The sequence below is a fragment of the Paroedura picta genome, chromosome 3, assembly GCF_049243985.1.
Source record: "Paroedura picta isolate Pp20150507F chromosome 3, Ppicta_v3.0, whole genome shotgun sequence".
NCBI classification, from domain to species: Eukaryota; Metazoa; Chordata; class Lepidosauria; order Squamata; family Gekkonidae; genus Paroedura; species Paroedura picta.
In genome coordinates this window covers 121,351,256-121,799,929 of record NC_135371.1, presented here as the reverse complement: position 1 = coordinate 121,799,929, position 448,674 = coordinate 121,351,256, and the positions used below count along the sequence as shown (strand labels likewise).

Sequence of the window (448,674 nt, the reverse complement as noted above, 5' to 3'; positions counted from 1 at the left end):
GAAAGTCTATTATGTAACAATGAAAAAATAAATGGTATTTTTGTTCAAAATTCACTTCCTTATACCTTTAGATTCAAACGTTTTCCTCATTCCAGTTCTGAAACATATATATATGTGCTCCAGACTCTGGGCCAATCAGGAAGCACACAAAGCTGTTCACTTCCAGTTGGCCCGGCCCTACTACTGTCTACCCCAACAGTCCCAGCCAGGAGCGCTCTGGCAAACTCACCACCATTGCACTCTTTGCCACTGCATGGAGAGCCCACTGGAGGACAGGTGAGTGGAGGGGGGAGGGCTGTCTCCACTCCCCCCTGGGCCGGAAAGCCCTCTCGTGGCCTCACAGAGGCTGCAGGTGGGCTTTGCAGGCCACCAGAGACTATTTCTATCTATCTCTGTCTTTTTCTCTCTCTTTGTTCCCTTCTCTTTGTTTACTTCCCTCTCTCTCTTAATTTCTGTCTCATCCTCTTTCTGTCTCCCCCCTCTATTACTCTCTATATTTGTCTTTCTTTCTTTTCTTTCTTTCTTTCTTTCTTTCTTTCTTTCTTTCTTTCTCATTTTAAGTTTGTCTCCTGCTTGCATGATAAATGCTCCATCTCTCTGTAAAGTTTGAAACTAATCTGTTTCTCCTACCATGCAGGAGGTGTCATGCCATGCTGCTGCCTGGTTTTTGGTCCAGGGCTAGTTGCCCTTATTTTTCCCATGACTGCATGGGAGGCTTTGGCCTGCCCACCACGGATTTTTGTTTCTGCATGAGGCAGCCAGTGGATAGGAAGTGGGAATTTCCCACTGCTATTTTTCCTCTCTCTCTCTCTCTCTCTCTTTTTTTTTTTTTGGCTTGTCAGTCATTGTCACATGGCACAGACTCTCTCATGGTGCCGACTTCCAGTGCCATTCCAGAGAGCCAGTTTGGTGTAGTGGTTAGGAGTGTGGACTTCTAATCTGGCATGCCAGGTTCAATTCTGCACTCCCCCACATGCAACCAGCTGGGTGACCTTGGGCTCGCCACGGCACTGATAAAACTGTTCTGACCAAGCAGTGATATCAGGGCTCTCTCAGCCTCACCCACCCCACAGGGTGTCTGTTGTGGGGAGAGGAATGGGAAGGCGGCTATAAGCCACTTTGATCCTCCTTCGGGTAGGGAAAAGCGGCATATAAGAACCAACTCTTCTTCTTCTTCTTCTTCTTCTGCTGCTGCTGCTGCTGCTGTTTCTTCTTCATCTGCTGCTTCTGCTGCTGCTGCTGCTGTTTCTTCTTCATCTGCTGCTTCTGCTTCTTCTGCTTCTTCTTCTGCTGCTTCTGCTTCTTCTGCTGCTTCTTCTTCACATTTGAGCCCCTCCCCATGCAGGAAATCAATCTTTTTTATGTAGCATGGCAAAGCCTCCCCAACAACACCACCCTCTTGAAAACCAAAAATGCCCAACACCAGCCTGCAGCACTGCTCGTGTAATAATGCCACTACACTCTCTTTAAAATAGCAAAAATGCTCAATGCTGGCTGCAGCACTGCTCTGGGTCGGGAAGGTTCTGCTGTGCTGAAGAATGGCCTGGAACATTTTTTTTAATGCTCCAGGCCACACTGCAGCATGGCAGAGCCTCCACCACCTGGAGCAGTGCTGTGGGCTGGTGTCAGCCATTCTTGCTATTTCTAAAATACTGTTGCTGCGCTATGCAATAACAGCTTCTTAAATATTTTGAAAAGTGCCCTGCCCTACAGAGGCATGGGGCATTTCCCCCATTTTTTCTATAATGACTCCTCAAAATGCTGGTGGCTGTGTTTGGCAAGCAGGAGCCAGTGGAAGTAATGCAGGGTGGTGGTGTGGTGGTTGCAAGGGCTGAGAAAGCCCACGAGGATGGCCTGAATTTTCCCAATTACATGGCCCTGGCCTCACATATCCCCCATTCTAGCCTGCAGCAAATAGTGGGATTTTGGCCTGATCCCAAATGAGCGTTCCCAGGCAAATCCCTCATGCCATAGCAGTCCAAGTATGTTCAAATAAGCGGACAAGTTTGTTCAAGAATAGGTAGACCTTCAGATTCCTGAGCCTCGGGGTTCATTGGTCAAAATCTGTTGTTTTAATTGCAATCAGAAACAAACAAAGCTAACACAGAGCTTTTAACAGAAAGCATGGGCTAGGGCATGGAGGGTAGCTGTCCAGGATATCCATCCATCATCTGCCCATTGCCAGGCCCAGGTGCAGCTGCAGCCTACTAGTCTGGGTTGCTCATGAATTCCTGTCTCTCCATACCAGGGTGGAACAAGCACCATCAACAACCACAGCAGCTGCATGCATACCAACCATAGGATTCATGGGTGAGATGCATTTAAAAGGGCCTGCACTCACTTCCTTGGTGCTTTTGCTAGGCAGCTTTGCAGCTCTCCACTTGCTGATAGGAAAAGGAGCAAAGGACTCAATGCATTTGTGGAATACTTAGCCAGGAGACTAATTGCAGCTTCATAGATAGCAAAGACATCATTACATAGACATAGACAAGACATATGGCTAGAGAGTGCTTCCCTCCAGAATGCCTGTCATAAACCTACTTAGAAAAACCTGGTGCAGAGGAGACTATGAGTGATGCTCAAATATACATTCATGTTCCACCCAGCATCAAGATTCCTCCCTTTTCTGAAACTGTAATATATGCATCCCTCTGAAACAGTGTTGGGTAGTGGTTAGACTGTTGCACTTGGGGCAGGGAAACCAAGGTTTCTATTGCCTCTCTATTATTGGGCAGACTGTCCTTTTGTACACTCCTTTTAATTTTATGAATCTCATCTTCTCCCAGGCGCACATAGTCATGTAAAACCATCACAGCATCTTTCTTAATCCCAGTTATTAAATATTGCATCAGGATTACTTCAGGGATGGAACTGAGAGAAACAACAGCAAAACATTTGTTATGCTGCTGCCCTGGGAGCAAAGGGATTGATATAGTCTTGGTGTCATAATGTTCTAGAACAATGAAATGGATCTGTAGCTGAAGGGCAGGGAAGATTTTTCTTTCCTCAAAGGTGATGCTTCTGGCTGCTGTTTCTTAAGAAGGGGTAAAGAAGATCTATTTGCTTATATTGTACTCAGAGCCTGCAAATGCCTCAGCGCAGCCCTGATCAAAATAGCCTGACTGTCATATTCTGAACCAGCTGAAGTTTTCAAAAGGGCATCAAAAGCAGTCCGTGTGTGCTACTGATCACATTTTCATACAGCTTTCTTTCTAAGTCAGAAAAAAGCTCTCTTGTGGATCTCCTTTTACTCATTTTATTCTCCCAACAACCTGTGAGGAAGGCTAGGCTGGCCCAGGATCACTAAGCAAGCCTTATGGCAGAAGGGGGATTTCACCATGGGTTTTTCAGATCCTAGGCTAACACGCTAACCACTAAACCAATCAAGTTTTCCAGTTTGGGTAAGGCTGAAATCCAGTTAACTGTGGTGAGGACACTTCCTTCAAACAAGGGACATGGCAGCTGTAATGGGTAAGAGGCACCTTGTACTGTGGGTATCATGTAATGTTCCCACAGGGAGAAAAGTGTCTGTCTCTTTAACAGAGCCTGTGGAATTGATCAGTTGAAACTTTTCATAGCAGGGAGGGAAATAACATCCAATTCAGCCTCTGTTTAAGGCACAGGCTGATACTGATATGGATATCCTTGTGAAGATCAAGAAGGATTCCAATCTATGTCCCTATTCTATAAGGGAAAGTACAACTCTGCCCAGCATAGGCCAAAAATCGCCTTCTCAGCAGCCAACCCTCACTTTTTTGTCTTCTCAATTTCCATTCATTTGTCCTTAGAAAAGTGATATTTTTCATAGTAGAGAGCTAAGTGTTACCTGACAACATCTGCAAACCAAGTGGTTATTACATTGGGGGGGGGGGGTGTTTCAAAATACTGCCTAGTAGGCACTCCTTGCCAAACCATGTCCCCAAGTGCTCCCTTTGCCTAATACGGAACCAGCAGGACACATGCTGCTTAAGTTGACAGACAAGATACTCAGAATAGATTCAAATGAGTAGCCGTGTTGGTCTGAAGTAGCACAATAAAATCAGAGTCCAGTAGCACCTTTAAGATCAACAAAGATTTATTCAAGGTGTGAACTTTCGAGTGCAAGCCGAAGAGTGCTTGCACTCGAAAGCTCACGCTTTGAACAAATCTTTGTTGGTCTTAAAGGTGCTACTGGACTCTGATTTTATTAAGATACTCAGAAGTAAGTGCCAGTGACCAAATGAGCCTAACAGGATTGCCAAGTATCCCTTCTCTTACATCCCTGATATGCAGCAATGTGGAGAAGAGTCCCCCCCCCCCATCTTCCAGATGAATCTGAGCAAGCCAAATGGAGGTGGATAAAAGGAACTAATTAAGGGATTGCAAGGAGGGGATCGTTCTTTCATGAGATTTTAATAGGAGGGGGAATGAAATATGCAGAGGCCCCATTCCCTCCAGATGCGCAACACAGATGAGTGTAATGAAAGTTTCATGATTAGCTCATGTCAAATGTACAAAGAGAACAGAGGAACACACCATCTCCTTAATCCCATTTGCAAAAAGGTTCAGAAAAGTACAGCTAGAACAGGACTCTGGGAAAGTCAGCCTGGAGAGACCAGCCCTTTAACTGGGCAGAGAGAAACAAATTACTATGGCTACGTTTGGTTAATCACTATTGGCCGCTCCATAATGTCCTGACCTTGAGAGTGCCAGGGGAAGAAGAGCATCAAGTGTGTTGCACTCCTGATCCTGAAGGAGGAACCTGACAGAATAAATCAGCTACAATCATTGCAATGGTAAGAAGACAGACTTCACCAGGTCTTACTGTTGCAAAAAGAAACTGGCACGCTTCTGGGCCCTTAACAGATATTAGCTGGTGAAGCTTTATATTGGGGAGGACACAGCTGAAACCTCTGGGTGACTCCATCCAGTAGTTAATGGAGATGTTAAAAAGTGTGGTGAAGGAAATCAAGCCTTGCAGGACCCCAGTCCCCAGCATCACTTTCTGATAACAGCCCTACAAATAGGGCAGAAACCACCGCAAATAATGTGTGCTGTCCAGTCCTAACCTTGAAAACCAGTCCAGAAGAATACCATCATCAGAAGTATCTAAAGTAGAATTCCTATGTAAATATACATGGAATTGGGCTGTTGATTTGGGATAAGAGCATGTAGACAAAACAGGGTCAAAATGGGGCTTCGGGGTCAAACTTCATATTACACTAGAGTTTGTCACAGCATATTGGGGCTCTAAAAATCCACAGGAAGTCCCAATATGGATTAAAGCTGTGGTGTGTGAGTGGGCGGCGGGGAGGGTTAACTCTTTCACCACATAGTTTAACCAGTCCTCACCAGAAAAGGGTAGGTACTCCTATTATTCCTGTCTTCTCTGCCTTTGGGACTTTTGAATAGATGTAATGGCAAATGGACCCACTCCCTATTACATATACTCAACACTGTCTTTTCAGACCAATATCCAAGTTGGGAGATCTAACAGCAGAAATCCAATATTGTGTGCAGTTTAGGCCTTGTATTTTCTGCTGTTATGTCAAATCATTAATAACCCTGCACCACGTATATGACTGATGTTGATTTATATTTCCAACTGACAGTGGCAAGTGAGGCAAGCAGTTTGCCTGGGACTGATTTGTGTCTCACCTCAGCTGACACGTGCTTATTTATTTTGATTATGTAAGGAATGTATCTGTTGCCCCTCAGCCACAGGCTCCCAGGGTGGCAAGCCACAAGATGAAACATTGTATTAAAAAAGCACACAATTTAGAAATAAAATATGGAGAAGCATCCAGCAGTTAAAATGAATAAAACAGAGTAACCAGTATTTCTCAAAGGAGGAGGGGTGCTGAGGAGAGGTAGAGGGAAAGGAAGAAACAAAAACAAACAAACACAATAACAGCCAAATAATCCAACAGCAGCCAAATATTGTGAAAAACTCTACCTCACCTCCCCCTTTTGCAAGAAGGCATCAGAATTACCATGCAGTGAATATAAACTGTTTTGCGAACTAAGGGCATGAGTGCCAAGTAAAAACATTTGTTGAGTAGTCAATAAAAGACAGAGTCCAAAAATAGAATTAATGGGAAACCGTTTTCCAGAAAACCTGCAGAAGGACAATAATCTTGCATGTTATTTCTCATAACAGCATCTTGAACGGTTCTAGAAATAAATGGTTCTTCATGAATACATATAGGAATGTATCACTGATTCAGCAAAAACAACGTGCTCAGTCTCAAACTAGGAGATAGCCTGGGAGCTGCAGTGGATAAACAGCTTGTATTGTCATTGTAGCCAGCCCTGGATTGTTTGAAGGGGAGATTTCTATTCAAATAACCTTTATTCAGCTTGCTGCCTTCTCAGGTCATTGTCTAACTTGTCCCTCTTCTGCTTGTAACAATAGCCTGACATGGTGGAATTTAGCACAAATACCTATTCTGGAGTGACAGACAGCACTTTAAACTCTCTCAGGAGTTATGAGGATATATCAAGGAATCTCTAAAGGACTTTACACATCCCAGAGTATCTTACAAATGATAATAAATATCAAAGATGTATGAGGAATCTTTAAATTTAAGTGGTAAGGAGGCAGGGTCCCTTTGAAAGGGACTGAAGATGACATTGAGGATACAGTGTCCTTCTGTAAGCATTTCAGCTATTCAAAGTTGCCCCATTGCTTTCAGTCACTAAGAAGCCAAAATAGCCTATTAATGAAGATTAACATCTTGATTATCTGCCCCAGAGAATTATTGTCCTCAAACAGGTTGTCACATGGCTTGTATGATACGATCAAGGTGAGGCAAGCTTGATGATACTATGGAGGTAGAATACGAAGGAAAAAGGGTACATGGAGACTATGGCTAATGCAGCTGCATTGATGCTTATTAACCACCATGCTCAGCAATGCCACAGTGCCACTACATCTGCTGCACATCTCTCATTGATGACTGTTCTTCGCCTGTGCTGAAAACACTATACTAAAAGTAGGAAACATTTGACTGATGCTTCAACTGACCAGACTGAGGTACTAATTGCTATCATCATCATCATCGCATAATTATACAGAAAAGGTGTTTATATGGATCCTTTCTTGTTTGATGCTCTTTAGCAACCTTTTGACCATGGAGGAAGCCCTGAAAATGTTGCAGACTTCAGAGAACCCCAGAAGGGATGACATGCCCCTTCAGAGAAGTGGGCACAGAAGTAAGATGTGGGAACCAGCCAATCAATTGGCCGATCATTAACCATTTTTCCATTGTGGAGAAAAAGACTAGACCTGTAGAACAATAGGGGAAGTGGGCTCCAGTGAGGTCCAGTAATGTCAGCTAAGTCCTCAACCTTTTTGTCACCAGGGACCGGTCAACGCTTGACAAATTTACTGAGGCCCAGGGGGGAGGGGTAGTCTTTTGCCACCTGAGCCCCTGCTCCACTTGCTTTCCCGCCAGCGGCCATGACTTCCCGCCGCCCACTGGGGGGCGCTGCCAGCAGCAGCTGCACAGTGCCACACCGAGGGAGAGCCCCAACCATGGCAGCTGCTGGAGAGCACCAAAGGTGAGCCGGTGGCAGAGTGGCAGGGCAGCCCCCGAGGAGGAGGATGAGGAGGAGTCGCGGCCCAGTACCGACTGATCCACAGACCGGTCCCGGTCCCCGGACCGGGGGTTGGGGACCACTGAGCTAAGGTACAGAATGGTATTTTCTCAACACAGGTCTCTGTCAGAATCCCAGTTCCCTCACTTAGCAAACTGCTCTTATAGGACTTCTCTCCCAGCTGTTGCTGACCAATCAGAATGTTTGGAGCAGCCTGTCACTCAAGTTGTCTAGCAGGGTGAAGGTTTAACTCTTCACCTGCTGGTTCTGATACTTCAGCACTTTAAAGCTTGTGTTTAAAGTGCTGTCTGTCACTCCAGAATAGGTATTTGTGCTAAATTCCACCATGTCAGGCTATTGTTACAAGCAGAGGAGGGACAATTTTTTTAAAGTGGCAATTAAGGCTGCCTGTTGGACAGGGGAAAAAATGTCCTTTTCTTGTATTTGAAGAAGTGAGCTGTGACTTTCAGAAGCTCATACTGAAACAAACAGTGGCCCACTCTGCTAGGAACCGGGTGTGATACTTGATGCCTCCCTCTCAATGGAGGCTCAGATCACGATGGTAGCGTGGCTGGCATTTTACCATCTTCGCTAAGCCAAACTACTAGCGCCCTACTTGACCCCGGAACACCTAGCCAGTGATCCATGCGACAGTCACCTCTAGACTGGACTTCTGTAACTCGTTCTACGCTGGCCTGCCTTCATCCTTGATCCGGAAACTGCAATTGGTCCAGAACGCGGCTACCAGGGTCCTCACAGCAACACCTCAGAAGTCCCACATCCAGCCCATCCTTCAGCAGCTGCGCTGGCTCCCGGTTGAATTCCGGATCAGGTTTTGGTTTTCACCTTTAAGGCCTTACGCTGTCTGGCCCAGTATACCTGAGGGACCGCTTCTCTGCCTACACTCCTCAAAGAGCCTTGTGCTCTACCACCTCCAACCTCCTGGTGGTCCCGGGCCTTAAGGAAGCTCATTTGACCTCAACCAGGGCCAGAGCTTTCTCCATTCTGGCCCCCACCTGGTGGAAATAGGGTCCTGATGGAACCTGAACAATTCTGCAGGGCCTGCCAAAGGGAGTTCCTCCACCAGGCATTTGGTTGAGGTCGACCTAAACCATCGCTTGCACTCTAGCCCCCCCCCCCTTACTACAACTGCTACAAATCTATACAACATACTGGGTCTCAATAAGAGTTGAGCTGAGGCTCCTTGTAGTTCCACCATTCCTTAATGTTGTTGTTATTATGTTAATGTTATTGTTATTATTCACCTTGTTCTAGAAATTATGTTACCTGTATCGTTTTTCTTGTTCCATGTAAGCCGTCCTGAGCCTTCGGGGAGGGTGGCATATAAATACAATACAAATAAATAAATATTGTTAGACTTTAAGGGAAGGAGGCATGGTATAGTCTGATCTCATCACCACCAAAGAAGACCCTGCAGTGGAAGGCAATGGCAAACCACCTCTACTTCTCACTTGGCTGGAAATCTCCTTGCTAGGGTCTCTGTATGCTGGCTGTCACCTGATGGCACTTTACACACAGCCTTTAAAGTGCCATTTGGCTGCTGTTTTATTCTGTCCCTTTAATAGAAATATAATGAGAAGTGACCAGCTGAAGCTTCTCATGGCATAAAATTAAAAAGCATCCCCCTGATAATTGTTTGCAATTCAGACAGATATTAAAAGGGCCACTAGAGGGACAAGTTTAAAAGTTGGAAGACCTAGTAGTTCGCCTTTTCTCTTCTTTGCAACTGACAGTTCAATTTCCCCTCTCCTTTCTTCTTTTCTTACTCATTTAAATTCTGTTATTATCTGGCACAAGTTAACCACCTCCTTCCAGCTACTCCTTGAGTGAAGTCTGAACAACACTTTCTTTTTTGCCATGTCCATTTCTTATCCCTCTAAAGCAGGACAAAAGAAGAGTCTTGTGGTACTGTAGAGACTAGTAATTTTATTGTAGCATGAGCTTTTGCAGCCAAATGCTCACCTGGTTAGACTCATGAAGTAGATTCTCAGTGAGCAAGATTTTTATACACACAGAAAGGAAAAAAATACCAATAATCTGTTAAAAGTTCTATTTTGTAACCCTTCTCAACAAAAGTTCGCACTCATTGCTGTGCTTATTTGTTTTCTTAGGAATATGGCAAAGAATTTTGTTTTATAATTTAGCCATTCATATTTTTTCCTTTCTTCTTTCTGTGTACGAACCCCCTGCTGATGGAATTCACTTTACGCATCTGACCAAACCGCTTTTCTGCAAGGGACTAAAATAGATGCCTGCCTGCTTTGCTTCTCTTTTCTGTACTACCCTTTTCATACTATCCACACATCCACACAAAATAATCAGTAATATGTTTTCCAGACCACCAGGCGCAAACAATGTATCTTCATACACAGAGTGGGCTGGCATCAGTGGGATCAATACAGCAATTATTTTGGTAAGTTACAGTTTTGATTGTACACAAACTTTCATAAAGAACAATCTCTATAGTTTTGAGTTCATCTTATTACTGTGGCACACTGCAAAGTTTTCATGGTTTCAGATGTGATCTGCATATGCCACTTCTGTTTGGCAGGATATCACCTTTTGTCATCATTTTATCTCCATGTCGAAAAGAGCACACCTATTAATTTCCAGTATATCAAGCTACAGGAACAAGCCCAGATAATTAGTTGGACCATATTTGGTAGTTCTTAGTTGGACCATATTGTTGGACATTACTTCACTTGTGGAGTGTACATATCTGTTGTGGAATGTACACTATTGTACATATCTCCACTGGGGGCACCTTGGTTTGGAGAGGTTGGGCTAAAACCAGTCTTTGGACTTAGTAACAGCATAGATTGCCTTGCAGGGTTGAATCCCCCTAATCTGGGATATATGACCTGGGGTGGTTCAAAGCTTGTTTCAGGATGCAGAGCTCTTTAATTATCATCAGTATTTGTGACAGGACTAGTGATTAAAGAATTGAGAATCAGGATCTGGGAGAACTGAATTAAAATCTCAACGCTGGCATGGAAACCTGGCGGATAACCTTGAACCAGTCAAACACTGTCAGCCTATTCTTCCTCACAGAACTGTTAGGATAAAATAGAGAAGAGAATTATGCAAGACGTTTTGGGTCATCCTTGGAAAGAAAGGTGGAATATAACTGACCAAATAAGTAATGTGTGAACCTGGTCTCAACTAGCATGCCACATTACCAGAAATGAATGGAAAATCAATTAATTCCTCAAAATTGATAGCAACCTTTATGACTTCTTAACAAGCCTATGTGTATACATATTACAGTGTCTACAGACATTTGGTTGAGGCCAACCAAAACTAAACAACACCTACTGGGTCCCAAACCTCCCTCCCTTGAACCCATGCGACAGATCTGACCAACCATGAGCCTGTTACATTGTTCACTGTTAAAATGTTATTCTCTTATTATTACTGTTACCTTTTATTTATTATAATCAGTCAGTTTAATGTATTGTTCTGTTACATACTATGTGAACTGGCCTGAGCCTTAGAGGAGGGTGGTATAAAAATGCAACGAATTAATTAATTAATTAAATACTGTCAGCACCAAAACCACATATACTGACTAACACTTAAGTTCAGAAGCCTTCACCTATTCTAAGGTACATTTTCTTTAAATGCCTCGTGAAAGCAGAATAGTTTTAAAGGTAAATTTATGCAGGGCGTATGAAAGATGAATGCAAAGGAAAATGTAATAATGAACATCTTACATTAAAAGGTTGGTATATGTTTTGTAAAAATTAAGGAAGTTAACAGTATGCAGTCATCCCTGATGATCACTATGGAAACTGTGTTGGCCAACTTTCATAAACTATTCCAGAATCAGCTGCAACAAAAATTAATATCATGTATCACCTTCAGGATGAACATTTTAAAAAATTCTGATGATGATGAATTGTCGTAGTCAGATATTTGATGGGTAGATGGTATTATCCAATTTGAGATCTAGCCAAGCTCTTGGGAGTTGCAAATGTATTTTTGCAGTGCTGCTGTTTCAAGCAACGCTGTCTTTGGAGCTGAGCTGGTGTTATTTGCTTCATGCCCAGAATATCCAGGTGTTTCTTGAGACTTCTAGGTCCTTCTCTAAGGGTTCCAGTGACAACTGGCATGATCGCAACCTTCTTCACCCAGAGGTGCTCTAACTCAATGTGTAGGTCCTGATATTTCTTGACATTTCTTCCTGTTCTTGTTTTTCTGTTGTGCTGTCTCCTGGAATTGGAATGTCAATAATCCAAATCCTATTTCTTAGTTTTTTTACAGTTGTGTTATCAGGTGTTTATCTATTTGTACCTGAAAGTCCCAAAGAATCTTTATTACATCAGTCTCCATGATCTTGTCTGGTTATGCTCCCATGAATTTCTGGCTCATGGTAAGCCATACTACTTGCAAAGATTCCAGTGCAACATAGCTGCAACTATGATGTCTTTCAAAGTGAGTCTGCAGTCAGTAAACAACAGTTTCATCCTTTGTTTTACAAATTTGACATTTGCTGTTATCACTGGTCTTCTGAATCTTGGCTTTCATGCTATTCATGCCTGCTCTTGTGCAGCAAGGATTAGTACTTTTCTTTCTTCAAATGTCCATTTTGGAGACACTTTCAGGTATTTTCATTATTGATTTTATTCTCTGTGTTTTTAAAATATTGCCCATGCAAGTGCTTTTCCTTCTAGTTGTCAAAATGAGGTTTGATTTCTGTAATATGAAGTAAGTCTGACTTGTAAAGGTAAAGGTATCCCCTGTGCAAGTACTGGGTCATGTCTGACCCTTGGGGTGACGCCCTCTAGCGTTTTCATGGCAGACTCAATACGGGGTGGTTTGCCAGTGCCTTCCCCAGTCATTACCGTTTACCCCCCAGCAAGCTGGGTACTCATTTTACTGACCTCGGAAGGATGGAAGGCTGAGTCAAGCTTGAGCCGGCTGCTGGTATTGAACTCCCAGCCTCATGGGCAAAGCTTTCAGACTGCATGTCTGCTGCCTTATCACTCTGCGCCACAAGAGGCTCCAAAGTCTGACTTGTACACTTTCACAAAGCTTCTCTGTGCTTTTCTTGGTGTAGTCATTCAGTGCTCATTTTTATTCTGCAACTGTTTGCTTAACTTTCAAAAGACTTCTTCCTAATTTGCTGGTGGGGCTTGTGTACTTTAAAGAAGCAGAGGGCTATGCTATAGGCAGCGTCCCTGCTTGCAGGGTCTCCCATGGTAGACAGGCCTTTGCTGAGGAGTCGGACCAAATACATTTCAAACCCCCATTCAATATAGTGGGGAAATCAAATTCTATACCAGCTCAGTCACCTGGGTTAACAAGGACAGCATAAGAGATTGGTGCTCATGCATATCTGCCAATAAAAAGGAGGGGGAGGGGAGCTACAGGACACAGGCTCTTCTGTTGGGCAACCAGGGCAGAGGCTTGATGTGCTACTGGAAGAAGGATCTTCTTTAAAGCAACCAGAGCAGAAACTGGATCAGCTACTGGATAACAAGCAGCATCAAAAAATGCACTTGAGATGAGAACAAAAACAGAATCATGCAATGTTATTTTAAATCAGGGCCTCAAAAAGGTGAGTCATCATTATTATATTCTATCAGAAGCTTTCATGGATCAGGCTTTTTCAACAGGGGTTTCTTGATGGCCCTAGAAGGGTTTCTCCAATTGGGTGGGAGTTTTATTCTTAAAATTTATTGAGTGATATGACCATATATGGTTATGTTAAATATCCACCCCTCCCACAAAGGCCTGGAGGGGGTGAAAAGGGGAGAGGCCCCAGTTATAAAAATCCTTGCTGGCTGAGTCCAGAGAGGTAAGTACTCTCATTTTCACTTAGCTGGATTAGGGGGTGACAGGGGGCAACGGAGTGGTGGATGCTGCCCCAGCCCTCTTCCTGGCCCGGTTGATTAGGCCACTGGGTCATTTCTAGCGTGGGGGAGGGGGGGGTTGACAGGGTGTGATGTCATATTTGGTGAGAGTGTCTGGGTGATGTCACTACTGTGACCACCTCCCTGCCATGCCCCAAAGTTACATGTCACTGGCAGAGAGGTGTGGCTGGCTGACATCATTTTGGGGGTTTCTTGAAGCCTCAAGAATGTTTCAGGGGTTTCTCAATGGTATAATTGAGCTAGGCCGGGGCGGATCGGCACTGCTTATATTATTAGATCTCTCAGCAGCGTTCGACACAGTAGACCATGTGCTTCTAGCGCGCCGCCTCGCCGATGCCGGGATCAGAGGGACGGCCCTTCAGTGACGGCCCTTTCTCCGGAATAGCGGACAGACGGTAGCATTAGGAGAGAGCTCATCAAGCCGTCACGAACTGGCTTGTGGAGTCCCCCAGAGGGCAATTCTCTCTCCAACCTTATTTAACATCTTTATGCGCCCTCTTGCCTAGCTGGTGCGGAGGTTTGGGCTGGGTTGCCACCAATATGTGGATGACACCCAGCTCTTCCTCCTGATGGATGGCCATCCTGAATCTCCCCCTGAAACATCAGCCAGCTGCCTGGAAGCAGTGACGGAATGGCTTAAGCAAAGTCATCTGAAGCTCAACCCTTCAAAGTCCTGTGGCTGGGCAGGAGAGGTCCAAGCGAGGAAGCACGCCTTACCAATCTGGATGGAGTGCAGCTAACAGTGGCCCGCTCCGCCAGGAACCTGGGAGTGATACTTGATGCCTCCCTCTCAATGGAGGCTCAGATCATGATGGTAGTATGGCTGGCATTTTACCACCTTCACCAAGCCAAACTACTAGTGCCCTACTTGGCCCCGGAACACCTAGCCACAGTGATCCATGCAACGGTCACCTCTAGGCTGGACTTCTGTAACTTGCTCTATGCTGGCCTGCCCTTATCCTTGATCAGGATTAGTCCAAAATGCAGCTGCCAGGGTCCTCACATCAACATCTCGGAGGTCCCACATCCAGCCCATCCTCCAGCAGCTGTGCTGGCTCCCGATTGAATTCCGGATCAGGCTTAAGGTTTTGGTTATCATCTTCAAGGCCATACATGGACTTGAAGGATTGCCTCTCCACCTACACCCCTCAAAGAGCCTTGCACTCTACCTCCTCCAACCTCCTGGTGGTCCCTAGCCCCAAGGAAGCCCGCTTGACCTCGACCCCCACCTGGTGGAATGAGCTCCCAGAGGAGATCAGGGCCCTGACAGAACTAAAGCAGTTTCACAGGGCCTGCAAAAGGGAGCTCCTCCACCAGGCATTTGGTTGAGGTCGACCTGTCCATCGCTTCCAATTGGCCTCCAAGCCCTCTCCTCCTACCATGACTGTAAAGAAATCCACCCAATCCTTGGGTCTCAGTACAAGTTGAGCTAAGGCTCTTTCAGTTTCACCTTCCTTTAATGTTATTGTTGTTATTTTTATTATGTAAATGTTGTTATCACCTTACTGTTACTTGAATGATGTTACCTGTACTATTTTGTTATTTCCTGTAAAACGCCCTGAGCCTTTGGGGAGGGTGGTATAGAAATACAACAAAAAAACAAACAAAAGTTTGAGAAAGGATGCAATAGATGGACTACCACAAGATTCGCTTGTTTCCGGGGGGGGGGGAGGTAAAAACCTTAGATATGGCTAACCAGAGTACAAGAAAGCAGTATGCAGCAAGTGGCCCAGCAAGATTTATAGTGCAATCCTATAAGCAATTTCCTGAGAGTAAACCCCGCTTAATAAACTCCAGTAGGTTTCCAAGGTGGTTTAAAATTGCACTCACAGAGCTTTCCTACTAACTGGCATACATAACAGTAACATTAATTCCACCATCATATGCAAGTTTTTGATTTGATTCCACAGAATTCTTCATTGTACTCACAGAAAAGACAGTGCCATGGATTTAGTACATACGTGTGTCCTGATAGTGATGAACCAGACCTACGAATCCCTTGGAATTATAGCTTGGTGTACTGGTTAGGAGCATGGACTTCTAATTGGTGGGCTGGGTTTGATTCCCTGCTCCTCCACATGCAGCCAGATGGGTGACTTTGGGCTCGCTACTGCACTCATAAAGCTGTTCTGACCAAGCAGTAATATCAGGGCTCCCTCAGCCCCACCTACCGCACAGGGGAGAGGAAATGTGGGGAGAGGAAAGGGAAGGCCAATGTAAGCCGCTTTGAGGCTCCTCCTGGTAGAGAAAAGTGGCATATAAGAACCAGTTCTTCCTCTCCTCCCCAAAGAGATCAGTTCCCCTAGGGTAAAGGGCTGCTTTGGTGGACTCCACAGCCTTATAGACCACTGATTTCCCTCCCCACCCCAAATCCTGCCTTCCCAGCTCCATCCCCAAAGTCTGCAGGTATTGCCCAACCTAGTGCTAACAAACCTACTCAGCTACCGCAAGGTTTTCTCATTCCTGCCGAAGGGTCACCATTACAAACTTGGACAGCCCTAAAGTGAAACAAACTTGGTTGGCCGTAAAGGTGCCCTTGGCCTCAAAATGTGTTCGGCCACTTCAGCCCCACAGGGCTACTTGCTTGAAGTCAGACAGCTCCTCCCGCTCAGCCCCCGCGCGGACTCAGGCCGCTCGTACGCGCCATCCCGGCCACGACCCTGCCTTCCTCTCGGGGCACGTGGCTTCTCTCGTAGGCAGACACCGGCGGCTCCGCTCTGTTTTTTCCTCGCGCTTAAGCTGTATGGGCCTCTGCGGACGCCGTAGTCACGTGATTTGAACTGGCACTCTTGCCAGGGTCAGCTATGGCTCCGGACCCCTGGTGAGTAAGTGGGGCTGGGGCAGTCCCGCTGAGGATTCCCGTCTCGGGCTGAGAGCGAGGAATGTGTGTTTCGGTCTGGCCGCGGCCTGAGCAAGCACAGTGCAGCCCTAAGTCTAGAGCGGCACACGCCTCCCTCTCCGCTCTCTTTCCTGTGTGTCGTGCTGGGGGAGGGATCGCTTTCCTGCCCTGCAACGCCCCCTCCCCCCCCCCCCCCCCCCCGTTATCGCGCCCTGTTCCCCGAGGCGAAGTCAGCATAGTATCGTGCGGGTTCCTTCCCGTGTTGCAAAGGAAGGCAGTTCTCTACTTCGTAAGGGATACAAACTGCACCTGCCAATGTTCTCTTTTTGATGCAGTGAATAGATGCACAAGATCCCTAATATTACTTGGCACTAGCTACACAGGGCAAGACAAAGAGTCTCCTCGCAAAGAGGACAAATTTCTTTTTTTGTTCCTGCTAGAAGGTTTAACGAAGTTATTATGTTGTGTGCTTTTCTGCAGCAGGGATCCAGGTATCCATACAGCCTCATTTTCCCCCACTTGCAGTCTTGTGGCTGAAATGCATTTAAAATACTCTGCTGTTCATAGTAATGTAGTAGGGGATTGGTGCCAGTTCCTGCAACTGTTCCCCCAATCATTCCTTATCTAGTTGAGTTGCGCTTCGTTTCTGACAAAAAAAATTATTCTGCTAGTGGTGCCAGGGAAGAAGAAGGGCTGGTGTTTTGTATTCCACTTTTTACTACCTGAAGCAGTCTCAAAGCAGCATACAATTACCTTCCCTTCCTCTCCCCACAACAGACACTCTGGCAGGTGGGACTAAGAGAGATCTGAGAGAACTGACTGGCCGAAGGTCACCCAATTGGCTGTATATGGAGAAAGAGTGGGAGATCAAACCCAGTTCTCCAGATTAGAGACTGCCACTTGCACACCAAGTTAGTGTAATGGTTAAGAGTAACAGACTCTAATCTGGAGAACTGGGTCTGATTCCCCACTCCACATGAAGTGTGCTGGTGATTTTGGGCCCAGTACAGTTCTATCAGAACTCTCTCACCCCCATTTATCTTACAAAGTTCCTCTTGGGAGAGGAAGGAAAGGTGATTGTAAGCTGCTTTGAGACTCTTTGGAGCTGAGAAAAGAGGGGTATAAAAGGCAGCTCTTTTTCTAAATTTCTTATAACTTAATCAGTCATTTCTCATTATGCTGTTCAGGCTGTATCCATAGACTAGCTAAAAGAAGCTTACAAAACTGTTTTATTTATATGAAACATTGGGCCTTGAATATTTAACTGAGCTAGCTACATGTTTATACTTGTCTTTGCTTCCCAGTGAGGACTCAAAGTGTCTTGCAACATTATCACATGTCTTTTATCCACACTATGCTGTGAGTTTCTGCCTGGCTCCAGGGTCTTCCATGTGGGGCTTGAATATGTACCAGATCCTAATCCAACACTAATCACTATACCATGCTGGCTCAAGTGATCCTTGTTTGGGGATATGATGTGAAATGTGGGGCAACTGGTATGTCATTTATAAGGAACTGATACTGTAAGCTAGTGGTCCCCAACCCCTGGTCCGGGGACCGGTACCAGTCTGTAGATCAGTCGGTACCGGGCCGCAGCTCCTCCTCCTCCCTGGCTGCTGCCTCGGGGGTGCCCTGCCAGTCTGCTGCCGGCTCACATTTGGTGCTCTCCAGTGGCCACCATGGCTCAGTGGGTGGTGGGAAGTCAGGGGTGCCGGTGAGAAAGCATGCGGAACAGGGGCTCAGGCGTTGGTGACGTCCCTCGGCAAAAGATTACCCCCCCGGGCCTCAGTAAAATTGTCAAGCGTTGACCGGTCCCCGGTGATAAAAAGGTTGGGGACCACTGTGGTAAGCTGCTGATGACCAATGTTATCCAGCAGTTGTAGATAGCCAAGCATGTACACAGTGCAGATAATATTCAGTAGTAAATAAACCTATTGTAATTACTCTTGTGGTACATATTGAGTATTTTGCAACACGCTGATTTTTTTTGCTTCATCTTATGTGGGTGAAATGTCTATTAGTGTCCAGTGTTGCAGATAGGCATTGATTTTATTAGACTTTTGGAAAGAAATGCAATTGCTTAGTATTGTGCATGTGAGCTTTTTGCAGTTCACAATGTGAGAACTTTTGTCACAATTGAACAATGTGAAAATGGGACTTGGTTTGGATTAACCTTTAGAAAAATGATTTGTGAATCAAGGTTCTTTTGTAGGAAATCTGCAGTGGGGGGGCTATACCTGTCTCCGTGCTTGCAAATGTGTGTCTCCTGAGGCAACAATCATCACCAACAAAGGAAGAATGCATGCACTCAAAAGCTCACGCCTTGAATAAATCTTTGCTGGTCTTAAAGGTGCTATTGGACTTAAATTTTGTTGTACTGACAGTGTGGCCCAACTATGGCTATATGCTCCTTCCTGCTTTTTACTATCATAGGTCTTCTTTAACTTATGCGTTATTGTGGGATATTGGCAGCAGGAGACTGGCCAGATGATAAGATAGCTACTGCAATGGTGGGTAGGCTTACATTAAATTCTCCTTTCCCATATTCTCTATGTCTCTTGTTGGCTACGTAAGTAGCCTGCCTTTTAGTCTGGTGTGCTTAACTGAGTGTGTGCATGTCAGAGCTTGGACACAAGGTCAGTTAAGGATGGCGATGACATGAGCATCTCTCGCTGTCTCTAGTGACTAGTGGGCCACGCTAGTTCTGAAACCCAGCAGATTCCTGATTATGTCCTCTGCTGTTGCGGGGTTGCACTGTTTCTGCATTAAGAACAAAGGACGTATGTGCATAGCAGAATGTGAATTCTTAGCCATAGTCTGAGCAGTCTCACTTTGACAGTCCTACTCAATCAATGGAGATTTAATTTCAAAATACACAAGGAACAGGTGTTGTTTACAGTTCCCAAATCAGACATGAAACCAAGTGGCTGTGAGGATCTTCAATTACTCAGAAAAGCAAACTCTTGACAGATAGTCAGAGATTTCTTTATTAAGTTAGAAAGTACTCGCATCAAGGCATTGTCGAAACTGGGGCTAAAGATACAGGTTTTCACATATATCCGAAACCCTTCCCCTCTCCCCCCCTAGCCCAGCGAAAATGGGGGAACATCAAACAGTCTTAACACTCTGATGAGAAATTCAACTCCAAGGGAGAGGGGAAAGGAATAGAACAAATGGGTGACTTGGGGTGAGGTGAGAAATAGGGGGGGGGGAAACGGAAATGCAGGAAGGAACATCAGGGTCATAAAACACAGGTGTCTGTGGATCCCTCAGAGTCTGCGGGAGTTTTGAAAGGGGTTCAGGAGAGCTCTGCAACTCTATGGTATAGGAGGATCTGGGCTGGCTTCTCAGCTCCTACTCTTCTTTTTGGGCTATATGAGGCAGGGCTGTCATAGCAATAATAAAAGTGGTGGGAGGAGCGAAAGGAGGGCTAAGGGTGCGGGTAGTGGTGTCATTTCCGGTGGGGTGATATGACTTCCAGGGATCCTCGAAGTCTGAAAAATTATTTCTGGGGCTCCTCCATGATCAAAAGGTAGAAAAAGGCTGCTGTATATCTTTGCCAAAGTTCATATTGTGGGGACAGATAAAGGCAAGATATTATTCTATTTTAAAATGGCAGCATAAAATGTATGTATATGTGCGTGTGTGTGTGTATTTATAATTTTTATAAAAGTTCTAAAAATTGGGACAAATAAAGGTAGCAAGCATTTCACAACAGTTGCCTCATTTGAATGTTGACCAAATGATATAAAATTACCAGTCAGGCATTAAGAGAACATTGTCACAAGATGTTTTTCAAATGGTGTATTATTCCAAAGGATATTGAAAAAGTAGAAAAAGTATAAAGGAAAATGTTGGAAATGTCAAGATATAGATGGAACCTTTTATAAAATGTGGTGGGCTTGTACTAAGGCAAAAGATTATTGAAAGGAAATTAATGGGAAAATGCAGAATATATAAAAATTTAAATTTTTTAAAGTATGAAAGTATGATAAATAAATAAATAAATTCCCTATGGAAGCTGAGAATATGTTGTTAAGAATACTGCCAAATAAATTACTAAAAGTTTAGTAATTTAGTAATGTCTGTCCAAGTTTAGGATAGTGAGAAAATAAACTTGTTGTTATGCAGTAATGGTAAAATTAACAACTTATTTGAAGAATAGATCAAAGTTCAAGGAGAAATGGAGTGTTTATTATTTGAGCTGAAAACAAACCTATAATGAGCAACTGTTTAAAATTATATGAACTGTATTGTACTACATATAACTGTATTATATTGCAGAAATAGAATGAGAATAGGTTCTGATTATAAAGGTATATGAAAAATAGATTTTGAACAAAAATATCCTTATTTTCAGTATTGAGATAAACAATATATTCTTTTTAAACTGAGTATATTGGAAGTTGTGGCAAATGGTAAAGGGCCTTACCATCTGCGGGGTCTAACCTATTGGTTATTCCCGGTCCCAAGGAAGCTCGCCTGGCCTCGACCAGGGCCAGGGCCTTTTCGGTCCTGGCCCCAACCTGGTGGAATGAGCTCCCGGAAGAGCTGCGGGCCCTGCGGGAATTGTCATCATTCTGCAGGGCCTGCAAGACGGAGCTCTTCTACCAGGCTTTCAGTTGAGGCCGGGCAGCGAGAAGATCTAGCCCCCCTCACAAATGTGACGGTTGCGTCTGTCATCTGCCCCCTCCCTTTCCCTTCTTAGTGGGTGTGGAATTGGGTTAGTTATATTGAATTTTGCCACCATTCTTGTCTTAACTTTTGTATTAATTGTATCATGTTTTTATTCTGCTTTTATTGTTTTAGGGGATTGGTTTTTATGTCACCCACCTCGAGCCTCTGGGGGGAGGCGGGATATAAATTAAATAATAATAATAATAATAATAGAAATATGTAGAAAAAATAAACAAGTAAAATGAAATATGTAGTAATGATGGAATTATATCGCTGTAAAATATATTGGCTATGAAATTAGAAATCTAAATTTAAAATTTAAAATGCCTGAAGTGAGAAACATTGTATTTCATAGAGAATGTTTTGAGAGTTATATTAAAGTGGATGTTGGGGAGCAAATTGTTCCTGTTTTGTATTTGACTATTTATAATGATTTTGATATATATGACTTGCTATGTAGCCCTTCCTTCTTTCTTTGTGTTCCTGATATACTACTATCTTGTTTTTAAAATAAAAATATGTATAAAAAAGTAACACATTTGATGAGTTCATTGTATTGGGTTTAAAATATAGTGTGCTTTATAATGTGTGTAGTTGATACCTGTCTCTGTGTTTTAAAACTTTTTTATTTGTAAAAGTGAAAGCATATGATGTAAATAAAGTTCCTGTTGTTGCTTCAGCCTAATGTGCATTCAAGTTCATGTAGTTTCTGTACTGATAGATAAGGGTGAGATGGTCTGCTATATGGCTATTTGGCAAAGTTTTTTGTGGCACAGTTGGAAGGTGAGATAAAAGAGATGCAGTGCTGATAAAGGAGTCTCTTGTAGTCAAATAATTTAACTTAAATTTGACAAGCAAAGTTCTGCATGTGCTTGCAAAGTCCAAATCACAGGGCTGGAAAACCTGCTAGGTTATTCATTGTGATGTGCAAGCCCAAGTTCTTTAGATCCAATTTGGGGCCCTGGTGGGAGTTTGACAAACCCACCTGAGCTTCCTACAAAACCTGTCCTTCCAAAATTATTCATTCCCCTCTACCAATTACAGCTTATCTCCAGATTCCAGGCAACAGAAATCAGTTTCCCTGGAGAAAATGGCCACTTTGAATGTGGTCATCCCCCCCCCCCCCCATGCCAGCACCATTCCTCATCCTGGAGTTGACAACTCTGCTCTCCGCTGATTCTCATCTGTTCTCAACATTCCTTTCCTTTTGAAGCATTTTCAGTTGCCGTCTTGGTGGTGATCAAGGATATTTTTCCTTTGGGTTAATTTACAAAGTAAAGTTTTTTTCTTTATGCCTGGGGTGTCTCCTGAATACTTAAGAGATGTGGTCCCCCCCCCAAATCTGTATAGATTAGATGGTTTTCTGGTGCTCTAAATATGTTGTGGACTGATTTGGAATGCTATATGCTATAACCCAAACTATAAGTTCCACTGCTACTGTAGAAGAACTGCCACTAATTGTTATCTATAGTTCAGAATTGTGCAAATCTTATTCAGAACTGTTAAAATCAAATTATCTCTCATTAATGGATGGTTTTGCCAAAAGGTCATTCTGTTTACTGGCTGGGCTTGTGATTTGTTTTCCGGCAGCAAGGGACAGTGATATGAGAAACAATCCCCCCCCCCCATTTGGCATTATGAGTGTGTCAGAATAGTGTTCATAATGTAAGGGACCTTATGTAAACATCTACAGCTTCTCTAGCTCAGCAGAGTAAATTAAGCACTGCTTTGCTTTCTAGAAGTGAAATCAAAACTAATAGAAGGTATGGTTTTGTTTTCACTTGTAGTCTGAAATGGAACACAATTTTAAAGTTAGGTTTTGATTTGATTTGCACCATGGATAGATTGGTCCTTTAATTTAAAAAGTTCCTGGTGGGCAGCTATGCTACTGCTGGCCTGGTCTAACTCAAGCTGCCCTGTAGAGCTAGTTGGCTTGGACCTGTCTATGGCACATTGTTGGTAGGGCAAGGGTCCCCAGCATAGTGCCCATGGGCACCACAGTGCCTGCTGATGCCTTTCTTGAAGCCTGCCAAGAATTTTTACGAAGTAGGCAGGGCTTTGTCCCGGCAGGACTTCTTACTGGTTGTGACTGCCAATACAGCACATCAGCCTTCATTGTGTGACTGAATGTAAGCTGTATGTTTGAAAGAAAATGTATGAAATGTTTGCATATTGCATATTAAACATGTTCATTTTGAAAGCCTTGCTATTAAAGCATCTGCCTGAAATGTTGAAGTATTGTGCACGACCTGACTCCCTGGCATTTTATGGTTGGCTTTGCTTCATGTGGCAGCCATTTTCTGTTTGTGCCACCACACTGTGTCAGAATTCCAAAGGTGCTCACAGGTTTCAGAAGGTTGGGGATTCCTATCCTAGGTGATTTCAGCAGGTCGCTCTGCCATTGACTTGCGCAGCCAATCAGCTGAATGTATAGATTGATTTTTGGCTTTGATTATTGTGTGTTTCACACCTCTTCTCCCATTTTTAAATTAACAGTGCTGTGCATGTCTCACACTCTGTCACATTTCATAGGGATAATCAATGAAAAATATTGCTTATGACTGAACCAACTTTGCCTGATATTGAATCAGTATCCATTCATTATTCAAACAACCCCTATCCCCGCAGTAAAAGTTATTAGTATTTTCAGAAAATGACAACTTTCTGTCCAAAAAATAAAGCCATGAAAAAATTTCTACCCCAGATGAAAGCCTTATTTTGTGTATGAATAACCAGGCTTTTTAACTTTCATAAAATATAGCTATAATAATAGAGAATCAAGCTTGGCTGTCTACAGGGGATTGTGGGAGAGGGGACAGTTTGGAAATCTTTCTCCCCTTCCAGGATTCATTAAACTGTCAAGAACAAGCGGAAAGTTTCCCTCCTTTTTTCTTCTTTAACTGATACTTAACTATGGTACTTTTAACATTCCTTCCTTGAGCTCAATTAGTTTTTATCAGGCCTTTAAAAAGGGTCCTCTTTTCTTGCATTCCTGAGCACAGGGACAGAGTAGGTGATCACACTTTCTGCTGATGTTCTGAAGGGGAACTTGAAAATTGTGAAGGGGTGGTGTGTGCTTCTGTACACAGCACGCACATATCAAATGGAGCCACAGCCAGTTGTTTCATGCTTATGTTTCTGCATTTTTTATAGTGCTACTTCCCCTTCCCTCTGCTTGTTGCTTAGCAAATTATATTATTATCCTAGAAATGTTGTAATAGGTAGAAGTGCTTCCGGGCTGCATGTCTTGTAATGTCGACACTATAGTAATTGAAGTCTTGGTTTCTGTAAGGGTTGCATGCGCTGATGACTTCTTGAGCTGTGCTCAGAAGCTGGAAAGAGGCTGTCTTTGGCTTCTTCATGTGGCTGTAGACCACTGACAAAAATGGAAATTGAATAATGTTTTTGTGATCAGCAGAGATGATAGATGAAAAACGTGTATTAATATCTTATACATAGACAAGAAGTATGTGCATTATACATAAATATATATGTTTTATGTTATAGGTTGTCGATGTATGATTCCACTTACCTGATTGCCCAAGAAATTGCTGAAAAAATTCAAGAACACAACAGATGTCAGAGAAATGGGGAAAGTACTATTAAGGTACTGAAGCATATCTTCTCCCTGTCCTTATAGTCTGTCATCTTTAAGATTAGGCAAGAGCATTCCCCTTGGCATGTATCATTTGGGTGATAGATTCAATCAACTAGTCCATAGAAGAGGCGTTCTAGAATGACAACTATGGAACTCCTATATCTTACAGATTGTCAAACTTGGGTATTTTTATGTAGTTAGTTATACGTCCTTAGACCAGAAATCAAACACATCCTTATCCAAGGTTCCTCTATATATTTATGAAACAGCCTGGGGGGTAGAATGTGTCCGGCTGTCCAAGTTGGAATAGGGCCAATAAGGGTGCAGTCAGCAATGCTGCCCCAAACAGAGAGAGCTGCCCCAAACTGCACACCAGCCCTGCTTCCCTCCTAAGAATGAGCCCTCATTACCTTCTGTGCCTCCTGCTGCGAGGCACACCAAGACACGCAGAGAGAGAGAGAGAGAGAGATGCACCTCCTGGTGTCCTCTGGGTCCTAGCATGCATTGCATTCCTGCTTGCAATGGGCTTTCTTGCTAGTAAAGGATAAAAACAAAATGCTGGTGATGCTCAAGAATTTGAAACAGTTTATGGATGTATTAAAATTAAGCTAAAAGATACCATTATGAAAAAATTAACAGGGAGAAAATAAATGTTTAAGAGAATAAAAATTCAGAACTTGAGTATTTTTGAACTGATCCAGGAATTTGGGGTTTTTAAGAGTTTAGCGTTATACAGGATAAAGTGGATTTCAACCTTTCATGTGATTTTATTAATTTCTGCTGTTAAAAATAACAAAAGCTGAAAAATCTTTTTCGCTTTCTGTAGAAGGAGAGGAGTAAGATTTGATTAATATTTTGGAAGCCAGGGTGCCCTGCATCGTGGTTTGAGAGCAGTTGTTCTGGGTAAAGAGTTCAACTACTTTTTGACACACATTGTTCTCTTTGTAAAGAGACAACATGCTAGATTGACTCACGTGGTATTATTCTCTTTCTATGATCTGTTTATATGCTTATACAGTGGGTGGAATTGAAAAGGAAATGATTATGCTTGAAACATTCTAGCCTTTTACCAAGTTGTTTTTATTTTAATTTATTTTTTAAAATTAGCTATCTGGACTCCAGGAACCAGATTTGTGTGTTTTTACAGATCTACCAGTTAGGTATGTGGGATTTTTTTGGCCCTGCTTGGAAATTGAATAGTGGGCTGTGTCCTAGCTTATACATGGAAAGAGCCGGCTCTTGATGGAACCTCTGTCCAGGAATGTGGATATAATACTTTCTTCCTGCAATAGTATTTTTAATTTTGTTTGCTGCAACAGCAAGCAACAACTGCACCAGCACACAAATCTCTGCTGGGGCAGGAAAAAACTTCAAAATTCTGTGGTGTTATACCATCATATGGGCAACTTGAGCTTTGCTTAACATTTTTATAATTCTGATTCAAAGAATCTCCCCCATGAACCTCCCCCATGAACAAGGAGAACTGAGAAGGCAAGGTGAGATGCCCTCTTAACTTAGTACTGCTTCACATTTTCCCTGCAGTTAACTTTGGGATGGGTACCCTAGCAAAAACACAGAATGAAGGCTGTGATAGATGTCCTTCAACACGTGTCCATGCATGTCTTGAGAGATCCTACTGTGCTTGCTGAAGCATGTGTACAAGCGTGTAAGAATGCATGTTTACCATTTATGTACATGCTTCAGGAGACATTGGCAAACATTCATACAGCAGACATGCTGGCAGCGTAAAATGTAAGGCTGCCTTTTGATCCAGGCACCTGGAATTGGCACTATTGGCTACAAAGCCCCTTTTTTGTTGGTTGTTTCCCAGTTCTTTTGCTGAGGGACATTTCCAGAATAGGTTAATGATTTCTCAAGGGTCTCCTTGCCTTTCTCATTCTCTCTACTTCGAGTGCCTGATGGTATAAAAAGGAATCTGGAGGTACTGCAAGGTGCTTGTGTCGTATCAGAGGCACCTCATACTTGCCCACATGTTTCCTGTACTGTACAAGTAGTGGTTTGTGTTATGAAACATGTTGCTCAGCTGATGAATGATACTATGAAGGAAATTTTCCGTATTTTCATGTGATAGTACACTTGAAGACATTTGCTCAGTGTGCAAGTGGGAAGCAAGTATTTGAGTCCAGTGTAAACAGACTTCTCACAATGGCAGTATTTATTGCCATAACAACTGATGTTATGGGCTGATGTTAAAACTGCAGATCAGTCATGTTGTCTGTGGCTAGGAAGAGTTTTAATGGAGAGAAATGTTCTTCCCCCATAGGGGCCAAGTAGGGAAAATGTGAACAATATCTTGTTTTTGTAGGATTTACACTGCTTTTGTGCACTCATGATGAGAAAAGTGGCTGATTCTCTTTCCACTAGAACTTGGGACTGTGGAGCTGAGTGTGATCTGTTTTAGCTCGTTATTGTTTTGAATCAAATGTCTACATAATTGAGATGTCTACATAATTGAGATGTTGAGCTACGGAATACTGATTGGGCACTGGAACAATTGGTTCAGAAAGAGTTGTAGTCTGGGAAAGGTTTTATGGGTAGATACTGTTGCTTCATTATCTTAGATTATAGTGACATGAGATTTTGAGGATCTCATGGTCAGTGAACTCCAACATATTAACCGGGATGATTGTCAGTTTTATGCACAATTTGCTGGTCTTTGGCTTCCAGAGGATCACAGCAAGGGAGCTGCTTTGTTGTTTATGAAACCTTGACCCCAAATCAGGAGGTCTGGAAATTATTTTGCTCCAGGTTCACCACAAGCTTATTGTGTGGAGTGGGCAAGATGTACGCCCCTCGTAGTTGTGTTCCAATTCCAAGACAAACAGCTGTTCATGCCAGGAGGCATGGCCTGGCTATCTGAGGCCTGCAAAGGTCCTGTGATATCATCACAAGAGCTAATGGGTTCTCTTTAATTAGACTTGATTAAGTTTGTTGCTAGATTCAGAATGGGAAATGTTATCTGAGTGGCCTTTTCTAAACTCCTGGGCTTCAGATTTTTCCTTTTCCAATATATTTTGCTTTTGAACTGTTTAAGAAATGCTATTGCCACATAGAAAGGCAGGAGCTGGATCAGCAGGCAATTGCCAATTTATGGACAAAATGTGTTCTGCGAGTAACTTAGCATGTGAACTTATGTGCACTGTTATATATAGCTTATATATATATGTATACTGCCAAGTTTTTGTTTTCTGCTATGAAAATACAAGCTGAATTAACATATCATATGTAAATGCTAGGTTTAAAAAATTGATTTGTGGTTATGGATCAGGATGCATATTTATTTTATTTATTTATTATCTGATTTTAACTCATCACTCCCATGCAGGACAGCTCGTGGTGGGCAACTGTCATAAAAACCACACAATAAAATCCCCTTAAACCAGCCTTTTAAAATCTCTTAATTGTGGAGGAGCTCCTGAAATAATTTTTCAGCCTTCGAGGAGCCCCAGAAGTGATGTCAGCTGGCCATACCTCCCTGCCACATGTCACCAGAAGTGACATTATCACCTGCAATAAGAAGCTGTCTTGAGGAGGACTGAAGGGGCAAGAGAAAGGAAGTGGTTTTTTGGGGGGGGAAGACATGCAGATTCTGCCCCTTCCCAGGCAGAGAAACCACAAGAGGACTTACGTTCAGGAGGCGGACCAATGAAAGCAGCCAGTTCACTAGCTTGTGGCTGAGTCCATTAAGGCAGGAAGGGGAGAACTGCAAACTCCCTCTGGAACTCCTGCAGTCAGTGCCAGCAGCAATTGGGATTTTTGTGGGTTATTAATAATTGATATTTGCAATTGGGATTTTTGTGGGGTTTTTTTAAATAATTGATTTGTGTTTGTATAGCTTGTAGGCTTGCTACTGCTGCTGTTGTCTACATGTTTTTTGGGGGGGGATGGTCTGATCATTGCAGTTCTGATAAACGATGCTTGCTTTTCCCTTCTGCATTGTCTCCCTTAGCTCAGTGTTGCCATCAAGTCACTACTGCAGAATCTCAAAGAAAAGACTGATCACCTGAAGGACCTGCTCTTGCGCTCAGTATCAACATGTCAGATGTATCCCTTTAAACTGCTGACGTCCTGCTGTTGCAGGACTGACTGCAATTTTCTGTGTTTGGAAGGCAACCTGACCTTTTTTAGTTCCTTTAAGATTCCAAACAAGTATCAAAATGTGTGTAGTTTTCATTTAATGTTCTTTGTTTGGGCTACTGCAGCACCTTTAACTGAATGGGCTGGTACAACTGCTAGGTTCAAATGGGGGCTAGTACAACTCCAGCTAGGTCCCATTTCCTACATCCAGTGGGTATCAGCTTAGAAGTTGTGCCCAAGTGACTCTGTTACGCAGGTATGTTTAGAGCAGGTGTCAGTTAAGAACTGAAGGGTTGTTACAACTTTTGCCCTTGTGCTGCTCACTCTATAAAGTGTGTTAGGTTAGCTATATAGATTTATAAAAGAAGGCAGGAATCGTGAGTATTTTTGCTTGCGTTTCCCAAGTTGGTGCTGACTGGTGAATGTACAGGGAATTCTTGCTGATTGTAGCACTCCTAACTGACTTGACTGCTTATTCTAGTACTGGAAAAATGTGGGTTATAGACATTTTCACATTTTACTTCTGAGAATCGACCTTAACCCAGTTGTTGTAGAACACAACATGAAGGAGATAGACGGCAGAATTTACTGGATGATCTTCTCACACGACATGGACGACTTCAAGCATCTTTCAGGAATGAAAGCACAGAGCCAGATGTGATAAGGTTTGGCATTGCTACTTTTAAATAAGCAGTATGGGAGAGAGTAGTTGTATCATCAGAATGTCTCTGAAGCGCTTCTGTGCCTATACAGTTCATGTTTTCATGTATAGTGTCTTCTGTGTGATCGGTTTCACTGTGCACAATGACTGTCATCTTCATGTTCCTGTAAGCATTCAGTGCTGAACATAGCGTCGCAGAGGCAGGCAATGGCAAACCACCCTGGAACATCCCTTGCCTGGCTGCCAGACAATCCTAGGATTTCCTGACCACACTACACATGCCATATGATAAATAATAATAAAATGATAGTAGTTATTTTAGGCTTTTTATTATGATTGTCTGTAATGTAACCTTTAGTACAATAAGGTAATATAATAAATTACAAAGCTAGTTTCTCCTAGAATTCTTGCCAAGAGTTGTTTTTTATACCCCACTTTCACTACCTGAAGGAGTTTCAAAGTGGCTTACCGTTGACTCCCCTTTCCTTCGTTTCCCCACAATAGACATCCTGTGAGGTAGGTGGAGCTGAGAGAGCTCTGAGAGAACTTTGACTGCCTAAGGTCACCCAGATAGCTACATGTGGAGGTGTGTGGAAATCAAACCCAGCTGTGCAGATTAGAGTCTTCCCTTTTAACAGGTCACCCTGCTTGGCTTCTGAGATATGACGAGATCCAGCTTGCCTTGGCTCTACAGGTCAGGGTAAAATAATTACTATCTGAATGCTTCAGAACCAGTATGGTATAAGACTAAAACTAGCAAGACCCAAATCCTCACTCATCCTTGAAGTTTCCTGGATAATATTTGACTTGTTACACTTCGTCAACTTGCAGGGTAATTTGCTTGCAGGGTAATTTGGAAGAGGAAGAATATAGCAAAGCTAGGTAAGTGACGGGCACTGAAAGCATATAAAGCAGAATTTCAAATCAGGGCACCCAAGAAAGGAGTGGGGGGAGATGTATGGAACTGATGCTATTCTTCTGTATTGTTAGAGCATTAGAGAAAAGGGATTGAAGAGGTATCAGTCCAGAGACTGTATGCCTTTTGGAATTCTGCAGTAGTACTTTCCTTCCATGGAGTTTCAAAGCTGTCTAAATCCAGAAGGAATGGAAAACTGTGCCCTTGGAGAGCTGGTCATTGAAGTCCCAGGGAAAATTCCTTCTTTCTGCTGCCTGGAGGGCTGCATCTCTCTGATTTTACCCCAGAGGCTCCTCAGTCCCATTTTTTCTGCCTCCATGAGATGGTTGCTGACAGCTCTTCCTATATATGCAGCCACCACTGAGCTCCGCAGCTTCTGCTTCAGCCAGCTATGTGTCAGTATATGGCAGTCAAGTATTGATCATACAGCCAATGCTATAAACGTATGTCAATGCAATGGATTCCAGGGGCATGTCCAGGCATGTAAGGGCATGTAAGGGCTTGTCTCTAGTTGTCAGCCTGAGTCTCCATAGGAATGCATTGGGATGATGCAATAAGGTGTTGCACCTGTGGCTAATTACCTGAGTGAGTCAGCACTGTTGTGATTGGCTGTTAAACTGTATATATGACATATGCACTGTGTTATTCTGTCTGCCTTCTTCATTGAGAACTAAGCAGGACATTCTGAAACTCCGCTGAATGTATTGCTGGATGCTGGATGTAAATAAATCACTGTAAATAATTTGCAACAACTTGGCTGTGTTGGTGAGTGATCTCTTCTCTGCTGGTGGTTGGACCTCTGTCCAAGTAAACAGCGCAAACTCACAACAGGGTTATGGGCCCAGCACGCTGCGCTAGCGGCCGGAGGCACCACCACTGAGGCTGGAAGAGGAAGAGAACTCAGTTGCCTGGAGTTGGATGAAGGTCTGTGGCTACCGAGAGTGACTTGGAGGACGTGCAGAACGCAGGGAAGTCCAGTGAGTCTGAGGATAGCACAGCGGACCAGGCAAGCAGCAGCGGCTCTCAGGAAAAGGCCGAGGAGGTGAGCAAAGAGGGAATCCAGGCGTCTTGGCTAGACGACAGCATGGCATACGCGGTGAATGCGCAGCTGGTGGATAAGCTCACCTCAACAAACTATAGTGTGTGGGCACTCCGGATGGAGCACTATCTCACACGAGAGGCTCTGTGGGAGTGTGTGTCAGCTCCTCCAGCAGCCCCCACACCAGAAGACGTCAACAAGGACCGGAAAGCCCTGGCGAATATCGTTCTGAGTGTTGCAGATGACCAGCTGATCTTCGTGACTGGCTGTACGACGGCGAAGGCAGCGTGGGACAGCTTGCAGTCGGTATACGTGAGGAGAACGGCAGGGTCCAAGATAGCAACAACAAGGAGGATGTACCGTCTCCGGTTATCTAAGGGAGAGTCGGTGAGAAATCACATCAACACATTGACAGCCTGTTTTCAGCAGCTAGAGAAACAAGGCAAGACGCTCCCAGATGAGGATAAAGTTTACATTCTTCTCTCTTCGTTAAGTGATGACTACAACGTGCTTATCACTTCCTTGGAAAGTCTCGATGCAGACAAGCTGACTCTTGTTTATGTGACGGGTCGTTTGCTCGAGGAACAGGCACGGCAGGACGAGATAAGAACGGTTTCCCCTGGCACCGGAGGTGTTAAAAGCGAGCAGCAGAGAATCAACGGCTGCGACAGCGTTCCAGAGTTTAGCTCTGGGAGAAAACAACGGCAGAGCCAGGAACAATGTGTTTACAAGGTCCGACGTTGTTATGGTTGTGGCTCTAAGGAACATTTAAAAGCGAATTGCCCGAACAATAGCAAAAAGGCTAAGGGTAAGGATTGTTTGAAGAGGCAGGGAGCATCTTTGGTGGTAACTGGGGGTGGTGGTGTTGCTGGGATTTGGTTACTTGATTCAGGAGCCAGCCAGCATTTCTGTGCAGACAAAAAGCTCTTGAAGTCTGTACAGCCTTCCACTCTCAAACATGTAAACTTAGCGGACGGCAGCAGTTCTATAGTCAGCTGCCAGGGTAGTGTAGAATTTTCTGCCCTGGGGTGTGTGTTTGATCACGTTATGCATGTACCCTCGCTTGAAAATAACCTTCTTAGTGTATCCTCATTGGCTAAGCAGGGTTTCACTGTTCAGTTCTTTGGGGACAGGTGTACCATAAGCAAGGGTGATAAAACTCTGGTACAAGGAGAGATGCATAATGATGTTTACAGGATTGTAAATGAGTCTGCTAAAGCACAAGCGGTCCTGAACAAAAATCCCCATGAGAATTGTATCCACCTTCTTCATAGGCGCCTAGGCCACGCCAGTTTCAATGTCATAAACAAAACACTGGCTATGTTAGGCAGGGATGATGTACAAAAATGTGATGCGTTTTTAGACTGTGACATCTGTAAACAAACCAAATCTAAAGCTTTCCCCGTAGCCAAAAAGAGCTCTAGAATGACAGTAAGAGCCTTGGAACTAGTGCACTGTGACGTTATCGGCCCTTATCAGCCTAGTTTATCAAAAAACCGTTTCGCGGTCATTTACACTGATGACTATAGCAGATTCAGCTGGGTGTATATATTGAAACATAAATCCGAGGTGTTTCAGACCACCAAATATTGGCTTAAAAGGGTTGAAAAGCAACTGGGTTTGGAAATGGCTGCATTCCAAACAGACATGGGAGGCGAATTTATGTCACTAGAGTTCACAAAGTGGCTTAAGGTCAAAGGTATAGAGCATAGGGTGGCAAATGTGGCAACCCCACAAGAAAACGGGCTGGCTGAGAGACGTGGGGCAGTCCTACAAACCATGATGTTATCAATGATAAAGGACTCAGGGTTAAACATGGGGTATTGGGCTGAAGCATTAAAAAATGCATGCTATGTGGTAAACCGTCTATGGATGAGCAGTATACAAAATATACCGTACAGGGTTTTATACTCCAAAAACCCAGACCTAGACCATCTGCGGGTATTTGGCACCAAAGCCTGGGTAAATGTACCACTAACAAAACGTAGAAAAGGGAAGGACAGAGCTCAGAAGCTAACCTTTCTGGGTTACCAAAACAGTATGAAAAGCTATCGGTTTCTAAACCAAAATAATTCCTTGAGCTTCAGTCGCTCAGCTGGTTTTTGTGAAAGTGAGGGCTGGCCAAGGATTCATGCAAATGATTTCCCTGGTAAGGTATCTCTCCCACTAACAGATGGCTCTGAAGGCCAAACTGAAATCAAGCAAGAGGTTACTCCCTCGTCTCCTGCTGACAGGCAAGATTCTGCTCAAGCAGAAGGAGGTGAAAGAGTGCTTCCTAGGGTGTCAGAGCGTACCACAAAAGGAAAACCACCTCAGAGGTACGGTTATATCAATAACGTCTATGCTGAACCAGAGAATTATGAAGCAGTCATGTCTCTGGACAAGTCTGAGAGAGAGGCCTGGGTTCAGGCAATGGAGACTGAGTACAAATCTTTAATTGAAAATGAAGTGTTTACTTCTATGTGTTTGCCAGCAGGGGAAAAGGTGATATCTTGTAGATGGATTTACAAGCTCAAACGGTTAGCAGACGGCACAATCCTAAGAAAAGCCCGTCTGGTCGCTCGTGGTTTTAGTCAATGTAAACACTTAGACTATGACCAGACATTTGCCAGCACATTACGTGCAGAAACGCTAAGAGTGGCATTGCTAAAGGCAAGCCAAAATCGAATGAGAATACACCATGCAGATTTTGTTACTGCTTACTTGAATGCAAGGGTAACAGAAAACTTATTTATGACCCAGATCCCTGGTTTTGAAGGGGAAGACAAACACAAGGTCTTAAAAATAAACAAGGCGTTGTATGGACTTCATCAATCAGCATTTTTATGGAGAAAATGTCTTGATGAGGCACTACTCAGTGTTGGTTTCAAACAATGGATAGGTGACGTATGCATGTTGTTTGGGTCTAATTGCTATTTGCTGTGTTTCGTGGATGATTTAGCATTTCTGTACAACACAGAGCAACAAGTTGATTGGTTTGTGAAAACAACAGAACAACTATTTAAGGTCAAGCATCTGGGCGATGTGGAGCATTACCTAGGTGTTGACATATCCCAGGATGGCCAGGGTGGCTATGAAATGTTCCAAGGGAAGAAAATACTAAAGTTACTGGAGAGGTTTAACATGTTGGAAGCAAAGGCTGTAAATTCTCCAATAACCACTAGCTATCTAAAAGACCCAGAGGGTGCAATGTTGGAAGATGTGACAACCTTCCAATCGCTTGTGAGATCTTTGCTATATATTGCTACTTGGTGTAGGCCAGATATATACTATAACACTCATTTGTTGTGTCAGCGATGTTCATGTCCAACAATGAGAGACTGGGTGGCAGCAAAACGCATACTTAGATATCTTAAAGGTACGGTACACCTTAAGCTATCTCTAAGTGTGGATAATGATCCAAGGGTGTGGGCATTTAGTGATGCAAGTTGGGGTGACCTCAATGGGAAATCCACATCAGGGATTGCAATTTATGTGTCTGGTGCTCTAATAATTTGGAAAGCATTGAAACAATCACATGTGGCCACAAGTACATGTGAGGCTGAGTTTTCTGCTTTAAGTGAATTGTGCTTACAGGTTGAATGGTTAAATCAAGTCTTAACAGATTTTGACATTAATGCACCATTGCCAATAAAGGTGTATTGTGACAGTACGGCAGCAACCCAGCTGGCTGTTGACAAAGGGATAAAATCCCGCAGTAAACATATAACCATTCGTTACCAGAATGTAAGAGAAGCTGTAAAGAAGAACTTAGTAACATTGGAACATTGTAAATCAGAAAACAATGTAGCAGATATCTTTACAAAGGCGCTAAGTGTGGATAGATTTATCCAACTGTGCAAAGCCTTGCGCATGGTGGCTGAAGGGGAAAGTGACACATCCAGGAATGATCAATACATGCCTGAGGAGGTGTGTCAGTATATGGCAGTCAAGTATTGATCATACAGCCAATGCTATAAACGTATGTCAATGCAATGGATTCCAGGGGCATGTCCAGGCATGTAAGGGCTTGTCTCTAGTTGTCAGCCTGAGTCTCCATAGGAATGCATTGGGATGATGCAATAAGGTGTTGCACCTGTGGCTAATTACCTGAGTGAGTCAGCACTGTTGTGATTGGCTGTTAAACTGTATATATGACATATGCACTGTGTTATTCTGTCTGCCTTCTTCATTGAGAACTAAGCAGGACATTCTGAAACTCCGCTGAATGTATTGCTGGATGCTGGATGTAAATAAATCACTGTAAATAATTTGCAACAACTTGGCTGTGTTGGTGAGTGATCTCTTCTCTGCTGGTGGTTGGACCTCTGTCCAAGTAAACAGCGCAAACTCACAACACTATGCTGCCTGGAACCAGCAGCCCTGGCTCATCATTCTTCAGCCCGGGTGGGCCTACACAGCTTTAGGCATGCTGCAGTGGCCAGGGATGATGCGCTGCAACTATCTGAGCAGTAGGGGGCAGAGGCACTTTCTGCTCTAGCAACTCTGCAAGCGTGCCCATGTCTCATTTGATCAGTTGTGTCTCAAGGCAGTTGCCAGGGCAATAACTCTTCTAGCTGTGCTACTGTTTTGAATGGTGACCTCCTCGCTTCTAAGTGGAATCCCTTCCTGCCAGGAATCCCTTCCTGCCGAGGTAGGAGGTACAAGAGCAAGGGGAAGAAGAGCAGGGCTTTTTATCCATCACTATCCAAAGGAGTCCCAAAGCAGTTTACAAACACTTTTCCCTTCCTCTCCCCCCAACAGGCACCCTGCGAGGGAGGTGAGACTGCTGGAGCTCTGAGAGAACCAAAAGAGGAGGGAGCAGGGGGGGCAGGGGAGTGGGGGATCCAATCCAGTTTAGAGGCTGTTGCTCTTTAACCATGACACCACACTGGCTCTCAGCCATTTTGCAGGGCTGTTTTTGAATTGCAGTCTAGTCCTGTTGGATAATAATTATTAATGTTATTATTATTATTATTATTTATATCCCACCCTTTCAGTGCTCAGGGCAGATTACAACCTTAAAAATATATGCAAAGTTAAAACATTCTAAGTTTGCCGGTCATGCTCTCGGCCAAGTCCCAGCTGAGGGAGATATGGAGTAGGTTTGGGAATAGACTGTTAGAAGTGAGCAGATGTAGCAGTGGCCAGGCAAACTGGTACATATCTTTACGTGACAGTTGCATATTGTAGCCACACATTTTTGCCTAATATTGTGACCTACATATTAAAATTTTTGTTGCTTGCCCTCAGTGAAATTAATGTAAAGGAGCAGAAGTTTTTATATTGTCTGTTTGGATTTTGCGAAGCAATCCCATTCTTTAGTCGCCTACATAGAAGATAGATATAGTTAAAACACGTAGATATAATCTAGATATTTTACAGAAAGCAAATAGGTTGCCAGGAGCAGAACTGCAGAAGAGCATCTAATCCATTAATTGTTTTATGGCCTCGTAATCCCCTGGGGAGCCTTGCAAATCCTTCTAACACTCCTGCGTGCTGGATTTTGCATTCAGCCAGTCTAACAGAGCGTGGAAAATCAGTCAGGCAACGGCTTCCATGTGGACGGATTATCTTAGCTGAGATGCTGTTTAGTGCATGCACTAGCAAGAGCATAAACTGAGTCAATGAAATGCTTCCTTGGGAAGCTGCTCCTCTGGAAGACTGGGAGATTTTGCCACCAGAGGGAGCATACATGGTCTGGCATATACCTCTGTGGCTGAACCTACAGATAAAAGGCCATACCCAAAATGAGATTCTTTAAATTGGAAGTTCTTAAAAAGTCCCCTCCTCTATTTGATCTCCAGAGCCAAAAGTAAGCGGAACACTAGACCAGACACTAGGCAGGGTTGGTAGCATAAGGGCTAGAGGGTGCTGGGAGCTGGCAAGCTGGCATTCTCTGTCAAAAAGATGGTAGTGATGGCTTACATTCACCAGTTAAGACATGTTAATGCTGCAATTCTTTTATTCAAAAAAATGCACACACAGCATAAAGCTATTTCAGCTTTATTTTTTTTTGGGGGGGAGGGGTAACTGCATCATATTTCTTTACCTTCTCCCTGTTTTTAAAGGATACTGCTGTTTCTGAACTTTGCCATTATTGCATATTCTGTAATATAAAGTAAACTTTCATTCCTTTCTTGTGGTATGTGTCATTGTTTATTTGAATAGTAGCAGATCTTGGATGGATATCAGTTGAAGGTGCCAGGGACAAATGAGTGGCAAAGAGGAGGAGAAGAGAGGATGAATGCTTTGCTCCTTGTAACCGTTTCCTATTTCAGCTAACATTTGGACTCTGGAGATCTGTGGATCAGCATCAAATGAGGGAATCCTTATGACCTTGGCTTATAATAATAAATTAAACCTTGTTCACCTAAATCCAATTATGGTTCTGCATATTTCCATAATTTCCTCTTTGGAGTGCTAAAAGCTTATGGACCTAAGATTTGTGTTTGCTTATGTGTAAATGTTGGTTTATTTTGAATATGTGAACACGCAGTTCCTATCAGTATGGGGGTGCCATTTTATTTACCTAATCTGATGCATATCCTTCAGTCTCACAAGTCTCTTAAAACTCTCCCCCACTGTCATCTCCTTCGTTAACCTTCTTGCATCAGTGATCACATGTCTTATTGTCCTAACTGTGCAAAGGAATTGTGAAGGCATTCTCGAAATTAATCTCTGTTTATGTTTGCTAAATTGACGTCCTTTGATATGTGCTTTCATGTCAGTTCTCTTGGTGTGATACCGTGGTCTTAGTATCCGTAATTCTTATTTTAAGTGACAACTTGAGCCAGGATGCAGGTCAGGGCATTGTTTTATATGGCACCAAAGTAGTTTACTTTCCAGTATTGTAAGCCTTAATTAGGAGACAGATCTCAATATCCAAAAACCGATGCTGTTAGCATGCCTTCTTGAACATGGTTATTTCTCTGGACCCAAAACGTTTTTCTTCAGTTTGTTCGCAGTTAACTATGCAGTTTTCAAGGGTCTTCCATTGCAATTATTCAGCCGTGCAGGAATCCCGAATGCAGGATCTTGCACCCCGAATGTTAAAAGCACACAACTCCCCTTATACCCCTGATGTCAAAGAAAGAGGCAACTCCTTTGGAGGTGATCTGTTAAATTGCTTAACATGTACATTACAATAGCAATGTGGGACTTTTTATTATTACATGTTTGTGTTCAAAGGATTTATTCTATTCCGAACATTTGCTGGAGGAAGGTGGCAACATTGATAATGTCATTTGCTTGTCAAGTAAAATGGTACCGAATGCTGATTAGTCAAACTGCCAGTGCAAAACAGTTTCATAGCTTGTTTAGACCTAGGCAGTTGATAAGTTTGATTCTCTGAAGCAGTTGTACTGCAAGGACTGGAAAGATGCAGGCTGCTATATCGTTAAAGGGACAGTTTCCACCTTGGTGACAGGGGGTAAAGAGGCTTTTTGTGAGTTCTCTCTGTTGCTTGCATTAAATGATGCAGATTTTAGCACTAGAGTCCAGCTGACCTCAGAACTCAGGTTCATATGAGTGGAGAGCATCCTTCAGGCATCTGGGATTCAAACCTTTTAAGGCTTCAGAGGTCACAGTTGGCATTCCCTTGCACGCTGAAACAAACTGGAAGCTAGTGTAGTTGACAGAGCACAAATCTGATAGGTTCCTCATGGCAGATTGTGTTAGCCACCCAGATTGACATTTTGTAAGAGGAACACAAAAAACGGTGGAAGAACTTGCCTTTTGCGGCCAGCTATATAAACATAGTGAAAGACAAGAGTGCGATTGAATGGCTTGACTTTCATTAAGTTGTTATCCTTTACTGTATTGAGCTTCCTGAAGCAGCAGCCAGAATAGGAGTCACTATGGGCAAACGAGGAAGAACAGAGACGTTCCCTCCACCTTGGAGAAAGGTTTGCTGCTCCTGGGAGTTTGAATCATTTTAATAACTTAATAATTTAAATGTTTTCAATGATGTAATATGTTTAAATCTGTTGTTTAAGCCATCCAGTTTTAAGCCATCCAGAAGTATAATTATAGAAGTATAATAAATAATTTATTATAGGAGTATACATTTCAGTGCATACATTTCAAACTGGCTACCTTGTTTTCTGCAATTCCCCTGTTGCATCCTAATCTGGTGGCAGCCCCTGAAACAGCGCCTCCAAAGTTAACCAGAGATAACAGAGTGTGTCTGATGATGACTGCCCTGTGATTCACTGTCATGGACAGCCCTGGGTTGTCAGTGAAAGAGGAATCCCTGGAGGGGGAGGAAGACAGCCTGCTCCTAAGCTCCTCTCCCTTGGCAGACTCTTTCAGTAAGGAGGAGTTTCTAGGGCCTCCCCCAAAAGATCCTGAGCCAGCACTGACACTGCCTTCAGTCCTGAAGGCTCCAGAGTGGATCCACCATGGCAAGATCTCCCATAGTCTCCTGAAGCCCCCTAGGAGCAAGAGGAGGAAAAGGGCTAGCGTGGCTTCTCTTCTGCCATGTAAAAGTGGATACACACTTCTCTTCGATGCTTTAGGATGCTTAGGGCTGATCCTGCGTTGAGCAAGGGGTTGGACTAGATGGCCTGTATTGGCCCCTTCCAAATCTATGATTCTATGATTCTATGAAATGCGAAGTGAGACTGATAAATTGCCACAGGAGCTGGGCCCCAGTATTCCTCATGAGTAGAGGAGCTAAGCTTGTGAGGAAAAGCTTAACATGGGCATGTAGAGAAACTCGTGTAAAGTTGCAGCAAATGTGGGATCAAGTTGCCTGCAACCCCGCAGACAATCCTATTAGTTGTCTGATCGGCTTACCTCGTGGGATCTCTGCTAACTGACCTTGTACTGCTTTTGGACTGTGACTCCGGATTGTGTTACTGGCACGAGAACCTTTGTTGGGAGACCTCTTGTGGATCAGATCTTGCTCTCAACCTGGTGTGCAGGGCATTTATGGAACTGTGTTCTACTGACACCTCAAGGCTAGCAATCAGCTGAACATCGATGTGGAACCCTCGCTTGCTGCTGGCAGTGTTGGTTTTAATGGACTTAGACCATAGGATTGTACTGCCCTCTCTCTTGTTTTCTTCACGTTTCTGTGTATACATACATTTTTATGTGCAATGTATGTAGTATAAGTATGCAAGCACTAAACTATTTAAAATCTGTATCCCTGGCTGTTGAGAGGTGACATTCACAGCTTTTGATATCATGGGTGTGCTATGTTGTTATCCACATTGTAGCAGCGGCCACAGCCTCGTCTCGAAAATGGGGAAAGCTGCCTTTGCCCCGTGTGTGTACAACTGGTTTAATTTGGCAGATTTAAGTAGAGGTGCTCAAAACACTTCAGATATCATTACTGTTTTTGGTACCCATTAGGGTAGAAATGTGATTAATCACAGGCCAGTATTATGTGACCTGGCTTTTGTTTAAAAATAGCTGCTGCTGTTGATGGTTTGAAAGCTTGAAAGGCCTGTGTGGTCAGTTGATGGTAAGATGTGGTTGACTAATCTGAGTTGGGAAGTTTAAGAAGAGTTTCCAGTGAAACAATGCATTTGGAAAGATAAGCCGCTATTTGTGAAGAATGGCACAACCCTTAATTATAACCTCCCAACATCTTTTATATTTGGGCACATTGCTTAAGCCTTTTAACTAGTTGAATCTGCTCCCATAATCAAAAGCTGTCTGCGCACTCCACTGTGCTGTGACGATTTCAAAGATTTAAGTGATTAACTTGGCAAAGGCGGTGGGTGGCTAATTGGATAAGCTTTAATCTTCACACCCACCAAAGTAAAACAGAGGAAGATTGGAGGAAAGAGGGAAGCTGGAGGCTATGTTGGGTAAGAAGGCAGCTACCAAACATGTCAGAAAGATTATTGGCAACAGTAGGTCATTTGTTACAACTGTAATTAGAAGCTATAATTAGTTAGTTGCAAGAACTTGGGCCATTACACATTTTGGGAAGTGACAAAGGTCCTGTTTCCTTTAAGATTATGTTTGCTCCCTTTGAAAGTTTGAAGAGCTGCAAGTGCAGATTCTCGGGAAGAGGATTTTTCTTGAAAAGCCCTTCTAGTAGTTTCTGTTTTCATCTTGAAAATTCGGTATGTTGATCCTGAGAAACTTCCCTTAGGAAAGTTTTACAAGTGCTTTTTAAAATAGTTAAGAGGAGGTTTTTTTGTGTGTTTGTTTGGGTTTTTTTGCATTTCACTAGATTAAGCCATTTGGACATGTTATAAATACCTTTTTCACATCCCACGTGAAATGGTGTTTCTTTTGGCACATTATTTTAGATATCTGCAATCTGAGTTTTATTACTCTGTTAATTAGATGTCTCACCCTATTGATTGCATTGATTCACAATATGCAGTGCACTCTGAGTCTCAGTCTGACTATAAGTAGCATGAAGTATAACAACCTCAGTGATATGCACTAATCTTTTTTGAGCATTCTAAAATGGTAAGGATTGTGTCTCAGAAGAGACTGAACAATGAAATGACCTTCAAGTTCTGTCTATCCTTGCAAGTCTATCACTTGGCTTTAAAATACCTCTTTGGAGTGGTCTACCTTTTAGATATCTGGTGATTGCCAGTACAGCGTTTAAAGGAATGTAAGCATTCATTTTATTTACAAAGGAGCCCCAAATAGTTCAGATTTCAGAAGAGCCCAATTCATTGTGACACGTACTATCACAGACAAGGGCCTGCTTCATCAGATGCATGATGTGCATAACTGAGATTGTTTCAGGTGGCTAGCCATCTTAGTCTATAATAGCAGTAGAGTAAAATTCAAGTTCTGTAGCACCTGAAAGACCAACAGAATTTCCCAGTGTATAAGCTTTTGCAAGTCACAGCCTACACCGTTGGATTAGAAGGTTCAGGTGTTCAGTAGAATAGCAAGAAGGCCATCCCTTAATCACCTCAATTACTGGGAGGAGTGTGTGTCAGAAAGTAATAGGATGCAGGTAACTAATCCTGTGGTAAGCGGTTATGTGTAGCACCAGTGCATATGGCTCACTTTTTCCCCTGGAGCTGTAATGCTTTTGATAGTGACAGAATGCCAGCTGTTCTCTATACCTACCTCCTCCTCTCTGCCATTATTCCATATGTGCTGCTAGCAGGATTAGCACTGCAGGAACTGCAGTTGTCACACAAAACTAATGATGGTTACACTAAACCTCACCTTAATGTGCTTCTTCTGTGTCATTTTCCTTGTAGCTTATAGGTTTGGTCTATCACTGGTAGGGAACCTGGTGCCTAAGTGGGCTCTCTGGGCATATCTATCACCCTGAGCATATATATTCACTTGTGCTCTCTGAGTACTACAAAGCCTTCATTCAGACTTGCAGATTTTATTTTCTCTCTCTTTCTCTGTGTCCTACGCCCCAAAAGATGAGAAAAAAGTGGTGTCATTTAAGTTTTGTCTTGTGAATGCGCTATGAAATTGTCTCTGGCCTTGTATTTCCTTGGTATTGTCAAATTGTGCCACAGGTTTTGCAAGACAAATGTTGTCACTGCGAGTTAAAAAAATTTGGATGGCCCTTCAGAATCTCCCGTATTTTACTGACGTCAGAATTTGCATGGAAGTTCTTGGAGTATGCTTTGTGTTTGCCTGGTATCACACACTGTTGTGAAAAACAAGTGCCAGCTAAACTGTTATCACTTTAAATTACTTCTTAAAATTTCTTCCCCTTTGAAATGTTCTTAGGTCCAGCCTAATGACAGGAGGAGTCAAACGAGGTGCAACAAACCCGTGGCTTGTGGAAGAGCCTGAGGAAACGAGGGGCCTTGGCTTTGCTGATATCCAGCAGCAGCAACGGAGAATCATAGAAGGTGAAACCTTTTCTTTTTGGTCCACTCAGTTCTCTTCCAGCAGCTGCACAAAACTCCTGTCTGATACCATGTTCCTTTGAAAGTGATCTGGATAAGAATGTCTTCCATCAGAGATGCTTCTTTTATTAAACTCGGAGGTATAAACTCCCTGTATTCAAGGTAGTTTGTCCCTGACTATTGAAAATGCCTGAGCACTTAATTAATGGTGTTTTTTTCCCCCTGACTCTGAAGAAGCTTCTCTGTTCAAGTTGCATGGTTGGTATTTACAGATATGTTTGCAGGCAGTGAAAGAACAGCTTGTCAGACTGGAATTCCTTAATAGGCTGAAGTAATTAGGCACTGAGCCCTGCCTGAGTACCAGTGGCATTTTCACTCCTGACTCTTCCACGTCCCCTTAAAAGCATCTGTCTTCTGCATTTTTGGTTCACTTGTAGAACCTTTTGCAGGAACTATTTAGGTTAACGTATGCTAGCTTTCTGTCAAGGGGATGATTTTTTTCTTAATCCAGCCTTGTGCAATTAGGATAAAAATTCTTATTAGCCCAATAAAACTTGTAGACCCCTCTTACCCTGAAACAACCATAGCCTTTGCTTATCCAAGCACATGGTCCTGATAGCTACATACGTATGAGCCAGCGTGGAATAGTGGTTAAGAATGGCATCTTCTAATCTGGAGAGACGCATGCTGCCAGCTGGGTGACTTTGGGCTAGTCACAGTCCTATTAGAGCTGTTCTTGCAAATCAGTTTTCAATGGTCCTCCAGCAGGGCAGTCTCACACATGGGATGAAGCTCCTCTACTAGATTGCACAGTCATGCATCTCCTGTAGGGGAAGGACTTCTTCTGGCATCCTCAGATTTTTTGGCCCTGTCCTTGAAGTAGAACTCCTCTGAGAATGGTGACCCAACAAATAAAAAATTTTATGACGGAAAAGGAAGAAGAGCAAGGTGTGAGGTCCCTTTAATATAGGTGGAGTTGCTTTGCAACCTGTTTGTCAGTGCCCAGGGGTGCTTGTCTTTGGTCTTTAGCTTGGTCAAGTTCAAATGAACAAGGGTTGCGGTATTGTTTAGGCCTCCAGGTAGCCTCTGGAAGAGAAGGAGTCAACGTCATCCAGGATCTGAGGGCGCAGTAGTGGGTTTACCCCTCAATGACAGATGATGACAACGGAGGTGGTGTGGCCTCCATGCCCCAGTGGCCTGGCAGTTTTCATGCCTATAGAGAGCCAGCAGGGACTAGAGAGACAATTGCTTTTAGGTCATGGGGACACTCAGTCAGTCTCTGCCATTTGGCCCAGGGTCCTTGCCAAGGTACTTTCTTCATAGGACCTAAGTGAGGGATTCAGCAGGTGGAAAGCTGCTTTCACCCTACACAGAAAATTCTGTATCCGTGGTGGGAACATTATTATGGTAACAGGCAATACCCTGGCCTGGTTGGCTCTAGCTGGTCTGATATTGTCAGATCTTGAATGCTAAGCAGGACCTCATGGACAACTGTGTTCTTTTTCCCCCAAAGGCCGTCGATGCCTTTTCTAGGCAAACTGCCCTAAGCCTTTGGGGAGGGTGGTATATAAACATAATAAATATATAATAAACAAACTGTTTATTGGTCTGGGGTCTTGATGCAGACAGCTTTCCCAGCAGGAGGCACCGTCCCATCCAAGAAGTGGAGCATCCCAGAGGTAGAACCTTTCAAATTGGATTGCACCCTTCAGATGCAGAGTCTTGGCTTGAAGGCCCGCTCTGGGAGAACTGTAGGAGCAGGGGCCCTGGACTTCAGGGGGTTATACCTCTTCCCTCAGAGAATGTTATAGATGGTGGCATGGTTAGGGGCCCCCAAGCAACAGTGAGTCTTTGGTTTCATGTCCCGTTAAGTCTCTAAGTCAGAGAGATATGGAAGTTTTGCTGGCCAGGCTTGGCCAGCCAAGTCAGTGACCCTACTCTGTTCCTATTCAGAGTTGCTAGAGCTCAGAACCTGGAAGCTGAGCAGATGCAGCTTCTGGGACCAGGTCATAGGCTGGTGGCCTCCAGGACAGGGTGCACTAACAGGAATTATGACTTGATATGGCAGGTTCTTTTGGCAGCAAGGTGTGCCACTATAGGACAGTAAACCAATGAAGGCCTATGGGCAGGAGACCTGTTTGTTTCCTACAGGGGAAAACCCTTGTTGAGGCCCAACATGCTTATTTGGGGCCAGGGATCTGCGGCCAGTTGGAGATGGTGGAGTGTAAGGCTCTTTAAGGGATATACTCAGGGAGGCAGTCTCTCAGATACACTGGGCCCAGACCGCGTATGGCCTTGAAGTTAATTACCAAAACCTTAAGCTTAATCTGGAATTCAACTGGGAGCCAGACAAGTTGTAGGAGTGCCGGCCGGATGTGGGATTTCCATGATGTCTGAGTGAGAATCCTGGCTGCAGCATTCTGCACCAATTGTAGTTTTCAGATCAAGGGTAAGGATAGCCCTGTGTAGAACGACTTGCAGAAGTCCAGTCTAGAGGATCTGGATCACTGTGGCTAGGTATTCTGGGGCCAGATAGGGCGCTAGTAGTTTGGCTTGTCAGAGGTGGTAAAATGCCAGCCATGCTACCTTTGTGACCTGGGCTTCCATTGTAAGGGAAGTGTCCAGGATCACGCCCAGGTTCCTGGTGGAGTGAGTCGCTGAGAGCTGCACACCGTTCAGAATGGGCAGATGTGCTTCCTCGCTTGGACCCTTCTTACCCGGCCACAGGACCTCCGTCTTTGCAGGCTTGAGCTTCAGATGACTCTGCTTGATCCATTTTGTCATTGCTTCCAGGCATCTGGTTAAGGATTCTGGGGGAGAGTCAGGGCCCCTGGTCATCCATCAGGAGGAAGAGCTGGGTGTCATCCACATATTGGTGACAACCCAGCCCAAACCTCCACACCAGCTGAGCCAGAGGGCACATAAAGAAGTTAAATTAGATAGGAGAGAAGACAGCTCCTTGTGGGGCTCCTCATGTAATCTGATGATGGTTAGATATTCCTTCTCCTATCGCTACCCTCTGTCTGTGACCCCAGACGAAGGAAATCAGCCATTTAAGGGCTGTTCCCCATATCCCGGTGTCAGCTTGGTGGTGAGTTAGGAGCTCATGATCGACTGTGTCAAACACTGCTGACAGGTATGAGCAGCGCTGACTCGCCTTGGTCGGAGGTCATCCATCAGGGCGACTAGCTCTGTCTCTACCCCATGGCCAGGCTGGGAGCCTGACTGAAATGGGTCAAGGCCTGAAGTCCTTACCACTGTTTGCAACAAACCTGCTACAGGCAGAGTGTACAAAGAAACTAAATATACTGCACGCATTTTCCCCCTTTTCTTACTTGAAATGATGCTTAAAGCTACAGTTCTCATCAGCCAGCTATTGCTATGTATGTTTTATGCTATTTCAGAGTCTGTTTAGAAAACTTGCAGAGATGTGGTACGTATCAAAGCCATAATCTCCTATTTGTGTTCTAGAAAGCTACACTCATGATAGAAAGTCTTCTGCCCAGAGCTCTGTCAACCATTCCTTTTTTTGCCTTCTTTGCTTTAGCAGCAGTTGGCACATGCCACTTTCTTTCCTGTGCTTCTGAACAATTTTCACTCATTCGCAAATGCAGTTCAAAGTCGGGATTGCAATATCACCAGGAGAACCCCCCCCCCCACATTTGTGGACAAGAATGGTCATGTACAAAAGACTTTATGCAGCAGAAGTCAGTGACTGAGGCGTGAAAATGCCATGTGCTGCTGATTGCAGACTAATGTTGTGGCTGCATTTACTTGTATCTCCCTTTGCTAGCAGTTGGATGATCTCTTCCATGAATACTCAGCTTGAAAAACTCTTTGGATTCCTTGATGCTTGTGTGTAAAACCTTCCTTAGAAAATCAGAATCTTAATCAGGGATGCCCGAATGTACCAGACAACCCAGCACCTTTAGGATTTGGGAATCAGCTGTACTTTGTTCCTGAAGGGTTTGGGACTTAACTAAAGTTTCTCAAAAATAAACTACTCAGCATTTACCCTGGCTGCTTAAGAATGTACAGTTTATCACTTTGAACTTTGCCTTAATGCTTCTGCTCAGCGTATGCAGTTTATTCTTTCTGCCCTGTCACTGTGCAGGATACTATGTGGATGGGATTTTTAATTGATATTTTGTGTTTCTGTACAGAGCAGGATGCTGGTCTTGATGCTCTCTCTTCCATCCTATCTCGGCAAAAGCAGATGGGGCAAGAAATTGGGAATGAACTGGAAGAACAGAATGGTAAGGATAGTAGAAGGAATTAATCTTATGTTACGCGTTGACTTTGTTGCAAGGAAAGGAAGCATGCGACAGCTACTTACGACATAACACATTAGAACTGTCTCCTTTATTAAAAGTGTTAGTGCTTTTCTGACTGTGATGTGTTTACCACATACTTGAATCTTCTTGAGAAGGGTAGCTTGCCGCCGGTTATAACGGGTTTTTATATTGTTTTACTTTTTATGTGTGGTTTTTATGACTGTGACCTGCCACGAGACAATTTCCAATAGCAGTGGGAAACAAACCCAAATAATATAAATAATAAACTATAAATGCAAGAAACTAAATAATAAAGTGCAGGGTTTGTCAGAGCAAGTCTCTCTAAATCAAGAAAGCTACAAGTACACCTTTCCCGTTTTAACTGAACCCAGATAGTTTGCTAGAAGAATTCATTGTTGTCTGACCCATGGAGCCAACAAAGAGGGAAATGGCAACACTTCAAGTAATCAAGCGACAGTGGAGAATCCTTGAGGAGGGGTAGAAAGAGAATTGGCCTCCACACCCTACTGGGGTGGAATCCAACAATAATTTCTGCTAACAGACGGGATTTCTGGCAGCAGGGCTTTTTTACCTTCCCCCTCTCTGTGAGCTAAAAATCCCTCCCCTCCCATTTCTGTTAGCAAAAATTTGCCTCTGGGTCCAACTTAGTATCTAATACTGTATGGCACAGTAAAGTGGCCCTTATGTCAGCATCTCAGAACTTCTCCATATAGCTAATAGACATCCTTGTCTCTGCTTATTGAAAAAGCCACCTGTGTTGTTCTTATGGAGATGATCAAGAGGGAGAGAGAAAGAGAAGGCCAGCTTCACCACCGAGTTCTGGAATAAAAGGTAGCAGGTGTGCCTCTGTGGCAATGTGCCTTTCACTTTTACAATGTGAGGTCCAGTTGGCAGGCTACTTGGCAGCAACAATACTTTCAAGCTTCCACAATAGCTATGTGGTACTTTCCATTCAAGGAGGCAATTTATGTGTGAAGGTATGCATGTGCTGCAGCTAGTTACAATTCCTCTACAAACCAATAGATGGCAGCAGAAGACAGAAAAAAGCACCTTTCCTTACATTTCCCAGGGATTTGTACTGGGCACAAGACAGGCTTTAGATTGCAGAAACTAGAAAGAGAAGTGAAACAAAGCAGAAGCATTCACATGACATGTTCAATAATGCAGAAATGATATAGTATGATGATCATGCTTACATCCACAGACAGTGCATGCTATGCATGGTATCATCCACAATCCCTAACCTTTTACTAAAGCACCTTTCTGAACCATTTTGTTACAATACTACCATCTGCACAAAACAGATTATGTGGAAGACTAGGAGAGTGGAAGTCTTCCCGAACTCATCAGTTAAGCCATTCCACAAACTGGGGGCCATAGCAAAGAATGTGCATGAACAGGGAGTTGATTGGCCCACAGCAGAAAGACAGCAGTTCGGGACCTCTAGCACATCATCCAGGATATTTGGATAAAGGAATATAGAGCTGGACGCCATTAGTATATCATCATCCAGCTACAAAGTTACGCATGAGTTGTCCTACGTATGAATTATTTGTCTTACATAGAGATTAAAAAGTGCAATTTGTGGAATCCACAGAAGGTAGTTTCCACACTGATTGCAGGCAGCTAGTTTCTGATACCGCCATTTGGGTCTGTTCTGTAAGGAGTGATTTGAATCCATCCCATGCACATCCCATTACCTTCTTCTGCCTTCACTTGCCTCAGTAAGATGGCATGATCCATGCTATTTCAGAGTTCATTTAGAAAAACTGCAGAGATGTGGTACGTATAAAAGCCATAATCTCCTATATGTGTTCCAATTGTATCAAATTTGTATTAAATTGTATCAAAACGTGTGGAAACAAAGTGTGGGGGAGGGGAAGAGTACCTAAACATACCTCCCAGTCGTTTCCCCCCCCCCCTTTCATGGTTTAACACCTGTAAATATTTCTTCCAGGAAATATTTATAGGGAAAAAATTGAGTTCTGCTACCTAAACCACATGTATCTAACTAAACTTAATCAACACTCAGTAATTACAAGTCTGTCTGTGGTATTCCTCAGGGTGGCAGCAGAGGACAGCTGTCTTTCTGGCTGAGTATCAGAAAGCCTCTCCTTTCCCCAGCAACATCCGCTGACTTCTCTTCCCCCTCCCACTTTGCCTAGAGTAGGGCTTTTCTTTTTTTTACCCTTTCCATTTTTCTTCACCTGCCCTTTCCCATTTTCTGACTGACTTCTTAATGCCTTCCCCTTTAGGGTTGTATCTAAAGTTGTACGTTTGGATATACTCAAGCCCAAATTAAACCTGAAATCAACTGTTTTGGATCAGCTTGGGGAAATGACCCCAAATGCTCCTGAAATTCTGGACATGATAAAAACTTACCTCTCAGAATCATTCGAGGATTTTGGAGAGGTACAAGGGGGGGGGAGGGAAGGAAGGAAGGTGACATACCAAACAGGATTTCTAAATGGGCTCTTAACAGCTGATGCTAACTAATTGCTGATAGTGAGTGATTGGGAGCCCAGGTTGGCTGCTGTTACATATAGGAGGGATATAATCTCCTATGGCTGCTAGAGAGTGTGCAATGGTCCCATTAATTCCTCTGTGTACCTTACCGTCATTATTAGGTGACACTTCTGTGTGTATATAAGTGTTTGTTTGTTTGTTTATTTATTTATTGTCAAGTTGCTTCCAATTTATGATAACCCCCAAAACATCCTATTGTTAACTCACTTGCAAACTGAGGGCTATGGCTTCCTTGAATTGATTCCTTGATGGAATCAATTCATCTCATATTGGATCTCCCTTGTTTTCTACTTCCTTTAACTTCTCCTGGCGTTATCTCCTCTCTTAGCAATATTTTTTTCTAGAGAGTCTTGTCTTCTCATAATGTGACCAAAATATGAATGGTCTCCAATTGGTCATTTTAGCTTCTAGAGAGAGGCTTGATCTGATCTGGAACCCACTTGCCTTTCTGTTGGTCCAGGGTATTTACAATACTTTCCTTCAACCCCACATTTCAATTCAATCTACTTTCTTCTGGTCAGCTTTTTTCATTGTCCAGTGTTCATACCTGGGACATAGTCATGAAGTATACTGTGGTATAAATGATCTTAATCTTAGTTGCCAGCAGCATATCCTTATACTTAAGGGTCTTTTTCTAGCTCCTTCTGGGCTGCCCTTCCAATCTCAGTCTCCTTATATCTTGGTTGCAGTCTCCCTTTTGGTTGAGTATGAAGCCAAGGATTACCAAGTTGTGAACAATTTTCAGTTTTTTTGTTGTCAATCTTAAATTTGTGTAATTCCACAGTAGTCATTACTTTGTCTTCTTGATGTTCAGCTGTAATCCTGCTTTAGCACTTTGTGTATTAACCTTCAACAACAGTTGTGGGTCTTCTAGTTCCTTAAAAATATGAAAGAGCAGGAGGTGCTGACTAACAGTCATTTGCTGAGGCTGCCTGCCTGCCAGCCAGCCAGCCTCCTTCCTCCCTCCCCTGGTCCCTCCAGGAGTGGGTGGGAAAAATGGCTTTATGGTTTTGGGACCCAAGTATACTACCCCAATCCTGGAATGGTAGCAACGGTCCAGAAACTTTGGGATGACAAAAAGCAGACTTTTCCCAAACTTGGTATCCAAAATTAATGCCAACCTTTTGCATTGCTTTTGCAGTGTGCGCCCCTTGTTGCAACATGCCTTCTGGCTAGGCATCATTGAGTATAGTTCTCATTATTGTTGTTGTTGTCATTTATTGTATTTTTAGTCTGCCCTTTCCTCTGTCATTTTGATATTTTTCCTTTCTAGTTTAAACCATCAGCTGATGATCAGAAGGCCAGCATTTTGTTTTACTCGCAACAAATAATTTCTGTTTAACTAGCAGCAGATGCTTTAGTTCAGTCTGAGCCCACTGAAATCACTTGCCTTAGACTGGAGTGACTCCGCATTTTGGATTGCACTGTAATTTGATTTTTTGGTGTTAATATTGTTTGTCGGTGTCTGAAAAACTGAAATTTTTTTACACTGAATCACACTGATGAATAGATTTAGTGAAACATGTTGTATCACTCAATTGTTAAAATGGTCCTGTGGGAGCAATCTGTAGCTTTTCCAGCTTTTTTTGTTTCTTACGGTATGGTAGGCCAGAGCTAGAACTTTGAAGTGCTGCCAGCTGTGTGACCTGTACGAAGATCTGGTCCATCTGGTCTGTTGCGGGAGAGGGTTGCATTAATATCTAACTGCAGAGAAGACAGAATATTTTCTATTTGCCAACAAGAAAGCCTGAAATGTACCTCTTGCCTAAGTCATTTCTTCATTTCAAAGTTGCTATTGCCTACTAGTAATTGGACAGATTTTATTTAATCTTTGTACCCTGAGGCAGCTTTTCCTTAGTTTCTAATGCATGTATTTGGTCTTGCTGATAACTCCACAAAAATTACTATTCCTGTTGACTAGCAAAGTGAATTTTGTAAACCATGTTTTTAAAAAGCTAATTAGACCTTATAATATGGTTTATATAATCCTGGTTTAAAACCCCATATGTTTGGAGATTATAAAACTCTAAAAAAGAGAAAGCAAGCCAAAGGGAAGGAAAATTATGTGGACCTCCTACCCCCATTTTTTAAACAAGAGGTAAATAAAGAAGAGTTGGTTTTTATATGCCGCTTTTCCTTACCCGAAGGAGGCTCAAAGCGGCTTACAGTCGCCTTCCCATTCCTCTCCCCACAACAGACACCCTGTGAGGTGGGTGAGGCTGAGAGAGCGCTGATATCACTGCCCGGTCAGAACAGTTTAATCTGTGCCGTGGCGAGCCCAAGGTCACCCAGCTGGTTGCATATGGGGGAGCGCAGAATCAAACCTGGCATGCCAGATTAGAAGTCCGCACTCCTAACCACTACACCAAACTGGCTCTCTAAAGATGAACCACACTTGCAGCGTGGAGGTTACATAACCTCTTGGCTCCTTTTCTTTATAGCAGTGGTCCCCAACCTTTTTGTCACTGGGGACCGGTCAACGCTTGACAATTTTACTGAGGCCCAGGGGGGGGGGTAGTCTTTTTCCGAGGGACGTCGCCACCGCCGCCTGAGCCCCTGCTCCACTTGCTTTCCCACCAGCACCCCTGACTTCCCACCGCCCGCTGGGGGGCGCTGCCAGTAGCAGCTGCGCAGTACCATGTCAAGGGGGAGCCCTAGCCATAGCGGCCACCAGAGAACACCAAAGGTGAGCCGGCAGAAGAGTGGCAGGGCAGCCCCTGAGACAGCAGCCAGGGAGGAGGATGAGGAGGTGTCATGGCCTGGTACCAACTGATCCACTAACCGGTACCGGTCCCTGGACTGGGGGTTGGGGACCACTGCTTTATAGGATTCTGATCAGGCACAATCAAGCTATAGAACCTTTTGCAGAATTTCTGCTCCTGGAAGGACTGTGCACTCCAACTGATTATCATTCACTCAGTTTAAAGGTGTTAGGATGCTAATGGATATTTTAAAAGGCAAAACTCATGCAACTGGGGGATGTGCTGCAAATCCAGAGTTCATAGTCACTACCTGGTTGCCTGGAGGCTTGTTTCTAGTTGACAGTGGTGGTTGGGTCTTCCTATTACTAGTTAATTTTGGTCAACTGAGTTTGTGGAGCAGGCTAAGAGAAGATGATGGTTCTTTTGTCGGTAGTATTTGCCATCTGCTTGTGGAAGTGAACATCAAAACAAACAGATCAGTCATATAAGGGGAATCCATTTTGTTGCTTTCCTTCAAAGCAAATTCTAATTATCCAGCATTGTTCAAGAAGGTGTATGAGTCAAATCCTGTTCCAGATAATACTTGGTAGTAGAGATGACAGCCCTGACTTGGATAGCCCAAGCTAGCCCAATTTTGTCAGATCTCAGAAGCTATGAAAAGTGGGCTCTGGCTAGTACCGTATATACTCGCATATAAGCTGACCCGAATATAAGCCGAGGCACCTAATTACACCAAAAATGCTGGAAAACTTATTGACTCACATATAAGCCAAGGGTGGTGTTTGGATAGTGGCTTTTACTCCTTTCCTCCCCCCTGTTTTGGGTAGGATTTTTTCCCTTTTCTTCCCACCCTTCTCCTCCTCCTCTCTCCTCTCTCCCTCTGACCCCTCTTGCCTTCATTCTTTCCTCTAGGGGTGTTTCCTCCTTCTGCTCTCCAGTCTTGTCTGGAAGCTGTTTTTTTTTTTAAATACTCGCATATAAGCTGAGGGGGACCTTTTCAGCTTAAAAAAAGGGCTGAAAAACTTGGCTTATATGCGAGTATATACGGTATTTGTTTGGGGACCTCCTAGGAATACCAGGGTCATGATGCAGAGGCAGGCAATAGCAAACCAGTTCTGACCATCTCTTGCATTGTAACTTGACAGCAGAGAGAGAGAGAGAGAGAGAGAGAGAGAGAGAGAGAGAGATATGAATGGAGCAGGGATAGCAGCATCTGATATTTACGTAAGGACCTAGTTTTGCACTGGTAGCTATTGTAATTAAGACTTCTGCTTTGAATCCTTTATGGTAGCAAGGGAAATGCTACCTTAAATGCTGCCTCATTCAACTCTGTATTGCTGGCTTTTATGAAACCATGACCACGAAAGAAAAAGGTTAACAGTGCTTTCTCCCATTATACTTGTGGTGTTTAACAATGGCCATTTTCAAACTGCCTTTGTAGTCCATTTTAGTAACCAGCTGCTAGCAGAACTTGTTTACCTGTTCACGCATGGTTGAGTTGCTTTTGAGGGAAACTGCTTTCTTCTGTTTTCATTGCACTTCTGAATCATTGTGGTTTGCTGTTTAAAATGTCCATAGTGCTTCCTACAATGCCACTTCGCTCCTTGCCCTTTTTGGCACGTAATCTCCCTTTTTAAAAAACACTCTAAATTGAGCTATAGCATTTCAGTGCCTTGATTCTATTGACTCCTCAGTGATGCTGCTATAACACTGAAATGCTATGTTGGTTTAGTGCTATTGCGCTCAGTTTGTTGTTGTTGTTGTTAGGTGCAAAGTCATATCCGACCCATCGCGACCCCTATTGCGCTCAGTTTAGACTGTTCAAAAAAAGACCTCCAAGGAAGATCACATGGTGAGAAAAGGGTGGGGGGGAAATGACACAGTTTGAAATAACCATCATGATTCATAAATGTCTCATTAATGGGAGGACATTTTCTGTGTCAAATACCTGTATCACTTTACTCAAAATTGGGCTGACAATGAATAACATCCAGTTTAGAACACTAATCTGAAAATCCTCACTATAAATGAACTCTTAAGGAAATGTCTGTTCATATCAGTGCTAATGAATCATTGCAAGTGGCAAGAAAGCGGTGCCTTTTTAAACAGAAATCTGCCATTCTTTAATTAGTTTGTTAATTGGCTTTCTTAAACAGCTGGCTTTTTTTCCTTCAAGGAACTATGGAAATGCTGGCCTCTTTTGTGCCTGTATGTGACTTGCAAGTCAAAGGCTAAGAGTTTGCTATGTGTTGAGTTATGGAGTTGTATCCTTGTGAACGCCTTGAAATGGCTTTTGACCATTTGGAAGGCTCTGAATGCTTTCCCAAGAGGATATGCAACACAGCCAACAAGAGAAGCCTGCATCCTTGAGTGAGCTGGTGCCCTGAGGTGTTACTGGAACTATTTGGGTATTTGGAATTCAGCAACCACAAAAGCCTTGAGTCATTAGGCTGCTGGTATTAATTACTTACAGTAATTCAGGATGATAAAGACATTTAAGAAATAAAACCTCAAGTTAGGCACTCTTAACTTGTGCTTTGTAATAGGAAATACTTTGGACAATGCGCCTTTCAGTGTCTGAGACATTATTGGTTGCTGGTATTAATTGTATACTGAAAGAGGACTATTGCTGTTGCCCCAGTGCTTCCTAAATGCTGTTTCTGATTTGCACGGTTGGTTACTTCATTTGCAAATCTTTATCATTTTAGCATTAGCTGGGTCTTATCAATTTCATTGAATGGATTATTGCCTCACTCCCCAAATGAAAGAATTCTGACAAGAGTGGCTAAAGTCTGAATCGGTTTAGCTATGGATGGATGGATGGATGACCATTTGGTGTAAACATAAATTGCCATGTTCTGCTGCATCCATGCCAACAGAGTTCCCTTGAAACACAAGTTTTGCCCTTTCTTGCCCAGCATCTTCAGTCTTTCTGCAGAAGGGCATAAATAAATCCCTGAGGTTATATCCTGGCAAGTCAACAAAAGTAGGTCCTGGAGGTGGTAGCCTGGTGATAGGTTGAGATTTTGGGTGAAGATGCTATCCTCAGGAACAATTTTGTTTGCCAAGTTAGTGCCCCAAGAGCAGCAGATGAACAGTTTGTAGGAAGGTTTGTTGATGCTTGCCAGTTGTTTCTTGAAGAAACAGGTTGAGTTGCTTCCTTTGGGGATGATCTCTTTATGGGTAAGTATGCCAGCAAGCTATTTAAAGGTGTGCTTGTGATACTTGCCCGGTGTCTTATTTTTAAACATTAACTTTTACAAACATAGGGAATTGAACTTTGAGCTTGAGATGAGCTTGAAGTTTCATGTTTTCTGCTTCAGTGATACCATTAGGTAATCTTTAGGATTAAGGAATACACCCAGCCATCTGAAAGTTTAGATCTGGTGCTTTGTAACACTAGAGGCAAGGACTAGTTTTGATCCGGGACTCCTATGGCTTAGTCGAGCCATGAATGCTTTTCCATGTTTCTGAACTGTGGCCGTCTGCCTGTTTTATCTCACGGAGGAAGAAGAGGGAAAAATTAGAATTAGGTTGGACCCAATCAAGTCTTTCTGCTGTTGAAAAAGGGAGAGGAGAGGATCTCTTTGACTACCTAAAGGCTACCCAAATAACTCTTGGAGTCATGCGACCTGTGTTGGGTGAAAGGCATGTGTGATAGGTTGGTGTAAAGAGGAGAATTGGGTGACTGAGTGAAAAAGTCGACTGAGTCCAGCCTTTTGCATTTGGGTTTCTGGGGAACTAAACAGTTCTTATAGTAAATTTTAAAGAATTCTAACAATAAGGTCCAAATATAATGATTGCTGTAAATGGGGGTTCAAAACGAATTGCTGGTTTAAATTCATCAGCATTATATGGCCTCTTCCTTCCAAAAACATGTTCAATAAGAGAAAAAATAATTATTCCTCAGCTGTATCCTGTAAAATGCTTTATATAGCAATGATGGTTAATGACATTAGCAAGAGATTTGTTTTTGGAAATACAGGAAGGTTTTTGCATGCTTTCTGTTAATAGTAATTACCGAGGGAAAGGAAATTTAGTCACTGTAACTAGGAAAAAAATGCATTTGCTTGCAACCAGTTCAGTCAAGCTGCTGCCCTGATGTTTTGTGGAATAAGTTTGTCCCTTGTCATAAGTTAGCACTAATTGTTTAATTGTTGATTTTTAAATGGAGCTTTTCATTTAGATTTTAATTGATGGTAAAAGCATTTAATGTGGATTGTGGTGTAGTGAGTAATCTTGTCCATTAAGTCAAGTGCCTTCTAGTAGTGAATTTATTTTCTGAGGTAGGGAAGTTTAATATTGAAGTTCTTACTAATTACTAATATAATCTGCATTGTAATAGTCTAAGGATATTTTTTTGAAAAACAATACTTATAATAAATCCATTGGTCTGTCAAACACAAGCCTCTGCATTACAGTGAGTGTTTATAGACACCGCTTCATCATAGTCACTGATTAGGACTGAAGAGATGCAGATGATCCTGTTTTCAAAACAAGATATAAGTTGATCCCAAGTAGAGGTGATGTTCTCGACAGGTCTGTTGAGAATGATGGAATCCTGTCAGGTTGTGATTCTGTGGTCCGACTTCCATGTTCTCCCACTGTAAAGATCCCTTCTATTTTTCCAGGATCTCATAGCCCACACACAATTCAAGCTAATTCAGGTACATTGATCCTTGATACAGGAAGTACAGTGGTGTATGTACTCTTAATAGTTTCTGGAGGGAACTCTGATTCAGCAACCAAAGAGGATGATGGTGACTTTAGTTGCCAGCTTCTCTGACTGGGGGCTTGCTCACAGGGAAGAATGGCTCGGGACATTTGGTCTAAGGAAGAGTTGTCTCGAAGCCCTACATTTCTATTTTTTTTAAATAAGGCTTTAAACATTTTTTATAAACAAAGAAAAATACCATAATAAAAAAAGCCAACAACTCAAAACTATCTGATAACCTCATATAATATAGGGATAATACCATCATGTTATGGTGGTGTTCCAACCAATAAAGAAAACACAAAAAACATATATAGACCAAAAACAAGAAAAAAGGAAATGGACAGGAAAATAAAGGGAGTGGGGAGAGCTTCCATCCAAGTTGGCTATAATTATACATAATTTCATTATGTCAATTTTTGAAAGATAATTTTGTCTAATATAATGATTTAATACCGTAGTCAAATTTTCAGATAAGGGTCTCTATCCAATTCAAGAATGTTTTTAATGAGCTATATCCTGAAGGTTCCATTAAATAAATTATAAAGCTATTCCAAATGATCTTAATCTTTTTTCTCCCCTGAATTAATCTATTTGTTAATTTCTTTATTGCTTCTATATTCCTTAATTTTGCATTCCACTTATCCAATGAAAGCCCTTTAGTATTCTTCCAGCTGCGACTAAAATAAAGTTAATAAGTGGGTTTTTTGTTTATGTTGGGAATTTCCAAATCCTTTGTCAGCTATCAAGGGGAGTGCCAAATCCAAGTTGTTGATGCAGAGGGCAGAGACCCATGTGAAATCGATCAAGGCTGTTCATATAGTAGAACAATACCTTAGTTGTCTGGGTCAGTGGGAGGAACTTAAACCAAGCAGAATGGCTGCTGAATAAGGCAGTTTTTTCAATAGATATGTCACAGATTTGGCAAAGTGATAGAGGACTTGTTAATGCTGGATCAAAACTTCCCAGCACCCTGGTTGGTCTCATGAGCAAAGTCTCAACAGGCCATAGGAGTAGATGTCATAAGCTGCAACTGGCCACCTCTGCTGCTATATGTCTTTCCTTCCACTCAGCTAACCCATCAAGTAATGATTGATCTCAAGATGGAAGTACTGGCCAAGGAGGTCTTGCTGTAAGACCTTCTAAGGATGCCTTTGAAAGAACCTTGGTATCTTCCAGTCAGGAAGGACCATTTCCACATGGAGGGCTAAAATGGCGAGTGGCTTCCTGCTTGCAAATGCAGGATGGTAAACCTCGCGTTTGCAGCCCTCCTTGTGGGGAGACTCCTCCCACGTTTTCCCTTTGCTCTGTTGGGGCTCTCTTGGTTCCTGACAAGGTTGCAAAAGAAAACAAGCTGAACTTCTCCCCTCCTCCCCCTCCTTAGCTTGTCAATCACAGCAAGCCACAGATATATATATTTAATTCCGGCTTATTTTAGGTTAGACTTCTGGGCTGATACTGAAGGGAACTGAACCCCATGATGGTTTATTATGAAACCCAAATTAGGATCTTGCTGAAATTCTCTATATCCAACCATTAGAAGTAAGCAGAAAAGCAGTCCAACCAAGAATTCCCAGTGATTTATATATTCAAGATCCTTTAATTATTCTTATTGGAAATAAAAATAGTTGGTTGAACGAACAGCCGTTTCATGCAAACTTAATTTGTTGGTCACAATCTACCCTCCCCATATCATCCTTCATCTTTTCCTTTAATTAGTAGAGGTTATTTGGAATAAAATACTTTGAGGAGAAGAGTGGCAAATATTTTATTTAAAAAACCTTTTATATTGTCCTCGGTTTTTAAAATAAATATTCATAAAATATTTATCTTCTGTTTTATAGGTTCACTTTGGAACAGGGGGTCCCATATTGACCAGAGCTGTTGATTTGTGAAATCTGTTCTGTCATTTTAAGATGTACAAGACTCCCTTTTTCCCATTTCTTAAAAAAAACCCATGGACAACTGTGTGTTGGGTATGTTTGAGAAACATTTGAAAAGTCAGACGTTCTATAGAATGCACTGTTACCAGCTTGTTTTGATGGTCGTTGGCATAAGTAGTAGCTTTGAAAATAGTTGTTAGATTTTTTACCTACTAGTAAATGATAGGAGAATGTATGTATACAACTTCTTCTGGCTCTAGAGAGCACATTATATGTGGTTGTTCTGAGCAGCTTACTTGAAAGCTAATGCTTTTTCTTTTTGATTCCCCAGAATGTGCTGCCCATTGGTGCTGAGAGCTCCCATGGGTTCTAGGAGCTGACATTGTCTAAGAGTTGTAGGGAAGGGTGGTGTATAAATGTATTATTATTAATAATAATAATAGTCACTGGGGATGTAGTTTTGGAAAATTACTCATATTCTTGACCCTTGGTACCTGTTTGTGACGTTTCTATCTCATAGTATTAGCAAGTAGACCTCCAGCTTCTTGGACCAGTATATTTCTAATCCAGAAATCTTAGGTACTTCTGTGATTTCTCCTTCCCTTATTTTGTTACATTTTTCTGGGGTGGGGACTCTCTGATGTGGTCTGTTTTGTCAAACTTAATTTAGGCATTCTGGAAGTATCAGTTCTCTGACATGGGCAATGTAATAAATGCAGATGGAAGACTGAATGGCTGAAAATGGCCCCTAAGTAAATTCTTTCTCTAGTACTCTCCATATGTGCAGGAAAGGGAGTCTCTTTGTGCATAGCAAGGAGCAGCAAGGAAATGAGGCCAACACATTGCAAAGCACTGCATTTTTCAGTTACTCCCAAAGGATGCTCCATGAGATGATTATTAATGTCTTTGTTCTCTGTTTTACTTTTAGCACTGGAGGACTTTAAATCACTTTGCAAGAAGAGCCTGTCTGTTCTCCAGTTACATAAACAATTGGTGTTATTGGGGCTAAAAATAATTTGAGGGGTAGGGGGTAGGTGGTGTGGTGAATGAGACATCACAAGTATATTTTCAAGCGCTTAAGGATGAGGTAGGCCTATTTCTGCAACAAGAATTGAGAAGGGTTTTTTTTGGTGTGAATAGGTCATACCTTCAAACAGATGTTTCAGTTCTGTTTATCCATCCACACCATGTGTATGGGGCTCATTTATTAGAAAATGAAGAATGAATGACAGACCTCATACTGTCCCCTTTCCCCAGGTTACATATTTAAATTGTAGCCACTGGAGTAAGAGATGTAAACGTCCTGGAAATGTTAGCAGAATGGAAATACTTCTTTCCCAAGGGGAAAGGCTACATGTGAAAGATGGAAATATTTACTTTAAGTGCCGTTGTTTATTACAGAATATTTGTAAGCAGCAGAGAAGAATGAACTAATTTTATGCTGGACCTCAAAGAGCATTTCTAAAGCATCTCATATTAACAAGATTAAAAATGGAGAAAGTGCTGTGGTGAGTTCCTTTGTAAATATAGTGTTAGTGCTCCCTTGACAACTACACTGAAAGAATCCTGCAGCACTGTGATCACAGGGATCCTACCAGTACTCAGAACCTGGAGCCACAGACAGCCTGTCCTCCTTACCCCAACAAGGAGAGGATACAGAGCCCTCTCTCTTTTTGGAATTATCATAATGAAATACAGTGCCATTTCTACCAAACTGTAGCAGTGTACAATTAGGGTTGCACAAGGCAGACAAGTAAACAGGTCTGATACTCTAACCATTATACGAGATCTCTTCCACAGAAAAGTGCCTTCCAGAAAAGGTTAGTCAAAGTTATACAGGCTTGCGTTCTAACTGAAGTAGCAGTGTCCATACTATGAATTTCTATAACAAATGTTTATAGTTCAGTTCTGGATAGGCAGATGTAAATCAGCTTGAAGAACTGTTCTTCTGAAAACTTCAAGCAAGCAACCCTTGAGCATTACAGGAATAGAAGTGAATCTTTTCGCAGTCTTACCACAGAAGTGATTATGAGCAATTCATGCATTAGCATCTGCATATGTGGCCATTGTCTATGAGGGCAAAACTTTCCCTTTTGGGAATTATTAGCATCTTTAAAACTTTGGGACACTTAAGTTTTCTGAGATAAGAGCAAAATTTTGGGTTCCAAAGTATTACAATTTATGTTGTTTGGAGAAATTAATAATTTTGGAAAATATTCTGGATACAGGGTAAATATGTCTAAAACTAAGGTCATGCTATTTGGTTTGTCTGATTTGAATGTAGAGGTAATTAAAAAACATTAAGGTGTGAGATTAATCCAGAGAAGGTTAAATACCTAGGAGTTCAAATTGGAAACTGCTCAGAGACACTTGTTGGCAGATAATTATGGTAACCTTTGGTCACAAATTCAACAGGATCTTAAGAGGTGGAACAGCTTGAATCTTTTGTGGTCAGCAAGAATGGCCACAATGAAAATAACAATATTACCGAAATTTAATTTCTTCTTTCAAGTCTTACCAATAGGCGTTAATGACTCTATGGTGAACAAATGGCAGTCTGAGATAAACAAATTTATTTGGAATTACAAAAGGCCAAGAATTGCCTTTGAAGTGCTACAAGATGATAAGAGAGGTGGACAAGGTGTCTCAAACTTAAAACTATACTTACATGCGGCCATACTAACAGCTGTGGCAGATTGGATAGTGGATCCAATTGCAAGAGAGTGGGCATTGGAAAAGGTGGACAGCAAGCACAGCTTCGATGAAATGCTCTGGCCCTCATCTTTAAACCGCTCCTGTGGAGCGGATTAAATAAAAGGCTAAGGGCTGTTTGGGAGGAGTTATGGCGGGCCCTGTCTGGGGTAAAAACTTGGAGGGCCCAATCAGGAGCCGCAAAGCGGCTCCTGATTAGGCCCTCCGAGTGTCCATCCAGGGCCAAGCTGCCGCGCGGCTCCCCATTGGCAGGTTGGCCCAGAATCCCCAGCCCTGTACGGGGACTCACCGCTCAGACTGAACTGGCAGCCCACCAGGAGAGTCCTCTGCACCGGATCCTCCTCCTGCTTCAGAAAGGCGCAGGGACTCTGCGTTGAAGACACGGCGTCCCTGCTCCTTTGCAGCCCTCCGAACACTGCCCATGGGGGGGAGGGCCCCGTCCGTTGAGCCCTTCTCTCGGCCCATGGAGCAGCCTCGCCGCGTTGCAGACGCGGCAAGCCTGCTCCTGGGCCCCAACCAAGCACACGTGATGCTCCGGGGTGCCGGGGGTTGCTTGCCGCCTTCTCCCAGCTCCAGGAGCGGACTCGCCGCATCGCTGGCCGACATGGCGAGGCCGCTCCTGGGGCCGGGAGAAGGCTCCGCGCTGCTCTGGGGTGGGGGTGAGGGTAGGTTGCTGCCTTCTCCCGCCCCCAGGAGCGGCTTTGCCACGTCGTGGACACGGCGAGGCCGCTCCTGGGGCTGCAAGAAGGCTCCGCACTGCTCCGGGGTGAGAGGGTTGGTGGCTTCCTTCTCCTGGCCCCAGTGCCGGCCTCCTGGGGCTGAGAGAAGCCCATGGCATGCCCCAAGGTGGGGTGCAGCCTCCCTGCCTTCTACCGGCCCCAGGAGACCAGCCTGGATGCAAAACCTAGGGTTTACTATCGCCATGGAAAAATGGGAACGAGTATGGTCCAAAATTCCTAAACAAACTATTAGATTTTAAGGGAAAATTGGTACAAGATATTTTATAGGTGGTACATCACCCCAAAGGTTATTGCAAGAGTCTCAGCAGGGTTTGATAATAAATGCTAGAAATATAATAAATTAACTGGCTCTTTTTATCATATGTGGTGGAATTGTGAAAAAGCAAAAACTTACTGGGCCAAAATACATATGGTGTTACAGGAAATACTGAAAATGCGGTTCCCACCTAATCCTGAATCTAAACTTTCATCCAAGTTCTTCCAGAATCTTCTTCTTTCATGCAACTACGGCCGTGTTGGTGTGGGCAAAGCACTGGAAAGAGACGGAGACTTCAACTACTTCTCTATGGCTAGACAAATTAGCAGACCTAGCAAAATGGCAAGACTTACTAACATGGTTAATAAGAAACCACTTGAAGAATATGACGAACAATGGTGTTATTACTTGGACTTTCTTAAGAAAGATAGGAAGTATTAATTTTTAGGTTAGGACCAAGAATAATTGATAATGTGATGGGGATTGAATATACTGTTTCTTAAGATAGTACTATATTATTTTTCTATTATGTAATAATATTTGCTTTCCTAGCTGGTTTTTCAGTTCTTCTGTTCAACTTTTTTGTAGACGCTTTATATATAACAAAAATAAAAATTTAAAAACAAAACAAAGTACTACAATTTGAATGTTTCAAAATGCTTTCTTCCATTTTAGATTTGAAAGGAACTTTAACATTGGGTAGAGGTAGAAATCAGTTTAAATGCAGAGGTATACATCTAGCAAAAATGGGTTCAGTTGCTGGCTGCTCTCTTTTACCAAATTAATTTCTTTGTTTGGATCCCTTTTTGCGATTGTTAGGGTGTCTCCCTCTTTAAAAAGAAGTTCCCTGTCCAACGGGACCAGATATGTATTTGAGACAACTCCTTTGATGAAGGCACGATGCCTGTCTTGACTCCATCCCAAAAGTTTTTTTTAAATTATGAAATTGCCCAAATTATTGATTCACCTAAGTATATGTAATTATCTATGAAAGAATGAATCATTTTGTAAGAAGTAGTTATTTTCACCCTGCAGCTGCTTCCAATTAATGTCTGTCACTTCTGGAATAGCTGAAATACTGTTTGGGAGAAGTTAAATTACTATAACCCTACTATTTTGGTCCTTCTGTACAATTCTTTCCTACTTAAAATGACTTCCACAAGTCATAGTTCAGGGACATGAGAGCTATTGAGGTACGTTTCTGAGCTGCGATTGTGAGAGTCATTGCATTTGTCAACGCAAATGGTGCTTGTTGTCCCTTATGAATGATTAGGACTGGTAGATCAAAACAAAATTCTAGTAGTCAAGTGCTTTGCCTAATTTTGGATAACATGAAAGCTGCATCTGATTGGAACATCTTCAGATTGGGATTGAGAAGGAGGACAGTGGTTGATGAATGAAGGTATTTATTTATTATTTATCATATGGCTTGTGTGTAGTGTAACCTGGTGATCTGAGGATTGCCTTGCATCCAGGCAAGGGACATTCAGAGTTGATTTGCTATTTCCTGCTTCTGCATCAAGAACCTTAGTGTTCTTTGGAGGAGCTCCATTCCTTGGAGATCTCCTATCCAAATACTAGCCAGTGTTGGCCCTGTTTTTTTACCAAGATGTGACAGGATCGGGCTTGCCTGGGTTATACAGGTCAGGGTGATGAATGAAGGTGTTGTTATGGGACTGACAGATAACCTACCTTTAACTTGCTTGGTTATCCAGACATCACTTACTGTCTCTAGTCAATCTTTAGATGCTGCTAGGAAAAACAGATAACTGATTAAAGGCTTTCAGGGAAGCTATAAATGATATTTGAACCTGACCATGTGAGTGAGAAGAAAGTAAAAAAATGAGACTATACCTCAATATCATAGAGACCAAGTTCATGACAAATACTGGAAGTAGCACCAAAGTCACGATTGACAATGAGAACGTTGTATTGATGATTTCATCAATTGATGATTTCATCTTTCTTGGCTCTATGATCACTCAAAGTGGTGGATGCAGCCGTGAAATCAGATGGCAAATAGCACTGGGCCGGAACACAATGTTAGGCATGAACAAAATATGGAAGAGTTAGGATATCAGCCTTAATACAAAGTGCCGGCTAGTCAATGCTGTTATATTCTTCATAACAACCTATGGATGCAAAAGCTGGACCCTGAAGAAGGAAGCCAGGAGGAGAATAGACAGTGTTGGAGACAAATGCAGCGAATACCATGGACAGCCAAAGTTACCAACAAGATAGTTTTAGAGAGGAGCACACCAACTATGTCATTAGAAGGGAAAATATTACGGCTAAAGCTCACTTACTTTGGACCCATCATGTGATCAGATTTGTTAGGAAAATTGTTAATGCTTGGCATGGTCAACAGCAAAAGGAAACATGGTCGCCAAAGGATCTGCTGGCTCAACACGATCAAAGCAGATACAGGGATGACCATGAACCAAATGAACGAAGCAGTCATTGACAGAGACGAATGGAGAATACTTTCCTAGATAATCACCGAGGGTCAGACACAATTGAATGGATATCATCGTCGTCGTCGTCTCTCCATGGATTCCTGATACAAAAGGCTGCTGATTCTTCTTTAATGTAACTTATACTTGAAAGCAGGGAAATGTTAAGGCCTCCAGCTGCTTTAGCTTGGTTATTGGTATAGGTCCTGGTTGACCCAGTAGAAAATTGGCTTGAATATGGGGTAGGGGGATGGGCCAGGAAGTGCGCTTGCCCACCCTGGCAAGGATGCAACTTGTGAGTGACCATTAATGCCTCACTAACCTTAGAGGCACAGGTCAAGAAGGTAGCTAGCCAGGCATTTTTCCATCTTTGTCAAGCTCGGCTACTAGCGCCCTACCTGTCGCCTGAACACCTGACCAAGGTGATCCATGCGACATCTACCTCCAGAATAGATTTCTGTAACTCACTCTACGTGGGCCTACCCTTGTCCTTGATCTGGAGACACCAGGTGGTGCAAAGTGTAGCTGCCAGGGTTCTCACAGGAACACTGTGGAGGGCCCATATCCAGACAGTGCTGAGGGAGGTGCACTGTGGAGGTGGATCTGGTTCAAGGTTTTGGTTTTGACCTTTAAGGCCCTATGCAGTTTGGGACCTACATACCTGAGGGACCGCCTATCGCCCTATGCCCCCCACAGAACCCTACATTCTGTGGGTGACAATTTACTGGTGATCCCTGGCCCCTGAGAAGTCTGTCTGGCCTTGACCGGGGCCAGGGCCTTTTTGGTCCTGGCCCTGACCTGGTGGAATGAGCTCCTGGGTGAGCTGTGGGCCCTGCAGGAGCTCTTGGCGTTCTGCAGGGCCTGCAAAATGGTGCTTTTCCGCCAGGTCTATGATGGAGGCTGGGGGCAGTGAGGAAGATCAGTGGGGCCCCCCTGGTGTTAAGCAGCAATCTGTGTTATCTGACCCTCCTTCCTTCCCCTCTATAGTTAGGGATGGGTGGGGGTGGTATTTTGCCATGTCTGTTTCAGTGTGATATTGTGTCCATTTTAATGGGGGTTTTAATGGGATTTTTATTGAATGTTTGTAACCCACCACAAGCCAGCCTTGGGATCATTATCATTATCATTATCATTATCATTATCATTATCATTATCATTATCATTATCATTATCATTAAGAATAAGAATAAGAATAAGAATAAGAATAAGAATAAGAATAAGAATAAGAATAAGAATAAGAATAAGAATAAGAATAAGAATAAGAATAAGAATAAGAATAAGAATAAGAATAAGAATAAGAATAAGAATAAGAATAAGAATAAGAATAAGAATAAGAATAAGAATAAGAATAAGAATGTTTGTTTTCAGGAACTGCAAATGGACTCATTGGTTGACTTCAGATATGATAAAAATTCTGGTTTGTTCATTATGAGAATGAGCCCCTCCACAATCTGCACAGTGAACCAAATTTCCAGTTGCCAATCAGAAGCACTGCTGGGCAGAAGTCTCACCTGGCCCTGCCTACATTCTAAGAACTTTTGAGCGCTAGGAAAGGTATCAGTGGGCATCACAGTGCCTGTGGACATGTCTGGGCATCCTTGCTCTAGAGTAGGGGCGGTCAAGCTGTGGGTCTCCAGATGTCCATGTACTGGCAGGGGCTCATGGGAATTTGGAGACCCACAATTTGGCCACCCTTGCTCTAGAGGATCTGTATTGCTGCTTTAATAAAACTTACTTTTCTGACGATTTCCAAATTAGTTGAAGACTTTAGTTGGTAGGTTGAAAGAGGACAAACATTTTCTTATTCTTGTTTTGTAAGGACTAGAAACATTCTAGGTGGAATGCCTGTATAATAAGAGTACTAGATTCTACCTAAATGTACACATCAATGGGTAAGCCAAACCCAATAAATACAAAATCCTATTCTCTGTGACTTTTCAAAGGGCATACTGAAGTTAGCTGTTTTCATTATTTGTCTCACAAAATATAGAGGGTCATCCTTGCTTGTCAGAATTCAAACGCATTGGGAGCATCTGAGAAGACAGCTTGGGAGGGGGGCATGAGCTCTAAGAAGCCTATTTGGATGAACAGAGAACTTCAAGAGGAACTAAGAAAGAAAAGGAAAATGTTCAGGAAATGGAGGGAAGGACAGAGCTCTAAAGAAGAGTACCTACAGGTTACTAGGCACTGTAGATCAATCATCAGAAAGGCCAAAGCTGAGAGTGAGCTAAGATTGGCCAGGGAAGCCCATTGTAACAAGAAAAGATTTTTCAGTTACGTGAGGAGCAAACGTAAAGTAAAGGAGGCAATAGGCCCGCTGTTGGGTGCGGATGGACAAACGAAAGATGCAGAGAAAGCAGAAAGGCTTAGTGCCTATTTTACATCTGTTTTTTCCCACAGGTCAAAGTGTTTAGGCACATCTAGAGATGGCTGTAGCCAAAGGATAGTGTCTGGGTGGCAGGTTAACATGGATAGAGAGGTGGTCGAGAGGCATTTAGCTGCACTGGATGAGTTCAAATCCCCTGGTCCAGATGAAATGCACCTGAGAGTACTCAAAGAACTTTCCAGAGAACTTGCACAGCCCTTGTCCATCATCTTCGGGACCTCTTTAAGGACTGGAGATGTCCCGGAGGACTGGAAAAGAGCAAACGTTATTCCGATCTTCAAAAAAGGGAGGAAGGATGACCCGGGAAACTACAGACCAGTGAGTCTGACCTCTGTTGTGGGGAAGATAATGGAGCAGATATTAAAGGGAGCGATCTGCAAACATCTGGAGGACAATTTGGTGATCCAAGGAAGTCAGCATGGATTTGTCTCCAACAGGTCCTGCCAGACCAACCTAGTTTCCTTTTTTGACCAAGTAACAGGTTTGCTGGATCGGGGAAATTTGGTTGATGTCATTTACTTGGATTTTAGTAAAGCTTTTGACAAGGTTCCCCATGATGTTCTGATGGATAAGTTGAAGGACTGCAGTCTGGATTTTCAGATCGTTAGGTGGATAGGGAATTGGTTAGAGAACCGCACTCAAAGAGTTGTTGTCAATGGTGTTTCATCAGACTGGAGAGAGGTGAGTAGCGGGGTACCTCAGGGTTCGGTGCTCGGCCCGGTACTTTTTAACATATTTATTAATGATCTAGATGAGGGGGTGGAGGGACTACTCATCAAGTTTGCAGATGACACCAAATTGGGAGGACTGGCAAATACTCCGGAAGATAGAGACAGAGTTCAACGAGATCTGAACACAATGGAAAAATGGGCAAATGAGAACAAGATGCAATTTAATAAAGATAAGTGTAAAGTTCTGCATCTGGGTCAGAAAAATGAAAAGCATGCCTACTGGATGGGGGATACGCTTCTAGGTAGCACTGTGTGTGAACGAGACCTTGGGGTACTTGTGGATTGTAATCTAAACATGAGCAGGCAGTGTGATGCAGCGGTAAAAAAGGCAAATGCCATTTTGGGCTGTATCAACAGAGGCATCACATCAAAATCACAAGATGTCATAGTCCCATTGTATACGGCAATGGTCAGACCACACCTGGAGTACTGTGTGCAGTTCTGGAGGCCTCACTTCAAGAAGGACGTCGATAAAATTGAAAGGGTACAGAGGAGAGCGACGAAGATGATCTGGGGCCAAGGGACCAAGCCCTATGAAAATAGGTTGAGGGACTTGGGAATGTTCAGCCTGGAGAAAAGGAGGTTGAGAGGGGACATGATAGCCCTCTTTAAGTATTTGAAAGGTTGTCACTTGGAGGAGGGCAGGATGCTGTTTCTGCTGGCTGCAGAGGAAAGGACACGCAGTAATGGGTTTAAACTTCAAGTACAACGATATAGGCTAGATATCAGGAAAAAGTTTTTCACAGTCAGAGTAGTTCAGCAGTGGAATAGGCTGCCTAAGGAGGTGGTGAGCTATCCCCTCACTGGCAGTCTTCAAGCAAAGGTTGGATGCACACTTTTCTTGGATGCTTTAGGATGCTTAGGGCTAATCCTGCGTTGAGCAGGGGGTTGGACTAGATGGCCTGTATGGCCCCTTCCAACTCTATGATTCTATGATTCTATGATTCTATGTCGGAGAAAGAGGGCGGATCATAGAATCCAGAGATCCCAGAACACTTCTGGTTTAACGTACATTTGGCACTTTTTCTTATTTGATAACTATAATTTGAGAGTTTTACAAATGCTACTGAATTCTGTTTGTGTATTGCATAATGTGATCGCAGCTGTGTAAATGTCTAACACACACACACATGCCCTGTATGGGGAAAAAAGTAGGAACTAATTGACTTAATCTGAAATGTGGATAAATGTAGCTTTCAGGACTCCCATTTTTTTCTTACATACAGAGGCTGGGATGAATAATCAGCAATTTTCTATCTACATAACACAGGTAACACTGCCAAGATTGGGCTCTAAAGCATTTCCTTTAACATGTCTCTTCTCCCCACCCCGTCCCTGGGACTGCCTAACATTTGTTTATGGAAGTCTAAAGTCTGCAGTGAAAATGTCGAGTAGCACTTTCCCCTTTATCCCAGGGAGAGTGCCTTGGAAGATGCACCAGGCTCAACATGACCTCGGGACTAACTTGCTTAATCACAAGTTTGCAAAAGAGAGAGCGCTTGTTGCGCCACCTGTATCGCAGTGTTCCCTTTTGGTATGTTAATCGGTAATTAATCTTGATTTTTGTGGGGCTTAGGAGTTTTACTCTTGGCACATATGCAGAACCAATTATATCGTAAATCACCCGCATTTCAGCAGATGTCATTCGGATTGTTCCCCACTGCATGGAGCACCACTAGTAAAACATTTGGGGTCAGGAACTTGGATTCCTGAACCACTGTATTCAAGGAAACCCGTTTATTGTTCTGTCTCGATAGAAAATGTTCACTTCTCTTAGACTTATATCATGTTGGCAGCCAATCAAGGAAAGTAATAATAGCATTTATGCAGTTGGGAGGGTAGGGTGGGTGGGTGCATTAATCTGTCTTAATGAATTAAGACCACTGCCCTCTTTTCACCCCCTCCCCACCCAATATGAATGTCGTGAATTTCTAAGCATATAGTATTTTACATTCGTTTTCAAGTAAGAGTTATGCTTTGGACCCTCAAATGGCGTGTTTGACCTGTGCCTTTTGCATTGTAAAATTGCTAAATGCATTCTTTGTACTTGCATCTGTAAAAGGATTTAATGAGTCTTGCCATAGATCACATAAAACAATATTCATCTCAAATTATGTTGAGTTTCCTACTAGAAATTTTGGTACCTTTTCTGATGGTGGTTTGTGCTGTGAAATGTGGATGATGATTAGAAATAAGATCATTTAAAAAGAGTCTTTTATCCTAACCACTAAATTAGGTCTGTCTGAATTAGAATACAAAACAATCATAGTGTATCTTGTTCAGAAAACAAGTATTGGTGGCTATCTTATTGTCATCCCTTCAGTTGTTTCTAGAATGCTTTGGGCAGACTTTAACTGTCTCTCCAGGTTGGTCAGAAAACATGCCAATTAGACTGAATATGCAGAAATACTTGAAAGAGCATCTTGCATGTGGGGAAATTCCTTTTACCCTTACCAGAGTCAAGGGTGTGGACTCTTCAAGGGTCTTTAATCTTGCCGCCTGCTCTGTCTGTCTATTACTAACCACACTGACACATCTATTCCAGTGATGGTTAGAACATGAATGTAAAACCCACTGATGTAGTGACTTGATTCTTGAGGGGTAAAATGACTTCACACACACATCCCAAAAGTGCCCAGCTGTTCTCTTCCTTGTAGTAAACTTTGGAAGTTGTGGCTAAAGCTGAGTGCAACATTTGTTCTATATAATTCCAAATTCTTCAGTAATGAGCAATGCAAATTATGTTTGTTGTATCTGCAAAATTAAAATATTTTGTCAAGGACAGTGGAAGGACATGAGAGGTTCAGGGTCAACTGTGGTCGACAATGTCTTTTTTAAAAATGCCACCAAATCACAACTTACTTACAGCAGTCTCAAAGGGCTTTCAGGGCTAGGTATGTTCAGAGGTGTTTTGCCATTGGCTGCCTTTGTATAGCAAACCTAGACTTCCTTGGTGATTCTCCATCAAAGAGATGACACGATTAGACTAGCTTCGGCCATCCAGGCCATGACAAGGGTGTATGAATGCTGAAACTCAATGCACTATTCCTGGAATTTATGTTCAAAGCTAATTTGTCTCAACACTCTTCCATATACTATCTTATATTCTGTTAATTTTAGATAGATTTCTCCTCTTTGTGTACACTTGGTGCTGGTAATATTTGTAGACCTCTGTATAGTGGATACCATAGAAACTTTTGGAAACATACATATTACCATAGGATTAAGGTCATATCCTTCTGATACATGATAAGAATTCATTTAAAGAGGACTTATTATTAAAGGTTAAAGAGTATCTTACGTTACTGATGAAGATACTGAAAATGAAAAAATACCTAGGAGTTTGTTTTGATGTTTTGGAAGTTTGAGGAATTGTTTATAGTGGAATAAACTGTTATTTGCCATCGCCAGCTTGAAAATCATTTCATTTGCTTGTATTACAGCTGACGGGTCTTCACCTGTTAGATCAGGCTTTTCAGCATACCAGTATGCTCTGCAAAAGGTACAGCCAATAGGAAAATAGTCTATTGTTCATCACCCCCCCCCCCATTTTCTCCCAATTGAAAGCCATGTCCTTCAACCTGAAAACTCTATATCGCCATCTTTTAGGGCCATTTCGCACGGCTTCAAAATAGCACAATGGTTGCTAATTGGAAACGCTACTAATTTGCCATAACCCACGACGTCGTAGACAATCTGCAACAATCCTGAAACCGACCCGCAAAAAGCGCTTCGTTGTAGCGCTTTCAGGGGAATCCAGAAAAGTGGATTCACCCTCCGGATAGCGATACACTCCTGCAACCAATCTGCAACAGTAGCGCTAAAGACCTGTGCGTTACCATTGTTGCTGGTTCTTCAAAGTCCCTCCCCCTGGCTCTCTCCTCCAAACTTCCGGCGAAGCGATCGCCATTTTTTTTTCTCCGAGCGAGCGGGGATAAACGCACCAGCGAGCCTCTTTCTGTTTAGAGGCTTCCCTGGCTTCAGTCCTTCACCTTTAGTCACTAAGCACAAACCACATAAAAGCCCGTTTGCTGAAATAAAGTCCCTTTATTTTTTACACATAAATTCAGCCGAAAATCGGGCCCGTGAGAGGGGGGGGGGATTTTTTTTTTATCACTCGAGGCAGCGTGCAAACTATCATACAATCAAACGACAGCTCACATTAGGCAGCTGGATGGGTCTCTCCGTAGCAACGAATCTACCTAGATTCGTTGCTATGGGTCTGTTTTTTTTTTTTAAAAACCTTTCTTAAAGGGAAAGGGGCTGTTTGGGAGCATGCTAACGGCTGCCCATTGGCTGCTTGACGGCCAGGGGCGGGACGAGCTTGGCAATAGCGCTTCCTTTCTAGCGATTTCTGCCGAGACCGGAAGCCTGTGGGAAACGCTAAAAAACGCAACTGATTCCACTACAAAGGCAGGTATGCATAACGACGAATTCCACTATTTTAAATGGCGATTTTTCATTCCGCAAACAATTTGCAACAAAGATCCCCGTGCGAAAAGGCCCTTAATGTTCATGTTTAATTGTTATATTTTAAGGGGTTTTAGGGGACTGGACTGATTTTTTATTTTATTGTAGACTGCTGTGAGTCTGAATGCAGTGAATGCAGTGGTATATAAATACTAAAATCAATAAAATAAATAAAAATATAGTGATTCCATCCTGGTCCAGAAATACTGCCTTTGTATAAAATGGTGTTATGGTGAAACATCTGAGAGATGCTGCTTTTGGGATGGGTGGGTGGGTACCTCTTCTTGTGGATGCTATTATAAACAGTGGATTTATTCCTCGGTTGTTACAGTAATAACTTTGCTCAATTCTGCTCCTCATTTCAGCCCCCTGAACCCCATTAGTTTGAGTATCCAATAGAATCCTGTACCAACTTTTTAGGGATCTCAGGTGCTGGTGAGGGTAAGTCCACTTCCACTAGTGTACCTTTTGTCTGAAAAATTCAACAGGGCTTCAGTGTAGTGTTCCTGTTTCCAGTTGCATTTGGTATAGGCAGTCAAACTTACTGACCGTCAGCTCCCCTGGTGTTCCAAGCAGTATCATAAGACAGGAGCAGGAAGGAATGGGTTGTCCATTTGCTGTGCTGGGAACAGTGGAGGCTTTGATCATACTACCAGGTTCTTTCCACATGGCCAAATAATAATTGCTGTCTCATAACAGTCCCATTAACATTGGTTTGCCATCAGTGTCCTGGCCCCAGCAAAAGCTCATTGGAAACTATTAATCAGTTCTGACACAGAAGGTAAAATCCCTCTTGTTTTATTGAAATTGCACTCATTAAATTTTCACTTAACAGCTGCTATGAATAGTCTGCTGAGTGCTGGGAACAGCTCTGTGAGAACCAAAGAAATAAGTGATCAGACTTCAGTAAAATGAAGCCGTGTGGCTGTTAATCATATCTATTTACTGTCAGGAGGCTCAAGATATCACTTGGCCCACCTGTTAGAGTAATGTTTTCCCTGAATGCTGGCAAACCGCTATTTGCAAGACAGGTGGATGTTATCCATTTTTGTGATTATGGGAGACATGTAGAAATGAGCAGTCCGTTTGCTTTGCAATAAATGTTCCTCTTTGGAAATTCATAATGGCTTGCAGAAAAATGAATTTCTAATCTAAAATGAGAAGGAGTACCATGTTAAAATATGAGAAATGGGAAGGGAAACAGAGCTTTCTTGCTTCTGTAATAGGTGTTGTCATTTGTGTATTCTCTCCATTTCCAGAAGAGAAGTTTTGAATCCAAGGATTGTAGGCACAGTTGCATTTTTCACAAATGATCTAACCTAAGCCGCTTAAATCGCTGGTAGGCTTTTCTTTGTCATGGAGCATATTGACAACCGGAAGAACTGTTTTTGCTCTCCCATTCTGAATCAAAGGCTGTGGCTGAAAGAAATCTGGGACAATTTAGTCGACTCCAGATGTGCGTTGGTCAGCTATTCTTAAATGTGCCTAAGCCCTGCTCTGAGCACCTTGTGCAGAGCTGGATAGAGGAGTATAATGAAAACAGCTGGGTGACAGAGCTCAAAAGATAACTTTGCCTAGAGAAAGAGCCCATTCTTACAAGTATGACTTGGGGGTCCATAGTGTTTTAACTGTGCTGAGGCTTTACTGATCTGGTAACCTTCCCAATCTATATAAACTTCATATTCTGTAATATATTTGGGGGATGTTTTGTGCCTAGGTTTTCATCTGGTTCATTAAATTTCACCAACAGATGGAAGTTTTCCTGGGGTTGAATCTCATATTTCATTCATTCATTCATTCATTCATTCATTCATTCATTCATTCATTCATTCATTCATTCATTCATTCATTCATTCATTCATTCATTCATTCATTTATTTATTTATTTATTTATTTATTTATTTATTTATTTATTTATTTATTTATTTATTTATGTTTCTATACCGCCCATTTCTTTGCAGCTCTGGGCGGTTTACACAGAACATTATAACTTACATGAAACATTATGCAGACTATAACATCAAAACAACTTAAAAAAAATCAAAACAAAACCACCATTATAATATAATAACAATTAACAGTAACTTTGGGAGAGTCGTGGGCAGGCGTCTGGGGGGACCAGCAGGTGTTCTGAGTCAGTCGGCCACAAGCAAATGCCTGGTGGAAGAGTTCCCTCTTGCAGGCCCTGCGGAACTGTGGAGGTTCGGGCAGGGCTCTGATCTCCTCAGGGAGCTCATTCCACCAGGTGGGGGCCAGGACCGAGAAGGCTCTGGCGCTTGTTGAGGTCCGATGCGCTTCTCTAGGGCCAGGGATCCGTAGCCAGTTGGAGGTGGCGGAGCGTAAGACTCTTTTGGGGGGTATAGACAGAAAGGCGGTCTCTCAGATACACTGGGCCCAAACCGCATATGGCCTTAAAGGTGATTAGTTCTCTTTGAAAATGGTTCAGTGCCTGCCAATTGCATGTCAATTCTCTCCTAAGAATTCTACTTGAATGTTGGAATACTGGTTTCTTATTTGATGCTTAACTCAGAAATTTTTTTAATGAAATGTAAATGAGGCCTTATGTCATATATCTAAAGAAGCAATAACTGATCAGCCGTTACGGCATTTTTAAACATTATTTGTGGAATAGCAATGATGCCAGAAATACGATATGAGTGATGGGCAAACGGTCCAAAGAAGATAATTGCCCCAAATGATTATGGGGGGGGGGGACGAACCTTCTTGTTCTTGCTGTTCTAGAGCTGGTGGCTTGCATCTTTAAATAAAGGGGGCACAACCTGGACCAGGTATTGTTCCTACTGTGTGGGAAGGGGAGGTGGTTTGCACACCTTTAAGAGTGAGTGAATTGTTCTTTCCAAAAGACCTGTAGTTCTCAACAAGTAAATGTAGCTCTCCTAATCCAAGCAGTTGTAATGTGTCTTTGCTTTTCATACTTCTAGTGTACTTTATATGTGATGGAGGGAAGGTGAGGCAGGGTAAATATGAAGAATACTTGTACTGTATATTATGGACATTGAGACCAACTGGGAATATAGAGTAAATCCTAACGCTTACTGGTTACAGCCCATCTGTCTTAATGTTAAAAACAGATGGAAATGGGAAGGAATGTGTGTGTTTAGCATGAGGTCTTTTGCCGTTCTCAAAATAAAACTGCTGATTTCTATCATCAGCTAGTAAATAGTCCTGGCATTACACCAAAATCAGAGTAAAACAGAAGCTTCAGCAGCTTCAAAACATATTGTCCACTTCACCGCAATAACAACAATGAAGAACAAAATTCCTGGTATGGTTTCAGAAATCAAAGACAAAATGTTTGGTCTGTGTTCTCCATTTCTTGCTGAGCCTGAACATGCCACCTTCCTCCTTCTCTTCTCTTCCGAAGACATCTCTGCTGTTTGAATTCAAAAGTGTTTTGGGCAATGTGACAGTAAATCTCATAGACCGTTTATGCACTGGAGGTTTCATGCCAGGCTGCAGGCTGGAGTTTTAGTCGTGGCAGGTTGCCCCATCTCTTCCTGAATTTGGCCTGGTGCACCTCATCCACCCCCAGTTTGTGCTCCAGCACAGAAACTGGGGTAGTGAAGTTCTCAGTGCATAAATGGTCATAGTTTGAGTATAGATTGTGTGTGTGTAGGGGAGGAATGTGATTGAGCTGTCTTTGGAAGGCTGAAATCTGTTCACCATGTCCTGCCTCGCAACTCAGAGTGTATTTATATTCTAAAAACTGATCAACAGTATTTAACCAGCGTATTTTATGTCATGGGATGATCTTGCTTTTTAGTTGAGATAGCAGCCTGATGAGATTACCCATTAATCTCCATATTTCTTTTCACCAGTCCGTCTTCAGAGGACTGCGTTCTAGGCAGAATATTCAGAATTTATCCATTATTCAGACATTGGATGAAAATTTCTTCTCCAAAAGGAGGAGCCTAGCAAGATGTGTTATTTGCCATACAATACAAGCCATAGAACAGTATATTAATAAGCAGAAACGAAGTGCAAGTAGCTCTGTTCTCCCCAAAGGCAATAAAAAGTTAACACCAAGAACAAATTGATATTTTTAAAAAAAAGCATTCTAAAAATATTTTTAGAAGTTATATTAGCAGAGACACTTGGATAACTTGCTGTTATTGCAAATAGTTAGGGAGGCTTTTTCCTATATTTTTTCTGAAATGTTCTCCTAAGCCAGTCTGCCGTGGGTGCTGCTGGTTTCCTCATTCCACTGAAACGGAGATTCTGGAGGAGACGCCATTCTCAGCATCCTGGCACAAGCTGCTGAGGGGCACTTGAATGCCCAGTTGTCATGGGAGGCAAGAATGCACCTACGTTGGGCATTTCAAGGCTCTATGCCAATGTAACAGTTTTTTCAGACAGATACTTTTAACCATTCCTTCTGATGTCTAAATAGTCAGAAAAACCTGTTATGTTACCACTAGGAAAGATGCCCCGACTGTCAAGCCGTTCTGGGTTAGACCCCACATAGTCCTGCATGTTAGTAATATGGTTGAACCACATATGTGGTGTTTGTAGACATGACTGTAGCCCATGCTGTAAAAATAATTTGGAAATGGCTTGTTGGAAAACGAGAATCACATATGTAGTATGAGAGGAGGGAAAATGTTTCATTCATTAGTGGGGAAGTTTCTGGTCCTTATGTATTTTTTTAAAATCTTGTTTAATTTTACCCCATCTTTCTCCCCAATGGGGACCCAAAGCGACTTACATTGTTTTCTTCTCGCCCTCTTTATCCTCACAACGACACTGTGAGGTAGGTTAGGCTGAGGAAAAGTAGCTGGCCCGTGGTCATTACCCAGTGAGCTTCTATGATATGTGGAGACCCAGGCTCAAGTCCAGCACTCTTAACTGCTACTCTGACTATCTGTTACAAAACGTTGTGACTTAACAATAAGAAAGGGAACAAGCTACCATGAGATCGGATGTAGTTTTAGTGATGTCAGGAGCATATCTTCCAGGAGCAAGATTTATTTACCCATGCCATTTACAGAGAGTGTCCCAGGAAAAGCTAGATTTTTCTGTGGGTTTTAGCCAAGCTGGCCTTGTTTAAGTATGTTTGCTGTTTTCCGTGACCAGTCATCCTCCTTCTCAAGATTTATAACTCAGCTGTTTCAATTTGTGATGGACTGATGCATTGGAATGCAGATCATCAGTCCAGATGCCCGATGTTTTGTTTTGTTTTTCCTTGAAAAGAAAATGAAGGATTAGATGCGTATTAGTGACTTCTTCTTGAAGACTAAAATACTATTTAAAATTTTCCCGCTAATTTTGAATTAACAGTTAACTTTTAAGGGAAGGCATCCTAGTTCTAAGTGCTAAACTGGGCAGTATCAACAGAGACATCAACTTGGCAAGATGTCATAGTCCTGCTATATACTGCATTGGTCAGTCCATACTTGGAGTACTTTGTGCAGTTCTGGAGGCCACACTTCAAAAAGGACGAAATGGAGAGGGTGCAGAGGAGAGCGATAAGAAAGATCCAGGGCCTGGGGAATAAGCCCTATGAAGAAGGGCTGAGGGACCTGGGAATGTTCAGCCTGGAGAAGAGGAGGTTGAGAGGGGAAGAATTGCTCTCTTTAAGTATTTGAAAAGTTGTCACTTGGAGGAGGGCAGGGAACAGTTTTTATTGGCTGCAGTAATAGCTTTAAACTATGTGTAAAATGGTATCAGCTAGATATCAGGATTTCTTTTTCACAGTCAGAGTAGTTCAGTATTGGAATTGGCTGCATAAGGAGGTCCTGAGCTCCCCCTCACTGGCAGTCTTTAAGTTGCTTTAGGCTGTTCCTGTATTGAGCAGGGGGTTGGACTAGATGGCCTGTATGGCCCTTTCCAACTCTATGATTCTATAAAGTTGAGTTCTGTGGTTAATGCCTACTTTAGTATAAAAACAGTACAGCCCCATTACTTAAATGAATATGGTTGATAACAGGACATTTGTAGTGATTGAGCTGACTTCTGAGGCAGCTGATGTACTTCCCAGTGCGAAAATAGAAGTTTTGAACATCTGAGGGGGAAAAATGCTCTGTAGTATGCATGTTGGTACCAGGAGAGAGTATAGACACATCACAGCCAATTTGCTTTTTAAAATTGTGTGAACTAAAGAATACACAATGTGTTCCTGCAGCCCCTGTACCTTATGCTCCCAAAGGTAAGGGGGTTCGCAAGAAGAGCATCCCGTTAGGTATAAGTGTTTCTCTGGAAGGGTAAATCTTCTTGAATTCAGTCTATCCAGATTTAAGGAAGCTCATCCTTATTGATGAGCTGCTGCTGCCACTGCACTCCCATGTGACTAGGTCTTTGTACAACAGAACTCCAGCCTCTGAGTGATCAGTGTGTAGCTACCATCGCTCAGTGCCAAGGCAGGTCAAACAGAGGAGTTCACATCTGTTTCTTGCTTGACCAGCAAGTGCTTTCTAATGGTCCTTTCATTGGTGATATATTACAAGGCAGACCAGCAGCTCATAAATGATGGGGAATTTATTTGGCTGACTCTCTGATCACCCACTGAAGCTTAGGTATTGGCTTTGAGGCCAGCTCCTTTCACATTTCCTGAAGAGCTGCCCAGCAGGCAGACAATATGATTTCATGATTGATTGACTGACCTACAGGCTGGAAGACAACTCTGTTTATCAAGGTCTAGAGTTCTACAATGAGAAATCTAAATAATGCGTTCTGAATAAAGTTGAAACATACATTTACATAAATCGAATTAATAATCCAAATCTGATGTATGTACAATATAAGGTTCTTTCAGTAGGGGAAGTCATCCAAGTTGGTTAGGTCACGTTCCTGCATATGCAAGTTTTTGCATCGCTTCCTGTTAGAGTGCCTTCCAGTCATGTCCATATGCTTTCCTTCATTTGTTTTGTTAGATGCACCTCAACTCTCTTTGGGGGGTGGGAGTAGATGACTTTGCCCCACTGAAGAGAAGAAACTTTTGGGTGGGTTCCAATGTTTCATTTTCCTTCAGTGGGTTAAGTTAACTAAGCTTGTTAGCTGTACCCAAGATCCATCTCTTGGGTGGGTTGACTGGTGGCATCTAATCTACTAGCACCTGTTGCAGCACCCTTCTGTCAAAGGCTGTTCCTGTTGATGCTGCTTGGTCTATTTCAGAGTTTCCCAATCAGGGTACTGCAAAGGCCCCTCAATGGGACCATGGCATAGGGGGCTTTTAAATGGCAGTTGGGTAGAGTCTTCCCACTCTGCGCCTGCTGTTACCAGCTCTGAGCGAAGAGGAATGAAAAAGGGTTTAAAATTTTTAAACAAAAATTCTATACATATTTGGGCAAGTTGATCCACCATCCTCCCAAAATAACCAATGAGGGGGAGGAGGTGGGAAATTAAGTGGCCCCAGCCACTTAAACCTTTGCCAGTCAAGACTCCTCTCGCTTCTGGGGGTGCATGGCAGGGAGGCATGGCCAGCTGACATTACTTCCCGGTGCCTCAAAGCCTGAAAAATATTTCAGCTGTACTTCCATGGTCAAAAGTCTGAAAGGGGCTGGTTTGTTCTGTAATGCTTGACTAATGTAGAAAACAACACCCATGTTGCGGCTTTGCAAATCTCCCCAACTGACGCTCAATACCCATCCAGCAGACGTTATTGCCTCTATGAAGGCCATCTTCCACAACAAGTATTTGAGTTCTGCTGATTTCAATGATTTGAAGTGTAGTTTGGCGAGTGTGCTGAGGACCGAGGAGAGGTTCCTACTTCGGGGGGGGGGTAAGTTCACTGCGTGGCCTGGTGTTTTTCCTGTGGCAGTCTTCCATCCTCTGGGGGGCCACAGTGGTCCTCATGGCTGCCTCACTGTTCATCTGTGCAGCGGATGAGTTCAGACTTGAAGCTTTGGGGAGCTCATCTTGCCAAATTGGGCTTTGTGTCTCCACTGTGTCCACTGCTGCTACCTCACGCTTTCTGAAGCTTTGGGCAGTGGGGCTCTCTCTCCTTTACCTCCTTCTTCCCCACGGTAGTATTAGTCTTCTGGGGCTATGCTGCCATAGTGATTCCTCAATCACCATGAGAGAGCCAGTTTGGTGTAGTGATTAGGAGTGTGGACTTCTAATCTGGCACGCCAGGTTTGATTATGCACTCCCCCACATGCAGCCAGCTGGGTGACCTTGGGCTCACCACAGCACTGATAAAGCTTTTCTGACCAATCAGTGATATCAGGGTTCTCTCAGCCTCACCTCCCTCACAGGGTGTCTGTTGTGCGAAGAGGAAAGGGAAGGCGACTGTAAGCCGCTTTGAGACTCCTTTGGGTAGATAAAAGCGGCATATAAGAATATAAGAAATAACTCTTCTTTTTCAAATGGGGCACTCAAGTTCCATGGCCTTGTTGGTTTTCTCCTCTTTTTTGTGTTTACATCCCTTAGATTGCACAGGCTACTGCTACGTTTTGTTCCAATCCTATCATTTAGTCTGTTAAAAAAAGACTTTCCAATTAGACTTAGATAGTTTTAGATAAGTTCTGGCTTGGAGTCTAGCCACCAGCCTGCTAACTGAGTTGTAGGGTTATCCAAACTGGAAGGCCAATCTATGGTCACTCCAGCAGGAAGCCATGCAAATATTTGCATAGCCCTACCTGAGCGAGCAGAGGTGTGACCTAACTAGCCTGGATGACTTCACCCCACTGAAGAGAAGAAACCTTCAGGTAGGTTCCAATGTTTAATTTTCTGTGTGTATATGCGAAGTCTCATTGTGCAACTGGAATTAAGACACAGGGCAAAAATATACAGGAACTTAATTACTAGAAAACAACCACAGATCCATTCTGATTTCTGATGCAGTTTCATGACAACCTATGTATGTTAGTTTCCTTCTGATAGCATTATGTTCAGGATTTTTTAAGGAAGGTGTGTTACCAAATGCATCTTCATTTTTGAATCTTGCATTTACCACCTGTTGCTGGGGTTCTGCCATTTTGCACTTTACATCTATGGCCAACATTCAAATTATGTTGACTTTGTTTTTCAGCAAAGTGGATTTCATGTACCAAGTGTGGGGGAGAGATGCTTGTGGCATTGTGGTCAAAAGTTAAGACATCCGTATCCCTTTTGAGATTTAATGGGATTTGAGCAGCTAAATTGCTTTGGCTCTTTTGAATAAGCTACTTTAAATGGCAGTTGTTGCAGCTGCTGTATATGTGGCTTTGTGTTTTCTTTTGCATCCAAAGTGAGAGCAGAATGGAGAGGAGAGCGGACAAGACAGCTTGGGAAGAAAATGGTCCAAAGATTTATGAGGTGTCCATGATGACAACTGATTATACTGCTTAGGTGGTTTTAGGATACTCTTCCTGAACTGTCATATGGATAGATATTCCTATTACTGCAGCATCCCTGCTCTTTGCAGTGCAAATCTGGAACAGCAGGGACTAGAGCATGATAGTGCCCAATTTGGCAGGTGAGTTCAATTGTCTGGACTCAGGAGAAAGTGAAGTTGATGCATCATGACAGACAGACATACTGCTATGGCTTTAATGCCTATTTGTGTGCTGAGTCTTACCCAGGTGCCTTGAGTAGGTCCTCCTCCTGTGTTTATGCTACTCTAGCCTGCTTACTGCATCTGTTCTTGAGTCTGCACCTCCTGGATAGATTTTAGTGCTAAACACCAACATAGAAGACCAGGGTGTGATTTGAAAGCTGTAGTGATTCACTTTTGAGGCCCAACTGGAGCTAAGCAAGTCAGTCTTACTCCCTCTTATCTACCCCATGATGTGCTGCCTGTAAGCCGGTGTCATCCATGCACTAGGCAGGGGGAATGCCTCTTCCACATGAGATGTTCCCTGTAAGGGTTCTAGAATATTTTAAATAGATTATCATTTAGATAACATCCATGTAAAACTGCTGGGAGAAGCCATCTGAAAATCTGGGCTGAGTTGCTACCAATATGTGGATGATGCTTGGCTTTATCGTGTGCTAAAAGCAAGCTGTGGTAACTGAACAGGTGCCTGAAGACAGTTTTGGGAGGCATAAGGGCTAATCAGTTGAAACTTATTCCCAACAAAAGTGGAGGGAGGGGGGATCTGACTCAGGAGATGGCTTATCTCCTGTTCTGGATGGGATTGTACTCCTCCTAAAAGAATAGGTTAGCAACGGGGGTGGGTGGGGATTATGTTCTTCTGGACTCGGGCACCTGTTGGATAGCAGGTAGTCAAAGGCACCTCTTAGTGGCTTTCACTGTTGAGCCAGCTGCTGCTCTTTCTGGGCAGAAAGCCACTGTGGTACATGCCCTGATAAACAGCTGTGTTAGATTACTGCAATGTGCTATCTGGGGGAATGCCCTGCAGACGGCCTGGAAGCTGCAACTGGTACAGAACACTGATTGGAATAGGTTGTAGGAACCGTATCACTCTAGTCTTGTTCCATCTACACTGGCTTCCAGTTGGCTCTAGCCTCAGTTTAAATTGGGACCAGCATACCATAAGAACTACCTGTTCACATCTTTGGAGGTCCTGCTTTGATTGCCCCCACCATCTGGGCTAAATGAGTGGCAACCTGAGAAAGGGCTTTCTCAGCTGTGGTGCTAAAACTTTGAAACTCCATCCCCTAGGAGATTCATCAGTCTCTCTCCTTTGGTGTCATCTGCCAGCAGAGTTTTTTGTTTTGTTTGTCATATTCCTTGATAAGCATTATTTGCTTTCCTTTGTGGTTCTAATATTGTTCATTTGCATTTTATTGAATTACGATGATTTTATCATTTAAAAATTGTATTTAATAGTTCAAATATTTAAACTTTTTAATGAGTGCTGCCTTGGGGACCCTGATTAGGTTGGATGGTGGCATAAAAATGCAGTAAAAGAATAATTAATAAAAGAAAATAAATATAAATATCCAAGAAGCATAAGCTTTTCAAGTACTAAGGGAAAGCAATTTTTCCCAGTAAAATTTTATTAGAAATTCAAAAGAAAAAGAACGGGCCTTGAAAGGGTTCCCGCCCCTGGCCCCTGGCCAGGCAGCTTAAGGTGACTTTGGGCAGCAGCTCGTAGTCAGATCAAGTGGGGTGGGCGGGGGCTGGCCAGCTCGTTAGCAGGCCCAGGATGGAGCTCCTTAGCAGGCAGTCAGCTGGCCGGGAGGCCCTTGTTAGCAGGCCCAGCCTAGCAGGCCTGGAGGCCTTTATTAGCAGACCGGGAAGCCCTTGTTAGCAGGCCCTGCTTAGCAGGCCAAGAGGCCCCCATTAGCAGGCCCTCCACCATGACCCTTTGCCCAGGGCCCCCTTCCCCTTATCTGCTGCTGGCTTCAGGCACTGAGGCGCATCTCAGAACAAAGAGGCTAGAGTCCGGGTATGGAGGGCGGGAGCTGCAGGGGCTGCACCCTGATTGGCCCTATTCCAACTTCTACAGTCACACATGTTCCACCCCCCAGGCTGTTTCACAAATATATAGAGGAACCATGGATAAGGATGTTTATTATTAGTTGTTTTAGGGTATGGTTATAAATCAGATTAATATCCATTGCACTATGTTAATACATGAAAACTTTAAAATCACTTTTCCACACCTATTCTTTCAATTTTTCTACCTTTACTCAAATCACCAGTGGTTTTTATGATAACTTTCAACTTGTGAAGGTATATTATTTGCATTTCAAGTATAACAGTAAGTATAAATATTTACATTGATGCAGATGGTTGAAAGTGGAAATATTTACTTTAGGTTAAGGATATTCTTGCTGCGAGCTAGAATATGGGTAATACTGGTCTACTCAATTGAACTCCATCTCATGCTCAAAAATCTGCTGATATCCTAGTATGTTGCAAATCAGCTTTGATCAAGTCGTGTTCAGCTTAATTGGAGAAATCTTAGCTCTTGCCTTGATTGAATCTTTCATTCCTAATTGTGCTGCTACCATACATCTTCATGTTTTCCTGAGCAACCACATAAGAAAAAAGTTATCGCGACATTTTCCCTCTGAGTATGGTAAAATTTGTTGTTTCCTAATTCTTATAAAAGCCTTTTGGGTTGCAGATGTTTTCATGATCCCTTGCTTTGCTAACTGCAGGGCTGCATCACATATAATTTTAATCAAAAGCAAAGCAAGCAAAAATGGATGAGGGGGAGAAATGAGTGACCTTGCTTTTATATTCAAATGCTTCCAATTAAAGGGGCTGTTATCTTATCCCTGATAATTGGCAGAGGATATTCAAAATACTACCTTGTGTAAATATAGCTATTGCCTGCCTTATATCACCAAGAGTTCTCAACACATCTGGAACGAGAGCAGTTCCAGTAACATTAAAGCATCCTATTTTGGTTGGCACAGAGCTGATGTGGTAGATGCCAGTCGGTAATAGATTTTGGAAACAAGCTGCTCTAAAACTCTCCTGAACTATTCTCCTGGGAAATTATTCAATTAAATACAACTAAAATTAATGCTTGTGTATTTTGTTTGAATGAAACAAAATAAGCAGCTGGAAAAGAAAATCCCTGGTGCATGTTAGGAAGAAGGGCTGCAGTTAATATTCATGGATTCTGAGCTCAATGTTGTGCCCCCCCCCCTTTTTAGTAGAAGTACTACTACCAAATGATGAATATGGCTATTAATGGAGGTGATTGGCTATTCTCATCCATTCTTCATGAATTTTTACAATAATGACTTCAGTTCATTTCTTTATTTCTCATATTTCTATACCGCCGTCCCATGAGGCTATAGGGTAGTACATTTTTGACTCTTCCTTCTACTGTGATGCAGCTTTTTCCATACCCAGTCATCTGTAGAATGAGAAAAGAAATTTGGGCCCTGGCAAAGAAAAGGCCAAAATGAAACTAGCTCTCATTGTTTTTAATTCTGAGTCCATCATCAGCCTGTTTTGAGGATCATATTGCCGAAGGCTAAGATAGGTTTGAGGGGAAAGTATAAGCTATCATGTGAAGCTGGGGAAAATCCAGGATTTAGGGGAGGAACTGAAAATTACATTGTAGCATTGACTGAAGCAGTAGTAAAGATATTCAGGAATTTTCAGGTATTTGTACAGTAGGACATTTTTCTGTGAAGTGAAGACAGTATAGGTAGTCATAAAAATACTGAAATTCTATTTCCACACTATCTTCAATACAGTAAATTCCCCAAGTAAACCATAATATTTTGTTCCAGCCTGTCCTCTCTGTAACAGTGATGTGAGTTTCTGGAAAATATGGCCTGGAAATTCTTCCAGCAAATGTTATGGATTCTATGTGGAAAATTTCAGTGCCTTAAATGCATAAACTGATCTGATATATTTGTTTTGGTTTCTGTATAATAAACATTTTTAAAGTACCCAAATATGAGCTGATTTTGATTGGGGGGGGGGGGAGAAGGCTCCTTAAATGAAATGTTCATAAAAATTCAAACCTTTATGTAGACGTTACTTGGTTAGAAGGGATCTAATTATCCCTCCCTCTCCCACTATTTTATCTTTCCATGAAAGCCTTCTCCCAGTCTCTTCCTGCTTCCTTCTCTCCTTCCAACATTACCTACCAACCTTTTATCTGTCCCCATCTTCAGTTTCCATTTATTCAATGACTAGAAATTAAGCCTGCTGTAGGTAAAATACAGCGGGCACTAGTGTATAGGGAGGAATAAAGGGACCAAGGAAGGTAGAAGAGGGAAGGAGGGATGGGAGTGAGAAAGGAGTAGAAGGGGTGGGTGAAGGGATGTATAGAAGGGAGAAAGAGAGGAAGGGGGAAAAAGAGGAAGTGAGAAGGAGAGAGAGGCTAGAAGTAGATAGAGAAACAGGAAGGAAGGAAGGGAGGCAGGCAGGTAGGTGGTCTGGGAGGGGAGGGGGGAAAGGAGGGGGTGTTGTGAAGGGGGAGTGGCAAGGGGGGCGGAAAGGGGGGAAGAGTGCGGGGTAGAGAGGGGTGGTTGCATGGTTTTGCGGGGCCGGGGAAGGGTGGGTGGATTGTGTTGGCGAGTGTTGGGGGAAAGGGGCAGTGGAGCGGCGGCATTTGGGGGACGAAGGCGCGGCGGAGCAGCGGCCGCGTCTGGGCAGGCAGTCCAGGGTGGGCCAAGTGGCACTCGGAAGGGCCAATCAGGAGCCGCTTCGCTTTGTGGTTCCTGATTGGCCCCTCTGAGTTTTTATCACGGACAGGCCCCACCTCTTTCTCCCCCCACTTAGCCCTTTGGGCTTTATTTATACCGCTCCACGGAGCGGTTTACAGATTTGATCAGATATAGTGTAAAGCAGTGGTCCTCGACCTTCCTAATGCCGCAACCCTTTAATACAGTTCCTCATGTTGTGGTGACCGCCAACCATAAAATTATGTAAGTGTTGTTTCACAGAAATTAAACCAAAACTGACCAATGGCGTGAAGATCCATTGTTCATGATTGTATATAAATTGTTTTTTTCCCCAGGAGTTTCTCAATTCAGTTCTGCCTCTTGTCCCACCATGCCAATCTCACTCTTTTCCAGTACTCCAGACAGACAAACACTCTATCTTGATCTATCGCGCAAGGCTGTTGTGTAGCACCTGCAGGAGGAGCTGTAACAGTGGCAATGACGCCTTGGCCAAGCTGTTTGCCATGCTGTAACCCCTGTGAAAGTGTTGTTTGACTCCCAAAAGGGGTCCTGACCCCCAGGCTGAAACCGCTGGTGTAACACTTACCTTAAGTAGTTGTTATTTTTCGGCCCCTCCACATGATGTTGCCAATATCGAGCATCTGGGCAGTGTCTGGCCGGCTACTTCCTCCATTTTAAAGCGCTAGTTGGTGAATCCCCAAAAGTGGATTCACCAACAATTGTTGTGCTACATAATGGAGAGCAGCCAGAAGCCCACCAGCCAAAGAAAGGCTCCTCTCCATGTTTGAGACTTCTAAGAACTGGTTTCTATTATCCTAACTCTGTCTCTCTCTCTTTTTTATTCTAAATGGTGCACAATACTTGTCCTGTACTTACTATACATACATTTTCTGTAATCTTTTTATTCCTGGCATGATGCACAATGTTTGCTTTCTTCTAGTTAGTGGAGTATTGTGTTATGTTGATGTGTGCAGCCTGGCATGTGTGATTCATATGCTTGGCATCTTGCTCTAGGGTGGTCCCTTGGATGGGATTGGGTTGCTTCCCAGCTTAGTTTGTCTCATTTTAATGTTGGTACAATATAAAATGTTCTGGCCCTCCGCTTTTAATGTGTTTTGTTTTTAAAACCTAGCTCATATATAAAGAGATGCCATATTCCATGACTCACTCAGTGGTGTATATTATACAGATATACATTCCACGACTGATTGATCTACTTCAGGAAAAGCATGGTGTGCTTGTAGAATAAACTTAAACCAGATCTCTGCTGGTGTAATCAGATGTGACAGCTGCCATGGCTAAGGAGCATGCGTTAAGTGTACTAGTCATGACAGTTACGCTGTTTGCTGCTGCCACTGCTGCCACTAGTAGTCATTCAGTTTAGTCCGACTCTTGGTGATCCTGTGGCACAACTTTCACCACAATTTCTGATCTTACACTGCTTCTTTTAGTTGGTGAGTGTCCATTTTGATCATATCTAACCACCGCGTTCTTTGTCGGCCTGGTTTCCTTTTCCCACTAACCGATCCTAGCATAATTGCTTTCTCCAATAAGTTGGATCGCATGATATGGCCAAAGTAAGCGAGCCAGAGTTTTGTGATTTTGCCTACCAGTGATAGATCAGGCTTTATGCACTGTTGTATTTCCTTGTTTGTGACTTTTGCTGTGCATGGAATCTGCAGAAGCCTTCTCTAACACCAGAGTTCAAAAAAATCGGTTCTTCTCTTGACTGATTTTTTTCATCATCTAATTTTCACAACCATAAGTGGCTATTGGAAATATGATAAATCTAACTAATCTACCTTCCTTGGTCAGGCTTATGTCCATGCTTTTCCATGTTTGGTTCAAGCTCATCATTGCTGAGCAACCCAGAGCAATCTGACATTTTATTTCCATAATGCAGTCACCAGTCTCATCAATTTGCTATCCAAGAAAAGTGAATTCTTGAATGCATTTGATCTTTTCACCATCAATTATTATTCTGACATGTCTGTTTTTTTGCAGCGGTCATTATTTTTGCCTTTTTCATGTTTAAAAAAAGGCCAAATTTCTTGCTTCCACATTTAATTTTCTTGCTTCCTCCCTTTTGCCTGCAGCTTTTGCTGCTTTCCTAAGTTCAGCTATTCTTATAGTTTCATCTGAGAGCCATTTTGATCTTTTTCTGGCTTCTTGGGCAGTATTTGTTTAACTGCTGTTTAAACAACAGTTGATTGAATTTCCTGCCATAGTTCTTCAGGCATCTCTGTTGGGTCCAATAGTTGAAATTGATTTTTCACCTCCATTGCATATGTAAGCAGAATTTTATTTACATCAAACTTCCTTTACCCTGATGTCTTCCTAATGTTGTTTTGAATTTTAGCAATAACAGTTCATGATCTGAACCACAATCAGCACCTGCATATGTTTTGACAGCAATGATTGAATTGGACTATCTTCGACTTCAACTACATAAGATATAGTCAATTTGGTTCTTTATGCCAATAAAGGTAATCTGACTCTGACTCTGGTTCCTGTGTAGTCCATTTGGTGAAGTCTCAGTCTATAGGCAACGTTTATGCTATTTGAACCAAGTGTTCATTATGTGAAACCAATTTTTATGTCTGAATTGTGATCATCTTCATAATTCCTTTCTCCAAGTCCGAAGTTGCCAGTAATGTCTATTTCTGCTTATGTGCCAACTTTTGCATTAATGTCACTCATTATGTAAATCAGGGATAGTCAACCTGTGGTCCTCCAGATGTTCATGGACTACAATTCCCATGAGCCCCTGCCAGCATACGCTGGTAGGGGCTCATGGGAATTGTAGTCCATGAACATCTGGAAGACCACAGGTTGACTACCCCTGATGTAAATGACATCCTTCTTGGGTACCGTACTTGCCGGCGTATAAGACGACTGGGCGTATAAGACGACCCCCCAACATTTCCACTCAAAATATAGAGTTTGTTACATTACATTACAGTACCTGTCATTGTCACCGTTGTACGGCCACAGCGCCTCTGGCCCGCCCCTGCATCTTCCTGTGACCGGCACTAGTGCGCAAGTGCACGTGCGAGCTCTGCGTAGACAAGGGGCAGGCCGGAGCGCTGCTGCTTCTCACTGAGCAGAACGGGCTGGTCACGTTGAAAAGGATGGCACCCCTGTCTCGCTGTTGATGCTCGTCGCAGCCATGTTGATAACCCATCGCAGCCGCGCTGGATACCGTGCGATACTGGATGTAATGTTGAATGAGGTGGGCGGGCATCGGGAGGCCTCTATGGGCAGCTATGTCTATCCCAACTGAAGTGCACCCAGCGTATAGGACGACCCCCCCACTTGGAGGCATGTTTTTCAGGGAGGGAAAGTAGTCTTATGTGCCAGCAAATACTGTACTTGTTTTAAAGTATCTTGAATGGCAGTATAGAAGTCTTCAATTTATGCCTCTGTTGCATCAGTTGGAGTGTATACTTGAACAGCTGTGATATTTATTGGCTTGGCACAAATTCAGATTGTCATGATTCATTCATTGATCATCAAAAAGTATTCCACTGCTTGAGAAAATATTTTGCTTGCAATGAAAGCCATGACATTCCTTTTTATGGAGTTGTGTCCTGATGGTGAAATCCTCCTATTGAAAGAAACCATCATCTGTCCAGTGTAATTCATTGGTGCCAAGGAGGTCAATGTTCAATCTGACCATTTCTCTTTTGACAATTTGCAGTTTTCCTTGAGTCAATCCTCTAACATTCCAAGTTGCTATTTGGTGCATCTCCGTAAAGCGCAGACCCTTGCTTTCACCATTGGCAGCATCAGCACTTGGGGTTCCTGCTGGATTAGGCCCAGGCACATCATAAAATCTGGGGCTACATGCTGCAGGTCCTTGCTCTTCCTCAGTCACTTGTTGGGTACCTTCTGGCCTGAGGGGCTCACCATTGGGCACCATATTGAAATCATTTTTACTGTAGGATTTTCTTGGCAAAATTTTTACAAGGTAGGTTGCCAGGTCTAGCCCATTTGCTAGTGCAGGCTAATTGCATAAAATGGGCCAGCTTACAGGCTAAGTGCAGTTGCTATACAGCAACAAACACATACACAGGCCTGTGGCTGCTGTTTTGTCATTGAGTTTGAAAACCTTGCTTGTTACCAAGCTTTTCGTACTGCCAATCCACATTGCGTAGCAGAGAGGCGATTCACAGGACAGAAAGAAGACTCAAAACAATATGGTTTGGCAAGATAATAACCACAACTTCATTGTCATACAGATTGAGAAAAGGCACCAACAAGAGCAGATTCAGCCATCCTGCAGCCAGCAGACTACAAGGAAGCCCCTGCACTAGCAGCCAAACCTTCCCAAGGCCCTTCACACCATGTGTGCTCCGGTTTGCAATGCATGTTGGGCACTTGGGAGGTGATGGTCATTACTGAGGCAACTGCAGGCATCCTCCTCTACCAGGGCTCCTTCCTGCCACTGCCCAGGAGGAAAACAGGCCAGGCCCCAGCACATGTCCTCATTTAAATTGACCGCATTTAAGATGGCCATGCTCTTGGTTGTGCCCCACCCGAGGCCAACAGATTCAATCCCTGGGATTGTCGGTGCAGAGAGAGCCCTGAAGGAGATGTTATTGTGGATCAGGATTGCCATTCCCCCTCCCCACCCCGCAGTCCATGACTGATGGTGGACGGAGAACCCGGCAGGGGCTAGCTCTTTAAGTGCAACTGTTTTGCCATCTTTGTACCAGGTTTCCATCACGCACACCAGGTCTACCCCCTGCTCTGTAAAATATACTTGCAGAGTGGGAGGCTTCATTGTTGATGAACCTGGCATTGCAAAGCAACAGTGTCAGAGGTGGGTTGTTCACTTTTACCTCCACCCTAGTGGCCTGCGATGGGGTGGATGTTAGAAGGGGTTCGAGTGTGGTCGTATCTCAAGCAGTATCTCAAGTAAGCAATAAAACAGCAAATCCTTGATAAAAATCTAATATTATTTGTCACCTTGTGGGGGTTGATCATAATTTGAAGGGGTTCTTGTTCGCTTTTGTTTCCAGTAGAGAGGCCTCAGCCATAAACCTGGTGGAACAGTTCAGTTTTGCAGGCCCCTTGGAATTGTTTTAAGATCCTGGAGGGCCCTGATCTCTCCAGGCAGAGCATTCTACCAGGCCAGGGCTGAAAAAGTCCTGGCCCTGTTCGAGGCCTCTTTATATCTTTGGGACTGGTTACCCTGAGCAGATTTAGACTGCCCGATCTTGATGTTCTTTGGGTGGGTATACGGAGGAGGCGGTCCAAAAGCTACCGGGGTCCCAGACCATTTAGGGCCTTGAACTTAAGAGTCAAAAGCGTGAATCTGATTCTGTCTCCATTCTGGAGCCTGTGCAGCTAAGAGAGCACAGGTGTAATATATGTTCTCCAGAGGGCTCTTGTCAGAAGCCGAGCAGCTGCATTTTGGTCCAACTGGCATTTCCGGAGCAATCTCAAGGCTAACATAACCCAATATACCCAGCTATAGGCAGGGTTTTCTGTTCTTCTCTCAGCATGAAAGCCAATCCCATATTGTAGAGCCAATTAGACTAACAAAATTATACAGATATATCCATTGTGATAATGTAAAGAAGCTGAAAATCAGAGAGTTACTCTGTAAGATGTAAATAATTGGGGTTTATAATGTTGTAACCCGCCATGAGCCGCAAGGGAGTGGCAGGTAATAAATCGAATAATAATAATAATAATAATAATAATAATAATAATAATAATAATAATAATAATAATAATAATAATAATAATATAGCTAAAGTGTCTGGGCCATGAGGAAGTGTAGGTGTTGCCCCTGCAGGTATTCAAGGTCCTTTCTACAGGCATAAGGGCTAGAAACTTGCTTTAAAAAAAACTGACAGTACCAAGATTTTTTAAATTTAGTTATATATCAGACTGGATTGTACATTAGCTGGGTTGCAGGATGTCTACACTGTTTTCAGAATCTAAAATATAAAAAGTAATATCACAACTTCTGTTTATATTGAAACTGAGAATCTCCTAAAATCAGACAAATTCTTCATATACTATATTCAGCTTATGGCTCATACCTTTTTCTGACACAGTTCAAGAGTAGTGAGGCTCAGGGTATTTGCTAAATCCAAATGAGTCTTTACATATTTTTAAATAAATCAGAAAAATCAATTAGAATGAAGACATGGGGGGGGGGTGTTCCTGCTTTCCATCTGAGTGCTGGAGGCATTCCACCATTCTTGGTGCTCTGTGTGTGGTTCAGAAGTATAACTACCCTCCAACCTCTGGGGAAGGGGCACACCTGAGTAACACACAGGCAGAAAGTATGATTCAGGACGGGGTGTAGCAAAATGTAAACCAAATAAATCCTCTTTCTCCTCCTGTGGGGTGAGAGAGAAGGAACACTTTACTTCCTGCAAAGCAAAAATGTTGTTTTCTTAAACTTAAAACAGTTTTCTGTACTCCTTGCTCATTGCTTGTCTGCCCCTCATTTCACAGAGTTCTCTCCCCCTCTCCCTCCCCCTCCAAATTCTTTCCTGGTGAATTCATTTGTAAAGAAGAGTGATGGAAGGGAAGGCTTGTTTATTTTTTTTTAATTCATAACATTTTGTAATGTCTCATGCTTCTGATTGGTGCCTCACACAGACTCAAGATCCAGATTTGGCCTACCTGGAAAATTAAGTGGCACCTTGCCATGCACTAGAGCATTCCAGTGCAAAATAAAAGCTGCCCACCAGCATCTTTGCTTAGAGCAGTATGTAGCAGCTGCCCAGGTATACTTTCCCCCTTAGCTGTAGGACACTCAAGTGGCAAGATCTATACTATTCCTATAAGGATATTGGTCTCCAAGCAGAAATCTTGAAGCTAAAGAAAGCTTTTGAAATTAGACCATCCTAGCCTTTTCACTAGTATCCACCAGCATTCACCAATTTTGGAGGGGCAGGGAAATTGTGTAGAGTAGACAATGGTGATAATTAATTTCCCCCTAAAGCAATGACAAATCACCTCTGCTCTTCTCTTGCCTTTGGAAACCCTATGAGTGTGGCCATGAATCAGCTGCGACTTGATGGCACTCTCCAACATTGCAAGTACCCAGTGCATTGGTGAATTTTGTTTACTCTGTCAGGTGCAGTCAGAACAGGATGCATAATGCACATATTTACAGGAGAAGATTCTGAGAACTTGAAGTTTGTTTATTTATTATTAACTACATTTCTTACCTACTGCTCCCAGCAAGCTGGCTCCTGGTGAGTTACAAAAAACAAAAAACAAAACCACACAATAAAACAGTAAAACAATCCCCAGTTTAAAACCCTAACCTTCCCAACTATCCCCTCCAGCTTGACAGTCTCCCACGTATTAGGTGCCTCAGGGGCATGTTGATAAGGGAATGGTCTGCTGTCCCGGCTAAGCTGAGAAGGAGCTTTGATCTTAACTGCCCTTGATCTTAGCTGCCCTCGCCTCAACCAAATGCATGGTGGATGAGCTCCATCTTGCAGGTCCTGTGGAACTGTGAGGCTCTGTCAGGGCCCTCAGCTCTCCTGGGAGCTCATTCTACCTGGTCAGGGCCAGGACCGAAAAGGCCCTGGGCCTGTTCGAGGTCAGGCATGTTTCTTCTGGAAACAAAGAAGAAGAAGGAAGAAGAAGAACAAGAACAAGAAGAACAAGAAGAACAAGAACAACAACAAGAAGAACAAGAACAAGAACAACAACAACAACAAGAACAACAACAACAACAACAACTGGAATCATAGAAACCCAACTGATGACCTTTGAAGTTCTGTATTAATGTTAAAATTATATAACTTTTATTGTGCAGAATTTAAAAACCTTTCAGAATGAAAAACATATATACAGCATATAGGCTGTTTCTTGTGGGCCAGGGGCCATCAACAGATTTGTACCCGCAGAGCGGTGATAGGCGGTCCCTCAAATATGTGGAGCCCAGACCATGGATGGCCTTAAAGAGTCAGCACCAGAACCTTGAACTTGATCCAGAACTCAACTGGCAACCAATGCAGCTACCGCAGCAAAAGCTGAATATAGGGCTTCCTTGGTGTTCCAGTGAGAACCCTGGCACTGCATTCTGTACCAGCTGCAATTTCTGGGTCAAGGACAAGGGAAGACCGCATAGAGCAAGTCACAGAAGTTAATCCTGGAGGTGACTGTTAAATGGATCACTGTGGTCAGGTGCTCTGGGGACAGGTAGGGGATAGATGGAAAAATGCCAGAAGGGCTGCTGTCATGACCTCTGCCTCCATTGATAAAGAGGCATCCAGAATTACCAACAGATTCTTAGCAGAAGGTGAGATGGTAATCTGTACCCTAGCCAGGCTGAGTAATGCAGCCCAAAAAAACCCATTAAGGAACTAAATTTCTGAAAGCTCTGAAGCCTCACACATGCCATACTTTGTTCAGATAAATGCTTAACGCTTGCTCTTGGATGGCACTCACTAACGAAGGGCTCACAGATTAAACATTCTTCCCTACAAAGTACAGTTTTTCAGATGGACGTCTGTCAAAATAGCAAAAGTTGTGTCCCTTGTAAACATAGAAAGATGACATCTCTTGAATCATGACACAGAATCACACTTGAACAGATTTAGAGTCCAGTGGTATCTTTAAAACCAACTACGTTTTATTGTCTTGAATGAAGCTTTGTTGGTCTTAAAGGTGCCACTGGACACTAATTTTTTTCTGCTGCTTCAGACCAACATGACTACCCACTTGAATCTATCTTCATGGATGACAGAAATCTTCAAGGATGACAGAATCCACTTGGTCGTTCTGGTTCTAGTTCTGGCTAGCAGCAGGTTACTGTGCTAGATGCTCCCAAGGAAGACTTACCCAGTGCTGGAATATGAAGGAAAATGTTTAATTTCCATAGCTCTATCTTCCATACCTCATTGCCAGATTTACACTTGATGTTGGGGGGAAAAAAAACTGGTGCCAATTTTCTTTATGTTCATGTTACTAGCTATCTAAAGGCTAATCATGCATATGGTGCTGATTGGCACTTGCCTTTCCATGGATATCTATTTATTTATTTTTCAATTTATATAACGCTGCTCTCCCAATAAGCTCATGGCGGTTTACAACAATAAAACATTAAAGTACAATAAAACCCCATAATATCCTCCCTTACAACAACAAAGGTGGCAGGCGATAAATAAGCCATCGAATTACTCCTATCCCTTCCCTTCTCATCCAGCTTTCTTCCATTGGGACTGAGGTGCCATATCTGGCAGAACCATGCGGGGGGTGGTGGTGGTAATCCTGAGAATATCGAGACTCCTCCCTGGCCTCAACCATATGCCTGGAGCAAGAGATCCATCTTTCAGGCCCTGTGAAAAGCTGACAACTCCGGCAAGGCCCTTAGCTTTTCTGGGAGCTCATTCCACCAGGTTGGGGCCAGGACTGAAAAGGCCCTAGCCCTGGTCGAGGCCAGGTGTATATCCTGAGGGACTGGGACCAGTAGATTCATACCCGCAGAGCAAAGGGCCCTGTGGGGGGCAGTACCATGTTTACCTGTGTTTGTGTACAGAGGCTTTAGCATGAGAAGTAGACATATCTGGTAGCATTCTGATTGAAGCTCTTGCCATATGTGCAGCAATATACCATAGCTGCAGGACTAAAAACAAACATGAAAAGCAAATGGCTTGAGCGAGCATGGTGGAAGTCTCATGACGAAAAAGCAAGAACATCTCATTGCACACTTATGAGGGCGTATGAGATGGCAATGAAAGTGGCAAAACACGATTTTTTCGCCACAGAAATTGCGTCCACAAGTTCTCGCCTGGCCCAATTGTTTAGGGTAGTATGGTCACTTACCGCCCTGGAGGAAGGGCACAGAAATATTGGATCTTGGCTGTGAGGCATTAGCGAGCTATTTTGCGGATAAGGACTTGTTGCTCCGCTGTGATCTTCCCACCATGGTTGATATAGTAAATGAACTGGAGGCATGTTGGCCACCTCTGGAGGTGCTGGTTGATAGCTTCAGACAGCTCTCTTTATCCAAAGTGGACAGGGTGCTGAGATCAGCTACCAGTTGCTCCCTTGCTCCCTGCCCATCCTGGCTCCTCAAAGGAGGTGGCCAGCAGATAGGAGGTCAGCTCAGGGACATTGTCAATCTCTCCCTTACTACTGGGGATTTCCCTGAGCTGCTAAAGGAGGCAATGGTTTGCTCTCTCTTTAAGAAACCATCTCTGGACCCATGAGACCCAACCAGCTACCATTTGTCGCATTTGGCATTCCTGGGTAAGGTAGTTGAAAGAGCCGCAACGGACCTGCTCCTGGTGTTCTTGGAGAAAACTTCAGCACTCGACCCATACTAGTCGAGCTTCCGTCCTGGCCACGGGATGGAGATGGTATTGGTCACCTTGATGGATGACCTCCATTGCCAGCTGGATCAAGGCCAGTTGGCCTTGCTTGTTCTGTTAGATCTATTGGCCGCTTTTGATATGGTCGACCATGAACTGCTAGTCCACCACCTTGCCAGAACAGGGATACGGGGCACAGCCCTTGGCTGGATATGCTCCTTTCTCCATGACCAGACCCAGCAGGTTGCAATGGGGGGTGAGTTGTTGAGCCCTTATCAACTCCCTTATGGGGTCCCTCAGGGCACAGTTCTCTCCCACACGCTCTTCTTTATGCGCCCTCTGGCACACCTGGGCTGGGCTGTCATTAATATGCCAATGACTCCCAGCTCTGTCACCTCATGGATGGCTGTCCAAACTCCTCTCCGGAACCATTCACCAAATGTTTGGAAGCCATTGCTGGATGGTTAGAGCAGAATTGCCTGTAACTCAACTTCTTCAAGATGGAGGTCCTGTGGCTGGGTGGTAGGGGGGTGGGCCAGGAAGTGCACCTACACACACTGGCCAGGACACAACTTACGACCACACCCCTGGCCAGGAACCATTGATGCCTCACTAACTTTAAAGTCACAGGTCAAGAAGGTAGGTCAGGCATTTTTCCACCCTCGCCAGGCACGGCTACTAGCACCCTATCTATCCTCTGAACACCTGGCCATTGTGATCCATGCAACAGTCACCTCCAGAATATAGTTCTATAACTTTATGCAGGCCTTCCCTTGATCTTGATGTGAAAATTGCAGCTGGTGCAGAATGCAGCTGCTAAGGTCCTCATGGGTACATCTTGTTATTGTTGTTAGGTGCGAAGTTGTGTCCGACCCATCGCGACCCCATGGACAATGATCCTCCAGGCTTTCCTGTCCTCTACTATTCCCCGGAGTCTATTTAAATTTGCACTGACTGCTTCAGTGACTCCATCCAGCCACCTCATTCTCTGTCGTCCCCTTCTTCATTTGCCCTCAATTGCTCCCAGCATTAGGCTCTTCTCCAGGGAGTCCTTTCTTCTCATAAGGTGGCCAAAGTATTTGAGTTTCATCTTCAGGATCTGGCCTTCTAAGGAGCAGTCAGGGCTGATCTCCTCTAGGACTGACCGGTTTGTTTGCCTTGCAGTCCAAGGGACTCACAAGAGTCTTCTCCAGCACCAGAGTTCAAAAGCCTCAATTCTTTGACGCTCGGCCTTCCTTATGGTCCAACATTCACAGCAATGCATTGCAAATTCGAAAGACCATAGCCTTGACTAGATGCACTTTTGTTGGCAGGGTGATGCCTCTGCTTTTTAGGATGCTGTCTAGATTTGCCATAGCTTTCCTCCCTAGGAGCAAGCATCTTTTAATTTCTTTGCTGCAGGCCCCATCTGCAGTGACCTTGGAGCCCAGGAAAATAAAATCTGTCACTACCTCCAGTACATCTTGGAGGGCCCATATCCAGCCTGTGCTCAGGCAGATGCATTAGTTGCCAGTTGCTGCCCGGATCCGGTCCAAGGTTCTGTTTTTGACCTTTAAGGTCCCTCGCAGTCTAGTCCCCACATATCTGAGGGACCGCCTTTCGCCCTATCCCCCCCACATGGCTTTGCACTCTGTGGGTACCAATCTATAGGTCATTCCTGGTCCCAGGGAGGTACACCTGGCCTCATCCAGTCCTGGCCCCCACCTGGTGGAATGAGCTCCCGGAAAAGCTGCGGGCCCTGCAGGAGCTGTTGGCATTCTGCAGGGCCTGCAAAATGGAACTCTTCCACGAGGTTTTTAGGAGTCTGTTTTATTATATGTATATATGTATGTCCGCATTTGTTTTAATGGGGTTTTATATGGACAGATTGTGACTGCCACGAGCCGGTTCGGGAGTGGCGAGTAAGAAGTTTAAATAATAAATAAATAAATGCCCTTAGACATACTTCCTTCATGCAAGAAGTGCTCTGGTTAGAGTTCACTTAGAATACTGTTTTCAGTTTTAGGCACCACAATTGAAGAAGAATGTGGAGCAAACCGGAGCATGTCCACAGGAGGGCATTGAAAATCATGAGGGATTTAGAGACCAAGACAATTGTGGAAAGGTTGAGAGAGCTTGATCTGTTTAGCTAGCCTGGAGAGAAGAATACTAACAGTTGATATGATAGCCATCTTCACATACGTGAAGAGTGGTTTTCTGTTGATCTAGAGTAAGGTGACCAGAGTTGAAGGGAGGTAAGGTGGGATGTGCCCCCCTCCCTCCCTCTGATTAGGTGGCGGCGGCGGCCCCCCTCCCTCCCTCTGACTGGGCGGTGGCTGCGGCGGCGACCCCGCCTCCCTCCCTCTGACTGGGTGGCGGCAGCAGCGGCCCCCCTCCCTCCGAATGGGCGGCGGCACCCTCCCTCCGACTGAGCAGCAGCAGTGGTGGTGGCCCCCCTCCCTCCCTCTGACTCAGGTTTGCTGGGTGATGACCATTCCCAAGCCGCTGTCCCCAAGGGCCGGGGGGGGGGGAAGCCAGCACCCAGCGAGGGCTGAGGGGAGGCTGAGGACAGGGTGGCAGTCTCGGGCCCGGATGGGGCCCTGCTGCTTCTGGCCCTCCCACCCTCCCCCGCGGGCTGCTCCATAGGTGGCCCTGTGCTCCACTCGGCAGCCTGGCAGGCAGGCAAACAGGCAGACAGGCAGCGCGGCCCGAAGGACAGACTGATCTGCAGAGCCAGATCTCCAGGTGAGAGAGGAACCACACGCCGCCTGACGGCAGCCACCCCACCCCTCACCCCCCATGCCATCGAGGCTCCATCCCGCGCCCCCACTGCTGCTTACCTCGGCCAGGAAGGGCTCCATCATGGTGCTGCCTGCTCCTCTCCACCTCTCACTCATCTGTGGCCATCGGGGGGTTGCTCCTCCTCCTCCTCCTTCCCTCCCAGTATGTCCCGTCGTCCCCCAGCCGCAGCCAGCATGTGCTCTGACCTTCTGCCAAGAGAAGAAGGCAGAGTCAGGGAGCAGTACCTCCAAGTGCAGGATATCTCTTCGGGGCTGCACTTGGCTTTGAGATCACATAGGTGATGGCAAGCTGGCCGGGGCTGGAAAGAGCCACGCGGAGCCGGCGCCGCGGGACTTCAGAAGAATACAATGAGACACCGGACATTTCCCCTGGAAGAGTTAGTGTCCCACTGTATTCGGGATGCCTGGTCACTATACTCTAGAGTAGCGATCCCCAACCTGTGGGCCGCAGACCACATGTGGTCCGTCACTAACTGGAGGTGGGCCGCAAAGGATGCCTTCCCCCCCTCCCCGGCCCTTTACTTCATCCACGATCCGGTAGGCGCACATGGGACTATCTCGCTGCAGAGAAACAAGCTCAGGGTTCCCATTGATTTGTCATTGTCATGAGTTAAAATTTCCATGAAAATAAAATGTTCCTTATGTTCATTGTTGTGGCATGTCTGTATCTTATGAGAATCAGTGTGTTTATTCAGTTCTGCATTGCAGACATAGGCAAACCTGGACTGTCCACTTCTATATTTGATCTATTTTGGAAGCAGCTTTCTGATATACCAAAAATATGTGTTAACATAATGTACAGACTGAAGCACAACAAAAATATAATTTTAATGTGGCTGTGTGACTTGTGCAAGTCATTCATTTGTGAATTTTCATCAGTGCTTAAGAAAACTTAATACTGAAAAGCTTTCCTTTTTGTTTTGGATGGAAATGACTTCAGCCTTTACCACCTTTCCAGTTGACTTTGCCTCCTGCCACTGAACATTTCCATAGAGATACATAATAGATTTCATTGAGACAGTGAGCGCTGGCAGGAAACAAGATACTTGTTACCAGCAGACATCCTGAAACTTTACTTTGCTTCTGGCAGTTTGCTAATTTGTACTTTTAAAATTTTACTCTTAAAAAAAAATTTCACTCTGAATTCACTGCAAGTTCTGCCATGAAAACTGGCCATTGTAGAAGGAGATGCTTTAGACTAAGTTGCCCCGGTAATCCACGTATTTCTGATTAGTTGGCGGCAGCTCTTGAGAACCTGTCTTTCCCTAACTCTACTACTTGAAATATCTTATACAGCCATAAAACATCTAGTTAAAGAGATCTAATAAAACTAACTTTTGACTGCTATGAAGGTCAAATAATCATTTCTGAAGAGATATGTTCACCCCTTTCAGTTTAGTACTGTCTGTTGACACAGGCTTTTGTCAGTGGTTGTGTTTTGGGGACATTGTGTACATCTGTCAGTGAGCAAAAAGGGGGAAGCTGTCTGCAATTTCAGAGTAATTAAAAAGTTTAAAATGTTCAAACCAGGTGGCAGACCTCTATTCTACTTATTATTACTTTATTATTATTATAATTTCCAGCAGCCTTTCAAGGCCCCTTGTAGTCATAACAATAAAATATCACAGAATATTTTAAACAAAAATCAGAATAGCATACTTATTATGCCAGAGTGAAATTACCATGTAAACTCACTGAGCGATCTTTCTTAAAGGCCAGTAGTTTGAAATCCACACAGGCCTCCAGGAGAAGGAGATTCTGTACCTGGGATTACAGTGCTGAAAAGGACCAGTCCTTAGTCAAAACAAAGCTGAAATCATTCAAGGGAGGGACCTGAAGTAAGGCTCTGTTCTAGGGAAAATCCCTGAGGCCTTGGCTGTTTTAAGGCTTTAAATACCAGCACTTTGAATTTTACTTGAAAATTGATTGGCAACTGCTGAAAATAGTTTTAATATAGAGTATTAATAGTATTAAGTGCAACTACAATATTCCTGCTACTGTAGTTTCTGCTGAAGAGTAGAATGTTGGAAGAAGTTAAACTGAATCCATATTTCTTATCAGGAAGACTGGTAAACATGGGCACATTTCAAATTTATTCTTATTTGAAACCTCTTATCCATATGGTCCAGTATCCTGTTTCTTACAGTGACCACTTGAGTAAATCTGGGAAGCCCAGAAGTAGAGAATGAGGGCCTTTATCTGTTTCCCCCCCCCCCATTTTTTAAGGTGGAATAATCAGACCTATACAAGGTATTCAAAATGAAGCCATACCTGAGAACTGTACCAGGACTTTATGATAATATCTGCTTTCAGCCTCTTTCCTAATATTGCCTAGCACAGACTTTGCATCTTTCACTTTTGCTTCATGCTAAGTCACCATTTTTATTATGCCGTGGCTCAGTGTCATGCAAGGAATGTTCCTTTAGATCCAGATGCGTGGCACTTGCGTGGTATTTTCATAAAATCACTCTTTGGGCATCAAAGTGGAAGATGCCAAAAAGGACAACTGTGAAAGGACAACTCCACAAATGACCCAAATGTTAACTGCCCTGGTGAGCAGTGCCTGCATGGCCCAGTGCATTGATTGCACTAGCTGGCTGCATCACTTTTGTGACCAGTGTTTCTCAGTGGTGTGTGTGTGGCTGCCATCCCAGTTAAGGTCTAATGTACCTTAAGGACTTGCCACAATTCTAAATCACAGAGCAGTTGGTATGCTGAAAAGATGGTATGAATATGGACATAATGCTTGTTAGCAAGGGATGCAAGGGAGACTGTGTATTAATAATGTGTCATGTGGGTCTTTCCTTAGAAATCATTGATGATCTTGCCAACTTAGTAGAGAGCACTGACGACAAGCTGCGCAACCAAACCAGACGTGTGAAGATGGTCGACAAAAAATCAACTTCCTGTGGTGAGATAATGTTTGACTTAAAAGTTCTCCTCTTTGCTTTAAAATGGCTGTCATTTTTGTACAAACACCTGATCTAAAGCAGTCCTTCAAACAATTTTTTTACACCTCCTTTCCATATCTTCTGATGATAGTTCAGCGTGCATCAATTTGATAGTTATTAATAGGCAGTTGTGTTTAAGTAATTAAAGCATTTGGGAGAGAAGAAAGAATGAAAATAAGAAGGAAGAAGATTAAAAATAGTGCCCTCCTCCAGGGAATAGGATTTCTCTTGAGCGGGAATTTCAAACTTGTTTAACGTCAGAGGAATGACACAAAGCAAGATGGTTCTCTTAGACTCCCTATTTTGCAATCTTGTTTTATGTTTTCGTGCTGTCAAATCATACAATGTCAATTAAGCAGTAGAAGTATACAAGGGAAAAAAATCTTTTTTACTTTGACCAGCAACAGGTTAGGCTACTTGGAAATTAAATTGTGCCATGTAAGCAAAAAGATGCATGCAACTGTGCTGTGACTGGCAGAATGCTATTGAAAGTTTCTCTACTATCATTTCATGTTTCACAGCAACCTTCATAAGCGTACGTGCTAAATTTCACCAGGTTTTAATTTTTTTTTAAATCCTTGTTCACGTAGCAATCATTTATCACCGGGTTTTGTATTCACAACATCATATTGACAACATACCATCTTGAACCTCTGTTTCTGTTCTAGGGGACAAATATAGCCAAAAAGGATGGCTTTCAAATATTAAAGAGGGCATGGGGGAAAGGAAATGACAACAGAAAGTGTGTGTGTGTGTGTGTCATGATTTTATGTTTTTGACACCATTATTCATGTCAAAAGGGAAGCAAAAATTTTTGGTATATTTCTGTCTTTTTAAGCTTTGGATCTGGAAGCAAGTCTTTTCACTAACTAACTTGCCATAGGATAGGCTAATTTCATTATTAATCTGACTTTCCTTATTTGGCTGGAACACAAAGTTAACCTTCATTCAGTATCTCCAGGCAAGATTTGAAGGTAGCATATTCTTCTCCATGTGGGCAGTTCTTCCACTACCAGGTTAGATCCATGGCACAGCCTTAGCACATTACTTCTCTGTAAAAATTTCCATTTTTTCTTATTCCACATGGTGGCACTACAGCTCAGGAGGCTTTTCTTTCGACCATGGTTAATGGGAGAAATGGACCTGCTTCCTCTTAGAATTCTGCCAAACTCATAGCTTCAAGATGTGCTTTGCTCTGTTACCATGTCACCTGAAAGTTTGTGTTTAAGGTATTCTTCAAGCTTTGCTGAGTTGTTTCTGCATTTACTGGAGATTTATTTAATCCAGATGGTATTCCAAAATAACCCCCCCCCCCCGCCGCTGCATGCAGGCTCTTGCCTTATATATCATGCCTGTGGGTTCCCCATCTTCTGTGGCTATTTTTGCCAGAAATTTACTTGGCTTTAAGAATCACAAGCCCTCAGGTTTGATCAACTGCTTCAGACTTTTTATATATTTTGATTTGATGAGCAAATCTACATTCACTTTATTTTTAATGCAGTGGAAAGCTTGGTCTACTATGACATGAAGTCAACCTTTCCTGTGGTCTTTTAACCAGAAGACTCTGCCAGTGTTCCTTCCAAAAACTGCATGGACAATTGCATTGGCTCCAAACCAAAAAATGATTCCCCTGAAAAATCTCCCCCACCTCCCGCATACAATTTTATGAGCTTTCCCAATTTTCCATTTAATTCTTTTCTGACTCCTAGCATGTAGTTGCCTGGGTGTTCTGACGTATTTTCTATAGGGATGCTCCTATCATTCTGGTTCAGTGCAGGTCCACCTTGCTTGTTTAAGTGATTAGGACAATCGTTTTTGTGGCACAAGTAAATGATATGCCACCTGTTCAGAGAAGGCTGCACCGGTATAGTAAGGGGACTAATAGATTATCCCCTCATGCCTGTCATACTGTTTGTCATGCTGTTTTTGAGATCTCCAACTGCTGTGCTAACATTCATAGCTGAGGTAACGTAGCTCTGTATTGGGATATTATGATCCCTATAGCAGGGGTAGCCAACCTGTGGTCCTCCAGATGTTCATGGACTACAATTCATGGACTACATCTGGAGGACCACAGGTTGACTACCCCTGCCCTATAGGATCTTAAAAAGCAGTGAAAACTTGCATGACCCTGGCATTTCTTTTGTTCCTGCATACCCTGTCAAGGTCATTGCAAAGACTAATTATACTCACCTCCAGTTCCCATTATTTGTTGCATTCTCTCCTCCTCCAATTTGCCTCTAAGGGCAAAGTTATTTGACTGGCCAAGGTCACCCAAACAGAGGAAGACAGAGCTATCATTGAGCCCATTATCTCTGGAATTTTACCCCCCCATGCTTTTATTTCAGAACTATTTTCTCAGTTGATACAGGCTCATGGTAAGAGCTTCCAAAAAGAAATAACCTCCTTAAGGAACTCTCTTCCCCCCTCCCCCACTAGGACTCAGTACTGTAAAACTTTTGTCTCAATTTGCTGAAAGTCAGCGTGCGATAAACCCAGAAATTGGCTCTGTTGTAAGGGAGTCTGGGATTTGTCAGTTGCTATAGATCAGGGGTAGTCAAACTGCAGCCCTCCAGATGTCCATGGACTACATGAACCCCTGTGAATGCTGGCAGGGGCTCATGGGAATTGTAGTCCATGAACATCTGGAGGGCCGCAGTTTGACTACCCCTGCTATAGATCATACCCTGTCTCTCTTTCTTTATGATCTAAGGATGCTTTGGCTCATTGAGCTGGAAGGATGGGGGGGGGGGGGGAGAGAGAGAGAGAGAGACTGCTTTTCCCGGCTTAAGAAAGAGCCTAGGAGGACTGGATGAGTGAAAAGGCCAGCAACACCTAGTTAATTACATTTGCATATGCAGCTGTTCAAATAGAGCCTCATCAGTGCCTGCTCTCACCTCAGGGGGGATTTGGAGCAGCTCTTGCCAGCCTCTGCAGTCTGGCTCTGCCATTGGAGGGCACGTTTGGTCCCAAAACACCCACTCCAACCATCTATCATTTCAAAGGCCAAGTAATTAGTTATATTTGAATACAAAGAGGGGGGAAACCTGGCATTGTGTGAAATATCCAGGGGCAACCGCTTATAGTTTGGTTTCCACGGATACGTGTCACAGAGTTAATTCACTGCTCGATATTTCTGGAAACGATGCTGAAATGCGATAATCAGAATTTTGATGGCTGCCTTTACTTCCTAGCATGCTCTGTGTGCTGGCAGGGATTTTATTGTGGTTTGGGGTGATTATTCAGACTATTTATTTAAACAAATTGTTTCATTTTGCTGAAGTTTTATTGAAACTGTAAGTTAAGTTAGGCTGAATTTGTGGGATCTGGAAGTCCCGTATTGCCTTCTGTCCCTTGTATTGTATTATGAAACATTCATGTATTTCACAATACAGTAAAGGGGGCAGAAGGCAAAAGCCCTCCCATGTGGCATGCCAGCTCGAAGCCTGTATGAAAGAGTGCAGAGCATTTCATTCCTACAGGTGAGGATCAGGCTCATTCCTTAGGACTTCTTGGCCATATGTCTAAGGATTGGAGGCATCCTGTTCTATATAGGGATCAGGCCCTTCCTACAAATCTATTCACTGAAGTAATTATAATTTCAGATTTTCAGTAACAGAATATGCAGGATTTCTGAACCTTATAACAATGTTTGAATTTGGCTACTAACAAGAACGAAATGCTTTTTTTGTGATTCACCTTGCTATGTCTAAGGGTGCATCTAAGAAGGTTCAGTGAAGTCCTCTTTGGATGTCTCTCTATGGTCCATTCTTGGTCTTGTTTCCTCTCTGTTACCTGTTTTGGTTCCTGTCTTGGTAAGTCATTCAGCGGTGACCTGCACTAGTGCAATGTAAATTCCTTAGTGTCAGCATGGATGTGGTCATCAGTATTTCTCTTCAAGAAAGTCAAGAAATGGCTGAAGAGAACATTGATCTTCTCCTGGAAAACGAGAGCTGGGATTTTATTGCTGCCCCTCTTTAAGAGAGTTTTTTAAAAAATCTTCTGATCATTCCCAAAAGTTGATTTTAAAAACCTTTAGCTCATGTTTTAAAATGCTTTAATTCTTCTGCTTTCTGTCTCCCCCCACTCATTATTTTTCTTTCATGTCAAACAAATTTGGGAGGCCTGAACAATCTCTGTTCAGCCCCAAAATAGTGCTGAGATAGCTGGGGAAGGACCAGCATGCAGTCTTCTCCTCTACATTACAGATATCCCAATGAAGGCTCTTCTTTTTCCATGTTTATATCTGAGGAAAGCAACCCCCCCCCCCTCTGAGTTCTTGTGGGCTTCTTAGGTGCTAAAGGACTCAAATCGAGCTAGTCTCTTGCAATCCAACATGGTAACCCTCTTAATTTACTTTCTGCATGAGTGTTACTGAGGCTTGGATGGCACAATTCCTGCCCATCCCCCTTGAAAGCCCCCACTACCTGTGGAAAAATCCATATTGTGATACTAGTGTATTGTGGATTTCACTGTTTTGTTTCTCAACTTGTTCTTGTAACGCTCATTAAGTCCAGATAAGAAAAAACAAAGACTTGAAAGAAGGAAAACAAAGCTTCTGTCTAACAGCTTCTATCTAACAAAGTGAATTAATATTACCAACTCTGAATTTCAGATGTGACCATTTTAATCTCTGTCCTGTAGACATCCATGAGACAGTAATATTTGGAAATGCCAGAGCATCCTCATCAGTATTTCATTATGAGCTCAATTCCATCATTGTTTTCAGAAATAAAATAGAAATGAGTTGGTGAAGATCCCTATTTCAGTTTTCATGGTGCTTGTCTGATAACTATTACTTGGTATTTATCTTCTTGCTGACACCTTTAAAATATGCCTAGGCACGGCTAACTTTTCCATTTTATGGACTTTATAGGGGTGAGATCTGCTTCATGTCTCTGCTGCTCAAGGATTCTTACCATAAAGCAGAAGAGTCCATTTTAGGATGAGTTTATTTGCCTAATAAACTGGCTCTTGTACTGTCTAGGAAATGCTGACATTTTTGAAAGAGGAACTCCTAGTAACAGGCAAACAAAGGTCTAGCAGTTAGGTCTGGTGAAACAACAAAATGAAGGTCAGCTAATATTGCCCTCGGTCTCTTTCCCGGTGGCCATGACAGCAGGGGAGGTTTATTTGAAGATCCCAGACTTAGAGTCATTGCTTGCATTGTCACCCGTCTGAGCATTCGAGTCTGTGCCAACAGTTTAGGATATTAATGTATTCCACAGATCAGTGCAAAAGGAATTCCTCTGCACGTCTGTCTTTTTTCCCTTGCTTTCTCTCTCTCTCTCTAATTTTTTCCCCTCTCTCTTTTTCCATGTACTTTGTTTGCAATGGCTTTGTCTGGGGGATGTTGCTGGGCATTTCTAATGAGAAAGCAAAGAATTGCAGAGAGGAAGGGGGAGGGGGTATGTGTGTTAGAACTTTTTAAACATAAGGTGAAAGTTTTTTACAAGCTAGTCAGGTGCATAGAAATTCGTATTCTGGTTGGGGGTTGTGAATGCAAATATACAGTAGAAAGCTCCCATTCTGACATGTAAAACTCATTGATTTGCTTTCTGGAGCAAGAAAGTACTTTAATTTTTCTTAAACACTGCTTCTCCACAGGATGCCATGCCTCGGTGCTTCTTTAGTATTCATCCTTGCTTCATTACCACAGCCACCTCTTAGCCCACCCTGAGCAGCTGCTAAAAGGGGCAAAATTGCAGCAATTCATACTGCTAGTGACTTACTGCTAGGGAATAATTGCTTTCTGTTTTCAAGGGACATTATCATAGCAAAGCTTGGAAAACAGAAAATGTTTGCTGGTTACGGGAGCGGGGTATACATTGGAAGGTATTATCAAGATTTTCACAGGACTTATAGGAAGGCAGTTCAATTGAAGTAAAAACTCAGAGGGGGGGGTTAATGAAGAGGCAATTTATCTAATAAAGAAATGGGTCAGGGAAAGGAATTTTGTCAGGTTTCTTAAATGTATCTATGTATTCTGCATCCTGAGCAATGCTTGTGCTTAGATATTTTTTTAATATATTCTTTGATTCCTCATGGAGATGTTAATGAGACGAAATGGGCTAAAGAGCTCTCCAGACACTGCTTGGAGAGGGAGGAATGAAATGCAGACCCTCTGGAGGGCTCCTAACGTACAAGAAGACCCTTTGTTTCCTGTTTTACAAACCAGAGACATGTCTAAAATCGGCGACAAAAATGAGAGCAGGCTGAAGAGGCACTGCTGAAGGCTAGGCTTTCTGTATTTTAAAAGGGAGGGGGAAATAGTTTGTTGCTAGCTGTGAATGCCACGGCATGCTTGATGGGCAGCGCTCTGAGGATGTTTGAAGTCTAGAATGAAGGTACGCTGGAGATGCGAGCGGGATGCGGTTAGTCTGGCTTTCACTTAGACTTAATTAAGAACTTTGCAGGCTTTGTCTTTTGGGGAACCCGTTACGTGAATAGGGGCCCCAGCCCCAAAATTGTATATACATGCTTGCTGCCTTTGTGTTGGGTTGCCAAACTGAAGACAGTAGCAAGTGCAGGCTCCATGTTGCAGAAGGTCATCCCCTTGTTTAGAGAGTTGAGCCCACATCCCCAAGAGAAAGCGAGTGTCGTTGGAAGGGAGTCTTTCTTAAGAACTGAGAAATAACCAACCTTTCTGTTCTTGTGTATATATGTGTAAACAAAAAGCCAGTGGGAGGTAGAAGAGGTTTTGTAACACTTTCAACAGGCTGATTATTGGGCCTTAATGAAGGGTCATAGGGTAAACCACAAAGGGCAAACAGTTTTCCTCAATGAGAGAGTACTTTGTGTCCATTTCTGTGCTAGGAACTGCATGAAAATTCATACCCAGACTACTGGCATTGTTCTTTATAGGGAACAGATAAATCTTGCGAGTTATATGTCATTTACAGTACATAGTTATATTAAAATTGCTTGTCATTTTGGTTTTTCAGATGAGGAACCATGGCTGAGAGAGAGTTGCCCAAATGAATTAGAATTTGAATATCACACAGAGGGGCAGAATTCATTAATCTGAAAGAGAAGCTTAGCTCCCAGATGTATTGAGCCTGTAACTTAACGGCTGACCTTTCAATTTACCTGAGTTTGTGGCAACAGAAGTGGAGGTGAAAAAGTTGTCTTGGCTAAACGGGATTATCATTCTGAGTTCTGGAAAAAGCACCTAATTATGTCAGCTAATGGGAGGAGACTTGTAGATGCAGACATGTTCAAGCAACGTAGTGTTGAGGCCTATACTTAAAAAAAGTTTATCTGAAAGATCTTGGAAATCTCTTGTAATTTTATATACATGGGCCTAACTGAAAATGATTCAAGGCCAGCTTGTACATTCTGGGACAAGGCTGATTTTCATCAGTCAGGGCGACCAAGGCTGATTTTCTAGACCCATTTCGCTCTGGCTTTAGACCAGGATTTTGGGCTAAGGCTTCTTTGGCTGTGATAGATAATCATGTTTTTTTTTATTAAACTGTTGTTGCTTTTGGGCCTCTTGACAAAATTCAACACCATTAATCATATTTCAAAGCTATGTTTGGAATTTGGTGGCATTTAGAATTCACTTTCTCCTGTTCTGATAAGTATCCGAGAGTAGTGATAGTTAACAACTTTCCTTCATCTTGGCATGCTATCACCTATTCCGAATCCTACAAAATCGGCAAGCTTCTGAGTACTGATACCCTCTGAAACTTACTTCTGAAATGTTGCTGAGGTTTTGAAGAATTGGGGCTCAGAAACCACCATGGGGCATATGTAGCTTGTTTCACACTCTTTGGAAAGGGAGTTTGTCTTCTGATGTGCTAGTGAGGAGGTAGAAGCGAGGCAGGGGTCTGCAATTTTTTTAAATTAACATGCATGAAGTGTCTGTGGGTACAATAAACACAAACCACGAAGTTTGTCCAAAACAACAGTTCTTTTATTCAATTCAACACTAACTCCAAACACCGAACTGGGAACATTAACACACACAAACTTGTATACAGTTTGGAATGCCCGCCAAGGAACCTGATTGGTCCTAAGTGGGCGCAGTTCATTGGTCCATTCTGATAGTCAATATGCAAGTTCTGATTGGATGTAATTGTTCAGTTCTCAAGCACTCATTTGCATAAGGATTATGGCATAGAATGCCCACATACATAACAATGAGAGCCCTGGATTACCTAAAATATGGGAATGGCTGATTTCTGTCTTGTAGTCCAACTGGCTACTTTTCGCATTCTAGAGAACTCATAGTGTTAGTTTTTTGGTTCTCAATGAGCACTTCTATGTAAAAGTCCATGTTAACATCCTCAAGGGAGGCCTTGCACCATTTAGCTGGACATATTATGTTTTTTTATCTTTATAAAAAGAGATTTTTGTGGAGACATTTCTATAGAAGAATTTAATTCTGCTTGCAGAGATGTTAAATGTTAGGAAGAAATTGTAACCCACCATGAGATAGCATTGCTGATGGCGGGTAATAAATAATCAAGTAGTAGTAGTAGTAGTAGTAGTAGTAGTAGTAGTAGTAGTAGTAGTCATAATAATAATAAATAATAGCAGCAAATCATAGGAAAGTTCCAGTTGCCTTTAACTCTCTTTGCTGGCAAGCTTAGGAAGGAGAACATCTTTAAACCGCCTGTGGCGCCGCGGGCGCCACGGACTAAATAAATGGCTAAGGGGTTCTAAGGTGGGATGTGTCCGTGATGAGGAAGGGTCCGGATTGGACCCTTCCTCCGGACGGACAAGCAGAGGGACCAATTGGCAGGCGTGTAACGCCTGCCGATTGGTCCCTCTGATTCCCAGACCCAGCAACTGCGAGCCGCGCTCTGCGCGGCTCACAGTTGCTCCCTTTGCCGCTGGCTTGGCGCGTCGGAGGCGCAAAGCGCCTCCGATGCGTCAGGCCAGCTGCAAGGGAGCCCCCGGCAGCCGCGCAGAGCGAGCTCCCGGCAGTCGGAGCTCTCAAAGACCCGCCTGCAACTCGACAGGGCCGCCGCGGACACGCCGAGGAGCCCAGGACACCCCGCCGCTGCCACCCGCCTTCGAAGACGCCTCATCACTAAGGTGCCCTTCCTTTCCGCGCGCTGCCCTGTCCCTCCGTCTCCCCCACATTCTAGGGCCCATTGTATTTCGTTTACAATGGGCTCTTTTCCTAGTCTTGAATATACCCAGTGAGAACATTTTTAAAAACCAATTGTTATTTGCAGTTTTGGTAGAAGAATACTGCATTAGTCGAAGGTGGTGGTTTGGGTTCCATTAGACAAAGTCTCTAATTGAACTTGCCATCTAATCTCCCTGCTCCCCACCCCCAAAGCTGTGATCTCAATGCCTTTGGGAATTATTGCCTACATGACCAGCACTCTGTGGTGGTGGCCACTGCCTTCTCTCAATTCCAGAAGTGCCTGTAGGCTCAGCAAGGTTGACACTCCCTGGTTTAGGCTTTTTGAGTCATAGTACTGTGACCCTTGAAGTTTTCTTTTCACTTCGGAAAAGCCCATAATTTTTGGATTCATAACAGAACTTGTCCAGAAAAATGCAAGAGTGGGAAGGTATTTCTGCTTCTGATGCAGTTACTTGCACAAAGCAGTGAAGAAGTTGCTTATGGTTGGTTGATTTAGGCTTCCTTTCAGTACACTTATCTGAAAACTGCTCACTGCTATCTTCTTTCTCATGGATAAACGTCTAAAAGACATTGAACTCTTTTTCCTGTAAACAGTATCTGGTGAATAACATTGAAGTGACAGACTCTGTTTTCGCATTCCTCTGGTGCCATACAGTGCCTCAGCGAGCCTCCGATTTGTGTGACCTTGTTGGGAAGCTCATGAGTTACTCACCAATAGATAAATCCAACACACCTTAACTCTCTAGGGAAGAAAGTTGTCTAGAGACTGGAAAAGGATAATCTGTTTTCACATGTGCTTTGGTACAAACTTTAATTGATTGAAGCTGCTGAGGCAGTACTTTTCCTGGATTTTTTGGAAATGAACAGAAGAGAGAGGGAGGAGTTATTTCAGTAATGTAGTAGATTCTGGTGAGTGTTGGACTGAGGCTGCAGAACAATTTTTGAGTCCAGAGGCACCTTTAAGACCAACAAAGTTTTATTCAAGTTGCAGTAGGAGGGAAGTATAATGGGAAATAAGTGGGGAAAATCCAGCAGAGAAGTTGGGGCTATCTGGATCATGTCTGCAAAATACCGTTTCCTGCATATTATTTTGTTTTATTTTGTTTTAATTGATATGGGTGTAATTCTTGCACAGATCTGATAATAACATTTTAAAATCTTGGCTCTCACTTTTTGTGCATTTAGTGACCTTCATTGTGGCAAACAAGAATTGCAAAAACAAAACAAACAAAAAACAGACTTGTAGAAAAAGTGGATGGGGATTAAAAACAGAATTCTGCAAATATCCTAGTAAAACTAACTGAACTGATTCATATCACTCAAAATGACAGAAGAAAAAACATTGACCAGTCCTCTCAAAACTCCAGTGTGGCAGACCTTTTGAGCCTCTCTTAGCAGTTAGTGCTACAAAAGGGCACCCCTTGAAAAAAGATTTTTTACTAGCAACCTGTCCTATGATAGCAGTGCAACCTAAAATCACACCCCATTTGTAGGCTTCAACTAATGAAGGTCAGGAAGGGCGTGTGAGAAAAGCAGGGCATCCCAAAGCAGCCCCTAATGTGTGTGCCCTGATAAACTGCTACTATTTGTAAGAATCTCCTGGTCATGGACTTTGTTTTATTTGCAGATACAGATGACTTGTGTAAAAAACAGGATTTCCCTCTTTCTGATGCTGGGAAATCGGATTTTACTGTGGTGTTTCATCTATTTTGATGTAGACAAAATTGAAGGAAAAAACCCATCATTGCAATTTCCTGAAGGCAATGCAGTTTTATTGCAAAATTGAACTGATGTTCCTTTTTGCCTACCATTTCATTGGAAGAGAGGTACTGGAAGCTACTGTAAAGGTTCTTGATTACAGATTATCCAAAGGCAACTGATGAATGTTAACCACCAGGAGCTGGGGATTTGAAGTATGCCTTTCCCAGGGTCTGATCAACTCCCAGGGCAGCTGAGTGTGACTTCTTCCCCAATAATCTACTTAACTAAGTAGTTTTGCCCTTCTTTTGCCTTGCAATGAGGCCGAGACTCCTAGGTTGTTTGCATGATAAGTAACTCCAGAATCTATAAGCCTTTGAAGGGGAAGCTGAGAGTTAATTGTAACAGCTTGAACTCATGGTTTCCCACATTCATTGGTAAGAACTGTGAAGAAGAGAGCTTGAAAAGTATCCTTCATTTAACTGCAGTGATAGATCTCACTGTGAGACTCAAACTATCTTCCAAGTTCTAAGACCAATGAATTTGCAGGAACAGTATGGTAGAGTTTCAGCTTGAATTTTAAGTAGAAATAATTAACTAAGAGATGTTTTTATATTCAACATTTCTCTGATGTCAGCATCACAGTCAGAGAAATGATAAGCCTTTACTAGTATTCCATCAATATGACCGTTATCTGCATTGTGTCAAATGAAACACCACACAGTAGCAATAGGTCGTCTTGTACCAAACTTCAGCACTTTCTGTGTTTGTACTTTTCATCTAAATCTAGCCATACAGGCAGACCAGCAAGTCTGATCTCACCTACTGAACATTTAAAGAACCCTGAGATGCAAACTGTACAGAACAGAAACTTTTGTTCAGAGGGCTTTGCAGTCTGTCAGAGGCATATTAGCTTTGTTGGGGGAAATGGTAGAAGGAGGGCAATGGTACATGAGCTAGTACTAATGAAATGAGGAAGAGGATGGTGAGGGTAGAAAAAGGGGAGATGTAGTTATAAAATAAATTAAGGGAACATCATATACATTCTGATATCATCCAAACAGAGTAGTCTCATGGATAAAGTATGATCTGCCAAGACCTTGGTTCCTAGTGGCAATTCACTTGGGCACACTGTATGTTTTTCAGTTGCTTTGCTGGTATGAAACACTATCTGTAATATTCACCTGCCAGTTCAACCAGAGTGGCTCATATATTATTTGTTCTTTGGAGGCTGAATCGGTAGCAAGAATTATGGAGTGTGTGTAAGTCAGAGTTCCAGCACACAGACTTATGTCAGGCAGTGAGAGAGAACATGGAGTGATCGTGTCATAAGGGGGGAAATAGGAGGACAGTGTAGACCACTGTGTCAAAGGCAATAAACAGGTCTAAAGAATAAAGTTAGTAACTAGTAGGAACAATGTGATAGGAATAGGTAGTGTTTAACTGGAGGGAGATGGCTAAATCCAGAGTGTGAACTGTGATGCAAACTTTTTTGCAAAGCAGCCAGGTAGATTATTTCCAGGGGAACAGTCCTTAATTATGGCCATTCCATGCACCTCTCATATGGCCTGTGATGGCAACAAGAGAAACTTGAGCTGCAAGGATTCACTTCAAGAGGAAGGGAGGCTTTCAGTGGAGGAGTTGCTGGGTCTAGTGGAATCAGTGTACATGTTTCCACCTGATGTATTTCCCAAGATGGTCAGGGTGCTGAAGATACCTGATTAGCTATGGAAGGAAGATGGTAGCCTCAAAAAGGTCTTTCCCTATCTATGTCACAGACTTCTCTCAATATCTTTCCTAGAACCCTAAATAAAATTGTTGAAGCAGTATGGGTCTGCCTCCACATAGGGTAGGGCTTCCCTCAGACTTGTCTTACAGACTCACAGTTCCAAGACTATGTGCAATTCCACACTCAGCTCCAACTAGCGTGATTCCCACTGAATGGGCTAGCACTAAAAAAAAAGCGTCCCACCTTTGTTTTGCACGCAGCCTTCCCCCCCCCCCCCGCTAGTCTTCAGCTTCCAGTTTGGCCTGTGGGTAGAGCAAAGTGCCTGTTTTGTGTAACGATTCATCCCGCCTTCCTCTGTCTATCAAGCTGGTGAACCAATCAAATGTTGTGACGTTCTGGAGCCTCCAACTTAACCCTTTCCTTTATTTAAAAATAAATAAATATACACGTATAAACACATAAGCAAGGCTTCAAATGTGCACAGGGCTCTTCAAGCCCTATGTATGCTAGTGATCACACCTGTGCTAGTGCATTTACACACTTTTTAAATGTAAAAAAAAATTAAATCACAGTTCAAGCACAGGACATTTGGAGGGGAATGCTTTCAGCCACTATGAAATGGGTAGTGGTTTTTCAGCAAGATCACTAGGGCAAGCTGTGTAAATGCCTCTGTGTTGCCTCCGTATTTTTTAAATTAGGCAGTCCCGTCTCCCGGAAGTAGGGAAGGACCAAAGTTGTGGTGAGTTGAAGGACAACTAGCGCTGTTTTCACAACGCACATGTGCTTGCTGGGTGTGCTGCTGTTTGCTTGCAGCAGGCACACGTTTTTTTTTGGGGGGGGGAATCCACTTTTCTAGATTTCCCAGCTCCCGCTACAAACGGAACGATGTAGCGGGAGCTTGGTGAGGAGTTGGCAGATTGTGCACGACATTGTGCATAATTTTTTTTAAAAGCGTTCACGAAAGATAAGACTATCGCTATATTAAACTTGTGCAGAATGGACCTATGAGTAAGTTGGATACCTCTGTTTGATGTGTCTTCAGTGGTGCAAACTTTCTGAGCGGTTCTCCCTCCAGAATTGGCTAGTTTCCCTAGGCAATCTTGCATTAAGCACATAGAGATAGCCCCTGAGGAAGAACATTAAAGCGACAACCAGTGTTCTGTGAGCTTTTATTTTGGCTCTCTCTTAAATTCAGATACCTATTCTGGACCGGTGATCTAGAGATCATGCAGGTTAGCCTGCCAATGGTGGACAGGATAGAAAAGGGTGATGTTAGCAGCTGTTTTTGTGGTTGTATCATCCCATCTTTCCATCCAGTTGGAAGCGATAGTCATGACTTCTCATGTGGCAGCACACAGGAACTTCTGGCTCTGATATACAGTCTGAACAAGAATGAGTCCAGATTGTCCTACCATACAGCCACGTCTATGGGGACATTTTTAGAACTTCTCTGTAACCTTGTGGAGGTCCATCTTCAAGAGACGGGTACTGGATATAATCACCAGAGGTTATGCCTTGGCATTTGAAATTGTTTCCCACAAGATCGCTCATGGTTCCCAACAATGTTCTGCACAATAGCACCACTTTTGAGGTTTCATGAAGCCTGAAGAATATTTCAGGGGTTTCTCAATGTTAAAAAAGTTGATAAAATTTGGATTAGGTCTGAATTACTAGATTACAGCCCAAGATGTTCATATATAAACACAGTTGTCAGAAATTGGTTAAGACCAGCTCTAACTGAGTAGTAGTAGCAATGTATTTGAGAGTCAGAGACACCACATACACTTTCACTCACTGCCCTTTCTCACACACTAGTAGAATATGAAATTAAATTTTAGTTTTATTCATTAATTATAATAGAAATAAAGGTGAACAACTCAAGCTGCTCTTTAATGTGCCATTTTGCTTGAAGGCACCTTTTCTCTCATCTTGTGGCTGTGAGCTGTATTTCTCCAAGGGACACCAGAACTGCCATTTCAGCAGAATTGCAGCATCTGGCTTAAATTAATCCTAGCCCATAAGAGACTCTTCCAGTGACCCTTAGTGATGAATTGATTATGTTGGTTGAAACTGTACAGCCAGTTTCATGTTGATTTGAATTATAAGCTATCTTTCAGCTTATTCAACATGGTAGTTTTCTAAAACCCAAATAAATGGGCATTATGTGCTGACATTTTGGAGTTAGGGATCAGGTGATTTATTTATTTTATTTATATTTATATACCACCCTCCCCTCAGGCTCAGGTCTTCTCTGGGAGGTGGGGTCAGGGGTAAGAGAATGGGCTTGGACTTAGGCTTTTCCTGTCTGGAAAGGAAACTTGTCTAGTTCAATCGATTTCAGACTGAAGTTCCTCATTTTGGGAACATTATTCAGATAACATTTCAACCATCCTAACATACTCTAAACGTGGATAGCCAGGATAAATTATTTTGATATGCACATGCTTCAAGGAGGTATCAGGGTGACAGAAATGGCTGTGGTACGCTCTGTTGTGCTAGATTCTGGTGGGTAGCCATGTTGATGGTCTGAAAGGTGCCACCGGACTCAGACTATTGTGCTGTTGTGCAGTGCTTAGCTGTGTGCTGTGCATTTGAGAACAATTGTTGCAATCTTTGCCTCCTTTCTCCCAGCATCTGGATAGTAGTGTCATGAGAGAAATGGCTGGAGTAGAGTTAATGTCTTCAATGCAGCTGAAAGTCTGCACATAATCAGGCAGATACAACTGCTGATGGACTCTGAACTTCAGGTAGAACACCATAATGCTGTGTACCCTGCTGGCCATGCTGGAAAGAACACCTGGCTAGAACTGGCTTGGATTATTTCAGATGTCATATGAAAGCCAACTGAAGGGAAATTATTTCAAGACAAGTTGTTCAGGTCTGAAATACAAATGTGAAGAAGTTCTGTCAGTAGACTTGTAACAAAGGAAAAAAACCTGTTACGAGCTGTTAGGCAGCTGAAATAAAATTTACAAGCTGAAATGATTAATGTGAACATTTATATTTTGTGTATGCTAACATACACGAGGTACTCCTGGAGTCCTGGAGTCCTCCTGATTGCATTGTTACATAATTTCTGTGATTCCTAAACAGTGGGTTGATGACTAAATTATAGGAGGTTTGTGCCAGATTTCTAGCAATTGGTACTGAAAATAGTGCAGCAGAAGCTACTTAAAGAATTTCATTCTAGCAGGTTGGCCCTGCATTGATGGAACACAGGAAATATTTTTGTTTTAATTGATCTGATGTTTATCCATGTGCCAGTGTGAGTGAGATTGTGTTAGTGCAATGAGGTGCACGTGGGGGAGCTTGGTGTAGTGGTTGGAGTGCCAACTGGCAAGTTGGGTTTAATTCTCCACTTCCCCACATGCAGCCAGCTGTGTGATTTTGGGCTGACCACAGCACTGATAAAGCTGCTCTGACCAAGCAGTAATATCAGGGCTCTCTCAGCCTCTCCTACCTCATAGGGTGTCTGTTGTGGGGAGAGGAAAAGGAAGGCAAATGTAAGTTGTTTTGAGACTCCTTTGGGTAGAGAAAATCAGCTTATAAGAACCAACTCCTCCTCCTCCTCCTCCTCCTCCTCCTCCTCCTCCTCCTCCTCCTCCTCCTCCTCCTCCTCCTCCTCCTCCTCCTCCTCCTCCTCCTCCTCTTCTTCTTCTTCTTCTTCTTCTTCTTCTTCTTCTTCTTCTTCTTCTTCTTCTTCTTCTTCTTCTTCTTCTTCTTCTTCTTCTTCTTCTTCTTCTTCTTCTTCTTCTTCTTCTTCTTCTTCTTCTTCTTCTTCTTCTTCTTCTTCTACTACTACTACTACTACTACTACTACTACTACTACTACATAAAGGGAGAGAGAATGTTGGCTTTTTTCTGGATTAGTTTTATGGTACAGAAATGAAACTGCAACGACCCCTAATGCAATTAAAACTCAATAATGATAAGGTGTGAGTTCATATTGGCTATATTCTGTTCCATGGCTCTTGGAGCCAAGTTGGCATGATTTGTGCATTCTTTGAGAGGTGATGACATGAGAAGTGAAAGAATGTTGCCTGAAAAGTAAAATCAGCTTGGATACCTTAGCAAAACCTCACTTGTGTGCTCTGGAAAAAATTGCATCCTGGATTGTATAGCACTTAAGGAAAGATAAATTAATATTTGGCAACCAGGGATGCAAGCTGCACTGTCCCTCTTCCATCATCCTTCTGTAATGTGATGGACTCCCACTGTGATCTGGGATATCTGTCTCCTCTGTTTTATCCCATCCTTCCTCCAGATACCTCAGGGCAGTGTATGTGGGTCTCCCTTTCCATAGTATGGTTGAAAAGAGCCTTATGAGGTTGCTTTTGCTGAGAATGAGTGACTGGGCCAAGGGCCCCCAGATAACTTAATTGCAAAACAGGTAATTGAACCTGGATCGCCCAGATCCTAGTCTCCCTTTCTAATCCATTTACCACAATGACACCTGCAGAGACTGGATTGTTTGGAGGGTGGCTGGTTCACCAGTAGCTTCAAGAATTGGAGGAAAAGTTAGATCTTCCCAGATGTTTGATTCATGGACTATTCCACAGGGGACTCATGTATAAAAATATATCACGTGAGTGGGAAATTCATTGATCTTGCAGAGGCACTTGCATTTCCCCTTGTACTCGCCTTCCTCCCCCTGGCAGTCCCCATATCTTCTTCCCTTTCTCTGCTTCCTTTTCTCCTTACTCAACAACTTCAGATATAGTTTAAGGATTTGTGTGGCCCATAGCACCAGAGCCAGTTTAAGGATTTGTGAGGCCCTAACAGAGTACATGAGCAAAATGTACTCTGTACTATCCAGAACATTACACAACTAAAAAAAAGCAGTGCAAAATTGGAAATCATGGCAACAGTTGAGCCATGGGATCTCCAGGAGTTGGACTCAACTGAATGGCTGACATCAGCAGTAGCAACAGATTGCAGCAGAAGCATCCAGACTGGGGCTGAAAGGCCCCCAACAGTGGAAAGAGGTGTCACTCTGAGTGCTGCACCCTGATTGGCCCTGCCCCTACAGCTCCTGCCCTCCCTCACCAAGCCCTCACCTCTTGCCTTACAGACATGCCTGGCTGTTAGAGCCAGGCATGTCTGTGACTCCGCCGCTCCATGTCCAGAGCCCCAGGTGAAAGGCTGCAGGGGGGAGGGGTCGTTTCCCAAAGGCCTGGAAAGCCTCATAGAGGCCCCAGGTGTGCTTTCCAGGCCTCTGGGAAGTCATCTGGCTGGGGGGCAGGTGGGGGAGAGGGAGTGCTTCCCAAAGGCAGCAGAAGAAAGCAAGGAAACAAGAAGCTGAGGAATGCCTGCAGGCGTGATAATATTTGATGATGGTGGGCGGGAGTTAATTTGTTATATATATTTAAAATTTGTTAAGCATTTATCAGGTGACATGACCATATTTGGTCATGTCAACCCACCCATCCCCAACCCACCTATACCAATGATGGGCCTGGAGGGGGTGGGAAGTGTCCCCAGGTGGCCATGTATGCAGTGATGCTTCCTAACCTTATTCTGCACGATTGTGCCACTTCTAGCATTTCTTGAATCTTGAAGAATGTTTCAGGGATTTCCTCAACAGTTAAAAAGCTGAGAAAGGCTAAATTAGACCCTTGGGCCATAAAGGTCAGTACAGTCTATCCAGACTGGCAACAGAAGTATTTCATATCACCTGCCAACTGATCACTTCAACTGAAGATGCCAGCAATTGAACTTTGGACCTTCTGCATGCTGAGCCGATGCCATAACACAGAACTACAGCTCCCTAAGCCTTTGCATGAGATTGCAAACACACAGAGCCTTACCTTCCATTTTCTAGCTTCTCATTAACAAAAGGAACCCAACATGTATTTCTAACTGCAGTTGTTCATTTTTGGTTGCTTGAAAGATGAATTATGATGGCTGTGGGACTAACAGGGCTATGATGGAAACAAAAAATGCGTGCCAGGGGACTAGGCAGCCCATGCGAAAATGTTTATTGCTCTATTTTTAATGCAGTGTATTTAGGCTGAAGATGTGTCTTGGCAAAAGAGTACAGAGTAGTTCCAGACTTGTGGGGTATTTTTAGTAATGTAATGATACACTGAGCATTCAAGTGAAATCACTTTCAATGTCACATTGAAAGACAGACAGCTTGGTATAGTGGTTAAGAGCGCTGACTTCCAATCTGGCAGGCCAGGTTTGATTCCCTGCTCCTCCTCCTCCACATGCAGCCAGCTGGGTAACCTTGAGCTCGATAGAGCCCTGATTAGATTATTTATTACGGTCATTGACCAGCATCAAAGTATCTACAGAACACATACATTGTTACAGTGTTTTAACAGGACACTCGGCATCAGGGAGTAAACAAAGGCACAAAACATTAATACAGCATCAGGTCACTCAGCATCAACAGTGCACACTCTGCTGGCAGTGTAGCAAAACTTCGCCACCATGTAAGAAACAGAATTACCTTTATCAGCAAGCAAGATGTTATTTAGATGATCATCTGTAAGTCCAGGGAACCTAGATAGCAAGGACAAGATTAAACGGCTTCTGGCAACCTTATAAAAGTCACAGTAAAATATAGTGTAGACAATCGATTCAATTGCACCTGAATTGCAAGGGCATAGTCGGTCCTCTATAGGCACACGCTGCAGTCTTCCACTTAGCAGTGCTGATGGAAATGCATTGAACCGAGCCCTCGAAAAATCCCCTCGAACTTTCGTGAAGGTGATATGTGTTAGATATGGTGCAGTAGAAAATCCCTCCCAGGATTTTAGTAACTTATATGGGCTTGGGAGTAGGGCCTGGTGGAACGAGATCCCTGAGAAGATCAGAGCCCTGCCCGAACTTCTACAGTTCCGCAGGGCCTGCAAGAGGTAGCTCTTCCACCAGGCATTTGCTTGAGGCTGACTGACGTAGAACAGCTGCTGAACCCCCAGACTGAAAGAACCAACCCATGAAAGAATCAACCCCCAATGTTACTGTTATTTATAATGTGGTTTTGCAGTGTTCTGATGCCTTATTTGAAAGTTGATGTTACAGACTGTTGTTACTATATATCATTCCATGTAATTTGTATTATATAATGTTCAATGTAAACTGCCCAGAGCTGCAAAGAAATGGGCAGTATAGAAATCTAAATAAAATAAATAAATAAATTAAATAAATAAATAAAATAAATAAATATGGGTAACCTTTTGTCGACAAGTTTAGGGGCATGAATGTCTGAATTCTTTATACGTTTAATTAATGCATCAATATAGATATTAAATAAAAAAAAGGAACCAGAACACAGCCCTGTCTTACACCTTTCTGTGTAGGGATCAAATTGGTTAAATGACCCTCTGGGCTGGATCTGACACGAAGATTTGTATTTTTGTGAAGTTTATAAAGTAATAACAAAAGCCGTTTATCAATTGTTGAGTTGGATAATTTTGACCATAGAAAATCTCTAGATATTGAATCAAATGCAGATTTAAAGTCAACAAAGGCCACAAAAAGTGATCTCTTACCAGAATGCACGTACTTGTCAATTAAGTGCTGTAAGACTAAACAATGATCCATAACTGATCTGCCATGTCTAAAGCCGGCCTGTTCTTCTTCTAAGAAACCTTCTTGGTCAAGCCAATCACACAATCTTAAGCTAAGGTGTTTAGAGTATAATTTACTGATTATGTTAAGGAGACCTATGGATCTATAATTGGCCGATTCTTCTCTACTGCCTTTCTTAAAGATGGGAACTATGACCGCAAGACCTTAGTCTTGGGGAATCTGAGCTGTCTGGTCAATGTATGTGAATAAGAGGGCTAAAATTGGGGCCCACCAATCTACATTTGATTTCAGTAAGTCTGGAGGGATGAAGTCACTGCCTGGGGCTTTCCTACTCTTTAATTGTAGAATTAATTGTTTAATTTCTTGAGATGCTACTGATGGCCATTGTGGTAAACAATCAGTTGGAAAATCTAATTGAGAATGTAATTGATGTTCACTATACAGGCTAGAGAAATAAAGTTCCCAAGTCTCTTGCCATATGACCTATTGCAAAGTCAGAGCAGGTAGACTGAGCAGTAATATCAGGGCTCCCTCAGCCTCACCTACCTCACAGGGTGTCTGTTGTGGGGAGAGGAGAGGGAAGGCGAATGTAAGCCACTTTGAGACTCATTCCAGTAGAGAAAAGGAGCATATAAAAACCAACTCCTCCTCCTCTTCTCTTCTTCTTCTCTTCCTCTTCCTGCTGCTGCTGCTGCTGAATGCAGAAGTGTTCCAGAGACTACAAGGCCCCTACAGACCTAGAGACACACTCTCCCTTGTCCACCCTTCTGCTTGATGTAGCTGATTTCACTGTGTGTCATTTTCCTGTGAGTTTTTTTCTTGTGATGAGGTGATACAAGGACACGTATTTATTTTTTTTTCCCTCTGTAGGAATGTCTTATATGACTCTTTGCATGTTGAATATTGGTAAGCATCAAACTTAACGTATGGTGGTGATGGGGGGCTGAGTTTTGGAGCCCAGGCCAAGAGAAGAACCAAGGAAGAGGTTTCACCAGCTGCCAGTCAGCCATGTGATTCTTTTGCTGGGCTGGTGTCTGAGGCCCAGCGGGCGTTTCTGTCAGGCAAGCCCCAGGGTTGGCGGCAGCGTGGGATGAGCTCATGACAAGGATGCCACTTTGGGTCTGCCTTACATCTATTTAAACTGCCACAGCTGGGTGCCTTGACTGGGTTGTTTTGTGACTCTCCCAGCCTTGCTTTTGTTTTGTTGTTGTTCTGTGTTTTGTAATTTGTCACAGTTTTGGCTGTTCGAGTTTTGGATAGATCCATTTTAAGAGGTCTTGGAGGTGGAGACATTAAGCAGAGTGCCTAACTTGGGAGCTCTTATATGGCTCTCACACAGCAACCGGCATTGTGAGGCCCCCACTGGATTGCCACTCCGTGGTTACCTCCCCCTCAGCAGGCAGGTGTTTGCGGTTTTCATCAGGCAATTGGCAGGTTGTCTGATGTTGGGTCCAGCCCCATGCTGCACCAATGTTCCTTGGTTTGTTCTCAATAAAACTGTGGCCATTCCTTCCATAAAATGTCTTGTGTTTTCTTACATACACACTCTCCGACATAGGCTATGGACCCACAATACTCTGCTTAGGCTTCTTCTCATAGCTATGTATGTGAATTTTTGTTTAAGTTGTTAAAAGTTGCAGGGGGTTATTGTATGGTAATTCATGCACACATGTTGTTCTACACAAGGATTAGATCAGAATATTTACAAAGGTAAAAATTAGATTCAAAAGATCTCTGTTTTAGAAAGAGAGACAAAAGTACACAAGGAATGTCTTTTATTGGCTCAGAGCACAGATATATTCCAAAATGTCATCAAAGTTCTCTGGCTGGCAAGGCTTGCTCAAATGCGGACTCTGTGGTAACTACTTTCTGGAAAAAGTGTGAAAAGTCTTTGAAATTCCACTTGGAAATAACCAAGTAAATTATCTGGCATTGATTTCTCTTTTAGAAAAATAGCAATAGAGGTTTTTTTTAAAGAAAATAAAAAACCAGAAATTGAGGCCTAACAGTGATAGATGAAGGGAAACACTTATCTCATTTCCTCTCATGCAGTCAGATTGAGCATGTGGTTTAGAACTGTAAACCCGAGGGATTATTTCATCATAGAGACAATAAACATTTTGGACCGAAACATTCTACATACTTTCCCCCTCACAATTTAACATACAGGAATTCTTTTAGGTTGTTCTGGTCTTGTTGGTCTCTCTCTCTCCCCCCCCCCCCCCCCTTCAACATGCTTTACCAACCATTTTCAGTTGATATGAAGAATGGGTTCTCTTGCACTTGTGGAAATTTCTGGATTTGCCACTGTATCTGCACACATGCTGAAAACTCTTGTTACCCAGCAAGAATGTACATTTAGGAGTACGTTCACAGAGTAAACTGAATAGCTTTTGTTAACAGAGACAAATTTTCTCATTTACATTAAATGTGTGAAAAATTGTTGGTTCAGGTGTTAAACAATGCGCTTTGCCTGTATTAGCACTGGGGCATTATAGATAGACTTGATGAGCCCTGCAAATCCCTGTCACATAGTTGGAGGCGCTTATTTTGCATATTTGTTGTCATGTCATCAACACTTAAGGAAAAAGGAAACAAAACTTACATTTGCTCTGTGGCAGATTTTGAGATTTCCAGCACAAGAGTAGAATCTTGCAAATTTTGGGAGTGGCTCAGCTGATAATTGAGACCCCAGAGGATATTTAGAGTGGCTCAGAAATGTAAATAGTGCCAAATGTAGATACTGATTATAAAGCTGTACACAACACACCCTCCCATACCTTGATTAAGGCTGGTAGATTTTTAAGAAGTTTTGATTTTCCTGATTTAGTGCTTGTTAATGGATCTACATTGCAAACTCCATCTTTTCATTACAGAAAATATTTTCAGATGACACAGAAAATATAATTGATTTGATGTATTTGGATAAAGAAATATGCCACTTTGCCAAAGTAGCTGTTCAAAGGGACTTACAAAATAAAATAACGCAGCAAAAACAAAAATTGTTTTGAAAGCTTCATTTTTTTTTCTCTCTGGTGGGGCAAGTGTAGCATCAGGAGCATATGTATATATATGAACACCCTTAAATGCATGGAAATCAGGTTGAGTTGTTTCTTAATGCTGTAAGAATGATACTTAATCACTCCCCACGCAAAAGTGGGTCACCCACTTTCAAAACCTCAATAATAATAACATGCAATTTAACCCTTCATGCGAAATGGAGGGGGTTCCAGAGTGGCCTCCAGTCACACATAATGAAGTGAAATCACTGATTAATCATGTAAAAGGAGGGAAAGCTTCAGGATTAGATCAGTGGTCTACCTATCAGTGATCATGGTGTGGGCATGGGCATTGTTTGACAGTATCAGGTTGGTGAAACAGAGGGGTCTTCTCTGCACCCCCTTGTGTGGGCTCAGCAGCTATCTGAAATGCCAGTTCCCTCTTGCAGGAGAATGAGGAAGCAGAGCTGCTTCAGTAAAGTGACCAGATTTCTGGGGCCACAGGGTGGGAAGCACCGCAGCTGCGGTGGCATTCGGGCCCCCCTCCCCCCTAACTCCTTGACTGGCCTCAGAAGGGCGGCCGGATGATGGCGGCAGCAGCAGCAGGTGGGCTCTCCCTCCCTCCTCCCCCCCCTCCTCAGAAGGGCGTCGCGGGAGGCCGGGTGATGGCGGCAGTGGCATCAATGGTGGCGGCGGTGTCAGTGGCGTCCGCAGGCGAGCTCTCCCTCTCCCTCTCCCTCCCCCTCCCCGACTTACTGCGCCACCGAGATGCCAGCGGAGAGCTGCCTGCAGAAGGGCGAGAGCAAACTGGACCCTGATGCCCTGCCCACTGCCCTGTCATCCCATGGAGACCAGGCAGGCGGAGACCAGGAAGGGAGGCGAAGAGCCCTCTGGAGGGCAGTGGCAGTGGAAGGCAAGGCCTCCTGTGGCAGGCCGAACTCAGGAGGTGCCCAGACTCCTGGGCAGGGCTTGCGATGCGGGAGACCACAAGGCGTTGACGCTGCCCTGTAGGGCCCCGAGGCCGCCATTAGCCAGTAGGAATGGTGGCACCACGCAAGCCCTGGAGCCTGGGGGTCTGTGTGGGGGCCTCTGAGCCTGGTCTGTCTGCTGGGCTGCCTGCACGGGGGGGGGGGGGGGGGATAATAATAAAATTATTTTTAAAAAATGGACGCCATGGGACATCTTAAAAACGCTGTGGGACATGTGGAAAATGCCCCCAAAGGCGGGACTGTCCCGCCAAAGGTGTGACATTGGTCACCTTATGCTTCAGGCTATAGGTGAAGGCTGCCATTTTGAGCTCACAAGCAATTTTAAAAGCTCCACGGGAGGAAGGAATGGTGAGGGTTTTAAATTTGTATGGCCACCTGTGGTCTATCCTGCCTAATCTCTACAAGGCACAGTATACCTCAGAGGTGAAAGGTAGTAGTTCTGGCATTCAAAAGCCTGTGTGTCCCCACAGAATTTTTTTTGTTAAAGTATCCATTACTACGAACTGCAATTCCCATGAGGCCAGAATGGTGATATTGCAACACAACGGATGAAGTTGAAGAGTTACCACCATAACTGTTTCAAATTAATTAGTTTATTATATTTGTTGACTGCCACTCCTGGGCCATGCTGGCTCATGGTAGTTTACAGTAAAATGATAAAATCACATAAAACAGAAGAAAAAGATACAGTCCTATGCATTGGCAATATAACTACAGTATTTGCTGGCGTATAAGACTACTTTCCCCCCCTGAAAAACATGCCTCCAAGTGGGGGGGGGGGGTTGTCTTATACGCCAGGTGCACTTCAGTTGGGATAGACATAGCTGCCCATAGTGGCCCATAGTACTGTAATGTAATGTAACAAACTCTATATTTTGAGTGGAAATGTTGGGGGTCGTCTTATATGCCCAGTCGTCTTATACGCCGGCAAATACAGTTGTCAGATCCTCCCCTTCTTTCCTTGCACACTGAACCACAGCTATTCATACCCCCCCAGCCACCATCTTGGGTAGTAACCTTTGCCCAGATTTCTGGCAAATAGGGCCTATATAGGGAGGGAACCGATCTTAGCTCAGCCTCAACCAAATGCCTTGCAAAAGAGCTCCATTCTTACAGGCCCTGCAGTACTGAGATAATTTCTTCAGGCCCTTAGCTTTTCTGGGAGCTCATTCCACCAGGTTGGGGCCAGGACCGAAAAGGCCTGGGACCTGGTTGAAGCCAGCTGTGCCTTCTGGGTGCTTGTTCCACCAACAGATTCAAACCCACAGAATGAAGAGCTCTGTAGGGAGTATAAGAAGACAAGTGGTCCCTCAGATAAGCAGGGCCCAGGCTGTGGATGGCCCTAAAGATCCAAAACCTTAAACCTGATCTGGAAGCATAATCGCTGCAAAAAACCAATAACACATTATCTGAGGGCATGCATAAACAGGAACGTTTTTAAAATGTTTTTTAAAAAGACGATCTAAAAGGGTTGGCGAACTGACTGTGCTGAAAACTGGTATAGAATCATAGAATCATAGAGTTGGAAGGGGCCATACAGGCCATCTAGTCCAACCCCCTGCTCAAAGCAGGATCAGCCCTAAGCATGGTACATGCATGATAGCCCCTGGAGATGAGGGAAATAATTCCCATAATTGTTCAGTTCTTCTGTGTTGAATGACTGATTGAAACAGGCTTAGAGGACTGACTCATCTTAAGGCTACATTATTTTTACATTTGTCATGCATGTTTTTGCATGTTTTATTTTCAGACCTCATTTGGGTTGCTGCCTCTTTTTTATGCTGCTCTCTTTCAAGATGTAGCTTCATTCTTTTCTATTTATCTTTGCTAGTGAGTTTTCCTTGTGGATTTCAGTATTAGCCCTCCTTCCTGTTCATCCTTCTGTTCCATTTTAGCAATTCTGTCTTGAGTGTTTTTAGAATGAAATGAGACATCACAAATTTCCATTGTGTTTTGCATCTGTTTTTTGTCCCCCAAGTGTACTAGCTTGGTTGTTTAATTACTTCACATTCATTTACAGATGCCGGCAATAAATCTACAGAGGATTTGCCCCCTGGAGCATACAAAAAAAAAATGGTTGTTAAAGATATATTTCTGATTTTTTTCTGTCATATGAGACACTGTCTTTTAAAATATGCCAGAGAAATGTGCTTCCTAATATCATGACTGAGACCTTGATGTCATTGACAAAACTTACATACAGTTAGGAGTTCACGTGGTTGTCCATTAAAGAAAAAATCCAGTTCATAGTAAATGTCTAAACTTGAAACTTCCCAAACCCATGAGCTTGCCCTTTCAGGGGAATAGAGAAAGAGAGAGTATGTATGTATGTATGTATGTATGTATGTATGTATGTATGTATGTATGTATGTATGTATGTATGTATTTATTTCTAGAATTAAAGCCCATTGTAGCTGATACAACGGGTGCTAGCAAGGGGGAGTGGGGAAAATAGCAAAGAGAGAGGGAGGGATAAAGGAAGAGAGTGATTAAGATAGAGCTTGGCATTGGGAAGTGTAAGGGGAGGGGTTGACCAGTCTATAAGGGCATGAGGTTGAATATGTGTGTTGTGTGGGGGGTTGTTGGGGTTTGGTGACTTGCCCTAATCCACATGGGGTAATCACAGTACAGAATGTCCACTCTGCTCCTTCTGTCTCCATTTTTTTACTGTTGATATAATGTTATGTGCCCACATGCTTCTTTTACTCTTGCCCCTTAGAAGAATCATAGAATCATAGAATCATAGAGTTGGAAGGGGCCCTACAGGCCATCAAGTCCAACCCCCTGCTCAACGCAGGATCAGCCCATAGCATCCTAAAGCATCCAAGAAAAGTGTGTATCCAACTTTTGCTTGAAGACTGCCAGTGAGGGGGAGCTCACCACCTCCTTAGGCAGCCTATTCCACTGCTGAACTACTCTGACTGTGAAAAAGAAGCAGAGCTGGATTTTGGTACCCTGCTGTTTACTACCAAAAGGAGTCTCAAAGCGGTTTACAAACAGCTTCCCCCTTCATCTCCACAAAATAGACAGCCTGCGAGGTATGCGGAGCCATGAGAGGTCTGAGAGAACTGGGAATGGGTCGCAGTGACCCAGCAGGCCTCAGGTGTCTCAGAGCAGTTTAAAATCACCTTCCCTACCTCCCCCCATAATAGGCCCCCTGTGAGGGAGGCAAGTGTAGGGGCTGGCCCAATTAGGGTGCAGTCAGGCCTATATTCCAGGCTGGACACCCCGGACACACTCCTCTCACAGGGCCATTTCACAAATATATAGAGGAACCATGGATAAGGATTAGATTTCTAGAATGCTGCTTCTAGCATACTAGCTCACAGTGGTTCACAAAGAAGTTAAGCATTATACTCCCCATAAAATATGCACAATAATAAAAATTTAAAACCAGCCCTAATAAAACACAAGATGGCAGTTCCAGTATGACCCAAAAAATCCCTCCCTGTGCTCCGAACATCGATCCCAGTGCGGAGGATATAATTTTAGGTCGGCAACGGAGTTCAAAAATGGCTCCCAATACAGTCTAACACTGCCCCCAGGAGCGGGGGCGGGCGGACCTGATTACCTACCCTGAAGCTTTTCTCCTGATCTCAACCAAATGCCTGGGGGAAGAGAGAGCTCCAACAAGGCCCATAGCTTGTCCAGGAGCCCATTCCACCAGGTAGGGGCCAGGACCAAAAAGGCCCTGGCCCTGGCCCTGGTCAAGGCCAGGCATGCCTCCCAGGGCCCCGGAACCCTCAGCAGACTCATATCAGAGCAGAGTGCCTTGCTGGGGGCATAAGGAGGTAGGCAGTCCCATAGGTAAGTAGCGCTATTGTCCCACATAGCTCAAATATTGGTTTTTATAAAGATTGAACTGCTGCATAGATTCATATTTATACATAACTTATTAATGATTCTGAAATGGTGGAAATAGCCACTGAAGAAAAGGTGCTTATCTTGAAAACGGGTATTCTTAATCTGGGCCCCGTTTCAGCCCCCTTTTATTCATTTTTTGAACATATAAGTATTTCAATATTTCTTGGAAAAGATTTTCAGTTTAATTGTAATTCATACTTTTGAGACAAGAATTCACACTGAGAACTATCAAGAATATATATATATTTAGCCTGTACTTCACATTCTGTTCATTTCCTGCGTAGATTAATTAGGCAAAAGTCACACCCTTATCCTTAGATTTTGGGAAATGTTTATACAGTCCTTCTTCTTTGGACAAAATTGACATGCGGGACATAACAGAATGCGAGAAAGTCCACTGTTTCCACCAACCCCTCTGTGTTCCTCCCCACCCATGGCACGTAGCTCCCTGCTCCAGACTTTGCAGCTTTGTCGCCCTGTCTTTGTGGAATGACACTTGAATGAAACATGAAGTTGGTGAGATGGCAGAACCTCCCAGTGTTGGGTTTCCATTCACCCAGTATCTTGTTCAAACTGGGCTGCTGGCATTGCAACGAAGTTGCATGTGTGCAAAGTTATCATGCAACTGGGCATACATGCCAGTAAGCTAATTGTGCATACATAGCCACTTTACACATGCAGCAGCCCAGCTGAAATGAGATACTGGCCATGTGCTCAGTTACACAGGTGCATTCTTTTACCTCCAGCATCTTGCTGAAATCACATATTGGTCCCAAAGTGACGCAGTTGAGGGGATCATATTTTTGAATACTCATCTACATAAATTATTGCCTGCAAACAGAAACTAGGATTGCAGCGGAAGATTTGGCCTTGAAGGACCAATGAACCACCGCAGGTCCTTTCTGGCTCTCTTCTGACTATACCCTCCCTTAAATCAATTAGACCAACCACTACTTTCTTGCATTAGGTTTAGGTTGCAGCTCCAGCCCTTTGTTACAATCTAGGATGCGAGGAACCACGGAGTGGCCATAATTTTGCTGTGATTTGATGGCATTCTCCGCTACCACAGGAGGATTTTGAAGGCATTGCCAAATCTTGTCATTCAAAGGAATTTTGATTAATTTTAATCTATTTTCTGCTGCTGTCAGTTTTTGAAGGAAATGTATACTGGGTAGATTGCATGTGGCAATTTTTCTTATTTTGTTTTAATTATTGAATACAGTGCTCAGCAGTTTTTTAAATATATTTTTTAAATTTTCATGATAGAAATATAGAAATGAGACAGTATGTTGTTAATACAAAGAACAATAAAATATAGTCTTCATATATTACACTTAAACCCCCTCCATTAAGTGTCTCCTTTTAGTTAAGCTTTGAGTTTGGGCTGGAAGGCACTGAGGAGATATATTTAATAATACAGATTCAGCTTACATAGGAAATCTAAGACCCCACATTAACTACACAATGGTATAAACTTTTGCCCAAAACTTATAAGCTTTTTCACATTTCCACCACATTTAGGAAAAGAAGCCTACTTTATTACCACATTTCCAACATTTGTTAACATAGTTTTTAGCAATTTTAGCAGTCACTTTTGGTGTCGCATACCACCTATAAAACATTTTATACTTGACACAGTCTAAGAGCCTTTCTGACAGATATTCAACACCATATTTTCAGGTTCAAATTAAATGTTTAACATTGAACATTTCTTGTAGAACAGTATGAACTTTGGCCCTATAACAATACCCTAATAAAGAAGGAAAAAAGGGGGAAAACCCACTTTGTCATGACATTTCCAGCACTTACAATTATATTGCCTTAAAAGTGTACAGAAGAAGAATAAAGAAAAGATTTCAAACATTGCTTCTCCTTTCCCTTCCCCAGTCTTCTTAAGGGGGTCTCATATCGAGGCTTGCTGCATCTTGTTGTGCCCGTAGACTTATATTCTGTCCAGTTAGACTTTGTCGTAGAAAGTGCAGTTGTACTCTTTTTCACAGAATATTCACTGATGAATCTTGAGGCAGTTGCACCTCCTGGACAATTTTTTTCCTGAGGAGCTCCTTTAAATCGATTACTTTCAAAACAGATCCATGTCTCTTTTGGTTGATTCTTGTGTACTGTTGCTTTGAAATGGCTGTATGCCTTTTTAAGAAGGGTGTCCTTATTTGGGCTGCGAGGCTCCGACATCCCCTTTTTCATCTCCGAAATTTCAGATTTCTCTTCTGCTGATGATTTCCCACTTTTAGTGCTGTCATCAACCACTGTTATTGATCCATCATTCCTGTTAGAAACTTCTTCCTTGCCATCTTGGATCTCCTTGAAAATATTCTTAAGCAAACCTTCTGTAAATGCTTTGAAATCTTGGGTTTGTTTCTCTATTAGATGGGCCATTCTTTTTAACATAGACATGTTTTAGGCTTATAAGTCAGCAACCAATCTCAGACAATTTTGCAAATAGCCAGTAGGGGTCCTATACAGTCCTAGGCAAAAGCGAAAGTCTGTTTAGTCCTCCGACGTTCTTCAGTGTAGGATGAAAAAAACAAAAAAAGAAACAACAGAAGACCAAAAACAGCACAGAAATTAAAAACAAGGCAATTCAGAACTAAAGCACTTTCAGCAAGTTGAATTTAGTATAGCCAAAAAAGGTATCCTTTAAGAGCTGGTCGCACATCAAGATTTCCTGGCACTAGTAGATGACGTTTTGAAGTCAGTGAAGCCAATAGTCTCATCCTGGAGCAGAGTTTTCGTGGGATCTTCCCAATCACGGCTCTTATCTCCGGAAACCAAAACAATTGCAGTAAAAGCTATTGCTAGTTAATCTAAGTCCTCTTCTTCTACTTAAGAAAATTAGCCTGCCCCGAATCGAGGTGGCTACTCAGGCAGAGCGAGAGGGAGAGAAAGAGAGAGGCGAAAAGTGGCTCGGACAGAGAGATTACTTGCTGTTATTTATTGAAGCGTTGATTAATGGCTTTCGTTGAGGCTGCCAGATGCTGTCCTCCACTCAGTCCACCGCGTTCACTTGCAGTAGATAAATCGTAGAGGATGGTTAAAGCAGTTTCTTTTAAGAGAAAGAGAAAGAAAAATAGTCCAAGATAGAATATGGCGGTCGTCCTCTTGACCTTAAATGCTGACAGCCTGTAATCCGGGGAGATAAACTCCCTAAAGGATTGGAGACGGCCCCAAGAGTTCACTAGGACTTCCTGGGTAGAAAAAGTGAGGTGGGGGTTGCGTACCCCTCCTCTTTTCTGCCAATTGCTTCCACAATTGGCCCCTGTCAGGTTCCAGTGATTGCTCTGCAATCCTCTCAGGACGACATCTTTAGCCACACCAGTGCTCAGCAGTTTTGAAAGCTGCTGTGACAGATGGTGAGAAAGGTAGGGTTATAAATATTTTAAAGAAAGGTTCTTTTCTCCCTCACATACTAATATTTTATTTGCAGGGAACATTTTATGTGCAGGAAGCATGCAAAAGCCGCACCACACCTGCAATCTGAAGTAGTCCAATCTACTTTGCCAGCTCATTGTGCTGCATGTATAGGCTGAACATGAGGCATTTTGTTTCCAGCAGACCCTGGCAGTTCAGCTAGTGCTGCTTTCTGTCTCATACCTACCAGCACTCTGTTGCCCACCCATCCTTCCTGTCTTCCCTGCTTCCTCAACTCCTATACTGGCCCCCTGCTGCCTCCCAGGCCATACTATCCTTTCTTCTAACCACTTTCTCCAGAATCTTGCCTTGAGATATTATATATTTTCTCTCTCCCTGCCCTCCACCCCCAGGGCTGAAGAATACCTGCTCCAAAACAGAGGGTATTTGCTCAGTTCTCAGAACTGGGTCCCCCCCCCCCAATAGCTTAACAGGGTGTGATATTTATTTACCTTTATAGTCCACCTTTCTCAGTGAAGCTCAAGACAGATTACATGGATTTGTAACTGGACTATTTTGTTCAGAGAAAAATGGACCACTGGTCTTGCAACAGGTTCTATACAGAAAACATTGCACTAATTATGGGTAATGTACAATATTCTTTTTCAGCATAGAAAGGACAGGTAGGTGGTCATTTAAGTTACTATGCACTGCACTTGGAAATATTTAAGAGTAAATTTGTCTGATAAATGTTCATCATCAGCCAGCCAAATTGAAATTATCTCCACAGAACACCACCTCCTCTCTTTCATTCTTTGCAGTCCCATGTTATTCCTTCAGTTCTAAGTAAGGGGATGGGTACAGACAGAATTATTTAATATGATTTCACTCAGCTCTCTCAGATAGTCTGTTCCTCCGCCCCCTCAGTGGTTCAAGTCTAGGGGGGGGGGGAGGAACAGGCTATCAGAGAGAGCTGAGTGAGAATATAGGAGATGGATTTGTGAGGGTACAGTGAATATTCTAGTCTGAATGGTTTGAGAAGACTTCTTGTCCAGGTTCTTGTGACATGCTCTGTTGGCAAGATGCAAGGCTTGTATTTCAGGGAAGCTGAGTCTACTTTCTCCCTGAAGCTTTTGACAGACATAAGGCAGTTTTTATATTCATCCTGCAAAGGACTGCAAGACCTTTTGCAGAGTGCGCTCTGCCTTCTTCTGGTTTGTTTCTAATAATTGAGTGGCATATTTGGATGCAGAGCTTGTGAAGAAGGGCATTTTTGCTGTGGTGGGTTTGAAATCAGCATTTCAGTGTTTTTGTTTCTCTGGACAGGAGAGGAGGGGGTTGGGCAGTGGCTTTCTAGGCTGACATCAGCTCACCTTTATACAAATGCAAATGAGCCCAGCTAAAGGCCCTTAGTAACCTGCCCCCTCCTCCAAGCAGGGACCAGAGAGAGAGAGAGCTCTCTATAGGAATTGGGAACCCCTTGGAGTGGACAAAGTGGAGTAGATTCTGCAGGCCAATGTAGGCCCATTTCACCACAGAGCAACTTAGTGAGGGTAATTGGCTTTCCCCCCATGTTGTGGTTTCCTGTTCCTCCAGTTTCAAACAACCCCTTCAGTTACTTTCCATTTTGCCTATGTTGTGTGCAAGGGGAAGAGAAAAATTAATAGTTACACAGGTACTTGGACTATTTGAGAACTGGGTTACGTACTTGCATTCATTTTTAAATTGCTGCTAAATTGCTTTTTGCATATGCGAAATCAGCTATCACTGCTTGCTTGCCTTACCTTTACAGCATCCTTGTTACAGGTGAAGCATTGTTTCCATTTCATGGATGGGGAAATACAATTTCTGAGGGAGTGTTGCTTGGCAAGTTCCTTAACTGAAAACAGTTGAATGCACATAGGCCCCCGTCTTATGTTACTGCAGGAGCATGGGAAGGAGCCGTGCTCCAGCAGCTCCCATACCACTAGCGCAACATAAGACGGGAGCCAAACACACAATCCATTTGGTCCTCACAGTGGCATAGAGAGTTTGAAGGAAGCCATAGTCTTCATACCTCCCCATTTATATTTAACTTGAGTCAGAGAAGAAATCAAAGGTGTCTTTGATAACGTTCATTTGTCTCCCCTCCCTCCCCCCCCAAAACAACTCAGCTTGTTGAAATATGTCTGCAGAAGGGCAAAACTTGAGTGGCCACTACTGAGAAATGGAGACCACTGTGAGAAATGAAGTCATTCTTCTGTAACAGATACTCCTGCAAACGCACTGCAGAAGATAATGAGATTTTGTTTTGGTCTCTTTCAGGGATGATGGTGGTGATCGTGTTGCTGCTGATTGCAATTGTCGTTGTTGCTGTGTGGCCTACCAAGTAGCCAGTGGAGATATCACTTGGCAGCAGCTTATTAACAGCGCTCCAAGGCAAGGCCTGCACCATCTCATTGTGGGCACTGCATCTGCCCCATTGTGGGTACCCTGATAGATGCATATGGCAGGTGCAACTCGGTCCTTTTGGACTTTGTATTTTCACAAAAGTGACTGGAAGGAAATTGTTCACCTTATGAGGATCAGAACATAAATGCAATTAATTCCAAAGAAGCAGTCATTATTGAAGTGCTGTCTGTCTAGCAAGCCCTACTCTTGGAGCACAGAAAGAACCCTGTTGCTGTTCTCTAGAGATCCTGGTTCAATTTTTTTTTCTTGTAGAACACATTTCCTGGGAGCTAAGAATTAAATATCTTCATGCTAGATGTCACATCATGCCAGTAGATTTGGGAATTAGTGAGGGCAAATAGCCGCTCTCTGAATGAAGGAAAGGAGAATTTGCAGGGTTCTTTCAAATGCCCAGAAATCAGCTTTGGCTAGAAAGTATGAGTAATTATTGCTTCAGATCAACATAGACAATAGCAGATGATACTGCTTGGGAAGCAAGGTAACATTTATGTCAGAATAACTTGTATTATGTTATATGCTGTGGTTTTTCCCCAATGCACTAATTGCAGTTGAAGGGACATGATTACTGTAAGAACCTAAATCTCCAAAATCTGTCTTTTCTATGTGTTCTAAAAATAGATGGAAAACATTAGGCATGTGAAAAAAAACCCAACATCTAATGTTCATTCTTCTCCAGAAATACGTGTGCCAACTTGATTGACAGTACAATGAGATGACTAACAAAAGTCTGTTCCATTTGTATACTATTCTTCACAGGCATATCTCGATTTTCCTTCTCTGCCATTACATAGGGAAATGTAAAACCTGAGAAACTTTAAAATAACTTTACAACTTTGAGTTACTTTGGCTCCCGTAATTCGTTTTTTTTTTTTAAATGTCCAGGTGGTGTTCAGCTATTCAGTTCAAACCCTTTTGAACTGATAATTTCATTTGCCAGCCCATGTGGCTTAGTCAGTACTAGTGAAACTCTGTGTTTGAGGATGGGTGGCCTAATGCTGTGGAGCTGTATCAATCCAAGGCACTCAGTGTTTGATCCACTGGAAGCAAGCAAAGCATGGAACCAAGGATCATCTTGCCCAGCCTTCTAAACTGTTTCTCATCATCTAGCCTTCACTGGCAAAGCCTGCATAGAGTTACGGATCTAAAAAAACATTTGCCCTGGTGTTAAAGCGGAGTACTTTGTTTTGGCGATTCAGAGGGCCACCTAGTTGCCTCGTCTCATAACCAGTCAGTGACTATACAAACATATTGGGTGAACTCTGATATGGCGGAATTGGGGTGGGAGGCAATCTGCTGCAACTGAGCAACAGCCATCAAATATGATTGGTAGCTTCCTTTCTCCTGGGAAGTTCTTCTGAAGGTTATCTCCTCCCTCTACAGATTTGTACCCTCTTGTTGGAGGGCAGGCTGAAACTCTTTGGACCTGTGGATCATTGGCTTTTTCCCTTCAGGAGCAGTTGAGAAATAAGGTCTTTGTACTAGTGGTTAATAAAAATGTGTTCAGCCTTGGAGGCCTTATGGTTCCTGGTTGCTGGTTATTCAGAAAGCAGCTTGGGCAATCACTGGGTGTTAATGGGATTCTGAATTTTCACCAGCAAAGCCATTTATGCACTGGAGGTTTTATGCCGGGCTGAGGCTGGAGTTTTAGTCGTGGCGGGTTGCCCCACTTCTTCCTGCACCCACATGGGGGAGCATTTGGCCTGGTGCACCTCATCCACCCCCGATTTCTGCTCCTGCACAGAAGCTGAGGCAGTGAATTTCCCAGTGCATAAACGGTCCAAAACAGGAATCTGAAAATATACAGTAGCTCCTAATTAAAACTTAGTATTAAATAGAGATTTTTGAAGCCTCCCCTCTCGGTTGTGTTTCCATGACACGCTGAAAAGAATTAGTGAACCTTGCAGCTGAAGTGTTTTGCAATTGGATAGCTAGATTCATCCTTTACAAAATAACCTTAATATAGCACAGTTCAAATCTTACTTTCATGATCTCAGTAATCCTTACAGTCCTGTACGTTTGGTCAGTAGTTCTAATATAAAATGCAAGTCTCAGCCTGAAAGTATAGTGACTTGCCTGAAGCTGCCAAGGCACAATTTGAACTGGGGCATTCCTTATTCTTGGCTTGCACTCTTGGATGTGATGCTACACAAGTTGCACAACATGACATGTGTTGATGAGGTGTAAGCGATATGGACACCCAAGGAATGTCATGGAGGGGATTTTATCTTCCTAAATTGGGGCAGGGGGAGGCAAGAGGTTGGAGGAAAGGCAATTTTGTTGGTCCAAACTTTTGTATAAGGCCAACTTTTGTTGGCCCAAACTTTTGTATAACCCCAAAAACTGCAGCTGTGAGTTTAACTCGCATAGGTTCTGTGCTCAGTTGCCAGAACCATGTGCATGAGCGGTAATGCCAATGCAGAGATGGGATGTATTGACCCTGTACACAGACATGTCATATTGCTGACTGGGGACAAATTGGGAACAGTTGGATACCAGTGAGTCTGTGCACCTAAATGCTGCAGCTAGGGTTCCCAATTTCCAGGTGGTAGCTGGAGATTTGGAATTACAAATGCTCTCCAGGCGAACGAGATCAGTTCACCTGGAGAAAACGGCCACTTTGGAAGGTGAACTTTATGGCATTATACCCCACTGAGGTCCCTCCCCTCCTCTAACCCCACTCTCTTCAGGCTGTAACCCCAGAGCAGGCAACCCTAGCTACAAAACTAAATATTGGAAGTAGAACATCAGTACAAATTAAATGCAGTTTAGGTTGATGTTATACTTAATAGATTTCCCATCTCATCTACATATTATTTTTATTTTGTTTTCGAACCACAGAATCACAAAACAGCCTCAGCTTTCATTGAATGAGCATATATTCTTCAAGTTTGAAATAACTCCTCCCCTACCCGCCCAATCTAGGCCTAGTCTGCACACAATAGATAATGCACTTTCAATGCACTTTAGAAGTAGATTATCCTGTTCTGCACAGGAAAATCCAGCTGCCAGAGCACATTGAAAGTGCATTATCCTATGTGTGCAGACTAGGCCCTAGATGCTAGAAAAAAGGTTGGCATGAGATGAATAGATGTTTATAAGAGTTTATTCAACAGATGGCTGGATTTAGTCCTATCAAGCAGATTCTGCACAGTTACATGCTCCTGGTTCAGTTATCAGCCCACCTAACAAATAAAAGGAATTGGAGGGAAGGGGAATAAGAAAATCCACAACTTTTTTCCACATCATTAAATATATTCATATGTATAACCATAATATATTAGTATGCATTGTAAAGAAACATTGCCCCAAAACTATATGCTATGGTCATAACTAAACAACATTTACAATTCATGATATTAACAGGAATAATCAAAATCTCGGTATCTCCAACAGGTTTATATAACAGGAAAAAGCAAAAGTCATTAGGGGAATGAACATAACATGAACCAGCCAAAACAAATGAAAAAGGTGGAGGATTTCCTCTTCAGTGCTGCTCATGAGTTGCAATTGTTTGGACATTCCAGGTGTTTTCCAGAATTTTTTTGTAGCCCTGTTACCTCATTACAAGTTTCATGTTAGTGTTGTTTTTGAAGAGCACTTCAGCTTTTGGCATTAATTATACTTCTGATCTTGACTGTTCATTACTATGACCATTTACGCACTGGAGGTTTCATGCCAGGCTGCAGGCTGGAGTTTAAGTCATGGCAGGTTGCCCCACTTCTTCCTGCACTCACGTGGGGGAGCATTTGGCCCGGCGCACCTCATCCGCCCCTGATTTGTGTTCCTGCACGGGAGCTGGGGCAGTGAAGTTCCTAGTGCATAAACGGTCTAAGTGACACACAATGGCAAGAAACAGATGTGACATTGATAAATATGGACTTTGGTCACATTGTTTTCTATAGATTCCAAGGGTGTTAAATCATCCTGCTTTCCAACCCAGGATCTGTGCTAGACTCATGTTATCTAGTTCTAGATCCATAGTAGGGGTATGAGACCAACATGAAAGGCTTTATTGACCTTTCTTCTATGCCAAGTTGATGCACTATTCTCCAGGTCTTCAAATAATTAAAAAGCGCAACCTCAATGTATGACATGATCATTCACCCAATCCTAAATATACTTCCTAGAACACTACATAAGGCTTTTCTAAGAAACAACCCAAGGTAGGCAAGGGACATCTTCAAACATTTCTCTTATTGAGAAAGAAAGAAGAATTGTCAGAAATAGGACAGCCTTGGAATGACGCAGTTTTATTTAGCATAATTCTGATTTGCTGATAAAAGCTGAAATTGTCGTTTACGTCTACCCATTGTAATGTACTTAAGAAGGTATATTTTTTAGACATGGGAAGTGCAAAATAAGCCCTTAAGCTTGCTAAGATGGACGATACACAAATAAAAGGTATGTTTCTTTTTATGAGTCTAGAGGAAGAAAGTTTGTTTTAAAATAATCTATATAATATTTCTGGTTAATATACACATTGACTCTCCAATGTTCTTCATTTTTGTGTAATTAATTTTCCATTTCTTCCCTGGTGTTCTGCCCCCATTCACAGGAATTTAGGATATTAATCCATTAGGGAAAGATTGTCCATTTCCCAGCTATCATAAAGGGAATTGGGAACCATGAAAATATCTATTCTGTAAATATTGTTTTGAGTGGTTAGATAGTGATTAGTGATACTAACTCCAAATCTAAACATAGAAAATGCCTCCTGAATGTTCATACAGATCTGCAGCTGTTTGTGGTACTCACAGGTAGGAAGCTGAAGCTGAGAACAAAGTCACTGTCAGGAGAAAGCAATATTTGGATTTGGGTTGAGAACAAGCTTTTTGTTGCTAAAGTATTCTGCTCACTAGGAAACTCAAGCAGAGGTTTACATCAAGGAGAACTGAATGGCTAAAATTTGCATGTTTCATTTTTTAAATTAAATTTTCAGTGTTCAAGGGTTGGAAAGCCTTTTGTTCAGCAAATTACACAAAAGCCTGATGTTTTTCGGCATTTGACATCAAAGGCTTGGGGACCAGTGATCATTCAGTCATTAATCCAACAAAAGCTGCTGGAGAATTATTTTCAAAACTCCCCAAATGGTGCAGTCGCTGAGCCTAGACTATAATGCTAATTTTCTGCCTCCCAGCATTTCCCCTCTGATCTAGTCCATGTACATTGTGCCTCCTCATCCTTCGTTCCTTCTTTGCAACACCTCTTCTGACTGGGCTATAAGTACTCATAGATCTCCATTCCAATTTGTATCTGATGAAGGGAGCTTTGACTCTTGAAAGCTTATACCCCTCCCTCCAAAAAAAAATCTTGTTGATCTCTTGTTGAGCTCCTGGACTTGTATCTAACAGTTGAAGGAAGCTTCCAGGCCCTAGGAGCAAGCCAGCTGTGAAGCCTTTGATCTTGTGTTAGGAACTGGGCAACGGCTTAAGCAGAGATTCGTTGGCACTCCTTAGAGGCCCTTCCTGCAGCACATTTGACTGGTGATAGCTTGTGCCTTCGGGGCTTACTCAAGGCCCACAAAACTTTAGCAATTAGCCTTTAGTGGCTTTTGTGTTGCTCTACTTGCACTATCATTAGCTGAGAGTTCGACAGATGAAATTTTGAATGGACACTTGACAGCCCCCAAGAGAGTACAAATAGTGAAAATTGAACTGATGGTTTTAGCTCAACGTTAGAACCAAGTGCTTCAATTTACAACAATGTTCCATAGAGGAGTAGCTGTCTCATCAGTTACTTATGTCAGTGATCAGTCTAAATTCAGAATCAGTGTGGATGTTCCACTTCCATAGAAACATTTGATGCATATATATTAACCCCAAATAAGTTTTCTTGTCTGCAGAAGGTTTTTACAATTCTTAAAGTTTCCCTATTACACTGTGGAAATTGCTCCATTGACTTTGATGATGAGGACTGTAATGTCTTGGCAAAACCTTGAGCATAACTGGTTCTTCAAATCCCCACCCCCCCTTGTTGGTTGTTTCTTTTCTGCTCAAGAGAGTAGAATTACTGTTGTGTCGAATGGTTTCCAGGTCCACCCACCTATGGGTATCAATGGGCTGTGCTGCACCTGAAAAGCAGCATGTTTGTTCTTTTTGACAAATCCAAGATGCTCTGCCTCCATGTTGGTTCCTCTTGGTTTGGCTGCATGGGGCAACTGTTAGTGTGAGCAGTGCATGAACAAGTAATAAACTCGATTAGATTCCCCCATTAAGGTGCTTAACAGTTACAGGGTTAGTTTCTTGCCTAATTTTCTCTGGGCAATGCCACTGAGGTGGAGATGTTAGATAGACTGACCTTCTCACAATGCTTGAAGTCTATGTAGCTTTTGGAGAACTTTTTTTTCGCCTCTTTCTCTTTCATCACAAGGTAGCCAGTGTAATCTCAGGGACTAACTTCAAATGTCCTTGGTTTTATTCATAACTTTCAGTTTTCTGCAAAAATGTAGGCAATGTAGGCAAATCCATTCTGGTCTGCTCTGTATTTACATTGTTTAAACTGATCCTATTGAGTACCTTTTAAAGTTTTTGTTTGTTTTGTTTTTGCAAACATTGAAAGTAGTAGCAATGAAGCTCCTTTCATACATTATTCCTCTACCTGTTGTTGGAATAACAAGGTTGCAGGACTTTAAAGGGAAAAAACATTAATATAGAGTAATGATTTTCAAATTCTCTTCCATAGTATCTGTTGGTTCCTTGATAATAAGACTAGTAATGACTGATAGTCTTCCCATTGACCGTTTATGCAGTGGGAACTTCACTGCCCCAGCTCCCATGCAGGAACACGAATCGGGGGTGGATGAGGCACATGGGGCCAAATGCTCCCCTGTGTGGGTGCAGAAAGAGGTGGGGCAACCTGCCATGACTAAAATTCCAGCCTGCAGCCCAGCATGAAACCTCCAGTACATAAACAGCCATATAGTACAATGAATGTGGATTATGTTCTAGTGCAGGGGTAGTCAACCTGTGGTCCTCTAGATGTTCATAGACTACAATTCCCATGACCCCCTTCCAGCAAACACTGGCAGGGGCTCATGGGAATTGTAGTCCATGGACATCTGGGGGACCACAGGTTGACTACCCCTGTTCTAGTGGATCCAGCATCCTTGGCTGATATTCCATATGAAGTGTTTATGCCCTGTGCTGTGCTCCAGAAGCCTTATTCTCAGAGGGATTCCTTAGCAGACAAATCCATATATTCTACACATAAGATGTTTGAAAACCATTCATATGGAGAGAGACAACCTCTCAAAGTAAAGAATGTTGCCTGGACAACACATACAACAACATCAGTGAAAGAAAAACACTATGGCAAAGCTGGCAAAACCATAGCTGGTTTTGCCAGCTATGCCACAGTGTCTTTTCCTTCACTGATGTCGTTGTAACCATTTCCTGTGGCTGCCTATAACGATTTGCTTGGGCTGTACATACAGCAGAATAAGATGTGAAAATCCTTTGTAAGATTGCAAGTGGGATATGGAATTTATTGGCACTGAGCCGGGTGACAAGACTCCCTACAAGCACAAAAAAGTACTGTGCTAGAGGGAGGGACAGTAGCCTGATCTGGTCCCCGTTGGACTGTTTTAATTACAAGGATCACTTCATGCAGGCTAATATTCAATTATCTGACCCCCCCTGTCATTATATATAGTCCGAAACAGTATATACAAGATATTTGCTCCCTCACTCTGTTTCATTCAGTAAGTAGCACGTTGTGCAGTTGATACAGGAGGCCTCCAGAATAAAACAACTGTGATGCAACTCAGTACTTGAGTGAAGGTCATATTAGCCCTTTTGCTCCTTAACACTAGGCAAACCAGTCTCAGATAAACTCTCATACTGACTGTGTTGATAAATGCATCTCAGCCAGGATAGTGCTGTGTAGTGGTTAAAAGTGGCAGACTGTATTCTAGAGAACCAGGTTTGATCCCCCCCCCCCACTCCTCCACATGCAGCCAGCTGAGTGTCTCTGGGTAAGTCACAGTTCCCTTAGAGCTGTTTTCATAGGGCAATTCTGTCAGAGCTTTCTCAGCCCCACCTACCTCATAAGGGAGAGGAAAGGAAAGGGGTTGGTAAACCGCTTTGGGACTTCGCCAGGTAGTGAAAAACAGCGTATAAAAAACAGCTGTCTTTTTTTCTTTCATCAACTAAGCAGGTAAAAGCAAACGACAGAATTGAAACTCTCTGCAGTACACAGCCTGACTCCTCACCCAGCCACCTCCAATTCTCCAACATTTGGCCGTTTTATACCTCTTTGTACTGCAGTTTGTTTTATGGTAGTTTATCTCGTTATAGAAATATTGTCAATTGCTATAAGTCCAGGGAAAATGACTAGGAAATGGTGTTAAAAATATGTTTCCAAATTTCCTAGTAGGAAATATCTCCGGGAAGTTTGAGTTTTAAAAGGCAGGCATACCTGAGCTCAGGCATGAACTGCCTGCCCAGACAGTCTTCCTAGTTTGCTAGTTTATGGGGGAGAGCTGCATGAGTAGGAACAAAAATCTCTGTCACCAGTCATGAGCCTCAAATGGAAGCGAGAGCCCACCCTTCAGCTTCAAGAAGATCAGATATTTACAAGAGCTGCCTCAAGGAGGGGTAGTGGTGTGACTCCTTCATGGAAGTAACCTGTCAATCCCCACATTTAGTAGTGTGAAATCCAAAGCCACAACAGGCTTTTAAGTAGAACATTTATGTGATTGGATATAAATCTCAGTTCTGTGTAAGAACTGGTAGTTTTTTGTTATACTCCCCCCCCCCCCCCCGCAGCTGGAAAGATACGCATTGTGGTCAGATCAGTTACTCCAGATAGAAGCAACATGTAAGCCTGCAGTCTTCCTGACATCTTCCCAGTGCAGGAGGAAGCACTATGTGGCTGTTGCACTGAAGTAATAATAGCCATTGCTATCGTCACACAAAAATGTAGAAGGTGCAGCAAATCATATCTCTGCCATGATGATTTCCTTGCTCTGTTTACACTTTATTCCCCTAGGGTATGGATGATGGAGTTCTTGCATGATGTCTTGGGTGAAAAGCTTGTATGGGATCTCACCAATGTCACGTTTGCTTTTGATCAAGTGGAGATTACTGCAGAACATCCAGTCTAGTTGGTGTTTGAAGAGCAGCTATATTAACATTGCAGGGTTTTCCCCCCCATTTATTGGTGAATGCATTTAAAAAAAATATCCGGTGGTCTTGGGGGAGAGGTCATATTCACAAATCTAGGGTTGCTCATGGGTCTCCTGCTAGATGAGTTAGGAACCCAAAGGCTGAGCTGCTAGATGGGCAGCTGTGTTTCCAGATGCTGGAAGGAAGTGAATCTACCGCACAGATGCCATCTCCATCACCTCCTCCTTTTTCAAAGCTCTCTGTTTACTCAGCTGTCTTTTCTTAGCAGATTGCTGTACTTGAATGAGGCAACAAGACTTCAGCCGTGGGCTGCATTTCCAGGAAAGGGCATTCCCCATTTGCCTTCCAGCAACTGCCCTGCGTTTAGGTCAAGTGGAATGTGGTTGTTTATGGCTAAACAGTCTTTCAGAGGAGACATTTTCAAAACTTGATCCAGTCCATAAGATTCGTGAGATGGGTGATGGAAGAGCAACTCAGGCTGCCTTGATCAGCCAATCTCCAGTTTCAAGTTGACTTCCCTATCCTCCGTGCATCCTAGCAATAACAATCCGATTTAATCTTCTGAAAAATGTATTTCCAACATAATTGCTGTTTATAAATTTTTTGTTTCATAAACAATTTGAATTGTTCTTCATCTGAACTTTGGAACTAGTCAATGTTAGCACAATTAAGGCAGTTGGTCACTCCTTTGATTGGGGTGGGAAGGGGGAGAGAGAAGGAAAATCAAAGGGGGCGATGCAAACTACTAACTGACCTACCACTTGCTCCTATGGTGAGTAAGGTCTCACATAGCTCTCCTTCTCTAAACTTGCTTTCTCTCTCCAGTATTTGGGGGGAGGGGAGATTCTGTACTATGAGGTACAAATCTGGCACGTCTCACAAGCATTATTAATCTCCCTTCTCCCTTCCACCCAAGTCACTCATACACTGCAAAGTGAGTTTCTTGCCAATGTCCCTAATCCCATCCCACCTGCTCCAAGTCCTACCCAAGCAGCGTGTGCAGGCTCCCTTCACATCTCTTCCTCGCCCTCTAGGCTTTCTTGCATTTCCCTTTCTTTTCCCGTTGTTGGAACTTCCTCAGCCGCCTAGCCCACGTGTCCCTCCACTGTATCACAAGGCTGCTTTTGTCTGCCACAATGCCATTCTGGTCAGGAGAGTCCTCATCGTGTCCCAGCAGCAAGTATTTCTTCATGGGTTTGATTTTGGGGCACTTGCAGGCTATGTCCTTGGAGCGTATCCAGAGGATCTGGTCGCCACGCCGTATCCGGTTTGTCCCTTGTTTGTACACAGAGATGATATTGACTGTGAACTTCCACCATTCTCCTGCTTTGTCTGCTTTCAAGATGTGGATCTGGACAGCTGGGAATAGAAAGCCAAGATAAGAACAGTCATTTTAATGCTTTTTCTCCTCCAGGTGGCATAATACAAGTTGCACTCTTCCTAGTTACCTAAAGGCAGTGTAGGAGAGAGAGAGTGTGTAAAATACCCAGCCCTTTTGGGATGTTTTTAGGTTCCAACTTGTTAGGTCATGGCAAAAATCCACAGACTTGTGACAAAAGTTACCTGTTTGTCCTATACAATCTTTTCTTTATGATAATAAACATGTCTTCTTCTGAAAAACTGATCTTGAGACCCTGCTGTGCTGCATACTCTGAACAACTTGTCCTGCTTCCACATGTTTGTTCTCCTGGAACTTTTCCCTCCCTAGAACTGTTACTGGGATTTGTTAGTTTAGGTCTCTATGTGGCCTTCGACGGCACCCTTCCTGGAATCCCAGCTTTCCTGGTTTGTATGGGTCTGCACTGCAACATCTTAAAAAAAGGACCCAGAAAACTACTAGCTGATTAGTTTAGCATCTGTTCCGAACAGAAAATTGTGTTGAAGATAGAATTGCTTTATACTTAGTCTGATCACTCTGTTTTGTCTGCTCTGATAAACAGCGGCTATACATAGTTTTATACACAGGCCTTTGACATCACCTACTACCTGATTCTTTAAAGGGTTGAACCTGGGACTATCTGAATGCAAAAGCCTTACCCACTGAATTATGGCCCCTTCCTAAAGGAAGAAGCTAAAATAGTCTCTTTAGCCATAAAAGTGAACCTTAGCTAGGCTGAGTTTTCCTGAAAAGAAGCAGATGGTGAGAATAATTTCTCAATATCAAATGAGCAAGGAGAAGTTCCTGTGTGGAGAAAACAATATAACAATGGAAAGATTTTCAATAATTTTGAAAGCACACATGTTCTAAATGTGATGATGGGGAACAGGGCAAAGGCAGGTAGGTTTCAGGTTGCAAATCCTTTTGTTTGAATGTCTGCAGGTTAGTTGTATTGTTTACAAGCAGAAGGACCTCATCTAGCCCTCCCCAACTATTTTCTCTTTGCCTTCCCTGGCAGCCCCCATAGACTCTTCCCTCTTCTTGCTCCTTCCCACCCACCAGCCCATGTACCCAGGGAAACTCTAGCGGAGTCATGTGATGACAGATGGGCCAGGAACCTGTAAAGACTTGTGCAGGGTACCTCACTTTCCCCTGTATCCCATCTTCACACCATTTCCCCTTTCCCTCTGTTTGAGAGGCCCATATCTTTGCTTTACCCACTGCCTTTTCTCCTTCCCAGCCACCAACCAACCCACCTTTTCCTCTCCTCTCACATTTTAAACTGTATTTATTATTTACCTTTCTCCACAATGGGGATCCAAAGCTGCTTGCATCATTCTCCTATCCTCCATTTTACCCTCACAACAAACTTGGGATATATGTTAAGATGAACATGTTTGACTGGCTCAAGGTCACCCAGTAAGAACCGTGGGGATTTGAACCTACTTTAAATAATCTTTAAATAATCTAGATCTAGTCCAACAGGGAATTCACCAGGAGGATGTTTTGTGATTCCTGTATGAAGGCCTGCTTTGACCCACCCAGTTGATTCTGTGATTATCCTCCTCATAACAAATAGTTGCTATGATTAATCAGAAGTTTCAGGAAGGACCATGTGTTTTACTGTAAGGTATAAAGCTGAAGAAGGAAGGGAGTGGTTAGGTTGATTTACCACTTGAGTGACTATTTCAATAGTTCTGATTTTGCCCACCTTTTCAGGGGTATTATATTATTTTCTAATTCTTTCCAGGTTACTTGCTGACATATCTACTCTATGAAAAATTACAGCTTGCCAAGACAAAGGGCCTCTTGGTCACCAAATGTTGGAATCTATTAACTGAAGGAGGGGTTTGAATTTTCAGGGCCAAAATTTATGTAACTTTATTGAAGATGGGGATGTGAGTGAAGAAAACATACCTACTATATTGCAATCCATAAATATTATTTTAAATGAAAAAATGTACAACTACGAGTTATGTTAGGGTCACCAGATGCTGACTTAAAAAGCTGAGTTCTGACCATATATTTCCTCAATGAGAATGAGAGTAAAGTGAAGATGAGCCAATTTAATAGTTTAGGAAATAAGCAAACTTTTGAATTGTTCCAATCCAATATGGAGTCACCTGACAGGAGGGGAGAAAATCAGAAGACACCTGGTTTCTGAAATACATAGTCCTTAGTGGTGGGATGCCCGAGTCTCCCCTTATTTTTATTAGTGAATTGAAAGACTAGTCCTAGTAAAAAATTACACTGAATGTACACGTACATTGCATGCACATCTTAGTAAGAAAGAGCCAGTGTGTATTCCCTTTATAAATGAGACTGGAAACCAGTGCCTGGATAAAATCTGTGGTTTAAATCACACATTCTGCTCACTATATTTGTGTTGAACTCATCATGAGAATTACTTAATGCACATATAAACAAAATCCAGTGTGAAGTGTACAAAGATTTTAGGTGTATTCACTGTAACTTGAGAACAGAGCTACTGAAATATTTGGAGGACACTTGGTGGGCATCAGCAGAGCTATGTTCAATGACAGCTTTACAATTCCTTCTATCTCCAGTTACAATTGCTTCCCTGGATTTATCTCTGTAAAGATGTGATATCTCTAATATGGCTGTCTCCAGTCTCCATGTATAATTTCGTGCTCCTCTCATAATCAGAAAGTAGGATGAAATCAAGAAATAATAAGTAAATGGTTTAAATACCACCAATTAAATGAAATATACAAAAAGGATTCAAAATAGGGTTCTTTGAAATAAAATCTGAATATAGGGTGGTTATAAGTGAGGAAAAAAGGAGCACACTCTCTAAAATGTACAAATTGTTGAATTGGTATACTGAAGAAAAAGTGGAAGGGGTAATGATCAAATGGGCAAACACACAATTAGTTTAGATATTTGGGGGGAAATAATAGAGAGTTAAATAAAATAAAATAAAAGAGAGTTAAATTACACAGTCGTACCTCCCTGACAGAAAATCACTATGAAATGATATGCAGCAAAAATCTCTAGCAAAAACTCAAATAAATGTTGGAAGTGTAAGCAGGAGAAAAGATTTTTTTTCCACTTGTGGTAGCTGTGTAAAAAAAGTGAAAAAAAATATTGGGACATAATTTATAGCAAAATGAAGAAGATATTAAGTTTTTTAAAAAAGCAGAGCTTTTTTTTGTTATGTTAAATGAGTAAATCCCGAAAAACTACTTGGAACTATTTATGTACTTCATAACAGTGGCAAGGATTATCTACACCAAGAATTGGAGAAAACCTGAAACACCTCTTAAGGAAGATTGGCTACTAAGGATATTAGAACTCTGAAATGGCCAGACAGAAGGCGGTTATATGAACAGACACAAACCATCTTGGAAACCTTTTTGGACTTCTATGAAAACTCAATGCAAGGATCTTGGATGGGTAGATTCTGCAGAATTATGAAACATCACAGTTATTGTAGGGGGTTCTTAACAGCAAGGACATAATGGGGTTGGGTGTATTCTGGTGAAAGGTTTGTTTGGAAGTCAATTTTAACTAGACTTAGACTTAATTAGTAATTTGTAAGTAAAGATATATATAAGTATATATATAAGTAAGTAAGTAAATATATATATAAAATAAGATGAAATCTGCACATCTGGGTAGTACGAGACAAGATGCAAATACGTTGAAGGTTTCTGTAGTGTTCTCCAGCAGTTGGTAGAAAAAGCTGAAACTGCTTCCAAGGGACACCACCAACAAGTACAACAGATGCAAGTGTATTGTTGATCAATAACACATCCTTCGCTATAGTCTAAGGCTGTTCTTCATCTCCTTTTAATTGTGGTGTGCCCATTCCCTCACACACATACATCCCGTTGAATGTTTTACTATTTGCTCCATTTTTTTCTTATGAAGTGTGTGCTCCCCTTGCCTTCTTGCCTCTCTAAAGTTAAAGAGAAAACACTATTTAAATTGGATACTTTTTTGTATGGAGTTAGGAAACCTGGCTTTTAGGGACGAAAGCAACTATCATTTGTGGCTCAAACATAACAATAAATTTTCGTTTGCTGCAGAAAACTTTAACTAGATCAGTGCTCATAAGAGGAGGTGGAGGAGGAGGAGGAGAAAAAGAAGAAGAAGAAGAAGAAGAAGAAGAAGAAGAAGAAGAAGAAGAAGAAGAAGAAGAAGAAGAAGGGAAGACTCTTTTATATAATGTAAACTACAAATTTACATAACGTAAACTTATAATTAGAGAATGCTTAGGAACACAGCCTTTATTGACCTCCACTTGATCCATTCCATCCACAGCTAATGGCTGGTTTCAAATTTAGGTGGAGTTGCATTTCTGAAGAGGAAAATAGTAGGCTCAGCACTGGGCATTTGGTGATTGGTGAATCTGGTTCTCCAACTTTTGAGCTTAAAGCTCTTTTTTTCTGTAGCTATAAAAATAACTAGGCCAGAATCCTCAATGTAATCTTCTTCAGCAGTCTGTTGACTTACAAGCCACCAGCAGAAGTGATTGACGTGGGAACTCAGCAGAAAAATCCCAGTCAGTGAAGGTTCTACTTCCTTCTCAGGAAATATCAGCAACACCATATGAATTTGCTAGTGTTAAGCATTGTTTCAAGAACTTTAGAGCCATGCAATAGTCTTATAAATGCTCTAAAATGTTAAATGTTAAACTAAACTGCCATTCAAGTTTTAAATTTCTTTCAGATTTTATAATTGAATTTTAACAAAGTTATATTGTTGTTATTGGATTATATGATGTGAACCAGCCTGCTGGATAGGGTGGGATATAAATAAAATAAAAAGAGATCAATTTGCAAGTCTTTGGGCTTCAATTATGCTGTCGCCAGTAATAAGGATGGGCAATAAGCACAAAAATGTGGTTTGGTTCATAGTTGAATTATAATAATCATAAATCTACCCCCAAATCCAGCTTCCCTTTAGTACAGGATCAAGAGGGAGAACTGCTTTAATCAGAATCACTCCAATTCTGATAGGAACAGAGACCATCACTCCCTCAGCCACCTAATGGCTGGAGCAAATACAAGCCAGGAAAAAGGAATAAACCACAAAATGGTTTCTTCTCTATTATCTTCCCTGAGAACAATCTCAGTCTTAATTTTTTTCCAGAATAGAGATTCTGCCCCTCAGGAGTGGAATAAAAGTATCAGTGACAGGAACTTAGAAATGCTGGTGCAGACATGTCCCGGTATGATAACCAACCCACATCTGTGCTCATATGTGCTTTTGTAAAGGCCATTAGAGAGAAAAGGAACTCTCTAACATACTTAGATGTGAGCTACAGAAAACTAGTCCCATAGAAATTTCTTCAGAACTCCCTAAGGACAGGCAGAAGGAAAGAGAGAAATTTAAAACACCCAGAAACAAGCTTTAGAAATAGAGGATCTTAAGAAAAACAAGGAATTCTATGATGAACTTTTAAAAGTAAAAATTCAAGTAGAGTCAATCAGAATAGAAAATGCCAGTTAAAAAACTCACTTGCAAAAGGTACTGGAATTCCAGAGCAATGCAGAAAATAGATTAAAAAGTCTAGAAGGATTTAGTGAAAACAGCAGAGCCAGTAATCTAGTGATACAACCCCCCAACTTGACCTCTCTTCCTGAAAGCAAGGGAAATATTTGGGGCATTTCTGCACCCTTTAAATGTAGTGAAATGCTTACCTTAGGTAGTCGTTATAATCTGGCCCCTCCATATGATGTCGCCAACATGCAATGTCTGGGCAGTAACTAGCTGGCTACATCCATTTTAAAGCACTAGTTGGTGAATCCCCAAAAGTGGATTTTGCTTGCCCCAAAAGTGGATTCATCAACCTATGTAGCGCTAAGTAATGGAGAACAACCAGCAAGCAACCAGCGGAGGGAAGTTACAGAAGCTAAAACATGAGAAAGGCTCCTTACTTGTCCTGCCCTTGGTCCTGCCCCCCTCTCCCGGGGATGGAAACATCTTTTAAAAAATGTCTGACATCCTGGAGCAACGAACAGGCAGACAAGCATGCAGGCAATGCCAGAAATACTCCCCCCCCGCCCCAATGTTGTAGCACAAAGCATGTCTCTCTAAATCGGGAACAAGATTAATTTTTTTAAATTATCAAGACCATTGATTCAATAAAGGGTAGCATTCAAAAAGCGCTATGCATGTATGATTAGATGCATAAGCATAGCAACAGCGAAGTATGCATGAAAAAAATTAGTGGACATTGCAGGAACTTTAAAGCATGAAGGGGATTAGCTGCCTGGCTTGATTGACAGGTGGAAGAGAGTTGCATATAAACTGTGTTGCTCTTTTCTGTCACTTCAAGCAGGTGATATGGAGGGTGAGAAGTGCAAAAAGGCAGCAGAGAAGACCAAGACATCAAAAAGGTCAGGAGGGGCTGGGAGGCGCGATTATATTTAGTGTTACTCCATTCAGCTGGCGTTATGCTATTTTTACAGATGTGCAGAAATGCCTTTGGTATTTCAGTTCCCCTATCTCAGTCAGGAACAAAACCTAGCCTCTGAGCCTCTACAGAGTTCCAAAATCCAGGTTCATGACATTTCTTTTAGTAGTGAATAATTTGTTACAAGAACAATATTCTATTTCAATTCACTCTTAGTTTCCCTTCTCAACTCAGGGCCATTCCGCACCAGGATCCTTGTTGCAAATTGTTTGCGGAACGAAAAATCGCCATTTTAAATAGTGGAATTCGTCGTTATGCATACCTGCCTTTGTAGTGAAATCCAGTTGCGTTTCTATAATTTCCTACAGGGTTCCGGTCTCGGCAAAAATCGCTAGAAAGGAAGTGCTATTGCTGAGCTGTGTCCCGCCCCTGGCCGTCAAGCAGCCAATGGGCGGCCGTTATCATGCTCCTAAACAGCCCCTTACCTTTAAGGATGGTTTAAAAAAAAAAACACCCATTGGAACGAATATGCATTGATTCATTGCAACAGAGAGACCCATCCAGCTAGCAGGTGATGTTTGAGCTGCCGTTTCATTGTTGCCACGCTCCCCCCCGAGTGAACCCCCCCTCACGGGGGGGTGATCGCTTTGCCGGAAGATCAGAGGAGAGAGCCAAGGGGAGGGACTTTGCAGAAACCGCAACAATGGTAACGCACAGAACTTTCCTGCTAGTGTTGCAGATTGGTTGCAGGAGTGTAGCGCTTTCCGGAGGGTGAATCCGCTTTTTGGGATTTCCCTGAAAGCGCTACAACGAAGTGTTGTTTGCGGATCGGTTTCAGCTTTGTTGCAGATTGTCAACGACGTTGTACATAACGGCAAAACTGTAGCGATTTCAATTAGTAAATGTTGTGCTATTTTGGACGAATGCGGAATGGCCCTCAGAGTCCACGCTATTATAATCCAGAACTATTCCACCTCCCCACATAGCTTTTAGAGTTCTTACAGCTGCTTGCTTAAGAGCTTATGAGTCTGTTACTTCCCTTTTCCTGCCCACACAAACCAATCGTGCCCCAGAAAAAGTTTTGAAAACACAATAGGCCAGTATGGTCAGACTCAGGAGCACAGGTTTCTCTGCTGAATTTCAGCACATTGTGTGAGGGACAATTTGTCTGCTGCTAGAATTAATACGACATCCTCTAAAACAAGGCTGTATTTTTTTGCTCCTGCCTTACTATTCTTCTGTCTGGGGAAGCAACAAAGACAACCCCACAATTGCTGCCACATCCTTGCATTGCTTGCCAGACTAATAAGAGATCAAATCAGCATTTGGCTAGCAGAGAGATCTGACAAGCCAGCTGGTTAACAGGGTTGGTAACCTCTCACAGCAGGAAAGAAGGGGAAATTCCGCCAGAGGCAGCATCTCTAGCCTATTCATGGCAGAGCTTGTGCTGTGCACCACAAAGCCCCCCTCCCCGTCAACTGATCACAAGCAAAGTGGATTAGCCTGAGCCCTGGCACCAGGAAAAACATGGTGGGCAAAATCGTTCGGATTGGTAACCGAGGGCAAACGAATGAAGTAAGCAGCAGGTGCCCCATAAGCAGCAATGCAAGCCTGCTGCGTTCTAGCAATGTACCCCCTGAGGGGGAGAACAAAGTGAAATGAGTCACAGCTTTCACATTAAGCATGTTACTGCCTGGGCCCCAGATGACACCAGTTTCCGACATAGTGTGGCGTGTGTCCAGCTCCTGACTAAAAATAACTTAAGCATGCACAGCTTGGTGCTTGTTAGCCAAAGAAGGGCAGGGGTCCCCCATCATGCCATCAGGCCATTGTTCTTACTGTACAGTTAAAATAACCAGCAGCCCTAATGTTTGTAAACGTTTTCTCTTACACCCTTATTAATGAAAAGAAGGCTAAGTCAGCTAGGAGCCATCCTCCTAGGAGATGGGGAGTTTGTTTGTTTATGGCCTCCCTAATTTCCTCAGGCTCACTGACTTTGAGGAAATGGGTCATTGATTAGGCAAGGAACAAGCCAAGATAGCATAAAGCCCATTTTACCCAAGGATCCTTATGATGCTAGAGGCAAATCCCCACAAAGCAGGTCCAAGACAGACAAAGCAATTGCAAAGTTTAGTTATCATGATCTCTACTCTGGTTCTCTCTATAAACTTGTTGAGTAAGGTTACTTACTACCTAACCTTTGAAAACAAAATGGAAGCTGAAGCCTAGGTTATATTTTCAATGTGCTACTATAACCAACCACCAGGGGGCAATATGGTACTTTAGGCACCTGTGAAACTGGAATGATTTACCATCTGAGGAGAGAAAAATTGGATTTTGAATCTCTTGTAACTCATTAAGCAAATAAATCCTTTAAAAGATCTTAAATATACCCATTTTAACATGCAGGTGAAAATTTTACCCACTGTGAAATTTTCTAAACAGCTGTCAAAATGCTTTATAAATTTAGGGAAATAATTTGGGAGGGAATGCTAATTCTGTAATTGTTATTGTTTCCCCACAATGTTTAACTGTATGAACTCAAAATATTCTAGGAAGTTGTTATCAAGCTAAACCAAAACCCTGGGAACAGTTGCTGGGAATTCCTACCCTTCTCATCCTCTCCAGATGTTTACAGGCCCAGAACAAATATATGTGATAGGGTTTCTAGTGGATTCTCCCTCCAAGTAAGAAGAAGAAGAAGAAGAAGAAGAAGAAGAAGAGTTGGTTCTTATATGCTGCTTTTCTCTACCTGAAGGAGGCTCAAAGTGGCTTACAGTCGCCTTCCCTTTCCTCTCCCCACAACAGACACCCTGTGAGGTGGGTGAGGCTGATATTACTGCTCGGTCAGAACAGTTTTATCACTGCCGTGGCGAGCCCAAGGTCACCCAGCTGGTTGCATGTGGGGGAGCGCAGAATTGAACCCGGCTCGCCAGATTGGAAGTCCGTACTCCTAACCACTATACCAAACTGGCTCTCAGCCTAGGTCACATCCTTCTCCAGAGCAAGTGTGTCATTATTATTAAAATCTCATTCTGGATGTGGGCTAAAGGGCTTATTGGGCTCATCTGTTTTGTTCTAGTTTAATATTGAAGATTTATGAGGTTTAATCTTGGCTTTTGGCAAAAGCTGTGGCCTATCCAGTCACTTTCCTTTTTACGGGGTTTAATTCATTTTCCCCAACCAGTGCACCCTGGCAGGGCACATTTCTTCAGAACTTCCTTTTGTCACATAACATACCCACCCATGACATATGGCTGCAGTTACAACTGGGATCTTGTAACTATCTACTGCCATCCCCAGGAAACTCCCTCAGCGTTCCTTATTAATATGTTCAGGAGAACAGCTGTTAGAGAAAGGCACCTTTTCTATCCCTCTTTATGGTTAGCTTGCAAGGGATTGGGCTTTTATAAGAAATATACTTTTTAAAAAGGCCTTTTAAAACATTTATTTTACCATATGCTTCAGGCAGCCTTTCAACAAAAAGGATGAGTATGAAAGAAGGATTTTTCCACTGAAGGCTGTAGCAGGCAGACTTATCTCACCTTTTGGAATAAGAACCCCCAGATTCAACCCCCCCCCCACCAAATCCTGCCTTTCAATGACTATGGGAAGGGACTAGTAATCCAGGACTCAAAGGCAAATCCTATTTAGCTGGCTTTTTCCCACACTCAAAAACAGTCCAGAACAATTTTGTTAGTAAGCATCATGGGTCAGAACTTGAATCAAAGATGCTTATTGATCACGTGTCCATGAGTGGTGGTGGGGAGACCACAATCTTTGATGGGAGCATGAAAGTGAAATGAAAACAAAACTGCCTGTTTGCCTGACACAATGTTGTGTCATTTATATCTGGAGAGGAATGTGAGAGAGGAAGAAGTAGAGTTAAGTAACACACATGACCATAAGAATAAAGAGATTAACAGCTCAGGAAATTGAAACCTTCTCTTGATTTCTCAATCCAGGTGTGGTGCCATGCAAGCACACTATAGGGCAGGTGGCCTCCCCCCCTGGATGCATAATGACATATTACTTGACCAGAAAGCAGTCTTCCTGGGAGTGCCACATTCCTCTACACTTAACCCAATCATGTTACTGCTGTTTTACCTTTTTCTTACAGTTCTAGATTTGCCTGCATTTTCCTCAGATTTAGCCCAGGTACTGGATATGCCCAGCATGATAAATGAATGCCAGCCTGTTATAAGCATATGTCCCCCTCACTGGAAGTCTTCAAGCAAAGGTTGGATACACACTTTTCTTGGATGCTTTAGGATGCTTAGGGCTGATCCTGCATTGAGCAGGCGGTTAGACTAGATGGCCTGTATGGCCCCTTCCAACTCTATGATTCTATGATTCTCTGTTCTATTTTGCTTCACCTGTCCTCTGGTTTGACTTAGGGGATGGGCATGAATACAAGTGATCCAAAAACACTAAGCAAAAAGAATTACTTAGGTTGTGAGCTTATCCTGTTTTTTTTGTGAGTTTTTTTGCTGTCAAGTCACAGCTGATTTATGGTGACCCTGTGAGGTTTTCAAAGCAAGAGATGCTGAGAGATTATTTGTCATTGCCTGCCTCTGCCTCATGACCCTGGTCTTCCTTGGTGGTCTCCCATCTAAGTTCTCACCAAGGCCAACCCTGCTTAGCAGCCAAGATCTGATGAGATGATGAGGCTAGGCTACAGTATTCAGGTCAGAGTGTCCTATGCAATACCCATTATATATTAGGTGTTTTTGCAAACTTCAGATGACAATGAAGATGCAGTTGGATGAGTTGCATCAATGTTCCCTTTTTAATACAATATTTTAATGAGTATAAAGATGCCATCATGTTATCAATAATGTATATGGAAAGAAGGCAAAAACACAAATGGAAATTTGCATCAAAGTATTAATTGGTGTTATTTTTACCAGATGAAGTAATTTAGTACCCCCAAATCTAGGGAGAAAGAAAGGGGAGGGATGTAAAAATCCTTAGTGCACATTCTGCAGACAGGTTGCATATAATGGCTTATCTCACAAACACAGTCTAATTTCTTAGCAGGGGTGAGTATAATTGTCCAGTCTAGCTATGTCAAGGAACACATTCAGAGCCCTGTGTTTAACCTTGGAGTTCTGTAGCCTCTGCTCTCTTACTATGACTTTAGTTAGTATAGCTGAGCTATAGAGAATCTCCCTAGGGAAACGGCACGTTCTCTTTGCATGTCCAGCTCTGTACATGGGTGGCTATCACATGACTGCACTTCAGTGATATTTCAGTGGCAAACCTATCCCCAGATACTATTGCAAGAAGAGAGCCTACTGGCCAGTTTAATTTACCATACGAGAAAGGAAGAAAGGTTCTGTTTTTCTCAGTTTAATTTACCAGCAGTCTGTATGGTATCAGTTTGCCCTTGTGCACAGCTAGCAACAGTTCAACTTTAGTCTTTTCCTCAGGTAATGGGTCCAAAGGTGGTTTGAAGAGACTAAATAGTAAATAGATTTTTAGTAAATAGATTCTTCCAAATCTTATATTTATGTTACAAATCTGAAAGCCTGGCCAATAATCCACTCAGTGTCAGCACTTGCATACACCTACTTGCACTAGGAGCACCATGCACTGACAAAAAGTGACCCTATGAATACTGTAACACTATGACCCGTTATGCACGGCAGTAGCCATGTTGGGCTGCTGCCTGGCAGCATGCCCCAGCACTTCCTGTGTACTCATGGGGGAGGGAATCCCTGGAGTATGGGCTGCCCTTGCACAGTGCAAAACGCTGGGGCTGGAAAGCTCAACATGCTGCCTGGAGGCAGCAGCTGTGAGGAGGGGAGTGGGGGGAATGGGGCCCCCACTGCACAATGGTGGGGAGCAGCATGCTGCTCTCCCACTGAGTTGGGGGTGGGAGGACTCCCTGGTCGGCTCCACAGCGCCGACAGGGGTGTGCAGTGTCCCTACAAAGATACCATAGATTGAGGAAAGGGCCGGGCCAAAAGTCTTGGCTCTTCGACTTATGCATGGGGCTGGCCCAACCCAACCCCCACTGGCACCCATGGCATCCCAGGGAATGTGGATGATTCCGCATTCCCTTGTTGCAGGTAGTGCTGCACTGAGCCAGGGCTGGGATGGTGGCAGCAGGGTGCATAATCAGGGCTGCCCTGTTGCCACCATCCAAGATTTCCAGCCCTGTGCATAATGGGTCTATGAGAATCTCTTGTTTGCAGTAACACTATACAAGAACTGGGGTGTCATAGGCATAAGATGTAAGAATATTAGTTCAAATATTCACTCAGTGATAGCCTTGAGCTGGTCATTCTCAGGCTAAATAACTTGGGTGGGATAAAAGTAGGGTGACTCAATTTAACTCCATGGCGAAAGACAGGATTTTAAAAAATAAATAAGCCACCTTTATTTTCATAACCCAGTAACCTTCAGATGTCCTCACCAATGGCTCCCTGTAAATGCTATCTCTTTCTAAGGCTACAAAATCTATCATTAATATATCTGTCAATAGGACCCTGTCTGTGGATACTTAAATTTGGAGATTGAAACCATGAGCAGACAGATCTTTCTAAAGTCTGAGGAAAGTCACATTGTGAGGTTAAAATATAAATTACAAATGCCTTATGTATTACCAGCCTTCAAGCCCTGGTATCTGTCAGTAAAATGTAGGGGCAGGGCCCTTTCCAGGCCTGTTTTCACCTTTGAGGGAGGATTCGCCAGGGCCAGCAGCAAGCACTAGGGCTCAGCCAGCACTGGCTTCTTACTGTTGTTCAAGCTAGGAGGTTGAGCAACAGATAATACTAAATGTTAAAATGCAAATATTTATTACTATTCATGTGCACATTTACAATGTAAAAACATGAATATTAATTATACACTCTTGCACAGATCCAATATTTATTGAGAATGGATAAAGTAACCTAATGCAAAGGACCAAAAACATTTCTGTTCCTCTTGGGATCTTATTTAGTGGTCTCATATTGCACTGGTACAATGTTGCGCTAGGGACTGTGAGGTGGTAAAAGGAATCTGAAATGCCCTCCGTGCAACACTGGCCCTTTTAGGCCCTGGCTCTCACTTGGTGAAATGAGCTCCCTGGAGAGATCTGGGCCCTGACAGTAGAGTTTCACAGGGCCTGCAAGATGGAGCAATTCTACCACACCTATGGTGGAGGCCAGTGGAATGAATTGCTGGATTGTCTGATCAGGACCTTCCTCATCCTTACCTCTGCCCTTCCCCCACCAGGGGCTAACAGTTTTCAAACTAGTTATATATTTAATTTAGTGGTACTTCTAACAATAAATTATGTAGCTTGGTTTTTATGCTGATTGTTTTACCAAGTATATGTTGTATGCTGGCCTGTGGCAAGGGGGCGGTATAAAAGCCTCAAAACAAAAAAACGAATAAATAGTATAGACAGCTGAATATGGGGATCAGGTAAAATGTTGGTTGACTGGTGATATGCAGATTGTCCACTAAAACCACTGAGGAAAATCCTGATAGCCTGATGGGCTGGGGGGTGCCTTTCCCTGACCCCAAGTTAGATGTTCCCCATTTGTGTATCCCTTGCAGGCACTACTGTAGTGAGCTGACGGCCCTAGCAGCTGCTGCAAGCAACCTGGCTTCTGCTGCCTTGAGCAAAACAACTTTCCCAGCTTCGCTCACTGCAGTGGCCTTCTCTTCCCCCAAAGGGGCCAAGAGAACTGGGTTACTTACCACAGCAGTAAAAGGCCTCTTGCTCCTTTCCCTCTTCCATTGAGGAGCAAAGCTGGGGGTGGGATAGGGGACTGAGACATTTCCAAGGCCATTTTTGTTTCCTCACCGACCTGTGGATGGTGGACAGGAAGGAGAAAAAGAAGCAGGGAAAGGGCACGGGGACTGTCACGTGGAGGGGAAAGGATACAGGGAAAATTAGATCTCCCCCCCCCCCTCGTAAGTCTTCGAGGATCTCCCACTTGTCTAATAGTTAACATGGCCCCATCTGTAGGTACTTAGATTCACAGATTGGGGCCATGAAGATAGAAGGCAGCTTTTTAGCAAACATGAGCTTGGGGGGAAAGTTTAAAAAGGTGGAGGCGGGTTTCAATGCTCCTGCAAATGGATGAACACTGTTTGCACATGCACAGACAATGTGTCTCATTTGTCTCACTGCAAGTGAGGGGGATGAAAGTGGGTCTCAATACCTCTTGCTCCCCACAGCTGAGTGGGCAGAGCAGCAGGGGGTAGGTGGAGAGTGAGCAAATGGTAGGGAAGATGGGGGAGGGGGATGAACTGGGAAACCAGAGTGGAGGCTCCCTGCCTAAGAGAGAAATGGGAGACTGGGCCAAAGGTGAGTGAGATGGGGAGGAGAGATGGGACTTCCCCTCCCATGATTGAATCCCTATTTCTTTTTATTTCTGAGCATGGAACAATTTACAGGCTCTTCAAGTCTACCAGCTCCTTTCTATGTAGCTTGCCTACTGGAATTAAGCAAGATCATTAACTAATTCATCTTAGAAGCTAACCAAAAATAAGATTAATTTTGGTGTGAGCCAAAATAAAGGTTGTTGAAATTATATCCCTGCTGGCATTTTTCAGCTTTAAATATTTGAACAGAATTTAATTTCCTTTTGAATCTTTGTTTTTTAAAGGTTATTAATAAAGTACAAAACAGAATTCTTTGGCTTTTTTGTAAAGACCTTCTCTCCTTGTGAGCCAGCAAATTAAAAAGATGATAAAAACTCATAGAGGCTGGTTGTCCAGATGATAGCACCCCACTTTAGCTCACTAGGGAAGTAACCATGCTCAATCTAATTAGGGCCTTTTAGGATATTCAGAGCTGCTGTCATCCTGTAAAGTTGAGGGAAATAGTCGTCTAATTGGCTTCCTACTGGGGAGTCCATAAAAAAGTCTTTATTATCCTTCTGTGTAACCTATTCTGCACTTTCTTCCCAGCTGGACTGTTTTGAACACTGCGCTGCCCTCATCTAAAGGCATGGTTGCAAGAAACTATGATACTAGCCAACAGATCTTACCAGTTATCTGAAGAGTTCTTCTCAGAAACCGATGTACAAATCCTGTACAATTTAATGTTCTTGATTTAAAATCAGTTGACATACTATTGTTTCACATGCCTACCTCCCTACAATTCTAAATCTTAGCCTACTTGATTAAGGTGACCAGATTTTAACATTGGTAAAGTGGGACACCATTGGGGGGGGGGGTTCCCCCCGCCGGCATGCCGCACTCCTATTTATTGATTGATTGATTGTTAGATTTCTATATCGTCCTCCCATATGGCTCAGGGCGGTTCACATACACTATTGCAGGGGTAGTACATAGAACAGTCTGAACATATAACACAGTCACAAAATAACACATCAGCAACTATCCAACAGTGGACCTAAATCAACAGAACTCCCAGTGGCTTGAACCTCTAGTAGAAGTCCGTGTTGAGCACAACATATGTGCCTTGGCAGTTCCGTGTTCCCTAGCGAGGGAGGCCTGACTCTGGTCACAAGAAGGGCACTCAAAACAAAGAGATCTTTTTAAACTACCCAACTGGGTCTGCTCTCTAGCATAAAAAGCTGGGCAGCTTTCCCTGGACAGCCACCATCACCCGGGAGCTCCAAATCCAAGGCAGTCCTGCAAAAAAAACAGAAGAGGCCCCTCGGAGAGCCACTTCCAGTGGGCCAGACACCAGGAATTTTGCTAAGGGGATAAATTTTTTCCAGGCTCTCCGTGGACCGAGACATATTGTTATTATGTACGGCATTTATGATCTGGGGTGGAGAGGACTGTGGTGGGCTTGGGTGGTCGAAGCCAAACCAGAATGCCGGCCCAGAGGAGGGTCCTGGCAGGCATCACGGCAGGGGCATGCTTCGCACCCAGCAGGGCTGGACTGGCCGCTGTTGTACAGAGAGGCCAGCGCTGAGCTGACTCGGCTGACAGCTGCTCCCTTGGCACTGCAGATGGTCTCTGGATCAGGCACAGGGGCGCACTTCGCTCGCTGCATGCCCAAGGAGCACCGGGCAGCGCCTACTCTCAACAAGCACGCGCTCAGCAGGACAGCGCAGCAAAGCCCCCAGCCAGCGAGGGACGGCACTGCACAGCCCTGCAAGGAGCCTGGAAATGCCAGTTGCCGCCTGCTGCGGCGCAGGTTCCGCTCCCCGGGGGCTGCCAGCCGAGGGCCAAGCCGGGCAGTGCCGCCGTGCGCAACATCCTCCCCGGGAAAGAAGTGCCGCACGCAGAATGAGGAGGGGGCAGTGGGCCAGGTGCAGCCAAGGGTGCCCATCATCCCACCGCCCCCCCTGGATGGCCAGTCAGCGTGGGAAGCATCCCCTGCACATGGTGGCTCTTCCCTGGCCGCTCCTGCTGGCCCCCGCCCAACTCCACCTGCGGCCATGGGAACCCCCGCCTGCCTAATTGGGCCCAGCAGTGGCAGCAGGGAGAAAGTGGCCAGTGGCAGCGCGGAGTGTTCAGCGGCCACTTTCCCATGAGGGCTGCAACCCGCCATCTGGCCCGGCCTGGAGGCAAGCAGACAGGCAGGCTTTGGTGCCTTGCCGCTACTGCCCGAGCAGCGCGAGAAAGAGGAACTTCAGACGGAAAGTTTGCGCCATGTGCACCAAGCAGCCTTGCAGCCCAGGACCCAGCCCTCGGCAAGGAGGAGCCTGAGCCCTCACCCCCTCTGCAGAGGAGGCCGAGGAAACTCCCGTCCCTCAGATATGCAACGGCCTCCGCCTCCCAGACCACGAGAGGCACCCCCGGCCCTGGCTGCTGGTGGGCTTGGAAAGCTTCCCTCCACGAGGGCTTCATGGAGCGTCATGCTGATGGGGGGAGCAATTGCCGGAGTGAGGGGAGGGGGTGGCTCTGGCCGTCAAAGGTAAAATAAACATCTCCAAAAACTCCCTTGCTTGCCTCCCCAGAGGGCTTTTGCCAGCCACATTTTACCACAAGCGGCTTGTCATGCATTCAAAATCGGGACTTTATAAAAATGCTGTGGGACACGGGACAAATGATTAATAATCGGGTCTGTCCTGCCAAAAGCGTCACGTCTGGTCACCTTATACTTGATGTTTGTATAATTTTTGGGATGCAATAGGTCAATGCAAAATCCTTTGTGGTAGATGCACCTTAATCTTAGTTTCCATGTCTGCTGCTTTCACAGTGCTCTTAATATCTTGAGAGGACCACTAATTGCCTCCTGAAGTTGTGATCCTGATCATATGTGCATGAAACTAAGGGCCAGCTCACATGACCATTTCAGACTATGATTGCTGCAAAAGAACACCAGCCTGTGCTGACCATCTGCTCCAGCCCATGCGGAGTTGGTCATGTGCATGCATCACCTGCCACAAACTGAGTTCTGTCCAGATTCAGCATTTGGTATGCCATCACTAATCTGTATTTAAGATGGTATGCCATGCCTATCATGGTCACCACCCCTGGCCTAAATAGGAGGTTACAAGCTCAGCAGATGACTTCCAAACACTACTTTTTAAACCTCTCACCTACTGTACAAAAAAGACAACAGCAGGTTTAAGAGACAGTTTCCAGCATTACTTCAGCTTTAGTAAGGACAGGAAGATGCAGTACACAGGTAGCATAATCACATCATGCAGCAGAAAGAGAGCAAAGAGTAATGCAAGGCAGCTGTAACCTGTATAAGAAATGAGCTCCAAGGTGTGTGTGTGTGTGGGGGGGGGGGTGTTGGAAGACTGCTAGCAGATCCTTACTCATATTTGCTCACAGGTATACAAATCTTCTGTATAGTCCTGGTTATTAATATTGTTGTAGAATAAAGAGGGGGGGGGGATTCTCATTTAAGTTGGCAAACACATTTGTCTCTGCAAAACGTCCAGAAAGCAAGCTTTTTATATTTTACCCTCACAATGGGGGGCAGCAAGGAAACTAACCACGGTACTTTTGCACTAGATGTCTCTCTCTCACACATAGACACATACATATATGCATAGTCTCATGCTGGCCTGCCATTTGTAAATGGGTGATAAATTATTCAGGGTTTATCTCTGCGAATGCCAAGTTGGGATTTTGTTTTGCTGGAGTGGGCAGGCAGCCATGGCATGGTGGAGTGGGAGGAGATTTGTGTTCAAGAAGGGGCCGTTTTTGTTGTTTCCATTCTTCTGTACAATCTTGTTCCCATGAATTCTCAATAAGCTGTCCAAATACAAAACAAAATCAGCACACTCACTGAACAGAAGTTTCACCTGCTGCCAGGAATTCTCTTGCATGAAGATGTTGCACAGGGGGTGTTACCTGGAAATTAGTTCAGGGTTTACAAACACTTTCAGGAGTTGTTTGTTTTCTAAATGAACAGAATATGTTGCTGTTGGATATTCTGAGCCAGAAAAGGAACTGTAGGATACGCCCCCCGCCCCCCCAATCCATGCAGCAATGAGTTTATATGGGTCTGTTGATGACTGTGACCTCTAGCAGATGAACAATGGCATATGCCACCTGATTATGCACATCTATTGTTTTAACATCGAAGTCAAACACAAAGCAGATAGGAAAGAAGTAATGTCTGCACCACTGTCTGAAAGCAGAAAAGGTCTGAGGAGTCTGTAAACTAGAATGATCACATCTATTCCACAAAGCAAAGAAGAGGAGGTGGTGGAATGTAGTATGATATGTCATTCATATAGGGAGTTTATAGATATTTGACAATGCAAGTTTTGAATGCATCTAATTTATAGATTTTCCACCCAAGATTCCTGTAAATATCACAGTCTCATAGTTCATTAGTGAGATCTGCTTTCACCTTTATACTGTAATCTGTTTTTTGCCTTTTTTTTGGCAAATCTCTGGAAATGTAATCTTTTTTCTTAAAATCAGTAGAAATAGAATAGGAATGTCATGTTTGCTTATATAGGATTGATTTATATGTGTTGTTGTTGTTGTTGTTATTATTATTATTAATTATATTTATATCCCACCACTCCTAGAAAGGCTCATGGCAGCTAACAACAAACATAAACCCCCCCAATAAAACCCCATAAAACAATTTAAAACAGTCAAAACCCACCCAATCACCTTAAAAACCTTCCAAAACATGGTGGTAAGCAACCCAGTTCTAACAATGTTATGATAGTGTTCTCTGCATATACTTAATGTTTTGCTCAATCAGACCTGAAATTAGCAGATTATTTGGAAATAATTTTTACATTAATCTACTGGCTGTTTATATATTTTTAAAATTAGCACATTGGCTGTTAATTGACTTGGGAATGTAAGGCTTTATTTTGAACCTGGGACAAGTAAATAAGGCTCAATGTCTACCTTCAAGTACTGAGCCCTGCAGGTATGAGATATTTCAAGGGAGCGTTCAGTCACAAAGCAGTACCGTGATTTATTGAGTAATGTGTTGCTTTAATTCATCCAGAGAGGTTTTAATCACCATGCTTAAAGTAGTGCTGCCAACAGGTGTGTTCAAAAGCTCAACACAGGGCTAAGAAAACTTCTCACACTGCATCAACAGGATGGGTTAAGATACTGATTCCAATTTTTACCAAAGTTTTTGCTGGATAATAATTCTTTCCCCAGATTCATACCAGCTCTTTGAATCAAAATTCACTAGCCAAATTCAAAAGAAAGAGCATTGTGTATGCACTGTCACAAAACAGTTATCAAATTAATGCAACAAAACAAACCTGAACTCAATTTCCATGATGAATACAATAGCTAAGCAAAGCACAAACATCATGATGGCTGTAATGAAAGCCTATCAAGGATGAAAATCTTCATCAGAGTTTGAAGGCATGTAGACCAAGGAAGGATTATGGTACAGTCTCAGATATGTAAAAAAGGCAGTGGTCCCTAACCTTTTTCAGGCCGGGGACCGGGGGGGGGGGGGGAGAGAGGGAGGCCTGGGGTCCATGAGGGGGAGAGGGAGGTGTGGGCACCGGCATGCCGGCGTGCACAAACATGCAGCCACAGCAGCCGCATGCCTGCATCTGCCACACGCCTGCATCCGCCGTGCACCTGTGTCCACGCCTCCCCCCTGCAATAAGTGAGTGCCACCGGGGGGGGGGGAGGCGCGTCCACTGGCACGCCAGCACTTCCCTCTCCCCACCACGGCCCGGTACTGAGGGCTCCGCGGCCCAATACTGGTCCATAGCCTGGGGGTTGGGGAACACTGCTTATAGGATTTTCAGTACCAATAAGGAAATGGATGACCATAGAATCTGTGGAAATACGGGAAAAATTCCTTAAGAATTTTTTTAATGACAAGAAGGCAAATCAGAAAGTGATGTGCATAGCATTTCTCCTTTATGTGACTTTTCACATTTTAATTGAGGGATTGCATCATGGAGATATGCAACCAGTGGTTGCCTTCTTTTAAATACTTAAGTTCTGGAAACTGTTGTATTTTTGGCAGTAAGAAGATATCAGTCATCACAATAATCCAATGAGTACTCATGACAGTAGCACAACCTCATTCCAATAACTATGATGCAACATCAGGAGAAGAAGTGCATTTTCCCTGCTGTACAATTTTTTTGACATGTGAAATGTCAGGAAAAAATTTTTCCTATCAGGAAAACAATTTTCACAATCAGAATAGTTATCAGGAAAAAATTTTTTTCACAGTCAGAGTAGTTCAGCAGTGGAATAGGTTGCCTAAGGAGGTGGTGAGCTCCCCCTCACTGGCAGTCTTCAAGCAAAGGTTGGATACACACTTTTCTTGGATGCTTTAGGATGCTTTGGGCTGATCCTGCGTTGAGCAGGGGGTTGGACTAGATGGCCTGTATGGCCCCTTCCAACTCTATGATTCTATGATTCTAAATACCCCAGACAAAAGCAGAAGTGGCATCACTCAAGAAATCAAGGCACATTCAAAACTGATCATGTGGAAAAGAGAAATTCTAACTAGAAGTTCACCAATAGGACCTTTGAAAGACTGTGAGACTGTTTTCTGTAGAGGCACCATCTGGTAAAGATGATTCAGTGACAAAACATCCTACTACGGGTGTGTGTAGAACTAGTATCTCCTAGCAAAATGAGCATTTTTCAATTACCTATCAGAATCCAGTTCTCTGTATTTGAAGTGGAACAGAGTACTTAGATGGACTAGTGCATCTGGTCTTGGTTTTGCCATAAATTGAAAGATCATGTTATGAAGAAACCTGCAAAATAATACCATTCAAACCTATCTAGCAGTCTTTCCAAAGTAGTAAAGGTAAAGGTAAAGGTATCCCCTGTGCAAGCACCGAGTCATGTCTGACCCTTGGGGTGACGCCCTCTAGCATTTTCTTGGCAGACTCAATACGGGGTGGTTTGCCAGTGCCTTCCCCAGTCATTACCGTTTACCCCCCAGCAAGCTGGGTACTTATTTTGCCAACCTCGGAAGGATGGAAGGCTGAGTCAACCTTGAGCCGGCTGCTGGGATTGAACTCCCAGCCTCATGGGCAAAGCTGTCAGACGGCTGCCTTACCACTCTGCGCCACAAGAGGCTCTATTCCAAAGTAGTAGGGAGTTCAATTTTCTAAAGCTGGAGTTTGCACATGGAATATTTTCCTGTTTTGCTTGTCCTTTACAATATGAAGACAAATTCTCTATTAACAGTTTATTTTCCTGGGCTCCAAGATCACTGCAGATGGGGACTGCAGCAAAGAAATTAAAAGACGCTTGCTCCTGAGGAGGAAAGCTATGGCAAATCTAGACAGCATCCTAAAAAGCAGAGGCATCACCCTGCCAACAAAAGTGCGTTTAGTCAAGGCTATGGTATTCCCAGTTGCAATGTATGGCTGCGAAAGTTGGACCATAAGGAAGGCCGAGCATCAAAGAATTGAGGCTTTTGAACTCTGGTGCTGGAGAAGACTCTTGCGAGTCCCTTGGACTGCATGGCGAACAAACCGGTTAGTCCTAGAGGAGATCATCCCTGACTGCTCCTTAGAAGGCCAGATCCTGAAGATGAAACTCATATACTTTGGCCACCTCATGAGAAGGAAGGACTCCCTGGAGAAGAGCCTAATGCTGGGAGGGATCAAGGGCAATAGAAGAAGGGGACGACAGAGAATGAGGTGGCTGGATGGAGTCACTGAAGCAGTAGGTGAAAACTTAAATGGACTTTGGGGAATGGTAGAGGACAGGAAAGCCTGGAGGATCATTGTCTATCGGGTCACGATGGGTTGGACACGACTTCGCACCTAACAACAACATAACAACAACAGTTATGAAACTGTTAACATTAAAGTGAAAGCACCAGAGCTCCAATTAGCCATCTTGGTGTTCAAGAACCAGAGTCTGAAGTAACTTCAGAATAAAGAGTTACAGTTTCAGTGGAAAAACTACAAACCTCTGTTAGGAAGTGTGCTATACAAGCTATGGAGCTAAGTGTGCAAGTGCCAAAATATTTTAGCTCTAACTCATGAAGCAAGGACAAAGGAAAATATTGCCAAAACTATGGAGCTGTCCTCCAAAGCAGTGGTCCCCAACCTGCGGGCCGTGGCCCGGTGCCGGGCCACGAAGGCCATGGCGCCGGGCTGCAGTTCCCTCTCCCTGCCCCCTCCCTCTTCCCACTTGCGCCATGCGCCATGCGCGGCCGAAATCGTGCATGCGCGAAAGTGCCGCGCATGCGCGATTTTGGCCGTGCATGCGCGGTTTTGGCCGCGCATGTGTGGTGTGCGGGCGCGGCCCACTGCCCTGCCAGTCCTCAGCCTCAGAAAGGTTGGGAACCACTGCTCCAAAGGAAGGTTGCCTGAAGAGTGAGTTATAACTTGAAGCAGACTCAGAAGTAGAACCAGTGCACCTACCTTTGAGAAAACTACCAGCTACACTATACAACTCTGTGCAAGAGCAACTACGCAAGTTACAGACCAGAGACATCATACCACCAGTGGATGGCAGTACTCCTTGGGAGGGCACCATGCTAATGGTAAAGAAGCCACCAGACAAACTATGAATTTGCAATGACCCAAGGCCACTGAACTGAGCCCTGAAGAAATGTCATTCTCCACTTCCCAATGCTGATGACATATTGCCAGAACTCTCCAATGTCAGAATTCTTTCTTTCTTTCTTTCTTTCTTTCTTTCTTTCTTTCTTTCTTTCTTTCTTTCTTTCTTTCTTTCTTTCTTTCTTTCTTTCTTTCTTTCTTTCTTTCTTTCTTTCTTTCTTTCTTTCTTTCTTTCTTTCTTTCTTTTTCTTATTTTAACTCTCTGTGATGTTAAAATTTTATTTATTTATTTTATTGGTTAAATTTCTATGCCACATTCCTAGACCAGCCAGCCCACGGCAGCTGGCAGCAATGCCTTCTGGCATAATAGGCTCGACACCATTTGGCTGTTTCAGATGACTATGAATGACAATGTAAACCGGCTTCACCTCTGAACTGTTTCAGAGAAGACTAATGGTGGCACTGGAAGGGCTGCCTGGAGTAAAAGTACCAGCAGTAGGTATTTTCATAGTAAGATGATAAAGAAGCTGAGAAGTAGCCTGACCAGAAGCCGTATTCTGGCTTTTCTTTAGAGATGTAGAGACCAAAATACTATACTGAATGCTGAGAAAATAAGACTAAAACAGTGAGAGGTAACATGTATAGAAGGATTAACATCAGGAGAACTAAAAACTTACCCTTACCAAGGCTATCCAAAACACATCAACCCCAGAAGATTTGACAGGAGTACACAACATTATTGGAATTACAATTTTTAAGCCAAGTTCTGCTCCTATTTGGCTATAGTCACAGAATCCATGAGATGATTTACTAGGCAGGATATAGCATTTGAATGGGGGGAGGGGACCCAGCAGCAGGCTTTTGATTTTTGGTAAAACAATTGATCATACACTATTACCTTCCAACAGTTGTCTCTCCAGTGTGAGGCATCTGAAAATGGCCTCTTTGTAGTCCTGTTCTAGGACCCTTCAATTAAATGTGCAAGCAGAGCCCTGTCAAAGACTGAGACAGGAAATGCACAAATCAGCAATGAGCTGTTAGCAGTGATATTTGAAATAGAATAGTTTGATTAATATGTCCATGGCCTGGCAGTCACTCTATTTTCAAACCATAGAAGTCTTGAGACAATAGTCACAGAAACTTTACTGGATGCTCTAAAATGATCACAGGCATCATGAGAAAGGCGGGATTAGAAGAGACACAAATTGGGATCAAGATTGCAGGGAGAAATATCAACAACCTCAGATATGCAGATGATACCGCTCTAATGGCAGAAAGTGAAGAGGAACTAAAGAGCCTGTTGATGCGGGTGAAGGAGGAGAGTGCAAAAGTTGGCTTGAAACTCATCATCAAGACAACGAAGATCATGGCATCCGGCCCTCTCAATTCCTGGCAAATAGATGGGGAAGAAATGGAGGTAGTGACAGATTTTATTTTCCTGGGCTCCAAGATCACTGCACATGGGGACTGCAGCAAAGAAATTAAAAGACGCTTGCTCCTGGGGAGGAAAGCTATGGCAAATCTAGACAGCATTCTATAAAGCAGAGACATCACCTTGCCTACAAAAGTGTGCCTAGTCAAGGCTATGGTATTCCCAGTTGCAATGTATGGCTGCGAAAGTTGGACCATAAGGAAGGCCGAGCATCAAAGAATTGAGGCTTTTGAACTCTAGTGCTGGAGAAGACTCTTGCGAGTCCCTTGGACTGCAAGGCGAACAAACCGGTCAGTCCCAGAGGAGATCAGCCCTGACTGCTCCTTAGAAGGCCAGATCCTGAAGATGAAACTCAAATACTTTGGCCACCTCATGAGAAGGAAGGACTCCCTGGAGAAGAGCCTAATGCTGGGAGCGATCGAGGGCAAAAGAAGAAGGGAGCGACAGAGAATGAAGTGGCTGGATGGAGTCACTGAAGCAGTAGGTGCAAACTTAAATGGACTCCGGGGAATGGTAGAGGACAGTAAGGCCTGGAGGATCATTGTCCATGGGGTCGCGATGGGTCGGACACGACTTCGCACCTAACAACAACAACAACTTCATCTCCATCTTATCCACAAAGTAACAATATGATATAACTGGCAGTAAAAATTGCCCCAACGTTGTTATTGAAGGCCATTATAGTAGACACTGATCCCTGGCTACCATTCTTGGCTCACAAAACTACTCCCTCGCAAGGTTGCCTGACCAGTTCAGCACAAGCAGTAATGGGGTGAAGGACAAAAACTCTTCTGCCTATCAGAGGAGATTTCTTTCAGCCAGCAGGTAGACGACATCACAGAGAAGACATTATCTATAATCAGAGAAGGCAAGATTTCTTTAAAATAATACATCTGTGAAAGTGTTAACACCTCTGATTCCTGGCACACCAGTGAGAATCCATCCAAAAAGAAAGAACCACAAGCAATGGATGAAAGGAATGGTCAAATTAGGTGTGGCACCCTCACCACACAAAATCATTACACAATAGTTACACAGTGATTTATAGGAACAGAAGATGACTGTGATCTAACTCAGGGAGCAACAGGAAGTGAAAGAGATACCTCCAGACTCTAAATCTGTTGAAAGGGAAGTCTTTAGGATGAAAAAGATCGAACCGGGATCAGAAGCTGATAGTAAGCACTCACAATATGGGCATCCATGGAGAAGACCAGCATAATTTAAGGATTATGTAACTGAGTTAGGGCATAACAAGAGACCCTGATTTAGTTCATTTAGAGGATTTATTGATTGTGGTTCTGTTTTTTCTTAAAGAAACAAATAAAAAGGAAGCATCAAGATAAAAGGAACCCTGTTAACATGAGCTGTGTTTCTAGCAGAAAAGTTCTAAGAAAACAGTGGTCTGCCTCTCCCTGCCTATACTTGGCAGTTCAATAAAGCCTTTGTTACAAGCACAACACCTTGTAGATGTCCTTTCACTATCATACCACATGGAATCTACATTCATGCAAAAATAACGCCAAAATACCTACTCTTCTCTAGTCAGTCCCTTGATGCACACGGAATTCTCTTTGACTCCCACACCAATAAGGAGATCACTAACATTCTCTGGTATTCCCCCAAAAACGCACACCCATTCAAATAGCTATCCCCATGCTCTACTCAGGGAAGACTGATTCTTGATAAATCACCAAAAGATATCCAGTATGTTTAATCACTGAGCTGGTATGTGAAGCTGAATTTCTCAGAACAAAGCTCACTTGGCATTATGACTCTCCTTGCCTACACTAGCTGTGCCCATCTGCAGCCCCTATGACAGGTGTCTTCTCCCAGTCCCGACTACACAAGCATATCCTTTGGGGAGGGGGGATGTCAACACTTGAATATCACGTATAAACAAACCATTTCTGATTGTATTTCAGAAAACGAATGGGGCATAACTCATCCCATACACGTGCACTATACGGCATCCTTTTGGGAAAGGAGGGGGTAGCTCACCATAGTCTTTCTTGCAATACTTCTTCATGTTGATCTTCAGCTTCCCTTTGGATGCCTTGCAATACAAATCACAGTCTTCAGGGGGAGGCGAGGAGGAGGAAGAAAAAGAAGAAAACATTAACAAAACAAATTAGTCTTAAAATGAATGAAAGCTTGAAGGAATAGGGAAGGGTGGGATGGGGGTTGAGGGAGGGAGAACAGTAAAAGCTGCAACTTGCTATGAATAAGCAGCATGCCTGTGATATCCATCTGCCAGGACCTGATTGGGTCATCTAATGGGGGCATTCAGTGAAAACCCTTCCTTTCTAAAGAAACTTTTTTCACAAAAGAAGCCATCCTCCTTCTTTTCCCTCCTCTCTCCTCCCCCTCCTCTCTCCCCGCCTGGTGAATTCTTTAAGCTGTCTTCTGCAGGCTGCGGGCTGCCTCCATGGGAGACCCTGGGGCCTCCCTTATTGTGCCACCCAGATCTTTAGAGTGTCACAGCCCCCCATCCCAGTCCTTAAACTGCAAACTGGAGCCTGATTAAAAGCCCACAGAGGCTTCTTTGTCACCCCTAACCCAGACCTGTGTCAGGCTTTGGCATTCATTGCAGAGGGATTCTGGCTGGGGTCACTCCTCAACAAAAAGGGTCAGAGAGGAAATTAGCAGCCCATGAAGCATTAGCAAAGCCTTTGGCGTCCACTCTACTGGAGTGTGCAAATAAAATGCCTCAGTGGGACTGCTTCATTTCTAATGGGCCCTACTGCTGTGATATGATGGTTTTACTCCTTCTGAACATCATCCTGTGTTCTAGTATTACTAACGTGATGCCGGCTTTGGCACCGTTTCACACTTTGGCTGTGCTAGAGCTATGCGATGTCACTTGGAAAACTCTGCATGAAGTTGGGCTCTCTTCATCAGGGGCTATCCTTTGCTGTCATTTTTACTCTCTCCCTGATATTTGGCAGGACTGGGATGAGTGAGCCTGCACAGGCATGTGCCTTTGAAACTGTCATCCCCAGGATACGGCAGAAGGGAATGAGTCTATAACAATGTCTCACTGGTTAAAGCAGCACAGCTGAACTAGATGTAACATTTTACCATGTGGAAAGCATTCTATGTAATGAGTGCAACCTTGTTTTTCTACCATTATTAATCACCAACAGTTAAGAATAAGAACATAATTTAAGAACAACATTTCTCTAAAAAGCCCAGAGCAGCTTACATGGGGTGTCAAGTAGTTTTCTAGTGAGGCATGATCATATCTATGCCTACTCTGTCTACCTTCTCAAAAGTTAATATGTTCCAATATGAGAGGCACTGTGACCTGGTGCACAAAATATGGGGCTCTAAAATAGAACTCTAAGACAGATTATGCATGGCGGCAGCTAAGCTGGGCTGCTGCCAATTCCTAGTGAAATCCCCCAAGGCACAGGGTTCGCCCCGGAGCAGGAAGGGTCCACTGTGGCTCACAGCGGCAGCAGGAGGGGTGGATGGCATGGGGATCCCACCACACGATGGTGAGATAGTGGCATGCTGCTATCCCACCATTGTGGGGGCTGTACATACGCCCTGTTTGGTTCTGGGGCACCGTAAAGCTGAATGGGGCATGTCATGGCCCTGCAGGGACACCATAGTTGGGAGGACGAGCCAGGCCTTCCCTTGTGCATGGGCCTGCCCTGGCCGGGCCTCTGATGGCCACCACAGCAAGACAGGGAACATGGAAGAATCTGTGTTCCCTTTGCCACAAGCCATCATGCGTAAGTGGGGCATGCCAGCACTGGCCTGACTTTCTCGGCTCGTGCATAATTGTTTAACGTGATGCAAGCTAAAAACTCAAGTTAGATTGGCAGTAAAGAAGAATGAAGAGAGATCAAGCCTTTTCTCCAATTATACCTTCACTTTACAACCCCCATTTTTCATACTTTTCTGGTCCTATTCCTTATTTACCCAATTATTATAGAGCTCATATTGTGTATCAGACATTCACACGGTATGCCTTCAAGATCAGATGTTAGTACCCTATGGATGCCCAGAGTGATTCCCCTGATGGAGAAAATGTGACCACCAAAGGCAAAGAATGCATATTATTTTCACTTTCTTTTAGTGCATCAAAAGAAGAGGGAAACTAAGATGCACATTCTTTATTGCCCCCCTCCCAAATACTCTAAATAAACAGTGAATACAAATATATTTTGCAGAAATAATTTTTCTTGGGGTTGGATGAAAGAGTTTTAAGAGCTATCCCCCTTTAAGCTGTCCTCTTTTCCTGCTTTTCCTGAGAGCCAGTTTGGTGTAGTGGTTAGGAATGCGGACTTCTAATCTGGCATGCCGGGTTCGATTCTGCGCTCCCCTGCATGCAACCAGGTGGGTGACCTTGGGCTCGCCACGGCACTGATAAAACTGTTCTGACCGGGCAGTGATATCAGCGCTCTCTCAGCCTCACCCCCCCCACAGGGTGTCTGTTGTGGGGAGAGGAAAGGGAAGGCGACTGTAAGCCACTTTGAGCCTCCTTCGGGTAGGGAAAAGCAGCATATAAGAACCAACTCTTCTTCTTCTTCCTTCTTCTTCTTCTTTTATTTCTTGCCTTTATCCACACTGACATGCAACTTGAAAACTTAATTAATGCCCTTTGTCCGTAACTCTGTTCACACAACAGACACTACATCTCCAGAGTTAGACGAGTTCTGCTGTTTCAAAGTGCCAATGTCCCAACGCCAGCACCAACCCATCCAGTACATAAAATTAAAATGTACAGCAGCCAACATATATACACCATTTGTAGTGCAAAGCTCTAAACCAGGCATTCCCAACCAAGGGTCCACGGGCTTTCCCCCTCCTGCCTTAATGGACTCAGCTACAAGCTAGGGAACCAGCTGCCTCCACTGATCTGCTCCCATGACTGAGTTCTCTTGTGGTTTCTGCATATGGGAGGGGTTGAGCCTGTACACCTATTCCTGCCTTAAATTGCCTCCTGTCGCTCTCCACTCAGTCCTCCTCGAGCCTACCTGTTAAAATGGGTAGATTCAAATAAGTAAGCCGTGTTGGTCTGAAGTAGCACAATAAAATTAGAGTCCAGGAGGGGTTTCCTACAACTTGATGTTGCTTTTGAAGTGCTACAACCATTCATTTCCAGTTTGAACGACATCTGTATGTTTATAATGCACTTAGGTTTAGATGTGACATCTATGTGATATGAAGCAGCTGTGAGCGCAGTCCCCACACCATATAGTTTCTACTTACTTTATCATCCTGCTGTTCCCTTTGTTACAGGAGAAGGGGCTGCCACGGCGTTTAATTAAGACCTTCTAAAGATGGATGTTGGAGGGTTTTACCCTTCTAAATGATGTCAACCCTTCAAAATCCTTCAGGAAATTAAGTGTATTCTTTTTGGATGTGCTTCAAAAATAAATACAAGCAATGCTATGGAATCTAAGAGATGTGCCTTCTTTTATAAGCTGCATTCATTGCTGTCCTTAATGTGTTTCTTGATTTAATAAGTGAGAAATGATACTTTATATAGGATCTGAAGAAATATTGTCTTGCTATTAAGAAAGAAATTGTGTGGATAGATTTGAAGAAACCAATATATCACAGAACTGACTTTCTAGGGTTGCCTGAGTCTAGTAGACAGGGATGTTGAAAAGTATATGTGTGTGAAGGGGATTCTACAAGCCCTTGTGTATCAAGTTCTCTGAATTCCTAGCTTTCATTTTTTAAAATATCTCTACTGCTTCCCATTGCAAAGATATACTTTTCCCTTTATAACTCCACAATGGAAAGGACTAAATAATTAAAAAAAAAGAACTTGGAGAGTTAAGAGAACCTGGTACATATATTTGTTATAATATTGTATTGATATGATTTTCTAATGTAAATTAAAATTTGGTCTCTTTTTTATTCTATAATCATAAAATCATAGAGTTGGAAGGGGCCATACAGGACATATAGTCCAACCCCCTGCTCAATGCAGTTTCAGACTAACATCCATTCCACACAGCATTAATGTTGCTGAAGTCTCACCATTGTGTAACGCTTTTTTTAACATTATGTACAACATCGTACACAATCTGCAACACTCCTGCAACAATCCCACAAAAATTGCTTCATTGTAGCGCTTTCCCCCTAAAAAACGTGCTAGACTCTTGAGAACAACCTGCAACACATCCAAAAAAGACATGTGCAGTAGCAAGAATGTCCCTTCCTAACCTCTCGCACCCGAGCTTCTGGCATCACGATCACCATTTTCCCCCCTTAAACTGGCAAAAGCAACAAATAAGCGATGCTTCTTTGGCTGAAATCCCTCCACAAGCAATTGTCTGTAAAGTTTCCGAGCACAATACAGCCCCCTGTTTGACACTGCCCTAATTTCGGCCAGAAATGGAACTGGGGGGGGGGGTTAACTGTAAGAGCGTGTAAACGATTAAGCGCCAGCTCCCATGCCAGCAAAAAAGGTCTTTCTGACACATCGAATGAACAGATATGCATTGCTACATGGTTTTTTCCGGATTTTTAAAAAACAGTTTTTAAAGGGAAGCACAAACACAACTGACGGCCAGGGGTGGGAGGAAGCGCGGAAAAATACTGCCTCCTTTGTTGTGATTTCAGCGAGACTTGTGCGTTACGAGAACAGCGCTAGTGGGAGAGCCTTTTTCCCCAAGAAAAACGGCTATGTGCATTACCGAGACCTGCCGCTATTGATTGCAGCGCTTTTCAATAGCACTCAGATTTAGCTACATTGCCGGTTGTGCGGAATGGCCCATAAGCATCCAAGATAAGTCCAGCCACTGCTTGAAGACTGTCATTGAGGGGGAGCTCACCACTTCCTTAGGCAGTCAATTCCACTGCTGAACTACTTCCACTGTTGACTATTATATTTTTCCTCATATCTATCCGATATCATTCTCCATGTAGTTTAAACCCATTACTGCAGGTCCTGTCCTATGCTGCCAACAGGAATCTTTCCCTGCCCTCCTCTGACAGCCTTTCAAATACTTAAAGACGGCAATAATGTCCCTTGTCAAGCTCCTCTTCTCCAGGCTGAACATTCCCCTCAGCCTTTCCTCATAGGGCTTGATCGTTATAAATGTAGAATAGTGAATGTCATTATGGATTAAACAGCATAAACAAACAATAGTGTAGCTTAAGTATGTGACTACACTTTTGCATTTTTGGTTTGTAATAGATCTTGTTTTGACTTAAGCATATATAAAGCTGAGATCAGTAGTTAGAACTATTCCCCCTCATAATTAGAAGTGATTTAATTATACTTAAAACACTATTAAAGAAATACGCTTTTAATATTATTTTATTATCTGATACTTGGCCTTTTGTAAATGCAGCTTGGCTACTGCAGGTATTAAGCCTCATGTAATAAGACAAGTCTTTAAAAAATATATACCAGTAAAATAAATCCCCAGGATCCCAATGCTTCTCATTCAGAACAGCTACATAAACAGCACCCAGCCTATATGGCTCCAAGTTTTGTGCTAGATAATGGTAAAGAGGTCAACTGAGATAGAGTCTTACTGATTTAATTGCTAAAGATTATTGTGACATGAATTTTCTATACAACCCACTTCATCTGATACAGAATGTATATCCCAGAGGTGTTGAACTCATTTCTTCTGGAGACTGGATCTGATATTAATGTCACTTGGTCAGGCCAGGCCAGGTACGCCATAAAATGTAATGTCAGGTACCAGAAGGCTTATATCAGTATTGAAGCTTATAAACTAATGAATGATGTGAAGAAAATGAAGAATGAGAACTTTTTGTGCCTCACTACTACAGTTTTTTCATAGTGAAAGTAAATGACAATCAGTTCAGGACAGGTTTTGCTTCTTTTTTTTTCATTTTTTTGTACTGTACCTATGGCAGTTTTATAGTGTTAATCATAACTTAAGTCAAATCCATCATTTAATAGTCCTGACCATTTTCCTTTACTTCTATTTTAACTTAACAGCTATTATTCTATCAATGGTATCAGGGAGCCAAGTCATTTGTTTTGTAAAGATTTTTGGTTTGGGTCATGGGGGAGGTGCAGATAGAATCTTTCTTCATGGCTCACGGTCGTTCTCAGAAGCTGTGTTAATCGGTATTTTAATTGTATATGTTTCAACATTCTAGAACATACAGAATACATTAGGTTAGGTTCACTCTAGAACAGGGGTGGTCAAACTGTGGCTTTCCAGATGTCCAGGGATTGGGGCTCAGTAACTGTAGTCCATGAACATCTGAAGAGCCACAATTTGGGCACCACTGCTCTAGAATAACAAATATAATTAAAATTAATTATTATTTACATGTGAATTCTTTTCCCTATCATAAGTTTCACAGTCTGGTCTGTTATGCAGATAAAGGAGTGTAAAGTCTCACCCTAAAAGCATCTCAGTGACTAAAAGCATCTCAGTGCAAGCCCAGCAAGTATAATTTCAGCAACTCTAATTCTCGCAGGAGACTTAATATGCTTTAGCTCTCTTGTGGAAAAACTTCAGCCACTTCAGATTTGGAAGGAGATTTTGGAGGAGGAGATGGAGGTGGAAGAAAGGCAGCCACCTACCAACAGCTAAAATGATGTGATCATTGCAACAGTGCATGTATCACAAAGGTCCAATAACCTCTCTTAGTTGCTCTACCCACCAGAATGTTTCTGCTTGTCTCTAGTGAATCACCTTGTTGTAGGCAAATCTGAAGCTGACATCCTCAGCCTAGTGTGCTTTCACACACACTAAACAGCGCACTTTCAATCTACTTCCTAGGAACTTTGCAACAGGGTTTTTACTGTGTGAAATGGCAAAATCCGCTTTCAAATGGTTGCTGAAGTGGATTGAAATTGCAATATTTAGCATCTGTGAAAGCACCCATATCTACTTTTATACTTCCAAAGCTGTGTCACTGACAATGTGCACAGCAGCTAACTCTTCAGTCTTCAAATTCTAATCTACTAAATGTTTGGTCACTGTTTCTATATAAACAAGACAGAATTGTTAGATTTTTAAAAGACATTGAGTAAAAGTTGGATTCTCCAACAAATAAGGGAAAGCCGGAATTTGTATTTCATCAGGTTTCCATAGCCCCACTCTCACTGTAGTGAAAGCATTCCTTGACATTCTTAATTAATGATCCATCATACAGATCTACGCGCTAACCACGAACACCGCGGAGTATGGGAGTTTGCAATAGGGAACAACACATCATATAATGGACATATCACTCAGAGAGATCGTAAGAGCAGAAATTCAGACCAAAGCACCCTGTATAAGCTATCATAAGTCCATAGGTGTAGCGGTTAGATTTCTGGACTATAGCCAGGGAGATCAGGATTCAGATTCCACACTTGGACATGAAGTTCACTGGGTAAACCTGAGCCAGACATTCTCTCAGCCTACCTTACAGGGTTGCTAAGAGGATCAATAAGGAATAGGTAACTAGTTAAAGAGATCTGATCTCCTTGGAAGAAGCATGGATTAAACTTTTTAACCACTAAATAATATTTTGCATGTGAATGCTTTCAATGTTCAGAATGTTTCATACATTATCATAGTTTTTTTGGTTTTGTTTTTTTAGAATATCAGTGCTGTAGATAAGTTACTTGTCAGTGGGGATGGGCACAAAGTGAGAAAATGTGGTTCTTGTCACCAGGAGGTTCATTCATGAACTGAACTGGTTCATGGCCCCTCAAACCCTGCTAAATGAGGCCACAGTCCCTTTAAACAGGGTTTGCAGAAAGAAAACAAACCTGCTAAGTGACAGGGAACAACCTGCTCCCTGACATTCAGCTGATTCAGGCTGTCTTGTGTAGTCCCTTTAAACTTTACAGCTTTCTTGGGGAAGAGAAAGGGTTTATAGGGACTTGGAGTATCTATAAAACCTGGGTTTCTGCTCTATCTACAAACCGCTTTAGAAGTTTGTGGAAGTTTATAATGGTAGACCTTTCACAAATTTCATTTTGCAAATCACAAACAGGAAAATAATTGTGATATATTTTGCTTTGTGCTTCAGTTCATGCCTATCCCTACATTTAAGTTCTAAACAGAAATCAAAATCCTCTTTTTGTTCCATGCAATAATTTCTGCCTACTTGCATTTTTTGTAACACATTTTTACCTTCCTAAATAAAGCTGTCATTCTGATTTTATTATATTTGGCCCTCTGTCCTTCTTTTTGTTGGCAGGACAGAACAAAGTAGTTAGCAGTTCTTCAGGATATCAGCATAGAGGAGTTAGTAAATTGCCAATACTTTTGGCTGATCCCCATTATTGAGGTCTCAGCATGCATCATGGAAAACTGAGGCTCTGGCTGATTTGGAACACACGAAGCTGCCTTTTATTGAATCAGACTGCTGGGCACCTGGTTCAGTACTGTCTACTCCAAAGGACAACAACTTTTTATGGTCTCAGGCCAAAAAAGATATTTGCAAGCCCTGTTACCTGAAGCATTTTTAATTACAAATGCCAGTCACAGAATATATATGTGCTGCACTGCTGAAACACATATAAATTGAATGAACAAATAATATCCACACAGAGCCTCTAATATCCACAAATAGATGTTGATCTGGTAATAGCATAATAGAAGCCACCTTCTGCTTGAAAATTTGGGGCATTATCATTTCTAACTTCTAGAGAAAGTACAATAGGAGTCCATGCACTCGTTCTAGAGTTATTAGGATCTGCCAAAATTTGGAGATCAGGAATCTCTGCCAAATATGTCTTCCATCCTTGGCTTATTTTGCAGTATGATTTTAAGTATTCCTTAAATGTTAATGACTTAAAAGTGGCAGGAGTATCCTTATAATTGTATAATGAAATAGCATATTTATGAAAGATGGAAACTTCTGCCAATAGGCTTGTAGACAGACCACTTTTATTTATTTATATTTATTTATTGGACTTTTATCCCGCCACTCTCAGATGAGCTGGGAGGCTGTTCTTCCTGATAGTGAGGGAGATCAATCCAATGGAAGCTGAAATAAATTTCCCCTCAAAATCTTCCCTGAAAGTTCTTCTCTTTGGCAAATGCTGAACATTCTTCAGATATTCTCCTTATGTGTTTATATTTTGCATTTAAAGGTTTTTGCCCTATTACACAGTATCTGACAGGTGGCATGCAGTAGCAGTCAATATTTAACAACTAGGGGCAAAGCCCATTGTATCCAGGAATACAACAGGCACTAGAGCGAGGGGGTGGAAAAAGTAAGTGGACAGGTGTCCAGTCTGGAAGGACATGTGGCTGCAGGGGTGTTGTGTGGGTTGTGGTGGCGTGGCTGGGAATGAGGGTGGGTGAGTGGAGAGATGTGTGGCAAGGATGTATACTCTTCAGGCTTAGTAGAATATGAAAGCGGACTGACCTGTGGGAAGTGTGGCCTGGCTGCTGTGTGTTTTGATTAGAGGAGGATCTCACGGTAGATGACATTTTTTGTCACAATGCAGTCAGACTGTGGGAGGAACATTCCCTGCCCTGGTCCTGGGGCAACATGTACCTTGAGGTCTGGGAAAAGTCTGACTCATGACATGGCAACATATAGTTGGGTTGAATGGAGGTGTGTGGCTGCAGGGTGAGGTAGGGGAAGGATGACATGGGATGGGTGGAGGGAAGGGTGATGTGGAAGAGGTGAATGGGAAAGATGAGATGGTGGTGGTGCAGGGGGGTGGGTGAGGGTAACAGCAGCATGGAAGCAGGCTAACTGGGAGTCAGGGTATGGATGAGTGGACAGGCAGGTGGACAAGAGATAGAGTGCAGAGGAATGGGGGGAGTGAACAGCCAGTCTGAATCTCACAGTGTGACTCTGAGGCATTGTACAATTTTGAAGTCCCATGTCCAAACCTCAAGAAATATTTCCAACCTAGGGGTAGCCAACTTGCAGGTGGGGCCTGGAGAGCTCCTGGAAATACAGCTCATCTCCAGACTATAAAGATCAGCTCCCCAGGCAATTAGGGCTGTTTTGGAGGTTGGACAGGGTTGTTGTGCAGAAGAAACATTTAAGGTCTCCCATGCAGATTGTTGTGGAGTTGAAATACTTGAGCCTACCGCACAGGGTTGTTGAAGCTTTCCAATCAAACTACACCTACAAATTAAGTCATCAATCAATTACAACTCCTTCGAGTGAGAGCTAATTAGCACATTTCCAATTAAATAATAAATAAATATGGAAACAAAAATTGAACTAAGCATTACTGTTTGAATTCCACACATTAACCAATCCCCCCCAAACAAATCTCCCCTACAATTAATAGGAAACTGCATATTTATTCAACTTAATTCAATAAATTTGGGTAAACTAATCTTTCCTAACATTTCAACCCCACAAACCAATTACAGAATAATCAATCACCTCTGACTACACATGCACTCCACCCTAACCCCCTCCCCTCTCTCTCACACACACACTCACAAATGGCTTCTGAGATTTCAATTAAGAAGTTCAGAAGCTGGCCCACCAAAACATACTCCACCACCAAACAAGTTCAATTTAAGTAGAGCAAATTAATCAATCCCAACAATCACCCTATTCCATCAAGCAGAAAGCCAGGGTACAAATCTGTACCCTAGAAAAGAATAGAACACTATCCAATGCAAAACCCTAAACAAAGTCTGGCCAAAAAGAACCAAATAAGATCTAATAAGGATGGCCTGACAAAACTAAGCTAAACAGAGGCCATAGTTAATGTTAACGTTGCAACCGTTAGTTATGAGTTGTTATGAAAGCACTGTTATTAGTGTTATGAATCTTTATGTTCTCCTATGTTCTATGTAAACCGTCCTGGGCCGCAAGGGAGGGCGGTATATAGAAATAATTAAATAAATAAGATAAAATAAAATCAACTGCCAGGGTCTTTCAGCCTCTCCTTATGGTATAGCATAATCCAAGTAATACAGGTTAATCCATTAGGGATGATTCCAGCCTCTATGCATGTAGACGAACTTGATGAGACTTGGGTTCCACCCTATCTTACAATTCTGTGTTTCGATAATCTGGGCTCGGACTGAGTTTATTAGTTTTAATAACTTCAAGATCAACTTCAGAGCAGCAAACGGTTCCATGGGTGACTGTAAAAATATTTTTGCCGAGCCAATGTCTGCTTTCTGTGCCAAATAACTGCAATTTCCTCCAAATGTTCTGCTGCTTTTAGCCCTTCATTGACTGATCCTGTTTTTATGTTTGCTGCCTTAAATGTAATGCTGCACAGAGAGGGTGGGATTTTGGTTCCTATGCAATGGCTCTGTCTTTGAACCATAAATTAGCACAATGCTTTGGGAAATCTTTCAGAAAGCAGGCGGTTTCATAAGGACTAGATGTTGCATAGGATGCTGGACTAGATTAATCATGGGCCTGATTCAGCACAGCTATTTTACTAAAACTGACTATTTTACTAAAACTATTTTACTATTTTACTAAAGATGAATGCCTCCGAGGAACCCAGGTAAAGATTCATAGGAAATCTGTATCTGAGACATCACATCTGACAATCCTATACAACGGTCTCCATGTTTAAAGCAACACTAACAGACTGGGTTGCGCATCAAACATGCTCTAAATATTTATTTGTCCCTTTGCTTCTGGAATCATGTTATATTTTCTCACACATCTTTATTTACAGAAAAAGCTAAAGTCTTTTAATGGAAAGACTCCTTTCTAACAAGAGCCATTATAGTACCTGCTTCATTTACACATAGAACCTGGCTCACAAATCACTTTTAATTTAGATTCTCACATCCAGCTTTTCTAACATTTCCAGCCAAGTACCCAGCCTTTCTCTCATCAAAGCATGATTTCTGTACTCCCTCATTTCATAGCAAATAGTCACCTAAGGTGGCTAGGGAAATGGAGTCACAGCAAGGTACTTTATATCACTAAAAATAGAAATCATATGGGACAATACAGCAAAGATCCCTTCAGATCCTATGAAGAAGGTGGGGAAAGCCCTCCAAGGAGTGGGATCTGGCAAGTGGCAGGTATGAGAGAATGGGGAGAGAAAATGGAGCCTGGTGTGGATGGGTAGTTTCCGAAATCAATACTTTCTCATTCACAGGCAGGCTAATTCACTTTGACTCCAGTGTTTCTGGAAACAGAGGACCAAAGTATATTCTGGAAGCATCAGGGGAGGCGACGTTTAGGAAGGCTAAAGGGATGAGGACAACATCTAATGGATGCTACAAAAAAACCCACAGCAGTTTGAGAACCAGAGGAGAGCAAACCATTCATGTGGAAGCAGCCTTAGGATGGCACCACCAATCTGCTCTACATGTGATAAGAGGAGGACAGTTGCTCCAGCTCTGTGTAAATTTGAAATCAGATATCCCCACTGATGATCATTCCATCAAGTTGCATCACAGGGAAGGGAGAGATAAGTGACCCCCCCCCCAACCTTTTGTTTGGGAATTGCTATTTAAATTGTCCCCTGTTTAGTCATTATGTAACCATTACATAAGTTATGTAAGAGCTGGAACTTTAATTTGAATGCTTCCCTCTTCCCCTACCGATATCACAATGATTAGAATACAAACCCTTATGGCAGGAAGCCACTAGTCCACGTCTGTGAAATAGGTTTAAGACTTTAAAAAGTACACAATAAATAATGTGTCTTTTATGCTGTCTAAATGTCACTGGATTTACTTAGATCTCCCAACAAGGAAAGAAAGAAAAAGAAAGAAAGAAAGAAAGAAAGAAAGAAAGAAAGAAAGAAAGCTCACTTTAGCAACTAACCTGCTTTGAAGTCACATTGATAATAGCTTTGTACGATTCTCAGGTGAATAGGTCATTACTTTGACTTGGTTTGGCAACTACTAAGGAAATTACATTCCAGTAGCAGTCACATGATCACCTACTGCATATGCAAGCCTGCCATGACCTTTGCAGCTGGGCCACATTTGTCTAGAAGCACCGTTTATATAAACCAGCTGCAGGCAGAGATGGAGTCATTATAGAAATCACATCTGCATGTACAGCACACATGTGGAAGTGTTATGTCATACAAATGGAGCCTCTGTGGAGTGCGACCCGGCCTACACATAGTTGGTTCAACTCATTTTGTTGCTTCAAGTTGCAAGATTTCAGCATGGCAGGGGAAGGTGAGAGGTTGTATCGTGCAATTTCTTAGATCTTGTGGAGTGGCATAAGGCTAGAAAGATTTCAAAATTCTTATTCCAAATGGTTATGTTGTTCTCTCTGTTACACATCCCCCTCTGTCCCTTCCTCTCTCCCATTGGTACCTGTGTGGAACAGGAACTTCCTGGGAACTTTAGTGACATGTGGGATTGTCCCATATGAACTAGGCATCAATTCTGATACTGTAACAGGAATAAAATAATAATTGGGGCTTTGGAGAGGACATAAACTGATTTTCAGAAAAGGAAATCTTGCTTGGACAGGGATCCTTCTCTTCCTTATTCCTTTGGCATGTCCATTCAGTGACAGTACGGCAGCCAGACTGAAAAGTGATTGATAATGGATATGTGAGCGGTCAAGAAAGGGGGTGCTGTTAAATGTGAACCAGCCCAAAGAAATTCCACTGTGCAACAGTGTTCATCATGTCTTGAAAATGACAATCAGCTAATGTGTATGGATTTTTTAACATTTAATCCCTAAAGTCAGATTAAAGCTTTACAGCTGACAATGACCTATTGCAGGGAGAAGTGCAGTTCAGTTCCTAGGGTGAGTTAGGGAGGCAAATACCCAGCCATATCCACACATTGCGAGAATACGCATTTTTTCCATGGAGAGGGAAAGTGTGGAGGAAGAGAAAGAACTTGTGCTTTCTGACATGTCACTTCTAGAGGGTATCTAGAGTGGTTCTTCATATAGCGATGCCTCTGTCTGATACCCACTTTAGCAGCTGCATAATGCTCCCTGCTATAGCAAGTTCAGTGTCTTAGAACAAAGGTGCTGCTAAGGCCAGGGTCCTGCTGCTCAGACATATTACTGGAATGTAATGTTAAAGTAGAGAAAGATGTGCCTGATGCAAAGGAGGAGCTGAAGGGAACAAGTAAAGCCCTGCGAACCCCCTGCAGCAATAACTGCTATTAACCTCACCCTTGGAACAAGGCTGAACAAATGAGTCCCCAGCAATATCCTTTCTTCTTGCTGAGCAAGATTGATTGGAAAACAAATTGGTGCAAATAAAGCATGAAATTAGATTAAAGCTTCTCACTCAGGGCTGCCAGGATGGAAATCAACACTTGGGCAAGCTTCTGTGGCAGCTGAGGCACCATTAATAAACCCATCCATGGCCCTTCCTTGTCCCTGCAATCTCATATCCCAAGAGAATGCACCCTTGGCCAGCACATTATTATCATTCATGTTTCTTTCCTGCTTACAGATTGTCAAAGGATGGTTCATGAGACTGTACTCATGAACAGCAGACTGCTAGGCATACTGCACAGTTCCTGGTTACAGCTGCCCTGAAGGATACAGACTTGTAGAGAACTCCAATCTGCCTGATTAAATACATGAATAGGAAACCATCTGTCCTCAACAACTGCAACATAACCCATTATAAATTACCAGCTTAATAGGATTTCTTTCTCTGCCTGAACACACACAGAAGATTATCTATTATGCTTACTGTTCATGGCCTATCTGTGTGTGGGGGGACTAGAAGCAAAATAAAAATGTCTAGTGACAGATTTGTTGAATTTTTCAGAAACTAAAAGCTGTACAGTTAGAAAAGATCCATAAATCATGAAATCGTTAACACAGTCTGGATTCCCAGCACCATGGCAAAACCATCACTGACTGAGGTCCAAATCACGCTAAGAGAGCCCAGAATAAATGTGCAGCTTTCCCATGTGAGGTGTTCCCCTGACCACCTTACTTGTGCAAGAAGTTAACCTGTGAAAAGGAACAATGAAGCTCCTGTCTTCCCCAAGGATGGACACAAAAGTAACACATGGTCTGAGAGGGAAACTAGGTGAACTGGTTGGACACTTTCACACATGCTAAAAAAATGCAGTTTCAATCCACTTCAGTAACTGTTTGCAAGTGGATCTTACCATTTCACACAGTATAGCTCAGTTGCAAAGTGCATTGGGAGCGGATTAAAATGTATTATTTAGTGCATGTGAAAGCACTGAGTCAGGGACTGTTCAAAGAGCATCTGAGGGACTGCCTCTCCCAATACGTTCCCCAGAGAACACTCCATTCATCTGGTGCAAATTTGTTGGTAGTCCCTGGCCCCAAACAGATCTGCCTGGCCTGAACAGAGCCAGTGCCTTTTCAGCCTTGGCTCCAGCAAGGTGGAATGAGTTGCCGGCTGAGACTAGAGCCCTGATGGAGCTATTAATGTTCCACTGGGCTTGTAAGACAGCACTCTTCCACCAGGCTTATGGTTGAAGCCAGGACAACCTAATATGAGCCTCGCTCTGCCCCTTGCAGATCTCCACCAGTTTCCCTAACAGTGATAGTGAAACCATAATAACAAATGGGCAGTGAAAAGAAAAATGGCTGGAACATCAGTTAAAGTCATTGCTAGTCAAATAACTGGTTTAATTTTAACAATTTTAATTTTAATATTAAATTAGTTAGAGATCCGGATGACCAGTTCCCTTCTTGGGAGCCTATCAGGGGTGGGGGCACTAGTGGAGGGGCCCTACGTAGGCTGGGGATACCACCAATAATGGGCCAAGGGAGGAGATGGTGGGAGGAGATGGGACAGAAAGACAGGGAATTATAATAGTCCTTTAAGGTCCCGGCCATGGAGTTTCACAGCTGGGTGCCTGGACACACTCACTGCTCTTCTACCCTCCATTCCATCCCCAGACATGAGAGGGTGGAGGCTAGGGAGAACCCAACACTGATCTTGTGTAAGGCCAGGTCAATCATAGAATCATAGAGTTGGAAGGGGCCCTACAGGCCATCTAGTCCAACCCCCTGCTCAATGCAGGATCAGCCCTAAGCATCCTAAAGCATCCAAGAAAAGTGTGTATCCAACCTTTGCTTGAAGACTGCCAGTGAGGGGGAGCTCACCACCTCCTTAGGCAGCCTATTCCACTGCTGAACTACTCTGACTGTGAACATTTTTTTCCTGATATCTAGCCTATATCGTTGTACTTGTAGTTTAAACCCATTACTGTGTGTCCTCTCCTCTGCAGCCAGCAGAAACAGCATCCTGCCCTCCTCCAAGTGACAACCTTTCAAATACTTAAAGAGGGCTATCATGTCCCCTCTCAACCTCCTTTTCTCCAGGCTGAACATTCCCAAGTCCCTCAACCTATTTTCATAGGGCTTGGTCCCTTGGCCCCAGATCATCCTCGTCGCTCTCCTCTGTACCCTTTCAATTTTATCGACGTCCTTCTTGAAGTGAGGCCTCCAGAACAGCACACAGTACAATCAACAACAAGTTCTCCACCCCGTGAGAGTATTTTGCAGGGCAGGGAGCAAACCTGCTGTGAATGACTAAAACCTGCGCACAAAAGAGCAAAACAGTCATCCTGAAAGATCTTGCTCTGCTTGGGTTTTCAGTCCTTCATCAGTTCCAGCTCCATGGTAGGGAAGGGGGGTGGCATTCCTTATCTGGGAGGCTTTTTCTTTCAGGGCTCTCCCAGCACCAGTGGTCTCAGGAGTGGAGTGTGTTGGCATAGTGGAGAACTTTGCTCTCTTGATCCCTATCCATCTTGGCTGCTTAAAAAAAATGGCCATTAGATAGGAAGCCCTCTGTGAGAGACTGTCAGCCTCTCTGACTACTGGGGAGTTCCCAGAGGCTCTGAAGGAAGCAGTGCCCTGAGAGCCAGCTTGACGTAGTGGTTAGGAGTGTGCACTTCTAATCTGGCAAGCTGGGTTTGAATCTGCGCTCCCCCACATGCAACCAGCGGGGTGACCTTGGGCTGATAAAACTGTTCTAAGACCATTTATGCACTGGGCACTTTACTGCCCCAGTTCTCATGCAGGAGCACAAATAGGGGGCAGATGAGGTGCACTGGGCCAAATGCTCCCCTGTGTGAGTGCAGGAAGAGGTGGGGCCACCTGCCATGACTAAAACTCCTGCCTGTAACCCAGCATGAAACCTCCAGTGCATAAACGGTCTAAGCAGTGATATCAGAGCTCTCTCAGCCTCACTCACCCCACAGGTTGTCTGTTGTGCAGCCAGCTGGGTGACCTTGGGCTCACCACAGCAATGATAAAGCTGTTCTGACTGAGCAGTAATCTCAGGGCTCCCTCAGGCTCACCTACATCACAGGGTGTCTGTTGTGGGGAGAGGAAAGGGAAGGCGACTGTAAGCTGCTCTGAGCCTCCTTCAGGTAGAGAAAAGCAGCATATAAGAACCAACTCTTCTTCTTCTTCTTTACTGAAGAAACCATCACTGAATCCCCGCAGATTCACATCCCTTGTTTCTGGGTAAAGTTGTGGACAGGGCTGCTGCAGACCAACTCCTGGCATTCTTGGAGGAAACTTTGGTGCTTGATCCATACCAGTCAGGCTTCCATACTGGCTATGGGGTGGAGACGGTGCTGGTTGACTTGACAGATGATCTCTGACGCCAACTGGATAGGGGTGGTTCGACTATCTTCATGATGTTAGACCTGTCAGCTGCATTTGATGTGGTTGACCATGAGTTGTTAGCCTGCCATCTTGCCAGGACCGAGATTTTGGGGGACAGCCTTACAGTAGCTGTGCTTCTTTCTCAGGAACTGGGCACAAAGAATGGCAGTGGTGGAGGATTTGTCGCACCCCTTCCTATGGAGTACCTCGGGGGGGGGGGGTCCTCTCTCCCACACTACTTAGCATCTTCATGCACCCTCTGGCTGCATTTTAGAGTAAGAATGGTCAGAATCTCATGAACAAAGAGACTCAGGAAGGTTTCTGTAGCCTGCTTATGAGCTGTAGCCCCCTGCAATTACAGACTGCAGCACAACAAAGGTGCTCCATGATGTGTCTCTTTCGGAGGTGTGAAACAGTTTTTACCAACATGTGTTCCTTTATCCATTCCCATTTCACAGCCATTCTGACTTGGAAAAGTTCCTTTTCCAGTGAATGTATGATTTAACTAAATGCAAAGTTTGCCTGCTCAGTATTTCCAAGAGAAAAATGTCTTACCTGTCAGCTACCCGTAAAGTATTTTACCTCCAGTTCTGGGTATTCTTATGTCCTTTCTCAAGTAACAAAAGATCAATGCATATTAAGGTAATTTAAGCTATCTGAACCAAGTATACCCCATTCTAACACTGTTAATATAACTAATCCAAACTAGAATATTAACATTTGCATATAATGAGGAGATTTTATTATTCTGTCATTCTGGAAGCTCCCTCATGCTATTTCTATTCAACAAGAAAATTAGAATTTCTACTGCAGGAAAATATTTTGAGGGAAAATGCAATGCAGTTATCAAGGGCATCCACACCTGTTTCCTTGCCTCCCAGCTCCTATGAGATGCCCTATTGTTGTAACATAGTCACGTCCCACCCATTAAACCAAAGCAGAATGAAAAGGCTCACACTCTGGCGTTGGAGAGGCAAAGAACTTGGGGGGGGGGGTTTGACAGCAAGTTACAGCCCCTGGTGGGTGCCTTCTAACCCTTGGCACGACCTTTGGTTTCTTTAATTGTAAAAGGGCTCCATTGTGAAATATTCTTGTTTGGGGCACTCTCCCATTAAAGAAAGAGGCAGGGGGACAGGGAGCTGTTGGTCATTTGTGTTTCTATACTGAAGTTATCTCACTTAAAAACCACTACGACTATCTAAAAGTCTCCCATTACTGTTGTTTAACCTGGGCCAGCTCACTGGGAGGGCGGCATAGAAATAAAATAAATAAATGTCAGGCTGAAACAGGGATAATCACAATGTATCCTGTATCTCAGATGGAGGGAAAATGCAATTATGTGCTTGCAGACTTCAGCAAGCTAAGGAGCACAGCAGTAAATACAGGAATCTGATGTTTTATTTTCATCAAAGCTGCATGATATAGGTTATATGGAAGGGTCCCATATGAAGACTCCCATTCAGGCCAGAAAAGAGGATAAATCTTCTTGTGAGAGAAGAAAATCCCAACTCAGTTGGAAAATGAAGATAGCTCTAAGGAGTGTAGTGATCCTTGATCTGATGTCCTGAAAAGTCAGTTTAAAAAGCACAAGAATGCTGTTACGTTTAGTGAAGGAGATGGGTACTGAACAGTGTATACCTGCCTTCTGGAAACCAAAAGAGCCAAATGCATCCAAGAACGTGTACTTGAAACACTGAAACAAAAGCCATTCATTTTAAAGTTCATAAATCACTGTGAAAAACTTAAGAAACTCTCAATTGTTTGAAACATATGAATTATAGTCTGTACCTTTATTGATTTACTTCAGAAATTTTATCCTGGTTACACCTGAACTTTCCCCATACATTGTATAAAATATTTTATTTATCTTACTTATTTATTATACATCTATACTGCCCTTCCTTTAAAAAAACATCAAGTACCATTTCAGTGGTTTAAATTAAAGGGGAATCTCAACCCTTCCCTCAGGTCGCTGGGCTGAGACAGTAGTAAAATTTCATATTGTGACAGGATAGGACATCCAGTAATGAAGAAAATAGACACAAAGGGCTGCTCAGTCAGAATGGGAGAGAAAAATAGAAGGCAAATGTAGCCTTTGAGAAAAGGAAATGGGTAAGTCTGCCATTAAAGTTTGCAATCTATCAGAAATAAAGCTCAGATTTTGGAATGAGATCCAGCTTGGTGTAGTGGTTAGGAGTACGGACTTCTAATCTGGTGAGCTGGGTTTGATTCTGTACTCCTCCACATGCAGCCAGCTGGGTGACCTTGGGCTCACCACAGCAATGATAAAGCTGTTCTGACTGAGCAGTAATCTCAGGGCTCCCTCAGGCTCACCTACATCACAGGGTGTCTGTTGTGGGGAGAGGAAAGGGAAGATGAATCTAAGCTGCTTTGAGACTCCTTCTGGTAGAGAAAAGCAGCATATAAGAACCAACTTCTTCTTATTCTAGTAGCCTATAAAGCCTTTTTGTAAAAGCCTACGCTGTGACTGAATGACTATGACTTCCAAGTAAACATGCATTAGACTGGACTTCTCCACTAATAATTTGGCTAGTTTTAGGTAATCTGAAATGAACTCAAACCATCTGCCCATGTGTATGATGTGGGGGATGATTTTGTATTTTTTGTGATATCACATTATTGGTGGCAATGTTAATCAAGGCAGCCATGATATTTTTCCTGATTAACTGGCAAATTATCAGGATTCTCTCCATCTCCACCCTATTCCCTCAGATTAAGTATATATGGAATCATAAAACTAGGAAATAGAAAGACCAGATGTAATTCATCTCCAGGGGCAGGGAAAGAATGTTCCCTACAGCCTAGCCTCCTGGATGTTGTCCTGTCCAGCTCTGATCAGTCCAGGCATTTGCGTAATTGCATTGTATAACAGCTGCTACAAATGAAACCTATTGCTAGCTTGAGACAGAACGGGTTATATTTGACACCATTCTGCTTCTAAATTTTTTGGGGAAATGTTAGAAATGTAATAAGCTCTAAGAAAACCATGATCATACAGTACGGCAAATAATTTGTCCATTAGTATTTCTGGTGACTGCCCAAGTATGCAGGCAGATATTTTAGATGGCAGCAATTCCATGCATCAGGAAATAATTAATGGTCAGAAAGTAATGCAACTAATAGTAGTCATTGGGAGGGAAACAGCAAGGTGAAATTCAGGTACATTAGGAAAGAGGCAGATCATATCAGATTCATAACATGGCTTGTGTACAATATTCATCACATGGATTAAACTGTTTTTATCACTGAATTGGTTTATCTGAAATAATCCATTCCACAGATATCAACCATTATATTTAGTGATATATTCCAGTGCTCTGCTGAAAGTAGGGTCATCCACCCACCCATCCATAGAAATACCTACACAATCCTAGGCACAATATGCCACAGACTGAAAGAATAGATGAACAGCAGAACAATGATTACAGAACAATCTGAGATGACTTACACAACACCAACCCACTACAAGCTAGAAAGGAAGGCAAAAATGACCTAAATGTAAATCCTCTATCCCATAAACTCAGTCTATTTGAACTAGAACAATATTCATTCTCGGCCATGTAAAGCAGTGGTCCCCAACCTTTTTATCACCGGGGACCACTCAACGCCTTTTACTGAGGCCCGGTGGGGGGTGGGTAGTTTACTCCTCTACTCTCAACTACTGCCCTAGCGCTCTCTGATCGTTATGGTAATGTTTAAACATCCCTTCAAAATAAGATACAGACACGCCACAACAATGAAGTGTGTTGTAAAGGGCTGGGGGGGATGAAGTAAAGGGCCGGGGGGGGGGAGAAGCCGTCCTTCGGGGCCCACCTCCAATTAGTCGAAGATCCATATGTGGTCCGCGGCCCACAGGTTGGGGATCGCTAATGTAAAGGACTTAAAATTGTCTGTCTGTCTGTCTTCCTCCAAAGTGGCACATAGTGCAGTGTACAATCAGTTCAGTTCAGTTCAAACTTTATTACAGTCATTCAGACCATGTTATATGAAGTTAATATATAAAAGATCAAAAGAAAATGGTCATTTAATATTATACAATTTAAAACAGATCATAAAATAGAACTTAAAATCATGCTACTTTAGAACATCAGATTTTTATGGCGGCGGCACAAAACTTAGCCAGCTGAGTTGTCACCTGGGGGGACTCATCACTTAGCAGCCTCTTTGCTCGATCAGTATACAATCACAAAACTCATAACACTACTGCTAACACAAAAATCTAAAAATAATGCTAAATCTATGCTAAGAACCCGGCAATGTTATAATTAAATACAGCTGAAAAGAAGCAGGAACTGTAACAGTCAAGAACAACTCTCTGAGCACTAAATAGTGTCAAAAAGCTTTCTGAAAAAGCCATATCATAACATGTCACCAGAAAAACAACAACTGAGAGGCCACACATGCCTGCATAGATGAAGTATTCCTAAGAGGAAGTGCCACCATAGAAAAGGCGTAGTCTAACCCTCTGTAATTCTCACATCCCTTGGAGACACTGAAGTGCACTTTCCCTTCAGATCTGAGGATCCTGGAAGGGTATAAAAGTACATGTAGCTTTTATTTCTAAGGATGCTCACGGACCATATTTTTGTGCTTCAGTTTGTAGTTTGTGACTGAACCATGAACTGAACCACAAACCAATATGCCAGTTCATGAACTGAACCAGTTTATATCAGTTTGTGAGCCATTTAAAGTTTAACCCCCTGCTTTCTGCTCCCCACAAAAAGTGACAGGGAGCAGAAAGCAGGGGTTTAAATTACTCAGAGCCATTTAAACCAAATATCTGAGTGAAGGGAAGCTCAATTATATTATACTCAGACGCAAGGAGCATTAAACATAAACAGCAATATTAAAATGACTGAATCTAAAAATATTCATGAAAACATTTAACCCTTTCAAGACAGGTTTCAAATATGACAGAAACGACTCTCTACATTATCTAGTGTGATATCAAAGGAATGTTTTGTGGTGTGGGTGTATAAAATGTCATTAAGTCACACCCAGCTAACTTGACTGTGTACATTCTGAAGTACATAGGCCCCTGACTGTGTAAGACTTTGAATCAGCAATTTGAACATAAATGGGAAACCAGCAGAGCTCTTTGCCAGAACTGGAGAAATATGCTTTTCGTAACCCAGCAATAGATAAACCATATCACTTATTCCTAGGTAGCATTAGCTGAAGCAATATTAATTGTCTAAAGGGAGTGAACACAGCAAGTTCATTGCCCTGCAGCTGTCCAGCAACGAAACAGTACTGAAAGCCATAAAATCTTTTCAAGTGAAATGTAATCTCATCTAGCACTGGTAACATTTATGTTAAAAAGTTGTATTAATTTATTGTTTATGTCCCTAGCTAAAAATTCTATTAGCTCATATCCTTTTTATATTATACTAGAATTAAAGCCCATTGTAGCTGTTAATACAATGGGTACTAGCATGGGGGGGGGCTGGTGTAAAATATAGGAAAGAAAGAGAGGTACAAAGAAAGAGAGTGATTAAGAAAGATAGACATAAAGAAGTGAGAAAAAGAAAAAGAATGAGAGAGATAAGAAAAGAGAGAAAAGAGAGTGATAAATATAGATAGATGGAAAGAAAGAGATATATAGAAAGAAAGAGAGGGAGAGAAAGACAGAAAAAGAGAGAAAATGAAAGAGATCGAAAGGAAGAGAGGGAAAGAAATAAAATAACAGAGATAGAAAGAGAGATAAAGAAAGGGAGAGAGAGAGAGATGTAGCAAGAGATAGAAGAGAGAGAGAGAGGAGAGAGAGAGGAAGTGGAAAAGGCCTAGCAGGCCATTTCCCAGGCTCGCCAGGCCTTTTCAGCATGGACTGTTCCAGTGTAAATGACACATGCAGGAAAAGGGGCAAAGAAACACATTTTACCTCCCTGCTACTTTTCTTGCACTATATGGACCTAGAGTTGCCAGCGCTGGGTTGGAGAAACCTGTAGGGTGAAGCCTAAGGAGGGCAGGGTTTGGGGAGGGCAGGGAAATCAATGGAGTATCATACCACAGAGTCTTTCCTAAGTGGCCATTTTCTCCAGGTGACCTGATTTGGGTCACCTGGAGATGAGTTGTAATCCTAGAAGCTCTCCAGGCACTACCCTATATAGTACCCCGTTCACTACCACTATATCAGCATAATCATGGAAATTTTATGAATTTTGTATAAAATGCTAGTTTTTTGTTTCCTTCTGTTGCCTTCCATATAGGGAAGGGGATCTGCGGTTTCCCTGTTGAGTACCCAGCTTGCTGGGGGGTAAACGGTAATGACTGGGGAAGGCACTGGCAAACCATCCCATATTGAGTCTGCCATGAAAACGCTAGAGGGCGTCACCCCAAGGGTCAGATATGACTCGGTGCTTGCACAGGGAACTCTCTACATCAGTGGTCCCCAACCTTTATTAGGCTGGGGACCGGCAGGGCATCGGGCCGCGCCCGCGGGGACTGCGCCCATGCGGGCCCGACCCGCGAGCGCGGCCTGACCCGCGAGCCGCGCCCGCGGATCGGGCCGCACCCGCGAGCCGCACCCGCGGATCGGGCCGCACCCGCGAGCCGCACCCGCGGATCGGGCCGCACCCGCGAGCCGCGCCCGCGGATCGGGCCGCGCGGGCACGGCCTGCACGGGCGCGGCCCGGCCCTGATTCCCTCTCCCCGCCCTCCCGCAGTAAGTAGCTTCCCGGGCCGCAAGCTTGCGGCCTGGGAAATTTTTTACTGCGGGGGGGGCGGGGAGAGGGAGCCGCGGCCCGGCGCCATGGCCTTTGCGGCCCCGCGCCGGGCCGCGGCCCGCAGGTTGGGGACCACTGCTCTACATAAAGGTAAAGGTAAAGGTATCCTTGGGATGACGGCCTCCAGCGTTTTCATGGCAGACTCAATACGGGGTGGTTTGCCAGTGACTTCCCCAGTCATTACCGTTTACCCTCCAGCAAGCTGGGTACTCATTTTACCAACCTCGGAAGGATGGAAGGCTGAGTCAACCTTGAGCCGGCTGCTGGGATTGAACTCCCAACCTCATGGACAGACAGCTTCAGACAGCATTTCTGCCGCTTACCACTCTGCGCCACAAGAGGCTCGGAAATGATAGTCTAGTGCTGACTTAAAAAACAAAAAACACCTGGAGGCAGGAGGAGGAAATGGTAGTTGAGGGGACAACATGCTGCTATGCGGGCCAGGAAATCCAAATTTTCCCAGCCACACAGCAGCCATCCAGGTTTTACTGCACTCTTTCCCCAAAACCTTAGAGCTAAGCAGGTTTGAGGTCGACCTGAACCACCACATTCCCATTAGCCCCTGAGCCTTCCTTCTCCTACAACATTCACAGCAGATCCACCTAACCCACTGGGCCTTCAGTACAAGTTAATTCAATGTTCTCCCCAGTGTTCTACCATTTTATAATGTTGCTTATTGTTTTCACCATATTGTTGTTTATTGTTATCCCTTTGTTATTATTATAAACTGAGTTACCTGTATCGTTCCTGTTTCATGTGAACCACCCTGAGCCTTGGGGAGGGTGGTATATAAATACAATAATGAATAAATACAAAACCCCTGGGAAATCCATGGCCAAGACATAAATGCATCACAAAACTGTGGGGAGGCAAGGAAACAAATGTTCCCCAAATGCATAGAACTTGGACAGATAATGTATGTGGAAGACTCCTAAATGGCCAATTGGCAGAGGGAGCAATGCATTTCTGCTTGTAAATCACACCAAGAAGCTTTGCTGACCTCTTCCCCCATCATGAAATATTAGTGCCAGAAGCTGGGGTGCAAAGCAGGGATTTACACTGAAGTCCTAATCCCTACTGTTTCCTAGCATGGGCCAGTGGTGTCTTCCCATGACATGCTGCTGGCTGCCATACTTACCATATTTATAATCCTTTTTAAAATTATTATTATTGTATTAAGTTTTAGAATACAATACAAAAAAGATAGAAGACAGATATAGAATACATAGTCCACCGTAGGGGTGTACTTTTTGATTCCCTAACCCTGTTTATTATTCTTATTTATCAAAAAGTCTGTATAATAATGCCATTGTTCTTGAAATTCTTGTGGTGTTCTCCCATTAACCTAGCTGGTTAATCTGGCCGTTTTGGAGAGTTCTAGCCAAAATGGCTATATCTGTAATCCTGATGGGTATCTTGCTAGCTATTACTATTCAGTTGCTCATTGCAGGTAATATAATTTAACAGGATGATGAAAAATTTGTAAGGTAAAAGAATACACAGATAACTGGGGTGTGAAATCAATTGTTGAAACTCAATCAAACAGAATCTATCCTGTTAAAAAGGTATTTTACACTGACACCCTTTACTACATAACTGAAGCAAAAGATTTCTAAATGGGAGCCCAGTTATAGGACTGACCTCTCATTCCTAGCCTGATTGGGGAACTAAACTCATCTGACTGGGTAAGAGCTGAAGATTTATGGAATCAACTGGTCCTCTAGGTTACACTTGAGTACCTACATAGTCTCGAAAAGCTGTGTATGTTGCAATATATTTATGAAACACCATGAAAGTACTTTATTCTTTTGCAACTCTTAACCTGTAATGCTGCTTATATTAATCTAAAATGTAGAATACATTTATCAAGGATGTGATTGTGCTCCCTACCCAAGATGAAAAACTCTGGATGATTTTCAGCTTAATTTACTTCTACTTTACACTGGCAATAATTTTGGCTGTAAATCTTTACTGTCACAGCAGAGAGATTTTATGAAGAAAGTTGAAGAGGTTAAAAACAAAAGAAATCACATACCTGCAGGTTCTTCTGTGCTGCTGGTCATAGTAGTGGGAGGAGCAACAGGAATTTCTGTGGGGAAGAAGAAAAAGTAGACAGAAAAAGAAAATAAACAGTGGCAAAGAAACCGTTATTTTCTCCCATTATGGAAAGCTTACTGGGCACAGGACAAAGAAGGCAATTGAACGTTGAGGCTGCCATCTGAATGGTATTGCAAACAGCAATGACTCCACTGATTCTGATGTATTAGGGTAACATAAAAACAAGAGTCACACATTTCTGGAACAATATCTGGCTCCACTAGAAATTACGATCAGAATTCAGCACAGTTTAGCACAGTTAATAAGTGCCTGACCCCAGCTCCAGTCTATAGTCTTCCTTTTAAAAGGTAGTTTATTGAAGTCCTATTTAGACATTCTAAAAACTGAGCACAATCGTTCTGCGTGATCATCATGACTGTACACATTGGCTTTGCTTCCAACAGCCATGTGTTGATCATTTCATATGACAGAACCTATATGCATGCAAGTTATCTGAAAATCTATATCCAGCATTTATTCTGAGTTTGCACAAATCAGCCTTCATGTGTATAGAGAAGGCTTTCTCAACCAGGGTTTCATGAAACCCTGCAGTTTCTTCATGGCTCTGGAAGGGTTTCCTGATGTGTGTGTGTGTGTGCGTTAACCATTTACTGGGTGATATGACCATATATGGGGAAGGGGTCTGGGTGGGCATGCACTAGCTATGCTTCCCAACCACATCCTGCATGATTATGGCACTTCTGGCATTTCTTAGAGCCTGAAGAATGAATGATTCAGGGGTTTCTCAATGGTAAAAAAGTTGAGAAAGGCTGGTATAGAATTTTCTAGGCTCCATGCACATAGATACATTTAAAAATTAATGCATGGAAATTGGAGAGCAGATAGGTCTTGCCTCTTCAGTTCTGATCCCCATTCCATAAATTCATTGTACCCAGTTTTTAAACATATGAATAAGGTCATTTACTGTTTACACAATCAAGTACTGAAAGTACTAAAAAATGAATTTTGTTTAAATCTGTATGCAGAACATAAAATGATAATAAAACTAAGTAACTCCACTGCTTCTGTCCTCCAATTTGTGTGAGCAAAACAATGATGAAAACATATTATGCTTTAATCAATGCTCATGTGTGATCCTGAAGGTGTAAAATAATAGCTCCGGTGGTGACTTGTAGTTATTTGTGTGTTATTCTTGCCTTTCACTCATCCTGTGTGGAACTCAAAATGGCAAGCATAGAGCTCTCATCTAGGCACTGAGGAGACTGTGATTGCTAATTCTGGGGGGGGGGGGATTCCTGGAGATTTTGTGGGTGGAGCCTGGGGAGAGAGGAGTTCACGGAGAGAGGGGAAAGACCTCAGGGGTATACAATGCCATACAGACAGTGTCCCCAGACTAGACAATTTCTCTAGGGTAATTGATCTCTGTTATCTGGAAATCAGTTGTAATTCCAGGGGACAGGATCATCAGGCTACTGGAGGATGGCAACCCAACATGAGACCAACATAGCTTGAACAAGGTTGCCACATTGTGTGCCTTCAGATCACAAATACTTTCACTTTCAAATTTACTAATATTTATTCAAAATTATTTGAAATGCATACCGAGAACAGGATTTGGGCATCCCATAAAGACTTGATTCTTTCAACCATAACCTTTGATTTCTGCATTAGCACCAATTCAATGATGGGCAGGATGTGGCTGTTCTTTATTTCCAGACATAACCCTTTTGTTTCCCAGAATTACTTGGGAGTTTGCTTTTTTAAAGGCAGAGGGAGACAGGGCCTGCTTCAACAATTTTAAGACCTCAATAGCATAAAATAATCAGAAACAGCCATGAAAACAGGCAGCAATAGGGAGAGGAAAAGTGAATAGGAAATTGTTTGTGTCTTATGATCCTAAAGCAACCAACAGCCATTCAACAAATCTAGGGTTTTTAAAAAAATATAATTTTTTATACCTCAAGGCTGGCCTTTGGAACCAAACACCATTGGCAGTAACAGCCAATATCTATCTATATACCTACAAAATCAGTTCCTAGGGTTGCAGTGAGACCAAAACAGAATGCAGGATGGGTATTTGCTGATGCATGGGTGGACAAGAGAGGTGGATCTTGATGCTATCTTACCACTCCATTGAGCAAAGCAAGAAGCTATTCTCAAACTTAAGGAGATTTCCTGTCATTTAAATGGCTCTTCTGTTGTTAGAATCATAAAATCATCAAGTTGGAAGGGACCTCCAAGGTCATCTAGTCCAACACCCTGCAGAATGCAGGAAATTCACAACTACCCGCTCATCCACAGTGACCTTGATTCCATGCCCAGATGATGCCCCCCCTACAAACCAGAATCCTTGGCCAGTCTTGCCTGGAAGAAATTTGCTTCCTGATCCCAAAGTGGTGATTGGCATTTTCCTGCCCACCAACTCACAATCTGCCTAAGTTCACAGAATCATAGAAGAGCTTCATAAACTGGAAGAAGGCTTCACACTTTGTTCATTAGAGGTAGGATCCTCCTCACTAAGAAGCTTGGTTCTCAGTGACTGACTTCAGATCTGCTAATGCTATCAAGTAGCTCCAAAGACCACACATGCATCAGGTTGGAAGATCAGGTTGTACTTTAATTGTATTGATATAGTCTAATCAGAGAGGCCAATAAGATGCACAAATTTCATCCATATAGTCATATACATAAATTCATGCAGAAATGCAACACAGAATTAACATGCAGGGTCACTGCACAAATTATAATTTGAATGGTTACATGTGACAGACCCACAGTATAGACCCACTTGCCTGTTTCCCACCTTGCCATTGGGCCCAGCTGTGCACTTTGCAAATGAGTTAGAGAGTAAAAAGTGCTTATGTTCAAAAAGAAACACACTTACTGTGGGTAATAACATGGGATTGTAACATGTACCCATTTAAACAGTACTGTGTGAAACAGCCAACAGTCTATCTAGAAAGAACACTAAATGAGTTTACCCAGTCAGTTGTTAGTAAACAGGCGAAACTCAGTATTAGTTCTGTTATGGTATAGATTTCAGAAAGAGCATCCACCTACTTATGCAGGGGGCAATGGGAGATCTGCTTTGCTGGTAACCTTTGGCACATCGATTGCAAGTGATGCCCGTCACGCCATCTTTGCAGGGACATTGCCCTGTGGTTTGATTACAGGTTTTCCCAGCTGCACCCACGGGATGGCAATCACATGCTGTGGGGGGAACACACAAGAGGATCAGAGGTGGGAGGCAGGGAGGAGGAAGTATTTTTTCCGAAAAGGATATGCGATATTAACTGGCAACAATATCTGAAGGAAGCCGAGAGTGTTCCACCAGAGATTCAGGGATGATTTAAGAACAGCCAGGGCAAGGACAAGAGGGTCTTCACCCTTGAGGGCAACTGACAGATCCTAATATCAATGCATTAGAAACACAACGACCTGTCCCAGAAAACCTGAACGGAAAGTGATGGCTTATCAAGGTAGTATGTTTATCATTACAATCACCATCATAGCACCCTTCCCAAGCAATATAAACTTGTGGCCAAATATAAAGTTTAAAATGTTCAAGCCAGATCTTTACCATCTAACCCCTGATTCATGATGATACTAAGGACAATCTATGTATAGGCTATTTTCTATCTTATGACAAATTTTTACTTCCAACCCAGCTACAGGAGTCTGATGTAGTTCCTGAGATGACTTCATTTCCGTTTCTAATGGACCAGGGCCCTGCATGAGCTGGATTGTTTCCCGTTTACTTATATTTCAATTAGTTTTTAAATTTAGAAATTCTGGATAAATATGAATACCAAATATTTGGTATATATCTGGATTAATATGATTTCTTTAATAACTTACTAGTGGGTCTCCAGTAACTTAGTTCATATTAGCCAAGGATCTGTTGATGTTTTTTATATGGACATAGTGCTCTTTTTTGGGTAAACTGTTATTTGTATAACTAAGGAATTGGTCTATTATCTTTTTGGTAGTCTACTACTAGCCTTTTGTTGTTGTTGTTGTTGCTATCAGGTCACAGCTGACTTATGGCAACCCCATAGTGTTTTCAAGGCAAGAGATTTTCAGAGGTTGTTTGCCATTGCTGGTATTCCTTGGAGGTTTCTCTTCCAAATACTAACCAGGACTGACCCTGCTTAGCAGCCAAGACCTGACAAGATCAGGCTACTATGGGTTATCCAGGTGAGGCCATTTCTAACCCCATAGCTGTTTTAAGAGACATATTTATAAGCTGCTTAATGTTTTGTGCTCTTTTTTTGCTCTGAGTGAGTTTTGAATCCTGGGTTTTCTTTATTTTTAATTTTTTATGCTGTTGTTTTTTCATATTTCACTTGGTAAACTACAGGTCGCCTGGAAAGGCAGCATACAGATCTTCTAAACAAAGCAAACAAAGAAATAAAAAACTCACAAAACCAAGCAGGGTTTTTTTTTTTAATTCTTTTTCTCTATTGGTATACTTTTTCACCTTGGTTTGTTATTTCTCCCCTTTCTCATTAATTTACAATGTAAATATTCAAAACAGATGTCAAGTATCCCAAACATATGAGTTAAAAGCTCAAATTACAATTATGAATGACACAAATCTAATTGATTTTCTATGTCAAGCAATGAGATTTTACACTGTCAGTAAGAGATTTAAAATGCAGTTATATGCAGTCTGCATAGGATTGATCTCATAAATCTTGTACTAAAAATCCCTGTATCAGTCAATGAACAGTGTTAGAACTTGTTGGGGATATGCCTGCCAGAAGACCAACCATTCAAGCCACTGCATTTATTTCTAATTATTTTCAAACAGTAATCTCCATTTGTACCTTTATTGAAAGATACAGCAAATCTTCAAAATTATCCCTTGTCAGGATAGAATGCTAGAGAATAAAAGGTAAAGGCAAAGGTATCCCCTTTGCAAACACTGGGTCATGTCTGACCCTTGGGGTGACGCCCTCCAGCGTTTTCTTGGCAGACTCAATACGGGGTGGTTTGCCAGTGCCTTCCCCAGTCATTACTGTTTACCCCCCAGCAAGCTGGGTACTCATTTTACCGACCTCGGAAGGATGGAAGGCTGAGTCAACCTTGAGCCGGCTGTTGGGATACGAACTGTTAAAATAGGACACTTAATATAGTGGATTTTATACTTTGAGAAATAGCATTTTTTTAGCATATGGGGATGTTTCTCTGCAGAGTGCAATGGCTAGTAATGCACAAACTAGACAAAATGATGGAAGATCCATGCCCTAGCCTTTGTTATAGGTAAATAGCAGCTGCAGTGTGGCTTGAATAGAGGCAGCAGCAAAGTGTGAAAGGAGTTAACTCTTCCCCTCATGCTATTTTCCCAACCTCAAACAGCAGCTTGGGAGTTGCTATTTGCCCCCTAAAGGGACATGTGCAGGCTTGGCTCTGTATAAAACAAAAGAATATACTGCTTCATTTTAAAAAGACAGCACATCTAAATTTATATTGCATTTTAAAAATCCTTTTGACCTGCCAACTCCTGGTATTTATGTTTTTAGGGGAGGGTTCAGTGGTACAGCAAGCACAAGATCCCAGGTTCAGTCTCTCAAATCCTCCGTTGAAAGTATCAAGTAGCAGGTTCTGTAAAAGAGTTCTGCCTGAAACGCTGGAGAGCTACTGTTGGTCTGAGCACTGACTTTGATAGACCAATGGCCTGATTCAGTATAAGGCAACTTCATGTGTTTATGTGCATTGCAAGGTAACCCGGCTGCAAAGTATACTAGAGGAAAATTTTCTAAGTTCCAGATACATTGCATTAATTTAGTTATGGCACGGTTTTAAGACTTTAGCAACAGCCACTCAAGTGCAACTTAGTAACAAAAAAGGATCATTTCATTAATTCATTAATTCATTAATTAATTCATTCATTCATTCAATTTCTGGCTCTCAGGAACCAGCTTGTGGCAGGTTACATTAAAAGTTTAACAATACAATAAAACCCCATAAAATCCCATTAAAACCCAATAACATTACAATAATTCCAGATGGTGAAAACCTTATTCTTAACATAATACTTTCAGAGGCAGCACGGGGGGCCAGATGTTCAGTGCCGAGATGTAGACGCTCCAGCAGGAGAGAGGACCCATAATATTGGCTCTAGCATTGGCCCCGACCGTAAACCTAATGGAAAAGCTCTGTTTTGCAGGCCCTCTGGAAAGCAGAAAGCTCTCTGAGGGCCCACAGCTCCTCCAGGAGCTCATTCAAAACAGTTTTCTGATCTACAAAACACAACTTCTTAAAAAATAAGATGATCTCAAAACTGACACCGAACTACAGGTCTATAGGCATAGGTTTGGCAAATATATCATTTGTAAAATAGATAAATAAATCCTGTATCCTTTTTACCCTCCACCATGACAATGGTGGCTGATTTGGGCTGTGTTTACATTTTCTTCAGTGAAATAATCTATTTCCTGAAGCAAATACCAAAGCTATGACAAATGAGAGCATCTGTGCAAGTGCAGAGCCCCTACACTCTAGGAGCTGTATGTACACATGCTGAGATATGATCACAAAGCAGAGAGCCCCTGAATGTGTCTCGGCCATTTTTGAACTTGGCTGTGTCACAGGGGAAGTCTAGCGGACATGTCAGAACAATGTTCTGGGAATAATACCGGAGGTCAGATATAGTTCCAAGAAATCTTTGTCCTGTTTATGTCCAGATGTCTTTCTGGCTTTCCTAAAGGATCAAGAAAGGCCCCATCCCTGTTTTTCCCTGAAGCCCTTTCTGTTTTATATTTGACAGGCAAGCAAAATATGATGGACCTGCAAATATCCAAGAAAGGATGTCCCAGAATCTTTGATGTGGAGTGCTGGGAAAAGCAGCTTTAAGTAAAACAGACTTCCAAAACAATAATACTAGGCCTTGGAAGCAGATTTACAGAGCTATGTGTTCTCGCCTCCCCTTGTAGGAGCAGAAAGTTAGAAGCCTGAGTGAAAAGGAGTGGGGGAAGGGACCATCTGCCAGAACTGAAGTTCCAGAACATCACCATCTGAAGCTTAAAAGGTCTAGAGGGAAAGAGGCTGGTGATCCTTGTTTGGACACAGAACTGTACCGGATGTAATCTACGTGGAAGTGTGTGACACCATTGGCTTCTCTAGAGCTTTAGGACATCTGCAGCATGAGTGGATTTTTGGCATTGGTGTGTGACTTCACTGTGGTATCATCAATGAATGTAGACAGACTTTTAGTTTACTGGATTAATATTCTCAGCATGAAGGAGCTGGGAAAGGCTGCAGCAGTTCACAGAATACAGAGAGAATGATAAAACTGTTTAATGTTTACAATGTTACCTTATGCTTTTCAGAGCAGAAAATTCTGTCCGTCTTTCACCACACTGAAAACTTATGTTAGCAAGTGAGTAACATTTCAAAGATGAAAGTTCTAAAGGTACTGAAAAAATAGAGGATTGGGAAACTAGAAACTAAACTTTTTATTTAACTTGAACAAAAATGAAATACTAAATGAATTTCTGCAGGCAAATTATAGTTTTAGAACTTCAATCAAAATATTAAGAGGAAAGAAAGTCAAATAGCATCTCTTTATTGCTCCCTTTTGGCAAGAAATCTAGGTGTGTATTAAGGATCTAACCCCAAGACTGATATATCTGCAAAGGAATTAAGAATGTGAAATGACCAGAATGAGGGAAAAAATAGGACATTTCTATTACCAAATACACAAAGATTTAGATTGCTTGAGGAGAAAGAAAACAAAGCTTTAACTCCAACAAAGATTACAACTAGGAAAATGTAGTTTGTGGTTTGTGGTTCTGAAGAACTTTGTAGGCCTCACCTAAAAAGCATGCCAAACAGCTGAAGTTACTGAAGAATCCTAGTGACTTCATGACTTGGAAGCAAAACTTTCTAATACTATTGAAATAAATCTTAAATGTATACATTATTGATTTTACAATAATGCTACAATTTTTAATCCAGTTTAAAAGCAATGCTTCCAAGTCATGAAGTCATTATGACACTTACTCATAGTTCACAAATGCATTTGATTATATGCATTTATCTATCTTCTGATAACATATTTCAGGAATGCTGTTTGTTTCCATAGCAATGTGAAATAATATTGCAAGCTCTTTGTTGTTCTTTTAAATTAGAAGTATTAAATATTATACTGGACTTTATTTTTAGAATACCAGTGGCCATTTGGGTTTTGAAAATAAACAGTGAACATGGTCATAATGAATATGAACTGCAAATATCAAACTTATGTGCAAATGTTCCTGTCTTGCAGAGGTATACAAAGGTAAACAGACTATTTGAGAGCCACTCAGCTCTCTACAGAACAAATTGCTGGTACACCTAGCATAAAACTGTTTGAAGCCTTGCTCTAATCACTTTTCACAAAGGTAGGGTCAAATCTCTGCACATGTGAGAATGGCAGCAGCTACAAATTCCAGGGATAACAAGCTAAGCAATGATCCTTTGCACAAGCTTTAAAACTTGGCTAAGAATCTCTGGAGCAGAAATTAAGGAGGAAGACTGGCATTCTTAATTAAAAATTTAGCCTACATTAAGCCTACTTGCTGCCTTTCCATATGTTAAATTCCACTGCTCCTCACTAAGGTTTACTTTGGCAACTGAAGTATGAGTACATTCATGGTTCATATCATTCATCATTTTTTCATCAAAAGCATGGAAATCCTTTCCCTAGAGTGTAGAACAGTTTTACAGCAGTACTATAAAACCTGAGAGGGGTTCTGTTTCAATAGAATTACATTAGTACCAGTAGCCTGGCAAATATCAGAGCTGAAATTAATCAAAGAGGCTTACCAAACTGCCTTTACAACTAAGCATATGTGTCAGAATGGTTTTACAAAGAAAGGTGATTTGGATCCTCCCTATCAACTTCATTCTTTCAGAAGGGTATGAGAAAGACTGTTTCGGCACTAGTGGTATTATTCAGTTTTGCATTTTTAAAGGGTTGACATTCTTTGCCAGGAAATGGCCACCCACTGGCAGGACAGGGCCCACAGTAAACTGGAGAGGTCTCTGCGTGGCCTGCCCAAATTTGAGGGGCTAGGAAGAACCTGCAAATGCCTGTCCCTGCCCCAAAAGGGCCTGCTGCCACCTGTGCAGGCCTTGATGACACCTGGGTGGGGCCAGGGGGCCAGGTAGGAACCACAACCCTCCACCACCCCAGACTGACGGGGCCCACTGAGGCCTGCACACACCTCACCATGGCCCACTCCAATTGGTGGGGGGGGGGGAGGAAAAACCACTCAAAGACCCCATAGAGCCCAGAGTGGCCATGGGGTGCTCCTCTGCATGCCCTAACAAGTGGGGGGGGGCAGATGAGAGATTTCCTTCCTTCCTTTTTCCCTTCCTTTCCCCCCTCTCTTTCTCCATTATTCTTTGCCTCCCTTCCCTTCCTTCCTTCCTTCCTTCCTTCCTTCCTTCCTTCCTTCCTTCCTTCCTTCCTTTCTCTCCCTCCCTCCTTCTTTCTTTCTTTCTTTCTTTCTTTCTTTCTTTCTTTCTTTCTTTCTTTCTTTCTTTCTTTCTTTCTTTCTTTCTTTCTTTCTTTCTTTCTTTCTTTCTTTCTTTCTTTCTTTCTTTCTTCCTTTCTTTCTTCCTTCCTTCCTTCCTTCCTTCCTTCCTTCCACCTGTTTTCTTCAGAGGAACTGGTGCCTGGAGATTGGTTGTTATTCCTGAAGAGTTCCAGGTCCCATCTGGAAGTTGGTGACCAAGCTACCTTTACATGGAGGAATCAGACCTGGCCTTAGAGATTAGAGTTTACTACTCTTTAACTACTTCACCCTGCTGGATCTCAAGATAAAGCAGGGGGAGGAGAGCCAGCACCAAGGGAGGACACAGTGCAAGCCTGCATCCTACTGCCTGGTACATTCCTGGGTACAATGGGCTTTGCCCTTAGTTGGGATATAATGATTAGGTAGGCAGGTTGGGCTTCATAGCTCAGAACAGACACATGAAAGCAAAACAATTTGCAAATGCTTGGCTACACCTGAACTCTGCAGAACTCATCAGAGTACTTTAACACAATGGAACAAGTGGGGCAGGAGGGAGAGGATGGGAATAAGAAGCCTATAGCAGCTCATTATCACATAACTGCCTCCTCAAATGGCTTTCTTTTCCCATCTATTCTTTTCCCATCTTTTCCCATCCCATTCTATTCCTCTTTAAGACAACTTCTTAAACCTGTGGCATCTTACTTCTTTGTTGACCATCCACAAGCATATGACAGCTTGGCTGCTTTTGAACTTCCAAGCTATGCCCTGGTAGGACCTGGCATGATCCCACTCCTGCTACTTCATGTGATATCCCTCCTCAATCTGTCATGTCTTTGTGTATGTGTGTGTGGCTTGTTTCCAAATTGCAGTTCAGATGCATTGTGATTGCTGGCCTAGCAAAGAGTTTCCATTTGCTTCAGAATTGAGTTCAGTCTACAGCAAAGAATTGGGAGAAGATATTCTTCTCAACCACAGAAAACTTCCTTTATAAAAAGCAAGGCCAAAATTTTCATAAGGAAGCATAATTATATATAGCTAAAAGTCATCATTTGTTCCTTTCTTGCACTGTTTTAGATTCTTTAGTAAAAAGTATAATTTTTAGCATTTCATTTAAAAAACTTTAAACTGAACTAGTTTTACAGTTTATCACATAGTTCATTTGGTTGTTTTAAAGGTAAAGGTATCCCCTGTGCAAGCACTGGGTCATGTCTGACCCTTGGGGTGACGCCCTCTAGCGTTTTCATGGCAGACTCAATACGGGGTGGTTTGCCAGTGCCTTCCCCAGTCATTACCGTTTACCCCCCAGCAAGCTGGGTACTCATTTTACCGACCTCGGAAGGATGGAAGGCTGAGTCAACCTTGAGCCGGCTGCTGGGATCTAACTCCCAACCTCATGGGCAGATAGCTTCAGACAGCATGTTGCTGCCTTACCACTCTGCGCCACAAGAGGCTCTTATTGGTTGTTTTACTCTTCTATTATTTAAAATAAAACTGCTTAAATTAGGTATTGGACTTAATTTTGTGCACCATGAACTTGGTTAAATGGAACGGAAAGAAAATTTGAAGTAGTTCTGTTAGTTACTTACAGAGGTAGACAGATCTTCAATTTAGATTCTTTTATAATTACAAAGGTATTCATTTAATAAGGATATTTCTCAACCACCCTTCTACATAAAGTATTCAAGGTAGTTTATAATAAAATTTCTGTTAAAAACCACTAAATAACTTAAAACCTTTTGAAACAATCACAGAGTCAAATAATAAAACTGAAAGCAACCTCCTTAACCCAGTTCTAAGACCTTTGGAAAAAGTGACATTTACAAGTTTAGCTCAGAAGACCCATAAGTATTATACCAATCTCCATTCCCGGGGGAGGGAATTCCACAGTCTGGGGGTAGAGGCAGGGGAAAAAAGCTTGCATGGGCTGCAGCCAGCCTAATTTCTGTTAAGGGAAGTTCCTGAAGGAGAACAGTATTCAGAATACAACTGAATTGTTGATGAGTTGGACCCCATCAATCATTTTCATATGTGCAAGTGGGGGCAATATTTACTGATTCTCCCCCCTACATGGAAGATCTCCAGCTTCCCCGCATCTTGTTCCTGAAGGTTCCTCATCTCCCTGAATCAGTATTTCAGGTGGGCATTTGGAGATGCAGAGAGGGAAGGAGGAGAATTCACATGCCACTGATAGAAATCCAAGGCCATGTTTCTTATCAGCTAGGGCTTAAAAAAATAATATAACACCACAGTAATATTAACATACTTTAAGAAGACATTGAAAGTTGACAGTCCGCTGTATATATACTTCCAAAAGCAAAGAACCAAAATCTCTTCATCATGTATATGAAATATTTTATACAACTCCAAGACCAAGCACACTTCTCAAAAGCAAGTTTACTTTGACAGTGTATCTCCAAGGAACACTTTTCTCTGTTTCCTTAACACGAAAGCTATTGTTCATTCAGAAATACTAGCTCAGATATGATGGAGTGACACATGGAAAGCACAAGGATGAGGAAAAGCAGTTTAGCATGATGACATGTCTGTTAGAGTAAATGGATGAAATTGTATTGTTACATACAAGCACTCCATACAGATTCTCAACAGAATGGCAGGAGTTTTTGAAAGCCATACCAGCCAACATAGACTCACAGGAATAAGGAAGTTTGCTGCATGCTTGCCTGACAGGCAGTTACTTTGCTTTTATTATCAAAAGACACCAATGGATTTACCTTAAGGCTTTAAATGCAAATGAATCAGAACAAAATTGTTGAAAGAATCAAGTCTTATGGGGAAATGTTCTCTGGTCTATAGGATGGAGGATGAGTTGCTGGCAAAGCTGATGAGAATGTAGTAAGTGGGTTAATAAATTGCGTCCAAAGCTCTTGGGGTTTCTGGAAAGCCTGGCCTAATGGCAGAGTCTCTGCTGAGGTGGAAATGTAAAATGTTATCAGTGGAGAAATGGCTGAGATTGTTAGATGGTAGCCCTTCACAAATCTTGTTCATTACAATTTTTTGTAGCTTAAAAATCAAAACATAAACATAAAAGACCATGGGCACAAGATTGACAAAAGCCCTTAACAAACAAGTGCCTCCAAAGAATCCCCCTTTGTGTAAAAGGCTGCATTAGAGTTAGTTTGCATTAAACAATAGAAGTCATTCAAAAGGAACTACTTATATTTTATATTGTGTTGTTACCTACCAGTAACCTAAGATTTCATTTTCTTTATATCTCTTAGTTCTTGTAGATGTGCTTGTTAAGAACCATAGGGCGATAAAGAGAAAACAATCAAACAAACAAACCATCAACCAATGTGTTGAAACATTCCAAAAGTAAGATCTTCTTATTCTGATTCATTCAGAATGAGGCTCCTTTGGTATTTTTCACAAAACATTCTCAAACATTTCAGTGGACGTAAAGGAGATAAATGTTCATTTATCGAAAAGTTAAATCCCATGGAGCAGAAAGACTTTGAGTGAAACAGGCTGGATTAACATAGAGGGTTTTCCTGATTCCTGAATTCTGATGTTTTGATGTGCCGCAGCTATTAACTCCTGGGCAGTAACACAGTGCAGTATGGTTTGTCTTACCAAACACTGGCCCTCGGCATAGAAATTAATCCCACCCAGAGATCCATCAGTACAATCTATATGCAAAATAGGGTTTTGGTCATGTCCACCTGGAAGAAAAATAGTTAGTTGACACTATAATACTAATAAAAATAGCTTTGTATTCACGTTATTTTCTGATACATTTGATATAAGGGGGGGGGGGCTTGGTTGCTGTTGTCAGTGTGAAAATTTCTCTCTTTGACTTTCAGTTTTCTACATGCAGGGTTAATTTTGACCTAGAGAAATATTCATTCACCAGAAGTCTGAAGTAATATTGACCAGACAAAAGTTCACCACTTCACCTGATTTTTATGAGAAACAGAATCACAGAAAGGTAAGAAAGGGCAGCAGGAAACACAATGAACACTGAAGTACACACAAAGTGCAACTCAATATACCTTGGATATTAATATTAACTTTTGTCTTCACATTACAGCAGCAGGGCCTAGTCCTTGATATTTGTCATGTCTGCTGACCTGCCTCCATTATGTGAAAGATGATAATGTTTATAGCGGGATGGAATATGACAATACTAGCACCTGATATTGTCACTATTTTGACTACTGCTGGCTGTATTATAATGTTTTTTCAATGGTAAGAATAAGGCAACTAAGGCAAAATCAGACTATACCATGCTGTCTTCCCTCTCTGGTTAACTATTTTGAGAAAATAGGGCATATGTGGGTTTCTTCCTCAAGATTTGGAAGAAGTTCCTGACAGAGCGGTTTCTCAGTGGAACAGGCTTCCTCGGGAGGTGGTGGGTTCTCCATCTTTGGAAATTTTTAAACAGAGGCTGGATAGTCATCTGACGGAGAGGCTGACTCTGTGAAGGTTCAGGGGGGTGGCAGGTTACGGTAGATGAGTGATTGGGATGTGAGTTTCCTGCATAGTTCAGGGAGTTGGACTAGATGACCCATGAGGTCCCTTCCAACTCTGTTATTCTATGATTCTATGATATGATTCCTTTGGTGCCTTCTTAGGAATGGAATATCTTTTTTCCTTTGGCTTTCTTATGACACCCAGCTCTACTTCCTAATGGACGGACTCCACCCAGCCGGACTCCACCCCGGATACATTTGCCAGCTGTTTGGAAGCGCTGGCTGGATGGCTCAGGCAGAGTCGCCTGAAACTCAGCTCCTCCAAGACGGAGGTCCTGTGGCTGGGCAGAACAGGATCAGGAAGCGCACCTGCCATGCCTGAACAGGGTGCAATTAACACCTGCACCAGTTGCCAGGAATTTGGGAGTGACATTTGATGCCTCCCTCTCTATGGAGGCTCAGGTCACCAATGTAGCTCGGACGGCATTTTTCCATCTCCGCCAAGCCCGGCTACTAGCGCCCTACCTGTCCTCGGAACACCTGGCCACAGTGATCCATGCAACGATCACTTCCAGATTAGACTTCTGTAACTCGCTCTACGCGGGCCTTCCCTTGTCTTTGACTCGGAAGTTACAGCTGGTCCAAAATGCGGCTGCCAGGGTCCTCACTAGAACACCTTTAAGGGCCCACATTCATCCGGTGCTTCGTCATCTGCACTGGTTATCTGCACCAGTCTGTTTCCGAATCAGATTCAAGGTATTGGTATTGACCTTTAAGGCTATACGCGGCCTGGGTCCCGTCTACATGCGGGACCGCTTGGTTGCTTATGCCCCCCGCAGGGCACTCCGCTCTGCGGGTATGAATTTACTGGTTGTCCCGGGCCCACGGGATGTTCGCCTGGCCTCGACCCGGGCCAGGGCCTTTTCAGTCCTGGCCCCAACCTGGTGGAATGAGCTCCCAGAAGAGCTAAGGGCCCTGCGGGATCTACCAGCTTTCCGCAGGGCCTGTAAGACGGAGCTCTTCCGCCAGGCATATGGTTGAGGCCAGGGCAGCTCTCCCACTAATCCATCAGAGGATCCCCTCCAATACTGAGATCTCTAACATCGAGATCATTGTTAGATCTATTGTATTGGTGCCACCCTCTTCTGAATATTATTCTCTCCACCAGGCTGAACTAAGATCAGAATTGTGACCACCGCTGCTATATGTTATATGTAACTTTTGTTGATTTTAATTGGGGGTTTTATGGGGATTTATTGTGTTTTAACTATTTTTGTTGTAAACCGCCCTGAGACCTATTTGGAGAAAGGCGGTCTAAAAAAAATAAAATAAATAATAATAATAATAATAATAATCTTATCCATTTGGTGCCTCTTAATAATGGTTAAACAGCCTTGGGGAATGAACGGTCTGGCCTCTCCAGGGCCAATCAGGGTGCAGCCAGCTGCACCCTGACTGGCCGTGCCCCTATAGCTCCCACTCTCCCTGTCCGAGTTGGAATAGGGCCAATCACGGTGCAGCCAGCTGCATCCTGATTGGCCCTGCCCTTACAGCTCCTGCCCTCCCTCACCAAGCCCTCACCCTTTGCCTCACAGCCGTGCCTGGCTGTTAGAGCCAGGCATGTCTATGACTCCGCCGCTCCACATCCAGGGCCTCAGGGGAGGCCGCAGGGGGGAGGGGAGAGAGGGGCCACTTCCCAAAGGTCTGGAAAGCACACCCGGGGCCTCACAGGGGCCCCGGGTGTGCTTTTCAGGCCCCCGGTAAGCCATCCGGCTGCGGGGGTTGCGGTGGGGAAGAGGGAGTGCTTTCCAAAGGCCTGGAAAGCACACCCGGAGCCGCACAGAAGCCCCAGGTGTGCTTTCCAGGTCCATGGGAAGCCATCTGGTTGCGAGGGAGTGGGGGAGAGGGGGTGCTTCCTGGGGGCCTGGCAAGCACACCCAGGGCCTTGCAGAGTCGCTAGGTGTGCTTGCCATGCCCCTGCGAAGCGCTCCCTCCCCCCCCCCCCCACCCCTCGCCCTCAGCACTTCCTGGCGGCCTGGAAAGCAGCCAGGACACTGACGGGGAGGACCCTTTCAAAGCCTGTTCTTATGAGCGGGCTTTGAAGCTAATTTCTAAATAAGATAGCATTAAGAAGACCCCTCTTTCCTTAAAACAAATTTATAGTCCAGTGGCAACTTTAAGAGCAACAAAGTTTTATTTAAGGTACTTGCTTCAAAACTAAGAACGGGCCTTGAAAGGGTCCCCTCCCCTGGCCCCTTGTCAGGCAGCTTAAGGTGGCTTAGGGCCACAGCTCGCAGCCAGATCGTGGGGCGGGCGGGGGCTGGCCAGCTTGTTAGCAGGCAGTCAGCAGGCCAGGAGGCCCTAGTTAGCAGGCCCAGCCTTGCAGGCCAAGAGGCCCTCATTAGCAGGACCAGCTTAGTAGGCTGGGAGGCCCTCATTAGCAGGCCCTCCACCATGACCGTTTGCCCAGGGCCCTCTCCCCTTATCTGCTGCTGGCTCCAGGCACTGAGGTGCATCTAAGAGCAAAGAGGCTAGAGTCTAGGGACGGAGAGCAGGAGCTGCAGGGGCAGGGACAATCAGAGTGCAGCCAGTTTTGCTGGATGCACCCTGAATGGCCCTATTCCAACTTGGATAGCCGGACACATTCCACCCCCCAGGCTGTTTCACAAATATATAGAGCAGTGGTCCCCAACCTGCGGTCTGCGGCCCGGTGCCGGGCCGCAAAGGCCAGGGCGCCGGGCCGCAGTTCCCTCTCCCCGTCCCCCCTCCCCGCAGTAAAAAACATCCCAGGCCGCAAGCTTGCGGCCCGGGAAGCTTCTTACTGTGGGAGGGGGGGAGAGGGAATCAGGGCTGTGCCGCGCATCGCGCATGCTCGGCTGGTCCACGCACATGCGCGCTGCGCGGCCGAAATCTCGCATGCGTGGCACTTTCGTGCATGCACGCATTCCACCTTCCAAAGTAGCCATTTTCTTCAAGTGAATTGATATCTATTGCCTGGAGATCATTTGTAATAGTGGGAGATCTCCAGCCATTACTTGGAGTGGCCTTTCGCAACTTTTCTACCATTGAGAACCCCCTGAAACATTCTTCAGGCTCCGAGAAACCCCAGAAGTGGCATGACCATGCAAAATATGGTTGGGAAGCATAGCAGTGAACACCCAAGGCCCCTCTCCTTCCCACCCCCTCCAGGCTCATCATTGGCCACTTTGGGAGTGTGGGTGGTCATATCACCCAATAAATGTTTAACAAATTTTTAAAAATATGTAACAAAAATGAATGAGTCCCACCCATTCAGAAAACCTTTCCAGGACCATCAAGAAACCCCAAGGTTTCACGAAACTCTGGTTGAGAAAGCCTGACTTGTAGGCTAGCATCCCTCCACTCCCCCCATGGGACCATGTTCAGTTTTCCATTTTTTTTGTGGCAGCCTTTGTGTCTTGGTTTAAGATTCAGTCTACTGATAGTGTATTATTCCTCAGGATAGCCGAAAGGAGCTTGAAAGTGATTAAAACTGTTGTGTCAAAAATGCTTCTCTCCTACCACTAGCTTGAATTTCTTTGGTCTTTCTGAATTGCCTGCTCTTGTGGACTGCAAATCTGCCAAGTAATGATGTCAAGGCATTTTTCCCTCCCTCCACATTCAGAGTGGTGTGGCTGTTTCACCCTCAGCCCCCACCCTTTGCTCTCAGCAGCTGAAATCTGAGTTGATTCAAAAGGATCAGACTGTTCTTCTGAGTGGACCACATTAGCCAGGCATGTTTCCTTTCGACCAAATGAATGAGGTGGGCATACAAAACATCTGCCTCCCACAAACATAGTGAACTACAGGACAGAGTTTTAAGAGCATGAACAAGGTTGCTTGTATGGCTGCGATTATTCCATGAGTCTCATAACTTGGCTTCTGCCGCTGTATTCCCGAGTATCTCGGCTTTCAGTCCTAGCCCTAACGGTTCCAAATATAACATAAAAGAAGGGAAAGCAACATCTGCTAAAAGCTTTGAGACTAGACTGGGGGGGGGGGTGTCTTAGAATCACTTCCAGTGAGCCAGGTTCTCAGTCTTTGCCTTTTCACAGTCTCCCAACCTGTGTGTACAAAACAGATCCCCAAATACTTTACCTCACCTGTCCCCTGACTGCCAGTATCCCACTTCGTTCCTTCCTCTACTACTGCACCATTTAGCAGTTAGAATACAGAGCTGCTTAACTTTATTATGGGTGGGATTGTCTTATGCAAGATATTACTGCACCTGGTGATGCTGAAAGGAGCTCAAGCACAACATACATGACTTATTAGCATAAAATGTTCAATTGTTTGTGTACAATATTCCTTCTGTTCATGGGAAAAATAATTTTCATGCTTCCTGGTAAACAAATTAATAAAAATATACTTCTGGAACATACCGCTACATGGATATGAAATATGGATGAAAGATAAAATACAGGGAAATGATGCTTTTGAATATATAGGGGAAGTCGAACAGAAAAGAAAGCTAACAGAGAAATACTGGATAAGATTTGAGGTGGGTGAAGAAAATTAGAAATTGGGAAAAGATGCAAGCAAATAAAATGGGGCAGTGGACGAATATGTGACAAGATTCCAAGAAAAGGGCAACAAGGCTCAGACAACCACTACTGATGCAGTTTTAAAACAAGAGAGCATGATGGAGATATTTGCTAACATGAAACAACTTGCAGAAATTTGGCCATATTCTTCCTCTAGTTACAAAACATATGGGAAGAAAAGAAGCTCAAGAAAGATGGTGCAGTTGCAAATAAGCAATTACAATTAGGGATTGTGAAATACCAAGTTAAGAAGAATAAAAAGTTATTTTTTGTATCCCGCATTTTACTCTCTGAAGGAATTTGAAAGCAGCCCACTCTTCCTTCTACACCAAAGATACCCTGTGAGGTAGGTAAGGCTGAGAGAGTTTTGAGAGAACTGTGACTGGCCCAAGGTCTCCCAGCTGGATTCATGCAGAGGATTGGGGAATGTAACTTGGTTCTCAAGGTTAGAGGCAGCCACTCTTAAGCACCACACCAAGCTGGGTTTTAAGAGAAAACCTTTTAAATTGGGGCCCCTTTCATTCCTTGTTAGGCCCCCTTTATATTTTCATAGGCTCCAACATTCAGGAAGCCCTGCTGATTTAGGATAAATGATAATGTCATTTTAGAACTGGAACCTTCACTGCTGGTATAAGGATGCACACATTTTAAAGTCACTCAACATTCTTTTTCAGGCAATTTGAACAGAGATAGCACATTCTCAGTGCCGTGCAGAATAGAACATTAATATTCTACTTCAAGCAGGGTAAGTTATTATAATGCTTCTCTGAGTGATCACATTTTCACACAAAAATCACAGGATATCCATTCATTTATTGTCCCACCACATACGGTAACTACTGCATGTGTCTGGAATAGCCAGGAGATCTTATGACTGAAAACAAAGAACTGCCCATACGCAAAGATGTGGCTGATGTCGACCTATCCAGACCGAAGTTCTGACACCGGACATTAAAATCTGCACAAATCCTGCAATCACAAAATTTCAATCAGGGAATGAATATGGATAAAATTAGTTCCATCTGATATCCATCTGATAAACATCATTGAGAGAAACACAGGATTTGACTTGCCATGTAAAGTATGGATGGCGGTTAGTAAAATATAAAAAAGACTCTGGCAGTTGTGCAGACCTGTTGTTTAAATGGGGCAAAATACCAGGTCCCAAAAATGATTGTGGTATAGTCTGCCAAACTATTTTTCATCTGTCACAGAAATGTGAACATTGTGCTTTACAAGGAGATGTGATAGAGTCCTTTATACTCTCCCCAGCTTTGATTAAATGGATAGAAAACTTAAATATTAATATTTAGGGGGATTGCCCAATCTGTCTACCTAACCACTGTACCTCCTTGGCTACATATTTTATATTATCACTACGGGCCAAGCCCATTGCATTCAGGAATAGAATAGCTGCTAGATTGGGGTGGAAGAACTCTGTGAATGGCCTCTCCCTCCCCCCAGGACCTGCAGGCTGAAGGCCCCTGCAAAGGGAATGCTCTCATGCAGCAGGGATCTGCAGCCTCTGAACCTTGAAAGGAAGTGGGAGGAGGAGGGTTGGTCAGGGGTGGGGGATGGAAGGCGATTGGCTGGCTGCTGGACAGACAGGTAAGCCGATTGGAGGAGTGGGTGCTAAGTGCTGAGTGGCACTTAAGCCATGAGACACGCTCCTCCTCCAAGGCCTTACTAGAAATATATTATGTGGAACAGATATGCTTCCTGTGTGTAACTCTGCCTTATAATAAATATAAATTATAAATTATAATAAATACCAATGCATGACTTGAAAGACATTTAAATCATTCTGCACAAACGATGAGCCATAAAATGTGTGGCTTTTTAGAAGGCAAGCCATAAGGCAGAGCTTGTCAATCAGTCTTCCTTGGTTCTCTGATTTATAGCTGATTCCAGGGGAGAGCTTGCTGCTGTTCCTTTGACTACAGAGTCCATTTGTATATGAGTTATATATAGTTTACCCTGTGTGTATGTATCTGTATGTGTGCACAGCAAATCTGCGTCTGCGTGTATTTGTAAAAGAAATGCCCTTTGTCCTCCCAGATACCAGCCCTATTCAATGAAGCCCACCGCTTGATGGTATGCACACCTGTGAGAAAGGGAGGGAAGGCAAGCTTTTGTTTGTGATGTCAGAGGCCCTTTTGCTGATCTGAATACCTTCAACAATCCATTCACACCTTTGTCTTTCTTCCCTTATGTCTGAGTTCGCTTTTCCATGTCTTTGTTTTTACTTGTCTAGTCACATGTGTTCTGAATAGCCGCTCAAAGCCATTCAACGTTTCTGTATGTGTGCCTATGCTTATGTGTTTGAAGTGGGGGGAGTGGAGAGGAAAGAAGGTTGATAAGCTGTGACAAGTTGAACAAAACAAACTTCTGATCTTTTTTTCTTTTATTTCTTTAAAGAACGCATTATGATTTCCTCGAGACAGCACATAGTCAAGACAGGTTTTGGCTTTCAGAACTAAGAGGGCCAGACTCTTTCCCCCAAATGGCGCAATACAAGTTTAATTCCCCCAGCTTCATATGGGTACATTATGTGCCTTCAAAAAGGAGCTTCAGAATGGGAGAAATTGCTACAGGGGCCTGGAAAGCTTCCTAGAAGCTCAGAAATCATTCCTTTGCGCTGCTTAAGCTCTCGCACAAGTGAGCATGCTGTAGAAGAAAACTGGAGAAAACTAGGGACAGTATGTTTCCCTGAGGAACAGATTTCCAATATTCTCACAGCAACAGCTTTTACCTCACATCTATGCTCCCAACTTTATCCTCCATTATTCACCCATCTACTATGAATCTGCTTCAGAACAGAGATGGGGGGAAAGGGGGGAGGGGGGAGAGATCACGGATGGAAGAATGGAAGAAAAGGGATTTTTTCCTGTTGTTCCAAGAACTTAAGAATGGGATCCCATTCAAGAGATATGGACAGCTCCCATGAGGGGGAAAAACATACTATGGCCAAAGGTTCCAACATTGAATCACTCTGTGCCCAGAATAATTTCATCCCCAAAGCCTTTGAAATGTTACTCCTAAGCAGCATAGCACTTCACGCCTTTAAAGGGTGCTACACCACTCTTTCCTTTCCTCTTAAAGGAACAACATTTTGAAGGACATTAAATGTATATGCTGGGATAAACTCTAAGACATAAACAAGATCTATGGTCAGAAAATGAAACAGATGGGAGTCACTCAAAATTATGGTTCTAAAAATGACTTCTTCCTTATGAAATTCTTCTTCTCCATGGGAAACCTTTAGCATAGCTTTACACACTAATCCTGGGTAGTGCATCTCCAAGGTGCATAGTTATTACTTGTGAGTTTTTTCTGCATGGGTTGCAAGATTAACAATGAAACTCTATGCAGAGTTAATCCAGCCTACGTCCATTGAAATTAATGTGGTTGATGCAAAGCAATTCTGCACATTATTGCAGTGTAAATCATACAGATTCTGCCACATGTCTTGACAAATGTTCATACTATATGGTCTTTAACTTTTACAAGTATTTTTACATGTTTTTTTACAATTTTTACATGTATTCAAATCTGTTGAACGTAACATTTAAACCACACTTGACTTGATTTCCTCCTATATCAAATCATTGTTCAAGTATTTGTTACTGTTGGAACACAAAGTTAACATGAAGTATCTTTTAAATTTGTTTTTACTAAGGAAAAAATCAAAATAAGCATGATAAATCAAATCATATTCTATTTAGGATATAGATTTCCCCCCAGATTTTTAAAGTAATTGTTATAATGCTAATTTTTCCAGAAAGGTAAGAAAAAGGGGAGAAAGAACAGGTTACAGGTTTAACAGCAAAGGCCTGTGTTACAATTTGTACCTTTGGGAATGAATATATTAGCCATTACAAGTTAAGTAAAATCACAAATTAAAGCTGCAAGCATATGCACATTTAAATGGATATAATCCCCATTAAAATCAGGGGGACCTCAATAATTGTGCATATACGATCTGGCTATAAGAAGAAAAACAATGCCAATCACAAGAGACAGAGGACAAATCAAATGGGTATATTGTTGATTTCCTGGTAGTTGTTCCCTGGGCACACATACCTTTGCATGCCTTCCTGTGAGTGATTGGTTTGATCATGTCTCGATAGTAGCCTTCCTTGCAGTAGTGACAGTGACGCCCTGCTGTGTTGTGCCGGCAATTAAGGCAAACACCTCCACTCTTGCGACCAGATAATTTGTAGAGTTCCATGTTAAAACGACACCTCCTGGCATGCAGGTTGCAGTTGCAAGCTGAAAAGAAAGATGAAAGAAGAAACAACACTATTAGTGACTGTTGCCTTTTACAGAATATGTACTTTTACTTTTGGTCATGATTGGAACATACAGTACAGTCCTGAACTTATCCCAAACTGGAACTCATATGCTCCCTGCACAAAAGCAGAATGCTGCTCAATATTGCCCATACTAGAATAAAGTAGATATTATAGAAACATGTGTAACACAGAATATGAATTTTTTTTGGAAATACAGCCCACACAAGATAAATTTCAATCAAACTCAGTGGAAACTTCAGTTTGGTTGGATTTGGGTCCCTTCAAAAACACAAACTTTTAAACAATACCCTATATCATGTAACTGTTTTTCTTTCCCATCAGAAAGTACTGGTGATAACTATCATCCAACTCACCTGAATTTTGATTTGAACCATGCTCACTTAAATGAAAGCAAACAGCACTGCAATATTAGCATTCAAGAAATATGGACTACAATAAATAAATAAATACATGTTCATTAGGACATCCTTGCTGTGATGTAGACCACTGAAAACTTAAAAGAAAATTTGAAATATAAATATAAAAATAGATATTGACAGGGTGAGTGAGTTTGCAGAATGTGAAAAAAATGTTAAAAGGTGCTTTGTATTTATTTAAGGCATTTCCATGCCATTGGTTAACTAAGTTTGTAAGGCAGCTCACATAATATCAATTGAAATAAAATTAAATACATTCACTGGAAAATTAAAACAAAGAAAAAACTAAATGACACCAAGAGGCTAAAACAGGCTTTAAAAAGTGCAGCAGATAACCAGAGAGGTGGGAGAAAATATATTTATTTATTGCCAAAAGTGTGGGAGAACAGAAACCTGGCATCAAAAATTCAGAAGATTCCACTTGGGGGGAATCACAGAAGAGACTCCATAACAGAAAGGCTAGCTGCCGAAGAATGTACCTGTTCATTCCATTTTTTAACATCCCATCTGCTTTCCCTGATCCCCTATAAACCAACAGAATGATGAAACTGACTATAGCAGATCATTGTCAATCTTATGGTATATATAATTGCTTAGAAGAGGGTTTTCTTAAGGGATGGAAAGCCTTTTAAAAGTGTGTTGGAATATACTCTGCTCAAACAAAGTGGATTTTATAAAATAAGTAGAAGTTTCTCACATTGCAAGACACTACTGGGGAGAGGGGTTTTCTTGCATCATTTTTTCTTTTATAAATGGCTAAATTAATGTGGATGAAAAATATATAATGGGCACATCCTTCATCATGCTAAGAAAAGGAGGGAAGCATGTGTTAAAAATTGGGCCAATAAAAATATTGATATTTCTCCAGCACTGAGCTGTAGAGATGATTTGTAGGCCCCATAGTAAATGTGAGTCACTCCTCTCCCCAGCAGAGTGCAATGCACCCCTAATGCCTCACTATGCGATCCCCCACTCTATCTCCATATCAGCCCTGATGCTGCATCTTCTCTCTCATCAACTCAGTTAAACTTGCCTAAAAAGGGTGTAAGCATAGTATGCATTTACAGCTTACTAAACTGAATTAGTGCATGAAAACACATTCAACATCAAAACACTGGCAGCAAGGGAAACTGAAGTTGTGTAGTACTGTAGAGGTATAAGCATGATCCGACTAAACTCAGCCATGGTTAAGTCTCCCTCAATGGACCATTTTTTCAGTTAACTGTTAGTAACCTATGTTGGTCTCAAGAGACTGACTTCAGCTAGATTTGGGGATACAGTGTTTGGGAATAAGGAAACAAACACTTAATACAATAATGTGTGTCCCTTTAAAATGGAGCCCCTTTGGATAATTCCGTGGTGGCAAGCCGCTGTTGCCCTAGCTCACCTCACATAATTTTATTGAGTGTTTTCTTGCATAATTCCCACCTAGGGAATAAATCAAAGAAACAGAAATCTGAAATATTTTGTTTAAAAAAGCACAAAGATGTTTGTGGTTGTTTTCAAGTTCAAAATGATTCTGTGTGGCTGGAAGAAACTGCTCAAGTGATATACACAGGCCTCCATTTTTACTTTCTTCAACAGAGTATCTGCATTTCTGTGATGCAGGTCCCAGTTAACAACTGGTCACTTTTGAGACAGAAGAACGGCTAAAGCAGAGCCGTGGACTTAAGCATGGAGTGATCCGTCCCTTCTTTTCCTTCCTCCCTGACCTTAGCAATACCTCAGTATAAAAGTACCTTTTAGACAAACAGCCTTTCCCAGGGGACTTTCTCTGGTGATTATTTGGACTATTATTAGCTCCAACAAAACTCCAGATCCAGCTCAAACAAGTTTCCCTCTTCACTGATTGGCTTGTAACTTCCCCCCTTTCATTTTTGCTTTCCTTTCATCCTTGACTCCCCACCCCCTTTCCCTTGCTCTCCTTCCCTACTAGGACTACCAACCCTTAGGACATTGTACTACTCCAACTGCTTATTATAATGCATTTGGAATAGATTTTTCTGCCTACAGATGCACAGACAATTATATAGAATGGCCGAAAACTTGAGCGGGATGTATCCGCCCCCCCCATCCTGGCCTAAGGTTTGGAATGTAACAAAGCAACAGTGAAGGATTCTACTTCAGCATCATCAAAGTAATCACTGGAAATTGCTGTTGTGTGCCAGGTCTCTGGGGCTTTGTTGTGTCTGAGGCTGTGCTACCATTGTCCTATCACACATTACAACACCTTTTAACTACTTTAGATCCAGGGAGACACACATGTAGCTATTTATTCCTTGCCCTCCCCATACACCTGCTTGCAGAAACCAGTCTCTGCAAACCACACTACTTATTGGAACTGCGGTGCATGCAGGCTCTAATTTCATTAGTAGGGGGACGGATTAGAAACTTTTGTCTTCCACTCAGTCCCTGAATGCCCAGCCTTTGAATATCCTGCCACTGGACTGTGTTGGCCTCCAGCCAGCACTCATTGGCAATTATGTTTGTTAGCCTGCTGTGTTGCCCAATGGGAGAACTGGCCTTGCTAAGAAATACTCTAACCATTTCCCTCTTACAGTAACATTCAAGAAAGAAAGACTGCTAGCCAGTTTAATAAGGAAAACAACTAAGAATGAAGGCTGACTAAGGCCCAGGAGAAGCCCAGTTACATCCCATTGCTCCTGTGGAATGCATGCCATGCTCCTGGAAGGGAAGAAGAGGAGTGAGAGTGACCCTGGACCTTAACATCTGGTTTTGATGGGTCTGGCAAACATTCTGTTTGAAAGCAAACTGAGCAGTCGCTGCTGAGCAACTACACGTGCAGACAAGTTTCTGTAGGATATGTATCATTTTGTTCAAGGGCAGAATGCCCACAGAATCCTGAAACTAGGGCTGCCAATTTCCAGGTGGGGCCCGGAGATCTCATGAGGTTACAACTGATCTCTAGGTTTCAGAGTTGGTAAATGCAACCAGCTGGGTGACCTTGGGCTCGCCACAGCACTGATAAAGCTGTTCTGACACAGCAGTAATATCAGGGCTCTCTCAGCCTCACCTACCTCACAGGGCGACTGTTGTGGGGAGAGGAAATGGAAGGTGAATGTAATCTGTTTTGAGACTCCTTTGGGTAGAGAAAAGCGGCATATAAGAACCAACTCTTCTTCAAATGTACCTGAAACAAAATTCCAGATAATTGAAGCAGGTAGCTTTGGAGAATGCAAACATGCACTTGATGGGGGTAAACTGAAACTTAATCCAGACAAGATAGGTGTTCCATTCGTGATATGTAAGTATTGCACTCTTCCCTAAAACTCAGACTCACAGCTTGGATACACTGTTGAATTCCAACCTTTATTTGTTATGTTTACTGTGGAACTCAACAGTGATTCCCAGGAGGTCTCCAATACAGAAAGTTACTATTACCCAGGCTTGTTGAGCTTCAGCAATGTTGCTATCCAAGAGGTCTTCAAGTCATACTCTGATCTTGTAAGTGTAGGTGGTAGTGATGACTATTACGATTTGCCCTACATGATACCATTACAATTAATTCTCAGAATGGTGGCCAGAAAGATAATAGGACATTAATGGGACATGCTTGTTGTTGTTATGTGCGAAGTCGTGTCCGACCCATCGCGACCCCATGGACAATGATCCTCCAGGCCTTCCTGTCCTCTACCATTCCCCGGAGTCCATTTAAGTTTGCACCTACTGCTTCAGTGACTCCATCCATCCACCTCATTCTCTGTCGTCCCCTTCTTCTTTTGCCCTCGATCTCTCCCAGCATTAGGCTCTTCTCCAGGGAGTCCTTCCTTCTCATGAGGTGGCCAAAATATTTGAGTTTCATCTTCAGGATCTGGCCTTCTAAAGAGCAGTCAGGGCTGATCTCCTCTAGGACTGACTGGTTTGTTCGCCTTGCAGTCGAAGGGACTCGCAAGAGTCTTCTCCAGCACCAGAGTTCAAAAGCCTCAATTCTTTGACGCTCGGCCTTCCTTATGGTCCAACTTTCGCAGCCATACATTGCAACTGGGAAGACCATAGCCTTGACTAAACGCACTTTTGTTGGCAGGGTGATGTCTCTGCTTTTTAGGATGCTGTCTAGATTTGCCATAGCTTTCCTCCCCAGGAGCAAGCGTCTTTTAATTTCTTTGCTGCAGTCCCCATCTGCAGTGATCTTGGAGCCCAGGAAAATAAAATCTGTCACTATCTCCATTTCTTCCCCTTCTATTTGCCAGGAATTGAGAGGGCCGGATGCCATGATCTTTGTTTTCTTGATGTTGAGTTTCAAGCCAACTTTGGCACTCTCCTCCTTCACCCGCATCAACAGGCTCTTTAGTTCCTCTTCACTTTCTGCCATTAGAGTGGTATCATCTGCATATCTGAGGTTGTTGATATTTCTCCCTGCAATCTTGATCCCAATTTGTGACTCCTCTAATCCCGCATTTCTCATGATGTGCTCTGCATACAAGTTAAATAGGCAAGGCGACAGTATACAGCCTTGCCGAACTCCTTTCTCAATTTTGAACCAGTCAGTGATTCCATGTTCAGTTCTCACTGTTGCTTCTTGACCTGCATATAAATTTCTCAAGAGACAAATAAGATGCTCTGGTATTCCCATCTCTTTAAGAACTTGCCACAATTTGTTGTGCTCCACACAATCAAAGGCTTTAGCATAGTCAATGAAGCAGAAGTAGACGTTCTTCTGGTACTCCCTAGCTTTCTCCATGATCCAGCGTATGTTGGCAATTTGATCTCTAGTTCCTCTGCCTCTTCGAAATCCTGCCTGTACTTCTGGAAGTTCTCGGTCCACATATTGCTGGAGCCTAGCTTGTAGGATTTTGAGCATAACTTTGCTAGCATGAGAAATTAGTGCAATGGTGCGGTAGTTTGAACATTCTTTGGCATTGCCCTTCTTTGGGATTGGAATGTAAACTGACCTTTTCCAATCCTGTGGCCATTGTTGAGTTTTCCAAATTTGCTGGCATATTGAGTGTAGCACTTTTACTGCATCGTCCTTTAAGATTTTGAATAGTTCAACTGGAATGCTGTCACTACCACTAGCTTTATTGTTGCTCAGACTTCCTAAGGCCCATTTGACTTCACATTCCAGGATGTCTGGCTCCAGGTCAGTAACTACCCCATTGTGGTCATCAGGGATGTTAAGCTCGCTCTTGTATAGTTCTTCTGTATAATTTTGCCACCTTTGTTTGATCTCTTCTGCTTCTGTGAGGTCCCTACCATTTTGGTCCCTTATCATACCCATCTTTGCATGAAACGTTCTCTTCATATCTCCAATTTTCTTGAAAAGATCTCTGGTCCTCCCCATTCTATTGTTTTCTTCTATTTGTTTGCACTGTTCATTTAAGAAGGCATTCTTATCTCTTCTAGCTTTTCTCTGGAATTCTGCATTCAATTGGGTGTATCTTTCTCTTTCTCCCTTGCCTTTCACTTCCCTTCTCTCCTTAGCTATTTGTAAAGCTTCCTCAGACAGCCATTTTGATTTCTTGCATTTCTTTTTCTTTGGGATGGTTTTAGTTGCTACCTCTTGTACAATGTTGCGAACCTCCGTCCATAGTTCTTCAGGCACTCTGTCTATCAGATCTAATTCCTTAAATCTATTTGTCACCTCCACTGTGTATTCGTCAGGGATATGATTTAGTTCATACCTGAGTGGCCTAGTGCTTTTCCCTACTTTCTTCAATTTAAGCCTAAATTTTGCAACAAGAAGCTCATGATCTGAACCACAATCAGCTCCTGGTCTTGTTTTTATTGACTGGATAGAACTTTTCCATCTTTGGCTGCAGAGCACATAGTCAATCTGATTTCTGTGTTGACCGTCTGGTGATGTCCATGTGTAGAGTCGTCTCTTGGGTTGCTGGAAAAGAGTGTTTGCTATGACCATTGTATTCTCTTGACAAAATTCTACCAGCCTGTGCCCTGCTTCATTTTGTACTCCAAGGCCAAACTTGCCTGTTATCCCGGTTATCTTTTGGCTTCCTACTTTAGCATTCCAATCCCCCATGATGATAAGCACATCATTTTTGGGCGTTGCTTCTAGAAGGTGTTGTAGGGCTTCATAGAACTGATCAACTTCATCCTCTTCAGCAGCAGTGGTTGGGGCGTAGACCTGGATCACTGTGATGTTGAATGCTAACATGCTAACATGCTAACTATGCTAACTATGCCAATTAGATTACTTTGTTTTTGGCTGGCAGTCTATGTCCAATTTAATACTAGTTTAATTTAAATTTAAAATGCAAGATTTAATCTTTAAATCCTAAATGGCACATGGCCATAAAATCAAAAGACCTTATGTTCCCACACAAACCTACTCACACTACATGGTCTTCCCTGGAGATTTTTCTTTACCTATTCCCTGTGTGGACTATGGATGCAGTAGAGGGCTTCCTCTGAAACTCCTTCACAAGGGGTAAGTTGGCATGGCTTTCAATTGGTATCTTGGCTGCCTTGTGAATTGAATAAAATCAAAAAGTTGTGTGGGTATAGAGAGAAATTATACACACATACATACATACATACATACATACATACATACATACATACATACATACATACATACAAATTCAAATAGAAATTCAAAAGGGAGGAGGAGAGTCAGTGCAAGAAGATTGATATGAAATCGTCAGGGATGTTTTCCAGTCAAAAGTTCTTGCCACCAAAGAGGACTGCTTTTTGTCAATCACATTGTTAGCTCATTGACTGAGGGGAAGGGAGTGATTTGATTCTGTACTAGCCATGCAGAGAATCAGTCACGAGAGGGGTACATTTCTTGGAAATCAGTTTCTCCAATCCATACCTGATTCTTTGCATGGGGAGATGGAGCTCAGAGTAAGTTCTCTTTGAGTCCAATCCCTACCCTTTGCCACTGGTTGCTTCAGCTCTCTCTTCCTCTTCATCCCTGAAGCAACACTAAGAGGGAAAAGAGATGGATCCCAAGACAATGTGTCAAAAAGGGAGTTCAGACTTCCCTAGTCCTGGTTTGATTCCCACTCCTTCTCTACATGCACCCAGCTAGGTGACCATGTACCAGTCACAGTTCTCTTAGTAATGTTCTCACAGAGCAGTTCTCTAAGAGGTCTCTCAGCATCACCTACCTCACTGGGTGTTTGTTGTAGGGACAGGAAGGGAAGATGGTTATAAATTACTTTGAGACTTCTTCGGGTTGTAAAAAGGACTGGCATTATGTCCCACTCAAGGCCCTTCTCTCCCTAAACCTGCTCTCTCAAGACTCCACCCCCCAGAAGAAGAAGAAGAAGAGGAGGTGGAGGCTCAAAGTGGCTTACAGAGAGCCTTCCCTCTCCTTTCCCCACAACAGACACCCTGTGAGGTGGGTGAGGCTGAGAGAGCCCTGGTATCACTGCCCGGTCAGAACAGTTTTATCGGTGCCGTGGTGAGCCCAAGGTCACCCAGCTGGCTGCATGTGGGGGAGCGCAGAATTGAACCTGGGAAGCCAGATTAGAAGTCTGCATTCCTAACCACTACACCAAACTGGATAAACAGATCAACAGATATTTCCCATCTCGGTGGTGGCAACTCTACATTCACTCCAGTGTTTCACAGATTTAAAAAATAACATGCGTGTAACTTCTTTATTCGCATATGCCTGTGCACACCATTGTCTGTACATTGCTGATAGCTTATTTCTGTGAGCTGTAGTATGCCTTACATAATAGTAGCCTAACCAGGGTTAATGAAATGCTAAGAAAAGATATAATCTCTGACTCTCGACACAGATGCCAGGCCCAATTGAAACTGAATACATGAAACCTTTTTGCAGGGAGGTGGATGAGGAACCAACAGCAACCAGGTCTGTTGGAAATGCCTAAAGGCTTGTTAAATGTTTATTTAGAGCTCAATTGGAATCCACTTGGGAACAATTTGTCTACTGAAAAGCTCTTTGTCTGTGCAGTCACACAGTTTTATCTGAGGCAGATCTTTGTTGCAGTTTTCACTCAGCATAGAGAAAGCAGAGCTTTCTGCTCAGAACCTTTCCCATCTCCCAGTATAGAGTTATTTATATTCTATAAAATGTCTTGTCCTTACTAATCACAATTATCTTATAAAATTAAATCTCATTTCTAGGACTGCCAGATGAATCTCTTCTAAAATCTTTTTATTTCATATTGAGCAACATATTATTTTGTAGGCTTGTCAAAGCACAAAGTGAGTCACTCATCACCTTAGAACTATTTTTGGATGATGCGTATCTACCTACTCTTTAAAAAATATAGACTGCATTTTAAGGGCTTTTCCCCCTTCATTTTTAGGATCTATTTGAACAGCAACATAAGCATGGATAAAACACTGTCACATATGAAATACGTGGATTCCATATTACATGAGAATGATATATCATACTAATTCATATTAAAATTTCAGAGGCTCATTTTCATGTCTGACCTTTGACCAACTCATCAGTCAAATACTGATTGCATTTTGTTTTATAACAGCATATAAAGTGGATCTGTAACACCAACAAGGAGCAATACAAAAGGATAGTTTTCAAGAACAGTGTTCTTTACCACTTCCAGACCTGGAACCACACCTCTAGTCCAAATGCAGCTTGGAACATGCTAACCTCAGTCATGTGATTCACAGCCACATGACAGGAAGGAAGAAATCTTAGCTATGATCTCATCAGTGTAAGGCCAAGATAGTCAGCAACTGACCAACACAGACAGGAAAAGCCAGCAGGCTGAGCACTATAGTGAGAAGCAAACAATAGTTAGGGTCATGGAGGCAACCTCTATACAGCCAAATGACCTTGCATTGCTTCTTTCTTTTCTGAGTGGGAAGTATTAATGCATATTAACTATCATGCACACATATGTAAATGCATGAGTGTGAACATTAAGGGTGTGTTTCACTGGTGGGAAACCAAGCGGAGCAGGGGCTCAGGCGGCGACGTCCCTCTGCAAAAGACTACCCCCCCAGGCTCTTTATACAAAGAGAGTGAGAGAATCCCAGCTCATGGGTTGACTCCCCCCTCCCCTGAAGTTTCACTGAACATTATGTCCGAGCATATGGAAGATCCTCCTCCTCACAGCCAATGCAAAGATCCACTAAGGTGTCAAGGAGCATTTCACTAGATCTGGCCCCCAACAGGCCCTGTGTTGGATGAAATGCAGCTTCTCTCAGTACGAAACCATAATCCTTACTCTTCTCTACCAAGAGAACACAAGGTTTAGAAACACTCCTAACATTTTAAACCCAAGTTTCACTGAAAAGGTTGTCAAGAACTAAAGTAATTCAACACCCTGCAGAAAAGAGAGGCTGTTCAAGCTGGATGCTGTTGCTGCCGCCACCAGTGAACAGTTATAACAGTGGTGGTAGAAAGTACTATCAAGTCACTGCCACTTTATGGTGACCCTGTATGGTTTTCAAGGCAAGAGACACACAAAGGTGATTTGTCACGGCTTGCCTTTTCAGTTACAACATTAACAGCAAGTAAACTAGTTGATGTTTTATTTGACACCTTTTTGCAATTTTATGTTGTACCATGATTGGTACAGATGAAAGGAAAATAAAGGACTGATATTTCCCCTTCCCCAGAAAGCATGGGCCACATCATTAAATAATTTGAAGATGTGCCTTTGCATAAAACTACATAAGGACTTTCCTGGCAAATAGATGGGGAAGAAATGGAGGTAGTGAGAGATTTTATTTTCCTGGGCTCCAAGATCACTGCCGATGGGGACTGCAGCAAAGAAATAAAAAGACGCTTGCTCCTGGGAAGGAAAGCTATGGCAAATCTAGACAGCATCCTAAAAAGCAGAGACATCACCCTGCCAAAGAAAGTGCATCTAGTCAAGGCTACTGTCTTCCCAGTTGCAATGTATGGCTGTGAAAGTTGGACCATAAGGAAGGCCAAGAATTGAGGATGGAGAAGATTCTTGCGAGTCCCTTGGACTGCAAGGCGAACAAACCGGTCAGTCCTAGAGGAGATCAGCCCTGCCTGCTCCTTAGAAGGCCAGATCCTGAAGATGAAACTCAAATACTTTGGCCACCTCATGAGAAGGAAGGACTCCCTGGAGAAGAGCCTAATGCTGGGAGCAATTGAGGGCAAAAGAAGAAGGGGACGACAGAGAATGAGGAGGCTGGATGGAGTCACTGAAGCAGTAGGTGCAAACTTAAATGGACTCTGGGGAATGGTAGAGGACAGGAAGGCCTGGAGGATCATTGTCCATGGGGTCGCAATGGGTCGGACATGACTTCACACCTAAAAACAACGACAACGTAAGGACTTATGCTATATATTGCATACATATTTAGATGGGTTGCTGTGTTGGTCTGAAGCTGCAGAAAAAAGTTTGAGTCCTGTGGCACTCTTCTGGGTATAAACAAATATAAAGTGTGTGTGCATATACTGAAATACACAGGGCCTTTCCACACTAGGACCAATGTTGCCAATTGGTTTCACAAAGCGGAAATACTATTTTAAATAGTGGAATCTCGGCGTTCCACATACCTGCATTTGTAGGGGAATCCAGTAGAGTTTCATTCGTTCCCCACAGGTTTCCGGTCTCACAAAAATCGCTAGAAAGGAAGCGATTTTTTCTGTGCTTGTTCCCGCCCCTGGCCGTCAATCAAACGAACAGCCAATGGGCGGTTGTTATCATGCTCCGGAGAAGCCCCTTTCCCTTTAAGCACAGGTTTTAAAACACACACACACACGAATATGCCTTGATTCTTCCTAACGTAGAGACCCATCTAGCTGGTGTGTGAGCTGGCAAGTCATCGTTACCATGCTCCCCCAAGTGAAAAAAAAATCCCCCTCCCACGGGTGTGATTTTCGGCCGAAAATAAAGGGAACTTGCAAACAAGGGGCTGTGTTGTGCTTGGGGACTTAGGGGGGCTTTAAAGCACTTATGTGGAGGGACTGTAGTCCGAGAAGCCTCGCTGGGTGAATGAAGCCTCGCTGGTTCGTTGCTTTGCCAGCTCGCTCCGAGAGGGAAAAAATGGCGATCGCTTTACCGGAAGTTCGGAGGAGAGAGCCAGGGGGAGGGACTTTGTTGCAGCCGCTACATTGAGAATGCACAGGTCTTTTTCGCAAGTGTTGCAGGTTGTTGGCAGGAGTGTAGCGATTTTCTGAGGGTGAATCCACTTTTGTGGATCCACCGGAAATCGCTACAACGAAGCGATTTTAGTGATGCAGAACTGTTGCAGATTGTGTGCGACGTCATGCGGAATGGCAAATTAGTAGCATTTACCATTTGTAAGCCTTCTGCTACTTTGAACTCGTGCGGAATGGCCCACAGATTTGTTATTTTGCCTTAACAAACTAGCTTACTTTTATACCCACAATCAGGATAGCTGGAGTGGTCAAGGGTGGGTTGTTTCTAAGCTCTCATCAATGCTTCCAGGAAAGGAACGATCCTAATCCATACTTGTGGCTGTAAGCACCTTCTTAGGAAGCATAGTTATTACACACCAATTAGCATGGAATACACTCATGAGATCTCACATATGTAGCATGAATTTCAGATCCCCTGAAATGCAGAAATCACCTTGAAGCAGAGAGGTTAAGTATCCTAGTGACTGACCATACGGCTGCTTCCAAGAAGAGGAAATGAAAGTGGTTGACTTCATCTGACTTATATTATTTTAGCATTGTTAGATAAGCCCTGCCATCTGTGTGGGAAAATGCCCCTCCTGTCAGCTCAAAGACAGCAACTAGGACACCACGACTGACTTATTTCCACGCAGCCCTCTTAGTAAAACCCCATAATTTCCCCCTGCTTGGTCTCCTGCGTTGTGCCAGAGAAAGAGAACACAGAGTGGGCTCCTTGGGAGCGCTTGCTGGGTCCCCCTTCCTGTGCCAATGAATTACAAACGTCAGCTCAGCTGCGTGATGTGCCAGACATGCTAACAGAGGGTTGACAGATTGCAGCTCTTGGGAAGCACTGGTTTTTCCTCACAGGCAGAGCTGACTCCAGAAACAGTTGGCAGGTTAAGCTGCTTGTTTCTGCCCAACAGAGCAAAACCAAGTGTTTTGCTGCCATAGTACAGCTTGGCCAAAGAGACTTCATCTCTGGTTTCCAAGGCGGAGCTTGGGAGTGGGGGGTAGGAGATGATTTGTTTGCTTGGGATAAGGATCATTCAGGGGCTGATTCACCTGCTGTGAGAGTGTGTGCATGGGGCAAGAGGCTCAGGAGCCAGGGAGAATACTGAACAATAGGAACCTTTATATGGGTTTCATGCTTCCCCACAGACATCCACTGTGCTTGATTATCAGAGAAGAAGGGCCAGCCCTTTACTATGCTAGGATAAGTCCTCTAAGCTTAACTTTTGTGGCTTTCTACAGACCATTCTCAAAAGCCCCCCCCCCCCACATACACACACACCTCATGCTTGGTGTCACTTTATATTTCAACCATATATGGAGCTCTCTCAATAGCAAGGTTAAAAAAACAACCCAACCACCTTTCTGTATTCTGGTTGCTATGATTCCCTGTCAGATAAAATTTTAAAACTAGCTTCTGGAATCTTCTTAGTGAGTAGAAAAAACAAGCTCTTTATTTATAAAATTTACCATTCAGGTTTGAAAACTTCCAAAGTGAAACTCATACCACTGCTTCATGGACATTTCTTAAAATATGTGTTCATCTGAATATGAACTGTAATTAGTGCAATTCATCCAAAACTAGACCTGGTAGTTTTTCTGGAATCATTAGATGCCACTCATTGTAATGCTGTGAGGCTGACTGGTTGTTGTTCTCTGATGCCAGTAGATTCTAGCTAAGCAGGGCTAGAATATTTAAGCTGTACTGATCAAACCATCAATGATTAGAAGGAAAAATGATCAACCTAAACTACAAATCCAATAAAACAAATAAAAGGTAAGGAGTTTTCTGAATCTGCACTTGCTGTCAATCAATACATCAAACTGACAGGCCACATATTTTCCCCTGTGAATTTACTTACAAGGGCAGAGTCTGCTCTTACTTTGTTTATTCCATTGTCAATCGAATTCAGATTGATTTGAACTTGAGTTTTCCTCTCCCCCCCCCCCTGGCTCCCCATTGAAACAGGAAAGTGTTCTGCACGTGGTTAGAGTAGTTCAGAAGGGGGGGAGCCAAGCCTCTTTCTTTCTTTTCTTGAGGGGGTGGGGGGGAGAGGATCGAAGAAGGGAGAGGAGGGAGAAAAAATCCCAGACTGACAGAAGTTGAGAGAAATTAGGGGCATCTCCTTTAAGGCAAGCATGTCACATGATCAACTTTGGCCAATCACATGATCAACTTTGGCCAACCATGAAGCAAAGCCCAGATTCAAAACAGCCTGCTTTCTCAATCCGAATCTTAAAATATTGAGCATTAAAAGCACTCTAAAATATTGCACAATTAAGGTATGGTCACTCCGGATCAATCCTTCTTGTTGCAGAAGGAACATTTAAATTGCCCAAAATCAAAACGGAAATTGCATTCTGTGTAGACGGCAGGGACTGAATCAACCTGGGATTGGAATAAAAGCTCTGTGCAGTTTACACCTAGGTTAGGAGGTGAAATTGCAAGAGTATGTTGGCCCAGTACATGTAGCCTAATTCAAGACAGTAATGGAGAATTTGTCTATGCTTTAACAATTGCTTGTATCTCCTTATGCAGGCCCATCTCCCACCTTGGATATTATAGGTTTAATCCACTTTAAATAATCCACCTCCATCAGCCTATAGTAGACTGATTTATAGATTTCTACACCTTGAAGTTATGAAGATTATCTAGTCCATGTATGGAGGCATGATTTTGTGTGAAAAAGATGTTGCAGGTGTCCGCATTGATTTTTCTTTTAAAAATCTGAAACTAAAAGTCATTTATTACCTTTTATTAAGACCAATCAAAACAATCTTTCAAAGCACTACAAAAAAGATTAAAAATCAATCTCTAATTAATAGGCTAGGTAAATAGAAATAGTTTGCCCTGATACCTAAAATGTAGTGGAATAGGTACCAGGTGAGCCTCAAGAAGGATAGGCAAGATACAACTACTGAAGAAATCCTAATTCTGGTTACCACCTACATTTCCGATAAAGGTTAAGAGAGAATGTCCCAAATGGTAAGCTGGACAATAAAGGTAAAAGGTAAAGGTAAAGGTATCCCCTGTGCAAGCACCGAGTCATATCTGACCCTTGGAGTGACGCCCTCTAGCGTTTTCATGGCAGACTCAATACGGAGTGGTTTGCCAGTGCCTTCCCCAGTCATTACCGTTTATCCCCCAGCAAGCTGGGTACTAATTTTACCAACCTCGGAAGGATGGAAGGCTGAGTCAACCTTGAGCCGGCTGCTGAGATTGAACTCCCAGCCTCATGGGCAGAGCTTTCAGACTGTATGTCTGCTGCCTTACTACTCTGCACCACAAGAGGTTCATTGGACAATAAAGGACAGGGTAATAAATGATTCTGTGGTCTCTTCAAGGGTGAGATTGTCTTGTCCCAAATAACTCCTGGAGCTCATGCAGATCCACAAAGTCCACATCTCACATATTTGAAGACTCACATTTTTTATGAAGTATGTAAAAGTTCAAACAATGATTGTCACATGGTTAACATGTAATTTTCACTGGAATTGTCCCTTGTTTCACTTGACGTTTATTCCTTACATGATCAGATCTCCTTTAAAAATGTATCAGATATGAAGCTGTATTGGCATAATTCCCATGTGAAGTGCTCATCATAGACTAGTTCTAAAAATTAATGAATCGCACAATCAAATGCATCTCATCCACTTTGTATTGTGGATTGCCAGCTCATATCTTCTCTATTTGGAGAAGTGGGCCATCACTGTCACCGTGTTCCTTGCACCGCCACCTCGTAATGGCCACCGTGGCCTCTTCACCTGCCTGCATGACCTCCTTATCTGCGGCACCTTTTGCTGGCGCAGGCTCCCTTGCACTGCTGGCAGCTTCTTCAGTGGTAGTCTCTTGCCAGCTCTGCCACTGCCACATTTTCTGGGGCTGCTCTTTCCTGCTGCCACTGCTGCCTTCTTGCCACGGCTGGTGGCTCCTGTGAAGGCAGCCCATGTAGGGACTGGCCCAATCAGGGTGTGGCCGGATTTGAGCTCAGACACTGTCCGGGGGCCGGACATGCTCCACTCCCCAGGCAGTTTTACAAATATATATAGGAGAACAATGGATATATATATATATATATATATATATATATATATATATATATATACACTTTTAAATATATATAATCCTTTTTCATTGTATATAGAAGACAGGATCACTGAAGAGGGGTCATGTTGTTATAAGTTGTTATAAGTTTGTATAGGACCCAGAAAATTCATATTGAGAGTCAAAGGCAACAAGGTTAAAGAAACACCTACGTGGGCTTTGGCTTCCCCGCACAAGTAAAAAAAAATCAAGAAAGAGAACTGGAAGTGTTCCAGTTTGAACAAACAAAATATATGAAGTTATTTCACAAACATTAATACATTTCTGAAAGAAGAGAGTAACAAGTGTCTATCCTATTCAGCTAGGTTCAGATTCCTTACTTGGTCATGAAGTTCACTGAGTAACCTTGAGACATTCTGTCTTCTACCCTCTCCTGCCTATATAACCTAACTCATAGGGTTGTTGCGAGGAATGTACTTCACTCTGAGCTGCTTGGAGGATAACAGTGTGATAATTTTATAATTATCTATGAGTTCCCCCTTTGCACAGTTGGTTTGTTTCCTGTGCTGAACATTCATGAAATCCTTTACAAATAGGAATAGGATACGCCCAACCTGTTTTCACATGTAATAGAAAAATGGTCTTGATGACACCTTTGAAAACACACACACACACACACACACACACACACACAGAAGAGTGGTTTAAGGATTTGCGGGGCCTGTAGCATGAGAACAAGTTTAAAGATTCATGGGGCAGAGTACAATTGTGGTGGGAGCAGCCAGACTGGGGGCAGAGGAGCCCCCCATAGTGGAAAGGGTTTTCACTCTGAGTATCCTTAAAGAGGGAAAGGGGAGAAGGAGAGAGGCTATGACCCTGATCCATGTGGGGAAAGGCACCACATGGGGCCCCTGGGAGTGTGGGGCCCATAGCATGTGCTACATGGATAAACCAGCCCTGCACACACACGAACAAACAATTTGGGAAGTCAATACAGCACAGGAAGCAAAACAAATGCTCTGAATATGGAATATAACTGCTAGGACAAGAAATAGTGGCTATTTGCATTGTTGTCTCTGTATTTGCATGGATACAAACAGAGCTGAAAGTGTAGCAGATTATAAGGTAACTGTGGGACTCCAAGTTCACCGTATCCTCAGTCCAGTACTAAACTTATGATGTGTTACTAGCATATAGAATGAAAACTATAGCCAGAGATCAATCAGCAAATTATCCACAAGATACAGGACAAGGTCCTCCCTTAAAATAGCACCACAGAAAGTCAAGATGGATGGATACTGGGAGAAAGTTAATGTTACCAGCCTCCATTGTGGAATACAGGTTGTACATTCAGCAAGCACCCCCCTTCTCTTCTCTTCCCTTCTCTTTCTTTCCTTTTGTTTGATTTCTTTAAAAAAGAAAAGAAAAGAAAAGGTATCAGCCTTGGATCCAGCTTGTCAAGCTGAGGCTTTGCTTTCAAAACACTAAACAGGTGTGAAGAGCTTCTTTGGATTTTGTTTGCTCAGATATTCTAGTGCCCCTTGAGGACTGTTGACAGAGTGCTCCTTTGTGAACAGGGGGTTGGCTGACCCTTCAGCAAACACAGCCTGTTTATGCCCATGGGCTTTATCAGGAAAGATCTGAGAGAGAAGGGGACTCAATGGGTTGTTTGACTGACACCTTGGTCAGACATATCACCTTGCCTAAGGCAAAAAAAGCATTGTAAGGAGGTGTCAGGGCAAGTCCTGGGTCAGGGCAAACACCTTGCAGCTGTTTGGATGTTTCACTCTAGCCACCTGAGCCAGCAATGTCTTCAGCAAAAGTGACTGCCACCTGGCCTATGCTGAACCAGTATAGTACTGGGGGTTTGATTTGACAATCTTGTAATACCTGACAATCTTCATGGGTGTAACTCAGTTACAGGCTATAGGTAACTTACATTTTAGTGCATTTTAATAAACCAACAGACAATAATGAGCAGTTGCCATGATTTGCCTTTGGGCAGAAGTGGCATTCCCAGAGTCCTCACCAGAAACAATACAAAAAAAAATGCTTCCTGTTAGCTAGTGCTCATGCTGAATTTTTTCGGTGATAACCTGGTCAGGTACTGTTAAGAAAATTTCAAGGTCCAATCTCTCAGTCAAAAGTTTTGATATGGAAGGGTTTTGAAGTTGTTCAAAGTACTTTTATTAGGAGAAATTTGGGACTACCTAAAAACATGTGAGTTGCCTTTTTTAGAATTGAGGTTGATCTTCCATCTATAGCGAGGGTTGTCAACCCCCGGGCTGCCGGCAGCCGTGCCTGCCTCTCCCCCTCCCCGCAGCAAGAAGCTCACCAGGCCATGAGTGATGCGGCTGCCGAAGCGGCCGTCGAAGCACACACTTCGCTCGCAGCCCGGCTAGCTTCTCGCTGCGAGAGGGGGGGAAGAGGCAGGCTCGTCCGCTGGCATGCCAGCGGACGCAAACGCGCATGCACGGAGCTGCCACGTACATGTGTTTGAGCCCCCTGTAGGCGTAAATGTGCATACACAGCAACTCTGCACATGCGCGTTAGCTCCCCCTGCTGGCGCAAATGCACACACACGGAAACTGTGCATGCGCATTTGCATGCAGCTACAGCGTGTGCGAGGCGCCCGGGCCGCCGGCTCTCCCCCACTCCCGGAGGCGGTCCTCAACTGTAAAAAGGTTGGGGACCGCTGATCTATAGCCTCCAGAGTTCATTTGAAAATCCTGACATTTTAAGACTTGTTAACAAATCTGATACCCACTAAGACAAATTCTGCCTTCAGTTTTATCTACTGTAGATAGATAGATAAGAATTATGGGTCTACTATGTTTTTCTCTGTCTTGCATTTATATGGATTATCCTCCACCAATTAGATTAAAACCTGGGACTTTTGTAAAATCCATGGAAAAGATACCATACAAGATAGGGATCTGATCCGGAACTCCAACACTATTTCCACATGAGGAATATGTTCTTGGACAGCTTCTGAATGTTGGCAGCTTTTAGAACCCCTCCATATGATGTCCAGTACACGGGTCAAGATTTGGCCATTTTAAAATCGTGATGCAATAAATCCAGGAAAGTTGATTTACCACCCTCCATTGCGTGTCCCATTGGTGAGCAACCAGTGGTGAGACTATATGGAGGGGGAAAATGCACACTAATCTCTTTAGCATTGTCCTGCCCTTGCACCCACCCTCCCCTCTCCATTTTCTGCTCTCAGGATTTTTTTTTTAATGGTGCCATATGTGAAGCAATGAATACACGCCTCTGCGTATAGGAGAAATGGCAGGGCACGGGCTTCTGTTGGGAGTGTGCTGCATCAATCTGTTTTGTTTTTTAAAAACATGAGCAGGTAGGGAGAGGAATTTAATGTGGGAGACCTCTCACCCCTCACCCAGTGTCTGCATTCTGAATTCTTTTGTTTATACTATTCTCTCTGTGGCAATGCATAGACATTGCAATGCATACAAATTACCACGCATAAGTTTCAGAGGGCTTTAAAAAAAAACTTTTCACACACACACACACACACACACACACACACACACACACACACACTGCAGCTGAGCAGCAGAGGCCCGGCTGCCTTCTCTGGGCACTTTGGTTATCACCTTGGCAGCCTGCTGATAGGTCATGCTTGATCAAGCCAGGTGAGCTGTGGATGCCAAGGATAGCTGCCCCTTTTGTGCCAGCAGTGGACCTTTGTAGGGCTCTGCCAAGGCTGGTGCTCAGGCCACCCTTCTTGCCTTGCTCTACTGCCCAAGACCCTGAACAATCAACCAGCCAAGCAGGCCCCCTTGCCCCCTGCAGAGTGGAGAGATACCCACCGTAGGCAGAGGACTGAGATGGTCAGCCAATGGTTCCAGATGGTGTCTGCAACTTCTTGAGGGCGGGGGAATGCAGGTGACTGTCCAGTGGGTTGCAACATGGGGGGGGGGTTAGGGGGTTGGCATGGGGGGAGGGGACACAGATGGTGTCAAATCCTCTTCCCATGGTCACCATGGCCCTACTCTATAACCCCCCCCACACACACACACACATACAGTGGGGAGCATGCTGAAAGATCTGTGCAATCTGCAAAGGAGCAGTGAGACATGCTGAGTTAGGAAAGCCCCTTGCGGCTCCTCTAGTCATTTGGCCCCCACAAACGGCAAAGAAACTCAGCCAGCTGGGACACATTTGCTACAGAGCCAAGCTACACATGAAACATGGAGTCAACCTTCCAGGGTCATTCCCAACTAATTTTCGTGTTTGGGGAAACTTTCGAGATCCACAAAACTCTGCTGAAAGGGGATTGACTGCCTCCAGTGATTGACAGGTCGAGGAGCAGTAAGTAAAGAGTACGTTGTTTTCTCTCTTCTGCCTTCCCTCCTCCCCCCCCCCCCCACTAGTGAGGAGGGGAAAAGGCATAACACGTCAGCAGAAAAAAGCCAGAAGGCTTTACGATACGGAGGGGCAAAAATGCACAATTTGCAAAAATGCACAATTGCAGGCAGGAGACATCATGCTTTATCCCTACATGCGGAAATGTTTGTCCCTACATGCAGAAATGGTCCAAATACTCCAGGTGGTAATTGAGGTGTAAATATGCTAGATCCTTCTCAGGCTATTTAAACAATCTGACCAATGCCAATCTAAGAAGAGTCCTTACTAGTGTAAAGTTCTAAACCTTTCCTTCAGCATATTTGTACAGCAGGCTGAATCAGGTCACGCTGGATTGTTGGCTCTACCCTCGTGGGCTTAACCAAATAGAAGATCTCATTCCTTATGTCCTGTATTGCCCCTTATATGATGTTATCCTAATTAAGCTTAATACAGTTTTGAACACTGTCTGTGACTCTGATGAAGATAAAATAATATTCCTTTTGGCAGATATATTCCCTCTTGTCACCTTAATGGTTGCTAAGTTCATTTCCTCATCTATAATTATTAGGAAAAGGTTTGTTTCTAGTATGGCTGAAAAATCCCCATTGTAGCGTCTGCATAATTTTTCTTTTCTTTTTTAAAATTTATTTTACCTTGTGATAATAACCTTTTAGCTAACTTTTTCATAACTTTTAACTGATTTATTTTCAGTTTGCATTGTGGACAAAGTGAGACTGTGGTTATTTGTTATCTAGTGTGGTGAGTGCTTTATGCTTTTGTTTGATTAGTTGTTCTGGCTTTGGTTTCAACAATTAACTATTGATTGATTGCATGCAATAATTCAATCTAAATGTCCCTAATGCTTGTCCCAGAGAGGCAAGAGCTTTTTTTACTTAGGAAAGGCCACAACTGGCACACCACATAAGGCTGGTGAAAGAAGCTCCTGATAACACAAGTTCTGGGTCTGCCTGAATTTATCCCTGCCCTCAGCTGTAAGCTTGCTAATTTAGGAAGTGTAACCACATTATTTACTTATTGTTTATTAAAGCATTTGCAGCTTTCCTTTTGGCTCAAGGTGGCTTGAAAACCATGTAGAACAGGAGACACCTCAATGCCCCTCCATCCAATAGTAGTCTGCCTTGTTGTGATTATGCTGCAGTGGATTAACCATCATTGTTATATTTCAGAGACCATATGATGATAAAGGGGAGATGCAATTGTGTTCATGTTGTAAGGTCACCTTAGCCACCATTGTAGAACTAACCATGGTAAGCAGTAAATAATAGCATTCCCACCTCCTTTTATATGTCTGGATTCATCTATCGGATGTGTGCTCACTGATTTCAGGGATCTGTACATCTATGCATCTATAATGCAAATGCCCTTGCCATGGGTTTCTTAGCTTCTCCTCTCTACTACAATCACAACAGAATGAGGTAATCCATAAGAGATATGCTTAATATGTTTTCATGCAGGGATAGAGAGCCAGCTTCGTGTAGTGGTTAAGAGTGGCAGCCTCTAATCTGGAGAACTGGGTTTGATTCCCCACTCCTCCACATGCAGCCAACTGGGTGACCTGAAGCTAGTCACAGTGTGAGAGCTGTTCACACAGAGCATTTCTATCAGAGCTCTCTCATCCCCACTTATCTCACCGGCTGTCTGTTGTGAGGAAAAGAAGGGAAGGTGATTGTAAGCCTCTTTGAGACTCCTTTGGATAATGAAAAGCAAAGTATAAAAACCAACTCTTTTTCAAAACCTAGTGTTAGCAAGAGTGGACTTAATGAGGTACAAGACCATATAAGCTGCTATGAGTCTATGACAATCATTGAAGATAGTGTATGTCCTTTGAAAGTTCAACGTATCTTTGTTCCTTTTTCTTAGAATTAAACACGCACACTCCAGGCAGAAGAAAGCTGGAGATTCTATATCTCTAAAGGAATGAGAGAACTGTTGTAAAGACTCAGGTGGGCAGCCATGTAGGTCTGAAGTAGCAGAACAAACTTTTAGTCCAATGGCACCGTTAAGACCAGCAAAGTTTTATTCAGGATGTGAGCTTTGGTGTGCATGCACACCTCCTCAGACACAAGAGCTCACTTCTTGAATAAAATGTTGTTGGTCTTAACGGTGTTACTGGACTTAAACTTTATCATCAAAATTGTGAAGGATACATAATTGTTATGATCCAGAGTGGAAATTTCTACTCTCATTTGTCTGTAAACTTGTTGACAACAAACAAATTCTGAGAATAGAGACAAAGAATTACAAAGGCAGGCAGCAGAAAGAGCAGAGCCGGTCTACAGCCTTGGAATAATGTTGACAAACAGAGAGGAGTGGAGAGAGAAGCATGCATCGGATGGCAGTCTTCTTGCTTTATGATGTCATGTCCATTGAATTCCCTGGAGTGCACCAGCAAGATTTATATCAGAGTCATTTAATTAGTTTATTGCCGGCAATTAGCTCCATCACTTAGGCTTCCCCCTCAGGGCAGCTTAAGAAGTGCAGAAAGATGTGGAGTGCATTTAGAAAAAGCTGTTTTTTCCAAGCAAAGAAAAGGAAACCCGCAAATTAGGGAAATCCTGAACTTTGCCCAATGCAGAACAGTCTAGAAATTGCCATGGGGTTTTCTCTTATAGGTCTGATATGTCTAGTGACTCTGATGTTTTGAAGAATTATCAAAGGTATGATCATGTACAACTAAAAATGGACAGCATTCTTTAAAGGCATAGGACCAATAAGATTTCTCTCCTCTCTCTTGTATGCAAACATTTGTTTTTTTCTCTTCTTTGTAGCAACTACTTGAAAGGCACACCATGCAATAGTAGACATAAACTTTGGCAAGAGTGGCTTGCATCATGAAGCTCAGCCAAACAGAAAAACTGTTCAGAAAAACTGTACAGATCAAAGTACTGACAGGGAAGTGATGGGGGAGAATCTGTCTCACTCACTCCTATATTCCTCTGATGAGCTGGTTGGAACTCTGCCACAAGCAGCCATATAGGATCACCTTGATGGAGAAATAGCATATGACCACCTACAGAGCTCTCCTTGCAAGCATAAGCAACAAAAGGAGGGAGATGCTTTGCACAGCATAGCATGGCCAGCGTTCTGAACAGCATTCAGAACAGACTGATGAAGACCCTCAAAAAGGTCCTGCTTCAGTTCCCAATACAGCTCAGAATCCAAAAGGCACCCATAGGCCAGGGGTGGCAAGAGCTCATGATACTTGTAGACCATGGACATATGTCATGCCACAATTTGGCCACCATAAATGGCCCTTCTGTACTACTAATTTGAAAACAGCATTCACATACCTCAAGAAAAAGCAAACAGTAAGATATACCACTAAATCTGAGCTTGCTTATATTATATTTATATATAGGAGATGCTAGTCACAGCTCTCCCCTTCAAGGATCACTGCCTTGTTGTGGTGAAGGGGCTTGCGTAGCTCAGTGAAGTTATGAGCTATGCCGTGTAGGGCCACTCAAGATGGACAGGTCATAGCAGAGAGCTCTGAGAAAAGGTGATCCACTGGAGAAGGAACTGGCAAGCCACTCCAGTATCTTTGCCATGAAAACTCTATGGACAGGTTCAAAAGGCAAAACGATATGACACCATAAGATGAGCCCCTCAGGTCGGAAGGTGTCCAATATGCTACTGGGGATGAGCAGACGGCTAATACGAGCAGCTCCAGAATGAATGAAGCGACTGGGCCAAAGCCGAAGGGACGCTCAGTTGTGGATGGAACTGGAAGTGAAAAGAGAGTCCAATGCTGTAAAAACGTTTATTCCATAGGAACCTGGAATGTCAGATCCATGAATCAAGGCAAGCTGGACATGGTCAAACAAGAGATGACAAGTCTGAACATCAACATTTTAGGAATCAGCGAATTCAAATGGACAGGAATGGATGAATTTAATTCAGATGACCATCAGCTATACTACTGTGGGCAGGAATCTCTCAGAAGAAATAGAGTAGCCTTCATAATCAAATTGTATGTTTATCAGGTGATATGACCATATATAGTCATGCTGACCCCCCCCCCCCAAGGCCAATAATGGATTTGGAATAGGTGGGAAAGGGGAGGAATCCCAGGTGGGACAACTATGCTTCCCAGCCATATTCTACACAATCATGCCACTTCTGTGGTTTCTCAAAGCTTGAAGAATGTTTCACGGGCTTCTCAACAGTAAAAAAGTTGAGAAAAACTGAGCTAGATCATAAGAGAAAAATGTAGGCCATTTCTGCACAAGGAAAATGTTCCTGGACAGCCTTGGCATGTTGGCGGCATATATAGCCCACTCCACATGATGTCAGCAACATCCTGAGGATGTCCAATAGCTGGATTGCAATTTAGACATTTTTAAATCGTGATTTTGGGAACCCAGAGGCAATTTCTGCATGGAGGGGTAAAACACGACTGGCTTCTGGCTGGCAAATGCAGGATAGTAAATCTCGAGTTTGCAGCCCTCCTCACGGGGAGACTCTTCCTACATTTCCCTCTGCCCTGTCGTGGCTTTTTGCCTCCTGATGTGTCTGCATGGGAAAACAAGCTGAACTTCTCCCTCTGCTCCTTGGCTTGTCAATCACAGCACACCAGTTCTTTCGTGGACTGAAACTTTCTCTGCCCCAGCCCCAAAATTATTATTATTATTTTAAAAGGCACTTCCATGTTGCTATCCAGTACTGCCATAACACAAATCCATCTTTAATAAAATCAACACTGCCCTGTTGCTATGGAGAAACACCAGAACGATACAGCATCCCCCCCTTTTTGTAATTCTTTTGCACTTTACTTCTGTCTGGGTGGATTTCTGGGTAGACATTGTCCCTGAAACCCAAGGGCAAAGCACAGCCCCATTTTTGTTTTCTGGAGGTGGGAAATGAGCTGAGAATAGGGGGGGGGGGTATAATTGAGCTGCTTTCTCCCAATCATTCAGCCATGTGTGCACTTTGTTTTTAAGCCTACCAATAGCACAAAATGTAGTTTTGGGCTTCAATTACCTGTCCAGCCTTCTCACAACTCAGGCAGGCAAAAACAGTCCCATCTTCTGGAGGTGGGAGATGAGCTGGGAAAGAGGGGGGGAGGCTGGTCATCTGGCTGCCTTCTGCCCATATCATAGGGGTCTAAGCAGCTTGTTTTAAAGCCAACTATTAGCACAAAATGTCTTATTGGGCTCCAGGGACAATGTGCAGCATCTCAGAAATCCACCCAGACAGAAATAAAGTGGAAAACATACAAATCCAAAAAAGGGAATGGGTGCTGTATCATTCTGGTATTTCTTCATAGCAATGGGGCAATGTTGATTTTATTAAAGATGCATCTCTGTTGTGGCATTACCACATAGCAATGCGGAAGTACCCTAACAAGAATTCAGGGCTGGGAAGGGAAGAGAAAGTTTTGGTCCACGAGAGAACTGCTGTATTGTGATTGGTGGCTTGCTGTGATTGACAAACCAAGGGGCAGTGGGAGAAGTTTGGCTTGTTTCCCATGCAGCCTCGTCAGGAGGCCAAAAGCCTCAACAGGGCAGAGGAAAAACATGGGAGGGGTCTCCCCGTGAGGAGGGCTTCAAACATGAGATTTACCATGTTTTCCGGCAGGAAGCCACTCACATTTTACCCTCCGTGCAGAAATGGCCTTAGAATTTACTTATTTGCTTTTTAGCAGCTATGAGCAAAACCCTGCAAGACTCCACTTTGATATTCTTATTTTTGAAATGTAATTCCACAAAAAGCAGGATGCTTTTCATATTAATATAGGCAAAAAAGTAACAGAGAGAGATGAGCATTGCACCATTAAGACCTCAGAACAAGACTTGCACCTGACTTTTATTGTTTGAGATATTTCTGTGTCTCAAAAGCAGTTGTCTAGCTCCCCTGCTTTCCATTCTTTGCTAGTATCTCCTTAACTAGAAAAACTGAGATGGTGAAAAGAGATAGCTGGAAGGAGTACTGCATTAGTACAAAAAAGAATGCCATTTTGTCCTGCCTTTGGTTATCTAGGAGGGAAAAATCTACAGCTCATTTTAAAAACTGAAATGAAATTTGCTGCTGATTTCTATTAAAAAGCTTTTCCAAACTTAGCCAGGAAATTTCAACAAAGTTCAATCAGTGAAGATCACATACCAGGAATTCCCATCCAGGGTTCTAGGGAACCCTGGCTTATGTGAGAGCTCCCCAGAGTTTATGCAGCCTTTCCCAGAAATTCAAATGGTCGCTGACATCACTGGACCTCACTGGAGCCCACTTCCACCATTACTCTACACCCCGAGTCTCTTTCTCCACAGTGGAAATGATAAAGGATCAATTGATTGATTGGCTGACTCTTACATCTCACTTACGTGGTCACTTCTCTGGAGGGACATGACACCGTTTGTGGGGTTCATCAATGCCTGAAAAGTATTTCAGGGGTTCCTCCATGGCCAAAAGATTAAATAAGGCTGATCTATGCATATACATTCAAAATTAAGTTTATTGGCATTCTCAGGTATGTGTAGCTAGAATATAGATTAAAATATGGCGTGCCCTTACATTGAGTCAGATGCCCATTCACCCACTCTAGCATTATATACCCTGGCTGGCAATGGATTTCAGAGTCTCAGGTACAGATCATTCCAGCCATGCTACTAGAGGTGATGAGAAATCTATTTGGGAAATTAAAAACTGGCAAGTCTCCAGGTCCTCCTCATGACATATACCCAAGATAGTTGATCTACTAATCCAAATAAGTAACCTATAACTAAATTCAACCACTGTACTGCAAGACTGGAGAGTACCAAGGGCCATTCTGCACTCAATTTAAAAAGCCTTACCATTTGCAAACCTCATATTTTTGGCATTTTGCACGATGTCGTAAACATCCAGCATTACATCTGCAAACAGGCTACATCCTCCATTTTAAAGCGCTTGCGGGGAAATCCATAAAACTGGATTACCCCTGCCATGTAGCTCTAGCAGGATTAAAGCAGCTAGCAAGACACTCACACCAGACACATGCATTACCAAAGTGGCTAAAGTAGTGAGATTTCCAGCTTCAGTACCCGCCCTTGAGCCCACCTCCCTCTCTCTTCACCCAGAACAGGGCTTTCTTTTTTTTTAACTGCCTGGAGCAACAAATAAACACAATCACCAAGGTAGAGCACACAATAAACTTTCCCTCACCAGTTTGCCCATAAAAGCATGCCTCTTCCCCACCCCCCAAAAAAATATTGCAAAAAAATAATTTTTTTTTAAGCTTTAAGGCTCCGGATTGCAAGAGGTTTTGCTGTAAAAGGAGCCCTATGCATCTATGAATAGTTGCATATGCGTTTAAATGAATAAGTCTCATTAAAAAAAATTGTGGGCATCGCGGTCCCTTTAAAAGAGTGAGAAAGGTGATTGGCCACCTGTCTTGATTGACAAGCAAAAGAGAGGAGCGTGTCTAGCGCATTCCTCTCTTCTGCCATTTCAAGCAGGTGTGTGAAATGCCAGAAAGCGCTATATGGCAGCAGAGGAACCAGCAGGCGAGGAATTCCAGGAGGTGCTTTTTAGTGTTATGCCATTGCGCTGCCGTAAGTCTTTTTTTTTCTGTGCAGAATGGCCCCAAAGGTTACACTAGTTTTTAAAAAAAGAGGTCCAAGAGGGGAACCAGGAAGTTATAAGCCCATCACCTTAAGTCTATTTCAGGCAAATTAATAGAAACTCTAATCAATGGCAGAATTATTAGGCACATTGTGGAACAAAGCCCGCTGAGGGAAAATCAGCATGGCTTTTGAAAAGGGAAGTCCCACCTCACCAACCTTTTGGAGTTCTTTGAGAAAGTGAACAAACATGTAGACAAGGGTGACCTGCCAGACATTATATGCTGGACTTTCAAAAGGCTTTTAACAAAGGCTCTCCAAAGACTACTGAGTAAACGCAGCTGTCCTGGGATAACAAGATAGGTTATTTTATGGATTAAAAATTCATTAAATGATGGACAGTTATCACAATGGAGGAAAGTAAAGAGTGGGGGTCCCATAAGGCTCAGTATTAGGGCCAGTATTATTGAATTTGTTCATAATGATCAGGAACTAGGGGCAAGGACTGTAGTGGCCAAGTCTGCACCTGACAAAAATAATTTGGGATTGTAACAACCAAGCCTGACTGTGAAGAGCTCCAAAAGGATCTCCGCAAATTGCATGACTGGTTGACAATGTGGCAAATGAAGTTCAACGTTAGTAAGTGTAAGGTGATTCACACTGGAACAAAAAATCTCATCTTCAAGTATAAACGAATGGTGTGTGAACTTTCCAACACTGAGATCGAAAAATATCTTGGAGTCATAGTAGATAGGTCAATAAAAGTACACTGTAGTAGTGAAAAAGAAACTCTGTTAGGGATTATGAGGAATGGGACTGAACATAAAACAGCTGATACTATAATGTCTCTGTATAGATCTGCAGCCTCATTTGGAATACTCATTTGGGATCACTACATCCCAAAAAGGATATCACAGCTGGGAAAAGTACAGCAGAGAGCAACCAAGATGATTAGTGAGTTGGAGCACTTTCCCTATAAGGAAACATTGAAGAGTCTGGGACTTTTCAGTTTAGAAAAGAGACAACTAAGAGGGGAACATGATAGAGGTTCATAAAATTATGCATGGGCGGAGAGAGTTGACCAAGGGAAATTTCTCTTCCTCTCCCAAAATACTAGAACTCAAGGCATATAATGAAGTTGATAGGCAGTAGATGCAGGATGAACTTCTTTATACAGAGAGTGTAGTGTTAACATCCAGAGGATGTAGTGATAACTGGAGAAACAGGTGTCTTTAAAAGGGAATTAGACAGATTCATGGAACATTGGTCTACCAGTGGCTACTACTCAGGGTGACTGAGAAGAACCTCCACATTCAGAGGCAGTCAACCTCTGAATTTCAGTGCCAGGAGGCACCATGAAGAGAAGGTCTCGGATTCTATGCCCTGTTGTTGGCTCTCCGGAAGAACTGGTTGGCCACTGTGTGAGAAAAATGCTGGACTAAATGGACCACCAGCATCATATGTTGGGGGTCAGTGATATAACTGGAATAAATAAGGGTATAACTGGAATAAAAAATAAGGAAAAGGACACAACTGATCTATCCATGCCTTTTTATGATAGCTACTTTTAAGGAGTGGTTGCCTGGTAAATTTAGGATGAGGGCAGGAACTCTTGTGGAAGCAAGCTAGTTCAGGTAAGTGCTCAGCAGGACTGCAGCAATCAGATATATGGTAGGTCTGGGACTTGTGTTTATTTTTTTTTTGGGGGGGGGTTGTCTGCCTTACCAGAAAGGATAGATCTTGGAGAAATTAGACTGTGATACTTGAATTAAACAATAGTTAGGTATAATAGGTTAAGATTGTTTTCTCACAAAACATACTTTCACAGAAATAGCTTCTATTGCCGCATCATGGTCCTGGGAGACTGGGGAACTGAAAGAGCCATGTGGGGGCAAACTGAGGCCCATTCCGCACAAGTTAAATGCAGCAGGAGTGTGGCAAATTGTAAACGCTAATAATTTGCAGTTATGCACGACGTCGCACACCATCTGCCACACTCCTGAAACCGATCAGCAAAAAGCGCTTCGTTGCAGTGCTTAAAGGGAAATCCAGAAAAGTGGATTCACCCTCCAAAAAGCGCTACACTCTTGCAAACAATCTGCAACAGTAGCGGAAAAGACCTGTGCGTTAACATTGTTGCAGTTCCAGCTAAGTCCCTCCCGCTGGCTCTCTCCTCTGAACTTCCGGCGAAGCGATCGCCATTTTTTTTTCTCGGAGCGAGCAGAAAGCAACGAACCGGTGAGCCTTCATTCACCCAGCGAGGCTTCTCCAGCTACAGTCCCTCTACAGAGCTGCTTTAAAGCTCCCCTCAAGTCACCAAGCACAACACAGCCCCGTTTGAAAGTTCTCTTTATTTTCAGCCGAAAATCGCGCCCGTGCAACGGGGGGGGGGGATTTTTTTTTTCACTCGGGGGAGCATGGCAACAATGAATCAGCAGCTCACATGCCAGCTGCCAGCTAGATGGGTCTCTACATTAGGAGGAATCAAGGAATCAAGGCATATTCGTTGCAACGTGTGTTTTTCTTTTTTTTTTAAACCTGTGCTTAAAGGGAAAGGGGCTTTTCGGGAGCATGATAACGACCGCCCATTGGCTGCTCGTTTCATTGACGGCCAGGGGTGGGACAAAGCACAGAAAAAATCGCTTCCTTTCTAGCGATTTTTGGCGAGACCGGAAACCTGTGGGAAATGATTGAAACGCTACTGGATTCCACTACAAAGGCAGGTATGCATAACGCCAAATAATACTTTTAAAAATAGTGTTTCCGCTTGCAGGAACCAATGAGCAACATTGGTTCTTGTGCGGAATGGGCCTGAGAATCAATAGTAAAACGGGGAACTGGTGAAAACTGCTGTCCTATTTGTAGTTCCATAAAACATCTTTCGGCCTCAACCCATTACTATTTCCCAAATTTTGGTGTTATTGTGTCTGATTTTTGTAAATCCGTAGAAGGGTGTGTAGGTTTACAACAATGTGTTTTAACAACAGTTTTAGCATTATTCCATTATTCCATGCCCTCTCAAATAGGTGATATCTAATGGTATTATGCTACTGGGGATGAGCAGATGGCTAGTACGAGTAGCGCCAGAATGAATGAAGCGGCTGGGCCAAAGCCGAAAGGACGCTCAGTTGTAGAAGTAACTGGTGGCAAAAAGACAGTCCGATGCTGTAAAGATTTTTATTCCATAGGAACCTGGAACGTCAGATCCATGAATCAAGGCAAGCTGGACGTGGTTAAACAAGAAATGACAAGACTGAACATCGACATCTTAGGAATCAGTGAACTAAAATGGACAGGAATGGGTGAATTTAATTAAGATGACCATCAGGTATACTACTGTGGACAAGACTCTCACAGAAGAAATGGAGTAGCCTTCATAATCAATAAGTGAATAGGAAAAGCAGTCTTGGGATACAATCCCCAAAATGACAGAATGATCGAATCCAAGACAAACCATTCAACATCACAGTAATCCAGGTCTATGCCCCAACCATTGCTGCTGAAGAGGATGAAGTTGATCAGTTCTATGAAGCCCTACAACACCTTCTAGAACCAAAAAATGATGTGCTTATCATCATAGGGGATTGGAATGCTAAAGTAGGAAACCAAAAGATAACCGAGATAACAGGCAAGTTTAGCCTTGGAGTACAAAATGAAGCAGGCCACAGGCTGGTAGAATTTTGTCAAGAAAATACAATGGTCATAGCAAACACTCTTTTCCAACAACCCAAGAGACAGCTCTACACATGGACATCACCAGATGGTCAACAGCCAAAGATAGAGAAGTTCTATACAGTCAATAAAAAACAAGACCAGGAGCTGATTGTGGTTCAGATCATCAGCTTCTTGTTGCAAAATTTAGGTTTAAATTGAAGAAAGTAGGGAAAAGCACTAGGCCACTCAGGTATGAACTAAATCATATCCCCGACGAATATACAGTAAAGGTAAAGGTAAAGGTATCCCCTGTGCAAGCACCGAGTCATGTCTGACCCTTGGGGTGACGCCCTCTAGCGTTTTCATGGCAGACTCAATACGGGGTGGTTTGCCAGTGCCTTCCCCAGTCATTACCGTTTACCCCCCAGCAAGCTGGGTCCTCATTTTACCGACCTCGGAAGGATGGAAGGCTGAGTCAACCTTGAGCCGGCTGCTGGGATTGAACTCCCAGCCTCATGGGCAAAGCTTTCAGACGGCTGCCTTACCACTCTGCGCCACAAGAGGCTCATTGAATATACAGTAGAAGTGACAAATAGATTTAAGGAATTAGATCTGATAGACAGAGTGCCTGAGGAACTATGGACGGAGGTTCGCAACATTGTTCAAGAGGTAGCAACTAAAACCATCCCAAAGAAAAAGAAATGCAAGAAATCAAAATGGCTGTCTGAAGAAGCTTTACAAATAGCTAAGGAGAGAAGGGAAGTGAAAGGCAAGGGAGAAAGAGAAAGATACACCCAATTGAATGCAGAATTCCAGAGAAAAGCTAGAAGAAATAAGAATGCTTTCTTAAATGAACAGTGCAAACAAATAGAAGAAAACAATAGAATGGGGAGGACCAGAGATCTTTTCAAGAAAATTGGAGATATGAAGAGAACGTTTCATGCAAAGGTGGGTATGATAAGGGACCAAAATGGTAGGGACCTCACAGAAGCAGAAGAGATTTAAAAAAAGGTGGCAAAAGTATACAGAAGAACTATACAAGAGCGAGCTTAACATCCCTGATGACCACAATGGGGTAGTTACTGACCTGGAGCCCGACATCCTGGAATGTGAAATGGGCCTTAGGAAGTCTGAGCAACAATAAAGCTAGTGGTGGTGACAGTATTCCAGTTGAACTATTCAAAATCTTAAAAGATGATTCAGTAAAAGCGCTACACTCAATATGCCAGCAAATTTGGAAAACTCAGTCGCCACAGGATTGGAAAAGGTCAGTTTACATTCCAATCCCAAAGAAGGGCAATGCCAAAGAATGTTCAAACTACCGCACCATTGCACTCATTTCTCATGCTAGCAAAGTTATGCTCAAAATCCTACAAGCTGGGCTCCAGCAATATGTGGACCGAGAACTTCCAGAAGTACAGGCAGGATTTCGAAGAGGCAGAGGAACTAGAGATCAAATTGCCAACATACGCTGGATCATGGAGAAAGCTAGGGAGTTCCAGAAGAACATCTACTTCTGCTTCATTAACTATGCTAAAGCCTTTGATTGTGTGGAGCACAACAAATTGTGGCAAGTTCTTAAAGAGATGGGAATACCAGAGCATCTTATTTGTCTCTTGAGAAATTTATATGCAGGTCAAGAAGCAACAGTGAGAACTGAACATGGAATCACTGATTGGTTCAAAATTGAGAAAGGAGTTCGGCAAGGCTGTATACAGTTGCCTTGCCTATTTAACTTGTATGCAGAGCACATCATGAGAAATGCGGGATTAGAGGAGTCACAAATTGGGATCAAGATTGCAGGGAGAAATATCAACAACCTCAGATATGCAGATGATACCACTCTAATGGCAGAAAGTGAAGAGGAACTAAAGAGCCTGTTGATGCGGGTGAAGGAGGAGAGTGCCAAAGTTGGCTTGAAACTCAACATCAAGAAAACAAAGATCATGGCATCCGGCCTTCTGAATTCCTGGCAAATAGATGGGGAAGAAATGGAGATAGTGACAGATTTTATTTTCCTGGGCTCCAAGATCACTGCAGATGGGGACTGCAGCAAAGAAATTAAAAGACACTTGCTCCTGGGGAGGAAAGCTATGGCAAATCTAGACAGCATCCTAAAAAGCAGAGACATCACCCTGCCAACAAAAGTGCATTTAGTCAAGGCTATGGTATTCCCAGTTGCAATGTATGGCTGCGAAAGTTGGACCATAAGGAAGGCCGAGAGTCAAAGAATTGAGGCTTTTGAACTCTGGTGCTGGAGAAGACTCTTGCGAGTCCCTTGGACTGCAAGGCGAACAAACTGGTCAGTCCTAGAGGAGATCAGCCCAGACTGCGCCTTAGAAGGCCAGATTCTGAAGATGAAATTCAAATACTTTGGCCACCTCATTAGAAGGAAAGACTCCCTGGAGAAGAGCCTAATGCTGGGAGCGATCGAGGGCAAAAGAAGAAGGGGATGACAGAGAATGAGGTGGCTGGATGGAGTCACTGAAGCAGTAGGTGCAAACTTAAATGGACTCCGGGAAATGGTAGAGGACAGGAAGGCCTGGAAGATCATTGTCCATGGGGTCGCAATGGGTCGGACACGACTTCGCACCTAACAACAACAACAAATGGTATTATAATATTTCCAACAGCATCAAACTCAAAAATGAAATTGGACAAGAAGATACTGCCAGCTGGGTCATATATTTACCAAAGTTTCAACAAGGGCAGAGTCTGCACTTACTTTTTTTATTTCATTGTCAATCCTGTTGAATTCAGATCGCTTTGAACTCGAGTCTTCCTCTTCCCCCCCTCCCCATTGAAACAGGAAAGTGTTCTGCACGTGGTTAGGGAGGCTCAGAAGAGGGGGGGAGGCAAATGGAGACTCTTTCTTTGTTTTCTTGAAGGGGGGGAGAGGATCCAAGAAGTCAGAGGAGGGAGGAAAAAATATTTTCTTTTCTTGAAGGGGGGGGGACCTTCTCCTTTAAGGCAGGCTTGTCACATGACCGCCTGTAGCCAATCACGGGTCCTCTACCAGGGAGGAGAGCCCAGATTCAAAACAATATGATTTTCTGAATATATTCAGGATTTTCAGCACTCCAAGAAAAAGCACAATAAAGGTAGGGTGACTCCGGATCAATCCTTCTTACTGCAGAAGGAAAATTAAAATCGCCCCAAATCCAAACGGAAATTGCATTCTGTGTAGAGGGCAGGGACTGAATCGATCTGGGGTTGGAATAAAAGCCCCGTGCAGTTTACACCAAGGTTTCAGATGAAGACTAGGAAGGGGGGGGGGGGGAGCCAAGAAGTCTTAACAAGGGATTCTTTCACCACCCAAACAAAAAATAAAGGACAACGTTTATGGTAACTCACTCATAATTAGTGAGGGGCACAAAGTGAAAAAATAAGGTTTGGCTCATGATTCATGGTGTAACCCATTTGCAAACCACGGACTGTCATGAACTTTTAGCTGCCTGACAAACTGGTTCAGTTTGTGAGGTTCATGAGGCAGTAGAATGCCCGCCCCAGGTGCTAAAAAGTAAAGATAAAAGTATCCCCTGTGCAAGCACCGGGTCATGTGTGACCCTTGGGGTGACGCCCTTTTGCGTTTTCATGGCAGACTCAATACGAGGTGGTTTGCCAGTGCCTTCCCCAGTCATTACCGTTTACCCCCCAGCAAGCTGGGTACTCATTTTACCGACCTCGGAAGGATGGAAGACTGAGTCAACCTTGAGCCGGCTGCTGGGATTGAACTCCCAGCCTCATGGGCAGAGCTTTCATTCTGCATGTCTGCTGCCTCACCACTCTGTGCCACAAGAGGCTCACCCCAGGTGCTAGAGACACCAAATTCACACGGGATCACTGACTCCCCTCTATCTGCTCTCCAAATTTGGTGACAATAGGATTTATGGAATCCGAATTATGGCCCCCAAAGTTGCTTTCTGGGGAAATGACCATCTGGGGAAATGAGCCTCCTGAATCTGCACAAAGTTCAGAAGTGTATAGAATGGATCCGCTGCAAGCTAAAGACATCAAATTCACTGCAGATTTCCCCTGGATGCTCTTCTACATGTCCTCCAAGTTGTGGCTTTGCTGTAAATATTTTCATTGAGCAGAGACAGTCTGTCCAAAAATGTCTCTACTCACGTAGCAGCACAAACCTCCACAAACAGCTTTACAAATTGTGTAAAGTTCATGCTGGTTGACTTGCTACAAAGTTGACTTTGTGTACTATGAACTAGCCAAAATTCATCATGGACTTTAGTTCATGAGCTGGTTCATGCCCACCCCTTTTCATAACTCATCAGTTAATGTCAAACATCCTATCAACAGTATAGGATCTCTTCATACTAGCTGTCTAAGTAATGATATCTATGTTACAATTATTTTTGCACTTTTTGTTCCCCCAGTCTAGGGCAAGAAGATTTCCCTGAGAGTGAGCCTCACTGAATTGCCATGAGTACTATTATGAGTAGACATCCTTGGGATTTCTCTCATAGTGTATCTATACACTGGCTGCCTAAGTAGACCATCCAGCCTAAGCAAAATCATGTGAATTCCCTGCAGCTCCAGCATTTCTCTCTCACCTACCTCCCACCCAAATACTATCCATAGAAACTGTCAGCGGTCCCCCCCCCCAACTTGTAGCTGCATTGGCCAAAATGAACAAGACCTCACATAGGAGGTAGTTATGAGTCGTCTGTTCATAGTTTTGCTTAAGTGAAAACAAGTGCCCCATGCCAGTTTAAATACAATTCCCTTTACATGACGTGGAAACAATCTTTCAACAAATTTCCTTTCCCCCTGTTCCCTTCATTGTACCCTAGATTCCATATATTTCTTGGCTGTAACACCCAGGACCCTCAGAGGACAGCACAGTTCTGCTTCATTCAGGCTTGCAAGATGCATAGAGTTTCATACTTCCCTAGACTAGACTAGTGTTGTCTCCATTAAGTTTTAGATATTTTGCTAAGCACTCGGGCCAGCACTAAATCCCAAAAGGACCTTCCCTCACTCCTTGTACCTCTGATCACACTCCATTTCAAAGCAGCCTATAACTGTTGCTCCCACGTGGGGTTCACTAAATATGATGGCTTCTTGACAATTAGACAGGTTGTTCCCTGTACTGTCCCAAAGCCAGCTTCTCTGTGTAGCTGGCACCGCCCCCAGAAACATTATTTGGCTTTCAGATGAGGCTTAGAGATGGGAACATACCTACCCAATCATGGCAAAAATAAGTCACACACGATATCTTTAGGTAACCTTCCAAGCTGACCTTTGGGGGAAACACAATGTAAGGTGACGGTGGGGGGGGGGGGAGAGAGAGAGACCTTTGCCACCAATTCCAGGGACATTAGTTAGAGACAAGCAGCTGCATGACCTTTCTGGAATGCAGCAAGTGCAGATGGAGCTGCCATCCATCACAACTTTGCCACTGGATTGTGGGCTGTGGGATAGTTCATTACAACAATTCTTTTGGACAGATACCATGATAGCCTGTGGCTTTCCAAGAAAATTAGAATTTTGGCAGAGACTGAAAAGAAATTTATTAGATTAAGAAAGCAAGATTTTTCTTAATCCTTTCAAGAAACTTAAGCTGTTTATTTGATGCAGAGGGTCGTTATTAGAATGGGGGACCCCACTCCATGTCACAAAGCCCCACAAAGTGGAAAAGTGTAGGATCATGAAAAATCTGCTTTCCCCATCCCAGTCATCATGTCCCAGCAAAGTGAAACACAAATGTCCTCCCTCCTAAGCAGGTTTGAGAGGCATGAGCTGTCTGAGCTCCTGCAGGCACTTATCCACTACAAACGAACACTGCAGCCAAAAGCAACCCTGTAGCCATCCAAGATGCTGTCTCTTCCAGAGGTACTTGGGCTTCAGGCAGCTGCTACGGAAGCCTCTGGGGACAGCCCCTGCTGGAAATATCATTAGTGTGTGTCACCCTGCTTGGGAGGATTAATCTGCACAAGGAGTAGCTGTACTTTAACAAGGCTTTCATGGTATATTAAAGAGGGAGTTTCCCTCTCCATTTTTTTTAAGGAACAACAAACTCTAACCCCCCAATAAAATTTATAGAGCATGAAAATGGTTTCAAGCTGATGCAGTTGGCATAAAAGTTCAGAGGTTAATAGGTTGGGGTTTTTTTTAATGTGCTGAAATCTTACCACTTATTTGGAGGTTTAGAAACAAACAGAAAAATTCCACCAGGGTGCATGTCCATCCAAACTGAATGTATACATCTGTTTTGACCATGCATTATCATGGAAAAATGATTTTAAAAATATTCCTACAGTGTTCTACTCTTGGTGGGCAACAGAGTTCATTACAGAAGCAGGGCCTTGAAATTTCTAGGGCTTCCTGGCCCCATTATGCACATACTGGATAATACACTTTCCATGTACTTTAGAAGTACATTTTCCTGTTTCACACAGGAAAATCCAGATGCAAAACACATTGAAAGTACATTATCCAACATGTGCATAATGGGCCCTGGTTAGCAGAAAGTATTCCACAACACATCCAGGTTATATTTGTATCAGTGTCATGGAACTAGATAACTGCATGATTATAATTGTGCTGCAAAAATGATGGCACAACTGTTTGTCCAGCATTGATTGTTTTTGTTTTAGGAAACTCTGTATGTGTTATAACATGTTATAATTTTTTTTTACAAAACGCTGGATGAGAAATTTACTGATAATTGCCTTTAACTACTAATAGATACCATTGTATACTCCTTTGTCAAATGTATGGAAGAACTCTTTGTGAATTTACATTCTTTTATGATAAGTTATTAGAGGAAGAAACCAATCTGGTGCCTCACATGCCACTATTCACAAGGCTTGGGATCGTAATACTATAAGGAAAAGTTCCTGGAGAGCCCATCCTGTGAATGAAAGGACAGTCTGTCACAATTCCATCAGCACAAATGCCTGGCTTGTGAAGAAGGGAAGAATGTACATTTCTTGCAAGGTTTCTATCAGGTGGGAGGATGAATGGCATAATAGGGTCCATTTAATGCATGAACTAGTCTGCATGTGCTGATCCCAGAAAGCCTAAGCATCTGAATGGCATCCTGTGGACATGCCCTAATCTATCATTATGTTGCTGTTCCATGATAGCTCTCCTGGGTGCATTTGCTACTCTATTATCTCTTTTCCTCCAAAAACAGGCAAGGATGTGGAATCAGCCTGCTTCTTCTTCTAATACCACAATATATGGACAAGCATCATTTTGTAATCCAAACACTCAGCTGCCAAGACAGAATTTAAGGTACTCAATGAGTGAATAGTCTTTTTGTTCCAGCAACAGGAAAGTTGTATAAAATATTGATAGCATATATGTGTCCAATTACCAAGGCAATAAGAATGAACAGATCACCCTTAGGGAGCCTTGCACTTCTCAGCTGCATTCATGGAATGTTTCTCTCAATAGACCCCCCCCCTCCACTACACACAACAATACTCCACAAACTGAATGAATAAATAGAGCAAGAGACCAATGGATGGAAATCTCATCTGTATTGTGCATATCCCAGGCTTAGGAGAAATGTGCCATCCAGCTCTGAAGCATGAAAAGGTTGTGCACTTCTCACCTCTTAGTTTTCATGTTCACTCCTTACCCCCAGATCCCTTATCATTCCCTATAGGAAGGATAAAATGAAGGAGAGGAACTGATGGAAGCCACTTTGGGCCTATATTATTGAGAAAAGTTGGGTATAATGAGTTAAAAAAAATAAAATGACAACAAAGATAAGTTTCTCCCCTTTTGGAATGACTGCAGGTTAGTCTCTCATTGTACTTTTAAGGTATACAACCTACTATCTTATTGGGCTAAAAACAAATGATCACACAAGACGTGTGTTTAGCCTCTATAAAATTTTACTAAAAGAACTTAAGGAAGGGTTGCATGAAGGATGCAAAAAAAAAGAAAGAAAGAAAAGAAAAGATCTGGATGAGCTGAGCTTTCTAGCCCTACACCATGGTGGCTGCTTCTCTGAGGCTGTGAGAAAGAACAAAGGCATAGGAAATTGCACCCAAACCTCAACTTGGCAGAAAACATGTTATCAATGTCTAATATAGTGATCAGCCAATAGTGAATCCTAAATGAATAAGATTTCCCTTCAGCTGGTCCAGAATGTGGCAAGGTCCTTATGGGGAAGCAATGGAGAGCAGACATTTGAACTTAGCCCCACCTATCTCACAAGGTGTCTGTTTTGGGGAAAGGGGAGGTCATTGTAAGCTTCTTTGTGATTCTTTCGGATTGTGAAAAGCAGGGTATAAAAACCAACTTTTCTTCTTCATTGCATTCACACAAGACGTTTAAGATCTAGTGAGTAAAACATGCTCAAGATTCCCAGCCCCAAAGAGGTTAAACTGGCCTCAGCCAGGGCTAGGGCTTTTTCGGCTCTGTCCCTGGCCTGGTGGAACGCTCTGCCAAGTGAGATCAGGGCCCTGTGGGATCCACAACAGTTCCACTGGGCCCGTAAGACTCAATTGTTCCACCAGGCCTACACATCAAAAGACTGGTCTCCCTTCTTAAAGTGCCCACCACCACCATTCAAAGGATACACTTGAATTTGCCCCTTTCTCTCTAAAAAGAAAGAGGTGGCCTATTTGAAACAGGAAGATTCATTTTTAATGTCATTTTATGATTGATATGGATTGATTTTATATAATTTTATGTGTTATAACTGTTGTGAGCCCCCCTGAGCCCCCTGGGGAAGGGCAGCGTACAAACAGAAAAATAAATGAATCAAAATAAATAAATAACATCACCTTGATCAGCCTCTCCTTTGATAGTGACACATAAACACAAGTAGTACCCATTAGGCCACTTCTGTTGTAGAAAATATGTCAGAACCACTCTACAGAGGCTTCTTCACTTGCCAAAAAAAAGTTGTAGCCCAGAGATAATACATGTGTAACAAAATTTGCCAAACAAAATTCTGTCTCAAAACCATTTCTCAGATTTGCTATTGGAGGCTGTCTTCTGCCTCTTTGTGTGCTGTTTAAGGAGACAAGCCTCCAGGTGGGAGCTGGAAGTCTCCTGGTATTACACCCAATTTCCAGATGACAGAGGTCCATTCCCCTGGAGATAATGGATGTTGTGGAGGGTGGACTCGATCTACGGCACTGTGCCCCACTGAGGTCCCTGTCCTCCTCAGGCTCTATCCCCAAATCTTGAGGATTTTCACAACTTGGATCTGGCAGCACTACCCCCTGTCACCCGCAAGTGGTTAGGGGGGTCCAGGCAACCCCAGTGTAGTTATATCCATCTAGGTTTGAGTATCACAAGGTTTCTGTGAGATAGGTCTTCAGCAAACTCAGGATTTGTAGATTCAAATGAGTAGCCGTGTTGGTCTGAAGTAGCACAATAAAATCAGAGTCCAGTAGCACCTTTAAGACCAACAAAGATTTATTCAAGGCGTGAGCTTTACAGTGCAAGCACTTTCTGACGAAGAGTGCTTGCACTTGAAAGCTCACGCCTTGAATAAATCTTTGTTGGTCTTAAAGGTGCTACTGGACTCTGATTTTATCAGGATTTGTAGTAATACTATTCTGTCAGGAAGATCCAGAGAAAAGACTGCTTAGATCTCATCTTCAGAATATGATAAATTAACAGTGATAACATAACATTTTCCTTAAACACAGTTTTTCTTGCCTCCAGTTTCTTTAAGCAGTATGTATTATCTGTGATGATATCTGTAGTGGAGAAATGACTTTAAAACAAAAAAAAAATTTATTGCATAATCAGTTGCTAGTAATTGCCTATGGAGGAATAAAAAGGATAGAATTGTTGCATGAATGCAATTGAGGAACATAACAACACAGTTCTGTATCTTCAGACCTAGTTCCCTTCTCATCAAAATGAACTTTAAAACTCTCACCGCAGTTTCCTTCATGCATTAGCACACTGTTGGCACTTCACAAATCAATAATGACTTATCACTGTATTATAGAAATCAAATATGCTATAGAAGAAATACACCCATTCATAGACTCAGTAGACTATCATGTGTTGCTTAATAGGCATAGTTTAGCTTGTACGATCTACTATACAACAGACATCTGATTCAATGGAACAAAATTTACATGCTACAGCTGGAACTGGATCCCTGAATACTCCCTTTGGCAATTTATGTTGTAAGACAATATTTTTCACTACTTAGAAGCAGCAGCTTGACTCAACACCATATTGTACAGCAAAGATTCAGGGAAGTACAAAACCTTGGCTCTCAGGAGTTCATCTTAATTGCTCACAACAACAGCTGGATAATAGGGGGAAGTAGCATTGCAGCTGTATGTAAAGTGCCACTGAAAACATTTTTCTTCCCACACACACAGAAACGCAACTTGTGTTGCTATTTCAAACTTCTCAGCTCCTCTGGGTATATTTGGACCTGCTGCTCTCAAAAATCAAGATGGGTAAGCAAAGGTCTCATTTAGTCTCAGAAGTCTCTCATCCCAGTCTCTGTAATCCACAAGGAAGTTCTCCTTGAGTTTGTTTCTATCTTGCTTCTATTTCCCAGGCAATTATATCAATTGTTGCCTGAATCTAGAGCTCTCTGGACCACATAAGAAAAAAAAACTATTACTGCCTCCATGGGTTCAATTTCCTAGCTCTGACCAAATTACTTTAGTGCCCAAATTGATAACCAAGAGCATTGATTTTATGCCACTGTAGTCTCCAAAAACACTGTTATACTTAATGAAGACCACCTGCAAAGTCCTAAGGGAAGGGCCAATTCATAGAATATACCATTCGCATACTGGACACACAGTTAATACAGTAAATGAACTGGAGGCCTGTTGGCCACCTTTGGGGGTGATGTTTGATGGCTTCAGATGGCTCTCCTTATCTGAAGTGGACAAGTTGCTAGGTTCAGTTAGGGCGACCACTTGCCCCCTTGACCCCTGTCCATCATGGCTCCTCAAGGGAGGTGGCCAGAAGATAGGAGGCCAGCTCAGGGACATTATCAACCTCTCCCTGGAGTCCGGGGAGTTCCCTGAGCAGCTGAAGGGGGCAGTGGTTCACCCTCTCCTGAAGAGATCCACGCTGGATCCGCGGGACCCCGCCAGCTACCGCCCAGTGTCGCACTTGGCGTTCCTGGGCAAGGTGGTTGAAAGGGCCGCAACGGACCAGCTCCTGGCATTCTTGGAAGAAACTTCGGCACTCGATCCATATCAGTCTGGCTTTCGACCTGGCCACAGGGTGGAGACGGTGTTGGTCGCCCTGTTGGATGACCTCCGTCGCCAGCTGGATAGGGGCGGGTTGGCAGTGCTGGTTCTTCTGGACCTGTCGGCCGCTTTCGACATCGTGGACCACAAGCTGTTGGTCCACCACCTTGCTGGCACGGGGATACAGGGCACAGCATTACGCTGGATACGCTCCTTTCTCCAGGACCAGACCCAGAGGGTTGCAGTGAGGAATGAGTTCTCGCACTCCTATAGACTCCCTTGTGGGGTCCCCCAGGGCGCGGTCCTCTCCCCCAAATTATTCAACATCTTTATGCGCCCTCTGGCCCAGCTCGTACGGAATTTCGGGCTGGGTTGCCACCAGTATGCTGATGACACCCAGCTCTATCTCCTCATGGACGGCCACCCGGACTCCCCCCCCCCGGAACCATTTGCCAGATGTTTGAAAGCAGTGATGGAATGGTTTGAGCAGTCGCCTGAAACTCAACCCCTCCAAGACGGAGGTCCTGTGGCTGGAACGTAGGGGGAGGGATCAGGAAGCGCGCTTACCCACCCTGGCAGGGACGCAACTCACCATCACATCCCAGGCCAGGAATTTGGGTGTGACCATTGACGCCTCCCTGACTTTGGAGACGCAGGTCAAAAAAGTAGCAGGCCAGGCATTTTTCCACCTTCACCAGGCCCGACTACTAGCGCCCTACCTGTCCCCCGAACACTTAGCCACAATGATCCATGCAACGGTCACCTCCAGAATAGATTTCTGTAACTCGCTCTACGCGGGCCTTCCCTTGTCCTTGATCCGGAAACTCCAGCTAGTGCAAAACGCAGCTGCTAGGGTCCTCACTGGCACACCTTGGAGGGCCCACATCCAGCCAGTGCTGAGGCAGCTGCACTGGTTGCCAATTGCTGCCGGGATCCGGTTCAAGGTTCTGGTTTTAACCTTCAAGGCTTTACGCGAGTTGGGACCCACATACCTAAGGGACCGCCTATCGCCCTATGCCCCTCAAAGGGCCTTGCGCTCTGCGGGTGAAAATCTGCTGGTCGCTCCCGGCCCTAGGGAAGCATACCTGGCCTCGACCAGGGCCAGGGCCTTTTTGGTCCTGGCCCCGACCTGGTGGAATGAGCTCCCGGGAGAGCTGCGGGCCCTGCGGGATCTTTCAACGTTCTGCAGGGCCTGCAAAACGAGCTCTTCCGCCAGGTTGATGGTTGAGGCCGGGGCTGATAATATAGATCTATGCCCCCCCCCGGGGACTCGGGATTCGGACCCGAAGTAAAACATCATCAGGACCTCCTCTCCACCCTCTAGTAGTGGGAGGGGGGGAAGTTGAGCTGCCGTTCTTCGCCATGCCGGTAATATTGGTAACGTTATTATTGTTTTAATGGGATTTTAATGGGGATTCTGGGATGCTGTTACCCGCCACGATCCGCAAGGGAGTGGCGAGAAATAAATCTAATAATAATAATAATAATAATAATAATAACAACAACAACAACAACAACAACAACAACAACAACAATAGCAATAGCAATATGAATCTCCAAATGCATCTCAGAATCCTCAGTAAATTTACAGTGAACACTGGCTTCTCAGATATTCTAACCTGAAATTATAGGAGCATTTGTTTGTTTGGTGCCAGGTCTAGGACAGCAAAATCACCACCCCCCCACTCACAAACACACAGTTAAACACACAAACACTTCTTCTCTAAATCTGCAAGTCCCAGGATTTCAAAATTACCTTCACCTCCAGTACATTGTGTGTTTTGATGATCCATAAATTAAGAGTAGGGGCTTTAAGCAGAGGTTCCAAAGATCCCAAAGAAAAAATAAGGTATGGCAGTAGAGGAGTGCTCCAATGTGCCAAGTGGATGCCCCGAAGTCCCACAGAAAGAAAAAAGGAGTTGACAGCCTCTGTAGGAGTGGAGATAATGAGACTGTACAGCTGAAGCCTAACTAGCTTCATGATGCTACCTGGTAGCTGGGGAAGGGTACTTCCCCCCTCCACAAAATCACAGAGGGCTTGAGCTCTGCATCCCCTCCATAGTTTATGCCCCTGTACCAGAGAAAATATATTTTCTGTCCCCCCCCCCTTCCAGGATTATATCCACTTCTGAGGTCTCTTGGCAGCAGTTTCTGATAAAGAGGTTGTGTCTACTGGGCTGACCACATCCTTAGAGAAACAGTAGCTGTGGAGGCAGCAAAGCATTGAGAACTGGGACATGGATCTTTGCCAGCTTGGTCTGCTCACCAGATACACAACAAATATGGAAAAGAGCATTTTTTTTTTCAAAATGTAATTATTTTGTTTTATACTGCTTTTGTAGCTTTGAAAGCTTCACAGGGTGCCAGTATTAGTAAAAGTCATATGATCATCATACACAAATAAAAATAGTTTCAGGTGCATAGCCATGTTGGCCTATGATAGAAGAGAGAGATTTGATACCAGTAGCACCTTAAAGACCAACAAGATTTCCAGGGTATAGGCTTTGCCATACAAATAGGGATCTAAACAAATACAGTTACATTCAATATGAGCACTCTATGTTTACCTTGCAGCATGATCAATGGAAAGCCTGGGTCCTTTTTCATACTAGATTACCTGTCAAAATATTCTTATCAAGGTTTATGCAGATGCAGAGTGGGTTGTCCTGAGTCCCTATTTCACATACTTTTGGATTGCCACCTTTACAATAATTTATGAGAATACTATAGAAGCTATAGTTCTAACACCTTGTCCAAATAATCAGAAACTGATCTATAAATTACTAGCTCATCAAGACTCCAAGGTTACAGAAAGGGTAGCAAGCTTCTTCCTGGCAGTATCTAAACAATGGAATTTTAGTTCAAAAAAAGGACAATTATTTGACATGTACGGGGAGTGTTCATAATATTGGGGCTGTATTTGTTGTTATTTTAAAAACTGAATTATGCCAATAAAGGTAGTCTATCTGTCTGTCTATATTCCAGACAAGTTTACCCCAAACTTAAAGGGAAGAAAATTCCAGAGGGTTAACCATGTTCAGCTAGTGCAACAAAATAAAACAGAAGTCTGGTGGCATTTTAAAGATTAACAGAACTCACTTCTGACGTATCTGACACATAAAACCTTATGCTGGAATAAATCTTGTTAGTGTTGAGGATGTCACTAGACTTCTATTTATAATCTTGCGAAGAATTATTCAAGAATAAACCCACTTATTTCAATTGGAGTAACTCCACATAGAGTGGCATTTAGATTGGAGTAACTCTACAAAGGATTGCATTGTTTATTTGTTCCCACTATCCAGTAATGTTCTTTTGTTCCTCCTTTTTCTTGGAATATTCCATTGCCAAGCTTCCACAAAGCCAAACATCTCAGCCCACTGCTTCCTGGAAGCTCAGCACCAACATAATCATTGCCTTTTGTATGCAGCTACCTGGACTGGTTCAGCTCCCTTATCAAATAACAAGTAAATCTAGACAGAGGACTGCTGTGATTTTTTTCCTTGGCAGAAGATGAAGAAGAGCTGTTTTTTTATACCCCACTTTTTCCTCCCCAAAAATTCTCAAAGCAGCTTACAATCGCCTATCCTTCCTCTCCCCACAGCAGACACCTATAAGGTAGGTGAGGCTGAGAGCGCTCTGAGAAAACTGTGGATGGCCCAAAATCACCCAACTGGCTGCATGTACAAGAGCGGTTCTCCAGATTAAAGGCTGCTGTTTTTAACCAGTACACTGCTAGCTCTCAAAACAGGAGAAACGGGGAAAACCTGCAGACTTAAATCAAGTAAAGTACCTCAGAACTGTCCAAAAAGAGAAGGCATAAGGTCTCAATTCATTCCAGAGGACCAGGGACTGATCTAATGGACCTCAAGATCTCAATTAAATGAAAGCATAAAAGAAACCACATGAAGGTGCCAAGACTGAAATGTGCTATATCTAGTAGAACAGTTTTTCAGGGCTTGTACATGTAGTTGAGTCCCAAAGAAGGAATTTTTATGCCCGGGGCACACAGCTTAATGTTTGCTTCTGTTTCACCACAATCACTGCCACAATTCTCATTGCTGGCTTTTAAAACCTTCTATATCAGTCATCCCGGTCATAAGACATGAGGCCTCTTTGAGTGAAATTCTCATTTTGACTCTGTATCAAAAGAATAGAAGTAAGATAGCTCTGTGTCATACTTTGTTTTGCTACAGGCTGTCTGAATTCTCTTATTGTAATGAAGACCATATTTCTAATCTGCTGCATTAAACTCATTCATAAAGCAAAAGTCATACTTAGCTTAGTCTAGCAATGACCTGTAGTTATAAATCTGCACCACTCCTCCAGCATGTATGCCCTTGTGGTTGATACTTTGTCTGATTTGAATTTCAAAACAAAGCATTACATTTCCCAGGTGCAGATGTGTTAGCTTCTGGGAGCTGTTCTTTCTCTTTTTTCTGCTAAGCACTTCATCTGAGCAAGTAAAGAGCTGGGAATGTAGGGGCAGTTTAAAAGCACAGAAGGAAATTGCAGCAATAGCAAGTAACTTCCTTTTTGAGCAATGGTTTATATTACACACAGGTTTATTCCTCAGAGAAAAAGATTCATACATCATGCTACATAAAACTAGCAATTTCAACAGGCAGAGAAGAATACCTGGCAGCAGAGGGAGCCCAACAAACTGACTTTCTTCAGAACATCCCAACAGAATCACGAGTTTCAGAGCAACATCTCTCATGCAAAATGAATGTAAATAAAGTCCTACGGTTTATAATTTGTCTCAAATGCTGTTTCTGTTTAACTCAGAAAATACAATACATTTTGTATAAAAAGGCAAATTGCATGTCTGCATAGTCCTTATGATTGGTTCCCAGCACTGAATTTGGAACTTTCCTTGGGGGGGGGGGGGGATTCCTGCCATTCCCCTTAGTGCTTCCCATATTCCTTGCAGAGCCTAATTGCAGAGGCAGAAAGGGACCAACACTTTTGTCACTGAATACAGACAATCATTTACCATGCAGTAAAGGTAGTTCACTAACCCTGGAAGACATATATGTAACTTGATTGAAAACTGGCTAGCTGTAGTGTCATCTTTATGAATGAAATTTTCAGATCCACTGGAGTGACCTTGTTTTTGGTTTTATTTTAGGAGCATCAATTTACTTTTTCATACATGGTGAAATTACACATTAAAAGTTAACACTAAAATGTCATCAGTATTCATCTCTAAGGAATAAAATGTCCTAGTCACTGGCTCTCACATCACTGGCTTCTGAATATTTTTTGGTCTGGCTCCTGAATATTCTCTTCCCCCAGCTCTTCCTTCAGCTTAACCTTGGCTTCAGAGCCCTGTGAGGTAGCCAGTTTAACATAGTTTATTGTCTGCTTGGGTGTTCTTCTTGAAGCTCCACTCCCCATCCCTGAAACTATTGTAAGAATGTGTCAAGGGAAGTGGTGATATTTATTTATCTCTTGCCAAAATACTCCCATTTTGAATTAAATGGTGATAAAGTTTACTAGGCTTTTTTATGACATTGCTTCATGAGCTGATGACATTTTTATAGACTAATAAAATCCTCAGATAATTCTGTTTGTTGATGCATCAGAAAATTCTGGAGCTTCTTGGATTAATGAATTTTCTTTCACCAAACACTTGTTTTAATGAACTATAGTGGATCATATAGGAAGGGATTTCTTTTCTTTGCATGTTCTCTAGTTATCCTATCTAGTCCAGCCAAAATCCATTTACTCTCCTGATTTGTAAGCTGCTGAAATGGGATAATAGCTGTATGAAATAAAATATTAATATGAAATAAAATATTTGCTTTCTGCAGGGAAGTTTGTATTTTTATGTAGCATATAGCCCAAACAGCTAAGAACTGAAATGAAAAACAATGTGAAATTATTACATTCAATCTCCATAAAAAGCTTGTTTACTGTTTAATTTGTCTATTAACACAGAAATATTTTTAGAAGTATATGATAGTGTAAATTCCAAGTTAAATTAGGATTTGGTTCTAATGTTACAGAAAAAAGCACACAAAAAGAACAGAGCAAACAAAACTATCAAGGATTTGCCATAACGTAAGCTGCCTCAAGGCAGCTGCTTGGCCACTGAAAGAAATACAATGCTGTTCTGATTAAACAGGGAACATTTTACATTAGTAACACCTTATCCAGGATTAAAAGATAAACTGACTGAGACTTTTAAATTCAAATATGATGGAAAGACATGATATAAGCCTGTAAAAACAAGTGTGATTGTTGATTAAGGATGAAGAAAATAAAGTATTTTTTCACACAATACATAATTAACTTACAGAATTCACTGCCACAAGATTTGGTGATCATCTTGTTGTGGCTTTATGATCAGTTTATGATCAGTTATTAATTATAATATTTATGGGATTCAGAATAATGAGGAATGCCTTAAAACAATTTTAGTATAGTAAGCAAGTCAAACGTCATTGTACAGCAATTTCTAAACCTTGAGTTACTTACCACCCTCAGTAAACTCTTTATCTCAGCTTCTGGCTTAGAAATAGGTCAGGCCATCACATTCATTACCCTTCTTGTCTCCTTTAAGATACAGAGAGACCATGACCATTTCACACCTCAGATCCTCCTCTTACTCACAGAGACATGAGCAAACAGGGAAATGCAGCCCCCTTTAATAACAGGTCCTTACTCACAAAGTTTATATACACACACATTATTATTATTATTATTATTATTATTATTATTATTATTATTATTATTATTATTATTATTATTTCGATTTATTTCCTGCCACTCCCAAATGGCTCGCGGCGGGTTACAATGTCTTAAAAAAACCATTAAAACTCCCATTAAAAGACTTTAAAATGTCACAACATGGCAGCACAATAATAAGATCCCCTTCCTACCCCCATTCCTAAAAAAAGGGGGGGGTGGAGGAGAAGGAGATCAACGGTGTCAAGAAGCCCGGGAGATTCACACTGAGATATTGACTTCTGTGTGCGTTTCTTTCCCTGAGACACAAAGCCCACAGGGTTAAACAAAACAAGAATTTAACTTTTGTTTATGGTATAAATGTAATACTGAAGCAAGGTAGATGTTACATTCCATTTCCCATGGAACTTTTGAACTGTTCCCCTATTCAAGCAATTGTTACAAATTAAACCATCCAGCCGCTCTAAGCAGTTCTTCTCCACATTCAATCAGACGTACTGTATTCCTTCTCAACCCCCTAGCTGCCAACTCTCAACTGCTGTTTACCAACTGTCTCTTCCCAACATTCTGTCAACTCTATTGGATCTATCCTGTTTGTCACACCTTGTTGTTGTTGAACTTACTATGGCCATGTAATCTAAGAGAAAGTGTTTGAACTGTCAGTTCCCTAACACTGTTAGAAACAGAAGGGAATCACTTTAATTACAAGTTCTGTAACTACCAGTATAGTTACTAAATAGAGAAGCAAACTTCAGAGGAGGGCTGTTGTCTTCACATCCTCTTTGCAGGATTCCTGGAAATATCTTGCTAGAACAGGAAACTGGTCAGATCTTGCATTGTTTTCTTACGAGCCGTAAGGGAGTGGCGGGCAATAAATCGAAAGATAATAATAATAATAATAATGATGATGCAGTGATTTCATATCTCGACAGCTGTCATATACAGATTCAGAAAAACACCTATGGTTTCATCTGTGGAACTCCAAGTGAACTTCAAGGCAGGCCCCTCTGGTATCCTTCAGTCTGACTCTCAGTAGTATGACAGGCATTCACAAAAGCCAATGGATGTTTATTCAAATGTTATTGAATATCACATGGATAATCTTAGGCCAAACTGATTATGAGGATAATTTTTGTTTTTGAGTGCCCTCAGATCATTTCAGTTTAGATGAACAAGGAGGTATTGTTATAAAAAGTTTCTGTTACAAAACAATAGATGTAGGCTAAGTATTGGGATAACATTCTAGCTATGTTGCAGGGTTGTTGTTGTTGTTGTTTTTAAGTGAGGGGTCGGAGGAAGATAAAAAGAAAGAATGAGAATTTTCTGATGCAGAACAGTGTTCTGGAGTCAGTGGAGAAAAACCCTCCAGCCTAAATACCCAATCTGGGGAGAACTCAGATTCTGGCAGGAACAGCCAAGATCTGTGTTGTCACACTAGCAGCCAGGTTACCATGGCTTATCCACTGAGCATCCACACCCTGGAGGGGGGGATGCCTCTCTCCACCATTCAATGGCACTCAGCTCTTCCAGCACTGAGAAGGACAGTTGATTTGCAGAAGAAAAGAGAGTCCTTGGGCTGTCATATCATTATCCCAGGGTTCACAATAGAGTGTGGGTGCAAAGCATAATAGATGTGGCTGCTTCTAGCTGCACAGCTTTGGAGCATTCTCATGGCTTTTAGCCCCCCCCCCCCCCCAATCTCCTTCCCAACATCCCGGAGGAGCTAAGGGCCCTGTCGGAACTACCATTTTTCCGCAGGGCCTGTAAGACAGAGTTCTTCCGCCAGGCATATGGTTGAGGCCAGGGCAGAGCCCGGGTTCCATCCAAGATTCCTAATCCATTGGCCAGTCTTTCTCTCCTCTCTCTCTTACAGAATTAACATCCGACCTCTCTCTGAACAAGCGGGGAAAGTGGGGAAAGTTATATAATAGAATGCCATCTTTTTACTGTAATAATGGGGTATTTATAGGATTTTACGTGATTTTACTTTGATTTATATTTTATTGTGAACCACCATGAGACCTTTTGGCGAACGGCGGTATATAAATCCAATTATAAATAAATAAATAAATAAATAAATATACCGCCTTTCGCCAAAAGGTCTCACCGCGGTTCACAATAAAATATAAAATCAAAGTAAAATCACATAAAATCCCATAAATAAGGGAGAAAAATGGATAGATAGAAAGCTTAAAGCCAGTGACGTAATTAATGATCTTAGATATGTAACAAATCCCTAGCCTCAACTATGCATCTAAAAGGCTAATTCCACATGTGTGGAAAATTTTCCATCTTTCCTTAAGTGCTCTGGGGGCCAATGAGGCCTAGCTCCTTCCAGGTAAGGCTCCTCCCAGTCCCTCAGAGGCTCACAGAGGATGAATGGGGCATTTTTTTTTTTTTGCAGGAAGGTGGGATTGCATTCTCACACAATCTGACCTTACTGGGAGGAGGGGAACAACCCTGCCGCCACCACTCCCCACACACACAGTGGAACCCTTCCGCCATGGCTGCATCCCCTGCAGGGACACATTTCGGTGGCACATGAGGTCCACCACCAAAATGCATCCCCCGTGGGGATGCAGAAATCAGCAGAACAGCTCTGCCACTGTAATGTGAACCCCATGGAGACACAGGAAGCAGTGGACCATGCCGGTCTGCTGCAACATACCGGCAGTGCCCCAGAGTGCTGCTGCTGGTGCAGAATCACTCTAAGACCAAAGCAGCTACACACCGTATACAGAGGTACCATTGGTTGATGATAATAAGAAAACATTCAGCATCATTTCTGGATGACATCACTAGAGTTTTTACCTATTCCAAAAATTAGTAGACATATAATAACCCTCTTGAAATATGAAAGCTGAAACTGCTGATTGCCTACTACTAAAGGCAACGTCCTGTCTGAGCTGTGAAAGAAAAATATTTGGGTAACTCCAGCTGTGTGTCATTTTTCCCCACTGGTTGTTCTTTTAATTCCATAACCTTAGATCAGCCTTTCTAACTTTCTTACTGGTGAGAAACCCCTGAAACATTCTTCAAGCTTTAAGAAACCCCAGAAGTAGCACAATCATGCAGAATGTGGCATACAGGTCCATCTGGGGTCCCTCCCCTTGCCACCCCCTTCAGGCCCATCATTGGCCATTTTGGGAAGTAGTGGTAGGTCGACATGGCCATATATGGTCATATCACCTAATAAATGTTTAACAAATTTTAAATATATTTATATAACTAATCAACTCCCACCTGTTCAGGAAACCCTTCCAGGGCCATCAAGAAACCCCAAGATTCCACAAAACTCTGGTTGAGAAAGCCTGCTTTAGATGGAACTTATAGCTCTCAATGGAAAAACTATATGGGTGCTAATTATAACAATTTATCAATTGTTCAGCTCAAGAAAGACTGGGCAGATGATAAAATTCAAAGGATTTAAAAATGAAGTTTACATATTCTTGCTATTTTGCCTGCTTCTGCCTGACTCCATACTCTGCTGAGATGCTGGGTTTCATGCTAAACAGTTCTGATAGGGTCTGTGTTTGAGATTCTGGTCTTGTTGCTGGTAGTAAAGGGAAGATGATGGTCTGGACTCTTCTTTCCCTTCATATTGTCAGCTACCCACCCCCTTCTCTTCCCAGGGAAAGAAAATTTAGATAAAAGCTCTGTTTCTTTAGAAAATATGTCTGGCTATGGGAAGGGTCCCTGTATCCATGCAGCTTTCCTCATCCTCCCCATCTCTTCAGTGTAATCTCACTTCTGGGCCTGAATTCATTCAGATGTTGTGAGGGATTAGCTGACCTTCCTTTCAGTGCTGGGTAAGCTTGTGATGTTAAAGCTTCCCAAAAATTAAACTCTCAGGAGAATGGCTCAGGCGTTGAGAAGTCTGGAAGCCTGTTCGTTTTGTGCTGGGAGTTTTCTCCCCATTTTCATCTCCAGGGGCACTAACAGCCATTCATTCATATGAGCTGTATTGGCCATTTATGCTAAAAAAAAACAACAACATACAGTACCACCTACCAGCTCTCTATGCTTCTATATATAATGAGAAAAACTCTTAGTGACAGACACAGCATGCTAAGGTTGTAAAACAAACATCTTCTCTGATTGTCAAGATCTTTTAAAAGTCTGAAATTCTGAAGTACATGGAATTAAATAAACCTGTTCAAGGGTTACCTTCATAATGGGAAAAGCAGTGTCATTCATTAATATAAAGAAAAGGAATTTAGCCATTTGCAATACTTGTTCTCCAGCATTCAAACAGGGATTAGGAATTTTATTCCCACTTTCCTACTATATAAAAGATGCTACAAGGGCAAATGTCAAAAGCAGGCCATCTGGGGCTATCTTTCATAAACACCGATGTAAATCAGGAAAAGACAAATTAATGAATCTAACAGAATTATAACCATGTAGGACTAAAGGATTGGGGAGAAGAAAAAGGCAGCATAATTAGAAGGAAACATTCACATTCCAGTTTAAGAAGGACAATTTAAACAAACATTTTATGTTTCATTGTTCTTTTATTTAAAAACTGGCAGTACAATATTGTTATACCAATAATATACCATTGTAATGATAAGAGAAGCAGATTATCAGAATTTTCAGCATTCATTTTAAAAAGTACCTTTCCCTCCTTTATTTCCACAAGAGAAAAGGCTAAAGACTTACTTTTAAAAATAAATTTCCACAAGAGAAAAGGATAAATACTTACTTTTTAAAATAAATGAAACCTGAAAATTCAGAGAACTTGTCACACCTACTAGTAACAATATATTAATGTAACAATATTCTGTACCTATTTTTAAAACAAGTCCCCCAGGGGTAGGGGAAGGAAATGGCTGCTGTAGACATAGAGTCAGGAAAATAACTGTCATGTGGGCCAGAAAATACAAATATTACCACCCACACAGCAGCCATCCAGGCATTACTGTGATTTGCCACAAAACTTTGAAGCAAAGCAGGTTTGAAAAAGACCATAGAAAAGCTGTGCAAATGCATAATGATACCCACAGAGGGGGGGGGGGGGCACTTCCCAAATGCATTGCACTCCGGACAGATAGGCCATATGGAAATGGTAAATGTGATGTTTAATTGTCATTCCTCCATGATTTATACAAGTGTATGGTAGTAGATTCTATTTTCTCACCTATTGCACATATTGGCTAATATGATTTATTGAGTCTTCTATCTAAACTTAGGTGACCAGATTGTCCCACTTTCGCAACATAAGTACAATTTGCCAGGTGCCCCCAGATGTCCCTCTGAAAGTGGGACTATATATATATAACAATACTATTTTTGCGTTCTATGAAAATTTTTGTTGCTCCATATAGACCAAATTTTAAATCAAGAACGCCACCCCACCCCCACCCCCAGTCAATGATGTCCCGCTTTACCAATGTTAAAATCTGGTCACCTTAATCTAAACCAAAGCACACGAACAACAATAAAATCTAGCTAATAAAACCCTCAAACTAATACATGCACCCCACAATCACATGAAATGAGCATTGCACCTTTTCCCTGATGTAAATGTTATGTCAACTGCAATAAATAAGTAAATTAAGGACAATATTTCAACATGTGTCATTCCCCAGCATGGAGACACAGTAATGGGAAGCAGCTGCCAGCCATACCGCTGTTCAAACCTTTGAGCGACTGACAAAAGATGGAAGCTTACATGCAACATTCACTTGATGCACAAAAATTAACAATATGCCCAAGTACAAGCTTCAATAACATGATTATACTCTAAAAATGTCCATTTAAACAAGCAGCTTTCTGCATTTGAAAAGGATAACACGTTACCTTAATCTCTTAAATAGAATTCTCAATGGAAAGGAAAATTCTATTGGGGGGGGGGGCATTTTTTTCCTGACAGAGATCTTTTCCCTTTTACAGAAATTCAGATTGCTGAATTTCTGCCCATCATGCACCTGTTAAAAGTTCAGAGGCCCTGCCAGGAATAGACAGCAACCTAAATGAGATTAAGATAATAATTAGGTTTCTTATCAATCTGCCTCTCACCGTCTGCTGATTGCAAACGTTGTTTGATCCCCCCTGAAAGTGTTGCCACAGTTTCTTTTGTGAACCTGTGGCTGCATCTGATGTAAATACAAATATATTCTCAGTTATTCCATTCATTGTTAGTGCAAGTAGTTTACTGCAGATTTCTTTTTGTTCTTTCTTTTTGTTCTCCTGTAGGCAGCTGATCTTCCAGGTGGTATGAAAAAAATGATCCTGGAATCTCATGTTCATGTTGATCATGTTTTTATGCTTTTGGTTTGCTGAACTTTAATTTTATTGCATGTTTATTACTAATAATTTTTATTTAATAACTTTTAATGTTCTAAGCCACCTCAGTAACTATTCACATACAGATGTTGGTCTATTTTGTTTGCATATTTATATACAACAACAACAACAACAAGCCTTTAATAGCATATAAAAGTGCAATATAAGAAGGGAAAGTGCAAAAGGATCCACTGCTAGTGAGAACAAAGGCAAAGATCATGCTTTAGACATAATACATTCACGATTTCTCATGGCAAGATGTAAAAACTTTACAACTGGTTCAATTATATCAGGGTTCTGGGATGTCAAAAGAAACTGAGTCTTTCGATCATCCGAATGCAGTTCTCTTTTACACAGCAGTGAGTTAAAAAATTTGGCTCGGATCGAAGAATAAAATGGACAATGGAAGAAAACGTGTGTAATTGATTCTATACAGCATTGTCCACATGGGCACAACCTTGCTGAATACGAGATCTGTTGAAATCTCCCATATAGAACAGCAGAAAGTAGAGCATTAGTTCTAGCTAACATGAATGCTCTACGCTGTTGTGGGATGATTAGATGGTAGAAGTCCGCAGTTAGGGACTGAGAGCTTGGTGAGATCCCCAAGCTCAATGGCGAGCAAACGTTTCTAGCTTTACTGCTAAGTTCCTGCAGTTCTATGTCTAACAGTCTGCGTTTAATTAAATTAAATGCAGTCTTTTCAGATATTAGATACAAGGAATCTAAAGATATCCCTATAGATTTAATTTTTCCCTCAATATGTCCTAACCAAGTAGATGACTCATGTTCAGATAGCATAAGGGAAATTAAACTATTGGGGTCAGATCTAAAATGAATGCAAAGCCAGAACTTGATTGTTAACAACCATGCTCTGGTTTCCAATAGTCTTTGGCTGGTTTCTAGACATAGGACTGTGTAAGAGACACAGCAGAGGCATCACCCTGCCAACAAAAGTGCGTTTAGTCAAGGCTATGGTATTCCCAGTTGCAATGTATGGCTGCGAAAGTTGGACCATAAGGAAGGCCGAGCGTCAAAGAATTGAGGCTTTTGAACTCTGGTGCTGGAGAAGACTCTTGCGAGTCCCTTGGCGAACAAGCAAGGCGAACAAACCGGTCAGTCCTAGAGGAGATCAGCCCTGACTGCTCTTTAGAAGGCCAGATCCTGAAGATGAAACTCAAATACTTTGGCCACCTCATGAGAAGGAAGGACTCCCTGGAGAAGAGCCTAATGCTGGGAGCGATCGAGGGCAAAAGAAGAAGGGGACGACAGAGAATGAGGTGGATGGATGGAGTCACTGAAGCAGTAGGTGCACACTTAAATGGACTCCGGGGAATGGTAGAGGACAGGAAGGCCTGGAGGATCATTGTCCATGGGGTCGCGATGGGTCGGACACGATTTCGCACATAACAACAATAACAAAGAGACACAGTTCGGGGTCCCAAGGATTTTACAAAGGAAGACAGACTGGAGACTTTTGACTGCTTGGTTAAAAGCATTGATCCAAATAGGGATGCCATAGAACAGTTGGGCACTTAGTTTTCCATTGAATACTTTGAGGGCTGCTGGCACATACTGGTTACCACTGGTGTAGAAGAAACGTGTAATTGCCAGGGCACTAGTTTTTGCAGATGTGATTGCATATTTTCTCTGTTTAGCCCAATTTGCATTATGGTGAAAAAATATTCCCAGGTATTTGAAGCTTTTAACTTGTTCAATGTTGTTACCTCTTACATTCCATTTAAGAGGCTTCCAAGGCTTTACAAAAAACACAATTTTTGACTTCTCAAAGTTCAGAGCAAGTTGGTTTACTTCACAGAAGTCCAGGAATTTAACCAGTAAGCGTTTTAAGCCAATATGTGAATGGGACAGCACTACCGCATCATCTGCGTATAAAAGCAGTGGGATGTGAAGAGAACCAATTTTGGGGCTATGGCCAGAATTGGGGGATAAGGATGGAGCAAGGTCATTTATAAAAAGGTTAAATAGGAGGGGAGCCAAAATGCATCCTTGTTTTACCCCTCCCAAGGGGGGTGAGTTTGACTTGGCAACAGGTAGAAGAATAGAGTTTCCTTATAAGATATAGGAGCCTTTTATCTATCTTCATCAGCCAGTTTGGTGTAGTGGTTAGGAGTGCGGACTTCTAATCTGGCATGCCAGGTTCGATTCTGCGCTCCCCCACATGCAACCAGCTGGGTGATCTTGGGCTCACCACAGCACTGATAAAACTGTTCTGACCAAGCAGTGATATCAGCACTCTCTCAGCCTCACCTACCCCACAGGGTGTCTGTTGTGGGGAGAGGAATGGAAAGGCGACTGTAAGCCCCTTTGAGCCTCCTTCGGGTAGGGGAAAGCGGCATATTAGAACCAACTCTTCTTCTTCTTCATCTTTAACAGCTTATCCCAGAGAAGATCTCTAGGGATAGAATCAAAGGCCCCCTTAAGGTCCAGAAAAGCTGCAAAGAGCTTTGGACCCTCTTTCTTACTATATTTGTTGACAAGGTGGGCAAGGATGGTGCAATGATCAAGGGAGGATTTCCCTTGACAGAATCCAACCTGCTTAGGGCCTAGAATCTTTTCCTTAGTCAACCACAAGGTAAGTTTATTTGATAGGAGTTTGGCATATAGCTTCCCAACAATAGAGAGAAGGCTGATGGGTCTATAATTGTTTGGGAGCAAGCGGTCACCCTTTTTAAATACTGGAACAAGGATTGCATTTGTCCATGAGTCAGGCATTAAGCCTGTTTTGTTAATTACAGTAAAGAGAGCATCCAAGAGAGGAGCCCACCAGTCTGGGAAGGTTTTAAGCAGTTCAGGAGGGATCACATCAGGTCCTGGTACTTTTCTAGGCTTTAGTTGATCAATACAAGCCCTGACTTCATCAGGCATCACTGGGGCCCAGTCTGGGATATCTGACAGGTTGATCTCGGGGAGGCTACAGGAGCTTACTCTGTCCTCATGGAATAGGTTTAAGAAGTATTCATACCAAGTAAGGGAGGGGATGAAGTTTGTTAAAGAAGATTTCTCATGAAAAGCTCCTGAAACTAGGACCCAGAATTGTCTTGTACTGTTGGTAATTGTAGCCTTCACAAGTTGTTCCCATTGTTTTTTAATATAATCACTTTGCTTTTTCTTTGTTAGTTGATATAATTGATTTTTCAAATGGAAATATTCTGCAGGCATAAATTTAGCACTGGATTCCCTATAATCACGATAAATGGCACGGATTTGAGATTTTAATTTGCAGCATTCATCATCAAGCCAGGGATTTAGGGTTCTTCTTTGGGTTATTTTCTGTGAGTTTGATTGGGGGCTAAATAGCTGATGACTGTGAGTGATTATATTATTGTAATTTTTTATAACCTCAGAAGGATTATCATTGATGTTGGGTATGGAGTTAAATGTTGTTAAAGTACTGGCAGTAAATAGATGTTTGATCTTTCCAGCAGTGCTTTGTGACCACGGGATCTTACGTAGGGTACCTTGGACATTTTCAGAGCCCATAATTGGTGGAGATGACCATATTTATATACTCTGTTTTGATATATCTCTGCAAAGAAGAGAAAGGCTTTGCATATTTTTGTATAAAAATAATATTTTGTTTCAAATGCACCTGGACACCTTCTTTTACAACCTGACCTGGAGACCCCAGGCAAGCCTGATCTCTTTTTTTGGGGATCACAGAAGCGAAGCACAGTTGGCCCTGGATCATATTTGGATGGGAGACCTCCAAGAAACGCTAGAGTCATAAGATGGAGGCAGGCAATGGCAAACCACCTTGCCTGGCTGCCAAATATTCCTAAGATCTCCTGGCTTTTCCCCCCCATGTCATACAAGAAATAAACACCCTCCTTTTATCAGTTGCCAATTAGGCAACCAAGTTCTAAAGTACCTCCTATAAAAGTTTGTGCACATAGTTCTATTTCTCCTATACATGTGATTCTGTAATTCCACAGGCTAAGATGTTAGACTTGTACAGATATGTTTTCAGAATTCCTTTTTTACTATTAACTTTGAATTGCTCTTTCTGCTATGCCATTAGTATGAGGAAATAATGGTCTTGAAGTAGTGTGACTAAAGGTCTTATACTTAGTTTAAAAAATGAGGGTGGGGGCGGGTTGTCACATACAATGCCATGAAATAATCTGCAGCATTTGAAAATTCAATAGTTGCATTCTCAAGCAGACTTCCATGTACTTTTAATAGTAATCACCAGGGGAGGAGTGGATCTTCAACTTGCTACAAAAGTTAATACATGCACTGCTGCTCTCTAATTAGTCACTCACAGCCAGGAGCAAGCTGATCCAAACCCCAACACTGTGGGCAGTACTGCATAAGGTATTCAACTTGAAATGAACCAGCAAAGCGGCTCATCCTTTGTCATCTCTGCTGGCCGAGTCTGAAGAGAGTTTCTCCTAGGTGGGGACTAATCAACTTGACTTGTCCCTGAACTGATATAAGCAGATAGATAGTTTCCCCCTTTATATGAAGATTTCATTTCCCAACAGCTGCCAGTGTTTAGGGGAACATAATTTTATGAGATACAAGTTTTATGAATATGTTTTCTTTTTAATTATTTCTTCTTTTTTTGGAAGATGTGACTTTGGGAACAGAATAATGCCAAGGGCATTTCCACACATTAGTAAAAATAGCATTGCACCAGTGAAATGGCAAAGCACAGAATTTTATCACGCTTCCCAGGCCCTTTTCACCTTTTTGCTGTCTCGCCTTTGTCTGCTGCCTTTTTGTGTATCTCACCGTCCACATCTGTTGCTGGAAATGGCGGAAGAGAGCAACATGCCTTATATGTGTCACGCTTCCACCTGTCAATCAATTCAGGCAACCAATCTCCTTCCTCCATATTTTGATGCAGTTTAAAGGTCCTGCGATGCCCGCTATCTATTTATTTTATCCATATTCATTGCCATGCCTATGCTTAGAATCATAGATGCATCGTGCCTTTTGAACACCATCCTTATGGGATCATGAGTCCTTTGAAAAATTAATATAGTTCCTGACTTTAGGGGAAGAAAGCTTTTGAGAGGCATGCTTTGTGTCACAACACTGAAAAAAAATATTTTATTTCTGGCATCACCTATACATGTGTCCGCCTATTCACTGCTCAAGGCACATCGCCATTTTTAAAAAGAAAAGAAATTCCCATTTCCTGGAACAATGGAAAGGGAGGCGGGTGCGAGGGTGGGATGATGGCTGTAGGGCGGTTGAGCCTCTATATATTCATTCTTCTGGTTGCCTGCTGGTTGTCTGCCAGTGGATTATAATGGCTACATTAGGCAAACATTTCACTATATTTATGGCATGCGGGAATCCCCAAATCTTCAGCTTGAGAACTCATGCCCAGTTAACAAACAGCTCTTGAGTCCAGGAGTATATCTAGGTGCAGCAAGCAGGGCATGTGCCCTGGATGCCACATTGGGAGGGGGCATAACTGGACCCTTAGGCAGTTCCAAAGGAAGAGTCTGCCTTGTCAGCTCCATCTGCCTTGTTGAGCAGAAGCCAAGCCTGGCAAAGGGGACAAAGGGACTGGGTGGATGACAGTACATCCCCAGTCCCAAGTTGGGACTGAGCATGAAAGAAAAGTGGTGGTGGGAGTTCCTCACCTACTGTCCCATGCAGACTTGAGCAGGGAAGGAAGGTGGAGTCAAATCAGTGTGCCGCACAAGGTTGAGGAGAAGCCTGGTGGGAGGACAAAGCTCCTAGGAACAGTGTGGCTCCGACCACCCACAGCAACAAGGCCCATAACAATGGAAGCATTTTCCCATGGACTGGAGGGCTGTGAACAGTAGCATCATCATCAAGTGGCACCCCACATCAGTAAGCCACACCCACTTTTGCTCCAGTGGCCAAATAGGCTAGGAATGCCACTGCTTAAGTCTATCTATACAATATAATTGAGCGTGCATACTTCTAATGAATGTTCCAAAGCCTTCAGAATGAGCCCCGCCTGTCAGAAGACTTTGGAATATTTAGCACACCGCTGAAAAATAGGCAGGAGCATTTAAAGGGACTTGGCCCAGCTGTCATGATCAGCTGTAACATATGTGGAGCTCATGCTTAATTTAAATACTCCCCCCTGCCTTAGGCTGGAAGAGAGTGTTTAAAGGGATCAGGTACAGCATGTGTTCCCTTTCAATACTCCCCACTCCTTCACAGGATTATTGAAAGGGAGTGCAGGCTGCCTAGAATCTATTGTATTTTTTGCACATCTGGCTTTACTATTAGTTATACATAACTCAGTTTCAGATAACTCCAATATTTAATAGTCAGCATTTTATTGAATCTTGTGGCACTGTGATTCTTTAATTATTCTGGAATTTCCATTCATTTATCTGACCCTCACTGCAAAAGCGGTCCTCTCTCCAATCCTGTTTTACATCTTCATGCACCCTCTTGCCCAACTGGCATAGAAGTTTGGGCTGGGATGTCACCAATATGCAGATCAGACCCAGCTCTTCCTCCTGAAGGATGACTGGCCTGATTCGCCCCCAGAAACATTAGCCGCCTGCCTGGAAGCCGTGACGAGGTGGCTCAAGCAAAGTTGTCTGAAGCTCAATCCTTCAAAGACGGAGGTCCTATAGGAAGGGTCTAAGTAAGGAAGCGCATTTTCCCAACCTGGATGATGTGCAACCTGGATGATGTGCCTAGTGACTTGCTCCACTAAGAACCTGGACATGATCCTAGATGTTTCCCTCTCAAAGGAGGCCCACATCACAAGAGTAGCATGGCTGGTCTTTTACCACCTTCAGCAAGCCAAACTACTAGCACCCTACATGGCCCCAGAATACCTAGCCACAATGATCTATGCGACGGTCACCTCTAAGCTAGACTTCTGAAACTCACTCTATGCAGGCCTACCCTTAACTTTGATCCAGAATGCAGTGGCCAGGGTCCTCACTGCAACACCATGGAGGTCCCGCATCCATCCTGTCCACCAGCAACTGTACTGGTTACCAGTCGAATTTTGGATCAGGCTTAAGGTTTTAGTAATTACCATCAAGGCCATATGCGGTCTGGGCCCAGTGCACCTGAGAGACTGCCTTTCTGCCCATGTCCCTCAAATAGCTCTGCCCTCCGCCACCTCCAACCAGCCAGAAATCCCTGGGACCAAGGAAGTCCACTTGTCATCAACAAAGGCTAGAGCCTTCTCTGTCCTGGCCCCCACCTGGTGAAATGAGCTCCCAGAAGAGATCAGGGCGCACACGGAACTAAAACAGTTACACAGGGCCTGTAAAAGGGAGCTCCTCAACCATGCATTTGGTTAAAGTTGACAGAAGCTAAACAGCATCTCCGAGCTCCCCAAACATCCCTCCCTTGAACCCATGCACTGAACTGACCAGCCATGAGTCTGTTAGATTATTTACTCTGTTTTATGTTTCATGCAAACCACCCTGAGCCTTAGGGGAGGAACATATATAAATGCAATAAATAAATAAACAAACAAACAAACAAATAAAGTGGTACTTTTAAAAGGATTTTGCAAAACTCTTATCATTTCTTTTATAATCTTTTCTGTTGTTAAATAAAAAATGTGTACACAGGAACACATGAAACTGCCTTTTACTGAGCCAGATCGTGGGTCCATCAAAGTTAGTACTGCTTACTGTGACTTGCAGCAGCTCTCCAAGGTCTCCAAGGTCTTTCACATCATCTACTGCCAGATCTTAACTGGAGATACTGGAGATTGAACCTGGAACCTTCTGCACTTAGCCACAAACCCTCCCTATATTTAATATAATGTATATGTACAGTAGCATTCCCTTCTTTATAATTTATTCCTTGCCCTTATTCCAGTAATGGAACTTATGTTAACTCTTTACTTGGCCTATATATAACTTTTTGATATTTCAATAAATGTCATTGTTGGATTCTTGAAGATGCATTATGAAGTAGTTCCATACAATGCAAAGGGCTGTGAGTGTCCTGCATAGTGCAAGGGGTTGATTAGATGACCCAGGAGGTCCCTTCCAACTCTATTATTCTATGATTCAATGACCTTATCACCCAGTGATTAAAACTAAACCACAATCCCAAGAGCCTATCATCACTTATTTTAGATGACAATTTCCAATCTCTTTGGCTAAAAGCTGCGAACCTCAAGTTAACACAATTTGGGTTATAGGAACAACTATTAATCAACAGGCCACTATCAAGCTAAGTCCACACTCAAACAAAGGTCTAAGAACATTAGTTGGCAAAGTGATCTATACAGAATTCCAGACTTCCTCCTGCCAGATAAGATTAGATACAGTATGGTCCCAGTTCCCTACCTTGCCATTTTAGAGATTAATAAACAGAGAAAAGCCTTTACACAGCCTAGATGTTCAGCCCTGTCCACAGCTGTTCTGAAAGGCCCCTATAAGAAAATTCCTTTTTCACAGAGACTATGTGCTAGCAGCCAGATAGAAACAAATGAACATTTAGTATTATACTGTTCTATTTACAAAATCATCAGAGGCAATTTAATTCATCCAATATTAGATACCCAAGACTTTCATCAAAGGAAATAGTCAAATAACTTCTAAACGATGAAAATAGACAAACAACCATCTGTACTGCCAAGTTCTATACTGCTGCTATTAAATTGCATAGTATGTACATAGGACAGAAAGGATCTTTTTTGACCTAATTAAACACTACGATTTGACACTTTGGGAAATGGCATTATAAATATGAGTTTTAATAATGACTGGATTTTTACCTGGATTTTAATCTATATATTTTTCTGTACTCAGATACTTTTTGATTTTTTAATGTACATTTAAAGTTTGGTCTGAATGATTGTGAATAAAGTTGAATTGGATTGAATCTTAATGTGCTATTGAAGGATCCCATTTGTAGTATTGAAATAAGGATTTTACAAGCACTAAATATAATGCTATATTCCCCTTTACCAAGGGTGAAAAATCACTATATCTTTACTCAGAAGTAAATTATGTTCTGCAAAGCTGATGATCTCCTATTCCCCCCTTCACTCCTTTGGTTTTTGCATAATGGATTATTTCCTATTTTCTCCCATCTTGCCATGTCTCATGAATCAGTGGTTAACTGTAATCTGTTGTGCGAAATGATCTTGACGCTCCCATTTTATTTTGCAGCAAATTTAATAATTTTGTAGTAGCATCATCATTGTCATTAAAACATGGTAATGAAAAATCATGAAAAAGGGGGGAAAGAAACCACTAAGAAACCAACCACCCCCAGCAAAAATGGGTAAGTAGTCATTTATTCAGATAAAGGACCAGCTGGCAGAAAACACAACTAACTAAATAGGCTAGAAGGAGGACTAAATTAATTGTAAAAGGTCTAGAAGTTTTATGCTACCTCTATTGCATCTGCAAGCTCTCACCCAGCACAATTGCTTAGAGCAGTTTGATCTCTTACTGCCGTGAAGGAAGGGTGCCAAAATTTTAATCAACTGGAATTAGGCTGTGAGACAATAGCGAGCTCTTTTGCGGATAAAGCCTGCCACTTTGGACACAGAAAGGGAACTGGAGATGCCTTGGCCATCCTGGGAGAGATATGTTTGATGGCATCAGGTAGCTCTCAGAAACGGAAGTGGACCAGTTGCTGGGGGTCAGTGAGGGTGACCACTTGCTTCCTTGATCCCTGTCCATCCTGGTTGCTCAAGATGAGTGACCAGCAGATATGAGGCCCTCAGGGGGCTATTATCAACCTCTCTTTGTCTACTAGGGAGTTCCCGGAGGTGATGAATGGGGCAGTGGTTCGTCTTTTACTGAAGAAACCATCGCTGGATGCACAGGATCTGGCCAATTACTGCCCAGTCTTAAATCTTGCGGTTCTGGGTAAGGTAGTTGAAAGGGCCATTGCAGATCAGCTCCTGGAATTCTTGGAGAAAACCTTGGCACTTCATCCATACCAGTCAGGCTTCCATCCTGGCCATGGGGTGGAGGCGGTGCTGGTTGCTTTGACAGATGACCTCCGGTACCAGCTGAATAGGGGCAATTCAGCTATCCTCATATTAGACCTGTTGGCCACATTAGACATGAGTTGTTAGCCCATCTCACTGGGGCTGGGATTTGGGGGACAGCCTTACAGTGGCTGTGCTCCTTTCTCCAGAATTGGACACAGAGGGCGCCAGTGGGGGAAGAGTTTTCGCATCCCTATCAACTCCCTTGTGGGGTTCCTCAAGGAATGATCCTCTTCCTGACACTGTTTAACATCTGTATGCATCATCTGGCCCAACTGGTCTGGAGCTATGGACTAGGTTGTCACCAGTATGCGGATGACACGCAGCTCTGTCTCCTGATGGACAGCCTCATTCCCCTAGATACATTTGCAAGTTGTTTGGAAGCCATAGCTGGATAGTTAGAACAGAGCTACCTACACACCCTGGCTGGGGGTACAGCTCAATGTCTCGCCCTTGGCCATGAATTTGGGTGTGATTCTAGATGCCTCCTTATCAATGGAGCAGTAGCCTGCACAGCGTTTTTCTATCTATTGAGGCTACTAGCGCCTACCTGTCTTCAGATTGCCTGGCTACAGTGATTCATGCAACAGTCACCTCCAGACTGGACTTCTGTAACTCGCTCTACACAGACCTAGTCTTGTCTCTGAGATGGAAATTGCATCTGGTGCAGAATGTGGCTGCTAGGATCCTCACAGGAACACGTTGGAGGACCCATTTCCAGCCTGTGCTGAGGCCGATCAGGTTCAAGGTTTTGGTGTTAACTTTTAAGGCCATCTGTGGTCTGGGCCCCGCATATCTGTGGGAATGCCTATCTCCTTATGCCCTCAGCAGGTCACTTCATTCAGCGGGTACAAATCTGTTGGAGATCCCTGGCCCGAGGGAGGAGGCTTTTCTACTAGGTCTTGGGTTAAGGTAAAGGTAAAGGTATCCCCTGTGCAAGCACTGAGTCATGTCTGACCCTTGGGGTGGCGCCACAAGAGGCTCTCTAGGTCTTGGGTTAGGCCAGTATAATTAGATCTGGGCCCCTCCCTGTTCTAGCCAGGTAATTGGGCTACTCCAGTTGTTAGCCCCTGAGACAATGTTATAAGCCTGTGGATCTAGGGGGAGGGACTTATTTATCACAATCATGGGTGGGATTTATCTGTTTTTATTCTAAGGGGATTTTATTGTGGACAACTTGTTACCTATCATGAGCCATTGTGTGGGATTGGTGGGCTATAAATTAAATTAATAAATCCTTATCCATGGTTCCTCTATATATTTGTGAAACATCCTGGGGGAGGGGGGTGGAATGACTCCGGCTGTCCAAGTTGTCCAAGCAAAGCTGGCTGCACCCTGATTGGCCCTGCCCCTGCAGCTTCCACCCACTGTCCCTGGACTCTCGCCTCTTTGCTCTCAGATGCACCTCAGTGCCTGGAGAAAGCAGCAGGTAAGGGGAGAGGGCCCTGGGCAAAGGGTTGTGGTGGAGGGCCTACTAATGAGGGCCTCTAGGCTGCTAGGCTGGGGCTAGGCTGGACCTGCTAATGAGGGCCTCCCAGCCTGCTGACTGCCTGCTAAGGAGCTCTGTCCTGGGCCTGCTAATGAGCTGGCCAGCCCCTGTCTGCCCCACTTGATCTGGCTGCAAGTTGCAGCCCGAAGCCACCTTAAGCTGCCTGGCCAGGGGCTAGGGGAGGGGAGCCTTTCAAGGCCTGTTCTTAGGAACGGGCTTTGAAGCTAGTAATAAATAAGTCCCAGAAGGCCTCAATAGCATGTTGTCTGTCTACATGAAGCTGTTGGCTCTACAATAACAATACTTAATAATCTACAATAATTTTTTTTTATTATTATTATTATTATTTAATTTTTAGACCGCCCTTCTCCCAATAGGTCTCAGGGCGGTTTACAACATAAATAGTTAAAACACAATAAAATCCCCATAAGAACCCCAATTAAAAGTTACATATAACATATCACATAACATATAGCGGCGGTGGTCACAATTCTGATCTTAGTTCAGCCTGGTGGAGAGAATAATGTTCAGAAGAGGGTGGCACCAGTACAATACATCTAACCATGATCTCGATGTTAGAGATCTCAATATTGGAGGGGATCCTCTGATGGATTAGTGGGAGAGCTGCCCTGGCCTCAACCATATGCCTGGCGGAAGAGCTCCGTCTTACAGGCCCTGCGGAAAGCTGGTAGATCCTGCAGGGCCCTTAGCTCTTCTGGGAGCTCATTCCACCAGGTTGGGGCCAGGACTGAAAAGGCCCTGGCCCGGGTCGAGGCCAGGCGAACATCCCGTGGGCCCGGGACAACCAGTAAATTCATACCCGCAGAGCGGAGTGCCCTGCGGGGGGCATAAGCAACCAAGCGGTCCCGCTTGAAAACTTTGCAGATCAGCCTTGATATTTGGACTAGGCATTTCAGATATGACCTGTGCTTGATGTGTGTCCTTTGTATTGTATTTCTACCAGTGCCAGGTTACATTCCCCCTTATACACGCTCCCAACCAATTCATTTGCTTCAGTTTCTCATTATATTATTATCTGGTCCTTTCCCACAACAAGATTTCATTGTCAATAAACATATGATACTATCAAGACCACCACAGTTCTGATGAGATCATCTCTGGATAACCCTCTAGAGCAGTGGTTCTCAACATTCCTAATGCTGTGACCCTTTAATACGGTTCCTCATGTTATGGTAACCCCCAACCATAAAATTATGCAAGTGTTCTTTCACAGAAATCAAACCAAAACTGACCAATGGTGTGAAGATCCATTGTTCATGATTGTATATAGTGTTTTTTCCCTGAGGTTTTTCAGTTCGGTTCTGCCTCTTGTCCCACCATGCCAATCTTGCTCTTTTCTGCTGCTCCAGACAGATGAACACTCTATCTCGATCTACCTCGCAAGACTGTTGTGTGAATGGCTCCCCCCAGCCAAGCCGCTTGCCCTGCCACAACCCCTGTGAAAGGGTCATTTGACCCCCAAAGGGGTTCCAATCCCCAGGTTGAGAACCACTACTCTAGAGCTAAATTGTTATCTTGTAAATTTCTACTGGCCAAGTACCATACTGATAGTGTATTTATCATTTGCATGATTTTTCCAGAAGTCCAATAGGACAATAGTTGTATTAGACCAAGCCACTGAAAATGTTGTCTTTGGAATGTAGAAGATTTGGTTCTAATATGCCGCTTTTCTCTACCCAAAGGAGTCTCAAAGGGGATTACATTCACCTTCCCTTTCCTCTCCCCACAACAGGCACCCTGTGAGGTGGATGAGGCTGAGAGAGCCCTGATATCACTGCTTGGTCAGAACAAGCGAGCCCACCTGGTTGCATGCGGAATCAAACCCGTCTTGCCTGATTAGCAGCCACCACTCCTAACCACTACACCAAGCTGTCTCTCTCCTTTTGGGTCTAAATATATCAGTATCCAGTGTCTGCTATGTTTGTCCATGGCAACTGTTAGACTGATTGTCCCTATTGGTTCTTTTGTTATCTTGAGCTCTTCCAAATGCTTCAGATCTGTGGAGCTTTATCCCTTACAGCCACTGGAACCTCTATCAGTGCATGAATTGCAGATTGGTTTATTTTATGGGGTATTTGTCTGATATGCAACCTAATCCTTCAAACACATTTTACTGTCGCATTTATCTTCTGGGTCCGTTTCTATTATATTCACTCTTTATATTAGTCACATTTCACAGAACTAATATAGTTTCACATACATCAAACTCTTATTACCTGGAATTCAAGCTGACATCATTTTTATCTGCAGTTCAGATTACATTTACTAAGTGTAAGCATGATTCTTCAAGAATATGGATTAAAGAGCTCCAGAGCAGATATGTCCCACATACCTGTGAGAACCTGGGTGTCACTACTTTTACTTTTCTATTCTTTCCCATACCCATATCAGAACTTTTCCTTTCTTGTTTACCTTTGGATTATTTGGGGGACTTTTGCTAGTGCTAGCTTTCTTTACTCTGTCTTTTTGTTTTTTCAACATAGTTCTGAACTGTAGAACATACATTTGTCTCTCTGCTTCCTCTATCTTTCCGGCAAAAGAAGCTGGCGATCGCAAATAACAGTTTATTCCAATGTAAAAAAATTCCTCACACTTTCCAAATCATCAAAACGAACTCCTAGGTATATTCCATTTCAGTATCTTCATCAGTGATATGTGATACTCTTAATATTTTATCAATGAAACCTCTTTAAATGAATCCTTATCAATGATAAACATGTATCAGAAGAATATAAACTTAATCCTATGGTGATATGTTAGTGTATATGGTTCACTCTCCAAATGGTTCTACAGTATTATTGTATTTATGTACTACCCTCCCCAAGGCTCAGGGCAGTTTACATGACATAGGAAACAGGGTCAGTGATACATCTGAACATGTATTACTCCAATGTAGGCTATACGATCAATTCAGGGGAGAACTTATACCTTCCCTACAGAATAAGCCCAACTCAGAGGCAATCACAGACATGTTGTCAGACAAAGGCACAGAAATAACTTCTGTTGTGGTCAGATTTGCTTGGAGAGCTATCAAAACAAAGAAGACCTGGGTGGATTCGGAGCAGTTTAGGTAGAGATAGTCTCAATTGCTTGAGATAATGCTTGTGAGTTTTAAAACCAGAATGATTCTTATAGCTGGAATGTTTTTATCTTCTTTTATAATATTTTAGTTATCAATGATTCTTTATCTTGTTAATGTCAGATGTTATTATGTATCTTGTAATTTGACTACTGGTCTAGTACCGTAATAATAAAGACTTGAGGTCAGTGATACAGGTAACTCCATTTGTAATAATAAAGTTGTGATAACAATAACATTAACGTGGCAATAACAATAACAACATTATAGAATGGTGGAACACTGGGAAGAGCACTGAATTCAACTCATATTGAGGCCCAGTGGGTTGGGCGGATCTGTGGTGATTGTCATAGGAGGAAGGCTTGTTAATGTTTTCCCATGTTGGTTTAAATCTATTGTTAATTTTAATTGTATTATGTAAATTGCCATTAGCCATTATGGCAGGGCAGTATAGAAATATAATAATAATAACATTAACAATAGTAATAATTCAAGTGCCAGTAGACTTCTTCTACTCTCTGAGACCACCATTCTACTCTGGGGCTTTCCAGGACACTTCTGCTGCTCCAAGGGGCCATCATTCTCTTTTGAGGTCTATTATTTGAGTCCCAAAGCAGTTTATCCGGGCCCAGAGATATTAATTTAAAATTCACTCCACATTTTCATTTCATGCTCTAATGTATTTCAATGGAACCCATGCAAGTCAATAGACATTCTTGACTGCCATTATCTTCAGTGATCCTTCAAGCCTCTCCCATTATTTCCCAATGAGCAATCCTGTCATTCCTTTTAATGCATCCCTTCTTCTGGGCTTGCACCCCCCCCCCCCCCACCAGTATGATTCTGTACTTCACATCAGTCCTTCTGAGCTGTCACTGACACGAGGTTCTGCTGGGCACTAAAAACAAGGCATAAAAAGACACCCCCATATATTTCTAACAATTAAATTATTCAGTAGGGAGACTGCTTGTTTCTCTGTGTAGTGGTAATGGAAATTAACTGATTGTCATTGACATACAGGATTATGGAAACCTGATCCAACATCAGAGAGTACTGTGCTGGGGACTGTGCTGGGGGAGAGTATGTCCCCAACCCCAACCTCCCCAAATCTCTCACAAGCCCCAGAAGGAAGGGGAGGTGTTTAAGGTTATATTGTTCTTCCTCCATAGAGGGAAGCTATAAATTCTAATTGATAGGTTGGCTACCATTTTGATCAATAAATTGGGAGAGTCAAGTCTTAATTTACAAGGCTGATGGTTAAGGTCATCCTTGTTTTATTTTTGAGGCTCTTTTAGTTCGACTATTAGACCTAGTACTGAATGAGACAGAAATATTAAAGTTGGGTTTAGCAATAAAAGGCAGTTTATTTACTCATGTTATGTAATATATCAGAGGTGTGTGCAAATTATTTTAATGTAATTAATAATCTTTAGGGGTGATGATTAAATCAACCGTTCTATTTTTATTGTATTTTTATTACATTTTTTGGGCCTGCAAGTGGTAGATTTGAATTACCCTTAGTTTATGACTAATTTAAGTCTAGGAATTCAAAAATACTGAACAAATGTCTAAGCCCTACACAATTTCACAGCGTACAGGTTTCGTGCACCCAAATTTGGGGGGGTGGGAGTTACAATGAGAATAGGGGGTGGCTTTCAAACATAAAAACTTTAAGCCTACTCATGTTTCACTCAAATTATTTCTAAAGCTAAACCCCCACATTCCAGCCAGGACAATTGCTGAAATATTAGCTGAGCTACAAAAACAAACAAACAAAACCCCATTCAGGTCTATTTTATTTGTCCTCTTTTGTTCCACTTGCTCCAGCGTGAAAGTTGCTATTTAAATTTCAGCAGTCATGTTACAAGGGGGTGAGTATCTGTTCCAAACCATCACCCATAGAGCTTTTCAAAGGAATGTTTGCACAGTTCGATTCATTTCAAAATGCTCAGTAGAGCCAGTCTCTACGCATACACCCCCACTGCAGCTAAATTCACACCAGCAACTCTTTCTGCTCATATCCAAGGGTGTAAAGTATAGGGCCTGAAATACTAGTCCACAAAGCCCTTATATGCAAACATAAGCCACTGTTTGTATTTGCCTTCACACGGTCAGGACTCAATTGTGAAAAGTCCCAAGCCTGTTTTCAATATCCGCTCATCCATCGTCAGCCTGCCAGCAGTTGCTTCCAAACTCCTCCCCAGTATTCCTTTGAAGCAAAACTATTTTAATTTCATGATGCAATCTCAAACATTACCCAGAACTGACTCTACTGTCATAAAGCAGGAAAGAGAGAGTAAACAACCTGATGGAGATAACCGGAAACACAAAAGGGAAGCCAAAACCAAAGCAGCTGCTCTGCTGGTTCTAATGATGCTATTTGGGTTGGGACAGAAACCACTTTGCTCTTGCCAATGGTCTGGTGTTAGTCTTGGCAGGCCCCGGGGATGGTACAGAGCAGGTTGATCAGCAATGCTCACAAGATGCTATATGTCTTTAATGGCAGCTTCTATTGAACACACACACACAATAGTGCAGTACTGCATAAGGAGAACATTCATGTATCATTCAGTAGCGGTTACAAAAACAGAATGCCAGATACAAAAATCACTGCCAGCCCTGTGAACTAGCACCACGCAGATTGGAGCTGCAGTAAATTGCAGTGTAGACAAGCACTTTGTAATGTCTGCAGCATTTATCATATATAAAAAAGAATTAGCTCAGGACTAGGGCTGTAAATTTACTGTGTTCAAAGAACTAGGCGGATGTTCAGCAGTATAGACGGGATATCTACAGTTAATATTCCCTTTCATCTTAAAATTTTGTTTTATAATATTTCCTGTTCTGATCATCATCTCTGATTAAACATTGAGTCCTTAGTGCAGAGTGTGCTGGCTTTTCTTCTAGGAAAATGTTTTTCTTGGAGATCACTCGCTTCTCTGAAGCATAAATAGAGCTGGTGTGGAAGTGCTCGCTTTGCTGGGTTTTTTAATGCCATTTGTCCTTTCTGGCATTATTTCATGCTTGTTTCTGCAACTCTTGTGACACCATTCTGATGGGCTATGTTATCTATACACTTTGGTAGAAAATCCTCCCCTGCAGAAGAAAAACAGCTTGGGAAGGGAAGAGTTTAAGTACAAAGACAGTTGGAGGGAAAGGGTTAAACAGCCTCTTCCCCAGTTCCTCTACTTATTCACAGCCTCCCGAGGCTGCATTTAATTCTTTGAAAAAGTTAAAAAATTCTTATACATGTCGGCTACAGAGTGACAACTTTGGCCCTTAGGGACCTTATAGAATTTTAAAACATTTCAGGAGTCTTTCTTGCATTTATTGGTTTTCTCCCAAATTTTAGCAAGCTCTTTTTCTCTGGCTGAAAAAACAGAGCAAGACAATGTGAATTCAGCAACAAAATCTCATCTGCTCATGATTGAGCGCAGAGAACATGCCAAGTGTAGGATAGGATTAATAAACCTACACACTAGACACACCCAAAAACCAAAATGGGCATTAAAATAGCTTCATTCTTCTGTTCTCTTAAACGAAGGCTTAGATTTTTTGCTTAACCATCTGGAAATGTAAACTTCCCTCGAGGCTAAACTGTCCAACTTGGAGAGGGAAAATGGAATGAACAAGATGGCACTCTTTGGCCCAGAGAAATGAAGGCCTAGCAAGCAGATGATCTAAAGAGAAGGCAGACCTCCAAAATGGATTGCCAAGAAAGGGCTTGCTTTTAGTCCAACTGCACTTTGTATTGTGACATTTTTATTCAAGATCAGTTGAATGTTAAGCTCCCTGAGAAGTTCAGCCTGTGAGAAAGCTTTCTCTTGAGAAGGCATGGCAGAATGCTGGTTCCTGTGTAACATTATCCATTTTTATAAGTTGAGGTGAAAATTCATACATAGATTCATTTGTAAATATGGAGTACTTTTTGAACTGTTTAATAATGTGTAACTAGTGACCTGGCTATCAGGATTGTAACTAAATATTGGGCTGTAGGCCCACATACATCAGTTTTCTAATTATTATCATGATATGTTTGTCATAGGTAAGAACATTAGCATAACACAAAACTAGCCCCAAAATTATCTTAGGTTCTGACTCACACACCTGTTTTTTTTTTTTAGGGGGTTATACAACTGGATGGAGTACAAAAACAAAACTTGAAACCCCATTTGTCATTATGAAGAAACCTTACTAGCACTGAAAACTGACAGTGTAGTCCTAAGCACTGTCTTGATGACTCACTGGGTTTGATTATTTGTTTGTTTGTTTGTTTATTTGGTTTTTATACCGCTGCTCCCATAACTGGCTCGTGGCGGTTAACACAATAAAAGCATCCATACAATTAAAATCCCATAAAATGATTAAAAACAATTTACACATATGACAATGAGAATGGAAGCGACCTAGTATAGCTGCCCCCCCCCCATTCCAGGCATCAATCAATATAGATGAAATAATAGCTGAAGCAAAAACATAAGATGGACTAAAAAATGGCTAGAGGTCTAGCACTGCTGTTCAATAGGGCCTTAAGGGGGGGAGGGAACTGATTGAAAACCCCAGGTCTCCCATCCAGCCTCAACCAAACACCTGGCAGAAGAGCTCCATTTTGCAGGCCCTGCGGAACTCAGAGAGTCCCGACAGGGCCTGCAGCTCATTCGGGAACTCATTCGACCAGGTAGGGGCCACGACTGAAAAGGCCCTGGCCCCAGTCTAGGCCAGACAGGCCTCCCAAGGCCCCGGGACCTTCAGCAGTGCTCTGTGGGGGGCATAAGAAGGCAGGCGGTCCTGTAGTTAGTCAGGTAGGCATAAAGCCTGAAAGGTCAAGACCAAAACCTTGAACCTGATCTGGAAGCATATTGGCAGCCAATGAAGTTGATGGATTCAGAAGAGCTACCTTGGCAGTGGATTGCACACAGTGTCTGTTTTTTTATGGCTAACAATAACATAAACATAAAGAAGAAGAGTTGGTTCTTATATGCCGCTTTTCCCTACCCGAAGGAGGCTCAAAGCGGCTTACAGTCGCCTTCCCATTCCTCTCCCCACAACAGACACCCTGTGGGGTGGGTGAGGCTGAGAGAGCGCTGATATCAATGCTCGGTCAGAACAGTTTTATGAGTGGCGAGCCCAAGGTCACCCAGCTGGTTGCATATGGGGGAGTGCAGAATCGAATCTGGAATGCCAGATTAGAAGTCCGCACTCCTAACCACTACACCAAACCACTACACCAAACATAAAGGATTCATCAGCACAGGGGAAATTGTCATCATATATATTTAGAATTTGGAGATATACTAAGTTAATGAAGATCCCATGACAGAAGAACCTTCAACATTTAAAATTCTTAACAAGCAATGTATAACACAACACATTACATGACAAATCACAATAGGGACCAAGATGCTCCTGATCAGGAATCCCTGTAGGATAGATCATTTGTTTTATGGAGTTCACTCAAATTATTCACACAGTCATGCCATGGGCTATGGGAGTGTGCATGAAATACTCCTTCCTTTTACCACCCAAGTACCTGTGTCAAGCCATGAACCAACTACTTCTTTATTCAGTGAGTGACTATTTGTGTATTTCACAGTCATAAAATGGAAGGTCTACTTAATGAATTTAAAAAGAGATAGAGCCAGCAAAGGCTAAATGGAACCTCCATGTTAGGAGGCAGCTTCTTTCTGAATACTAGTGGCTAGGGTGCAGCAGTTGGGGGAGTCCTTTGCCACTCACCATATCATACATGTAGGTCTTCTGGTTGGTCACTGTGAAATAGGATGGTGCACTAGAAAGACCATTTCTTTGGTCTAGCCTGCCTGCTCTTGTGTTACACAAGAACCGAAAATAGGCTTCTTAAAATGGTAGCAAACATTTCTAAGAAAATATCCTCAAAGCAAGTGAATTATATGTAAATCAGTTTGATCCATTATTTCATACATCAAGCTGGGATCTATTCATGTACACACTGGTGAGCTAGATCCTCCACACTTTGAAGAAACAACATATTGCTTTTCAGTGGTATCTCTTTAATTCAGTCATAATGAATAGAGAGGCAGGTATATAGCTTATTCTCTGAATATGAGCCAACATGCTTATCTACCCATCTATATAATGGGAGCATGAGCCATTCCAGGCCTTGTAACCATATGGGCAGATGAGTTAATTGCTGGTTTATCTAGTCTTGTAAAATGTTAATGGTCTAGGTGATCAAAAGGATAAAAGGCTTGAAGGGACACTGAGAAAAGATTATGAAAAAATACTCTTAAGCATATTAGGAAGTTTCATTCCAAAGCATTATTATTTATTATTTAATATATAAAACAGGGATATTCAGTGGCTCAGGAGCCACATATGTGTCTATGTCATGCTATCTCTGGTATAGATGTTTAATTTGTGGCATGCAGACGTACTGCCAGGTCATTTAGGCAGAATTGTACCAGTAATTTTACCTACCACTGGTTTAGTTAATCTGGTTAATAGAAGAGTTGAGTAGCTTTGGCCAGACATTTGTTAAGAGGCACTTAAAAGACCCTAAAGCCCATGGTTTTTCTATGCAGCGTGATTTTTTATAACCCGCCACATGATGTGATATAATTAAGTTGTGGACCTTTGAACACTGTGTTGATATTAATCAGTTGAGTTGAGCTGAAAGTCACAGGCCACAAAGAGACAAACAGATGCTTAAATGTGTGACATCCTGCATTTGTTTTGTTTTGTTTTATTTTTAAAGAGCAGAGATAAAGCAAAAGTTCCCTCAAAGTCTCAAATTTCAGAGGAGTTGATAGAACAATAAATTCCCACCTCAGAATGTTGTTTTGGAAGTTCACAAATTGAATTTCAATATACGGCTTCTGAATGGTTCTTTCTTGGCTCTGGAGCCAAGGGCAAAGCTTTGAATTTGACAGATTCAGCTAGATACCTAAGAATATATTGTATGGATTTTTCATCTATTCATCTGCTGTTCAGCAGAAATTTTTTCACACACTCTGTCTTTAAGGTGGGCCATTTCTATATCACTGGACTACAATTGTACACACACTTACTTGGGAGCAAGCACCATTGAACACAGTGGACATACTTCAAGGTAAACCTTCATATTATCAGATTGCATTTATCGAATTTCATGAATAACTGAAAAGCTTTTGATTTCACCAATAATCTTAAGATTCATAGAACCATTGACTATGAACTTTTATTTTACAAAGGTGACTGTGGTGTTTTCTGGGGGTGATATTTTCTTGAAAAGCTTGTTGCAAACCATAGGAGACAGAGAGGCTTGTTTCTGTATCTGAAAGGAACAGAAGCATACTTACTAAAGAAGCATAGCTTTCAGCTGAATTATGGTAACTTGTAAGTCCATCCAGTGGGGCTTACCCCCAAGTAATTGTGCTTAGGACTAAGGTGTCAAATAACTTCTAGAAGCTTTTCTATCTCTTACTATATCAAGGTTTTAACTAAGCTGGTTTTGTTTGCCTGCCATAGGGTTGCTAACTTTGGGTTGGGAAATTCCTGAAGATTTTGGAAGTGGTGTCTGGGGAGGCTAAAGTTTGGAGAGGGAAAGTACCTCAGTGGCGTATAAAGTCAGAGAATCCACCTTCTAAAAGGCATTTTCTCCAGAGAAATGTATATCTCTGAATATCAGATGTAATTCCTGGAGATTTCTAGTCCCCACCGGGGAGGTCAGCTAGCCTATCAGCCTGATCTTATGTTGTATTCTGACCTTCAGTTTTTTTTGTTTTTTTCTTTTGAATGCTTTCCTAGAAATAAGTCCCAATGAGTAGCCTTGAGTAGGGTTCTTTGTTCACCTGCTTAGGACTGCTCTCAAGAGACATAAGAAACCTAATTTGAATCCTGCATGGAATTCTTTATTCTGAACAAATCACTCATGTAAAGCATATTTACTCTTAAGAGGAAAAAAACGCACTGGTTCTGTTGGCTTAGCTGAGTTGCTCTTCGATCTGTCCCACAGTGCCCTCTAGATCTGTTCACAAACTGAGGTAAAAATTTGTACAGGGTGGAGGTTATGAAGAAGAAAAGACACAAGACATTTAATCTGATAAAATGACCCTTTTGGTGTTCCAGAATATAGTAGGGGGGAAACTCCTTTGCTCAAAATGAACCTTATGCACTGATCATTGCAACAGTGCCAAAGGGTCTTGCAGGAAGGCAGTACCAGGGAATGTTGACCCCCCCCCCCCAGGTGTTAATGAGATTCCCAGCAGTGTCTTCTTGCAGCTGCTACAAGCTCAAGGAGGTAAATTACAGCAGTAAGACTGTTTATACATTTAAAGGGCACTTAATTGACTTCCCACAAGGGATTAAAAATGCCCTTTCCCACCAAGACCAAATCACTAATCATATGACCTCTGTTAACCCCCGAGATACTAGTACTCCTTAAACACTAGGGAAAGTGAGTCCTTTGTCATTTGAAATGTCACAGGATAAGCATTGCACAACATAAAAGAAACCTCAGGAGGGAATGGAGTATCCAGAGTTCTCAGATGTGAAGATTAAACTGTTGCTCGCACTAGGTTTGCACTGGACATTGAAGGCACTGGAAAGGTATCTGCAGATATTGGAAGTCACTATGAAAATCCTGTTTAAAACAACCAACCCTTATACTGTTTCCTCACCAAGGTCTTATACCTAGGCATGTCCACTATGCTGCTAGCACATTGAGATAATCAAAGGGAATGACTAAAAGACACAGGCTTGTATCATATACTATCACTTTGCTAAGCCAAGTTTGAAGCCTTCCTTCATCACAGAGCCTCTTTGATTTGGGAAGTCTTTTTGGGTTGCAGGAAATCTTCAAACTGGACCAAGTGGTGAAGCCTATAATACAAGCCCGGAACCTGTAGACTAGCTTGCCTATATCCCAAGGAAGACTTTGATTATCTGTACCTGGAACTGGTTACTATCTGGTGATAAAATCAAGGCCAAGTAATTTTTACCATATCTTGCCCCCTTGCCGGCCACAAAAGATATTCAAATAACAACCTGCACTTATTTTACTACTCCATGTTTCTACCTATACAATGCTTCATATGTCAGTTCACTTATCATCTTATGCTGGTCTATGACCATAATAAAGGTCTGTCTGTCAGTTCACTTCTACACATCAGCCCAACATTTCTCCCTGAACCATTTTATCAATTCAGAAGTAATCCTGTTGGGAGAATCATGTCAAAAAACAATTAAGAGGAAGACATAATATACTGGGTTTTGAAAACCTACTCTGGGATAAAAGTGCTTCCATCCTGGGAATCCCAGGAAAAAGGATGACTTGGCTCTCATCATGGTTCTGCTGAGGAAGAAATGAAGAAAGCAATTCCCAGTCCTCACTGCAGGAAGACCCACCAGGCAAGGCAGAGACTCTGTCCATGGCAGAAGGGGAGGCTAAGGCTAAAGCCAGCATGCCATGCCCTCAGTCCCGCAGCCGGGGGTCTGAAACTGAAGCAGAAACTTCACAACTGCCAGTCTCACTCACAGGCTCTCTAAAGCTCTTAGAATGCCAAAGAAGGCAGGCCCAGAGGAAAATGCAGAAACAGCATCATAGTGTATGGTTGGCAGTCCAGCATTGGCCATTCTCTACCTGTGAATTTGAGTAACCACCACAAGTCCTAAGTTACTCAGCCATTAATGAATCGCACCTGTTCCAGAATAACTAAGCAGGGTTTTCCTGATAAAAGCAGCCAGAAAAGGACTTGCTAGTGTTGAAGGCACTTGTCTACAACTCTTGTGTGCCTGCTGTGGTTCTAGACTGTGTTCTAAGCTATGGTGTGTTTGACGCTCTGGGCTCTGAATTGGCTTGTGTTATTCATATTTATCCTTCTGGTTTGATGTTTGGGCTTTTAAATGTGCTTTGACATGGCACAATGTTTGGATTATACTTATTGCCAGATGTTTGTCTGAACCTGGGCAGACAGATTGTATGAGTAGTTAGGACTGAGTGCAACTGCAGAATCAACAGTCAGTAGACCAGCCTCATCTACATGGTTAAATAGGAAGTACTGAAAGTCTGAGAGAAGGAAAGAGCAAGGAGCTTCATCTCATCAGTTCTTGGAAGCTAAACAAGGTGGGAGACCATAAAGGAAGATGCTTTACTGAAGGATGATGGCAAACCACCTCTTGCTCTCACTTGCCTTGAAGACACCTTCAAGTGTCAGTCAGTTGTAACTTGATGGCACTTCTTCTGTAAAAGAAGAAATGAAAAGGGCAAAGAAAAGGAAGCTGGCTAAGTGTTACAGAGGAGCCCAGGAAAGGCAACTGGACAATGACAGTGGGGTGGATGAAGCTTCAGAGAAGGGTCAGTGAAGGAAAAGATGGAGATGCAGGAGAATTGGCAAGGAGAACTGCATGGAGAGAGATAGAAATGGAGCAAAGTCTAACTCAACTATAATCTTGATTTGGGTTTTGCTTTCACATGTTCAGGTTAATGTCTCATAATCATTCAGATGAAAACTGACTGCACAACTTATGTTTGGTGTAGAAATTATGATGTTATTACCTCCTGATAATTTGTGTGTTTTTATTGCACCATTCATATTACATTTTTGGCATTTTGGTAGGCTAGTTACTGAAATCAGTCACCGTCATGCATTGTGATTGCAGTGAATTAGTAGAAAGCACAACCAAATTGAAGCATAATGTATCCAAAAAACATGCCAAAGTAATTCCCTTTCTATAATAGCCACTTGCTAGGGTTTTGTCATACTTCAGCATAACCAAGAAGCAGATGGGTTCCTGCTAATGTAGTGGCAGCCTGTGCTGATAGGAAATGGATTGATTCTATGCAGTGAGGTTACCGAGGATGAAAGACAAGAGTTGGTTCCTATATGCCGCTTTTCCCTACCTGAAGGAGTCTCAAAGTGGCCTACAGTTGCCTTCGCTTTTCTCTCCCCACAACAGAGGTGAGCCCTGATATCACTGCTTGGTCAGAACAGCTTTATCAGGGCTGTGGCGAGCCCAAGGTCACCCAACTGGCTGCATGTGTGGGAGGGCAGAATCAAACCAGGCTCACCAGATTAAAAGTCCGCACTCCTAAACACTACACCAAGCTGGCTTTTAATGGCACACTTAAATGATGGCCTAGACTAGCGATCCCCAACCTGTGGGCCGCGGACCACATGTGGTCCTTCGACTAATTGGAGGTGGGCCCCGAAGGACACCTTCTTCCCCCCCCCCGGCCCTTTACTTCATCCCCCCAGCCCTTTACAGCACACTTCATTGTTGTGGCATGTCTGTATCTTATTTTGAAGGGATTTTTAAACATTACCATAGCGATCAGAGAGCGCTAGGGCAGTGGTTGAGAGTAGAGGAGTAAACTACCCCCCCACACACACACACACCAGGCCTCAGTAAAAGGCGTTGAGTGGTCCCCAGTGAGTGGTCCCCGGCGTTGAGTGGCCCCCCGGTGATAAAAAGGTTGGGGACCACTGGCCTAGAACATACCCTTCCATTTAATTTTAAATAAATGGTTGTAATTAATTTATAAAAGAAAAATAAAAGCACTGTACTTGAGGATGAGCTCGTATTAAGGGTAAGGTGACCAGATTTTAACATTGGTAAAGCGGGACACCATTGACCGGGGGTTTCATAGAACGCATAAATAGTATTGTAATATATATTTTTAAATTTCACCATAAGTACAATTTGCCAAGTACCCCCAGATGTCCCTCCAAAAGTGGGACAATCTGGTCACCTTAATTAAGGGCCCAGTCTTTCTGCCATTCCTGACACTGGATGGCTTAGTTTTCATTGAAGAAGCAGATTTGTTTATGATTGGACCCATGGATGCCTAAAGCCTAGGAAATGGCCAACTGTTAGGGGGAGGGCTTTGTCCCATGCATGAAGTTTCTGTGGGAAGTGACTACAAGATTCTCAGTTGCTTTTTGAATGGGAAATGGAAGATTGCTGCAGATGTTGTGGCAAATGTCTCTGACTCCCCCCCCCAAAGTTTCTCAAGGGGGAGGAGTACCCAGAGGCAGTGAAAGATCAGAAAGTGACACTTTCACACTCCCTTTAGCCTCTTCAGTGCCATTCTTCTTCCAAGCTTCCTCATGTGCAAAGGAGGTGGCACTGAAAGGAGTCACTGCTTCAGCTGCTTCACCAGCATCACCACCACAGCAGCCATTTGAGTGGGTTGATGGAAGGCAGGACAATGAAAGTCTTCTGCCCAGGGTCCCAAAACCTGAAGCTGGCTCTTTCATTGCTCACAGAAATGTGCTCTGGTGTTTATACTTTAGTTCTCACTTCATCAAACTCCATCTGTCCCAATGAGAATTTTTAAAGCAAATAATTACTAGTTATTCTATAACAAGTTATCTTAATTATAACAAATTATCTTAATTACTGAGATTGTTGAGGACAATGGACAGGACACCTTGTTCCTTTCATGCATTTCTTCCATTTATTAATAATTAATTAAATAATACATTAATTATATTTATATACTACCCTCCCCGGAGGCTCATGTTAATTTGATGCTCTAAACTGCTAAGGATTTCTGTGTGTGTGTACAGTCAGGAGGAGATCTGAAGTTTAATCTGAGAATGCAATGATTCCCAGTTTTAGAGCTGTACTTGCTCAGATAGATACTCCATGTGCTTCTTCGGCTTCATTTCCATTGTGAGATATCATAGTTGGGGCTAACACAATGAGGTGCAAAGGGGTTGGTTTTCCCAGCGCTGCCTGTGAAAAGATGCATTTTGCAGATCTCTTGCTGTGGTTTCTGAATTAGTTTTCCTTAACTTGAGCCCAACCACAGATTTGGGAAGTGTTGCAAGCATCTGTCTCACAAGATATTTTAAGTGTTTTCAGCAGTAAAACGCCCAAGTTGAACATTCTTCATCAGGAGTGGATTAAATCATCAGCAAACTTTTTGTCTCATTCTGCAAAACAAGTTTCCTAATCCCTGGAAATATTTTTTCAAGATCTCCCCCAGCCTGAATTCCTCAAGTATAAGTTTTTGTTTGCATGCATGTGTGAGAGAATAAAAGAACCTTTCCCATCTGAAGTTTGCACAGAATTTCATGTACCATGCTTTAGACTTTATAACATCGCTATTCATGTTCCACATTGTCTGTGATAGAGAGAGCACAATGCAAGCATATAAATAGGTATACTTTACTTAGCCTTGATATGAATGTGCCATATGGCAAGCAGCAGAGTACATCTAATGTCAACTGAATTAAATTATTACTGATGATTATTATTGCTGACTTTAACCCCACAGAGGATAACCACAGAGGCAGTTTTCTTTTATTTCCCATTCTGATGTAGGCCTGCAGCTCCCCTATGCTATTCCTGGAAGTATTGGGGAGTATTTGGGGCTGAAGTAGGAGGTGGAAGAGAAATTATGCTTTGTGGGAGGACATCCCTACATTTGCAATGATTTGTCCATTAAATTTTAATGGACTATTTTTGTGATGCTTTTCTGTGTATTTCAGCTCTTTGTGCAGATTTAAACAACAACAACAACAACACAATTGCAATACCAGCCTGTCCCATATGGACCATCAAGTTCAAATGAATCTTCAAATGCTATTGTCTCTTTACATCTTCAGTCCTTCCTTCTCCTTGGTTTAATTACTTTCTGTTTCTCTAGCCTTCATGAATCCACTGTAAATGACCATAAACTGCTGGAGGGAGGCTGCTAACCTGTTTTACACTTTGTAGCTGTCAAAGTTCTATGCTTAAAAAATATATGCTCTATTACGGTCATAAACAGTCAAATAAGAGGTATAAGCAATATTAGACTATTAAGGGGAGGGGAGTCACATTTACCCCCACCCGCACACACACACCAGCTGATCATTAACCTAAGATTAATCAGTGCCTGGTGGGAGGGGAATACAAGCAAGACTGGACAGAACAGGAAGTAATTAATTAGTCTGAAAACAAAGCAAAAAAACGAAAAAGGGGGATTGTAGGAAGATTTCTTAAGAATATTTACTTCCAAAGACATGGACTTCAATTGTAGGGATGGGCTTTTATGAGAAATATATAAAGCAGTCTTAAGTGCTGTGTAAAGCTCCCATTTCAGTTGTGCTTGCAGCTGACTGCAGAAGAGGAATCACTAGGCAACAAAGTTGGAGTGTAGAATCATTCTGACGTTATACTATATTATCTATAGGTTCAAAAGCTACATTCCATGTGAAAGAGCAAGAAGAATTATATTGCTCAACTTAAAACACACACATTAAAATTAGATTTTGCATACACAATAGTACATTCATTCAGGTAACTGGACTGGTACTATGTTGAGGGGGGATCTACCACACTATGAGAACTGATGTCTCAGCAGGCATTTTGCAGACTCCATGCCTGTATTTGGAATAAATCATAGCATATTTAGCTGCATTCATTTTCTAAAGGAAAACAGTGACCCAAACAACTGCTATGTGCTGCCAATACTTGTTTTGTTATTATTTTTGGTATTCTAAAGAAATTAAAAATCTCTTTAAAGTCACATCTAATTATGATTTAATGGAACACATAAAACTGCATGTGCTGCTGCTTTAGCTTACAAATGAAAGCCAAAGCAAACAGTACCCACTGTCTATTATACAATATAAATCAATATGCAGAAGAACTTATTCATAGCTGCATGAATTGGAAGGAAGGTCATTGATGAACACTAGGGACTCCTGAAATTTCAGAGCCAGCCAAAATATTTCAGTGCCAAAGATGGAAAGCCTCAAAAGCTCCTTAAATAGAATGTTAAATAACTAACCATGTTGTAGTCCCCAAATTGGATGCCACCTGGTGTACTCACAGTATCCCAGCTATTGATAACGTTAGGCTGACCAATGGTGAATTTGCAGTGGAAACTGCTCATTAATGAAGGCTAGGAGATTCCTCAGCGATAATTTACTGCAGCCTTTTGCTCTAGAGGAATTATTAGCTCATACACTGCAATAGCAAGTTTGACATGGGGGGAGTGCAGGATGTATCATGGCAAAAATACCTTGAACCTACAGGCACTTGTTATTCTAAGAATAATATATGAAGCATAGGTAAGAAAAAAAAGACTGTGAATTAACCCAGAGCAATTAACTCATCTAGATGGGTGGAAAACAATTTCTTACAGTGGTGAACAAGCTCTAGCCATGAAAGCAATGCCTTCTGGAAAAAATATTTTATTTTAAAAGAATTATGTTTCATCAGCAATATTGATCCATTCTTTCCTGATTCACCTGCCAGAGTGAAATGAAAACTTGCTGTACTATTCCTAACATTCTTGTATCTATGTTAGTAATCAAATCTTTTCATGATCAGATATCCATGTTCCGTTTGTAAATCAATGCCAAGCAAGGAGTATGGACAGCTGTTGTGCATGACTTTTTAAAAATTCCAAGTTTATGCAGGGAAGGCATATCGGGATATAAATTCCCTTAATCAAAAATCTACCCTGAAATCTAAGTTCAGTGTGAGATAACCACAGCTGAGTTTATTATGGAGGGGAAAATATCTAAATTACTTTTGATAACTCAAACGGGGAGCAGGAAAAGGCATTAAAGAAGAGAGGAAGGACAGAGCCTGGATACTCTGTGGATTACAAAGTAGTCTGAAAGTTGTGGGCAAAGCACAGGGCAGTGATAAACCTGGGGATGTGAGGTCCTCTGAATGGATCCTGGTGGTGCAACATACCAACCTGCTGCTGGATGGGATAGGAGTTGGCCCACAGCTCAGGACCAGAGACTCTGGCTCATGCTGTTTGAAGGGGTATTTCAGAGGATGCAAATGAGTTTTCCCATTTGTGTGTGTGTGTGTGTGTTTTAAAATAATTACTTACATGTCCTGACTAGACTCATTCCCCTCATCCTCATATGTTAGGGTGCAAGGAACTCTTTGCAACCAACTCACCTAAAATTTTTACAAGTAGGGGGAAAGGGACCTTAGGAACTTTAGGACAGGATAAACTTTTTTGTCTGTCTAAGAGCAATGGCAACAATCTGTTTTCATTCTTACTAAGCAATTATTCTTACTGTGCAGGGAGGTCCTTGTGCTGGCATTTCTAAGAATGTACTGTTTTCAAGGAAGATTGTTTGTTTTCAGGCAACTGCAGCTCCAATACTGAATTTTATTTTTATTTTTTACTTTTTTACTATGAAAAGTGAAGGTATACTAGTTTCAGAATTATTCTTAATGATGATGATGCTCTGCTACACAAGATAAACTTACACAATTCTTCCAGACCAATCCAACCATGTTGATTCATGTGGTGTCATACTAGTTTCAGTGGCTCTTACTTCCAGCCAAGTATGTTTAAATTGCAATGCTAAACATTTTCTAGCAGCTGCATTTTGAAAACTTAGAATTTTCTGGGTACACTTCCATTTCCACCAGGGGGCTGTTTTGAAAGCAAGTCAACGGATCTAGTCCCCAACAGGATTGCCTTTTTCAACCGAAGTTACTTCTAAATGAATGTGTTTTGGAGGACTGAGGTGCTAAAGAAGTAAATAAAGTTAAGTTTTGAAAACAAGTAACCGCTGGAGTGTTTCATTTCCCCCCAAACACTTCTGAGCAATTTTAAGTGCAGTTAATGATTAAAAAAAATAGTTTGGCCATCTGGCACAGCAGTTGGGATAATTCCGATCTTACTTGGCAGTCTCCCTAGCCTGGGATCTCTTTCTGTCTCTCCCTCCTGCGCCCCCCCCCCCAAGTGTTCTCGCCTGATTCTAGCCCTGCTGCCTCAAAGAGGCGCGCAATTCCGTCTCAGGCCCAGGCCGGTCTGCTGGGCCAAGAGTCCGCGCGGAAAGCGAGAGGCGGCATCTTTGCTTGGGTTCAGCTGGGTCCAGTAAAAGGGTCTGGTGCAGATCAAGGCAAAATTCCGGAGCAGCTGAGCAGCTCGCTTCGGAAAGCACACATTCTGTTTCTGTCGAGAGCCCGCCGCGGCGCGAGCCCCAGCACGGGCGACTTCCTCACCCTTCTCTGCAATTTCCCCTCCGTGGGCAAACTGGCGGAAGCCTCTTCCGGCTGCCCTCGGAAGCTGAGGCAGGAAGAACAGCGAACTGGCCAAACGGGGCTGGGTGGACCCATTCGACCTCTCCCGAGGGAAGCGGGCAGGAGACGCAATCCGAACCCACCCTCTCACCTGTTCTCTCCCCCCCCCCTCTCCCTCGGAATAAAAGGCTGCACTGAAGTGGGACGGGAAATTAATTTCCTGCTGAAATACTTGGACGGACGCCTGTTTGAGGCCAAGTGGGCTGGAAACGAGGTCACGAAGGAACTGCGCAGGGGGAAGAACCCCCCAAATCTTTCCCGGTTCCCCGCTCTTATCAAAACTGCCGCAGACATTCAAACCCCATTAGATGGAGAAAGGAAGTGCTTCGAGCGTGTGCTGGACAAGTCTTCCGCTGACTGTCACCCTCGACTCAGGCCCCCAAAGCCCAGAGATGCAAGCTCTTTTCTTTGCATTGGAAGGGTCCCTTGCCACAAAAGGTTGGGTGAGCCATGCACAGGTAACCTTTTGGAGTCTCCGTGCTACGAAAAATGACCTCTAAGAAAGGTTACCTCTTTTATATGCAGGGACAAACAAGGATAGGACTATTTCCTGAGTCAGTTTCAGCCAGGCCTCATATTGGAAGTCTGAAGCAAGTGAAGCAACACAGAAAAGTGCCTTTGGCACAGTGTGTTCCATGAGTCAGCACTGTCCGGCTAGCATTTTTATCTTGCCCTTGCTTTCAGGGGCCCAAGGCAGCATCCCAGCCCTTGCTCCATTATATTCCACCAAGAGAGGCTGACTGGCCCGAGATCATCTAGTAACTTCCTTGGCTGAGTGGAGATTGGAACCCAGGTCTGGCTAATGTGCAACACAGAGGACTCTCCTCTCTGAACTCGAGAAAAGATTCTTCCAGCCAGGTCACAGGAAGGCCGCATATTTGGAACGGAACTAAAGCATAGTTTAATTGGCTCATCCCCAGAGCCTAACTTTTAGGCTCAAACTAGGCCCATAGGCCCAGCAGCACTTGTTATTCATCTCTATACAAAGAGTGGTTTCTTCCCTACCGCATCAGCATAGCTAGGCTCCATCTGTTCTTGAGGTGCTAAATAAATTTTAATTTTGAAAACAACTAACTTGTGGAGTGTTTCATTTCCCCCAAACACTTATGGGGATTCTAACTGCAGGCCATAGGACATCAGCAGACATTTAGGGCAGGACTCAACTTAATTGGAGACTGCAAGCACCAGAATCCATTTTTAGTGATATGATTCAGAGTCAAATCATGAGGGAAATCAGCGGAATAGTAAAAAAGAGGAAGGCTCTGAACATGTGCAAAGTACCCCAAAACTATCTGTGTACAAGTACCTCCCATCTGTCTGTGGTTGGGGACAGAATTCTTGCAGAAGGCTGCTCCATACAGGCACTTGGACAGTCCTTTCATGTGTGAACTGACCCCAGGAGAAAGCATTGCTCATGTAGTGGTGTGAGGTAGTGCCTGACTATGGCTTTAGGATTGGTGTCCACCTGCTGGGAAAGTGCTGAGACAGTCGAATAGACTGAACCTTCAGACTGCAGGTGGACTGCAGGAATGCTCTCCAGAGGAGTTGGAAATAAGTGCCCTGGGAAGAGAAGCTCAAGCCCCTTCCCCAGGGCTGGCTTTCTATTTCCTAGTGGGCCGCGGACCACATGTGGTCCATCAACTAATTGGAGGTGGGCCGCGAAGGACGCCTTCTCCCCCCCCCCCCCCGGCCCTTTACAAAACACTTCGGGTGTCATTGTCTCCCATCACTCCCAGATGGGACTATGAAGAAGAAGAAGAAGAAGAGTTGGTTCTTATATGCCGCTTTCCCTACCCGAAGGAGGCTCAAAGCGGCTTACAGTCGCCTTCCCATTCCTCCCCCCACAACAGACACCCTGTGGGGTGGGTGAGGCTGAGAGAGCACTGATATCACTGCCCGGTCAGAACAGTTTTATCAGTGCCGTGGCGAGCCCAAGGTCACCCAGCTGGTTGCATGTGGGGGAGCGCAGAATCGAACCTGGCATGCCAGATTACGAGCCCGCACTCCTAACCACTACACCAAACTGGCTCTCCCCGCACTCCTAACCACTACACCAAACTATCTCGTTGCAGAGAAACAAGCTCAGGGTTTCCAATGATTTGCCATTTTCATGAGTTAAAATTTCCATTAAAATAAAATGTTCCTTACGTTCATTGTTGTGGCATGTCTGTATCTTATTTTGAAGGGATGTTTAAACATTACCACAGCAATCAGAGAGCGTTAGGGCAGTGGTTGAGAGTAGAGGAGTAAACTACCCCCCCCCACCGGGCCTCAGTAAAATTGTCAAGCGTTGAGTGGTCCCTGGGGATAAAAAGGTTGGGGACCACTACAGTAAGGTACAATCAGTAATGTTTTTCTCATACAAATTCTCTGAGAGCAAAGGCCTCAGTAAAATTGTCAAGCGTTGAGTGGTCCCCGGTGATAAAAAGGTTGGGGACCACTGTCCTAGGAGACTGCAACAGAGAGGCTCCTTAAGTAAGTACCTGCAAAGAGGCACTTGTCTATTCTCCCATCCCATCTCAGCCTACAGGAAACTTGGGCTACGCCCCCTGTGGGAGAATGAGATGCTAGGACCTGGCCCACCCCTTTTACAGGCTGGAGGAAACAGATATTCGTGGCATTCAAAAAGAAGCACACCTTCCATGCACAAAAGAGGAAGAAGGGTTCTACATGTCCAGTGCTAATCTATGCTGCTTGAATGGAGTCTTTAACTATATATTTAGTGGAACTCCTGCAAGGGACAACTGAAGGCATTGGGGGGGGGGGGGCAAGCGATCTGTTCTCCCTGGCCTCCCTCTGCTGCGTGTCGTCCGTCCCGTCCCCCGGTCCCCCCCCCCCCCCACTCTCGGGCAGGCGGACTCACCGACGCACTCGTTGGCCTCGCGGGCGGTGGCCCTCTGCCAGGGCCGGTCGTAGTGGAAGGGCTTGCAGCGGTCGCACTCGGGGCCGGCGGTGTTGTGCTTGCAGTCGCAGACGAGGTTGTCGTCGCGGTCACGGACGCAGCGGGAGGCGTGCCCGTTGCACTTGCAGCGGCCGCCCACCTGCAGGTCGGAGACGGCGTAGTAGTAGGAGTCGCGGGCCAGCTGGGAGTCGTCCTCGTTCTCGTCGCCGAAAGTGTGGAGGCGGCTAAAGACCACCTTGATGTCAGTGGCGGTGACCCAGTCCTGCAGGACGGGCGAGTTGTCGAAGTCGTGGGCCGAGGGCCGGCCGTCGAGGGTGCTGAAGGCGATGAGGCCGCCGGCCAGGGGCCGCATGTCGGTGTGCGAGTCGGTGCAGATGGCCTCCTGCTCGTTCTGCTTGGTGATGGGCGCGCGGTTGGGCTTGTTGTACATCTTGCGGCACTGCGTGGAGTAGAACTGGAAGGGCACCCAGGCCTTGCCGCCGTCCATCGACTTGTAGATGGCCATGGACTCCGGGCGCGGCGAGCAGAACTGCAGGCTGACGTAGGTCACCTCGAACTTCTTGCCCAGTGCCAGCGCCAGCGTGACGTTGAGCGGGTGCTGCACGAAGGACTCCGACTGCCAGCACGTCAGGTTGTGCGGGTTGTTGAGGTCGGTCAGATAGGCGGCCGGGCGCGCGCGCTTGGGGTCGGCGGCGTCGCACAGGTGGCACGTGCGGCTCCGCTCCTCGCCCTTCTCGGCCAGCACGCAGTAGCGCGCCTGCGGGCGGCCGCACGTACTCGACACCTTCACCTCCTTGCCGAAGGCGGCGTTCACGAAGTCCGGGATGCATCGGCGCGGCTGGCCCGTCTCGTCGTAGCACGGGTCCGGCTGCGGCGCCGTCTGCACGGCGAACATGCTCAGGCCGTAGCCGCCGCGCACGCCCTCCGCCAGGCACGCCACCGCCGCCAGCGCCACCAGTGCCTCCCACGCCGGCGGCCACATCCTGGCGGCCGAGGCCGAGGGCGAAGGCGCCGCCAGAAGGGCGAGAAAAGCGACCTGTGGGGGAAAGACAGAGAGGGAGGGAGGGAGAGAGAGCGCCGGTCAGCTTCACCCGCAGGGCCCCCGGGCGCTGGAGCGTTTCGGTGGGACTCGTGGGGTCGGCTGAGGCAACCCTCCTCCCGGCCTTGCCAGACCCTACACCCACGCCATGCGCACACCCGCCAACTCTGTCACTGCTCCCGGCCCTCCAGTTCCCCGGGTGCCTAGCGGAGCGGAAGGGGGCTGCGCGCCGCGCGGGGGGAAAAAATCCAGTCAGGTGGGAGGGGGGGACCTGCAGAAAGCGCGCGCCACTGCTTGCCAAAGACAGCCCGCCTCATGGTGGGGGGGGGAGGGGGGAAGAGGCCCCACGGCCAGCGCTGTCCTCAGTATGGGACGGCTTCTCTTTCCGCCCCCTCCCCCCACATACAGCCGGGGCTACGGTCGCCTGAGGCAGGCCGTGTGGACTCTCCGCGGTAGGGGCCACCCTCTTGCCAAGGGGTCATGGAAAGGAGAGCGCACGGCTCACGTGGCCAACCTCCCCGGTCAGGAACCCGCCGCGAGGAAGGAGCCCTGGAGGGAGCGCGGCGATACTGCACTCCGGAGGCGCTGGTCCCCAGCGGCTGCGGGAAGCTGCGAGAGGAGTCGAGGGACAAGACGCGCCCCCCCCGCCCGCCCCCCCTCGTGCACCCGGCAGATCGCAGGGAGCTGCGCCAGGGAGGAGGGGGGCTTCGGGGCGAGGGTCGTCGGGGGGAGTCGTTGGTTCCCCGGAGCCTGCCGTGGTTCTCCCTCCGCCATGGTGCTCAGCTGAGCCCCTCGGGGCGCGGGGTTCTGCGGCTTTGGCGTCCGGGATTCCATTCATGCTGGTGGCCGGACCTTGGCGAGCCCCGAAGAGCTTGGCCGGATGGACGCGCGCTGGTGGCTTGACACGGGCTGGACCGGAGAGCTCGAGGATGTCTTCGCGAGCCCGCTGCCTTACCTGGTGCGCCGGCGGCCCGGAGAAGAGTGGGACGGGTGGGGCAGAAATAAGGTAGGCAGCCGAGCCGACTCGAGGCAATCGCCGCGGTTGAAGCCGAGGGGGATCCCCGCCGCAGGATCCTTCCGGATCCCACCGAATGCAGACGGGATCTGTTTCCATGAACGGGCGCAGAAGACTGCAGCCCTGAGTGCTGCGAGCTGAACGGGGACGCATTTCAGCGCTTTCTGAGTAACCGTCCCAGGGGCGCAGCCTTCTCCTAGCTCCTGCACCTAGCTACCCGTGGAAAAGAAGAGGCAGGGGCGAGTCCCAGCAGCTCGGGGTCACTGAGTGACTGGAACGGAAAGCGACTGCAAGCCTCCTCCCGCCCACCAGCCACGGAACCTGCTGCATCTGCGCTTGTTCCGGGGAGGGAGAGAGAGAGAGAGAGAGAGAGGACCGCCGGGAGCATGTGTCGGACGGCTGGTCTTCTTGTTCAAGGCAGGCTGGAAGAGGCGCCCAGAACCCTCGGCCCTCCCCGCCCATCAATCCGCTGTGGGGCTGCCGTCCGACGCTCCCTTGGAGTGGAAGGCACAGCAAGGGCAGGCAGGCACCCGGCTCGGAGAGGGGCTCAGGAGGAGCCTCGAACTCCTCCTCCTCCCCCAAGTGTGCCCTCTACCCTCACACCCACAACTCCAGCGACTTGACTCCGCGGAGCCCCGGCCCTTCCGCCAGGAGCAGGAGCGCCAGGGAATCCCCGTTGCGGTCGTCCTCCTCCGCCCGCCCGAGCTGCTGCCGCTACCTTGGTCGGCTTGGCTGGTGGGAGGGTTGTGGGTGGGTTGGCCGGGCGGCTTCTTGGCGGCGGCGCGGCAGACAGCTCCAGGCGGCCGGGATGGCTCAGGGGTCCCGGTCCATGGCCAGGCTCAGCGAGCAGCCAGGCTCCGCGGACGCCCGAAGCGAGTGAGGCGGCGGGCTCGGGCCGAGGTTGAGGTCATCCCGGAGGAGTGACACCCTGTGGGCTCGCGCGGGGGAAGAAGCGGCGACGGCATCCACTAGCGGGGAGGCAGGACACCCGGGGGTGGCGGGAGGGGGGAGAAGGGGCGGCCCAGCCTCCGCGCGGCAGGGGGAGGAGCCACAGGAGGGAGGAGCGAGGGGGCTGTCAACCGCGGGCAGGATCCGGACCCTCCGAGGATCCTCGCCGCCCAGCGGGTAGGGGAATGCAGCTCGAATGCTCCCATCTTCTTCCCGAGGCGCGCGGCGGAAGGGGCCAAGTTCTCGACGCGTGTCTGCCTTTGCTCTGGGAGGGGGAAGTGTGACTGAAGCAGCAGCGGGAAAGCGGAGGGCAACAGCCCGAGGGCAGGAGAGCGCGGCCCAGAATCAGAGGCTGGGGAGAGGCGGGGAGCCGCAGGGTCCCGCTGACCTCGGGCGCTGAGAGGCCAGACCCTTCCGAGAAGAAGGGCGCGCCTCCTCGGGGAGAGACGAAACTTGCACTCCTCTGAAACAGCTTTCGGGGACTCCTAGGGCCCTCGTCAGAACACTCAGGCCCACCCAGGAAAACACCTTCGGCCCCTAGTCGTCTGCGGGCCAGAGATGTCGAGGTCCCCGCCTGCCTAACAGAGTTACTGCAGCAAGGCCACAAGTGTCCCTTTCACTGGCTCCCAAACGCATTCAACCCCCAAAGGGGTGTGTGGGTGAACACATTTGCTTCTCTCACTATTAACCGTGCAAATTGGTGCAAGCTGTTCGAATAGCTAGGGGCTGGGTGCTTCTGCCGGCGAGTCAAATTTTGTCGGCGTAATCTCGGGGTTTGGAAGGCGTCCTTCGCTTACCCTGTCTTGTCGTTCCTTCCCTTTCCTCTGATTTCGAGCCCTGGCCCAAATGATGGGCCAAATCTTTTGACAAGAGGTTCTAGTCGCTCTCAAAAATCCCTGCCTGATTGCTGTGGCGGTTCGTTTGTTTTTTACCTAAGAAAGCCGGCTGGTACATGCAATGGAGTGTCCGTTTAGATTATTCGGAGAAAACAAGGGCCCGCTGATCTCAGCGTTTCACCCAAGAGCTCCAGTGTTTCTTCTCATCCTCAGTCGGGCCCTTCACACGGCGCGCAAGAGAGATGCACGCACTACCTGCCCGATACGTTGGGTGTCGGAACAGAGCCCCTTCCAGAGGGCCCAAAGCGAGGCTTGGCGCACAGGCATAGTGAAGCCGAGCCCAGGCCCAGCCTGCTTGGGTCCCCGATTCGCCAGGGAAGGATGGGTCTAGATGAAGCGCTCTTCAGCTCCCGCCGCGGCGGGGCTGCCGTTCACAGCCTCCCTGGTCGCAACGGAGACCTTGGCGGGCTTTGGGGAGAGTTCGACACACATCGGCGAGCGCGCCCCGTTCCCAAGACGCACTCCCCCGCAGCACAGCTTGGCTGCCGCCTCACCCAGGCACAGCGCTGGGCGGGAACCCAGGTGACAGCGACGGAGACCCGAGGGGACGGTGAGGCTGGGGGGGGGGGGCGCTGTCGACCGTCGCCTCCGGAGCGGGGAGAAAAACGACCCCCTTCCCCGTGCATTTCGGACTGTGCGCTACGAAAACAGCTGAGGGAGCCGGTGCGGAGGCCTGATTGCTGGGAAGGAACATGGCGTCTTACACATCCCAGCGGGCAAGGCAGGCAGTTGAGTTGTGGCACTGGCGAAAGCACTCTGTACACGCTCGGTGCTACTTTTCTTCATCATAGAAGATCCACGCGGCTGCTACAAGGCGGGGTTCAAGGAAAAGAAGAACTGGGTTTTGTACCTCGCTTTTTACTATGGGAAGTTGTCTCAAAGTGTCTTACAATTGCCTTCCCTTCTGCTCCCCACCACAGGCACGCTGGGAGGCCGGTGAGGCTGAGAGAGCGCTGAGAGAACTGTGATTGGCAGGGAATCAAACCTGGTTCGCCACGCTCTTCCCCATTACTCCAAGGTGGCGAGGGTGAGACTAAGAAGTCACTTGCAAGTCCAGGGGATGCTCCCCTGTCCTTACAGCCACCATGCTTGCTCAGGCGCAGATGTTCTGTGACTTTTTTTCTTAAGGTTTCTTTGGGGGAGGTGGGAACCAAAGCTTCACCCCACCCATTTCACACCGACCGACTGTAGGCCGTTCCTCCCCAAGAGGACAGCAACTGCGTGACCTCTCCGGGCAGCTCCCTGGCCGAAGGTCAGCTGGAGTCGTCGGGAAGGTGGACAAGCTCTCTGCTTGGAGGCCCACGAGGCCTGGCTCACCGGGCTGCGCTGGGCCAAAATGACACGCGCACTGGCCTCCCGTCCTCCACCAAGTCACAGGTCCCTGTGAGAGTCCAAGAAGGCAAAGCCCAAGCCTCCCAAGAAAAATTACTAGATAGATAGATAGATAGATAGATAGATAGATAGATAGATAGATAGATAGATAGATAGATAGATAGATAGATAGATAGATAGATAGATAGATAGATAGATAGATAGATAGATAGATAGATAGATAGATAGATAGATAGATAGATAGATAGATAGGATAAGGTTTGCCTTGTAGTGGCTACGGAAGCTTACGGAAGAATAAGGACAATGTTTAACAAAGGATCAGCCCCAAGTGGCTCCTTTGAGCCCAGCCATGTGATTCAAGTTAGGAGCTTCCTTCCGTGTGCTCCGCCAGATTTGCTGCGAAGGGAAGGCGCTCACGGGGGACTTTTTAAGGTTCCTAAATGCCCATCGTGGCATCACAGCCCAGCCCACCGGCATCCCAGGTCCTGATTGGCATTCTTCCGCTCCACTCCAGATACCTCATAGCACGGCTTCGGCTGGCAGATTTACCATCCTCTTAACGCCCAAGAGACTGGAGATCCTCTCTGACTCTGTGTTGAACCCCGAGAGAGAGAGCGAGAGAGAGCAGTCTGAAGCAGGTCTATTCAGAAACCTAAAATCAACGGAATAGATCTTACTCCCAGGAAAGTGTTTTTAGGATAGCAATGGAATTTCTGAATCATTTCTCAGTGGCAAAAAAGGGGAAGTCTTGGTCAGGTCAAAGTTACCGTGGAGTCCTTTTGAAGTCTCTGGGGGAAAGGCAACACATTTTAAACATATTTTTTACCAAGAAGGGAGCATGCAACTCTATATCTGTTTATTTGGGACTTCCTTAACTCGCTCCGGCTGCCATCCTGGGTTTCCAAGCATGCCCCTTAAAAGGAAAAAAAACATTCCAATGAACATCGGAGGTCCCTTTCTCCAGTCATGCATTGCAGTGGTAGAATTTCTGCAACAGAAAGTTGTCAATTATTTGAAAGCAGAAGTTGTCTTTGCAACATATCCTCCAGGGCTCGGGCATCTTTCCGAACATGTTGGATAATGCACTTTCAATGCACTTGAGAAGGAAAATGCACAGGAAGATCCAGCTGCACAAGTACACTGAAAGTGCACTGTCCAATGTGTGTGTGTGGAAGTTATGGTCCAGGTTAGCCCGATCTCAGCAGATCTCGGAGACCTGAGATCTGCTGAGCACGGCTGAGGGCGGCGGTGCAGGATGGACAATCGCCAAGAGTCGGACACCACAGAATGGCTGACAACAACCACCCACCGCCCTGGATTGCGCTGCAAGACATGTCTGTTCCTTCCCAGTTCCACCCAAGAATAGACCTCACGGAAGACTTCGGCCCACCGGCAGGTTTTCAAAGCTTGTTTCATGCGCATCTCTCTGTGTTGCGCGATACTGCTGACAACCCCTCCCCCCCAGTAAACACATGTCTCATTTTAGAAGCCAAAGGTTCACCTAAATTAATAAAACGTCCGTTCCAGTGATCGTGTTTAGAATTGAAGTCATAGTGCATTAAGGGGGGGGGGGAGGGCCCAAAGGTGCAATTTTAAATCACTCCTAACTTCCATTAAAACCAACAGGAACAATCCAAGCTAGATTTATTGAAGATTACAATATAAATAGGTGGACAATTCTGAATGTTCAATAAGGTAAGAAAAACCAGTTTTAGAAAAACTTCTGTCCTTAATGGGGGATCCCCCCCCCAGCTCCAGAACCTCATAGGAGTCTTGGGTCCCTGAGCCTCTACTACATCCCCTCCCTCCGCTCCCCACAATAAAACCTTGAACATAGAATTTCAACGACTTAACAAAGGGGAAAGAAAAATCCTGATATTCTTGCGTGTATTATTTCTTTGCATAGACTGACCCAGAAATAGTATTCTTTGATGCCTGCCTTTGACATCTTTCTACTTCTTATAGCCAGCATTTAGCATCAACAGTGTGCTGGAGTGCTCAATAGGTCCAGGGGCCTACAAATAAAGACCTACCTACGGGGCTGGGAATTTCGTTATTGTTCTCCATACACACACACCACCCCTCTATCTGGACTGTCTATATTACATTTTTTTTAATCCTGTTCTTCCACTAAGGAGCTCAGGGTGGTTTCACTCCCCCCCCCCTTTTAAATTCTGACTGGTCTGAATTTCAGGTTAACCCTGATGTTCTAGTGGGGTTTTGAATCTGGTCATAGCTAGTACCATACTTTTGACCCATATCACCTTGGCTCTGTAGGAACCAGCCCCAATCCTTTTGTTAGTAATTTATTAATAAATGTAATGACCCTGACTTAGGTAGGCCAGGCCAGCCTGATCCTGTGAGATCTTGGAAAGCTAATACTTGGGTGGGAGGCCTCCAGAATTTAGATAAAGTTCCTCCAAGGAACACCAAGGGTCACGATGCAGAGGCAGGCAATGGCAAAACACCTCTGAACATCCCTGGCCAGGCTACACTACACACATACCATTATGTCTGCAGTCTTATGCTGCAAGTTTCATTGAACTGTGTGATTCATTCCTAGACACTGGGGATAGGATCACACTGTCCTAAAAGAAAAGGAAATCTCATAGCTTATTATTTGCAGTTCTTGGCCAACTGTGAATCAATTCCCCCTCCTTTGCTAAAACATATCTCTCTCTCTCTCTCTCACACACACACACACACACATGCTGTGTACATCACTTTTAAAACTCCTTAATTGCAGATATTCTTCTGCTAGGCCAAGTACTTCATGGACTATAGACAATTTTGCTCTTCTCTTTGGTTGCTGAATGCTAGCAGGCCAGAGAATCTAGGCCTTAGAGAGGTGATTCTGCCTAAGAAAGCTGAACCGTCAGCCAGGAATTTCCTGCTTCAGATCTCACATCTGTTAAAGGGGGGGGGGGGTCTTAGGCCAGCCACCTTCTCTCTGTCTCACCCTGCTTGATAATATGAGGATGAGAACAATACTGACCCCCTTCCAATATTCTAAGGACTTATGATCTCATACAGCATTTGTTTGCTCCAACAGGAAAGTGCTTCACTTCCACATTGCCTCAACTGCCTGTTGGCAGGGTTTAAACTTGTATAGAGGAGCAAAGCACTTGGCTGCTTAAAATAATAAAGTAGTTTCAGTGTGAAGTGAGAAACTACTTGGTATAGAAAGAGAGGGGAGAGAGAGTCCTGCAGTCTGTCTCTAGATAACATTCTTTCTGTTCTGGAGGCAAGCAGGGAGGAAGAGTGCTCAAGAGGCAGGACTTCTCCAGTTGTCAAGCAGGACACAGGAGGGGGGCACTATTTGAAAAACATCAGGAAGTTCCTAACCTACAGTATTTGCTGGCGTATAAGACTACTTTCCCCCCCCTGAAAAACATGCCTCCAAGTGGGGGGGGGTCGTCCTATACGCCGGGTGCACTTCAGTTGGGATAGACATAGCTGCCCATAGTGGCCCATAGTACTGTACTGTAATGTGACAAACTCTATATTTTGAGTAGAAATGTTGGGGGTCCTCTTATACGCCCAGTCGTCTTATACGCCGGCAAATACAGTAAGTATGCTAAATACATATCTTCCCCCATGCCCCCTCTATAGCTTACTATATTGTTAAATCATGATCTTGCCAAGCTACTTTCACCAGTAACTTACTTCAGTGGCATGTCTGTACTTGTCATCCTGTGTGATGTGAACAGAGTGGTCAGCTGGGACATGTGTGGAAACCTTAATGCTGAAGTGTGTTTATACACTAGGTGGGAATGTATGGCTGCAGTATGAAGAACACCCTCATTCCCACTGTGATCCAGGCAATAGTCATCTCCAGGCTGGATTTCTGTAACTCGCTCTACGTGGGCCTTCCTTTGGCCTTGACCCGGAGACTCCAGCTGGTACAAAATGCAGCTGCGAGGATTCTCACTAAAACACCTTGGAGAGCCCCTCTCCAGCTTGTGCTGAGACAGTGGCATTGGTTGCCAGTTGAATACCAGATCAAGTTCAAGGTTTGGGTTTTAACCTTCAAGCCATTGGTGGTTTGGGCCCAGCATACTTGAGGGACTGCCTATCTCCCCATGCCCACGCCCCCACAGGGCTCTTCACTCTGTGGGTTCAAACAGGTTGGTGATCCCTGGCCTTTTTGCCCCCCCCCTCCATGAGCTCCCAGAAGACCTAACAGGTCCTGTAAGATGTAGCTCTTCTGCCAGGCATTTGGTTGCAGCTGCGAGGGCAGAAGATCTTGCCCCTTCTCTAGTGTCTCCTACTGGTACCATCATCCCTGGAGACTCAGCAAATCAAGGGAGGCATGTTGGGGGGGGGGTCCTAGTTTGTGGTGGGGTTTGGGAATTGAAGGCTTTTATGTATTTTATTTTTTTTAATCTATTGCATCATATTTTATTGTTGTCAGCCACCAGGAGCCAACAGGTCAAGAGCAGCAGCCTATAATAAAAACTCAAAGTCAACCCCATTGAATAAAATGGGACTTTACTTCTGAGTAGAGCTGCTGAGACTTGCTCTTGGAGAGAAGTGTTCTGAATATCCCTGCTCTGACTCCAAGCAAAACTGGTTGAATGCAGCCATGAATACACTGAACTGGACTGAAGGCCATCATACTTTTTTTTGGGGGGGGGGTGTACAAAAACTTATAGGGGAAAGCCAGAAAAAAGATGACAGGGTGTTAATACTGCACAAGTTTCCCAAATGTCCTTTAAAGAGCTAGTGACATCTGCGCCCTACTGGGTTCCGCCAGATTTTCTTCTGCTACTGAATCCGTGATTCCTGCCCATCTGAGCACCTGGATCTCTTTAAGAAAAGACGGGAATTCGTTTCTTGAAATTCCTGAGACAGGCTGTCATGAGCGAGACAATAGGGGAAGAGCGCATCAGAACTGGGAGGCCTCTTCAGGCTTTCCCATCTGCCTGCCTGCCGGCTTCCTTGAGTGGGGGATGGTGTCTCCCCCCTCCTTACAAGGCTCCGATTCTTGCTTCTTGGCTGCAGTGCTGAGATGAACCAGGCTGACCTCCAGAGAGGTTTGTTTAGGGAGGAAACAATGTTTGTCTTGTCAAAACACCATGAATTTCCTTATGCTTCCCCAACAGCCTTGCAGTCAACAGATACAATATAACAAATGGTTTACCATATTTTACCCTTTCAAAGAGAGAGAGGGAAATAAGCTTCTAAAAGCCTGTCAGTGCACAGCAGTGAATGGAGGAATGTAGAGATGGTTTGGACCATCAGGCAAGGGCTGGCTGCTGAAAATATGGGGCAGAGGCCACCTACTAGATATATGTGTCAGATCCTTTGAAGAACAGATGCTACCATTTGAATGACCCTGTTGCTAAACACATGGCACAGGACTAGCTGCCACTGAAATCAATCGTGTCTGCTTTCAAGCGGCAGTCATGCTTTGGAGGGGACACTTGCCTGGCTGGGCTAAAATTCAGACTGATCTGGGGCTGTGTGCAATGCAATGCAAACCAAATAAAGACAAGTGCATTACACTCACATTGGAAAGAGAAGTCAAATGCCCAAAAGAAGGCAAACTTGAGACCCCACCTTTGCTTTATGGTTCCATCTTCTGAATCCACATGTTTCCAATTATACCATGTGGGGCTGTGCAGTCCCTGTATATTATATTCAGTGCAGACACAGCAGATACAAGTCAGAAATCTTCTAGGAGGCAGGGGGGACTATAAGTGAGTTGGCATGGGCTTCTCCAGGAATTTCCACATCCAGGCAGGGGGGCATTTCCAGCTGACTTTCTTCCACTTGATAAAGCAAGTCACTCTGTTCGGGGGGTCTAGCTTAGTAAGTTCATGGTTTAAGAATGGGCTGAAATGCTCAACAGCCAGTCTCAAACCACTGCACAGCTATGACACTCAGTGGGTGGCATTTGGCAGATTACTTTGTCTTACAGTAAACTGAGTTACATTATTATTGTTGAGCTGAACTGCTACTCTGAGAACCTCAGCTTATAGGAAAGGTAAGCCACAAAGAGAATCAAAAGTAAATTTCCACTCTCACCAACGCAGTTGTCCCATCAGAAAGGAAAAGAAAGAAAATAAACAAACAAAGCTGGCTTGAAAATATTTGTTCAAGTAGTTACCTAATTTTCAGTCTTCACCTCTATATTTACAAGGAGCAGTTGATGAAATTATTTATAATTTAATTCAAAATCACCCCAAGTCTGGAGACTATATTATCAGGTGTTGGTTGTCAAAATCTTCCTTTCCTAGGCTTCATAAGAAAAACATGATAACTTATTCAATTCAACTAAACCTTTACTGTTTGCTGTGGTGCCTTAAACAGTATCCAATTAAATCACTGAAATCTAATTATTTTATCTCCCAGTATTTTAGCCATAAAGGCTATATTACCTCTGCCTTCCATTTTTATGTCAAACTGAACTACCGTCTTGGGTATCTCCATGTGAACAATATGAGTTCTCACCAAAGAAGATTCAGGGCTCTCTTCCCAAGGGACAGCCATGCTCCTGTGGGAGTGGTACTTCAAATTTATTGTTTAAATTGTACAGAAATGATTTTTCAATGTATACTGTGAATTAACCAATCCACAAGAGGTTGCTGGTTTTGCTCTAGGTATCTGCCTGGATCCAGAGTACAACCCAATACCTACTTCAAGCAAGATGACATGGTCCACTGCATCAAAGCTTGCAGATAAATCCAGGAGGAGCAACAAAGAAGCATGGTATCTGTGTTCAGATTTATGAAATCAATTGCCTGTGGAACTTTTGGATCTCATAATCTCTTTTTGTCTTTTGTAAGATGTGTAAAGTATTCAAGAGTTTTAAACAATTTAAATTGATGAGTTGACTTGTTAGGATTCCTTGTCAGGCTGCTGGCTAAAGTTTTAAAGCAGAAGTTACAAAACTGAAAGTATGTATTAATATAAGCCACCCTAGGTTTGCTGGATGGGAAGAAAAGTCACATATATTTAAATTAATGAATATATGGACAACAAAAAGATGCCATATTATGTAATCAGCTGCAAATATCTAACTCACTAACCTCTCTCTTTTCTCTTCTTATCCTATCTGTGTGCATGTGTATATCTGTGAGAAAGAGAAGTTATCCTGCAGTAGTTTCTTGTGACAACAGGTAGAGCTTGTAGCTTTCTGGGAGAGTATATATTTGGCCAGGCCCATGTGGAAAACTAGTTTCTGAAGGTGGTGAAGAATAATCAACTGAAACTTAACCCAGATAACATGGAAGTTTTGTGGACTCAGTGCAAAATGGATTTGGGAATCATGAAGAAATTCAACTGCTTCAAAAATGTGGCAGCCTGAATGCTAACAGAGGCTTTACACAATTAAACTAATAGAGTATGTTTGCAGGACCAGGTGCTGTTTTTCCAGGTTTTGTTTTGTTTTTTTACTTCCAGTCCAGAATCCCTTCACTCATTCCTGGTTGTCCTCTGAGATAATCCAAGGAGATTCTGTTCTGGGAACCATTCTGCACAGCCATAGGTGCCTTGCCTTGGGATCTTCATGGCAGTCTTTTCTGCAGCTGAACTCCCTTCCCAGGAGTACAACTTTTCAGCTTAGCTTATGTCACCATTATGCCCACTGAACTATTCTTCAGAAAATTCCAACCAGGAACACTCAGTGGTCTTCTGCTGAGGAGCAGATCCACCTTACACCTGACTAGCTCCTGCAGTGTTGTGGAGTCACTGGACAGTGTTGAAGACTAGGATGGAAAGAAGCAGGGTGGAATAACCACATCTAGACCAGCCACTTCCCCTGACAAAAGATACACCTCCAGCCTGGAGGCTCTTGCAACACCAGGCTAGAGCCTCGAGTGAAATGAAACCATGGCACAGCCCAATTCAGAGACAGGAGGCCCAGGGCAAGAAGAATGTCTGGGATAGTAAGAGTGTTATTGATGCACCTGGAATGATGCACCTGGAACATTCAAAACTACTGGGTAATTCTTACAATCTGCTAACCAAGATGTAACAGCAGTCTAGGAGGCAAAGCAGTGAAATCTCATACTTCTAGAGTTTTGTTATTTCAACGGAATGGGCCATGCTAACTTTCTAAAGCTGAGTAAACATATGCTCCAATGATGCCAGTGGGTAAGGGACCCTTTTGATGTCTCAGCTTTTTAATTCTGCCTCCACTTGGCTTAGACTTCCTTGATGATTTGTAGTTTGTGGAAGCTCCTATGCGATGGTCCTCCCTTATATGTGAATTCTGTTTTAAAGGCTCCTCAACACCACCCTTCTGTTATTGGAAGGGAGCATAGAAACCATGTAAGTACATATTTGCTAGTGGAAAGGTTTTTTGAAAAAAGTTTTCAGAACAAAGCATATAATTTCTATTGCAGGCATCATCCGATCCAGTCATAGATTAAAATACAATCTGATATCCGATGCTGGAAAAAAGCACCAATGGATGGTCTTCACTGCTCTGCTCTGCTTGTTAATACATAAAGGCATTTAGCTGGCCAGAAATGGAATGCTGGAAGGTTATGGTGCATTGTTTACATGTTTATGTTTCTGTTTTGTTCAGCAGTTGCTGTTTTAATCTGTTGTGATTAACATTTTACTGATTTAACTTTGTTCTTCATTTATTTGTACCATTGCAAATAAGACAAGAAGTGTTTTAAATAATTAAATTCTGATCTGTCCAGGTTATTTTTCTGTTTGTTTGTTTGTTTTCACTAAGGGGTTTTTGTGTGTGCTAAAATAGTATTGGTGATGTTATTGTTCTTGAAGTTACCAGCTGACCATATGTTTCCCAGGAGCTTCAGAAAACATCTTGACATGCCTGTTTTGTTTCAGAGATCTACCAGAAATGAAACTTTCAAGGACTTTTAGAATCAAAATCCTTGCCCACATAACCAACACTAAATTTAAAATGTATTGCTGCTGTACAGATAAGGGTCAATCAAGGAAGGATGTCCAAGCAAGAAACCGCAATAAAGCAATACAAATCTAGCATTCAGATCATTCCTATGAACCCCAAAACTTTTTAAAAAGCTATGCCCAGTGGAAGGGGCAACCACACCTTGGGCAGGAGAACCCTCAGACTGAGCAAGGACACGCCTACAGTTGTTATCACTGTAAGTCCCGCACAGGTTATGCACCAAAAACAGCCCCGCTGTCATCTAGTACACACAAAAACAACAGGAATAATACAATGCTTATTTTACCCGAGATTTTTGTGGCTTCGTCCTCTCTGCCTCAGGCGCGATAAAGAGGCAGGTAGGAGGTACTATGAAAGCGCAGGCAGCCGGCTCCAAGGTCCGCAGGGGCAGGAAGCACGCGGGGGTGCGGGGATGCGTGTGGTCGAATGCGCTCGTCCCCGGGTTGCCAGAAGTGAGCCCCGCTTTGGCCAAGGGAGGTCTCCGAGAGCCCCTTTCCAAGCGATCAGTGCAAGGCGGGGCTGCCCCACGCCCGCGAGGACCGGTCCCGTGACTGGCGCGGCAGGGGTTAACGCGCCTCCTGACGACGGGTCGGCAGTCCCGGGCTCCGTCCCCCTTCCCCGGGAGCGGCCCTCCCCGAGCGCACCTGTCCTTCCTCCCTTTCTCGCCTGTCCCCGTCCCCGTCCCCGTCCCCCAAATGCCGCGGCTGGCGGGCGAGGGCAGGGCGAGAGGCGCTCGGCCGCTTGGCTGGGGGCTCCCGCTGGGAAACGACCCGCCGCTTCCTCTGCCCCAAGGCTCAGTCGGCTGCCCGCTGCCGGCCCCTCGAGCCCTCCGCCTCGCCCCCTCCCCAGTCCCCGCCTGGGCCAGCCGCGGCCCCTCCCCGCCCGGTCGAACGCTGCGGGCCTTTGCGGCCTTTAGGCGGGGGCACCCGAGGGGAGGGGAGGGGAGGGGCGGGCTGGGGCCTGAGCCCCGCAGGGCCGACGGGGAGCACCAGGTGTTCCTGGGGGTGGGGGGGGGAGGGGAGGGGTTGCCTTTTAGGGCCTCATTTCTCTCCCCCCCCCGCATTCAGACCGTCCCACCGCAAAGCCGTTGAGTTTTTGGGCGGCGAGGAGGGATCGGAGGCGGCCGAGAGAGCAAGGCTCCCTCCCTGGGATGTGACCGTATCCAGCGTTTGGATCGGACGCCTTCCCTGCCGCCACACTCGACTAGCCCGTCGCACGCTGGCCCCGTCGCTTCCCTCCCCCTTTCTGGGCCATCTCCGGGCAGGCCCCCGGCGGGACTCCCCTCCTTTGGATCCAGCGGGTGGCGGGGAGGGGCAGCCAGACCTCCCTTGGACGGAGGACGGAGGAGATAAAGTTCAACGCCGGCTCCTCCCTTCCAACCGTGCGATCCTAAGCCACGTTACCCCCCCCCCCCCCTTCTAAGTCTATTGAAGGCAAGGGTGCAGCAGCCACGCTGTTTAGGATTGCACTTTTGGACATGCCGAGCTCCCTTCTGCCTGCCGGATGCTTCTCCGGGTCAGAACCCCGCAGCTGGCAAAAGGGGAGGGAGGAAATCCCAGAACCAGAGAAACTAAAATAACTCCCGCCCGCCCTGGGCACCGGCCAGCCCCCTGGTTTCAGCGGGAGACGCTTAAGCGCGTGCTTCCTCGGGGTGGATCAGGCCCCCGGTGTGGCGCGGCCAGGAGCCTCCGCGGGGCTCTCCTTAAAGCCGGAGCCAGAAACGACCACCTGTCTGTTGGGCAGCGGCGAGAAAAATGACGAGAGGCCGGGCGGAGCGGCACTTCTCCCCTCCGCTTCTGTGGTTGCTTCAAACCCGTTCCGAGAAAGGCGTGATATTGAGGGCGGCGGCAGCACGGGGACATTGGCTTGTTCGAAAAGCGCTTCGAAAGCCCAGTGCTGCTGGCTTCCAGGTTCGGACTGGGGGATGCCTTCTTCTTCTTCTTCTTCTTCTTCTTCTTCTTCTTCTTCTTCTTCTTCTTCTTCTTCTTCTTCTTCTTCTTCTTCTTCTTCTTCTTCTTCTTCTCGCCCTGTGCCATTCTCTCCCCCCGCCCCCACCCCCACCCCCACCCCCACCCCCACCCCCTTTGTGGCTTTCTGTCTGAAACAATGCACTTATTTTCACATCTGTGTGCAAACGGCGGCTTTGGTCCTGTTTTTCGTCCAGGGGCGGCGCGGAAACAAGACGTCTTCCCCCCTCCCTTGCTAAACCAAAACCTCCTCGTACCCTCAGATCTGATTAGAAACTTTCCTTTAAAGGTGCGGGGAGGGGGGTGGAAGGGAGAGCGAGCGAGCAAAGAAACAATCCTTGCCAAAGTATCGGGGGCAAAAAGGAGTTCGTGGCGCAACGGCGAGGCCGGAGCCCGGTTCGCCATAATCAGAGGCGATTTATTCCGACGGAGTGACAGCTCTTTTGAGCGGGCAGCGAAAGGCGTTTTCTGTCTCTCTGAAAGCTTTTCTTCCAGATTGTGTTCAGATTAGGCTGCGGGGATGAATGGCGGCTTTATCCAGACCGGGAGCTGTTCTGAAATGCCAAATTAATTACCAAGGCCTGAATCAAGGCTGCGGGGACGGCAGGAAGGCGCGGCGAAGGCGACCGAGAGCTGGAAGGCCACGGCGGGGCGGGGAGAGGGACGGGGGGGGGGTGGCGGGGGGCGACCCGAGCGCCGCGCTCCCTCGGGAGACTTTCAGGTGGCCTCGCGCGGCCGCTTGGCGACCCAAGGGAAAGGGAGCGGCCACCTCTGGGGCGCCACGAGGACGGGCGAGTCCACTGGCGCTGCTGCGGTCCGAAGTGCAGGACCGGCCGGGGGGAGGGCGAAGGGGCAGCGGCATTGGGGAGGGGGGGGGCGGAGGGACGACGGCTGTATCTGGTCCCGAGCAATAAAGAGCCGCGCCGCTGTCTTGGCCTTCTCCGTGTCTCTGCGCGTGTCTGTGGCGGCTTGTCTGCCCCCCACCCAAGAGCGCCCCGAGGGAAGGGAAGGGATGCGGGGAAACCCGAGCAAACGCCCACCAACTCTTCCCCCCCACCTCCCCCCCCCGTCGGCGGTCGAGCGGAGGAGACACTTACTGGCCCCGGAAAGGGGGTGCGCCGGGCCGTCCCCTGGGTGACGCTGGTCCTCAGCCGGGACCCCACGTGGCGCCGATCCAGCCGACTCCGCAGCTCCGGCTGGCCTCTGCCCGACGGCCGGGGGAAGGGCCTGCGGGACGGGGGCCTTTTGGTGCTGAGCTCTCCGGCGTCTAGCGACGGCTGTGCAAGAGGAGGAGGCCCTTGGGGGGTGCATCGGCCCAGAGGCTCCCTTCCCTTGGACCGGGGCGGTTAGAGGGGAGGGGGAAGCCCCCCTCCGCGAGCTTCCCCTTGGCCCCCCGGACGGTCCTTTCGAAGCGGTGTCCAGCGCCTTGGGCTGGGGATCAGTGCGAGGCCAAGGGGAGCCAGGAAGAGCACCTGCAGGCTGCCCGCAAAACTTGCTCGCCTAGCAACGGGCGGCCCCCGGGGGGGCGGGGGGGCGGGGAAGGGACTCCAAGGAAAGGGTCCGCCTGGCGAATCCTGGGTTCGACTCTGAGCTCAGCCTCGTGGCGCGCTGGGTGGTCTCGCAAGCCATTCTCTCGCGTCCGTCGCTGCCTACTCCCTCCCCACCCCCTTTCCAGCCATGCCTAAGTGGAAGAAGGCCCTCCACGCTGGGGATTTATGTGTCCTCTGGGGGAACAGGAGGGCCGAGGATTGTCTGGCAGCCAGGCAAGGGACCTTGGGGGGGGGGGGGGTTTGGCCCTTGCCTGCCTCTGCCTGCCTCTGCCTCCCTTGCCCCCTAGTGTTCCTTGGGAGAATTACCACCCACATCCCGGAAGGTCTCAGATCTAAGCAGTAAGCAGGGCGGACCCTGCTTAGCTTTTACTGGGCCATCCAAAGCAGGGTGAAGCTGGGAAGGGGCAGGTGGAGCTGGGGCAGCTCCTGGGGCTAGCGCACCTGGGGGTTAGGGGAAGCATTGGAAGAGAAAGCCTTGTGGGTCAGGAATGGACACTATTTTCTTAAAGGCAATCTACTAGGATGGCACAAAAGCAGAGCTCACTTGGGGGCTTCTTATGTGGTCAATAAGAACAAACTTTATGATGACTGCATCTAGAAATACCAGCTCCGAGGGGGGAACAGGGGTTCCCCTGCAATTATAGCTTATCTCCAGGCAACAGAGATCAGTTCCGCTGCATAATATGGCTGTTTTTTTTGGGGGGGGGGATGACTCCATAGCATTACACCCCACTGATGTCCCCCCACAAATCCTGCCCACTCCTGGCTCCACCCCCAAAGTCTCCAGGTGCTTCCCACCCCAGACCTGGCAACCCTAGCTGGATCATCCATTGGCAACTCCTCCCTATCAGATGCATCAATAAAGTACCCCAAAAATTCCAGGACTGCCAAATTAGTTTTTTTTGCCTACTTATTACTTTGTATTCCTGCTAAGGCTGCTGTTTAAAACCCGCAGGGGAGGTTGTGGATAACCTTGGACCCTTCTGGATTGGCTTCCCAATTCACATACCTAGGTAAGAAAAAGAAATTCTGAAGACCCACCAACACCACAGACAACTAGGCCGGCCCCCATATGGTGATTTTGACTGAGGGAAACACGAACAAAAAAGCAACAAAATCCAGAAAAGGAAGAATTAGAATCATTCTTGGCTTAGCTCCTGTATGGCCTGGCCTCAGTTGCCATAATGGCTAGGCCTGCAGGGTTGCTGTGAAAGTGAAGGGAATAAGGAAATACAATTCCTTGCCTTGAGCCTGGGAGACAATATGGGATGTAGACATGAAAACTAAGAGCATGCAACCAAAAACATGGCTGGAAGCATTAAACAGACATGAGGACTTTTGTTGTCCCCACTTCTTCACATGCTGTTTGAGTCCATGTTTCTTCTATGCCTAATCTCCTCCCTAATTTCCTCTCCTATCACCTGTCCTTTCACCTGCCTCAGCTTCAGTCTGCCAACACTCATTCCTTATTCCCTACATTTGTCATACAGCCATGTGTATGATGTAGCCAGGAGATCCCTAAGATTGTCTGGCTGCAGGCAAGAGAGGTTCAGAATTGGCTTGCTGTTGCCTGCCACCTCCACATCACTTCCCTGGTATTCCTTGGATGCTGCCCTTCCAAGTGCTAGCCAGGGCCAACACTGCTTAGGTCCCAAGATCTGATGGGATCAGCCTTGCCTGAGCTGTCCAGGCTGGGTCATTTCCTTCACAACTCCTTGCTATTCCTTTTAAAGATCAGGTTTTGAATATCTGTCTCATCCCTACAATCCCCTGCCAATTCTGTCTGTTCTTTCAGTCACTACACATTTTCTTCTACCCATGGTTACTTCCCACAACCACCTGCCTTCTGCCTCTCCCCTTGAGCATGCTGCTTAGTGCCTATTGGCTGCCTATTGGGATACATTGCCCTGATGTCAACAGAGGGACTGGTTGTGAATCTAGTAATGAAATCAGGGCAGCGAATCCAATGACATGTAGGGGTAGGAGCCTTCACATATTACACATTTGATAAATGTAGGGAATTCTCATAGGGAACCCAGATTTTCTTTATAAAACGGGAACAGATTTTCTTTCTTGTCTGTGTCAGCATATTAAGGAACACTGGAAAGTAGCTTTTCAATATGTAGATGCTCAAAGAGTCTTTGTCCTGCCTCCTGCAACTTGTAAAGATCCAAATAAGTAACTTAAAAAATGTCTGCAGGATGCAATGGAAGGGAACTTGGCAATCTGATAAGGAGACTCCAGTCCTTTCTCACTGGGAGGTGAACAGCACCAGGAAGGGAGAGAATTTACCTCTCCCCTATGGGGGAGACCCAACTGACAGGTGAACCCATGGAGTGGGGGGGGGGAGTCTTGGAAATTGGTATTTCTTGGGATCTGAAAATAACAAGGGCATTTGAGATAAGGAGAGCCTTTTGCCACTAAGGTCAGCCAACCGCAACTGATCTGGATTTGTAATCTTAGCAAACTTTGCAATCTTTCGGACTCCCAGAATTGAGATAATTTGGATATTTTGGATTCCTAGAATGACAATTGTAATTGCAAAAATGGATAGTCTTCCACCAGCATTTGAAGTCAGCTTCCAATATATAGTGGTCAGAGGAACCCCCATCGAAAATGCATGACTTTCTGGAGCAAGGCTTCTGATAAACTTTGATATTTAATTATAGCTGTTCAGCAAAAGGTGCATGTGACCAGTTTTAAAGAACTTTATTTGGGCAGAAAGGCTGCTTTCCAAAAAAATCTCAGTTTCAATCATAAAGCAAAATACAAAGTGAAGCTACTTTATATTATTTACTCTGGGGAATATATAATTAGTTATTTTCATTTTTATTGTTGTCTATTTTACAATTATTTTTAATCTTTGATTAAAGGCATTTGTTTGAAGCCTTCATTGTTTCAGCTGTGAAGTGATACTGTGGGGATTAATAAAACTCAGTTTCATCAGACAGGCAATGACAAACTTCCTCTGTTAACTTACTATGAGATATATTTGTTCGATTCACTTACAAGACAACATGAGACACAATACTGAAGAACCAAAGGGAATCACCACTTATGTGAAGGACTTATGTAGTGAAACAGGAAGAGATGTAATTCAAAGCAATCTGCAAAGTTCACTAATCAAAAATTCCAAAGAAGAAACAAGCATAGAAAAGGATAAGTTGGATGTGGAAACAACATTAGGGCAACATGTATAAATGTAAAATAGTATTAATAAATATCAATGGACTACTGACAATGTAGTTCTAAAAATCTTAAATCCCCCGAAATAATTGAAATATGTAATTGAAACATATGGAAGAATTTGGACCCCATTAGGCTATAAAATTAAGAGAAAAATTATAATGAAATTTTTAACACAACAAAAGATCATAAAGAGCATGAAGTGCTCAACAGCTGCTGACCCCATTAAATATTTGGGAGTAAACGTGACTGGAGAAAACTGTAATCTTTCTAAAAATAAATTTCAGAAAATTTGTAAATCAAGTCAAGCAGATTTATTAAGATGAAAAAAACCTCTCACATCTGGGATCAATCTGTTCAAATAAAATGAATGTGCTGCCAAAATTAAAGTATTTGTTCCAAATGTTACCTATATGCATAGAAGAAATAATATTGAAAGACTGGTAAAGATAGATAATGAATTTATATGGAATGGCAAAACAAACAAACAAAAAACAAGAATAAGCTTCAAAATATTACATAATGAGAAGAGATATTTAGTGGTCCCAATCCCAAATATACAACTATATTACCAAATGGTCTGGATTGTGGACTGATTTAAAAACCCTCGACAAAGACTAGTAAAATTAGAACCAGCAGATCTTGTTGGACTACACAATTACTTACAGATTAAGAAATCAAACCAAAAGATCATAACAGAAGAAAAAGGTCAAGTTTTGACAATATGGTTTAAACTGTGGAATTTATTGAGACCTTCAATAAATCCCTAATAGAATCCCTAATAGAATTATATCCCTAATAGAATCTCATTATGATAAGTGATGATAAACACTCGGGGTGGGGGGATCAAGTCTTGGTATGATATGAAAAGTGAAGGCGTAAACATTCAGTGGTTAATATACTGTCAATTAGTCCCAAGACTAATTGAGATCATGAGTATCAAAGGTGGATTTATAAGAGATGTGATTGAATTTGAGCAGCTGATTATAAAACAAAAAGAACATTTAATGTGATGGATTTATAATATTTCTCCAGCTAGAAATGGAAGATGAATAAGTGAAAAAATGTATGATTAAATGGATGCCAAACTTTAATGAACAGATATCTATGTGACAATGAAAACAACTATGAGAATGTTTTCAGATGGTATATTACTCCAAAGGACATTGAGAAAGTACATAAAAAGTACAAGAGAAAATGCTGGAATTGTCACAATTAGCTGAAACCTTTATATGTGGTGGACTTATAAAAAAACAAAAATGATACTGGGAAAAGATTCACACATACACACACACACACAAAGAATATATCAAAGCTTAAATTCCCAATGGAAGCCAGGAGCATGCCGTTAGGTAATCTGCCTAACAAATGGCTGATTTTTTTTGCATTCCCTCGTTTTTGAAAAGCCTGATGCTGATACTGAAATGAAAGCTAGCCACAGAGATTTATATGGACAAGGATTTGAAGAGTGTGTAGCTTGTGTGAATAGTGTGGATAGATCAAATAATTTAAATAGAACTGTGTGGATATAATCAGTAAACTGCATTCTTCATCCACTGGATCCAAGTTGCTGCAGTTTCATTCAGAGTATGGAAGTCTGCAGTGATACAAAAGGATGCCCACTGGTTTTGAATGCAGGCTGTCAACTGAATATCCTGGCCTCCACAGAAAGGAATGTAGGAGTCTTGTGAATTTTGCATGAGCTATTGGGAATCTGCTGTTCTTTGGCCAGTCTTGGGGCTGCTCTATGGAATCTGGAAAATGCAAACTTTCAGTATAAAAGCCCCCATAATTTCAATAGCCATTATGCAGTCCCAGAACAAATAGAGGAGGGACAAATAAAAATTAGTGCTTAGGTGTGTTATACTTACAAATCTCATTGGTTTCAACAACCTGGTCCCAGATGGTTGTAGATTCTTCTGATTTTAATGTAATTTACTTGCAGATTGATTATCCTGTTTGGAGGCTGGGAGGGCTAATCTGATTCAATACAGGGTAGGACCCACAGGCATTTAATATCTGGTCAAAATAAGTGGGCAGATTCTACAGTCAAATTGTCTCAATCCAGGGGTAATTCACATGACTGATATGTTTTCTTCTTTGCTACTATGGAAACTTGAGCCCTGGTGAATTCATACCTATGCACAGTGACCACCGTGCCACATTTGGACTGAAGATCCAGCAGATGAGAAAAGAAAGTGCAGCTGGAATAAGAACAATGCCAAATGAAAATATTTGCTGGTTTCCAGGTGAAAGGCGCATCATAAACCTGCTGTCATCAAAATGCTTTTACCTTGAAGCTTACCTCCAGATTAAAGGACATGGTTAGTCCGTATTTGGGAACATACACTTATTTGATGGCCATGGAGTTCTTCTGGCACTCATTAAAGAAACCAGCCTTGTAGGTCCTGTGTTCAAAAGGCGGGGTATACATATTTTAATCAATTAACAGCTTCCCATTTGCTAACTAATTTAAACATTTCTCATTCATTGCATCCATATTGGTTTGAATGCCTACACAACTAGGAAAATGGTTACTGAAGAAACAATTATTCCTGTTTTATTTGTGGGGGCGGGTATTCTAAAACTTTACAATTGTCATAAAAGTATTTTTGAATTCAATGTCGCATTTAGGCCAGGCAAACAGGGCCATCCCAAACAGAGTGACAACCTTCTAAGGCTATTACAGTCAATGGAATTAGAAGGGTTTAGCTCAATTTGGGATGTTCCAGCTTTTTAGAACCCTACAGCATTCTTAGCACAGTGGTTAACCGAAACCTGTTTAGTTGGCAGGAACGGCAAAAAGGGAACCACAAAAAGTTGCTTGGTCCTTGACCAGCAAATATATTTTTTGCTCAGGATGTGATTCAGTGCCTCAACCGTTACACAAGCTGCACTATGGTGTAGGGAAGATTGTGGTGGCTTCCATTTGAGCAGGCTGCCTCCCTTCCCTGTTTTAAAGAATTAAATTGACAAGTGTTGCTTAGCTCCTTAGAAGAACTAGATGGTATATTTGAGTTGTGAAGACCTGTCTGCCATTGATCCTGACAATCCTTTTGAATGAATGAAACCTTATCTGGGGACTGACCTCCTCTGTTTATTAGCGTTATTAATTCCCAAGGAGGTGACTGCATTGCTCGTAATGATCTGACACAGCCATTGAGTTTTATGTATTGTTCTTTTTCTTGTTCCATGTGAACCACCCTGAGCCTAAGGGAGTGTGTGTGGGGGGGTGATATATAAATGTAATACATGCATACATACACACACACTAGAATAGGCTTTCTCAATCAGGGTTTTGTGAAACCCTGGGGTTTCTTGAAAGCCCTGGAAAGGTTTCCTGAATTAGTGGGAGTTAATTTTAAATATATTTTAAAAATTTGTTAAACATTTATTGGGTGATATGACTATATATAGTCATGTTGACTCGCCCTCCCCTCCAAAAATGGCCAGTGATGGGCCAGGAGGGGGTGGGAAGGGGAGGGCCACCAGGTGGGCATGTACACAGGTATGCTTTCCATCCATATTCTACATGATCACACCACTTCTGGGGTTTCTCAAAGCTTGAAGAATGTTTCAGGGGTTTCTAAATGGTTAAAAAAAAACATTGAGAAAGGCTGACCTAGAGGTTGAGCAATAGAAAATGGGCTACTCTGGGCAAGCAGAGTAAACAAAAGGCTCATATTTGTTCTGGAAATTTGCTGGGTGTGAGCTCCTATAGTGGCCAGCTCCATTCTTGGCTACTCTTGATAACCCTTACTGACCTCCCTACTGCCCAAACACAAATATGGGAGCTTTTCCATCCTTGTTATATGTTGGCAGACATCACATCCTATCCTATCCATCTTTCTAGCACCAACAAAGTTCTTGAAAGAGGCCCAGTTTGCTGATTAACATGCCAAGGAATTTGTCACTGTTCTTTTGGAGCCTATCAGCCTTCCTTCCTTCCTTGTTGACCACATCAATTTAGGTATGCTCCGTTGTGAAGCAAATTCAGTTCAGTACAAGATACTGGAAATGTTGAGGGAAACAATTTGCAGGAAATCAGTATGTTCTAATATGCAGGCCAGATTGCGGTGGAAGGGAGAGGGGAGCCCTGTTTTCTGGATCTCGCTGAGCATCTTCTGGGCATACTTCTGTTCCAGGTAAAAATATCACACACAAAGGACTCTTAATGGCCCTTTTCCCAACAGGTCCTCAACCTGGGTATTGGGACTGAGGCTGACCTGGTGGATGATGGATATCTGGGTGTTCTGGAGGATTATCTCCCTGTCAATCTTGCTAGAGTGATTTTTGACACTGTAGGCCAGGGGTAGTCAAACTGCGGCCCTCCAGATGCCCATGGACTACAATTCCCAGAACCTCCTGCCAGCAAATGCTGGCAGGGGCTTCTGGGAATTGTAGTCCATGGACATCTGGAGGGCCGCAGTTTGACTACCCCTGCTGTAGGCTATGCTGTCCAGGCTTGGTTTGAGGATTCATGTTCCTGTAGAACCAGGACCAGTTTAAGGATTTGTGGACTCCCAATGTCTAGACTCTAAGAGAACCTTCACACTTGTGGTCGGCACTCATGCTCAATGAGCAATGCACATGCTCAGTTACGAATAGAGCATGCATAGCAAGGGCCACCAGCTACATAAGTATGAAGATGCCTCTAACAAATACAGGGAATGTGAAGACCCCCTAACTATATAGCACCATGGTGCTCCTAGCACATGCTACATGCACTACTAGGATAAACTGCTTCTGATGCTGTCCTTTTGCAACGATTGCTTCATGAGTGACTAGACTGAAACAATTGTTTTGCATGCAACTGTACTAAGTTTGGTCATTGGTGCTGCTAGCTACATTCCTTGGGAAGGGCATCCAGAGGTTTGTGGTCACCAGTATGCTAGTGATATTTAGAATCATAGAATCATAGAACCATAGAGTTGGAAGGGGTCATGCAGGCCATCTAGTCCAACCCCCTGCTCAACTCAGGATCAGCCCAAAGCATCCTAAAGCATCCAAGAAAAGTGTGTATCCAACCTTTGCTTGAAGACTGCCAGTGAGGGGGAGCTCACCACCTCCTTAGGCAGCCTATTCCACTGCTGAACTACTGTGGCTGTGATATTTTTTTTCCTGATACCTAGCCTATATCGTTGTACTTATAGTTTAAACCCATTTAGCTGTGGCTTTCATTCAATTGGTGCCTGAAAGCTATGGATAAATTCATATATGCTGAATCCAGACAAGACAAGATGGAAGAGATGTTAGTGAGTAATGCCAACACTTTGGAAGGAGCTAATTGTGGTATAAATATAGTCCACGTTTACTATTGGAGGCAGTAGAGAGTTGGAGGTACTGCTAGACTCAGACTTGCTCCTAGATTTTAAAAAATGTCATTCATTGTTAAAAGCATCATCTCTTTTTTGACTTCACCACATGGAGATACATTTTAGAAAAACCCCAAACAGCTAGGTTTTAGGGCCCTGACCTGGATGGTTCATGCTAGCCTGATCTTGTCAGAAATCAGCCCTGTTAGTTTTGGATAGGATACCTCCAAGGAAGTCCAAGGTCACTATACAGAAGAAGAACTGGTTTTTGTGCCACACTTTTCACTACCAAAGGAGTCTCAAAGCAGCTTACAATTGCCTTCCCTTCCTCTCCCCATACCCTGTGAGTTAAGTGGGGCTGAGAAAGCACTGAGAAAACTGCTCTGTGAGAACAGCTCTAACAGGACTGTGGCTAGCTCAAGGTCACCCAGCTGGTTCTGTGTGGCAGAGGGGGGAATCAAACCCAGCTCTCCTGGTTAGAGGTTGCTGCTCTTAACTTATACAGCAATCAGGCAATGGCAAACCATGCCATAGCTTCATGTATGAGCATTATGATATTGGCCATTTTAGTTTCAATCTCTTTTCTAATAATTACTAGCTTGGAGTTTGACTTTTTCACTGCTGTGACACCCTGGGTTGACACTCCCATTGAGCTTGTGTAGGGAGGCAATGGCAAACTGCCTCTGTTAATCTCTTGCTCTGAAAACCCTGTGGCATCACCCTAAGTTGGTTGTGACTTGACAGCACTGTAGACCCACAGAGAAGAAAGGCTGCTGCAAAACTCTTTGTGTGGTGCTGCTCCTGAAGACAACTCAGATGCTGCAGCTGGTGCATATTCTGCTATTAACCTGCTTGCACGTACTGGGAAGAAGGAGGAGGAGAAGTAGTTGGTTTTTATATGCTGCTTTTCTCTACCAAAAGTCTCAAAGCAGCTTACATTCACCTTCCCTTTCTTCTCTCCACAACAGACACCCTGTGAAGTGGGTGAGGCTGAGACAGCCCTGATATTACTGAAGAAGAGTTGGTTCTTATATGCCACTTTTCTCTACCCAAAGGAGTCTCAAAGTGGCTTACGTTCGCCTTCCCTTTCCTCTCCCCACAACAGACACCTTGTGAGGTGGATGAGGCTGAGAGAGCCCTGATATCACTGCTCAGTCAGAACAGCTTTATCAGTGCTGTGGCAAGCCCAAGGTCACCCCGCTGGTTGCATGTGGGGAAGGAGCAGGGAATCAAACCCGGCTCGCCAAATCAGAAGTCTGCACTCCTAACCAAGCTGGGAGAAGGAAACATGTTTAACTGGCACTGAAGCAACTGCTCTGGCCACTGTTAATTTGATTGTGGGCTGAGTTGAAATTCATGGTGCTTACCATGAAACCCCTTCACAGTCTGGAACCCACCAACATCAGGAACAGCTTCTTTCTTGCATGGCAGTTGTGGTCAGCAGATCTGGCTGTACTCCAGTCCCTTCCATAAGGGAAACAAGAACATTGGCTATGAAGGGTAGGATCTATGCTGCTGCTATGGAATGCTCTCCCAAAGGAGGGGAAGAACCTGCTGTTCTTTCTAGAAAGGAGGAGATGACACTTCTGATGTTAGTGGGCATTTGGCTGCTGGAATCTGCTTGATAACTGAGATTTTGCTTTCTGCTTGGTTAGGTTTTGTTTATGTCTCAGTTTCTTTCTTACTAAAATATATTCTCAAAGCACCTTGCAACATGACATTAAAATCCTTCTAATGTGCTAAAATGCAAGTGTAAAAACAATAAAAAAATAAAGTATCACCGCTACAGCAAAAACAAAAAACAAAAAACAACCAATATTGATCACTTCCTAACCATGAAAATGTGTGCGTGTATTTGAGGGAGGAGAAGAAGAAGAGTTGGTTTTTATATGCCACTTTTCTCTATCCAAAAGAGTAGAGAATTCGCTTCCCTTTCCTCTCCCTACAACAGACATCCTGTGAGGTAGGTGAGGCTGAGAAAGAACAGCTTTATCAGTGCTGTGGTGAGCTCAAGGGGGAGTGGGGAGACCTCCTGGGAAGCCTGTGTGTGCTGCCTTGCATCCCATGGCGGGCAAAAAGTAGGGTAAGGAAATTAATGAATCTGAAGGAGTCAAGTTTTTACTCTGCACTAGGTTGCTTATAGAAAGATGTACACTTTGCTTCGATTGTAACTGCTGGAGGAGACTGACTGTCTCCATGTCACAAGCAGAGCACCTACTCAGGAGTGGTTAAAGCATCAGGCACCATGCCCTGGGTCAAGAGCAGATAACGTGCAGTGGCAGGGCTGTGCCAAGGCCTGGGCCTGCCACTGCAGTCTCTGCTGCCGTCTCTACTTGAGTGGGTTATAGAATTCTGATCATGCATCTAATAATGGGTTACATAACATTTATTAGCTTCGCAGGGTTCCAGGAAACAAGAATTGTAATATATCAGAAAGGCAGGCCGTTGTGGCCAAAACTGTGATCATTTAATACCAGATAAAAGAAATCCGAGTAAGGAAGGAGGGAAGGGATTGGATGCCACAAATATCAGCAATTTCTGTTTCAAGGCAGCACAGAAGATTTTGTTCTCTCATGCACATTTAACCTCACCCAACTCCCACACAAACAGCAGTCAATGGGATTGTTTGATTCCTTGTTTGCTGGCTAGAAGGGAATTGGACATTCAGTTCCAGTTAGATTTCACTGTTTAGCCTAAGGTTACATTGACATCTAGTGGACATTTGTGAAATGGCACTTGCAGCAGGTCACCCTGGGCAGTGATGGCTCATGCAGGGCATAGAATGTAATGTTCATCATGCTATTGTTGGCACACCTGTAACTTTACTGCTTTTAAAAAGCTCCTTTGCAGAAAAAACTCCCTTACTCTGTACTGTGCAAAAATAACATCCCTTGTATGTTTATTTATTTTTGGATTTATATACCGCCGTTTGCCAATAGTTTAGTCTCATGGCGGTTCACAGCATAGCATTAAAATACAATAAAATACCCAATAAAATTCCCAAAAAACATCCCCCAGCTTACATCATACGCATGCATCACACCTACTAGCGGCAATTGTCACAATTCCTATCCCAACTCCTCCCTCTATGTTCAGCATGGAGCGTAAGATAACATTCAAAACAGTGGAAGCCAGACCGATGGATCTTATTGGATCTTATTGGAGGGGATCCACAGATGGATTTATGGGAGACTGCCCTGGCCTCAACCATATGCCTGGCGGAAGAGCTCCGTCTTGCAGGCCCTGCGGAAAGCTGGTAAATTCCGCAGGGCCCTTAGCTCTTCTGAGAGTTCATTCCACCAGGTAGGGGCCAAGACCGAGAAGACTCAGGCCCGGGTCAAGGCCAGGCAAATGTCCCGTGGACCACCAGCAAATTCATACCCGCAGAGCAAAGTGCTCTGCAGGGAGCATAAGCAACCAAGCAGTCCCGCAGGTAAGTGGGACCCAGGCCGCATATGGCCTTAAAGGTCAATACCAAAACCTTGAACCTGACTAGGAAACAGACTGGTAACCAGTGCAGATGGTGAAGCACCAGCCGAATATGGGCCCTCAGAGGTGTTCTAGTGAGGATCCTGGCAGCCGCATTTTGAACCAGCTGTAATTTCCGAATTAAAGCCACAAGACCTCCATCTTGGAGAGGCTGAGTTTCAGGCAGCTCTGGCTGAGCCATCCAGCCACTGCTTCCAAACAGCTGGCAAATGTATCCGGGGAGGAGACCAACCGGCTGTCCAAGAGGAAGTCGAGCTGGGTGTCATCCGCATATTGGTGACATCCCAGCCCGTAGCCCCGGACCAGCTGGGCTAGAGGGCACATATAGATGTTAGAAAGTGTATGGGAGAGTATTGCCCCCCGTGGAACCCCACACAGGAGCTTGTAAGGGTTCGACATATCCTCCCCCACAGCAACCCTCTGCATCCGGTTTTGGAGGAAGGAGGCTAGCCATTGAAGCACAGTCCCCTTATTCCAGCTCTGGCAAGGCAGTGTACCAATAGCTCATGGTCGATGGCATCTAATGCAGCCGACAGATCTAAAAGCACAAGAATGGTGGAACCGCCCCGATCCAGCTGGCGCCAGATATCATCTGTCAGGGCAACCAGCGCAGTCTCCACCCCAAGGCCAGGACAGAATCCTCCTTTTGATAAAGTGCTTGTTAGGCTGTCTACCTGTTTGTTTGTTTTTTATTCCTCACTGCTGTCTTGCAATGAAACAAATACATGAACAATGAGAAGCAGTTCACAAAGGATTGTGGGACACTAACAAAAAAGCACACAGTGTACTTTATTGGGATACTACGAAGCCCCAAGAATCAGGCTGCCAGATCAATGTGTGAAATTATTACAGCCACAAGTCCATGAAGGGGTGTGTTTGTGTGTGTGTGAATTGAAGCACTACTTTGAACTGAACACACACATCTTTGCCCTCAGGGTACTAATGAGAAGTTATTCTTTGGGAATCCAAAGAAACAGAATTAGCAGCAAGTCAAATGGCCAACAGGTTTGTCCAATGGATCTCCTGAAATTGCAGCTTGCATTGGCTCTCTGAGCAGAAGACAGGTGTGTGTGTATGTTTGTGCGTGTGAGGTGAAAGCTTGTTTCCATTCACAACATGAGCTGCAACTAGCTGGTCATGGAGAAAGAGCCATAACCTTTTTAGGCTCCCAATATTAATCCAGTAGCTGCATGAATATATGCAAAAACAGAGGGCTAATGCAGCAGTCAGAGCAGTGGTCCAGTATCAGAGATACCATCCATGCTCTGGCCCTGGGGAATAAACATTTTTCATTCTCCAGGGCCAGCTCTCTCAGAGCTTTGCTCTCTGGACTGGAGCTCTGAATCTCTAGCACTCTGGACAGCACCTTGGAGGCTGCCTCATTTCCCACTGATAGACAGTACAAAGACAGTTTATTCAATGAAGTATTTACCTATGATTTCATAGAATCATAGAATCCTAGAGTTGGAAGGGGCCATACAGGCCATCTAGTCCAACCCCCTGCTCAACGCAGGATCAGCCCTAAGCATTCTAAAGCATCAAAGAAAAGTGTGTATCCAACCTTTGCTTGAAGACTGCCAGTGAGGGGGAGCTCACCACCTCCTTAGGCAGCCTATTCCACTGCTGAACTACTCTGACTGTGAAAATATTTTTCCTGATATCTAGCCTATATTGTTGTACTTGTAGTTTAAACCCATAACTGCATGTCCTTTCCTCTGCAGCCAATGGGAACAGCATCCTGCCCTCCTCTATGTGACAACCTTTCAAATACTTAAAGAGGGCTATCATGTCCCCTCTCAACCTCCTTTTCTCCAGGCTGAACATTCCCAAGTCCCTCAACCTATCTTTATAGGGCTTGGTCCCTTGGCCCCAGATAATCTTCGTCACTCTCCTCTGTACCCTTTCAATTTTATCTACGTCCTTCTTGAACTGAGGCCTCCAGAACTGCACACAGTACTCCAGGTGTGGTCTGACCAGTGCCATATACAATGGAACAATGACATCTTGTGATTTTGATGTGATGCCCCTGTTGATACAGCCCAAAATGGCATTTGCCTTTTTTACCGCTGCATCACACTGCCTGCTCATGTTTAGTTTACAATCCACAAGTACCCCAAGGTCTCGTTCACACACAGTGTTACCTAGAAGCGTATCTCCCATCCAGTAGGCATGCTTTTCATTTTTCTGACCCAGATGCAGAACTTTACACATCTTTATTAAATTGCATCTTGTTCTCATTTGCCCGTTTTTCCATTGTGTTCAGATCTCGTTGAACTCTGTCTCTATCTTCCGGAGTATTTGCCAGTCCTCCCAATTTGGTGTCATCTGCAAACTTGATGAGTAGTCCCTCCACCCCCCCATCTAGATCATTAATAAATATGTTTAAAAGTACCGGGCCGAGCACCGAGCCCTGAGGTACCCCGCTACTCACCTCCCTCCAGTCTGATGAAACACCATTGACAACAACTCCTTGAGTGCGGTTCTCTAACCAATTCCCTATCCATCTAACTATCTGAAAATCCAGATTGCAGTCCTTCAATTTATCCATCAGAACATCATGGGGAACTTTATCAAAAGTTTTACTAAATTTGAGTTGCTACTGTTAGTGATGGGGCGAACATTCAGGTAAAAGATAATCACAATCTGACATGTTAATCTGAAGTAGAAAAGAAACACTATTCAGAAATAATGAGGGGAGGTAGTTAATGCTTTGAATCTTTGCTTGATGGTTCTGCTTCTGTTTCAGGAACCAAAAAGATGAGGGGGATAAGTGATTCAGCAGATATGTGCTGACAGGACCATCTTCCAGCCAGAAGATGGTGATGAACAGGATTCATGCACGGCATTTCCACTTTTCATTCATCATTGCACCATCTTGGAAAGGTTTCTCATTATATATGAGGGTAAGTCAAAAAGTATTGCTGCAAAGCCATAGAAACCTTTATTAAACAAAAATGTCCCAATATGAAGCTAATGTTTCTCAACGTTTCTTCCATCTAGATCTATACACTTCTGAAGGCAGTGTTTCAATCTCTCTGACTCTTTCCTGAAGAATTCTATGGGCCATTCTACACCCGGAACATATAGTGAAATGCTTACTTTATGCAGATGCCATATTTTCGGCATTTTACATGATGTCATCAACATCCAGTGTTCCAGCAGCAAACCAGTAGCTACATCCTCCATTTTAAAGCAGTAGCTGGGGAATCACAAAAAGTGGATTCCCCCAACTGTGTAGCACTAGCCAGAGGAGAGCACCCACCAAGCCACATGCCAAGGAAATGTGTGGAGCTGAAGTAGCGCTACCTCTGCCTCCAGTGCTCGTCTTTGCACCCACCTCCCTCTCCCTTCTCCTGGGGATATTTTTTTTCTTTTTAAGCAAACTGCCTGGAGCAATGAATAGGCATTAAATCATCCAGGCAAAGCAAAAAAAAAAAAATCCCCACCAGTTAACACACAAAGCATGCCTCTCTAAAGCCCTCTCCCCAAAATCAGGAACAAGATTAATTTTTAATAGCTTTAATGCTCATGATTGCAAAAGGGGTGGTATTTTAAAAAGAAATATGCATCTATAATTATATGCATAGATGTCTGAATGAAGTTTCACTTTAAAAAAATTTAGCTGGCATTGTGGTCCTTTTAAAACATGCAGAAAGGCAATTGGCTGCTTGGGTTGATTGACAGGCAGAGGAGAGTCACACATAAAGCACATTGCTCTCTCCCGCTATTTCAAGCAGGTGTGTAGAGTGCTAAGAAGCATGAGAAGGCGCAGAGGAGAGGAAGAGAGCCAGAAGGTGAGGAATGGCTGGAGGCATGTTTTTTTTTAAGTTATGCCATTGTGCTGGAGTAACACTATTTTTTTCAATGTGAGGAATTGCCCCATGTTCTATGACTCACCCTAAATCAAAATGGCAGCTTTAGCATTCCCAAGGGACTCACATTGTGTTCCTTTTAAATGTTCTTTGAGGGCCATTCCATACCTGAAAAATATAATGAAATGATTACCTTTTGCACATGTTATCAACATCCAGCATCCCAGCAGCAAACCGGTAGCTACATTCTCCATTTTAAAGCACTATTTGGGGAATCGCATGAAGTGGATTCTCCCAACTCTGTAGCATGAGCAAGAGGAGAACAACCAGCAAGCCACATGCCAAGAAAATGTGTGGATTCAAAGTAGTGCTATCTCCACCTCCAGGGCCTGTCCTCACACCCGCCTCCCTCTTCTTTCTCCCGGGGATGAGTTAAAAAAAATGTTTTTGAAGCAAACTGCCTGGAGCAAGGAATATGCATTAAATTGTGCAGGCAAAGCAAAAAACAAACAAACATTCCCACCAGTTAACACACAAAGCATGCCTCTCTGAATTCCCCCTCCCCCCCCAAAAATTGGGCTTGAGTTTAATTTTTTTAAAGGCTCAAGGCTCATGATTACAAAAGGGGTGGCATTTTAAAAAGCACTATGCATCTATGATTAGATGCATAGGCATCTCAACTGAGAAGTTTTACTTTTTAAAAAATTAGCTGGCATTGCAGGTCCTTTAAAACATGGAGAAAGGTGATTGGCTGCCTGGCCTGATTGACAGGCAGAGGAGAATTGCACATAAAGTGTATTGTTCTGCCATTTCAAGCAGGCGTGTGGAGTGCTAAGAAGTGAGAGAAGGTGGCAGAGGAAAGCAAGAGAGCCAGTAGGTGAGGAATGGCCAGAAGCACGTTATTTTATAGCGTTACACCATTGCGCTGGCGTAACGCTATTTTTTTCAATGTGCGGAATTGCCCTGAGTTTTGGAATCAGAAATATTTGGGCTGTAGAGTGGATGGAGTAAGGCTTCCCAATTAAATTCTTGTAGAACATCCCTTGTTATCTTCAAAAAATAAGCAAGTGCATTGTTATGATGGGAAAATTCCTCAGTACTTTTCTAGCCTTTTTCTCACAAATGCTGTTTTAAATTTTTTAAGGCACTCTCATGTGACTAAGACAGAGAACTGTCTGCAGCCATCCGCTGATCGCAGAGACATGTTTAGACATATTTTGTCTGGAATAAACCTGTGCATGTATGAATTGGAACCTTAGTGGTAATACCTTTTGACTTCACCTGGTCAGTGCTATTTCATTCTCTAGGGCTGTGCTTTTAAATGCAGACATGGACCTGAAATGATACATGGCTTGTAAATGCAGGCAGGACAAATTCTGGAAACCAGGAAGTGAGTGGCAGAGGTCTATGCTTCCCCTAGTTATAGGCACTCTATGCAGGAAAGAACAAGGGCCATTGCTTTGCTTATGCTAACTGGCAGATGAGTTCAAAGAAACAAGGAGAAGAGGGGTGGGGGGGGCAGAGGGTCATGCTTGTTAGAAGACCCCCCCCACACACACACACAGACCAAACCAGACAGGGCACAAGCAATCAGTGCTGAGGAAAGTTCAGAGCAGTATGTGAGGGAATTGGGACTCATTATATGAATTATCTCCCACCTCCTCTTAGTTCCAGAAGAGGAAAGGACAGGCAAATTCCCATTTGGGGGGGGGGAGGAGATGTATTCTTGTTTTTAAAAAGAATGCAGAGGAATGAGATGTTGTGCTCTCCTCCTGTGCCTGGTGCTCATACGACTTCTCCTGGCTAGGCTGGCTGAGAGACAAATGCTGAAATCAGTTGCAGCTCAGGTAGTGGTGGTGGTGGAGGGAGACAGGGGTTTAACCAGGACTCCTCCCCTCTTTTCCCTGGAGAATTCCAAGACTGGAGGGAAAACTCACACAACCATTCACACTCTCCTGTGATCACTGTGCCAGTGAGAAAGGCAATTTCCTCTGGAAGGGAGACACTTTTACCTTTTGGCCTACAATTTGGCAGAGTGGTTCCTTTGAGGGAGAGATACCATTCTATAGATTGGGACCAAAAGTTACAGCCAGAAAGATGCTGGTCCTTTAGCTGTCTCCAGAATAGATATACTTTCCCCGTCTCCCTGAACTTTGTAATGGAGCATGCATGGTGCAATCCCTAAAAATTACTGCACATCTGGGTAGAAACCAAGCATATTACAGGTAGAAATGTGTTTCCCATTGATACCAATGGAAATGAATAAAGCATCTCCAAAGTGTATAATAAGCTTATTAAAATAAAAAAATGAATATAACAATTAATAAAATTGGGTCATAATGGAATGAATAATCCTTCTGGTGTTTCTCTCCTTTTTGCAAATTTAAATCTGGTTTTGTATACTGAAAGAATAGGCTAGCAGCATCCCATGAAGACACCCAATTGTTTTTAAAGTTACAGGGAACAAAGTAATACAAGGAAGCCTTGGAAACATAATTTCAATCAAACCAGTTTCTTGCCAGCTCCACTGCAAGCAAAAAGCCTGAAAACCATATCCCAGGCTGCCTCCACGACCATCCCCTATAGGTTTCTGTCCCGCTACAGTTAGTTATGACTAAATCCTTTCTAAGACATTAGCATTATTATTTCAATAGAACCTGGGTTGGACTGTGGCTGCTTAGATTTATAATTCATAAACTTAAAACTGGTCCCCAGTTTAAGAAATATGAAGGACTGGAAGCAAAGCCCATTGCACCTAGGAATAAAACCTAGGAATACAACAGGTGCTAGCACATACACCTGCACTGTGACCTTCCTGGGCTCTGCTCCCCCCCCTGCTCCATTTGATCTTGAAATCCAGTGTGTGAAGAAGTGTGAAGATTCCTGACTCCTCCACATGCAGCTAGCTGGGTTGCCAACTTCCAAGTGGGGGGCCTGGAAACCTGCAGGAATATCAGGGCCAGCTGGTTCTGGGCGAGGCATATAAATCAAACAATCAAATAAATAAATATAATATAAACTGATCTCCAAGGAGGAAGGAGAACTGATCTAGAAGGAAGAAGGAGAGAAATGAGAGAAGGAAGGAAGGAAGAAAGGAGAGGATGGGAGGAAAAAGAGAAAGGAAAACAGAGAGAGAGGAAAGAAGGAAGAAAGGAGAGGGAAGAAGGGAAGGGAAGAGAAAGACAGAAAGACAGAAAGACATAAATAAAGAAGGGGAGGAAGAGATGGAGGAAGGAAATACAGAAGAAAGAAGGAATGAAAGAGACAAGGAGAGAGAGAGAAAGGGAGAAGGTGAGAAAGAAAGAAGGGAGGGAGGAAGGGAGAGAAAGAGTGTGAGAGAGGATGAAAGAGAGGGAGAGAGAAAGGAGAAAGGGAAAGAGGAAAGAGAAAGGAAGGAAAAGGAGGGAGAAAGGAAGGTTGAAAGAATGAAAGACAAAAGTGTTAGAAAGACAAAGAGGGGGAGGGGATGGAGGGAAGAAGGCAGAAAGGAGGAAAGGAAAAGGGAGAAAAGAGGAAAGGAAGGAGAAAGGGGGAGGGAGGATGAAAGGATGAAAAAGAGAGGAAGGGAGAAAGGAAGGATGAAAGAAAAGATGGAAGAAAGACAGAATGAAAGAGAAAGAGACAGAGAAAGAAAGATGGGGGAGGGAAGGGAGGAGAGAAGGAAAGCTTCAGTTCTCCTAGAGAAAACAGCTGCTTTGGAGGGTCACTGTGCCCCCTACCGCCCCATACAACAGTGTCTACACAGGTCACCACTGTACCTACCTTCCCATTCAACCCCACATCTTCCAAAGGCCAGGCTGGGCAGGCAGTAGATGGGTGGACTGCCACCCTCTCTCCCACATCTTCCAAAGGCTGGGCCAGGAAGGCCACAGGAGTGTATGGGGGCTGCCACCTCCCTGCCCACCTCACATATCCCAAAGGCAGGCCCAGGCATGGAAGATTGGGGGTGGCTGGGCTGCTTCCTTCCCACTCACTCCCCCACATCTCCCAAAGTCAGGTTGGGTGGGGAAGGCCTTGGGGGTGGGCTGCCTCCTTCCCGCCACCACCCACAAACCTCCCAAAGGCCAGGCTGCTCGGGGAAGGCCATGGGGGTGGGCTGCCTCTTTCCCACTCATCCCACGTCTCATAAGGGCCAGCTGGACAGGGAAAGCTGCTGAATCCCCCAGCCCCTCTGAGGAGAGGGAGGGTGAGGGAAAGCAAAGAGTGGGGGAAAGCAAAGCTCTGACAGCTGGCTGCAGGGCCATGGGGAGATGTTTTGAGCCCACATCTTGTTAGGGAGGACTCCTCAGAGGAAAAGCTTTGCCAGGAGCTCCCAGCTTCACCCAAGCCTCAGTTGGATGTGGATTGTCTGCAAATTGGCTTTCATTGGGAGAGTGTGCTCTCCTTATTGGTGGCACACCCCCAGAGAGGGCCAACCAGTAGGGAGTGAGTTATCTGCATGAAACTTAAACTTGATTAGGGTTAAAGATTGATGGTGCTTCTGCTTGCATATGCAAAGGATTTCTAGAAAAGTGAAACCCAACGTTAGAATGAATATGGCACTAGAGAGAAAAATCTATTTTGGTTTGTCTGAAACAATAATTTGAATGAATTAGAAGAAACAGGGTGAGATACTGAGAGACTAGCTTGAAAACTGAGCCAAGATTACTCGGTGCTGTTTGAACAATGCTTGTCCGGGTCTCTTATTTTGGTTGCTGTGCTATTATTTCTCCAAGAAAGTGAAGACACAGTCCATGTGATGTGATGCTATAGCACAGCCAAAGGATGCATGCTACCTTGTTTACAAGTCTTGTCACTGACAATTGCTGCAGGCTCCCTGCCAGTGCACGTGGCCCGGAAAACCACCTTCCTTCTTGTTCTACACTTCCTTCCTCCCATCATGAGCTCCTCAAGACGGTGGCATGTTCGGTAATCCCCTTGCCCTGGCTGCCTACCAAGAAGTCATTCCCTTGAGGCGTCTTGTGAGTTGCGGGGAACAGAGCATGCAAAACTGCAACTAGCATGCTGTGCATGCACAACCCTAGCTTCACAGGGCCAGATTTACCAATAGGCTAAGTAGGCTGATGCCTAAGGCCTCAAAATCTAGGGGGCCTCCAGCCAAAGTATATAATATTGTTTGTACTGAGCATTCTGTACATTGAAAGTGACAAACATAGACAAATATATATTTATGAAGTTTTAGAAGATTTTGCTATGAGGAAGGTGAAATAAACTTTTTTAGTTTTAGTGTATTTGATTGTTGTAGTTTATTTCCTACTGTTGTATTTTTAAACCGACTGTTTAATGACAACGTAAAGTAGGATCTATGTCACACTGTCATTAACAGGTAGTCATGATCATCTAGCTAATACTTCCCAGGCTATAAAATTTGTAAGCTCAATATTAAAGAAAAGAAAAAAGAAAATAGCAGTAAATGTATAATTTGATTTTTCTATAAATTTCTGCTTATCCCACAAAAGGTTGACAAAGTTTGGTTATTACAAAAGTTTAATTTTAACATTTATGCTTTTTCACACTACAGTGTTTAACTGCAAAGTCGTATGTATTTTAGAGGAGGAATTGTGAATTGCAGAATTTTACACACCCATCATCATCCAGCATGGTGTAGTGGTTAGGAGCGTAGACTTCTAATCTGGCGTAGACTTCTAATCTTGCTAATCTTGGCAAGCCAGGTTCAATTCCCTGTTCCCCCACATGCAGCCAGCTGGGTGATCTTGGACACGCCACAACCCTGATAAAGCTGTTCTGACTGAGTAGTAATATCAGGGTTCTCTCAGCCTCTCCTTCCTCACAGGGTGTCTGTTGTGGGGAGAGGAAAGGGAATGTGATTGTAAGCCACTTTGAGAATCCTGGTAGAGAAAAGCAACATATAAGAACCAACTCTTTTTAAAATCTTTACTCAAATTTGTTTAAAACACTCTTGACTCTTCCATATTCCTTTAGTTGTGAGGGAGAACAGGGGATGGGGGGGGGGGGCTCACTAATGGAATAGCCTAGGGTCTTTCTTCATCTAAATCCAGCACTGTGGCTTCATAACTCATACAGTCACTGACTTCCCAGCAAATAAGAACTTCTGCAGGGTTATGAAGCTAGGACCAGTGCAGAAATTTCAAGAAGAGGCAGTTGCTCTGTTGTGACTCACAGTACAAGCTAAATACTGCAGTATGTGTAAGCAATGCAGACATAATCAAATTTTTGAAGGGGAGGGCAAGGCAATATACACATTGCAGTCTTGGGAAAGAAAGCAGATGTATATCTTTTATTCAGAAAATGCCTAGGCCTCCTCAAGCCAGCTGAAAGGTAAAAGCCATAAACTCATAAAACCCTGTTTGGCCAGCTAAAGTGGTATTAATAAAACAATCCTGAAGTCAAAAGCAGATAATAAAAACAGTTTCAAAAGATGCCCTCTCCCCAGTTAAAAGCCTGGAGGAAAAGAACCATTTTGACTTGGTGCCTATAGGAAAGTAAGGAATTGAGCCAGGTGAGGGATAATTCATTCAGAAAGTATTCCAAAGGTGAGGTATCACCACATAGGAAAGACCTTGCAATATTGATGCATATAATGACTATACACCATGGGGAAGTGACACCATACAGCTGTGTATGCAGCTACAGATATTTGCTGGAGAAAGTACCACTCCCTCTCTTGCCCACTCTCAGGAATTTGTTCTTAAAATAGCTCTGTAAAGAGTAGTTCCCCAGGACGGACTGATAGACTGACTCTGTCTGTCCGTCCTCTTCACTTTCTGCCATTAGAGTGGTATCATCTGCATATCTGAGGTTGTTTATATTTCTCCCTGCAATAAGGAAGGCCGAGCGTCAAAGAATTGAGGCTTTTGAACTCTGGGGCTGGAGAAGACTCTTGCGAGTCCCTTGGACTGCAAGGTGAACAAACCGGTCAGTCCTAGAGGAGATCAGCCCGGACTGCTCCTTAGAAGGCCAGATCCGGAAGATGAAACTCAAATACTTTGGCCACCTCATGAGAAGGAAGGAATCCCTGGAGAAGAGCCTAATGCTGGGAGCGATTGAGGGCAAAAGAAGAAGACGACAGACGACAGAGAATAAGACGACAGACGACAGAGAATAAGGTGGCTGGATGGAGTCCTGAAGCAATAGGTGCAAACTTAAATGGACTCTGGGGAATGGTAGAGGACAGGAAGGCCAGGAGGATCATTGTCCATGGGGTTGCGATGGGTCGGACACGACTTCGCACCTAACAACAACAACAAGAAGTCTGTCCGTCCGTTTGTCCATCTTAAGGCAGAGTAATAATATAAAATATGTAGCTGAGTAGCCACAAGTGCTAAGCAGACAGATTGAGGTGCAATCCTAGCTTGCCTCTTCTGTTTGCACCCTGGATAATGCAAAAGAACTGGAAGTTTTGCCTGCCAGAAAATCTCCTGGCTACGCTACTTCACATGGAAACAATTCCGCAGGAAAGGAGACAGAATCTTTACCTGCTATAATCACCGGGACTTAAGGACTAACACGTTTTTTTTTTTAAGGATGCTCCAAGATGTTTATTTTTGTTGTGACACAGGAATGTGGCTCTCCCTTTAGCACTATTCCCCCTGACAATGGGGTTCTGAACGGCACATAATTCAACGATCCAGGACGGGAGCGACGCAGCTTCAAAGAAGCTGGCTGTAAAACAACACAGCGCTCGGTTCCTCTGGTTGTGCTCGCGCGCTTGTTTTGCATTGTCTTTCATCCCATCCATTCAAGGTTGCTCGAGAAGGACTTGTGAAATCCCGGGCGGGAGGGATGGGCGCGGCCGTCGGAGGGGCTCCGTCTTCTGCACCTTCGCTCCCTCCCGTGGGGCGTCTCGGGCGCAGGCCAGGCCCGTGGCTCGCTGGGCGTGGCTTGGGGTGGCCCCGGCTCCCGCCCCGCCCTCCCGCAGCCGAGGAAGCGCCGGCCTGAGCCTTAGCGCCGACGTCGACGATGGCATCTGCCGGCTGCTGAGCGGAGCTCGAGGCTTTCGGCCCGGAGTGGCGGGCGGGCTGCTGAACCGGTTCTGCGCTGCCCAGGATGGGCCGGGAGGAGTGCGGCGCTCAGGGCGGAGGGGCCGGCCAGGTAAGGCGACTCTGGGTGGGTGCAGCCGGGCCCGCTCCAGCTGGGGAGACGGGGGTCCCCTAGCATCTGCGCCGGGACGAGCGGGGAGCGCTGGCTCGAGGCAGGAAGCAAGAAGGAGGCTGGAGCCCGGGGTCCCGGGACGCTTGAGCAGGCAGCCCCGCTCCGAGACGTGGTGTGTGTGTGTGGGTGTGGGTGTGTGTGAGAGAGAGCGCGATGTAAAGAGCGGCGGCCACAAATCCGGAGGACCGGGTTTGATTCCCCGCTCTTCCTCCATAGGCAGCCATCTGGGTGACCTTGGACCTGCCACAGTTCTCTCAGTGCTGTTCTCGCAGGGCAATTCTGCCAGAGCTCTCTCAGCCCCACCTCCCTCACAGGGAGTCTGTGGTGGGGAGGGGAAAGGTTTTGGCAAGTCGCTTTGGGACTCCTTCGAGTAGTAAACACAGCGGGGTACAGTTCCTCTTCTCCCTGCTGCCTTTGAAGGGGGCCGCTTGACTTCCTGTTGCTCTGGGGGGGGGGAGGCAGCGATAAGAACGAAGGCTCGGGGCTGGCCGCCGCTCTGAAGACCCCATCTTCGGTGCCTGAAGAATCCGGGGGGGGGGGGGGGACAAAGTTCAGCGAGGTTGACGATTAGCGCCCTTTCGTCTGGTTTTGCTAAATCAGCGGGAGGAACAAGTGTGTTGCAAAATCGACTGGGGTGGGGGCCGATACTAACATTATAACACATGATTGTGGTTTTCCAGCTTAGAAAGCTTTGACAAGCAGTTCTACAGGCTGTATTTTTGGACATAGTCAAGGGTCTGTGTCCCCAGGGCCATATGTGGGGTTGTCGGGGTTGTTCTTGCTTCCCCCCTTCCATTGCATATATCAAGGAGTTGGTGCATGTGGTATCCATAGTAGCCCACCCCCTTGCTCCCAGCCCCAGTTGCTTGGCCCTTTAAAGGTAAAGATATCCCCTGTGCAAGCACCGGGTCATGCCTGACCCTTGGGGTGACGCCCTCTAGCGTTTTCATGGCAGACTCAATACAGTGTGGTTTGCCAGTGCCTTCCCCAGTCATTACTGTTTACCCCCCAGCAAGCTGGGTACTTATTTTACCGACCTCGGAAGGATGGAAGGCTGAGTTTGACCTTGAGCCGGCTGCTGGGATTGAACTCCCAGCCTCATGGGCAGACAGCTTCAAACAGCATTTCACTGCCACCCTGCGCTACAAGAGGCTTGGCCCTTTAGGGCTCCACTATTTTCTCCCCTGAAGGTGAGTCACATTGTTGAACATAGAAAGCTGCCTTACAAGCTGTCAAGCCATTGGTACATCTAGCTCAGCCTTTTTTTTATTGGAACCAGCAGGGTCAGAGTAGGGTCTTGGGCGGAGAAAGGCATTTTTTGTTCCTTGCCACCTAGAATCCTCCTGCAGGAATGCTGGGAATGGAACCTGGAACTTTCTGCAGGAGGGGCTCTGTGGGATGCAAGCTTTAGAAGGCTGGTGTATAAACAACATAATAAATCTGATTGCATTTCCTATTACTGGACCTTCTTGAATACTGGGAGGCTTTTCATGGCTGCCCTGGCCTGGCCTGGCCAGGCTAGCCTGATCTCCTTAGAAGCTAAGTATGGTGGGCCCCAGTTAGCACTTGGATGAGAGACCACTAAGGAAATCAGGAGTTGCCACACAGAGGCAGGCAGTAGTGAACCACCTCCAAACAACTCTAGAGGAGTCACCACAACTTGGTTGAGACTTGATGGCAAAAAAAAATCAAATGCATCTGTATGGAGAACTTCCAGATATGGAACGGTTTTCTCTTTGGCGCACTTTGCCTATGATAATGGTACACCTGGAACTCTTTGCTAATGTCCTCTTCCTGTTAAGATAAAGAAATATACTTGACTTATATTGCTTTAGCCAGTATTTCGCTCTAGTGTTAGCTTCACTTTATTATATTACATTTGCTCTCACTTAAGAAGCTGGTGAAATACTATATCAGTCTTGTTCACAAGTATTTTACATAGATCTACAGTCATGGACTCTGAGTGTTCCCTGAAAACACTTCTCTCCATGATAATTAATTCCTGTCTGCTCCCTCCCATAGCTCGAGCATTGTCTCCTCTGAAATGTAACTGAATGCATTTTGATCGGCTCCAAACTTCATGGCATGCTGGGCCTTAAACCTCAGGGGTTCTTTTCCTCCAAAAGTATGCCTCTGCCCTCTTCTGTCCTGCGTATCTGCTTGGAAATCCACCCTAATACAGTGAAGCTTGCTTAAACTATGCTAACATCTGACTTTAGCTATGCACCCCAGCAGTGTAGCTGTGATAGTCTGATACAGTAAAATATACAGGAGTCTTACGGCAAAATGTTATTCTGCCATATGTTTCTTGTGGACAAGAGCTCATGTAGAGGCTGTAGTCCATAAAATTTCGTACTAGATTAATTTAAATTTTATTCCTCTTTAAGATGCCGCAACAGTCCTGTTTGAACTCTGTGGGATGTGGTTCCAAGTAAATATGCAGATGACTGGGCTGTTTGTTTTTTAAAGGGGGCAAGTTCCCATCTTTCAAACTCAGTTTGTATGAACATGCTTATTCTGGCTTACTTGGGAATACATGGGAAACATCTGCTGGGATATGGAAGGAAGATCCATTCATTTAAAGGATAAAGCCCTCCTCAGAGATTAATTTAGCAGATGTATGGTGAGAATTTTAAAATGTTTTTAACTAACTTAATGTGTTTTTAATGTTATTTATAATTGTATTTTATGCCTTGGTGCTCCCCACCCTGAGTCTCGGGAAGAGTGAGTTAGAGAAATAAGGTTTATTATTATCATTACTTGGTCTTTGCTGTTCATTAATCTAATACAGGAGTGTGTTATCCATGGTATAATCTTTAGCATTTTGGAGGTATATTTATTGGAAGTGATACAAATGCAGATAATTAGTTCAAATGGTATTGTGCACACAGGTGGAAAGACAGCCCGAGTCTCATAATCCCGGATTTCATCTTAAAAAGCGAAGTTTTGCCATGGACTGCAGGACCATGATGCTAAAATTTATTGCAATAGAAGTGTCCAGTTGCAACCTGGGACCTGTTTTCTCAACTTCTGCCTTACTGTCAATCACTGCATGAAGTGTTGGTAAACTGGTACTTATAGCTGTCCTGAATTTCTGTTGTGTCTAAAAAGGGAGCTTTCATTAAGAAACGAGACTGCGGTGGGCCCTGCTTCTGCCACACAGTTTTCATAATGAGGCAGTTTCTCGACTGTCAGGGTGGCAGGGAAGAAACCAGCTGCCAACTGTTCCCTTTCAAACATTAATTCTGCATTTGTGCCTCCCAATTGTTTTAATGCACTCTTGGAAGCCTGATAAACATGTTATTCTCTTACTGTCTGTGTCCTGTTTAGCAAGTAGGGGATGTCCAGAGCACAGTTTGACGCTGGTGAATGAGTGAGGGCTCTGTGTACCTTTCATTTAAGGTCACAACCAGTGCAAACAGGTATTTAATTATTGTTACTCCTGGAGAGGGTAGTCTTTCCCCTGTAAGGTGAAGAATAGGCTTCAGGGGTACAAATATAAATATATAATGTGCTATCTCTAAGGGAAAGTAGTTTGAGGTCAGAAGAAGGCTTACCTCTTGGGGGAATCAAATTAAAAAATATCCTTCCTGGAGCAGACCTGGGAACAAAAGCCTCATTCATTTTAGAGCTGAGTTGGATAAATTTATGAGGGGGTATTGGTTGTATGAGTGTTATTTAGGTTTTTATCGAGCCTGAGGGGAAGGGCTGTGGCTTGGTGGTAGAGGATATGTTTGCATGCAGAAGGTCCCCAGTTCAATCCCAGGCATCTCCGGTATAAGGATCTCAGGAAAGTGTTAGGAAAGACCTTTTCCTGCCTGATCCCTTGCAGCTCAGGATGCATTTCAAATTAATAGGTATAATCTGACAATTTCATAAGCAGTCAAGTTCAAATGAATGTCAACTAGGGTTGTTAGCTCTGAGTTAAGAAATACCTAGATACTTTGGGGGTGGGGGCAGGGAGGAACCTAAGCAGAGTATAATGCTAGGTAATCCACCCTCCAAAGCAGCCATTTTCTCCAGGGGAACTGATTTCTGTCACTTGGAGATGAGTTATAATTCCAGGGGATTCCCAGGTCCCGCTTGGCGACTGGTATCCCTAATGCTTTATTTAAGATATATATTTATATGTCATTCAGAAAAGCAGCTTTATGAAGGGTAGTTTCAAAGAGAGAGAACCTTAAAATCCTGCCTATTCTTCCTGTCAGCCTCAGTTCTCTTCCGATCATTCCCAGATCCTTGCTTCCAGTCTCCTTCTCTCTGACCTAGCCATGGGTACCTCTGTCCAGAGGAGTTACATGGGACTTGTCTTTCTCAACAGTTCCCAGTTACAGCCCCTTTACAGAGTCCATGTAGGTGCTCCAAAGATGGTAACTGTCCCCTTCTTCCCACCCATTTATATTTCCTGGCACTGCTAGCTCTTCTAACCCTACTTCCTGAGTTGCAGGGTTGGCCATTCTTACAAGTGAGCAAACTGTTTGGCAGACAAATATACACATTTAGGCTAGGGTTGTCAACCTCCAGGTGGTGGCTGGAGAATCTCCTGCCATACAGTTTATAAGACAGAACGGTTCTACTGGGCCTATAGTTGAGAGTAACATCAGAATTTTATCTGGACTCTGTCCAAATCCATCTATTTAATCTTCATTTGAGGAATGATATTCTTATACACTGTTTCCTTGATAAGGATGTCACATCAGGCAATAGCAGTTTTGTGTAGTGGTTAAGAGTGGTGGCTTCTAATCTGGAGAGCTGGGTTTGATTCCACATCCCTCCTCCACATGCAGCCAGCTGGGTGACCTTGGGCCAGTCACAGTCCTGTTAGAGCTGTTATCACAGAGCAGTTTCTCTCAGAACTCTCTCAACCCTACCTAATTTACAGGGTGTCTGTTGTGGGGAGAGGAAGGGAAAGTAACTGTAATCCATTTTGGGACTCCTTTGGTAGTGAAAATTGGGGTATAAAAACCAACTCTTTGTCATTTTCAGAAAAATTTATTTTAAGCAATGCATTTTAAAGTAATTTTATAGTTTAAAGTTAAATAATTGCAACAGGTTTCCAGATGACAGAGACCAGTTCGCCATTCTACCCTACTGAGGTCCCTCCCCAAATGTGGCTTTCCATAGGCTGCACCCCAGATCTCCAAGGATTTCTCAGCCTGAGCTTGCCAATGTAAAGCTTGGGGTGCATGAGGTGTAAGGCAATCCTAAACAGAATTACACCATTCTAAATCTACTGGTGTCAGTGGGTTTAGAGAAGGACTTAACTCTGTTTAGAGTTGACCTCTAAACAGGAGGAGAACATAATATTTTGCCCTCGTCCTGAAAAAAAGCCCCAGACGAGGACTCCTTAGACTGCCTTTGAGGAAAGGCTGCACCACAATTTTGTTAGCAATGTTTTTTGTGTGAGAGAGTTCATGTGTGTTTATGTGCACGTGTGTGCAGGAGTATTTTTAAATGTTTGTCTCGTTACAACATACAAGCCAATAAAAAACATGCTTAAATTCTGCCTGCATGATCAATAAAAGCTTAGCAACAATTCTGCGTTTATTTCATGGACCTGAGAACAAAAAGAAGGAAATCATGAAAGTCCCAATTGCAGGCAGAAATGGAAAGGCAGGGAAAGGAGGCAGCTGGCAGGGAAAAGGGGAACAGGCCACACTGATATGCTCATGACGTAATAGTGCTCTGGAGACTCTGGGTCAGTTTGTTTTAGTTTTTTATATATAGGGCCATCATGGAGTAGGTAGAAGAATGTTTCAAGAGGCAGAGAAGTGTGCTCGCGTGCTTTTGAAGGGGGTTCCAGGAGAACTAGATGTGCTGAGGGTGACCCTGAAGGGCAGGGCTAGCTTTCCCCCAAAAATGGTCTTTAAGGACTGGAAACCAGTTATGAAACTGTTGTGTTTGGAGGATCACACAGACCCACGCTAGTGAGAGAGTCTTATTAAGACTATTTCTTGCTCACTGCTAGGCGTTAAGTATCTTAACAAAGTCTGAGACTCCTTCCCTCTATAGGTGTTAAGTAGCTTAGCAAAACTAGTCAATTGTCTCTACTTTTCTAGATTCAATTTGTATATCTTACAAGGGAACATTTGATTGAGCACTTCCTGCCTTTCCTTGCTCTTTGGCTCTGTTACCTCCCTCCCCTTTTCTTTCCATAACTTTTGTACCTACCTCGTCAGGAGCCAATCTGCATTGAAACTGAAGATGGATGCTCTAGTCTGTAGAAAATCATGCTGTAGAAAATCATGCTGACGTCACAGAATGGTCCCCCCCCACCCACCCACCCACTGCACTGGAATAATACAGCTATTCCTTAGGAATGATTGATATGATGGCTTGGATTTATTGGTTCATTTCTGCAGCTGGAATAATTATCACTTTATGGAGAACAACTGTCTTGCCTCCCTTCTCCAGTTAAGGCCCCAGGGCTTCTGTCTATGTCTGTCTGTTCCTCCCCTGAACAATCCCCCTTCAGAGCTTCCTCTCCTTTCCTGGTTCTTGTAGATGTGTTGCTGACTGAGACCTTAACTGGCATTCTCTCTCTCCTTGTTTTCTCCTTCATGGTAAAGAGTGTGTGATCTTGTGTGTCTGCCTGTGTCTTTTGGATCCAAGGGCTGCTTTACAGAATGGCAACTATATGTAAGCAGAGGAAGAAGCTTGGGCTAATTTTGCTGTCCTTGGCCTATCACTCTATATGGCTTCTAACAAACCTGCATTTGTTGAGTTCACACATTAGTTTTTATATGTAGCTGTAAAAATGCAATCTCTGAGAGGTTAAGTGGCAGGAGAGGTCTCCCCAGGAGGTCAGCAGCTGGTCCTCCCCTCTCCTTGCTCCCACTGGGGCAGTTTTGCAGCACATTAATACGTGCATGGAGGCTGTCTGTGTTGGTGTTCTTCCTGCAAAGGATGCTGCAAATCTTTTTTTCAGCTTGTGCTTGTGAAGGGATCCAGCTCTCCAAAAGGAACCCAGCATGGAGAGTCTAAGCAAGCCCAAACTTGTCACATCTTGGAAGCTATGCAGGGTCAGCCCTGGCTAGTGCTTGGAAGAGTGATCTCCAAGGAAGACTAGGGTCATGATTTAAGGCAGGCAATGACAAACCACCTTCAAATGGCTCTTGCCTGGCTGCCAGACAATCCTATGATCTCTTGGCTACATTATACACTTGCCATATGATAAATAAATCTCCCAAAGGAGGTAGCTGTTGAAATTATGGCCTGTCGTTTTGTCACTTCTTAACCTCTCCCCAGATCTTGCTGTAGAGTAGTAGGCCAGGATACAAAGTGCCATCAAACTAGTTATGTGAGTCCAAGAAGACTTTGGAGTTGGTTTGCATTTCTTCAACAAGCCCTCTTGGTCACTCTTGAACCCAAATGGGTTTTGAACAATGGCTTTGTGGTAATGGCATGGGATAGGGAAATAAATCCGGCTGGGTTACTTCAAACTCCTCACCATCCCTATCAGGCTAATCCAGTGTTTCTCAAACTCAAAAACGGGTTGTAGACAGTTCTTTCACAGAGGGGCTGTTAAGTAAGGTTGCCAGCTGTGAGATGGGAAATTCCTGGCCACTTGGAGGGGTGGAGCCCTGGAGGGTGGGGAGGGAGCACGGAGGAATCTAATGCCATAGAGTTCCCCCTCCAAAGCAGCCATTTTCTCCAGGGGAACTGACGTGCGGAGATCAACTGTCATTCCAGGAGATCTTCAGGCCCCACTTGAAGGTTGGCCACTCAACCTAACTGTAAGTGCAGGTGGGAGGAGGAAGATTGAGGTAAGCTGGGAAAGGAAGTTCTGGTAGGCTAAATGATAACAAATGAAAAATGTGCCACATGACCATGAAGTAGAGTCTTTTGCTCAGTATACTCTTCGAAATTTTAAACATGAAAGACACCTTCTTTTTAATGAGATTCCCATATTTTATGTTGGGGAGAGGGAGAGAAGCATGGTGTTGATTTGAAAATGGATCAAACAAATATCAGGAGGTAGGCCCTCTTCAGAAAGGTTGGGATCCACTAGCCCAGGCAACAGTTCAGGTCTTGGCCATCATTTTAAATGTGTCCCTGGGGCAGTTTGTCCAAGTGGTCAGTATTTTGTTGTTGTTAGGTGTGAAGTAGTGTCCAGGTGGCATTTCCTCCCCCCCTCCCCATCCCATTATGTTTAGCCATCTGCAGTCATGAAATACAGTTTTAACTCTACTTGTACCTGAAATCTGAATTGGTGGATTGGTCAGACAGGAAGGCTACATTTTAATGCATGTGTGATTTTGGCATTGATCATTAAGTTGCCAGAGGAAGCCAGTGCATGAGTGATTGATGCAGGGCAAATCTTTCAGTTATTTTTTCATGAGAGATGGAAATGCAGTCAGGATGCTCCATGCAAAGCAGGAGTAGGGGATTTTGTCCCGCTACACGAGTTACCGTTTGGGGCAAGTTCCGAAATATATTTTAAGCATACTGAGAAATGACTTCATTCTTCCAGTGGTCTGTGAGAGGGGAAGTCCTATCTGCTTTAAAACCCTAAGCCCCGTGAAGGAAGCCATATATAAATAAGCCCATTTTGCAAAGTGGGCAATAGTGAACTCTACTGAGGAGGTCTTTCCAAGCACACAAAAGGATATGATTATTTCTGAAGGTATCCAATGCTGCTTGGAAACCAGTGTGATAGTGTGCTGTCAGTAACAAAAAGGCAAGGCAACTGTTTCAGTAGTAGAATACGGCTACTCATTTGAATCTGTTTCAGTAGTCTGCTTTCTGTTTCCCAAAGGGATGGCGAACCCTCAGTTAGAAGCCAGATTTAAATTAAAAAATTTAAAGGAGGAAATAATATGGGGAAAAGTGTCCAATGCCAAGCCAATTGCAAAACTTGGAGACTGACCACACAGATCAGTAGGAAGGTCAGTACGCGGAACAGGCCTGCAATAGAACAGCAGTTTGTCACCAGACCAGAGCCACGTCAAAAGAAATTCTCAGTAGAGCTGAAGGTATCTGTGCCTTTAAAGTAGAAGACAAAATAAAGACAATCTGACCTAAAGATTTATACAGGCAGAGGCAGTGCTTTGTGCCAAACCCTGAGCTGTTACTCTTCCCAATAAGATGTACAACATTGCTTTGTCCATCCACCCTGTCCATTAGACATGAGTATGAACCAAAAAAAGCAGTTTGGTTCATGCTAAGTCCTGAACCAAACCTGACCCCAAATGGCCTCTGATGGACTAAACCAATTTGGTAAGTTCAAGGTATAGTCGAATGGCCTTCGAGGGTGGAGAGAATGAGGCATGGCTTGGCTGCACATTGAATCATTTCAGTCTCTCTTTTATTTCTTTTTCTCTTCTGAATCAAGCCAGTGCTTATTGCCTGAATCAAGCCAGTGCTTATTAACCCAATCAATTTGGGTTCATTTTACATCAGCTTTTCAGTGAGAGTTGTACATTGGAATGTTCATATTAAGGAAAGTCTGTGTGTGGATTTTTTTTTTTGAACTGACATCTTTTGCCATTCTGTTTTTTCCCCAGTTTCTGTATTTTAAATTCCATCGGTCTGACTCATACTGCCTTTACTTTTTCCTCCATCCCATTTCCACCAAGGCACACAAGACTGTCTTCATACTCCCATGTCTCTGTATGCATGCTATTCTGGAATCAAGTTACAGATCTTTGCCAGAATTTATAAATTTAAAAGGTGCTTACCATACATTATTGAGTTGGAATAGGCATAACCAACAGCTTTCCAGTACAGTATACATATTTTTACTATATTTGGGGATTGTAGGCACCATTGGAAGTTCCATTATGGATGGATCCATAGGAATTATAGCTCACCTCCACACTAATGAGATCAGTTTCCTTGGAGAAACTGGCTCTACTGAGGTCCCTCCTCACTTCAAGTCCTGCCCACTCCCAGCTCCACCCACAAATTCTTCAGGTATTTCCCAACCCAGAGCTGGCAACTGTAATACGAACACTATCTTCTGTAATATTCTGAATGGAAGTGGGGAGTGAAATGAGGGACAGGAATGGGAGCTTGCATTCGGAAAAATGTGCTGGGTTTGCACATAGCAGAGACGGGTGCTATAATTGTGTATGTACACTTGCACACATAACTGAACATAATAAAGCTCAATAAAGCGCACTCCCTACCTGATTGGCCTCCTCTGGGGGTGTGCCACCAATAGAGAGAGCGCGCTCTGCCAATGAGGACCAGTTCAAATTGTACTCTGCCAATGAGAGCCAATCAGGTCAAATTGCGTGCAGACAACTCAATGCCTGATTGGCCCTCTTTGGTGGTGTGCTGTTAATAGGAGAAAGCACTCTGCCAGTGAGGGCCAATCAGTATAAATTGCACTCTGCCAATGACAGTGAATCAGCTCAAATTTCAAGCAGACAATTTACTCCCTACCTGATTGGCCACCTCAGAAATATTCCTCCATAGGAGATGGCCCTCAGCCAGCCATGATCCACCTTGGTAGTTTAGCCCCAATCAGGAAGTAACCCTGGGCCAGGAAGGGCTAATAAGAGATCAGCTCTCTACATCCATCTTTCTGCCAGTTTCAGAAGATTGCTCAGTGGAAGAGGAGCTGGCCTCAGAATATGCCTTGCTGCCAGTAAGTTGCCCTGGCCTCCTAGCCTCTTCCAACTCAGAGAACATGGGGGGGGGGAGTAAACTGCCTCCTAGGGCAGCCTCTATGCACCTTCAGAAAGGGGGGCTGTAGGAGGCCCAGAAACAGTCCTCTGCTGGTCTGGTAGCCAGGAAAAGCCTGTACCTGGGGAATATTTACTCATGAGTAAGTCATGGCTCTCAGATAGGAATAGCATGCCCTGGTAATTTAGCCCCAATTAGAAGGGAGCTCTCAGCCAGGGAAGGCTAATAAGGAGTCAACTCTCTACCTCCAACTTCTTGCCAGTTTCAGAGGTCTGCTGAATTGAAGAGGAGCCAGCATCAGAGTATGCCTTGCTGCCAGTAAGTTGCCCTGGCTTCTTTCAACTTGACAGACATGGGGAGGGGAGTGAGCTGCCTTTTGGTGGGGCCCAGGGTGCCTTCTGGAGGGGAAGCTGTGGGAGGCCCAGAAACAGCCCCCTGGTGGCCCTCTGGGACCCAGGGCGGCCAGTAAAAGCTTCTGCCTTTAGAATGTTTACTCATGAGTAAGTTGTGAGGTTTGCAAATTGCAGTCTGAGAAGGGAGGAATGTTTTGGGGGTAACCATCACAGGCACTTGCGGCAAAGAACATAATGTTGATGTGGGTGGGAATGGGAAGATGTAGACTTTTCCTTTCCATGTGGATACCACCTTGGTCATGCTGCAATCCTTCCAAGACCATCACAACAAAGCAAGTTTGAAACCAATAACATGGAAGATTTGGAACCTGTAGATGGGCAAAGAAACACCATGAGGCCATGAGGACATGTTGTGGAGGGGGACATTGTTTTCCAGTAGCACCTTCCCAGTAGAAGAGTTAGTTTTTATACCTTGCTTTTCATTTCCCAAAGGAATCTCAGAGTAGCTTATTATCGCCTTCCCTTCCTCTCCCCCACAACAGACATTGTGTGAAGTAGGTGAGGCTGAGAGCTCTGAGAGAAACTGCTCTGTGAGTACACTTTCTAACAGGACTGTGCCTAGCCCAAGGTCACCCAACATAGGGAGGAGCAGGGAATCAAATCCAGCTGCTTCTCTTAATCACTACACCAAGCTGTACAAATTGCCATTGCCTTAAAGAGCTATAGCTAGAGCACAGGCAGAAGAAGCTGTTGCAGGATGATTGTGTAAGTCTTCCTTGACTTGCTCATTGACTGGTAAGGGATTCTTTCCATTTAAATTTTCACCTTGTGACCAATAGCTTCTCAGAGCAATCCAAGGAGGGAGACAGGTATTCCTTACATGACGAGGTGGTGGTTAATAAGGCTTGCTATTTGAGAAGGAGGGAATACTTTTGTCTTGTGTGTGAGTGTACACATATAGAGGGGAGTGCCACACAGCCCCCCTTCCCCCCTCCCCATCCAAAGCAGTTCTTTCCTCCAGGGAAAGTGATCTCTGCAGTCTGGAGAGAAGCTTTCATTTTGGAGGTTTTCCAGGTCTCACCTGGAGGCTGGCACCCCTGGACAGTGGCAGGGACGCCAGCCTCTGGCTGGGACCTGGATATCCCACTTCTGGGGTTTGTTAAAGCCTGAAGGTTTTAATGGTTTTAACTATGGGTTTTATTGTAATTTTTATCTTGTAAACCGCCGTGAGCCTAAGGGAGCGGCGGTATAAAAGTTTAATAATAATAATAATAATAAAATGAATATTTCAGGGACTTCTCAATGTTAAAAATGTTGAGATAAGCTGAAATAGAGGCAGTAGTTGTGACACCTTCTATAAATTCTTTGCCCGCCACTGTTGTCATGTTTGATTGATTTACTTTGATATTGAACTGAACTGAAGAATGGACAGATGGTAAGGTTTTCAGTTCTTTCAGCAAATTTTGCTATCAATTAAATATTTTCATTGAAGGAGGAAACTGATAAATTATTGAATTATTTGATGCTTATTGTTATTAGCAGTTATTAGCAGTTATTACAGCATTTATCTTTGTTTCCCACCTGGAGCCTGGCATCCCTGCACCGCCATTGGATCCAAAGCCAGAGAGTCCTCCCTCCCCTTTTTAACAGGGGGACTGATCTCTGCTGCCTGGAAATGACCTGCCATTCCAGCAAATCCCCAGGTCCCAACTGGAGACTGGCCTCTTGCAACCTCTCTGGGGCACAGTGCCACAGAGTTCCCCCCTCCCAAGCAAGCCCTTTCATCTACAGGAGCCTGGAGATGAGCTGTCACTGCAGAGTCCCCCCTCCAAAAGAGCCATTTGTCCCTGGGGAGCTGATCTCTACAGTCTGCAGATGACCTCCAATTCCAGGAGATTTCCAGGCCGCAGCTGGAGGTTGGTGACCTCTGGGTCAGAAATGTTCCTTGAGGTTTGGAGGTGGGGCCTCAAGAGTCTAGGGGTGGGCAGGAGTTGTTGCCATGAAGCCAGCCCCCAGGAAGGCCACAGTACAGGTGTGCATCCTAGTGCCTGTTGTTTCTCTGGGTGCAAGGGGCTTTGCCTCAAGTGGAGTAATATTTTGGGTGGTTGGATAATGTCGTGGTGCTGGCAGGAAATTAAAGTGCAACAGCATCGTTGGAGAATGGCAGCCCTTGAAGTTTGATGCTGATGAACATCATGTTTCCTTTTCCGGTTCCAGCTTGTTGCTGAATTTGGGACTTTGAGGTAGATTGGGTGGCTGCCTCACTCCTTCCCCTCCCCAGGATTTTCAAGATTAAAAAAAAAATTCCAGATGTATTCAGTCAGTTTGACACATCTAAGTAATACTTATACCGAAGCTGAGAACTATAAAAATTAATAGCAAAATATAATAATTAAAATATTAAAATACCATAAATAAAATACAGAAACAATTTTAAAACAAAAAGGAACAAATATATTGTTTACCATAAAAAGGGGGTGATTTTTCTTTCTAATATTTATAAAAGCAGAGCTAAGGGTATGGCTACAAAATGGAAATCTGCTTATTATATCCATTAACACATGTGCAAAGGACAACTGGATAATCAGATAATATTTACCTAAGCTTTACTATCATTTATTATTACATTTAGACATTCTTACTGATCTTATTTGGGTAGAAATATAAGGGAATTTTGCTACCATACTAGAAACAAATAGGTCTTTTATTGTTGCTAGGTGCAAAGTCGTGTCCGACCCATCGCGACCCCATGGACAATGATCTTCCAGGCCTTCCTGTCCTCTACCATTCCCCGGAGTCCATTTAAGTTTGCACCGAATGCTTCAGTGGCTCCATCCAGCCACCTCATTCTCTTTCGTCCCCTTCTTCTTTTGCCCTCAATCGCTCCCAGCATTAGGCTCTTCTCCAGGAGTCCTTCCTTCTCATGAGGTGGCCAAAGTTTCATCTTCAGGATCTGGCCCTCTAAGGAGCAGGCAGGGCTGATCAGGGATAAATGGGTCTTTATCCCTTAACAAAAATTTAACTAGAATAAGAAGATAAAGATGAATGCCTGGAATATCCGTCCCCAAAACCTGCGGACTAGAGCAGTTTCTTTACATCAGGGCTTGCTGGGTTCCCCTGGTGGATGACACTTGGCCCCCTGTCTTTGGCTACTGCACCTGCAGCAAGGGAATGCAGCCTTTCATGCTCCAGCCCATTGAAAACTTCCGAAATGTGAAATATGTTAAAGACCCTTGAGAAGTTCTGGCTGTTGCCCCTGGATTGTCAGCCAATTGGTCTCTGTGCTGTACAACATTTCTTGTGCATATTGAGAAAAGGGTAATAGTTAGGTGCAGAGCTAGGCTGTAGGTCATGATCAGTGGTGAAATACCTCCAGCCTCTGGCATTACATTTTATGGTATGCATTTATGTCAGTTCTGGCCCTTGTAACAAATGAGTTTGACACCTCTGATAGATCCTTTGAAGTAATAGGTATTGACTTTGATCTGTTGTAGGGTTTCTGCAGGTGGAGTGGTTTCCAGCCGCAAAGTTCAGTTCTCTCTCCTCTTCCCCTGTCCCTGGAAGAAGCATTTTGAGCTGCAGTTGGGGTGTGTGTGTGAGAAAGTTGCGTCCTGTGGGTAGATGCTCTTCCATCTGTGGAGACTCTCTGATGGATCCAAGCCATTTGAGGCACCTGTCTGCATTTTGGAAGCTTTTGGACTATGGCCTGAGTACATCTTCCTGAGACATTCTGAGGCTGTCAAGTTGCGAAATCGGTCAGGCAATAATACCTGCTAGATTTTCAGAAATTTGTGAATATGAACCTTAGATTTGCAGTGGACTTGGACCTCATTGCCCAGCAAAATCTGTTGCTATTCCTTGTGGCAAAGTGGAAATGGAATATGTTATGCAGATGAAGAACAGGAGAAAAATGTACTATACAAAATTTTATGTTGCCCATTTCCCCTTGCTTAGAGGATAAACATATTCCAGTCAAGACTAATCTCCACAGACCTTATGTATCTGTCATTTAGTTGTCTGCATTCTGAAATTTTATACCCTTGACAGTTTCACAGATAAGAATAGGAAGCTCCTGTATCTTTGTAAATCCCTATTTGTGTGCCCAAAGACATGTATATGCCCATCATCTTTCCACCGCTCCAGCGGAGCAGTATAAATAAAAGGCTAAGGGCTAAGTGGGAGGAGAGTGGGCGGGCGCTGTCCATGATAAAAACTCAGAGGAGCGAATCAGGAGCTGCAAGTGGTACTCCAGGGCCAAGTGGTCAGTGGCAGTGCCAACCACGCATGCGTGGAGTTCCGCGCCTGAGTGCTTGTGCCTGCCGTCGCGTCGCTGCCTGTGCGGCCCCTGAGGCCTGGCCATGCTGCTGCCCAGGAGCGGAGGCGACGGCTGGCAAAGCACGTGGCCCAGCCCGCTGTGAGTATGGGCGAGGAGAAGGGTGTGCGGGCCCTCAAAGGGGCCAGCCGGGTCCACAGCCCTGCTCTGCCCATTTTTAACAATGGGCTTTACTTCTAGTCCTTATTATATTTTGTTTATTGACAGTTGTATGTGTTTACTTCAGTCCTAGGCTCCTTTTGGTTGGCTGGGCTGAAGGGGAAAGCCTGGGAGTAGGATTGATGGTGGAGAAATGGTGGAGATTGATGGTGGAGATGGTGCACCCTCTCCATCCTGCCACTTCATATTGGTAGAGGTCTGGCCACACTTTAAGAATGGTATCTACAACATCCCAGCAGAATAGGGACATTGTTTCGTTAGTGACAGGTACAAAGCTAGGGACTTCTACTGAGTGCAGACTGTTGGCACATGAGATTTTGGATAGATGGGCAATAGCATTCTTAGGCATGTGATGCATTGTTTTACATTTTGGCAACATGTAGGAGTTAGGGTCGCCAACTCTAAGTTGGGAAATTCATGGACATCTGGGGGTGGAGCCTGGGAAGGATGCAGTTTGTGGTGGGGAGTGACATTGGCAGGGTATAATGCCATAGAGACTACCCTCTGCAGGGGCTGTTTTTTCCACTGGGCCTGATCTATGTAGTCTGCAGATGAGTTTTTGTTCCAGGAGATCTCCATGCACCATCGGGAGGAGGGCAACCCTAATAGATGGACAGGCGCATCTATAGCACAAGCCTTAAAAACTAGCACTGCATTCTTTTGAAGCGTGGTAAGGAGCATTGTAAACAAGCCCTTCAACCTGCAGAGCTCCATTAATTTTATGCTATAGTGGGGCTGTCTGTGTGTATCATGGCTTCTGATGATTTGTGGGCTTTGTAGTCCTATCGAGCAACTTTCAAATTATAGCTACTCAAACTCCTCTGCCCCCCCAAGACAACTGTGAGCTCTAGCTCAAACTGGTAGCTAGTAGTCCTAATGTGTGTGTGTGTGTGTGTGTGTAGGAGATGTAAGAAAGAAAAATGAAACCATAGAATGGCAAAAGATCAAATTTACTAAAGCACAACTCCTACACATAACTCCCAACCTGGGACACTAGTTGCATTTAGTTATGAATGGGAAACTTATCTCGGAAACCAATTGAGAAAGAGAAATTTGCTGTCAACAGACTCTGGGTGAGCACAGTGGAAATGAAAAACAGAAGTCAAGAGACACAAAGGGGAACTTGATGTGTAAAATGTTCAAAGTATCTTTTGGTTGATGCTATTCTGACCCTCCACACCTCCCCCACTTCCCTTCTAATGCTTTCCACTGGGAGGAACTGTAGTTGCTGTTCTTGTGTTAGGCTTGGAAGGGCCCTGACAATTTGGGTAAGGTTTTCTCTTCACAAAAATGTGTTGTCTTGAATTTCCCTGCCCCTCACCATCAAGACTTTTTGGGAGAAGAAGAAGAGTTGGGCTTTATACCCTGCTTTTTATTACTCAAAGAAGTCTCAGAGTGGCTGACAATCACCTTCCTTTCCCCTCTCCACAACAGGCACCCTTTGAGGTAGATGGGTCTGAGATAACTGTGACTGGCCCAAGGTCAACTAGCTGGCTGCATGTGGAAGAGTGGGGAATCTAATCCAGTTCTCCAAGTTGGAGGCTGCAACTCTTAATCACTACACCAATTTGCTGACCCAAATGTATTGTTTATTTATTACATTTGTATTCTGCCCTCCTGTAAAGGCTCAGGGCGGTTCACATAGAACATAACAGAACAGTACATCAAACTCACAGATTAAATGAATGAAAAGTAACAGTAATGGCAACAATAAGCAGAGAAATAAAGTTTAGCATAATGAACAATCTTGTCTGTCACATGGGTTCAGGGAGGGAGGATTGGGACCCAGTAGCTCTTATTTAGTTTTGGTCAACCTCAACCAAATGCCTGGTGGAGGAGCTCCCTTTTGCCATGAACTCTATGATGCTGCAGAATTTTCTGTTTGTTATGGTTGGTGGCTAAGATATTGAGCCTGGGGGAGGGAAATCAGGAGGCAGGGGAAATAAATTTCCAAATGAACTTTTTTGCCTGATTTTCCTCTCCTAAGAAAGAGACAGTGTTCCAAAAAATGGGAAAGAGCATGTTCTTCACCTATGCGCTATGAACAGATGAAGCCGCCTTAGACTGAACTAGACCCTTGGCCCATCAGAGTCAGTATTGCCTGCTCAGGCCGGCAGGGGCTCTCTCCAGGTCTCCGGCTGAGGCCTTTCCCTTCACCTCCCAGCTAATTCTTCTAATTGGAGATGCCTCCTAGTGAATCTTTTTAATTGGTGTGAATCTGAGATTTTCTGCACGCCAAGCAGATGCTCTGCTAGTGAGGCATAGCCCCTCCCTGTGGCCTCAAGATGGTCTCAGACAAAGGGCAGGTGCAAAAATGTATAGTTGCAGTGGGAGAGAAATCTTTTCCCTAAGGAACTTAGAGAACCCCATGGCTACTGGATCGACATCTAGAAGCAAAGAGCAACTAATATCTGTTTTACAAGCTGCAGTTAGGAAAGCAGCATAAAAAGAGGAAGTGGGAGGTGGGGAACATCAGTGACTGAATTGTGGAGAAGTTCAGTTCCTAGAGTGGTGACTAGTAGTGCTAGTTTTCTATATAGCAGGCTTGGCTTGGAGGACAGAGTGTCCCATGGTACCACTGTTGCAACATTTTTATTTAAAACATTCTTATACTGCCTTTCCCCACTCAAATAGGACCCCCAAGGTGGGGAACACAAAAGCGTTACAAAGTTTGAGGTTTTGTTATTCTTCTTTATTGGTGGAATTTAGCACTCCCTTTAGCACAAAAGGGGGGTGAATTCCTTATGGATAGCATAGGTCCTGTCTTGGTGTGGGTGAAAATGGAGAGTTAACAGTGATCAGTGTTGCATCTTTTTGTGTAGTTAGAATGATGTAACTGTTTGGAGGAAGGCATTGCCAAAATATGTAGTTTGTTTAACTTGATTGTGATAAACCCATTTTCACTGGGGATCCTGTGGAATTTTAGCACATCTCCAAGTGACAAAGATCAGTTCCCGTGGAAAAACATGGTGGCCTTGGAGAGTGGACTTCATAGCATTATACTCCACTGAGGCCCCACTCTGCCTCAGATCCTGTCCAGTCCCAGTTCCACCACCAAAGTTTCCAGGCATTTCCCCAACCTAGAGCTGGCCAACCTACCACCAATCTAATTGAGCTTGTAGCCACTTTGGGATGTGAAGGGAATGTCAACATAAAATGGCTGCCAAGCCAGTGAAAAAAATGGGAAGTTCTAAGATAAGCATCATCCTGTGATGGAGGCAATTGTTTCCATGGGGCTTCTTCCTGTAGATGCAAAGGTTATGCCAGTTTGAAGCACCTCTTATTCCCATGAGGTTAGGATTAGCTCTGCTTTGGTGAAGCAGGATGCTATGGGCACCAGGAAACACATTGGCAGGCACCACTTTGGGCTCACTGATCTTAGGAAAAGGCGCTTGAGAACAGGAAAAATGCTTTCTCTGTGTTGGTTTCTGTGGTGCATAGGTCCAGTCTTTTGTGAAACTGTTGTTGGCACTTGTACCTCCATATATTCTTCCAAAATGGGCTACTGAGTCACTCTCCAGATCACCCCAAGTCACACACCTTAGAATTTAATAAACATGTAATTCTGATACAGCAAAGCTAATAAGAGGTAGCTTTTTGTACCCTGTTCACTCCCTGAAGGGAGTCTCAATGCATCTTAGAACCACCTTCCCTTTCCTCTCCCCACAACAGACACCATGTGAGGTAGGTGCTGAGAGAGTTTGAGAGAACTATGACTGACCCAAGGTCTCCCAGCTGGCTGCATGTGGAGGAGTAAGGAGTTATGCAATATGAAGTCATGTTTTAGATTAGGAAACTTCAACCGAAACGTCCCTGCTCTTAACTTATCGTATCTCATTAAAATAGCTTTATGTGTGAGTGTGGTTTGTGTAGAAAACCAGAGGTATGGCTGGCTGTTAGGATCCCTTTCGATGAAGTAGCCAAAAGGCACTCACTGTATCAACCCACCTGCTTTAGGGTAAGTGCGAATGAATGACATTGTATATCCATATAGGTTCCCAATCTGGTTGCCCATCTGGGGAGAGCTATCTCTCTCATGATGCTGTGTGGAAATGAGTGTTTATATCCATTGGCTGACTGAACTTGTTTATGCTATTGATAAGCAGCAAGTAGAGACAATCGGTCTGTGAGAACAGGGGGAAGGAGGTTTGCCTTTGCTCTCAGAGAATTTGTATGAGAAAAACATTACTGATTGTACCTTACTGCAGTGGTCCCCAACCTTTTTATCACCAGGGACCACTCAACGCTTGACAATTTTACTGAGGCCCGGTGGGGGGGGTAGTTTACTCCTCTACTCTCAACCACTGCCCTAACGCTCTCTGATTGCTGTGGTAATGTTTAAACATCCCTTCAAAATAAGATACAGACACGCCACAACAATGAACGTAAGGAACATCTTAATGGAAATTTTAACTCATGACTATGGCAAATCAATGGGAACCCTGAGCTTGTTTCTCTGCAACGAGATAGTCCCATCTGGGAGTGATGGGAGACAATGACACCCGAAGTGTGTTGTAAAGGGCCGGGGGGGGGGGGGGGAGAAGGCGTCCTTCGGGGCCCACCTCCAATTAGTCGACGGACCACATGTGGTCCGCAGCCCACAGGTTGGGGATCGCTACCTTACTGTATTGTTTAAATATTCAAAAAGTCACCTGACAAGCCAGTCTGTTTATGAACAGTGAACTTACTGGACAATTGGCTCCTATTTCATGACTGGGAAACATCTGGCAAATTAAATCCAGCAGGTGTTCAAACATTAGTCATCACCTTTCATTTTCAGTCAATGGTGTTCATTTATTAGAGTTAGGGCATCTAGGTGGGCCTGGTTGGTATGTAAAGGTTGATTTTGTTTGAAACATCCCAGAGTGTGATGTCCTTTCACTGCAGTGCTTTGTGTGTCTGAAAAATGAGTGGATATTCTTTTGGACCTCCTGCTTGCAGCTTTTTATAGCAACAATTTTTTTCTGTCATGAAAATCCAACCCACGTTTTCACGACTTCTTGGAAAGTCTTCGGACTGCAGTTTCCTGATCCACATTCATAGTTCTCAAACATGTTCACATAATACAAATCTGCACCTGGCAGAAATGCTGTCCTCATGTGTTCGGGGTCACAAGTTCTTGGCCCTCAACTGAACAGTCCCAAGTGGCTTTGTGTTTATATTATATCCCTATGCCATGGCTGTAATCTTAACCCGCTTTCTTGGCATATTTATAGAAGAAATAAGCAGATAAAAACACTAAGCTGCAGTGACTGAATTCTACTCTTTCTGTTTCTTTTCTGCTAGAATGGAGCAGAATTCATTTTGATGGCTGAAACAATACAGAGAATGATACTGGATCCTTTTAACAAAAAACACACAATGACAGAGAACAGAAGAGAAGAAGAGCTGTTTTTTCATATCCTACTTTTTACTACCCAAAGTAGTCTCAAAGTGGCTTACAAGCACCTTCCCTTCCTCTCCCCACAACATCCACTCTGTGATGTAGGTGAGGCTGAGAGAACTCTGAGAGCACTGTGACTGGCCCAAGGTCACTCAGCTGGCTGCATATAGAGGAGGGGGGAATCAAACTTGGCCCCCCAGATTAGAGGCCACCACTCTTAACCACTATACCACGCTGGCTCTCCCGCACTTAGTGAAGGAAGGTTTCTGTTTGGTTTTCTTAGAAACTACTTTTGTCATTTCCTTTTTTTAAAAAAAACAGCTAAAGCGGAAACATTTTAAGAATGTTTATCTAGTTGGTTTGTCCTACTTAATTTAATTTCTTGGTATTTGGCTACATATCTGGACCCATATCAGTCTGGCTTCCATCCTTGCCACGGGGTGGAAACGGTGCTTGTTGCCCTGATGGATGACCTCCATTGCTAGCTGGGTCCGTTAGATCTGTTTGCCGCCTTTGATATGGTTGACCATGAACTGCTGGCCCACCGCCTCGTCGGGGCGGTGATAAGGGGCAAAGCTCTTAGTTGGATACACTCCCTTCTCTATAAACAGACCCAGGGGGTGGCTGTGGGGGATGAGTTGTCACACTTCTATCGGCTCCCTTGTGGAGTTCCTCTCCCCCATGCTTTTCAACACCTTTATGTGCCCTCTGGCCCAGCTGGTACAGAGCTTTGGGCTGGGTTGTCATCAATATGCTGATGACACCAAGCTCTATCCCCTCATGGACAGCTGTCCGGACTCTCCCCTGGAACCATTTGCCTGTTGGCCACCTTTGGAGGTGATGTTTGATGGCTTCAGATGGCTCTATTTATCCAAAGTGGACAAGTTGCTGGGATTGGTTAGGGCTACCACTTGCTCCCTGGATCCCTGCCTGTCTTGGCTCTTGAAAGGAGGTGGCCAGCAGATAGGAGGTCAGCTCAGGGATATCATCAATCTCTCCCTGGGTACTGGGAAGTTCCCTGAGCTGCTAAAGGAGGCAGTAGTTTGCCTTCTCCTTAAGAAACCATTGCTGGACCTGCAGGTCCCAGCCAGCTACTGCCCGGTTTCACATTTGGCATTCCTGGGTAAGGTGGTTGAAAGAGCTGCGGCAGACCAACTCCTGGTGTTCTTGGATGAAACATCAGCACTTGACCCATCAGTCTGTCTTCCATCCTGGCCACGGGGTGGAGATGGTACTGGTCACCCTGATGGATGATCTCCGTTGCCAGCTGGATCAAGGTGGATTGGCTTTGCTTGTTCTGTTAGATCCATCAGCTGCTTTTGATATGGTCGACCATGAACTGCTGGCCCACAGCCTCTCTGGGACAGGGATACAGGGTACAGCTCTTAGTTAGTATGCTCCTTTCTCCATAACCGGACCCAGAGGGTGGTGGGGGGGATGAGTTGTTGTGCCCCTCTCAACTCCCATGCTGGGGTCCCTCAGGGCACAGTCCCCCCCCCAATGCTTTTCAACATCTTTATGTGCCTTCTGGAACAGCTGGTTCAGAGCTTTGGGCTGGGCTGTCATCAATATGCCCATGACACCCAGCTCTATCTATTCATGGATAGTCACCCAGACTCCCTACTGGAATAAGGTGAGCACATTGTCCCACTTTTGGAGGGACATCTGGGGGTACCTGGCAAATTGTGCTTATGTTGAAATATATATATATTACAATACTATTTTTGCGTTCTATGCGTTTTATGAAACTTTTTGTTGCTCCATATAGACCAAATTTTTAATCAAGAACCCCCCGGTCAATGGTGTCCTACTTTACCAATGTTAAAATCTGATCACCTTATACTGGAACCATTTGCCAGATGTTTAGAAGCTGTTGCTGGATGGTTGAAGCAGAGTCGTCTGAAAGACAGAAGTCCTCCAAGACAGAAGTCCTGTGGCTGGGAGGTAGGGGGATGGGCCAGGAAGCACATTTGCCCACCCTGGTTTTGGTGTCATGTCCCAAAGGCTAGTTAGATTTTACAAGCTTTTCACAAACTAGGGGGTCTCAGTTTATATGACAGATGGCCAAGGTAACTTTGAGGAAGAAAACTAGAACAGCTCAGAGTCTGGGGTTACATAACTAACAATATCCAAGCTATTCTCAATATCTGCTTCCTTACTAGAGCTGCCATTTGCCAGCTTCCATGTTGAGCCTGGAGATGTCCTGGGATTACAATGGATCTCCAAACGACAGAGATTAGTTCCTCTGTAAGAAACGGCTACTTCGGAGGATGGGGTCATTGAGGTCCCTCCCCAAACTCCACCCTCGAATCTCCAGGAATTTCTCAACCTGGAGCTGGCAACCCAATTTCTAACTAATTTTTCAGTAGTCCTTTCATGATTGATACCCCTCACTGAAATAGGTCCTTTTTTCTTAAAGTAATAAGGTTAGTTACTTGCCGTTTTCTTCACAAGAGAGAATGAAGGAAATGTAAGTATCAAAATTATGTAGGCCTCAGCATTGCACATTTCTAAGAAAAACACTCCCAACCCTCATCCTTCCTAAACTGGCCACAATAATGTTTGCACCACCCAGCACAGTTTCAGATGTGCTCATAATATATGTTGGTAAACTGAATCAGTAATAGAATTGTGGCAAAATTCTGGATCATAAAATACATTTGGAACAATGTCCATATATAATTATACACATGCACATTTGCATACATACTGAATCATAAATGTACATATAAGGAAAACCATGGAAGCGTTCTCAAAACTCTGTAACATACTGTAACTATTTATAGACACTTTTATAATTTATTGTGCAGATACCTTTAAAATTTTGGTACAATTTTGAGAGTTGCAGAAACAAAATTTGCTACGTTTAGGGTGAATGTTACTGTGTGACAACAAAAAAGTTGGAAAATTTGTTAATTGATCAATATGTGCACTCTAAAATTAGAACACAGAAATGTGTGTATTATATTGTCATGAGAACCCATTCAAAATGAAAATTAAAGAGAAAGTGTGACCTTGGCATAGTCACAGTCCTGTTAGATCTGCTCTCACAGAAGCAATTCTGTCAGAGCTCTCTAATCCCCACTTACCTCACAGCTTGTCTGTGGTGGGGGGTAGATGGGAAGGTGATGGAAATCTGCTATGATAGTGAAAAACAGGGTATAAATATGTGTAATCTTTATAAAGTCAGTCCTTAGTGACAAATTTCCCAAGTGCAACAAACAAGGCTAAGATTCATGCCTATATTTCATCAATATAATACTAGCATTATATTTACATATTTATTTATAGCCTTTTATTTCTGAGACCCAAGGTGGATTACAAAACTTAAAATAATGCATCCAGACAACATAAGACATCCAAATAATGATGCAACAGGACTAGAGATACTAGAAGCAAAACATTTTATATTTATGCATTGTAGAAAATGGAATTACAAAAGCAGCAGATGTTGCAAGTCTGGCAAAATGGCCTTATTCTGCAAATGCAAGGATGCTTTCTCCCCAGATTTCCCCTGCCAGCTCACCGCTCAGCCAGGAAACTTGGATAGAAAGCTGCTAACTGAGTATCTCTGTTTGCATACCCCCATATTGAATAAAATCTGTTCCCTACTCTCCCACTGTTCATAAGGTCAACACCACAGAGGTGTATTTCATTAGTGAGGTGAGCAGTAAGGTGGCAATGAGTAAGGAAGTGTGCAGATGCTTTAGTTAAACAACTTGAATACTACAGGAAGAATGTCCAAGTGGCTACAAGACAGACTCTAGGTACAGCTAACAAGATAAAGAAAGGAGAAGTTACTGGCTAGTTACTTTGAAACCTTGGAACATCTGGTCATTGCTGGTTTGTGTAGTGCCCCCACCCCAGGGGACACCTGCAAGCATCTGTTGGTATCATTCCCCTCTAATAACAATAACAATAGAATTTTATTTATATCCCCCCCTTCCCTGATGGCGGGTAGCAACCCTGTTTCCTCATCCATAACCAAACCCACAGCAGCAACCCCCAAGCAAATGAACAGCTTCCTTTTTCAGACCCCTGTCCATGTGGACTCTTAGTGGGGACTCTCCATTCAAGAGATGTCCCAATATTAGTTGAGTTGCAGTGTTCTGTTCCATCTGGAGTATCATAGAATCATGGAATCATAGAGTTGGAAGGGGCCATACAGGCCATCTAGTCCAACCCCCTGGCTCAAAGCAGGATCAGCCTAAGCATCCAAGAAAAATGTGTATCCAACCTTTGCTTGAAGACTGCCAGTGAGGGGGAGTTCACCACCTCCTTAGGCAGCCTATTCCACTGCTGAACTACTCTTGACTGTGAAATTTTTTTTTCCTGATATCTAGCCTATATCGTTGTACTTGAAGTTTAAACACATCACTGCGTGTCCTCTCCTCTGCAGCCAACAGAAACAACATCCTGCCCTCCTCCAAGTGACAATCTTTCAAATACTTAAAGAGGGCTATCATGTCCCCTCTCAACCTCCTTTTCTCCAGGCTGAACATTCCCAAGTCCCTCAACCTATCTTCATAGGGCTTAGTCCCTTGGCCCCAGATCATCTTCGTCGCTCTCCTTTGTACCCTTTCAATTTTATCTATGTCCTTCTTGAAGTGAGGCCTCCAGAGCTGCACACAGTACTCCAGTTGTGGTCTGACCAGTGTCGTATACAATGGGACTATGACATCTTGTGATTTTGACGTGATGCCCCTGTTGATACAGCCCAAAATGGCATCCGCCTTTTTTACCGCTGCATCACAAAACTACCCCAAGGTCTCGTTAGCACACAGTGTTACCTAGAAGTATATCCCCCATCCAGTAGGCATGCTTTTCATTTTTCTGACCCAGATGCAGAACTTTACACTTATCTTTATTAAATTGCATCTTGTTCTCATTTGCCCATTTTTCCATTGTGTTCAGATCTCGTTGAACTCTGTCTCTATCTTCCGGAGTATTTGCCAGTCCTCCCAATTTGGTGTCATCTTCAAACTTGATGAGCAGTCCCTTCACCCCCTCATCTAGATCATTAATAAATATGTTAAAAAGTACCGGGCCGAGCACCGAGCCCTGAGGTACCCCGCTACTCACCTCTCTCCAGTCTGATGAAACACCATTGACAACAACTCTTTGAGTGTGGTTCTCTAACCAATTCCCTATCCACTTAACTATCTGAAAATCCAGATTGCAGTCCTTAAACTTATCCATCAGAACATCATGGGGAACCTTGTCAAAAGCTTTACTAAAATCCAAGTAAATGACATCAACCGAATTTCCACAACCCAGCAAACCTGTTACTTTGTCAAAAAAGGAAACCAGGTTGGTCTGGCAGGACCTGTTGGAGACAAATCCATGCTGACTTCCTTGGATCACCAAATTGTCCTCCAGATGTTTGCAGATCGCTCCCTTTAATATCTGCTCCATTATCTTCCCCACAACAGAGGTCAGACTCACTGGTCTCTAGTTTCCCGGGTCATCCTTCCTCCCTTTTTTGAAGATCGGAATAACGTTTGCTCTATTCCAGTCCTCCAGGACATCTCCAGTCCTTAAAGAGGTCCCGAAGATGATGGACAAGGGCTGTGCAAGTTCTTTGGAAAGTTCTTTGAGCACTCTCGGGTGCATTTCATCCGGACCAGGGGATTTGAACTCATCCAGTGCAGCTAAATGCCTCTCGACAACCTCTCTATCCATGTTAACCTGCCACCCAGACACTATCCTTTGGCTACAGCCATCTCTAGATGTGCCTAAACCCTTTGACCTGTGGGAAAAAACAGATGAAAAATAGGCAATAAGCCTTTCTGCTTTCTCTTCATCTTCCGTTAAGTTTGTCCATCCGCACCCAACAGTGGGCCTATTACCTCCTTTACTTTACGTTTGCTCCTCACATAACTGAAAAATCTTTTCTTGTTACAATGGGCTTCCCTGGCCAATATTAACTCACTCTCATCTTTGGCCTTTCTGATGATTGATCTACAGTGCCTAGTAATCTGTAGGTACTCTTCTTTAGAGCTCTGTCCTTCCCTCCATTTCCTGAACATTTTCCTTTTCTTTCTTAGTTCCTCTTGAAGTTCTCTGTTCATCCAAATAGGCTTCTTAGAGCTCCTGCAGTGTTTTTGTCTTTCTGGGATAGTCATTGATTGAGCATGCAATAGCTCTTGTTTGAGTAGCGCCCACCCTTCACATGCTCCCTTCCCTTCCAGCATTCTCATCCATGGTATGACACTCATCATGTCTCTGAGTTTATTAAAGTTTGCCCTACAAAAATCCAACATCCGCATCTGGCTACAAGCTTCCTTGGCTCCCCATCTCAAAAGGAATTCTATGAGAACATGGTCACTTCCCCCTAGGCTCCCCACCTCCTTCACCTCATCCACCAACTCTTGCCTGTTGGTCAGTATTAAGTCCAGTATGGCCGAACTTCTTCATCTGGGTTCATCTGCCATTTGATAAATGAAATTGTCAGCCAGGCAGGTCAGAAAGTTGCATGACTGAGGACGCTTCGCAGAGTTTGTTTCCCCTGCACACATCTGGGAAATTGAAGTCACCCATGATGACAAGATCCTGCCACTTGGATATTTTCTCAATCTGCTCACAAAGTGCAGCATCCACATCCTCTCGTTGGTCAGGCGGTCGGTAGCAGACACCAACCACCACACTGTTTGTTTTCCCCTCGCTTATTTTCACCCAGATGCTTTCCACTGTAGATATGCTCCCCTTCACTAGAATTTGCTGACAGGTAAGCCCTTTCTTCACATACAGTGCCACTCCTCCACCTCTTCGATCTATTCTGTTTTTTCTGAACAGTTCATATCCATCCACCATTACATTCCACTCATGAGAATCATTCCACCAAATTTCTGTGATGCCTACTAGATCATACCTTTCCATCAGCATGAGAAGTTCCAGCTCTTCCTTCTTATTGCCCATGCTTCTGGCATTAGTATAAAGACATCTGAATCCTTTTACTTTTGGTTCCCTATGAGCAGCTGGTTGGGCTGCCCCCGATCGTTCTCCTTCCTTACACTCCCTATGTTGAACGTATCCTTCCCCTTGTGGCTTCAGTTTAAAGCTCTCCTGATGAATCTCCCCAGGTTCCTGCCAAACACATTCATCCCCAACTTCAATGAGTGCAGTCAGGTGCTAGTAGGCCTTCCTCAAGAAAGCCTATCCCTTGGTCCCAGAAACCAAATCTCTCCTGCCGGCACCAACTACTCAGCCAGTGATTCACCTCCATTATCTTCCTCTCCCGACGCATTCCTCTTCCCTTGACAGGCAAGATTGAAGAGAATACCACTTATGCCCCCATTTGCTTGAGCTGCCTCCCCAGATCTTGATAGTCTTTTTTAATAGGAGCGATGGTATTCAGGGACATGTCATTCGTTCCCACATGGACCATCACAAATGGGTAGCGATCCGTAGATTTGAGGAGTTTGGGCAGCCGTTCTGAAACGTCTTTAATTTTCGCCCCTGGCAAGCAACACACTTCTCGGGTTAGGGGGTCGGTCCCAGCCACATGGCGATCCATTCCTCTTAGCAGGGAGTCTCCAATTACCAGTACTCTCCTTTTTTTTTTCTTCTCAACACCATTTCCTTCTATCCCCGTGGCCTCTTCCCTTTGTTTTAGACTTTGTTTTGGGACCTCTTCCCTCGTTGACCCTTGCACCTCCTCTGCAAGGGCCTGAAATCTATTCTGGAGCTCCAAAGGCCCCAAGAACTGTCTCGCGCTACGCCGTTGAGTCTTTTTCCAAACTATCTGCAGAGGCTCCGTAGTGAGGTCAATCTCCTTATCCTCTTCAGGACTGGTTGTATCCTCTTTATTCCGAGTTGCACGGCTCTGGTCTATGAACTCCTCCCCTTTCTTACTTTGGGTCAAAGTAATAATGCTTTCTTCTAATCCCCTAATCCTTTCCTCCAAAAGTCTTACCAGCTTACACTTGGGGCAGATGTAGTCTATCTTGTCTTCTGGGAGGAAGGCAATCATGTCACACTCACTGCAGATGATGGGATGAGTGTCCTGGAGGTCAATTGTAATTTCTAGGCAGTGCAAGTACTAGGGAAATATAATCTACTGATTCTAATTGCTCAGCCAAGAACCCTAGGCACCCTTCGGCTTGCACCTCTGGCGAGGAGCAGCCCTTTTTAATCCTCCCAGCAATCACCTCACCCAGTCAGCACAATAGCTTCACCTGGTCAGCAGCCACACTCCCCAGTAGCTCTCTCCATGTGCTCTTAGTTGTCTGACCTCCAAGTTGTCTTCATGGGCAAATACACATTGAACACATTGCAGTAATTTAGTCTCAAGGTCATCATGACATTGATCCACACTGGCAGATCAGTCAAATCAGGGTAGGGAGTCAACTTTCAGGACAAATGGAGATGGAATAAAGCATTATTTAAAAGCTTCGCTAACTTTTTTCTCCTGGGATGAAGAAATAATGAGCTGGGTGTAGTCCGTGTATTGATTACATCCAACTACAAATGATTTTCTTTTTTTTGGGGGGGGGGGTTATCTTATGGGAGATAAGCCTGGTGGAATCCCACAGGACAAGTATCAAACTAGTTGCAAGTAGGCAGATTCCACATGAGGATTCCACCAGCTGGCTGCATGTGGCGGAGCAGGGAATCAAGCCCTGCTCACTAGATTAGAGGCCACTACACCAAACTGGCGCTGTGTACATACTGCTAGCTTTTGGTGGTGTGGCCCAGGGCACACAACTGAAAACTTAATAATGGAAGAGGTTGTGTAGGTTGTCTTCACAGCCTCGTCATATTGAATAGCCTTTGCCTGCCAGTCTGCTGGTTGGGAGGAATAATCCAAGGGGCAGGGTGTGCGAACGAAACACAGAAGTCTTGCTGATGGCAACTTCTGGCTCCTCTTCTTTGCTAAAGCAGCTGCAGTCTTTTCCATTGCCTATTCTATTTTTTCAGATGGGATGCTGGGACTGATTTGCATACAGTGTCAGCAGTCTGCTTATCCTCAGCCCAGTTCAATGAATTCACATTACTGAAGCGAGCCAGTGGTGATGGCTCTGCTAGCAACAAAGCCAAAATACATTTTGTAAACTATGGGTGGCTTCCCCAATAAGTGCAGAGGTTGAAGGTCAGTGGGGTGTGTATGTTACCTATCTACATATTTTATTTATGTGTTGTTAGGCCCCAAGTATATCCTGGTAATAAACCTCTGATGTGAATCTATTCTTTGTATTTAAGAACAGAACAGAGAGCAAATTGAAAGGATGCCTCTCATGGCAATAGAAAGCCTTGTTCTTATCAGTCTGCTAAATTCTGTGGGTATGTTTGAGACTAAAGACTGACTCTTCTAATGTGTCCACAGTCACATAGATGAAGCTGAACGTACAAGGCTAGGTGAGGAGAGGTGACAGGTTACAACCAAATCATTAATGAATCCTGTATGAATTATGGAGCAGTGTGAATGTGAAAGTTCAGGGTGAAGTGCTTTCTGCATAATGTTTGTGAGCTCATGCTGTTTGCTTTCTGAGGCAATCAGTTTTGCTGGTTGAACCCGGATTTGCATGCACAATGTGAAGATTTGTCCCAAAGAGCACAAAGAAATTCAAAATCTTGGAGTTTAGTTTTGTAGGGCAGTGGTCCCCAACCTTTTTATCACCGGGGACCGGTCAACGCTTGACAATTTTACTGAGGCCTGGGGGGGAGTTGTCTTTTGCCGAGGGACGTTGCCACCGCTTGAGCCCCTGCTCCACTTGCTTTCCCGCCGGCATCCCTGATTTCCCGCCATCCGCTGTGGGGCACTGCCAGCAGCAGCTGCGCAGTGCCATGTTGAGACGGAGCCCCAGCCATGGCAGCCGCCAGAGAGCACCAAAGTTGAGCTGGTGGCAGAGTGGCAGGGCAGCCCCCAGGGAGGAGGACAAGGAGGAGTCACGGACCAGTACCAATTTATCCACGGACCGGTACTGGTTCCCGGACCGGGGGTTGGGGACCACTGTTCTAGGGTATTCCTGAATCCTCTTGCAGTCAATCTATGCTATTTTAGGGCAGTGACCATTTTCATGGGGCTAGTTCCTCATAGTATATGGCTGTTCAATAGGTCTGGTCTATAAATCCCTCTTGAGGGGCTCTTCCCACGGACATGTCGCTCATCTGCTTTTCAAAGCATGTAACCCTTTTAGCTACATGGATTTTGTTTTGTGTTGATTTCATTTTTCTTTTACCAAACTGTGGACATTTTGACCCACCCACACCCTCCCAAAATGGCCAGTGATTGGCTTGGGGGGTGGGGGTGGGAGGGGCCCCAGATGGGCATGTATACAGTTATGCTTCCCAACCATATTCTTTACAATAGAACCACTTCTGAGGTTTCTCAAAGCCTGAAGAATGTTTCAGAGATTTCCCAATGGTAAATAAGTTGAGAAAGACTAACTGCTATCCCTTCATACCAGGGAGAGGAGGAGATTAGAGTGCAGTAATCACACACAGATTTAAAAGTTCAATGCTATGGGATTTAGAATGAGCAGTTCTGTGCCAAATATTGCCAGCAAGATGGGTAAATGTTGGAATGTGCAAAATCTGTGGTGTGTATGATTGAGCAGAATAGAAAGAGTGTCCTGCAGGGGGCATTGGAGGAGATCTGTATTTGGCATAGTTAGAATAAGAACTTTTTCATTATTTTTACATTGTCTTTTCCTGATTGGCTTAACAAGAGACTTCCTGCACCTTTGCGCACACTTCGTCCCTGCTTGCCTCCAGAACTGTAGTTGAACAGAAGAATGACTGTAGGCAACAGTTAGAACAGTTAGTCTTCTCTCCTCTTTCTATACATAGTTGTTACTCTTCATGCATAAAGTGATTTTATTATTTAAACAGCCTGCTGCTTTGCTCCTTTGCGTATTTAAACTCTGCCAACAGTAAATACAGAGATTTTGGCAGTTGCTGGCTTTTTTCAAGTCTATCTCCAACCAGAAGATTGGATTTCATATGCTACCAGCAGCTAAGCAGTAATACCACATTCTCTAAAACCAGAATTGCCCAATATGTGACCTGTAGCCTTCTCTCCTCACCCTCAAGGCAGTCCTGGTGATTTAGGTGTGAAATCCATTGACTTCCATCAAAGGGTGGAAGTCTTCCAAGTACACATGTATCAAGTATTGTCTGGAATCCTAAAAACAACCTCCTCACTAGAGAAGTAGCAGATCTGGGATTGCTTTAAAATTACAGAGGATTTCTGACTAAGACTGTTTCTACACAGAGGTAGACAATGTGTGCCGCCTCATGCTTTACAACACGCAGTGGTAAACCACGCATCTGGCCGCTTCATGACAGGAGACCCCTCCTGCCTCATCCCACTGACTTGTGACTTTTAGCTTTCGGAGAAGCTGGAAGCATGGACAACCCGCTGGTTTCCTCCCGCTTCTTGGGTTGTCAATCGACACAAATGACCAATCCCCTCACAGCGGTGGTTTTGAGAACCCAAACACCCCCCCGCAAGTCCTGAAATCAATTAAAAAAAAAACTTCCATGTTGCGATAGGGACACATGACAACAATAAAGCATTTTTCTTGACTACTTTTGGGGATTCTTTTTATTATGGTCTCTATTCATGTTTGGGTAGATTTCTGAAAGGCTTGAGACTTACGGTGGCCATGGTGACTGGACCCCAAGGATTATGTGTTCACAATACAGAATAAAAATACAGAACTCAGAACCATGCTAATAGGGAAAGGTTTGCTTCATAACACGCCCTCCCCCCACTCTTTCCCCATTCATGCCCTACCACCAGAAAACAAAAACATGAATGTGTTTTAGATAGCGTTGCTGGCCACTCCCAATATTACTGTGCAGACTGGAGAACATGACAGTACATTTTATTTCCACAAATGCACAGGCACATCGGTATGTGTTCCTGTAGCAACGTAGATTGTGCCTTTTTTAAAAAAAATACCATTCCGAAAATGGATAGGGAAGGAGGGGTATGAGGGTAGGGAAACCGCTTATGAGACTGTCACACATTTCTTCATTCAGACAGGCTTGCCCTGGTTTTTGCCTCGTTGTATGCTGCGACAAGAAAAGGGAAGTGGATTTTCTCACTTTCCCTTTTTGCGGGACAATGGGGATGAAAACCTGTGCCAACCCCTGATTGCTGCCAACGTTATCAGGAAGCAGCATTAAAACCCTCTAACAGTGAGAGGTTGGGCAAGGGCAAACTCCTTGTGCGAAAACAGTCTGAAATACCTGGCCTAGGCTGGAGCGTCCAGACAAAACAGCAGATGATTCTTCAGGGAAGGGGGTGCAGGGCAAGGCTGCCTCTAGAGTTGTCAGCTCTGGGGTGGGAAATACCTGGAGATTTTGAGCGTTGAACCTGCGGGTGGGGGAGGAACATCAGCAGGATCTAATACTATAGAGTTCAAAGCAGCCATTTTCTCCAAAGGAATTGATCTTGATTAGGAGGAGGAGAAGAAAAACAACAACAAGGAGGATGAGAGGTTTTTACACCCTGCTTTTCACTATCCAGCTGCAATCTGAAGACTTTCCAACAAGTCGTGAAAACACGGATTGGGTTTTCATGACAGAAAAAATTTGCTTTAAAAAGCTGCAAGCAAGAGACCCAAAAGAACACCCACTCATTTTTCAGGCACACAAAGCACTGCAGTGAAAGGACATCACATCTCCCATTCCTCACAGCAGACACCCTGTGAGGCAGGTGAGGCAAAGAGAGCTCTGAGAGAAATGTGATTGTCCCAAGCTTGCCCAGCTGGTAGTATGTCAAGGAGGTGTGGGGAATCAACCCGGTTCTCTAGAGACCACTGTTCTTAACTGCTACGCTAAACAGGCATAGTTGGAGATTTCCAGGATGCCACCAGGAGGGTGGCATCCCTAGCCTCCTCCTCCCGTCATTCCCCTAGGCTTCGCCTCTTTTTCCCTCCTTGCAATCTAACTCATTGTAGATGTGTTTGCTGGCGGTCATGACTGATGACCTCTTTAGCCTGGCCACTGGCCCTCCAGGGCAAAGACTCACCGGGTACTGGCTTAGTGAGATTAGGGCTAGTTTCCCCCTATATGGCATCATATCTCACACAGCGTTCCCTCCTCTTCCCAAACTCCATTCTCCCTGGTGTCATTCCCAAACTTCTAGGAATTTCCCAAGCCTTAGTTAGCAACCCTGCCTCCAGCCTACACCAATATTAGTCCTTTGCGCCACATCAATGCCTTAAAAGGAAAAAAATTATTTTTAAAGGATTATCTGCCTAGTTGCTGATAATAATTATTGTAACCTATCACAAGGAAAGAGTTATTTTAGCAGGGCTGCTGGCTCTGGGTTGAGAAATACCTGGAGTCTTTGGGGGTGGAGCTGGGAGTGGGCAGGATTTGGAGTCTACTTCCAGGGACTTTCCCCCTCCCTCAGGCAAGCTGCCAAAGTACCTTGCAGATATTTTAATCTGCACAAAGTTCACTCTCTAGCCTCTAAAGGCAGGATGTTTTACAAGAGGGAAAACCCTGATGGTCTCTCCATCATCAGTGCAATGAGATTGCTTCTGGTGAAAACTGGAAGTGACATCATGGCTGAAGAAACCTCTATGGTGAAATCATAGAGTCCCCCTATTACCATTCTCATTTTCTCCCACTGTAGCTTCAGGCACTGGTGAACAGCAAACCATCCTACTAGGAAGTGGGATACCTGGCAGCCCTGCAAACTGAATAGGGCAGCTTGTTCCTATGTCTCTGTGTGGTAGCAGTTCATATGCAGTTGCTACGACAGGCTTCCAAGAAATAGGCAAGTTGATGTTGTTTCCTGTCCCACTTTGGTTGGGCTATTTTTAAAGCTCTCCCTTTAGGGCAATAGCTGCACAACTGAAAGTTTTGATACGTTGGTTAGTCCTAAGTGAGCACTGTCAAAGGATGTTTGTCAAACTTGGTGTCTTTTTGGATCTTCTGATAAACTGTTTTCTGAGGATCATGATTGGTCTCTTACTTTCTTGGTCTTCCTGTTCATCTATGAACAACCTACGTATGCGAACTGCAAATAGGGCCCTTATCTCTAAGATCCTGCTATGTGGTTGTTTTCAAGTTATATTTATTTCACTGTGTCCTCCTAACAAATGTTCCACCACTGCTTATTGCTTATTTGCATATCTCTCAATATATATTTATTTTAGTCTGTTTGAATAATACGCTTCCACTAACAAATTCACAATAACATGCATGGTTCTCTCCCCGTTCTCACTTTACAGTAGATTGAGCTGAGAGACTGGTTCCAAGTCACTTCATGGCATGGTAGCTGGTGAACCGAAGTTTACCTGGAATCTTAGTTACACATTGCTAATTACTGTACCAAATGGGTTCTCATTGGATCTCCACTCTTGATGAGGTTTCATATCAACTCAGAGTGCTCTTCAGTTGAGTGAGCAAGCACTGCTGCCTGAGGTATCTGGCAGTTTCTCTCATGCAAGGCCTTGAGGTCACAGTTGCAGATGAGTGAGACTATATGAACTTACCTTTCAGGCTACATTACACAGCTATGGGGCTGATTTGCCTTACATTCCTAATATATATTCTGTTTTATCCTAAATAAATCTTCCATTTTGAATCACCTGGAGCAACAGAAAAACTAGCTTGATTTTTTAATTATTATTATGGTAGTATTGTTAAAAGATTTAGGACATAACTGAACAGTTACAACAGAGAATATGATACATTGTCAGTGGTCTGATTTTAGCAATTAAGGTATCCTGTTTACAGACACAGCAGGCAGACAAAGGTAATAACTTGCCAGCAGAGTTTGTCAGAATGCCAATACAAAGCCCAAATACGAGTTAATCCAAACTCACAGCTTCAAGTCCAAGGGGAGTTCAGGAACACAGGCAAGAATCCAAAATGAGGGAATCAGTTCAGCATATACAGACTGCAAGGTCAGTAACTAATAGACTTATTGCTTCCATAAGCCATTGCCTTGCTCGCTAAGCACCTGCCAGCCATGTCATCCCTGCTCCTGCAAACACTCATTCTCATTACTGATATGGAGCCGGCGCTATGTTGCCAACCTGTTACTGTGTCTTCAGTCTTGCAGCTCCCATCTTACCTTCCTCCTACCTTCTTCCCCAGGCTCTGGTGACAGGGAAGTAAACTGGCTGGCAGATTACTCTCTGATGCCAGCTCAGGGCTAGGGAGCAAAGGGGCCATTGTACTGTGACCTGGCTGCAGATCCGTGTCCGCCTTCTCAGAGATGGCCTCCCCCAGCAGTGTCTCTGTAACCAACTGTGGATTTGGGTCAGGTCTGCTGGCTGCCCCTGCTTCTGAGGAGTTCTCTGCATCATGTGAGTCTGCTGGAGCTGATTTGCCTATGACAGGAAGATGTCCGTAGTCCTCCATCTGTTATGAACATCTGATCAGTTACCAATATAATTCCCCTACCTCCTCAATGTACTCTGGTGGTTAAGAAATAATGGAGTGATGATAGCAGCTCCCTTCTGCTTAGCTCCAGTGTAGTAGCTTGTTGGCCATGTTTTCTGTTTGAGTGTTTAGCACACACAAACCCTCCAGGGGTAGGTTTTGGGAGAGGTTTGCATGTTAACTGGGGCTGGCTGTAGCACAGTGGTCCCCAACCTTTTCTCGGCTGGGGACCGGCGGGGCAACTGCTGCGCATGCGCGATTTTGGCCATGCATCGCGCATGTGTGCATGCACTGCCGGGCTGCGCATGCGCGGTGCGCGGTGCGGCCCTGATTCCCTCTCACCCCCCTCCCGCAGTAAGAAGCTTCCCGGGCCGCAAGCTTGCAGGGGGGGCGGGGAGAGGGAACCGCGGCCCGGCGCCCTGGCCTTCGCAGCCCGGCACCGGGCCGCGGACCGCAGGTTGGGGACCACTGCTGTAGCAAATTCTGCCTTTGCAAAAATCTGTCAGCAAGAATGTCTGAAACTGGACCAGAACTTGCTGGAACCCAGCATTTTCCTGTCTGGTTCCTATTATGAGTAGGTGGGCAGAAGGGATTGTTGGCGCTTGACTTTGCGGCCCTTTCTTGTATGCTCAGAGAACTGTTAATCGCCACTTTGGGATCAGGAATTCTGGGTTTGAAAGAGCATCATCTGGGCATGGAATTGGGGTCACTGTGGGTGGGCAGGTAGTTGTGATTTCCTGCATTCTACAGGGAGTTGGACTAGATGACCCTGGAGGTCCCTTCCAACTCTATGATTCTATCAAAAGTCATATTTTGTTGTTTTAGGCAGTGTTAAGCAAAGCATTTTAAGACCCTCCGTCAATACGACATGATGGCACCATGCCTCATTGGCTTTCTAATCTTCTGTACTGGAATAATGTGGCCTCATATGGCTGTAGATTATGCACAGGGATGTTCTAAACTGACCCAAGGGGGGGGGGTTCCTTTTAAATGGGAATATTCCTCATTCCTGTACCTTTAGCTTCCATGGATGCCTAAATTATTTCTGAGTGATCTCTAGAAAGGTACAGCATGTGGCCAAGTTAATGGCCCCCAGATATCTATATTAGATTATGATAATGATCTTTACATGGGGCTGCTCTTGAAAAGTGTTTGGAAACCTCAGTTGGTACAGAATGCTGCAGCCGGGTGTTGACTGGAGTGAGTCATAGGGTAAGGTGGACAGATTTTAACATTGGTAAAGTGGGACACCATTGACTGGGGGGGGGTCTTGATTAAAATTTTGGTCTATATGGAGCAACAAAAAGCACCATATAGTATTGTAAAAAATAGTATTGTAACATATATATTTTAAAATTTCAACATAAGTACAATTTACCAAGTACCCCCAGATGTCCCTCCAAAACTGGGACAATCTGGTCACCTTATCATAGGGGCCATGTCACACTGCCTCCTAATTGGTCTCCTGGCACAATGCAAGGTACTGCCCTTGATGTTCAAAACTGTAGCTTGTTTGCGACCAACATACTCGAAGTTTGAACACTCCCTAATGAACCCTCCTGATTTCTACAGACATCTTTGGAGGCCCTGCTTTGAGTGCCCCTGTCAGGCAGGTGGTAACTTGGGAGAAGGCCTTCTTGGTCATGGCACCAAAGCTCTGGAACATCCTCCCCAGATAGAGCTTCCAGTCCCCGATTGGGTATTGGGAAGCCTCCAGTTTGGAGCCTCTCCTATTATTTCAGGGCTCCCAGAAACCCAGGGAAATTCCCACCCTCCCCCCAACAGACAAGAAGCCAGAAGTTAAAGCATGATTGCTATGTTATCTGGAACTGATATAAGCATCTCAGGGACGTTGGGGCACAGCGCTCTGTTTTTTTGGCAATACTCTTCTACCAGAGAGTTTTCCCCCAAAGACTAGAGTATTGCTTCCCAATATTGGCACTGTGCCTGCATCATTTCCAGGTGTCGTGGCAATGTTGCCATGCTTACTTCCATCTTCTTTCCCCCACACTCCCTGTAAGTCTGTCCTCCCCCCACCCCCACCCCATTGCCATTTTCCACCAGTGGGTGAATTTTTTGTTTCTTTGGGCATTCCCTCAGTGACCCCTTCCTTCCTGACCAGTTGTTTCATTGCCGTGTTTATATCTTCACTAGCTTCAAAGCCCGTTCCTAAGAACGGGCCCTGAAAGGGTCCCCTCCCCTGGCCCCCGGCCAGGCAGTTTAAGGTGGCTTTGGGTGGCAGCTCGCAGGCAAATCAAGTGGGGTGGGCGGGGGCTGGGCTTAGCAGGCAGTCTGCAGGCCGGGAGGCCCTCGTTAGCTAGCCCTTCACTATGACCCTTTCCCCAGGCCCTCTCACCTGCTGCTGGCTCCAGGCACTGAGGCGTCTGAGAGCAAAGAGGCTAGAGTCCAGAGCCGGAGGGCGGGAGCCGCTGAGGCAGGGCCAATCAGGGCAAAGCTGGCTGCACCCTGATTGGCTCTATTCCAACTTGAACACCAGACACGTCCCAGCCCCTAGGCTGTTTCAGAAATATATAGAGGAACAACAATGGATAAGGATATGTATTTTCTGATTTAAATTTGTTTTAATTATGTGCACTGAAATGGAGGTTGATTCTAATGGTTTCAAAATATGATTTTTATCATGTATGTTTTAAATTGTTGGCTACCTTGTTGGCCCTTATGAAGGTGGAAAAGCAGGGCATAATTGTTTCTAATAATAATACCATCACACACATATTATGTGCCAGCCTAAATCCTTCTTATACTGACCATTGATGATATTCCTGTTTTTTCTTCTGAAATGGTTAAAACTAGGAGTTAAGCTAATTTTACTCAGGAATGGTATAGGAGCTCCCACCAAGGAAGCCATGTCCCAAGTGCTCCTATGCTTAGTGTGACATCTGATTGCGGACTGATTCTATTTACATTAGAGATGGCCCAGGGTGAAGGTCCAATATGTACAATGTAGCTAACTTAGACAAGCAATATTCAGTTTGTGTAAATATAGTCTTGCATGCTCTCCTCTTAGGAAATGATGACAAGAACAGAATCTGTACCCTGTGGTTTTCTATAAGTTACGGAATGGCTTCCCTCAACTCCTAAGTCTGCAGCCAGCTCTTGATTACAAAATCAAGATTTGTAAGGGCAGAACTTGTACTGAGGACTGGTCAGACTTCCTGCCTATACCAGCCAATTGGGGAAGGAAAGCCTCCCTTTTCCGCTGATCACACTTTGTGGCATCCTGTGATGAGCTGACATAAGAGAAGGCTATTTCTGAGCCATGTTGAGGGAATGAATCATGCCCCTTGTTTAGTCACCACTTTCCTTGTGACATTGGCCCAGGAAGTTTTGACACAAGAGGATTTGGAGGGTGGAGCTGAGCATATATTTTGTGTTGATCCCATCTTTGTGTTGTCCTTGTCATAGAGTGGAAACTTTGTTTCCTTGTAATAGAGATCCAGCATAGGGTAGTGGTTAAGCGCAGCAACTTCTGATTTGGAGAACCTGGTTTGATTCCCCACTCCTCCTCCACATGCCACCAACTGGGTGAGCTTGAGCCAGTCAGTTTTCTCAGAGCTCTCTCAGCCCTATCTACCTCACAGGATGTCTGTTGTGGGGAAAGGAAGTGTTTGTAAGCTGCTTTGGGACTCCTTTGGGTAGTGAAAAGTGGGGAATAAAAAAACGGTTCTTCTCTCTCTCTTGTTTATAGATGGATGGTGGCCCTGTTGTGTGTTTGTAGTGTTCTGAGTCACCTGGGTGTCCCACTTCCTAAACCTCCTATCCTGGTGGTCTTTGCCTAACACTGACTGGCAAGACTGTTTTGGTGTGTTGGGACCTATCACTGCAAAGGGCTGAATTTTCAGCAGGCGATGTGCAGCCTTGCAGTCTGAATTCCATCTAGTGACAAGATGCCAGAATCCGTCGTTCTGACTTAGATTGTATTGGGAAGCCACAAAAGGTGGAAAGATCTGTGAAGGAGATGATCATAGTTTCATAAAATGTCATTTAAAATGTATTCATACCTGGTTGCTTTGTCGTTACATAACAGTGGAAGTAGCCAGAATCCTTGTTTGGAAAGGAGGCTTTATAATTATCAGCAAACTATCACAATAGATCAGCTCTAAAAAAGGAAGACAGGAAGGAGAATAAGTTTATGGAGAAGTGGTTGCTTGTTTTTAAGGGAAGCAGCTAAATTAGGAAACAAACAAATACATATAAAAATGTGTCTGTTGATATCATAACAAGCATATTATTTCATTCATGAATGCTATGATAAAGCAACATGGTGAAAGTGAATGGGCATTTACAAATACTGTTTGTCAAATTAAGATTTTTTTAAAAACTCCTGATGGGTGCTGAATGGAGTTGGATTACATTGGTCTAATGCTGTTTCCCAAGCCCTTGCTACCTTAATAGAAATTCCTGCCTTCTAGCAGAAACGATTAGGGATGCATTGATACTCAAAAGGTCAGAAGAAGGAAGCTTGGCTATAGATCCTTCTCCCTTCAAAACTTTTGAAAACTGGTCTCTTGGTCAGTTTCTTGTTACTACTGCCTTATTCTAGATTATATGAGGAATCAAACTGAATAAAATGGCAGTTTCCCTATTGGTTCAGTGTTTGGATTCTTAAATAAATAAAAAAGCAGGTAGGAAATTAGCTCTGTATTTGGGTTGATTTTAGGTTTTCCATGTAGTTTTGGCTAATACCATTGTTTCTTTGTTAAACATTTCCTGTCCAGGTGATGATCTAAAATGCAGCACACAACGTGCACGGAGGATAGGATCCACCATGCATTGGAGAGGTGCCTCCATGGCCTCAGCAAAAACACCATCTCTGCTAGCACTTGGACAGGTAAGGAACGAACTCCACAGTGCTGGTGCAGGGATTATCTGAGTCTTCTCTTTCCTTCAACCAGTTAGTACCAGACACATATTGGATTGTTTTCCTATTTCCTGACATTTCTACATGTCCCTGGATTCCTAGTCCTAGTGACATTTGTGCATGTACAAATTATAAAGACAGGAAACCCATAGTTAATCAACAAGCTCCAGTTAGCCCTTTTTCTTTCTTAGATGCTCCTAGTCCTCTTTCTAGTGAAAGTCAAACTTTGGTTTCTCTTCAGACCACATAAATCTTTTTCCTTTCTCATGGAAGTCCTTGGAAGCCCAGCCATCCATCAGCTACAAAAACATGTCATTAAGAGCTTAGGGAATATAGGGAATGTCATGGCAGTTGATCAGCTCTTGACTTACTTGGAGAAAACATTGGTGCTTGATCTATTCCAGTCTGGTTTCTGGCCTGGACACGGGGTGGAGACATTTTTGGTCATCCTCATAGATGATCTCCAGTGCCAGCTGGGCAGGGGCAGGTTGGTGCTCCTCATGTTGCTAGATTTGTCATCTGCATTTGATGTTGTTGACCACAAGCTGTTATCCCACCACCTCACCGGTGCCAGAATATGAGGGACAGCCATATTCTGATTTCCTTTTTCCAGAATCACACACAGAGGGTTGCAGTGGGAGAGAAGAAGTTGCACAGTTAACAATTTTTGTGTTGAGTCTCTCAAGTGGCGGTCCCCTCTCCCACATTGTTTAGCATCTACATGTGCCATCTGGCCCAGCTGGTCCAGAGTTTTGGTCTGGGCTGCCATCAATGAGCTGATGACACCCAGCTCTATCTCTTAATGGATAGCCGCCAAGACTCCCCCTCCCCCTGATACTTCCACCAGCTGCTTGGAAGCAGTGATGGTTTGGCTCAAGCAGAGCCGTCTGAAACTCAACCCTTCCAAGATGGAGGTCTTGTGGCTGGGGAGGAAAGGTCCAGACCAGGAAGTGTGTCTCACTTGCCTGGACAGGGTGCAGCTTGAGGTGTTGCCATCAGCCAGGAATTGAGAGGTGATCTTTGATGCCTCCCTGTCCGTGGAGGCTCAGGTCCAAAAGGTATCCAAGCAGGCCTTTTTCCATCTCCTCCAAGCAAGGCTACTAGTGTCCTATCTGGCCCCAGAACATCTGGCCAAAGTGATCCATGCAACGGTCACCTCCAGATTAGACTTCTGTAACTTGATCTATGTGGGCTGGCCTTTATCCTTGAAATCGAAGTTGCAGTTGGTCCAAAGAGCAGCTGCGAGGGTTCTCACAAAAACATCATGGAGAGCCCATATCCAACTGGTCCTGTGGCAGCTGCATGGTTGCCAGTTGTGTTCTGGATCAAGTTTAAGGTTTTGATTTTACCTTTAAGGCCATACATGGTCTGGGCTCAGTGTACTTGCGGGACCATCTGTCTCCTTATGCTTTATGCTCTGCAAATCAGAACAGGTTGGTGGTTCCTGGCCCACAAGAGGTACATCTGGCCTCGACCAGAGCCAGGACCTTTTCTGTCCTGGCTCCTGGGAGAGATAAAAGCCCTGTTGGAGCCCTCACATTCCAAAGGGCCTGTAAAATGGAGCTCTTCCACCAGGCATTTGGTTAAGGTCGGGTCCCTCCTCCAAGCATCCCACCATAGATCTGAGGTGGCATATGTAATCCGCTGCTTACAGGAGGGGATGGGCAGGTGAGGGTGGGTTGGATGGGTTGTGTTCTGGGTTTTAATTGAAGTTTTATTTGTTATGAACCACCTTGAGCTGGCTGGTCAGAAGTGTCGGGTTATAAATTTAATGAACATAAACCTAAACATATTCTCAAATACCAGCTGGTTGGTTTTAAAAGATCACAGGACAGGAGGCTGGTCCAACAGGAAGAGTGGGATGGAGACATGCTGGGTAGGAACTGAAGACTAGATCTGGGAGCTTAAGCTTACTTGGTCTTCATTTTGGAATCCTCATCCCAATGCCTCAAAGTTCTGAGGAAGTAAGAATCAAGAATGCTTATATGGAGATGGGGGAGAGACTCCCAAGTTATACTCTCCTCATGTTTCTCTTAGGGAATTATTATTTATCATATGACATACATATAATATATCCAGGGGATCCTAAGATGGTTTGGCTGCCAGGCAAGAGACAGAGGTGACTTGCCATTGCCTGCCTCCACATCAAGACCCTCATGTTCCTTGGAGGTCTCCCACCCAAGTGCTAGCAAGGGCCGACCTGCTTAGCTTCTGAAATCTGATGGGATTAGGCTTGCCTGGGATCTCCAAGTTGAGTATCTCTCAGAGAATGCAGCTACTATATGCTTCTTTACTTTTCTCTTAAACAAAGAACATCTGTGTTGCCCAGATTCATACAGCACTGTATATTAAGGGTGTGCTGTGAATTCCCTAGGATTCAAGGAGGATACCTTGACTGCTTATTCTTGATTTTTAGGTAGGACACTACTAGTTCAGGATTCAAATCTATATTTTGCTGTCTTGTTTTAGGTTCTGAGATTTTCAGGATCATTATTTTCAGTGGGTGAACCAGTTTGTGGGTCTGGTGCAATTGTTTTTAGAGATAATGGTAACAAAGTTGCACAGAACATTGTCCACCATCTAATTTAAATCCCTTCTAAACAGAGTGGACAAAGGGGTTCAACATTACAGGACCTAGAAACAGGTGCTCTTCAGTGCACTCCTCTCCATAGGTTCGTACTGGGGGAAATGGTGGTGCCCTAGCAGGAGAGCACGGGCCATTGGCTTCGTCCAGTTTCTTTATACAATCTTACAGTGACTGGAGGACAATTTTCTTTCTCTTCTTTCCCATTGAAAACTCCACATTTGCTGTCCTTCCTCGTTGTGGTCTGTTGTCTCCTTTCACAAAGTCAGGAAGGCTTCTTTTGGATAAAACGTCTTTCACCGCCCTGTCATTGCAATCCTTGGAAATAGCTCAATTTTTGAAAAACAGAGCATTTGTGTGTAAGACTGCATGTGAGGAATTGGGGGGGGGGGGTGCCTAAATAACTACTACTGTTTAAGGTGGATTCATATGGATAGCCATATTTAAGGCATTCCTGGTGGTGGTGGGGAGCAGTCATCTAGCTCAGAACAGCAGGGATGGGTCCATCAAAATTCCTTCTATGGAGTTTATCTCCAGTGGTGATTGGCTGAGCATGCTCTCTTGATCACAAGGATCCAACTGGAGAGGGGGAATGTTATTGCTCAGGAAATCAGGAGAATCAAATAAAAACAAAATACTTACTTTTGATGGTAAACACCAGAACACAAAAAAATATTGATTTTTCATAATGCCCCGGAATCCCCATTTTATGTTTATGGTTCCAGAAATCACACTACCAACCAAAACCGTATCTGAGGAAGTATGCTCATACCTTGGACTCAAAATTTGTTCAACTAAAACCAGTGATTTTCATATATATGCTCAGTTCAGAACTTTAAGGGTGCATACCCTTTCTGTGTATCCCTTATTTCTAATGTTGTTGTTTTTTTTTGCATACTAAGGAGCAAGTTCCTTGCATGGTGGCCTTTGAACGCATTTGAGAGACTTCTTGCATGTCTTGCAACACTGCTATGCAATTATTATAGGGGATGGTGGAGATATGTGACCAGGAGCAAAACCACCAGTAAAACAGGAAAAGCTCACTCTCCAGCATGTTCCCCCATTCATGTTGTTATTGGAGCCTTGCTGCCTATACCAGGAACTGCTGGTCCTGAATTTTTGCACATGAGCACATGAAAGTTCTTGCACACCATACAAACACCCTTAATTTTCATACTCTCCTAACAAGGCACGTGTAGAAAATGATAGAATAGAACTGATCCCCAGCCTTCTTCAGATGGAAACAACTTGTCCAGTGAAGTGGTAAAAAGAAGAGAGCAACCTGCCATTCAGGTCAAATGTGAGCTTGCAGCAAAGTATTTTAATTTTCCCTTTTTGTTCTAAATTCCTTGGGCGACTTCCAAGTGGTAGTAGAATGATCTTTTCTTTCTTTTTTAAATGGCACACTGATGCAGCACATGCAGGCCTTACCGGGTACTGATTCATGGCACTACTTGATGGTAGTCCTGCCCAAAGACAGGCAGGATCCACATGGAAGGTACAACCCCAGAACCACTGAGCCAGCTGGCATTTGCTCCTTGGGGTTCTTTTATCCCCACCTCGGGTATATACTCTGGTACTAAATCAGCTGCAGAGGAAGTTTGTTGCCTAGATGCAGTCAACAAACACTACAGTATCACACCTACAGTTTGGTGACAACTGCCCACATTGCTGCAAACAACTTTGCACAGATATGGCTCAGGGTGTTTTTCTCAGAATCACATTCCATTCCTTTCAAAGACCTGCTTGCTGCTCTGGTGTGTGCTGCCTCTTTGAGCTGGCTTCTATGGTTAGCATTTCCATTCTCGATTCTTCTCTAAAATAAAAAGCAGTTCAAAGCTTGCGATCAACAACTTCTAAAACCACGGCAAGGAAACTGTTTTGGCACCGCCTATGAGCCATATTTACACCATTTCTGAAGGAGGCTGGTATTTAAATCGGCAATGAACATGTAAAGGGGGCATATGCTGAGTCTGAATCTCATGCCATCTAGCTGGTAATATGTCCACAGACTGGCAGCATACCCAAGGACGATGGGGCCTCAAGCAAAGCATCTCTGCACAATCACATGCTGTATCATGTCAACACTAGTTGCTTGGCTGCAGGATGGTTCATCCTGCAAACAACTCGCTACACACTTCAGGGCAATCACACACAAAGAGATTACGGAGACATGTGATTAAATGCTGAAGATGAGCAGAAATTATTTGTTTCATTAACATGGCAGACAGAACCCACTGTCCCTCAAAGACTGAGGTTTTCCCATTAGCTAGGTATAAACAGGAAGAAGTTGACCACGAGTTGCTAGCCCACTGCCTCGCCAGAATGGGGGTTAGAGGGACAGCCTTACACTGGCTGATCTCCTTCCTTCAGAGCAGGACACAGAGGGTGGCAGTAGGGGGAAGAGATCTCGCCTCTTTGTGCTCCCCTGTGGGGTGCTGCAGGGAGTGATTCCCCCATGCTCTTCAACATCTATATGCGTCCTCTGGCACAGCTGGTACAGAGCTTTGGGCTGAGGTGTCACCAGTATGCGCATGACACCCAGCTCTATCTCCTGATGGACAGCCCCCCTGGGAACATTTGCCAGATGTTTGGAAGCAGTGTCTAGATGGCCTGAAACTCAACCCCTCCAAGATGGAGGTCCTGTGGCTGGGTAGATGAGAACAGGACCAGAAAGCACGTCTCCCCCAGGACGAAGTGCAGCATACGGCTGTACTCACTGCCAGGAATTTGGGGGTGATCTTGGATGCCTCCTTATCTATGGAGGCACAGGTCATGATGGTAGTTCAAGTGGTGTTTTCCATCTGTACCAGGCTAGGCTGCTAGCACCCTACCTGTCCCCAGAACACTTGGCCACGGTGATCCATGCAACGTCACTTCCAGACATTTGCAGACATTACATGTTTAAAAATGTCATAAATATATATTTCTAAAAATAATTCTAAAAGGCAATACAAAAAGGTGCTGCTATTTTCCTGGTGCCATATCTTTGCCAAGAAGAAGAAGAGGAGGAAAATAATATCTATTCTTTTTTGCTATGCCAATTTGTTGGATGGGTCTGGGCAGGGAGGTCAGTTGGAATTCTGATGGTCTTCCAAGGTACTTGAGACTCTTCAGCAGTAAGGGCTATAAACCCTTTTAAACCCCTAGGACAACTGTGTTATTTGATGGCTGTGTTTTTGCTCTCTTTGTTAGCTGGACTTTGTCTGAATTGCTGGAGCCTCCAGGAGCTGGTTAGTCGTGATGCGGGGAACTACCTCATCCTTCTGGAGAAAATCCTGCAAAAGACTGAAGAGGTAAATTGGGGGTGGGGGAGAGTTGAAGTATGGAGTACATGTATGATGGTAGTTTTCAGCCAGCCTGACATCAGAGGACTTTAGGAGCATGGAAATGTCTTCCATATGTGTGAGAAGAGTGGCTGACTTTATCGTACCGTGAGTTGAATGCAAGCCCCCTGTTAACTTTCAGCTTTGTTTTTTTTGGATCTTTGCTCCTTAAAGTGCTCTGGTTTCAACTTTCTTTTAGTTCTTTACAGCAATGCAATGGAAAGACAGGTATTACATCAAGTAGATTTCACTCTTGAATGGTGCCCACCATGTCATGAAGGAAATCACCAATTTTCAGGTCCTTTTGGGGTTCATTACCTTGTAAAAAAAGAGAACTGAATATTCAGACACATTGGTTTGTTTGAGCCATATTACATTTAGTATTCTTAGCATCCAACATGGAAGCAGATCTGGTTTAGTTTTGAATGCCACTACCCAACTAACTTGTCCCTGTGTGGGCAGGCTCCTGTTAGGAGATGGCTTTGCCTTTTAGAACGCATACCCTGGCTTGGCAGTAGATTTGGAGCACCACGAAAGGGGCAGTGAATGGTCAGTTATCTGTTTACAATTGGTATTGTGGCATTTGGACTGTTGAAAGTGGCCTCCTTTGGATTCCTCCCACCCTGGGGCAAGGACCCCAAATATCTTAGGCCAGTGTTTGTTCCTTGCTTAACAATGCTGATACTGGGCAGGAGCTTTTAGCATTCAAGCAGTTCAGAGTCAGTCATCTCCAGGTCTGTTGCGTTGGAGCTGCAGGCTTGAGAGTGGAGCTGTGAAGGGAGACAATGGCTTCGTGGCACCTGGGCCAGCAGCAGACTTGACATTCGAGGGGAGGCTTCCGACTTCCTGACTAGAGCACAGCCTCCCTGCCATTGAGCAATTGTCTCCCATCTGATGCTCAGCCGGTCTGGCCACCACCTCCATTGTCTGCTGACCATTGTGGGGGTGAAGAGAGTCAGGAAGGGAGATCCCAGCTTTGTGACGCAAGAAAGCTGGCCATGCTTCTGTCTGAAACGGGGTCACAGCCAGGTTGCTACAAGGGGATTAGTATACATGTTCTTCCTGCAATAGATAGACTCCACATTTTTTCTTTTTAAAATTCCTGTCAGGCAGTATGACTTCCTGCTATTTGCCCTGGCTATTCTGATCTTTTGTGTCCTAAAAATAGAAGTGTGGCTCAGAATGGGGAAGAAGAGAATGGGGCCACCTGCTATAGAGCCATTTTGGGTTACAACTTTGTGGGGTCTTGCAAGAGCGATAAAATCACACTTGTACTTATATGATATGAAAAGATCTCTCCCATCTGAGAACTAAGACACTGTAAAATAATTGCCAAGTCTAAGGCTAAATTTCCCTCATGGCTGATTTTGTGCTGATCAGTCTGGTTGTTACTCACCAATGTTTAAAGCAAGATCTAATAACTTCCTCTTAAAAGGACAAGTGGTAGACTGCTTCTAGTGCATGCATCATGGTGTATAGCTCTCTTACTAAAATGCAAATGCTAATAAAGAGGAATTGTGTGAGGGGCTTCCCCCTTTTCTCCCCAAAATCATCCAGTGTGCATTTTACCATGAGCTCTGCATATTTGATTTAATTTTATGAGCTGGATCTTTTTTGCCTCTCTATAACCCCGTTAAGAACATATGAAGATAGATTTGCAAGCTCTGAGCTGGGAAATACCTGGAGATTTTTTTGGGGTGGAGCTTGAGAAGGGGCAACGTTGGGGAGAGGAGGGTCTTGAATAGGGCATAACGCCATAGAGTCCGCCTTCCAAAGCACCCATGTTCTCCAGGGAAGGTATAAAGCAGCAGAGATGTGTGAAGGGCAGAGCCGGCATTAAAAAATCTTATGTGTATGGAAGAGGCAGAATCACGGTTTAGTTAATATGGATATTTCTGTACTTTTATAGAACACTTTTATAAAATAATGAATGCCCAAGAACTCACAAACTCACAAACAAATGCTGTAACAAAATATAGTCAACCCTGTTTTTTCCTCATTCTTCTATTTTCTATTCAAGTACTATTTTTCTCTTACTCTCCTTCCTTCTCTGTATCTTTTGTTTTCTTCTGGTTCTGCCCTATTAGAATCCTCATACCATTCACCATACACATGTGGTAGAGCCAAAACAGTGTGAACGAGGAATGGCTGCCATGATAAGCCCCATCCCTTTTATCTTCTAGAACAACCTTTTTATCACCAGGGACCGGTCAACGCTTGGCAATTTTACTGAGGCCCGGGGGGGGGGGTAGTCTTTTGCTGAGGGATGTTGCTGCTGCCTGAGCCCCTGCTCCACTTGCTTTCCCGCTGGTACCCCTGACTTCCTGCCGCCCGCCGGGGGGGTGCTGCCAGCAGCAGCTGCGCAGTGCCACGCTAAGTGGCTGCTGGAGACCACCAAAGGTGAGCCGGCAGCAGAGTGGCAGGGCAGCCCCCGAGGCAACAGCCGGGGGGGGAGGATGAGGAGGAGCTGCGGCCCGGTAATGACTGATCCACGGACCGGTCCCAGTCTCCAGACCAGGGGTTGGGGACCATTGTTCTAGAATGTCTGGATCCCCAGGCTTTCTAGGGTGTAAACTGCACGGAGAATTTATTCCAATCCCAGGTCCCTGCTGTCTACACAGAACGCAATTTCCGTTTTTATTTTGGGCGATTTAAATTTTCCTTCTGCAACAAGCAGGATTGATCCGAAGTCACCCTACCTTTATTGTGCGATATCTTAGAGTGCTTTTAAACCTCAATATTTTAAGATTCGGATTGAGAAAGCAGGCTGTTTTGAATCTGGGCTCTGCTCCGTGGTAGAGAACCCCTGATTGGCCAAAGCTGCTCATGTGACAAGCTTGCCTTAAAGGAGAAGTCCCTAATTTTTCTCAACTTCTGTTGGTCTTGGATTTTTTTCTCCCTCCTCTGCCTTCTTCGATCCTCTCCCCCCCTTCAAGAAACGAAAGAGGCTGTGCTTGCCCCCCCTTCTGAACTACCCTAACCACGTGCAGAACACTTTTCTGTTTCAATGGGGGGGGGAGGAAAACCCGAGTTCAAATCGATCTGAATTCAACAGGATTGACAATGGAATAAACAAAGTGCAGACTCTGCTTAGGTCTCATCTGTCTGCTTATCAAATCTCATTTCCCTTCTTTGCTTTCCTGCAGGTCCAAGAAAAATGTGACTATGATCTGTTCATTCCACTGGCCTTGCTCTTCAGTTCGACTGTCCTGTATGTAAGTTCTGGTGCTGCGTTTGGGTCACTCAGCCCCTAGGCAGGCACTTTCTTTGTGTCACTCCAGCTTTTAAAAACATTATGATCAGTAAGGCTCAGGGTATCATTATCTGTTACAGCCCACATGCTGCCCCAACAACTCCCTAATGACATTTGGTTAATTCTTTTTAATGTTGTGTAACATCAACCCATTCACTGGCTGCAACTTGCAAGCAAACTGTGAACTGAGAAGGGAAATTCTGCATGCAAATGGCACTGGGTCACACATTTCGTTTATCCAGTGCCACAGAGGAAGTGCATGAGGGGGAATAATGTGGATCCAATTCTGGCTTCAGCTTTGGGGAGCTCTTATGCATATATAGCCTCCCTTTGCTGCTAACCACTCACTTGTACCATTTTTCTGTGCCTAGTCCTCACTGCTGGTTTCTTTCAGAGCACCTAATTGTATCCCAGGCAGAATCAGCAACTGCTGCATAGAACAGACATGTCGTACTACAGCAGTAGAAAAGAACAAGAGTCCAGTAGCAACTTAAAAGATTGACAAAATGTCATCCTATAGCTTATCTTATTTAGCCTCAGTGGTGTCAGCTGACACATAGCTGTAGCATATGAATCTCTACATCTGAAAGAACATGACAGAGGAATTGGTTGTGAATGGTTGCCATGTTTCCAAGTGTGAAGTTTTTAGGCCATTTCTTTTCTCTTGACAGACCTCACACTTCCCTTCCAATTCTGACCTGCTTTGGAGAGCCAGGCAGACCTACCTTGATTTCCTCACTTGGCCTGTGCCATATTGCAGTATCTGCCAGGAACTGCTGACCTTTATTGACAACGAACTCAAGGCCCCAGGTAGGAAGCCATGTTTCCTGTCACAGGTGGACTCTCCAGTTAATTGTCTTTTATTGGAAATATTTTGTGTTGGTGTTTATGCCCTGCTGTTGATTTTGCTGTGGAATCCAAATACCGTACACAGCCCTTCCCCCAATCCAATTTTGAGTAAAGAACATTGAATTGAGCTTCTAAGATGGTTCTGGAGCTACTCTGAACTGTAAGCTAAGTCATTTGGCTCTTTTTTGAAAATACACATTTTATTATATATTATAATACAGAAAAACAAAAGCACAGAAAAAAACCACAAAAAGAATGAAAGTCAAAAAATATATAAGGTCGATTCATCACAGTAAATTGTATGTATGTATGTATGTATGTATGTATGTATGTATGTATGTATGTATGTATGTATGTATGTATGTATTTATTTATTTATTTATGTATTTATTTATTTATTTATTTGCTGCCCTCCCTGAAGGCTTATGAGTTTTGAAGTGGCTAAGACATAAACAGTTACCGGATATTTCAAACTCATTAACAGAATTAACATTAAAACTATTTCAAAATTATTTTCTTTCATCTTTAAAACCACGTAATCACACCAATTTTCCCCTTTTCATGCAAGAACTCAATAAGAAGTGTACAGTTCTTAACAAAAGAAGTTGCCTTTTCTCTAATTAAAACATCAGTTTAGCCATCACTGCAAGCCAGTCTTTAGCAGCCAGTCTTCTACTGTAGGAATTCTTGCAGCTTCACATTCTGAGCCTATAATAATCTTGCTGCTGTTATCATATATAAAAACAAAATTCCATGACTATTTTCAAGCTATCAGTCCCAAAATAAAAGCTTCTGGTCTCATTTGTACATTAACCTTCAAAATCTTCTGTATTAGTATAGGTATTTGTGTCCAAAATTTCTTTGCCATGTTATAAGTCCACCACATATGATAAAAAGTTCCTTTGTATTATTCATATTTCCAGCATTTGTTTGAAGTATTTTTTTTACATTGTACTCAAATTATCTGGAGTCATATACCAGGGCCATTCTGCACGAGTTCAAAGTAGCAGAAGGCTTACAAATGGTAAACGCTACTAATTTGCTGTTCCACATGACATCACACACAATCTGCAACAGTCCTGCAACACTAGCGCTAAAATCGCTTTGTTGTAGCGATTTCTGGTGAATCCAGAAAAGTGGATTCACCCTCAGAAAATCGCTACAGTCCTGCCAACAACCTGCAACACTTGCGAAAAAGACGTGTGCATTCTCAATGTAGCGGCTGCAACAAAGTCCCTCCCCCTGGCTCTCTCCTCCAATCTTCCAGTAAAGCGATCACCATTTTTTTTTCCTCGGAGCGAGCGGGGAAAGCAATGAACCAGAGAGGCTTCATTCACCCAGTGAGGCTTCTCCGGCTACAGTCCCTCCACAGAAGTGCTTTAAAGCTCCCCTAAGTCCCCAAGCACAACACAGCCCCTTGTTTGCAAGTTCCCTTTATTTTCGGCCGAAAAACGCGCCCGTGTGGGGGGGAGGATTTTTTTTTCACTTGGGGGAGCGTGGTAACGATGACTCACCAGCTCAAACGCCAGCTAGATGGGTCTCTACGTTAGGAAGAATCAAAGCATATTCGTTGCAACGCGCGTGTGTGTGTTTTTTTTAAACCTGTGCTTAAAGGGAAAGGGGCTTTTCCGGAGCATGATAACAACCGCCCATTGGCTGTTTGTTTGATTGACAGCCAGGGGCGGGAACAAGCACAGAAAAAATCACTTCCTTTCTAGCGATTTTTGCAAGACCGGAAACCTGTGGGGAACGAATTAAACGCTACTGAATTCCACTACAAATGCAAGTATGCGGAACACCGAGATTCCACTATTTAAAATAGCGTTTCCACTTTATGAAACCAATTGGCAACATTGGTCCTTGTGCAGAAAGGCCCCCACCTATACATCATGTTATAGAAGTTTTCTTTTAAGAGTAGAACTCAATGTAGATTGAATCCCGTTCAGCCATATTTATCCCATTGTTCCAAACAATCATTCGGCTCTTGTCATTCACCCAGCACCAATCTTTTGGTGCCCCAGTCAGGCTAAATATCTGCAACAGAGGTACAGAATCTCAGCTCAGATCTCATACAATTGGCCCACAAATGTTTCCAACCTTTCTCCCTTGTGAGAGATGACAGAGAAACCTAAAACTATTCTGATACATCTACTGGATTTTATGAGCAGCCACGAAGTTCACACTACATGCAAGGAATATTGTCAGAAAGGTTATAATTGTTAGACATCAGTCTTGACAGCTGGTTTAAAACATTATTGCATGCAGGTGGAGGCTGTCCCAAAAGAACTTGCCTATGTCACCTTTCCTAGGCATTAGGCATAACATGTAAAAGATGGCTCATGCACAGCCTGTTTGAATCTATGTGCCACCTATGTGCCACCACAGGTGGACAAACACTACAAGGATGTGGATTAGAATCTTTTATGCATTAAATATGCAGCATCCTGGCAGAGAGAATCTTTCTAATGGCTTCAACTTTCATACTACAATATTTAAATGGTTATAAGTCCTTGGCACTTATATGATGCTTTTTATACGTTCAAAGCATTTGCCATGCAGTGTCAGTAGAACTCCTTGTAACAGATCTGAAGGCCATTGGTTTTCTCAGGCCATCTAGCGATTCCATAACGGGGGCAAGGTTTGCATTAGAGAGTTGAGATCCGACACTCTGAGGCACAACACTCAGTTGTTTTTGTAAGTTAATGAGTTTCCATTCCAGGGGTAGAAAATTTGTTTGCGTAAAGTCCATTTGCCTGACAAATTGGTTGCGGTTACTCTCGTTTGCTCTCCCATCCTCATCTTTCCCTTGAGGGGATAAATGACTCAGTAGCAACAGAGAACCCATTCAGATCCCTTAAGGTACCTTTGGTCTTTGAATGAGTAACTGTGTCAGATAATTTCCATAGGATACATTGGAACGTGCAGTCCCATCTTCTTATGAACTGTGCATTCTCCTCTTAATGAGCTTGGGCTTGGTTACCATGGATGATCACCACTCACCATAATACCTCTTCTGTTTTATGTCAGGACAGCTTCTTAATTAGGCTGTGCTGGCAGACATCCTTTTGTTGTTCCTCATTAAGCAGTTGCCTCAATTAAAGGAAGAAGGTCTCTAAAAATTCCAGGATCCCCAGTACTGTGATGAAGCAGTAACAGGTTTCATTTCATGTCTATCTTGGAACAGGGGCTATTTGTGCAATTAGGGAAGAAACATAGCATGGCTTTTTTTCATTTTCTAGGCAAGTTGCTGACTCTGGTTTTTGCTACCTGTCCCTAAACCCAGAAAAAAAAACAACACGCCAAATTTAAGTTTGGTTACTTTATTTTGTAGCAAAAGTGAATGCTGATAATTCAGCCGTCCTTATCTCATTATCCAGAGATTGTTAAATTTCCCCCCATGAAATCATTGGTTTCACTTCTCCATCAAATACCTGAGAATGCAAAGGATGGAAAATTGGGCTCAGCAAGTGTTCCTCAGGTTGCTGAGGAATGCAGGGAGCAGGTTTCTCCTTCTTCCATTAGCAACAGAACACAGCTGCTAGAGTCCACACAGGAACTTCTTGGAGGGCCCATATCCAGCCTGTGCTGAGGCAGCTGCATTGGTTACCGGTTGTGGCCTGGATCAAGGTTTTGGTGCTGACATTTAAGGCCATTCGTGGTTTGGGCAACACATACCTGTAGGACCACCTACCTCCTTACATCCTCTGCAGAGCTCTTTGCTTGGCAGGTGTGAACTAGTTGGTTATTTCTGGCCCGCAGGAAGTATGTCTGGTCTTGACCCAGACCCCAGGGTCTTTTCAGTCCTTGCCCCGACCTGAGAGTTGCCCCAACCTGAGCTCCCAGGAGAGTTGAGGGTCCTGTCGGAGCTTTCCCAGTTCTGCAGAGCCAGCAAGATGGAGCTCTTCTGCCAGGCCTTTGATTGAGGCCAGGGCAGTTATGATCTGGGGCCTACTCCAAAGGGACTAGAACCCCTTTTCCAACTGGTCTTCCAAGACACAAGGTTACTGGTAGTTCTGTAACCACATAATTTCCTGCAAAGTTCTAAATGTTCATGGGCATCTTGTTGGTTAAAAGGGCTTGATAGGAAACCTTTTCTATTTAAACATTGCCTGGGATTCCAAGAGAATTACCTGGGAGTGTTGTGGAACATATACAACTGCCTTATATCAATTTAGACCATTGGTCTGCCTGGCTTGGTATTATCTGCTCTGACAAGCAGTGGTTCTCCAGGGAAAGGAGAACCCTTCTTAACCCTTGGTCCTGCTGTTGGGAAGACTTTGTTATGGTCAGGCTAAAGTTCCTCTCTTCAGTTTTCTGTAGAGAGGAGCCCTGACCTGGATAACCCAGCCAAAGCTAATTCTGTTAGATCTTGGAAGCTAAACAGGGCTGACCCTAGCTAATATTTGGATGAGAGAACTCCAAGGATTTGAGTGGAGTTCCTCCAAGGAACACTAGGGGTCCTGATGCAGAGGCAGACAATGGCGAACCACATCCAAATATCACCTGGCTGACAGACAATCCTTGACTACACTATACACATGATGGATGGATAATATGCAAAGCAGTCACCACTTCCTGTCCGCTTGCTAAGACTGCAGGAAGCCTTGTTTGCATGCTACAACAGTTCAACTTTGTGCAGACAGCAATGTGTGAGAGTGTTTTGATGATAGTGGTAGTAGTGGTACTAAAATTGTGGAATGCCCTCCCCCCCCCCCATAATGAATGGCTGGTATTTTCCCTCCTGGTTTTTAAGAGGGCAGTAGAAACTATTTCTTCAACAAAGCACCTGGGTTAACTTAAAGGTGACTTGTTGGGCAGAGGTACCTAGACTTCAGGGCTGGCTGATGCCCTTTTTTTTACTTTTTGCTTTGTGTGCTATTTAGTTTTTGGTTTTGTGTGTACTCTTTTCTTGTTTTTTATGATTTCCCTCCACTTAAAAATATATTGTTATGTTATGGCAAACTACTCTGGAACCACAAGTCAAGAAGTAGGTTAAAATAACCATCCAGTTCCATAAGGCTCTACAGATTTCTTTTTTTCTTACAGGAATTTCCTTTCAAAGGCTGGTGAGAGCAGAACACGGTCTGTCTGCAAAGAGCTCAGAGAGTTCTATTATGTAAGTGTCACACATCAGTACTTGCCTTCTATTAATTCCCTTTAGAATGGAACATTATGGGATGTTCCCTGAATTTCCCCATGGACCTTGCTGCATGGGGGTTTGTTTGTGCCGGGGCTCAACCCTAGAACTTAAAGGGCCACTGGTCCAGATGCAAAGTAAAGGTAAAGTCCCCCTGTGCACACTGGTTGGGGGGGGGGAGGCTCTTCAGACCAGAGGATGCTGATTTTAGGAAGGTTTCAACTTTACCCTCTTTTCCTTCTTCCTCTGCAGGAAATGTAAGTAGTGCTGCTGTTTTGCCATCCTATAACCAAGAATGGCATAAGTGGGCAATAACATACTTAGCTTAATTGTATATATATGTATTTTAAAAATCTTCCTTGCTTGTCAAGTCACAGACCAATTCTATACAGGGGCATAAAATGCACTCTGCCTCCTGGTTGCAAAAGCGTGATTGGAATCCGCACGTTTGCAAGATTTCTGATGGGAGACCCCTCCTGCATTTTCCCGCCGCTTCGTCATGGCTTTTTGCCTTCAAACAACCTGAAGTTCTCTCCCTGCTGCTCAGCTTGTCGGTCAAGGCAAACCACCAATCCCTTCACAGCTGTTGTTTGGGGAACTCAAATTTCCTTTCCCCTGAGCCCTGAAATTAATTTTTTTTTAAATGCACCTCCACATTACTATGAGGAAACACTACAACACCAACATATTTATATTTTAAAAATAGTACACTTCTGCCTTGCCATGACACAACAATGAAACATTCCCTTAGATCTCTTTTTGGGATTCTTATAATAGTCTCTCTTTATTTTTGGGTACATTTGTGATAGGCTAGCCATGGTAACTTGACCCCGATGGTTGTGTGTTCACAGTAAAGATTTAAAACATAGAGCACAGATGCCAAATTTATAGGGAGAGGGCTGCTTCATCACATGCCCCCTCCCTGTTTTCCCATTAATACTCCACCACCAGAAAGCACGCACAGAAATGTGTTTTGGGTGCCCGATCCCAAAATTAATGAGCATAATGAGAACAGTTTATTATTATTGAGGGCATGTAGCTTTGTGGTCCCGCAGCAACATGGACCGCACCGTTTTTTAAAAATTCTCAATCCAGAAATGGAGAGGGGAAGGCAGAAATGAGGGTGGACAAAATGCTACAGAGACTGCTGAATGTTTCTCCCTCCACTCATGCTTGCTCTTGTTCATGCCCCGGATTGCAGTGCAGCAAGATGAAGGAAAGTGGGATTTGGTGATTTCCCTCATTGTGGAGCAGATCTCACGAAAACTCATGCCACTTGAGAGCTCCGGGTTGCTGCTGATTCATGTGGAAACAGCTTTAACACACGCAAGCAACAAGAGGCTATCCAGGGGGTAAATTCCTTGTGCAGAATCGTAGTATCCCAAGGCTATTTACAGATGAAATTGAATATAAAATTATGAAACAAATTCAACTCAATACTAATAATCAGAAAAGGGGTGGGGTGGGGACAGTAAAGAGAGTGGGCATATGAGACCATCAGCACCAAACTGAACAGGAAGAGGCATGACACAAATCAGTCACTAATTGCTTGGGAGAATAAAAAGTCTTAATTCAGTGTCTCAGTGCTGTTATAATAGGCACAGGGTGAGTATATCTCTAGAGGAGGGCATATCTCAAATGGGTAAACCACAGAAAAGGCTCTGCCTTTAGGGTTGCCAACTCTGGGTTGTGAAATTCCTGGAGATCATGGCATGGATTCTAGGAAAGGGTGGAATTAGGAGAGGGGCCTCAGTGGGGTGTGATGCCATACATTTTCTTCAGGGAAACTGATCTCTTTAGTCTAGAGATCAGTTTTAATTCCAGGAGATCACCAGACCCCTACTGGTCATGATCTGTATAGCTTTGGTAGGAAAGGAGATCCACATGCTCAGGGAAGCATCTAAGACAGTGGTCCCCAACCTTTTTATCACCGGGGACCGGTCAATGCTTGACAATTTTACTGAGGCCCAGCGGGGTTGAAGTCTTTTGCCAAGGGATGTAGCTGCCACTGCCTAAGCCCCTGCTTCACTTGCTTTCCTGCCGGCGCCCCTGACTTCCCGCTGCCTGCTGGGGGGCACTGCCAGCAGTAGCTGCGCAATGCCACGCCGAGAGGGAGCCTCAGCCATGGTGGCCTCTGGAGAGCACCAAAGGTAAGCCAGCAGTAGAGTGGCAGGGCAGCCCCTGAGGCAGCAGCCAGGGAGGAGGACAAGGAGGAGCCACGGACCGGTACTGACTGATCCACGGACCGGCACCGGTCCCCAGACCGGGGGTTGGGGACCACTGATCTAAGGTCCTGTGGAGGCCCATGATGCAGCTCCAAAATAAGCTCTGGAACACAGGCCAGTAGGCCTGAATTTAAATGGATTAAGGGTGTGGGAGTTTGGACCCATGAAATCTTTCCCCTTTCTGCCAAATCTCGACCAGTCATTGATGATAGCCTATTAATTATGGGCAGCAGGGAGAGAAGGTAGAGGAGTGGCTGATGGGAGTAGCTGGTGTTTCTCTCCAGTTGTCTGCCTCAAAATTTTGACCAGTGTATTAGCACTGATATTGTTTTCAAAGCACAAGCCATCTGAGCAAGCACCTCAGCAAAATGGGAGGACAGTGCCATCTGCTGGCATTTTAAATCTCATCCATTTTTGAACTACTTTCCCCCTCCTATGATTGAAAGCTTGCTTTGATTGTAGCCCAAAGGTCATGCCAGCAGTCCATGATGACCCATGCCAGACATGCAGCAAGTAGTCTCTCTCCATTTCTGAATCAGGCTGTTCATTTTTTGCTTTCTTGTTTTTCTTTCCCCAGAACAGTCCTGTTACTGAACCCTTCCGAAGTTCACAGGGAGTTTCTCTCAGTTGCTGAAAGGCTTAGTACCGTAGAACACTCCCAGCACATGCTATTGGTAACCCTTCTTGAACACATCTACCAAGTTAACTTTGGGACCAGCTGTGACCTGGGGAGACTCCATCAGTTTCTGAAGGTAGGAAGCACACAAAGCTATGAGTACAAAGCCTCTGCTGCAGACTCACAAGCAGAGCTTGTTGTGAGATATTTTCATACACAAAGCATTAGTCATTTACATGACAAACAATATGTTGGGATTGCCAGAGAAGTGCTTTAATCAGAAGGTCTGACAATGAACGTCATCAAGCAAATTGCCTGGAAACTACAAATTGCCTGGAAACTACAAGTTAGTTGAACTTTTAAGTTTACACCAGGAATTTTAAGATAGCATTCTTGGCTACATTAACATGATTGAGGCATGTGCATCATTTGAGTAGCGGGGTTGACAGCCCAGTGGGAGTTAGCAGGAGACATGGGGTGCGGTGCCATTGGTGTAATGGTATGATGGAACACCTCTATTGGAAACAAACAAACAAAAACATGGCAAAATTATAAAGTTTACAGTGATACCTAGAGCAATGTGATGTCACTTCCATGTTTCCAAAAGATCACAAAGAATCCTGAACAGGTTTCAATGAAAGCAAAGTAATCTACTGAAGAAAGACAATGATTTTTGTCTGTTGTTCTTCTAATTTATTTGTAGTCTTCACCAGAGCGCTATCAAAGTGTTTTCCTTGGTGTATCCTGCCAGAAGTGATGTCATGCCATTACACTGACAGTGATTTTTTTAAATTAATTTTTTCCCTGTTGGCGAACAGATCAGTTGCCAGCTAGAGAAAACCTAACAACCCTATTGAGCAGTGATTCACTTAGATCAGTATTGTCAACAGTGATTAGAATTGGGTCTCAGAGCAAGCTAGCTCTCCTTTTGAAGTCTTAAGCAGAGCCCCTTCCTTTGTTAGCTAAGATCATTCAGAATCTTGGAGCCCTTTGCATTTATGACATGGAGGGACATTATAAGAAAACACCTTTTTCTCGAAGACGGTGCCCTTGTGCTGGTGACTAGATAGAGACGTGAGCATGTCTTATTGCACTGCTCCGTCTATAATGCTATTAGATGCACTTTAATTCAACCAATGATGATGATGTTACCCGTTCAGTCTTGTCTGACCCTCATCGATTCTATAGGAAAGTTTTCTCCATTCGTCTCTGTCAATGATCGCTTCTTTCAGTTAGTTCATGGTCATCCCTGTATTGCCTTTGATTCAACCAATATTGTACAATAATTCAAGATCCCCTCCTAAAGACATGATCAAGATACTGCTCCAAGATGAAAATAAGCAAACAACTCTCCTTACACCCAAATTTTGCGCTACGGCTATGAAACTGTTTAATATTTATGTAGAGCAGAAAGCACCCGTTTAATCCAAATTAAATATTGTAGTTTAAGTTATTTAATGCTCACTTTAAAAATGGACTTAATGTTTTAAAATTTCAATATTGTTTTACTGATGGCAGATTTTTAACCTCCTGTTCTGTGCTACTTTTCCTTATTGTAAGCTGCATTCATTTATAAGTCTATATGAATTTTGGTCTGAATGACTGTAAAATAAGGATTGATTGATACATGGACTATATATCTGTCACCCTTGACATAGGCACAGGGAACCACTTTCTCCATGCAATTGCCCCTGCAGACAACTGGATGATCATGAGTCAGAGCATTATGGTTGTTCCTGCTCTCCCTCCTGATGTATTCAGTGACTGACTGGGGCAGTTATGTATGCTGGGCTAAGGACTAGAGGGGATATGGAACTCAATGGCTGTTCCTGTTTTATAAAATAGCTTTCCAAAAATTGTTATAAAGGTTTCTACTTTGTTCAGATTCTGCTAACTGGGTAACTGGAATTATTCAGGAGGATTTTTCACATAGCGGCCTAATTTTTAAATAGATATGGCTGTTTGTTTTTATGGATTTTAATTGAATATTGCTATTATTATTGCAGCCTGCGTGGAGTCTGGTTTTGGAGAAAAGTGGTTCAAAAATGCTCTAAACTATACAAATAAGTTACTGTTTGATTCATAGGGCTCATGCTTCATCCTCTTTCTTTCTTTCTTTCTTTCTTTCTTTCTTTCTTTCTTTCTTTCTTTCTTTCTTTCTTTCTTTCTTTCTTTCTTTCTTTCTTTCTTTCTTTCTTTCTTCCTTCCTTCCTTCCTTCCTTCCTTCCTTCCTTCATACTTGGTGGTGGTTAGGCAGTATACAGGTCTCAGGACATCTACTGCAACAAGAACAGTTTATAATTTTTAAGCATGTTTGACTTGTTAGCATGAAACCTGCTTTTCCCTGCCCATTTGTGTGCATCAGCTGTGAATAGTGTTTGGACTGTGGTTGTGCAAATGTTAGTTCCTACAGTATCTTCTGTGACCCTTATAGCTGCTTGCTTTCTTTGCTTTTTTTCCCTGTGCTGTGTTCAAAGGGTTTTTGTATATATTTAATAAATGTACTGTACCTTTTGGATGGAAGAGCAGATATTGCTTTAATAAAATAAAATTTGGGGGAAGTGGGGGGAAGAGCAAAGCTACACAAACCAGCTCACATTTCCCCCCTTCTTGTCTTCATGTTCCTCTACAAATGTACACACATAGGCAGTCTCAAAATAGCAAGCAAAAATAATTCTCCAGCATTTTTCGTAGCTTCAGTGCAGCAAGACGGTCTCCGTGCATTATGTGCATTATGATGGGCTATTGTGCTATGCTGTTTGTTTTTATTGTCTGCTTTTCTTGCAGAAACTCAAGGCAATTACAAAATTTAGCAAAACAGAAACAACACAAAACATATAATAACGACTGTAATAATTTTGGATTACAGTTAGAAGACAATGCAATAAAAACAAATCAAGACAATAGTCCTTTATTTTTTAAATTGTAGCTCCCAAATTGATGAAAGGTTTTTGAGTATCTTAAAATATGTTCATAAATCCATATGCAATTGTCCATATGCCAGATATTCAAATGTTAATAAGGTTGTTAAGTCCTCTGTCTACTGAATTATAGAGGGTGGGTATGTATGTGTGTGTGTGTGTGTTGCTGTTGTTGTTGTTGTTATTATTATTATTTATTAAATTTATTACCTGCCACTCCCAAGCAGGCCCGTGGTGGGTTACAGATGTACAGTTAAACCCTATTAAAATGATCAAAAAATACAAATACAATAGACCAACAACCCAACAACATGGCAGAGAAACCCCTCCCCCATCCCCAACCCATACCCCTACTCCCCCACCCCTACAGTGAGGAGGCAGGAAAGATGAAGTAATCAAGTTGCAGCTTAACACCGGGGGGGGGCATTGATCTTACCCCACTGCCCTAGCATCAACCATAGACCTGGTGGAAGATCTCCATTTTGCAGGCCCTGCGAAATGCTGGAAGGGCTTCAGGGCCCACAGCTGACCCAGGAATTCATTCCACCAGGTTGGGGTCAGGACTGAAAAGGCCCTGGCCCTGGTTGAGGCCAGGCATGCTTTTTTGGGGCCAGGAAAGACCAGTAAATTCTTACCTGCAGAGCATAAGGCCCTGAAGCGGTCATAGGGCAATAGTTGGCCCCCCAGGTATGTGGCTCCAAACCTGCATAAGGCCTTAAAGGTTAAAACCAAAACCTTGAACTGGATCCGGACAGCAACTGGCAACCAGTGCAGCTGCCTCAGCACAGACTGGATGTGGGCCCTCCACGGTGTTCCTGTGAGGATCCTATCAACTGCCTTTTGTACCAGCTGGAATCTCCGAATCAAGGCCTCTCCACTGTTGCATTATAAGTGTCATTCCGCACAGCATTAATGTTGTGTAATGCTATTTTTTTAACGTTATGCACGACGTCGTACACAATCTGCAACACTTACACAAAAAGTGCTTCGATGTAGTGCTTTTCGGGGAATCGTCAAAAGTGGATTCCCTCTAAAAAAACCCACTTCACTCCTGATAACAACCTGCAACACATCCGAAAAAGACATGGGCATTCTCAAAATAGCGGTAGAAAGAATGTCCCTCCCTAGCTCTCGCCCCTGAGCTTCCGGAGACGCAATCACCGTTTTTCCCCCCCTTAAACCGATGAAAGCAACAAGGCTTCTCTGGCTGAAGTCCCTCCACAAGCAATTCAGAAGTGCTTAACAGTAAAACAAAGCTCCCTTCTGCAATTGTCTTTAAAGTTCCCAAGCACAATATAGCCCCCTGTTAGACACTGCCAGTAATTTCGGCCAGAAATTGCACCCATGGGGGGATTTTTTTTTAACTTGAAGAGCGTGTAAACGTTTAAGCGCCAGCTCCTATGCCAGTGAAAAAGGTCTTGAGACATCGAAAAAGGTCTTGAAACATCGAATGAACAAATATTTGTTGCTACTGGTGTTTTCGGGTTTTTAAAAAACAGTTTTTAAAGGGAAAGGGGCTCTTCAGGAGCACGAACACAACATTTCATTGGCTGTTCTGTTTGATTGATGTCCGGGGGCGGGAAGAAGCACGGAAAATATCTCCTCCTTTGTTGCAATTCTGGTGAGACTGGAAACTTGTGGGTAATGAAAACAGTGCTGGTGGGAGAGCCCTTTTTGCAGTAGGAACGGCTGTGTGTGTTATCAAGACCTGTCACTATTAATTCTAGCGCTTTACAATAGCACTTACATTTGGCTACATAGGCGGTTGTGCAGAATGGACCTAGGTATTTCTTTATTATCTCTCTATTTTAAAAACAGTAAGGGCACAGAAGCCCACAGGAGACAGGCAAATAGTTTAAAAATACATAAATATCCTTGAAGGTCAATGAATATTCTGATACAAATTGCCCCCCAAAAGGCCAAATAACTGGACAGTCCAAAAGCATTTCTGTAAGAGTTGTGTCTTGAAAGTTACAGCACCAACAATTAGATACGAGAGAGTCCTGTACTAAAAAGTTGTCCTGGTGATCTCCAAAACATAACTGTTTTGCTAAGTAAGTCACAGTTAGAGATTAATAGAAACAGCAGGTATGAAGTTTGGGGCCATATCTTATTGCTTACAGCAATCCATTCATTTCTGAGATTTTGTATATCATACTTTATTACTCAACATCCAATATTTATAAACAAATTGTTCTCTGCATTGATTCAGCGAGTTTCCAAGAGTAAGGGAGATTCTGAAACACTTGTGCTGCAGGATCTATTTAGATACTGCCAGATATTGCATTTGTAAATATTGCCATTCCACAGGCATTTACAAGACATAGAATCACAGATTTGGAAGGGTTCATACAGACCATCTAGTCCAACCCACTGCTTAATCCAAGATCAGAAACATCCATGATAAGTATCTATACAGCCTCTGCTTGTAGTCTGCCAGTGAGGGGGAGCTCACTACCTATTCCACCGCTGAACAAATCTGAATGTGAAATCCCCCCCTCCGTATCTAGCCAGTACCGTTCTACACATAGGTTAAACCCAGTGGTCCCCAACCTTTTTATCACCGGGGACTGGTCAACGCTTGACAATTTTACTGAGGCCCGGGGGGGGGGTAATCTTTTGCTGAGGGACATCGCCACTGCCGCCTGAGCCCCTGCTCCACTTGCTTTCCCGATGGCGCCCCTGACTTTCCACCACCCGCCGGGGGGGGGGGGTGCTGCCAGCAACAGCTGTGAAGTGCCACGCCATGGAGAGCACCAAAGGTGAGCTGGCGGCAGAGCAGCAGGGCAGCCCCAGAGGCAGCAGCCAGGGAGGAGGACGAGGAGGAGCCGCAGCCCGGTACCATCTGATCAACGGACTGGGACCGGTCTCCCGACCGGGGGTTGGGGACCACCGGGTTAAACCCATTACTGTGGGTCCTCCTGTCCTCTGATGCCAACAGGAAACACTCCCTGCCCTCCTCCAAGTAGCAACTTTTCAGGCACTTAAAGAGAGCAATCATGTCCCCTCTCAACCTTTTCTTCTCCAAGCTAAACATTCATATCTGTACATCAGCTGAGAAAATAACAAAAACTCATTATCATAGCCTGTCACTTGGTAAAAAGTAAAAATTCCTCTATGTGTCCAAACCTTTGATAAAAAAGATTTCGTCCTAATTTTTAAACTGGGATTGGTCCATAATATTAATCTAACATGGCAAGTGGATCAAATTGATACTGTAGTGATATTATGCAACATAATTATCTAACTGCAGAAATCGCAGGAAGAATGGGAGGTATTTTAGCATGAATGCATTTCATTAAAGTGGAGCATCAGGCAAGAATGCTTCAATTTGACCCAAAATTGATACTGCAACTGAGAGGAGCAATTTCAGTGACTATATGCCTGATGCTATAAGGTAACTTACAGCATGTATACTAAAATTGGAATGGTACAGAGAAGATAACCATGATGCCCAAAACATGAATGATTTCTCCTAATGTTTATACGTAGAGATTAAACACCATGGGCCCACAATACTGAGCCTTATGGACCCCCACAGGACAAGTCCCACACTGATTAAAAACCACACTCTAACAGCAGCCCTCTGAGTCTGGTCATAAAGGAGAGACTTAAGCCAATTCAAGGCACATCTCCTGGTACCTATTTTTGTCTCCAAGAGTCTCAGCAAGATGTCCTGGTCCACTGTGTCAAAGGCAGCAGATTAAACCCAATAAGAGCTGCAAGGAGGTAAAGCCCTTATTTGCATTCAAACAGAGATGATCAACGAAAGCCACCAGTGCCATTTCCATCCACAGCCAGTTTTGAAACCAGGCTAAAAAGACAAGTAGATGAGTCATCTGGGAAGATGGAGAGCTGTTCTGCAATCATTCTTTCAAGCACCTTGACCAGAAGGGGCAAATCAGAGACTGGATGATGATAATTACTATTCATTGTTTAATTATTCATGCAGTGAATTTTTATTCTGCCCTTCCTCCAAGATGTTTAGAGCAGCATTCGTGGTTATCCCAGCCTCTGTTTTATCAGCACAACAACCCTGTGAGGTAGCTTAGGCTGAAACAGAATACGTGGTCCAATGTCCCATCAAGTGAGTGTTATGGTGAGAAGAGATTTGAACCAAGATTTCTCCATGTCTAGCCCAACACTCTAATGCAACACTGATTGTACCACCAGTATCTGAACAAGCACTCAATGACTATAAGGTCCCAGGGCATTCTTGATAACCACGTATTGCTGATGACCCTGGTTCCTTGTTCTGCCATGTAGGGTCTAGCCAAGCTGAGTTGCAGCGTTGGCCTCCTGCAAAGCCAACCAGCACTCCTAGCAATTGTGTTTTCTCTCTCTAGCTGAAGCCTGTGGAAGAACTCATGGAGATATTTGCCAGCACAACGGAAGCTCAAGAATTAGCAGCAGAGACCAGCAACAACCCTGCTGCAGCCAGAAAGCAGCTGGAATCTGCTTTGCAGGAGATTGCTAAGGCAGCAGGGCTGCCTGGAATCATAGGTGGGGATGCTCAGGCAATTTCTGTACTAGCTTTGACATTCCAATGAGCTGCACTCTCTAGAACCATAACGGAACTCATTTGTCTCCCCAGGAGAAGCCCAGACACATAAGCCCCACCCCATCCCTATCCCTGCTGCACGGTGTTATGCCTACATTTGGGATCAGGATAATTTTGGTAAGCTGAAAGCATGTAAACAAGCTTGAGTTTGAGAAAGATTTCTTAGTTCTCCTCACATGCAACTGCAGTTCTTCTCCTTCTCCTCCTTCTCTTCCTCCTCTGATAAGCCTGCAGTATTGGTTGGGATTTTACAGTGTTCCTGAGCGGGGATGGTACAGCATTATAAATAGTCTCAAATCTGATGGTGTCTTACATGTGTTTCTATGCCTGTTGCAGACATCTTGAACGAGGTACTAGACAAGGAGTGCGACTACCCTAAGCCAGCAGTTCTGGAAGATGATGAAGAAGAGGAAACTGATGGCTGCTTTCCACAAAATGGCTCTTTGTTGTCTTCCCTGGAATCAATCTCCAAAGAGTCTGTATATTCAGCCTTGTCAAGGGATGGCTCACATAACTCACGGGTATCTATCTCTGCAATTTCGAAGGTCCCCGATTCTGAGCTCTCAGTGGCCTCTACAAAGTCCTTGAAGTCTTTTGTCTCCAGCCTGAAGGACTGCATGGACAGTGGCTATGTGGAGGACAGTGATGAGAACTCTCTTGAGTCCACGGGGCGCATTGATCCAAAGGAGGAGAAGGTATCACCCAGACGGCGGCACCGGTTAACCAACAAGATATACAAGTTATTCAAGAGCAAAAGCCAGTTGATCCTGGGCAAAGAGCTGAGAGACGTTTCTGAGGTAGCTTCCTTATCATTGCCCCTTCGGCGTGCAGAAAGCCTCTGCAACCCCGTGGCCAAGCACCACATCCCTATGCGCTCCCGGCGGGCACAGTCACTGCCCCAACATGTACTGAGCTCAGCACTTTTGCAGCAACATGTCCCCGATAATGTCTACATTCAACGTAGGCCCTTCTTGAGCTGTGACGAGGATACGAAGATCTCAACGCTGCGTGTTGTTGTGTTTGGCTCTGACCGCATCTTGGGGAAAGTAGCCCGGGCTTATAGCAATCTTAAGTGAGTGAAAGAACATAGATTTGCATCTGATATTCCTTAAGAACATAGGAGAAGCCATGATGGATCAGGCCAATGGCCCATCTAGTCCAACACAGTGGCCAAAACCAAAGTGCCATCAGGAGGTCCACCAGCAAGACCAAAACTCCAGAAGCCCTCCCACTGTTGCCCTCCCAGTCACTAAGAGCAGAAAGCATCACTGCCCCAGACATAGGGTTCCCTCTATACCTTGTGGTTAATAGCCACTGATGGATCTCTGGTCCATATATGTTTTTAATGCCATCCAGTCTTGAAGCTGCCTATGCTTATAGCTGCTACCACTACCTTGGGCAGTGAATTCTACATGTTAACTACATGTTACTCTTTGGGTGAAGAAGTACTTCCTTTTATCTGTTCTAAACCTACTGCTCATTCATTTCAGTGAGTGCCCATGTGTTCTTGTATTGTAAGAAAGATTTACAAATTATGTGTATCCTACAAATAATTTGTAAATCTCTTATCCTGTCACCCCTCAGTGATTGTTTATGCAAGCTAAAAGCCCTAACCTCTTTAACCTTTCTTCATAGGGAAAGTGTTCCATTTGCTTAATCATTTTAGTTGCCCTTTGCCCCACTTTTTCTAATGCCATATCTTTTTGAGGTGCAGTGACCAGAACGGTACACGATGCACCAAATGAGCCCACACAATAGGTTTAGACAGGAGCCTTATGATGCTGGCTATATAAACCACAGGGTTTATATAGTGTATACTCAGACTTGAGGTGAAGTTCACTCTGTCATATCCTGCTCCTTTCCCCCTAGTGCAGCCTTTCTCAACACGTTTATAATTGAGAAATCATTGAGAAACATTCTCCAGGCTTCAAAAAAACCCAGAAGTGGTATGATCATACAGAATATGGTTGGGAATCATAGCTGTGAACACGCCCACCCAGGCCCCTCTCCTACCCATCCCCTCCAGGCCCATCATTAGCCATTCGGGGAGTCAACATGACCATATATGGTCATATCACCCAATAAATATTCCACTCATTCAGGAAACCTTTTCCAGGGCTGTCAAGAGACCCCAGGGTTTCATGAAGCCCTGATGGAGAAAGCCTGCTCTCGTGTTTGGTCACCTTTACCTGCCATGTCGTAACAAAAAGCACTCTCTGAAACGGTGTGCTGCAGTACTGCTGAGTGGGCAGAATGTCTGCCTACAGCACGATGCCTTCTTGCAGCCTTTTCTATGCAGCTTGCCTTGTTGCTCGCATATGTCAGCAATATGAGCTCAGTTGACCTTTTCCTTACCTATCTGTTCTTCAATACAGATCTCAAGAGAGGAGCTGCATGTGGCTGACTCGGTACTTCAAACTGCAGTTTTTCTATGTCCCTGTAAAGAGGAGTGGTCCTACCTCATCCCCACTTACCTGCTCTCCTTCTCCAGGAGACCCACAGTGCCGTGTTTTAGGATCTACGGTATGCATTTGGGACAGGAAGGGAGGCTGCGGGGCATGTTTTGCTTTTGTGGATGGCACAGGCTCTGCTAGCTGAGGATGCTGATAGCTAGGGTTACCAGTTCTGGGTTGGGAAATACCTGGAACCGTTGGGGGTGGAGCCGGGAGTGGGTGAGATTTGGGGCAGGCCCAGATGCACTAAATCAGGGGTAGTCAAACTGCAGCCCTCCAGATGTCCATGGACTACAATTCCCATGAGCCACTGCCAGCGAACGCTTGACATCTGGCGGGCCGCAGTTTGACTACCCCTGCACTAAATAAAATCAGAGTCCAGTAGCACCTTTAAGACCAACAAAGATTTATTGAAGGCATGAGCTTTCGAGTGCAAGCACCCTTCATCATAGAATCATAGAATCATAGATTTGGAAGGGTCTATACAGGCCATCTAGTCCAACCCCCTGTTCAACGCAGGATCAGCCCTAAGCATCCAAGAAAAGTGTGTATCCAACCTTTGCTTGAAGACTGCCAGTGAAGGGGAGCTCACCACCTCCTTAGGCAGCCTATTCCACTGCTGAACTACTCTGACTGTGGTCAGACTATGATCTTCTTACATTAGCGATCCCCAACCTGTGGGCCGCGGACCACATGTGGTCCTTCGACTAATTGGAGGTGGGCCCCGAAGGACGCCTTCTCTCCCCCCCCCGGCCCTTCATCCCCCCCGGCCCTTTACAACACACTTTGGGTGTCATTGTCCCCCATCACTCCCAGATGGGACTATCTCATTGCAGAGAAACAAGCTCAGGGTTCCCATTGATTTGTCATTGTCATGAGTTAAAAATTTCCATGAAAATAAAACGTTCCTTATGTTCATTGTTGTGGCGTGTCTGTATCTTATTTTGAAGGGATGTTTAAACATTACCATAGCAATCAGAGAGTGTTAGGGCAGTGGTTGAGAGTAGAGTGGTTGAGAGTAGACTACCCCCCCCCCCACCGGGCCTCAGTAAAAGGCGTTGAGTGGTCCCTGGCGTTGAGTGGTCCCCGGTAATTAAAAGGTTGGGGACCACTGTCTTACATGACAGGGAATATATAGCAAAAATCAGTTCTGTTACATCTGTGTCACAACCAGATACAGCCAATGATAATCCTTTCTCAAAACAGCCAATGAATCCCCTAGAATTCAGTGTACTTTACAAAGAGAAACCAAAGTGTTGCTGGTAGAGAGTTCAAAGGCTATCACCTCTCCATATGTTGCTTGCTCCATACAACTGTGAGACATTCCTCCCAGGGAATTGCTGGTCACTTCCCAAGGCCAGGGAGTCAAACTCAAAATTCCATTAGAATGCCATATCTTACAGTCATATTATCACAAATAAAATACATAGTGAGGAATATGGATACACAAGTTGAACAAGGTTAGCATGAATAAAAAAAGCCTGCACTAAATAGTCACTCTAGCAGCCATTCTAGCTCCTTCAGATCCTCCTTCCCAGATTCTACCTCCAAATAATTAACCCTTGTATATTACTACACAGTAAGCACAAGTGTCTTCAATAGCAACAAATTTGCTGTTATTTGAATGTATTTCTTTTTTTATTTCAGGATCCTGGTTTGGCAAGGATGGAAAACAGCACAAACAACATCTCCCAGTATGTAGGTATGCTGGACCCATGGTACGAGCGCAACGTTCTTGGGCTAATGAACCTTCCTACGGATGTCCTGTGCCAGGTACTTCCTTAATTCTGTACTGCCTATTTTCCTTTGTGCAATGTGTGCGCTCTCTAGAACGCCTGGTCTAATGTACATGCATGGAGATGGTTTCTCCTCCCAGCCCTCTACTGTCAGTGGATTACTAGTGCCAGTGCCAGGAGGCAACATCAGGAAGGATTTTGGCCTCTCATGCCCTGTTGTTGGACCTCCAAAGGAACTAGTTGGCCCCTGTCTAAGACAGGATGTTGGACTAGACAGACCACTGGTCTGATCCAGCAAGGCTCCTCTTATATTCTTACTAGCCAACTAAAAGTTGTTGTAGGGGTCATTGAGACCAAAGGAAACATCAAGGGACACTGAGGGGCTGTAGCTCAGTGGCAGAGCATCTACTTGGCACGCAGAAGGTCCTAGGTTCAATCCCTGGCACTTCCAGCTAAAAGAATTAAGAGCTAGGTGATGTGAAAAACCTTAGACCCTGGAGAGCTACTGCCAGTCTGATTCAGTATAAGGCAGTTCCATGTATCTCTGCTTTCACTGGGAATGGCATGCATGTGGCAGGCAGGAGTGTAGCACCTTTTTGTGCTCAGAATGAGAACGGCTCTTGGACTGGGTGTAAGTAGTAGTTGAGTCCCCAGACCTATGACTCAGCATCAGTGGGTACCTGCCTGTCTTGTACTCCTGATGAGTTAATGGGTTGGTGTTACTGTTTACCCTATGCTCTTTCTGTAGCAGTCCATCAAACCTGAGGGTGAACCCCTAGAGGAAGCAGCAGAGCAGCTCCCCATCCTTGCAGATATGATACTTTACTACTGTCGCTTTGCAACCCACCCTGTGCTGCTGCAGGTCTACCAGACAGAGGTAAGATCTGCAACTTCTTGCCATAATCTTCATGGGACTGGCCAAGCAGCCTAAAGGGTTGCGAATCTATCTTACCTATTACATTATATTCTCCCCCTCTTCCAAGGAGTTCACAGTGGCTAACATGTTTCTTCCTTCCTTGTTTTATCCTTGCTCCCTGAAGTTAGCTATGATAAGAGTCTCCTCAATTTCCCATGGCAGAGTGGAGATTCAAATATAGGTATCCCAGATCTTTGTCAGGACATGTTAACAACTATACTATATTAAATTTCAGTTTCTTGTTGACCTTTTCCTGTGTGTACCAGTGGGGGATGCTAGTACAATCTTCTCTTTCAGGACTCCTGTCCAAGCAAAGAAAATGCTACTCACACACAACATGGCTTCTGGCATTTTCCTTCCTGGTCTATCAGTAGCACTGAGATCTCCCTTACCCCCATGCATGAATCTGGGTCTTTCTATTTGCAACAGGGGATGTTTGAAAAGAGTTTGTGTGCCTAAAGTTCTAGCTATCACACCTCTGTAAACTGTACACCTTTTTGCCCCCTAAAACCCACAAAAATTACTATTTTCTTATGAAATGTTGACCCTCATGAAGTTTTGCATGTCTCAGATCCCAGGGAGATACTATAATGATCCTTTCCTTTCTGACCCTCACAGCTCACTTTCATTGGAGGAGAGACGAAGACTGAGATCTTCATCCACTCCCTAGAGATGGGTCACTCAGCAGCCACACGGGCCATCAAAGCTTCAGGTAGGGGCCTGGTCCCAATTCTCTCTGTGCCCATTTTATGTTCATTACTGGGAATGGAATGCAATCTGTCTTGTATTATGACCTGATCATTGGACATTTTTTCAACTTTAAAATATGGTTGCAGCTACAGTCTTCTCTGTGTGGCTAGATAAAGTGCTACTGAGGTATCTCAAGACAAGTGATGAACATGAACTTGGGCACAAACCAAATTTTCCCACAAAAAAGCCCCAGGCTGGTTCTGCCCTTACCTTTTTTTTTCCTGTTGTCAATCCTGCTGAATTCAGATCAATTTGAACCCAGGTCTTCCTCCTTCCTTTCCCCCAAAATGAAACAGAAAGAGTTCTACACTTGATTGGGGAAGTCCAGAGGGGGAAGGGGAGCAGTGGTCATGAAGCTACTTGTTTATTTTTCTCTTCCTGAACGAGCGCGGGTGTGTCAGGAGAAGCTCCAGCCAGCATTAAAGGCTGGAGAGTGCTTTATTTCTTGTCTTTTGACTCCTGAGTCTACACCCAGAGCAAGCCAGGGGAGGAGCAAGTGCAGCGTGAGGCTGCTTGTTTTTTTCTTTTCCTGAATAGGGTGGGGGAGGGGATTGGAGGCAGCAGCCTCACAGAGAACAAAAGGCAAATCTCTGCTGAGAGAAGTGTGGGCTTCTGGAGCGCAGTCACTTTAAAACAGATCCCAAAATGAGAGCAAAAGTAAGTCTTGTGACGGAAGTCTTGCAGAATTTGAACTAACACCCTGACCAATCAGCAACAGACTGCTTCACTACATCAGTGTTGGAGGTGCCGGGGAGGAAGTTAATCCAGCAAAACACAGAGCATCTACACTTAATACTGGAGCTTCTCAAAGTGGGTTCCACAAATATAGCAACTTATACCCATTCCTGGATATTACGAGGGAAAGGTAGGGCCACCGTGGATCAGTCAAATGTTGCAGAGGAAAATTTAAAGTGCTAAATATCAGGTTGAAAATTGAATAACATGTAGATTAGCTTTTTAAAATCAGGGTCACCGGGGATAAAAAGCCCAGTGCAGATTTGCCCCCAGTTCCTGTCTCCCAAACTGAGGTTCAGAGGGATGCTTCTCCCAAATATTTCACAGACCTTTGTCCAGTTCAGTTTGAGGGTTCAGCTGGCAGTCATTTTTAGTCTAACAGCAGACGGGTTTGTGCGCACCACTCTCAGCCTGAAATGGCTGTGAGACATATCAGCAATTGATATTGCTCTCCCACACACACTTCCAAGTAGGAGGGAGCAAAACTGATCACTGAAATAGCTTGCAGCTATTTGGGGCTGGTAGTCCTTGGAAATGCATCTTTCCTGGGGTGGGGATTGGAGTGGGAGAACAGAAAATGCTGGATTCATTGATAGGCACGTTTGTCACTTCAGTGGTGAAGCCATGTGGACTCCATAGGGGAGGATCCTGATGCGCATCATCATCATGGTACATCTGATTCCCTTCTTAAAGGCTAAAACAGACCTTACAAACACCATGGGTCTCAGTTTGCATTCAAAAGGTGGTCTTCGTGTTCATATTAGGGCTATGCAATAATCAAAGCCACTCACACCCTCACTTTGTCATTCACATGTCAAAGGGAAAAAGTGGACTAACAAAGCAAGTGGGGACTGAAGGGTTATATTCCCCCTCGCTTTCCTATAAGCCTTGGAAATGAATCAGCTTGCTTTTTGCAGATGGATGAAGATCCCTGTTGTATCTATCCCGGGAACTCTTGCAGAGTAAGAGAAGCTGCATTTTACCAGGGCTTGAAATATTGAAATATGAATCCAGCAGCCAAGGGAATCTCCTTCTTTTCTTTTTTGTGCAGGTCCAGGTAGCAAACGACTGGGCATTGACGGAGATCGAGAAGCCATCCCACTTACACTACAGATCGCCTATAGCAAGGTAACCAAAATATTCAGGGTCTAGATCCAAGGGTTTCACCATGCTGGAAAAGGGAGATTCCGTTAAAGAGAAGCACAGGCAAGAGAATTGAAAAATGAATTAAGAGTCCAGCTCTCTTGAAGACACCCTAACCTGGGGTTAGAGCAGCACTGTTGCAGAGCTGTTGCCTCAAGCTCTGTTTCACACAGGAGAGGGAAAGAAACACACACACACCCTATTGTCACCAGGAGAGTAACCCATTTCTGGTCCCATTAGAGAGCAGTCAGTGGAAGGAACCGCTGGAACAACACCGAGAAAGTCTGCACGTCCATCAACCTCAGCAAGGCTTCTAACAGGCAAGAAGAGCTTGGTAAGTGCTGGCAGCAATTTTACCTTCTCTGCGCAAAGCAGAAGCCAGAAGAAGCATGCATGCAAAGTGTCATCAAGTCGCAGCTGAATTATGGTGACCCCATAAGGCCTTCAAGGACTGAGATGTTCAAAGGTGGCTTGCCATTGCCTGCCTCTTCTTAGTGACCCTGGGCTGCCTTGGTGGTCTCCCATCCAAATACTAACCAGGGCCGACCCAGTTTAGTTTCCAAGATCTGACAACATTGGGCTAGCCTGTGCCGTCCAGGTCAGGGCCAGGGGGAGAGAGGGATTGTGCATTTGCCTGTGGGGAGAATAGAACAGGCTGGACAGAGAGATGGGAGAGGCCTCATTAAAAGGGCTCATGGGTTAACTCTCCCCCATGTTTTGATTTCCCATTCAACTTCTGCTGCGAGAGTTGTGTGTACGCACTGCAGTCTTGCACATGTACACTGACAGATGGTGCCTAGTACAGATCAGGAATACTGAGCACATGGGCCTCGTTGACACACAGGGTTTCAGTCAGAGGACATTTGTGGTCAAGGGCTTGTGCCTTCATTCTCAGCATACTTACCACCCCCTAGCTAAGCTATAGAAGATACTGCAGCCCAAAAGTCACAACCAGGTGATCTGCTGATCTCATCCATCACTAGCGCACATGGAAAGGTGAGATGGGGACACGACAGCTTGACCTCCTCGGTATTTTCTGAATCTCTGTGTAATGTAGAGCATATTTAACCTTTTCAAAGATTGAGTACTCCATCAGTTCCCAAAGAGCAGAAGGACCACCATCTTTTCCCACTTCCTCCCACACTGCAGTCCTGCTGACCTTTCCTTTTTATCTGCTTAACATCATTTAGTCAGCATTGTGTGCCTGTCTGCTAACCAAAGACAAATTTGGTAAAGATGGCAGCCTGCTCTGACCTTTTCTGGAGCTTTTGGGTCAGAATACATCCTACCTAAGAGAGATCCAGGACTGGCTTCTCCAATTATTTATGTATGTACATCCTTGACAAAGGAATGTTTGGGAGGGAGACTGTTCCTGTGCCCCCCCCCCCGTTACAGCTAAAAGCAACTTGGGGAGAAGGTAATTTCTATAAGTAAAACTGTACTTTAGACCTAATCCAAGTCTCCCCCCCCCCTATAAACATCTGTCTTGCTGGTCATGTATCACTCATGTAATGTGTAGGATGGCTCTGAGTTTCATTATTATATTTTCCCTATTATTTATGTACTAGGGACAAAGCTCATTGCATTCAGGAATACAATGGGGACTAGAATTTGGGGAAGGGTTGGGGATTGGAAGAACTCTACAGATGGCATCTCTCTCCCCCCAGGACATGGAAAGGCTGCAGGCTGGAGGCCCTGGACAGGGACTCATCAGCAGGGGCAGCTCTCACGCAACAGGGATCTGCAGCCTCTAATCCTCAGAGGGAAATGGAAGGAGGAGGGGGCAGTCAGGGGTGGGAGACAGAAGGCGATTGGCTGGGTGCTGGACAGACAGGCAAGCCGGTCGGAGGAGGAGGCACTCGGGGGTGGGACAGCCGCCCTGAGTGGGTGTTAAGTGCTCAGTAGCACTTAAGCCGTGAGACCAGCATCTCCTCCCAGGCCTTACCAGAAATATTAAATGGCATAGATTTTTGGGCAACTGTGTGCTCCATCCTCTTCGTCCTCTGTGGCATTCACTTCTCCCTTTTTATTATTTTTTGGGGGGTGGGGACAGTATGGATGTGTAGATTTCCCCCATCATGCTGTGTTTCCATTATGTTTTGGGCTGAACTTGTTGTTGGGTTGTTTTCCAGGAAGAGGATAACATGTTGGAATGTTTGTGTATGTACATTGTATGCACATTGGATCTTGTGTATGCACATTGCTCATCATATAATTTCTCCAAAGGGTTTTTTAAAAAATTGTCTTTCTGCAAAACAGTTCCTGTGCTCCTGCATGAAGAAAACATGTTGCGTGTGAAAAAAAAGCCCCAGTTACCCTGGAAAGCAGTCTCCCTTTTGCCTCGTTTTTCTGCCTTAGCACAAAGCAAATAAATAGCAATGAAATCCTTAGTTCCACAGAACTAAAAAAAGTTTTTCTTTTGAATATGTTTGCCCTGTTCTGCAGAAGTCCAGGATATGACTGAATGCCCTTCTCCCTTTCTGTCTGAATCCACTCATTCATGCTTACAGTCCAAACTCCCAGTCTGAAAGAACGGTTGACTGCTGCACCAACAAAAATTTCTAGCAATTTAAAAGCTCAGGATCTGGGGAGAAACTTAACAAGGGAGACACTTCTAGAAAAATCGAGCTTCTTCCTCTCAGTGCAGAGGGGTGGGATGAAATAGTATGTGACTAAAAGTCATTCTTTCTATCTGACCTACCTTGGACAGTTGTGGGGATAAAATTAAGGGCCATTTCCCACGGCTTAAAAATAGCACAATGGTTGCTAATTGAAAACGCTACTAATTTGGCATTACCCACGACGTCGTAGACAATCTGCAACACTCCTGAAACCGATCAGCAATAAGCGCTTCGTTTTAGCGCTTTCAGGGGAATCCAGAAAAGTGGATTCACCCTCCGGATAGCGATACACTCCTGCAACCAATCTGCAACACTAGCGCTAAAGACCTGTGCGTTACCATTGTTGCTGGTTCTTCAAAGCCCCTCCCCCTGGCTCTCTTCTCCAAACTTCCGGCGAAGCGATCGCCATTTTTTTTTCTCGGAGCGAGCGGGGATAAACGCACCGGCGAGCCTCTTTCTGTTTAGAGGCTTCCCTGGCTTCATTCCTTCACCTTTAGTCACTAAGCACAAACCACTTAAAAGCCCGTTTGCTGGAATAAAGTCCCTTTATTTTTTACACATAAATTCAGCCGAAAATCGAGCCCGTGAGAAGGGGGGGGGGGATTTTTTTTTATCACTCGAGGCAGCGTGCAAACGATCATACAATCAAACGACAGCTCACATTAGGCAGCTGGATGGGTCTCTCCGTAGCAAAGAATCTACACAGATTCGTTGCTATGGGTCTGTTTTTTTTTTTAAAACCTTTCTTAAAGGGAAAGGGGCTGTTTGGGAGCATGCTAACGGCTGCCCATTGGCTGCTTGACGGCCAGGGGCGGGACGAGCTTGGCAATAGCGCTTCCTTTCTAGCGATTTCTGCCGAGACCGGAAGCCTGTGGGAAACGCTAAAAAACGCAACTGATTCCACTACAAAGCCAGGTGTGCAAAACGACGAATTCCACTATTTTAAATGGCGATTTTTCATTCCGCAAACAATTTGCAACAAAGATCCCCGTGCGAAAAGGCCCTAAGGTGGTGAGAACCATGGATACTACCTCAAAACTCCTAAGGGGAAGGGTTGGGATAAAAAAGTGCTAAACACATTGATACTAAACTAGAGTTTAAGAGACCTGTGCATTAAAGATAAAAATGTGTGTGTGTGTGTGTTTGGGGGGGCATTTTACATTGGAAGAAGGGTTTCAGTTAAGAAGGTATGCAAAACAGAAGACAAGTTGGAGAGGAGAGATGCTTTCCACCCCACACCCCAGGCAAATGTGTTGCTACATCTGGGCCAGTCACCCAAGTCCCAAATATCAGTTCTTTTCAAGGGCTACATAAAGACACTCTATGAAACTGCTTCCTTTGCATTCTATTCTATCCCTTTCCAGTTCCCTGCAATATTACTACTGACCACTAGGTGTTGTTGTTGCAAACCCTTGGACATTTTACAGCTCCAGGGAGGCTGGCTGCTCTTATGTGCCTTCTGCCAGATTCAGAATTGGCTTTGGACCAATTCCTAAAGGAAATTCTATTTTTGGCATCTTTAAGCACTGTGCTTTTCAATTGCTCTTTTAGACTGACTGTGACTCTGTAACCTAGATTGTGTTTTGCAAAGAGTTGGCTCTTGTACAAAATGTGTTTGTTTATTTGTTGTCCAGCACAGCAACAGGCTTGTTGGAAAGAAGAGTGAGGGATCATAAGAAAATGTAGGTGGAAGGGTGGGCAGGCCCTATACAGCTGCAGTCTGCACTGAGTGAAGAAGTCCCATTAGTTCTGTTGACCACTGAAAGTTCCTGGATGGCCCAGGCAAGCCCAGTCCTATCAGATCTCAGAAGCTAAGCAGGGTTGGCCTGGGTTACTGTTTGGATGGGAGACTGTCAAGGAATACCAGGGTTGTGGCACAGGGACATGCAACCTCCAAACATTTCTTGCTGGGCAGCCAGTCCATCTTAGGATCTCCTGGCTAGATAACACACATGCCATATTTGCCAGTCATTGACACGCACAGCCCTCCATTTTAAAATGACAGCTTTGATTCTGCAGGAGTGACCAGGCCCATGTTAATTGGTGCCTTACATATCTAAGGCCCTGTAGACCATAGGATGAACTAAGGTAAAGAAGGAACTGATACATTCAGCCCGCACAACTGAACCCAAATTGTCTGTTCAGGAAAGGTTTGGAGATTGAGGAGTCTGATACCAATGGAATGCCTGGTCAGACTGGGGTGGCCTGGCTGGGGAAGATGATGCTGCAGAGTGAGGAAGGATGGGAGGTGGAAGCAGGGAGGAGAACTACAGATGTAGAGTCGGAGGACAAAGAGAGGACAGTGTCCAGGCATGGCAGAAACTGCAGCTGTGGGAAGGGATCATTGAGCCATCCACAGACTTCAATACTGTGTGTTTCAGACTTTTGCAAACAACCATGCGAACACAATGCAGACTGGATTGCACTTAGAGATGCTATAGCAAGAGGCCTCCTGACCATTCCTTTTGAGGCTTGCTTCAAGTACTGGCAGAAGGAACTGAGGGGAGGGGAAATAGGAAAGGCGTTGTGTGACTTCTGCTTTAAAGAAGAAGTGGATGCTGTAGCAATTACAGAATGCTAGTGTGCCCCTCCCCCCACCCTGTTGCTCCCAGGGATTGCCAACTGCAGCTTGCTGGCAATACCAGTTTTGCCCATGGATGCATTTTTATTCTGCGCTTTCTCCAAGGATCTCAGGTGGCATAGTTTATCTCCAGAATAACCCTGTGAGGAAATAATATTTATTTATTTATTTATATTTATTTATTTATTTATTTCATGTTAAGGTGGGGGGATTTGAACACGGCTCTCCCAGATCCTAATTCAACACTAGCCACTACACTAGCTCCTAACAGATGCCAGGATCTACTGCAATGTTTTCTGGAGGCTTCTACAGTTACAGTGCTCCTTCTTCTTTGTGTTTCAGATTCCAAAACAGAATGCTTGACCCTCACAGTGACAGAAGTCATTAAGAGGCAAAGCTCAAAGTCCAAGAAGAGTTTCAATCAGGTAACCTGGCTCACCCACCATTTCACCTTCTGAAATTATCCTGGCCTCTTATTGGGAGGGGAGATTATTTGTATGCTAGAGCAGTGGTCCCCAACCTGCGGGCCGCGGCCCGGCGTCGGGCCGCAAAGGCCATGGCGCCGGGCCGCGGCTCCCTCTCCCCGCCCCCCCCCCCGCAGTAAAAAACTTCCCAGGCCGCAAGCTTGCAGCCCGGGAAGCTTCTTACTGCGAGAGGGCGGGGAGAGGGAATCAGGGCCGGGCCACGCACGCGCGGCCCGCGGGTGCGGCCCGATCCACGGGTGCGGCCCGCGGCGCGGCCGGGCGCGGCTCGTGGGCGCGGCCCGATTCGCGGGTGCGGCCTGCGGGCGCGGCCCGATTCGCGGGTGCGGCCCGCGGGCGCGGCCGGGCGCGGCTCGTGGGCGTGGCCTGCGCGGTCCCTGCGGGCGCGGCCCAATGCCCTGCCGGTCCCCAGCCTAATAAAGGTTGGGGACCACTGTGCTAGAGCACCTCTGGATTTCCCTCCACAACTATCACCAATGTATGATCTGGGATTTTTTTTTACTTGCAGCAGATCAGTGTGTCTCAGATAAAAGCAGACAAAGTTCAGATCACAGGGGTCAACTGCTCCTTTGCTGTGTGCCTGGACCAGGATGAGCGGAAGATTCTGCAGAGTGTCACCAGGTAGGAAGCGGAGAGAGAGAAAGAAACCTCTCCTGCAACTGTTATCAGCTTCTACATCCGGTAGGGAAAGTCCTTTTGAAGCTACAGTGGCTGTTTACACATTGGTAGGGATATCAGTCCCTAAGTGGGACTTGGGGAGCTCCTGGGAATCTTGAGGCAACAGTGATCAGTACCTCTGGAGAAAATGGCTGCTTTGGAGGGGGCTACTCTGTCTGACAAGGATCTGGGAGACCCAATCTGCCATGGACAATTTCTGCATGACTTTGGGCCATTTATTTATTTATCATGTGGCCTGTGTGTAGCGTAGCCAGGAGGTCCAAGGATTGTCTCCCAGCCAGGTAAAGAACATTCAAAGGTCATTTCAATTTCCTCTTTCTGCATCATGACCTTGAAGGAACTACTACCCAATTACTTGGAGCTTTCCCATCCAAATGCTAGCCAGCCAGCTGTGTAGCTTCCAAGATCTGACTAGATTGGGCTAGCTTGGGCTATCCAAGTCAGGGTGGCTTTGGACCAATCTCATTCTCTCAACCTCACCTGCCTCATAGAGTGGCTGTTGCGGTAATAAAAATTATTGTGGTAATAAAAATGTGGAGGAGAGGAGACCAACGCAAGACTCATTGGTGTCCCCATGAGGGAGGAAGGTATAGGTTTCCAAAGCAGGCAAGGCACGCAGTTCAAACACCTTCAGAAGCACACACAGATTGTGATAATCAAACATGAAGCAGCTTTGATGAGGCCAGAGAGGTGGTTGAATGAAGCCTCCAAAATGAAAGTGACAGTAGGAATAGGGCTCCCAACTCCATATTGGGGAATTCCTGGAGATTTAGGGGTGATGCCTGAGGAGAGGAGGCGTTGGGAAGGGGAAGGACCCCCTCCCCCCCCAGTGTGATATAATGCCACAGAATTCAACAGCTATTTTCTCCACATGACTCACACTGGTAGTCTGGAGATTTCTGGACTGCAGTGGGAGGATAGCATCCTCAACTATAGATCAATCTCCTCTTTCAGTCTTACAGGATTGACTTCCTGCATTCCTGACATGGTGATCCAGTGCATAATAAAAAACATAATCCCCCAAGCAAAATGAGTAACCTTTTCTCCCAGGGTACATCCGTACATCTTTCTAGCCCTTTGAGCTAGAGAGGAACAAAATATAGGTTGTGGGAGGTGTCCTGGACCACCAGGATGAGTCCCTGCATAGTGTGTACTCCTTGTAAAACTACTGAGCCTAGATTTTCCAAGCAGAGCTCACATCCCTGCAAGCCTCCTGATGGCCTTGGGGCAGAGGAAAATGTCTTGTGTTGTCCCAATGGATCACTACACCAAGATGCCTGGCTGTTGCTGGAATAATGTGTTCTTACTGTTGATCAGTAATCCAGTGTCTGGCAAGATCTGTAGTGTGCATGATTCAGAAACATGTGAAGAATGTCCTACAGGAGGCATTAGAAGTGTATTTAGCAAAGTTAGCTTAGGAACTTCCTGATGTTTTTCAAATAATCTCTTCCATTTTCCTAATTGGCTTTTTGGAGACTTCCTGTTCATTTGAGCACATTTCCTCCCTCTTTGCCTACGAAACAGACAGACAATTAGCTAGGGCTCTCTCCTCTCACTCACAAAATTGTTTCTCTTCACAATAAAAACATTTTATTCTTTTAAGCAGCTGGGTGCCTTGCTTTTGTTTGCATATTGTAAACCTGCCAATATGAAGGACCTCAAGATTGTAATTTCTGAACTTTTGTATGCATCCTCCTCTTTAGATCATTGCCACAATCTCTGTTTCTTGCAGGTGTGAAATCACAGAGTGCTACAAACCCAAGATCAATGAGCCCTGCTTTGGAGGAAGGTCCACTTCTCTTCTCCCTACCCAAGATGCCTCTGATTTCTGCTCTCTTCTGTGCTTGCCTATTGCCACTTTCAGCGGGGCACTACCCTAAGGAATGCCGCAAGGGTGAAGCAAATAATCTGCTTCCTGCTTCCAGTGCCCTTAGATGTTGCTGCCAGACACTCCATGAACCAGGAGTTATTGCCAAGTATTGCATGGAAGGGGGAAATATGGTGACATTTCCCTGGCAGCATGATTTGGCAGCAGCTGGCACAAGGCAGTGAAACCCCCTGGATTTGGGGAAGATGTACTTGAGCTCTTGGACCAGAAGAATTCTTCTGTATTGGAAGCGAAGATATTCCGCTCCCTATGAGTGCTATTTGGAAAGATTTTGCAGATATTGGACTGTGTAGATGATGGCCAAGAAAAGAAGTAGGGGGCTTGGCTGTCCGCTGTGTATCTTCATGCAGAGGGATTTGATTTGTGGGTTGAGAGAACAGGCAGGGGTCTGTTTCCATGGGGCACGCTTACTCAGAGGGCCTGATTGGGTTTCTAGAATACTCTTTGGTAAGCAGCAGCCACCTAGGGGGGTTGTCAGATCAGGGTGTCTAACTTGCCACCCCCCAGCACCATTTTGTCATTTCAGATCACCCTCCTCTGGAGTTGGTATTTGTCCTGTTTGTGGAAAACATTCAGGTAGCCAACACCTTGCCTGCATATTCCCCCAGTGAAGCAAATTTTTTTTATTTATTTATTTTATATTTCAACTTATATACTGCCACTCTCAGAGACTCACGGCGGTTAACATAAAAGAATAAAACAATCCATCCCATAAACCCCACCAAATACATTAAAAGATGTCTATTCATTGGAGAACTCCCCATCTCTCCTCCCCTGTCCAGCTGCAGTCAAATAGCAGCTTGGAGAGCAATTTAAATTAAGGAAGGGGGGAGCTGAATTATTACCTCCCCAACTCCTCAACTGAAATCTATTATTATTTATCTCCCAGGATCATGCTTGGCTTGGCCCTGAGTCTTACTCATCACTGTACAAAGCAGCCCATGTAAATAATGGCTACTCCATTTTAAAACTGCATGGTGCACAAGGAATTTTGTGCCTACGTTTTCTCAGCAACCCAGAATTGTTGGTGCTTTTTCATTCCTGGGTTTGACCCAGGTAAAATCTCTTGAATGCCCATTCTCAGTAAGTAGAATGCCCAGTCTCAGTAAGTAGAAGCAAGGTTGTATGCCGCCCAAGCTTCTTACCAATGACCTGCTGACATGCACTGAATTGGTTTGAAGGACAAGTTGGGAAGAGGAAATGATGAGTAGCTACATGCTCTCAATGAGACAGCATAGATACCTATGTTAAAAATTAACGAAAATACTTCTCATTATAGAACAAGGCAAAAATGGGAAACACCAGTGTGAGGTGCCCTGTCCCTTAGTTACTTCTGTGCATCTGGATTTCACAGTATGTGTTGTCTCTGATTGGTTCGTGGCTGCAGGTACTTTCATTGTGTCATTGTTTATGCTGCTTTATCCTGTGGTCATGGCTAGAAGGGATACATTCTTGTTGTGGGCCAAGGCAAATCTGGCCCTTTGCTTTTCATGATGAAATGCATAATAAATCACACTCACAGCTCCTTTTATTGCAATAGGTGTCACCTGGGCCTTGGTAACAGCAGGCTCTCATCCTGGCTTCTGCTTCTGAATGGTAGCCTCCAGGTGACAGGCAAGATCCACATTGGCAGGAAAAGGGATAAATCCAATACAAACAAAATATATAGGAATTGTCCAGGCTATTCCAAATCAATAATTAATCTTTTTATTTCTTCTTTTTTATAAGAAACTTTGTAAATCATCCAAAACCATAACAGAAATAAATCACAACCAAAATGGGTTCCTATGTAAATAATATCCCATTTTCCCAAACTTCCTCAGTGATTGTGATCCTTCATAATATTTTCTTAATATCTTCACTGCTCCATATTAATTATCACATGAGCTCTCAGTCCATCATGCTTTTGGGTCCTAATTAGCTAGCAACTCCTACAGTGAGGTGGTAGTTGCAGCCACCTGGAAGTTGCCAGACAGAACAGTGCAGACAGAGTCATAGCATGTGAAACATTCTGGGGAGAAACAGCAGCTGCGGGTATCAGCAAATGTTGTCACACTGCAAAGCTTGCATAAGAACTGTCGTTAGTTCCCTGTGCTCCATAGCCCAAATGGAAGTTCAAGGTTCATTACTGGAACCTGCAGGATAGTGGTGGTTGTTTTAAATGGGAATTGTTATGTGAAGAAAGAGTTTTTAATCCTTTTTCTGTATACTAGTTCTCTGATGAAAGCTGTCACCCTCCCAACAAGCAGGGTTTGATTCCTTGCTCCTCTGCATGCAACTAGCTGGGTGACTGGCCAGTCACATTCCTGTTAGAGCTGTTCTCATAGAGCAGTTAGAACTCTTCAGCCTCACCTGTTGTGTCTGTTTTGGGGAGAAGATGAGTCGGTGATAGTAAGCTACTCTGAGACTCCTTCGGGCAGTGAAAAGTGGAGTATAAAAACCAAAGGCCATTCCACACCTGTAAAATAAAGTGAAAGGCTTACCTTTTGCAGGCACCATATTTTTGGTGTTTTGCACGATGTCGCACCCAGCAAGCCACATGCCAAGGAAATGTGCAGAGCCAAAGTAGTGCTGTCTCTGCCTCCAATGCCCGCCCTTGCACCCACCTCCCTCTCCCTTCTCCCGGGGATGGGATTAAAAATTTTTTTTTAAGCAAACTGCCTGGAGCAACAAATACGCATTATTTGCCTGGAGCAACAAATATGCATTATTTGCCTGGAGCAACAAATACGCATTATTAACAAATACCCAGGCCAAAAAAAAAAAATTCCCCACCAACTAACACACAAAGCATGCCTCTCTAAAGTCCCCCCCCCAAAAAAATCAGAAACAAGATTACTACAAGGCTAATGATTCCAAAAGGGGTGGCATTTTAAAAAGCACTAAATAGAGAAGTTTTACTTTTTAAATAAATACCTTGCATTGCGGGCCCTTTAAAACAGGGAGAAAGGTGATTCCTCTCCTCCGCCATTTCAAACTGCCGTGCAGAGTGCCCAGAAGTGCGAGAAGGTGGCAGAGGGAAGGGAGAGAGCCAGGAGGTGAGAAATGACCATAGGTGCATTATTTAATAGCGTTATGCCGTGGACCTGGCTTAACACTTTTTCAATGTGCAGAAATGCCCCAGTCTTTCTCTTTAGTTTCACAAGAGAGATGGAAGAAGTATGGCACCTACTTTTTTCTATACATAAATCATACGCAACTGAAAAATATGAGTAACAACTAGGTCTTTTAAAGATCACTGCCTTACGTGAATAAAGTAATTTCAAGGGCACTTTTTTCCTAGTCAACTATAGTGTACTTTTCTTCCTTTTTTTTTTTTTTTTACAAGCAAGAACCATCATATCAGGGTAGGCGGGTATGTCTGTGTTGAACTTTTAAGTGAATGTTCGGTTGGGATGTATCTGTGCTCAGGGAAGGAAAGTCATGCCCCCCCCATTAAAAACATTCTTCTTTACAGAGGTTTCTATGTCTTATTCTGCAGATGGTTAACTTGGTGAGAAAGCACATTTGTCCTTTGTACTCAGGTAATACAGTCTATTCCTTTTGAAAGGCAAAGGAAACTTTCAAAAGTTTTAGGAATATCTGGGGCATGGAGTAAAGCAGGTTACTAAAAAGATCACCCAGCTTAATTAGCAGGAAGCTGTGACACAAAAAACATGTCTTGAATTCTGCCTGGAAGATTGCCAAGGGAGGTTGAATTTCATGCCACAGGAACAGGATACCACAAAGGGATCAACAGCATTGCATTCTCTGTACAGAAGAAAAATCATACAGACTTTGGTACTTGGCAGAAAAGGCTGTCATCATGGGTTAGAATCAAACTCCTAACATCTTGTTATCTCAAGACTCCTCCTGGAAGCAAGACATCCTGCATGTTGCATAGGAGCCATTGTGATTTTAAGTATTCACCATTTAACAATCTTGAAAGCAGAACAAGTGAGTGTACTCTGGGTATGCTGTACTTTAAACCCTGCCCAAAAAGGTTCCAGTTGTAACTGAGAAACTTTGTGTGAGCTGAGCATCTCTTAACAAACTCAAGGGCTGCCTCGTAGAATTAAGTTGTATATATACAACTTAATGTATGTGTCTTAATTTTGTAAGATATTAAAAGATTTTTTAAATCATTTCTAGGCTAGACTTCTGCAACTCACTCTACACGGGCCTACCCCTGTCTTTGACCCGAAAAATGCAGCTGGTACAGAATGCGGCTGCACGGGTTCTTACTAAGTCATCTTGGAGGACCCATGTCCAGCGTTTGCTGAGGCAGCTTCATTGGTTGCCAGTTTGCTATTGGATTAAGTTAAGGTCTTGGTTTTGACCTTTAAGGCTACCTATGGGGCCACCTACCTCCTTATGCCCCCTGCAGGGTGCTTCACCCTGCGGGTATGAATTTGCTGATGTTCCCAGACCACCAGTAAATGAACCTGGCCTTGATGAGGGCCAGGGCCTTTTCGGTCTTGGCCCCTATCTGGTGGAATGAGCTCCTGCAAGAGCTGTGGGCCCTGACAAAACTCTCTTGGTTCCACAGGGCCTGCAAAGCAGAGCTCTTCCACCAGACATTTGGCTGAAGCTGGGCTGAGAATCCTGGGGTTTGACATTGGGTCTCCCTCCCCTTGGGCTCCCAAGCCCAGTATTAGACTGGACCTGGGATGCTGATGATGTACCGCCGTTATACCATCCCCAATCTTGATAGGAACCTATACTGGATGGAGGACTGGAAATGTTGAGGAATGAGTTACAGTTGTTACTGCCATGGAGTTTGTGGTTTTTGAGGATAGGGGGAGGGGATTGTATTTTATGATGCTTTATGATTATATTGTGTCTTTATGGAATATTTTATTGTGAACCGCCGCAAGCCAGCTTGCTGGGAGCGGTGGTATATAAATAAATAAATTTTAATTAACAGTAAAGGTTTTTAAAAAATAAATCAGCATTTTCATACAGCATGACTTCTACTATTTTTTAAGAAGACGGACCATAGGTTGCCGAATCTGTGTGGGGAAATTGCTGAAGATTCGGTGGGGAGAGCCTGAGGAGGGGAGGGACTTCAACTGGACATAATACCAGAGTTTACCCTGCAAAGCTAACATTTTATCCCGCAGAGTTCCTCTCTATAGCCTGGAGATCACTTGCAATTCCAGGAGCTCTCCAGGCCTGACCTGAATGTTCACAACCCAACCTCCCCCCCCCCACACACACCTTCTGAGACTTTCAGTTCTTGCAACTCTCGATTGGGAGATTTGTGGAGATGGGGAGATGGATCCTGGATTGGGGTTAGCAAAGTATAATGCCATGGAGTTCATTCTCCAAAGCAGCCCTTTTCTCCAGGGGAACTGGTCTTGAGCATTCCTGATTCAAAAATATACATGTTTGAGGTAATTATCGTGGGCCATTCCGCACTCGTTCTGAAACGTCTTTAATTTTTAATTTTCTGAAATGTCTTTAATTTTAATTTTTGTGAGGCTCATCTCTGTTTTATCTCTGTGGTAACTTAAGTCAGTTTGCAACTCAGAGCTGGATAAACTTTTCTAAAATGGCCCTTACAGTTGCAATTGAGCCAAAAGATTCTTCCAAGATTCCAGGAAAACTCATGCAGTCAATATATCCAAATGGGTCTTTGGGAATCAGCCAATACAAAAAAGAACAGATCAGAAAAGGAGAGGAGGATAAAGATACATGTGGGGCAGTCCTTATTTTCAGCTGAAATCTGTCTTGTCTCAGCAAATGTTGCTATTATCAAAACCTGTTGGAATCCATAAAAGTTCAGGATCCTACCATGGGTTCACCTATCAGAACAATCTCTGTGAGGGGAGATGTAGGGATAGAGATAAATCTCCTATCCTTCAGTGAGGTAAGTCAGGAGCTGTTAAAAGCAGTTCCATTTCAGGATGCCATTCCCCAGATGTCTGCCAGGATGATTTTTCTGACTGAAAATATCCTCATCTCCCAATGCATTTCAGCAATTTGCCTTTCCATTCTCAGCAGGGATGTGATGCCATAGAGACCACTACTCAAAGCTGCCATTTATCCATTTAACTGATCTTTGTACTCTGGAGATACCTTGTAACACCAGGAGAACTCCAGGCCCCACCTCAAGGTTGGCATCCCTGTTTCAGGAAATCAGACAGTATATCAACACACAACTTTAAAAGAAGATGGGGTGTCACAGAGGACTTGTTTTTGCCTCACTTAGATCTCAGGAAATTAGTCCCCTCACCCTCTAAGTAAAGGACTAAAACATCCAAGCATTATATTCTGCTCATTTTGATTGCTAGTGTTCCTTCTCCATTTGCTCGTTTTATGCCATTTTTATGCCTATTTTGATGTAAGCAACAAAAACTTAAGGGGGGGGGACTGTTGTGAAGGAACAGAAAATGGTTTCAGTTCATACAATGGAGAAGCAAGTGAGACTGAAACAGAATACTGAGCTGAAATGGTGAAGCTGTGGAATTTACTGGCATCTGTAAAGTGATGACACAGAGACATAGGCCAGGGTAACACCTGCAATAACAGGTGTACTGACTTCTGTCTCTCCACAATATGATACCTGAGGATAGCTCAGCTTTGTCGAGAAAGTAGTTTACTGTTGAGACTATAAGAGTGTCTTCAGATGAAGAGTTTTCATAAGGTAGGCTTGCTGCCACCACATACCCAAAGGAAGAGGTACTGTCATCATGGACAAGGATTTAATGTTCTCTTTGAAACAACAGTGTTTTAACATGGTGGTTAAAACAAAAGTCCATGATCCTTAGAAAAGGTTTTCACTGTTTTTAAAGACTTTGTCAGCTAAAATAAAAAGCTTCCTAGTGCTTTCTGAACTCTATCAACTTTTTAAAAACTGTTGATATAAGAATGGCATAATAGCCATTAAAGCAAAGCCAAAACATAGCCAAACAGCATGTGTGGAACAGTTGAAAGAATGTGATGCCCACAGACAGCTAATGCTCCAGGTCACCGTTTCTCTCCAGAATAAGTTAAACATCTGTTTATTTACCTCTTTGTGATCCCAGCAATGCAACCAAGTTACCAGCATCACCTTTACATTCTGGGGAATTTCACCTGTGATATGGTGATAAACATTACAAATTGATTCTTTAAAAGGAGATTGATACCTTCCTGCTGAATAGAGCTGTAAAGAGCTAATGAAGGAGACAAAAGAATCACGTTCTTTCTTATCCTGTATCTCTTATGACCAGGATCTAAACAATTAAGCAATAAGATATAATTGCCGAAATACCTTGCATCTCACGCAGCAGAAATGTGGCTATGACTGAACTAACAGGCCAATGCTATGCAAAAAGTAGGTGTGTTTAGGCCATCTACTGATTTTCAAGGATTCTCATCATGACTATGTTTTGCTGGACTGAATCCACAGGGCATTTCCACACCTAGGAAAAATAGTGAAATACTTACCTTTTGCAAATATATTTTTTGCACTTTGCACTTTGCATGTTATCAGCATCCAGCGACCCAGCAGCAAACTGGCAGTTACATCCTCCATTTTAAAGCACTAATGGGGGAATCGCATAAATTGGATTCCCCCAACTATTTAGCAGGAGTAGGAGTAGAGCTACTAGCAAGCCATATGCCAAGGGAATATGCGTAGCTGAAGTAACGCTATCTCCAGCTCCAGAGCCCACCCTCACACCTGCCTCCCTCTCCCTTCTCCCGGGACGGGGCTTCTTTTTTTCTCTTTCTTTGATACAAACTGCAATGAATAGGTGTACAATTGCCCAGGCAGAGCAAAAAAAAAAAAAGTCAAGAAAAATATCATTTCTTAAAACAGTGGTTCTCAACCTGGGGGTCAGGACACCTTTGGGAGTCAAACTACCCTTTCACAGGGGTTGTGGCAGGGCGAGCAGCTTGGCCAGGGTAGATTGAGATAGAGCGTTCATCTGTCTGGAGCAGCAGAAAACAGTGAGATCGGCATGGTGGGACAAGAGGCAGAACTGAACTGAGAAACCCCAGGAAAAAAAACAATTTATATACAATCATGAACAATGGGGCCCATTCTGCGCAAGTTAAATGTAGCAGGAGTGTGGCAAATTGTAAACGCTACTAATTTGCAGTTATGCACGACGTCGCACACAATCTGCCACACTCCTGAAACAGACCCACGAAAAGCACTTCGTTGTAGCGCTTCCAAGAAAATCCCAAAAAGTGGATTCACCCTCTGGAAAGCGCTACACTCTTGCAAAGAATCTGCAACAGTTTCGAAAAAGTTCTGTGCGTTACCATTGTTGCGGTTTCAGCAAAGTCCCTCCCCCTGGCTCTCTCCTCTGAACTTCTGGTGAAGCGATCGCCATTTTTTTTTCTTGGAGTGAGCAGAGAGCAACGAGCCGGCGAGCCTTCATTCACCCAGCGAGGCTTCTCCGGCTGCAGTCCCTCCACAGAGCTGCCTTAAAGCTCCCCTCAAGTCACCAAGCACAACACAGCACTGTTTGCAAGTTCACTCTATTTTTGGCCGAAAATTGCGCCTGTGCACGGGGGGAGGGGTTTCACTCAGGGGAGCGTGGCAACGATGAAACGGCAGCTCACATGCCAGCTGCCAGCTAGATGGGTCTCTACGTTAGGAGGAAACAAGGAATCAAGGCATATTCGTTGCAACGTGTGTTTTTCTTTTTTTAAAAAACCTGTTCTTAAAGGGAAAGGGGCTTTTCCGGAGCATGGTAACAACCGCCCATTGGCTGCTCGTTTGATTGACGGCCAGGGGCGGGACAAAGCACAGAAAAAATCGCTTCCTTTCTAGCGATTTTTGGCGAGACTGGAAACCCGTGGGAAACGATTGAAACGCAACTGGATTCCACTACAAAGGCAGGTATGCGTTATGCCGAATTCCACTATTTTAAATTCTGTTATTTCTTTCTGTAAGCAATTTGCCACATTGATCCTTGTGCGGAATGGGCCTGGATCTTTATGCCATTGGTCAGTTTTGGTTTAATTTCTGTGAAAGAACACTTGAATAATTTGATGGTGATATGATGAACTGTATTAAAGGGACGCGGCATTAGGAAGGTTGAGAACCACTGTCTTAAAAGCTTCAAGGATCAGGATTCCAAGAGGGGTGGCAGTAAAAAATCCCTATAGATGCATAGGCATTTAAACTGAGAACTTTTATTTTTTAAAAAGTTAGCTCGCATCGTGGTCTCTTTAAAAGAAGGAGAAAGGTGATTGGCCACCTGTCTTGACTGACAGGCGAAAAAGAGGAGTGTGTCTAGCATGTTCCTCTCTTCCATGGCAAAATTTTCAAGAGGGCGGCAGAGGAGCCTGGAGGTGAGAACCTGCCGGAGGCGTGATTTTTTCTAGTGTTACTCGATTGCACTGGAGTAACGCTATTTTTTTTGTGCAAAAAAGCCCACAGTGTCTTACTTGGAACCATCTGGTAGTTCAGGCTGCAGAAATGGTGTTCAGATCTATGTCATTAATAGGTTGTGTGAATGCACACACATCCATGTATGAGCCTTGCATCCTCTTCTTCTTGTGACAGGAACTTGAACGGCAGTCAGACAGTCCTTCAGTTAAATAATCTACTTAAACTTTGTTTAAGTAGGATCGGATAAGGCGATCCAACCTCGTGTCACTGAAAGTGGAACCTTGAAAGGTTTCCTGCCTTCGGTCTGCGAGGAAGTGCCTCTGGTAAACATCAAAACCACTATGTCCCCCACCCCCATCCTGAATTATATCTAGTGTTCCTGCATTTTTCAACATGACTGAAAAGTTTTCCACTTAAGACAGTGCTGGGGATCTGATCTGGACTAAAGACAGAAAGAGCTAACCCAAAGCCTCTGTTGGACCATAGCATGGAGTGAAGCAAGCCCCTGAGGAGTCCAACAGCAGATGTGGGCATAGATCCTTGAGAGCTGTGTTAGCTTTCTAAACTCAGGAAGAGAATGTTAAGATGGCTGGGAATGAGGCATTTAGGAGAATGAAAAAACTTTTAATGCCAGTTGCTAGTATGGAAGTCCACAGTCTGGTTGTTCTGTGTTCTGTGATACCATCAGGGGGACATCCATTTTGGTTCTTGATAATGTGCAGGGAGGGGAAGAATATGAGTGCCTCAGCCTACTATGCTGCTCATTCAATCAGGATTGGGCCCTCATAGCATTTTAAAATGACTTTACAGTGGTGGTGACATCATCATGGTGGTCACAAGGATGCTATTGCATCTTGTTTGGCCATCAGACATGACTGGCTATGTAATTTGTACAATAAATCTGGTTAGTTTACCAGATGTAAGTAACAATTACCAGTTTGTGCCTAAATCTTGGTATTGCCTCTCCTGCCTCCCAGAAGGTGGGGTATCTTCACTGTACTATCATCTCTGTGACCAGGCAGCTGGATGGCACTACTCAGCAAGTTATCAAATGAAAAAAAATGAAAAGCATGCCTACTGAATGGCGGATACGCTTCTAGGTAACACTGTGTGTGAACGAGACCTTGGGGTACTTGTGGATTGTAAACTAAACATGAGCAGGCAGTGTGATGCAGCGGTAAAAAAGGCAAATGCCATTTTGGGCTGTATCAACAGGGGCATCACATCAAAATCACAAGATGTCATAGTCCCATTGTATACGGCACTGGTCAGACCACACCTGGAGTACTGTGTGCAGTTCTGGAGGCCTCACTTCAAGAAGGACGTAGATAAAATTGAAAGGGTACAGAGGAGAGTGACGAAGATAATCTGGGGCCAAGGGACCAAGCCCTATGAAGATAGGTTGAGGGACTTGGAAATGTTCAGCCTGGAGAAAAGGAGGTTGAGAGGGGACATGATAGCCCTCTTTAAGTATTTGAAAGGTTGTCACTTGGAGGAGGGCAGGATGCTGTTTCTGTTGGCTGCAGAGGAGAGGACACGCAGTAATGGGTTTAAACTTCAAGTACAACGATATAGGCTAGATATCAGGAAAAAGTTTTTCACAGTCAGAGTAGTTCAGCAGTGGAATAGGCTGCCTAAGGAGGTGGTGAGCTCTCCCTCACTGGCAGTCTTCAAGCAAAGGTTGGATACACACTTTTCTTGGATGCTTTAGGATGCTTAGAGCTAATCCTGCGTTGAGCAGGGGGTTGGACTAGATGGCCTGTATGGTCCCTTCCAACTCTATGATTCTATGATTCTAGGTCAAAACTGACCGGTTTGTTCGCCTTGCAGTCCAAGGGACTTGCAAGAGTCTTCTCCAGCACCAGAGTTCAAAACCGTCAATTCTTTGACACTCGGCCTTCCTTATGGTCCAACTTTCACAGCCATACATTGCAACTGGGAATACCATAGCCTTGACTAGACGCACTTTTGTTGGCAGGGTGTCATGGCCCCGCATAGGGTGATGTCTCTGCTTTTTAGGATGCTGTCTAGATTTATACCTTATACTGTTATTCAAAGAAGGGACCTTTCCCTCTGCCCAGTGGCTCTCTCAGGTTTACTTATTTGCAACTGGCAATCTTATCCACAGACCTAAAAATATCAAACCAGCTCAGATGTCAGACAGACAACAAGACTTTTTTGTCATGTAGCTAGAGTTGCTAACTTTTCTTGGCAGAGAACATAAGTATCCTGTGAGCTGTATAGCAAGAAAGGATCCAGCATGCAGGGGAATAATTTTCCCCTAGTTCCCTTCTGTCATGGAACTATTAAATGCACAGGAATCAGACTAAGGAAAGAAAATGCCATCCCTTATTGTCATTCGTAGATTCTGACTGGTCTTAACTGTAAGAACTGAAAGAAATTTTGAGAGATGTGTGCTGACACTATTTCTGTTAACCCAAAACTCAACCCGTTAAGAGAACATGGAGCTTTGATAGTAAAATCTTCATTACCACCAACTGTAGTAAATGAGTATGTAGTTTTTGTTTGGGGTT

The 448,674-nt window shown here is 43.8% G+C and overlaps 3 protein-coding genes and 1 long non-coding RNA gene across 15 annotated transcripts; 3 read left to right on the top strand and 1 right to left on the bottom strand.

The window, feature by feature from the left end:
- Window positions 1-16,143: 16,143 nt before the first annotated feature.
- STX8 (syntaxin 8) lies at window positions 16,144-152,042 on the top strand. 4 transcript variants are annotated; one of them, XM_077327517.1, is made up of 9 exons: window positions 16,144-16,296; window positions 24,499-24,598; window positions 28,560-28,654; window positions 29,242-29,352; window positions 42,968-43,092; window positions 47,253-47,345; window positions 102,852-102,953; window positions 136,585-136,698; window positions 150,470-152,042. In XM_077327517.1, the coding sequence occupies exons 1-8, from the start codon at window positions 16,280-16,282 to the stop codon at window positions 136,650-136,652; spliced, it is 711 nt and encodes a 236-aa protein (XP_077183632.1). In that variant the 5' UTR covers window positions 16,144-16,279; the 3' UTR covers window positions 136,653-136,698; window positions 150,470-152,042. The 4 variants fall into 4 exon arrangements, with proteins under 4 accessions (XP_077183632.1, XP_077183630.1, XP_077183631.1 ...); XM_077327515.1 differs by lacking the exon at window positions 150,470-152,042 and adding an exon at window positions 146,125-146,283; XM_077327516.1 differs by lacking the exon at window positions 150,470-152,042 and adding an exon at window positions 146,122-146,260.
- LOC143832708 (uncharacterized) lies at window positions 53,677-63,598 on the top strand. 2 transcript variants are annotated; one of them, XR_013229374.1, is made up of 3 exons: window positions 53,677-56,145; window positions 59,171-60,717; window positions 63,137-63,598. It is a non-coding gene; the product is annotated as an uncharacterized LOC143832708 (long non-coding RNA). The 2 variants fall into 2 exon arrangements; XR_013229375.1 differs by having other exon boundaries at window positions 53,677-59,302; window positions 60,611-60,717; window positions 63,137-63,580.
- On the bottom strand, window positions 146,887-330,292 carry NTN1 (netrin 1). 6 transcript variants are annotated; one of them, XM_077327511.1, is made up of 7 exons: window positions 329,889-330,292; window positions 312,663-313,737; window positions 222,766-222,954; window positions 203,245-203,394; window positions 200,162-200,215; window positions 173,924-173,998; window positions 146,887-147,215 (listed from the first exon to the last, which is right to left on the bottom strand). In XM_077327511.1, exons 2-7 carry the CDS (start codon window positions 313,681-313,683, stop codon window positions 146,887-146,889), a joined length of 1,818 nt encoding a protein of 605 aa, XP_077183626.1. In that variant the 5' UTR covers window positions 313,684-313,737; window positions 329,889-330,292. The 6 variants fall into 6 exon arrangements, with proteins under 6 accessions (XP_077183626.1, XP_077183627.1, XP_077183625.1 ...); XM_077327512.1 differs by lacking the exon at window positions 329,889-330,292 and adding an exon at window positions 327,111-327,213; XM_077327510.1 differs by lacking the exon at window positions 329,889-330,292 and adding an exon at window positions 315,474-315,703.
- A 23,766-nt stretch (window positions 330,293-354,058) lies between these two features.
- PIK3R5 (phosphoinositide-3-kinase regulatory subunit 5) lies at window positions 354,059-441,770 on the top strand. 3 transcript variants are annotated; one of them, XM_077327504.1, is made up of 19 exons: window positions 354,059-354,216; window positions 395,230-395,342; window positions 401,152-401,252; window positions 404,429-404,497; window positions 405,207-405,345; window positions 410,431-410,500; window positions 413,324-413,498; window positions 420,630-420,786; window positions 420,878-420,961; window positions 421,181-421,916; window positions 423,220-423,367; window positions 424,945-425,070; window positions 425,782-425,910; window positions 426,568-426,661; window positions 428,486-428,562; window positions 428,818-428,911; window positions 434,122-434,204; window positions 434,770-434,882; window positions 436,672-441,770. In XM_077327504.1, the coding sequence occupies exons 2-19, from the start codon at window positions 395,243-395,245 to the stop codon at window positions 436,817-436,819; spliced, it is 2,643 nt and encodes an 880-aa protein (XP_077183619.1). In that variant the 5' UTR covers window positions 354,059-354,216; window positions 395,230-395,242; the 3' UTR covers window positions 436,820-441,770. The 3 variants fall into 3 exon arrangements, with proteins under 3 accessions (XP_077183619.1, XP_077183620.1, XP_077183622.1); XM_077327505.1 differs by lacking the exon at window positions 354,059-354,216 and adding an exon at window positions 364,843-364,870; XM_077327507.1 differs by lacking the exon at window positions 354,059-354,216 and adding an exon at window positions 365,205-365,226.
- Window positions 441,771-448,674: the final 6,904 nt, after the last annotated feature.

Coding starts and splice junctions, on each gene's coding strand:
- STX8 (XM_077327517.1), top strand. Junction 29,353..42,967: donor ACAGAGCCAGATGTGATAAG/GTTTGGCATTGC, acceptor AAATGTTCTTAG/GTCCAGCCTAATGACAGGAG. Junction 43,093..47,252: donor GCAACGGAGAATCATAGAAG/GTGAAACCTTTT, acceptor GTTTCTGTACAG/AGCAGGATGCTGGTCTTGAT.
- NTN1 (XM_077327508.1), bottom strand. CDS start 314,908: ATGCGTCCCCGTTCAGCTCGCAGCACTCAGGGCTGCAGTCTTCTGCGC. Junction 222,955..312,662: donor CGAGGCCAACGAGTGCGTCG/GTGAGTCCGCCT, acceptor CTTTCTTTTCAG/CTTGCAACTGCAACCTGCAT. Junction 173,999..200,161: donor CAGCACAGAAGAACCTGCAG/GTATGTGATTTC, acceptor CTCCCCCTGAAG/ACTGTGATTTGTATTGCAAG.
- PIK3R5 (XM_077327504.1), top strand. CDS start 395,243: ATGCAGCACACAACGTGCACGGAGGATAGGATCCACCATGCATTGGAG. Junction 404,498..405,206: donor TCAGTTCGACTGTCCTGTAT/GTAAGTTCTGGT, acceptor TTCTCTTGACAG/ACCTCACACTTCCCTTCCAA. Junction 405,346..410,430: donor CAACGAACTCAAGGCCCCAG/GTAGGAAGCCAT, acceptor TTTTTCTTACAG/GAATTTCCTTTCAAAGGCTG.